General features: G+C 35.7%; 1 protein-coding gene and 1 pseudogene across 3 annotated transcripts; one reads left to right on the top strand and one right to left on the bottom strand.

Moving 5' to 3' along the window:
• Positions 1-221,397: 221,397 nt before the first annotated feature.
• On the top strand, positions 221,398-459,553 carry Lrfn5 (leucine rich repeat and fibronectin type III domain containing 5). 3 transcript variants are annotated; one of them, XM_075947732.1, is made up of 7 exons: positions 221,398-221,640; positions 222,227-223,122; positions 335,035-335,210; positions 439,823-441,227; positions 443,792-444,504; positions 452,077-452,120; positions 459,161-459,553. In XM_075947732.1, exons 4-7 carry the CDS (start codon positions 439,843-439,845, stop codon positions 459,176-459,178), a joined length of 2,160 nt encoding a protein of 719 aa, XP_075803847.1. In that variant the 5' UTR covers positions 221,398-221,640; positions 222,227-223,122; positions 335,035-335,210; positions 439,823-439,842; the 3' UTR covers positions 459,179-459,553. The 3 variants fall into 3 exon arrangements, with proteins under 3 accessions (XP_075803847.1, XP_075803846.1, XP_075803848.1); XM_075947731.1 differs by having other exon boundaries at positions 221,401-223,122; XM_075947733.1 differs by lacking the exon at positions 335,035-335,210 and having other exon boundaries at positions 221,407-223,122.
• A 113,424-nt stretch (positions 459,554-572,977) lies between these two features.
• On the bottom strand, positions 572,978-573,698 carry LOC142834851 (large ribosomal subunit protein eL15-like; annotated as a pseudogene).
• Positions 573,699-576,716: the final 3,018 nt, after the last annotated feature.

The raw sequence follows: 576,716 nt of genomic DNA, 5'->3' as shown, positions 1-576,716 counted from the left end.
TTGATCAGAGGTAAGAATAATATATAATGCAATGCTAAAATATATCCTAAATTTCTATCAAAAATACAAAATGTCCTAAACAGAGATAGAAACATGCATGTATACAATCTGACAGAATAATCTTGCATAAGTATAGAATATTGTAAGCAGAAATAACAAATATAGTTTGAACTTGTATCAATATACAAAACTTTACCAATGTAAATTGCCCATAAATAATAGCTCAAAGTTATTCACTCTATTTCCCACTTTTATGTTCCCCTTTTTATTTTAGAATCCACAGTTTCCACTCCAACCCTCTACCTGATACAAGTAATAATCAATAACCCCTAAATGGTGTTCCCATCCCTGAGGACAAACTTTATTGGGAATGCTGACATTGTCCTCTAGAATTGCTTCCCACTGTCATGGGGGCAATGTTTTTCAGTAGTTAGTTCGGGAAATAACCAGGCTAGCTAAAAGATAAACAATTATATTTTTATTTATTATAAGGAGAAAACTCACAAAACTGGAAAGAGAAGCCCAAGCTCAGCTGTGCAACAAGGGAACCACACACACACACACACACACACACACACAGAGAGAGAGAGAGAGAGAGAGAGAGAGAGAGAGAGAGAGAGAGAGAGAACCATGGCTGTGAACCCATCTTTTCTCCAGGTCCCAGAAAGTCACACCCTAACTTGGTCCCACCTCTTAAAAATAATTGGTTACAAAGGTTTCCCCATCACAGGCGTACAAAGATAATGTTTCAAATATGTTTCATATGTATGTATTGATAGATAGACATAGTGTGTGTGTATTTAGTGCACATATAAATCTACCACATTCCATAATAAAGCATTGAAATTCAGAACATAATTTGTAAATCACCTTTGAAATTCTTATAAGTATGTCACACAGATGATGAAACAAATGTGAAGAGTAAAATTCCATTAGAAAACACACTGAGCTCCAGACCAAGATCTTTAAAAAAAATTGATGAATTAAAAAGAAACAGTAAGAGAAAATTCTGATAGCATAGTCACAGGAATTATTAAAAAGGTGCTTACAAATTACCTGGCTACAATGAAAAAAGAGGAATTTGTGCATTAATTATGGATTCAGAAACATATGCCAAAGAGAATGAAATTCAACATGGAATAGAATAATTATTTCTGGTTAGAAATATCAAAAGATAGCAAAAATATTGTTTTATAATCTTTATCAAGAGAATTTTGAAAAACTGAGGGAATATTAAAACTGAAGTTTTGAAAATATGGTCTATGGTCAGTGATATTTTACTTTTTGTCTTATACAAGATAACCTCATATATAAGCTGATGTTACTATAAAGAAATTAGTGAAGGGAACATTATATCCTTGTTTCTTAGAAATTTCATCCTATTGAGAATGTGCTGTGGAAGGTTCCATGGCAGCCTCAGAGTTAAATATGATTTAGATCTCACAGTTTCTATAATCTTCCTTAGCCTCCTCTGTATGTTTTAAAGTTCCAGGAAAAATCCCTGAGATTTCTATTCTCTTTACAAGCTCTCTTATCACCAAAGTTCATTTGTTTGAATGTACTATTTTATTTCCTATAGATACCTTGGAATGATTTATTAAGTATCTATGTAATGTCTTTCAGAAATCTATGCAGACACTATAGAATATACTTCAAATATTTATACATTCTAAATAATTCAAGGAAATATTGTAAGGCGACTATATACTTAAGTGTGTTTGAAAAATTTCACATTTTAAATATATGGGCAGACAAGATCTGATTCAAGCCCCTTTTGATAGCTGGATAAGCCAGGGATATTTCCTTATGTGTTTTATTATTTTACTAAGCAACGTAGATTAGAATCTGTGTCTCACACAATTGGCTTCTTACAGAGCTTCCATGTAGCTTCAGTTTGTCCTTATAAGTATAGAAAAAAAGGAAGCCTCCTACTAGTTTCATTTCCCATTTATTTTTCTTTTGTTTTATAAGTCAAAAGCACATCTGGGGAATGATTGAGACAACAGTTGTGTTCAACACTGTGTGCACATTAGAATCACTAGGGGAGTTTTGGGGAAATACAGATGTCTCACCTGGGACTCTTAGATAATTGGTCTTGGGATGGAAAGACAGCTTGATTTTTGTTTTCCCTACATAATTCTCTTTATGAATCCAGGTTTTTGACCCACTTTGAAGGAGCACTTCAAATTTTATAATTAGATTACCTTTATTTATGTTTAATCTTTTTGTTTGCATTTCACTTTATTATTTGTGTTTGTAAGACATACATAATCAAAACCAAATGCTTGCCAATTCTTGCCTTAAAAACTTATTAAGTCCATATCTACTCAGTTTCCTTCAATTTAGCTCTATGTCCTTCACCAAATCTGATTTACATTACTGTATAGTTCTGCCAGCATGAACCAGAAAGCCAGATCCTAAAGAAGCTGTGCATTTTTTTGCTACTAACACTAAGTCAGGAAGACTTCTCTTAAAGAAGCCATGCCTCTACTCACAGCCAGAAAGAAGAATTTATCTGAAAATATGCAACTACCAAGAAGCTGCACTCTGTTCTTTTGTGTCTAGAATCCTTTCTAAGTCTCTCTCAGGTTTTATGTGGATGCAGTTGGCTCATGTGTGGCAACATTTTTTTTTTTGCAGAGACTACTCTTTCATATCCTGGCAAACCAGACTCAAATAATAACATAGAAACTATATTAATTACATCACTGTTTGGCTAATAAATTAGGCATATTTCTGGCTAACTCTTATATCTTAAATTAACCCATTTCTATTAATCTGTCTATCAGCACAAGGCTGTGGCTTACTGATAAGGGTCTGGTGGGTTTTTTTCTCCTTTATTAGCTACATGCCATCTCTCTGACTTCATCAACTTTCTCTTAATATCTCTGTTCAGATTTCCCTCCTGACTTTACTAAGCCATTGGCTGAAACAGTCTCTTTATTCATGGCATACAGAGAGGAAACCCACATCAGAATAAAGAAGCGCAAATTAAACAGATATTTAAAAATATTTCTATAACCAACTTTGGAAAAAAAACTAGTGCTGAGATTCTTTTTTAACATTATATATTTTATCATGGTCATTTTTTTCTGTGTGTGTTCATGTCTGTGCAAGTGTGTGTGTGTTCATGTCTGTGCAAGTGTGTGTGTGTGTGTGTATGTTGAGAATTCAATTGCCTACAGAGTTTGGAAGAAGGTATCAGATCACCTAGAGCTGGAATTATAGGTTCATGAAACCCCTAAGATGTGAGGAAGGAATCAAACTCATGTCCTTTGCAAATAAGCACTCTCAATCATTTTGTCTTCTCCTAGCCTTCTTACAATATAGCTGAGGTTAGCCTCATCCTCTGAAGTTGCAGAATTATAAATATGTGCTAGGTTTTCAATGGTAAGACAATTTTTCATGATGATTTCTACATATATAACAAATATAAAAATATGTTCTTTAATTTTATGAAAAGATTTTTAACTGTTCTCTATTAATTTCATTTATGACTTGTGGTTTTTGCATACAAGTAATATTATAAAGAAAGATGACCTATGATACATTCTATAATAACATAACTATGCTGTAATCATAGGTTAGAGATTGTTAAAAATTTTAATAATTAGAATCTGTCATGGTAATAGTTATATAAATATCATGATCAATAGTGAAATTTACTCCCATACATTCATTAGTTGCTTACATTCCTACAAATACAAAGACCAAGCACTAATTAAGTGTCATAGAGGATAGGGTTCAGATTGCCACCATTAAGCCTGACAAGGTAGATTCTTATATATACACCATGTTTTGCCATGATTGGATTATTGACAGCACAATCATACAAAACATTTGCATTATAGAAGTATGCTTAATATTGTCTCTAAATATTTAACATTTTATACATGTTTCATAGATTTGAAGTGGGGAATTTATCTTGATATCATAAATAGTGAGCTGTATTTCTTCTAATGTGCACAGGAAAGGTACAATAAATATAACCAGTTATTCATTTAGACAGCATTTTCAGCTTCCATGATGCAGGTTTGAACAGTCAGGCAAGATATGAATCTTTATCAGAGTGTGATAAAGGCTTCTTTTGGGGGAAAATACATAGCATTCTCTATTCTTAAATTCCCACAAAGAAACATGATTGGGAACAACACGTATTATTTTATACTTCATTTTTTCAAGAACACTGCACAATTTAAGAACCAGTTTTCTAGTTCGCAATTTTTTTTTCAATTTTCAAATTCAGTACATGTATGATATTCACTAGATTTTCAGTTAAAATGATTATTAAAAGTTAAACTACAAGTATAAGTATTTGAGACTAAAATATTAAGAAGCGATGTCACTATTTGAAGTCAATATCTTGTCCACTGCTTTATTCAAATAAATTAAATGTAACTGATTTGAATGACAATGATTTGATAACCCTCATCACATAATAGAAAAATAAATCTTGATGGTCCTATGAATAATGGACAAAAAAGTTAGGATGCATACTTAATTTTTTAAAAAACACTTTTATTAAAACATTAACTCTCAATTCTTTTTAGATATTGAAGGAACCATTAATTATTTTTACTTCATATGGGAAACATAAACCCATGATAGCTAAAATAATTCTCAACTAAAATAATTGCTGTTGGTAATAAAAACTGCATGATATTGGCAAAAAGCGAAAACCAAAACAAAACAAACAAGTTGTTCAATAGAATTGAAGAACCAGACATAAATTTCCACACCTATGGAAACAGTTTTGATAAAGAAGCTAAAAATACTCATTGAAAAAAGACAGAATCTTCACCAAATAGTGCTGGTCAAACTAAATATCCAAATGTAGAAGAATGAAGAGAGGCACATATTTATCATGCTGAACAAAACAAAAGTTCAAGTGGATCAAAGACATCATAAATCCAGGAACACTGAACCTGATAGAACAAAAAGTAGAAAATAGTCTTGAACCCACTGGTACAAAAAGCAACTTTCTGAAGAAAATGCTGATAGACATAGGAATTAAAATTAACAATTAGTAAATGGATCCTTTTGAAACTGAAAATCTTCTTTAAGGAAAAGTATACTGTTAATTGGACAAAGCACAGCCTACACATCCAGTGAAGATCTAATATCAAAAATATATAAAGAAACTACATATCAGAAAAACCAAATAGTCAAACTTAAATATGGGATACATATCTAAATAGAGAATTCTCAACCTAGGTATCTTTAAGGGTTGGAAAACATTTAAATGAATGTTCAATATCATTAGCCATAGAGAAATGAAAATTAAAATTACTTTGATATTTTAACTTATACCTATCAGAATGGCTAAGATCAGCCACCCAATCATTCTTGTGAGGATATGGAACAAGAGGAACGCTCCTCCATTGCAGATATATCTGTATTTTTGGACAGCCATTAAGGAACTCAATATGAGAATCCTCAGGACTGAGTTTTTGTTATGGGATAACCAATTAGTGTGCTTTTCCATCAGGACAACTATTTCTCCTACTCTGGGTGCAGCAGTGACAACAGGTCTCTAATTGATCTTAAGCTTCAGTTTCTCAGAGGAGAATCATTCCTGGTACTGGAAGTAACCAACTGCCCAAGGCTAGAGAAGTCATGGACCTTGAAGGAGAACCTAAACTCCCACTTTATTAAGCTATCATATTCTCTGAATGCATTCTAGAAATCTGTCTCTATACCCACAGATAAATACTAACCACTCGATTAAGAAAGCTTCTATTTAAAAAAGACTGATATCATTACAGAAAACCACAGAGAATCATATTGCAGAGTTCAGAGCTCAGTCCCAACAGATACAGCTACAAGATGTTTTTTTAACACTGACCTTTCAAACAGAGTTTTTATTGAAAACACCATCTTGGTGAGACTGGTAATCTTAAGTTATAAATAAAAAGTCCTTTTTCATCACAGTTGGTTCAGTTTAAATATTCAGCATTCTTTCCCACATGGTGAAATGCACTTCTTTATCTGCACATTACTAAATATTATTGTGGAGAGATAGTCTGTTTTTTTCACAACTGCCAAATATGCCTTACTACATATTGCTAAAATATGAGCTTCCTGGAACACAAATAAACACTGTTGCTTTTTAAAAATAACAATAGCTGTCTCTCTAACAAGTAAGTGGCCTGTAATTTACCAGGTTTTCAACAAAGAATGCAAGGACACAGTGCTAAACAAGCCAATACCAAAAGGTTTTTCCAGGTATTCTCCAAGAAATTCTCATAACTTAAATGATGCACAGTTTCAAGAAATATATTTTCATAAATGTGTATACTTTTCAAACTTGGCAGCACATATTTACTCTTTCATACACTGCAATTCCTCTCACATATTATGTACTACAAAAATTACAGACCCTGAGCCCTCCTATACAGTAATGCAAAGGAAGTCAATTTGGGAAGCAAACATATGGCCGCTGAACCCTGAATGACACGTGAACAGCATCAACCATGTGTGTATGTGTGTGTGTGTATGTGTGTGTTCACTGTGTTTATGTGCACTGTGTGTAATACATGTTTTAGGTGTGGGTATTTGTATATATATTTGCAAATATATATGCTTTGTTGGGTAATAAATGTATAGGGAAGCTAATGCTCAGAAGCAGCTAGACTACTTAAAATAAAAATTATTAGAGTACAGAAAAAATAAGGCTTTGTGCCAATAAAATAATATTGTTCTGTTGTTGATGGATAATGCTTGTAAAGAGTAGTTACTAACCTAGATACAGAATAAATGAACAACAAAAAACAAAACCCATGATAAAATACTGGTGGAATATGAACTACTATCTAGTAGAAAATTCAGAAAACAACCACAGTTTAGAAAATTACTCATTTGTAGAATAAGAAGAAAAAACCCAAATATAAGAAACAATTCTTATAATTATAATATTTAAAGAGATACTTTTTCAATCATATCAAAGAATTAGAGGTGAGAATAAGATAAAAGCAAAGATGAAAGATTAAAAAATAATAAAAATATAAAAGCTGTAATTTACTGGTAAAAAAATCAAAGATACAATTAAGTCAATACACAATTGAGCAATGAAATAACAACTTTGAAATGTCTTTATATAATTCCAGAAGATGAAATGAAATAAAGTGTGGTCATTATTTTGGTCAATGAAATTGGAGAATAAATGAAGATGAAAAGTTGAATTATCCATAGCAAGATTCTTCAAAAAGAAGTAAATTATCTTGTGTGTGGAATGGGGAAAATATTACAAGGGTGGAGGTTAATAGATCACAGGTGTTTAAACAAAATAATGGGGAAGGAAGGGTGGGGCAGAGAATAAAGACAGGTATATTTCAGCTCATCAGAAATCTTTGTAGTCAGAGATAGTACAGCAAAGTAGCATATTTGACCCAGCTTTATAGAAATGAAGAGAAATTGGAGGAAGAGAAATTATGCATGTCATGTGAAAGAGCACATGCACTAAAAGTTGTTTTAGTCGTCTATATACAAATTACAAGAGGTTTTATGAGCCTAAAGAGAATAACAGCAACATGGGCCAAGGTCTTCCAATAGATTTCAAAAAGATCTACTACACACTGATGTAACATTGCATTCATATATCTATAATGTAATACTAGACTAATATGGAAAGTTTCATAATAGTACATGCATTTTTATATGTGTTTATTTGCATAATATTAATGGATGGATGGTTAAAACTACTTATTCCTTGGAATAGAGTGATCAAATAGGTCATGTTCTGAGAGTAAAATATAATGATACTATTCTGCTAAAGTAATGTAGCAATATAATGATTCCTATTGACATTCTGCTGTGCCAATAGTTCATTGCGTTTCTGGATAAGAGAAGCTTCATGTAGTAGATGGGAGTTAACACTAAACTGTGAAATAGTTTGGAGCATTCAGACTTAAACATGGTATTTTCCTCAAACCCTTTCTCCAAGTTTAGTGATTTATGTGGAAGTGATCTATGTGAACTTCCAAATGAGTTTCACTGGATATATAAAGCACATTTTAGGTACTCTCCAAACCCAGTGGTAGTTGTGTAATATAAAATTAACCCAGTATTTTTGCAGATTTTTGTTTTATTTTCCTTATTTTAGCTATTGTTTAGCCTTTTAGCCATTTGCATGGTTTTGAATTTTGTGGTTTTTGTGTTTGCTTGCCTTTTTGAAAGAGGCAAGGATGATTTTGGGGAGTTGTAGGAGGGAAAAATCAAAATATCTGAACATATTTGAATTTTTGAATATATGGAAATATATTATTTTTTTCTAGAAATAGATGAACTTATCACAGATAATTAAGAGCTGAACATTACAAAACAAAAACCAGCATTGATATTTTTGTAGGCAGTATATTTAAAGTCTTGTGAATGTGCATTTCTTTCAATTTTTTTGTTTGTGTGAGGTTGTTGGATCCCGTGGAACTGGAGTTATAGACAGTCTTGAGCTGTCATGTGGGTGCTGGGAATTGAACATAAATTGTCCAGTCAAACAATTTTAAATTTGATAAATTTTTTTTAAATTTATTTATTTATTAAGGATTTCTGCCTCCTCGCCGCCACCGCCTCCCATTTCCCTCCCCCTCCCCCGATCAAGTCAAAGTTGATAAATTTAAACATATGAGAAACATATTTCAGCAGTAAATCTAACATTCTGAAATCTTCATTTAATTTTGGAAAACTTTACTTAGTTTGATAATGCAGCATTGAAGGTAATTTATCACATATAAAACTATAAACAAAGCAATAGTTTTCATTTTTATTCTCTGAGAAATGTCATGTACATATATAATGAAACAGGATGAAGTCCATGCTCCCTTCTCCTCTTCAAGTAACCCAAATATTCCCCTACACCTCGCCCTTTGAACTTCTTGTCTGCTTTCCTTTTTATTGATAAGTCTAAAAGTTCAATTGTGGGGCCCTTGACAGGAACATGAGAAATCTATCAGTGGCCACACCCTCAGAAATAATAATTCTTCCTCCTCTAGAGCTATCATCTGCTAATAACTACTCAGTGAGGAAAGCCTAGTGAGCACGTTCCTAAACTACACTGGGATTTGAGGTAGTCTGGCATTGTGTCAATCACCACATCTGTTGTGAATCGTGTGTGTCACAAGTCACATCATGTTCTAAAGACAGCAATTACGGTTCTCTATGGTTGCTCATTACCAAACATGCAACTCTTACCTATGGTGACTGTAGTCCAGCTATAGGTATAAATTTAAATATTTAGAATACAATTTAGGAATACGACAATATAAAAAAAAAAACAGTACATTCCATCAAAGGGCATCTAACTTCTGTAAACACGAACCTTTGACCAGGAAGAAAAGTTAGTAGTATAGACTGAATTAGCAATGCCTAGAGCTAAAGTCATCAGAATGAATCTGCAGTAGATTAGGATATCTCCAAGACAAATTCAATTAGCACATTCTTCTTTCTCCTCCCCAAATACTCCACATAAGCATGATTTTGCATTTTAGTTAAAAGACTGAATGGCAACTCCAATATCCTCTCCATGAGATGTCCATCTTGCCAATTCGAAAAATGAGATTCATTTTAAAGCCTAACCTGAAGTTTAACTCCTGGATCAAAAAGGGAGGGTACTTTGTACCTCTATCCCCAATTCTTGGGAATGCATTGCTGCATTGTGTTCTTTGGGGTACTCCCCAATGGCCCTGTGATATAATCCATGGAGAAATTGCAAGAATGTCATAACCAGGTTTCTTGTATTTCAGTCACTTTTCTATTTATACTCAAAAGTCAGTTTTAAAATCCTCTAGCTGACCAGAGCTCATGGACTCTGGATTCACAGCTGGGGAGCCTGCATGGGACCGAACCAGGCCTTCTGAATGTGACTCACAGTGGTGTGGCTTCGTCTGTGGAACCCATGGCAGTGGACCCAGGATTTAATCCTGGTGCATAAATTTTTTTTTCGTTTTTTTTTTTTTGTTGTTGTTAGTCCATGCCCCGTGGTAATACCTTACTCAATCCTGGTGCAGGGGGCAGGGATGTGGTCCTTTCTCAACTGGATATGACAGGCTTACTTGACTCCCATGGGAAACCCTACCCTCTATGAGGAAAGGAGAGTGGATGGGTAGGGATGTGGGTGGTGAAGCAGAATGAGGGGATGGGGGAATTGTGGATGGTACATAAAATAAATAAAACTTTAAAATTACAAAAGAACTTTTCTCATGCCACTGCTGTTTCTGCATCAAAGATTGTGTATCTAGAAAAGTAGATAAGGAAATCAACCTTTCAAACTTCAAAAATTTTATTTTTAATTTCAAAAAATGCAATTCTCTTAGTGAATGAAATTAGCCTCCCAAAGAAAAATGGATGAAATATTTGTTTCACTTTAAAAATAAATATTGCAGACTCAGAATAAGTGCTAAGTTTTCTGCTATTTGCATAATCTTGATTCTTAAAATAAGATGCAATAAGAAACAGAATATTAGGGAAAAAAGGAACACGGCTAGGGGATGGAGTACAAGACAGTGTGGCATCAGGTGTTTGTGATCTTAGCAACTGACACACATTGTGAAGATGTCATAATTAGTCAAGTTAGTTTATACACTTAGCTCGCCCTGTATTTCAGTCACTTTTCTATGAAAAAGTCTAACGTTTAGGCCTAGTTATTAATTCCATCTGTCATTTCTCTTTTCATTAACAACATATCACGCTTTTTAGGACAGTTAATTCCTAACATTTTGAAGGAAATTTACACTATTGAGGTTGTTAATAGTATGAATAGAACACAAATTATCAGCCATAAAAATGTTACAAAAGGTTTCTTAATCAGAATGGCAATATCCCAAGCTTATGAGTATTGGCCGTTCTAGTTGCTGCTTTCTCTAGAATCATAGTTACGGCTGCATGCTCAAATTTTTAAAAAAAGCAAATAAAAAATAAATAAAAAGCACTTGATATATATTTTTAACAATAACTTTATTCAATTTAAATTTGTTTTTACCTAATATTTATAAAAAACATTAAAATTCACAGAAAGAGTATTGAAGTCATCATTTGTTGCTGGATGTGATAGACCAGAAGAGGGCAGGAGAGATGTGATGTGTGAATTCTCAGGAGCAAAACTCACCAAGAGAATTCCATAAGTTCACAGTGCTGTTTCAGAGAGATAGGAGAAAACTGACTCCCCATGGAGCCTTTCTATTGCAAATTCTTTATATAATATACTCTTATATGAAAGGACATCTCATTTCTTCGCCCTCCCATACACACCTCACATCCATTCCAAGGCTTATCCACAGTTTTTCCTAAATAACTTTGTTATATAATCAAATTTACATATGTGATACTTAGTTGAGGAGAAATATACTACCTAAAAAGAAATAAAATTTCAAATATTCTACCTGCCAACATTGTTTATATTTAAAATAGATTATTATACAATCTATCCTTATTATAGTTTCTCCTCCATCCACTCTTTCTAAGTAACCCCCCCTCCACACACACCTTTTTTCAGATACATTCCCTTTCTGTCTCTCATTACAAAAGACCAGGCTTTAAAGAGATAAAAACCAAGCATGACGAAATAAAATACAACAAGATAAAGCATAACTTTCATATCAAAGTGGACCCAGCAACCCACAAGAAGGGAAAGAGTGCTAAGAGCAGGCAAAAGAGTCATAGACCCGCGTGTGCTCATAGTCAGGAGTTATCTAAAAGTGCTAAACCAATAGCTATAATATATACTCAGAGCACCTGGTGTAGGCTCATGTAGGCTCTGTGCTTGCTGCTTCAGTTTCTGTGAGTTCACTGTATCGTGCTTAGTTGAATGAGAGGGCCTTGATCTCTTGAAGTTTTCCTTCCTTTCTGACCTGTAAAATCTTTCGGTCTTCTCTTCTTAGACATTACCTAAGCACTGATTGGAGGGAGTTGATGGTTGCCTCCAATGTAGACACTTTCTCCACATTATGCCTAGCTGTGTTTCTCTGCATCTGTTCCCAGCTGCTGCTGGAGAAAAGCTCTCTGATGATGACTGGGTAATCCATTGATCGAGTAGTACAAGAAAATACCATTAGGAATAAGTTTATTGAATGTATTTAGACCAGCCATGCTTGATTTACCAGTTAACTATCTGCTGTCTGGTTTTTGGTTGCCCAAGCAGAGATGAATATGGGCTACTTCTTGTGAAGTAGGCCTTAAATATAATCAGATATTTTTGTCTATAGCTAATATCTGGATGTAGGGTCAAGACAAAGTTTCATATATCTGGATCTAAGTCTAAACTTTCATAGCTGGGTTGGTGTCTACATTTCTCTTTTCGTAACCTGCAAAGTACCTACCTAATTCAAAAATACTATAACCTAGATTGAAATTTCCATGTAGGCATCAGCTGGAATTCTTCACATTTAATGAGTTGTTTAGATGTTGTCCTCAGCTGTGTGGTTCACCTTTCAGTTTATAGAGAGCAATTCTTTATCTTAGAATCAATGACGGTTGTTTTGGTATTTCCATGGGACCCCCACACCTTGTCCAGCAACTCCAGTGAATGCAACCCAGACCCTGCCACTGGAGACCTTGCCAGATGAGAATGGCCAGATGAGAATCTGGATGCCGCATTGGCAGGAGTCCTCATTAGGGTCACCTTCGTAGATTCCAGAAAGTTTCCACTACACTTGGTTTCCAAAATTTTACCTGTCCTCCCCACAATCTCTCCATCCATCCATTTCCTCCCCTATCTTTTCTATCCCACTACTCCCTCCCCTATCCAAACACACCCTTGAAGTCTATTCAAGTTCCTTTTCAAGTGACATCCACGTGTCCCCTCTAGAAACCTACTCAACATCTCTGCGTCTATGGATTATAACTAGATTATCATTATAATGGCTAATAGTCACTCATAAGTTAATGCATACCATATTTGTCTTTCTCCATCTGGGTTTCCTGACTCAAGATAATTCTTTTCTAGTTACATACATTTGCCTGCAAATTTCATAATGTCATTTTTCAACAGCTGAGTACTAATCCATTGTACAAATATGCTGCATTTTCTGTACCAATTTTTGTATTGCAGGACATCTAGGTAGTTTCTACTTTCTGCTTATTATAAACACAATAAATATGACTGACCAAGTGTCCTTGTGGTAGGATGCAGCGCCTATTAAACATATGCCCAAGAGTGGTTGGTACAGATGGATGTTGAGATAGATTGATTTCTAATTTCCTGAGGAAACAGCATATTGATCTCCATAGTGCTTACAAGTTCTCATTCCCACAAGCAATGAAAGGGTTGTCCCCTTGCTTGGCATCCTTAACAGCATGAGTAGTCACGTCTGTCATTGATCTCAGCCATTCTGAGTGCTATAAGATGGAATCTCAAAGTAGTTTTGATTTGCTAAAACTCTTGATGGCCAAGGATGGTGAACACTTCTTTAAATGTTTTCCAGCCATTTGAGATTCCTATATTGAGAATTCTGTTTAGATTTGTACTCCACCTTTATTTTCAAGGTTCTTAATTTCACATACTAGTCCAATTTCCTGTCTAATCAAATTAGGAGAGATATGGAGTATTTTCTCTGAATTTGTCAAATGCAAATGGACCAGACATTTTTGATTTATTTATTAATTGTATATATATATATAGTATATATACTACTTATTGTATATAGTTTCTTATTTTAGTTGTAGCTTTCTTAAATTTTAGACAAAAAGGGTAAATGTAGTGATACTTCATTTGTATTTTAATAAATAAAACTTGTCTGAAGATTGGAACACAGAACAGCCACACTAGTCATCCAAACAAGTCAGGCAGTGAAGGCACATACCTTTAATCCTAGTAGAGCAAAATATAATGTGAAACGAGACAGGAACTTGCTCTTTCAGTCTGATGATTTCATAGGGGTAAGAGTTCTCTAGTGGCTTGGCTGATTAACTTTTCCGATCTTCAGACAGGTTTTATTCATTAAAATGCAAATGAAATATCACTACAGACAAGCAGAGGGCAGGAAAGTTAGGAAGGGACAGACTGGGATACAAAGGAGATGTGGGTAGTGGGTGGGGAGGCTGAAGCTGTTGTTTGAGACTGGGGGACTTGGTCTGGAGGAACAGACAGAAAATGACAGTGACATAGAGACAGAGAGAAGGAGAGAGAGAAGAAAAGGTTTGTGGGCAGTCTAACTAGTTTTCTGGCTTCATACTTTCATGATATCAAAGAGTTCATTGGATAATTCTCAACTTTTAAGTACTATTTAAGTAATAACATATTTAGTTTCATTAAGAAGTTATTCTCCAAAAAGCATACTATAGAAGAAATAAAACCACAGATAGAGATCAATATTAACATAAAGTTATGGGAAAAAATTCCAGCAGATCTATCCATAAAAATTCTATCCATAAAAGACAACATCTGGTAGAAAAATGACTGAGATGTATTTTAATGAAGAAAGTAAAATGTTAAAAATGACTAATACCTACAAATATATTCAACTTCACTCAGCTTAGGGTTCTAATATTCCCCCAAAGCCACATTAACACACACACATTTCATAAAATAGAGCTCTAATAATATGTAATGTGGAGGAAGGATTTTTAATGAAGCTCCTACTCTTTTTCGAGCAATAAAACTGAACTGGTATTTTGAAAACTGCATTCCATCATCATGCCCACCTGTATTCTACTTTATTATTTCTCAAGTTATCTACACTATAAAAATCTCCTCCACAGTGTGAATGGATATCCACTTAAAGATATGTATAAAAAACTCTTAGCTACTTAGTACTTGAATGAACAATCAATGTGTAGAGAATTTTAACATTCATGGATAGTTGGATTAATAACTGAATTATTAAAAATTACTATTTAGCAGAAGAAGCAATTGTATATGGTGGAGGTTAACCATTTTCATTGACATTTAATAAAGAACACAAATATGACCAATCATGAAAAAGAATGGTTCTCATACAAGTTATGCTGTGTTTCTTATCTGACATTTAATTTCTCTTCCACCACAACTGAGACACTGCATGAAGTTTTTATTTTTCTTGTTCAATGTAAATGTTTTTTCAATGTAAAAGTTATGATATTGAATGAGTCAATATAGACTACAATTAACTACAGTTCAGTTTTATGTTAAACTAATGTATTATCATATCTATATTGTCAAGTATGGTGATTATGTTGTGCTGATTAACAAAAACGAGCTATAAATGAAATAATGAAATAATAATAAAAATTATCTAGAAGCCTTGGTGTATGATTGTACTGTGTAATCATGAATGAGAGTAGTGTACTGGAGCTTAAAACTTACAGTGCTTAAAACTTTAGTTATTCATGAAATTCTTTGTTGTTCTGAAAATATAAACATAAACTTTCATAACTGTAACTTTTAACACTTTGCCTTCCATTTTAAAGTATCACCCATGAGTATTAACTTGGAAGTGACACATTATAGCATTTCAAATTTCCTACCTTCTATTCAATCTTTCCTGCTTGCTAACAATTCTGGTTAGGGCTAGATGCATGTCAAAAATCATTAGAAGATCTCACCTCTCTAGCAAAAGCATAAGCTATCGTAGTTTTGAGCTAATTGTGTCAGTGTAATTCACATAAGTATACTCTCCATATGCTTCCAAGTATCTGTCTTTATTCTTCTGCCAAAAGTGAACAGAAATAGAGGATGCATTGAAGCAGGGGGATGAATAAGGATGAATGAACTAGAATGATAGAGCTTACCTAGTACCAGCTACCAGTACAGACGAATCCTAAATGCCAAGAGTGAATGAAAGTCCTTTTGGACACTAAATACATATCAAATTTAGAAAAAAATCAATACAAAATTAAAATGTAAACTAATTTTCCAATAATAGAGATAAATGTCCCAATGTACACTAAAAACCATCACAAAAGATAAAACTAGGAAAGTTTGTGATTATGAACATTTAGTGTATAAAAATGATATGGGAATAATAAGAAGAAAAGCACACTTCTTAGGAATTTATGGTCTTAGGTGATGAACGAAAGGAAACCTACAGAAATGCACATGGTTTTTTGCTTCAGAACACTGTACTTACATCCTTGTGGATTGTGGCAAGGGACTTCACATCAGAAAGTCTTAAGTACCTACATTTTTATCTTTGAACTGTTTGTGAACCTGACTAAATCATAAGTAAATGCAGCAATCCACATATGTTTTTAAAGTTGTAGGGTTCAAGCAACACACTAGATATACTATATCTATTTGTAAAAATGTATGTATACATATGTATAAAAACATACCAAACATACATGCTTACACATATTAAATACATATACACATTTACCTATACACGTTGATATATATGTACATATCTTCAAACATGCACAGTATATATATATATGTATTATGCATGTGTAGATATAAATTATGAATATTACATATAACCACTAATTTTAAACAACATATGTACTTTGGGTTCTTAAAAGTAACTCATATTCATAACTTTAAAAGATATAAATAATGTACATCATAAGAAAATTATCATATTATCTGGAAATTTAATAAGGAACATGTTGATAGAAACACTACTTGTGAAACATAAGGAATTCCTTTCCAGAATCCATTGGCTGGGTAGGAGATTAATAGTTGTGGAAGAACTCGTGAGCCTAACTGTGATTCTCAACAGAACAGTTTAGTGACCTAGTCGCTTTCAGAGTCCTAACACCCACAGTGAACTGCAGGCCACCGAAGAATGATCTCTGAGAGAGGTGATTCAGGCATGCTACCAAGGCCTGAAAATTACCATACAGATGACGATCGTCTTCGTTTGGGTGGACTATCATAGCTGGTAATGCAGCACAGCCCACTAGAAATCTGCAGGCTTCCCATGAACAAGCAGGCTTTGGTGGAGAATGGGGTCCTGATCCCACTAAAATTATAGCTCTTTATGGGATGGATACTGCATTAATAATTGAGAAGTAATCCAGTGCATGGCTGTTCCTTCCAGATGTACTATAAATACTTGATGTGTTGATATTTTCTGTGTTTCCAGTCACCAATGCCACAGAGAAATTGAGCGCATTACACATCTCCATTAATGTAAACTGGAAACAACAGATTCTTTAAACCAAAAAGGGAGTAAATACAATTGGTGTGGACTATCCATGTGAGAAGACCTTTATTAAGAGACAGTACATAGATTAGCACAGAAATTTTTTTATTCATTAGTTTATAGCTAGCAGTAATTCTCTACACTATATCTTTATATTTTACATTTTAATATGGAGAAAATGTTTAAAAGGTTCTACTATATTATAATAATTTCTAAACCCTGTTTCCAATGCAAGTACATAAGAAAGTTTATATTTGTTTAATATGGGTGAGGGTACAAAGCAGGAATATTTATCTATGTAATATGTTATATGTGTCTAGAAATTTTTCAGGGACAGAAGCTTATTTTGTAGATTGTATTCAATAACATAAACCTAATTGTGGTGATAAATATTGTTTATACATTGGGATCAGCTGGTGAGCGTTTTAAAGAAGCACTAATAACTTTGACAAGATCCAGAAAATCTGACCTGATAATTTAGGTCCAAGATTTTTTTTAATGAACCAGTCAGTTGTAAAAAGTATCTTAAAATGGCATGTGCAGATGTTTGCTTACCAATAATTTCACTAAAACACACATTTGCCAACATAAAATTGTTCTACTAGTATATATTGGGTCTGATTTTGACCTTGGAAATACAGGTCAAGTATTTCCCTTCAAGTAGTTTGATATCTCTTTTTTTGTCATGATTCCAACCAAATGTTAGCTTGAGCCTTTACTGCAAGACTGACAAGATCAACCCAGCAATGTAGTTATAAGAAACAAGAACTTGAAGGAATTTATAAGAGAGAAAAGCTCTCTCCTATAAAAATTGACCTTGTTCTGAGAGTTATGTGCTGTTCAAATTAGGGGAAAGCCTGGAGAAATAAGTTTCAGTAATAATGAGAAGGAGAGAGAGGGCAAAGTGTGGAGTGTAATTTAGCAGCTTTGGGCTGGGCAGTTTGGGTTTAGCAAGAGTAATAACTAAAGTCCTTATGCCAACAACAAATATTTCATGCAGAACCCTTTTCCTGACATTCTCCTGAAATCCATAGGCTTTAAAATGCTAATACTTTATAATGTTACATCTCTGTCTGTAATAAATATCAACACACAAAAGCAATTGATACTTCATTTGTTTTAAAAGTGTCTTTTTTTGAACATTGTAGAGCATATACTTTTGTTGTATGATAAGGCCTCTCTTGGGTACATTCCCAAGAGTGGTATTGCTGGGTCCAGGGGTAAGTTGATCCCGAATTTCCTGAGAAACCGCCATACTGCCTTCCAAAGTGGTTGCACAAGTTTGCATTCCCACCAGCAATGGATGAGTGTACCCCTTTCTCCACAACCTCTCCAACAAAGGCTATCATTGGTATTTTTGATTTTTAGCCATTCTGACAGGTGTAAGATGGTATCTTAAAGTTGTCTTGATTTGCATTTCCCTGATCGCTAAGGAAGTTGAGCATGACCTTAAGTGTCTTTTGGCCATTTGAAGTTCTTCTGTTGAGAATTCTCTGTTCAGCTCAATGCCCCATTTTATAATTGGGTTGATTAGCCATTTACGGTCTAGTTTCTTGAGTTCTTTATATATTTTGGAGATCAGACCTTTGTCAGTTGCGGGGTTGGTGAAGATCTTCTCCCAGTTGGTGGGTTGCCTTTGTGTCTTAGTGACAGTGTCCTTTGCTTTACAGAAGCTTCTCAATCTCAGGAGGTCCCATTTATTCAATGAGGTCCTTAATGTCTCTGCTGCTGGGGTTATACGTAAGAAGTGGTCTCCTGTGCCCATGTGTTGTAGAGTGCTTCCCACTTTCTCTTCTATCAGGTTCACTGTGTTCAAACTGATATTGAGGTCTTTAATCCATTTGGACTTGAGTTTTGTACATGGTGATAGATATGGATCTATTTTCATTCGTCTACAAGTTGACATCCAGTTTTGCCAGCACAATTTGTTGAAGATGCTCTCTTTTTTCCATTGTATACTTCATAGCAGCATTCTTTGTGATAGCCAGAACCTGGAAACAACCTAGATGCCCTTCAATGGAAGAATGGATGAAGAAAGTATGGAATTTATACATATTAGAGTACTACTCAGCAATAAAAAACAAGGACTTCATGAATTTTGCATACAAATGGATGGAAATAGAAAACACTATCCTGAGTGAGGTAAGCCAGACCCAAAAAGAGGAACATGGGATGTACTCACTCATATTTGGTTTCTAGCCATAAACCAAGGACATTGAGCTTATAATTAGTGATCCTAGAGAAGCTAAATAAGGAGAACCCAAAGAAAAACATATAGGCATCCTCCTGAATATTAACCTTCAGCAAGCGATGAAAGGAGACAGAGACAGAGACCCAAATTGGAGCACAGGACTGAAATCTCAAGGTCCAAATCAGGAGCAGAAAGAGAGAGAGCACGAGCATGGAACTCAGGACCGCGAGGGGTACACCCACACATTGAGACAATGGGGATGTTCTATTGGGAACTCACCAAGGCCAGCTGGCCTGGGTCTGGAAAAGCCTGGGATAAAACCGGACTCTCTGAACATAGCGGACAATGAGGACTACTGACAACTCAAGAACAATGGCAATGGGTTTCTGATCCTACTGCACGCACTGGCTTTGTGGGAGCCTAGGCAGTTTGGATGCTCAACTTACTAGACCTGGATGGAGGTGGGGGTTCCTTGGACTTCCCACAGGCCAGGGAACCCTGATTGCTTTTCGGGCTGGGGGGAGACTTAATTGGGGGAGGGGGAGGGAAATGGGAGGCGGTGGCGGGGAAGAGACAGAAATCTTTAATAAATAAATAAATTAATTAATTAATTAAAAAAAAATAAAAAAAAAGTGTCTTTTTTTTCCTTCAACTAAGGAATTTTTAACATTTATATTATCTGTCTGTGCAGCTTCTTATCTTTCTTATAAAAAAGTTTTATTTTATAAAGAACCAGTGTTATATTCACCTGTCAATACGATTTTTCTACCTTTCTATTATTTCCACATAAGAAACATTTAAATTTTCATTTAGGGAAAAACAACTCATGTCTTGAGATGATGGAGGTGATTAAGATTCACAATTGTATACACACATATACATCAAAATGTGCTGCGGTGTTGGGGAATAGTCAATCGGTAACAATGAAACACTGATTTTTATCTGCTATATAAAGATGAAAAGCTTTCATTATATAAGGCTTTCCTTAAAGCAAAAATCTAATTCATGATACTGCAGCAAGAACCTGTCATATTGCAGCTAGGATATTTATTGGTGTTTCTCTATCATCAGCTCCATTATTCTTGGCATCTCCTTCTCCTTAGTTGGTGCAATCTTTTTATCTAATCATCTTTAAAGTAGTTATAATGGTTGAAGGAAATACAATACCTCATTGAACTAAAATATTAAGGGTTTTCTTTAGTAAGTTTTTTAACCATTTTCTCTTTCTATTACTGCCTCAAATTTCAGTAAAGTCAGTATCACTATTAAAAGAGCATCATTTATCCACCACGTGATACCTGGTGAAGCATTGCATTTAATCCCTTCATGTAGCAAATATTTCCACAGTGATTTTGATGTCTCAGGATAAAACAGAAAAGTTTTATGGTATTTTTTGTATTTGGGGATGCAGTCCACAAGGAGCTTAAAGTGTCTCTGTGTTACCCAATCACGAGTTTATTCTTTTTGAGTCTGAACAATTTCTGCAATTAACCACATAGCCTATTACCTTACAAGAATGTCAGAATATCCCTCCCAAGTGTGGGAAGGCTAAACTGATGATAGGTGTTTGCTACAGTTTCTGACTACTTCACACAGTACAGAGCTCCTAACCTGACCCTGGGAGCCTCCTTCATAAAGAATCCTATTGCATGTGCAGCTGAAATCTGTTCCCATATGTCACTGAAAGGGAATTAGAAGCCAGGGAGCAAATAAAAGCTTGCTGATTTAGGTTACTGCTCTTGTTGAGGATAACAGTGTCTTTTGTCTGGGTTTCAGGACTCGCTTGTCTTCTGTCATCATCTTGACACTGTGGCAGGCTAAACCGGAAGCTTACAAGTCAGCTAACATTTCATACAATTCTCAGTTGGGGATACTCACCAAAACTCTTCTCTTGTGGTATTCTTTTTTTCAAGCTACAAAGAAAAGCAAATCATTTATTTAAAAAACATTTGATACCTGCTGCAGTATATGAAGGAAATTAGTTCATCTTTAAGCAGATAAACAGTATTTCAATTAACGTATATAGCGTGCTACTACTGCCTAGGACTCATGCTATAGGGTTTAATGAAAAATTCTTCATGTTCATGTTACAGTGAGGAGAATAATAATCACGCATTTAAAAATTATATTGGTCTGAGTATAACATCAGTTAATGTGCCGTCTTTTCATTCCAATGGTTTCATTTCAACACCACCATTTACTTTAATTAAACATTTGGGTCAAATTATAATCAAAAGGGTTTGCACAAACCCAATTAAACGATTCAGTTCTTGAGTGTGTTTTCATTTGAGCATAGTATCTTGGTATGTGTGCATAAATTACTGCACAATGTCCTGAACAAAACTAAATGCATTCTATATTTTTCACACTGGCATTTGGCCCATCTGAGTTCTGCATCCAGGTGGCCAGATGTCTCAAGAAATACGCAGATAACTGGATGTTACTTAGGAAAATATTTGAGCCAAATGAAAAGTTGTTTCATCCAAAAGCTAAAGAGCAAAGTCATTGCATCAGGAAAATTCCAGAATTTTGGAATTTCTTTTAAGATCTGGTTTTATAACATTATTAAATAAACTTCAGTGTGTAAAATATGTGGCTTTTAGATTATATAAATAAATAATATTTGAAAAACTAGTTCTAATTTATTTTAAAATTAATTTAAATAAACTATAGAATAAGCAGTTACCTTTTATGTCTTAAATATACCACTACTATGTCATTGTTGATTTAAAGACATTCTTTATTGCATTATATTTTGCACATTGCATGATTCTCATGTTCTGGAGAAATAATTTGGGCATTTTAGAACTCAGCATTTATGTATGCAGTATGGAAGCAAAAATTATATCCATTCTTTTTATCATTTTCTTTTTGATCTTTATATATCAATATTTTATTCATAAATATGTCAAAAATAAATGCATGAACCTTACAAAAGGTTTCTCTAAATGTTCTTTTTAGTAAAAATTTATTGAATTTTATGTATCTCCATGTTCATGAATGTTGCATGGAGTCAAGAAGGGCAGGGGAATCAGATCATCTTTTACAGACGGTTAAAGATATTTGTTAACCAGTTGAAATGGATGCTTGAAAGCAAATTCAGTCCCCAAGAAAAGCTAGAAAAAATAGCTTATGGAAAGATTTTTTTTTAGGTAAAATTAAGGTATTATTATCACTAAAGTTAATCAGTGTTTCACATAATCTTATGTTACAGTGATCACAACTTATTTATGTAACTTACATAATTGCCTCTTCTAACACATAAAGTATCATCCATATAAGCACATTTTTTTACTCTGACAATCCAAGTTTGGTTTTACAGAATATGTACATGTATATGGACTGTTTACAATTCCAGGTAGATGAAAAGATTTTCAAATATGGTTGCTTACTATTTTCATCCAAACATACCAGTGACTGTGTTATTGTTTACTTTTAAATATTTTTATATAATCACAATTTTACTAAGACTTGGCAGTAAAAATAGATCATAATATATTTAATCAATTTTTTCAAAATCTAAGTCTAAGTACTTTCTGAGTCATATTTTTATTATTCAGTTTTTAGGTAAAATATAATAAATATATGAACAATAAATATATGGACAGAAACACTAAAGAGTTTGAAGCAACAAAAATACTTGTCTAAGAAGGTAGTTATCTGTGGCAAATACGGTTTTCTAGGTAAAGGATTAGAGATAACTCTCCTCAATAGAGCAAAGGGCTTGTGAGAAACTTTGACTCCTATTGTTTCCTGTTGTGTGTCAAAAAATCACTGAGAAGACACTGGAACGCATTTGTCAATCATAGTTGACCCCAACAAAAATCTCCATTCTGCTGCCACCATACCTTAAGATGCAACAAGATCCTAAACAACAGCAGATGCCCTCTCAGTACAGCAAGGATGGTATGAGTAAAGCGACAACACTAGGAATAAAACAGAATCAATGAGTTGGACCTGTTGCTGGGAGCATGTGTACTGTGTATAGATGTCAGTTAGGGAATGGTAGAGGAGAAACTTACATTCTATAAAATTAGTAGAAAATTTTAAAGTAATCACACTAATAATAATACTCATTATTGGCATGATTATGTCACAACATTTGAACCTTTAAAAATTATATCTTCTTTGTGTGTGTGTGTGTGTTGTGTGTGTGTGTGTGAGCGTGTTTGTGTGTGCGTTTGCATGCATGCATGATCAAGTGACCTGGATTTTTCAGTTTGTGGAAGAGTGTATGAGTTTATGCCTACTGTCTCAACATAAATTATTTCTCTCTTGCTTGTACCTTTATACTGCTTACATGTAATGCACTTGTATGGGTGATATATAATATGCATTATTATATATAATCTGTCCCAAGTGGCAGACTTTAGTATATCAAAAATATTTTCTATTTATTAACTGACCTTGAAGATGTGCCAACATAGTTGGTTACACTTTCTATTGTGAATTTTCCCAAAGTCACTACCTCTATTAGCTTTGAATTAAACCTATTATTAGACTCATTCACAGGAGGCTTCTAACATAATTACTACAAGGAATAAAGTCATCTCCTGAAGATTAAACAAAGAGTCTTAATCCATTACACACTGACCCACTTGTATTCCCATTGATTTAGTATCTCTCTTGCCTGCAGTATTTTCCTTAGCTGAAGAAGAAAAGAACAAGCTGTTTGCAGTAGATTATATTTTGGCAATGCTGAAACTACATGTGTCCACTCTTCTCCCATAAATCAAGCCCTCTTCCTGGCTATTTCCTGGTGCAGTGAATAGCAATAAACCTTTCCACTCTACAGAAACACTGTATTTCATGGCAATTAGAACAAAATTAATGATGTAATTTAATGTTCTTAAGGTTTTCTTGACACCAGCATTCAGTGTTGCTTCTCCAAATAATTTTTCTCGTTTAATATGAACATCCAAAATTGAAAGCACTACAGAGACAAGATAACTTTCCATATAGGCTGGCTTTTGTGGTCTTGTCATTTGCCAGGACTTTTGCAAGGAAATACAATGGACATTGCCCCATGATGGGACTAAACTGTGCAAATGCCAGTGTTCCCAGTAATTAAAATGATTGGCCACAGGTGAAAATTGGACTACACATGGAAAAATCTAAATCTCATTATTTTAATCATTCAGCAGTTGTGCATAGGCATCACAAGGAAAATCAAGCACACATCTTACTCAGGCTTTACCATGTATGTAATGCTCAAGAAATTGTAATTATAATTTAGGAAGGCAAGCTCAGGAAAGTGCTGTGGTACAATGGTCTTTAACCTGTCACTTATATTTTAAGTAAATGCTGATTGGCCAGTAGCTAGGCAGGTAGTATAGGTTGAGCAACCAGGCAGAAAGTAGAGGCATGGCAATGAGAATTCTGGGAAGAGGAAAGTTTCAGTCTGCAATCGTCATCCATACACAAAGGAAACCAGACGGAGAGCAAACAAGATGTGACTGACTCGCCGAAAAAGGTACCAAGCCATGTGGCTAATATAGACAAAAATGATGAACTAATATAAGGTGTAAGAAAGAGTTAATAAGGAGCCTGAGCTCATAGGCCAATCAGTTTAGAATTAATATAGACCTCTTTGTGATTTCTTTGTGACTTAACAACTTTAAGAACTGAGCAGGACAGAAACCTTAGTCAACAGGAAAGAATGTCTTAACTTTAGTTATCTTTCCAGGAGTTATTTCTATGTTTTGCATAGATATAAACAATCATACATAATAGCTTCTCTAGGATCATGAATTATAGGATCAATGTCATTTATTTATGGCTAGAATCCACTAATGAGTGAGTACATATCATATTCATCTTTTTGGGTCTGGGTTACCTCACTCAGGATAGTGTTTTCTATTTCCATCCATTTGCATGCAAAATTCAAGATGTCATTGTTTTTTACTGCTGAGTAGTACTCTAATGCGTATATATTCCACATTTTCTTTATTCATTCTTCCATTGAGGGGCATCTAGGTTGTTTCCAGTTTCTGGCTATTACAAATAATGATAGCAGCATTATTTGTAATAGCCAGAACCTGGAATCAATTCGAATTAATTAACCTAGGTGGTCTGTTTTTCTGCCAGTATTATGTGGTTTTTATTACTATAGCTCTGTAGAACAACTTGAAATTGGGAATGGTCTAACCTCCAACACTTCTTTTATTTTTCAGGATTGTTTTAGTTATCCTGGGATTTTTGTTTTTCCACATAAAATTGAAAATTGTCCTTCCAAATCTGCAAAGAATTGTATTAGAATTTCAATAGGGATTGCATTGAATCTTGAGAATGTGAGGGGTGCGCCACCCACTGTGACGATGGGGCTGATCTAATGGGAACTCACCAAGGCTAGCTGGACTGGGACTGATGAAGCAAGTGATCAAACCGGACTCTCTGAACATGGCTGACAAGGAGGGCTGACTGAGAAGCTAAGGACAATGGCACTGGGTTTTGATTCTACTGCAAGTATTGGCTGTGTGGGAACCTAGTCTGTTTGGATGCTCACCTTCCTAGACCTGGATGGAGTGGGGAGGACCTTGGACTTCCCACAGGGCAGGGAACCCTGACTGCTCTTTAGACTTGAGAGGGAGGGGGAGGGAGAATAGGAGAAGAGGGAGAGGAATTGGAGGAGGGGAGGAGGTGGAAATTTGTAATAATAATAATAATAATAATAATAATAATAATAATTTCCCTTAAAAATAAATAAGAGGGCTACTGTAGTTTCTCTCTCACTGAAGTCGATGTTGTATTCCAGGATTTTATATTTGGAGGCACAAACCTTCCTGAGGAGGAAAAAACAATAACCTATTGCTCCAGTTTATATTTTAGATCTTCACACAAGGATCCAAGAGAGTGTTTTAGATCATTTTTGTTTCAATGATATATTCAGTGCCTTAAATTCAGTTTTCCTGAAATACTTTTGGATTTGTCAAGATAATCGCGTAATTCAAATAGAGTTGAGTGTGCATGAATGTTATTAGAGTTTGATTTAAATGAGAGACTGAGGGAACATTGACAATTTTTATCAAACCTATGAGTAAATTACTTCTAAATATGAATGAATTATACACAACTTAAGTGTTCAGTCCAACAATTTAAAATTTTTAATTAATTTTATGAAAACATAATATTAAAGCAGAATTTTAATTGTTTTAATGGAATATAAATTGCTTAGTATGAGAACAAATTGAATTTAGGCTTATAATTCTCATAGTGATAATTAAACACCCCATCCCAAAATAGCCTCAAGACTTCTATATCTATATTATAGCTTTCTTTTCTAGATTTAAAATGTATACTTTATCCTTCTGTTTTCTTCCTTCCATGCAACTCAATCAATACAGAGAGAGTTAGTTAATCACTTTGGAATTAGACTTAAAGATTTATTGCTCAGTAACTGTTAGTAATATCAGCATGTAGTCCATTATAATAATAAAAATATATCATTAACAGTTTGTTAATAGTGAATGGATGTCAAGCATCACACATTGTGTGACCTTCTGCATAATTGTGATTCATTCTTACTGCAGACTATAGTGCTAACCCACATTAGTCAGGTAAGAGGTAAGGCAGAGAAGTCAAACAACTTCTTCCACATCATGAGGTTAATAGAGAACAGGCTTAATATCTAAAAGTATTTTCTGATTACTGTTTAATTGATACTATCTCAACGTGCTATTCAGGAATAAAAAGCTGTAAAGTTGAAGCCTATGGGAACTTGGGTATTGTGTGTCTATTTCACCATTTCATGCTTCACTCAGAAAATAGTGTGTGGTCCTTAACAAGGGTTTATAGTATAAAAGAATGTCCACTAAGATTAAAAAACCTCTTGTCACATGAAAGGCAGAGTACTTACCACCTGGGGATGCTAAATCAGACAATATATTTCTGGAGTCAATCTTTGTATTTCTCTCTTAACACTTTCCTCTGTCTCATCCATGTTAACAATAATACCCCAGTGCTCACATATTCCCCTAGAGTTCTGCCTTTGATCTTGGTATCATTTTAGGAAGACTTAGCTGCCTTTTTTTTTTCTACCTAACCACTCTGAGTTTATTCTCAATTTTTTTTTATTCATGGGCAGAAATTCATAATGTTTGCTAGTCAGCACTAAGCTGATACTTTTTAAAATAAAAAATATAAATGACCAGTAAACTCTTGAAAAAGATTCAATATCTTTAGTCATCATAGAAATGAAAATCAAAACCATACTGAGATTTCATTCACCCCAGTTGTTTTAGAAGCATCTCCTAATAAGGAGGAACAATAAAGCAAAGCCAGTGAAATAGAGTGCATAAGCTCTATAATAAAGGCTGGACATTTTATAAAGAAACAAAACTTCATATATGCACAGGTAGCAGATTTCAATTTAAAAATAAATAGAAGAAAATTTTAAAATAGCTTGTGCATATGCAAAGAAAAAGAAGGTTAGACAGATCGAGATCGAAGGAGCCAGATGACGAAAGCCTTGTGTATTTTGGCATTGCTGGCTGAGGGGCATTTTAAGGAGAATTACATTCCTGGGAACTGTTTTTACCATATTAAAAATTTAAATTGAATTACTTCTACAAAAGTTACTAAAGGAGAAGGATATAGAGAAATCAGAAGATTCTGTTACCTAAGAAACAAAACACTGCTTGTTTATATTAAAAGTATCAGAATTTAGAGGCCTTTCTGTGATTCTCCATGCCCCTGCGAGGCACAGAGCAGAAGGATGGTGAGTGTCTCAGTCACTTTCCTGTTGCTGGGAATGTAGTGCATCAAAGAGGGTAAGATGTGAATACAAGATAGATTTTTGGCTCAGGATTCTGTTTAAAGGCAGTTATGTCTGAGGAGAGCTCTATATGACTGCTGTAGTTCCAGAAAAGCATCATGCAGCAAATAGCAGGAGTCTTATGGTGTGTGCGTGTGTGTGTGTGTGTGTGTGTGTGTGTGTGTGTGCAGAATAGGTCTCCTCATCCCACCCATAATGCCACCAGGATTTAATCATAGAGACTTCATCATAATGACCTTATCTAGCCATCATCTCTCAAAGGCCTCACTTTGAAACAGGAAAGTTGAATTAAGGCTCATTCTACTCACTGCCTCACAACAGATACTAAATTTAAACACATGAAGTTTTGCAGAATGGACTCATAGTGTGTCCTAATCAAAACACCCAGTGTACAGAAACAGAAGACAATGCAGGCTGTATGGAGAGCCACTTTCCCTTAAAAAGACCCTGAATCCAACAGCCATCCCAATGGGCCCTAGTAGTTTATACTGTAAGTAAGGAGCATCCAAACATGGGAAACTCCTTTAAGCTCAAACAAATTCAGTTCTTTCAAAGGAAGGATAAATTGCATGAGAGGTCTAACCCTTTCTGAGGACTCATAGGGGTGGGATAGAAAGGAGGTGGGGCATGGGAATGGGAAGGGGGGGGGAGAAAAACAGTAGTTGGTATGGAAAGTAAATAAAAATTTTAAAAATGCAACTGTGACCAATTCCTTTCTTTAATTTTGTATTTTCTTGATTTTTTTCTCAAAATTCAGGATTAGAAATAACTTTTACTATATTCTCATGACTCATGGTATTCACTACTGTGCTTTTGAGATGTTACTCAATATTAGATACAATAAATAAATCTTTCCTTAAAGAAGGAAACACTTTCTCATAGCTGAATGTAAAATGAACATGCTTTAGTTTATTGAAAAGAGAAAATGCATGCTGGGCAGTGGTGGCGCACCCTTTAATCCCAGCACTTGGGAGGCAGAGGCAGGCGGATCTCTGTGAGTTTGAGGCCAGCCTGGTCTACAAGAGCTATTTTCTTGACAAGCTCCAAAGCTACAGAGAAACCCTGCCTTGAAAAACCAAAAAAAAAAAAAAAAAAAAAAAAAAAAGAAAAGAAAGAAGAGAAAAGAGCAAATACTAAAATATCTATCTCAATAAAGTACACTATTTCTCACTATAATGACAAATACTTAGGCAAAAAATTATATTTTTTACATAAAAACCATAAATTATGTATCTCCAAGTTAATGGGAAAGAGGAATTCTTTCTAACATTGAGATAAAAATGTCTTTGAAAGCTTTTGATCCCTCTTTTCCTTTTCATGTCCCCTTTCACATCTTAAGAGTCACTGTAAGTTGATAATACTTTACGTTCTGACCTTCACAGATCTATAATAATGGCTGTCTAGAAGAGATCACAGTGTTACAGACTGCCAATTAATAATGATCGGTTTTAATGAAAAGGGATGGGGAAGCTGAATTGACCCTGCCGTGTCCCGTGTCCTCCAGAGTCCCAGTAGCATCTCAGCACATTGGTTCTGCACAAATTGATGACTTCTGACATTAGCGTCTTTATATATGTGGGAGACCGCCGGGAAATTTTACTGTAGTTATTACAGTTAAGATAAATGGCAAGGCAAAGCAGTAAAAGTCACCCAAAATATGGGAACTGGTTTTACCTATAATTTCAACTACAGGTGAAACTCATTGCATGACAATGTGCTATTCTAACAAATGCAAATTGAAGTACTTCACCACCAATAATTAAATAGTACTATTTCTGTAGAAAATATTTTAGGATATAATTTATCATATAGAAGCTGAAATATCCTGACAAAATTTGTTATTTCTGAGAGAAATGTCTTTGTGTGCCTAAATAATCAATTAAGTTTCATTTAAATTATTAAATTATTAAAGCCTATTACTATAGTATGAGATGATGAGACCATAAGGACTTAATTAACGTCTAGTGTCTGGATGGACATTAAATTTGTAGTGATTTATAATTATACTGTCAAAATAATAATAAGACAATGACTATTTTATTATATTGATAAATCAACAAACTATATTTCTTTCTATATATGTGATATACCTGATTTAACATATGAGCATGGGAACTAGGGAGATCAACATGAATTTCATAATTTTGTTTTTCTTAACATCTTAATAATATTCTACTGTGTAAACGTACTATATTTTTATGTTTCACTTATCAGTTTCTGGACATCTAGGCTGTTTCCATTCCATGACTATTCTGAATAGAACATGAATGAACATAGAGGAATAGAAATACAGTAAGATATAGAATCTTTTGATTCTATACTCAAGACTAATGTATCTGGAACAAGTAGTAGATCTAGTAATTTTAGTTCTCTCAAATTTCTTGATTAGAGACTTGGTGTTATAAATGTTTCCATTAGGACTTTATAGTTTTCTATAGACTTTTTTTTTAGTGTGTTGAGATTTTACTTTAACTGAATTCTTTGATTTTTCAAACTTCCTTATCAATTTCTTCTTTGACCAAATTGTTTTTGAGCAATGCATTGCTTAGTTTCTATGAGCTTGCACATATTCTCTGGTTTTGATTGCTTTTGATACACTTTTTTTCATGTTGGTCATATAGCACATATGAGCAATTTCAGTTTTCTGTGTTTGTTGAGATTTGATTTTATCCTGATAAATGGCCAGTGGTGAGGACAATTATTTGGGTTATTAAGAAGAAAAATATTCTTTATTGTTTAGTTAGAATGTTCTGTAGATATGTTAGGCCGGTTTGATTTATATTACTATTTAACAGCAGAGTTTCTTTGTATAAGTTTTTCCATATGACCTGCCTAATTTTAAAGAGTGGGTATATTCCAGGAAGAGAAAGTATGACCAAGGAAAGTCATATAAAAATAATTTGATTGGGGTTTGCTTATAATTTTGTAGCGTTAGTCTATGTTCATCATGAAAAGTGGAATTTTGGCAAGAAAGCAAGTATGGAGCTAAGAGAACACTACTTGATCTCCAGCCCTGTGGGTAGAGAGTACAACAGTGGCCCTGGCATGTGCTTTTAAAGCCTCAAAGCCAAGGATACACTTCTCTAGAAAGGGCAAATGAAATTTCTTATTGAGAGACGGACATTCTGTAGAGTTAGGAGACTCTTAAATCAAAATGTGGAAGTCTGTGGGAGATGATCAAGACTTTACCTCAGACTTCCAGAAGTGCTAAAATTGATGACTGGAGTCTAGAATTTCTACCAAGAGAGAAGAGGCCATAGGGCAGACAGAACAAGTATATAGGTCTGAGTTGGCAGAACAAGTATATAGGTCTCTGACTAGAGAAGAGTGTCAGCGGGTATGTGGTATGAATTGGTGGAGTCGGCTGCATGAATCTGGGGATTCTACCTGAAGAGATGAAGGAACATCAAGCAGGTACCAGACATGCTTCAGTCAGGCAACTAACAGCGGTGGGTGGAGTTTGCTGTATGGATATAGGGTTTGTGACTAACGACTGTAGAGGCAGGAAATATGCAGAGATAAGGGTCTCAACCAAGACCTTATTCACTTACTCTGATAGTTCAGGCATAAAAGAAATGAAGAGAAAGGTAGAAAATTAAAACTGCTTCATTTTTGTTCACAGAATAGTAAATATTGCTCAGATGACAGATATACAAGGGTAGAAAATATTCCACTGCTGCAGAGCAATTATGACATAATCCTTTTTTTCTGGTTTATAGACCTTGTGAACTGACTGAGGAGATAAAGAGGGGAAGATTTATGCACTGGAATAAGGAAAAGTCTGTTGTAGAGGCCGCAGGAAGAAGGACAGACATAATGAGCTGAAAAGCACCTTTGATCTTACCTACTGATCAAAAGGGTTCTAATGTGAGTCATCTGTTGTAGAAATACATGTGTCTATATGAGCAAGTCCCTCACTGTAGTGGAGAGAGTGGCTGGTTGAGCCCCAGCTGAATGTCAAGAGGACAGTTTTTCTAATGCAGCTGGCAGGTGACGGCTTTGTAATTCCATGTCAGAAAGAAAAGGTCAAGTATGGGATTTTGACTTAGATCCAGAATTCTAAAAGTGAGGGCACCAAAAAGTATGTGATACTCTGGGAGTAAATATTTTCATCCAGGCCTGTAGCATAAAAATATTGAACTTAGATAATAAAACCATTCATACATTCTGGCAAAACAAAATCAGTGGCTCGAGTCAGCTATGAGCATAGTGTCTGTGAGATCATGACTCCTGGGAAGGAAACAAGGCGAAAAACTGTTGGAATAACCAATTATTGTAAAACACCCATGAACAGAAGTAGAAGCAAGTGAGTGAACATATTCAGCATATGTGTGAGTTTTGGAAACACTTTAAAACATCTCTAATGAAAATATCCTAAACCGTTGTAGTGATTCCAGATATGAGCAAAGAGGACCAGATAGCAATACAGAAAAGTATCTCTGTGTAGAACTCAAAAGAACTTTTCCCAACAATAATAGTACTTTATTCCAGATGGCAAGCCATTTTTTGTCATACATTAACCAACTAATAATTGGGAACAGGCAACAGGTGGAGCTAGGTCACTTTTCACTTAATGGAACAAGTGTGGAACAGGCCAATTACCTAATACGTTGCAACTGGTAGGTATGTAGCAACTGACTTCTTGTTATATCTTTGAATTAAAGCTTTGAGGTTTGGGGATAAAAACCATCAATCTTTATTTATTTATTTATTCTTTCTGTCTTTCACATCATGTATCCTGATCCCACTTATTTCCTAGGCTTTCGCATCTGCCCTCTGCCCAAGCAACCTACCCCACCAAAAATAAAATAAAATAAGCCGTCTTGTTATGGAAGCTGCATTGTGACACAGTGAGTCATGCAGTACCTTTATCCATACATTCTTACATGCAGACATTCACAGCAAAGAATAACTGGTGTGGTTTGAGGCCCCTAGTCTCTGCTATATCCTCTACACTGGGCCCTCACTAACACTCTTCATGGACATTCTGTTGCTCCCCTGTGTAGTAGGAGCTGCAGGCCTGCTTTTCGTCCTGCCCAGCTCCCGCATGGCTAGCTTTACACCAGAAACAACAACACACAAATTGTATTCACTTAAACACTGGTTGGCCCATTATATCTAGCCTCTTCTCAGCTAACTCTCGCACCTGGGCTAGCCCATTTCTAATAATGTGCGTAGCACCCCAATGTGCGCTTACCGGGAAGATTCTAGCCTACGTCCATCCTGGGTTGGAGCTTCAGTGATCGCCTCTGCCCCAGAGAGCAGAGCTATTGCGTCTGCCCCGGAGAGGGGAGCATGGCGTCTCTGAGCTCACTTCCTCTTCCTCCCAGCATTCCACCCTATCAAAATGGGCCAAGGCAGTTTGTTTATTACCAATGACCTTCCTCCATCACCCCTGTGTCTTGGACATCCTGCATCTCTGGGTCCACAGGAGTGACACCTCCACCCTGTTCCCCATGGTCCAGCAGATCACAAATGGGGTAGAGGTTGCGGTGAGCCAACACATAACCCTGCTTCTGGGCCTGGCTACTTGCAGGGCTGCTCAGCCCACCAGCCTTCATCACCAGAGTGAGCTCCCCAGCATAAGCTTCAGTATTTTCTAAACAGTAATCAGTCTTAGTTTTCTTACTCCACCTTGTTATGTACCCATTTTATTGACTGACTAAATGATTAGACATTACAGAAGAAGCAAAGTCTGTGCCTGACATCAGAGGTGTTAGGCAAACGCAGATCAAAAGAGTTGAATAAATTAAGAAACTCCTTAAATTTAATAGATAGAGAGGTAAAGTTCGAGCTTTTGTCCTCAAGAATACTCAATGAATGGAGAAAACTTTAAAAGATATTTAAGGATATAGACATGCTTGAAAGTCCCAGAGAAGTTTTGGAGTGCTTATTTGAGATGTGAGACCATTAACCATTTTGTAGGGATAAAATGATAGTTTTGTCAAGAGAGTGAGACATCTCCAAATCTAAAGAATTTAATACCAAAAAGGTGTATTTTTAGTTTGTGCAAATTGGTGGAGGGTGCTAAGCAACTCTCCAAGGAAAGACATCTGTTGGCAGCCATTCAGTGATACAGTATAAGGAATTTACTATCACTCAGTAGTTTTTCTCCCTGATTTTGTAACCTCTGCAGTTAAGGTGAGAGAGACAGTGCCAAGCTATCAATTACTTCCTTTCTGAAAGCCTTTGCCAATTTTTTTCTCATGACTTCTTTCATATGCAAGGAATAAAAGTCATGGGTGGGCTGTGAATTTGGGTAATGCTTAGCATTCAGCTGCTACTGAAAGTGTCATCTTGTAAGAGCTTGAAACGACTATCAAATATTTCCTCTAAGTGAAAATGACAGCAGGGTGGTAGAGCTGGCTGGAAGTTTAACAGAACCTTTGCCAATTTTAGAGGACCAGAGCTCAGTTCCCAGCACTAAACACAGGTGGCTCTTGGGATCTTGCAACTCCAGCACTGCAGGATCTGATACCCTGTTCCAGCCTATCTTGACATGCAGACAAGCACATGGTATATTTTGAAACAGACACATACAAATACATCAAAGCAAAATAAATGTTTAATTAATATAAAAAAGATTATTTCAAGGACTCTTTTGACTTTGAGCTCTTGCTACAAAAACTAGTTTGCTTCTCCTATTCACCTAGATAAATATTTATTGCAATGCAAAACTATGGAGGCGATAATTCCAATTTGATGTGCTCTCAGAATCATGGGAGAAGCACGTTTAAAATGCACATGTTTCTGCAGTTGACTACCTGTGGTGCATTCAGAAAAATCAGTGTTATTTCCTGGATGTTGCCTCTTCCTCCTAACAGCATAAACCTTCCCTCCCTCCTTCCTTTCCTCCTTACCTCCCTCTATCCCTTCTCTCTCCTTTAGGGGTTCTCTCTCTCTCTCTCTCTCTCTCTCTCTCTCTCTCTCTCTCTCTCTCTCTCTCTGTGTGTGTGTGTGTGTGTGTGTGTGTGTGTGTGTGTGTGTGTGTGTTGAGAATGGTTTCAATATAGAATCTACAAATCTAATGATCAGTGTGCATGACAAGATTCAACTGTTATCTGGTGTTTTATTTTCTCATCTTTTCATTGATAAGTAAAAATTGATGGGTCCTAAAAAAAAGTTCCAAAGAGAGTATAGTGTGCTTAAAATATCTGTGGCCAGGTCTTTTAAAGAAGGCATAATAAGTCACATAAATTGTTTCCGATATTTTCTATTCTTCTCTTCTTTGCAGGGGGGGGGGAGGGAGGAGGGAAGGTTCTGATGGAATTTGCTACTGCACAGCTGTTATTTCCTATCAGTAATAATTATCTCTTTGTAAAATTCAATCTGTTGTTACTGTAAGCCTCGCTATTTCACTAAAGCAGCTGCCAAAAGCACTGTGTAACACATTCATATTTATTTTTGAACTGGTGTGAAATAAATTCTTTCTGATATCAGCATAATTTATTTTTATCTCTCGTGATTTTTCACTCACCTGTATATTGCCTCTCTCCTACCCCTACTTTGATTTCATATCATATTTTAAATACATGTGACTTTTATTAGCTTTGCATTTATAAATATTAAATGTTTTGTTCATTGGTTTCAACCTTTACCAACATTGATTGTAGACAAGACTTTCCACAAGGAAGAGGAGGCTGGCCATGATATTGTGCAATGAATACTGTTACCTCAGGAAGAATAAAAACAGGGTTAGGAGGAGACTAGGCCTTAGGATAGACAAAACACTCTATTTCATCTGGAAAATGGAAGGAAAAAAAGAGAGGCAATCTTGTGGAAATCTGCCTGGAGGTTAGTCAGAAAACTAAAAGAAAACCACCATATGATCCAGATATACAACTTCTGAATATATTCCCAAAGGACTCATAGTCTACCACAGAAATATGTGTTTATCTGTGTTCTTGTTTGCTTCACTAGTCTCAGAGCAGAAAATGGAAATAGCACAGATGTCCATCAGATGATGAAAGTTGAATTAAAATATGTTACATCTAAACAATGCATTTTTATTCAGCTGTAAAGAAAATCAAAATTATGAAATATCCAGATAATTGTATAGAAAGTAAAAAACAGAAACAGTGCTAAGTGAAGTTATTCAGTCTCTAAACAACAAACACTGCCGATCCTCTCCCATATGGGAAACCTAGCTGCAAATTTTTATTTTTGTATTTTAACTTGAAGTATCTATAGAGGTCAGAAAGGAAGCTTAATGGTAAGGAAAGTAGAATATATGTCACATGAAATAAGGGGGGTTGGATTACTGGCAATACTGTGGAAATCTATGGGGAAAGCTTCAGTGTGTATTGGATTGGGTAATGATGAATGGTGATGAGTGGGAAATGTTTAAAATTCACAGGTTATAAAAAAACCTATATGGAAAACTATATTTTATAAGCAAATTAAGATACATAATTTAAAAGTAAGAGTTTGAAGGTACTTGCTCTGTGTGAGTGCACAATGCTGCTTATAGAAGCTATGCATCATTAAATAAAAATCCCAATATAGGTGACAGGATTTTCACTTATGATTTCTTGATCAGGAAGGCCTCGGAAGTCACCAAAACAATATAGAATATGGACACTTCAGGTAAATTCCATAAATTCATGTATTTAACAACACAATAGCGACAGAAAATACCTGAAACTGACCTGATTCTCTAGCCATCTCCCTCACCAAACATATAAGAGCAGTAAGGACTACCAAGAGACATTTGCAGACGTGCTGAGCTACCTGAAAGAGGCTCAGGCAAACTGAGTTATTGGGATAGGCACTCTCCAATCTCTTAAGCCCCTTGCAGGTTGTGCAATGTACTCCATGTTTCCTGTTTGGGGAGCTGTCACCCTTCCTGCAGTTAGCTACTAGTGACTGAGCTCTTTGCAAATTATTTCTGCTTCTGTAAGTAATACCTCACAGATATATCTGTAAAAAACACCAATAACTTGCCATTTAACAACTGGACTTTAATGTTGTCTCTACTTTGGACAGTTGTCAGTTCATTTTCTAAGATGAATAGATATTTGTTTTCATCTCACCAGGGATAGTATCAAACAACAAAATCTTATCCAGATGTGAGCACTAAAAATTACAATATCAACCCACCAGAAAAATTATGTGTAATAGACTAATAAATGATAGGAAAAAATTTCTGAATAGATTTTAGGATCAATCTACAGAAAGGATTCATTCGTGGCATTACAGGAGTACATGGATGGAGAGGCCAGAAGCCCTAAAAAGAACCGAAAACCATTGCTGAGGGAAACTGACATTTTAAACCTGTCTTCTAAATATTTGTTTATGTCCAAAGATGTGTTCTTTCTATATTTGATCAGAGATCCATTCTATAGCGGGTATAGTGCATAACTAGTCAATATGTTAAGAATAGTCTGTTGAGAGCTCAGCTAAATGTACCCTCTGCACAAGCCTCAGTGAAAATTATAAATAATGTGGTTGCAAATCATATAAAAGAGGCCTCACTGTTTGGACCTCTCAGAGCTAGCTAGGGCAGTGCTGGAGAGCTCACCCAAGTGACCATGAGAGAAAGTTGGTGAGCTGACCAACTCAGCCACCACCCAGAATGACGAACCACAATATCCACCTCATCTATGAACTGTTGGAGTGTGTGAAGTAGCCACACTGGCAGATATAATGCTATAGAATCTCCATGACACCGGACAATAGCATATCCAAGAAGTATCCCAGTGAGGGTCCAGTATCAATAGTGTAACAGAAGCCAGAGGCCTCAAACCAGACCAATGACTCATTGCAATGGACACTTACAAGTAAGTTATATGGACTAAAGCGATTACTGTGGTGACTAACTGGAATACACTACAAATTCCATGCTGAGATGTATTTATTTTTTTATTTTATTTTTGAATTTTGTTGGGAGTGAATGTAAGGGCACAGGAAAGAAGCGAGGGGATGAGGGGATAAGTGACATAAGAATTCATGATGTGAAATCCACAAAGAATCAATTAAAAAAAAGAATATAAAAGAGAAAGATGGACGAAGTTCTCCTTAGCACTGGGTATGGCATAGCTATTGCATTCATGAGCTCGTAGCACAGGGTCTACCTGCCCCTGGCCATAACATTGGCCCTATCAAGAGAGCTTATATTCACTCTTCACCAAGAGCTCTGGGCATTTAGTGGTTCAGGAAGATGGAGGGGAAGAACTCGTATTTCTCACCAGAGCAACCACTGGTACTTTGTCTTCTCTTAATTAAAATGTCCCCATTCGTGCTTATGCAGGCAACCCTAATTAAATGCATTACAATGCAAAAATGCCTCGAAAGCAGAAAGCAGGGTGGGTATTTGTGTTTGTTTGTGAAATATGTGTATTTCACATATACGAAGTATACACACATATGTATACATATATACTTGAGAAATAATAAAGTTTTAAGAAGAAGAGAGACACTGGTATGCTATTCTGTTCATTTAATCATCAGCTATAATTCAGTTATAGTATTCTATTTCCTTCTGATTGAAATTATTGTCTCTCCCTCCCTATCACAGTCATGAAAAAAAACAGAATAGAATTTTGTCATACACTAGTTATAAAAATTACAATCACCAAAGATATTATGAACATGTGTGTACAGATAACCTGTGTATACATTAATTTATTATACCCAGAAACTCATAATAAACATCATGGCATACACATACAGATGACTCCAACAGCATAAGGCATACACTCACGCTTATGCATACTATTGTTGGTCCATACATATTAGACTTGTACACAACACATAAACCCCTTCACAATTATATCACTCAACCCAACCCTATGCACACCACAGGCACTCAGTGATAGAGATCTGAAATTCTTAACCTTCACAATGCCTGGTATGAGCATGGCTAAGATTTCAGGGACTCTTACGGCTCCCTGTAGCATGTTTATTTAAAGGACAATTTTCTTGTTTTCTAGTAACATAAAATAATTTACATTTACATATTTAAATAATTATCCCTAATGTATATGACTTTTATACTTGTTTTATAATATCCCAAGTATTAAACATATTTAGATATAAAAAGAAAAGCAAAATATCTTCCAATATTTCTAAGAAAAACAACTAATTACTTCTAATGCAAAATTCTTAAAATAAAATTTAAATAAGTCTTTAAGATTATGAAGAACTTTTAACATAATACATAATATGATTAAGACCTTTTATAAAAAAGTCTTTTGAACAATAGAAGGGATTCAATAAAATATTAATTTCAATATTATATTAGTATTAGACTATTTTTTCACATTTTTTGATGGATCACTTTGTACAAATCATCAAAGGTTTTGCCTGTGTGTGTGTATGTGTGTGTGTGCAAATGGGTATGCCTATGTGTATATACAGGTGTCTTGCAAGGGTGTGTAATTGCACCTGAAGGGCAGAGTGTGCATCAAGTGTTTTCTAATTGCTTTTCTTACTCCATCTCTTTTTTTAATTGAAAATAGATTTTTTTTTCTCGTACAGTATATCCTTATAGGTTACCCTCCCTCTGCTTATAGGTTCCTCTCCAGTTCTACTTCAGCTCCCTCTCCCTTCAGATCTGCTCCCCTTCTGTCTCTCCTTTAAAAAGAATAGGCTTCTAAAAGATAACAACCGAACATGACAATATAAAATATAATAAAAGAAGCAAAAACTTTGTGTTGAGATTGGAAAATGCAAACCAACAGGAGGAATATTCAAGAGTAGGAAAAAGATCAGAGTCCAGCTTGTTTTTATAATCTGGAGTCCCATAAAAATGCTAATCTCATAACTATAATATATATGCAGAAGACGTGGCATAGAGCCATGTAGGCCCTGTGCTTATTGCTTAAGTCGCTCTGATCTCATATGTTTCTCTTTTGGTTGCCTTGTTGTTCTCCATTGCCTTGAACTCTTAAAATCTTTTTTATACATCTTCTGTGGGATTTCCTTAGTTCTGAGAGGGAGGATTTGATGGAAAAGTTCATTTTAAAAACTCTCTTGGCATAATGTCTGTCTGTGAGATGTGTTTCCATATTCTACCAGAGGAGGAGTAATTGATGATGATTGGATAGAGCATTGATTGATAAATCATAGGATTTTTTTTATATTTTATGCCAGCAATTCTTTCACTTGCTTAGTTAGAGTTACCCCCAAGATATTATATCATTTGAGGATATTATGAAAGATATTGTTCCCCTGATTTCTTTCATGGTCATTTTGTCATATGTCACAGATATTTGAATTAATTGTTTATCTAGTTACTTTGTTGCAAGTGTTTATCAGCTGTAGGAGTTCCCTGGTAGAATTTTTGGGTCACTTATATATATTATACTATCATATCATCTGCAAATACTTTGACATCTTTCTTTCAATTTGTACCAACTTGACCTTGTTCAATTGCCTTATTGATCTTCCTAAAACTTCAAGTACTATATTGAATAGATATGGATAGAATGAATAATCTTGTCCTATTCCTGGTTTTAGGGAAATTGCTTTGAGTTTCTCTCAATTAAATTTGATGTTAGTGATAGGCTTGTTGTACATCGCTGTTGTTATATTTAGGTATCTCCCTTGTATCCTTAATTCTCCAAGACGTTTATCATGAAGGAGTGTTAGATCTTTCCAAAGACTGTTTCTGCATCTAATGAAGTGATCGTGTATTTTTTTCTTTCAGTTTGTTTCTATGGTGGATTACATTTTGATTTTCATGTGTAAAATCATCCTTTCATTTCTAGGAGTAAGCCTACCTGATGATGGTGGATGATCACTTTGATGTGTTCTGGATTAAGTTTGCAAGAATATTTTAAAGTTTTTACTTTTCTCCTATTCTTCTTTCATGCAATTAGCCCAACCATTCTTTCTTCTTCCTCCTGTCTTTCCTGTCCTCCTTCACATCTCCACTCTTCCACAGATTTCTCCCTCTGTTTCCCTTCAAAAAAATAAAAAAGGATCAGGCTTCCCAGGGATACCAACAGAACATGTTATAATAAGTTTCACTAGCAGCAATAGGTCTTTTTAAATTGTTTATCTGGTCTTGATTTGAACTTTGGTAAATGATATCCAGCCAGAAAATTGTCCATTTCTTTTAGGTTTTAAAATTTTGTGGAGTATAAATTGTTAAATTATGACCTCACGATTCTCTGTGATTCTTAGGTGTCTATTGTTATGTCCCCTTATCATTTCTGATTCTGTTAATTTGGATATTCTCTCTCTGCCTTTTAGTTAGTTGGGATAAGGGTTTGTCTATTGTGCTGATTTTCTTGAAGAACCAACCCTTTGTTTTACTGATTCTTTGTATTGTTCTCTTTGTTTCTATGCTATTGATTTCAGTCCCCTGCTTATTTTTTGCCATCTGCTCTTCTTGTGTGTGTTTGATTCTTTCTGTTCTAGAGCTTTGAGGGGTGCTATTAAATTGCTAATATGAGATCACTTTAATTTTTTCCTCTTAGCACCCTTTACATAATTTTGATACACTGCATATTTATTTGATTAAATTCTAGAAAGTGTTTAATTTTTTATTATTTCTGTCTTGACCCATTTTTCATTCCATAGAGAGTTATTTCTTGCCATCAACTCCTCTTGTGTTTTATTGCTTTATTTTGGATTACAGCACTGCTTCTCAACCTTCCCAATACTGTGACCATTTAATAATAAAGTTCTTCATGTTGTGGTGACCCCAACCACAAAATTTATAATTATAAATCATAATGCAAATATCTTATATGCAGGAAATCTGATATCAGACCCTTGTGAAAGTGTTTTTGAATCCCCATAGTGTTTGCAACACATATGTTAACAAATGATGACATCGAGTTTTCAAGTGTGCTGCTAACGTACTTTTTGAAATCTTCTCTATTTTTTAATGTAGGCACTTATTGTTATAAACTTTCCACTTATCACCACCTTCATTATGTCCCATAATTTTTGATATGCTGTGTATTCACTTTCATGGAATGCTAGAAAGTCTTTAATTTCTTCTTTAGTACTCTCTTGAACCATTTCATTTCAGTAGAGAGTTGTTCAGTCCATGAGTTGATATACTTCTGTGTTTTTTCTTTTCTGTTTTTGTTGATATCCAGATTTAATCTTTGTTACTAGGAGAAGATATAGGGGATTTTTGCAATTTTCTTGTTTTTGGTGAAGCTTGCTTTATGACCAAGTATATGGTCAATTTTGGAGAAAGTTCTGTGAGTTGCTGAGGGGAAAAAAAGTATATTCTATTATGATTGGGAGAAATATTTTTGTAAAAATATGTTAGGTCCATTGGGTTTATGAGACTGTTAACTCTAGAATGTCTGTCTCTGTTTAGATTTTTGTCTGGATGACCTGTACATTGTTTAGAGTGTGGTATTAAAGTCTCCTGCTATCAGTGTGTGAGGGTCAATATGTGATTTAAGTTGCAGTAAGGTATCTTTTACAAACTTGGTTGTCCTTGTATTTGGGGCATGAGTGTTAAAAATTAAAGTGTTCTCTTAATGTATTGTTCCTTTGGTGAGTATGCAAAATGTCCTTCTCAATTTGTTTTGATTAATTTGGGCTTAAAGTCTATTTTTTTTAAAGGCAGGATCTCTCATTGAACCTAGAGCTCATTTTCAAATATTTTTCAACTATTTTCTCTGAATTTCTTAGATTATTGATATCTAAGATGCAGAGTATATTTTATTCTACACTGAGAAAAACTCTCCCTACTGTGTCTTTTTCTACATGCAGTATAAAACCTTATTTTTTTTTATTCTCAAAAATATAATAATTTCTCTGACCTCCTTAAAAAGGGTCTCTGAGAACAGTACAATTAATCTTGATGGGTGACCAATGAGGAGAGAATGTCAATAAAAAAAATAGTTCATTACCTGGAACACACAATTCAAGATACTCTGAATTAAATGACATAGAAAAACTATGTGTGTTGTATAGTCTTAAGCCATTTCTCTGAGAATGTTATGATAACACTGGTGGACCATGATTCTTCCATGTTTATTCTAAACATAACTTTTTTAAAAAGTGTACCTAAAGTGTTTGCTAATGTTATTTCCATTCCTTCTTCAGTCTTCATTTAATTTTCTGGTTCATATGTTATTTGCTTTCCTAAAAGTTGAAGTTTTCTAGTACAAAAATTTACAGATGTTTTTCTTATGAAAGGATTCACTGGTATTGAACAATTTTAATTATGTCTGTCAGAAACAGGAACGAATTTCTATATTCAGATGACAAAAAGCTATGAAAGACATAGGCATGCCATTCTCATAGATATAACCTTAGAATTTAAATCTCTTTAAAGTATGAAGGTAGACGTGTCAAGTAAAGGACAGAACACTGAGAAGAAACTGCTCTATGGGCACAGTTCTCAGCATCTTATTTGAGTACTGTTATCTGTGTCAGGATGGAAAAAACAGTAGACAAGGCAAATTCCATGCCCAGCATGTTTAAATAATTCCAGAAAAAAATCCCTTCATAAAATTCATTCATGTGTTCATAAGAAATATACAGGAATATAGAAACTGTGAAAACTATTACTTCTGTGTAAAACCAATCTCTTTATATTGTCAATCATTCTAATATAGAGGAGGCTTCTATCTCAAAGAACATTGATCTTACAGGACAATTTCTTGAACTTAAATGATTGGTGCATTAGAGAACATGATTTCACTGTTTCATGACTAGGATTTCTTGTTTATAACATTGAAAATATGGGTGGTACAAAAGCCCAACTATAATAAAATTATTTGGAATTTATTTTCATGAGACCAGAAAATAAAGGAAGATACCGAGGTAGATGTGCTTCAGAAATTGTAGGAATAGCAGCAATAACAATAATTACAAAATTACTTACTTTTCCTTGTTGCAATATGGCTTCTTTAAAGTCAAAATATTAAGGCAATCATTCTCCATGTATCACAGATGGAAGATAGTATTTATTTCTTATTCTCTGACAGGTAAGTCTCCACTAAATAGTGCAAGAAAATCTAATTGATATATAAGAAGATTGAAAAATTTTAAAGTTAGATGTGATAAGTGATGAACAAAAAGAATTTACAAATCAAAAATATGTTTGTGTGTCTTTGTTAGGGTTTAATTGCTGTGAAGAGACACCTCGACCTTAGTGACTCTTGTAAAGAAAAATATTTAACTGAGGTGGCTTTTTTACAGTTTCAGATGTCCAGTCCATTATCAACATGACAGGGAGCATGGTTGCATGCAGATGGGATACTGGAGCTGAGAGTGCTGCATCTTATAGATAACAGGAAGTTGTCTGATTAACTGGGCAGTACACTGAGCATAGGAATACTTAAAACCCTCCCCCATGGCCATTCCAATCCAGCAAAACCACATTTCCTAATCGTCCCACTTCCTATGTGATTCTAGGGAACAATTACATTCAAACTACTACAAAGTGTAAGAATCATTAGTAATAATCTAGGCTTTCATCAAGAATCTGGGATGAAGGCTAATATTTACTGTTTATAGGGACCAAAATGAAGGGCAGGTCACCAAAGAGTAATAAGTAATATCTATTTATCCAAAGGCATGATGCTCATTGAAATTCATCCCAAACACCAGGACTACTCTTATTTGCAATTATGTATGGACAAATGGAACTCTTTCAAATGAAATGTAAAAGGTAGTGTTGCAAGTCAATTTCCAGTTAATTAAAACAAAAATAGTTATTCTCATTTCATGGCTTCAACACATACTTATGTATGTCTTTATTAATCTCGTGAGTAAATAAAATGAGTTAATGCTTAGAAGGCAAATGATAAAACATGTACCAACACAAAAATTTAATCAAAATAGTAAGTTAATTAAAAATATTAGTGTACTGTATGTGAAAAAACTATAAAAGTAACTGAAATTTAGACAAAGATAAAAGTTGGAAATAAAAAGAAATGTTATTATAGATAAATCTGGAGATCTTGTATGGAAAAGTCATTCTGTATTCAGTAGGCAAGATAAGTGTGAAAGTCAAAATAAAAAATAAATCAAAAACGAAGAGCATGGCACATTGCAGAAACTGAGAGTAATTAAATAACTTTAGGAACTGTGTATAATAAGGTCACAGAGTGATCAATGGGGTTTACTATGAGAGTCAGGGATAACAACATCACTCAGAATATGGAGTATCTAGGCCGTGGGAGATATTGCTAAATCAACCACCAAAGAGTCAGAGTGTTATTGCTTGGGAAAGATCTCTCTGGTGACCATAAAGAAAATGAATTGAGGGAACAAGACCGATAAGGATGTTCTATTTAGGATGGTTGACAGTAATCCTGATAAGAAAAAATCAGGTTCGGCTGTGGCATGACAATGGAGATGGGAATGAAGCTATTTGGTTAGGTGAGAAGGTGTGTTCTAAAAAGAGACATCAATCAAATCCAAGGCCAGTAGTTTAAATTTATGTCTTAGACTCTATGTTATTTATTTAGCATCAAGTTGATCCTGAGCCATTACTTATGGAACACACTCTCCATCTCTCTCTCTCTCTCTCTCTCTCTCTCTCTCTCTCTCTCTCTCTCTCTCTCTCTCTCTCTCTTTCTGTCTGTCTCTGTGTGTGTATATGTATGTGAGAGAGAGAGTGTGAGTGTGTGTGCCAGTGTTTCAGCTAACTTTTACTCATTTAAATGTTAAATAAAAATAAATATTTTGGCTTGTCACTATTCTGTGTTCATGACCCAGAGAAAGCTGGTATTTAGGAGACACCAGATGCTACCTTCAAAAGCATAACAAATAAATGAAGTGAAGCTTTTATGATTGCACAGATAGTTAAAATATAGTAATATAAATATAAGACACTCACTTTTTAAAGACAAATCCCTCAATATCAGGAGGAATTTATGTTTTTCTCTTCTGGAGATCTGTGGTCAGAGCAGGTTTATGCTTCCATTTTTTTCTTTAATTGCTTAATACTTCTGAGTTCAAATCTACATCTAAACAGAAATTAATTTTATTTTTACAGTTTGAGTATTTTATTTATGGTTACACAAAAGCTTAATGGATAGAGAACTGGTTTTATTATGATCATTTTTCTTAACCATTGGAATTCTCTATTCTACCTTTCACCTAAGGCATAAAACTGCCCTAACTGTGCAAGACTCTGCTAAAGGGCAAACATCATAGACACTAACCACTCACTAGGAGCTTAGTTAGTCAGGTTATAATTTATAGGTACCTATATTGAGTTAGAAATGTTCATTAAATTCAATTAGAACAGCATCCATGAGAGTCTAGACACAAAAGTCACTGTGTCTTTGACTGGTGTGACCTTCTGGTATTGCTGTATTGTAGTTATTGTGATTTCCCCAGGTATTATTTTTTCTGCTTCATTATAAGCAAAGTACTAAGTTTATATTGTTCTTTTATCATATGGATGTCTAAATGGCCAAGGAAAGACTGCATGATACTGAAACACGCATGCACAGGGAGTAGTTTAGAATTTTGGAACTCAAATTGCCTTGGGATATACACTGTCCTGTTAACAATGCAATTGGCAATATGGGAGTTTCACCTGTACTGGGCACACATGCCTCTCTTCTAGCAATTAGAGAACTCTGATCTGTACTGAGCCACATAAAAACTCCTCTCCAAAGAATGGAGAAAATTTGTCTTCCCATTGACCACCATCAAAATTTTCTTGATGTGGTATAGTAGGGAGGACGCTTGTTCTTTTCTCGGCTGCCCAGACTCCCAAAATAACCGCACTGAAACTCTGTTAATTAAATCACTGCTTGGCCAATTACTTAAGGGTATTGCTAGTTAGCTCTTACATCTAGAATTAACCCATCTCCATTATTTTATATTTTACCATGAGGTTTTGGCCTACCAGCATGGTTTTAGCATGTCTTTCTCAGGCGCAGTTCCATGGCTTCTCCCCTGACTCTGCCTTCTTTCTCCCAGCATTTACTTTAGTTTTTCCCACCTAGCTCTGTTCGATCCTATCAGGCCAAGCCAGTTTCTTTATTAACCAATGATATTCACAGCATACAGAGGAGAATCCCACATCATTGTGGACACTTTCTATCCGTTATACTTAAGAACAGATGTGGATATGAAAGGTGGAGAACATATGTGACATAGACCAGTTTGGGGCATATAAAAAGTAAAGTGAACTATGTCCTCTAAGTGAACGTGAAGAGTAAAATAAAAAGAAAGGAGTTATAGGATTACCTAATTTGTTAGCTGAAACTCTTTGCAGGTGCCCAATAAAAAGTGACTAGATATAGCCACATTCCAGTATATTCTGCAAGACTAGAGCTTTTACACTATTGCTTTCAGATAGATGATTTATTTCAAAATGTATTATAAAGAAAATAGGCACAATCCCATAACTTTCACCCTAATTATTTACTATTTAGAACTTGTACAAGGTCATAGCCTTGTTAGTTTCCTAAATGAGGGATGCAGTGTGTTGAAAACTGAAGTTGAAAACCTCTAGGCCTGTCCCAGAAAATTAAATTTTTAATATGCATCCTTCTTAAAGTTTGTAAAAGAGATAAAAATTTTAATAACTTTATAGTTCTATTATTGCTTAGCAACCAAAGTGGCCTTCTTGTTTTTTCCAAACTTGAAATGTTAATTTGCTTAAAATGAAAGTTTATCAATTGATATTTTATTGCACATTAGATAAATTTGAAGCTATCCCAACTAGTTTTTGTTTTTAAAACATTTTTTGAAGATATATGTGTATCACAAATTCTAGTTGGTCAAAATAATAAAAACCTAGAGTCAGATAGATATAGGGTTATGCTGAAAGACAAGACGAGTAGAGCAGCCAGACATTAGCTCTTATCTCTACTGAATCCTCAGACCAAAAGTGTGATCCTATTCCTACAAATCCTCAGACGGAATGCTCTGAGTTCCTGTCTTCTTCCACCTTATATTCTTCTCTCCACCCAGCCATATTTCTTCCTGTCTCCACCTCTCTAGTGCTCGGATTAAAGGTGTGATCCTCCTCTGCCTGGGTGTCTCAAAGATAGGACAGGGCAGACCTGGGGGTACTGGGAAGTGAGTGTGATGGCGTTCAAAATGTAATGTTCCCAAATAATCAATAAAAATATTATGATGAAAGATAGGTTTCTAAGTGATAATAATATGGTATGATTTAATATTATATGAGGAAATATAATATGATAAAAATTAATACATCTGATTTGAATGAAACAATCAGAAGGAAAAGATCCCAAGAGAAGGTACAAATCAGAGGCCCACTCCTTCTCACATTCAGGAATCCCATAAAGAGACTAACCTGGAAATTATAATATATACATAGGCAGAGGACCTGGCGCACCACCATGAAGGTCATGTGCATATTGCCTCAGTGTCTTGAATTCATACAAAGATTGATGCTGTTGATTTAGAAGGTCTTGCTTTCTTGGTGTCTTCCTTGTGCTTTATCTCTTAACACTTTTTTCTGCAAGGTTCTGAGTGCTGAGTGGAAGGTTCTGATTGAAATATCCCTTTGAGAATTTCTTGCTCCAAGGTCTCTCACTCTCTACATAATATTTTGGTCTCTGTATTTGCTTCAATCAGCTACAGGAGGAAGATTCTCTGATGGTGCCCGAGAAAGACACTAATCTATTAATATAGTGGAATGTCATTAGAAAACATTTTATTACTACCTTTCATTAAAAAAAAAAAAAAACAGTAGTATTTGGTTTTACCCTAGCCGTCTGTGATATGTTGTCTCTGGTTCTTGCTCACCCAAGTCATGCGTGGCTCTTTCTCATGGAGTGAGCGTGAAATCAATTCATGTTGCTTAGTACTCCCACAAGCACTGAGCTACCACTGTTCTAGCATATCTTTCAGAACAATGGGTTTGTGACTGGTTTGTTGTTTATGTTTTCCTTTTAGTAATCTGTAGAATACCTTTCGTACCAAATGGCATTAGAATATGTGGGTGATGTTCTACCATTGTATGTCAAAGTATTTGTTCTAGACCAAGGGGAAGAAATAAAACCTGGAACTGAAATAAATTTCCCTTATAAACATAGATGAAAACTACTTAATAAAATATTTGCAAAGTAAATCCAAGAACAATTTAAAAAGGTATCCATTGTAATCAAGTAGGCTTCATTCCAGAGATGGAGGGGTGGTTAAATATATGTAAATCAATAAATTTAATGTATCATAAACAGAGGGAAATATTTTAATTGAAGAAAGGGAATATGAATTAATTACATTTTACTGAATGAACTAACTATAGTATTTATTTAATTTGAAATTTTATGAAGATATTTTACTATTTTATTTCCTAGATATTTTAAGAAAGTCCTGTTTCATTTTATGTTCCAATTCATAAAGTTTAAGTCATGTACTCTGTAATGGAATACTACACCTGCCAAAAAAAAAAAAAAGAACTTAAGACAATTTTTGGTTGTTGTTGTTGTTTTGAGACTAGGTTTTTCTGTGTAGCTCTGGATGTCCTGGTTCTCCATGTGTAAACAAGGTTGATCTTTATTTCACAGAGCTCTGTATGCCTCTACCTCCCAAATGCTGAGATAAAAGGCATGCACGGCGATGTCTGGAAAACTTATGCCTTTTTAATGTGTATATGCAGGTGCAATTACATGTGAGTTCACATTTATAAAGAGCAACGAAAACAACCTCCGATATCGATATCATCTTCAGGAATGATAGCTTTTGCAGACGTGACATCGCATTTTCCTGGAACACACAGCTTCTGCTAGTCTAATAAATGCAAGGAATCTCCTCTCAGTTTCCCAGCACTGGGATTACAAATCTATGCTACCACACCCAGTTTTATTACATCAGTTCTTGGACTCAGACTCAGGTCCTCATGTACAGCACAGTAATTTGTGTTGGGGGAATCTGTTGTTGGTTTTGTTTCTCATTATAATTAAACCACTTGAAGGACTTCACCTTCTTCAAGAACAGTCCTCCTATAGTAAAGTTCAATCAACTCTTTTCATGATTTTTTTTTTATTTTACTTTACATGTATGATATTTTCCCTGCATGTTTGTGCACGCATATGCACTCTGTGTATGTCTGGTGCCTGAGAAAGCTACAAGAGCACACTGGGTACCCTGGACATAGAAACAGATGAAAGCTGGCTTCTGTGCTGGAAACCAACCCTGCCAGGCTGCAGTAGCAGCCAGTGCTCCTAACTGCCGAGCCATCTGTTCTGGCCTGACTAACCAATTTTAAACTTATCTGGGTGATTTTCCTTAAAAATTCCAAAAGCGTCCAAATCCGGTAATGTAAAGGCAAGTGACATAAAATGGGGAACGTCAAGTTAGTTTCCTAGCTTCAGGATGTTAAATAATAGTCTTCCGCAGGCTATCTGGGGTGCTTTATGAAAAAGCTTCCAGACAGAACTCAAGATAGGATAATTAGTGAATCTCTAATATTGGAGAACTCTAGACTTTACAAAGCAAACTGCAGAGGTCTTAATGAAAACACAAATTTCTTGCTATACCAGATTCAACCCATCAAGCCAGATCTAATGGAATCCATCTTGTTCTTTTATGTAGAGTTCTGTTTCTTTAGATTATGATAGTCACAAGTTAAGGATGAAAGTTCGTGGCTGCTGGGGACATGCAAAATAAAGAGCAGTGGGTCTACAATTTTGTTAACTTTTATTATATTTGTGTCTCACTATCACAAACTTCAATAACTACACATTTTAGAAAACAGTTAATTTAATACAGTCTTGTATGAGGTATATGCTCTGGAGTGCAAATAATAATTGTCCCATGAATATCCTAAATCAATCAATTCATAATTTTATTTTCTTGTTCTTAGCATTTTTCTTTGGTTTATAACCTTTGGGATGCCTGTACAAAAAACATATAACCGCATTAAAATAAGTTAAATAAACTTTGACAAGTAAACTATAAATATATATTTCCTTATATTTATATAGTTATGTAATACTATATAATTATTGTTCTCATGTTTATAAGAACAATAATTATATTTCAAAGAAACAATTATTTTTAAGATAATAAATATTGTGTTAAACTAAAATAAAAATCAAAGTTATATTTAAAATATGAGTCCATGATGATTATTTGTTCTGCTGAAATTACACTTTGTTCAAGCTCATGGGAACCAACTCTTAAAAAATCAGATACATCAAATCTAACATATAATCAACAGTATGACAAAAGCAACCATGCTTACAATAGAGAACCACCATCTTTAAGATATGTTGGGAATGAATGTTGGATGATAAATCCCTTATTATCATAAGACTTCACTCTTAAACTATAAAAAATAAAATCTTGCCACTAATGCAAATATGTTGAGGAGAACCCAGATACTTTTTCTATTACTGTTTTTTTTTTTATGTATTTTTCCAGTTTCTACAACAAGAACCAGATCAGGGTAGAAAGTCTGAAAGGATAATCAGATCATTGCACTGACTACGAAGCAGGACTTTCCCCAGAATTGCTGCAAAGATCCTTAGAGCATTCCAGAGCTAATTAAAAATGCTAAGAAGCAAATTAACACTTTCTCTCTAATAAACTGCAAACAGATAGTTAAATCCCTTTAATAATTCTCCAAAGCCCACCAAACAGCTGGAGCAAGCCCAAACAGATTGAAGTCAACAAAGCAGTCAGTGGGAAATCAAGGCAAAATGCCCAGGGTATGTGCATGGCCAAAGAGTCAGTGAAGAAAAGTGAAAGCCCATTCTAAATAACATCGTGGAAGAGCTTTCTGGGAATACACAGGAGTCAATTGATATAATATACTTTTGCACTTTCTTTTCAGCAATTGCTCACTATTTTGTTTTGTGTTGATATGGTAATTTTTACTGTTAATGTAATGTTTGTCATTTCCCCCCATGTGAATCATATCTCTTGCTTTCTGTTAATCTTCTAGTAGCCAACAAAGTATAGCAGAATAGAGATTCAATCATTTTTGAAAATTGGGTAAATAAAAGAATAAATGATTTAATGACATCAAATATACTCCGTAAACTTAGAAGCATTCAGAAGATATTTATTCAAATAAAATATCTTTCATAGAATGCTTATAATCCATCAATGAAAATAATTTGCATGTTTTCTTTTTTGTCTTTTCACTTCCACCAAGGATCCACAGTTCCTATTGCGTTAAAGAATGCACAGAACACATTTTCCTGCATTTTCTAAAGTGGTGGGCAGATGCCCATGTTCGGTTTTACACAAAGATTACCAGCACTTTTCCTCTCCAGGCTCAACCCCACTCTCCTTCCTCTGCTTACCCCTCCAACATTGTAAAGCCTTCAAGGTGTTTTTGAGTCAGGACACAGGAGACTTTCTTGCCTGAACATTTTTGATTTAATGCCATTTTTACAGTTGGAATTACATGTCTTTCCAAATTCTAAGCAAATACCATCGTCCTGGAAAAATATTAATTGAGGACATTTACACTAAAAAGCTCATTTTCCTTATCGATTACTAGCCATTCACCTTGCTTTGAAATTTCTTCATAGCACCAATACAAATCTCAGTTTCTGTATTCATGTTTACTTGGTTACTGTCTGATTCTGGTAAAAGATAAGCTTTTCGTGTGTGTGTGTATGTGTGTGTGTGTGTGTGTGTGTGTGTGTGTGTGTGAGAGAGAGAGAGAGAGAGAGAGAGAGAGAGAGAGAGAGAGAGAGAGAGAGAGAGAGAGAACAGGAAATACAAACAGATAAGGCAATTTAAAAACAAACACCCTGTATGTGATCATCATAATTCTTGTCTTTGGTCATCTGATAGAGATGGCCTTGGTTTTGGCCAAAAAAGTTTCAAAGTGTTAAAAGGGTTGTCTTGTTCCTGCTATGGTTTCTCTTTAAATGAATATCCCTCCCTGGAAACTGTATGTGAAGATGAGAAGAAACCGAAGGTCCCTGGACACTTCATGGTCAGGTCAACTACACCAACTAGATTTGTATATCAACTCCCACTTTCTTATAGACCAACTCAGATTTTTTTGTCTTACGTCTTACAAAATAAATGGATGGATAGATAGATGATAGTTGATAGGAGGATAGGAGAGAGAGAGAGAGAGAGAGAGAGAGAGAGAGAGAGAGAGAGAGAGAGAACTTGTAGGCTCACAGGTTGTAGCTTCATTTCTGAGTTTTGTTCTGCCCTATACGGATTCTACCTTCTTTCCCTTAAGCAGTCATCTATACTCCTATAGTAAATTTCCTTTCCAAACTAATCTTTCATGATTTTTTTTCTTTGAGTTTATGGAGTAAAGGAACCAGAAAACTCAAATTGACTCTCGTTTAATTGTTTGAGAAGTAAGCTCTCTGAACCATGTATTCCAGAGCCAACCAAGGCTATGTTACTCTTTAAGGTACCTCACTTTTCCATATTATTTTGTTTACCCATGACTTCTGCATAGACTGTAATTAAAATGCATGATGCGTATTTTACATCTGTTGAAGTAATATTTATATATGCATGCAGAAGTAAATTTTGTGTTTGTCAGTTATCAAAATACCTGAGGCAAACAACTTAAGGAGGGAAGTACTTAAGCTCATAATTTTGGAGGTTTCAGTTCATTAAGTCAGGAAATCAGGGTGGGGCAACATAGTTCACATCGGGAGACACGAATAGAGAATGCCAATACTAAAGATTTCTTTGGATAAAAATGAGTCACACTCCTCTAAACTCTTTTATTGATTAGGTCCAACGGATGAGTTTGTTCTTGACCCAAATACCTTTAGCTTTAAAATTCTACAAATCAGCTTAAGTAAAACCCTTTATTGTTAATAACTGATCGAATTCTAACATAGGGCCTTGCTTATGTTAGAATGTAACATCTGTACTTGCTCTAATTTGTGATAAAACATATATTTGTATTGTGTGTGTGTGTGTGCTCGCGTGTGTATCAACTAGAATTCCTAATGCACACTGCACAAGTACTTTGCAACCAAATTACTTTTTCAGTCTGTAGCATCTTTTAAAGATTTGGTTTTCCTTAAACAATAAAAAATTGTTTCTATTTTTTAATGGCTGTATGTATTAGAAATGGGGTCTCTATTGATTCAAACACTTAATGAACAAAATGAAATACTGGAGTCACTATAAGAGAGAAAAAGTTTATGCTCTTGAGTCTGAAAAATTCTTCCTAATGAAGAGCAGGAACCGTCATGCCATAATAAAACCAATAGATGAATTCACCTATAACAAAATGTGAAACCTTTGTAAAGAGAAGACTATAAAAATAGTTAATAGACAACCAACAGTCTGGGAGAATATATTTGCAATTATACAAGATAGATCAATTTCTAGGAACCCTAAACATCATTTTTTTAAAAAAGCTAATATAGAAAGAACTACTTGTAAAGGACTTGCAGAGAAACTTAGAAGAGAAAATAAAATTGTAATCCAAAACATAACATTTTTAAATAAATATGTTAGTAGGAAGAATAATATTTATCAAGTATCCTTCAGCTTGGTTAACTGCGTGTTTATGAAACCAAAATTAGTAGATCCTACACCTACAACTAGCTAAAGGGCTGACTGTAACAGAAGCCTTTTTTGCCTTTCAGCCTATGTTCACTCCCTTCTTCTTGGGTCTAAGGCTCAGGCACATAAGCAATTAGTTGACAGCTGAAGTTCAATATTGTGAGTTAATTAGCAAGTAGTTGGAACTACTTTTACCTCAACTAAAATTATCACAGTTGTATGTATGTATGTATGTATGTATGTATGTGTGTATAAGCACTTATAGTATAAAGCAATGTCCTAAGAAAGATTTCAATGTAAGTAAAAAGACACCCATCATCCATTTCCTATTTTTAGAAGTGAATTTCTCAGTTTATTTTTTTCTTTTTTTTTTTTTGGTTTTTTCGAGACAGGGTTTCTCTGTGGCTTTGGAGCCTGTCCTGGAACTAGCTCTTGTAGACCAGGCTGGTCTCGAACTCACAGAGATCCGCCTGCCTCTGCCTCCCGAGTGCTGGGATTAAAGGCGTGCGCCACCATCGCCCGGCATGAATTTCTCAGTTTAATGACAATTTGTGCAAAAGTGTTAATCTCCTTCCCCCTAATTGTTCCACTGGGATCCCAGATGAAGATACAAACAGGAAAACATCTTCATCTGATTGAGAAAATAGAGATGGGTAGCAACGCTGCAGGTTGAGCCAAAACACTTAAGCTGTACATATTTTAAAAATGGCTTCTAATCATCGAAGGGGTTTAATCGTATTTTCAGCCCACAAAAGTTTATCTTGCTTTGCCTATGTGAAACAAACGAGGACCTAGTAGAATTTCAGGAATTCTTACTATCCTGAAAAAACAAGGCAGAATGTAGGAGAGTTAAGAGGCACTTAGAGTTAGAAGCAGTTTCAATGGGAAGTGGACAGCAGGTTAAAGTCACTACAGATTTTGCCCCTTTCATAATCCACTTCAGATGATGAGTAGGCAAAGGGCAAAACATTATTACTGATGACTTAGAATGAGGAATTCATCAGAGAAGGAGAGAGAAGCTTCCTACTCTGCCTCTGGCTGCTGGTTACACAAGCAGTCTCAAAGATTACTGGCCTGGTTGTCTCTGTTCTGTCTACACCTCTTCTAGGCTAGGGCTGTTATTAATACGTAACCAGGAAATTCAAAAAGCAGCAAATATATTTTCTTCTTCCCTGAAGCCTAAAACAACTTGCCAGCTTGTTCAGCTCGTGTTCCAGTGCTGCATAGAACAAACCTTCTCCTGTAAAGATGATCAACTTCCTGAAGCTTCTCAAGTGTAAAGTGCCCATATAAGTAGACAGAAAAATATTTCTTACTCAAAAAATTATTGTAAAGTCAGAGAAAACATGTTTAAATCATGCAGGCTTTTAAAAAATTATTTAAAAGCTTTTCTTTTACTTTACATACCTACCACAGTTCCCCCTCCCTCCCCTCTTTCAGCTTTTCCCCTACCTTCCTCCCCATCCAACCCCCCATTTACTCCTCAGAAACGTTAAGATCACATGTTGCTTTCTATCCACACAAGATAAGAAAACATGTCTCTACTTTCATGTAGACTGCAATAACGGATTCAGAGAGGAATCATTAAAGTAAGAAAATTATTTTCATATTAAATATAATCATTGGTGCACACACAGGAGCATAAAAGTGATTAATTGTTCAGTATACCATAATTTGAATTCTGAGGTCCAAATTTTAAAAAGAAAATGATACAAAGAGGCTAGAAAATAAAAAGCAACATGAAAGCGTTTTGTCCTTATTCTTCTCCACAATTACAAAGGTCAAATGTCAAACTAGAAGAATTTAATAATATAAGCAGGACTCGCAAAACCCTCCACATCTGCCATAGCCCATGAATGCCTGGGGCTTAAAAGTAGGAACTATCCCCAAAGCTGTACTTTTCAAATGGCTATGCAAACAGCATGTAATCTTCCTATCTTCACATTCTATACCACCATTGATTAGAACTGCTACAGAGATTTTCAAGGAAAAGGGCATAGAATAAAATTTTAGTCTTCAGTATACGATTTCTACCTGTAAAACCTAAATAAGTCTACTTATACATTGACATATCTCAAATATAAGTACAGATTTCTAAGTGGGAGAAGATATCCAAATAAGTTGAGGTGAGCAAAGAGTTAGCTTTAGGGAATCAGCATGTAAGAGGGTAGATTCCCAATCATGTCCCTTTTTCTTAAAGAAGCACAAATTCCAAGACAGGTCACTAACCTCAAAGCTTAAGAGAAAACCAGCAGTGCCAGCATATGGTTACCTATTTCTGCTTAGCTCATGTATACATCATGGCTCTTGGGCTACCTATGCCTCCACTGACCCATTTTGTGCAAATCGCCCCCTCTGACCTTCCACAGCCTAAGCCTGTAGACATACTGATGCATCTGTGTAAACCTGTTTTCTCCTTCCACACCCGACAGGCTTAGGACCACCCTCTTCAGATTCCCACAGCAGGAGAAATAAAACTGCAGAACTCCAAGCTCTTTCCAATGTGACTTCATTGAATAAATCTCCTTTTCTGCATTTTTTTATGTTTTAATTGCCTTCTTAAGGAAAAGTACATGAATTTTACCTTTTGGAATGTACACTGTGACCTCCAATTCAGCATAGGGAGTGTCATAACCTTGACTAACTCAGGCAAGGACTGTGTCTAGTTTTCCGGTAGCGAAGGTAAAGTGGTTTTCATAGAGCAGAGACAGAATTTATGGCAGCAGAGTGAGGCACCCAAAACACACCTTGACTGTAATACTTAGACCTGCACACATGTTTCCCTCACCTCCCCAGTTTCTCCTGCATTTAAATCTAAAGGGGATGTCAGTTCCATTGCACGAAGATGGTCCCTTCATCTGTTCATCTTCTCGTTGAGAAATAGTATGAGACATAAACCACAAACAAGTAGTTCTCAGAATTTCCTTGCAAGACACCAAGAACTCCAGGAGGAAACTTTGCTTCCTTTGTCCTTTTTGTCTCCTACATGGACATGTCTGTCTAATATCTCAATATAAGTCTATGGCTGAAACTAAGAGGCAACACATGGTACTCCATTGGATGTGTTGACTATTTGGACCTGCTCACTCTCTTCCTATATTTCACCCAATTTCTGCAACTGCACATTCACACTTTTGTGGTGCCCTATTTGTCCAAACCACCCCCCTGCTGGATAGGAGCTCTGCTGTCTCTTCTCTCCCTCAGTTCCCACCTACAAGCCTTTAATGAGTTTCCGTCTATAACTCATCCCCTATAGCCGGCGAGTTTATTCTTTGAATTCACAAGACAAGAACTGGAAAGATTACGACTTTTTTGGTTACTAACAAGTTTCCTGGAACCTAGGTTCCTGAGACTGTCACTTCAGAGACATGGCAATAGCTCACCACTGTGCACATTTGTTAACCTCTGATTTTAACCGTTCTCATTCATCATATTTATTGATCTGCATATTAGGGGCAAAGGTTGTATAGTCTAGACCCTTAGGACATTGGAGCCCAGTATTGTTCTAACTCTGTCTTTATAAGCTGCATAGTCTTATGATGACAAATCAGATAGAAACAAAATTTAAAGGCTTAATTCTGTGCTGAAAATAAGAGAAGAAAGCCTGTCTTCCTCCTTTTTAGAGCTTTTAAGTTAAAAAAGCCAGGGAGAACTTTCTACTTTCTGAAATGCATATAAATCCTTTTCAAAAGAAGATGGATCTTTTGTCGGCTTTCTGACCTAAGAATTCTATCTGAAAAAAAAAACACAGAAGCCATTTCTTTGAAATGTAAAAACCTGGACGCTAACAACTCCATCTTCAAGTTTGTGTGGGAGGCTGGAAACTTGAGGTCACTGATGCTTCCCAGAGCTTCACAGTGCTTCCTGTTAGGAAGACATAAGTAGTTTGGTGTTTTGTGGGAGAAAATGGATCCAATTAGCAAAATGAGTGGGCACCAGAGTTTCCAGGTAAAATGAGGATAAACTGTGGCCAAAGGCACGGTTCCATCCTGTAACTGATAAATGCTTATTGTTCATCTTGGAAAAATACAGCAGCAGGTCATGGAGATTGTAGCTGATGCCTTGACCTCCCTGTCCTCACAATCTTGTACCAGAATGCCTTCACTGAGCATTGCATTTTGATTTCCTTCAAAATGAAAGGACTTCCTTCTCACCTTCATCGGGTGGGATAAAATTAGATTCAGGTGTGCTAGCACCTAGATGTAAGTTCTTAGTATCTTTAGGAAGACAATTTCTGAGCAACAAAATTATTTTAATTTCAGTTTTATCCAGTATCCACCAGCAATAAATCTGGATCATGAATGACAAGATGCTATCCCCTCGTCCTTTCTTTTTTGTATAAACATAATTACTTCCTTGAATGTTATTCAATTACAAAGAAGGAATTAGGGCTTTTACAAGCTCAAAGCATCAAAGAGCTATCAAACCAGCATGTGTTACTAAGAGTCTACAAATGGTGCCTCAGAAAAACAAGATGATTGTTTCCCAAACGTCAGAAGGCAAACTTTAGCTATGCCAAAGTCCCTCAATCACAGACATTCCTAAGATGTTAATCAGGATTTGCTTGCAAATTAAATGAATAAACAATCAAATCAGGAATTTCAGAGGTTTATTTTCCATTTTCAGATTTTGGAGCACAACTTCCTGGCAGTTAAGGGAAATATCGCCAGAGTTCAATTTTTATTGACATCCCTTATCTCCTGAAACCTGCTCTTCTCCCCAGACAAGGATCATTTTCTTCTGATGCTGATGTAGAGACCCTGAAATGTTGATTTAGCTCTGATTTTCAGTACATTCTCTACTATAAAATGTATTTGTTTTCATTAGACATACACAGGGGCTCGCTTTCAAAAATTTAAAATTAAGTCCAGATTGGATATCTAAAACAGTTCTGGTCATTTCTTTGGAGCCAGCTTCAGTTACTGGTGATGAGATGTTGTCTTGGCCCTTACAGAGAAACGCATTTATTGAAAACACAAATTCCAAAGAAGAATGCTCAAAAATGGAATTGATGGCCTGATAAACCATTATTTTCATAAGCATAGGAAAAATTGAATTTGTATGCATTACTATGAGAAATGACAGGGTTCAGGGTATGCTGGCATGTGTGTGGGAGCTTATCATTGCTCAGGCAACATTGTTTGTCACCTTCAACAGACCAACTTTTCTCTAACCTTTTAAGGACCTCAACTTAAACCAAACTGAGGTTTAAAGTTTCAACATGAAAATGATTTCAGATTTAGCCAGTATGATGAAACATAGAACTTTTTTTTTGTTTTTTTGTTTTTTTGTTTTTTGAGACAGGGTTTCTCTGTGGTTTTGGAGCCTGTCCTGGAACTAGCTCTTGTAGACCAGGCTGGTCTCGAACTCACAGAGATCCGTCTGCCTCTAACATAGAACTTTTATTACAGATGTCTCAATACTATTGAAACAAGAGGGCTCAGAGAAAGTCAGTCATCATAAAGTAATGTTACTTTGGGATTCCGTTTTTAGCCACTACAAGAAAAATTAGTGTCCTCTACTATAGTTCTTAGTATCATTAATAAAATAATATTTTATCGATTTTTATTGAGCTCTACATTTTTCTCTGCTCCCCTCCCTGCCTCTCCCTTCCCACTTCAACCCTCCTCCAAAGTCCCCATGATCCCAATAGGAAATCTTGTCTTTTTCTACTTCTCATGTAGATTAGATCTATGTAAGTCTCTCTTACTGTCCCCATTGTTGTCTAAATTCTCTGAGATGGATGTTTGTAGGCTGATTTTCTTTGCTTTATGTAAAAAACCACCTATGAGTGAGCACATGTGATCATTGTCTTTCTGTGTCTGGGTTATAATTTAAGGATGGGTTCAAACGGAGCTTAGGGACAATTTTGTAGAAGGTTAAAAATATATCTATATACCAGGCTAACTACAAATCCCAGCAGTTCCCCAAGTGGGAGAATGGAAGACAAAGAAACAAACCATGCTGACTGAATTAAGCCAGCACAGAGATGTTAGTTACATTTGGGGCAAGCAGATGCAATGCAGAGCGGAGAGTTGAGAAAGGGAAAGGGTTTACTATGTACTGGCACAAGCATGATTAGGACAGATACAGAAAGAAAAAAAGAAAATTTTAGATTTTACTGAGTAATCCAGAAAAGCTGGCAGATGTAAGAGCTCATTCCACTCTCTGTGTTTGCTATGGCACTGGGAGCAAGAAGACTGGGAGGAAAAGCACACTGTCTGACCAAAGGATTAATTATTGTGCCTATGTCTTCCACATAGCTTATGGTGAGCCTGCCTTCTTAGGTAGGGTCCCTCCTTCCTGAGGAGTCATCCCTTGGTCAGATAATTGACACAGCCCAGTAGAATGTTGTCTGCATCTATGCAAGAGATTCTATGCATAATAGTAGAATTTTTCCTTAACTGGCTGGTTATTAGTGCAAAATCCCTAAGAATTCATAATGGGTTTCCAAGTGATAATAGGGGAATGTGAGCCTTATCTAGAATGATTATGGGCTTTTTCAAAGGAGAATTGTAATTAATTGTTTTAATATTAGTTTCTTATGCCATTTTGGTTCCTCCTAAGAAATCCTTCCTTCCTTCCTTCCTTCCTTCCTTCCTTCCTTCCTTCCTTCCTTCCTTCTTTCCCTCCTTTTTTCCTTCCTTCCTTCTTTTCTTTCTTTCTTTCTTTCTTTCTTTCTTTCTTTCTTTCTTTCTTTCTTTCTTTCTTTCTTTCTTTCTTTCTTTTTCCCCTCTCTTTTGATAAGTGAGGTGGATCTGGAATGTCTTGAATGTAATTATAATCTGCTAAATAAATCTAGGAACCACTGGAGGTAATGGGTTCTCAGACATGTCCTGTCCCTGGCTTTCCCATGAGACTACTAGAAAAGTGCAGATTTCTACCTGGAGAGGAGAAAAGGCCGTGAGTGGTTGCTAACTGTGCAGAACCTTGCATTTTTGCTGGTAAGAGGATGACAGCCTCATTTTTCTTCTGGTTTCCCTAAGATTTTCCCTACCAGTCTATCTAGCCTCAGACTCAGTTTTTTTTTGGGGGGTGGGGTGGGGCTAAATTGCTACCTTCACTTGAGTAGAAAGACACCACTATCTAAACTTATAGACTTAACTATTATTTACCAAAAATTCACTCTCCCCTTCTATGCTAAATTTTATGGAAGGAAGATATTTGTCAAATCTTTGGCATAGTCATGAGCTACAGTTTATTTTAGTCAGTAGTTGACAGCAAATGAGTAGAAATTTCAAATGTACTGTCTAGAGTTTTTTACTCATAAGAACACACATTAGAGGTATCTGTTTATTTTAAGGAAATAAAAGACACAGTGTTTTAGAAGAGATTTAGCTTTCAGCTTAAGGTAAAGCAAATGCAGTCAAGAGGACATAAGCTATCTTGAAGACAAGTACATGGAAAATTAACACTACAAGCTAGATTTCATTGAGTTCTGTGATGGTTTGTTTCATGGCACTGCTTTAATGAATGGCTAATGTAACGTCTTCGTGAAAGTTGTTCATATCATAAGATACAAGTATTATATTGTGTTTATCTTACACATACTTTCTTACATGTGAATAGGAGATAAATCAAATATAATTTATGTTGAAGAATTTGCCTTATTTGTGGCTTAATATTTTTATGTCCTATCTCTTTTTTACCTGGGTATGTGAACCAGTACTAGTTTAAAAGGATTTAAGATGCTATTAATGTGATCACAAGCTTCTTTGGCTTTGTGCCTCATAACATGGCTACCAACTCTATTTTTATCACTGATTATTTTCCCATGAATGCATACTTAGATTTCCAATTTTCCTATAATCTCATAACATACTAGATATTATTTAGCCATTTCAACAGTAAATTCCATACATAGTCCAAAGTTTTTCTTTTCTTTTTCTAGTTAGAGCATAGTTTTGATTCCTTAGTAATAAAATCCGTGACAACTTTATGCTGCTTTCCAGAGCCAAGCTTACCTAACAAAATATATTTCTCCATCAGAGTTACCATAGCCTCCATATTGTTAGAGATATCACATAATTCCTCTCATATTCTTTTCTTCCTTTCCACTTTTATGAGATAACCCTTCTTCTGTTTTCATGTCTGATCAATATTTTTAAATGCAGACTTTTGTATATGAGAGAAATTATGATAGATATCTTTCTGATTCTGGTTTTTCTGAGGAACTTTGTCAGCCTGGGAAAGTACTGACACAGAGGGACTGCAGGTATGCATGGCTGTTTTTGAAGGCTAGACTGTGAAATTTATACCATTAAATACTTACGTTGTGTGTTGTTTGTACCCTGGGAGGGGGAAATAGTTTTTATTAGTTGTTCTTTAACCAAACAACATTTACCTACAGTTGCAGATTCTTGTAGGAAACGATATAATGAGACAGTTTAACTCAATCTTTGATAAAGACACTGTTATTTTTATATCATATCTAATGTATTTTCATGTCTCCCAAGATGAATTGCTTTGGCATATTGTGACACAAGTCCTACCAAAAGTTTATTCCTGTTTATCTCGGAGATATAAAAAGGTAGACAAATGATAGAGTAGCACATAATTTTGAAAGATTAAATGTTCAATATTTGTGTCATTTGGAGGATTTAGAACTTGAACCCTTGATGAAGCATGTAGTGAATTTAATATTTTCTAAATTCTTAAAATAAGTCATTCAGCTGAGATAGAATACTAAAAAGACTACTGTTAGCAGAGAAGTCTATTCTATCTTCCTGCTTTCCATATAATTTTCTCTTCTTTTTTTTTTTTGATGTTTGAGATAGGTATTCTCTTTGTAACAGCCCTAGCTATCCTGGAACTAACTCTTGTAGGCCAGGAGGTCCTCAAACTAACAGAGATCTACCTGTGTCTGCCTCCTGAGTGCTGGAATTAAAGTAGTGTGCCACCACCGCATGGCTACATAATTTTCTTATTTTCTTCTTGTACTTATGTAGTCAGCAAGTCAAGAAAAGTGTTCTATTTTTTTTAAGCTGAAACAATGCTTCAAATACAAAGTCAATTGGGCTAAAATTGTTCAAAAATAAATAAAAACACTAGAAACAATCTAAGCTATGTTCAATTTTATGCTTATATAGTATTTTTAATTATGTATATTGTGTAGGGCTAGGGATATATACATTTGAGTGCAGTCACCCAAGGAGCCCAGAGGTAGTGGATGTCCTGGAGTCACAGGCAGTTGCAAGAAACCTCCTGGTACTGGAAACGGGACTCAGGTTCTCTGGAAGGACAGCAAGTATACTTTACCAGCCCTGATGTATAATTCTTTTATTTATTTATTTTTTTCTGATGTATAATTCTTATGTGTCAATTTAAAATTATGAATATTCTAAGAACAATAAACTTTCAAAGGTCCAAGATGTATAGCATCCAAATAACAGTTTTTCAGTAAAAGCAGTGTAAGGAGACAATGGCCATTTGATAAAATTTGAGAGCACAGAGAACTTGACTTTCAAGTTACCCCCAGGAATCTGGAGGTATTTCATTGTTATCAATTCTTTAAAAAGCACAAGAGAAAACAGGCAGCACTGCTTTTACATCTTTAGGCAGAATTATTCATAACCACAGAGGCACAAGAAAGAACAGCATCAGTGAAAGAGGTCAACAGCCTCTATACAATGTGGCAAAGGAGAAGAGAAGTTCATGGCTAAATTAAGTCGAGTATGTGTTGATTATCACATTGTGGGAATGTAATTGTCCAAGCTCTACCCTTTTACAGTCTAGCTTGCTACTTATAGCTCATGCAGAGATATAAAAAAAGAAAGAAAGAAATTTCTCCCTCTTCTTTCAGTCTAAACTATGCGCATCCTGTCCCAGGTGATTTCAACATGATTTAATAGCTTTGGATTGCTATAATGGTAACACACAAATATCAGATGTTTGAAAAGATTGTAATGTCATGTAACTATCAGGCTCTTGCTCACCTGGCTTTTGCCAAAAACTGCCTAAATTGAAATAATCTCCATTGGCTGGCACCACCTCATATGCCTTCTTCAAGCAGTCTCGCTTCACCAGTCGGCCTGAAACCCAGCTGGCTCGTGTTCATCTATATTACAGATCCTAAGTGTGGCTAATTCACTAGAGAGCAGGATGTGGAATTCTGGCAAGAAGCATTTCATCACCCATGGTAGAGGGAATCGGAGCACAGATGGCCAAAGCAACACACATTCTTGGGTTGTTCAGATTTATGTACTCAGGATTTGTACACGGAAAGTGTTTTAATTAAAAAATTACAGCGCATCTTTAATCTCTGGCTTAAAATGTCCAGTGTTAACTCTTGTCATTTAAGATTTTCACAGAGTCATTAACTATGTCTGTAGATTTAGATTACTAAATGTACTTTCTATTTTAGAACAAGTAGATGTTTCTGGGGCAATTATAAATTTTCCAGAGGACAAGAACATGGAGATAACAATACAATAAGATTTCTTGTACTGGATTGATATTGATCAAATTTCAGGGTTTTGCCTTTAGCCTTGAGGCATGTCTTGATAGAACTTAGCAATTTCAGAAATTTTATCATGCTCAACAACATACTACTTCAACAACTATTGCCAGCAAGCTATCCATAGTATTGATCCTAAAATTAAAATGGCCAATATGCTGCATTAGAATACTCATGAAAAAAAGCGATGAAATAGAAATTGTCCAAAGCTTTTATCAGCACATCAGAACATTTTTGAAGAAATTGACAAAATTTAGTATGTTTATTCTTGTAATTATTAACCAAAATATATTTTAGGCCACAGATTTACTCAGTTTTGGCTTCTTCAACAAACTAGTTCTAAGTTTTCTAAGACCTTTTTGTAAACTATTCAGCCTGAAAGTTCTATGTCTTTACCATCATGTGCTTGGGAAGATCCAAAACCATAAACCAGAAACACTTTATTTCTGGCTCACTCTTCTACCTTGATATGCATGTGTCTAAAAGTTATGACACATTAAAAATCACTGAAGAAGTATGGTAATTTCTAAAGAGACATTAGCTCTTCCTTTTATTCCCTTTCATACCCCTTTCTCTGTCTCCCTCACCATTCTTTCACTTCTTTCACAATTTAACAAGAGAAATGAGGCCTGTCACCATAGTCACCACTGGTATATATCTCTCAGTTAACCATAAATAAAAGAAGATTTTAATTAAGAAAAAAAAGGACATTAAATAGAAAGGCAGAAATAACTACAACAAGATGACTGGCCAAATTTCAGAATCATTGGTCTGTGGACAGTTATCTACTTTTGTTTGCTTTCTAACGAACTGGTCCCACCTCAAAGGGTGACTCTTAAATAATATCTTGAGAAATTACAAGAAAATTGTGCTGGTATAGTTCTGAGAAAGTTGAATTAGAACAGTCATTCAAATTTTGGAAATTTTTAAATATTGTCCATCTTCCCTAATTCCTTCATAATTGTTAAATTCATCCCTCCAGATCCATTGACTTTCTAATCATATTTGCCACCATCCCCCATCAACATTATGAGGAGATTCTTTATGCTGTTCTTTTTGTACACTTACAAATTTTATATTTATCCAAAGGTAACCTGTCCATTAGTCCATATATTTTACTCTTGCTTTCTGTAAAATAAGTTTTAAGTTTTGTTTTTCTTTGCAATTTTCTAACAATGTAGATGAACATAGAGTTATTGATTAGTGTCTCCAGATGTGTGCTTCTAGAATACTCATTCTATAATACATATTTGATAATTTCATTCTCTTAAAGTGTTGTAGGTAACAAATCTGTGTGGTTTTGACATTTTGCTTAATTCTATGCTGATTCTATTCATCTTCACTCACAGCTGATTATTTTGTTATTATTATAGTCATGCTCAAATGTTTGTCAAAAGATTGGTGAGCACTAAAATAGACAGAGGCTGATTGGCCAACAAGAGGCAATCAAAGATAAATACCACCTTCAGAGTATTTTTAGTCCAGTGCATACAGGACCTAGGAAAAGCACATTAACTGCTGTTGTTGGAGATGACTAAAGGAACCAGAATAGTCTGCAGGGACTATATAGGATTCTTCAACATAGAAAAATTAAGTGAACATTTTAAGACAAATTGAATGTTTAGTAAAAGAACTGGACACATATTACGCCTCTAGGGATATACAAGAAGCATTTGCCAGAAAGAACAGCAGATCAGGGAGTGATGTGATCCATAACTGAGGATCTTTAAAGCCAAAAGAGAGTAAGTGTATACAAGGAATGCCTAAAGTCCTGTAACTTTTGCTGAGCCTGAAGAAAACAGGCAAATGGCATATGATTTGATTTTCTTGGTTACTACTTGTTTAAAAATATTAAAAACTTGCTGGATGGTGAGGCACATGCCTTTAATCCCAGCACTCTGAAGACAAGTGGATCTCTGTGAGTTAGAGACTACTCTTGTCTAAATATTGAACTCCTGGATCACCAGAGAGTCACAGGGAAACTCCTGAAAGAAAAAAAATAAACTTGTCCTTTTTTGACACATACTCATAAGGAGAAGAATGTCCAAAGAAAATACATGGTTTAAAATAAAGACTGGATTTTCTAGCAGTATTTCCTAATTCTACTAAGAACAAACTTAAACTCTCAACTATGTAGACATATGTATTAGTATGTATGTATGTGCGACATATGAGTTTATGGGTTAATGAGTGAATCATTGTGTGTGTGAGTGTATGGTACATGAATATGTGGGTGCAGGTACCTGCTTGCATACATACACAGGCCAGAGAAGGATGTTAGGTGTTTAATAAAGTAAGCCTAAGCAATTGTCTTACTTTATTGTTGTCTATGGTGTTTTGTTTGTTTGTTTTGTGATGTGGGTGTCCCCTCTGTGTGCTGTGATTATCATTAATGAAGATACCGCCTTGGCCTGTTTATAGGGTAGAGCTTAGGTAGGTGGGAGGACTGGACTGAATGCTGGGAGAAAGAAAGGTGGAGTCAGGAGTCGCTATGGAGCAGCTGCCAGAGTCGAAAATGCCAGAACTTTGCTGGTAGGCCCCAACCTCATGGTGATATACAGATTAATAGAAATGGGTGGAATTAAGATCTAAGAAGCTAGAGCTAGTGGTCCAAGTGATTTAATTAATATAGTTTCTGTGTGGTTATTTCCGGGCTAAGCTAACTGGGTGGCCAGGATGAACAAGCAGGCCCTCCTCCTACAGTTTTGTTTAGTTTTTGTGATGGGAAGCAGTGTTTATTTTCATTCTTTTAAAGTAGTGTCTCATGGCATACCTCTGACTGTCCTGTAATTCACTATATAGACCAGGCTGGCCTCAAACTCACAGACATTAATATGCCTTTGCCTTCTAGGTAATGGAATTAAAGACTTGAACCTCCTCTCCTAGCAACTTAAGTTTCCAGTGTACACACAGTTCCATCACAAATTCTTGATGATCCAATTTTAGGAAAGCCTCACTTAAAATACTGTGTACTGATGCATATGTATATTTTCAAGTTGATTTTATGTCAATATAGATGACTACCTATCATTGGATACCTTTACAGACAAATATTACATCCCATAGCTAGTTTATAGTGCCATCTTCTCATGTGTCATACACTTCTAAATACTTATTTTTAGGAACACAAAAGTTATGTTCGTGTTTTCTTTCCATAGAGGAAAGATAGCACACTTTTATATGGACTGCAAGAAGAACCTTACCTTAGCACTAACCACAGTGAAATAAAAATCTTTGACTTTTCTCCATATCATCTGACCTAGGTTTTCTAGGAACTTTTAGATGATTATACATCTAACTTGAAAATTATACATCTAATCATATATGGTCCTCAACTGAAGAATGGATAAAGAAAATATGGCACATTTACATAACTCAGTGGTTAAAAACAATGATATCTTGAAATTTGCAGACAAATGTGGGGAACTAGAAAAATTACCTGAGTGAGATAACCCAGACCCAGAAAGACAAACATGGTATATAGAGACTGAAAAGTGGATATTAGACATAAAGCAAAGGATAACCATCCTACAGTCCACAACCCCAGTGAAACCAGGAAACAAGGAGGAACCTAAGAGGAACATGTATAGATCTGTCCAGAATGGGAAATAGACAATATCCTAGTAAATTGGGAGTATGGGGGGAAGGGGAGGGTATTAGGGGAAAAGGGAGGAGAATATGAGGGATCAGGCATATCGATTTGGGGGAAGAAGAGAGGGAGAACAAAGAGGGAGATGTCTTGGTGGAGTCATGGGGTTAGTGAGAAACCTGGCTGCTGTGGGATAATGATCCTGTACAGTATAAAGATTTGTCATTCATATTTTAATAAAACATTGTTTGGTCAGTAGTCAGGCAGGAAATATAGGCAGGACAATAAGACTAAGAGAATTCTGGGAAGAAAAAAAGGCAGAAAGTCAGTTCCCAGTCAGATACAGAGGAAGCAAGATGAGAAAGCCTTGCTGAGAAAAGGTACCAGTCATGTGGCTAAACTTAGACAAGAATTATGGTTAATTTAAGTCATAAGAGCAAGTTAGTAATAAGCCTGAGCTAATAGGCCAAAGAGTTGATGGTTAATATAAGCCTCTGTGTGTTTCTTTGGGATTAAATGCCTATGGAACTGGGTAGGACAGAAACTTCCATCTATACCTGGCACTGTGGAAATTCCCAGATTTCCACAAGAATGACCCCAGGTAAGAATCTAAGCAATGCTGAAGAGGGTGCCTAAATGGCCATTCACATGTAGGTAGGTTGATGACTACCTTAGTTGTCATCATAGAATCTTCATCCAGCAACTGATAGAAGCAGATGCAGAGATCCACAGCTAAGCATTGGTCTGAGTTTCTGGAGTCCATTTGAAAAGAGGGATGAACAATAATATGAGCAAAGGGATCAAGATCATGATGGGGAAACCCACAGAAACAGCTGACTTGAGATTGTGGGAACTCACTGACTCAAAACTGACATCTGGGGAACCTACACAGGACAGACAGAACTAGGACCTTTGAATGTGGGTGACAATTGTGTGGCTTGGGCAGTTTTGGGGGCCACTGGCTATGGAACCAATGTTTATTTCTAGTTCACGAACTGTCTTTTTGGAAATCATTCCCTATCAACCTAGATACAAGGAGGAAGGACTTGGTTCTGCCTCGAATAATGTGATAGACTTTGTTGACTTCCCATGGAAAGCCTACCCTCTCTGAGGAGTGGAGGGAGAAGTGGGGTGGGAGAAAGGTAAGGAGAGCAAAAGGAGGGGAGGAAACTGGGATTGGTATGTAAAATTTAAAAAATGTTTAAAAATTAAAATTAAAAATGTAAAAAAAGAATTCTTGAACTGGCAAATCATTTTATCTCGCGCTGTTGTTGGGACCAGGACACAGCTCATTGCTTACTATGTATGAGACCCTGAGTCAATAATATCCAGCACATATAAATAAAGCAAAAATTATATTGACACTAAATCAAAGCAACAAAAAAAATTGTCACTTTGAAATTTAAGGCTGAAATCATCAATAAAATTTTTAAAATATAGTTATGAAATATTCAAGAGAACAGTAAGGAACAATCAGAAAAGCTAGATTTAGTGTTCATTATATTAGAATAATTATATAACATAGACATATTTTCAAATATAACAAAATTTATATGGGCAACACAATGGCTTATACTGAAATAATCAAGTATTCTCAAGTTTTACCATCAATACACATGTATTTTAGAAGTGCACTTAAGGGTAATAATTTTAATATTTACATGTTTTTTCTTTTTATTACATTTTCCTCAACTTATAAAGGAAAGCTTCAACTAAATGTTTTGGATATTTATTTATTGATCTCTGCTAAAATTTGATTTTTATGATTTAGAGTCTTTTTAAAAAAATCATATACAACTGCATAAATGCTTCTAATTTCTAATCACTTCTCATTTCACTAAAAACCAATATGAAACTCTTCAGTGATTTACTTTGAAAGCTGATGAAATTACATTCTCAACATTATACAGAAAAGGTCTCCATGACCATGTCCTGTTCTGATGCATCCTATTTTAGGCCCGTTCAATATGCCATTCTTGATATCTTCAGGTTTGGTTTTCATGATTTATTCCATTAGATTATGGTGAAAATACCTGGAGCAAGTGAGAAGGAATCACTGATATGCAGCAAACAGGCTTAGGTTTTTATTAGAACGGTTGTTCAGGCTTGGTGAGGATGGTACGCAGAGATAGAAAAAGAGAGAGCTGAAGATGGCGTGGTCTAGCTTTTAAAGGCCGCCTAGCGCATGCGCACAGGGGAATGACATGGCTGCGTCATACACAGATGGCAGAGCTCACGCATGCTCGCAAGGGCTCACGCAGCTGTGTCATATATAGATGATGCAACCATGTTGCACATGGGTCATGTCTGAGGACTTGTCCGCACATACGTGGCCCTAGAACCCAGAAATGTAAGCCATATTGTGGCTGAAATCATAACATATGGGACTGCTAAAAATATCACTAACAAAATTAATAGGCAGTTTTGAAGATTAAATAGTAATGCTGATGTGTGTCAGGGACAAGTCATGACAAAAATACCTCTTGCCAGAGTAAAGACATGGGGATTTAGAAATATAGTAAAGAACATGAAAATGCAAATGAAAAAAAAATAAAACAGAGAAACATATAGGATCCTTAGACTCTTGTTTGAGGTAAGAACAATCTACTTCTCTATTCCTCAAGCACAAGGGCTGGCTATTAGGCACACCTGTTGACAATAGCCTTAATAGAGCAGAACTCACTAATCAAGGTCTAGGTGGGACTTTTGCTTGGGTAGAAGTACAGTAACCTTGAAGGAACCAGAGGAAAGTTTCAACTCTCTGATCTTTGGTCAATAAGGAAATAGGCTCACATTTTCGGGCATCCACAGATGTAGAGTCACTCACTAGAATTTATATTATGGGACTTGTTTGCTATCAATCTGGAAAAAAAAAACAATTCTGAACTTGTTAAAATCTTGCGCAGCAGTTTGAAAGGATTTTAAGATCAGTGTGTAAAAGAGCACTTGGACCATCACCGCTGATTTTTCTTCAGAAGTTTCACCACAAGTGTTCACTTCTCTGAAGGGAAAAAAAGGTTCAAATTTTTGTACTTTTCAAAGATAATTTGGAAACCATGTATTTCTCTATATTCCAAATATTGTGTTATTTAATATGTAATTAGACTACATTATCTCCTATATCTCTGAAGTTAGCGTTAGAATATCTAAAACGACAGACCTATCATGTTGTTCATAACGTTAAGTTTACTGTTATCACTTTAAAAGATAAACTTTTTCATCAGTTTGTGTACTTTCATTTAATAAATTATTTTATCCTCTATAATTAATCCTGAGATTAAAACCTCTTGCTAGTTTGCTTTGCTATAAAAAATTCTATTTGAACAAGTCACAGATTTTTTAAGCTAGTTTTATAAATGCAGTATTTTTTTTTTCTTAAGTGTCAACACTAGGGCACAGTGAAATATTTTGGCTACTTCCTATTTGTTGCAATGCATATACTGGTTTCAAATTTTTGGAGAAACTTTCCCCTGGTGACCATACATGAAGCTGAGGCTATGTTCAAAAGGAAAATAACATCTGTGAACAGGAATTTGTTTGCAAGAACAATGACAAACTGAGACCCAGCAACTCAACAGCAAGGAACAACTTTGAAAGTAGAGTGTATGAATGTAAAGGGCATCAGAGGCACAGTAGGGATTTAAAAAAAAAAAAAAAACTGTTAGCAAAGTACTTTCCCATGTCAATGTAGCCTTCGACTCAAAATAGATTTGGAGATGACCTTAACTGTGTTGGGGACATTAAGGAAATAGGTGTCCATTTATAAGTAGGACAATGTGACACTGAGTGGAGCAGCTTCACCCCAAGGGAAGCAGCCTCAGAGCTTGCCTTAAGTGTTTTCTTACTGGGAAGCAGCCAACCAAGAATGAACTGGATGCAGAATACAGCAGTCAGCTGACTGGTTAAGGTTGTGATCAAAATACTAAGTGTGTGATGACATTTCTAGGCAATCTTTAATGTCATTGTGTTTAAAATGCCCTGGAGAAGATCATCCGATTTAACTTGTAACACACACAAAAAAATGCCACTTTTGAAAATAACAGATTTAAAGAAATATTTTACATCACAGTAAAGTAGTGAATAAATGGTAATGAATTCATGTACTATCTAAAACTATAAAAATCAGTCAAAGATTTTGGATATCCATAGTGATGGATTTCGTCAAGAGTGGCAGACTTACATTACATTGGAGTATTTAGATTATAAACAAGTTGTCTTCGTAATTTGTGTGCAATTAATTTTATATTGTCGAGAACATTTAAAATGTCAAACTTTTTTAATTTTGGAAAGATTCTGCCATAACAACTTTATTATAGGACAAAGGATAAAAACTGATAAAAACAAAAACACACTGAATCCATTACAAAGGGTTGTCTTTGCAGTTTTTTAAAAGTCTTTTCTTTGTATGAGCTTTTAGCTGCATGTACGTATGTGCATCATATACATCACTGATACCCGTAGAGCTCAAAACTGGGCAATAGATATCCTTAAACTGAAGTTACAGGCAGTTAAGAGCTGCCATATGTGTTGGGAACTGAACCTGGAATCTCTTGTATAGCAATCAATGCTCTAACCACTGAGAAATCCCACTATCCTTGCTTTTCCACTTCCTAACAGCATTTACTATCTAGTAGATTTACTATGCCAATCTTTTCAAAACAGGAAAGATTCTATCTATACTTGAAACAGTATATGTTACCTCTCAAAGACAAATTTCAGGCACTGCACATTACACAGTAACAAATGTGATTTGAAGTATGATAACTTTGTAGTGCTGAGCACAATTCAACTGGTGGTTAAGGAAAGTAGCATATCAATATATCTAGAAATCAAAGGCAACTTGGATCTGCATACAAGGGTCTGAGCATCACTATTTATTCAAATTTAGGCAGAAAAAACCATCTACCATGGCATAAAGCCACATCAAATGGCTTCAGGTCTCAGCTGAGCATAAGAAAAGATGAGAATGAGCTCCACTGGACAGTTAGCCTGGGGAATGGGTTCACAGGTAGTCTGCTATGGACTAAAGGAAGAAACTAGATAGGGATGCTAACCTTACTGAGTTCGGCTGCTCTTTGAGAACATCACAAGTCAAACAGTAAAAGGCTTACAGACCTTTGCTGGTTCCCTGGTGGTCTGTGAGTATTGTATAATAAAAGCATACTGAGGGCCACTCTTCATGTCCTTGGCCTCATTATTCTCAGATCCCTTCTTGGATTTGTTTTCACACATTTCTTTGCTCTGTCAATAGATTTCTCTTTTACATTAGAAGCAATCTTGTCAGAAATTTCACAGAGCCTAGGTCCATATTTTTGTGCATAACCTTCACCTCTTTTTATTTGGGATTTGTAAAACATCTTCCCTAGATTATACATCATGCTTTTCCACCCATAACACTAGTAAAACCCTCACTGCACCTCTGTAATACATCCCTGTGATAGAACAAAAATCTCTTGCCTCTTCCATTATCTGGAATTTTATGTTTTCCTTCCATTCTTTTCATTTAAGCACCAAATTCAGAACCCGTATTTTTGCCAATACCAGAGTCAAAAATGATGAACTTGAAAAGATAGGCTGCCTGACAACCTGGACTCTTGGCACCAGGGCAAACAGCTCCTCCTTCTTTTTTCAGACACAAATTATGAAGCAAGATAGGAAGCTGCAGGCATACCTATCAGGCATGATAAGATTCAGTCATGTAAAACTACCTGTAAGTATTCCTCCTGGTTAAAAAGCCTTAACATGTGTTTTTGCAAGATCTAGATTGTCCTATTGAGACAAGAATTGGCTCCCCTTGGGTGTAAGGCTAAGAGTCCATGTCAAATCTCACACTAGTCATGTAGCCCAAAAATAAGAGAGGGAAGCAATCTTATCAATAGCCTATAAAACTAGTAAATATGTTGGACCACAGTGATAACAATTTATGATTGATCACTCCCTTGCTGGGAAAACAATTTAGTTGCTTTTCATCTTGGGTCACCGGAACACAGGAAATGTTTGTGACCCCTTCACTGTCATGACATGTGATGACATCAATATAAATTGCCACAGCATATTCCATTTTCACCATAACTTCCATAAAAGGTCACTAAATTTGGAAACATGGTACGATGGCAGCCCTTTCTTGCAACTGTTGGTTGTAGCGGGCTGCTTGTTCATTACCAGCCAACCAGACTCCTGAAATAACCACACAGACACTGTATTAGTTAAATCACTGTTTGGCCAATCACTATAGCATATTCTTAGCAAGTGCTTACATATTAAATTGACCCATTTCTATTATTTTATATTTCACCATGAGGCTCGTAGCCTACCAGCAAGGTTCCAGCTGGCAGCATTCTTCTTTCCCCTCTGGAAGATACATGATATCTCCCTAACTCCACCTTCTTTTCCCCAGCATTCAATTTAGTTTTCCCCACCTACCTCTATTCTGCTCTGTGCAGGCCCAAGAGAGTTTCTTTATTAACCAATGGTATTCATAGTATACAGAGGAGAATCCCACATCCTGTGACAAATCTTCAAACTTGAGATTTCCCCTACTTTTCCTTAATAAATTTATTCCTTGTCTGCCCTCCTTATTTTTCTTGATTATCCTACATGCTAACTCCTAAGAGAGACTGGATTTGACTTAAAGAAGCACCTTACTATTGTATATTTTGAGTAATAACTAAATTTAGAATTAAATGCCTAGCCAATGAGGAAAGCAGCAGACATTTTATAAAGAGATCTAAGTGTGGACAAAGAAAAAGAAAGTAGATGTGGGTATCTTATTCCACTGTTGCTGGAAACACAGTAAACAACTGAGTATCCTGGTTGTAAAATCAAGTGTATGGAGCTACAGTAGCTAAATATCAATCTTTGAAGTATTGGTAGTGTCAGATTATATCTACTTTTGTTTCAGCTGGCTCAAATTTCTCTGCTCTTTAGTTGGCTTCAGTTGTTTTAATATCTGACATGTTTCAACCTGCAGTTGGCAACATGAAGTCTCTTGGACTTTGCATTTTCATTTAGAGGTAAACTGTTTCTCTGAAGTGTCATTCCTTAATTTAGCTTTATTTTCTTTCTTGAAAATTTGTTCTCTTTTGAATTTATTGAGGACGGAAGATAAAGAATTTTTGTAGTATCTCCCATAAACAGAAATTTTTGCTCTTTTTCCAAACTTTCTGCTTTGGGCAATCTATCCCTTTCTGATTTCTCTTGAACACAAAGTTCAGGTTCCTTTTCCCCCAGTGTTTCTTCTCTGTCTTTGAAGATTTGCTTTCTGCCTACAACTCTAGTTCCTTAATTTTAAGCTCACTCAGGATAGGGCAAGAATTCTAGAACTTTGCAGACTCTTCTACTGTTGACTTTCTCTCTAGATCTAATTCCTGCTCTTCTACACCTAAGTATAATGTCAGAGGGTACTTAAGAATATTTTCCATTAAAATTAACACCTCTATAACAGCAACATTCAATTGATAAGAGTGGATATACATTTCTCTGGAATATTTCTTTTCTGATATTCCCCTTCTCTGATATTCTCTGGTATTATTTCAAATTGAAACTGATAAAGAAGGCATTAATGCACACAATCATATAGCAGTTAGGTATTTGAGTTATCAGAATAAAGTTTTGGTTCATGTTTTAAAAAAACATATAATAAGATGTTCCAGAATATGTTTTTCTATAAGACCTGTAATATAGCTTAATAGTCTATTAACAGTCTGGGCCCTCTACCTCCCTAGTGTCCTAATATATAGCCTTGATCCTATCTCAGGTCAACAGTATCAGGCTACCAAACCTCAGCTCTGATTCCTGCAACCATTTCATTTAAACACTTCCCTGCCTCAGTCAATCACTGCTGCTTCAACACTACAACCAAGCCTTTGGCTCCATCAGCTGTAACTTATCTCCAGCATTTGTCACATGGTAAACTGGTGCCCCCTTGATATCCTCACTCCCTTTGTGAACTTTTGTAGCCTGCAGGATAAGTTCTCAATATTTATAAGTTCCTCCCCTCAGTCTGTCAGTGGTGACAGTTCTAACACCTACCCTGCACATTCTCAAGGTCAATCTAGGAGCAAGTTCTCTATCCTGTCAAAGATAATGGGCTCTAGAAATAAAAACTTTCAAGTACCAACACAAACTTTCTATATTGAAAGTCTGAAGGAGGACTTCAGGTATTGGATAGGGCAAATGAAGCTAAATTATCAAAAGCATTGTCTAAGGAAGTCCAAAATCCTCCCCTCAATATTAATATGGAGAAAGACTGGGTGTTAGGGAAGTAAAAGATCAAGACATAGCTGAAGAAAAAAGACAGGAAAATCTTATTTTGAAGTACAGAACAGTAAGATTTCTGTAATTTAGTTATATGTACTAACTGTATTTCATTTAATTCTTCCTGATTAGTAATGGTAACGTTACTAATTTTAACCTTTAATGATAAAATTACTGAATTTTAACCTTAAGAAATTGTCTAAAATTAATCTTAAAATGCAAATATATAATCTGATATAAATCATGTTGAAAAAAATAATCGAACATAAATGAGTTTGAAAACAAAGACCCAACAGTCTAATTTTTAAACCCAACAGACTAATTTTACAATCTTACATACAAAATCAAATATCCTCAAATATTTTAGTTAAATAATCATTCAATAAAAATAAGTACCAAAAAATTAGAATAGCTTGGCCATTAACTACTATCCCACCCAATTCAACATCTGTTCAGTGCCAAGGTAATACTTCCAATAATTATGTTATTTTAGGCAGTCCTTCCAGTTAGGATCTCATCAGCATTCTTCCATTGTCGAGCCTCTCTTAAGAAGAGACATTAGAAATTAATTACATCAGTGAGAACCTCTTAAAATAATGTGTGCTCCCACATGGTTAGAATATGAAATCTGATGCTAATGCAACAAAAGTCAGTTACAAAATTTTATTGCATTTTCCACATTATCTGTACACATTTCATGATACAAAACCTCATTCAGATAAAATAGTGGTAACATTTTTCTGTATGTTAATCAAGAGATTACAGTTAGAAATGTGGGTTTCCTCCTCCTATTCCATTTTTGCTGAAATTTTGTTTAAGCAATAGATAAATAATAAAAAAGTCTTTCCTTTATTGCTGTCATATGGCATCTTTACAGAACATGGGCACTATACAATGTATTTTAGTCAATAAAACTAATATAAAATCTTTCTTTCAACTAAGTATTCCTATAGTTGAGTTTTCGGGTAATTTAGAGGAGAATACAATCTTTATGCAAGTATTAATATTTCAACAAAGATTTTGACTTTATAAAGGTCTCTTTAGTGAGATTAAATTATCTTTGATTCTATCTCCAATGCAACTTTAGATAAATCAACCAAATTTTATTTTTGGCTCAGATCTTTTATAGCAATCATACTTAATTTTCTATTATGGTCCCAAATCTTACAAGTGGTGTAGGAGGTCTTTCTTTCTATGTGTTGCTTGTAGTGGTTAATGAATAAAGGCAGAACTTAGGTAGGCAGAGAAGACAGAACTGAATTCTGCAAGGAAGAAAGCAGAGTGAGAGAAACACCATGGAGCAGCCAGAATCAGACATGACGAATCTTTCCTGGTAAGCCACTGCCACATGGAGATATAAAGATTAATAGAAATGGGTTAAATCAAGATGTGAGAGTTAAGCCAATATGAAGCCAGAGCAAGTGGGCCAAGCAGTGTTTTAATTAATACAATCTGTGTGGTTATTTGGAGGCTAAACTAGCTGGGTGGCCAGGACGAACAATCAGCCCCTCTCCTACAACATACAAGTATATTCTTGACATCATCAAAAAAAATCATTTAAAATTTAATACAATCAAGCATGAGAAAAACATACTTATCTGCATACATTTCTTTAATACCTTTGAATTTTATTTGTGGTATAATTTTAATTAGTCATGCAGTAATAGTTTACATTGTCATCAATACAGAAAGGAATATGAGAAAGAAAAACATGGCAGAGCAGTGGATTGTCTTAGATTTTCTTTTCATCAGATTTCATTATTCAATTTCAAAATGTATAAAGAACTTGTTTTGATGATATACTGGACAAGTGAGAATGAGAACAATCCATGACAGAAATGGTCGAAATTCAGAGAAAAGTGACTGTGAGACTACATGACAAAGTTTTTCAATTTGAAATGCAAACCGCTACTCACAAAAAGGAAGAAGAAAGGGGTAGAAAGATGGGAAGAGCCAATGGATCAGAATTGTGGTTTCAAGATAATGTCTTTTATATATGACAGAGAAGTTGTGCCGATGAAATCTCACCAATGTGGTTACATAAACATTATCTGCAAATTGACACCAACAATCGACATGTGATCATAAACAAGAGAAAATTTACAAGGTCTCATCCCTTGATAGGGATGGAGGGAGAAGGAGGTTTTTTTCGAGGAATATGTTCTTTAATAGGTTACCCAATCCCAAGTGGTCAACCCTAAGCACATGTACATATGAATATTGATAAATGGATATGTTGAAGTTTTATTTTCCATGAATGAGGGTGTGTGAATGGATATGGGGTGGATGGGTATGCTGATATTATTAAATAAGAGGTCATAATAAGAAAAATGTAATACACAGGATGAGTTGGAAGGGAAAGAGAGATGGGTAGAAATTATGTACATAAAATACCATATGTGAAACTCTCAAAACAAAATTATAAATTAAAAAATATATCAAAGATGGAACAGTGATACAAGGGACTCATGAAAATTAGTTTAGCAACACACCAGAAGTATCCCTAAGGACAAAGCAAGGGCAGGGCAGGAACCTCCTCAACCTTTTGAAACCCATTGCTCATTTGCAGGCTGGTAATTTTAGAAAAAGAGTTTGGAACATATCTTTAGTTTATCTGATATAAACCAAAGCAGAAAACATATTTTATAACTCTTCTTAAAGCAAGGTACCTGAGAGTACCTTCTATCATGTTCAGAATGCGTACCATCTATCATGTTCAGAATGCATATTGCCTGATGTGCACATATCAGACCATCTTGGGATATCTGATGTAGCTAAATAAGAAAACACCATTCAAAAATCACACACTGAAAAAGACTTTTCTCCATGGTGTCTAGAGCCTGACACAGGAGAGTTCTATTCAGTAAGCTTTTATTGTGTGTAAGAGATAGTAAACAATGTCCTGACTGTGGAATTTATATTATCATCCCACTGGGGAGCCATCAACCTCACAGATTAAATAAAAATAAATACGAGTAAGAATCTATGCCTTTAGTTGCCAAATTAAAATAAATTAAAATCTGCTTTCTCTTTTACTCTGTTCAATTGTCCTTGTCTACAGGGACCATGCTTTGGAAACTGCAAAGGGATATATTTAGTAACTGATGAAAGAATAATAATTTGGTAATTTCTCCTAGAAAATAAAAGGCTTTGTGATGAGCTGGCCTGGGTCTGAAAAAGCATGGGATAAAACCGGACTCGCTGAACATAGCAGACAATGAGGACTACTGAGAACTCAAGAACAATGGCAATGAGTTTTTGATCCTACAGCTGACGAGGGAGGAGGACTTGATTGGAGGAGGGGGAGGGAAATGGGAGGCAGTGGCGGGGAAGAGACAGAAATTTTAATAAATAAATAAATAAATAAATAAAAAGATTAAAAAAAAGGCTTAAAGCTGAGACTGTATAAAACCATTTTCCTGTCCATGAAATCTCCAGATTAAGGACTCTGAAATGCTTTGGGAAGCATTATATCAACGTGTCCATGGCATAATGTTTTAAATTCTTCATTTAGAAGAAGGAAGTAACTTAGAACACACATGCCAATTGTTTTTTTGTGATCTCTAAGAAGTCAACAGTGGAACAGAAGCAAAGAATTTGATACCCAGGCAATCTTTCCATCAGATGACTGTTTTCTCAAGCAGAAAAGTATAATAGACTCCAACAAAGAATTGAAATAAAGTTTGTGACTTCAGAATTAAGACAATGTTTCATAATTAAAATTTTGAAAATGAATAATTTTTGTTCATGTTAAAATGTTATGAACTGTTCTGGATTGTGATTATAATCACTATCATTATTACTATTATTTCCATTGTTGTCATTCATTGAATAATACTGTTATGGCAGTCATCATTTGTTTAAAAATCAATATGTACATGATTGAGTAATGATTTACCCAAAAAGAGCTCTGATAGTATTCTAATCTGCTTCTATTACTAGACAATCCTATGACCAAAAGCAACTTGGGCATAAAAAAAAATCAATATTATACTTGCATGTCATAGTTCATTCCTGAGAGAAGGCAGAGCAGAAACTCAAGCAGAATCCATGGAGGAAGGCTGCTTCCTGACTTGCTGTTTTGAGTCATGTTGAACTACTTTTCTTACACTTCCTTTTGTTTCTTGATGCCACACACTTAGAGGTTGCACCACCAAAATTAGGATGGGCATTCTCACATTAAAAATTATGGACACATTCCATAGACTTGCCTGTAGGCTGTTCTGAGGAAGGTATTTCCTCAGTTGAGTCTTCCTTTTCCTTGATGACATTAACTTTTGTCATGCTGACAGAAAGCTAGGCTGTACAGTGGAAAGAAAAAAAGAGTAGATGGAGTAATTTTTAAAGGAGCATTCTAGTAAATATCATTATATCTATATATAATCTATATGTTAGCTGTGAACATCAATATAATCATTCATAGAATTTTTTAAATAGCAGACTCATTACGAAGTACACTTATCAAAATGTTCTCTTTATCTAAGACTGAGTTCAACCACTGTATTCTTGAATGGTTTATGTGTCTTGAGTAGATAAAACTTTTTTTTTACAAATTTTAATTTAAAACTGTTTAAAGTTTGCCACTTAATTCAATGCTTATATATTTTCATATGCACTTATAATTCAGAGTATGTATGCATATAATTGTTATAGTACAAAGTTCATATTTTTATGGAATTTCTGTATGTTAAACACCAAAAGTGACTCAGAATGAATGGAACTTATGACTCTCTATTTCCAAGTATCATTACTGAATCCACTCTTGAAAATTCATGCCAAGGATTACCTCCCACCCCTTGCCAAGCAATGTGGAATATATCTATAAAATTCTATACTAAAAAGTTACCATTTTCTATTTCACTCCATGAAATTCTACAAGGTTTGTGTAAAGGGTGGTTCTGTTTCAGCACCTTTAACTAGAATGATCTTTATAACTGACAATGTTGACAAAGAAGCAGAACACTTGTGCCCTGTGGTGTGAATAACCTACTCTCAGCAGTTTCAAATTAGAAAAAAGAAAATAGTCTGATCTCGGAGTTAAACTAGGTCACACAGCCTCTACATGACAGTTTGTTAACCTAATACAATCTGAAAAATAATTGCTCATTATTGTGAACTGATACTCTGTGTTATGATTTGGATCTATTATCATCATTAGAGTCTCTTATATTTGAACTTTTCATCCCTAGCCAGTCCTGATTTGCGCAGTGCAGGAACCTTCTGATAATGATGTAGGCCAATAGTCAAAAGTCCAGAGAGGCCCGGCGGGTGGTGGCGCACGCCTTTAATCCCAGCACTTGGGTGGCAGAGGCAGGCGGATCTCTGTGAGTTCAAGGCCAGCCTGGTCTACAAGAGCTAGTTCCAGGACAGGCTCCAAAACCACAGAGAAACCCTGTCTCGGAAAACCAAAAAAAAAAAAAAAAAAAAGCCCAGAGAGTTAAAGGCTATACTTGTTTCTATTTCTAGTGGTCTGGTGTGGGAGGTGCTTCTTTCTGTCTATGGGTTACTTTTATTGGTTAATGAATAAAGAAACTATCTTGGCCTGTTGATAGGGCAGAACTTAGGTAGGTAGGGAAAACTGGGAAAAGGAAGGCAGAGGGAGAGAAGCCATGGAGCCACCAGAGACAGATGCTGGGAATTTTACCCAGTAAGTCACAGCCTCATGGTGATACATAGATTAATAGAAATGAATAAAATTAATGCATAAGAGTTAGCTAATAGGAAGCTAGAACTAATGGGTCAAGTAGAGATTTAATTAATACAGTTTCTGTGTGATTATTTTAGTTCTGGGCAGCCAGGACTAACAAGTGGACCTCCCTGCAACAGTGGTATACCTCTTTGCCTAATTGCCAACTAAAATTGGAAGAAGTATTGTCACATCATCCACCTTGTCCATGTTTTCTTTGGCCTATTCCATCAAACCTGTGAGCTGAAATTAAAAATCGTCTTCCATAAGTTCCTCCTCTCATATATTCTTGCCACCATGATAAACAGAAGCGCTGCAGAACCTGACTTTTCAAAAGCCAATTGTCTGTCATGCTGATAAACCATGACTTCTACTTTGTCTAAATTGCAGTCATCTCAGGATCACCAACAAATATGTGATTATCTTAGATTTGAGCATTTCCGACAAGAATATATAAAAGCTATTTGCTAAATAAAACTGTTTCATTGTTTTCCAGCACATATGACACTTTAAGGAAATGTTATCAACTTTAAGATTATTTCATTCAGAACTGTATTATGCTTCAGAAGTTATTTTCATAGCGAGTTACTAAATGTGTATGCATGTATTTCTACAAAAAGATTTGTGTAAGAACATTTTCATCAGCTTTCCTTGTAATACTCCAAAACTAAAACCAATCTATGTAAAGTATTCAAAATAAATAAAATATTTATTCTCCTATAATAGATTATCCCACAAAATAAAACTGCTGATTGAATATCAGTATAGATCAACCCAAACTACTGCGCTTTTTAAATACTTCTCCTATATTAAAAAAACATATTTTGAAGTTCAAATAACATGCATTTTTATTTTAATGATTTTTTACTGTTATTGTTATTATTTTTGACATCTAGAAAGAAGTTTCCCTCCCTCACCAAACCTCTCCTCTGTTCCTCTCCCATCCTCTCCTCCTATGTTTTTATTCAGAGAAGAGCAGACTTCCCATGGATATCAACCAAGTTGCAGTAAGACTATGGACCTCTCTGTGTATTAAGTTAGCTACACCCACAAAATCACAGGAAATAATATTCTCACACTAGAAAATCCCAAAGAAGAGAAACCCAAACATATTACCACCACCACAAACAAAACTAGAAAATAACAGGATTTAACAATTACTGTTAATTAATATCTCTTAATATCAAGATACTTAGCTCACATATAAAAAGACACAGGCTAACAATGGATATGAAAAGAGGACCTATCCTTCTCCTGCATGCAAGAAATATACCTCAACTTCAAAGGCAGACATTACCTCAGAATAAAGGGTTGGGAAAAGATTTTTGAATAAAATGGACCTAAGAAACAAGAAGATATTTCTATGCTAATATCTAACAAAAGAAACTTCAAACCAAAATTAATCAAAAGAGATAGAGAAGGATATTTCATATTCATTACAGAAAAGAATCCATCAAAAAGAAGTCTCAGTCCTAAACATTTATGCCTCCAAAACAAGGGCACCCACATTTTTAAAAGAAAAATTACTAAAGCTTAAAACATTCATAAAACCCCAAAGATTAATAGTGGGGTACTTCAACACACACTTTCACCAAAGAACAGGTCTGCCAGAAAGAAACTTAACAAAGCAATAAGGGAACAAACATGTTATAACTCAAATGGACTTAACAGGCATATAAAGAATATTTCACACAAACACAAAAGGATATACTTTCTTCTCAGCGATTTATGCATGGATGCCCCTTAGAATGGGAAATAGAAAAGTTTTCCTGAGTAAATTAGGAATGTGGGGGTAGGGAGTTGGGGGAGGTGGTGGTGCAGGGGAAAGGGGGAGAGAAAATAAGGAAAAGGGTGGTTGAGTAGGGGAAGGGAGAGAGGAAGATCAAGGAAAGAGATATCTTTATAGAGGGAGCAATTATGGGGTTAAGGAGAAACCTGGTGCTAGGAAAATTCCCAGAAATCCACAAGCATGACCTAGCTAAGACTCCAAGTAATAGTGGAGAGGGTGTGTGAATTGGCCTTCCCCAGCAATAAGATTGATGACCACTCTAGTTGTCATCATAGAACCTTATTCCAGTAACTGATGGAGTAAATGCAGAGATCTACAGCTAAGCACTGGGCCAAGCTCCTGGGATCCATTCGGAGAGAGAGAGAGGAGGGATCATATGAGTAAAGAGGTCAAGACCATGATGGGAAACCCACAGATGCAGCTGATCTAAGCTAGTGGGAGCTCCCTGGCTGTGAAGTAACAATCAAGGAACCTGAATAGGACAGACCTAGGCCATCTGAATGTGTATGACAATTGTGTGGCTTGGGCAGTCTGTTGGGCCACTGTTAATGGGACCAAGATTTTTTCCTAGTGCATGAACTGGCTTTTTGGAGACCATTCCTTATGGATGGATACCTTGCTCAGACTTGGTACAGCAGGGAGTGGTTTGGTTGTACCTCAATTTGATATGCCAGACTCTGTTGACTCCCCACGGGAAATCTTTTCCTTTCTGAGAAGTGGATATGAGTTTGGGTTAGGAGAATGTGGAGGGAAGAAGAAGAAGGGAAGGGAGGGAAACAGTGGTTAGTATGTAAAACAAACAAACAAAAAACCCATGTGAATCTTTATAGGTGTGTTGATTCTGTGAATATTTTCAAAATATTCATTATGAATGTATATGCACAGAGAGATTACACCTGTAGAAGTATTAAAAGCTCATGTTATATTTTAGTTTTCACAATAGGATGAAGAGACTCTCTAAGGATGTTACTTTCTGTTGAGTAGAGAAGATGGAATTTTATACACAGCTCACAAATGAATGAAAGAGTTTTTTAAATAAAAATCAATGCAAACTCTGAGTCTTGTTAAAACAATCTATAATCCTTATCTGTAATGCTTTCTCAGACACACTAAGCTATCCATCATAGAGGCCAAGGCTTCACATCAAAGGACTCTTAGTCCACAAATTGCCACATTGAAAAACAAAAGAAAACATATTACCAAAGTTGTCTGCCTACCATATAAAATGAAATCAAAATCTATTACTTTTAACTACTAACATCGCTATGTCAATTATTGTAATATATGCATTATCAAACAAAACAATATTGTATAAACTCAGGAGAATTTGAATTTTAATAAAGAAACTTGATAACTATGTTATTGTGGAAAACTGTATTTGATCACTGGATTAAAATATTTATTAAAGAAAATTGAATTTGTTTAATTAAGCTGTTAATAAATCCAACATTCTGTGATAATTAAAATAGAAATATTATGGGAAGATTTGCTGATACTTGTGGTTAAGAACATTTACCAATTATCTACTACACTAAAATTAAAAACATTATAATAGACCAATTGGTAAAATAAAACTTTCCAACAAGTAGCAAGGCCTCTTAAAATATTTCTATCATAAAATATGTCATATGCGTTTTACTTAATTTTAAGGTCTATAATTGTTTCTTTAAATTTTTGAGATGTTTTTAAAGTTTTGAAAAATACCAGTCAAATATACCTTTATACATATATTATTATATGTATATATATATGCATATATTACACACATATACATACATATATCCTATGCTCTATGTTATTTTAGTATTGTTTGTATATATGTTTGTGTTGTTTGTGTAATAACATTTTCTAACTATATATGTACATAATTATGTATGTATACAAATACATGCATATGACCTTGAACAAGATAGTCTATTTTCAGCTTAAAGGTGTTTGGATTTTGTTGTCTTTGAGACAGAAACCTAATAATTACATAATTTTTAATATATAGTGACATTAAGTTTTTTATTATTGACATTTGCTTTCTGTTGAGGCACTTTGGGGTCATGACAATTCTCTGACTAATAAGGTTTGAGTCTGTCCTGTAATGCTAGCTATCACACAAGGATGATGACGTATGGAGTTATTTTATGACAGGCAATAAGAAATATAGCATCTGTCCAGAAGACGGTAACAAGTTCGATTTTCACAAATATATGTAGCTTAACAACTGGCAGACTTCAGTATGGATGCCATTTCACATATTTCCTAAGAGGTGAAAATCCCCAGAGTAGTCTGTGTTGTATTTAGTTACCTATTCAATAATCCAGATATATGCCATAAAAATCTAAGATTAGCATCCAACATAAACGGTTCTCCAATAATTACTGGTTGTATGTAAGTTATTGAAAATTAAAGAAAACTGGGCCACCCCCTTTTATCTTTCTATGGGTTGGGATATAAGTATGGCATTAACCGAGCTCCAAACACTCAGTAACAGACAGCAATGGAAGAAAAGAGGTGTGGTTTGGAAGGGAAGGAATTCTCTGGTGAATGAAGAGGATCTGTCCTGTAATGAGAGATATCACACAATGACAATGAATCAGGAGTTGTTTTCCAGCAGACAGTGTAAACACAGTGTATGCCCAGAAGACAGTAACCAAAAGAGAACAAAACTTTAAAAATCTGCTAATAGATCAAAGAAAAGATTCTCAGAAGGATATCAAACAAATTTTAAGTATTTGGGGTGTACATTTGAAATATATTTTTATTTTGGATAATTACATATGTATGTGTTAATATTTAATTATTTGTGCCATTTAATATTTACATTGTATTCTAATATATATCTATATACATATGTGTGTGAGAAAGATTGTGTAATTGTATATGTGTGATATAGTTTAGTTATATATATTATATATGTAATATATAATATAAGCACTATAAGGCACATTCATTTCATGCTCAGGATTGATGACTTTAAATTTTTAAATACCAAACACTGAGAAAAATAACATAGAATATAACTATACATATTTAGAAATTAGTAAAGACAGAGATATTTCTGCAGTTACAACTAAAAAGAAAAGGTGACTCTGATATGGATGTTCAAAACTATCATGTGTGGCCACCAAGATGGTTCAGGGGTGCAGGCACCTGCTCTAGAGGGTAATGCCTTGATTTCCATCTCCAGAATCCACCTTGTACACGAAGGGGATCAGCTCCTACAAATTGTCTTCTTACTTCACCATAGTACACATATATTAGCCTGCAATTATTAATAACATTCAAACAGCAAATAATTAAATGTAAATTTTTAAGCTTTAATTATTATGTAATAACAACTATAGTAACATTTTCTATCGTAAATTTCTTACTTTTCCTCATCACCTTTCTGTAAATTCATGCTATTTTTTAACAGAATAATTAATTATTTGAGAATTAATAGTTAAGGCTTACAGGAGGTACATATTCACCCCCTTACCTAGCTCCTCCCAGACCCAAGCCACACCTCCTTACCCTTTCATACTTCTGGTACTCTTTTGGTTTTATATCTACAGATCACAAATTCTATTTGTGCTGCTTATATTCTCATGGATATAGGGGCCACTCACTGCATGTTAGACCCATTGGCTGCACCTTTTAAAAGACACTCTTTTTTCCCCCAGAAGCATTAACTGTCCAGGGCACCACAGTTAGGGAGGCTCCCTCTCTCCCAGCAGAATTGTTAACTGGATTGATTTTCTGAAAGTCTTGTGTATCCAGTCACATGTGCATGCATGCTGTGGTCCTCTCATATCCAGAAGACATAATTCCCCTTTGATTTTTCTCCCGAACTCTGACTTTTATTATATTACTTCCTATTCCTTTGTAACTGTCCCTGAACCTTTGGGGATGAGATGGGAATCATCCAACAAAGTACAGTCTCCTATAGGACCCATTCCATCAATTCCTTTTTGTCAGTAACCCTATTTTCTATGTCTAGAATGTATGCTTGGTTTCTTTTGTTTACGTCTGCCATATTACTTTTAATGAATTCCAGTTCTCTAATAAACGTTTCAGATTACTTTTCACCAAATTGAACTCAAGAAAGCGATTATTCTTTTTTATGTTAACTCTGGTATCTGGTAAGCTACTGGGTGTGTTTCTGTTGTCTACTATACCTTTTATGCTACTTTCTTTTGCATGTTGATTATTTAGCTGCTGTACTCTAGAATAAATGAACTAATTACCTTTCACACTCCAAAAAGCATACTCAGTCCCATTAACAAAATTACTTTGAGGGCTATGATAAAGTCCAAAGACAGTCTTTAAACTTATTTGTTATATAAAAGCACAAAGAAACTTGGGATATCAAAAATCTAACATGTCTTATGCTTCTGGATTATTAATATGTGTTACACCCTCTGTCTTTCTTGAATACATCCTATTGTGTTCCTCGTTTTTTTTTTTTTGTGTGTGTGTTAGCCTTTATGTCTATGTACAAATAGCATGACAAGGTATTATTCCTACTCATGAAAATATTGTCCACTCCTGTCCTCATAAGGTTACCAAAGCTGTAGTATGACCACAGGATACCAAAGTAATACAAACTCCAAATCACTTCCAATGCCATGTTCACAGTTCTAGAAATCCACTTCATTCTCAATAGAATAATGTTTTTTTTTTGTTTTTTAGCTGCTTAATATTTTTATCATTTTTTTCTTCCATGGTTTAATATTTTCTTTAGTAAAATATTGATTTCTTCACTACTATTAACTTGTAGAGATATTTATATATCTGATATTGTTAAGACATATGATCACAGATGGCAAGAATTATTATCTACTTTGTCAAGGTACTCTATCAGTATTAATCACCAAGAATAATAAAGGGGAAGGGATGTGTATTAAATACAAAGGAAGACACTGTAAATCTTCAAATTAAGCAATTTAAAAGTAAGTAAAGACTTCACTTCAACTTTCAATAAGTGGCTCTTTTTTCAACTCCTGTATTATTTATGAACCAAATAAAGGTGTTGAAAACTAAAATGGGCTTTCATTGGTACAAAGTAGATAACTAATATTTTGACAATGAATTGATCTAGAAAGTCCCTACATAAAGCATATGCTTTGGGGGGATTTTTTCAAATTGGAGATGGTAGCAGCTGAGATGCTTTCCTTCACCTTTCAAAGTTGTCCTCATCATATCCCTTTTAAGACTTTCATTAGCTGAGAAGACAAACTTAACAGCACAGCAAAGGAAACTAGATACTGATGCCATGTACCGCTAGATGCTTCTAAAAGCTTAAGGTTCTCAATGTTTCTAAAAACTTTTCTAAGTATAATCTATTCTTCTGAGGTCATACCCATCTTTCCTCAAATCATTTACTCCCGACTAAGATTCTAACACCATCTCCTTCTCTCTGAACATGAAGAGAATATATAAGCTTCTAGATTTTGAAGATTATTTGCACTTATAATTGTTTTCTGTTATTTCATTTACATAATTCATTTGAATAATTTCTCTCCTATTACTACGTCTGTGAGTTAACTGTACAGATTCAGCTTCAAGTCCTTGAAGAGTAAAATCATCCCTCTTCTGTAGTAATAATATTCTTAAAAGTCAAGGATCTGTTTAATAGTAATTTGAAAAATTACATTTGTTTCAATTTTGCACAAAGTATGAGGATTCTACCTTTCATATATAAATAAATATTCGTTTTTGCTCAAAAACTTAGCAAAGATTTCAGGGGGTTAGTGGATATAAAATCCGCTCCTTCTACTACAATAAAGCTTAAATATATGGAGGCAATCCATACACAAAGAGGAAAAGAGAAAATGTTCAGAAGGAGATTAAAAGTCAAATATTCATGCCAATATGAACATCATCATTGAGAAGGAAATAGGCAATTTTTCTTGTTTTTCAATGTATTTGTTTTGATTTTGTTAAGATATTGTTAAGATATTCGGCCAGAGAAGTAGAACAAAAAATAGAAATTCTTGTCCTAAGATTTATTTATTATGACTGTAGATGAGCTGGTCGTTGCTGAAGGCATAATCATTCCTGATCTTCCACCATAAATCTTTTGTACCCATAAGAGTTTAAGGAGAGATGTAATCTACTCCGTTAAAGCTCATTTTCATCTTATTTAATTCAATGAACCTGTCTCTGGTTTAAGCCTTGAAGATAAAGCAAAGAACATGGAAAAATCACTATTGCTCTCATGAGCAAGGATTTAAAACATACTGAGCAAATAAACAACACATACACTATGTTCCAACCAAAAAGTGTGAGGAAGGAAAAAGATCAGAAGGAAGTAAGCAATGGAAGAGGCAGGAAAGAGCTTTCTGTTTGGTAGTCTATACAACTACCTTTCTGGGAGAGGTTCTCTGAAAAGGGCCGAAGGGTGAGAGTGTAAGCTTTACAAAGAGGCTCTCAGGCAAAAGTGACATCAGACTCCAGAATAGAAACGGGTTCTGTTGGGGAAAGCATATGGGGTGGTAGGAAAGGATGATCTAAAGAAGATGAAATTTAAAAAAAAAAGCTTTTATATGGCATAAAATAGCCATACTTACGATATCAAATTTTATTTAAACTGGAGTGAGACGTAACTAGTAGATATGTGGAATTGTTATAATACAATTGAGCATTTTTTAAAAAGTATCTCTGGCTACTTTATAAAAAATAGTCTTTAGCAGAAGTTAGACTAAAGAAGAAAGTAGATTATTTTGAAGTTACCTAAACAATCATTATCAATTAAAACAATGACTACTAATATATATGTGTTCTTTGCTATATTAAAATATATTACATTTAAGTATTGTATTATTATGCTATCTATAGTTTCTTCCTATTTTTGTGAACTTCAGCATACCTCTAGCACAAAAATATTTATTATGGTAAACATAACATAAGTCTTTCCAATATTAGTTCAGCATCAATATATACAATATATTGCATGTATTATATAATATATATAATATTATGGTATATATGTACATGCTTATTCTTTAGAAGTACCTAATGTTCTATTGTGCTCTGTAGATCAACAACTAAGAGAACAGTGTTATCAGGACGTTTATGTAATTATAGATGCTTTCTTCAGTAAAAGTATACATTCATGTGGTTAAATAATGCTGCACAAATTGCCTAAAGCATGACGAATGTTCCACCAACTAAAAAGCTTGACTTCATTTGGACATTTCTCATTCTCTTCTCTTACATGCATCTCACTTCCATTAAAACGGTTAAGCAGCAGTTTGTAATATGAGATGATAAATATAATATATTAAGTACTTTTAAAATAGTCTGCTATAAAATTATATGATGCAAACAACAATTCTAAGGACAGTAGCCATAGTAGGGAATCAGGTGATTACCCAATAGACCATATATGTACCTACATATGATATATTTCAATAGAGTGACAAACTGAATTGGCAAAATGTATGAGTTTCAATTATAACACAAAACAATTTCTCTATTATTCAGAGCAGTGTTAGACTGGAAACTGAATTTTCAGTAGCCATATACTACTATAAAATGATTCTAAAGACATGATATAAAATGAGATTGAAGCACTTTCTGATATTAGTGACTCTAAAATTGAAATATGTGTATTAATAAACAGCTTTTAAGACAAGACCATATATATGAAGACCATGGATGAGAACCATCTATAATTTAATACATACCATATTTTTTGGTTTTGGTGAATATTTTATCATCAAGTTGAATTGCTTTGAGAGTTAAACCAGCAAAAAAGGAAGAGGATCCATTCAAGCATATTGGAATGTGTTTTTCTTTCATTTATAAGAGTGATCTATTAAGAATTCTCTTTTAAAATATACAAATGGATCATCTTACACCTATATTTATATCTGATAAATCCTAACCAAAAGTCTTCTTTTTTTTTTTTTTCATAGCAGTATTATTTGTAATAGCCAGAACCTGGAAACAACCTAGATGCCCTTCAATGGAAGAATGGATGAAGAAAGTATGGAATATATACACACTAGAGTACTATGCTGCGGTAAAAAACAATGACTTCTCGAATTTTGCATGCAAATGGATGGAAATAGAAAACACTATCCTGAGTGAGGTATCCCAGGCCCAAAAAGACGAACATGGGATGTACTCACTCATAATTGGTTTCTAGCCATAAATAGGGTTCACGGAGTCTACAATAGGCGAATCTAAAGAAGCTAAGTAAGAAGGTGAACCCAAGGAAAAACATATAGTTATCCTCTTGGATAAGGGAAGTAGACAAAATTGCCGGGGGGAAAAGTGGGATCTTGGGGGTGGGGTGGGATGGGGGTTAGGGGAGATGGGGAGAGAAAAGGTAGAAGGGAAGGAGGGTGGACTTGGGGAAACAGGAGGATCGGGATAAAGGAAGGTTGGATAGGGGAGCACGGAACCACAATTCTTAGTTAAGGGACCCACTTTAGGGTGGGCAGGAGACTTGACCCTAGAGGGGCTCCCAGGTGCCCAAGCTGAGGTCCCCAGTTAGTTCCCTGGGCAGCTGAGGATAGGGAACCTGAAATGACCCTACCCTAGAGCAATACTGACGAATATATTGCATACCATCCTAGAACTTGCATCTGGCGATGGATGGAGATAGAGACAGAGACCCACACTGGAGCACTGGACTGAGCTCCCAAGGTCCCAATGAGGAGCAGAAGGAGTGAGAACATGAGCAAAGATGTCGGGACCAAAAGTCTTCTTTTAAAAACAAAGATTAGATATCCTTGACCGAAGACACAGAAACAATTCGATTCAATACAAACCATTGATAAAACCTCTCTCAAAAGAATCTGATACTTTAAAGTGCATGAACCATAGTTACTGGGTGAACCTAGTAAGAGCCATTATTGAGCAAGATAGATGGTTTGAGTAATATTTCAAATATTGTAATTCAAAGTGAAAAACAGCTAGCCCTACTCATTCCCTTAGTATAAGATGAAAGAATAGTCTATTTTTCATTTACATATGGATTCCATCAAATATTATTAATTATGGGGATATCAAAATAAAGTGATATATTAAAGTGATTTGCAAATCTATGAAAGTATTAAAAAAACAGACCAAAAACACTTGGGTTTGTTTCGAATACACATTTTTAATAAAACTGTATAGATTGGATTAAAAAAAATCAAGCACATATTTTCAATCCATTATAGGAGAAAGCTTTTGTACAACAATATCACTCTGAAAACTAGTAGAAAATTAATGTCTTTTACAAGTAAATGTTTTGATCCCCTGACCCCACCCACCATTTACATTCCTTTTAAGTATAAGATAGTTTTAGAAAAGGAAAGCTATCAAGAACAATGATAGTGTTTTTAAGTAAATGCTTCTGTATATCCCTGCATAAAGAAGTTAGTTGTAAAGTTCTTATTCTAAAAATTAATTATACCTATTTTATTGAGAAATATAACCTGAAGGTACTCCAATATGAAGCTTTCTGAAAAGAAAACTTTACTTTCTCACTATGAAATTTAGGAAATTTCTGCTATATGTACTCCATTTTGACACACACACACACACACACACACACAAATGAGATGAATTCATTTTACAGAGGAAATTACTACCATGGAGTTCAAATACATGTATTTGATTTATAGATTGGCCCATTGCCTGTCTTTTGTTTGTTTTTATTTTTTTCTGATTCAATATCAAATGGTCATAATTATAGTACTTTATCTAATTACATTTAATTTCATACAATGCTATCAAAAACCTTAGAAAGTATTTTACTTGAGTCTGATATTTAAAAGATAATAGTCACATTTTTCCTGATGTAAGTCCTACGAATCAACTTAAATCATTAGACCTCTATGTACAGGTTAAGTCATGTTTTCAACATTGTAAGAAATTTTTAATATTATCTTTCATTCAATTAATATAGTTAATCTGTTTTTTTCATATTATTAAAATATTTTATGCTCATAGATTGCTGTCATATTCAGTCATCATCAGAGAGACTTCTTCTGGCAGCAGACGGAAGAAGGTACATAGAGCCACAGCCAGACAGAACGCAAGTAGAGATTCTAAATTGGAAGTCTTCATTGAGTCCCTCCTCTCTGAGCTTGGAGAACCCTGTGGAAGGAGGAAATATTGTAGGAATCAGAGGTGATGGAGGATACCGAAAGAACATGGGCCACTGAATAAACTATGCAGGGCTCAAGGCTCATATGGACTCATGGAGACTGAAATGGCAAGCATGGGGCCTGCATGTGTCTGCACAAGGTCCTCTGTGCTTGTGTTATGGCTACTAGTTTGGTGTTTTTCTGGGACTCTTAAGAGAGGGAGTGACTGTATTTCTAACTCTTTTGCCTGCTCTTGAGAATCCTTTCATCTTATTGGTTGCCTTGTTGAGCTTTAATATGAGGGCTTACACCTTATCTTATTGCATTTTGTTTTGTCCTATTTGTCTGTTGTGTCATGGAGACTTGTTCATTTCTGAAGAAGGAATGGAAAGGGAAAATATGAGGAAGAGGGGAGGTGGGGGTAAACTAGAAGAAGTAAAGGGAAGGGCAATTCTAATTAGGATGTACTAATAAGAGAGAAGCCTACTTTGAATTTAAACATAAAATAATAATAACCAATTTATAACATGGGTTTACTAACAATCCAAAAGTATATGATGAAGCAATAACTATTAAAATTCTTTGGATAGAAGAAAGTTTGTACAAAGTTGTTATATGATGAAGGTGTATAGAGGAGTTAGGACAGATGACAATGACACTTCAATATCGATCTCAAGAAACCAATACATGCATGGACCATTTTCTGAAGGTTTACAGTGGTCTTTCATTTGATTTCCCAAGATAATCCACAGCTTTCCTGTGTTCATGTTGGAACACATTTTTTTAGCTACAGCAGCATCTTGATATCTCTTACAGTTATGTATACCATAGATACAGACACTCTTACCTCATGATGTCTTGATGAAGTCTTACCTCATGATGTATTGTCAGTCACAAGACAAATGCCAAAAGGAAATCTTCACACAGCTTTCACTATGCTCTAGCAATGAATTGCCTCTTACTTATAACCCCCATTAATTAAACCAATTTTATAATCTCGAAGTGAAATCTTCTTCAGCCTACAATGGCCATATTCAGCAAGGGTTTTACCTTCACTGGTCCTTATCTGGAAAGTGACTCAAAGACAGATCCTTGAGTTTCCTTTAATTTGTTCCTTTTCTTTCAAACCCATCAGAATTTAACACTGCCTGTTATGTCTTCAAGTATGTGTTTTATATTATTGCCAGTTCTATAGCTTTAATAATACAAATACAATTATGATTCCAGTCCATGGTTAATAACAACAAATAAAAGTTACTACATCATGGCTAGAACTTAAAAATCATCTATAAATTGTTAGTTAACCATTAAATTAATATTACTACATTGGCAGACTTTCAACATTTTAACAAACAAACCATGACTTCCATGAATCTATCCTAACTAGTTGTCTAAATAGAAGAGTCAATGTGTAAGTTGGTGACTATATGCTGTTTGGAGGCAGTACAAATTGTAAAATGCTTTGGAAATATAAATACTTGATCTTACCATGGTCATCACTTGGTATGCCTAATAAAGAATTTTCAGGTATTCTGGTACTTCCTAAGGAAATAATTAGTGTATATCATGAAAGATATGCAGGGAAAACATTGTAATGATGTTAATGGAGATGGCCCGCATCAGAAAGATGGGCAGATAACTACTGCTAGCATCCTTTTCCCACTACATCTAGAAAGTCCAAAATGGGGGGTAATTTCAAAGAAGCTAAATGGGACAGCGATAGAGATTTAGATTGAAATCAATAGTTTTATGAAATGTCTGATTGCTAATTATATGGTGATACTCTCTGGTATTTCAGAATAACTGTTGAGTGACACTAGCAAGGCTCAAATTAAATCTAAACTTTTAAATAAACTTGTCTACAATGTAGGTACAAACCATGATAAAAAGTACAACTGAGGAAACTACAACCATTGCTAACTAGTTCTCTGGTTATAGTGGTTGGAAAGAGAAATGGTCCCCAGACATTTATGTACTTGAAAGTTTGGTGCCCAGTTAGTATCTTTGCTGGATGTGGAAGGAAATATCACGGTCAACATTTGGCTTGCTGCCTTGCTGTGTCTTTGCTCTCATGACAGATGCTCTCCTCTGGGACACTCAAATTGATTTTAGTCATTGTATCTTACCATATCAGTAGAGAAGTAACTAATAAAGAAACTGGTACCAGGAATATGGTGCTGTGTGCTGTAAAGAACCCTGCTGTATTTTTTTTTTTTCTGAGAAAAACCGAAGACTTTGGAACCTTGAATAGAAAAAGTGGGATGGGATATATAGCTCAGGGGACCATTCTGGTAGGAACCTGAAAAGACAGTAGTGCTAAGAGTAATGCAGACTGTGGAGACCCAGCCCATGAAGTTCCACAAGGGGGCAAGGACTACATGACCCATGGGGCTAGAGACCACTCATATTTTATTTTGGCATATTATTTGACTGTTATTATACCTGTGTCCTGTGAATTTATCTGAGGCTCAATTTTAGCGCGAGGAACTAATTTCTCAGTAGGGAAAGTATCAAGAACAAATAATGATTCTGATTGCTATTATGTTGGTCAATAGTCAAAAAGGGCAAAATGTGGGGCAGAAGTTTTGAAAGAAAATGTGTAGTGTGGCAAGGAAAAGAACGCTAGGAAGCTTAATATTGCAGCCAAGTCCTGTGCAGAAAAGAGACAGTAGCTGTTACCAAGATCGTTGCCATTAAATGCAAACTTGTTTATCTCAGCGAAGGATAACAAAAGTGCCAAAAAGGCAGACACTATCCAGCTAAATCTCCAATTTAAAGAGCATCAGGGGTTTCCTATTTCTAGAAGTAAGTGCATACAAAAGCTGATTCAGCTGTGGTTCAAGCAAGCAGGCATACTCTGTGTTGGCAGCAGAAATTGGCAAAGTAGAATGCATTGGATTTGAGCAGTACTTCTCCACCTTCCTAATGCTGAGACCCTTTAATACAGTTCCTCATGTTGTGGCCACCCAACCCCAAAACTATTTTTATTGCCCCTTCATAAATGGAATTTTGCTACTATTATGAACTGAAATGTGAATATTTTTGGAGGCAGAGGTTTGCCTAAGTGGTCCCTACCCCTAGGTTGTGGAACACTGGACAAGAGACTAGAGAGAGGTGAGATGAGGAGGTCATGGATGCTTAATGTTTCTGAAAGCCATTGAATCGAGGCAGCAGATTGTAGCTTGGAATCACTGCAAGAAGGCCATAAGAGAGCACTGTGTGAAACTGTGAAGGCAAAACTTTGGTTGTGGCAGAAACCTCAAGATCCGGTAGATGCCAGCCCTGTGGGACATCCGCAAACAGAGAGCAGAACTATCCTAAGATATATGAAGCAGGCAGCAAAGCTGGAGGAGTCAAGCTATCTAAACCTTTGACAGAAGCCCAAAACATTTCACATGGAGCTACAAGATTTGGTATCTGCCCTGTACTACTTCAGTCCTGTTTAGATCAATATTTCCTGACTGTGTGTCGATTTTTCGAGCAGGAATGTTTATTCTGTGCCATTATTTGTTGAACGTATGTAGTTTATTGGAAATTCACATCGGAGCTACATTTTAGAGAGTATTTTTAGTCTCAAAAGAGACTTTGGACTTTGCCCTTTTGAGAGTGTTAACAATTTTGGAGACTTTGGAAGTTAAATTAAATGCATTTGGCATCCTAAGATGCCCATGAGTCTATGGAGGCCAGGTGTGGAATGTGGTGGTTTAAATGAGAAATATCCCCCATAGGCTCATATATTTGAAAATGTGGTCCTCAGTTGGAGAGATAGTTTATGGATGATATGGAGCCTTGGGGGGGTACAATCAGCTGCAAGAAGCATACTACTGAACGGGGAGGGGCTTTGAGTGTTCATCACCTTGCTACAGCCTTGTTTCTGACTTTGTTTCCTGTATGTGAATGTAAATGTGATCGCTCAGCTCTTAGATCCCGTTATGATGCTGCCTTCATGGTTTCAGTCTCTAAAAGTGTATGGGGAAATAAATGTTTCTGCTTTTGGTAACCATGTTTTCTTAGAGCAATAGTAAAGTAACTAATACATTGGCATATTCCTCATCCGTAACTAGTACAACCTTAAAAATGATAATGGGAGTCTCACCATAAAGAACTCCAAGAATCAGCATCCTTCTGAGCATTCCAAAGCATTTCATTGAAGTTACCTTCAAATGACTTTGAATATGATCTATTCATTGATTTGAACTGTGAGAGCATGGCTCAAGAGATTTTAGGGGAGAAGAATATTAATATGTAGCCTAGAGATTATTCTTGTGATATTTTGGCAAAGGTGCGGTTCACTTTCTGCTCACATTGAAAAAAAAATCTGCCTGAGGTAAAATGGAAGAGTTCTGGATTAACACCTTTGGTTTGGCAGAGGACATTTCAAAACAACCTATCATTGACTGTGTTGCTTGGTTGTGAGTGGCTATTATTATGCAGATCTTTAAGTAAAAGGAGCAAGCTGAGAAAAAAAAAAGCCCAAAATACAAAATATACAGGTTGAGGGGAAAATGAGCACCCAGAAAAGAGTTTAAAGAAAAGCCTGATGCTTCCTGTGGTGGACTGAATGAGAATGTCCTATAGGTTTCATGTTTGAATGCTTCGTCCCTAGTTAATCAAACGATTTTGGATAGAAGGTTTGGCCTTGTTGGAGGAGGTGTGGCCTTGATGGAAGGGTATGCCACTGTGGGTGGGCTTTGAGGATTCACAAGTCACACTGTACTTAGTCTCTTTCCCTCTCCCTGTAACTTACTACTCAGACATGAATTCCCAGCTACTGTTCCGGGCTCTGCCTGCCGGCTTATGTCCATACTTCCAGCCATTATGGTCACGGACTAACCTCCTGAAGCTGTAAGTACCTCCCCAATTAAATATTTTATTTTATAAGGTCTGTCTTGATCATATCTTCTCTTCAAAGTAATATAACAGTAACTGAGACAGTACCTCAACATTCCTAATGCTGCAACACTTTAATATAGTTTCTCATCTTGTGGTGACCCCAACCATAGGATTATTTTGTTGCTTCTTCAAAACTGTAATGTTGCTACTGTTATAAATTGTAATGTAAACATGTAATATGCAGAAGTTCTGATATGCAACTCTTGGTGGGGGTGCAACCCACAGGTTGAGAATCACTGAACAACAATAGTTTCTAAATCTTAGATGTGGGGTTGCATCCATGAACACTTATTTCCTGCTTTGATGGGGGTGTGAGTTGCGCTTACCTGTAGTTATAAGCAGGATTTAGAAGAGTTGAGGGAGATGAAAATATGATCAAGATATAAATGTGTCTTATTTTTAAAGTAAATAAAATACTAAGATTTAGAATGCAATTAGAAAATTATTTTCATTTAGGGAAATAAAAGTTAGCAGTTTTCCTATAGGGTCTAATGATCCCTCCTGCCATGAGTAAATAGCTAAAATCTCCAAATGTTCAAAACAACATGTTATAGAGTACTCGGTATCCTGACCATAAATTTGCTTTAATTTTAAATACGATTATTTCCTTAAAAGATTCATTGTGTGTGCTAACACATACTTTTTTTCCAAAAATAATGCTATGTTCTGAAATAATTTCTGAAAAGGGAAGCAGTTCCCAACTTCATCTGGCTCACTGAATTGTATCAGCAGCTGCAGACCAAAGGGCTCTTGTTATCAGTCTGCTAGCATAGAAAACCCTGCCGCAAAAAGCCCCTGCTTTTCAGCTGCACCCAGTATGTGAAATGATACCAGGCACAATACTGCCTCCATAAATGAAAGAGACAATGCAGTTTGCTATTAATGTCTTTGTTACATCTTACTCTTAAAGGGACTCTGTGAATAGACTAAAACTTCCTGGCAAAGTAAACCCTAAACCAATTAGCTCTTACCCCTCTGATTCTGCATCCAGCAATAAAACGAAGGTGGAAAACAGCTGAATTGCATCAGAATGCTCATAAACCATCAGAGCTATTCATAGGAATTCCAGAGGGGAATAGGAAGAACCGTGTGGGAAGGAAAGGCAGTTGCTAGCAACGCATAGAAAAACTCCAGTTCTGTGAAACTGGCTGAGGAGGTTCTGCTAAAATTATCAATTTTTATCAATAACATGCTAGCAAATCGATGACTAGAAAGCTCAGGAAAGCTGGAGCAGCCCTCTAGCGCAGTTCTACCGCTGTCTCAGTCTGCAGCCGTCTCTCACTTCCTCTATGTACAATCATGACGAGACTGTGACCCAGAGCAGCTGACGCTGGATGAAGGCACAGGAATGCTTTAGAGCTAAGGTTTCACTTTGTGCTTTTTATCTATCTTCCCACAGCCTGATTTCTTTAACTCTGTCTGACTGTTTTCAGTCGCTGGGCCTCAGGGTGTGGGTTAATTTACATAAGGGTCTGGAAAAGAAACACTTCATAAAATTGCGATGCATAAATGGAAAGACTTCTATGAAATGCACTAGTTAAACTTGGTGATAAAGTCCTTTTTAGCAGCCATCTGCTTTAGTTCTGTGACATCCAGTGTGGTTCCATTACAAAAATGAAATGAAGTACCAGAGGGGATTTATTTTTTTTAATTGGAAAATATAAAAAGTTGACAGGTTTTTGCAAAGTTTCCTGTGAAAGACTTCTCAATATTTTACAGGAACTATTTTGCTTGCATGGAAATTCATGTTGGGTGAGTGCGTGAGTATATGGGCAAGTGTTTATCGATGCCATAGCTAATCTGACATTAATGAATACTTATTTCCATAATTAGAATTGGAAAGAATAATTTAGTTCTTATTATCTTCCCACTTGAAAGCAACTAGTGAATATCATGCTAAAGATGCTTTAGAACATTTGTAAAGCTTTAGGAAGCTTCACGAAGAAGCAAAACTTATTTCTTATATTCCCAGCATTTGACAATAGATTGTAAGATCTTTGCCTTTTTTTGAATATCACATAATATATACATGTATCAAATCATCACATAGTTACCTATGAAATGTATAATTTTACTTATAAATTTAAAAATAGTTAAAACGTATAATTATTCAGGTCTAACCAAGTTAGATCAATAACAACTACTACACTCCCTTACTTCTGGTAGAAGTCCTCTACCTACTCCAAGCAATAAGATATGCATAGGCAATCTGAAACTGTTTAGGCAGCTTACTTGCATATTCCATACCACCAAGCCATAGATTAGAATAAAAAACTTCCTAAGAGACCAGGAAAATCCATTTCAGTTGACTGGAGCCATACATTTATTTCTTTTGTGACTTACTTTGCTTATTTCTGTTTTATTGTTTATGAGAATAAACTACACATGAGCCCAAAGAACATTAAAGACTTTGACTGAATTTTTCCCTGAACAGCATCATGTATAAATGGTTTGTTTATATATCATGTGTATGAGGAAATCCTCCAATGAGGTCCAATGTAATTATTAATAATTTGTCATATATTTGAATTTAATCTTACAAATAACAAAAGCAAAAAGGATTCTATTATGGAACATTATATATTTTTGTGCTTTTTCTTTTCTCCTTTGGAATCATTAAGTCCTTCTGGAATGATGCCATAGGCTTTAATGCAGTCATCTGTTGGACAAGGCCACTTATTCGTCTTGACTGCCCAGCTAGCTAAGACCCAATATAATCACACGGAAAGTGCATTCATTACATCACTGGTTGCCCCATTAGCTCTAGATTCTTATTGGCCAACTCTTACATATGAATTTAACCCATTTCTATTAATCTGTGCATCACCACAACGTCATGACTTGCCAGCAAAGTTTCAGCACGTCTAGCTTCAGCACTTCCATGGTGTCTCTCTTAACTCCATCTTCCTCCTCACATGCTGTAGGCTAAATGAGTTTTTTATTTAAACAGCCACACACAGGCCGAAGGACATCCCACACCTTTCCTTATGATTAGTTAGCTGACTTTAATTAGTAAATATGCTTCTAAACAGATTAGTTTATTCCAGGCACCTTATCAACAAAGGCTTTTTCTTTGACCAAATTTAATTACGTTACTCTCAGCATTTTCCCTAACTAAGCCTTGAACTTGTCTTCGTAAAGTTCAACAAAGACTATTTTAAGCTGTTAAATATTAGACTAATATACAGAGCATATTTGTATAAATGTTAATAGACCATATCCATGTCATCAAACAAAATATTGGAGAGAATACAAATTAAGAACACAGAAAATATCCATTTACTTTGGATGGACTGGAGTTGAAAGCAGTCATCCGTTTCTTTCTTTCTTTTTTTTCTTTGAGTGTAAAGTTTTATTAAAGGGGGGTGTAGAGGAGAGGAAGGGTGAAAAAGAGGGGGGAAGAGAGAGAGGGAAGGAAGGAGGGAGAGAGAAGGAAATTGAGAGTGGCCACTTCAGAAGAGAAGAGGGAAGAGGGCCCCGTTTATTTCTTTGATGTCTTTCATGGCTTACTTCCATTTTACTATATATAATAGTAAAGAATACAAACCAAGGAAACAGCTTCTATTAACATTTGCCTACAGACATTTTCACCTTTCCTTCCTAAGGACCTCATGATGAATCCGTCAGAGTCAACAAACTGGCCAAGGTAGCAAAGCTCTCTTAACCACTCTGCTCTTGTGTATTTTGATAGTTGCAGTTCTATCGAGTTTACTCCCTTTGATTTTCATTACTCTCATTAAGATAAGGAAATACCCTGTAAAGAAATCTTGTTTTCCATGACAACTGCTGCCCCAAAGTTCAGCAAAATCCTGACATTATTTCTCTTTTCATGTTTGTGCAAATAGAATATTCTAGGGGGTCCCACTCTGAAACTGTGGGGGGAGTTAAGCAATTTAGTAGTAATCATTTCCAAAATCATAGTCTGACTATTCAGGTTCTTTTGACAGCATGGCTATAAATATCTACCATTTCATCTTCAGTAATTGTAAAGCTACAGATGATCTAGGGAGGACAAGGGCAAACACCCTTCAGAGACCCACCCACAGTGGCCTACTTTTTGTAGATATCCAACCTTCAAAATTTCTACTACTTCCCAGTAATGTCATCTGCTTACTAATCCATTACTAGATTTATTTGTTTATTATGTCAAAATCCTCACTGAATGTGGTTGTGAATGCCTTTAATCCCAACAGTTGGGAGTCAATGGCAATTGGATATCTGAGTTTTAGACAAGCCTTGGCCAAACAGTGAGTTCCAGGACTGTCAGTGTTACATAGAGTGATTGTGCCTCCCACACCACCAAAACTAAAATGAAACTAAACAATTCTCATGATCTCAGCAAAGACTCCAGCATGTTTGCATCTATCAAGTGGGAATTTAATCCTCCAACAAATAATCATTTTGTGGGTATTTTTCATGTGTAAAGTACAATATTGGCCTCTGTTTGATGCAATTTTTTAAATTACATATCTCTTTCACTGTATAATTCATATTTTCCAAAATATTTTCATGCCTTGCTCCATCTCTACTAAAATTAATTCTCTTTGACCTCGGGGAAGAAAATGAACATCAGATTCTGAAGAGGTCTGGGATCCTCTTGTGCAAAAAATATTGGGAAAGACTTTTTTCTATTAAGAAGGAAAGTGCACCCCACAATTCTCTACCACTGTGCTATGCACAATGGCTATTGACATCAGCAGTGTAAGAATTCTTGATATTCTGGCTCACTCCAAAGATGTTTGTAATTGTACATTTTTAATTTGTACCATTTTGGAGGATTTTAATTTATTTAGAAGAACCTAATGACCATATCATCTCCCCTAGGCTTGACTTTTTAAAAGAGCCTTCCCCTGGTCAGCATTGCCAAGCCAGGTACTAACCTTCTAGTAGACAGACTGTTAGGAGACACTCTACAATAGTATCCAATGCTCAGAAGTGTGAGAAGACAAGGACATGTTTTATGCCTTCAACATCCATTGTTTAAATTCTTCCTAAATCTTTGAAATTTCATTGAAAATTTTGTTTCATCTGCATTTTCATGTGTTATGTATAATATGGTGATAAAGCTTCTCAATATTTATATGTCTGTAATTAAATTTATTTCAATGAGTGCCTAAGCAAAATATCTTAGGAATATAGAATTACAAGTTAAGCATTTATTTTGAAGGTAATTTGATTTTTTTCTCCTTTTAGCTGTTTCTGTTTCTAATTGATATTTTTCCTCAAGTCTTTTACTTATTTATTGTTCACTGATTGATTCATTTTGGAGACTGGGAGATCCAATGTTGGCTCCAAGTGCCTGTGTAGCCAAGAATTACCTTGAACTTCCCATTGTCCTCCCTCTACTTTTTGAGATAACAAGCAAGCACTACCCCAGCTAGTTAGCCAATTGCTGTGGGACAATGGTCTGTACTGTGTCACTTATATTTTAAATAAATACTGATTGGCCAAGAACCAGGCAGGAAGTATTTGTGGGGCAACCAGGCAGGAAGTAGAGGCGGGGCAATGAGAATTCTGGGAAGAAGGAAATTTAAGTTTGTAGTCATCACCCGTAGGCAGAGGATGTAAGATGTGACTGCCTCATGAAAAAGGTCCCAAGCCACATGGCTAAACAGACAAGTATTATAGGCTGATACAAGTTATAAGAATTAGTTAATAAGAAGCCTGGACTAATGGGCCAATCAGTTTATAATTAATGTAGACCTCTGTGTGAATCTTTGGGACTTAATAGCTACAGGACTGAGCAGGTCAAAAACCTTGGTCAACAGCCCATGGCTTAATTAATACCGGACAAGCACTCTGTCAGTGATTTCTACCGCATTCATATACTATTTTTCAACATTCTCAAAAATATCTCAGAGAAGCATCTCAGAGAAGAGATATCAAAATATGCCATCCTTTTAATGTCATACATCTATACATTAATACATTTTATGAAATGAAACATTAAATAACTAAACCTCTTCTAGTCTACCACCCAATTTATAATCTAAACTGTTATCAATTTAGGGCAGCTTCAATGTTATTTTTCGTTGACTTCATATCAATTGCTGTCTTAGACACAATCATCCTCAGTTTTAAATTTATCCTTGTCTGGCTTTTTTATTGGTTTCTAAACTTCTATTTTAATAGCATATATTTGTTTTAAACTATGTTATTTCGATATTTGTAACACTCTAAATACATGTAGTGTCAACCTGCTAAGATTAGAATCTCTTAAAGTGTAAACTTCTGGGCATACATTTGAGGGATTATTCAAATTAGATTGTCCTAGAGCTGGAGAGATGCCTCAGAAGTTTAGAGCATGTATTTCCCTTGCAGAGAACCTGATTTTTCCCCCAGAAACCATGCCAAGCAGGTTGACTCACCTATAAATACAGATCCAGACATTCCAACATTTTTCAAGCTTCTGTAGGCATCAACACTTACCTATACAATGGAATACATGTATACCCATAATTAAATATACCAACATTGAAAATTTTAAATTATTTTGTTTTATGGTTATACCTGTAGTAGACTATATTGATGAGGTAGAGGTAAAAAAGCTTACCCGAAATAAATGTAGTTCTACTTCTTGTGCTGTATAAAAATATACAAACATATAAATAGTTTTAAAATATTTTTTATAACTGGGCAACATTGTCAGTTCCAGATGTTACAGGTTTTCAAAAAGAAAGCCAAGGTCCAGAAATAGGTCACTTCTTTTGGTGTTCATAGTCAGTGAAATTCTATAGACCTTCTTACTATCTATAAGCTTACATTCTGACCACAAATAGTAAAGAGAGGAGGGCTAACTGGAAATATTGAGGACTTAGAAACTTTAAAAGTTTAAAATTTTTAATGACACAGCTCCTCCAAGAAGGCCACACCCTCTAATCCTTCCCAAACTGTCACCGACTGGGGACTAAGTATTCAAATGCTTGAGCCTATGAGGGTCATCATAATTCATATTACCACCATGGGGATTATCACAGAAAAGAGGATGCAGAAAGATTTTTAAGAGACAGAGGCAAAATCCCCTTTTGTATGGCAATATACTGTTTTCTAAAGAAAATGGGTCTGTTGAAAATATAAACTCACAGCAGCTGTGACAAAATTCACAAAATCTGTGAAAGACAAAATTAAACAGACTCTCCAAATGGAGGGAGAAGACGATCAAGAAACCCCACCCATAGCAGAAGAGTCATTATTGGAAATCGATAACTCTTTGGAAAAGAGTAACAAGATTTGGGTTGTTTTCTCTGGAATGCCCACCCCATCCTGCCCCAGGGGTTATGTGCGCCAGTAGATGGCCCTGCAACCATTCCATTACTGGCAGCATTAAGTGTATGCTGTAGGTTTAAAGAGAGAGGAAGAACATATGAAATTGAATATAATGGTAGGGATGAGAATAGGAAAAAAAAGCACTGGAAAGAAAGGAATGGTGGGTTCACTTGGTCAACACGTCTTGTATACATGTGTGAATTCTCAATCAATAAAGAAAATAAAAATAAAAGAAAGCTAGCTAGATGTGAGCATGACTGTTGATATACTATGGCTGTTTCCCATTCCTGTGTCTGTCATGGAAGTTAACATGGTGTACCATCATGATGTACTGTAACCTCAAACTGCAAGTTAGAAGAAATTCTTCCTATTTAATTTGCTTTTTTCATGTTTTCATCATAGCAGTTGAGCAGTATCTAATACAATACACTTTCTTGAGAGTGACAGAGGAGTTTGCTTAGCCTCATCACATTTTCTGGTTTTGATATTATTAATATGGAGGCTACACCAACTTTCATACATATTTCTTAGGGTAGGATATTTAGAATACAGAACGTTTTCATGTTCAAATTTTTCTCTGGTTTATGTTAAACAGTGAAATTGCCTGATATTAGGTTGTATAAATATTATATTTTTTTTCAGTTTGTTTGAGATAACATTGATCAAATTTACATTGCCTTGGGACTTGAGTCAGCTGTCACTGATTTATATACAATTTATATGCAATTAAATAATTCAACATTGCATTGACTTCTACTTATATGAAATTAAATTAATGAAGTTAAGGATGTTATGAGTTCATTAATTGTCTTCTGTGAGATGTTTCTTCATGTCTTTTGATAACAGTTCTTCATTTTTCCTTATTACTTTATGAGCTTCTTATATCTTTGTATTTTTTAATTGGATTCATCATAGATACTTTTTCTGACCTAAGTTCATGGCTTAAGTTTTCAATCTCTATGAAGCCCTACAATGATTTAATTTCACTTTAAATCTCTTTGTTCTAGTTTGAATTCAGCTACTGTGAAAAAATGCTTTTACCAAAAGGAAGTTAGGGAAAGAAAATGTTTATTTCAGATGATGTCTATAGTCCATTAAGGAGAGAAGTCAGGAAATGAGCTGAAGTAGTAATTGGAAGCAAAAACGTCCATATACGTGAATGAATACTGGCTGCTCATTTGCTTGCCCAGGGTCAGTTAGTTTTCTTACATAACCCAGGGTTCCTACACCAGAAATGGTGTCATTCACAATGGGACTGGTCCTTCCACAACAGTTGATGTTCAGGCTAATGTTGAGGGAGGGCCGTTTGTTGGTTTCCAACTGCTCATCCCAAAATAATTACACAGAGACTATATTATTTAACTCACTTCTTGGCCCATTAGCTCTAACTTCTTATTAGCTAACTCTTACATCTTTATTTAACCCATCTCCATTAATCTGTGCATCACCACGAGGTCATGGCCTACCAGCAAAGTTTCAGCAATCTGTCTCCAGTGGCAGCTCCATGGCTTCTCTCCGATTCCACATACTTTCTCCCAGCATTCAGTTTAGTTTTCCCCACCTACTTAAGTCTGCCCTCTCAACAGGCCAAGGCAGTTTCTTTATTAACCAATGGTATTCACAGCATACAGAGGTGAATCCCACATCAGGCTAATCCTCCAAAGTCTTGCTCACAGATTATTTTGTTTTAGGCAATTCTAAATAGTGGCTTCTCTTCTCCCACATTACTAGGCTCAGTCAAATTGGAAGTGAAAGCAAATAATGCAGTATTCTACTTCCTCTCTCTCTCTCTCTCTCTCTCTCTCTCTCTCTCTCTCTCATTAATTAACATGTTTGTGGACATTACATTCTTATTTATTTTGAAGTCATATATTTATTCTTATTCTCTATATATATATATATGACTTGTGGCACACATTATTTTGCTTGAAGGCTAACTTGATCTATTTACTTTTATACCTTTACTTTTCTGTATCAGTATTTAAAAATTAGTCAATGAGCCGGGCGATGGTGGTGCACGCCTTTAATCCTAGCACTCGGGAGGCAGAGGCAGGCAGATCTCAGTAAGTTCAAGACCAGCCTGGTCTACAGAGCTAGTTCTAGAACAGGCTCCAAAGCCACAGAGAAGCCCTGTCTCGAAAAACAAAAAAAAACAAAAAACAAACAAAAAAAAATTAGTCAATGAGGTTTCCTGTAACTTTATGGTATATAGGCTGAAGATCTTATCAATACTTTGTGTTCATTCAGCAGTACAACTACGCACCATAGTGTTTGCTATCCAGAGTTCATAGACTAATTTCCCAGTCTAAAGAATTAGACTCACTACTTGGCCCATTAGCTCTAACTTCTTATTAGCTAACTCTTACATCTTTATTTAACCCATCTTCATTAATCTGTGCATCACCACGAGGTCGTGGCCTACCAGCAAAATTTAAGCAATCTGTTTGTAAGCTAAGGATACTTCTCCTGTAATGCAATCTACTGAGTAGAAGATAGCATCTGGTCCTATATAAATGATACAGTGGAAATCACAGCAATGGAACAAAGTAAATATTATTTGCATGGTGTCTGTTGACATGAGTAATAAAATCTATTATCTCTCAAATATGAAGAAATTTACATCTTGTAAATAGGGTGAAGTATCAGATATTTGGAAACTCTTGATACACTGAATCTAGTATTATATGATTGATAACTTACCTTTCCTAGTATTAAGCCACTTATTTTAAGTTCTTTTTTGTGTTATTTCTGAAAATTTGGTGAAAGCTTATATAGAGTAGCATTAAATACTGTTTGAGTCTGTATTTTGTAGAAGTTAATTTTTTGGTTTCTTGTAGGGGTTACAGTCTTCAGTGTAGTGTTAAAGAAGAATGGGATATTAGAAACATTCAGTTGTCATAATTCTAATGAAATGCGTCTAACACATTTCCATTATTAGCAATGTACACTTATATCTTGGCATATAGATATCAGTAAGCAAAATTATATTTTTTATTTTAATTAAGATATTTTTATGATGAAAAGGCATTGAAGTTTATTAAAATTTTTATAAATTGTCATTGAGAGAATTATTTATGTCTTTTCCTTTAATATGTTATATATATTCTAATATTAAATGACCCGTACTTCAGAGGACAAAACAAAATAGGTCATCTTGTGCTATCATTTTTGTACATCAAGGGATTTGTTTTGTTAATAATTTGTGTGTATTATTTCATAAATATTCATGAATATAATTTCCTTGCACATAATTGTTTATTTAGCTACCTCTTGCAGAATAATTATAGCTTCACAGACAAGAACCATATCTCGTTTATTTTTATATCTTTAATACCAAAAAAACACCTGACACATATATTGCACTAATTAATGTTTCTGAACAGATGTACAATTGGGTAATCATATTTTAACATATAAATGGGCCTATGGGTAGGTTTTATGTATTCTCAACTTTCAGGGAGATTTTTCGCACCATTCATTCTTAGTGTTGATGTGTCCTGTACTCTATGAAAAAGAATCATAAACAGGATTACAGCATCAGCATACACCTAAAGTTCTGCCTCCCATTGCCATTACTACACTATCAGCCCAAATCACTCACTATACCCTTATTCCTGGACTGAAATAAATTTCTTCTGATTGTCTTTCCTCTATCCATCAGATACCTCATTTATCTATCATACAGAAATCAGAATAATTTCTCCTTGCCTAAGTCCTTCTATTGTGTTCAACTAGATTTTGTAGAGGCATTTGTAATGCTCACCTTGATTTCTAGGTCCTTCTACATCTTGCCTACTTCTACCTCTTCTCACACCTGTCTTTCCTTTTCATTCTCCTAAGGCTCACTTACTTCCTTTCATTTTGAGCATGCTTAGGTAGTCTACTTGAGCATTCTACCCATCACTCTTCACTTTGTTGAAAGAATATTGTTCTAAATCTGTAATCTCTACGTTATCCTATGCAAATTAGAATTCCTTGCATTAATTATTATATTTGATATTTATATATCTAATTATTTAGGGATGTTTCTGTTTATATCACAGTATGAATGTGTAATTCTTATCTAATTTGTTTAACAAGCATAATAAGTTCATGTTTTAGTGCTTTGAATGTTTAGAATCTTGTCACATTTTTATAAGAATAGAAAAAATATTTATATAATGTATCACAGAATGCTGATAAGCTTTGTTCTAGTAATTCCATCTTTAGAACAACATACTAGATAAATAATGAGCATAGTCTTTAGAGGTTCATCTATTGTTACTGTTTTGTTAAGGTAGCATACTGTAAAAATGCATTATAATATTTTTGCATATATTTTTCTGGTCTTAAGCTTCACCAAAGAAGCTTCCTTTGGTAGTAGGTAGTCAGTAGTGGTTAATGCAGTGACTCAATTTTTAGAGACATGAGAAATACTGCAGGTTATAATGAGTTTTAAACAGGTCAACCTACCAGATGAGTAACTCTTGGATAGGGAGCCCTACATGGAAAGGCCATGGAGTTACTGGCTGAAGAAACCAATTGCTCATTTCTATAATTTTTCTCATGAGTCACTTCGTATCTTCCCTAAGAACTTTATTTCTTCCCTCAGAATAGCTTTTGGTTTTTCCTTTTCCCCACTACTTGTGTTTATCTCATGAAAATATTCCATCTACTGGTCATATATATCTATGATGGTTAGGAAGGTGACTTTTCCTTTGGAAATGTAGTTTTGTTATATAGAATATATTCTGAGACATGCTCCATGATTGGATCTGTTTGTTCAATGAAGACTGTGGATGCTTAGTAGCCTGCTTTGTTTCTTTTACTCTGGCTGATATCAAAAAATAACATTTTCTCATTGTTCTAACACAAACTACACACAATTATCTCCCTTTTTTCTCAGAACAACTTCAAACTAGACTAAAGACTTTTTGTAAATAGATCATAAGTTAAAAACCTTAGAGCTATGTTCCACGTCAGGGTAACAGATGTCCAATCAAGGTTACTAAGTAAAGAATGTCAATTTTTCACTTGTCAGTCTTCTAACAATGGATCTGTGTCTCAAAGTTGGCACTGGGCACTGGGCACTGCCCCTGTCTGGTTGTGGTCTTGCTCCTATGGCCTGGGGACCTTGTGTTGCCATGGTAAATGGCTCATCTTCTTATTGTTTGCTCTAGGAATGTGCTTTTGACTAATGAGAAGGTAGTTCTTGTAATTTCTTCATTTCTTCAAGGCTCCTGAAAGAGAAGAGTTTTTAGAATAGAAGACGCTAGAAGAAACTAGGAAAATTAGGATAAAAACAGAACAATAAAACTGGCATTAAAAAAGTACAGCTTGAGAGATTCATTCTCTGCCCTCAGATCCCAAGTCCTTCGCTTGTCATACTATTCTCTCTGAATGCTACGAGGTCGTTGAGGCGGATACTCCATAGCCCTTGATAATGCGTAACTGATCAATGCAGTTAGTATAAATTAAATAGCAGAGTATTTAGTTATAGATGGGTCCTTTATATCAACCTCCTACTACCACACAATTTTCTAGAAACTTCCATGAAGACACAAAATGAATGTAAGAGTAGATGGGTCATTTATATCAAATTTCTTCTACACAAGTTTCAAGAAACTTAAATGAAGAAGCAAAATGAATGTAAAACTGGTTGGTTGAGAGGAAAGTCATGAAATGCTGATTTTTAGAATTTATCTATTTATTGCATGCATTAACTCAGAGAGGCTGTAATTATGTGTATATGACCTAGCCAGTCAGAATTCATGGAAATGATGAAAGGGTAATGAGGCCCCTGAGACTTCATCTCTGTTGAGGGAGTTATTGTCATGGAGTACTGGTGATGGCTGCCACTGTGCTTTGACTAAGTGGCCACTGTTAGGTGGTTGATGATTTGATGGATAGCTACATACCCATGCACATGTAGGGAGAACAAATTGAATACAGGAGGTTATTAAAAACAATAATAGGGGACGTTAAGTTGAGAGAAGGGTGGGTTGGAGTGCTGCAAGGGTAGTGGTAAATGAATATGATCAATATACACTGTGTAAACCTATGAAATTTTCAAAAATAAAATAATCATTTACAAAATAACATTTTATAATATTAAAATTTTATAATAATTATTTGTAAGTAACATTCAAAGGAAGAAATGAGCAGGTGATAGCTCTAATAACAGACATATTAAATATTGTATCCACAGCACAGATGTTAATGAAGGAATGTGTTCACACAGTAGAATGTACCAGCTGCCTCTTCCATACAAGTCTTTATTGCCATACAGACATCCTTATTAATAACAGGCACAATAGAAACAGAGTTATGTGTGGAACAAATACTATGGATTTGGAGAGGAAATCTCGGTTTGAAAATGAATTCTCTGAGTTTAAGGAAAGCATAATTTTGTCATTCAATTTATTCCTTGTGTCGTAAAAGATAATGCTATATGGTTAAACTCAAAATTTATGCTCTTTTACTAACAATCTCAAGTTTCTTTTTCAGATTCTTATAGAAAACATTGAAAAGGGTTAGGAAACACAAGAGAGATAATGCTGCATGGCCATGGATGTGACATAGTTTTCTATGTCACAAAAGAAAGTGGAAGATCAGGTATCAACTTGGACAGAAAAATGCCTAAAGAAAAATCATTTTTTTTCACCTCCTGAGTTCTTGCTGATTAGGTTCTCAGATGTGGATGACTGTATGGGCAGTGCTTTACAGTTATTCTCGCTGTGTGAGTCAGCTTCCCATTATTGTAATAAAGTAGCTAATTTAATCAAGTTAATAAAAAAGGAAGTTTATTTTGGCTCATGGTCTTCACAGTTACCTAAAGGGATCTTGGATTTTCAGACCTTTAATATGTCATTGCAGAATGATGGAGGGATTTTTTTTAACTTACAACTAAGAGATAAGAAAAAGACAGGAAGTGGCCAGGATCTCCACAGACTCAAGGACCAGAAAAGTTTATAATTTTTTCCATTCTGCATGCATTCCCACACAGGGAAATAAGATGTCACTGCCCAATCTGGAGTACTGCCCAATCTAACTGAACACACACAGGCACTAACAAATGAAGAATCTCGCAATTTTTTGAGTACTTTACAGTTTGGTGTTGGGATGTTGTCATAGCAGTCCTGGGCCACATGCAGCCTGAAGTTGTACACACCTTTATATTTCTGCCAGCTTAAAAATAGTGCCATTATTGAGAGTCAAAACTTTAACACAAGAGCCTTTATAGTCATGCAAGTTAGAGTAAGCACAACAAGCTGCCTATTACCAAAAGGTTTTATAAAATACAGTTTAAAAATAATACATATTAGCCAGGAGATGGTGGCGCACACCTTTAATCCCAGCACTCGGGAGGCAGAGGCAGGCGGATCTCTGTGAGTTCGAGACCAGCTTGGTCTACAGAGCTAGTTCCAGGACAGGCTCCAAAGCCACAGAGAAATCCTGTCTCGAAAAACAAACAAACAAAAAATAATAATACATATCCATTTTCCTTGCCCAGACCACCAAAGCCTTCCTTTTGTGTTAAATATATTCATCTATATGGCCCCTTTTATTCCGGCCCCCAGGTGTCCACTTCATGAGCTTTATGTGATATGATATAAAATTTTACGTAATGAAATTCTCCTCTTCCTCTTCTTAATCTGAAGATACTGATGGCTGTTTATAGCTCCTGACCCAGAGCCCACTTTGTCTCTGCCAGCTTTAATGATTTGGCACAAAGACATGAGCTCAACAATGTTCATAGCAGTATTGTTTGTCATAGCCACAATATAGAAACAACCTAAATGCCCCTTGACCAAAGAATGGATAAGGAAAATGTGGTACATTTACACAATGGAGTACTACACAGCAGAAAAAAATAACGGCATTTTGAAATTTGGGGGCAAATGAATGGTTCTAGAAAACATCATGTTGAGTGAGGTAACCCAGACCCAGAAAGACAAATATCATATGTACTCACTCATAAGTGGCTTTTACACATAATGCACAGAAAATCTGCCAGCAATTCACAACCCCAGAGAACCTAGACAATAATGAGGACCCGAAGAGAGACATACATGGATATAATCTACATGGGAAGTAGAAAAAGACAAGATCTCCTGGGTAAATTGGATGCATGGGGACTGTGGGAGAGGATTGAATGGGTGGGGAGAGGAAGGGAAGGGAGCATAGAAAAATGTATAGCTCAATAATATCAATAAAAAGGAAATGATTTGTCTTATTATTTTCATTAGCAATTGAAAGAATTCATAGAAAATATGAGTAGAACGCTCAAGACCAATGAAAGTGCACTGGAAGCAAAAAACAAAAAAGAATATGAAATTAGTTTAAAAACAGCACTACAACTACAAGTAATGAAATACTTCCTATCCTTAATATAGTTTCCTCTTGATCTATTATTGCAATATTTCTCTTAATTGAAAACTCACAGTTCTTACACAGGAAATGACTATATTTACTTTCAGCAAGTAATATGGATCTATCAGAGACTCTCATGTTTTCTGAAAGCCATTATTTTCTTTTTTCTTGTATTTCAAGGTAGCCTAAGAGTCACAATGTGGCTCAGTGTGTCTTGATTTCCTGACCCTGTATCCTCCCTACTGCTGGGATGTTAGGAATGAGGTATTGGAGGTTTATCTGTTAGTTCATTTACACCAGAAAGCACTCCAGTATCTGGAATGCAGTTCTAGCCCCTGAAAACTAATCTTAGGCTTGAACAAATATATTTATTCTCTAAAAAGTCTAATGTAATGGCCATGTTTATATAATAAAAAAATTGAATGTGACTTTCTCTCATGATATACACATGTTTAAAATAGCAAAGTTTGAAATGATGTATGGTAAGGTTTCTCATAAATCAATCAAGGACCTGAAGCAACACTGTATAGTTCCAACTGTTTGAAGGAAGGTTGTATTTAGGAATTATTACAAATATAGATTTTATAATAACTTTACATTTATTTATATATATTATTTTGTTTGTGTCAAAAACTATGGTTTTTAGATCCAATTCTGAATAAAATTAATTATTTATATATAAATGAATTAGTAAAACCACTGACTGGGAAACAATTACTGTATCTGTCTGTCAATTCATGTTTTCCAAATACTGACAATACTTAAGATTTGAAATCAAATACATGGTTCCATGGTAGTGCAAAATAAGCTCTTAGATATTTATCATCCAACATACTATTTAAATAGCAACAAACTCCTTTCATATGTACATAAAGTATAAATAATAAATCAACTCATTAATAAATGATGCTATCCAATAGGAATTTTTTGTAGGCAAGTTCCATTCAAGAACATTTCATGAGGTCAAAAGGATACATGGTATCAGTAAAAGATAGACATTTCAATGAGAAAAATCCTATGCTTTCCTTTTAAGTCCCTTGTATCTACCATCTCATCACCTCAGAAAGTCATTCCTGAGGAAACAAGAGGCAATAAAACAAGCAGGGCATTTTAGCAAGTCCGTTGTTACAATCCCACTGTCAGCAGTTTGAGACAATCCTGAAATAAGATAAGAAGACATAAGGGAGTCAGAATTAATTTGAATGTAACCCAGTTTCAAAGCACTGCCTCCCCCACCACTACCACCAAAGGAGCCAAGGTGAGATTAAATGGCCTTCTTTTCTTTTCAATACCACAATGAACTTGGGGTACTTAATCTTCATTGTGCTTTTCTTTTGATCTTATTTCAAATATAAAAAATAAAAATGAAAATGAGCCCAGTATACAGCTTACTTCTGAGAAGATAGCTTCAATTATTCTTTCATCCTCAAATAGAATAAGTGCCTGAGAACAGTCAAGGGTGTTCGACTGATGGAGGAAGGTCATTGGTTAAATTAAAAGAAACTGCTTTGGCCCATCTCATTGGTTAGGAGATAGGTGGGAGGAGTAAACAGAGCAAAACGCTGGGAGGAAGAGGAAGTGAGGTCAGACTCCGCAGCTCTCCTCCCAGGCAGACACACGCGATGAAGCTCTGAACTAGAATCTTCCCGGTAAGACCGGTGCTCACAGATTATTAGAGATGGGTTGATTGGGATATCAGAATTAGCCAGTAAGGGCCAGAGCTAAGGGCCAAGCAGTGATGAAAAGAATACAGTGTCTGTGTAATTATTTCGGGGCATAAGCTAGCCGGAGCAGGCGGCTGGGGTGTTGGGGACTCAACCCGGCCGCTGCCCCATATTACAACAAATGGCGCCCACGTGATGGACTAAGCCCACTTAAAAAACCTGAGAAGGCTTAAAAATAAGGGAGAGAGCATTTAACACAGATTTTTGCTGTTTGTTGGTGGCGTGCTGTAGAGAGATTTCCTGATTCGGCAACAGCAGCAAAAAAAAAAAACGCTGTCTCATTTCAAAGAGTGGCTTCCTGGGGCTGTGCCGCCAGTGCAAACTCTGGCTTTATGTTGTGTTCCTGCTTGGGATCAGAAAGAGAGTGCTCTGACACCATGACGATGACTCAGAGCTCCCCGCCTGCTCCTGGGAAGAAGGCAGAATCAGGCTTAGGCAGGCGGAAGAGCATGGCGGATTCCTGCCGCCATACAGAGACGTGTTTTCAGACTGCACAGTGCTCTGCGTGTCAGATTTGGATGTAACTTGGATGAAAAGAATTTCTGTGCTGCGTGCTCAGTCTCAGAATTAAAGTGCTGAGTGCTGCTCCTACCTGGCAGCCCCAGAGCTAGCACAAAATGGTACGTCCTCCATTTTGAAATTTTCCTGACTCAGCTTCAGCTGCAAATCCCTGCAGCTCATTAAGAGGTCCTGCCATGAAACACTTAAACGGTGGTGACGAAAAGCTGAACGCATGCTTTTCGGTTTTCAGCCATAGCAGGAAAAAAGCTGCCCATTTAAAAATGCCGGCTTTCTGGGCCAGCCTGCCAGGGCAAACTCTGACTGTTTGAGGCAGGAGGGCCGGCTACTGAGAGAGGACTTGAGTGTTGTCTGTTGTAGCTCTCTGGCTGGCAGGTACCTTGAAATGCCAGTTGTGGCTATAAATATGGCTGCAGCCTGTATATCCGCCATGAGGCTGGAAAGCTAAGAAATGGACTGGATCTAGCTGGCAAAGCCACGCCTTTAGTCCTACTGATATTGCTTGGTAAATTAAAGGCTCTTGTGGTCAGAAAAAGAGATATACCGTAAAGAGAGATTCAAAGACAGAGAAAATTTCTGAATGGTTTAAAGTGTGTTAAAAATATATGCAACCTAAAAGTTAAAGTTCTTAAAGTAAAAAAGAAAAGGAAGAGAGTTGTTGTGTGTACACACCTTTAATCCCAACACTTGGGAGGCAGAGGGAGATAGACCTCTGTGACTTCAAGGTGTGGTAGCACACGCCTTTAATCCCAGTGCCTAAAAGGCAGAGACAAACAGATCTCTGTGAGTTCAAGGTGTAGTACCAAACACCTTTAATCCCAATGCCTGGGAGGCAGAGACAGGCGGATCTCTGAGAGTTCAAAGACAGCCTGGTCTACAGATATATGCTCAAAAAGCAAAAAGTTAACCTAGGAATGTCACAGCTTAGATTCTTAAGCGCCTAGTGATTTAAAGGCACAAATCAAAAGTGCTCCTGGATAGTAAAAAATTGCAGATTCACAATAGGACAGATTCAGACCACTAAATGAGTCACACTGTTGGATGAATGTACGGAGGCTTGAGAGAGAGAGAGAGAAGAAAAAGAATACAGAGAATAAAGTTGATGATTTAAAAAAAAGAGTAAAGTCTTTAAAGAGACAGAGTACAGATAGTTATAGATATAAAGAAACATAAGCCACGTAAAAAATGGAAAATTCACACAGAGTCTGGATTATGTACATTGTGTTTTCTTTAAAATTTTTGACTGTAAAGGAGCTAAGTACAGAGAGACATTTCATTATATGGGCTGCCAAGCTAAACCAGAATGGATATAAGGGTATTACAATTTCAGAATTTGGATCTAAGGATATGATACTTTGGAAAAGAGTTTCTTATTTTGTTTTCACAGAGGATGAGACCCTGTTCATTTCTTCTATTCCGATTTGGTATGATGGACCACGTCCTCCTGAAGGGTTGCTGTGAACATCTTCAGAAAATTGCTTTGCTCAACTGTCAACTGAGATGAAACTAGCACACAGGTTATACCATGAAAGACCTAATTAACGACGCCCCCATTCAGCAGGAAGCAGTTTGGAGAGAAAAAACTGCGCCCATGTTCCCAAATATGGTTTATAAACGTTCTTTTACATTTAAAGGGGGATATGATATAGGTATGAATAATTTGCATTAGTATAGATTTTGCTTTATTGATAGAGATTTACGGTCAATTTTGTTATATGTATAAATGTTTCTGATGTAACTTTTACTTGATAACTGTTTTGTTATATGTAATTTTGCTATGTTAAAGTTAAAGCCTTTTTTTGTTTAAACCGAAAAAGGGGAAATGATGGAGGAAGGTCATTGGTTAAATTAAAAGAAACTGCTTTGGCCCATCTCATTGGTTAGGAGATAGGTGGGAGGAGTAAACAGAGCAAAACGCTGGGAGGAAGAGGAAGTGAGGTCAGACTCCGCAGCTCTCCTCCCAGGCAGACACACGCGATGAAGCTCTGAACTAGAATCTTCCCGGTAAGACCGGTGCTCACAGATTATTAGAGATGGGTTGATTGGGATATCAGAATTAGCCAGTAAGGGCCAGAGCTAAGGGCCAAGCAGTGATGAAAAGAATACAGTGTCTGTGTAATTATTTCGGGGCATAAGCTAGCCGGAGCAGGCGGCTGGGGTGTTGGGGACTCAACCCGGCCGCTGCCCCATATTACAACATTCGACCACCTTCTCTCTCTACAGGAAGTGAAAATTACATTTGGAAAGCATCATCCCGAGAAACCCAAAAGAGGACAAATCAGAACTGGGGTGTGTGTTTTATAAACAGCCCAATTGTCTGGAGACATGAGATGTCACCATCATGTTTGATAACCGTTGGCCCCAATGAATGACACCAATAAAAGATCCTCTAGATCAAACTACTAGCATCCAAAACCTCCAAAGAGTCCCCAAAGAATCTATATTCAACCACAGGTCAGTTTATGTTGAAAATGAATTTCTGAGGAAGAACAGATACAAAAGTTGACAGAATCAGACTATAAAAACAGCAAAGGCCTTAGACATCTGGCAGTGTTCTGGTTCTCTGATTTAATTCTAGTGTCAGATTAATCCTCACTGCAAAGTTGAGTGCTTCAAAGCATAAACCTTAGACTCTTGTTCCATTCCTAGGTAAAAATCAACCCATGAAGCAGCAGTATACAGAGAATTATATGCAATTACATGGATCTCCAGCTAATAGCACCGTGAGTACCAGCCACTTGGAGTAAACATTGTGCCAGCGTCAGCCTTCAGAAGACAATACCAGTGACTGACATTATGCTTCATGCTCATAAAAGAACCTAAATCAAGCTCGCTTTAGTTGAATCACACACAAATTCCACAAGAATAGTAATATATCTTACTTAGGTATTCAATTCAAGTTACATTTTGTCTTCAGATATACATCCCCACTTAGTTATATGTAGATCAGATTTAATAACTTATTTATGAGGTTAAAAAAGATGGCTCAGTGGCTAAAAGCACTGGCTAGTCCTCCAGAGGACATGGATTCATCATTCAAAATCCACAGAACAGCTAACAACTGTCTTGAACTCTCCTTTCATGGGATTAAATGGCTTTGGCATCTGAGGGTAACACAAATAAATATGCAGGGAAAACATAGATACATATAAAATGTTTAAAAACCTCAATTGCACTATTTAGCAAAATAGAGCTATAAGTATAGATATAGTTATAAATATGGATTGAAAATTTGTATAAGCATCAATATATAACCTTTTACTCTATTAACTTCAGTTGTCAACTTGGCACACAGAGGAAGAGAACATCTCAGTGGGAAATTATTTTTTCCATCAGATTGCCTTTGGGCATATCTGTAGGACATTTTCTTGATTGCTACTTTGATGTAGGGAGGCTTGGTACACCATGGGTGATGCCGTTTCCGGGCAGGTGGTCCTAGGTTATTAAACAAAGGCAGCTGAGCAAGTCCGAGAAATAAGTCAGTAAGCAGTACTCATCGGTGGTTTCTGTTTCAGTTACTACTTCCAGGTTCCAGTCTTATTGTACCTAAACAATGGACTGTGATATAGACATCTAAGCCAAACAAGCCTTCCTTTAGAAGCTGATTTTGGTTATAATGCTGGTCACAGCAACAAAGAGCAAACAGACATTTATAACTACAGATTTTGTACTTTAGCAACATGTACATCATACTCAAGTGCATGCAAATTGTGATGTTCCAGGCCTGATGGAGGAAGGACAGGGTAGCGGTAGGTTGTGAAATATTCTTCTTTATACCAGAAGTGGAAAGTTGAGCGAAAGGCTCTGAAACATACAACACTTTCCTCATCACATCCTAATTAATGTTTTTGCTTTATGTAAGAGTTGCAAGCCGGGCGGTGGTGGCGCATGCCTTTAATCCCAGCACTCGGGAGGCAGAGGTAGGCGGATCTCTGTGAGTTCGAGGCCAGCCTGGTCTAGAAGAGCTAGTTCCAGGACAGGAACCAAAAAGCTACGGAGAAACCCTGTCTCGATAAATAAATAAATAAATAAATAAATAAATAAATAAATAAATAAATAAATAAAAGAGTTGCAGTGACATCACAACCCAATTGCTAACCTCACTTCGCTTGATCACAGGTAGGCTCACTCATGGAGCAGCTTTTTGATGTGCGTGACAAACCCTTTCAATTTTTTTTTTTTTTTTTTTTTGGTTTTTCGAGACAGGGTTTCTCTGTGGCTTTGGAGCCTGTCCTGGAACTAGGTCTGTAGACCAGGCTGGTCTCGAACTCACAGTGATCCGCCTGCCTCTGCCTCCCGAGTGCTGGGATTAAAGGCGTGCGCCACCACCGCCCGGCCCCCCTCTCAAGTTTTATATATTTTCATTCCCTTGAAAAATCCAGCGATGCCAGCTGGCCTGGGTCTGAAAAAGCATGGGATAAAACCGGAATTGCTGAACATAGTGGACAATGAGGACTACTGAGAACTCAAGAACAATGGCAATGGGTTTTTGATCCTACTGCACGTAGTGGCTTTGGGGGAGCCTAGGCAGTTTGGATGCTCACCTTACTAGACCTGGATGGAGGTGGGTGGTCCTTGGACTTCCCACAGGTCAGGGAACTCTGATTGCTCTTTGAGCTGATGAGGGAGGGGAACTTGATCGGGGGAGGGGGAGGGAAATGGGAGGCGGTGGCGGAAAGGAGGCAGAAATCTTTAATAAATAAATAAATTTAAAAAAAATAAAAAAAGAAAAATCCAGCGATGAAAACAGAGTGCCTTGATTTAGTTATTTGGCAAGGTTCTCAGACACAGTTGGCTATTTTGTCAAAAATAGAAGCTTTGTTAACCTCGTAAGTTGTTGAAATCTGTCCTGCTGACTGATTATCATTTTCTACATTTTTCTCTAGGGCTATGGGAAATATACAAATATAATCAGGGTCAACACTAGATATTTAAAAAGTGATTCTCTTTAAAATAGTTTTGAAATTTGTAAATATGCACGCACCTTCTCTGACAATGACTTGAAATTGAAAATCAGTCCACCTTTTCATGAGTTTGATGCATAAGAATAAATAGAAATATTTTAAAATATTTATTAATTCCATAAAAATATGTCCTTTGAGTAAGGTAATGGATTGCAAAATCTAAAAATGTAAAGTCCACATTTATCATCCACTAAATTAAACACCGTTATTTATGTCCACTCTGTCTGAGAAACATACCCAAGATTTTTAGTACCTATCATGAAATAGTTATACTTTCTCTCCTCGTTAGTATTTGGCTTGATCATATGAATTGAGCCACGCTGTGGAATGTGAACGAATACAATCATTTACTAAGTTTACATAGAAACTTCACAGTGCCATTATATTTCACAAGGCAACTAGATAAATAAAGATAGTACCTTCACAGTCTAAGATTTTTATCTTTCATATAAACAGTTATTTTATACTTGTGAGCATTTAATATGAAAGAAGTAGCATTTATGGTATGCATTGAGGTTTCAGATGTGAACACATACAACCTAAGAACTACACACCATTTACTTGATTTAAATTTAATTTTTTAAGTTAGCTTACACAGGAATAAGTTTCCATATGATTTTTTCATGCATATTTTGTTTGATTGATTCTTGCTCCTCTACCACTTTCCTCTCCGACCCTTTCTCACCACTGGACCCTTTGACGTCTGCTTTTCCCTCTTCCCACCCATCATCTCCAATCCCTGCTCCATGAAAGTCTTTACTTCCCCAGTTCCATGGGCCTCTTTGTTGTTTTCTGGCTATAATCACTATTACCCATATTTTCTCTCTCCCTAATATAAATATTTATCAGCAGATAGGATTCATGTACAGTTTTGTCTTTCTGAGCCTAGTATACCTTACTTAAAATAGTGCTTTCTTGTACCATTTGTTTTTCTTGCAAATTTCATTATTTCAATTTTCTTCACAGCTGAATCCAAACCCATACACATTTTCATTATCTATTAATGTGCTTATGGATTTCTCGCTTATTTTTTTCTTGCTATCATGAAAAGAACAATAATAAACAACTTATTCATTTATATATCAAAGATGAATAATAATCTTGGACTAATAGTGTCATCGTTAGTAACAAACACACCTTTAAGAAATCATAGATCATCTAAGGTATACAGCTCTACTTTTGGAAGAAATACAATAGGGAAGAGAATAGTTTCATTAAGCAAGAAATTTTTATGATTTTGAAAGATCTTTGGAGAAATAAACTTGAATTCTGAGCCCAGAAGAAACTTGTAATGGGCCCTTTTCAATACCAGGGACAACATTCTAGCTTTTCAAATACAGCATCTCAGGGCTAGAAGAATATACTTCACAAAATAGTTTATTATGGACACAGATACTAATCAAAATTTAGTGTGTGTTAGTTCCATGACAACTTACAAAAGATTATTCACCTTTAAATCGCTATTTGTAAGTACTCAACATATTCTTAATTTACTTCTGTCATGATTATGCTGGCTTTTCCTGTCAGTACCCTGTCGCTTAAAGAGACAAGCTCTGTCCAGTCCCAGTCTTTCTGCTTACTGAGGCAAGCTTACCTTGGTCTGTTGCCTCTTTCTCCCTACCATTCTTAGGAAGAAGCAGGTTTCTGTTTCTCTCTCCTTCTCTTCCCTCCTCCACCCTCTATATCTCTCCCTTTCCCTCTCTCTTGTCCCCTTTTATACCCTCTCAAGCTCTCTTTGCATAGCCTGTTCTGGTTCCTGCCCTGGGAACCCCACTCCCAGTGTGGCCTGCCAGGGTCACTCATGGTGTAATTTTACAACTTCACCATTTGGTTTCCTTAGATATTTTTAAATGATGCTTTGAACAAATTGGAAATATTTTTTTTTGTTAAATAATATTGGTTCTATGAACCAGAATATTGTATACATATTAACTCAATGAAATTCTGATAACATGGCCATTAGTAATACAGCACGTACTGGATTTCCCTAATTGATGGAAGCTGTGAAAATCTCTTGGCTTACATTTCACCCTGTTTTTGGAGTTAAAAACATCAACACAACACAACTAAATGTTTGCATACAGTGACATTTTTGACTACTTCCAATTAAAGCTGATGTCATAGTCAATGTGGTTTAAATTTAATTTTAACTACCTCTTTCTTTTTGTAATAAGAGAATTTGAGAGTAATGTCCTAGGTGAATTCTATGGTGGACAAAAGGAAATAAAAAAAATGAAAAATTTGTGGGGTTTTTTTGTACACTTATATTTGATTGAATAAAATAAAATATATCATTACTCCTCAAATATTATCCAGAAATTGATAAAAGACGTATGTTAAAACAGGAATGAAATTTTCTTTTTACATATGTGTTAAATAGGTATTTCCTCCAAACTGAAATTCTCTCCTTGAGAGAAGGCAGCTCTCGCAAATAAGAAGGCTTGGGAAACTTATAAGATTCACAACTTTTTCCCCCAAGTTTGTACAAACTGTAAAGAGCTACTGGGAAAAAACTCTTCTGTAGGCTCTTACTGCAGCTGGTGCATGGAGCTCAAGGAACTGCCTTTGTGAGAAGTCACCTGGGCTGGGAAGGGCTCTTCTGTGATGCAGCTGCCTCTAGGTTACTCGTAATCCTGCAAGTAACTTTTCACCCTTGTTGCTGTTAACAAAGGTTGGCAAACTCAGCGGTTATCTAAACTGCACTTGGATGGAGTTGTTTCCTTGGTTTGTTTTAAATGTTCTATCTGGGATGAATAGACATTTATTCACATCTTTCCAGGACAAGTCACGCAATACATTTTTCATGTTATTTGCTGAAATAAATTTGTGCCTATTAAGTAATTTAAGGTAATAGGCATACTACTTTTTCTAAGGGTAAGAATGATGGATTTAAATCAATTATTTTACACAACATAAGTTTCATTCCAACAAGAAGAATGTGAATGAGGAAATGAAGATCTTTCAAAGAGTGCATATCTTGATTCTTGTTTATAGAATTGAAATATCATTATATACTATATTAAAAACTGAAGACTGACTTGTATATTTACTCCATCCAGGTGAAATCTTCCTACTTTTAATAGAATTATGAGAAAAAGTGACAAATGTTTGTATTATTTCCTAGAAAATGATGATATAAAGTATCCACTACATTTTCATTTCTAAAATTAATTAAAAATTATTAATTGCATAAGTCTTGTGATCAAGATCATCTTTGCAAGTTGTTGACCTAATATCAACAGAGTGTCTTAAAAAATGAAAAGCAGAAAAAAAGTGAAAAGAAGTTGGCAATAAGTTTACATCTATTATAACTAACCACCAAGAACATTAAAATTGAATGAAATTTATGCCCTAGTAATGCTAAGGCATGGACAGCCCATATATGGAGGTTCTGTTGAACTTGTCCATACTGGGTTTCGTGGTTTAAGTTGATGATGATGACTGACCAGGTCTTTTTCTCAAGAGGGCACCAGATCTCATTACAGATGGTTGAAAGTCACCATGAGGTTACTGGGACATGAACTCAGGATTATTGGAAGAGGAGGCAGTGCTCTAAACCACTGATCCAGAGCTGAAGAGACTTGAAGAAAAAAAATAATAAGAATGTGAGATTGCCCATATGCCCAACTGAGGAATTTAATTAATTTGAAACTAGTACTTGCAATACCACATACAATGTTCAGGAATTTTTTTTTGATCTGTAATTTTCATCAAAAAAGCCATACATGTATTTGCCTATGTGAGAACATCATTGTACATTTGATCAGTATTTTGAGACATGTTGTCTTCATTCAACTATTTACATCTATACACCTGCATCAAATCTGGAAGTCAAACAAGATTCAAATGTTATGGCTTTTCATTGCATTTTCCTCCCTGCCTGATTATTTTCAAATTCTTGGTAAAGAATTGGGTAGGTTTTCAATTTATAATTATCTAAGTGCATTTTACAATGTTGGCCTGTATACATATTTACAATAACTAGTCATTAAATAAACATACAAGTAATCACAGGCTGTATTTATGCATAGAAAGTATTGAGAATAAGTCTTTTTTATTAAGTTGACTTATATCACTATTGCCATATTAGCACAAAATCACAGTCAGTAATGAGTTCAAGGGTATATAGATATGCATTTAAAATTGCAATGTTTTCTTTTAAATAGCCTTCACACACACCTGCACACATTATGCATAGAGCCATCCTAATCGACTTAAAATTTCATGGGTTATTTAAATGATAATCTTTGAGGAAAATGTATTTTAATTTTACCAAAGACATTGTGTTACTTTAGACTGTGTGTGTCTATAATTATATATCCTTAAACACCCTCTAGTCATCATATACTGTAGAAGAGAAACTAGATTGAGACTCAGATGCTTACTAGTATGGATGTGATATCTGCTTTTTATCCATTTTACAAAGTCTGTTTCCTTAGTGTGTTCACTGTGAGTTTCCTTGGCACAAAAAAAGAAGCACCTGGTGATTTACTTTTTTATCAGGAAGCACCTGCTGCTTTATCAAAAAGTGGGTAGAAAAAATGTCTACATACATATACTTGTGTTGTGACTAATGCATCCTTAGCAGATACTGAAGAAATTTTCTTTGCTTATTCATAAATCTGTTACTTCATTCTGTAAATAAATATTTTTGAACATCAAAGCCAAATGGTGTTGTTTACCAAGATGTTCAATGAAATCTATGTGGCAAAAGGAGTTTCACAAAAATCCTGTGACTTGCCGGGCGGTGGTGGCACACACCTTTAATCCCAGCAATCGGGAGGCAGAGGCAGGTGGATCTCTGTGAGTTCGAGACCAGCCTGGTCTACAAGAGCTAGTTCCAGGACAAGCACCAAAGCTACAGAGAAACCCTGTCTCGAAAAAAAACAAACAAAAAAAATCCTGTGACTTCAGTAAAGACTTTTAATCAATTTGAGCAAGTGCAAGTGATGATGGCATACTAGTTTCAACATAACTGTATCTAAGGAAAAATATGAAAAGGAGTACAAGTCAACATTCAGCCTAGTTGATGGAAGGGAAAATGCACTGTGGTTTAAAACTCACCACAGGAGCTAGAAATGCTGAAGTAATTTTTCCTTTTATTGGTTATCTTGGTGAAGTGTTTCTGAGGTATGTTTTCCTGTGTAGTCTTGCTTGACTTCAAACTCTTAATCCTTCTGTTCAGACTATCAAGTCACAGAATTAAAAATATATGACAGCCCAGAATGCTGATGGTCAGTATTTGACTTTGAAATTTCATGGAAGCATCCAAGTACAACTAAGTTAGACGCTGACAGAGAGAGAGAGAGAAAGAGAAAGAAAGAGAGAGAGAGAGAGAGAGAGAGAGAGAGAGAGAGAGAGAGAGAACAGTAAAGAAGAGAAATAGAAAGATGTATAACGTAAGGAACTGGGAATAGGAACGGTGGCATGCTGTTTACATGTGCAAGTTGTGGCCATGCTGTGCCATAGACAGATTTTGTTCTCCTCGGAAGCATGCACTTCAGAGGGATCTCCCGTTATCTAACCTGGGGTTACAATTTTAGCTCCTTCACTCTTGGCTGAATAGTCTCACTAAGTGGCTTGCCCCAGTTCTGACTTTAAATCCCAAACAGAAAGCATTAAAAGTAGAGCTTCAGTCCCACCTAGAACTCAGTATTCTGAAACTTGTTGAAACAACTTGTTTCAAAAGAAAATAAATCAGAAAAAAATTAGAATGCAAGTGGATGAATCTTGGTTTATATAACTCATGTGTATTTCTGTGTTGCTAGGTTTACTAAAAGAAGTAGGTAAGATTTTTATTCTTTATTACAAAATAAAGAGAATACTTTTTGTTATCGCTCCCTGTTTCCCTCCTCTACTGGAAAATACTAATAAGATGAGGTCTTTAAGGCATCTAATTGAATATAATATTTGTTTTTCTAAATATGAAAAATAAGACTAGGTAGCCTATCCATGTGTGAGTCAGATCTCCAGTGACAACCTAATGAACAAACCTCTGTCGTTAGTCATTCTGTTTACCACAGCTGGGTGTCTATATGCGCAATTACTATACTTCTCCTCAAAGCCCATCAATGTCTTATAAAAAATATTTTCTTTTATGTTTAAATTTGTGGGGTGGTGCAATATAAATACAGGTTCCTGTGGAAGCCAAAAAAGAGTTCTGGAGCACCAGAACTGGAGATATAAGCAGCTGTGAGCAGCTTGATGTAGGTGCTCGTACCTGAACTTGGGTCCTTTGCAGAAGAGACAGGTGCTGTTAACCTCAGAGCCAATTCAGCGGCTCCAAAAGAGATTTTCTTTAAAAAATAAAACTACATTTTAAAAGTAAGATATAATTATATCTTTTTCTCCTTTCTCTTTCTACCTTAAATCTCTTCCATGTACCACCCTTGTTTTTGAGGAGCTATGCTAACTGACCAACAGGCAGCATTTTGGAACACGTGAAATACAACTGGGCAAAGCCATGCCTGAGTGAGTCTTAGTGAAACAAAGTCCAGAGAATTTTGTGTCCTAAGGACCTCAGGCTGTTATTGTGAATAGCTCTGATTGTTTTCTTCATGGTCACCATATACCTCATAATTTACGGGTTGCATGAAAACTCTCAGTGGAGTTCAAACACCTCACCGGATAATATCTTGGTACTTAAAATAATAGTGACTGACATTTTTCAAGTATTACAGCTGGAACAGATTTATGATTCGACCACCACCCTTAGGAAAAAAAAGTTAGACCTGTAGAATTGTTAGTAAGGTTAGGTTGAGGTGGTTTTGTTAATGGCTTTTAGGTAGAAAAGCTTGGGCAGCAATTTAAAGTTTCTAAAGGCATATAGTTGAGTGAGGGACTTTTTGGAGTCATGAACAGTGAAGAATGACAGCCTCGCTTGCTAGCTGTTATGCCTTCTTTGCTAGGATGGGTTTTTGATCATCAAAAGTGATTAATTCCTCCTATACATTTCTGCCTTTAGCTTTCTGATATATATATAATTAGTTTGCCTACTCCATGGATTCCTTTCAATCCCTGAGCTGCTGAAGGCTGGTACTCATTGCTGTGATACCTGCTCCCTCTCAAAATCATATCCTCATTTTTTTAGATTGCCATTGTTACATATATATGCCTAAATATTTAAATATAGCCTACTCAGTTTCTGTTGCTTGTATGCATATGATTACATGGATTGGTATTGAGTATTGAATATTGGTATTGTGTAACCGATTATAGGCTCATCCCTGGGAAGGACTATTTTTCCATTTTGGGGGGATTCCTTAGTTGCCTTTAGATTTTTTTTTCCTGCAGGTGCCAAATTTCCCCATTCCTTGTTCTGATGTCTATTGGGGTTGTACTTCTTCAGCTATTCTCTAAGCAGCCATGTTGCTTAGGTAAAGCTTTCCTGTTACTTCTAAAAGATAAAATTTAATGCCGGATTTTCTTGTCCTCTGGTTCTTATAATCTTTCTACCATGTCTTTCATAATGTTCCTAGAATCTTCAATGCAGGAGTTGTATTGTATTGACTGGGGCTGGGCAGCCCATGATAAATTGTTTTCTGGGTTTTGACCGTTTGAATTTTTATTTTTGCAATGGTATCTGTCTATTACAAAGGGAAGATTATTTAATAGCTGCTGAGTGATAGATTTTTGGTAAGGCATTTGAAGACTAAGTGCCCTTACTTTATATATACAGACATATTAATATTAAAGCCTAAAAAGTTGTCTCTTAGTAAGTTAAATAGTATATATTTATGTGTACACAAGGATATTCCTTACTAGTTTATATAATCTTAGAATTAAGAGAATGAATTTCACAACTTATCTCCAATTCTTATTTTTTTCCTGGGTATTTGACTCATTTTTTTAGAAGTATAATTTTTTTCTTTACATCTCGACAGAAGTTTACTCTTCCCTTCAATCTTCCTAGTCTCTGCCTTCCAAGATCAACTTCTCTGCTGTTTCTCTTCAGTAAAGAGCAGGCCTCTCAGGTATATCCATTGAACTTGACATAACAAGATGTAAAATGAATAGGCACAAACCCTCATAGCAAAGCTGGATAAGGAAATTAAGTAGAAGGAAAATAGTCCCCCAAACAGATGAAAAAGTCAGAGATGTTTGGAGGGAGAGAATATTGGGAGAGATGATTGGAATTTGAGAGCCTTGGAAGGCACTGGGACAGGTTGGGTTGGGGGAAGGGCATAGAAACCTAGTGCAGCAGAAACTCCCAGGAACCCACTCTTAGAATCGAACTGTATGGAATTTAAACTTTAATAAAAAAGGAAGTACATATTTTTCTAAACGAAGATTTTATTTTGTTCATTTTTTTTTAAATTCTGTGTTTGTATGTTGTAGCGAAGTCAACGTACATAAATATGGCTGCCTGCAGTTTCAAGACGGCATCAGATCCCCCGGAGCTGGAATTACAGGGCAGCTGTATTTTACCTCATATGAAAACTGAGAAACAAAGTTATTCTGCAAGTGCAGTATGTGTGCCCTTAATCACTAAGCCATCTCTCCAAGTCCGAGGATTATGTTTTCATCATTTTTTTTCTTGTTTTCAGGACTAATAGTCAGGCAAGGCAATTAAATAACAAGCCACAGTATTGGTGGCAGTTGCAGCTCCAGATGTCACCTGACATCATTGTCTAAGGTCACTGTTGCAGCAGGATCTCCTCTTTACATGTAATTCCTTCCAGGACCACTTTTAAGCCATTTAAAATAGGCAGAAACTAGCTTTCTCAATTTATGGGAAAGAAATTAAGATTTTCACAGCACTAAAATTCAAAAATAGTATCACTGTACTCTGAATCTAAAAAAAAAAAAACATATTTGGGGGTTAATTCCTGCACAGTTGGCAGATGCTGATTTGATGAATCATGGTAGCATCCTGATGGGTTCAAACTATTTCTAGATTATTGCACCTTAGATAACTGAGCTAATACTTAGTTAACTAAGATGATACAGCACTTAGATGTGTTCAATTTTTCTATTATTGTTCTTGCCTTTCTAAGAAGTCTTGTCTTTTTAGGAAATTTTAGGAAATAAATTCAAGAGCCATCATTAATTGAAGTGATGGTGGTACACACCTATAATCTCAGCACTCAGGAGGCAGAGGGAGCTTGGTTTGAGGTCAACTTGGTCTACAATGAGAGGGATTAGACTGTCAAGGCTACATAGAGAAATCCTATCTTGAAACAAAACAGCAACAAAAACATCCTTGAATTTTGTATTTTAAATTATTCTGATAGCAGATATCACCTTCTACTTTATTGTCAGTGTTCTACCTCCTAACAAACGCATAGAAACTTACTACCTGAGCTGCACATTCGCTTTCAGCTAATGGTCCTTGTAAATAAAACATTTGCATAAGAGGAATATTTATAAAAGCCAATTACCTCTAATAACTCTAACCTTTTGCCATCGAATAAGCTAATAACCTTCGAAATATGGACTAGATTGCATAGTGCCTTAATGAAACAGAAATACAGTGGAAAGTCCTCTTACAGAGAGAAATGAAGAATATTTTCTGTTTTAGATGCCTCCCCCTTAGAGGTGTTAATTAGATATGCAATCAGAATAAAAATATTCTGTTCCATTTTCAAATAAATAAAATTAAAAATGAACCATGTGTAAATAATTAAAGCTTGATGCAAAAGAGCCTTGGGTTTACAAAATAATGTCTAATAAAGTAGAATTTAACATTAAAGACTAAGTTTCAGATATTTGAAAGTATTAATTTTTCAAGGTCACTCACATATAGTTCATATCTAGACAATGAAAGTATTTGGGGAGTTTGGTGATTTATAGATAATGAATATAAAAATACATGTAATATTAAATTAAATTTTGACTTGTCTTTTAAATAAGCATAGTGAGTTATCTCCATACATACAACTCACACTTTCTCATTACATTATAAAGCCAATCTATTTCATCCAATGCTGGAAGAACTAGAGTCCACTCTCTGAAGACATTTTTATTTACGTGTATTATTTTCCAGATTGTTTAGAGTCGCACATCATCTAGCATGGACGCCCAGTCATTATGAGATACTAATTTACAGCTACAGAACTGACTGTGTAGCCCAGCCAGATGCCAATGTGAAGTGGCCTGGAGTCTGGACTTCACTTTGCTGCTGTTCTCAATCAGACCTGAGTTACTGCAAATCAGAATTCAATTCTCCCAAATACAAATAGCATATAGAGCAATTTCTGCCCTGCTAACATTGTCCCCATTTTGGTCTTGTCTGTCAGGTCTAATCTTACCGCATATTGTCAGAGAAATAGTTGTGAGAAATCTACTCAGATTCTTTTTTATTTATTTATTTATTTTTTATTGGAAAGAACCAAATTTCCTCCTCCTCCCATCCTCCCATTTCCCTCCTCTTCCTCCCACTCCACTCCCCCTCCCCCACTCCTTTCCCCCTCCCTCTCCAGACCAAAGAGCAGTCAGGTGGAAAGTCCAAGGTCCCCCCTCCCATCTAGGTCTAGGAAGGTGAGCAGCCAAACTGGCTAGTCTCCCACAAAGCCAGAACATGAAGTAGGATCAAACCCCAGTGCCATTGTCTTTGGCTTCTCATCAGTCCTCATTGTTCAGAGAGTCCGGTTTTATCCCAGTTCCAGTCCAGCTGGCCTTGGTGAGCTTCCAATAGATCAGTCCCTCTGTCTCAGTGGGTGGGTGCACCCCTCACGGTCCTGACTTCCTTGCTCATGTTCTCCTTCCGTCTGCTCCTCATTGGGACCTTGGGAGCTTATTCCGGTGCTCCAATATGGGTCTCTGTCTCTATCTCCATCCATCGCCCGATGAAGGTTCTATGGTGATATGCAAGTATTCATCAGTGTGGTTATAGGATAGGGCCATTTCAGGTTCCTTATCCTCAGCTGCCCAAGGCTGGGGACATCCCCCTGGGCACCTGGGAGCCCCTATAGGTTCAGGTCTCTTGCCCACCCTAAGCTGGATCCCTTAATTAAGTTATATGCTTCAGCAGGTATATATGCAGGGAAGCATATATCTACTCAGATTCTTAAACTTGTCCCTAACGTCTGTTGGCCTTGATCTCATATGACCTAGACCTTCATAATTAATCACTCCAATCTGCCAGACTGCTGAATTTATCTCCACTCATAAATCTTCACTGAAGTTTTTTTTTATTTCATTTATTTAATACTACAGTCACATATATTAGATTTTTTTCAACACTTCCTTTAGTGAACCACCAACTAATGTGGCCAAAGGTTTTCAATAATTTTGCTTCTTAAGCCTGACAGTATGCACACCCCCTGGAAAGATGCCTGCCTGATTCATAGTTTTACCTCTCCTGATATATGTTTACTCATGATGTACATGTCTACAAGGTTGTGTACAGCTAACATGAAAGGACGATGTTAATGGCATTGACACTGAGGTTAGGCCTTATATGCTTATTCCTAAGTTCATGATAATTGATGCTTATATAATTTATGTGCACATGTGCATTTAAAGGCAATTTTTCCACCAAGGACTGTGATAAGTGTTGTAAACATATGAACATTTATTTTTTTCACTTAAAAAAGGCTTTGACTTCTTCAAAAAGAAAATAAATATAATAATTTTCAAGTGATCTTGGAATAAGTCACTAAGGCAGCTAAGTTCATAAAGCAGCGTTAAGCAACTGCCACTGTAAGTTAATGTTCATGGAGATTGTGGAAGCTGAACTAGTAAGTACAGTAACAGGACATACTCTCATCACAACAGGTAGAAACTCTGAGTAGATGTTCATAGAATGAGTTTAGGATAAGAATAATGCCACAGTCAGAAATATCCAGGTACAGGCTTTATGAAGAGCTTTTAAGTAGCCTCAAATGCTCATCTTCTGTGTAATTTGTATAGACTTTCTTTTGTCTTATGGTATCTATTGCTGTGAAGAGACATCATGACAACAGCAACTCTTTTAAGGGACAATTTTCGAATGGTTTACAGTTTCAGAGGTTTAGTCCATTATCATCATGGCGGAACATGGTGGCATGTAGGCAGACATGGTGCTGGAGAAGGAACTGAGAGTTCTACATTTGATCCACAAGCAAGAGTGAGTAAACTGAACCAGGCCTAGCTCGAGTATAGGATACCTCAAAGACCAACCCCAACACACTTCTTCCAACAAGGCCACACCTACTCCAATAAGACCTTACCCCTTATAGTGTGACTCCTTTAGGGTGGGGCATTTCCTCTCAAACCACTGCATCTCACATAACTAATTTTTTTAATCACTCCTCTGTTTCTACTGTCAAAAAGCACCAGAGAAAGTGCTAAAAATATAGACTATCTAAAATAAATAAGGAACATTGTTAGGGAGTAGACTTCTCCCCTAATCATTCCTTTTTGCTACTTTCTCAGTTTTGTAACTTTCTTGTATTCTTCCCCAACTGTTTAAGCTCTGGGTCAGTAGGTGAAATGGCTTCAGAAACAGTTAACACAAAGCCTGGAGACTGCATCATTCACTCTGAGTGAGCACAGACATCTTTAAAACACAGCTGAAGGGAACACATAGGTCAAAAAAGTTTTGGCTGTGCTATTTTCAGAGGAAACAGTCATGTTGCTGAAAAACACTAAACAGTTAGCAGTCATTTCTGAGGGTTACTCAGTGTCTAAGAGAAAATGAACTGGGTCCCTGTACTGCTGCTGGTGGTGGATCTTGGAGCCTTTGCAAGTCAGGCTCAGAAATCCACTCTTTGAAGTACAAGTCTCTGCTCTCCTGATGCTCTAGGCTCGTTCCTTAAAGTCTATGTCCCAAACACAACAATACACAAAGGCTTTTTATCTCATCTTTGGACTTTTTTAAAAAAAGATTTTTTTATTGAAATATAATATAGTAAACATCTAATGATACTTATAAGAACAACTTAGGTGTCCACTGTGGTCAGTTTTGTGAACATAGCCTTACAACAACTGGGGAAAAAAAGAATATCCCAATATTCCTGTGATGAAAATGCAGAAGTATATGTACATTTTTATAAAAGAAAAACATGCATTGCAGTGGAAGCAAAGTCATCTCTTCCTGGGAGAGTCATGCACATGCTGACTTCCTGTGAGAGTCATGCACATGCTGACTTCCTGGGAGAGTCATGCACATGCTGACTTCCTGGGAGAGTCATGCACATGCTGACTTCCTGTGAGAGTCATGCACATGCTGACTTCCTGGGAGAGTCATGCACATGCTGACTTCCTGGGAGAGTCATGCACATGCTGACTTCCTGTGAGAGTCATGCACATGCTGACTTCCTGGGAGAGTCATGCACATGCTGACTTCCTGTGAGAGTCATGCACATGCTGACTTCCTGGGAGAGTCATGCACATGCTGACTTCCTGGGAGAGTCATGCACATGCTGACTTCCTGTGAGAGTCATGCACATGCTGACTTCCTGGGAGAGTCATGCACATGCTGACTTCCTGGGAGAGTCATGCACATGCTGACTTCCTGTGAGAGTCATGCACATGCTGACTTCCTGGGAGAGTCATGCACATGCTGACTTCCTGTGAGAGTCATGCACATGCTGACTTCCTGGGAGAGTCATGCACATGCTGACTTCCTGGGAGAGTCATGCACATGCTGACTTCCTGGGAGAGTCATGCACATGCTGACTTCCTGTGAGAGTCATGCACATGCTGACTTCCTGGGAGAGTCATGCACATGCTGACTTCCTGTGAGAGTCATGCACATGCTGACTTCCTGTGAGAGTCATGCACATGCTGACTTCCTGGGAGAGTCAGCACATGCTGACTTCCTGTGAGAGTCATGCACATGCTGACTTCCTGTGAGAGTCATGCACATGCTGACTTCCTGGGAGAGTCATGCACATGCTGACTTCCTGGGAGAGTCATGCACATGCTGACTTCCTGTGAGAGTCATGCACATGCTGACTTCCTGGGAGAGTCATGCACATGCTGACTTCCTGTGAGAGTCATGCACATGCTGACTTCCTGTGAGAGTCATGCACATGCTGACTTCAGCATGCCATTTCCGAAATTCGGTTTGTGGAAGGTTTCCTAAGAAATATTTGAACAATTTTACTAAAATGGTGACAGTAATAGGAATTTTGGGTCTATGAGAAGCAGCTGGTCAAATACGTTGGTCACCTGGCCACAAGTGACTCTCAAGTCATGAGAAGAATGCAAGAACGCGTCCTGTGCTTTCTAGAATTATTACTTTCGTTAATCTGATGGTAACTCCAAATAAGTTGGAGTTACCTCCAACTCTCTGCTCCTCTGTCTTTGAATGCAGTGATTCGTTGGTTGATACCTTGGAGATCACCTTAATAGACTACATTTTGCTACTATTAACTCTGCCCTTATCTTGGGAGTAAGTTAATTAAGCAGCAAGCAGAGCTGGGCCCATGAGTATTTCACATATATAGTCACACTCAAGCTGTCAGAGAGAACAGCTTACTCCACTGCTGCCATTGTTTCCAACTATGCCTTCATTTTTTGTTAAGTTTTGTTATGAAAGCGAAATCAGACAAATTAGCACGCCATGCATATGAGTGGGGATTCCTATCAAAGTGTGCATGTCTGCTATATTGCTGCTGTCTGTGATCCCATGGGAACCCATAGTGTCCCATGAACACGCAGTTCCCTTGGACCTGCCATGTGTGGAGGTTCTATGCAATATAAGCAAGCTCAAGTAATTCCTGCTAACACCTCACATTGTAAAAGAAGAAGTGGAGACAACCTCCACAATTTACCCAGTTCAGCCAGATGTTGCTGTGAGTGCAGGAAGAACACAAAGAAAGAAAGCAAAAGAAACCCTTCATCTCTTGTATTCTGTAGAATTTCTGTGTTTGTCCGAGACTAGACTTACTCATCAACAATCCAAAGGCAAAGTACTGGTAGATGGTTTAGCTCTTGAGGCAAAGCAAAACATTCACTTAAACTTGTATATTGTCTGGATCACTGATTTATTTCAGTTTTTTTTTTTTTCAAAAGGGGCTACGTATTTGCTTGTTATGCTGCGGCTCATGTAGTATTGAGCTGAGCCTGAAGGCAAGGATGCCTCTCTGACCATCCAGAGGCTGAGTCTAACTCTACCACAGGCCTGTTATGATGATGAGTAATCTACAATTTACTGCAGTCAGCCTTGCTCCTAGTTCCATTTTCAAGCCCCTGGTCCTCACACAGAGACATGTCCTTCAGCCTTACTCCTGTTACTGTGAAAGAAAACCCCTGAGAAACATTTAGAAGGTTTTCCCGTTTTTTGCATGTGTTCAGAAGTTAAACTAGAAAGATCTATGCAAATTTTATGAGTAATCTCCTGAACAAAGACACATGCATGTAACTAAATTTCCATCGTCTTTTGGACTACAGTACATACACAGATGATCTGATAGAAAAAAAAACAACAGAGATTTCATGATGAGAAATAACATTTTAAAGCAACAAAATATATTTACCAATTCCCTTTAGATCCTTTCTCAACTAATTCCAAATTTGATAAATTTACACAAAACTACTCTATTTTTTCATTTTCCTAAATGATGATATTATTAATAATATTAAAAGGAGTAACTTAATATTTAATATGTTTTACAAGTGTTAAATGTTATATCAATTTTGAATGTATTGCAGATAATATTTAATCAAGGAATATTTAATAAATATTTGAACAGATATATGAATTACATTTAAGAAAACTGAACCATTACATACAAGCAAGCTAGGAAAGAAAATAGGGAACTAATATAATTTTATAGCAAGTGAAAGGAAGAAAAATACAAAGCAAATGCTGCTTTTAGTGGCTAGAGAAATTTACAAAGCAATTAAATTCAGAATGAGAGTTCAACTAATTTCAAAGTTGAAAGTACAATGTATTTCACCCAAAGTTTAAATTACCTTTGATTAAGTGGCCAACATATTTTAGAAGTATGAAATTGCAATTAGGAAGAGTGAGAATTTTCCTTGGGTTTATAGAGAAGATCATACTGACTCAAGAAATACAGTGTTAGAAAACTGTTTCTTTCTTAAAGTTAGATGACTAATCTCCATATTGATTACAGGCAGGTTCTATAGAATTGATTTTTAAAAAACTGATATCAAACTTAAGGACCTGGTAGTTGTATAAGAAGATTATTAAATGAAGTATGGTTAAATGTTAAATAATGTAAGTTGTGTTTGGGTGTATGTTTCTACATTTGGGGAAAATGAAACGCTTAAGAAAAGTCATTTTGCTGCAAATACTTAGAGAAAAACATTAATTAATAGGCAAAAGATTTTAGATTATGCAGTTATGTAATGTCCTTTAATCCCAATTAATACTAATTTTGCTGTGTTATTGCCAAACTGCAGTTTTTTCAAATTAAATTCCTTCTGATACAGTTGCAGTTTATTCATATGCTACCAAAAATGATGTTTTGAATCCTAGTAACAATTCATTTTTCATTTCTAAGTAAATTAAAGAGATCCAAGGATAGCAAACAAGTGTGGTAGTGACCTTTTTGTTAAAATCCTTAGGAGGTACAGAAAGTTACAAACCAAGAAAGAAAGAATGCCAAGTTGTGTGTGATGTGTGTGTGTGTGTGTGTGCGTATGTGTGTGTGTGTATTCCTCTATTTGGTTTTTCTACATCTTTCATTCCTTATATCTATGTCTACACATGAACCCTCCAGAATTCACATATGAGTCTCCATTCTGCTTAAAGTTCTATAATCCTAGTCACCTCCCCTATTCTCACTTCTGGTAAACTATAAAGCCACGTAAAAATTTCAAATCCTTTGCAGTTCATAGTGGCATTGGTATGTGGACACAAAAACCAGGTTGTCATGCTTAATGTCATTACCAGCTGAGCAATTTGCCATCCTCTAAATCATTATTTATGACAAGAATGACTAGTAGGTAAGAATATGGACTTGGAAATCAACCCAACTTGTGTTGGCAATACCATATCAATTTATTACTTAATGTATGTTTTTATGACTCTCATATATCTTGCAGGTAAGATAGCGTCACCAATAATAAAACCTATCATCCATTGTCTTAGGGTATCTATTGCTGCACTAAAACACTATGACTGAAAAGCAAGTTGGGGTTTATTTGGCTTACACTTCAGCATTGGACTGTGACGCTTACACTTCAGTTCATTGCTGAAGGAAGACAGGATAAAAACTCAAACAGGACAGGATCCCAGAAGTAAAATCGGATGTAGAGGTCATGGAAGGGAGCTGCATGCAGCTTATTTCCCATGTCTTGCCAACCACATCTTATAGTGCTAAAAACTACTTGCCCGAGGCTGGCATCACCCATCGTGGATGGGTTCCTCCCACATTGATCACTAAATGAGAAAATATCTAACAGCTGGATCTTTTCTAAGCGTTTCCTCAACTGAGGCTCCTTTCTTCCTCTCTAATGAAGCTTGTGTCAAGTTGACACACAAAACCACCCAGTACATCCATGTACTTAACACCTTGGTGAGCATTAGATATTAATCTACTTATTGACTGTAAACTAAATGAAGAGGGTAAATTAATGCATTGCTTTTCTTCGTAAAGAAACAGATAGCGAGTCCTCGGGGCGCCCGGGCGGGCTGCACTTCCTTTGTTTATGTGGCCTGCCTGCACCAAGGAGGGTAGGCGCTTTGTTTGCGAGCTGCCCAACCAGCACGGAGGCCTGATCTCTTGGTCCCAGGAGAACCAGCTTTGGGGTGAGTTTCTGGCCCACGGCGCCAGCCAGGGACGGGGATCTCGGGGGTCCCTTGGCCTCCTGTCTTTCTTGGGCTCTCCGCAGGACCTCTATTCCCTGGTTACTGCCTCTTTCTTCCTGGCCCACCCAGCTTCCGTCCAGAGCCCTCCCCACTTGCCCCCCCACCCCCCGCCAGCCCTCTTTTGGCGCGTGGCATTGGGAGCTGGGTCCCAGTCCTCGGGGCGCCCGGGCGGGCTGCACTTCCTTTGTCTCTGCGGCCTGCCTGCACCAAGGAGGGTAGGCGCTTTGTTTGCGAGCTGCCCAACCAGCACGGAGGCCTGATCTCTCGGCCCCAGGAGAACCAGCTTTGGGGTGAGTTTCTGGCCCGCGGCGCCAGCCAGGGACGGGGATCTCGGGGGTCCCTTGGCCTCCTGTCTTTCTTGGGCTCTCCGCAGGACCTCTATTCCCTGGTTACTGCCTCTTTCTTCCTGGCACACCCAGCTTCCGTCCAGAGCCCCCCCCCCCACTTCGCCCCCCCCTCTTTTGCGTCCAGGCGGGCTGCAGTTCCTTTGTCTCTGTGGCCTGCCTGCACCCAGCAGGGTAGGCGCTTTGTTTGCGAGCTACCCAACCAGCACGGAGGCCTGATCTCTCGGCCCCAGGAGAACCAGCATTGGGGAGAATCAGCATTGGGACGAGCCAGGGTTGGGCACGGAGACCTGATCCCTTGGTGCCAGGAGAGCGAACATTGGGGAGGCCGCGTTGGGTAGGCAAGGAGACCTGATCTGGTAAAGGAAGATCCATAAGGGAGTATTTGGAAGAAGAGATGGGCAGACGCCAAGGCAAGAATTCGCCCAACAAACTGAAAAGCAACATGAAGCCACCAGAAACCAGCGACCTCACAACGGAAGGACATGAACACCTTAATCAAGAAGGAGAAAAGATTGACTTCATGAAAGTGATTGACGCCCTTAAATAGCATGTAAAAAACGCCCTTATAGAAATGGATGAGAAATATAACAGAAAGTTTGAAGAATTGAATAAATCAGTGAATGATACCCTAGAAAACCAAGGAAAAACAATCAAACAGATAATGGAAACAGTTCAAGACTTGAAAATTGAAATAGAGGCAAAGAAGAAAACACAAACAGAGGGCCGGCTGGACATGGAAAATCTAGGTAAACGAATAGAGACTACAGAAACAAGCATAACCAGCAGAATACAAGAGATAGAAGAAAGACTCTCAGATTCTGAAGATACCATAGAGAAAATAAACACTATGATCAAAGAAAACAGCAAGTCCAACAAACTCTCATCACAAAACATTCAGGAAATATGGGACACAATAAAAAGACCAAACCTAAGAATAATAGGAGTAGAAGAAGGAGAAGAAGTGCAGCTCAATGGTCCAGAAAATATACTTAACAAAATTATAGAAGAAAACTTTCCCAAACTAAAGAAAGATATACCTATGAAGGTGCAAGAAGCATACAGAACACCGAATAGGCTGGATCAAAAAAAAACATCCCCTCGCCATATAATTATCAAAACACAAAGCATTCAGAATAAGGAAAAAATATTAAGAGCGGCAAAGGAAAAAGGCCAAATTACTCACAAAGGTAAACCTATCAGACTTACACCTGACTTTTCCATGGAAACCATGAAAGCCAGAAGGTCCTGGATAGATGTACTGCAGAAACTGAGAGACCATGGATGCAAGCCCAGATTACTATACCCAGCCAAGCTTTCGTTCACTATAAATGGAGAAAATAAAATTTTCCAGGATAAAAACAAATTCAAGCAATATTCAGCCACAAATCCAGCCTTACAGAAAGTAATAGAAGGAAAATCACTAACCAAGGAGTCCAATAATGACCACAATAACTCAGGCATCTAGAGACCCTTCATCAACACAAACCAAAGAAGGGATACACACAAACTCTACGACTAAAAAAAAAAAATGACCGGAGTTAACAACCACTGGTCATTAATATCACTTAATGTCAATGGTCTCAACTCACCTATAAAAAGGCACAGGCTAAGAGATTGGATAAGAAAACAGGATCCAACATTCTGCTGTTTACAAGAAACACACCTCAACCACAAAGACAGGCACCTACTCAGAGTAAAGGGTTGGGAAAAGGCCTATCAAGCAAATGGACCTAAGAAACAAGCAGGTGTGGCCATACTAATCTCTAACAAAGTTGACTTCAAACTTAAATCAATAAGAAGAGATGGAGAGGGGCATTTTATACTCATAACAGGAACAGTTCACCAGGATGAAGTCTCAATCCTGAACATCTATGCCCCTAATATAAAAGCACCCACGTACATAAAAGAAACATTGCTAAAATTCAAGGCAGCCATCAAACCGCACACACTAATAGTAGGAGACTTCAACACTCCTCTCTCACCAATGGACAGGTCAATCAGACAGAAACCTAGCAGAGAAATAAGACAATTAATGGAGGTAATGAAACAAATGGACTTAACAGACATCTATAGAACATTCCACCCAAATAGGAAAGAATACACCTTCTTCTCTGCAGCTCATGGAACCTTCTCGAAAATCGACCACATAGTCGGTAACAAAGCAAACATCCACAGTTACAAAAAAGTATTACTAACCACCTGTGTCTTATCAGATCACCATGGATTAAAGTTAGAATTCAACAACAAGGCTACCCCCGGAAAGCCCACAAAGTCATGGAAACTGAACAGCCAACTACTGAACCATACCTGGATTAAGGAAGAAATAAAGAAAGAAATTAAAGTCTTCCTGGAATTAAATGAAAATAAAGAAACAACATACTCAAACTTATGGGACACTATGAAAGCAGTCCTAAGAGGAAAGTTCATAGCACTAAGTGCCCACTTAAAGAAAACAGAGAAAGCTCACATTGGAGACTTAACAGCCCACCTGAAAGCTCTAGAAAAAAAAGAAGCAGACTCACCTAGGAGGAGTAGGAGACTGGAAATAATCAAACTGAGGGCTGAAATCAATAAAATAGAAACACAGAGAACAATCCAAAGAATCAATGAAACAAAAAGCTGGTTCCTGGAGAAAATCAACAAGATTGACAAACCCCTATCCAAACTAATCAAACGGCAGAGAGAGAATTTGCAAATTAATAAGATCAGAAATGAAAAGGGGGACATAACCACAAACACAGAGGAAATTCAGAGAGTCATTAGATCTTACTACAAAAGCTTGTATGCCACTAAACTGGAAAATGTAAAAGAAATGGACACTTTTTTAGATAAATACTAATTACCAAAATTAAATCAGGACCAGGTGAACAATCTAAACAGACCTGTCAGTCACGAAGAACTAGAAGCTGTTATCAAAAACCTCCCTACCAAAAAAAGCCCAGGGCCAGATGGTTTCAATGCGGAATTCTACCAGAACTTCCAAGAAGACCTAATACCTATACTCCTCAATGTATTCCACAATATAGAAACAGAAGGGTCATTACCAAATACCTTTTATGAAGCTACAGTTACTCTGATACCAAAACCACACAAAGACTCAACCAGGAAAGAGAATTACAGGCCGATCTCACTCATGAATATCGACGCAAAAATCCTCAACAAAATACTGGCAAACCGAATCCAAGAACACATCCGAAAAATTATCCATTATGATCAAGTAGGCTTCATTCCTGAGATGCAGGGCTGGTTCAACATACGAAAATCTATCAATGTAATCCATCATATAAATAAACTGAAAGAAAAAAACCATATGATCATTTCATTAGATGCTGAAAAAGCATTTGACAAAATTCAACATCCATTTATGTTAAAAGTCTTGGAGAGATTAGGGATACAAGGGTCATACCTAAATATAATAAAAGCTATATACAGCAAGCCGACAGCTAACATCAAATTAAACGGAGAGAAACTCAAAGCCATCCCGCTTAACTCAGGAACACGACAAGGCTGTCCACTTTCGCCATACCTCTTCAATATAGTGCTGGAAGTTCTAGCAATAGCAATAAGACAACATAAGGGGATCAAGGGGATTCGAATTGGAAAGGAAGAAGTTAAACTTTCGTTATTCGCAGATGATATGATAGTGTACATAAGCGACCCCCAAAACTCCACCAAAGAACTTTTACAGCTGATAAACAGCTTTAGTAATGTGGCAGGATACAAGATCAACTCCAAAAAATCAGTTGCCCTCTTATACACAAAGGATATGGAAGCAGAGAGGGAAATCAGAGAAGCTTCTCCATTCACGATAGCCACAAACAGCATAAAATATCTTGGGGTAAACCTAACCAAGGCAGTGAAAGATCTATTTGACAAGAACTTTAAGGCATTGAAGAAAGAAATTGAAGAGGATACCAAAAAATGGATGGACATCCCTTGCTCTTGGATTGGGAGGATCAACATAGTAAAAATGGCAATTCTACCAAAGGCAATTTATAGATTCAATGCAATCCCCATCAAGATCCCATCAAAATTCTTTACAGATCTGGAGAGGACAATAATCAACTTTATATGGAAAAACAAAAAACCCAGGATAGCCAAAACAATCCTATACAATAAAGGATCTTCTGGAGGCATTACCATCCCTGACTTCAAACTCTATTACAGAGCTACAGTAATGAAAACAGGGTGGTACTGGCATAAAAACAGAGAAGTCGACCAATGGAATCGTATAGAAGACCCGCATTTTACCCCACAAACCTATGAACACCTCATTTTCGATAAAGGAGCTAAAAGTATACAATGGAAGAAAGAAAGCATCTTCAACAAATGGTGCTGGCACAACTGGATGTCAACCTGTAGAAGAATGAAAATAGACCCATATCTATCACCGTGCACAAAACTCAAGTCCAAATGGATTAAAGACCTCATTATCAGCCCGAAAACACTGAACCTGATAGAAGAGAAAGTGGGAAATACCCTACAACAGATGGGCACATGTGATCGCTTCTTAGGTATAACCCCAGAAGCACAGGCATTAAGGGCAACATTGAATAAATGGGACCTACTAAAACTGAGAAGCTTCTGTAAAGCAAAGGACACTGTCACTAAGACACAAAGGGAACCTACTGACTGGGAGAAGATCTTCACCAACCCCGCAACAGACAAAGGTCTAATCTCCAAAATATATAGAGAACTCAAGAAACTAGACTTTAAAATGCTAATTAACCCAATTAAAAAATGGGGCACTGAACTGAACAGAGAATTCTCAACAGAAGAACTTCAAATGGCCAAAAGATACTTAAGGTCGTGCTCAATTTCCTTAGCAATCAGGGAAATGCAAATCAAGACAACTTTGAGATATCATCTTACACCTGTCAGAATGGCTAAAGTCAAAAACACCAAGGATAGCCTTTGCTGGAGAGGCTGTGGAGGAAGGGGTACCCTCATCCATTGCTGGTGGGAATGCAGTCTTGTGCAACCACTTTGGAAATCAGTGTTTTGGTTTCTCGGGAAATTCGGGATCAACCTACCCCTGGACCCAGCAATACCACTCTTGGGAATATACCCAAGAGATGCCCTATCATATGACAAAAGCATTTGTTCAACTATGTTCATAGCAGTATTATTTGTAATAGCCAGAACCTGGAAACAACCTAGATGCCCTTCAATGGAAGAATGGATGAAGAAAGTATGGAATATATACACACTAGAGTACTATGCTGCGGTAAAAAACAATGACTTCTCGAATTTTGCATGCAAATGGATGGAAATAGAAAACACTATCCTGAGTGAGGTATCCCAGACCCAAAAAGAAGAACATGGGATGTACTCACTCATAATTGGTTTCTAGCCATAAATAGGGGTCACAGAATCTACAATTGGCGAACCTAAAGAAGCTAAGTAAGAAGGTGAACACAAGGAAAAACATATCGTTATCCTCTTGGATAAGGGAAGTAGACAAAATTGCCGGGGAGAAAAGTGGGATCTTGGGGGTGGGGTGGGAAGGGGGTAAGGGGAGATGGGGAGAGAAAAGGTAGAAGGGAAGGAGGGGGGACTTGGGGAAATAGGAGGATCGGGATAAAGGAAGGTTGGATAGGGGAGCACGGAACCACAATCCTTAGTTAAGGGACCCACTTTAGGGTGGGCAGGAGAATTGACCCTAGAGGGGCTCCCAGGTGCCCAAGCTGAGGTCCCCAGTTAGTTCCTTGGGCAGCTGAGGATAGGGAACCTGAAATGACCCCATCCTAGCGCAATACTGACGAATATCTTGCATATCATCTTAGAACTTTCATCTGGCGAGGGATGGAGATAGAGACAGAGACCCACACTGGAGCACTGGACTGAGCTCCCAAGGTCCCAAGGAGGAGCAGAAGGAGGGAGAACATGAGCAAAGAAGTCGGGACCACGAGGGGTGCACCCACCCACTGAGACAGTGGAGCTGATCTACTGGGAGCTCACCAAGGCCAGCTGGACTATTACCAAAAAAAGCATGGGATAAAACTGAACTCTCTGAACATGACGAACAATGAGGGCTGATGAGACGCCAAGGAGAATGGCACGCAGTTTTGATCCTACGCAATCTGCTGGCTTGGTGGGAGCCTAGCCAGTTTGGATGTTCACCTTCCTAGATATGGACGGAGGGGGGAGGACCTAGGACTTACCACAGGGCAGGGAACCCTGACTGCTCTTTGGACTGGAGAGAGAGGGGGAGAGGAGTGGGGGGAAGGGGAGAGGGGTGGGAGGAGGGGGAGAAGAGTGGGAGGAGGGGGAGAAGAGTGGGAGTAGGGGGAGGGAAAGGGGAGGCTGGGAGGAGGTGGGAATTTGTTTTTTTTTCTTTATTCTTCTTTTATCAATAAAAAAAATGTTAAAAAAAAAAGAAACAGATAGCTTCTACTCCACCAGATGCCAGGCAAGTCTCCTGAACCACAGAGGAACCTTGGCCAAATCAGAGGTCATACACATAGCCAAACCTAAAGTCCCAAACTTGGGCAGCAATCTTCTATTGGAACAGAGGCCATTCAGGCCATCAAAATTCGAACCCCCAATTTAGGTAGAGAACCTTTCCTCAAAAACAGACCACGCAGTCAGATGAACAGAGAGGAAATGGAAACCAGGAAAGAAAATACCTATCCAACAAAGAGAAATCCAGAAATTGGCAGATAGACCTATCATTACTCCAAATGCCTAAATGTCAGTGTAAGAGCACAAACAACAGCAGCTGAGGCAGTATGTCACCACCAGAGCAGAGTCATCCCACTACAGCAAGACCTGATAGTCCAGCTAGCTGGGAGCTTAAAGCAACCACTCATGACACAGTGCAGTGAGGAGAGCTCCTGTTCCTTGGGGTTGACATATATAGTCAAAAAACGCAAGCCAGGTTTATTCAGGGTCAAGGGGGTTGGTTTTACTAGGTACAGGGTAAGAGCTGCTTCTGCATACCCTCTTCCTCCTCTAAGCAGCTAATTCTGATTCTATGCATGCCCCTGCCCTCCATTCAAGCAGTTATTTTTGCCCCTGTCTAGACCACAAAGCTAGGTGGCTGGCTGTCAGGAACAGTTGTTTTTTCAGCTAACTCTTGTGATGTTGTAGAGAGCTCAAAGCCAGTGTCCTAACCAGCTCCTGACCAAGCAAATCTTTTTAAAAATTTTTACGTCCTTACAATAAAATCTAGACAATCATAGGGTCATATTTCAAACATTAGTACTCCACAAATTTGGAAAATTTAAAAGAAATGAGGATATTTCTTGATAGATACCACTTTCCAAAGTTAAATGAAGATCAGAAAAACAATTTAAGTAGACCTATGACCCTTAAGGAAATAGAAACAGTCATTAAAAGTCTCCCAACCAATAAAAGCCCAGGACCAGATGGTTTCAGAATCCACATGTAGAAAAATGAAACTACATCCTTAACTCTCACCCTATATAAAAAGCAGCTTTAAATAAATCAAAGACTTTAATGTGGGATCTGAAACTTTGAGGCTACTAGAGAATATCACGGAAAATGCTTCCCCAAAAAAAGTATAGGAAATATCTTTCCGAATAAAACTCCAATAGTCTCAAAATAAAAAAAAATAAAATTAATTTGCAAATTAAAAAGACCCAGTTAAAAACATTCTGCATAGCAAAGGAAACAAATTACCAGAACAAAAAGGCAACCTGCAGAGTTCAAAAAATATCTTTTCCAACTGCTTATGTGACAGGGGACTGATACTCAGACAGCATAAAAGATTCAAAATTAAATACAAGGAATGCAAAGAACCTAATCCCTACACAGGATAAAATGAATTGAAAAGACCCTTTTTAAGAGAAAAAGTACCAAGGGGTAACAGACAAAATAAAAATGTAAAGATTATTGTCAAGTAGGGAAATGCAAGCCAAAACTACAGTAAGAGTGTTTCTAAACTTAATCAAAATTGCTATCATCAAGCCAAAACATTCTGGTAATAATGTTAGGAGGGTAACACTCATTCTCTACCCTGTCTTCTTTCTTCTCTTTAAGTCCAATACCTATGTCTAGGATTGCATGGCATTTCTTTTCATTTCCATGAATTTTCAATAGTGTTTATCAATTACATGAAGTAATAAGTTTCATTGAGGAATTTTTCATATTGTATATTAATATCAATCTAATTTCTCACCTTAATATCAACCTTGTCATTCCCATAGTCCCTTATTTTATTCCGCTTTATAGTTTCTCTTCTAACTTCTCACCATACACTGAACTAATAATGGATATTCTGAGAAATTATATTTGTTTTTTATTTAGTTAGCAATGTTTTCCTTTCTTGCTTATACAAAAATTACGATGCATCTTTTAAACTATCTTATGGCCCATAGATTCAATGAAATACGATAGCTTTGAAAGTTATTTGAAAACAGAAAAAAAGCTCATAAAATATTTGTATACTGACCTACTTCTGTGGAAACTTCTTAAAATATGTGCATATATGAAAGAAATCTAAATGGTGTCACCAAATAGTGGGAAGACAATATTCCAACTAAACATCTTTCACCACCAAGTAAAACTTACAGTGACAGTATAGGTTACAGCTAAAAAATCTGTTGTCCAAAGGATTGAATGGAAATTCCGGACATCTCAGGTGATTGTTTGCTCTCTGTGAACGGATTAAAGATAAGGCCCATTGTTAAAGATAACACATATCTCATAGACTATTGAGAGGCTGAGCTAGTGTCATGCCCTATCGCCTAGTGTTCGTGGTACTAAAAGGTATTTTGCAAGTAACCAGAAGATAAAGGGAACTGCCAATCCAACTATGAACTTTTTGATTGGCAGTAATGACCAGCCTGCATGATATGCTGGTACAATAGTGGCACAAACATTAGGGGAGAAATCAATCACTACCTGATTGGATGTAAGGCCCATTTAATTAGATGGAACCCACGTCTGAAGTAGCTCAGGTGGTGAAGAACCTAAGACTGGATAGACCGTGGCCCTAGGGGGAAACCAAATTTATTTTTTCTGCTAAAGGAACAAAGTAATAAAATGATTTCTAATAACACTCTTCTATACCCATAAGAAAGTGTCTCTGTCCTCCATTATCAGAGAAGCTTCCTCTTGCAGTAGATAGGAACTAATAAAGAGACCCAAAATTGGACAATTCGGAGAGAACGAGAGACATTGAAATAGACAATCTAAATAGATTGTCTTCATAAAACCCTCTCCCTCATGGCCCATGTGCTATACGGAAGAGGAGGCAGGAATACTGTAAGAGCCAGAAGGGACAGATGATATCAAGGGAACAGTAGTTTCCAGATACAACAGGACTGATATACATGTGAATTTGCAGAGACTGTGGAAACCATGCACAGGTCTTGCAGAAGTTCAGGCCAGAGCAGATGTAGCTGCTGAGAGCGGGACATGGATACACTCTCCTATCCCTGGTGAAAAAGCTACCTCCAATTAGCATCAGCTGGCAGTGACACACTTATTTTACAAACCAAACTTTGGGAAATGTCATCTGAGGGAGCGGCTCTCAAAATCCTGAAAAAGTTGTGCATGTTTTAAGTTGTGTGGTTAGCACTGGGAAGCTTGCTTTGCACATGGCCCATGACAGCTACGTTGCACAGTGCCTTTATGAACAGAAGTGGTTGGATTCCTCTTATGAAACAACAGTATGTGCATATTTTTGTTCTTCTGAAATTCAAAGCTTATGGTTTCGTGTTACAATACACTGTGCTAAAAAACAAAAAAAAAAACCTTCTCTCAGATGAAGAAAGATGCAGATGAGAGAGGAGAGGAGGAGAAGCTCAAATAAGAGGTACAGGCACTATCTACCCTGTTATCCAGACCTAGCCTTCCCAATAGATTTATGCCTGTGAGCCCTTCTTTAGGAAACCCTTCTGATAAAGCTTCAAATGCTATTTTTACTATATTTTAAATATATTTTTGCAATGTGTGTGTGTGTGTGTGTGTGTGTGTGTGTGTGTGTGTGTATGTGTGTGTGTTTGGAGCCTGATTCATTATCTACAGTGTCCAGTGTGGAGGTCAGAGGACATCTTGTCAGAATTACATCTCCCCTTACACTATGTGTCTTCAGGAAACAAACTCAGGTCTTCAGGCTTGGCAGAAATTGCCTCTATCTTCTGAGTCATCCCTCCAGCCCAAGAAGCTATTTTAGAGAGAATCTCATAAAATTTCTGGGTAGAAACAATGCTGGCCTAGACTCAGTTCCCCATGGAGAGCAGGTGGCAGAAGGCACTCCTCTCATCTACTCTGTAATGCAGAGAAGAAGGAAGGCAGCTATTGTACAAAATCTGGGAATGGAGCAGTCCAGGACTTGAGGTGAACAGCAGCTGTACTGGTGGAGCATTAGCAGCCAGTACAGAGGAGCAACAAAGATGTTAGGCACACTGACAAGGAAGCTCGAGCTTCCTGGGTGCCCCTGACCACTGAGTTACATGGAAACCTGTATTACACATAAGCAGAAGTTTCCTGACTGAGCTCCTGCACTCATGATGGGGAAAGCTAAAAGCACTGTAGAAATTAGGTGCAAAAGCTAAATTAGCCTGTGCTCTTGGTGTGTTGGCAGTTCTTGGTATTTCATCTCTTTGCTGGTTTTTACACTAGCTGTGTTAACAATACATAATACTGGATTCTGTATTTTTCCCTAAGAGTACTTTTATAATCCCAATAAGTAACGTAAACAGCATATTTGGTGTGTTTTCTTGGGAAACAATAAGTATAGTTTATTGATGCTGTGTTGGCAAGTGTTATTTCCCATATTGCTGCCTGAATCTCTAACATCTTTCTACCAGTGTCTAAGATTCGGTGTCATTGACTATGTGTCCTGGCTTCTCATTTGCTGGGCTAGATTAAGAGAGTCTTTATTGCCCTTAATTCTTTTGTTCATTTGTATTCATTGAGGCAATGTCCACAAGAAGGAAGATTTGTACAGAACAGAATATTTTATTTGGGAAAACTAATCAACGTATGCACAGCAAATGCAATTTCTATTGAAAAGCATGCCAAGCTAGTGGAAAAATAAAATAACTAAATAAGCTAAAATAAATTTTACTGTCATAGAACATATATATTTACATATAACAATAAAATTAAGCACTGTATAATTCCTCCAATGGTCTATATTTCTTACTAAAATATGCAAGTCCATTTATGAAATCTTCAAAATGTAAAAAAATATTATTATACTCTAAGGGAAATTTTGAAAGTAGTAATATTGAAAGCTATTTAAAACTAACTGAATAGAATTAAAAATTAAAATCTTATAAATAAATAATTTAAAAATAAGTTAGGAAATAACTTTATTCTATGTGGAATATAATCTTGATAAATATCTACTCATAGTCCACTGGATAGATTTTTCAGGCTGTAATGAAGATAAAGCCAGTTTACTACGCCTCATATGAATACAATGATCTGGATCCTTATTCTGGGTGAATCTGTAGGAAGGCAAAAGGGGATATTAAAAAATAGACCCTAAAAGAAAAGAACAAGACAGCTCCCTGATGCACAGACAGTGACTGTACCAAGAAGACCAAGAGGTGAGTGACTGACTCCCAAACTGGACTGCCAAGTCTCTGGACACTAGGCCCTGGGGCAAAACCCTGGGCCTGTCCACCACCTATTTCAGCCACACCAGCCAGTCAGTAGGCAAGGTTGCTCCACCCCACCTCCACTGAAACCTGTAAACTACAAATATCACCACATCCCCAAACCTACTGATGCCCCACAACCTCATGGGCATATGACAACACAGGCAACTGAACTCTTTGCTCAAGAGTGGTTCCCTGAGACACAAATACCGACTACAACAATCAGACCAAGAGGCACAGACACTGCCTGCACCAAATGGAGGAAGAGGTAGATGCCAGGGTAAGAATACATTCAACAACCTAATTAATAATATGGCACCACCAGAACCTAGTGGTTTTCCAACAGCAAGATGTGAACATCCCAATGCCGAAGAAGCAAAAGAAAATAACCTTAAATATAATTTTATGAAGATGATAGAGATTTTTAAAGAGGAGGAAATGAGGGTTGGGAGTATGAGGAAACAGGATGATCCAGTTGGGGAGAAATTGAATATAAGAAAAATGAAAGACATATCTTGATAGAGATAGAGAGAGACATTGTAGGGTTAGGGAGAAACTTGGTGCTCTTCCCAGGAATCCACAAGAATGACCCCAGCTAAGGTTCCTAGTAATAGTAGAGAGGCTGCCTGAATTGGCCTTCCCCTGTAATCAGTCAGATTGGTGAATACCCTAACAGTTTCACAGAGTCTTCTTGATGGAATAAGGTGCAGAAATCTGCAACCAAGCATCAGGCCAAGCTCCAAAATCACAGTTGAAAAACGAAAGGAGAGAATATATGAACAAGGAAAGTCATAATCGTAAAGGGTGTAATGGAGACTGTGTTTTCATTTCCAGGCCACCCAGACCTGAAAAATCACACAGAAATTATATTAATTACAACACTGTTTGGTCAACAACTTATACAACTTCCTACCTAGCTCTTAAATTAACCCATTTCTATTAATCTATGTATTAGCATGAAGCTGTGGCTTACTGGTAACGTTTTGGCATCTTTCTCCTGTGACGGATACATGATATCTGCCTGACTCTGCCTTCTGTCTCCCTGCATTCGGTTTAGTTTTGCACCAACTATATTCTGCCCTACCATAAGCCAAAGCTCCAGATCAAAAGCTGTGGAGCCTCCACAAGAATGAACTAGGCCCTCTGCATGTGGAAGATAGTTATGTCACTTGTTCTTATTGATGGGTCCCTGGTAGCGGGACTAGGATCTATCTCTGGTGCATGAACTCGCTTTTTGGAGCACTTTCCCCATGGTGGGATGTCATGTTCACTCTTAAAATATGGGGGAGGGGCTTTGTTCTGCCAAACTTAATGTGAAGGCTTTGTTGATTTCCCCTTTGGGAGAAGTAGATAGGGGGGTGGACTGGAGTGGGAGATTGAACAGCAGGAGGATAAGTGGGAGAGAGAGAAAATTATTTAGGGAATGCAAAATAAATTTTTTTAAAAAATGAAAATAAAATAAAAACTAAAAAAGAACAAAGATATGTTCTTGTGAGTGAGGATATGTTATCATATCACCAAAAACTTATTAGATTATATTAGTAATATTTTTTACTCTCTTACCAATTTTTGCAGAAACTTGAACCTGTAATCCTTAAAATAGTAAGAAAAACAAGTTCTACTAAAATTGACTTTAGTATTCCATGCTATGGAAATAACAAATCTAGGCTATTACCTCCTTTTTCAAAGAAAAAAAAGAGAGAGAGAAAGCAGCAATGAATGAAACTCAGCAGGGAAAATATGATTTCCTGGGAGAAAGAGCGTCTTTCAAACTCAAAGATACTCAAATTGGATGTGTTTCACTCATTCACTCAATTCTTCATGGGTACTCTTATAAATTTTAATGGCTTTAGTATTTACTACAGTTGAAGCAAGGCCCCCTCTTCTTCTGAGATATCTGAGTGTATTCCTAAAGAAAGGAAGAAATACATTCTACATTTTGTGCAATCATTTTATGCATATGTTGATTACCTTAAGAGAAAAGAAAATAAATACTTCTTTATTTTTTAAAGTTTGTATACTCAGTTTAAGTTTCACCAGAATATTCTATAATATATGCCAATTCAAATCACAAGTCTGGAGAGCAAAAGCACTTGGCCACTGCTTCAAATGTAAAGGAAACAAAAATTTAGAGAGCATGATGTTTTGTTCAGAAGTTCTAAAAAGAACTATTAGAGTTTCATGATAAATGAACTAGAATGAAGCTTTTTTCTTTTAAAAGGGTTGTCATGTTGGGTGCAGCATGTACGGTTCATTGTTATTGAATCCCGACATGAAGAAAACAGCAAGTGATTTCCTGATTTTTTTATAAAAATTCTATCTGAGAGGCAAGAGTGCTCCAGATGGTCAATTTCTGAATGGCCCTACCTCAGTACCACCACGAAGGGAAGAAAGTTTCCACATGAATTGTCCAGATTTACAGTAATCCATAGTAAGCTACTGTTAAAATTACCATAAAGCAGAAAATGTTTGGGATCAGGAGGTGAAAATAATGGAATTCTGTGACAGAATCAATTCTGATTATATAACCTCAAAACAAGGCTGTCCCTGAATTGTTTCCAACATCTAACTACTAGGGAAAAAAAAGTCTTCAGTAAATTCATACGATCACACAGACACAAATACAATTCAACAAATGGAGCTTGTAAAGTACTTTGAGTTGCAGTTAATCTAAAACATTAAGAGATAAAATAAATGACATTCACCCCTGCCTTGACTATTTTACTATTGCTCTGGTTTCAGTAAGAAATGTCACCCACAGGCTCATAAATTTGAACACTTGATCCACAGTTGGTGGTGATGCTCTGACAGGTGTAGAACCTGGGTGTCAGAAGATATGGCTAATGTGGCTATGGGGAGAGCTTAGTGACTGGGGCTAAGCCAATAAAAGTTGTCCTTCCTCTCTCATCCCTTCTTGGTCTTAGCTGATTGAAGAATGGTAACTGGAAGCTTCCAGAACTAAGGCCAAACCACCCCAGCCACCATGTCTTCCTCATCAGGAAAAATTGCTTCTCCTGAACTGTAAGCTGAAATTAATGTATAGCCCTTAAGTGGCTTCTACCAGATATTTTGTCACAGCAACAGGAAAGGTAGCATTCTTATTTTAATTAATATGAGCATTTTCAACAATAAGCAGACACATAGCTTCCTCTTAATTTAGGAAAGGTCAATATAATATCTGTGGAAATTCACACTAGATATCTGTCTATTCTACCCAACAAATGACAGGCCACTCTAATAGAAGGTGTGAGTTCAAGTCCAACTTGTCCACTTATCCTCTGTTCCCCAGGTGACAACTAATTTTCATTTACTACTGCAGAGAAGAAAGAAGGAGCAGTGTCTTGAATTAGAGTGTCCATAAGCATATTCTTTTCTTTTTTAAAAAAAATCAGCTGGTACTGAGTTTGTAATTTCTATCTCCCAAAACTGAGAAATATATTTCTATTACACAGAAATTACCCAGTCAGAGAGATCTTATGGGCAGTCTGAATAGACGGAGACCTGTCTATAGCTGCCTACACTGAAGGCTAAGGTTGTCATTAGTGTTCAAATTATAGGACAACTTTACGTAAAGCTGTTCTATAGTAAATCAAGGCAGTAACGTAGGGAAAGATATAAGCGGAGGAAGGGTGTGGGGTATGGGAGAGGTGGAAGTCATCATTACTTCCAAGCAAACTTAAGCCTTAGGATTGACAGGAGAGAATAAACCGATCACAACCTAGATGACTCTGATATGGGTACTAACTGAGAGCCAGCAGTCTTAGTCTGAGTGTACTATTGTAATAAAATATTACTGATGGGAATCTAAAGCAGATTCTTTTATCAGATCTCTGCCATCATGGAGTGCTACATCAAAATCTGTGATGCCCGGGAATGGGTAAGATAATTTATTCTCACGCAGTGAAATGATTAGCAAGTAAGAAAAAAAGCAAATGTTTCTCATAAACACATGTCATAACTCCATCTCCTTTCCAGCACCTTCACACCCGAAGTTACTGCTGCAGTAAGGATTAGTTTCAATATAAATTTATGAGTTGGACAAAATCATCCAAGTCATAGAGAACCTTTGTCTTCCAAACTAACTCTAGAATTCTTTGTCCATTACTGAAGTAAATAAATAGTCATCTATTGTGCATGACAATTATGCTTTAAGTGATAATTTACATGTGAAGGCAGGATCAATGTGTACTGCATTAGCAATCACAGCAGCAAGAAGCCAATGTAAAGTACACCTATTTATCTTGTATGCACACCTGTATTCTTCATTATAGAATTCCATATGCCTTATATCAAGCACTGAAATATTGAATAAATTACCCAGCCTAATCCAAAAAAAAAAAAAGAACAGAAGGGAAGGGTATCATGGGTGTTGTGAAAGAGGAATATACAACTGGACTTCCATAGCTGAGCGAACTGAATGACAGAAGGCTAAAATCCCAAAGTCATGAGAACAAATGCCAGTATACCCTGAGAAATAATAGTGTTGGAATGACACAGAAGGAGGGCAAATGTTCAACCTGAGAACTTTTTGAATGATAAAAGAAATATAAAGGAAGAGAAATAGCATTTTTTTTCTTAGGTATGGTAGAGTTTATAATAGATAAAAGGAAGAACATAGGTAGAGGCAGGGAAAACTGATAGAGTCCAGACTGGACATGACTAGATGGAGTTGGGCCATGTATAGGGGTGGGAGGGGAATGGAGAAGGGAAAGAAGAAATTGAGTAAGGCAGCCAGAAAGTGAACAGTCCAAAAAGGGCAGGTAACTGAAATGTCTGCTTGTATAGAGAACCTCTAGGGGAAGGGCAGCACAGTCCCTGGGCAGGAGAGTTCAGGGTAGAGGGCTGAGTATACCAACTATACCAACTATAAATAGGTAGGGACTGAGGGATGCTGGGAGAAACCTGAACCCAGGTCTGCCTTCATATGTTAAATAAGTATCTCAGTCATTAGTTCTGGATTTGACACTTAATGCTTTTCTTTTTTCAAAACTTAAAATGGAGTTTCTTCAAACTCACTAAATGAGTGCTTAGACTGTATCCAATGTCTATCAATATACACCTAAAACATAAAATGAAGGATTCAACATAGACAAGAGTGTTATTGTATATTTTACATGGAATATAGAATTTTTGTTTATCTCTCTAGGATTGGTTTAAAGGGAAAGATTCTTTTTAATCACCACATAATAAAAGACAGTTGTGTGAATTTATAAGTACTGAAGTATATAAGCAAAGAAAAAGCAGAGTCTAAATATATTTTAAAATATCTCTATTCTTTAAGAAAAGAAAGAAATCACATGATCTTATTCTCTGGTGGAATATTTGTACATTTTTTATTACTTCAACTTTGGTTGGAATACTGTGCCAAGTATGTAATGTAGAATTATCAATTTACTTGCTAATTGCCATTAAACAATACCAACTTTGTATCTTCAACTTCCGTCTCAATATTTTAGCTTCAACTACATGCAAGTCACAGACTCCTATACCTTGTAGCAGTCTACTATAATTCCATAGCAAATAATGTCCTTAAATCCTTTTGTTATGTCTGATAATCACACCCTTCCCTCCAATTCCTTGGCTCCTGTCTTTCAGGAACTCTTCCATGAGAATTTGATGTCAGCTTTCAGGCAGTGCCACTCATTGGGATTCGCCTTTTTTTTTTTCCTGAGCCTTTGCTACTAGCTAGCTACAAGTAGCTACAAAAGTCAAAAAGCTACTATGTACCAGAGGTAACTCCTTGAAAACTTCAGCTGACATCAATTAAAAAGAAATGTTAGTTTTGGCCATCTAGATGCCTTAAACACCCAACAGAAAAAAAATGGAGTTAAGTGATAGAGTAACTAATAATTTAAAAAAAACAGAATGGAAGAAAGACCTAGACTAGATTATAAAAGGGGACCTTTAAATCCAAATTTAAGAATTACCACCTCACCAAAAACCAGAAGAAAAAATTAAAATCTCACCTTCAGATCATTGTTACGCCTCTGTGACAGTGGCCCATTCTTCATCACAGAACATACCCATGCTTCATACTCAGCAATAAGTAGATACTGAAGAATGAGGAAACTTACCTCCCTTATAAGATTTTAAAAACTCTTATTTATTGAGATGGAGAAGGTAGGGAATGCTAAGCCAGGAAAGAAAGAATTAAAAGCTATTTGCAATCAACTGTTTCTCAATGCCATTCATGATATGATGCATATATATGTGAGATTCCTTTGATACCATTGGCATAATCCCCTTCTTACAAAAATCCTTTCAGATGCAGATGGTGATGCCCTCTCTTATTTGGATAGCCCCCTAAAAGGATATGAACAGCCACTGGTAATGGAATTTAACTCAATAAACATGATGAATGGTCAGTAACCATTTAAAGGTTTGGTGAGGGATAAATCTAATAAGAAGATGAGTAGAAAATGCCCTTAGGATGAGGTATGTCTTTGTTGCACCAGAAGCCTCTCCTGAAATCACCACTTAACAGACCTCACAAAACCTGAGCACTTCCTCAAGTCTAGCTCAGAACCTTTCCTCTCCAGTCTCTTTCATAAGGCATGATTGATGATTGTCTTGAATATTTTTATTGATAATACATATTTAATAAATCTACTAATGTAATTGTCATTGTCCCAGTTACTTCTAGCTGATATGTAAGTTACATTTTCAGCACCCACCTCTGATGGCTCTGGTATAAATTTGAACAGTATGATTTCATTCTTGATGTGGTACTTACAAAATGAACCAAATGTTTGCTATATTTAGACAAGGCTTCCAGAAACTCAGCACTTTTATATGGCTATTCTTCACAAAATTATACCAGAAATTACTTAAAGTAACATCCCTTTCTGCAAATGTTTTATTGCTTTACAACACATTATTTCTATTCTTGTTATAATGCACAATACATTTGAAGGTGTATGGTAATTATTACAAGTGCAATTGTTAGGAAGTAGTTTTTCTCAGGAAACACTCATGCCTTTGGTAACCTTTTGGAAACAGTATTCTCCTTTTATAGCAGGGATAGCCCAAGTTTAGTTTGTACAAATTTGCCTGATAATTATGAGAACATAGAAGTCCACAGAGCAGAAAAGAGTCAACAAAATAGTTGTACAAAAACATCTTGAGTATTTTATACAACCAAGCAGTGTTTTAATAACAAATGGGTCTTTTGTTTTTCTTGGTTATTAAAGCAATAGAAAATTAAAGTATACATAGATGAAATAAAGACTGAGGGACTGTCAGATGGCTAAGTGTTAAAATTTCCCTGTCAGTGTCTCTAAGCATGCTTGTCAGTTTTCCTCTGTTTTTGTTCTGATAGTGATGATTTTATACTCTGTTTACCACTTTGTTTTCAAACAATTGATCTAAAAGAGATATCAGTGCAGCAGCAGAGACTGTAAAGACTTCTTTCAGCTGTCTGGTGGATGGTTTTGGTGCTGGCTTGTTTTATGCCAACTTGATGTAAGCTTCAGAGCAGAGGGAGTCTGGACTGAGAGACTTCAGAGGATCCATAGGGTTGTAGGTAATCCTGTTGACATTTTCTTAAGTAGAGATTGATGGAGAAGGCCCAGTCCATTATGGGTGGGGCTACCAATGGGGTAGTAGTCCTGGGTTCTATAAAGAAAACAGGCAAAGCAAGTCATAGAAGGCAAGTCAGTAAGCAGCACCCCTCTATCATCTCTGCATCTGTTCCTGCTTTCAAGTTCCTGCTCTGTTCAAATTCCTTGCCTGACTCCCTTCAATAAGGGACTGTGATGTAGAAGTTGCTTTTTGTTGTGGTGTTTCATCATACCAATAGTAATCCTAATTAAGACAGTTTCTTCCTTGAGAAATCAGCACACATCGCTTTCCCTAAAAACCTCCCCCTCACTGTTTTATGAAAGAAGTTTCTTCTATGCACAAGGGGAGATTTGAAATGCACAGTTTTTTATACTTAATCATAATTCCTATCATGATAACACTGAATGATTGATGGACGTCAGCTAGGAATGTAGTAAATCTTAGAACCTATTTAGAAATTAGGAATAAAGAACACCTGTTAACAAAACATTGGTCTCATTTCAAACCGATCAGCTAAAGTACCTGATAAATTTTCACCTTGACATAAAATAGTACAAAGCTTACTGTTAAAATATTGCATAGAATTTTTTACCAAAATATGTTGCTTTTTGCAAACTTGGAGATAGCCTAAATCACATATTCATTTTATAAGCATAATTTCATTGCCAATTACTAATATAGAAAATGATATGGAGAAATATAGCATGTGTATTCCAACTAAATATAACATTGCAAAGCATGACTTGTTATACACGTTAAATGTAAAGCTGAACACTATGAGATGAAAAAGTGGTTAATTTATCATAATCAAATTTAATTGAGGAGAAAAATGTTCTTTATCAAAAGCATCTTTTATTCATGGGAAATGTGAATTAGGAATATAAGAATGATCTAAAATGATAGAAATGTAATTTCAGATAAACTAAATAAAGTCATCCTCACAACAAATTTTTACCCCATTTATTTCCATCATCTTTATTAATTCCTCATTTACACTGTACTGCAACACTAAACGATGAAATAGTATTTGCTTAAAAGTACTTTATAGACCATAATAATATCATATTACTAAAATATTGCCAAATTCCTAAGCTTTTGGCAAGGCAAACTAATTTTAGTAATGAAGGTTTTTGGCTCCTTTTTTGTGATTGCTTACAGAGCAGAAGGGGCCGAAGGTTGGGATGGTAATGAAAATTTCTTTAGCAAAGACAACAATAAAATTTGACATGCTGGTTGACTTAATTTTATTAATGATTTCTCAATAGCATTTGTTGCTATCTGGTCATAGGTCAGCCCTCATAGTACTTTTCTCGTGATTTGGAGTCAGATTTTATAAACTCTGCCAATGCTTAACCAGCTATGTTCATGGAAACTAAAGCTCGCTACAATAATTTGCTGACATTTCTGTTGTAGTCACAAACTCCTTCCTGGAGGATATCTGTTTCAAGAAACCATAGTCATCCATAAGAGTCCTTATGTGTTGTGTATTTGTTGTGAGATTGTAGCATCACAATCAGATTCAGACAATGACGCTTACAATTTTAGTTACTTTGCTATTGGGACAGTTATTTTCTGCTTCCTCCACTGAGGGATGAATTTGGAATTAGATGGTTTCCAAACTATTAATTCATGTATTTTTACATAGATTGACAAATGCAAAAAGTCACATGCATACCTCCCAACACCTGTTGATATCAGAGGATAATTTGTGGGAGTTGGTACTTTTTTCCATCATATGGGTTTTGAGGATTGATCTTAGCTAATCAGACTTTACATTAAATACCTTTAGTGAGTAAGCCATCTTGTACTCCCTCAGAACGTATTTATTGCTGCTTTTCTGTTGTTTACTTGTTGACTTCCTCCCCTAAATCACTGTTCTCAATTTCATCCTAAAAGACAAATTACTTCTGGGAAGTTGAGTTTATACAGATTCATCAGCAAAAAACTGTATATAGCTGTGGCTGCCTCGTGAAATATATTTCTAAAATAAAAGGATTTAAACTTCAGTTCTGTGAAATGACTTGGAAGTATCACACTCATAGCCACACTCTATAGCTTAGCTGCTGTGGTTCTTGAAATACAGGGGTACCTGTAAAGAAAATGAGATATATTTCCAAGGCTTATATCCTGCTTTATCTGTCTTTGCTGAAACATCATAAATCAAGATGCCTCTGCAGAAACTTGAAAAAGATTTATTGCTTGGCATCCTAACTCCAGAGTGTAAAGAAGGATAAAGCAACACATTTATGCTTCTGGACAAGATTTGGGCAGTTTGAATACCAGGATTCATCCACTAGAACTTTGTTTTCTGTGGCAGAAGACAGAAGAAAGCACAGCAGAGCTCATAGTGCTAGAGTAGTGTTCATTGAGCTGTTGGTATGGGTTCTAGACCATTATCTAAAGAAGGGCGAATAAACAAAAACAAGTCTACAAAAAAAATTGAATAGGATGACCCCCCTTGGGTGTACATTTTAGTGGAAATTCAAAGTGCTAGGAGATGATATCTTAAGAAATAGCTTGGGAATATCAAATATGAGATTAATGATGTGGGAACAACTCAGTTGGGTATCTTGGGAACTTGCTGAAGCATTCTGTTGATGCTTGGACTAAAAACAGAACACAAACACCAAAGCAGAAGATATCTCAGCAGCAGAATCTTATGAACCTCCATTACTCTTAACATAAGTATTTCTAAAAGTTTTTAAATATGTTAAAGAACACACACAGAGAGAGTAATTCTAACTTACTTTGGATTCTTTGATGAAGAGTAAGGGCTGAGCCATAAACATGTTAAGGTGAGAAACTCTTCACTGGAAATTCTGTCCTTGTGCAAAACCAGAAAATCCATAATGTAGAAAAGTTTTAGAAATATCCTGAATGCAGGAATGTATTTAACTGGAATTCTAGGCAAATCAATTATTATAGAATACTGAGGAAGTATTAGAGGTATGTTCAGTGCACAAAATCTTAAACACCAATCACAAATCATTCTTGACATCAGAAGATTTCAGGTAAAGTTAATAATAATACAAAAAATTTAAAAATGTATCAATGTTCTGAAAGGTCTAAGAAAATGAAAAACTATTTGCATTTAAGTTTTTAAATTTTCTTTAAAAAGAAAACACACACACACACACAAAATAAAAACATGAAGTGATACAAGAGTTTTTCCCTGTAGACTTTCTAAAAAATTCGCTGTTGCATGCGGAACACATACACATGCACAACCTCAACATTGTTGTTTTATCTTGAATTAAGTGATGCTATTTCTGACTAAAATATTCAATTGTAACCTTAGTTGAAGGTAGTGACTAAATCTTCCACATTGTTTGCTGTCTATTTTTTTTATAATTTTGTCTTTTTTTCAAATTTCTGTTTATGTACATTGGTATTTTGATGTGGGATTCCCCTTTTATGCTATGTTTACTCTTGGTTAAGATTTAAAAAATAAAAATTGGCGTGGCCTGATAGGGTAGAACAGAGCTAGATAGAGAAAACTAAACTGAATGCTGGGAGAAAGAAGAGTGAAGTCAGAGAGAAGCCATGTAGCCCTGCGGGAGCCAGACAAAACTTTAGCCGATAAGCCACAGCTACATGGTGATACACAGACTAATAGAAATGGGTTAAATTATTTTGTAAAAGTTAGCCAGTAAGAAGCTAGAGTTAATGGGCTAAGCAGTGATTTAAACAATACAGTTTCTGTGTGATTATTTCTGGGCTAAGCAGCTGGGAACCAACAAGTGGCACCCTCCTCCAACAGTGTGTTGCCTCTGAGTATATCTGTATGAGGGTGTTGGGTTCCCTGGAACTGGTATTACAGACAGTTGTGAACTGCCATATGGATGATGGGAATTGAACATGGGTCCTCCGGAAGAACAGCCAGTGTTTTTAACCACAGAGCCATCTCTCCAGCTCCATAATCTAGTTTTTAAAATAATGAACTACTTAATTACTCGTTATTCTCTTGAAAGTTTTCTTTTTTAAAGGAAATACTTCAGTTATGCACTGATCATTGAACTGTTGTATGTAGTATGCACTCCTATTTTAAAGATAATGATTTCAACCATTTAGAAACTATGATTTGAAATTTTACTTTTCTGCTTACTTCAATGTAGTTTGAATAGATATTTGAGAAAAACTGAAAATATTGGATGTCAATTTACATCCTGGTGACTACAAGATATAGCACTCTCAGCTCCACCACCACGACTGCCCGTGTATCACCAGGCTCCTGCCGTGATGATAATTTCAGAGGGTTGAACTTCTGAAATTGTAAGCGAGCCGATTCAATGTTATACATTATAAGAGTTGCCTTGGACATGGTTTCTTTTCACAGCAATAAAAATCCGAAGACAGATGTGTGCAGAGTCCCATCCAATACTATGAACACTATAAGTATAGGTGAAGGTTCTTGTTTGGCACCACCTCAACTTCTCCATGTTTAATGAGACATATGAACGTTGTCTTCATAAATGGGGCTTCACCATCAGTTTATGAAAAGTAACAAACAGCCTTAGTACAATTCTGAGATTTGGGGCATTTTCATGGGGTACTTTTGGCCACCACTCAGCTAGATATAACCCACTTCTGGCACCGGAGGTTTCACTTGGTAAAAGATGTCTAGTTAGGGATAAAAATTAATTCAAAGTAAGAAAAGAGTTCTTATGATACTGGTTCCAATTTGCTGTTCTTTTTCACCAGACTATAAAAAATTTTCCATAAATTTACATTAGGGTATCAATTTGTTGGCCTAAAAATTTCAGTAACTAAAATATTTCAGTAAGTAATAGAAATATTCAAAATGACTAAGATGACAAAAAACAGAGATAATATTGTGCTCTAAATTTTCTTACCACATAAATTATACTAACTATATATTAATATTATATATAAAAGTAGAATTAGAATTTAAGAGAGTGATAGTAACATTTTGGTAAATGTTTATGTTGGATTAAAATAAAAATAATTATATTTTAGAAACTGGCTTAACTGTATAAATATACTATATATTACTTCTCCCTAATAAAAGTTACTCACACATATGAAATCCAAAAATGGCTAATATTATTAAACAATTAATTTTAAAACATACTATAAAATGTACAAAGCTATCATTTCCTTACTATTATTAGAAAATAATATTGCTTCTACCTCACATAGTAGCATATTAGATATTAAAAATACTTTCAGGTGGGAAGGCACCTCTTATAATAAACACAATTCCTGCAACAGAGGATGCTTTTGTACCATCTTGCTAAATTAAAGCACTTAATTTTTGCACATTAACTATGTATTTGTCTAAAATTATACTAACTAATCAGACAAAAAACAATGAGGAAGGATATGTAACACTAGGTCCAAATAACAAAAACAAGGAAAATTCTACTTTGGAAGTTAGCTTGAGTTCTGACCAAGCTTATATTTAGCAGAGCTATTTGAATCTCTACTCTTTCCCCATTACAAAATAGGAGTCATTAAATGGTTACCTTACTATGTTATTGGAGGAGAGGGCAAAGGATCCGGGATACTGGTGATATTTTGGAAAAATAAATGTGATATACGTACATGTGATGTAATGTGATGTGTGTGTGTGTGTGTGTGTGTGTGTGAAAAACAATAAGCTATCCCCTTTTAGCTTCTGAAAATTGCATTTTTTTCAAGCAGAAAATTTTCTGAAAGTTTCATGTTTAAAAATGTCATGTCAACTCCTAGGTACCATGAAACAACCTAAAAATATGTAGAAAAACAGAAAACAAATAATATCTCAATCATAAACAGAGTTTTCCTCACACTTTTCTGCAAATACAGTTTCCTACATTAGTTCCTTTTAAAAGCATGCATTTATTTTTAATTTAGGTGTATGGGTGTTTTGCCTGCATGTGCACAATGCACAGCCATGTGCTCATACATACTGTGTGCAATACCAGCAAAGGCCAGAAGAGAGCATCAGATTCTCTGGTATTGGACTTTCAGATGATTGTTAGCTGCCATATAGGTGCAGGGAAAAGAATCCAGAGCCTCTGAAAGAATAATAAATGTGTTTATTTTTAACGACTAAGCTATCTCTTTGGCTTCTGTTTTCTTCTTTTTAATTTTTTAAGTTTATTTATTTTATATGAATGAGTGTTTTGTTTGCGTGCACTCATTTGCAGCATCTGTGTGTCTGGTGCCCACAGAGATCAGAAAAGAAAGCCTGATCCCCTGAAACTGGAATGACAAATGATTAGGTGCTATCATGTTGGTGCTGGGATCTGAATCCAGGTACTTTGCATATGATCCTAACCACTGAGGCATCTACACAGAACAGACAGAACAGACACACAGAAACAGACACACACACACACACATAACCAATACCCATAAAAATATAAAAGCAGAAACCATAACATATAAGCAAAAGACCAATAACATTAAAAAGTTCCCAATCAAATGAATTTGAGACAAAAACATCTATAAGAACATCCTTGAGTTCATTTTGTCTTGGCCATCTTCTGCTAAGCATGCAGTCTACCCCTAAGGGTGGTTTATAGTCTCAGTATAATTCTAGTGGAGAAAATTAAATGTCCCTTAGCAAAGAGTTGTTCACTATAGATTTTCTTAATTACTGTAATTTCTAAATAATAATAAAAATACTTTATATAGAAACTTATTTTTATTTTTAACCCTATATATTTTTTTAGTTCCAGGTAAGAATGTGTCTTTGGCTCTTACATTCTAAATATTTACATTCTTCATATGAGAAGATGTGTAACTGTTGATCGTGTGGAAAATCAGTTAAATAAGTAGCAGAAAAGCAAGGAGAAGGATCCTCTCTCTGCACTTGGGTTTATTAAGGAAGATTCTAGATCAATCTCACGGTCAAGTTCAAAGATTAACACAAATATTAATTAAAGATACTCAAGTGTCTCTCATTTAGTAGAAGTATTCGACTTGACATCAACTCGTGGCACACATGTTCCTTTGGTGTTTGCTGATTGTCACCTTAAGACTTCAGTTGGAAGCGTTGAAACTGTTCTCAATATTTCAGAAAATCCTGAGCAAGAGACCATAGTGACTAACTTGTAGTGGGAATTGAATATAAGTGTTTATGGCAATAACTGATTCTTGGCATATATAGTTTAAAGTAATTATACGGGTATATTTCAAATGAAACTTAAATAAAGGGGTGCTAAAGGGTAGGCTAAGTGGGAATCTCTTCTTCATTGTCAAATGACTTGCCATTATGCAGTGCCTGTTTCTTAAACCTAAAGCTGAGTCTTAACTCAGTTGATGACCTAGTATTCTTTTTTCTGGAACAAGAACTGCAGGCAAGTTTTTTCACTCTGAAGTAGAATCTGAATGTAGAGACAAATGTAATAATCCCAGCTTTCAAATTTAATAAAGTAACAAAAGTAGAGATCAAATAGTAACTAGGTTATAGAAAAAAAAATAAAGCAATTATCTTTAATTGCCTGTGAGAAAAAGGATTTAGGATGAAAGTGTAGGTTACAGGCCTAAGGCAAACTATTCACTATTTGAAAAAAATACATGTTCTTAAGTCTTTACTTTAGAGTGATATTAATGTTTTAAAATTAGATATTACACTGAGCTTCTGTGTAGTACACATCCATTTTCTTCCTTAGACATGACATATTAGTGTGGTAACTTACCATGCTTTTAATTGTTTATTAGAATTTCACTTTCAGACTTGCTTAGTTTTAACAAGGTCTTCTTTTCTCTGTTCCCAAGGTATCCAGGATGCTATTACATTGATTTATCACATCTCCTTTCCCCGACTTTCCTGTTCATGACTTTGACACTTTGAAGAGAACTAATCAGGAACCTTGTAGAATGCCCTTCGGCTAAGGTACGCTTCTGTTTTATCAGGATTAAACTGGAGCTATATATTTTGAAGAAGAAGACTACTGAGCTAAATGTCCTTCTCAGACATCATATCAAGGGCTATAAGAATTATATTGCTTGTCACTATGATGAAATGCCTAACAGAAGCAACAGAGAGGAAAGGTTTGCTTTGGAGCATATGTTCAAATACATTTATTCCATCACAGCAAGGCGGGGATGGTGGCAATAAGGACTATTCCCATGGTTTCAGGAGGGCAAGTCCATTGCTATCCACCCTTCACGAATAGGAAGCAGAGAGCAGAGTTAAAAAAAAACAAACATGTACCAGAATAAGTTTCAAAATCTCTACCCTAGTGGCCTACTTCCATAGGCCAGGTTCCTCCTCCTAGAAGCTCCAAGGAGTTCAGTGCCAAGTCACAATGACAAGGTGGAGCTCAAGAACCAGAAGAAATATTTAAGATTAATCACCACATTGTTAAGAAAGTCATACACCACACATGTAATGAATAAACTATGCTCAACCTGTCTGACGCAAGGTTGTTTACATAAATTATTTGGAATTATTCTATAATTGTTTCTTTCTCTTCTCAGTATCCTTATTTTATTTTTTCTCCTTTATAAGTATAATCCAACACTATTTTAAAAACTTTTATGTTTGCTCAAGTGTTAAAACCTTGGATGAACTGAGCACTTTATGATGGTTTTCTTGCCCTGTTGAGGGGTTCTCCATGTTTTGTCATTAACTTGAAGCACTTAGGAATATTCTAGGATCCAGCTCACCTTGAATATTTTCTGTGTCCGCTCCCAAATAAGTCATTTCTCTGAAGAACCCTAGTTCTCTTCATTAGAGCATAATATCAGAAACCAAAATCTAGAGGTGTGGTGTTTTTCCTGCAACTCTCCTGACCTAGTAAGGATTTGAACAAGGCATCATTACCCACAATTCACACATAGCTTCTATTATGTCCTTTTGAAACAACTCACTTCTATAGGCCGTAGGTTAAACATGAGGTTAGCTTGATGCCCCATCATTTTCCCATGGATCGTTTTTTTTTCCTCCCTTGCTTAAATGAAGCCTCACCCTCAACCAGAAAGAATTGTGGCTGCAAATATCCAGATCAATTCATTTACTATTTAACTATTTACTTCCTCTACACACGCATAGCAGTGTTGTGAGTTGAATTGTGTTTCCCCAAACTTCAAATGTTGAAGCCCAAACTTTCATACATCAGAAAAAGTGCTTATTTGGAAGTAAGGTCATTGTAGCTGCAAATGGCTAAGATGAGAATGCCTGGAGCTCTTATAAATGGGAAAATTTCACTACCACACAGGAGAACACTATGCTGAGTGACAAGTCTATGCAACCCAAGGACCTGCCAGAATCACGAAGTCAGGACTAATGCAAATCCATTCACGGTACTTTCAGCGTGAGCAAAAACCAACTCACACTTTGATCTTAGAATTTTAGGCTACATGGTCAGGAGATAATGTATTCTATAAGTTAAGCTACTAAATTTAGGTGCTTGTAATGGCATCCTCCTAAAAATTGATACCAGCTGGGTGCAGGAATGCAGGTTTTTCACTTCTCTGTTTCCTTTTTTTCTTTTGGATGTTTGTAATGTTAGTCTTCAGTCCTTTATCCATACAAGGACCACTCAACTTTTAAATAAATATGAAAAGTATAAATTTATAATTAACTCTTCATATAGTTAAATTCTTCATATTGTTAACTCTTCATATTGATAAATTCTAAGGGCTGTAAACAGTCCAGTTCCATTTACCAAGTGGATATCATTATGAAGAATCCATTCACTGTCAGAAAAACACACATTTCAAAAGTACTCTGGCTCACAAACCACCGAATAACTTGAAACCTGTTTGCTACCTCTGCACTTTCCTTATCCAAAATGTTGTAATTGGAAGCAATAAATTATTTCCTATTCCACTACATGATAGGTATTAACATTATTTCATGTCTTTTTGTAGAATGATTGCTTATTCATTAATTACTGAATAACATTTCATCTCATGAATCTCATCTCTTAACTGAGACACTTGCTTCGGGTTATTGACAATTTTAATGTAAATCTTTGTGTATTACTTTTCTCATTACTGTAACACATAGAGAGAGAAAGAGAGAGGGAAAGAAAGAGAGAGATTGTATGGAAGGAAGAACTGATTTGGAGTCATTTAGTTTTAATAGAGCCCATGATGGAAGGAAGGCCTGGGAGAATTTAAGGATAGAAACATCTTCGTGGACCAAAAAGCAGAAGGAAGGAAAAGTGGAAATTCATCTTGCTTTCTCTTCTTTCCCTCTTTTACTTAGTCTGAGCCCCAAATACAAAAGATAATAACCATATTTAGATCTGCCCACTCTTGTTCATCTTCTTTGGCAAGGGCCTATGGACAGTACCTGGCTCTTCTAAATTCAACACATTGAATGTGGGCATTAACCCTTAAGTTATGTGTGTGCAATTGTAAGTGGATATATGCTTCCAAGTATATATATAGTGGTTTTCAAACATTTTGGTTGGTTCCCTGGTTGGGGAGGTTGATTGTGAGTGTCTTGTAAAAACTTACCAAAGTCGTTTGTTTTTTTTCCTCTTAAATGCAGTAGCTTGAACTTCAAAGAATATTTGCTGTTACATTTTAGAACTCTTTTTAAATCACTTTTTGAAGACATTCATTGAAAGTACTTTATTCATATTCACCATGTTTGATGCTATGATACATTATGTTAAAATCAAATTAAACATTTTCTCTAATAAGTTAACTACTTCTATTTTTTATTCATTTTTTTAGTTTCTTTTATATACCAACTACAGTTTCCCCTCCTTCTTCTTCTTCCACTCCTTCCACTGCCTCCCCGATGTTCGAGTTTCCTCTGTATGGTGTAAATATGTTTTATTACCATTGGTTAATAAAGAATCTGCTTTAGGCCTCTTGCAGTACAGAATAGAGCAAGGTGGGATTTCCAATTAGAAATAGAAAAGAAAAGAAGGTGGAATCAGATAGATAACATGTAGCCACTGAAGGAGAAAAATGCCTGTCTGCCAGAACTTTACCAGTGAACCATGAGCCTTATGGTAAAATACAAAATAATAGGAATGGGTTAATTTGAGATATAAGATTTAGTTAATAAGAAGCCTGAGCTAATGGGCTGAACAATGTTTTAATTAATACAGTTTCTGCGCTTATTTTGCATCTGGGCAGCTGTGAAATAAACAAGCAGCCTTCTTCCACACCTTCCATCCACTACCCCATCTACTCCTCCTGTGTTTCCATTCAGATAGGGCAAGGCCTACCACGGGAGTCAACAAAGTATGATACATCAAGCTGAGGAAGGACCAAGCTCCTCCTCTCTACACCAGGCTGAACAAGGCATCCCACAATAGAGATTTAGACTCCAAATATCCTTCCCCATGCATCAGGGATAGATCCTGATCCCACTGCCAGGGGTCCCATAAAAGACCAAGATGAATAACTTCACCCAGATGCATGCAGAGGCCCAGCTTGGGTCGGTTCCATAGCTGTCCATCCAGAGTCCATGAATTAGCACTATCTCAGGTCAGCTGTCACTGAAGGATTCCCCATTATGATCTTGACCTCCCAACACTTTGCTCATGCCGTCACATTGCTTCCCTCTCAGGGTCCTCTTTGACACCTAACCTCTCTGGTACTGAAGATTGTAATCGTAGCCTGGTTCATTATTGTCTTCTATAAACTTAGACCTCAGTTTCACTTAGACATATAAGGCCCCAACTCTCCCGCTACATTTTCCAAACAGAAATTCACTTTCATAATGCTCAACACAGTATTTTTACATGGGAAATAAGAAGCCACAGAATCACATTCTTTTTGATGTACATGTTGAACCCTTGCAGTCCTCAAAGGCAAAGGTGACTGCCTGAGAATATCCCTGATGGCTTTTATTTCGGTGAGTATAAAGCCTGTAACACGTGCTAAGTGTGCCTTTCAGTATTAATGTATTCTTGCTGATTTCTTTTATCAAAAAGTAATTATTTAGGGAAGAATGTGATTATTTAGCCACTGAAAGAAAATACAGTCCCTTTTCACACAGAAGACACCAACAAGTAAACAGTCTCAATTCAGGCTGAGAGAATTCAGAGAGCTTCAATGGAGGTTAAAAAGCAAATACCTTAACCTCCTGTGGGAGACTGAACAACTAAGAAAAGCCTTTCAGAGGAAGAACATGGGTTCTACCTCAGAGACTATACAGGAATTAGTCCACTATACAAAGTAAAAAGTACATTTATCTAGGTAAACATAAAATGGCATTCATTAAGAAGAAACAATGAATCAAGGAAAGACAAAAACTGCACTCAGGAGACAACACAAAAGAGTTTTGGTGCTAGATAGATGGGCATGAGGGCAGGAGGTGACCAAAAGCAAAAAAGTGAGATAAAAAAATCACACACATCCCATCGGACTCTTTGGTCAGGTCAGGCATTTTTCCCATATTTTTCTCCTTCAGTCAGATTTTATGATTTTTTTTTCTTAGATAGTGTTACTGAGAACTTAATATTTTCATTTTGCAATGTTTCATATTGCATTAAGCTCTTAGAACCTGATGATCTTCTCCATCATCAGGGATGGGGTATGAAAGGAACAGGGTGGGATTGGCTCATCTCACATGTTGAGACAGGAGGCTAGACTACCATACAAAAGACTACCCCAAAACTATGTTCTTTAGTCAATAGATCAGTGCAATATATAAGTATATGATCTTTCTTTTCTTATTTTTAATTTGGTGAGTTGATGTGAGAATAAAGAGTAAGAAAAAAGCCTGATAACTTACACTTTTAATAGGACTTATGTAAAATAAAAATGCCAGCAACTATTAATATATGACAAAAAATCCTAAAAGGAATTTTGACATTATTGAAACAGTTCAGGTAATGGTTTTGTGTCCGCATATGATAAAGGTACTAGGCACATAAAGAGCAGGGCTTATTGAGTTCAGCACAGTTTACATTCCAGACCAAGCATTTTCCCCAACATTTGGCATCATTGAGTAAGCAGAATTATCTGCGGCATCTACACAATAAATGTCATTTTCACGCTTCTCTTCCAAGTTATAAGAACTACTAGGTCCAAGCATTGGCAGACATACCCTAGGTGAGAAAGCTTCCCACATGTGGCCTCTGTTAGACTATGGAAACACTGGGAAAAGAGATATAATATTAAATGAGGGAGAAGAACTTGAAAAGCCATATTTTATTCACAAAATTCAAGTAAATCTTTCATTAATATAAGGACAGGAACTTCAATATAAAATTTGTGAGATAGAAGAGTAGAATAACTCCCAGTAGGAAAAAGTAGAAAGCAAAAGTAGTTAATATTCTGTATATCAAATGAAGTTTGGTGATAGACTTGAAAAATCTCTAAACAAAAATGTGAATAATGAGAAAACTAAAGAAAAGTCTTGTAAACAAAGAAGTGTGTATGACACACTGAACTCCACACTAGTTAATCTGTTTGTTTCATATTTGATGATGGCTAGGGAGGTTGGTAAGACACAGAGACCAACTCGGAGTACTTTTTGCAGAAGCCCCAGTGTTAGTATTAGAATTAGACTATCTTGGCACCATTTCTGCGTTGTTAAATAAATAAATATTTATTTATTTATTAAAGATATATATTTGTTAAATATATATTCATTAAATATATATAAATGTTAAATATATATGTTTGGTAAATAATACATTTGTTAAATATGTATGATAACTGTATATTTGTTAAATATATACATTTGTTAAATATATATGTACATTTGTTAAATATTTATGCTAAATATACATTTGTTACATATATATTTGTTAAATATATATTGTTAAATACAAACACACACATATTTGTTTGTTTTCTTGTTTCACAACAGGGTTTCTCTGTATATCCCTTCCTGTCTTGGAACTTACTATGTGGACCAGAGTGTCCTAGAAGTCACAAAGATCCATCTGCCTCTCCCTACTGAGTTCTGGGATTAAAGGACTGTACAACCCTTCTCAGGCAAATATGCAAACTTTGTAAATACTTTGAAATAATATTGTGGTAAAGCCATATTCCAGCATCTGCTAAAGTAAAAACATCAGAGTCACATACCAATAATTGTTGACTTACAACGCATATGTCTAATGAGCATGGATATGGCAGCACTCATTCACAAACTGAATTGCTGTTTATCTACTTTTCTAATAAATAATTTCTTTTAAAATGAGGGTTGGAATTATGTGCACAGTGCTTCTGATGTGTAAAAAGTTAGCCAAAATGTAAATACAAATTGAAATGGAAGCTGATTGTATGAAGCTACATAGAAATACTTTGAGGGTGATAAATTCAGCCAGCAACTAAATTAGAGCTGGCTCTTGTCTGTGAGCAGAATAAAGAGTTACTTGAATTTTCCCAGTAAAGACAGCAGCTTTTAATTAGCATAGACACTGTTTTGGCTGTATGTATTATGAGTGAATTTAGATAATAGTTTGTTAATCGAGTAATCAGAATGATTTTATATAGCACTATTCTGCTACTGGTCTTTAAAGAGCCAATTAAATTATTTTTGTTGATGAGGAATTATTCTTCACAAGTGACCACAAATAAGTCAAACAATATTATATTGCCTAATGTTTTAACATATAACATATAAACAAAACAATGTCTCTACGAATAAAAAAATATAGCACACATTAAATTTTTATCTTTGGTCATGCATACCTCTACTTTTATAAGATAATATTTATCTTTTTTCCCTTTTCTATTATATTTTAGTGCAAAAATATGATGTATTCTGATGATTGTATATGGAGAATAACCAAATAAGAATTATCATGGAGTGAAAAGTAATAATAATAAAAAAAAAGACTTGTGAAGACTTTCTCCTACAGCATCAGGCTTAGGAAGGAATGTTTCTGTCTACATGAACATATGAGGTAGAGTTTGTTGAACAGAAATGACAAATGGACATATGTGCAGACCACATATGTGCTGTGCTTGAGAAAAAGCAAAAAGGGCACCAAAGGTTGCCTATTTATTACTTTGAGCATACTATCAGATAAGTGATAACCTCACAATAGGCTGTCAGAGGCTATTGACTCTATCCAGCATGAGATATGAACAGAAGAATGTGAGCGATGAAACAGAAAGTTTTCAGAAGGGGCTTTCATATACTTGAAAAAAAACCTATGCTTCAAAGAAAATGTTAAGCCTAAAAAAAAATCTGGCACAAAATATGGAATATTATGAAATGACCAAATCTAAGAATAATAAAAATAAGGAAGAAAAAGAAACCTATGTCAAATATAGAGAATATTTTTAACAAAGCTGTAGAAGAAAATTTCCATAAGGTAAAGAAGAAAAACATACCAAAGTACAGAAGCATACAGACACCAAATAAGAAAACAATCCTTTTGGGACATAATAAAACATTAAACATTCAGGGAAAAAAAGCATACTAAAAGCTGCTATGGAGAAAGACCAAGTGAAATATAAAGGCAGACCCATTGAAATCAATAAGGACTCTAAAAGTCAAAAAGGTCTTGACAGATTGCTACAAACTCTAAGGGTCTACAGATGACAGCCCAGACTACTATACCAACAAAAAATTAAATTAAATTGGGGGAAATAAAGGCATCCCTTTATAAAACCAAACTTAATATCTGCTTCCAAATTATGTTCTCCAAAAGGCGAAAGAAGAAAAACTTTCAAGCTAAAGATACTATATATCCATGAAAGGAAAAAATCTACCAAAAAGACATTTCAATTCTTAACATCTATGTCCCAAACACAAGAACACCCAAATTTGTCAAGGAAACAATACTACAGCTTAAGTTACAGGCTGATCCTCACATATTGATTCTAATAAACCACTATCACTAATATACAAGTCATTTAGATAAAACTAAACAGACAAATACTGGAGCTAACTGAAGTTATAAACCAAATGGATCTAACAGATATTTACAGAACATTTCATCCAATGACAAAAGAATATAACTTCTTCTCTGCACTTCATGAAATTTTCTCCAAAAACTGACCACATACCCAGACACAAAACATGTCTCGACAGGTACAAGAAAATTGAAATAACACCCTGCATGCAACCTGACCACCATGGATTAAAGTAGGATACCACCAAAAATAGAAACAATAGAAAGCTTACAAACTCATGGAACTGAAAAACTGCAGAAAGTATATGTGTGTGTGTGTGTGTGTGTGTGTGTGTGTGTGTGTGTGTGTGTGTGTGTGTATCAGGACAGAAATAAAAGATTTTCTAGAATTAGTGAAATCGAATACGTAACATATTCAAGCATATGGAGCACTATGAAGATGGTTCTATGCAGACAATTTAAAGAACTAATTTAAGGTGTCTACATTTAAAAAAAATGAGAGATCTGAAATCTCATACTAGTAAATTAACACAGCAGCTGAAAGTTCTATTACAAAAGCAAGAAATAAAACCCAAAGGAGTAGATAGCAATAAGTAATCAAACTTCAGGGCTGAAATCATTAAAATTGAAAGAAAAATAATATAAAAAATCAAAGAAACAAAAAGTTCATTCTTTGATAAAATAAAAAAGATTGAGAAACTCTTATCCAAATTAAAATGCAATTAGAAAATATCCATATACATAAAATTAAAAATAAAGAAGGGAAAAAACAACAAACACCAAGGAAATCTAGTGAATCAAAAGACATACTTTAAAAACCTGTACTGAACAAAATTGGAAAATCTAAAAATAATTGTCAATGATAACCAAGTTAAAGTATATAGAAACATAGAGGTTAGTTACAGAGTAAGGGACAAGAAGGAGCAAAGAGATCTCCTTGGAAAAAGGAAATAGAATAGATAGTTATAGATGGATGGGGAGGAGGAGTCTGGCATGGTAGGATCAAGTTGGGAGGCTGCAAGAGAAAATTAACTCAGTGAAATATTTGGAGGTTCCTTGTATTACAATATTAAATTGGAGTTTTTGAGCCATATCTATTGCCATGCACAAAAGTCAAGTACAAATGGGTCAAAGACCTCAACATAAAACCAACCACCCTTAACCACATAGAAGAGAATGTGGGAAATTCACTTAAATGCACTGGCATAGGAGACCACTTCCTAAATATCACCCTAGTAGCACATACACTGAGAGAAACAATAAGTGGGGCCTCCTGAAACTGAGAAGCTTCTGTAAAACAAAGGACACAGTCACCAAGACAAAATGGCAGTCTATAGAATGGGCAAATATTTTCACCAACTACACATCAGACAGAAGTTTGACCTTAAAATATACAAAGAACTCAAGAAATTGGTCATCAAATGAACAAATTAAAAAAAAAAGGAGGTTCAGACCTAAACAGAGACCTCTTAACAAATGAATCTGAAATGGTTGAAAGGCACTAAAGGAAATGTTCAACATCCTTAGCCATCAGAGAAATGCAAATCAAAATGACACCGAGATTTCATCTTATACCTGTAGGAAGGCCAAGATCAAAACAATAAACACATTGTTGATGACTCTGGGGCTTTTATTAATGTGTTCAAATTATCACACTTATGTGTTAAAACTCTTTTCCTTCTTTCTGTTTTTCCTATTGCATTATGTTGATTTTTATTTTATTTTAAGTTAATTTACTTTATTATTATCCATTTGAACCTTGTTTATTTTCTAAAGACAGATAGAAGGGTGTGTGGATCTTGTGGCAGGGGATGGGGAGTAACTTGGAGGAGTAGAGGGAGGGTGAAATTTTTGATTTGTGAAGGACAATTGGTATAATGTGGTTAATTTAATTGAAACCTCATGTTATACATAAAGTTATATGATGTTTTTAAGCAAGTTGAGGTCTTTGCTTGCTTGTTTTTTAAGAGTCAAGTATTCCAAGATTAATCTCTGTGTACCCGTTTAACAAACCACTTCTTCACTAACATGAAGAACACATAAGTGTGATAATTTGAACACATTAATAAAAGTCTCAGAGCCATCAAAAATGTGTTGGTGTCACATAAAAGATAGAAATCAATAGAAACACTCTCCAAGTGTCATTTGACCAAGAGTAAGCTCAACACTTCTCTCTTCCTGTGTATTTGTCCTTCCTTTTTTTTAAATCTGAGTCTGAATCTGTCTGCCTGAAGGTTGTTCTGTGACTCTATCCTTTTGTCTGTACCTGTGTCTTTGTGTGGATAAAAGTATCTCCCTGACAAATAACTTTATTTTCTTTTATTGGTCAGCACAGAAAGCATCACATAGGATAGAGAGGTACTGAACTTTAAACAGAAATTTATGTTATTCAGTCACTGAATCCAACTGACCCCAAGCTACCCAGATCACCAATGATATAACAAACTATTAATTATTAAGCAATATCTGTATGTTATATTTAATATGTGTTTGATTTTCATTTTCTTTATTTATTTATTAGCTATTTATCATCTTTCTACCTATATCTATTTATGTTTCTTTGAGACAGACTTTCTCTATGTACGAGCCTGACTGTCCTGAAACTTACTTTGTAGACAATTCTGGTCTTGAACTCACAGAAATTTGCCTCTCAAGTGCTGGAATAAAAGGTTAAGGACACCATGGTGGATGTTCACTTTTTTATTGAATTTTATTGAGCTCTACATTTTTCTCTGCTCCCCTTCCTGCCTCTCCTCTTCCTGCTTCAACCCTCTTCCAAGGTCCCCAAGCTCCCAATTTACTCAGGAGATCTTGTCTTTTTCTATGTCTCTCTTCGTTTCCTCATTGTTGTCTAAATTCTCTGGGATATTCACTTTTTAAGTTTTATTTCAACCTATAATTGTCATTTTCAGCAAATCAAATTATGCACATATATCCACATGCATGACCCTTTGATTAGGAGCATGGAAAAGTAAATAATTTAAGGTTAAAGCTATACATTAGGTTAGCTTGTAAAATTTGATTATATGTGAATTCTGAGGCACATATAAAAGTTGTTACATTGTTCTGATAAAGGCGTGTCAAAGAAATAAGGCGAGTATACAGCAGTATAGTAGTCTTAGAACTTAAATACTGTCAAGGTGTGTTATTGCTTTGGCTACAAGGGCCAGTCAAAGCACCAATCTCTTAGAATATAAGAATTATTTTCATTATAATGTATTGACATACTAATGAATAAGGAATATTTTCACTGAAGTGTGAAGAGTTAAGTTTGAAAAGGCTGGTAAAGAAAATAGATCATTTTCCTTTATAGACATAGATGAAAAACTCATTGAAATACTTGCAAATCAAAATGGAATCCATTAAAAAAGATCATATACCATAATCAAGCTGGTTTCCTCCCAAGGATAAAAGACTTTGTTGTTTAAACATGCAAATTGATAAATGCAATACAGCACATCACTAGACTTCAGGATAGAAGTCACATATTTCTCTGGATAGATTCGGAAAGGCAAACATTCTTTATATACAGAGAAATCATAATTCAATTTATTTTAAAGTTATTTGGTATGTGATATAGTGTAAATACTTTTAAGGGGGACACATAAAAATGAGCAAATTTGAATGATGATGCATTCTAAATAAATTTATATATATCAAACAGCTTGAGAAACTAACAGACCAGAATAGAACTTCATAAACATGAAGAAGTAAATCGATAATTTCAAGATAAGGAAAACTTTATGCTATCTTCTTCTGTAATGGGATTAAAAAAGAAACTTTTTCTCTGCTGTAGTTTCAGAAACTGTTCTTTTGGATTCAGAAGCTGCAAATAGCAATCAGAAAATACTGTTACTATTTTCAATTCAACCAAAGTAAGTGTACTAGAGAAACCAGATATTCTATCTGTGTAGTGACAGAAACAGGGGTCACTCTCTATGACTGGGATCAGACAGACTGCTGTTTGCCCTTAGCTAATGGCTGGGAACTCAGCTGCTCCATCCACACTTCCGTTTCTTCATAGGTCAAATGTGGGCTCATGGTAATGTCAGCAAGGCTTTCTTCAAAGCCATTTGTGGTTAGCATACACAAGCCTTTTAAAATAGTGTTTAGAACATGGTGGATGCTGTTTAAAAATAAGTTGTTTTCAATGCACAAAGAAATTTTGCTTAATAAACTCACAGTCCAGCATTTGTTAGAGAAAGTCTAGAAAGTACTGAGAAGAAAAATTATTGAAAGAATAAGCATTAAGATAATAATGGCAAGCCGGGCGGTGGTGGCATACGCCTTTAATCCCAGCACTCAGGAGGCAGAGGCAGGCGGATCTCTGTGAGTTCGAGACCAGCCTGGTCTACAGAGCTAGTTCCAGGACAGGCTCCAAAGCCACAGAGAAACCCTGTCTCGAAAAACCAAAAAAAAAAAAAAAAGATAATAATGGCAGCAATAAGCTTCTTTTTTATAGGTGTGGTGCTGGGCAAATAAATATTTAGAATATATTGTATTACTATTATCCCCACTAAATTATATACCTGAAAAATACACTTTTACGTTTTCAGTTTGCAATATTACTATGACATAATAAATTACTCAAAATTATTTTTCCTTAAGCAATTTCTTTGGCTTGAGTACAGATGTTTTTTTTGGGGGGGGTCATGATTTCTTCTACATAGGAAGTGTTTTTAAGATATACCAGCAACCTACTGGTATATAAGTAATTTAAAAGGTTAGGGTATCAAATATTGGCACATTCACTGTCACCAGACAATAAAAGCAGTATTTAATTATCACTGACATACATCTACAATAACTTTTTCCATTTGAAAACAATCAATGTTACTAATATTGAATATTGGAAATGATATGCTTGAAAACAAAGTAATATAAGTTTAAACACTTAAGACTCAGATATCACTGGGCATAGGTAAACTATCTCTAAGGCATGCTAGAACTTGATTTAACTTTATAAAGTTATTTAAAATTAGGCCTTGGATGCTCAGATAATTATCTTCATAATTATCATAAATTTCTTCACAAACCAAAGTAGTAATGAGGCAACTCTGGTGAGGGAAAAAGATAGGCTAACTTTAGATAGTTACTTCTCCCTCAACTCCTCCTAATATATATTATGGTTTCCCATTTGGTGTTTTTATGGGATTCCCGAGTGTGCAAATGTTTGGGAATATGACTCTTGTGCCTTCTCTTGGGCTCTTCTCCTTCTGTTGGTTTGCCTTGTTCAACATTGATATGATAGGTTTTGTTACTGTTTCTATGTTATTTTGTTATGCATTTTAAATGACAGAATTAATGAAAGAAGAGATGAAGATATAGCCACTAGAATAAAGGTTAACAATTAAAGTGTCTTTTATACCTGTTTGTAGATGGAAAGTCAGTTTTCTCTAATGATGTAACAAGGAATATCAACCACTCTAGGCAGGCCTCATGTTCAGAAGTAGTTGTTCAATATATAATGGACTCCACAGTTTGTTTGTTTGTTTTTAGTGCTTTTATTTAATTACAGGGTTTTTTTGGCTTTGTTTTGTTTTGGCAAGTGGTGTTTATTTTGTTTTCTTGCTTAGTAAGGATATTCTTTTTGTATTTTGTATTTTTTTGTTGAGAAAAAATTTAAAGTTGGATGGTTAGAAAAGGGGAAAGGATCTGGAAGAACTTTGGGAAGGGGAAGAAAATGATTAAAGCATACTTGAATCTAAAAATTGTTTTAAATAATTAAAAGGCAAAAATATATTATAATAAATTAAAGTATACACTTCAAAATGAATATTCCTACTTGAAACCATTATGAGTTCAGCTATGTTATATTTTAAAATTATCAGATTACAGGTATAAAATATAAGTATTACCATCAAATATGTTCTTTCAACCATTTGAAATCAAATACTTTACCTTTTGCTTTGAATGGTTTACCCATTCTAAACTACAGATTTTTTCACTGCTAATAGAATCTGTTCAGACTCTAGTCATTAGGAGTCTCAGTCATTAGGGATCATTTAAGGGGTCTCAATTTCTGGAGTACCTGTGTGAAATATAGCAAATACTTATGCATCACACAGTTGCTCTGATAGTCGGCATCAAGCCCTAGAGGTCTAACCTGCAAAAGCCCAAACCATGCATTTTGAAATATCAAAGAAGATTTTAAAAAGTGTTAAAGTATCATGATAGACAACCTAGGGGGCAACTGATGAAGCAGAAACTGTGGGACCCCACGTTGAAGAGGCCACAGAAGTTGAAGTCAGATAACAAAAATATTGACCCAGGCTGATGAATGAATTCTCTGAGATGCGTGGATCTGATCCTTATGGCCTATATAGGGAAGATGTGAACAGCAACACAGAGTAAATTCTGCAGAGGAAACTTACCATGCTTTCCTTGTTTGCTCTGAGTACGAACATCACTGAAGTGAAGGGTGTGCACACCAAATCTCAGAGGCACATACATTTCACAATAAATAACTTATAAACCTCTCAGTTTATTTGGAGACATCAGAAGGTAATCCATAAATGACATACTAAAAACTGAGGGATCTTTTTTCCTTTGTTGAAAATAACTTCACATAGTGTCAGAACTTAGTGGTGGAGCTGGCAGATTTGCCAGCACCATGACTTCCACAACAGCTGCGGAGAATTAGAGTATGTTCAGAAAAAAATTGAGAATAAATGTCAATTTTCTGCAGTAAGGTAGCATGGGGTAAATCCACATCCAAATAAATCTGAATTCAGTAGTTTATGTGCAAATGTGTATTCATGCATGTGTGTATATGTGTTGTGCAATTATGCAAATTAAAAGCATTTTAGAATGGTTACTATATTTATCCCAAACATATATATTACACTTCTAATATCCAGAAGTTGCATTGTCTTATAGTTAACTGAATGTTTCATTTTTAATCGATGGGAACAGAAAGGTTTTGAGTATACAGAGGCTCTCATCTTATGAAACCTTGAAATCCAAGGTGAAATATCAATGCCTGACTTACATATAACCCAATGATTCTTTAAAAAAAAACAATTACATTAGCTAGTTATCCTTTTCCTCTATGTTGTTTTAATAGATAGACTGTTGCTCAGAGAAGTAAGGGAACTAATTTTCTTAACAGAAAATGATGAGTTAACATCACAATGCTAGTATGAGCTGTTGATTCTGAAGCTTGTGTCCTTTAGAGTGGTTTGTACTTATATTTGATCCATAACTGATCCACCTGTATATTTACGGTATCATTGACTGCATTCTGGTAAAAAATGGATTGTGCCAAGGAAACAGTCAGAATTTCCTTCCTTATTTAGAATTGGAACTAGGGTACTAAGCCCGAGGTGTTTGTCTGTAAGTTCATTCCTGCTATAACCCATGGTCACTTAATCATATTTATAGTCACACTAGCCATCAGTATAAATTCCTTCTAACATTAAATTCATTCATCTTTGATGTTCGCTCTTCTTTGTATGCAGATGAATCTCAGACTCAAAAATAATCCAAAGCCAATTAATAGTACCCCTACATAACACGAGGAAAACATTTCTTTTGGAAATGGGTCTACATTATCTATAAATTTTAATTGAGTCAAGAATTCACCTCAGTTTCAATTATTGAGATAAATTACTTATTAAGTTTGTTATATGCTTTTTTCTTCTATCCTGGTTTCATTTAAGGAGTTCTTATGATGGTCTTTTTTTATCTGCTAATTTGTGGATTCTAAATTATATCTTCCTTTAAAATCAATAACGATAAAAGCCATTCTTGATTTAGCTTGGATTGCACATGGTACTAACGGCACACAGATGGCACTCTGAGCAGCATCTCTCCAGAAGGACTTATTTGCAAACTCTTGGAAAGGCGTGAGGTGGACGTGGTAGAAGCACAAGGGCTGGAGAGTAGCTCAGAAGTTATTTCCATCCTTAGCACTGAATCATGAGAGAAGCAAGAGGTGGCTGTAGTTGGAGGGAATCATAAACTGAGGAGATAGAGCCAAGTACCTACTTGTCTTCTGCTGCTGCGAGACATGCTAACTCAAGGAAATTTTAGGACATCGGAATGTAGAACTGTATCATCCTCTTTGGTCTTTGAGTTTTGTTTCAGTATCTCACATTGGTTGAATTCAATTAGAAGCCAGAGGGCCTGGGGAGATAATTTTCCCAAATAGACGACAGCAGCTGGAAGACAGAAAATCGATCTGGAGACCATATGAGACTATCATATTTATACACAAATGCATACGTCAATGCATAATATATGGTACATATGTCTGCATCTCCAGGTTTTCCTTTATAAAAATCTCTTCTGATGCCATGGTTTCCTCAGTTTCAGTGTAAGTCAGTGAGCTCACATTTTCAGTTAACAAGATTCTGCTCATTTATTTAATGTCATAATAGTCACCTAAAAATATTCACCCAGAAATTTGGATTCATCTAAATTACCGGATTCTATTTAATTCATTGCAAAATTTATCATTTTGTGCTCTTGCCTCCAGGACCTCACACTCCCTTCTCTCAAAGCTTGTCCTGGAGCGCTGCTCTGTTTTACATATGAACAACACTTAAAGGTAGCGCTTCCTCTCTAGGAAGTGTTCAGTGTTTCTTCAATCACCACTGCATATGGTAGTCTGTATGCACACACATCAGTCTACCAGGAGTAAGTGTCCAGACTTTCAAATGCATGCCGAGACATGTTTCTCCAGCAGAATAGAGCATTGACATTTTCATAATATTACCATAGCACTTGTGAATTTTATTAGTCTGTTTTGTCTTACTTGAACGTTAATCTATGTATCACCAGCAGTCTTGACTAGTGTCTTTTCAGCAGTAAAGATGAGGAAGGCCATATTAGTTGACAGTATTACTGGGAATAAAAGAATCTATAAAAAGGATTTTATAATTTTACAAGTTTTCTTCTACATCTATATATTAGTATTTATAGCAATAGTATTTGCATTGTAAGTGAGTTATTTAGAAGACATCAAACCAAAGAAATGAATAAATACCATAATTCTAACTTTATATTTTCTGGTTGAAAATAAACAGGGCATAATTTTCCCCAATTTTTATGTCAGATTAGATCAAGGATTTGTTCTTAATTTTTAATATGACCATCTCTTCATAGTGTGTAACAGGTTCCTAGACTGCAGTAACCACCCCCACCCCAGACCTTTGGACAACTGACTCCATGATGGAAGTACCATTCATGCTGTAAAACTCAGAATGTAGACAGCGCCACTTGCCAAAACTAAAACAAAGACCTAATCCATCAAATTCCAGATAGTTCTGGAAAAGTTTCAAAATGTAGTAATCTTGCTTTTTAGCTTCTGCAGTCCTGCTTCTGGCTAACTTTCTTGTTAACTGACCCATATCAACCCAAAACAAGGTTTTTGTGCTTAAAAGTTCATTCTGAAAAAGATTCTGTGTGACTCTGGGATCTAGAATACCCATACAGTCACTGGATGGCTCATAAGGACATTCTACTGACTTACACCATGTCCAAACAGTCTTCTCTGGTTAATAGGCCACAAAAAGGGAACAGTCTTGAAACAGAAGGCTTCTCCCTGGACTGTATTCTGAGTACTTCTTTTTCAAGGTTCTCCAGGGATTAAATACTCCCAAATATTCCTGTACTACTGGAATAGCCACATTTATCATGTATGATCAAACAGCTGCTTAACTCAAGTTTTTCTATGCTCTGACCTTCCCTAGATATGCTCACTTGCCTTCACTCGTTGGGTCTGGAAATAGTCCTGACTGACAATCTTGCTTGCTGACCACATTAAGCCACATATGAGCTCCATGTTTTTCACTTATATATTGATTAAAACTCTGAATGTTATTGTTGTGTAGATGAAAAACTGTGCACAGATTTCATTCCTGATAAACTAAACATGCTTTTGTTAACACGCAATATGCATAGCATTAGGTATGAGCCTTGATTTTGGATATCCTTTCCTCCCTGTATCCCACTTGACTCCCCCCCCCCCTTGTTTTGCTCAGTCCTGTATCATTGCCATGCTACATAATCCTGGAGGATCTTCCATTTCTCCTAATCTTTCATTTAGATAAATAGCTTAGTAATCTATTTTTATCTTTCTAAAAACAGTATACAATAGCAAATGAATATTAGTTTCTGCTATTATTCTACTGCTACTCTTCCAAATGCTGGGAAAACCAGAGTCTTGGATAGTCTCTGACAACATATTTAGGTGCTCTGTAATCTTAAGTCATTCAACCTGTCTTTTCATAATGTTTGCGTTGTCATTAGAGAAGAATTGATCAAAATCTGCCTTAGTGCTTCCTGAAGACTGCAGTGCAACACGCCCTGTCTGCGCTTAACGAGCCACCATACAGTTTGTGAACCGGGTAAGGAGCTGGAAATTGAAACACACAAAAATTCACAGACAGAGAGACAGGGAGAGACACGAGTCATCCTTGATGTCAGAACGCTCCAAGAATGCCCCCTTTATTGTGTTTAGGGGCAGTTTATATAAAGATAGCCACGCCCCTGCCAAACGCACCAGAAACCACTCTCCTGTCATCAGGAACTGCTTAGGGTCTCATGCTCAGGGCAGCTGTAGGCACTCAGATCAGGGGAAAATAAGTCGTTTAAGAGAAATTCAGGATCTGGGGGCTCACTTCTCCCAACAAAAGACATCCAATTATTTGAGACATATATGAACATAGAAGATGGAGATAATGAATAAGTTCATATCACAGCTTTTATGTCTCTTTTTATACTCAGATTTTCCTTTGTTTGATTTCTCAGTTAGTTTATTTACTTTGCATATTTATGAGATAGGTTTCAAAAATGTTGCTCTTAACTTTTACCAGAAGCTGAACCTGAACTCCCAATCCAGAGTTCCCTTCCTGTAGCCTCCAAATGCTGGGTTTGAAGGCATTATCACTGCATCTGACGGACTTTTCACTTATAGAGAGCTTACCTGTCTCAAAACTCTTCCCTCTTCACACCAACTTTAAGATTTGTTTCCTTTGATGACATTCCAAATGTTTCTACTCATTTAGTTAGTTGCAAGTATCATTGTCTCATTTGTCCAGATTTTGTTCAGGCTCTCTTGAGGACTCAGTCTGTCCTACCTGCTACAAAACCTTAGATGTACGGACTCACCTCCCCACATCAATACATCCATGAATGAATGCTTTTCTAGCATTCACAATAATTTATCAAAGTTTGATCTTACTGTGAATAAAATCAGAATAACTGAAGGCCAAACATCCAGTTGTACCCAAATGAAGCATTTCACATTCATAATAAACAAAACTCTGCCAACAAAAAGTTTAACTAGACTTTTTGATTGCAAGGTTTTTTTCTAAGTAAAATTTCCCCTGCACACTCTGCCTTCTCTTCATGAGATCTGGAGAGAACTATGCAGAACCTATACCTGTTGAGTCACACAGAAAACCTACAGGAAACAAGAATGCAAGCCCGTGCAAGGAAATACAAAAGATTAGAATAAAGCCTTAGGTGGCCATGATTACTGCTATTATTTCAACTCTTATACATCCCGTATCATTAGGGAACAAAAAAAAATACATAATGACAAATTACTGGCTTTATCTTTAAAGTTCTGAGACAATGTACATTATGAGATCATCAACAGCTATTCTGAGCATACAGAAGGATTAAATCAAACATAAAGGTTATCCCATTGCATTTGTGAATTCTGATAACTCTCGGCCTCGTGCTATACATGCCTATGACTTTGGAGAGCAGATTTAGGTTCAGCCTCGTGGCAGCTCCTGCAGAGGCTAATCAGAAGGGCTGCTGTGACCAAACCGAAGTGGAAGCTGCAGCTGCTTGGGAGATGTTTTTCATTAAAGCTGCCTGCCGGTGGCAATACAGAATCCAGACTAAATTTTAGTAACAAAATGTGACACATGCAAGGTACTTGGACACAGTATTCAGAATTTTCTCGTGGTGACATTGTGTGTTGGCTCCATGAAGGGGAATAAAATCTTTAAGCTATTATTGTCATTAGAATTCACCCTAGGACAATCTAGCTAAATGTGAACATTTCTACATTTCTTTCTAACTAATAATTATAAAACATAGCTTGCTTTTACAAATAAAATTGTAAATGTGTTTAGCATTTAAAAATAATTATAGCTATGGACAAAGGCTAGAGAACAATTTAAATTGTGTTAAAATAATAAAATTATGGATAACTTATTCTATTATTATTGTTATTTTATTATACTAAGTATATATGTATATATATATATATATAATATTGGTAATTAAAATTTAGTGTCCTTTAACAAGAGCAGAGTTTAAAGCCAAGTTAACATTATATATTTTATACTCTGAATTTTACCTTTATTTTGAAAATAAGCCATTTTCTAAAATTCTTCTTTGTAGGATGATGTATTTCTGACACCAAAAATTACACAGAGAGCTTCTAATAATCACCATCTTGAATGTTTATTTTCATTAGTACTTAACACTTTCTAAGTTTTTATATATTGCTGATTTTTATTGATTATTTGAGAATATTGAACAGTGTGTTTTGATCATAATTAACAATGATTCTTCTCTTTTGCCTTTCCCAGATTTATTTCCATCTCCTTGCCTCCCAGCTCCCTATCTTTTTATTCCCTTAGTTTGATAATCACCTTACTTTTATTTGTACTGTACCTATTTGGGTCCATCCACTACAACATGATCCATGTTACAGGAACCACATTCTTAAAGAAAATTAACTCCCCCATGGCAAGATGCTACCAACTGTTTATATAGGAATTAGGACTTACAAACCCATTACCCATGCTAGGATGTGGACCACCTTGGTTTTGTGTAAGTCTTATGTAGGTAACCACAGCTGTTAACAGGTTATAAGTATGGCAGTCAATAATGTCAAGAAGAACTAATTTTTCTCTGCTTTCCATCTTCCCTTACAAGGAGATCCATAGTCCTTGAGGTATAATGCGATATAGATATCTCATTTGTGTTGTGGACTCCATTGTCATTTATTATCTAGGTTTTTTTTTTATCAATTGTGTGTTTCTGAGTTACCTCTCAGATGAACACAAAGGAAGTACTTGAATGAGGTCTGAGAACTTCCCGATCTATGGGTAGAAACATACAAATATAGAGGGCAGTTTGACTCTATGTTAATTTATTAAAACAATAGTGAAAGGTTTATTCTTGAGGCCTAATAGCTTCCCAAACCCGGGCTTTAGGCCACACTGCAGTAATAGCCATTTGTTTCCTCCTTTTTCATAGGCTTTAAATTCAATCAAAAAGGGCTGGTTACCTCCTAATAGTCATGCCGTTATTACATGGATATAGCTTGTCAACTTGTTCACTGTAGTCCACAGGGGTCACAACTAAATAAGTCTAGTGATGACTTTTTTCCCAAGAATCACAATCACAATGAGAGACAGTCAACATAGAGGAAGATACTAACTTGGTTTCTCTACATTCTGTGCTCAATGTGCGCAATGTCCTCAGCCACTGATCCAACCATCAAGTTCTGGTGGACAAGAAAGAGCACTGGCAAAAGTCTGCACTTTTTGGGGAGTCCAGAACAGTTCTAGTCAGCATCTCTAAGGGGTGAGGTATCCCACACCTGATCCTGGGCTTTTTATTTGAATAATCTGTGGCCTCTGGGGTAAGCATAACTCCATGTATAAGGCAAATCAAATTAAACTGTTCTAGGTATGTGTTTAGAATGCACACAGAGAAAAATTGGTTTTCATATGACTTTTCAAATATACTTAGAGTTAATTATCCCTCTCACAGCTCCTTCTACCCTTCCTCTGACCACTCTCCCTACTTAAGCCTCCTTTCCCATCATCTCCCTTTTCTCTTATTACTCAAACCACCTTTAAGCCATGATATACATTACTGTGAAATTAGATGCCCAAAAGTAAGTAATTCATTTTTTAAAGATTTTTATTTCTAAAATCACATATACATGTTTGCTTCTCCATGTCTCTGCACAAGGGAATGCAGTGCTTGAGGAATCTAGAAGAGATGTCAAATGCCCTAGAGCTGAAGTTAGAGGTGTTGTGGATGGCCTGATATAGCTGCTGGCAACCCACCTCAGGTCCTCGGGGAGAGCAGTGAACCTTCTGAACTTCTGAGTCTTTTCTCCAGTCTAAACTGATTCTTTTTAAGTTACACTTACTGCTCAAAAACTGTGCTGTTATCGTGACCACATGTACTATTATATTCCAGAGGAAATAGGGTGCAGAAATGTGAGGTCGTAGAGTATTGCTATGCTGTTTGTAAATGGGATAAAATATAGATAACCTTTCTCTTGTCTGCCATGTACTGATGAGTTTATATTCAGTCACATTTAATATATTTATTTTTTAAAAAATATATGAGTAGAAATTTATTTCAGTGTGAGGAAATGTCTTTTTCACGTCCATTTGATGCTTCTCAATGTTTTGCTAGACGATGGGATATTATTACTACATCTGTAAAACTGGAAGTTTTTCAGAATTAAGTTACAGTTTTGAAATAGAAATTGGTTATATACATGCATATGTGTGTGTGCGTGTAAAATTTTTCTGAATGAGTCCCTTTTCTCCTGTTGCAACTGAAAGGAATTCAATTTTTGATTTTCTCAGGTTGAATACCTGACTCAAAACTCTCAGAAAAAATTCACAGCACTAGTATCTAACTAATAAATTTAAAAATTCATGACTTATGCACGGAAAAAAATCTTGTTCATAAAAATGTTTATGATGATTTGTTTCAAGACATATAATAAAATGCTTCTTGTTTTATTCATTAATGTCTACATTTATTTCTTTTACCAACCAAAGGAAAACCAGTATCAACTCAGAATTTATGAAATGAAAAGTCTTAAAAGGAAGATGTTTTAGAAATACCTCAGATTTCTACAAACTGGTGTCTGCTAAAGGCATTGGTGTTTTAAACCAGATGGGACTTTTACAAGGCTTTCAAACATGGGGTTGTACTGGCAGTAATCACACAAATCTCTCGAAGTAATATAATCCCTATGGGAGGCATAAATCTCCCAAAGAAGAGAAGACAGAAAATGACAATTCTTGGGAACACAAGGCATCCAGAGAGTTGTACAACCTGCCTCTCTCTATGCATGAGATCACTACCTCTGTTTTCAGGTGTCTAATGATGAATTCTTAACGTGTAGGCATCATCTGAATATGTGTGCATAACAAGCAAATACAAACACATGGCCCTTCAATTCAATTACTGCTCAAGTCCCCACAGAATATTAGTCATTAACAACTCTTCCACTTCAGGTGAAGAATAATTCATTTAGCTTTAAAATCGGGTGCATGGAAACTACCTTCGAATTATTAGTTTATTTCTGAATTCCAGGAACTCACTGTTGTCTCTCATGGCTTAGTTTCATAATGTCTTACTTCCAATTGCCTTTCTATACAATGCATTTTTTTCTTTGGATGTTAGACCTCTCATTGCCCTGTTCAATATGGCTTGACTGTAGGGGAGCAACTGTACAATCTTCAAAAATATACACTAGAGTTTTAAATTTTAAATCAATTCCTGGTAAGGTGAGACTAGGAAGATAAATGTTGTGAAATAGATAGCATAAGAGAATTAGTACATATGCTGTAGTAAGCAAGATGGGACTGATATGCAATCACCCCTTCATACATGCTGAAGACTGGCTCTTTATGAAAATGTGCATCTGCAAAGGATTTCTTATATAGCCCGAGTTTCAGTGGTGTGTGTGTGTGTGTGTGTGTGTGTACACATATGTATGTGTAACAAATGTACATTCTTATGCATAATAAAATTATTGTTGTTGTAATTATGTGGAAATAAATCACCATTTGATAGAGGCTGTATCTGAGTGGTAGGGTACTTTTCTAGCATGTGGAAGGCCAAGGTTAAATCTCTATTATAACAAAATTAAATAAATATATGTATATACATATATATATATACATATATATATATATATATACAAATATTCTTAGATATCTGAGTAAGTGACTATTATTTTGTGGATATTTTAACTAGAAAGCTTTGAAAACAATAGATGTAACAAGGAGTTTATAAAATTTATAAACCATAAGTTGCTAAAATTCTATCACTAAGAATTTTAACAATATTGAAAATTGTCAAATTTTATCTACCTTCAATGTATCACAAGTTAATTATGGAATCTCAAAATTATTAAATTTTAAAATAATGCTTTAAGTGAAATTGTCTCTACATACTTCCACATACCCTGATATTCTATATCTGTGACAGAATTCAAATATTCTGAGCATTTCTATGTTGAACTGCTTAATCAAAGCACTGTTTCCAATAGCTTCTAAAGACCGTTAGAGAAGTTTTGACAATCAGAGAATATATAAAACCTGAATACAAAGTGGACGTTCACACACACGGAATGAAGCTGAAGACTGATAAAAAATTTGCAGTTTCTTAGATTGGAAAGATCCCCCACAGCATAGATTTATTTATAGTGAGACTAGTGTATGTGTGTGTGTGTTCATGTGCATGTATGTATGCATGCATGTACTGTGTGTGCATTCTTTGTGTGTCATGTGTGTGTGCCTGTGTGTGCATTGCATGTGCGTGTGTCATGTGTGAGTGTGTGTGTCATGTGTATGTCCATCATCTGAAAGACTGCTGGAGTTATAGAACTCTAACTTGAAAGTTGTCTTTCTTATAAATCAGTTGGAAAGTAGTGCCTGTCAGTGTGTTTGAACTCTGCTAAGTGGACTGCCTCACGGGAACCACGCACAACACAGTGGTGAACTTTTAACTTTAATCATCAGTAAATGAATTTTTAAAATGTCTAATAATGGAATTATGCAATTATCAATATTCATACACACATTTAGCCATTACAATTGCATTATTACAAAACACTTTAATGAGTTTCTTTTTAACCTAAGTAAATATACTTTTTAGAAATAGGAAGATGGTAGTTTAAGCAAGTATCATTTTATTCACGATAAGGCTGCAGAGTTTGAAATAAAATTAAACAACCTTCTATATACTAAGTTACATGAATGTAGGAGACTGCCATTTTCTACTGTTTAACGCTGCAATATAATTATTTAGATGATAAAGCAAATATTTATTGGCAGAACATTGGAGGAATAATGTAGCAAAAGTGGAAATTTGTTAAATATATTAATCGAATAAATAAACATATATATATGTTTAATTATGTTGTTTCCAAATGAAAGTACTGTGTTAACAGGGAAAAAATACATTGCATTATTTTCTGGCTTGAAATATATATATATATATATATATATATATATATATATATATATATATAGAGAGAGAGAGAGAGAGAGAGAGAGAGAGAGAGAGAGTGAGAGAGAGAGAGAGTAACCCTAACCGTAATATATTATGGTTAGTGTCTCTACGGTATAAGAAAATAAAGGTGTTTCTTTAGCACCCACTCAAGAAATTTTGCTACAAGCAACTCATTTTCTATTGCTTCAATTGGGATGCTGATTTATTCATTCAAAACTGGCTTCCATGCTTTGATTTTCATTTCTGTGATTTTTGTGGAGTTGTATATGCTTGTTTTGGGTAGTGTTATGTTTTGTGAGGATTTTGTTTGTTTGTTTGTTTGGCTGGCTGGTTTTGCTGCTTTTTTTTGGAAAGGAGAGATGAACGTAAGTTGGGTGGTTACAGAGGAAGTGTCTGGGAGGAGCTGAAGGATAGAAAAACATAACCAAATGTATTGTATTAAAAGGCAATTAAAAATTGCTTGCTAGGGAGTCTGATTCCGGATTAGGCCTTCTGATGTATTCCTCTTAGATGTGCCACTAATATTAATTAATATAAACAAGAAACTTTTGAGGGTGAGTAAGTTCTATCTGTACTGTCTGTCTGTGTCCTTTTTTGTGTAGCATCATTTTGTCCTTTAGAGCAGTCTATAGTGATTCATCCTCACATTTTTTCTGTTGCATTAAAGTCCAAACCAGTTAATTCTCAAAAAAAAAAAAAAACCCACAGGGATGACAAACTTAATTAATTAATTACTTATTCCAACAGACCATTACACATGAATGAGGGTACTATCTGTATTTTAATTATGTTGTTTCCAAATGAAAGTACTGTGTTAACAGGGAAAAAATACATTGCATTATTTTCTGGCTTGAAGTATAGTACATAAATTGCTATGAGGTACCCCAACATGACCAGATGCTGTCAACTTCTACGGTAACAAGCCTTCAGATAGGCATACATACCAAGGCAATGGCTTCTGATTGATAGATCTCACAAAATCAGTGGGCTACCTTTGTGCATGCCAATTTGGTTTTGTTTTTATGATGCATTAACTTCCTATAACAAGCTTCACTTTGTAGTTTAGTATTACTTAAGATAGGAATTTCCCCAGAGGATAGTTCCAGCAGAACCATGATTGAAAGATAAACTAACTTAATTATATGTCTATTTACACATAGGAAACAAGATCAAACTCAAGAAAATGAGTCCAAAACTAATTTTTGGTCCAAAATCAAACTACCGCATGCAGTTTGCATTATAAACGTTCTTATTTGGCTTGCAGTACAAACTCTCTCAAGTATCTTGTAGTTTAGGTACCCAGAAATCATCCACCCCTTTCTAGCCCTCTGCATTGGTGTTTCTGAAGGACAGGAAGCTCACTTAAAGCAGGACCAGCATATCACATTTAGTGTTCTGTGACTAACTCTCCAGTAGTTCTCTCCTTTAGCAACATGTTGTAGGAAATTATAAAAAAGACCAAAAATAAGGGTCATGGAGTCTACAATTGGTAAACCTAAAGAAGCTAAGTAAGAAGGTGAACCCAAGGAAAAACATATAGTTATCCTCTTGGCTATGGGAAGTAGACAAAATTGCCGGGGAGAAAATTGGGATATTGGGGGTGGGGTGGGATGGGGGTAAGGGGATATGGGGAGAGAAAAGGGAGAAGGGGAGGATGGGAGGAACTTGGGGAAAAGGGATGATTGGGATAAAGGAAGGTTGGATAGGGGAACACGGAACCACAATTCTTAGTTAAGGGAGCCACCTTTGGGTTGGCAAGAGACTTGAACCTAGAGTGGCTCCCAGGAGCCCAAGGCAATGTCCCCAGTTAGTTCCTTGGGCAGCTGAGGATAGGGAACCTGAAATGACCCTATCCTATAGCAATACTGATAAATATCTTGCATATCACCATAGAATCTTCATCTGGTGATTGATGGAGATAGAGACAGAGACCCACACTGGAGCACTGGACTGAGCTCCCAAGGTCCCAATGAGAAACAGAAGGAGGGAGAACAAGAGCAAAGAAGTCAGGACCACGAGGGGTGCACCCACCCACTGAGACAGTGGAGCTGATCTACTGGGAGCTCACCGAGGCCAGCTGGACTGTGACTGAAAAAGCATGGGATAAAACCGGACTCTCTGAACATGGCAAACATTGAGGGCTGATGAGAAGCCAAGGACAATGGCACGGGGTTTTGATCCTACTTCATGTTCTGGCTTTGTGGGAGCCTAGCCAGTTTGGATGTTCACCTTCCTAGATATGGACCAAGGGGGGAGGACCTAGGACTTACCACAGGGCAGGGAACCCTGACTGCTCTTTGGACTGGAGAGGGAGGGGGAGAGGAGTGGGTGGAGGGGAGAAGGGTGGAAGGAGGGGGAGGGAAATGGGAGGCTGGGAGGAGGCGGAAACTTGTTTTTTTTCCTTTTCTCAATAAAAAAAAAAATATGTGACCTTAGTCAATTTCCGAATATGTTTTTAAAATCTTAACTAGCATTGCTGAATTACTATCTGCTATTCTACACTCAATGTAGAAACCAAGAAAAGGTGTCTTTTCAGAGAGAGCTTTAGACAAGTAAAAAGTCAGCTATGGTCACACTGAACATGAAAAGGTATCTAAACAGAAGACACCCACTCTGTGGAGTATATTGTGTGGATTGCATCTCTAGATCCCTGGGGCAATTCTAGAAAGAAAAGTCGTACTTCTGAAAGAAAATGAGAGAGAGAGAAACAAAGGAAGAGACAGAGAGCAAGGAAGACAGAGTGAGAGAGCAGGACAAAACACGCGTGTGCGCGCACACACACACACACAGAGACAGAGACAGAGAGAGCAAGAGAGCGAGAGAACAATTCATAAGCTGACAAATGACCATATTTTAGAAACATTATCTAAGATAATCTATATTAAAGACTTGCAATATCTATGTAATATAGTCAACAAAACAAACTGACTCTTTGGAAAAGATATTTTCCTTTGGTTTTATTTTTGTTGTTGTTGGAGTTTTTGTATTTATTTATTTTTGTTTGCTTTTATATCCCACTCTTCTCTCCTCCCAGTCTGCCTTCCTCCAACTTCCCAGCCAAAGTACTTCTCCTCTTGTGTTTCTCTTAAGAAAATGGCAGGCCTCACATGGATCTCATCCAGCTATGGTACATCAAACTGCAGTGAGACTAGGCACCTCCAGTTCCATTAAGGCTGGATGAGGCAACCTGATAGGAAGAAAGAGTCAGAGAAGCAGACAACAGAATTAGATATATTCCCTGCTCCTACTATTAGGAGTTTTACAAGAAGATCAAGCTACACAACTGTAACATATATGCAGAGGGACTAGGTCAGCCCATGTAGACTTCCTGGTTGTCAGTTCAGATTCTGCGAGCCCCTATGATAGTAGGTTAGTTAATTTTGTGGTTTATCTTGTTTCTCCTTTTGCTTTCCTCCCTCCACATCCATATATTCTTCTCAACTCTCCTTATCATCTATGCCCTCTTTCTCATTAATTGCTTTTGCATATATATATACATATATGTATGTATGTATATGTATTACTAAATATAATCTACTATATGACTGAATCTTTTTGAGAGTGTGGGCCTATAGATTAAGTGGAAATTTTAGACAAACTGCCATAGTTATTTCCATAACTGAAAAAGTAAACTTCACACCAAAACCACAATGAAGAGGCAAATCTGGCAACTATATTTTAATAAATGGGACAATTTACCAAGAAGATGAAGCAATTGTAAATACGAATGAAATCCTGAGGTTTTCCATTTCATAAAATAAATACTAATAGACGTGATAGGTCCAGTATATACTGGTATAACCAAAGGGTGACTTGAATTACTCTCCCCCACCTTTGCATTTCCATAAGAATAACAGTAGCAAAGTTTACCAACTAAATTATGCCATAGGTAACAACTGATTTCAGAGATGCCCAGAATGTCCCATCCATCAGGTAAAACGAGCAGGTTCTTATCAGCAGAGTGTGGAAATGTCTCTAACGTTGAGCACACTATAGGACAAATGCCATGGAAAAATGACGAAAGGGGAATAACCCATCCTTTCTTAACAGACCACGATGCAGCAAAACTAGAAATAAAAAGCAAGAGAAACCACTAACACCATACATTTACTTGTAGAGTGGATAATACTCTTGTGAAAGGGCAGTGGTATGGCTGAAGAAATCCTGGAGAAAATGAAAGCATTCTAAATGCAAGTATATTTATGCAAAATACAAGTTGCCCCAAATTCTATGGCAAATATACCTAAGGCATTTCTATGAGGAAAGTTTGTAGCTGTAAGTTCTCTCATTAGTGAAAGAGAAATATTAAATAAATCACCTAATGATATACTTCAACAAGAAGCTATTCACACTACCGGTCTAAACCGGTTTGAGCCTATCTGAACTGGTTTGAACTAGTTTGAACTGGTCTAAACCGGTTTGAACCAGTCTGAACCAGTCTAAAACATTCTGAGCTGGTTTGAACTGGCCTGAACTGGCTCAAACTGGTATGGACCGGTTCGAGACAGCTTAACAGGTCCAAACCAACTAGAACGGGTCTAAGTTGGTCTAAACCAGCCTAAACTGGGTTGAGCCAGTCCAAACCGGTCTGAACCTGGTTAGGCCAACTCAGACTGGTTCAGACCCACCCAGACCAGTTCCGACTGGTTCAAACCATTTTAGACAGGTTCAAACTTGTTCATACTGGCTCAAACCAGTTCAGACCTTAAAACTGCTTCAGACTGGATCAAACCAGTTCCTACTGGATCAAGCAGGTTTAGGTTCTGGCTGGTTTAAGCCAGTTTAATCCAGTTTAGACCGGTTCTAGCATGGAGCCACACAGAGACTGGGCCAGCCACTAACTTCTAATTCAGGGTTAACAGTGTCTGCAGTGAGCCCCATATGAAAACTCTGCTCTTAGTTATTTAAAAAGTCTACATTACTAAAAATGTCTTTCAGACTCAATAAAATTTCCACCAAAATTACAATAACATTCTTCACATAACTAGAAAAAACAGGTCTAAAATTCAGTGTAATCAGATTTCCAAAAGCCAGAGTAATCCTAAGCAGAAAGAGACCGTGATAAGTGATCTCCAATTATACTACAAGGCAGTAGTAATAACGACAACATGGTATAGATAAAAAAAAGAGAGATATAGGCCAGTGGAAGAGGACAAAGAGCAGACCCATACCATCGTATGGTCAGTTACAACAACAGGGTCAAAAGTATGCACTGACAGACAACAATCCATTGTAAATGGGCCAAGGTCCTTAATACAAAGCCTGAAAACTACTAAAAGAAAACAAGAAAACATTTTAAGTGGTTTAGGCAAAACATTTTGAAAAATCAATCTAATTGGACATAGAAACCAACCCCAAAAATTGAAAAATGAGATTATCTGACATTATAAATTTTCTGAACAATAAAGATTAGTAAGTTAAAAAGACAATCTTCAAACATTGAGAAAATCTTTCCTGTTATATTTCAGACAGAAGGTCAATATCTAGAATATATAAAGAACTGCAAACATTAACAGCAAAACCCATGAATCTGCAAATGGAAATGGAATAATTAACTGAGTAGACAATTCTCAAAAAAAAACATAGATGGTCAATATTTCAAAATTGTTCAGCATCAAGGAAATGCAAAAGCTACCTTAATTCTTTCTCACCCTAGTCTGATTGATTAATATTAAATAAACAATAAACAGAAATGGCAAGGAGTATGCTTTTACAAGACCACTATTTTCTGCTGTGGGGAGTATTACCTAATGCACTCACTAGCAACATCAATTTGGCAGCTTCTCAAAATATAAAAACAGAGAAGAAAGAATGAAACTGAAGAAAGACTGACTGATTGAGAGATTATAAAGTGCTACACACACAGCATATATGCAGAGAAAGCATAATTTAATATTTAAGGCCTGAAATTTCACAAATAGAATAAAACCATTCAATTGTACATCCAAGAATAATGAACACCACTTGAATGAGTTCAAATACATGCTCATGTAATACATCAAAACATTGAAAGCCAAGTACAGACAGAATCTTAAAAGCACCAAAAAAACAATGTGATTGATTACATACAATCTTCAATGATACTGACGTTAGGACTGAAGAACAGAGTATATAGGATAGTAAGTCCAAAGTTCTGAACCAAAAGGGGTTTCTAGTCCCAGAACCCTATATTCTGACAAAGCTACTCTTTAAAAAGTGAAGATAAATTGAAACATTCCAAGACTATGGTTAGCTCAGAATGTGTCACTAGCTGACATTCTTGAAAGGAATCCCTCAAGTCCAATAAAAAAGAAGCCATCACGTTTTCTATTTCCTTCAGAAAAATCATAACCACACAATCAAACAAACAAAATTTTAAACTGGCACTATTACATGTAACAATACAAGTTAAAACAAGAGACAGGATAAAGTTAGTTTCTGCAACGCTTGTCTTCCCTTTTATATCAACAGAATTACATAAAACAATATTTTAGAAAAACCATTATTGGTGATTGAACACAGTTCATAATGGAGCCACGTGAGAAGAATTCTGAGTGCTTGTGAAAGAACTCCAAGAAGACAAGTCTTATCATCTCAGTCTCTTCAAAAACACAGCATTGTTCTTGAAATGTGCTCCTGTGCCTCTCCCAGGTGTAGTAGATAGCAGTGAGCTCATGTGAGGTTATTCATTTCAGCTGGCTGTTGTTATTTGTCTGGGTGCCTCTATCAAAAAAAAACATGATTTTTGTCAGGTGTGGATTGTCCTCGTGACTGTACTTCACCCAGGTTACTTCTTAACTCTCGAAGTATCAATGGTCTGGTGATCTGAGTAAAGTGGGGGCTTGCATGAGACTTCAGTCTGGCTCATTTTTATTTTAGGTCCCCCTCTTTCCCTGGTTCATGTCACCAACTAGAGTGGTAAACAAATGACCATAGAGGTCATAAAAATTTAATCTCTGTGGAGGGGCGCAGCCATTTATCACCACTTTTTAAAAAAATATGCTAGCAATTTTAATCCATGAGCAATCTAATCTAGTATATTTTCATGAAAGATATAAATTGTGGTTATAAGAATAACCTTAAAGAAAGTAAATCAAAATCATATATTAAAATAAACATTAGAGCATTAAAACAACATCAGATACAAAATTGCGACAGTTGGAGGCTTGAGAGATGTATGTGCAGTCAAGAATTCTTAATGCTCTTGCAGAGGATCCAAGCTCAGTTTCCAATACCAACGACGGGAAGCTCAAAAATGCATCTAATTCCAATTCCATAGGACCCAATGCCCTCTTCTGGCTTTTTCAGGAAAGCATATTCAGTTGGCATACATCAAAACACACACACACATACACACACACACAATAAATTCCTTTTAAAACAACGTGACAATTTGATACCAATGTAAGGACATAAAATATTTTTAAAAGCTTTGCTTGGTCAGGAGCTGGTTAAGACACTGGCTTTGAGCTCTTTGCAGCATCAAGAATTAGCTGGAAAAGGAATCTTTGCAAAAGTGCAGACCAACTGTCCCTAGCAGCTAGCCCCTGTCAACACCCAGCTTTGTGGTCTAGACAAGAGCAAAAATAACTGCTTGGAGGGAAGGGCGGGGGCATACACAGAAGCAGAAGTAGTCCATACCCTGTACTGCAGAAGTAGTCCATACCTGTACGGTGCAAAACCAACCCCCTTGAACCTAAGTAAACCTGGCTTGCAGTTTTTGCTTATATATGTCAACCCCAAATGAGGAACGGGGAGCTCTCCTTACTGAACTGCTATGCATGTGGTTGAAAACTCCCAGCTAGCTGAAAAGAATTAAGCCTTGCTTTTGCATTCTAGACTTGACTGATTTCAGTGTTCTCTCTGGGGGTCTCTCAACTTGAGCACAACATCATTAGCATTTCAGCCCCAAAACAATGGCAAACACACTATATCCGGGTACAACATTTCTAATCACCCCAAACTTTACATATTCTTGTAAAAATGCATGTATTACAACTTAAGATGCTATTTTAAGCCTTTTTTTGTCTCATTTAGATTTGACATATAAAATGTAAAATTTATTTAAACATGTAAACTGTTTACATATCATACAGTGGAACAAACTCTTGGATTCATGACATGTGTTAAATTATGTTAAACTTATGGGACATGTTATTAAGAGAAATGTTACATTTATTCATAGTACATCTCTGTGTGTGTGTGTGTGAGAGAGAGAGAGAGAGAGAGAGACAGAGACAGAAACAGAGAGAGACAGAGAGAGCCCAAGAATATATATATGTGACTGTTTCATGTTACTTGGGTAGAAGCCAGAGGAAAACTTGTCTGAGATGATTCTCTTCTTCCACCCTGTGTGTCTGAGAATTTAACTAGCTTTATCAGGCATGGCAGCAAGCTCCCACACCGTCTGAGTCTTCTCATTGTCCCATTGGAACATTTAAAATAATTTCTTATTTTTTAGTCAAGGACTAAAAGTGAAAATTAAATATAGATATTTAGAGAACTGCCTGTAACTTATTCTGCTGCACGACTTCATTTAGTCACCTGGAAAGTAGTTAAAGAATTATTTAAGCAAATGCATTAATAAAATAAGATGATATAATTTCAAAGTCCCATTGAAACAATGTTGGCTTGCAGCTTATGAAAATTATTTGAACTCTTCCTCTTTTAGCATTGCCATCATGTGGGAATTTGTATGATGTTTGTTTTCATTAAAGGAAACAAAATGGAAGAGCCTTCTGAGACTCTGATATGATTACTATGAAAACAAATAAACAGAAAGGCATTTCTTAACATTTTCTGTGGCTTTGGGCTAATTGCAATCCTTTACTTTTCTCTTTTTACATATTTTCAAGGAAGATTCAATAGCTTTGGGGAAAAACTCTAATTTATATCTTCCTTTTGAAAGACATTTTATTCTCTGTATTTTGTTATCTTACTCTCTGAAGTCTCATTTCAGTCTCTTCATGTCGAGGAATTAATATTTTATGTGATGAATATTTCTCTGATATTTTCCTACTTTAAACAGGTTGTATCTAATAATCTGATCCCAGGAATGATATATCCTCATTGCAATTCCAGGTCTGAGGAAAAGTATACTGTCTGCAGAGAGCCATGATAACCTTAGTCAGGAATTATAAATTGCCTTAGCTATGCAATTGAGAGAAAGGAAAGACAAAAGTGATGAAAGCACTTTAAATAAAGTATTTTTGAAGAAAGTATTTTGAATAAAAGAATAAAAATGTAAAGGAATGACATAATTAAGTACAGTGTTTTAAAAATATGATATATATCTGTGCATTCAAAACTTCCTAATTTCAATATTTATAATTGAACTACCAGTATTCAAAGGATCTATCTTCATTTCTTGATGTGGGATTCCCCTCTGAATGCTGTGAATATCATTGGGTTAATAAAGGAACTGCTTTGGAACTATAGCAGAGCTGTAGGGGAACAGAGCTGGGTGGGGAAAACTAAATGGAATGTGGGGAGAAAAAAGGTGGAGTCAAAGAGATGCCAGAGTCAGACATGCCAAAATTTGCCTGGCAAGCCACTGCCATGTGGTGATATACAGATTAATAGAAATGGGTTAAATTAATATATAAGAATTAGCCGATTAGAAGCTAGAGCTAATGGGCCAAGCAGTGATTTAAATAATACAGTTTCTTTATGATTATTTTGGTTCTGGGTGGCAGGGACAAACAGGCAGCGCTTTCCCACTACAATTCTTACAGAAACATAATAATTGATATTAATTGAACGCTGACTGTGAATCAAGCACTATGCTGGGCATTTTAATGTCAGTTTATTTAATAGTGCTGTATTTTAATATAGAAGGTTCTGAGATGAACAGTTTAAGTAGCCATCTCCTGCGTTTGAAGCCAACTATTTTATGGTGTGACCTGACATTTAACTTCTATAACTAACATCAGTAGCAAAATATTTCAGACGAAATAATTTCAATTACTACTGATAATAATGAGTGATGTCCATGATATATAAATGTTAAAATGATAAAATATGTAACAAAGATGCAGACATTTTGCTGTAATTACTTACATGTGGGTTTCTTTCAATGATTAAAATTCTATTTATTATGGAATATGTTTAATTTGAGATGAGACTTAACAATAGACCTTGCAACAATATCCTTGAAAATATTTACCAAAACTAAATGCAAAGTACCTAAATCTATGTTTGTGATTCATCAAAATATCAAAATATTAATGTCAAAAAACTCAACGGAAAAGATTAATAATGCTGACTTTCACATTTCTTTGAAAAAATTAAATTATACTTCAATCAGATACATAATGTTGCTAGAAATTCAATCAGAGTCTTTTCTGGTTAAACAGCTTTTCTTTTCCCTAGAGGATTTTCCTACATTTCCTAGAGGTTGACTTTTAAAAAGCAAATCAATGATAGACCATAGGACTAGGGGAAACCAAATATTTTTGTTCTGATAACATAACATAGCAATAAAATGACTCCTAACAATATTCTGTTAGACCCATAGATCAGTGCCTAACAGCTATCAACAGAGAAGTTTCCTCTTGCAGCAGATGGAGACTAACACAGAAACCCACAAAGACCCACAACTGGACAATGTGTGGAAAGTGGGAGACTTTGGAGCAGTCAGTCCTAAATGGGATGTCTCACTGAAGCCCTTCTCCTCTGCGGAAGAGGAGGCAGGAAGATTTAAGAGCCAGATGGGATGAGCACACTAAAGAAGCAGTGTCTTCCAGACACACCAAGATTAATGCATATGTGACCACACAGAGACTGTGGCAGCCTGTACAGTTCAAGTCAGGCAGTCCCAGCACTAAGAGGGAAGTACACAAGATCTCTCATCCCTGACCAAGAAGCTATCTCCAATTGACAATTTCTTACAAAGGAAAAAACATTTTCTTCAAAGGAGTCTCACTGAGCATAATAACAACACATAAGGAGAGGTCATTGAGCAACAGTAAATGGTCAACACAAAACAAACTCAATTCTATTCTTGTGAATTTTTTGTCTCATTTTGCTTTGTATTTTTTTTGTCTTACTGGACAAATGCTTGCCTATATGGTTTCTGATTTTGTGTTTTTATGGGTTTTAGTTTTGTGTGTGTGTGTGAGAGAGGGGCTATTGTGATTTTTCTTTATTTCTTTCTACATCTGCTTTATATGTTGTTTGTTTTCTAAAGAGAAAGAAAGGCATGAAGTTGGGTGTGTGAGGGAGATCTAGGGGGACTTAGGGGTTTAAAAAAAGTAAGTCAGAGTTCTATTTATCCTGCTAAACATTGAAAAATCTTTCATGTACTTTAATATTATCCATTTTTTAATACCAAGATTTTGTGTGTTATAAAATATTACCTCAGTTATTTTTTTCCAATTCGAAATCCCCATTTAATTATACTTGCATAAAGGAAAAAAAACTGTCCTAAAATTTATATAACATGAAAAAGAACCAGGATAACCAAAAGGGAGAATAACATTTTTATTTCAAAAGGTATATTCCATAGCCATAGTGACAAAAACATTATGGAACTAATACAAAAACATATGTGTTGAGGAATGGAACAAAACTGAAGACCTAAACCTGAGTATATGTAACTTCAGCCATCCAATATTAACATATATGTCAATGTAGAACCTGGGAAAAGGAGAATATATTCAACAAATGATGCAGTATCTAGTGTTATCTTCCTGTTTTATATGAATAAATTTACAGAAATCAATAAACTTGGCTAAAACTATACTCTGATGTATAAAAGGCAAGTAACAAACTATGGTTATGGATCCAAAGCCTGTGACTGTAACCACTCTTTGTGAACTTAGGCTTTTAAATGGATAACCTTTGTATGCTCTCTCTCTCTCTCTCTCTCTCTCTCTCTCTCTCTCTCTCTCTCTCTCTCTCTCTCTTCCTTGGTATTTGTCTATCTCTCTTCCCCCTCTTTCTTTCTCTTACTTAATGCTAAATGGCTTACTGGCTATAACAATTGCTTATTGTGTGAGAGGTCCCGGCTGCCCTGCTAGCTTACACTCAAAATAATCACTCAGAAATTATATTCATTTAAATCACTGTCTGGCTCATTATGTCTAGCCTCTTATTGGCTAACTCTCACATATTAGTTTAATCAATCTCCATTAATGTGTATCGCCACTTGACTGCGGCTTACTGTCATGAGTCTAACTGACTGATGTCCATCTAGGGAAGGAGAACCATGGTGTCTGCCGCACTGCCCTTCTTCCTAGCATCCTGTTCTGTCTACTCCACCCACATAAGTGCTGCCCTATCAAAAGGCCAAGCAGTTTCTTTTTCAACCAATGAAAGCAACACATAGACAGAAGAACCTCCTACACCAATTGCTAAATTGAGTTACAAATTTTGTCCTCAGTTGTTATATAAACCATTGAAAACTAATGTAACATTACTGACAGCATTATCTATAATAAGTTTTATGTTTTGATTTGACTATAATACTAAATGCAAAAGAATATCTTATTGTGCTTTTGAGTTAAGTAACATACTTTGTACTTAACTCAAATTTGCTCATATTTTTAAGTCTTAATTTTTTTATTGAGTATAAAAGTTCTTATATATACATATATAAGACTATATATGTGTGTATGTTCATATATATATATATATATATATTTATATATATACTTTACTCCATAAAATATTTATAAATATTTTTACCAGATAATGCTTTACACTTTTATTTGAATATTAAAGATTTGCATAGAAAAGAAGACTTTAATATTTATGGCATTAAATTGAAAATTTAGGGATTGTTATTATTATGACTAAAACATTAAAAAAAATTTAACTTTTTGTTTGAGCTTTAAATTTACAAGGTCCACACTGCAGGTCTGTCTGCTTCTAAAGTTTGAAGTTATAAAATAAATATTTGCTCTATCATGCCTTACATTCAGCATGTAAAACATTACATTAGTCTATGGAATCATTTGTGAGAATTATCACACATCTGGGGTTAGGAGATAGTAATGGTACACTAAATATTATAAGCAGGTTTGAGTTGTCTGTTAAAATGTACTCATAAAGTCAGTCAGATATTATATTGTCTATGTTTCTGTGATTTAACCGCCAAAATATATCAGTGATATTCTTTGTACGACATTTTAAGGAAGTCAATGTTAATAATAGAAAAATAGTGCTTATTTGAAAATAGTAGGATTCATTTAATTTGAGGTAACTTGTAAAGTGATGGATATGTTGACCTTTCTGTTAAAATTTAACAATGTTTACAAATGCCATCCTATTTTGCTGTCTTCTACACTTTAAAAGAGTTTGAGGGAAGAGGCATAACATATGATTACATGCATTAAATTTTGATGTGTGGGAAGATACATGCCATTGTGTATAAATATTCTACATTTTAGATTTCTTGTAAACAGTGTCCAATCCAGTAGACATTACAGGCACACCAACGAAAGACATCAAGCCTGATTGAAAGCACAAATTACAAAATAACATTCCCAGCTATTAAGGGTTAGAATGGATCACTGACATATTAACAAAGAATGCTACACATAGGCAGAGTCAGCTAAAACTATGACTGGCCTAGCAATGCTACCGTATTTCAGGACAAGCAGTCATTTTCATGCTCATTAGCTAGAGTCTTGAGTTACATAGCTTTAAATTATTTCAAAACACTTTTAATACATATAAAAGGCCATTAATAGAGTAGTACAGTGGCTTAAGACTCATAACGTTTAAAGAATAATTCCCATATATGGGTTTCTCACATTGCAGAGAAGCAACATTGGTATCTACTTTACCTATTGCTATGGATTCTTCCTAACTTTGACATAAGGATGCAAAAACAATCACACACAGCAAAGAAGCTTTTCTCTTTGTCCATTTCCCCACATCCACAACTGACAGTAATTACTTAGGTTATTTACATAGCGGAGGAACTATTGTATAAATCAATGGCATATTTGCCTGCTTGTGACTAGCTTTTCAGTCTGGTTTAGAATAATTTTAGTTTATAATTTATGATATTAATCTTTTTGCCCCTTATAGCATTAATGTTTGTGGGATTAAAATTTAAAGGCTTTCTGGTTGTATTTTCCTGAGTTGGATTTATACAAGGTTAAGTTGGTGTTGCATTATTCTTACTTACCTTTTACAGGGATTAAGAGATTTGTCGGGTCTATAAGGGTTTAAGAGCCTAGTCAAATGCTAACAAGGCCTTTACTCTTAAATAAACATATTTTCATGCTGTTCGGATTTGCAGACCCTTTCAGATAAAGTTTGATAATTTTTAGCTCAAAAATAGAATATTAATCAATGTCCTTTGGTGTTGTAGAAATAATTGGTACCTATTCTAAATATAGTACTAGTAAAGCAAGATTTCACACTTGTGGTAAGAGGAGCACTTTTAAACACACATTTTCACTGGGTTATGCGTCCTCAGTCATGCCGTCGTGTATAAAGGCTTGGGTCATCATTTTCATGTCAAATGCTTTAATCAGAGCCAAGTCTTTAAAGGAATGGAACTGGCCTATTTTCTGTAGCACAACAGCTCCCCCATCTTACAGAATAAAGAATACAAACTCAAATTTTTCTTTTTCTTTTGATAAAAAAATATCAATAATGTCTATGTGATTTTTTTGGTTTATTTTCTCTTCGTAACAAACAGAAAAAGAAAGAGAGACTTTATCAGATGCCTGTGCTCTCGAAAGCCATTTCTTGTTTATGATCTCATGAGAATGTGGGAATTGCTGTATACCACTGAGACTGATCGCTGTGACTGGGAGGTTGAAATTCATTTGGAGTGATGGATAAATGTTGTAGATATGTGAAGACTGGAAGCATGTTCTGGGAATCTAGGGTTTACATTTACCAGTTAGTATCTGTTAAAGTGAGATCCTTCTGTTTGTATTCTTTTTTTAAAGGTTTCTTATATTTTGATCACATGAAATACTACCTGGTTTTCATTATACAATTAGTTCCACTAAATATTTAAGCAGACATCTGCTCTCTTTTCAGGTCTGCCCAGCAGCGTTAAGTGCAAAGCATCTTCATGGACTTCTCCCTTCTCTGGAGGCAGAAGAGACTCACTATCAGCCCTAAAGGCTGTTTACTTAGGACTGTTTACCCTCTTAATAGTCTGAAAATCAAACCTGAGGCTATAAAATATTGTTTACACTATCAGAACACAATTAACAAGTTGAAAATGTTTAGTCCTGAAAGTTCTATCACATGTTCTTTGATCCTGCTGCTTTTGAGAACCTTGTTTTCTTGGTGTGCTCCATCTGCTTTGGCACATGTATTCTTCCTGTCTCCTCTTCCACGGGTGCCCTGAGCCCTGAGGGGAGGGATGTGATGGAGACATCCCTTTTAGTATTGAGTGCTCCAAGGTCTCTCATTCTCTACACAATGTCTGCGTGTGGGTCTTTGTATATGTTCCCATATGCTGCAGGAGGCAGATTCTCTGATAATGGTTGAGCAAGACACTGACCAATGAGTATACCATAAAGTCACTAGAAGTCATTTTATTGTTACTTTATTTTAAAACAGTAGCATTTGGTTTTATCCTAGATCTTTAGCTATCTAGTCTCAAATTTTTGGTCACCCAACCAGTAGAACTTATGGGTTTCCTTCTCGTGGGGTGGGCTTTTTGTCAAATCAATATTGGTTGATTATTCCCACAAGCTTTGTGCTGAAATTTCACTAGCATATCTTTCAGGAAGACACCATTATAGAGCAAAGGGTTTGTGGTTGGGTTGGTATTTACATTTCTTTTTTGGTGGCATGCAGAATACTTTCCTATACCAAAGACAATAGTGTATAAAGTTGAAGGCTCCGTGTAGTCACCAACTTGACTTCTACACATTCACTGAGTTGTGTAGATTCTGTCTTCAGCAATGGGACCTGGTTATCAGTTTGTGGAGAGCAACCTATAGTCTTGGAAACAGCCTGTGCTTCTTGGGAGCTCCCATGAGACCCCTTTGTCCAATGACTTATTTAGATGCGGCCTAGTTTAGTACTGGAAGCTTCATTTGATGACAGACATGTCCAGTTGGGGCTCTGTCTTACCTATTTTTGATGATTTCATTATGATACCTTTCTCAGTGTATATATTATACAAAGCTTCTACTATATTTAAACTCCATTTTCTACCTCTCAAATGGCTCTTAAGTTAGCTTTCTTTCCCCATATTTTCTCACTCATCTACTCTTTCCCTCCCCCTACCCAGCTGATCCATCTATAACTATCCCATTTCCTATTTAATTCCATTACTTTATACATAATCTTTTTGGGTCTATTGGTTGTAACTTGGTTATCCTTGGCTTAACAGCTAATATCCACATATAAGCAAATACATAACCTATCTGGGTTTTTTTTCTGGATCTGAATTACTTCACTCAGGGTGTTTTTTTCTCTAGTTCTATACATTTGTCTGTGAATTTCATGCTTTTATTTTTAATGACTCAGTAATATTCCATTTTGTTTATAAATACCACATTTCTTTACCCATTAATCTGTTGGAGGAAATCTAGGTTGTTTCCATTTTCTGGCTATTATGAACAGAGCAGCAATGAACATTGTTGACAAAGTGTCTTTGTAGGAAGATGAAGTATCCTATGCACAAGAGTGGGACAGCTGGATCCTGAGGTAGATTGATTCTCATCTTCCTGAGGAGTAAGCTCACTGATTTTCATAGTGATTGTACAATTTTTCAGTCCCACAAGCAATGGATGAATAGTCCCCTTACTAGACATCCTTGCTAGTATTTACTATTATTTGTTTGTTTCTGTTTTTTAGTCTTAGCCATCCTGATGGGTGTAAGAAGAAATCTCAAAGCAGTTTTGATTTTTATTTCAATGATAACTAAAGATGTTAAACATTTCCTTAAGTGCTCTTCAGACATGTATACTATACTTCTGTAGCCTAGTAAAAGAGATTTTCAAGTCCCTTAAAATCATTTGTCTTATTTTTATTTACATATAATTAATTTTTATATAAATGCGACCTAGTGTGGTGCCTTGTTATACATAAGCAACATATTTTAATACAATAAGAACAATTACCATTTCCATTCTCCTTTGACCAACGGTTAAGAGCCATTACTGTTCCAGCAGAGCACCTGAGGCAGGATATCAGGGCTCTCGCAGCAGCCTTGAAATCTAGCGCCAGGACTATGGCCTCCAGAGTTACTGAACTCATGTGCATATACATGTATATGCACACACATACACGCACAGAGGGAGAGGGGAAAAAGGGATGGAGATAGAGGGGATTTAATCTGCACGAACTCAAGAAAACTGGAGAGTTTTAATTTTCAAGACTCTGATGATTGGACACTAACCTATGAGCTAATAGAAAAATGCAATTTACTCCCTTTTAAAGGACAAATATATTTTAGAGTTATTATGATTTTTACTGCATTTAAATTCATGTGTAGAACGGTAACCTGTCATTAGAAGGTGACTTATGATTTATTTTAAATTTGCAGTTAAAATAGTTTTCTGCAGATTGTTGTCAAAGTTTCTATTTCTATCTGTGTAAATTCAGACACTCCTAAATGTGAGTGAATAGTATAGTTGTGTGTGAGCAGTGTTCCAGCACGTGTATATGCATGCTTGTGTGTATAGTGCGTGCGTGCGTGCATGTGTGAATTTGAGAGCCAGGGAACAACTTTAGGTGCTGTTTCCTAATGAGCTGGGAATTCATCTTGTTTCATGAGTCAGGATTTATCACTAGAACCTGGAGTTTCTAAGTGGGCATTTGGGCATGATCTCAAGCAATGATCCCCGCCTGGAAAGCACTTCTGACTGAGCCATTATACTACTTCTCCCTAAACAGGATCGCATTAAAGCGGTTATTACAGACAGGCATATATATTTATAGTAATTTTTAAGTAAAAGATTATTTCTTATATAAACATACCTAAAATGTATTAATCATACACCTATCTGAAACATATGGAGTAAGTGTCATAACATAATGGTTACTCCTATACTCACTTCACATATAAGAAAAAATGTCCACAGGACTTCCTTCTAACCAGAGCAGTATGGATGGATGAGGTAATCTAAAGATTTCACAAACAATAGAGAGGGAAGATAATTTTCACAACTCTGAAATAACCTTCCAAACATCAAGATCCTGCTTTATTCTAAGTGGAATCTAAAACTTAATATATATGTTAATTTCTTCTTTCGTAGGTTGCAAATATCACAAAACATGCCAGGATAGGAATACGCACATGGAAAGCGCCGGTGCTACATATTGAATTAATGATAAATGTCAATTTTCTGATTGTAATTTTGGGTAAACAGTGATACAGTACAACCAAATGGCATATGTGATAGAGAAATTGCTAATTCAATTGGAGCTGAGCTTAACACACGGCGTTCCAAGGCTTGACTCATCATCACTTCACTCTGGTGATCCCCTCCCTGCCAGAAACAAGAGAGAGCACCAATTGTCAATGGATTTGAGTCGGGATTGCTGAGGACAAGAGGTATCTATATCATCAGCTTGCTTTGCAGTTCCTGGTACTCATTCTGCTTCACTTAAACACTTCTTAGTCTAAGAATAGAATAAAACATAGTTTGAAATATGACCTTCCTTACTGAGCAATCTGTTTCACCCGTGCTTTGTGTATCTAACATATGCTCGGTTCAATGTTAAAACAGCAGAGAAAAACTTGCGGTCTCTGAAAACAAACGGTTAAACCAAGGTTGCTTCCATTCCTTTACACATTTCAACACCAAAGGACCAAGTAGTGTTGGGAAAGACAGAACAAACTTAACAAACTTAAGAGAGGTCTCATGGTCGCACCTTGCTTAATGAAAGCTTATCACATATGTAAATGTGACCTAGAGTCTGAAGGGCAGCACCTGAGATGGAGTCCTAACTGACACTGAAGCATGTGTCATCGGCTTGGAGACAATATACACAAACGCTGTCCTTGCCAAAACTAAGTAGATTTTGTTCAGAACCCTGTCCACACTCTTGGGCTCCACTCAGTACTGTTGCCTTTCAATTTCAGCATTTACATTTAGGGCACACCAAAGCAAGGATATATTGCACTGAAACAAAATAAAAACAAAGAAAATGGAGTCCCACTGGGAGATCACTTTATCCCTGAAAGGCAAAGCATACACAATAAAGAAGTAATTATGAGTCTCTCTGTACAACAAAAAAATAGTAACAAAAATAAAACAGAAAACAATTGTTTCAAAAAAGAAATATTAGAATTGTAAAATTAAATAATGTTTTGTTTATTCTTTGTGAGTTCCAGGCTATGGGTTTTGATCATATTATCTCCCCTCCAAGTCTTCCCATATCCTCCCCATCTCATTACTTACCCAACATCTCTCTACCCCTGCAGACCCAGTATGACTGACTGTTCCTGGGTGCCACCCTTGTCCTAGAGTGTGGTTATTCTATTGCTTCTTCCAGAAGTAATCAAATGTCAATTGTTTCTCAACTGGGAATGGGACTTCATGCTCACCTACACTCTTCCATACTGGGATTTTTGTCTTGCTTGTGTTTGTGGTCTTGTACCCTTTTGTGTCTTGAAAATACTGCTTTCCTAGAAAGCAATCACCAACTACTCTGACTTTTACGATCTTTCCACATCCTCCTCTTCATAGACACTTTGGCCTTGCACAAGGGATGTGTTATAGACTCAGGGCTGAGCATTCTAAAGGTTCTTGTCCTTTGTATATCCGACCGTTGTAGATCCCTGTATTTTGCCATTTACTGTAAGAAGAAGCTTTTCTAATGAGGGTTAAGAGATGCTCTTACTGATTGATGGCTTTATCTATGAATTACCACATCAAAAAAGAAACCAATGTGTGAAGATTTCTGCATGTTGTATACCTTTCTACTTCTCTTTCTTACAAACCATCTATTTAGCCACATCTAACTCAAAAAGTAAAAATATCATTATCTTTGTGGAAGGTAAGATGACATTTTTGGAAACAAAGAATTAGCATTTGAAGTTAAAATGGAATTTCTAGATGATAAATATATGTAATTATTAATGTAGCTTTGAATAATTGTCAGCTTGTAATTGGCCTTTATTCATTGAGTCCTACATTCATTTTCTCCTTCTTAGATTTGTAGACCCTTTTACATAAATGAAAACTAGGGTGTCATAACAAGCCTCATTGAATGAAGACTTCTCTAGGACTTCATAATTATGAATCATGCTATTTGGGAAATCAGTAACTGGTGCAATTGAATATAAATGCATCTATAGTTCATTGATATAACAGAAAATCCAAAAATCTTTAATTTTCCCCCAGAAAATGTAGAATTACTGTAATTTTGAAACTATAGAATAAATGGTCATATATTTGCTTAAAAACAATACAGAAAGTTCACACTTACATATATTTTTACAATATGTCATGTTCCTTTTTGTTAGAGTCCAAACTCGACCAATTTTAACTTTCTAATTTCTAATACTTTCCCACAAAGAGGAAGTTATTGTAAGAAGTGTGAGATAATAGGCTTCTTACACTAGATAATAGATAATAAGAAGCCTGAGATAATAGGCAATCAGTTTATAATTAATGTAGACCTCGGTGTGTTTATGTGGGACTACACAGATGTGGGACCTGGTAGTACAGAACCTCAGTCAACATTATTTTTTAAGAATGTATTTTTTATTTGAAAATATTGCAAGTTTATAATAGCCATCATGTAACTCATGTGCTAAAACATGCCAAATTTTAAAAAAAGACAATATTTTGCTTATATTTTTGGCATATCTATGCAAAAACAAAAGATGCAATGGATGATAGTTTAAGTTAAGATTAGAGCTAAACACATTCACTTTAAAGACAGAAAAAATAGTAATGCATAGCAATAAAATACAGCTAAAATAAAAATATTTAACAATAGCCACATTTGCTGTAAAGTATAGATGTTAATAAGAATTACAATATATCGCTGAGAAAATATTTAAAACATTTTATAATGCTTCTATAGCCTTATTATACATTTTCCAACATATCTGTTAATTTAATGACAATATTGTCTAATATTAATTTTACATTCAAGCAGTTCTATCTTCCTCTAAAATAGCCAAGATTCAATAATCAGTTGACGACAGAAGAACACACTCAGCAATATTTATGGAATGATATTTAGTTATGATCTTTTCCTGAGAGATTGCACCAAGGGGACAGCTATGATACCCTAAGTTCTAATATCTTGAAGTAAAATGTATGTCAACAGAGCCACGTCTGTATTCAGAATTCTACTAATATTATCTCATCCAAATATAATACTAAGGCAAATAAAAGTATCAGTAGAATACCTTTAGCATATTTCTGAAGATGTTAGTATCATTTTGATGGGCACACTTACAAGATTTAAAGAGAAAAACTTTGTGAGACTGGTTCTTTTTAATATACTCTAGTGAAACTGAGTCATTTGTTACATGACGTGAGATTGCTTCTAATAACTAGCTTACAAGACAGTCATTCACGTTTCTTGGCAAATCCCAAATCAAAGTATTTTTAAAGATTTATTTATTTATTGTGTGGGGGGTGTATGGGGGGGGGTGCCTGAGGACACCTGATGAGACAGAAAAAAATTTCTGGACCTCTTCTAAAGTTGATTTTCAGACAGATGCAAGTTTCCTGACATGGCTTTTGGGGACCAAACCCTGGACTTGGGCAAATACTATTAGCTGCTAAGTCATCTCACTGGCTGGCTAAATATTTGAATTTAAGCCTGAACACAATACTCTAAGGCTCCAAGCAATATGGCTGAATGATTTCCTGTGCTATGCTTGGCATTACTTCTAGGGAAAACTGTTTACAAATTCCAAGGTTGCCTTCTAGGAGAGAACCTCAACAACCAAACATGAAGTTCGAGTTAGGGGTTGTTCATAACGTGTAGAAGCTTTACAAGAGATTAAGAAAGAGACACTTGTATTTCAGAAATTTTAGTAGTGAAATCAAATCAAGATCACAATGGAAAAAAACCTTGGATATTGGTTAATCACTAAGCAAGAAACAAAGACTGAAAACTATAGTCAACTCCGGTCTTCTGTGCAGAGTGTAGGACATGAGTTACAACAAAAATGATTCATGCATTTCTTTGGTATGTGCCAAGTTGTCGGCAGAGAATTTAACATCATTATATAAAGAAAGAAGTTTTGTGACCAACTTAAAAAAAAATCCCTTTTCATTCTTAAGCCACAGAGATCAGAGCATTGAATGATAACCAAACTAATTAAAAGAAGTCATGCTATGTCAAAAACTGTTTTGGCAGCTGGGGAGATGGCACAGTCCTTAAAATTGCTTGTTGAACAGGCATGGGGGAGGACCTGAGTTTGGGTCCCCATCTCCCAGCACTGGGGATAGGAGAACAGGGAAACAGGTAAATCCTGTCAAGCCTAATGTAAACAGTTGTTTCAAATTTCAGTGAGAGAACTTTTCTCAAAAATAAAATAAAATAAATAAAATGGAGAGAAATTTTGGAAGACACACACACACACACAGAGGGAGAGAGAGAGAGAGAGAGAGAGAGAGAGAGAGAGAGAGAGAGAACCAGAGACTATGTGACTTCTTCAACCCATTTCTGCCAAGGTATAATATATAGTTTTTCACATAATTCTGGTCACAACCCCAGGAGCCTATGTGCTACTTGCTCCTCATTCTTTCCTTATACAACTTATTGCTGGCTGCCTCTAGTTTCAGTTTCTTAGAGCTATGGGTAATGGCTTTTACAAGGGAAAACTTTCCCCTGATGATTCTCCTCTGAATGAGCCAGAACAGATGTTGGTAAAAATAGACAGTGGACCCGGACCTGATTCAGCCCCAAAATATTTAGATGTATCAGGTGTGACAATGAATTCAAGATTTTTTGGTTTGTTTGTTTGTTTTTTGTGTTTTCAAGACAGAGTTTTTCTGTAGCTATGGAGCCTGTTCTGGAACTAGCTCTTGTAGACCAAGCTGGCCTCCTAGAACTCAAAGAGATTCACCTGCCTCTGACTCCCAAGTGCTGGGATTAAGGGCATGCCACCACCTGGCTGAATTCAGGATTCTTAAGAACAGGATAGTGCCTTTACGGTGAGTGAGTAGTATGAAAGACTCACAATAGTTTAAGACATTATAAATCTGCGTAACTGTTTTGGAGAGGACAATTTTAACCACAAGAGTCTATCTAGGAGAAATGCTAATAGTAGTTTATATCAAAACTTAAAGGGAACAGTCTAGGAACAGGGAATGAAGTAGAATCATAGAAACCTATAATGTCCTTATTTCTAATGGTTATGCCAATATTGCAGGAAGCTGTGAGGAAGGGGGCATGAGAACAATGATAAGTAATTCCAACTATTAAGAGTAAGCTTTTTAGTTATGTGGTTTACAGAAAGAAAAAAAAAACTGGTATATCCCCTATAAGAGATTAGTACCGGACACAGAGTGAACTGATTCAGACATGGCTGATGAGTTGATTGTGAGAATGTAGATTTGCCCACAGGTGAACATTAGCCATTAAAGGGAAAAACTTTCTTTTACTTTGATGATGCTTTAACTGAAAAAGCTGCCAACTAGAAACACTGTTTTACCTGTGGTTGTTAGAAAACGTCCTTTGGTGCATGCAATACTGCTTGTGTTTGGGCCGGGCGATGGTGGCGCACGCCTTTAATCCCAGCACTCGGGAGGCAGAGGCAGGCGGATCTCTGTGAGTTCGAGACCAGCCTGGTCTACAGAGCTAGTTCCAGGACAGGCTCCAAAGCCACAGAGAAACCCTGTCTCGAAAAACCAAAAAAAAAAAAAAAAAATACTGCTTGTGTTTAGGTAAAGGTTATCAATGGGAAAGTTGGGGGACAGAAAAAGAATGAGGTAAGGAAACAAACTGGCAATTAATGTAACCATTATTAGAAGCTAAAGGAAACAAACTGGATTATAAAACTGTTAATGCAAGCTATTAAAACTGTATAAATAAAAACAAATCAGGCTTTCTGAGGCCACTTGCTTGAAAGACAGAGAGAGTGAATTATGGAAGACTGTGTGCTTTCATACTCATAAAAATTAACAGATATCATTTACCTTAATGTAAATGTGTTTTAACCAATTATATTGAAGTCAATTCTTAATCTCAGTCTCTGGGGACTGGTATTTCAGAACACTCAGCCCTATGGTCTCAACCAAGTGATGGTCATCTTACTGCTCACTTGTCATCAGTTGTCCGAAATTTGGGGCAGAATATTGTCATGAATTTATAGGAAAAAAAGAAAAGAAACTAAATTAGTAAAATAAAACTCGACTGCTATATGAACTATACAGTTCACCATCTATCTTTTAACAGAATAACATTAATGCCTTTCAAATGGCTTATTACTTTCTTCTAATAGAATTAATTTTGCCCAGAATAATGCATAAATCAGATCATAGTAATAATTCAGACTTTTGTTTTTAAAATAACTATTTAATAGCTAGTTTTATTTTAGCACAAAGCCTAGAAATGAAGTGGAAACTGTCTTGAGGTTATATGTATATGTGAACATATACGTAAGAACATGCATAATGAACTAAAACTTGGTTTTAGTAATCTTTCCAAAACATTACAAAAATATGAACAAGTCTAAAAAGCACTATACCGAATATTCAGTTTAGTTAGCAAAGAGTAGTCAAAGTAGCCTGATTCTTGTATACATTTTGCTAGAAGCTTTATTGTTTAGGAAACAGGTTGCCTTTATATTCCCAAGATTTATACAGTGGGAAGAATAACTCACACTTTAGTTTAGATTCACATAAAAATCATAATATATTTATCTAGTTTGACAAAGTAGCTTTGATGAAAAGAAAAAAAAAAAACAAAATTCTATCTTGTCTTTCTTTAGGATGGTTGATATTCTTCCATAGAATGATACATTCTATCTGTAGAACTACTATCCTGTCTTTCTTAGACAGGTTGATAGTTTTAATGGAGTGATACACTGTATCTCTAGTAACTAAAAATTCTATCACACAACATGGAGTTTGCTTGCCACAATATAAACAAATAAGCAAATAAGGAAAGAAATAAAAGGATGGTTAGTTTTAAAAATGCTTCAGGGTTGTCTTTTTGTTCAGTAACATTTAACTCTAAAATAATCTCCTGTTCTGTAAACACTCAAGAAATTCAATAAATTCCTGCCCTGCCAAGAGCAGTCTCATCGCCACACCCCCACTGGTGTCTCCGAATTTGAAATCCAACATTTACTTTTTCGAGAGTAGGGTGGGGAAAAGACATGGTGAGAGACAGAGAGAGAAAAGATAATTCCATGCAGGGATTAACTGGGCCAGTGTTAGTTCCTTTCCAACTAGGAAATGAGGGGACCTGGTACAGTCTTATCATGAGCGACAGGACTGAGGTTGTGGCCATAATAGCCAGGTTCCAGGAAGTAATGTGTTCATAAAGTAAAGGAAAAGCTCGAGAAATAACAAACTAAGGGAGGCATGTCTCAGGTATACTAAAATGAGTATAGTTGCCTATACTTTTAGTCCCAGTTACATATAAAAACCTATTGAGTGTGACAGAGATAAGGCAGGTGTTCAACTCTGTTAAGTAAATGGATGCTATAGGTAAGACCTAGTTACTAGAGTATCTCCAGTCATGGGCTTCATGATCAGAGATATCAGAAGTTCTGAAGCAACCCTTTCACATTGCAGAACTGAGGGGTTCACAACTGCATAAGCCCCTAAAAGTTGCAGAGGTCACAACCATGTTAACAATTCACGTAAACTTTAGGATAAGGAATTTTTTTGTTGGCTTAAATTGGGCTTTTCATGTTTAGTTCAAAGCTTTGTCTCTCCTTGTATCTCCATATCCTCTCCAAGTTTTAAGGTCACAGAGCCTTTTGCTGGTCAAAGGAACCAGAGGGTGATAACGCAGCTGGGACTCATCTGCACAAAACCTGGAGATGCTGCCAGTTGAAACGTGCTTCTTAGAAGGTACAAGGTACAAGAAATGAATGAACTAAAGTGCTGGCTTACTACATGTCTACAGTCACAGAAATAAGATTCGTGAACTCTGTAGTTAATACGCCTCCTTTTCTTTTGAAAGAGTGGGTTATATTTTCTTCCTACATTAGAGTAAATCTGTGCAGAGAAGTGCAGAAATTAGAGACATTTTTTGATACATAGTATTCTGACTATAAAATATTCACATTTTGTCTTACTGCCTGAAATTAGGAAAACATTCAGCCCTTAAAAAGCTTCTGGATTATTATGTAAAAAAATGAGAATTCCAACATTTATGGCCAGCAATTCTTAGGAAATCATCTGGAGGAGACAAGAAGTTGAGAATTATTCTTAAAATGATTTGACATAAGTTTAGTTTGGGACAAATTAAGGTAACCAAGATAAACAGTTTGCTGGGGAAAATAAGCCGAATTTAATTTAATTGTTTGTTGAAGATAGGATTTTCTTTTAAAATGATGGATAAATGAATCCCATTCTAAAGTGCGTGAATTCTTGAAAATGTAACCGCATTAGAGTTAGCTCTTCTCAACCATAGTTGGAAAGTAAATCAAAAAGTTCTCATAATAACCAGCTTCCAAAATTTGCTGGATGAGAATGTGTGTGTTAGGGAGAGATGAATATGTGTATGGGGCACCTTAAAATAATAAAATAAGCGGTATTTTTATTATTTTCTTTTATATTTCATTATTTATATAATAAAAAGTTTATGTTGTTACTTTATTTACTACTTTTCTGTTAGCTCTTAACATCCCTTATGACAATCCTCTCGTTGAGGTTTCCAAAACAGTCATGGAAAATAAATCTCTATTTCTTTTTTCTCCTTTCTGTTAGCAATTTCTAACTAGCTTCCAAAGGACACAAACAACACGGTACCTGCAGAGTGCAAGATTCCTGCTTTAGCAGACAGAGTTTCCTAGAGGGAGATAGAGCTGGGAGAGAAGAAGCAAACACCTTCAGCACTAAGCACTGCCCTGGAAGCTGAAGTTAAGAGACCATTTCTGCCTGGAAGGAGTTGAGCCTCGAAAGAACACTGAAGGGCTGTGCATCACTGCCCACTTCAACCAAACGCTGATGCCATGTTTTTCACAGCAAAACAACCCCTCAGGGGTTAATTGAAAGCCCCCCAAGGTGAAATTCGAATTTTGTCTTGTTCACAACTGCTAACATCTTCAACTGGCCCAATTGTCCTTGAGTCCTCCTCTCGCCTCTGTCCTGGCATTAAATGCAAATAAAAATAGTGCAAAAGAAAGTTAATCAATCCAGATAGACAAGGTCTTTGGAGTTCTGACTCAATATTTGGGTATGCACTTTGTCCTTTTCGGGGGAACTGCAAATCCTTCTCTTGGAGACTTCTAGTTCCGTTCAGCTGAACAGGACAAGTGGGACAGTCCTGGAGGAAAAGGAGTCACCCCCATATCCTAAAGTACTTGGAAGGGCTCATTTGCTTCTGCCTGGAGACTGAGCTAGGGCGACTCCACCGGTCGCCCTGGAGTCCTCAAAGCTGCAAACTTTAAAGCGAAACCAGAAAGCATCACCCTCTCTAGTGCCTCCAGAACTGACCTCCCTTCTGTGGAGGCTCTCGCCCGCGATTTCTTGGAACACTGGGTTATCCACTTCCTTGACTAGAAGCTCATCAGGAAAGCGCTCTAGATTTCAGTGGAGACTCTGCAGCACTCGGGGTGTTGACTGGAGTATTTGTCCTCCGGAGTCCCTTTGGAGATTTGTCTGGAATCCTACTGGTCAGTATCTAGCTGCTCGGAATGGATGCTTGGGTTCTCGAACTCACTTCCCGCACTGCAATCTACCGCTGGGGACTGCTCTGGATCCGGGAGCCTCAGCCAGTGTGGCCGAAGTGGATGGAGACTGCGCGGCGGGAACCAGAGTCCCAGACAAGCTCCTCTGAAACCAAGCAGCCAGAGGGTAGCCCGGATTGCTAAACACAGGAATGCACCACCCAGGGGTAAACCTGAAACCCGGGTCCGGCCGAAAAGAGGAGAGCCCAGGGAAGAGAGGAGGAAATAGAGCAGTTACCACTTAAAGTACTTCAGGCTGAGTTCACCTCTCAAAGAGGAAGCTGTGTGGGTCTTGATTACGCGTAGGTGCCTGTGCGCGCACTCGGAGCGAGCCCGTGGGTGTGCCTGAGTGTGCGCGCCCTTGTGCATTCACAAGGCAACGGTATAGCCTCTGGAGTTCTATTGGTAGCAAAATTCCAGAGCCCCCTATCGTGGAAGGAACTGTGCGGTTCAAGTCTTTACCCACCACGCGAAGAAGGGCTTCTTGTTAGCCAGCTTCCCAAAGCATCCCTAAATTCTTGCACTCAGGTTTGGTTAAGAATGGTGTCTGGACTGCGAGGGGGAGGTGCACGCACAGAAACCGAAGATCAAATGCTAGTAAACTCTTCCCAGAAAGGACTGGGTTCCGACCGCTCCAGTTACGGAAGGAAGACTTTTCTTTAATGACTGGCTTTAGGGGGTTTCTGGGAGCTTTGCTGGGGTCTGTGTCCGGGATTTAATCGGATATCTAGGCAGAATTAAGAAAGAAAAGACAGAGAGAATCCGGCCCCCTCCCCCTTCCCCCAGAGAGGAGGCTCTTCAGGTTTCCTCTGAACCACACCTCTCTTGCTTCACATCCTTTCCCCAGTTCAAGTGACTTAAGTGGCCAGCCCTGCTCTGCCTTCTACTGGGGTCGGGTTCAGCTCTGAACATTAAATGTGGTCTGTTGCATCACTTCTTTACTCCGAGTACAGTGCTGATTGCCAAATGTAAATGTTCTTTTCAGAATCAGCTTCCATCTGATTAGTAAGCAAATCACCCACCACCGACTAGGGGACTCTGGAAGCCAGCCCCGGGTGCCTCGGAGCATCAGCCGGTAGCTCTCAGGCGGGGATTTTCACCACGGGGTTGTAACTAATCACTTTTCACACTGCCATTAGCAGCCACAGCCAGACAGGGTGACACCTTTCTTTTAATCCCTGAGCATCCCGACTGTGCGGGATCAGATCAGCAGTTCACTTCCAACAGAGGCGAGGGATGCCCCTGAAGTTCGCTTTCTTCCTTCGGGTTTTCCGCCGATTCCCCTCCCCCAACCCCGCCCGCCTGCAACGCCCCCGCGCCTCCTCTGCTAGGGGATTTGTAGGCACAGCGCTGGCCCTCTCCTCCCGCCAGCGGTAAATCGGTTCTCCGAACACGTCTAGCCGGGAGTCACAGAGGCCGAGAGCCCGGCGGCGCCGGCTTGGGGTGTAGCCTGATTCTAGGGGTCTGGGAGGTGCGGCCGTTCTCGTCACTGCAGCTAGGGACGGGCTCACGGCCGCGCGCCCGCCGCCGCCGCCGCCACCGCGCCGCCGCCTCCATGCTGCAGCGCGGAGCGCAGCTCCTCCGGTCCAGGGCGGCCGGTGTTGTCCGCTCTCACAGCGCTGGGGATCGGCTCTTCCAAGCCTGCCAGGGCGGCGACTGAGATCTCCGACCGCAGCTTTCAGCCTCGCTCCTGAGCTGTGTACTCGCCCCAGCGCCTCCGCCAGCGGGAGGGGCGCCCACCGCGCTGTGTGCAGCGGCGCAGGGAGGCGGTGAGCGTGTGCAGGGCGGCCGGAACCGTGTGTGTGTGTGCGTGTGTGTGTGTGCGTGTGTGTGTGTGTGCACTCGTGTGTGTGCGTGCACGCATGTGTGCGTGTGTGCTTTTCTTCGTTCCTTGAAGATGTGAATGGCTTCTCAGCTAGCTGGTCCTTGGGATTCTTGACTTTGGGAGCTGTGAGCCCAATCCACCCATGTAATTCATGTTGCATGGTCGGTTATACCAGGAAAAAAGGCGCAACTGGACGGGGGTGGGGCAGATCCACGAAACATTCTAAAAACGAGAAATAGAAAGGGGGAAGATATAGAAATATGAATATTGAAAGATCTAAGAAGACTTTCGGGATCCCCCAGCTGGCCCTTCCTTTTTCCGGCACAAACCTGGACGTTTACCACCTTTTCAAGTCATCTTGGTGTTTCTCTGATGTTCTCTAAGCCGCTTTCCAGCTAGCTGCGTGTGTGTTTGTGTGTGTTTGTGCGCTTGTGTATGTGTGCGCTCCTATCGGATGCATTTGACAGTCTTTTTTTTCCCAACTGCCCAGAAGCAAATGTGTTAACTCAGAGATGCCCCTCCATGCCCAGGTTCTCGCAGAGCGCGGAGGACGTCCAGATCCGTTTTCCTGGCTGGATTCCGGGCGACTGCTGGGCTCTGGAGCCAGGTGTGTGGATTACTTAATCCAGAGGCTTGGAAAGTAGCTGTTTTAGCCAGCTTCCAGGTACATCGCAAGGTCAAGAGAGGGTCTTGCAGCTGTTTTATTTCCCTGCACCTTGGCTTTCCTGTATTGGTCAGAAGAATATGAACGTGCCTGTCCACAACATTTGAAGCCCAAACTTCAGCACTTCCACCTGGTTTACTGTATAAACAAGGTAATGAGGATTGCTTTTCAAACTGCGTAAGGAACCCCGATGCTTCCATTGCCCTTCCAGGATTCCCTTACTCCCCAGCGAAATGTCACCAGCGTCTGAATTCCAAGGATTTGGGCTGCAGGAGAACTTGAAGGAAACGCGATCAAGGGCTATGTGAGAAAGAGACTGCTCTCTTTGCTGGTGGGCTGGTGGGCTTCGCGAGCGGATCTTAAGAAGGACCGGTACTGTTTCTCCTTCCGGATGCGGTGCTGGGAGTGCTTGTGCAAGTGTGAGTGCGCGCGCGCCCGGCTGAGAATGTGTGAGTGTGTGTGAGCGTGTCTCTGTGTGTGCGCGGCCGCCCTGCTTCTGCCCGCTCCCCGGGCGCGGAGCCACCGGTTTCATGGGGCCATTTGCGCTGATTCCCCACCCAGTGCGACCTGCGGGCAGTGGCGGCAGTGGCAGAAGCCACCTCTCTGACTCCCTAGGATGCGGGTGCTGAACTATGGCAAAGGGCAGCGAAGTGATGAGCCAGACCCCAGTACGACCGTGAAAACCACCTGGAGCCACCTTGCCTGGATCTTACCTGCGGCAGAAAGTCCTCCTATGACCGTCTTTACCCCTAGAGGCACCAGGTAACAATGAAGGACTACTTGCCTCACCCACTTTCCTTAAGGGCTTGTTTCTAGCATCATATCTGCATTGCAGGCTACTTTACTTATTAATGTTTTGAAAATCATTAGCAAGGGTTGGGTACCCAAGGGCGCTTGCTCAGCGAGGGGGCATGCAGTTCCCGGTACATAGAATGTAAGCCTATACCTGAACACTTAATGTGGTAGTGAAACCTAGAGATATATGAATGCATCAAGCCTGAGGATAGTTTTTGAAAAGGGCCAGTCTTTTTGAACCTGTCTGAAGGTGCCAGAGATGAATGGTTCATGTTTCCTTTAGGCTATGGCTGCTGCGGACCATTTGGTATCCAACCTCCAGATACTGGAGTGAGATCCGGTGTTTGTTTCCCCGCCCCCTACATCTATCAAATATTTTATTATTATTATTATTATGTTTTTTCTCCCCCTGACCTTTCTACTTATTGTACCGGGTTGTTTTCCTTCCTCTGTTGTGTACAATCCTTTTAATAGTTGTGAATTATGCATCTGGAGACTTTGATGTGAAATGGAGTTTTCTTGGGACTTGCTTAGCATGGGAAAGAATTCGTTGTCAAGGGTGTGCATTGAGTGGAGGTGTTTAACTACCAGGGTTTGGTTTGATGTAGCAGAATAGATGCATGAAAGAAGTCGTTTTTATGTGTAGGAGAACGAGGCCAAAAACCAATAGCCACCACCCAGCCCCAGCCCCAGTGACAACATCAGTCCTGGCCCCTCCTGCTTTATCTCGGGGTGGGGGGTGTGGACAGAAGCTTGTGTTCCCGTGTTTGTTGTTTGTGTACAATAGGTGTTTTGAAAATTCCTTTCAGTGCTTTGATTTAAAACCAGGCTGGATCTGAGACTGTCTTATTAACATACTGGATCTGATGTGTGAAGATGGAGATTCCCTTCTTGCGAGGAGGCAGAACACGTTTAGTTAACTTCCAAAGCCCCTATCTTTGCGCCGTGTTCATTCCGTCTTCCGCGATCACCACAGTTGCCTGTTCCCTACAGAAAATTTCTCTTCTTTCTCCAGGGCATTTGAATTAACAACATAAAGCACTTCCAAAGTAGTCTCATCAATGTTTAATTCCATCGTGAAGATGGTCTGAAAAATTCAGCTGAGTGCTGGATTCTCTCCTCTTTGGGAAGCTGCCGGGTGGCAGCAGCACTCCACCGAGGTTTGGCCTGGTGGGTCCCCCGGTTCACCAATATATGAGGCAGAGACCGGCACCATCTGATGGAGGTGGAACAGAGTGCGGGATGCTGTCTTCTGTTTGCTAGAGCTGTTTAGGAAGTGTAGTGAGACTGCCTGGTTGTCTTCAATTCCCTTCGTTTCTATAGATATCCATATGATGGCATTTGCAGATTACAAGCTAATGGGTAGCTGCTCTAGTTGTCCCTGCGCGCCGATGTCCTCAAATCCTGCTCTAGTGTGGAGATTCGGCTGCTGCTGCAGCCCTTGCAGAGTGGTGGTGCTACAAGGCCGTGTTTGCAGCGGGCTTTGGGGGCTGGGCTCCACCACTGCAGCTGGCAGGTCTGCTTTGACACTACTTGGGGCGGGGCCCGAGAGCTCAGCAGGCACCCTGGCAGACAGTGGGGCGCTTTGTAGCTGTGGTGGCTGCACAGGTCTGAGTGAAGAGAAATGGGAGTTGAGTAGGGCGGTGGTGTTTGCCCACCTATTATGACTACAGCCCCCTACTACTCCCCTTCATATGAGTATTCAAGAACGTATTATGGGAGCTAGCTACAAAAAAAATGACATTCAAACATTGCATGATTTATCGGGATTGAAACTTTGATACCAATGTGTATTTCCTAGATCCCTGTTTCCTTTTTCTCTTCTCAAGCTCTCCTAGGTTCCATCAGGTCATTTGCAACCTGGTTTTGCCTTCAATTAAAGCAATAGCACATGATATCAACTAATCTTCACTTTATATTCAAATATGAGATCTAGGAGAGTCACCTTTTAGACAGGTTTAGTGTTTAACTTCAATGTAGACGAAAGACATAGATGCTCACTCAATTCTGTCAGTAAGAAAATCCTTACTGTCTGAGGACTGGCAAGAAAAAAATCCCATTGCCTACATTCAAAGAGATGTAGAGGAAAATACACCACCAAACAAACAACAGACAGAAACAAAATGAAACAAACAAACAAAAGCCACATCCATTAATTGAAGGTATTAAAGATGACTTCCCATCAATTCTCTTTTCTTATTTTTAGTGAATTTATTTGAAATCTATCACTAATGCAAAGCTACATACAAAGCTGATTTACGTGGTAGACATCTCATAACTTGTAAGCAAATAACTCATACATACCCAGAAGATGACTAAAAAAATTAAAATTCCGCTGAAGAATGTTGGTGCTGGAAAGATAAATATTTTCCCATCTCGGTTTAACTTCCCTTTGTCTTTTCTCACTGTGGACTTCCTCTTTTGTAGGTCACTTCTTATCTTTGTGAACCCATTTTCAGGAAAGACAGACAAAGCCATAAAACAGAGTTTGAATCCTCAGAAGCTTGAACATACATACATTGTGATGTGATTCAGGTTCAAAAGGTCCCTTTTGGGGATATAAGGAAGCAGATATTCTAGCAGTATAAAGGAAGGAGAGAGGGAGAGAAAAAAAGAGGGAGGAAGAGAGGGAGGGAGGGAGGGAGGGAGGGAGGGAGGGAGGGAGGGAGGGAGAAAGGGAAAGAGGAAGGGAAGGAGGCTAGCTAAAACTGAGTTGGAGATGGGGTTCCATTCCCCTGGTTAGACATTATCGCAAGGCAGAGGTATCCTGGCTTGCTGAGGGGTTAAGGTATTGATAGAAAACTTCCCAGCAGAAATCTCCTCTTTTACAAACCAGTTCTTAGTCATTCCTGTAAGGAAAAGAATGGGAAATAGAGGACTACAGAGAAGTACCTCAGCTTTAAAGGAGTTGTCACCAGATTTTCCTCCTCTAGAAGATGTCTTTTAGTTATTTCCCTCCCTTTTTTTTTTTTTGTTTGGTAAAGAATGACCTTGAACAAGACCTGTATTCTGTGTTCCACATACCTTTTTTTTCTTAATTAAAAATATAATGCATCCATGTATATGCTCACACATTTCAGTTCAGACATGTGATTCACATACTAATTTGTTTATCTGTGCATGTCTCTCTCTGAAAGTAGTCACAGGTAATGTCTTTCTTTTTCCTCCAGAGAATCAGAAGAGATGTAGTGATCTGATGAAAGAATTGCCCCGCCCCTACATTTTTCTGTTTTTTAACGTTATCTTTTCCTCTCCTGCCATTCAGTAGATTCTTGATGTGGAAGCAGTGTCCTCCTTTGATTTGAAATTTAAGCACAGTCCCATGTTTCACCCACCTGCATCTCCTGGAAGGAATATCATTTTCCTTTGTCCATTTAAGCCAGGGCACTGCTGCTTGAAGCACTTTTGGCTTGGTGGTTTTGCTGAGTTTTCTAGCTGGTGAAATTGGGAGCAAGCTTTCTGCTGACTGTCTTGCTGTGCTGGTACATAGTCAGGATGAGATACTTGCATTTCTCTAACCCTGTTTCTGTCTGACCCTGGAACAACCTCACAACAATTCCTCAGGACTTCATTCATACACAAAACATCGGAAGCATTGTAGCTAATATTGAAGGAAGAGAAGAAGAAATCACTTGAATTTTTTTTTTTATAGAATTAGCTTGCTAACCTGTTGCTTTATTCTAGTGATTTTTTTAGTAAAAAAAAATGGAACATACTGGCACTTTTTTCAGGGTTTCTTTACTTTTTTTTGGTACAATACAAATAGTTCTAAGCTTTATGTTTCATGGAAGAGTAAGGATTAAAATGTAGGTTTCCACCATATGTGTGTGACTCTAAGATAGACGACTAACAGATTTTGTTAAATCATTTCAGTGACACTTATACACAGTTAAGTCTCGATAATTTCTGTTCACATTCTCATTCCTGTGTCATCCTTAAATCTTAGAACCTAAGGAAATGTAAGCTACATGTTATGTGGTGTATGTATGGTGAAGTTAATAAGCTCTTCCGTTTTCAATATAGAGGTCAACCATTTTTTACTATACTCTATCACCCTAAATTGTACTGCACCCTGAAGCCCTTCATAAGTAAAGAGGAAACAAGAACTTTATTCAGAAAAAGTAGATACTATATTTAATATTTTTGGATCATTCTGGTAGATACTATTCTTACAGAAGGCTTTTTGCTAAGCTATATGACAATCTAATAGTAATTATGAATGATAAGATAACAAGTGATTGAAAATTACAACATAATTACATGGTTATATAAATGTACTATCAGGCTAGTGATGCCAAGTAAAGTTCATGAACAGACTTTGATATTTAAGCTGCAAAATTTATTGATAATATTTGTCTGAAGCTAATAGTTCATGTCTTAACTTACAAGGTTACATGGGAAAATTCTTTGCTACACAGTAATTCCCAAGATCATAGAGGAAAGGGCCACATGATCAATTCTTTTCATTCTATTTCATGTAAAAGAATATCTTATATTCTTTTTGAACCTCCTTGGTAGGTATACTATATATGATATATTACATATAATGATCATATAAAATTATCATATATGATTATGTTTATATTCACACACATATACATATACACATACGTGTATATATACATGCATATACACACACATACAGTGAATTTCAGAAAATATTATTAAGACTTTTAATAGAGTTTCTTAGAATTAATGTTACAGTCTCTGTGAAGCATGATGGCAGGAATTGGAAATAAAATTGAATCTATTTTTCAGATTTTACTACATAAAAGTCCCTAGAAAAAACATAATAAGACAAATGATTAAAGTTAAGAGTGCTTTTAGCAAATGTTGGGAAAAGTTTCTGGATTTTTATGAAATGTTTGAAAAAAGTAACACTATTTCAAGATATTCTTCATCACAATGTATATGTTTAATTTAAACAGGAACAGAAGCCATACTGTTTTGCTTATCTTCATCTAGTCTCCTTGATCTTTTCAGCTCTATTGATAAAGTGCTAACAGCCCAGGAAGGACCGTTTTATTAATTCCTTAGATACCCTTCACATTTGACTTCTTCACACCAAGAAGGGCTTTCATCATGCTAGGCACACACTCTGCTGTTGAGTTCACTCCAGTCTCATTTCCTGTCTTGGAATAGATTTTCCTGGACCTCAATGACTTCACCTCCAAAACTACAGAATAATCATATTAAAGTGATTTATTATTGGAACCATATTAACGCTATTAAAGCTAACTCTTAGTGGTATGAAATGAAGTATTTTTCTCACTTGATTTTTTTTCTATTAATTGAAAGGATATATTTATTAGAAACAGTTTTAACAATTTAACATATCTGTTATATTTGAAAAAATCAATAAATTTATGATTAAAAGAATATTAATAGAACTTGGAAGACTTTGACCATATCATGTAAAAGGGGGGATATTATAGTATATATGAACTTTTTAATAGAGTCAGCTTTCTACATATTTGAAAATACAAAATGAGTGATACATATTACTAATAAACATAAAAATAGCAACCAGTTTATAAAATATAAGTGAAAATATGTCTATATCATAAAAACTACACAGTCATGTAAATTTATTAACAAAATGATTTTGTTTAAAATATTGAATGTTTTAATTAAGTGTTCATGCACACAGTATAGCAACCTTCTTTATTTTTGTATTTGTTATTTTATAAATAAAATCGTTTGCATGTATGCATGTGCAACATTAGAAAGTCTATAATTTATACTGATGCTTTATTATGCATAGAGATATTTCCTCATAACACTTACAGTCACAGATTTTTTTTTAATTTTCTATGACCTATTCAATACAATTATATCTAATTTAAAACTGAAAATGTCATGTTATTTATGGGAATTATGGGAGATAATCAGGAAGCACATTGTACTATGACCATGTGAATAGAGTGTCTTAAATCAAGAAAGCTACACACATACGTTTGAGATACATTTTTTAACTAACTGATATTTGGTCCTCTTTGAAGTATATTTTGCAGATATGAGGGGGGCAGACTGGGAGATCATAGCTGTGTTCTGGAGCATTTGGTTTTATGCCATGGTTATCACAGTGAAATCTGAGTTTTTGATATTTGTGTTTAGCCCTGTACAACCTAAAATACAACCTGTTTAATGTATCTGAACTTCACTGTCCTCACAAAATGAGCTGATATGGCTGTAGGCTAGAACTATTTAACAGCTTTCGTGTTACCATACATCAGGCACTTCGGTGTCTTCATTATGATTGTGACTTTCTCATCCTTAGTTATCATCAGCCTAAGAAAGGAATAATAAAGGTAAGAGGAAGGCTTTAAATCCTATGATTGGAAGAATGAAACTATGCGGTCATGATGACCAGGGTTACCATGATCCATGTGTTCAGAAGCCAACCAGAAGGTGGAAAACAGAAGGTTTGCCCAGGTTTAGGAAATCTTAGGTTCTCCAAATTGATCACTGCTCAGTGCAAGATCTACCCAAATCCTTTACACCAGAATATGTTTTGACATATGAAAGACACAGAACTATGGATCTTCTAATTTCCTTGACATGTTCTTTGAAAGAGTTTGAAGCTTCCCTGCCAACTTTCTCTTGACTAACTTCCTGTATTTTTAATAACTTTAAAATCACTTCACTGAAAGTTATTATTCTATATTTCTGTTCACTTTGTCATAATGTCATGTTTAGATTGATGTAAAATTTTGGCAACCTTTAGCCTTTAATTAATTTTACCATAGTGAAAGGTATTATTATACATGGAATGCCTTATTGCTGATGATAGTACTTGAAATATTAGAGCTGAATTACTTCGGACCCTCAACCTATAATTTCCTTGCTTATAAACACACAAGTCAGGGATATTTTCATTTTATTGCTGTTAATATTTTTACATTTTGTGCTCAGCAATGTTAGTCTCATTGATTGAACAGACATTTGGGACAGATTCGGGTTTGTCTGTTCCACATTTCACTGAAATGCAGAATCAATTCCAACAAATAATTCAGATTTCAGTGTGGCCATAATTTTTACTTTTGACTTTGGCACAAAGAAGAGAGACACCAATCTTGTACTCATGTACCTTTCTTCTTTCTGAACTTGAATAAAACATTCGAGCCCGTTTATATATACTTCTAAGGTGGTCGTGAGATGAAATGTATTTCTTCTTCTGAATTTAGGCTCTGATAACCTGAGATTACTTCCTCAACATTCCAATTAATTGCTTTACTCATAATGGTCATGTTACTTAAATATTTCCTACCCTCCCCATCGACAGATTATGATGGTGTTCTTCACAAGCACCATATAAAACAATGAAGCAGAGAAAGACCGGAAAAATGGCTGGGTGGTGGTGGTGCATACTTTTAATTCCAGGACCCGGGAAGCAGAGGCATGAGGATCTCTTAGAGTTCAAGGTGAGGCAAAGCCATATAGAGAAACCCTGTCTTGAATATATATATATATATATATATATATATATATATATATATATATATAGAGAGAGAGAGAGAGAGAGAGAGAGAGAGAGAAATGGCTCAGCTCTGGTGCTTTTTGAAGTACCTAGATTCAAACCCAGCACCCACATGGCAGCTCACAACAGTCTGTAGCTCCGGTTTCAGAGGATCTGGCACCCCTACACAGACATGCAAGCAGGCAAAACATCACTGCACATAAAAATAAATATTTCTTAAGAGCAAAAACAACTCCTAAGTTGTTTAACTGGATGTATCAGGGCCTTTCTGAGAAAAAGAAGAATGGCTGCAAACATGTTCTTTCTAATCTTTAATGCTTATTTATTTGCTATTTAATACATGCATAAAAACTCACATCAGTCAGGTGGTGGTGGCCCATGCCTTTAATCCCAGCACCCGGGAGGCAAAGGCAAGCAGTTCTCTCTGAGTTTGGTGTCAACCTGGTCTACAGAAGAGATGGGGAGATCCTTAACAGGAACCACAGCTACAAAGAAACCCTGTCTTGAAAACCAAAAAATAAAGCAAAACATAATTACATCTCAACCATTGTCTCTCATAAGACATTTGTCACCATGGAGTAGATGCTACACTGGAGAAACTATAGTCTAGAGCAACAGGAAACTGTTTCATGGAGAAAAACCTAGTCCAAAAAGAATCATGTTGCTAATCTCATCTTTGCCTTTTAATCTACTGCCAGACCTAGGTGTCTTAATTTTAGAATATTAATTTGTTTGTTTGCATGTTCTTTTTAAAATAAAATCAACATCTAAGCTCCATGCAGTTTTCTCAGCTTCCTGATGAATCAACTGTTTTCTAACAAGGTGAGAGAAGTTGAATGCAGGAAAGTACAGTAAACCTCCCTTTTTCTGACATCCCTGAAGAACCAGTCTTTAAATAATGACTATTGACTCTAATCTTGCATACTATTCTTTGGGGGAATTATGCTTAAAATGATTTTTTTATTTAAAAAGTTTTAAATATAATGTGAATGTAAATAGTTATCAAAATTGACACCTCAAGCGTAAATATAGTTAATCTTTTCCTAATGACTCCCTGTCTCCATTGTGTATGCTAGTGATTGCAAAGGGTCCTCAGAGGCCAGTTCATTGCATACTTTTAGCAATTTACATTAATTCTTTCATTTCTGTTTCACTTTTTAACTTACAAGTAAGAATTTGTACAGCTGTTGAATATAAGAGCCTCAGACTAAGTCTTAAGGCTTCCTCTGACACAGCATGTGTTCTTTCCCGTCTTATGTCTTACAAAGATATCAGTGAAAGATACCAACGTATCTTTGGTTTGATGTAGCAGATGACTGCATCATCACAGAGTCTTATCATTCTGCTCACCTTCTTCTTAGAAGGCATCCTACATCAGTTGCTCTTGAGTTTTACTTCCACTTCCTACAGTAAACTTACAGCTTCATTGTGAGCAACTCCATTTTTTAGACATTCAAACTGAAACTCAGAGAATTTAATTTTAGATGGCCATAGTATGCATCTAATAGATGAGGTTAAAACTCAAAGCTAAGCACTTCTAATTCTAAAGAAGGGGGAAAGGCTTCTATGTCTGGGGGATTTCCCTTATATCCTATCTCTCATAATAGTTTGGTAACAGTTATTCATGTATGTGCTCCAACCTCCTTATTGGAAGAGGTCATATTTGAATATACCCCAAATTCTTTATTTCCTTTGCTTTTTCTATCAGTTCATAAACTGCCAAATTTGATATTTGTATGCTTATCAAAGACTCTATAGTTATATATTAGGGGATTTATAATTTTCTAGCATCAGCAATTTTGTACTGAGTCTAAGATATGAATATATGCTAAAACATACCTTTAAACCTTTATAATTCCAAATTCCCAACTCTAAAAGAGCTTTTCCAGCTATTGTAGACTAACTGCTTTGCCAAAGGTAATTAATAGATATTTTTCCCTATTAACTTTATTCCCAGGGACATAAAAAATCAGATAATTTTGCAATGTTAGAATGAGGTAAGATTTAGAAATGATAATCTGTCACTAAAATGTCCCCATGCCCCGCATTCCCCCTGTCTTCTTTTTTTTTTTCCTTTTCCCGAGATTAGTACAGGCATCGAGGCCATCTTTAATTAGTGTTTAAATAGGTTTTACTCCTATTACCTTCTCTTTGTGGCAAAGCCAGAGAACAGTCTAGTCTTAAATCTGCTTCCTTAACTTGAATCATTATGTCTGATATATTTGTCAAAGTCTGATTGTAAATTCTAGACATTTTCGGGGCATATCATCTCTGGAATCAATCCTCTGGTGTGTCCTCCTTTGGAATCCATGTCTTTTCCCTGGATGGAATGAAAACGTCCCCGAAGTCTTTGTAATCTTAGTGAGAAGACGCTCCATTCCCTCTTGAATTAGAACTGGCTTACTTTGGGCTGAGGTATAGCGGAGGTGGTAGAGAATAGTTTGCAACCTAGTCATCTCAACACCATGTGGTTCTCACTTTTTTAGTACCTCGGGGAACACGTTCCTAATATGCAAAGGAACCCTCTATTCAGGTTCCTCTATCGAGTTCAGTGGCCTATATGGTATCCAGTACCAGTAGCCAGGCACATTGATCAGCCCACCTGAGACTCCCGACACAAGTGAGCCATGATAATTATAGTTTTGTGAATAACCTCAACTGTGGGAAGCAGAAGAAGCAGCTAGCAAGCTGGGTCAAACCGAAATCATTTACTCACAAGTCATGAAAAAGAAAATGGTTTTTACTTTTAACCACTGCATTATGAGGTAGAAATTAGTTTTTGAGATATGTTCCCTGGGTAATAGAACTGCTTGTCAGATGCCATGGGTTGTTGGAAGAAAAAGAAATTCTCATTTTAAGACGTCTTTTCAATAAGTGTTTACTTAAAATTTGCCTCCTTTAGGCATACAGCCTGAAGTCTGTGGATTAGCGAATTTCTGAGGGAGAATGCATTCTTTTTCTCAACTTTTAGAAGAGTTTGTTGATGCACAACAGGTTCCTTGTCTAAGATGTTTCCTAGTGTTGCTGAATGTGCACAATATTAATTTCAATTTGCCAGACTCTGAAGCAGCCACTATGACTGCACTTGAGATATTTCCATGGAAAGGTCATCTACTTATATTTGGGCTTCCTGCCATTAATATAATACCTAGCAGCAAGTAAGCCTCATTTCTCCATATTGCATTTGGGCTTGATTTATTCCAGTGTGACATTTTGTCATTGTCAAAATTACATGATTTTGTTTATACTTTTAATTTTGCTTTATTGATTCATATTTAACATTTACTTCCTCAGTAAATTAAATTTAGATTGGGCAATTTATGCTGGGATTTTAAACTCTTCACTATTTAAAGTCATTTAATTATGTTGTCACTAACAAATCAAACTCTTCTACCCAGAATTATCATAATTTATAGATACATTAAGTTATTGAATCTAGGTCATAGAAAAGTCTCTTAAATTATTTTATAACAATTACTCGAAAATGTTTACAAAACATTATAATTAAAATAGATATTGTCATAGTCTATGTTTTTCCCCTTTCGGTAAAAGAGATATGTTTGCAAAGACGTGCACAAAATTATATTTTATATTCATGTTATTTCTTTTGATGATATATTTTAATTATAAATTTGAAATTTTCTTGATGATATCGAATGTGTCATATTCTATTACATTCTGAATTATTTCTTACTGTTATTTTAAAGTTTAATATTAGATAAAATTCTGTTATTTTAGTTATTTGTCATTTCTATTGCTAGTGAATTCTAAAATAGTAAAATATATGTTACATGTATTTTACACACACACACACACACACACACACACACACACACACACACACATATATATATATATATATATATATATATATATACAAGTTGATTTTGTAATATATTATGGATTAGTTTCTTCATCTGTAGAATGGGACTAGTACTGTTATGTACCCCAAATACTTGGAAAGAAAACAATGAATTCTGTATATCTTATACACTAACCACTCAATAACTGAATGGAACCACCAATTATTACTAATATAATTTTATAAGAAAATTATAATTTTATACACAGAATAAATGTAAACAACTGTATCTGGTATTGGTTTTCTAGTCTCTGAAGGCTAAACTTACTATAATTACAATAAACTGATCACTGCTATTTAAGATATTTTTAACCAAAGGCAAGTAAGATGGCACATGTCTGAAATCTCAGCAGTCAGGAGGCCGAGGCAAATGAATTATGAATATAAAGATAGTATAAAATCAAAATTATCAGTTTGAATTACATAGTAAATTTCTATCAAATATAAATAGGCTATTTAAGAAGGTATTATAAAAAAAACCAACCTGTTGTAGGTGGAGGAAAAGAAAAAAAACACCCATTTAATAATTACACTTCATATAATTCATTAAGTAGAGGATTAGTAAAATTACAAACCCTTCGTGTGAACTGTAAAATAAAATGACATAAAAGGTGAGAAGAGTCTCTCTTTTCTTCTTTGCTTTCTCTCTATGGCTTAAAAAGAAGCCTTCTTCAAGTTGTAGTTTACAACAGTGGTGCAGGATCATTGAGAATTCGATCACTACTGGACCGAGTACTGGTTATTCAGGCACCAGTTCAGAGTCACCTCAGTACAACTGCATCTCTGAGAAGACTTGCGGAGCCTGTGTAGTCACGCAGTGATTATTTCACCCAGACTGAAAAAGACAGGGAGGAGAAAGCTGTTTTTGTATTACTTGATGCATTCTATTTTTGATGATAACCTTCCAGCTCAACGTTTTTCTCTTCTGAAGAATCATCTAGAGTAGATTATAAATGATGATATCAATTACAGCATATCCTCCTTGTTCAAGGTTATGAACAGTGTGTTGTTGGTTTGAGTTAAAGAATAGCAGTGATAGTTCCTTATCAGAATTAACTCCAGAAAAACAAAAATTGATTTAAATTTCAATGCACATTAATTAAAAAGATAATGAATTCAATATATAAAACTACAATTAAAAGGAACATATTCTAAAGTATGCTTATCTAGTAAAGTATTATTTGTACACTAAAGTAGGAGACATTATTTCAAAATTTGTATGTCTGAATTTCAAGACATTGTACTTTAAAATATTTTATGTGAACAGGTCCAGTAATCACTTTCTTCTTGGTGACTTGGGCGATCACCCAAGATTTGTTATTAATATATAATTAATATATTACATTACACCAAATATTGGTAAACCACATTGTATCATTCTCTTCAAAGGCTGAAACCAACTGCCTTCCAATGCAGAATGAAGAGCTGGATTCTTTCCAAAATTAGTTAATCAGTATAGATTTTCACTATAAAATATTAACTATATTTTTATATATAAAATATTTCACTATAAGATATTTTCACTAAAAAAAATATTAACAAGAAGGAGCCTTCCATAAATCTACTTCCTTTCTATGGTTCTAAACCAAGATGAAGATAAATATTCAACTGCTAAATAATGTATGATCTCTTATGAATTGTTATTGCAATTAAAATGTAAAATTGGTATAAGCGATATTGCAGCAGAGATAAAGCAAGGCAATCAAGGCACTGTTTCTTTTTATTTCCTGAGGTAGTTTGTAGCAATTAAGGCATATATTTATTATTAAAGCCAATGTAAATCCTCTTAATATGAATTGTGTACCAGATCCTGCATTATGAGTAGTTCCATGTAATATGCTTAATTACTTTTTATATTTGCCACTTAACTACAAACTCAAATACAGATTTTTTTCACCAAAATTCCCAGTTGTATTAGTTTTAACTGTTACCTTGTTTATTAAATAAAATAGTTGTTTTCAATCACTATACCATACATAGGGAGATATGTTTTAATGAATATTTATGACAGGAAACAAACACTGAGAAAAGTAGACGATGCTCCTGTCTGTGATGGGAAGTTCAAGAAATAACTTTTTCTTTTATAATGTTGAAACTTTTTTCTTTGTATGTAACATGCTAAGTTGTTTATTTAATAATGCACAACAATAAAAGTTCAAATGTATTTTTATAGATAGGATTATATGTTAATTAAAATGTGTATTCCTCAGTAACAGTAAAATGTTAATATAAATTACTGCTTACATGCTGGCTACAGTGTCAAAGACATTTTACAAATGTGCTTTTTGTAAAAGTCTCTAATGCCTACCTAGGATGGCATTAGTTCTGCGGACACAAAGCCCATGCTTTGGTCCTCACAGGGAATAAGAAAGCTCTTGAAATAGCAACAGGTTTCATTCTTTGAAGCTTTTTTTTTCTACATAGAAACTTAATGTTGGTAGGAGCTGAAGGAGAATGGCCTGTAAAATATGAATACTGAATTTATTTAATTATGTTTTTGACTTCCATGATAAAATGTATTTCATTCTGGGCTTGAAATAAAGTTTCATGTTCCCGAGACAGAAGTCAGGGTGTTTGTATGTGCACACTTGTCTTCTCAGTGTTTACCATTTAGGTGGAAGAGATAATTTTCACACTGAAGTACAAACACTTAAATTTTATTGTAATTCATTAAATCAGCTATGTATTCAAATTAAATTTGATTTATAAACCAGCCATATAAAAAAAATAACAGAAGCTCTACAAGTGGCCAATCTTAAAAATTAATAAAAAGAACATAACACTAACAGATTTTTAAAAATACGTATGTAACTGAAAAAGGAAAGTATTCATACATGTATAATTGTAAATATGCATATGTATGGAAATTCGTATGTCCAATATATATGTATATTTGAGACAGGGTCTCACTATGTAGTCCTGGCTAGACTGAAATTCAGTTTTTAGACCAGGGTGGTTCAAACTCACAGATATCCTTCTGCCTCTGCATCTGCTTCTCTAGTACAGGGATAACAAATGTGCACCACCACACCCGGTACAGATGCAGCCAAAGATTTTTCTTATTAAACTATTTCCATAATTAATTAAGAATATCACCTGTATGCACTCCTACAATGAAAACATCTACGTTTTATCTTCTAAAATGTATTTCTAGATAAGAATTATCATTTTCAAAATATTTCACACCTAATATGTATTTTTTGTTGGTACACATGATTGAGCCCTGGTCTCCACACATGCGAGAAAAGCAGGTGCCACTGAGCAATTTCCTCAGTCCTTTCACAGTTAGCTTTTATAGAATAAATAGAAATATTATTTTATATTTATTTCATACTTCTTAACTGAGATATACTCCCCTTACTACATAATTCTCCCTGTTAAATGGACAATTTCCTGGTGTTCAAGATAACCACAGAGCAGTGAAACTATCACCCCCAAATCCAGAAAGTTCTGTTTTCTATTTTTTCTAAAAAAAAGTAAACTTGCATACCCATCTGATAATAGTCCCCATTTCCCTTCTTCATAAATTTAAGATTTGGAAAGTAAATAGCAATCAAAAGGAAGGCAAAAGCAACAAAGATCTAGAAAAGTGTTAAAATTTCTCAAGCTATTTGAATTTTTTATTAATTAAATGTGTTTGGGAGAGGGCCCAAAGAGATTGTTCAATGGTTAAGTGTACATCCTGATCTTGACCAGAATTTGGTTCCCAACACCCATGTAGGTAGCTCACAGTTACCTGTAACTGCAGCTATAGGGCATCCTATGCACAAACTCGTGTGCACACTTACACACACACACACACAAACAATTAAAAGATAATATCTTAAAATGTTAGAAAAACGTTCTATTTGGCATTTTCGCACCTATGAAATTCATACTGCCAATATCAGTATCTACTTTCTCCCATCTTTGTGTATCTCCATTCCAAATCTCACTCTTGCTTTGCTGTATTTTGTGAATCACTGAGTTTAACTTGGCCATATCTGTTGTTGGGCAGTGAGTTTGGAGTTACTCACTGGAACCTGGGTTCAGTGGTTAACAACCAAAGACAATGACTGGAGACTCTTTGATAATTTATTAGTACTCAATAGTGCAGTAGGGAGAAGTAAGGGTGTCATGAACTCCTACCACTCACAAAACTGATTGTGGACAGGATTAATCTTGTGCCGGTTCAGTGGAGGTAACAACAACTGTTATCAGTTAATGATGGCGTCTCTCTACGCCCTTTTTCCTCTCTTTAGTCACTTACTATTTCTAGCTCCCCCTTTTGCCATTTTTCATCAACCTTAAGGGTAGTGGTTTTTATAGATGTCTTGCTCAGTACTGTGTCCATAACTTGTTCTCAGCATCTTAGGCAACCATGAGTTTATGCATCACCCAGCGGTCTGGAAAAAGAGTAACTAAGAGTAGCTTTTGTGTAGTCTAGTCCCAGTGACTTAGTAGAGTGGCTGTTATGGCCTAAGAGCATTTCTCAATTTTTACATGATAACCTGTGTTTCTATGAGGTATTATCAGTTATTTTTTCATTTGTTGAACATTACTGTTTACCAGGTCCTCATTTATCAATATATGTGCATTTAATTCTAACAGTTATACAACATCATCCTCATTAAATCCTAATTTTAGAATTAAAATTTCAATTTTACTTTACTATAAATATTCATTGTATTTTCAGTGACAAATGGGTGGGAATGAAAGGATCTCTGCATCAATTTAAGTCCCATTACCTATACTGATATTTAAGTAGGTATATGTGAGTCAAGTTAACTTTAGAAGTGCTCAGTATTGAACTTGTTTTTAGTGACAGTTTTGCTACTTAGCTAATCTTCAAGTTTCAGAAACTTGACTAGAGACTGTACGGTTAAGAACCCTTTGGAAATTTTATATAATTATTTTATCTAGTGGGAAAACAATACAATGTACTTGGTTTCCATTTATACAACTGCTCTTCGGGCTGATGAGAAAGGGGAAGTTGATTGGGGAAGGGGGAGGGAAATGGGAGGCGGTAGCAGGGAGGAGACAGAAATCTTCAATAAATAAATAAATAATAAAAAATTAAAAAAACAACTGATCATCAAGAATATTATATATTAGAAATTAATTTTATTGCAAATAGAAACATCATTTTCTCAGTGTTCCCATCGAATGATTTTTACTGAAAGGTAATCTGTACATTGTTCAGTTTTCTCTCGTTTCCTTTTCCTTAGCTGCCTGTGTAATATTTGGCTCAAATTCTTGACAGAAACAATTCTGTAAGGGTTAGGGCTTTCTGCATTATCAGCTCTTAGTTCCTGTATTGACTGAAATGAAAAATTTCTTTTCTCCTTCTACAATACCATATGCTCTTCAGGAGATCATTTGTCAGAGAAGACAAGGGGGAAAATGTCATCTCTCCAGTCTAGACTTCTTCTTTGATCATCAGATTTTGTATCTTTAACACATCAATACATTCGTTTAACACACATTTCTCCACATCAACAAGAGTGTGAGGATCTGAAATAAGAGCAGCAAATGAGAGAGATATGTCTGTTGGATTTGTTGGGAGGACAGATTAGTAGAGGAAGATTCATAAAATTTTATGGAGTATTAATTACACATTTTTGTCTGACTCTGCACATGTTAAAACTATCAGGATATGATAGGAAAGACGATGTTCTTCCCAGTATGGGTTAGGATTCCACTTGAGGTTTCTTATGTGTGTTCATTGCCCTTTTTTCCCCATGGGTTAGAGATAGCACCTGTTGGATTAGAGCTTGTAGGAGGCAGCTGTTCTGACTTGTGATTTCTCATTAAATGTGTGAAATCATTTGTGAAGCTAGGCTCTTCATCTTGGTTTAACACACACACACACACACACACACACACACACACACACACACACTACACACCCATTAAGCGAAAGGGAGTTTGGGGAAGAGATGTTTAACGATGTTAAAGATGCTTTGTGTGTACTAATTTGAAGAAACAACTTTCTACAGTTATTCATTAGGTATGGGACTTTCCCTCTGTTTCCTTCTATTTAGATAATACAGACTGTAGAGGCTCAAGTGCTAAGAGGAAAATATATTTCAATGATACTCCCCATTAGTCAAAACATATTGCTTTATGGTTGTGTCTTATATTAGACAATCTATCCAAAACAGAGCCTGGGGTTTTACACAAGAATCAACTTCATGGTTACTTATTTGTGGCTATGCTTCCTTGCTGCTTTATGACCGTGGAAGAATTTCATATAGCTCATTTATAAAATAATTCCATTGTTTCACTTCTACTCACTCTCTGAAATATTCAAACGTCTTTACAGCTTATTTAGATTAGAAAAAAAACATGGTTTTGTTTTCTGAATAGGATTTACTAATTGAATAGTTAGTGTAGTAAACAACCATGTTGTTCAAGCATCACTGAATTATTTTAGGGTGTCTAAACATTCTGAGTTAGTACATTTTTCAATCTCTTAGCTTTAATCCTTTCCCCTTTTCCTAAAGTTCTATTTTTTGTTTCATATCATAAATTTTACTCAGCAGGAGTTCTGAGCACCTTTTTTTGAAGATGACTTCTCTGACATTCTTAGTTGAGGTAAATGCCATGTATTTTTGCTCTCACACTCAAAACATGTGCATGGGTAGACACTGGGGTGAAGAAGGCAAGGTTCTCAAGTTGCATATTTATTTCCAAGTCCTTTTGTTGAGCATTGTTTTGTTGGTGTGGAAAGCACTATTTATTGTGTCATGATCATTTGGTATCAGAGAATTCTACTATAAGTACCACATGAGTGATTATACAGACCTAGTGTGTATTTTTCTCCTTGCATTTGATACTGGCGCTGTCAAAAGCCTGATAGAAAAGCCTATCTTTTAAACTTCTTATATTGGCTCTAAAGTAGTTATAATTTTTTTAAAAAATAGATGAATCAATTACCATGCTTAGAATATTAATCCTAGGTATTGATGACATAAAATTAGCAGCATTTTTCATATTTCTCCCTAAATCCATTGAAATTAATTAAGTACAATATTTACTTGAAATTACTATCTGAAGAATTTTGTATGCAGAACTAGAAAGGGACTATATGTACATTAGGAAATAGTTAAGAAAAAAACCCTTCTGAATTGGATTCACTTAAAACAACACGCTCCACTGTCCTCCAGACAGGGCAGTTTTTCCAGTGCACAGTCGAGAACAATAACATTATATTTTCTTGTGGCCTCTTTATAATTTTTTTCAACTATATCTTCTTCTTTGGGCTTTTTCCTTCTTGAATCATAGCTTTTATATAACTTCTTGTTTAAATTTGGTTATTCCTTCTGAATCCATCAGAGAAGAATGTGTTTGTGAGAAACCTATCCTGATTTATTTGCTCAACAAATATTTTTCTGTCTGACATGATTTAAGGCTGCTGCTACTCTATTCTGTCATTCTTATTTTTATGAAAATGGGACAGATAACAAGCAGTAAGTAGTTGGTGATAAGACAATGAAGGAAACATGCAAAGTGACCTATAGTGTAGTGGAGAGGGAGGACTGATAATTTTGTGAGCTTGATCAGGAATACATCCATCATCTTACATGATAGGTCTTTTCTGAAGAGGTTGAAAGAGTGAGTCCTGAGGCGAAGCAGAGAGTAAACTAAGGGAAGAACCCCCAGGCACACTAGCTACTTGTCTACAAAATAGCCCAACAACATGCGGCTGCAGAAGGGGCATCAGCCATGGGTGCCTCTGTGGCCGCTGGCTTTCAGTGTGGGAAAGATCTAAAAGAACAGAGGTCTGAGCAGTCATAAGCTGAAATGGCATCCATTACAGAGACCTGCTCTGGAAACCAGTAGGAAGTAGAGTGTCCCATGGTAGAGACTGGCAGTGTGTGGGATCAAAATCTGCTGTGGAATATGACGAGAGTCAGGGCTGATCTTGTGAAATAGGGAAAGTTATTTTGTTTTCTAAAGGCAGACAAGAAGTCACTTTTAAAAAGTAGTGTTGTTAGATTACTTTCTTAAATGTAAAATTTCCATAACTTAAAAATATTTTATGTATTATTTGAGAATCTCATGCAATGAATTTTCCTATGTATTTGTATGCCTTCCCTAACTCATCCCAGATCTCTCCCAAGCTCCAGACCCAAGCAACTTCGTTTTTGTGTCCCCTCCCCTCCTTTCTCTCTGTGACTGTCTGTCTGTCTGTCTGGAATGTGGTGCCTTTCCTGGAGTGTTGTATATATACTACATGTCACTTCTCTGAAGAAGCTAGCTTTCCCTCTCCCATCAGAGTGGCAATCATATGCAATAGCTCCTCACTTAGGAAGTGTGGATTCATAGACACCTCCTTGCTTACATTCTGGGGTTTTTGTGTGGCTTGGATTTCTGTAGGTGCTATGAATGTTGTCACAGTCTCTGTGAGTTTCTAGCTGCTGTTTTGCATCTGGAAAGCACTATTTCCTTGAGGTCATCTACCACCTCCCCTGGTTCTTAGAATAATTCTTCCACCATCCCCGCTTCTGCATAGATACCTGAGTCTTTCTGAAAGGTGTAATGTATAAACATCCCATTTAGGGCTAAGCAGTCCAATCTGCTTCTCATGTTGACCTGTTGTATGTTTTTTTCTTAATTGCCTACTATTGCAAGAAATTGCTTTCTCTCAAACAGAATTACCATTCTATGGTGATTAGCTTCCCTAAACCTCATAACAACCGTTTGACAAGAAGCTGAATTATAAGAAAACATTTGTCTATACCTATACTTCAAACCAATGAAAAATAAGTGGCCAGAAATAAAAGCATTAGAAAGCTAGCAGTGACAGAATGATGAACAGTTTTAAATATGTTTATTTATCTTCTTCAAGAATATGTACTGGCTGGGCAGTGGTGGCACACACTTTTAATCTCAGCACTCGGGGGGCAGAGGCAGGCAGATCTCTATGAGTTTGATGCCAGCCTGGTCTACAAGAGCTAGTTCTAGGACAGTAAGAGCTGTTACACAGACAAACCCTGTCTTGGAAAAAAAAAACCCAAAACAAGAATACATACTGATTTTCTTTTACCATGTTAAAATTCTAATATATACAATAAAATGTATTATATTCAATGAACATTATTTGTAAAAGGAATGAGTTTTAAGTCTGCTTCCTTCTTTATACTATTTCATAGTTAGGAAGAATGGGATTTACAGACACACTTATTTTAAAATCATTTTATCCCAGGCAAGTAATTTAGTCTCCCTGAGTCTGTGTCTTCATCGGTAAACTAAGACTTCTAGAATTTGGGAAGCTATGGATACAAACAGATTCAAGAATGATAATTTTGAACATAAAGCCAGACCCAAAATAATCTACCATAAAATGATGCCTTTCTTATTTCCACACTGAGTTGTTATTCCTGTTAAATTACTTAAGGTAAGTCATATACTATTTTAACTCACACACACACACACACACATATATATATATATATATATATATATATATATATACACACACACATATATATAATATATATTATTACTAAAAATAAACTTTACAAAGTTTTATTAATGACATATTTTTTTATTATATAACACTGCCTTGTTTTCGGCTGCTTTGGGGAACTAGTTATTTTTCTGTATTAATTATTACATATTCATATCTTGTTACCCATTTTAAATGTCATATCTGGAAATTTTGAGTGGATTTGAATAAATATGAACATCAATTCGAGCCCACTTGTAAATACTGCTTTAACGTATATGATGGCTGCTTACTTTAAATGTTTTGATGATGTCAATTGCAAACAGATTTAACGATGATGCCTGTACTGTCCAAACACATGCTTAGGATTGGATTCAATCTATAAAAATCATTTAAAATATTACACTACGTGTTGAAATGTTTTGAATATTTCTTAAGGATTCCTAATTCAGTTAATATTTTGGAAGAAGGGGTGAAAAATTCTAATATTTGTAAATTGCTATCTTCTGTAGCTAAAAATTAAAAAAGAAAATCATTAAACTTCAGCATGATGTGATTCATCCAATAAATTTGACTGGTGGTCTGTGATCTAAACTTTGGCAAAATCTTGAAATTGCTTTCTTTAGTTACCTATAGATCTTCTCGTAGACCCGAGGCCTCATATGCTATGCTCCTTTCATTTTGATATATTTGTTGGTGTCATCCTTGCTCAGCTCACGTTTGGGCAGTCATGTTGGTGAGACTTTATGAGTGTGGCTTCTTATGCTAAAATGAGGGGGAGATCTGGTCTTCCCTAGGGAATAACACACTAACTGGTTTCCCAGTACCAAAAGGTCAGGCCTGAAATCAACATTATCTATCTATCTATATCTATCTATCTATCTATCTATCTATCTATCTATCTATCTATCTATCTATCTATCTATCTATCTAATCTGTATATAACATTATACAGATTGAGCAGGTTGTATTTAGAAATACAAATGTGTATGTGCATAGACATTATGTATTCAATAAAAATTAAGCAATGAATCCAGAAAGAGACCATGAATTTGAAGGAGAGATGGGAAGGGTGGGTGGAAGTTTGGAGGGGAGATAGTGAAGGGAGAAGTGTTGTAATTTTTCTGTAATATCAAACACTTCTGAAAAAAAAACAAGCATTTTATCCTGTGTCATACTCTTTTTAAGGAATACAAAAAATATCAGTAAGTTTTTAAAATTTCTGGTGTCAATACGATTTTTGACATTTTCTTCTATCTAATGCAGTTCTTCCCCATGTGGTGTTTTTATGTTCAAAAACTCATAAAGGCGCAGAGCTGGAGAGATGTCTCAGAGGTTAAGAGTACTGACTGCTCTTCCAGAGAACTCAGGGTTCAATTCCCAGCACCCACATGACAGCTCAGATTGGCCTATAACTCTAGTTCCAGGGCATCTGATACCCTCAAAAAGATATACATGCAGACAAAACATGAATATGCATGAAATAAACATATAAATTATAAAAAATACCTCAAAAAAGCAAATAATATAAGAAAAGGACATACAGTGCCAGACCCGATTTTTACAGAATATAATAGTAGAATCATTTAACTTTCAAGCCCCCAAAAATGTGAAATTCTCTATGAAGCACTAAATTGGCCATAATCCTGAATCTAAATGAGTTTATTCTAGGGTGTGGCTGCCTCTGTCATGCAAATTGACTCTCAGACTGCAAGTCTTGATAATATGTTTTAGAGGCAATGACATGATCCGATTCCTTTTGCACTATATAGGATTTGACTCTGATGTTATAAAGAATCAGTTTTAGTTCTGATTGTTTAATTTAAGCATTAGTTACGTTTTTTATTCCTGTGCCCAGCTATCTGACAAGGAGGGAACGTAAAGGTCTGTATTTTGACTCAGTTTAAGCAGGGGAACAGTCCATCATAGAGAAGACAAGGCAGCTGGCTCCTTAAGTGATCACAGTGTAACCATCTGCAGTCGGGATACAGACAGAAGGCAGGAAATGGGTCCAGGTGATTAAATTTCAAATCAACCACTAGATACCCAGTTTTCTCCAATGAAGCTCCACTTCCTAAAGGTCTCACAGCCTTTCCAAATGGCATCTCCACCAGGTGGGTCCAAGCGTTAAAACGCACAGGCTTAAAGGAGACCAAAGGATTCGAGTCAGAGCAACATGATAGGGAATACTGGCATTAGTTTTCTTCTCCGTGTTTTGCTGTATAATACTTTACATTTATATAGGCTACTTAGTGTATTAGCTCATGCAGACACTCCCTCTATAGATACAAGTTTATACCAAATGGCCACTGCAAAGGAAAATCTAATTAATATCTGTCTATTTTTAGAAATCAATTATTTTGGATTGAAATCATCCTATAATCTCTTGTATTCTATAAATTATTTAGAGTCAAGAAATATTAAAATTTGAATATTGATACAAATTTATCTTTCTTTTTTTAATTTTTCTTTTATTGAAAATAGATTTGTAGGACAGGAGGAGGTAGTGTACACTTTTAATCCCAGCATTCAAGAGGCAGAGGCAGGTGGATCTCTTGAGTTTGAGGCCAACCTGGTTTACGGAGTGACTTCCAGGACAGGATCTAAAGCTACACAGAGAAACCGTGTCATGAAAAACCAAAAGAAAAAAGAAAAAGGAAAGAAAATAGATTTTGTATATAATATATTCCAAGTAGAGTTTCCCCACTCCCAATTACTCCTAGATAATCCTCATTTACCCTCCCATCAAAATCTGCACACTTTCTGACTCTCCTTAGAAAACAAGCAGGCATTTAATAATAAAATAAAATAACAACACAAATTGAAACAAACTGGAACAGGATATAACAAACAGAAGAGAAAGAGGCAAAAGACAAGCGCAAGATGCACACTTAGACACAGAGACACACAAGTTCAAAGAAACAGGAATTGTGTATAACTACAGAACTAGAAGCCATTTTCTGTTGTCTATCTACTGCTGGGCATGGGGCATGGCCTGAAGTGTGGTTTGTAGCCCCAGGGAAACTTCTTTGGAGAGAATTAAATTTTTATTTGTTGTGGTTATTAGTTGGCTATAACTTCTGGATTAGGGATGGGATTTGTGTCGACTTCTCTCTGCTCTGGGGTCCCTTCTGGGGCAGACTCTTGCAGGCCTTGTGCAAGCTACCTCCATTTCTGTGAGTTCCTATGTCCATCAGTCCTACTGTGGTTATAGTCTTTTTTCCCTCAGTATTCTCCCTCCTTTCTGGCACTTACACTCCTTCTGCTTCCTCTTCCACAGAATTCCCTGACCCCTGAGGAGGGGGATTTGATGTTGATAATCCATTTAGGAGTGAGTGTTCCAAGGTCTCTTACTCACACTGCACACTGTCCAGTTGTGGGTCTCTGTATTTGTTCTTCTTCAGGAGGAAGCATCTCTGATGATGGTTGAGCAAGGCACTGCTCTGGGTATAGCAACATGTCATTAGGATTCATTTCATGGCTCTGTTTCTTTAACAAAGAAGGAGTATTTGGTTTTATCTTAGGTCCTTGGTCTATCTGGGCTCAGGCTCTTGGCCATCAGAGCAGTGATCTTTCAACGAAAAGTAATGGATGCTCAACTTACTAGACCTGGATGGAGGTGGGGGTTCCTTGGACTTCCCACAGGACAGGGAACCCTGATTGCTTTTCGGGCTGAGGGGGGAGAGACTTAATTGGGGGAGGGGGAGGGAAATGGGAGGCAGTGGCGGAGAAGAGACAGAAATCTTTAATAAATAAATAAATTAAAAAAAGAAATGTAATATTAGAATGTGCCATGAGACTTTCTTAAATTCTCTCAATTTTCATAAATTACAAAAGGTAAAGCCTGGAGCAATGCTACAGCAATTAAGAGCACTGTCTGCTCTTCCAGAGGTCCTTGGTCTGGTTATCGAGGACTCACATGGTGACACAAAATCACCTCTAACTCCAGTCTCAGGGAATCGTACAACTTCTTTTTGTATATTATTGGAGATAGATAGATAGATAGATAGATAGATAGATAGATAGATAGATAGAGAGGGTACACCAAACATGCATGCAAAATACTTGGATACATAAAATAAGAATGAAGAAATAATATATTTTCAAAATTAAAAAAATTAGAAGGTAACATTTCTACATCCCTGGAGCTCTGTCATGGCTAGTATGCATAATACATTTGAAACCCTCACAAACCAAAATGTTCAATAAATACTCAAGTGTCAATATTTTAACTCCAATTTTGATAGATAATATATGCAGACAAATGTTAAGTTGAGATGTCTAATCCTTTAAGTAAATTAAATGATCTAAGAGCAATTTACCCTTTTGCCAGAATGTACTATGTAGTAAAATGTGATTGACTAAAATAAGAAAATTATAATTGTTTCAAAGAAGGCTGTTAAATGCTTCAGAAACATGAAAACCCGATACATAGTTTTATTTAAAGCAGAATGTGAAGGGTGAATTCAGACCAAAAGGCCATAGGATTCAATGAGAAAAGGATAGATGCAGATACCTAACAAGCCCATGAACCCTGAAAGATCACAGATGGCAAAAATTAGATGACAAGTATTTTAGAATGGAGGAGAAGAGTGACCAGGACAGAAAGAATGAGTACAAATCACATTTGGACATAACAGGTGGATATATATATATATATATATATATATATATATATATATAGAGAGAGAGAGAGAGAGAGAGAGTGGTATAAATGGGTTAAAAATGTGAGGAAAAGCCCTAAGTAAACAAAACATTTTAAATGTTATATTCTACAAGCTTCTGAAGTGTTTGAAAATTATATGTCTAGAATATACCTATGTATCCTTGAAAACATACATGTCTCTACAAGTTTTCTTACTTATAGATTAATTAAAAACCTCATTTCTCATTTATACTTGCATTTTTAAAAAAAACTGCATAAGCGCAAGACCCCAAACAAGAGTAGAACCATCCATACAGTATAACAAAAATAATGTTAAATTTGTAGCAATGTACCAAAATCCATGAAAATGCAAACTATCTGAGATCAATTGTTATATTTTTATCCAATTTATTCCACTAAATTATAACAAATATTCATAAACCTCAAAATAACCAAAAGCCCCCCCACAACCCAACTCTTGGGAATGTGGATGTAGTATTCTCTAGACTGCTTCCTTCTGAATATGGGAGAAGGAATCTTTAGGGTTTCTGGGAAAATTTGAGATAACGACCAAGTCCTGGAAAGACCAGGTATAACTTTTGTAGATAGATATCACCTCTCAAGTTTCAGGAGGTCTCCCTTGTTCAAATCTGAAATGAGTCTACAACCTCTCCTGTGAAAGCAAAAGCAAAACCTCTTCTCCAAAGCATTTTAACTTCCATTTGACAAATACATTTTTTTCAACTTTTATTTTAAATCGAAGGCATTCTTAAAATATCTAAACTGATTTATTTCAACAGTTCTTTCAATCCCATGTCTCTTAATCTGCCCTTGGCAGTAGCAATTTATTTCAGAGAAAATAATGGGCATTGAAGAGACTCCACAGTAGTTTGCTTTCATTGTGAAACAATTAATCTTGAGCAAGAAACTGCTTTTGCCTTGACTGCTTCACAGTATTCTGTATAAACTGTATATTCAGGGCCTACAGGAAAGTGACTGCTGAACTTTACCAAAACAAGATGGGGCAGTACTTCAGAGTTCCTGCTTCACAGTAGAGTCTGACAAACATTCTGCAGGACACAGAGGAAAATAACTGATGAACTTTGACAATACAAGGCAGGAAAGTCCTTCAAGTTTTCTGATTCATGGAAAATTTGGCCAGATACTTTGGACCTATAGGCTGAAGATTGATGCCTCAACATTGGAGAGTAACTTTTGGTCATTGTCCAGGCAGATTGTCTGTTGTTAGGTAATTATAATTCCTTCTGGTGGTCTTTGATGGAGTTAAAGACTAAATAATTAGAGTTTTAGTATTCCTTGGTTATATTGAAAGTAAATTAGGTATAAAACTTTGGAATCACTAAGATATGATAGATAGTGGAGTGTTTTCTCTGAATTTGCTCAATACAAATAAAGTGAATATTGTAAATGTAATTCTAACTTAATAATTGTTTTTGTTGTATGTAATTTTACTATGTTAAGTACTTTCATTTCTGGACATAAGGAGATTGAAATGTTGCAGAATATTATTCTAAGGTGTGTTACATTTGTTTGTGTTGTAGAACATTTATTTTAATGATACAAAGATGTGTCACATTATTTTATATTGCATTTTTAACTTGGTGAAGCTGTGTTACTTTGCCTATTATCTAAAACACCTGGTTGATCTAATAAAGATCAATGGCCAAAATCAAAACAGGCAGAAAGGATATGTGGGGCTGGCCTAGAATAAATAGGAGAAAAATAAAGAAAGAAGAGCAAGAACAGGTGAAGGAGGACCCTAGGGTCCAGCCACACAGTCACACAGTCAATCATGGAGTGAGAGGAAAAGTAAGATATTCAGAAATAACAAAAGGAAAAACTTCAGAAGCAAAAGGTAGATGGAATAATTTAAGGTAAGGAAAGCTGCCTAGAAGTAAGCCAAGCTGACGCTGGACATGTAAAAGTAAGAAAAAGCCTCTGTGTGTGTGTGTTTTTTTTGGGGGGGGGGGCAGTTAAGGCCAGCCATTCACAAGAAAGGATAAGACTCCCTATGATTTCTTTGGGAGATGGGTTGAACTGCCTGAAAAACAAAAAGCCCAAAGTGTAAAACAACCAATAACAGCAGGCAGTAAGAGGGTCAGAGATATGGCAAAGGAGTATGGGAGAGACAATCTTCTACTTTGCATTCTGATTAAAAATAATAAACTAAAATTACAAACAATAATGGGAGGTAATACCTAAAAATATTATAGTAGTATGAATGGTTATTAACTTTCTGTGACATTTAGGAGTTTTTAAGTTGGGAACTTGTACTGCTGGAAATTATATTATGATCTAATCAGATATTGAATTTTCTAATGAGTAAGAGAAATATTTGAGCTAAAGGCTGGATGAGAGATGTTGTAAACTTCTAGGTGGGAGGCTGTTGAAACATGCACCATGGAGTTGGCATCACAATTAGAAATAAACAACAAATATATGAGTTTCCTCCAGAGCTAATTGATTAGGGTGTTTAATGCATTTAAAATTTGAAAATGGCAAGACTTCTCTCAATCCCTTGTGGTCTTCCTGACTATGGGATATTGCTATTGCTAGTGTACCTTCAGTACCATTTACAGTAGATAAGGCAGTTGAAGACAGGCACACATACCATGTGGATATATATCAAGTTCACTATATTATTGCTACCTATTCACATGAATCCAATGGGACAAGATGTTCTCATATACAATAAACAACACAAGGCATAGATATCACTGGTCAACAAAAAATAAGAGACAAGGTATGAGGGACAAAAAAAAAATCCCTGGTGAACCAGTCCTCCAAAGCTTATTAACATTAATCAATGTGTAGACAGTTGATTTCCTGTAACCAGTTGTACTATGTCTGTGGAAGCAAAAGACAGCATTCTGGGTTACAATCCTCAGGGTGAGCAACTCACTGCTCAATTATAAATTAACTAAAAGATTCGCTATTGTTGCTATTTAACATCATCATCATCATTTCATTATTACATTTAAAAAGAGTTACCCTACAAAAATGGATACTGATTTTTCCAGAATCATGAGTCTTTAAGCAAAAATTTCTGTGCCAAGTGTGGGATATATCTCTATGAATTGCTTCCCAGGAAGCTATCAGAAATTCCCAATGCAATAAAGGCTGTTGCCGTTACTTTCGGTTACTCACTAGAGAAGACAGCACACACTGCGGATACACCACACAAATGAGCGTAGCTGGAACTGCACTGGAAGCCTCCACAGTACTGGCTGGCATTCACAGCGATGGAAGGTGCTATGACAGCTGCTGGTGGAGAAATGGCTGCCACAGTTTGGTCCAATTGTGAATTGTGAGTGAGTGTTAAAATACTCACTGACAGTACAGCACTCACAGTGCCTATAAAGATGCTTCCAGAAAGATAGTGCAACAGTGAAACTATTGTTTTGGGAGTATCTAACTACTTTCTGATTGGATTTGAGTCTTCCTCTGCAGGAAGAAACATATACCAAGTACTGTGAGCCTAAAAAGACATTATGGCTAAAGATGTCATAGGACCTAGGGTTGAACTTATTACTGATACTGAATTAAAGAGATTTGTAACTAAACTGCCTTGTAAACGCTAACATTCAGACCCTTAGACTATTCCTCTAGCCTCCTTAGTCATAGAAAAGTCTTTATACTAGATTCTTTATACAGTGACTGACAGCTAATAGTCATACGTTGTTAAAGATTCAGAATTAGTGAGTATTGAGATCTCAGTACTAAAAAATCACCACATCCATGACAAAAAGAATTTCAGAGACAAATGGGTAAAGTGATTCAAGGAGCTTGAGTATGAGAAGGATTCCTATGACACACTCTTCTGGAAATGGCACAGCTGACAGAATCATGAGGCAAACACAATCTCCTGTTTCTTTCTTGTTGTTCCCAAGAGCAGACATGAATGTTCAAGGAATAAAATGTTCCTAGACAGGGAGTAATTTCCTGAAGCATCCAAGGTTTTGTGGGGGGACACGTTTATGGTATAGAATAGCTGACTGGGACAGACTAATTCTGTTCCTGTATTCCCTGGAAATAAGATATTCTTCATTTTTTTACTTTGTTTGTGTTAAATTCTTGATACTTCCATGAATATATGCACTGTATTATGGATACAGTCACAGTGCCTTTATATAATCTCTTATGTTCCTCCTATTCCTAGGGACTCACCTCCTTCTTAACCAATCTACCTCCTTTGTTCATGTGTGTGTGTGTGTGCCTGTATATGTGTGTAGCCATAAAGAGGTTTTGTGGAAGGGGTCTGTTGAGCTTCTTGTTAACAATTAAGGGCAGACTCTGTATGATGGGCCTCCACTGTCATTCAGTAAGAGTACGACTCTTTCACTGTAATTTATTCTGAAATGTTTTTGCTTTAGTTTAAGCATAATCACTACCAGAAGTGAGTTGGGGAACATAAGACTGTTCTGTTTTCTTAATCTGCTTTGCTCTGTTTTGGTTAATTCTTAAGTCGACATATAACAGTCTCTCTTCATTTGTAAAGAGATTCTTTCTAAAGTAGCAACTCCAGTGCTTATCTGGCTATCCTAGCACAATAAGAAACTACTCTGCTGAGCAGGTTTGGGTTCATCCTCAATCAAGACTACTGCTCCTGTGTGCTTCATACTTTTATAGGCATTGCGTATTTAATTTGAAGATTTTGTTATAATAGTTTACTTAGTGATAAATAAAATTTTGTAGCTCATGTATAACATGGCTCAAAATGTGGATGAGTTGATGATTTCTTTTGTCTTTTTTGCAAGGACCCGGAAATGTGCTTGTATTCTCTCAAAGGTGAAAAATAAAGTGATGTCACCGTAGTGTCAAATGTGAAAATACCTTTCACTGACACATTAAAAGACCTTAGCAAGCCAAATAAGCTTTGTCAAAACAGGATCATAGGCGAAGTTGATTGTAGTATTGTTCTATTTTACATTAGGCTGTCAATACAAGGCAAGTGCTTATTATACTTAAAGAAGAAGTAATAACTAAGAAAAACGTAAGTACAATAATTGGGAGACAGCAAAACATTATCTGTTAATGCATGTCTACACGGAAACCACACCTTTATTTTGAAATGATTACCGAGGCTTCCTTTCTATCTTACAGGTATTTTTCCATACTTATCTTAGTAGTGTACCACTGACCTTGTGTTATTACCTTTAAAAGAGCAATGCAAATAAAAAGATTAGAACATTGCAAATGTGACGAATTAAAATACGCTCGGGATTTGCAAAAGTAATCCATTTGAATCTTAATGAGCTGCCTATATCATAATCACTGATTAACTGTATTTTGATAGCACACAAAGCTGATGTTTCTTCATTACCAAAGATATTGTACAAAAACTTAACATTTACAAAAGACAGAATAGGAAATATCCACACAGTTAACTATTATCAAAAATGTTTGTTTCTCAAATTTCATTGTCTTTTATCTGGCATCTCATGATTTCCCATCTTTGTAAAAGTTTGTAGGATTTAGCAAGTGTTTTTTTGTTTTTTGTTTTTGTTTTTTTTTTTTTCGTTTTGGGTTGCCTATATCAGTCAGACATGAAACATCTGAAATCCGATCAGCATAAACAGATCATTGATTTAGAAACTATGTATGAATCTCTCAATTAGACTTCTAAGTATGACTAACTGAAGAAAGACCAGAAAATTTAAGATTTAGCATGGCAGGGTAGACTAAGACATTAAAAAAAAATCACAGTTCTTCTAGTTCAAATGACAGGATATCCCCCATCCTGATGTAGAAAGCCACAGCACAGGAACTTGAGATGTGTTTGGTCATTCTGGAGACAGGAAAGTCTCTTTGAAGAGCACTTGAAAACATTCTTCTGAAGGTCTAAGAAGGACACCCGGAAGGGCATATGAAATATTAACTATACACTCAGTCTTATTGGCACTCTGTAGAGAAATGAGAATTCATGTGATTATAGATTTCATAAAGTGAATGAAATAAATTCATATTTCTCTCTTACCATTTTAAAGAAAGTATTACCAATATCATGATAAGCTACTTACTCATCTGAAAGGCTAATATTTTGGACAATTTAAATTATAATTACACTTTTCAAAATTCCCAATCAATAAAGCATAATAAAAATGTTAGAACATTTTTTATTTACATACATGCTTAGATATTTTGTATCTAAAGTAACTTTTCTATAAATGGATAAACAGATACTTGCAGTTTATTGCAAATAATCAATATGAAATTCAACATCAAATTTTCCTTTAAGTTTAACAACTATACTGCCACTCTGACAGTTAATCAGATCAGTGGTGTACCAGACCTGATATTGACATAGTCCTTGTGGTTTGATAATGGTTCTGATTTAGATTTCAAAGATTTTTAAAGGTAATTATATTGCCCTGAAACATCAAATGCAAAGATTTGAAACATTACTAAGTCAAATAAATCTTTCAGGTTCTTTGTGCTTTCACATCTGTTCAGCATCTCTCATGGGTGCATCAGCATAGAATCCTCTTGGGAGAGAAAATGTACTTCGATCACCATGCATGTATTCCTGTAATACCTTAAAGCTATTGAAATTAACCTTAATCCATGTCATATTCCTGACAACAAATTCCTTTCATGTGACGTATTGATTTATAAATAAATAGAATTGAAAATAATTTTCATTGTGTAAAACACACGTATGACCCTGAGTTTCCATTTGAATGTTTCTTTAGTATTAGGAGAAATTTCATAAATATTAGTCACAGTTCAAGAAGCAACCCAGAACCTAACACAAATGTTATGATTTTCTATCAACAATGTGCTGATATAAATATGCACGCTGAATGTATGTGACTGCAAAGTACTCTCCTTGCTAGTGGAGAAGCTAGATTCTAGCTAGAAGGTTGCTTGCATTATAATCTGATTTCCAGGTTTTTGCGCTTACTTCGTCATGAACTATGCAGTTGATGAATTCCATTTCAAAATTGGTGATAACATGACTCTTCCTGCAGCTCAATGGATGTTGCACCAATACATGAGTAGCACTAAGAGAATTTCCCATCGAGTGTTCAAAGACAGAAGTTATGCATGATGAGAAAATACCCAGATCAATTCTCCTGGCCCAGAATAGAGCTGCCTCCTTGTTATTTAGATACTCTTTTTATAAGAGAGAGTGAAAACAAACAAACAAACAACGAAAAAGAAGTTAAGCATGGTATCTCCTAACAGACAAGAGAGCATGAAGAGCTGCCACAGATTCCAGGACTAGAGCCACTTCGCTTGTCCCACTGTTACATCCCTAATGACTGAATCGAATGGTGATGGCCAATATTGATTGCTGGAAAGATCCTTTGTCTCATAATTTATAGATATCCACTTGATACTTCTAAACTGTTGTCTGTTTTTAACACTTTGACCTCTAGAATAAAATGTTGGAGAAGATGCTTTATTGTTTTATGCAGCATTTTATGCAATCTGATACCTAATATGATTGTTAGGTAGAGTTTAGCTATACATATTTTGCTGTTTTGAAGCACATGCCACATAAATGCAAAATATCTTGCTATATTTGTGGATTATTTTGCATTTCTCTGTCAAAATTTATGTTATATATCCTAGAAAAAGTAACCAGAATGAATAAGAGTTTTATATGTTCACTGTACGAAAATCATAATGAATTCAGTAGTAAGTATCTTTTAATGAGCTTGTATTTCAGAAGCAAAGATTAGTGTTGGGTAAATACATTATTGGCAATTCTATTTAGGGTTACACGGGTATGCGTTATTGATTTCTTCATAAAGCAAGTAAAGAAACATATATTGAGATAAAATAAAACATTATTAATTTAATTATATTCTCTCAGAGCATATTGAATGAATAAAACTGATGTTCAGAAACAATAGAAATTAAAGACATGAAACTACTCCAAGTCAGTACATCCCCATTAAACTAGAAACACATTTAGAACAATAATATGTCCTGTGAGAATTGTGAGGGAGGAAATATTTTTGCAATACATTTCTTTTGAAGTGTATTTTTGAGCCACAAACACTTCCTTACACACCATACCTTTACAAAGGTAGATTATGTATGCTACTATGTTGATGCCTTTTAACATCATTTCTTTTCATATTACTAGATCACTGATGAATCTTTTTTTACCTTTGGAATCTTCCAGTTGTGATATCATTTCCCATTGCCTATGCTCTGTCTTTTCTGGATACAGTGTGTTCCTCTTCACTGGCACACAGGCATGCATATTCGTGCATCCATGCTCTGGGTAAGGCAGTCCAATTTTACATGTTTTTCAAAGCCCTCATATCTGTTCCTATATTTCATATTTATCAACATATATTTCCAGCTCCATGTTTATAATTTTGTTGTTCGCTGTTTTCAGTTTTGATTTTATCAGCTCAGTTCATGTACTCCCCTGATCTTCCTCACAGCATCAAAAAAGACCTTACTGGTGGTAGAGCTATTGAGAATGTTAGTAAGCTGCTCTATATAAAACTTGACAATTTAAAAAATTAAAATATAGACGTTGGAAAGAAAAGTAATTAGACTATTTGTCTTATTTGAAAGCATGATTGAAAGCAAATACTTCTCTAAAAAATGGTCTGTAGTTGCTTTGTTTTGTAATTATCTTAATATTTTAGGATTGATTGATCATGTGAGATCCTCAGACTTCTGTAAAATGACTGTGAACAGTTTTGATAATTTCAGCATTTCATGTATAAATTTCAGATTTCAGACAGAAATAGCATGAACACAGTTTATTGTATGTCTTAAGAATTGATCATTCCTTTTTTGTTTAATGACCTATGATTTGCTTGATTTCTGCATATCACACATTGTGTGACCATCTATCTGTGCCTAACCTCAGGTAGAACCAGCTGAGGAAAATATAATTGAAGAGATACATCCTTCCCCTTTACCTGTTTTAGCCTCTACTTGCACCCACAAAACTGAGATTCCATTGACTTGTTTCCCTTCCCCTATACACTGTCAAAAGGCATTGTTTTCTGAAATGTTTGTCTCCTCTCTTCTTTCTACATTCAACTAGTACCCAAAACCTAATGCCCATTATTCCTCTCTATGTCACTGCAATTGTTTTTAAAGCCATTTCCAACATTTCAGTTCAACTTTACCCACATTTTCACCTGAATGCTGTAGTCAAGATTTCTTGTAGAAATATTTATTGGAAATCTTGCATAAATTCTTTCACTTCAAAGTTGTTTTATTTTAGTTTTTGAAAAACAGGCAAAGCAGTTTTATTCAATGTCACAGTATTGGAAAGAGAAACAGACAAAAAGATCTAGTGGCTCCAAGTTCACTTTCTTTTTTGTTTTTTTTTATTGTTAAAAATAAATTACTTTTCATACAATATATCTTGATTATAGTTTCCCTTCCCTCTACTCCTCCCAATTCCTTCTCTTCTCTCCTTTACTCCTCTTTCCCAGATCCACTCCTTTTCTGTTTCTATTTAGAAAAAGATAGGCTTCTAAGAGATAGCAACAAAATATGGCAAAATAAAATGTGAGGTGAAACAAAACATTCATACCAAAGTTAGACAAGGTAACCGAACAGAAGGAAGGGTCCAAAGAGCACACAAAAGAGTCAGAGACCCATTAGTTCTCATAATCAGGAGTCCCATAAAAGTACTAAGCTGAAAGCTATAATTTATACAGAAGACCTAGTGTAGACCAATGTAGGCCCAATGCTTGCTTCTTCAGTCTCTGGGAGTTCATATGTGCTTTGTTTAGTTGGTTCAGAGGGCCGTATACTCATAGGGTCCTCCATCCCTCTCATTCTTTAAATCCTTCTGCCTCTTCTTCTGCAGTATTCTCTGAGTTCTGAGAGGAAGGATTCAATGGAAACCTCCAGTTTATTCATTCTACATATCTGGCTATGGGTCTCTGCATCTGTTTCCAACTGCTTTAAAATAGGCCTCTCTGCTCATGGCTGGATAAGGCACTCATATAACAGTATAACTGATATAACACTGAGTATAACAGAATATCATTAGGAATATTTTTATTTCTATTTCCACTGAACCAGAAAAAAGGAATAGTTTTATTAATTTTTTAATTGCAGTTGTTGTTGGTTTTACCTTATGTCTCTGGGCTAACTAGCCTCTGGTTCTTGTTTACCCAAGCAGTGCTATGAATGATATATGCTCCTTCATGTGGAGTGGGATTTGTTAAGTCATATCACCCTTGGTTGGCTATTCCCACAAGTTCAGTGATGTCGCTTCAGCATATTTTGCAGGAAAAAGAGATTTCATATGAAAGATTTTATGGGTTTTTTGATATTTCTCCTTTGGTAGCCTGCAGAGTACCTTCCCACTTCAGGAACACTAGAACATAGAGATGAAGGATCCATGCAGGCTCCATCCCAGTTTCTCCATGTTGAGTACATTGGGTGGTATTTGTGATAAGCAATGGGACCCTGATGTCAGAGCATCTTTTTGTCTTAGTGCCAACCTGGGTTGTTTGGGGGGATTTCCATGAGATTCAGTTGACCAACAATTCCACTGAATGTAACCCAGTTCTTCAACTGGGAGCCTCGCCTGGCTATATGTGATAACCAGTTGAGACTCTGTTTATCACACTATTAGGATTCCTCGTTAGCATCACCTTCAGAGGTTCCAGGAAGTTCCCATTGCACTATTTCCACAACACCCTCTAAATGTCTCCTAATTCCAGCCATCTCTCCTTACACTCTCTTCCTCCATCCCCTCTCCCCTGTACTCTATCCCTCTCAATCCAATCTCCTCCCACTCCCAGTCCTCCCATAAAATCTATTCTATTTCCCCTACCCAGGGAGATTCATGAATCCCCCTTAGATCGCCCTTCTTTACCCAACTTTTTTGAGTCTATAGATTGTAGCTTGGTTATCATTCACTTAATAATTAATATCCACTTATAAGTGAGCCATATTTGTCTTTCTGGGTCTGGATTGCCTTACTCAGTGTGATTTATTTATTTATTTTTTAAAGTTTTGTCCATTTGCTATAAGTTTCATGATGTCATTATTTTTAATAGCTGAATGATATCCCACTTATAAATTGACCCCATTGTGTTTTCCCATTTGTCTTATGATGGGCATTTATATTGTTTTCAGTTTCTGGCTATTATGAGTAAATGAAAAATAAACATGGTTGAGCAAGTACCTGGGTGTTAGAATGGCCCATCCTATGGGTATGTGGACGAGAGAGGTATAGCTGGATCTTTGGTTTGATTGATTCCCAATTTTCTGAGAAAATGCTATATTGATTTCTATCATCACAGTGCAAGTTGGCACTTCCACCAGCAATGGATGGGTCTTCCCTCAATCTTAGCCATTTTGAAAGGTTTAAGATACAATCTCAAAGTAGTTTTGATTTGCATTTTTCTGATGGATAAGGTTTTAGAACACATCTTTAAATGTATCTCAGCCATTTGAGATTTCTTTATTGAGAATTCCCTGTTTAGATCTGTGTCCTGTTTTAAAATGGGATTCTTTGATTTTTTTGTCTAGTTTCTTGAGTTCCCTGTATATTTCAGATATTAATCCTCTATCAGATGTAGAGCTGGTAAAAAATCTGTTCCCATTTGTAGCCTGATTCTTTGTACAAATAACAGTGCCCTTTACTTTACAGAAACTTTGCAGTTTCATGGGGTACCAGTTATGAATTATTGATCTTAGGACCTGGGCTATCAGTGTTCTGTTCAGAAAGTCATCTCTTGCTTTAAATTTTTTAAAGGCCATTCCCCACTTTCTTTTCCATCAGAGTCAATGTATCAAGCTTTATCTTGAGTATTTTAATTCACTTGCACTTGGGTTTTGTTTAGGATGACAAATATGGATCTATTTGCATTCTTTTATGTGCAGACATCCAGTTTGACCAGCACCATTTGTTGAAGATACTGGTTTTTTTTTTTCTGTTGCTGAATATTTGTCAATACTGTAAAGATGTGTATCTGCCTAAGGTACATTCTGATTGTTGCAATAAAAAACTGAACATTCAATGGCTAAGCATGAGGCATAGGCAAGACTTCCAGGCAGAAAGAGAGAATTTTGGGAAGACACAGAGAGTGTTGTTAATTAAATTAATCTCTGGCGTCCCCCCGCCCGACAGCAAATTCCAGCGGGTCCCAGCGGTGGCGGCGGTGGCGGTGGCGGCGGGTCAGACATATAAACACAGGAAATAGTTATATAAGAATTTATTAACAAGGAGAGAAATAAAGGGAAAGAGAGAGAAAGAGAGGGAGAGAGAGAGGGAGAGAGAGAGAGAGAGAGGGAGAGAGAGAGAGAGAGAGAGAGAGAGAAGGGGGGAGAGAGAGAGAGGAGAGAGAGAGGCAAAAGCCCCGTGTGAGAGGAAAAGCAGAAAGAGAGCGATGTCAGGGCGGGGTCAGAAGTTAAAAGGAGTGGGCGTGGCTAGGGCAGGGACCAAAGGAACAACATTCCCACATCTTGCTTTTAATAAAAAGCAAATTAGACACTCCAGTTTGAAGGAATTGGTGCGGCGAATTCTTAAGACTGCTTCCGGCTGATTGTGGGCGTCGTCTTTGGGGGGCGCGAGAGAAGGCTGGGTGCTGGGAACATCCTGGCATAGCTGGTCTCTTTGCTTTTGACCGATGTCTGTGGCATGGAACTGGTATCTCTTATCCTGTTTAAGATGGATTCTTTAATTCGGCTCCCTGGAACTCACGAGAACTCCTTGGATTTGTGAAAACAGAAGTTTTAGACACATAATGACTGTAGCATAAGAGATAAATTTGGTTTGAAATTTGTTTGGTGAGGTCACCTTGCAAAAACCTCTCAGCTGTCAAACTGTCAGAGATCTTTGAGAAGGATAAGATTTTACTTGAGTTACTGATTAGAAAATAACAGAGAACTTACTTGGTTGGCACCCAGAGCTACTCTTTTTGGGTCCTCCATGGTCCGTGTCACGGCACCAATTGTTGTTAATTAAATTAATCTCTGGCGTCCCCCCGCCCGACAGCAAATTCCGGCGGGTCCCGGCGGTGGCGGCGGTGGCAGTGGCGGTGGCGGCGGGTCAGACATATAAACACAGGAAATAGCTATATAAGAATTTATTAACAAGGAGAGAAAGAAATAAAGGGAAAGAGAGAGAAAGAGAGGGAGAGAGAGAGGGAGAGAGAGAGAGAGAGAGAGAGAGGGAGAGAGAGAGAGAGAGAGAAGGGGGGAGAGAGAGAGGAGAGAGAGAGGCAAAAGCACCGTGTGAGAGGAAAAGCAGAAAGAGAGCGATGTCAGGGCGGGGTCAGGAGTTAAAAGGAGTGGGCGTGGCTAGGGCAGGGACCAAATGAACAACAGAGAGGAAACAGGAGGTGCAAGATGGAAGATAGTTAACACTATGTGGCAGAATGTAGATTAATACAAATTGATAAATTTATATTAGAAGAGCTCTTTGAGAGAAGACTAAACTGAAGACCAAGCCTTCATAATTAATAATAAGTCTCCATGTCATTATTTATGAGCTGGGACCTAATGAGAAAGCTTGCTACATTTTCTAGTGTGTATTTCTGGCTTCCTTATAAAAAATAATAATCAAGTGTCCATATACATGTGTGTGGGTTGGGTTTCTGTCTGGGCGTTCAGTTCAATTTTATTGATTAATGTGTCTGTATTTATGAGTATTAGGCAGCTTTTATTACTACAGCTTTGTAGTACAACCTGAAATAGTGCTGATTCCAGTACTTCAGTAGTTCTTTATTGTTCAGGATTGTTTTAGCTATCCTGTTTTTTATCCAAATAAAGTTGAAAATTGTCCTATCAAGGTCTGTAAAGAACTGTGTTGGACGTTGTGGGGCTGGTGAGGATCTTCTCCCAGTCAGTAGGTTGCCTTTTTGTCTTAGTGACAGTGTCCTTTGCTTTACAGAAGCTTTTCAGTTTCAGTAGGTCCCATTTATTCAATGTTGCCCTTAATGTCTGTGCTGCTGGGGTTATACATAGGAAGCGATCTCCTGTGCCCATATGTTGTAGGGTACTTCCCACTTTCTCTTCTATCAGGTTCAGTGTGTTCAGATTGATATTGAGGTCTTTGATCCATTTTGACTTGAGTTTTGTGCATGGTGATAGATATGGGTCTATTTTCATTCTTCTACAGGTTGACGTCCAGTTGTGCTAGCACCATTTGTTGAAGATGCTCTCTTTCTTCCATTGTATTCTTTTAGCTCCTTTATCGAAAATGAGGTGTTCATAGGTTTGTGGGTTAAAATCCAGGTCTTCTTTACCATTCCATTGGTTGACTTCTCTGTTTTTATGCCAGTACCATGCTGTTTTCATTACTGTAGTTCTGTAATAGAGTTTGAAGTCAGGGATAGTAATGCCTGCAGAAGTTCCTTTATTTTATAAGATTGTTTTGGCTATCTTGGGTTTTTTGTTTTTCCATATAAAGTTGATTATTGTCCTCTCAAGATCTGTGAAGAATTTTGATGGGACCTTAATGGGGATTTCATTGAATCTATAAATTGCCTTTGGTAGAATTGCCATTTTTACTGTGTTGATCCTCCCAATCCAAGAGCAAGGGAGATCCTTCCATTTTCTGGTATCCTCTTCAATTTCTTTCTTCAATGCCTTAAAGTTCTTGTCAAATAGATCTTTCACTTCCTTGGTTAGAGTTACCCAAGAGATTTTATGCTGTTTGTGGCTATCGTGAAAGGTGATGCTTCTTTGATTTCCCTCTCTGCTTCCATATCCTTTGTGTATAAGAGGGCAACTGATTTTTTGGAGTTGATCTTGTATCCTGCCACATTACTAAAGCTGTTTATCAGCTGTAGGAGTTCTTTGATGGAGTTTTTGGGGTCGCTTATGGACACTATCATATCATCTGCAAATAATGAAAGTTTAACTTCTTCCTTTCCAATTCAGATCCCCTTGATCCCCTTATGTTGTCTTATTGCTATTGCTAAAACTTCAAGCACTATATTGAAGAGGTATGGAGAGAGTGGACAGCTTTGTCATGTTCCTGATTTTAGTGGGATGGCTTTGAGTTTCTCTCCGTTTAATTTAATGTTAGCTGTCGGCTTGCTGTAAATAGCTTTTATTATATTTAGGTATGACCCTTGTATCCCTAATCTCTCCAAGACTTTTATCATAAAGGGATGTTGAATTTTGTCAAAAGCTTTTTCAGCATCTAATGAAATGATCATATGGTTTTTTTCTTTCAGTTTATTTATATGCTGGATTACATTGATAGATTTTCGTATGGTGAAAAAAAAGAACTGTGTTGGAATTTTGATGGTGGTTTCATTGAATGTTAGATTGCTTTCAGTAGGATGAGCATGTTTATTATGCTTACTATGTTAATTATGCTGATTCATGAGCATGGGACTCTTCCATCTTCTAATATCTTCTTCAATTTCCTACTATACATACTACCATATATCCTACTATATCTAAGATGCCATGAGCTTCATTTCATATCATGGATCATATATTACAGTCTCTGGCATTGCAGGGCAAATATACTGTGTGGGTAAGTGTGTGCATGCCCAGGAAGAGACATAGCACACTGTGGTAGAAGTAGCAAGGGGTGTCCTATTAAAAGGAGCATAAATATTGCTTTATACTTTTTGACTTCCTTCCATAACTCTTTCCATTTTTATAAAGCATTCCATTATGTAATAGCTGAATTCCTAGATGTTGAATACCAGATCAGAGAGATGCTAGATTCCATGGAGACTCTTGGCTAAAGTCAGAGATTTATAATCCATAAATAACTTAAAGACAGTAAATCTTGCAAATGAGACGGGAAGAACTTCTTTCATCAACCGTGATGATCACAGTAAAAGAAAATTTCTGGTTTCTATTTATTTGTTTTGCTTTAAAATATTTTTACTTCCTTTACTACAACTGTGGTAAAGCTGTTTTTGATTAAGCTGGGGAACATACTTTGGTTCTTTCTATTTTACATGTGCAAAATGAGTAGGCTTGTCATTTTTATGATTCAGTTTCCTAAATTTTAAAATAAATTCAAGATAATATTTAACTTAGAGTGGTTTGGTGGGCACCTGTCTGTTCTAGGATGGAAGATGTGTTGACACCCAGAATTGGTAGAGGTTTCCCTGGAAGCTGAATGCAGTGGAACCAGTGGGCCAGAGAAAGATAAACATGCATGGAGATGCATCTCCTTTTCCTGTGCATTCTGTTTCTGGAAAACAAGATTTCTTGTTATATTTTGGAACAGACCATACAGTTTGTATTTTCTTCGTGTTGAGGCAATAAATTGCATTTTATCCACAAAATCCTTTGTCATCAGCTTAGAGTCTGAAAGGATTTTATACCTTCTCTCATGGCTGAATGTTTATAACTTATATTTCTTTCATCATGAATATTTGTCTTAGTTTTAGTTGATTTATTTAAGCTTAGTGAAGCACTGTTTTTTATTTCCTATAAAAAACCATCCTAGCCCTGAGATCATCCAAGTCCTACTCTAGAACTCTCAGTTCCCTAATGTGAAGATTTTTTTTAAAATAAAGGCAAGATGATATATTCCCAGCAGAAAAATAATACGCAAATCTCTTTTTATATTCTATTAAATAGTTCACTTTCTACTTAGTTACAACATCTCAAATTCCCTTTAGCCACAGAAAAAATACCATAAAAGGTCATTGTCTTATTTTGGATGTCTATTTCTGTGAAAAGACACCATGACAATGGAAACTCTTATAAAGAAAAATTTAATTGGGGTGGATCCTTTATAGTTTCAGAATTTCTGTCCCTTATCATCATAACAGGGAGTATGACAATATATAGGCAGATGTGGTGGAGGAGTAGGTGCGATTCCTATATCTTGAAGGCAACGGGCAGTCGACCGAGACACTGAGTGGTACATTGAACATAGAAAACCTCAAGGCCCACCTGCACATTGACAAACTGATTCTAACAATGTCATACCCACTCCCAAAGCCACACACCTCCAAATAGTATAACTCCCTAAGAGATTTTGAGAGCCAATTGTATTCAAGATTTTACAGTAATTTTGGTTACATTCTGATAGGTTTGAAGTATCAGTTTTTTGGGGTAAGTTGAACTTGATTTTATGCCAGTAAGTATTCTGCCAGTGTAACAATATATGCCAGTGTTAACAATTTAGTTCAATATAGTGAATAATGAGCACCTATTCTGTGCAAGATATTGCTCACTCAATCTAAACTTAGGGTATCTTTTCCTTCCTTCCTTCCTTCCTTCCTTCCTTCCTTCCTTCCTTCCTTCCTTCTTTCCTTCCTTCCTTTCTTCAGATCTTCCTTTTCTTAAAAAATGTTTCATAGCACACACATGCAGGTCATAAGAAAACTTTCTAGGAGTCATTTTTTTCTCCTGCTTCAGGTGGACTCTGGGATTCAAATCAAGTCATTAGCAGTACCTTTACTCAATGAACCATTTTGTTGGCCCATGAGGGTATCTTTTCACACAAAACCTCTTTGATACTGTTCATAGGCATGCTGCTCTTTCCAGGAGGTATCATTGCTTCTCTGAGCATCAGTTAAAGCATTGTTCTAACTAGCTTCAAGTCTAGACTAGATTATTATTGCACCAAGGAGAACCTACACTGTCCTTATCTACAGCAAATTGAAGCAAGGATGGAGCTTTTTTTTTTTTTAAAGGAAAGCCTTGTTTCCAATATATCTGTACCACAATGTAAGAAACAAGTGAAAAAGTCTCTAAGAGATTATAGAATAGCAAATTACAAACCACAGAGAGAGAGAGAGAGACACACACACACACACACACCTCTAAAAGTCAATTAAGGTTTAAGTTTCACCTGGTTCAGATATAGTTGTTTTATAGCAAATAGCTTCCCTCATAAAGTACACATTTTAAATAATTTGTAATTTGTGCGGGAGTCACAAGACAAAGTCCCTATAAGTAATGAGAGATGAATTCACTGGAAGCGATCTTATGGATTTACATTTGACCTTGACAATGAAAAAAGATTGGAAAAGGATTTGGTTTCTCAGGAAGGGAATGCGTTCAGGTTACATCATGCCAATTTTGAGTAGCAAGTAGGTTAAGAACAATGATTATAAATTCAATAATAGAAGTGAGACCATATTTGAACCGTAATATTTGGGAGTCATTCAGTTCTTGAAGGAATTGGTTAGATCAAACCTTCACAGTTAGGAAAACAATGGAAAGGTGTAGTCCATGTAGTAATGGCAAACATATTTGAAATAGCAAGAGGAGCAGTATATAAACAATGGTAATTTTCAGAAAAGTATAGGTAGCTGTTAGTAAAGATAAATTAATAAACAGTAGCTAGAAGATTAGTGGAAGGTGCTTATTAATGAGCTTCTTCACTGCATGAGAACCTATGTTAGAGCCCTAGCATAATATGGAAAACTCTGGTTATGGTGCCATAGGTCTGAATTTCCTGTCTAGTGAAGTAAAGACAGAAGTATCCCTAGAACTTGCTGGCTTGCTCGTCTAGCCAAACCTGTGAGCTGTCGATATCTAATAAGGGAGAACCACTGCTATTGACCTTTGCCTCCACATGAATATAATAAACACATTTATATGTGCATATGTACAACCACATAGATTCTTATATACACAGAATAATAATTACTAAGAAAACATTTAATACAGTGATTTGAGTCAGCATCTTTCTGTACAAATCTATATCTTTCTGTATTTTCAATAATAAAGTTTTGAAGGTCATGTAAAAGGTTAATTAGCACCGTAATGAATGAAGAGTCACAGAGAGCAATAAAAAAGTGTGTGTGATGGTTGTTGTTGGCAGTATAAACAAGATACTCCAGCAGACTCCTGGAGAGCATGCAAGAGTGTTTAGGTTCAATTTCTTGTGCCTCTACATACCCACCCCCCATTTATAGCAAACATTCATCACAAAGAGGAGGGGTCACAGTTTATATAACAATAGTACAAATAGAAATGAGCTTTAAAGGGCTCAGTAGTGAGGGTTAGGTGTTTCTTCAAAAAGTAGAACGGTCAAGGTCAGTAGCAGCGACGATCAAACCAAATTCATCAGCAGATGATATGTGACCCTGTAGGACTTAGTTTGAAAGGAATTTGCATTAAATCTTCTTGGGAAGAGAGTTTGAAAGAATGTCACTGCAAAGCAACCTGGAAATAAGTAATCCCAGAGAACCTAGACAACAATGAGGACCCTTCGAGAGAAATACATGGATCTAATCTACATGGGAAGTGGAAAAAGGCAAGATCTCCTGAGTATATTGGGAGCATTGGGAGCATGGGAAAGGGTTGAAGGGAAGAGGAGAGGAAGAGAGGGGAGCAAAGAAAAATGGATAGGTCAATAAAATCAATAAAAAATATAAAAAAAATAAATAAATAAAAAATGAATATTAGTAACTATCCTTTAGTTTATAAAATCATCTTTGGAAATAACTCATTAAATTTCATATTTATGTATATTTACATAGATATAAAATGAAGGGTAAATATTTCCTGTAGTTTGTTCATGATATAGTTAAAGCTCATTGCTATTCTCACACATTCAATGACATATTAGCATATGGCCATCAAATACGTAAATCAACAGATTAGCTTATGTCCTCATATATAAATGTAATATACCTGAAGTAAGAGAGAGGAGAGGAGAGGAATAGAGTGGAAAGACAAAATGACCACAATTTTATATGAAATGGCTAAAAATACATTACCAACTATATGAAAATATAATGGATTTACAAGTTACATTGATTTTTCTGTGGGTACATCTATATGTACATAGATATATACATAAAATATATTAATTTGAAGATGGAAGAAGATGAAGCTATATATAGTAGTCTCATTTTTTTCAGACTTAAAGACAATGAATATATTCTATGTTCTGCTTATGAGAAGAATCTAATTGTGCAAATTATTTGCAATCACAGCACTCTGCTAAATACTCAACAACCACAACAAATTCGAGTTTCCTAGTGGAAACTTTTAATGACTGTTGAAATTGTGCCACAATAACGCACTCATTTCACCGCCCTGAGATGGCTGCTTCTAATTCTGGAGTTGTCTGCGGCACATGCTGAAATTCATGAGCATAATTTCCTCAAGCTGCCCTTCTGAGTAGTTCTCTGAGAATCTTTGTCTTCTGGGCTCAGATAAGTGCTATAAATAATATCAGCTGTAATATGAAAGACAAACAGAACAAGATTAAAATTTGATGTATACACTTACACAAAGGACTTGAAAGGCTAGACCAAACCTTATGTGGAGTTGTACTATGACGAATTAATTTTATCCACACAGGGATATGTTTGAGAATCTATGGAAATATTACAACACTCTGTTCCAAATGTTGAAAAAGGATAGCTGAGTACCAGGGTATGACTCTTAGGATTTTTTTTTTTTCTGTAAGAGCACTTATTTCTCTCCCTCATCTTTTTTTTTCCTCTTCCGCTACCCTCCCTTTCTTTTTGTTTGTGTTTTTTCTGCATGCACATATGCAGGGCACACCAAGGGGCATGAGAGTAAACTTCCAGATCCCCTGAAGCTTGAGTTATAGGTATTTGTGAGCCATCCAATGTGGGCACTGGGAATTGATTTCAGTCCTCTTCAACACAAGGCCATCATTGCAGCTCAAATCGTTTATTGGAAACAGTGCAGTTTAGCCACAAATGAAATCAAGCAAAGCAGACTTCATTGGCTAACTGCTGTTCTTAGATGCACTCATTTACTACAGCTAGCACATTTAAATTCTGTGAAAATAGATGATTTGAAATGAATTTGAATAAAGACAATTTACACTACGAAGTGAGTCCATGGTTTCAACTTCCTTTAATTTAATTCCCTCTGTAACAATTTCTTTTCCATAATCATATTCTAGTTCCTAGACTATAACGTGAATTTTGAGGGACAAAAAACTATGACTTTCTGAACAAGTAAATTAATTAAAATTGTTTGGTTAATATATTCAATTAATACATGAAGTATTAAAGTAACAAATTAACATGTAATAGGTGATATGATCTAACCCACATTTCATCTTAAGGCAACACAATTTAAGTATTCTCTGACATTTCTAGCAGTACAAATGTAGAAGGTATAAACAAAGCTTCTAGAGCTACGTGATATAAATCTTGTTCTCAGGGAAGAGTTCCAAGTAAGAAATTCAAGCCTAAAATTAGTTGTATTTGAGTACTTAACAACTCCATCACATCATGTAAATACAACACATAACAAAAAAGATCCCACGACAAAGCTAAAGAATGAAAATTGTATTTTAAGAAAATAAACAAACAATGAGGACCCTAAGAGAGAGACATACATAGATCTAATCCACATGGGAAGTAGAAAATGACAAGATCTTCTGAGTAAATTGGGGAGCATGGGAACCTTGGGTGAGGAGAGAGGCAGGGAGGGGAGCAAAGAAAAATATGGAGCTCAATAAAAACCAATTAAAAATCAAAAAACAAAAAACATAGAAAAACAACAACAGCCACATAAAGCAAGCAGTAGAACATGAAATAAAGCACATGTCAAAGTGTAGAATCGGGTAAATAGATTAATTTTCAATACGAGGGTGTAATCAATTAGTCAACTGTATTGAGTAGTTAAATATGGTGAAAATAGATACAAATGGCTTCGTCAAAATGTTGGTGTTTGATGTTAAAACAATTAGGCTGAATCGTGGGTTGTTACAACATCACACTGTGGGGTATTGAAGAATCCAGGATAAGCACTAAGATACTGAGAACAGAAACGTACTTGAAATCTTTCCATAATAGGGACATTCACTATGCTTGGAGGCAAAAGTGAATTACAAAGAATTTATGGTCATGCGCTTAAGTCTGTCCATGATGATTATATTGGTTAATATTGGTCATTTGAAATGAGTTATGTAAATGATTAGGAAAAGAATTGAAAGCTTGTAATGAATGAGAAAGTGGGAGAGACTTAGGACAAATTCTTTGAGTAGGCCAGGGAGTTTGAGATGCAGTGTCCAGTGGAAGAGATTAACCCCTTAACTGGGTATATTTCTGCAGATGCCAGCTCCAACATGCAATCATCATCTGTATTGGCAGAATGGTGATGGTTTTTCTCACTGGGTCCTCCACTGACTAACGTGCAGTAGAGTAGGCTCTTTCTACCTAAGAGCACCTGCAATCATTGATTCTCTCTCTCTCTCTCTCTCTCTCTCTCTCTCTCTCTCTCTCTCTCTCTCTGTCTGTCTCTGAATGTGTCTGCCTCTGTGTGTGTGTGTGTGTGTGTGTGTGTGTGTGTGTGTGTGTGTATATAGTTAACTCCATCCATTTTCAAATATTTTCTTTTCAAATACTGTCTTATATTCTGGTACCATGAGGTCTGTTTTGCCATGCCATCTTACCAGCTCAGTCTTGTAATCAACCAGAACTCCAAGATTAACAGTTCTACTTAGTGAGGACCATAAGCAGAAAGCAAGTAGTAACAGGCAGAACAATATCTTTTAAACAGCATCATTGAAACAAATAGTATAAAGTCAGTGGGCATGGTCATTATTGTTGTCTTGTAGCTCAGGTCCTTTTAGAGTCTTCAGAGAAGACATCCATGTGTGGCAGCATCAATGGTTAGGTGACTGTACTCTGAAACCATGAGCTACAAGTTTCCTTTAAGTTCTGTCATTTTCTACATCTCTAATCCATAAGTTATTTTGTTTTTGAATGCTATTGATTATATATCTTCACAGATCAAAATCCTGTGGTACCTATCTATCTCTTGGGGTTAAGAAAATCTTTTATTTAAGATATTTCTGTTACTGGATGTTGGTGGCACAGGCCTTTAGTCCCAGCACTCAGGAGGCAGAGGCAGGTGCATCTCTGTGAGTTCAAGGCCAACCTGGTCTACAAGAACTAGTTCCAGAACAGTCTCCAAAGATACAGAGAAACCCTATCTCGAACAAAAAAAGGTATTTCTGTTAAGCATTGGTTTGGTATGGAACAAGTTCTTTTATAACTACAAATAATACAAAGTTTCTGTCTGTTCACTTGTACATGTCATAGGTAAGATACACTTAACTTATTCAAAATTTGCACATAATTTAAATATATATATATATATATATATATATATATATATATATATATATATATGTTCTAGGAAAATACCAGGTAGGTAGGGAGAAAAACAATAGGCAAGCAACTACTTCATATAGGTCAATGGGAGAAATATGCACTGGTGATATTTTAATAGCAACTTGAAACCCAATGGTGATTAAATCAAAATAAAGCTTAGAGCTGGGCGGTGGTGGCACACACCTTTAATCCCAGCACTTGGGAGGCAGAGGCGGGCGGATCTCTGGGAGTTCGAGTCCAGCCTGGTCTACAAGAGCTAGTTCCAGGATAGGCACCAAAGCTAGAGAGAAACCCTGTCTCAAAAAACCAAAAAATCAATCAATCAATCAATCAATCAATCAATCTTAGAAAGAGAGGCTTCTAGATGAAACAGTAAGAATATAAGCCTTAGGAAGAAAAGAATGCCTAGAGCCACCCTGGATGATCAGCCAGATTGTGGGTAATGAACAGGGATGGCTGAGCATTGGAGGCAAGGTCCAATCACTGAGGGAGATCAACTAGGATAAAGCTTAGACTCCACAGTCTGCTCTGTTAAATAAGACTTGCAGAACAAAGACAGTCAAGGTCAGATTCAGTGCTGTCCTGGAACCACATTTAATTCACATAAAACAGAAAAGTGCCTCTCATAACATTGAAAATTAATAAATACTTTCTTTATATTTTAAAAACCATCAGATGTTTTTTTTTTTTTTTTAGTGTGTCCTACGACTTTATATTTGTTTTGAGTTTCGAACTTCTAAGTTGCCTGTTACCTTAATGCTTTCCCCATTAATAGCACTCTTGCTATACCCATATTAGCAAGGGCATAATCTCTATGCCATTATCTTGAACTAGAATCATCTTCGAGTTCATTTACTGTGTAGTTGTGGGCAGTTCACTAATCTCTCAATTTTATCTCCTATGAAATGAGGATAATGATATTTACTTCCTAAGGCTATTATGAAAATTAAAAAAATATCCAGATTCAAAGATGAAAGTCACTACAGAGTATGAATTATTGCAGGGTTTGTTGTTGCCTATGCTCTGAGAAGGCTCTTTATGTTAATCCAAGCCACTTAAACCCATGGAAAAGATGAATTTGAGCACTTACTCATGCATACTGAGTTTTATTCTTGTTCAAGAATATTTGAATCCTTTATTCCAGAGATTTGTTTGTTACACATTTCACATTTAGAGATTTATTGAGGCCCAAGTAGTCTACTGAATTACTTTTAGAAGATTCATGTAGGTTTTGTAGCTTGATGAATACTGGATTCAGAAAGGGAGTGGGTTTGAACAATTCAGAGAAAATGTCTGAGACTGTAGCTGAGCAGTGTGGTAAACATTACTACATAAGTATGCCCAGAAGTCTAATTTGAAGCTGAAAAAATAAAGAGGAACAGTGAAAAAAGGTTCATTAAGGGGTACAAATGTATAGTTAGAAGAGAAGTAATTTCTTCTATTAGTAGTAGTGTGACTAAATAGATAATAATGAATAATAAATACATAAATAATATTTTTATTATTTTATTTATTACATTTCTAATTTTCAGAAAATCAGAAAGAAAGGATTTTGATTTTTCTGAATCAAAAAAACTAACTACATATAGATATTTCTAAACTGAATAGTATACAATGGATGCAGGTATTGAAATAGCTAATATCTATAAAATATTTAAATATACAGTTACACACTTAATACCTAATTAGTGTATCAAACAATGCATTATAAGCCAAAGTTAAAAATTATGTCATTCCTAAGGCGTGTATTTATTAGTTTGTGTCCTCTTCTCACACAAAATGTTCTGTGTAATGACTCTTATAAAGCTGAAAATATTTTCTTCCTCTATCAAATTTTGATCTATCAAGTAATGCTGATATTATCGTTCCTAATTTAGGAAAAAAGAGATTAAACTAGGTGTAACCAAATTACAGGGTCGTTTGTTTACCATTAAAAGGCAAGGAATAGACATTGATTTCCGTGTCTCTTCAATATTTCCTATTTATACTGTTTGCAGTATGAAACTATGGACACTTGAATGTAGTGGAATATTACTTATATTTTGATATATAAATCTTGACTAAAGACCAGAGGCAAAACTGAAGCCACTAGATGTCAGGCTATGGTGAAACACATCTTTAATTCCAGGATTTGGAAGACAGAGTCAGACTGATCTCTGTGAGTTCAAGGCCACCCTGGGCTACAAAGGAGAAATAAATCCAGGTGTTGGTGGCTCATAGATTTAATCCCAGTGTTTCGGAGTCAAACTCCTTTAATCCCAGCACTAGAAGAAATATAAAATGGGAGGAGAGAGAGGCTTAGTCTGATTTAGTTTTTGAACGACCCAGCCTTGGTAGAGCTAAGACTTCTCTAGTGGCTTGGTTGCTTTGCTTTTTTTTTTTTGGTTTTCGGATTGAACCCCAATTTCTGTCTCTGTGTTTTTATTATTCATGCTACACTTGGACATTAGAACTGTCTTTAATCTCAAAACATCTAAACCAAAGTAATGCAATGCAATATTCTAACATAGACGCTTTCTTTAAAATGTTTTGTGTGAAATAAATGAGGTGATTTAATTTCCTATGTGATGAATCTTAAATATATTTGACAACAGAAATACTTTTCTCTCACATGCAGATTAAAAAATAAATGGTTTGATAGTTTGAAATCAGTTTTGCATGAATTTACTCTGATCAGCATACACATTTTAAGATACTGTCATTGCATTCATGCATGTTAGTTATTTATGGTAAATTAAAAATTATTCCACTTTTATGATTAAGAGAAAGAACCAAACAAATTTTTCTTAAAACTTATAATGAAGACCTCATTTTTTAAATTTAATTTTGAGATTATAATATAATTAATGTTTGTCCCCCTTTTACTGTCTTCTAGTCCCCAATATTCATGGGGATGTCAATACATTTTGTACTGGTTTCTTTGAGATATGCAGCCTTTATCTCAAGGAGAGATGAGAAGTCACAGTACTCAGTTTCTCTCTGTCCACAGCATACAAATTGTTCTTGCATTGGTCCCCAGGTATACAGCCTCCAGCCAAGTTGGGAGAGGGACTTTCACTCCTTATATAAAAGTCCTTCTCAACATGAGCATTTCACAGGCAAATCTTTTTTTTTTTACTATCAAACTGCTCTGAATAGGGACATTATTAAATCTCCCAATGACATGCTGAAAAATGGATTTTTCCCCTCTCTACTAAAGTTTGAACTTGGAGTTCTACCTTGTGTGTGTGTGTGTGTGTGTGTGTGTGTGTGTGTGTGTGTAATTTCTATCTCATTGCACCTTTTAAAATTGTGCTTATTTATTTTTGGTCTTTTAAAATTGCTCTTTAAAATTTTCTTTATTTTTAGGTTTATCATTTTTATTATTGTTACCCATGTAGATACATATAAATACGACCTGCTTTGGATAAACAATTTGTTCTCTTACTTTTAACCAAGTGTAGCTTTCTTTAATGGTCTGTGTCCCCTGCCAAAGGGAGCTTCTTTGATAAAGGATTAGAGTTAAACTTCTCAATGGGTGTAGGATAACCACGGTGAATGCAGTTAGAAATCCTATGCAGTTCTCATTTCAGGAGTCGAGGAGAAATTCTTTTCTCTAATAATTAGGTTCTAATTTAGATAATTAGGTATCTAATTTATACACTCTTCCATTTCTGATGTACAGCCTTGAGAAATGCTCATATGATATCTCCGTATCATCTTCTCTTTTATCTAATTTACCCAGCTATGACCACTGGCTAACAAGAAAGATGCTAACCTCACGTCCCTTGTTGCAATTCTGCTTTTAGCTAAGTGAGTTACTTCTGAGCGACTCACTGCAAGTTTCATGATACATGGTAGTGACCGTGCAGCAGCTTCAACAGTTTGCTGACATTCTTCTCCCACCTGTGCTATTTGCAAGGTCTGCAATGAATTCCACAGTTTTTCAAGGATAAAATATTTGAAACTAATAATTCTGAAGTTTGACAACCTTATATATTTCTAAAACAAAACAAAATGGATAGATGGTCTTAGAATTCTCATCACATTTGCTTTCCACTAGTATTTTATTCAGACAGATATGTGTGGCCAGAAAGATCAATGACGTGTTTATTTCAGTCTTCTCTGTTGAAGAAGCTTTTGAATGTTAAGTTTATAGCAAATAAAAGAAAGGGTCAGGGAGTATAATTATCCCTCAGGGACTAACATAGGAGAGATAAGGAGCAGAATTTGGATTATTTATAGAACTATATAATAGGATTGAATTTAGAAATATCTAATCTTACTCCCATTCTGTGCTGAGAACCCACAGTGGATTTTCTTCTTGATCATTCTTCTAATTAACAATATTGTTTGGCAGTGAAAAACATTTTATATGAATAAGAAGTGATAAACATCATAATTAAAAGAAAAACATTCATAGCTAACACTTTTGGGCTTTGCATTTCAAGGGCAGCTATAAAATGAAAAGATTTTGGCAAAGTTCTTGCCACTTGCTCAAAAGGTTTTAATATAAACTTAATTTCCTTAATAAAAAACTAATAATAGGGAGATCTGTGAATATATGAAAGACCAGCATATTTTCTCAGTAGGCCACTTTTGGCTTATAGTCTAGACCCAATAGTTATTCTCTTATATTTTATAATGTAGTTCCTACTTTTATGATGCATTTTTCTGTTCATTAAAAATGTAAATTCAATTATGTTACCATGATAAGTTCATTTTTCACACCTGGTTTAAGTTAATAGAAAACTGAAGTTACCAATATTGTTAGCAAATTACTTCTGTCAAAATTTAAAAAAATGATCATATATGTATGTCTTGGATATTTCTCATTAAAATGTTTTTTTCAGAGATAGTTTATGCTTAAATTTTATTTGACCTTTTTTGTAATATCATTTCATTAAAAACTCCTATATTTATAACATTAATAGAGTATAAAAGTTAGAAAGCTAAAAAAATTCACAGAATATACTGGTTGTAAGTGGTTTGTGTGGACTTTTTAAATACTTCCGAAATGGTTAGTGTGCTAGTGTGTGCTTAATTTACAGTCTTAGTTTACCTCTAATGTCACAGCCCTAAATAGAGATTGGTGTTATAGGAAATCAAATACCATTTTGAAGAGTTATCGAGTCTCTGAGCTCTCACAGAATCTTATCCATGGCAGAAAGTCTTTATATGATCTCCATAATTAGTAGTGGAACTGATAAAGATTTTAGCCATCTGTGACATCCACAACACTTAGCAAAGCTCTCTATTTAACATTCTTAGCAAATATTCTAAAGCATTTTTGTTACTTTTGCTAAGTGGACAAATGAGTCATAGCTTATCTTCTGCATTTTCTTCTTATAATGATTTACAGACATTGTAAATTCAGGACATGCCTGCCTGTGATGAAAGAGGAAAATTTTCTGCCAGGAAAATTATTCTGGTTATATTATTTCAAAGGTTTATTGCTTAGAAATTATTCTGATGAGGGAAGCAAAGAGAGCAGAAAAAATATCTTTAAAATACAGATTTTTTTTACTTGTGGTGTGTGTGTGTGTCTATTTGTATGCATGTCACATGAATGAAGTACACATGGAATTCAGAAGATGGCTTCAATTTAGATCCTCTAGAGCTAGAGTTACAGGCAGTTGTGAGCCACGTTAGGTATGTACTTCCAACTGAACTCATGTTCTTCGGTAGATCACTAAAATTTGTAACTTCTGAACCATCTCTTCTGCCTCAGAAAGAGGGAAATATTTTATCTGTTGAAACTTTTCCATGAAATGATGGGTTCCATGACTACTCGCAGGCTAAATGTTAGAGAATTCAGGGAAGAGGTACTGCTTAGGGGCAAAGACATGAGAGGGCGAGAGGAATAGTCTAACTAATTCAGTATGAATAAATGAACTCTTCCTTCAGTTTGGCATAAATATCCACAGTCCATTTTCCTAGAAGACTATGACCATAGGATGGATCAATATTTTAATGAATGAATTAATTAATTTTTTCAATTAGTGAATTCCTATTATTATTTTACATTTAAACCACTTCTTTATGGTCTAATGAAAATTGTGTTAAAATTAAAGAGTTTCTAAAGCTCTGATAATTTTTATTATTTAGCAGTTTTGTAAAAAAAAGCAGGTCATAAGCTGTGTGGGTAGGGAAGATAAAGGCAAAACTATGTGATGGTTTAGTATAGAGAAATGTAATCTGACTTCTGCTTGAGGTATAGGCTACTATTCATTGTTTTTCTTTATGACTCTTTGTTCCTAAATTTCCAGTAAACACACATAAAGATTGTATCTGTGTCTTCTAATTCACCCTCCCTGTGACTTATTGGTGATCTGCTTTTTCTGACGTCTTTGAATTGGAACTAGACCTTGATATTTTTAATTCTGACTTATATTAGCAGCTCTTGCACATTCCTACAGATGGTTTCACCTATTTATTGTTATGATTTTTGATTCAGGAAATACATGTTCCTTTTAATAAGTTCACTGTGGACATCCTGGCTGTGCTCATTAGACATGCATAGTTACCATCTGCACATCAAACCTCATCTTGAAGCTACAACTTTGGGCTGCAGCAAGGCTGAGCATATAATGTAGGGCAGGTGATTTAATTTCCTATGTTTCACTTCTCACTTATAAACAACATCTGAGTGATGAGAATTTATGGCATATTTGATTGCCTGAAGAATTAATGAAGTCATGCTAGAAACTGTTTAGAGGCACAGTTAGCATGTAATACTGTTTAAATGTTGCAATTCTTATAGTATTCACTAGATGATCAGATTAAAACTATTTCATCATTTGCATTTATCTCTTCATTATATTACACATTATATACTACATACTACAACATACATCTCATTAATTTTCATTTCACTTTCATCCCATGTTCTCTACTATTTGACATCTGTCACTTAAATGTACATAGTTTCTTTTCATTGAGTATCACCTTTCTTATCTGATAGGACTATTCTTCATAAATAAAATGCATTGAATCAACAGGATTTTCTCTTGGGATAATTTTTAAAAATATCATCTTAATTACTCATTTCCTTAATTAGGGTTTCTATTGTGGATATAAAACACCATGGCCCAAAGCAGCTTGAGGAAGAAAGGGTTTACTTCATCTCAAAACTCTCATATCATGCTCCATCTCTGAGCAAGTCAGGGCAGGAACATGGAGGCAAGATCTGAAACAAAGGGAGTGGAGAGGTGTGGCTTATGAACTTACTCCTAATGGCTTGCTTAGCTTGCCTGCTTACAGCATCCAGGACTACCACACCGGGTACAGGATTACCCACAGTGAGCTAGGTTCTCTGACATCAATCATCACTCAGAAAATATCCACAGCTTGTCCATGGGCCAATCTAGTGGGAGCATTTTCCCAGATGTTTAACTCTACTGAGCATTTTCATCTTTTAGTTTTTATGTAAAAACTAAAAGCTTTAGATTTTTTCCATACTAAATTCTGACTTTAGACAACATTTTAAGATACTTTGTAAGAGAATACACTTTAATATATTCCTCTTAAATATTATATATGAAGTTATAAGTTTAGAATATGTCTAATATTCATATCCCTGTCCATACCAAACAGAGCTTATGAATTTGTGGATATTCTAACAAATACATGGGCCCAAGGACACCATGAATTTATGTTATTCAGCAACAGTATCTTTACTGTTGACATCCAAACTGGATTTTAATTTTCTAAACATTCTACTCATAAAAATGTAAATATGCAAATGTGTAAACCCAGATAGTGATATCTGAGTTTATTTTTCTCTTTAATGAATAGAATAAAAACTGGAAATGAAGACTGATAGTTTTAGGTAAATAGTAGATAAAAACTAAATGAAGCTGTTTGTGCTGGCTAAGTTTTACATTAACTTGACACAAACTAGAATCATTTTGGAAGAGGGAACATCAGTTGAGAAAATGTCCTTGTCTGAGGGTTTTCATTGCTTTAAACAGACACTATGACTATGTCAACTCTTATAAAGGAAGCATTTAATTGGGGTGGCTCACTTACAGTTTAGTGATTCAGTCCACTGTCATCATGATGGGGAGCATGGCAGCATGCAGGGAGACGTGGTGCTGAAGCTGAGAGTGCAGCATCTTGCAGGAAACAGGAAGCTGACTGACTGTTACATTGAGGGAAGGTTGGAGAAAAGAGACCTCAAAGCCCACCCCCACAGTGACACACTTGGTTTACCAAGGCCATGCGTTCTAAGAGTGCCACTCCCTTAGGGGGCTTTTTTCTTTTGATCCACCACAGCCACCACCATATAATAGAAATTTGAAGTTACTTTTTAGACTCAAATGAATTACTTGTAAATCATATTGGAAAAAATATGTAGCCACCTAGCAAAAAAGTAAATAACTTATTAATAAAAGTGAAAACATGAAAAAGTGTGTCTGAAATCATACAATAAAACCGAGAAGTACAGTATCTTTAAATAAAATATGAAAGCTCTTTAGGGAAAAAAGTCTAACAAAATCTCAATTCAGAAATATAATTTTTATATATAACCATAACTCCAAATAAAGTATCCAAACAGGAGTGAAGAGTCCATCATAAAATAAGCTAAAAAATATGCCTGAATCACATAGCATGAAGAAATCAAGCTGGTATTCACCTGCCACCTCCCTACTGGCTGTCTTTCATAGTGGGGGCAGGTCATATGCTTGTTTTTAGAGAAGAAAAATAATCATCAATTTGACACATGTGTTATCTCTGGTAGCTACAGTACAGGGTTATTGAAGCATTTTCTGTTTGGATTTATGGCCCAGTTCACTATATGGAACTCATACCTGGTGTTGTTTTTAGCGCAAACAATGCATGGGTAAAGGAATCATAGGACCCAGGGGAAACTTTACTGCTATTACTAAGCTAAATAAACATAGTATTAAACTGACTCCGAATGACTATCCCTATGACTAAAGATCAGTAAATCTTTTCTCCCTCATCAGAAGGCTTCTTTTGGCAGAAGATGCTGATTCACAGCACATCAAACGACAAGCATACATGATTGCATAGTGCTTAGCCTTAAATGGTTGTCTATGTCAGGATACCGTAGAGTAACAAAATTTATAGAATGAATCTCTCCCTATATATAGAAAGGGGATATATTATAATGGCAAACAGGCTGTAACCCAGCAAATACAAGGTGTGGCTGTGAATGGAAAGTCAAAGAAAACAGTAGATGCTCAGACCATGAAGCTGCATGTCTCATTAGTCTTCGGTATGTGCTGAAATCCTGAAGAAATAGGCTCTAATGCCAGGGAAGGAATGGGCTTGTTAGCAGAGAGAGGAAAAAACAAAGAGCAGAAGTTTCCTTTTTCCACGACCTTATGTAGGCTTCCACAGATGAAAGGAATCTCTCCCTGCCTTCAGATCAGGATGAAACGCACATGTCTTTTCACTTCAAAGATCGAGATTAGAAGTGAATCTATCTACTTCAAGTTAAGCAAAAATCCCTCACAGGTATGACTTCCACTTTTGGAGTTCAGTTAATTCCAGATGGACTCAAGTGGACCCAAGAATAGCCATCACTTATGCCCTCAGTAAAGGGCTCAGAGATCATAGTTGAAGAGGGGAAAGAATGATCATAAAAGCTAACTTTTGTTGGGAGACTTCAAGGAAAACAGTGTAATTGGGACACAATAAGGCATTTGTATGTAAGAAGAAACAACAGTAGGGAAAGCATGCAGAAGACCTATACAAGCTCAAATCTAGCACAATTTAGGGGTGGCAGTAGGCATGACCTATATCCCATTCCCAGCTGAGTAGCTATTATCAATTGACAACTGTCTGAGGAGGGACAGTGTGTTCTCTTTAAGGCTGTAGGAAGACCATAAATCAGTAGATGGCTTCATATTCAAGAGTAGCTCAGAAGCACCAATTGAATTCAACAGGTTTAAAAAATATGAACGAGGATGCAAAGTTGACTGTCTATGGAGAGCAGATGTTCATTTGGGTGGTGCTGAAGATGAGGGAATGAATATAATCAAAATACATTGTATGAAATTCTCAAAGAATCAATAATTAATAATCAATAAAAATAATTTTCCAATTAAGGTAAGGAGCAAGAAACAAAGGGATCCAAACTAAACCTCTTTCTTCCATATGCACATGTGCACTCACTCCATAAAATCACACACACACAACGCAATCCTCATATGTGTGTGTGTGTGTGTGTGTGTGTGTGTGTGTGTGGTTCAGGAGAGAGGTAATGTACAGAGTGTGGGACGGCACGGGCATCCCAGGCTTCCAGTTTAAGAGCCAGAGATAACTCAGTGTTTGTCATGATGTGGCGTTTCGAACCTTGGCTGCTGTCTATGTAGCTGGGTGTGAAGACTTGGACAAGAAAGGGCTGCTGGTAGAAAGACTTAACACTAAAAGTAACTGTTGCTTGGATGTAGATCCAGATGATACATGAGAGTGTAGTTCTGAGCTTCTCATTCAGGATTACATGGTCAACTGCAGCCACCTGGATCTGTTCTGTGATAATTTGATGAAAATATTTGAGGGGAAGATCTTTTTCCATTCTGTAGGTTGTTTTTCTTTACAGAAGCTTTTCAGTTTCAGGAGGTCCCATTTATTATTTGTTTTTCTCAGTGTCTGTGCTACTGGGGTTATATTGAAAAAGTGGTCTCCTATGCCAATGTGTTCAAGTATATTTCCCATTTTTTCTTCTATAAGGTTCAGTGTGGCTGGCTTTATGTTGAGGTCTTTGATCCATTTGGAATTGAGTATTGTGCATGGTGATAGATATGAATCTATTTTCATTCTTCTACATGTTGATATACAATTATGCCAGCACCATTTGTTAATTATACTTTCTCTTTTCCATTTGATATTTTTGCTTCTTTGTAAAAAATCAGATGTTTGAAGGTGTGTGTATTAATTTCCGGGTCTTACATTTGGTTCCATTGGTCCTCTTGTCTGTTTTAGTGCCAACACCAGGCTGTTTTAAGTACTGTAGCTCTATAGTAGAGTTTGAAGACAGGGATTGTGATACCTCCAGAAGTTTTTTTTTTTTTTTTTTTTTTTTTTTTTATGTACAGGAATGTTTTGAATAGCCTCGGTTTTTTGCTTTTCCATATGAAGTTGACTACCGTTTGTTCGAGGTTTGTGAAGGATTTTGCTGGGATTTTGATGGGCAATGGAACATGACATCCAACCTGAGTAACCAGCTGAAGAAGTTGTCACTCTCATGTCCTCAGTCTTATCACAGCAGTCAGGATAATGTTGTTGTAGAGATATTGGTTCAGATGAAATCTTTCTACTTCAAAGGCCCCTGAGAATTTTTCAATTCTTTAATGCCCAACTTGTCTGTGTGTCACTAACTTTTACATCATCATGCTGTGACATATGTCAGACCCCAAAATGTCTGTTTTCTGATCTGGGAATGAGTCATGATCTTGTTGAAGATGTTCATGAGTTCTGTGTTGCTGACCTCCATGCTGACTCCATGCAGCAAGGCAAGAAGTTTGCAGAACTGACTCTCTCTCACTGACCTCAGTGTTGGAGTGATGACTGCATGGGTGCAGGATCTCTTTGCTGTACTGTAGAATTGCCTACTTGATAGTGCTCATTACTTTACCCAACAGGCCATTCCACCAACGTCATATCTTCTTCCTATTCTCTTTCCCTTTGAGCCATTGAGCCATTACCAAAAGCTCTGCTGATCAGGTCTTCCAGCACATTGTCTAGTCCCCAGACTCTCACCCACTGACCACAATTGTCCTTCAAGAATTAATTAGCCAGGAGCATGATTAATACTCAGATTCTATAGAGCCAAAGGGACTCTATTTTCTTTGCTATCCATACACATTTGTTTTATAGTGATGCCTTCTTCTGCATTGCACTTCATTTCTTTTTATTTTATTTTATTTCTTAGTTGTTGCAAAAAATAATTCCCATTTTCCTCCCCCTCCTCGCACACATCGCCCCCTCCTCCCACTCCCCTCCCTCTCCCCCTCCCCCCACTCCATTCACCCTCCCTCTCGAGAATGAAGAGCAGTCCAGATTCCCTGCCCTGCTGGAAGTCCAAGGTCCTCCCACTTCTATCCAGGACCAGGAAGGTAAGCATCCAAATAGGCTAGGCTCCCACAAAGCCAGTTCATGTATTAGGATCGAAACCTAGTGCCATTGTCCTTGGCTTCTCATCAGCCTTCATTGTCTGCCACGTTCAGAAAGTCCGGTTTCATCCCATGCTTATTCAGTCCCAGTCCCGCTGGCCTTGGTGAGCTCCCAAAAGATCAGTAACACTGTCACAGTGGGTGGGTGCACCCCTCGTGGTCCTGACTTCCTTGCTCATGTTCTCCCTCCTTCCTTCTGCTCCTCATTTGGATCTTAACAGCTCAGTCCAAAAGGGGAGAATGGGGGGAGCTTGGGGGAATGGGATGGTTGTGATAAAGGAAGGGTGGAAACGGGAGCAGAGAAATATATAGCCTAATTAAGGGGGCCATCTTAGGGTTGGCAAGAGAGTGGACTCTAGAGGGGCTCGCAGGTGTCCAGGGAGATGTGCCCAGCTAGTACCTTGAGCAACTGAGGAGAGGGAACCTGAAATGACCCTATCCTATAGCCATACTGATGAATATCTTGCATATCACCTTAGAACCTTCATCTGGCGATGGATCGAGATAGAGACAGAGACCCAAATTGGTACACTTCATTTCTTAAACACTATATATTTTAAAGATTTTATTTTGTTATTTTGTGGAACCTTCAACTTTTTCTCCTTCATGAGCAAAATTTTATTTAATCAAATGGAGCATTTGATTACAATATCATATCAATACAATGTAATTTGGTACAATATTATAAAAGTATCATTTTGCAGTTTTGAATTAGTATTTGATTATAAAATTTTTCCTTACTACAAAGAGATTTAATTTCCTCATATGATAATTGTAGAGACTAGACTGTCTATAATATCTCAGTCACTAAAATAAGTTAATATTCTCACATAATTATATAATTTACAAATTAAATATATTCATCATAGCTATCTGACAAGAGATATATTTTTCTAAAGTCTCAAAATTATCTCAATAGGAAATTATTAATCATTTCATTCTAAAATTCATACACAATTAGCTATAACTTTTCAAATTCAAAGATTTTTCCAAATTTTAAGCAAAATCTTTCTTTGCTGTTATTATCCATTGAAGACTGACTACATTAACTTTTTGTCTCAATTTCTTCACTGCAGTCTCTTTTCAAGAAAATCGTATTACCTCTTCATCTTTAATTGTTGTTAAATAAATATAGCTAACATAGCACTTTCAGGTATTACTTCTAACTCAAGAACTTCAGCAGCATATAGAGACTTGTAGAAGAGATCAAATACTTCATCCCCAGCTTTTTATTCAGTACCTATTTGCCTACTATATGGACATATTCAAGGTCTCATATTGTGATTTCTTCTGAACTTAGTTTCTCTTCAAAATTTTGACACGTTTTAAATGCTTGTTTTCAAGATGTTTTAGCTTTTTTTCCCAGTAAATGCTGTACTAATAAACATTTTAATAGGTAGGCATTGTTGGAATTAAAAGAAGTCAGCACAGGTAAAATTCTTTTGGAATATATTTGACATTTAGTAAGCACCTTGAAAGTATTAGCTTCTTTTATTCATTCCTGTTATGTTCCTCTGTGTCTCATGAGTTTGATTATATATGTGTATCATATATGTACTGGGACCCAAGGAGGCCAGAAGAGGATGTTAGATTCCCTTAGAAATGGAATTACAGATGATTATGAACCACTATGTGGTTGCTGGAAATAGAACCTGGGTCCTCTGGAAGAGCAGTCAATGCTCTTAACCACTAAACCATCTCTCCAACACTTCCCTCCTCTTTTCCCTCGGTGAAGATTCTATCTCTGTTCAAGGCATACATGTACATTCTTTCTAACACACCTCTGCACTTCATTCTGATTGTATGCTAATTATTTCAGTCCATCTTTCATCTGGGTGCCCAGACTTAGCTCACAAGTGCAATAAAATAATAAATATCTTGTGTAATTATCACTTGAAAGAATTTCATTAAAGCTACCCAAATGTCTTTGTGTTTCCACATGGATCTCATTGGATTTTGTTTTGATATTGGAATATTTATCTTATCACTGAGCCTCTGGAAGTCTACAAAGCCCATACAATTTCCTATAGGATTCTCAGTATGTGAAGAGTTACATTTTTTTTTAGAACAAATCATGGATCACTGGATGTTCTAAGCATCTGAATGACATAATTTTCATCCATTTTTAGATGTATGGATCAAACTAAGAACATCTAATTCAGTCTACTGTGGATGTTCCCTCGTGTTATACAAAGATATCTTGTTATTTTTCATTTACGTCATGCTTTAAATGTAAAATCTATGACATCTTATGAGTTCAGTGTATGAAATTGTTAATATGCCATTAAACATGTTTTAATAGATTGAAAAATGTAGGAATATTACCTGACTCCTAAACTTTTGACCAAATAGAATTAGCATTTAAAGATAGGCTTTAAATATGTTGCTTGACTCAAAATGATGGGTTAAGGCTCTTAGCAGGATTCTTCTCAGAAAAATATCAATATAACAAATGATAGTTATACAGAGATGATCATTTGATTCTTATGGAAATTACCTTATGGACAAACAGCAAAGAGAGAAGCAGCCAATCAAGGGAGGTTCGTGTTCATCTTGGTGAATACAATGACAAACTACTCTGAGGAATAACATACTCTGTCACTTTTGCTGTCAGCCAGTTCACATTAGAGAAATTCTACCATTGGCACAAGAAACTGAAGCCTCCTTTCCACACCTAACTTTGTTCAGTTGTTCCACTGTGGAATGGGAGGTGTTTTTTTTTTTTTATTTTTACTTAAAAATTTCCACCTCCTCCCATTTCCTCCCCCTTTCCCCATCCCTCTTTCCTCCATCCCCTTCCCGCTCCTCTCTCTCCAGTCCTAAGAGCAGTCAGAGTTCCCTGCCCTGTGGGAAGTCCAAGGTCCTCCCTGCTCCATCCAGGTCTAGGAAGGTGAGCATCCAAACAGACTAGGCTCCCACAAAGCCAGTACATGCAGTAGGATCAAAACCCAGTGCCATTGTCCTTGGCTTCTCCGCCAGCCCTCCTTGTCCGACACGTTCAGAGAGTCCGTTTTGATCACATGTTCCATCAGTCCCAGTCCAGCTTGCTTTGGTGAGCTTCCATTAGATCAGCCCCACCGTCTCAGTGGGTGGGCGCACCCCTTGCGGTCCTGACTTTCTTGCTCATGTTCTCCCTCCATCTGCTCTTCAAGTGGACCTTGGGAGCTCAGTCCAGTGCTCCAGTGTGGGTCTCTGTCTCTAGCTTCATCTATCGCCCGATGAAGGTTCTATGGTGATATGCAAGATATTCATCAATATGGCTATAGGATAGGGTCATATCAGGCTCCCTCTCCTCAGCTGTCTAAGGAGCTAGCTCGGGACATCTCCATGGACACCTGGGGACACCTCTAGAGTCAAGTTTTTTGCCAACCCTAAAATGGCTCCCTTAATTATATATTTCCCTGCTCCCATATTCACCCTTCCTCCATCCCAACCATCCCATTCCCCCAAGCTCTCCCCATCCCCCCTTCTCACTTTTTTCTCCCCATATTGCCTTACCCTCCCACCCCCACCCCCAATGGGAGGGGTTTGTAATTGCCATTGTCCTGTACTATAAAAATTCTGAGACCCCACACAACTGAGCTTTGCTTCTATCTGTTCTCCCAAATGTCTGTTTGTTTCCCCAAACTCCCAGCATGGCAAAGCTATAATAAGGAAGCAATCCCAGAGCATAGGCCTCCATTCCTTTAAAGCCACTTTAAGCATCCATTTGTTAGATGTTGTCTTGAGATAAGTGCCAGTGGTCTTTAGGGTTCCATTAAGTGTGGAGCATGTGCCTTAACCTTAGTATCAGCATCTTTAATTGAAATAGTGGATAACTCTGTCTATGGTAGTGTCAAAAACAAGTACATCTTGGTTGAGAGAAATTACATAACCATTAAAGCTCTGACATACATAAAATTCCAGGGCAACCAAACTTTTAATTGAGAGAACCTGTGGATGAGGCAAAACATGTCTTCTTGGCTGTTTAGTCGTTTATAAGGCTGTGAAGGTTTTTGAACACATATACTAGATTCATCAGAAGTTTGAAATATTCAACAAATGTCACATAGATAATAAGTATAGGTCAAAAATCTTAACGGACTTTTAACAAAACCATAAGCAATACTACTGACTCACTCTCACTAATAAGAATACTAAAATCCCAGGCTTCAAAATATCATCAAAAACACCATGGCAATATAGAAGACTGTATCTGAGAAATAATTTTCTTGAAGATAAGGAAGAGAGATTGCTCATGACAGTAGCTTTTGACTGAATATAAGCAAAATGCAAACTCACAACATTATGGTAGCCAACAAAGTGCACATATGTCCAGTGACAAGTGGAGCAGGCATCCACTGTGATTAGTAGGTGGCCTATCCAGATCTGAGGACAAATCTTGAAGAATCAGCCAAAAACATAGCACTAACAGAAACAGAAAATGTGTATCGGTGTTAATAGCTGAGGCTATGCTGGCAAGTGTGCTGGCTAGTCTTAGGTCAACTTGACACCTAAGCTCTGAAAAAGGGGAAACCTCAATTGAGAAAATGCCTACATAAGATCCAGCCCTAAGACATTTTCTTAATTAGTGATTGATGGGGGAGGGCCCAGTCATTGTGGGTGGTGCCATCCCTGGACTGTTAGTCTTAAGAGTTATAGGAAAGAAGTATGGACACTCCAGTAATCAGAACCCTTCATGTCCTATGTATTAACTCCAGCTTCCAGGTTCTCCTGCTGCTTGAGTTTTTGTCCTGAATTCCTTTGATGATAAATATCAAAAGGAGAAAAAGAATGAGGGAATTTGAAGGACAGTTGGAGATGAATGGGAACAAATACTTACATATAAATAATGTACCTCCATACTGACACTATAATCTATAAGCATGCATGCTTACATTAGGTAAGAAAACCAAGAAGAAACAGCCTGCGGGTTCTCAAATCAACATCTTGAATTTTATTACACTTGTTACAATGTACTTTCAAAACAAATTTTTAATACTAAAATATGGAAACTATAACCAGCAACATCCAATAGGGAATTGTACAATTAAGTCTATTCATTATATGCAAAATACTTTTGCTTAAAATTAATATCTTTTTATGATAAACACATTCATCAAATGAGGAAAGAGAGGAAATTGTTCAGTCTTCCTAAGGCCTTTATGGAAATCCCACTTATTTGTTTTTTAAGTGGAAAATAAATAGTTCCACTAAATCAGCTAGCTAAAATATTTAGAAATTTGTTGTGGCTTTATCAGTTTGGGGTTCTAACTGGAGAAATTAGATGAGAAAACAAAATGCATCTGGATTGCTCATTGCCCTCAATCAGGTTTAATATGTTTAAGTCTTTGAGAGTCAATCTAGCATATGTGTTTATTTATTTTAATTTTGTCTGTGCAAACTTTTAAATCCATAAATCTTTGATATTTGAACATTTATGACCAATGGGTTAATTTTCTTTGCTGTTACCACTTGTTTCTGTCTGCCTTTTGTCTTAACGATTCTGATCTGCACTTAATTAACTTTATCTTTTCATATTTTCAGAGATTAGATTTGATGGACTCTTTGATGACTATTTCCAATTCCATTAAATTCTATCCATCATCCATATGTTTTCTTCTCCTCATTTTAGACTGAATGTACTCCATTTAAAAATATCTCTTTGGTATGAGCATAAACTCCTTATTTTACATAAACTCCTTATTTTGCCACTTCCTTCTCTCCAAATGTTTTTCCAACCTTTATTTCCTTTCATAACAAAATTATGTAGATCTGTATATCCAACTCCCAGCATTTGTTTCCAGTTTTTGAAGTCTATATCTTAGTTTGGTTTCTATTGCTGTCATTACAACTGTGACAAAAATAAACTTGGTTAGAAAAGTGTTCCTTTTGTAAATCTTAGGTCATATTCCATCATTGAGGGAAGTCAGGGCAAGAACCCAACAAAGAACTTAAGGGCAGGAATACTGATTTCATCCTCAAGGTCACATTTAATCTCTTTTCTTATACCTCCAAGGACCACCTGCTCAGGATTGGTACCACCTACAGGGACTGGCTCTTCTTATATCAGCAATTAATCAAGACAAACCATGCAGACATACTTACAGGCAATCTGATGTTGGTATCTTCTCAATTGTGGCTTTTCTTTGCAGAAGACTCTTGCTTGTGTCAAACTGATTAAAACAGAATTTTAAAAAAACCTAAAAAAATTGATATCTGTTTTTTTTAATCTTTTTTTTATTGAGAAAATGAGAAAAAAAACAAGTTTCCACCTCCTCCCAGCCTCCCATTTCCCTCCCCCTCCTCCCACCCTTCTCCCCCTCCTCCCACACTTCTCCCCCTCCCCCCACTCCTTTCCCCCTCCCTCTCCAGTCCAAAGAGCAGTCAGGGTTCCCTGCCCTGTGGTAAGTCCTAGGTCCTCCCCCCTTGGTCCATATCTAGGAAGGTGAACATCCAAACTGGCTAGGCTCCCACAAAGCCAGTACATGAAGTAGGATCAAAACCCCTTGCCATTGTCCTTGGCGACTCATCAGCTCTCATTGTTCGCCATGTTCAGAGAGTCCAGTTTTAACCCATGCTTTTTCAGTCACAGTCCAGCTGGCCTTGGTGAGCTCCCAATAGATCAGCTCCACTGTCTCAGTGGGTGGGTGCACCCCTCGTGGTCCCGACTTCTTTGCTCTTGTTCTCCCTCCTTCTGCTCCTCATTGGGACCTTGGGAGCTCAGTCCAGTGCTCCAGTGTGGGTCTCTGTCTCTATCTCCATCCATCACCAGATGAAGGTTCTATGATGATATGCAAGATATTTGTCAGTATTGCTATAGGATAGGGTTATTTCAGGTTCCCTATCCCCAGCTGCCCAAGGAATTAACTGGGGACCTCGGCTTGGGCACCTGGGAGCCACTCTAGGTTCAAGTCTCTTGCCAACCCTATGGTGGCTCCCTTAACTAAGAATTGTGCTTCCGTGCTCCCCTATCCAACCTTCCTTTATCCCAATCCTCCTTTTTCCCCAAGTTCCCCCCTTCCTCCCCTTCTCCCTTTTCTCTCCCCATCTCCCCTTACCCCCATCCCACCCCACCCCCAAGATCTCAATTTTCTCCCCGGCAATTTTGTCTACTTCCCATAGCCAAGAGGATAACTATATGTTTTTCCTTTGGTTCACCTTCTTACTTACCTTCTTTAGGATCACCAATTGTAGGCTCCGTGTCCCTTATTTATGGCTAGAAACCAATTATGAGTGAGTACATCCCATATTCATCTTTTTGGGTCTGGGTTACCTCACTCAAGATAGTGTTTTCTATTTCCATCCATTTGCATGCAAAATTCGAGAAGTCATTGTTTTTTACAGCAGCATAGTACTCTAATGTGTAGATATTCCACACTTTCTTCATCAATTCTTCCATTGAAGGGCATCTAGGTTGTTTCCAGGTTCTGGCTATTACAAATAATACTGCTATGAACATAGTTGAACAAATGCTCTTGTCATATGATAGGGCATCTCTTGGGTATATCTCAACCTCCTTAGCAATCAGGGAAATGCAAATCAAAACAACTTTGAGATATCATCTTACACCTGTCAGAATGGCTAAAATAAAAAAAAAACCTCCAATGATAGCCTTTGCTAGAGAGGCTGTGGAGGAAGGGGTACCCTCATCCATTGCTGGTAGGAATGCAATCTTGTGCAGCCACTTTGGAAATCAGTGTTTCGGTTTCTCAGGAAATTTGGGATCAACCTACCCCTGGACCCAGCAATACCACTCATGGGAATATACCCAAGAAATTGATATCTGTTTTTATATTCTACTTGTGCATTATAAAAATGCATGCTTAAGAGTTTTAGTCATCTGTTTTTACTTAAAGCTCAGTTCTCTGTCCAGAAAGAACTGAATTCACTGATCAGTACTTGAAAGCCAACTCTTTGTCAGAGCACGGGCAATTTGCACATTCTGAAATTTATTAGTTATACTATTCATACAATTGCATTTTATACATGAATCATCCATATCTCTGTGTATACATGAGTATTCTTAAGAATTATTAACTTTCAGTTTTTTTCCACACTCATTTGTTTTGCTGTTTGAAACAAGATGTCACTAAGTGACACAGGCTGTCTTTGAATCACAATTCTCCTACCTCTGCCTCTTAAGCACTGGAACAGCATTGTGCATCATCCACCATTCCTTGCTACACTCAGTCACAGTTCATACATATTAAAATTAACTGTATGTTAAATTTTCTGTTTGATGAAGTATCATCATTTCAGTTTCCAGATCATGTCCACTCCCAAAGATAAACACCTACTGATTTCCAACAGAAAATTGATGGATTTTGCTCTTGCTTTGCCTATTTCTGAAACCATGTGAATATCACCTTAGGTTGCTTTTCTCTTGCTATGACAAAATCCAATCCCTAAAACAACACAGAGGACGAAAGATTTATTGGACACATATGTAGGTGTTACCGTTCATCAGCCAGGAAAGTCATGTTTGGAACCCAAGTTCTAAAATTGAAGAAGAGAAACTGATGCAAAGAACAGGGAAGAATGCTGTCACTCACTTTCTCTCTGTGTCTTGTTAGCTTTCTTTCTTTTACAACACAGGATCATGATCACCTGCCCACAATGAGCTTGGAACTTTCACAGTGATCATCAGTTAAGAAAATGCACCAAAGAGCGCCCCTAGGCTACTGGTGAAGGCAATTCCTCAATTAAGGTTCACCCTTATCCATTTACTCCATCCATTTGTGTCAAAAACTTCCCAGGGCAAGCTTCAGTGTTAGGATTTGTTCCTGTGGTTTTGTTACTGCTCTTTACTGAGGAGTGTTCCTGTGTAATCGTATCAACAAGTATCTGTTCTTTGTCAAAAAGTGGATCTTTGTGTAATTTCCCACATAAAGCTCCTGATAAAAATGATGTGTACACATTTTCATAAGTCATTTTATGTGTATTCTTTACATTCTCTACACTAATTACCCCAAAATAGAAATGTTAACTGCACTATGTATTAAAACTTTTGGAAAACTGAGAAAATTGCTTTGCAAGTTATCTGTGCCATGAAACTGCCTTAAGACTAAAAATGCTCCATATTTCCTCCCACATTTATTATCTTTATTTTCCTTTACTTTTAGATCTTCTATCAAGAATGTTGTCTGCGTATGCTTTTCATGTGTTTTACTGTTGACCTGTAACAATTTTGTATGTCAGCCTAGACAAGTATTTTTCAGTAGACCTTTCTTTTGATCATTTTCCTCCAAACACTGACAAGGTTTGTAATTTCACTGCGTTCCCTTTCTAAATTCAGATAGTTTTACGCTTAAGAAGACAATATGTCAGATTTGTATAATGGGTATTGTATCTTTTGCATCCTTTTAAAGAAATATTTTGGCTATGAAAAGGGAAGGCTCTCCATTTTTTTTATCTTGTGATACTCACTATGATGGTAGGTTTGATTTTAATTCCTATGATCTAAGAAGACACTTTTTGGGTGCAGAGTCATTTATCATTTGAGGTGCATTTGCTCTTCTATATAACAAATATCCATTTGAATCAGCCATTTTATTCAATACAGATGTTTTCTGCCCAGTCAACTGATTTCTGTGCCTGTGTTGAATGCCAGCTCTTCCCTAATGCATGTATCCATTTCTAAACCATACATTTCATATTCCATATTATATTTATCTATTTCTAAGCAAAAATACATGATTGGGATGTCTCAACTTTTTAGTAGGCTTGAAATCAAGTAGTAAAATATTGCAAATGTTTGATACTTAAATGCTTTAAGAATTCTTCTGCTTTAGATGGGTTACTTTATCATGTGACTTATTTAAAAAATCAGTTTGACTGCATGTGCTCTTTGCTGATTTCGAAGGCTTTCTTGTATGCGGCCTCAGAAGCTTCCACCACGCTGTTTTTCTTCTCCCCAGAAGCCACCTCTGCCAAGTAGCGGTAGTAATCGCCCTTCATTTTCAGGTAGAACACTTTGCTCTCATACTGGAAATCATTGCAGTTCTCGTTTGACAACTTGTTGGCCTCTCCCTCCCCCCATCATGTGTACCCCCCTCAAATGGGCATGGATTGCATGAATTATAGAAATTAGAAATTATTATTGACAGAAACGGAATCTAAAGAGCAAAGTGGCAGTATTTAATTGAGGATGCAAATATCAATAACCTGTATATATACCAATAGTAAGCATACTAAGAAGTAGAAGAACTAGCCAATTCCATTTGCAATTGATTTATAAACCTTTGGACAAAACTTAACATGGAAGGGAACGATCTCCAGGGCAATTGTAAAATACCAGAGGAAGGGTTTAGAAAGTCACTAAAAGTATAATAGAATCCCATATTCATCAATTAGAAATCTATTTTGTGAAAATGGACAGCCTACGTATATAAACTGACAACATGACTGCTCCAAGGTTTGGATGAGAAGGTTTTTATTGTCAATATGAGGGAGAGTACAGCCAGAGGTATCTGGAAGAGTCCAGAGCAGACCAAGAAAGTAGGACACTGAAAATGGCTAACAAACTTGACTCGCCCATGAGAAAACAGAAAGGAGGAAATGAGAGTTGAAGACAAAGGAGTGAGAGAAAAGTAGACTGAGGGAGAGCGTAGCCTAAATTGCAAGGTTATAAGGGAATGAGAAGTGGTGTGGGATGTGGTTGGGATCCCAGGAGCTTGAGAAGTTGAGGGTAGCAATGAGGTGAGAAGCGCTCAAAAGACTCAGGATGCCTTCATGTACTCTGTAACAGGTACTTGTGATACTGAGGTAGCCTGAAGGCCAGCACTAACTTTGGTAACCTGAAAGGTACCACAGAGAAACATTTTTTCTGAGTTTTTTTTTTTTTTTTTTAAGATTTAACAGTGTGGAAAGCAATCTCCAAATCCGATGCAATCCCCCAAAAAGTTAAAGCAAAATTCATCACAGAAATAGAAGAAATTACAATTTATATGAAATCACTAAGGATGCCAGAAAAAACAAAGCAAACCTGACCAAAGAGAATTATACATAATGTACTAACATACCTAATCATAGAAAGGCTTTCTAGGAAAACACGTTAAACCATCATGGTAAAGGCACAAAAAAAGATACATACATAGTTAGACTAGAGCAGAGGATAATGACATAAAGTTATGTAGCTATAGCTCCCCGTTTTTAACAGAGATGCCCAAATACAAACTGTAGAAAATAAAACAACTTAAAAATGGTTACTAGAAAAACTGGACATATGTATGTAAATAAATAATGCTAGATCTCTAACTCTTACACTAAACAAACAAACAAATGTCAAAATGGATTAAAGACCTCCCAGGAAAATGTGAAGCTATTAGAAGAGCAGGTAAGGAATGTCTCAGACAAAGATAAAGAATGTAGAACAAGTATAGACTAATGTAAGGACTTTCTATATAAGAATTACATCACTCAGGAAATAGGTCCCCAAACTGGCAATTGGGACACAGTGAAATTATAGTAGAGCAAAAGAAATTATCCTCTGAGTGAATAGTAAGTCTATAGATCGAGGTAGATCTTTCTCAGTTATTTGTCTTACAAAGGATTTTTATTTAGAAATAACAAAGAACTTTTAAAATATAATAGATGGTATTGACATTCCTTATGGTGACCCACCATAATAAGGGACCCCCAGTTGAAAAGAGTAGGAACTTTGGATACAGGACACAAAAATCAAACTGGAACAAAGCTGGAAGCTTCTGTTTCCCAGCATTCATAGTGACAGAAGGTGCTATGTGGGCTGCTTGGGGGAGAAAAGCCATCAACTCTTTAACCCAGATGTGGGTACTTTGTGCTACAGATAATACTTATAGATGTATAGGTGTATAGAGATATACAGATGATACATATATGATATGACTGATCTGGGGACAAACAGCTGCATCCTGTTTCGATTCTGAGGCCTGCTCCATGAGAGGGAATTCATTCATGGTAGTGTATTCCACCAGTTAGGCAATGGGGGTTATTTATGACTATTGTTTGTTAGACTACTTCAATATCCAAAGACTAGTGCTGTTCTCAGTTTTGGCCAAATAAGCTTATGTTTACAGAAAATATTGATTAATGATGAGATTCATTACTTGTCAAAATGATAAAAATGAATGATAGTTAAAAGAACAACACAAAAAGAACATCTATAACACTCTTCTAAAAAACCCAAAGGGCATATTGGAAAGGGGAAACACCAAGACTGTATGACCCAGAATATGGGGAGAAGAGTTATGAACTGCTGTCTTGTGAATAAAACTGCCTGTTATAATAAAGAACACAATACAGTTTGCCTACTTGAAAAAAAATAAAAAAAAATCATGAAAATAAAAAGGCAAGGTCGTAAAAGAAGACACAGTAATCACTGAAACTTGAAATATTAAAAAATCAATTATCATCACTATATGCATATATAAAATACAAAATAATATAAATTATTATAGTGAAGCAAGACTGGGTCTTTGCATTACTTCTCATTATGGAGCATTTGATTATCATTTGTTTTATACTTCTACTAAGCAAATTTAAAATCATTGTGATTTAGATATATTTTTATTCTTTTGAACAATATTACTAACTTCGGAGTATAATTATTTTACACATTCGTTAATAGGTTTCTTCCCAGTAGTTTAATTTTTGTCTTTTATTGTGTCATTAAAATTATGAATTTACCCTTCACCTTGTCAATGTTGCAGGAAGGATGAAGAAACACGGTTGATTTGGGGTGTTATCCTTTTATTCTGTGACTATTCTTCTTCAGTAGACTCTATAATTTTCAGCTCATTATCTTGTCTTATGAGAATCGTAACTTTTGATTATTTTCTGATCTTTTGTAGCTATGTTTGTGTCTTGTCTTGTTGCTATTGTTCAGACACCCATTAGAGCTGTGATGACAAGCAGAAAGAAGAGAAACTTTTCTTTTGTTCCATGTCTTCCAGAGGACTTGTTTAGTGGTTATGTATAGCTTGAGGTTAGGTTCCAGTATATGCTGTATGATTTATCTGAGTTACTATTATATATGCATACATATGTTTATTACTTTCTGTGAGGTTATGCTATGTATGGGGAATGATTTTATGAAGTTTTATTGTGCAGCTGTTGAGACAAAAATGAATTCTCTTATTTCATTAATATTGCAAAACAAGTTTTAAAGTTTTCATTGTTTCACTGACATATCACAATTGTATCAGATTTACAGAGTAGCATGGAATTTTGAAATATTGACAAAATTCAAAGTGAATAAACCAAGTGATAGTTATCCATTCACCTCTTTGATATTTAAAACTCATTTGAACGGATTTGGTATTTTTTTCTTCATATCACATGTTTTTTTCTAGTTCTGATTAACATGTAGCACTGTAACACAAATTTGGTGAATTTCATGCCTTTTTCAACACGTTTATTAAATATTCATGGTAACATGCACAGGTCAAATTATACTAATATTTTCACCTCTTATTATTTCTTTGTTAGGTACCTTTATGTTCCTCTCCTAAAGCTGACTTTCTAGTTATATTATTATTATTATTATTATTATATCATGCAAATACCCAGTAAAACTCTCAGTCATAATTGAGGGAGAAAGAAAAGCATTTCATGATAAAACAAAATTATATTTTCTCCCATGTATCTCTACAGAAGGCATGAGGAGGAAAATTTCAATCTGAAGGAAAGGTTAACTATACCCAAAAGGGTACAAAGAGTAAATAACAGTTAAATAAAGCATTTAAACCAAAGAGGTCTAAGAAACAACCCTGCAATAACATCATAACAGGAATGAATAAACACTCTTCAGTAACAACTCCCAATTCTAGTGATCTTTTCCATTCCTACCCTAAAAAGACATAGATTAACAGATTAGATTACACTAAAACAAGACCTACCTATCTGCCTCACCACCAATAGCAGGTACCACCTTAGTGTAAAATTATGGTAATTGGTGTTCCAAGGAATGGAATCAAGAAACAAGCAGATATGGATATTTTTACTTCTGACAAAACTGACTTTAAACCAAAACTAATCAAAACAGAAAAGGACATATGTACAAATCAAAAGAAATAAACAATTAAAAGCATGTAACCATTCTAAACATTTATACTGCAAACAGAAGGGAATCTAATTTCATAAAAGAAATGCTATTACATTTAAAGCTATGTATCAACCCCAACACAGTGACAGTAGGTGACCTCACTATCGTACTCTCACCGATAGACAGGTCACTGGATAAAACAGTGGTATTACTGGGTCTTGAGTTGGACTGACCCGTAGTTTTCTGAGAAACAACCATACTGATTAGCAAAGTAGCAGTTCAAGTTTGTATTCTCACCAGCAGTGGAAGAGTGTTCCCCTTACTTCACATTCTTTCCAACATTTAGCATTTTTGAAATTGGCCATTCTGACAGGTGTAAGATGGTATCTCAGAGTTGTTTTAATTTGTATTTCCCTGGTAGCTAAGAATGTTGAGCAATTCCTTAATTGTGATTCATCTGGTGAGGATTCTCTGTTTAAATCTGTACCCCATTTCTAATTAGATTATTTGGTATTTTGATGTCTAGTTTCTTCTTTATATATTTTTGTTCAGTCCTCTGTCTGATGTGGGGGTGGTGAATATCTTTTCCCATTCTGTAGGCTGCCGTCCTTTCGTATTGACCGTGTCTTTTGCCTTACTGAACCTTTTCAGTTTCGGGAGGCCTCATATATTGTCAGTCTCAGCATATGTGCTGCTGGTGTTATATTCGGGAAGTAGTCTCCCTTGCCAATGCCTTCAGGGCTACTTCCACTTTCTGTTTTATCTGCCTCCTTGTAACTGGATTTATTTTGAAGTCTTTGGTCCCCTTGGACTTGAGTTTTATGCAGCATGATAGATATGAATTTACTTGCATTCTTTTACAGGCCGTCATTTAGTTAAACCAGTACCATTTGTAGAAGATGCTTTCTTTTTGGCTTTGTCAAAAATCAGGTGTTAATAGGTATGTGGGTTTATATCAGGGTCTTCAATTAGGTTCAATGGATCCATATGTCTCTTTTTATTCTAGTACCAAGCTGTTTTCATTACTATAGCTCTATAGTAAGACTTGAAGTCAGAAATGGTCATATCTTCAGAAGTTAATTTATTATACAAGATTATTTTAGTTATCCTAAGTTTTTATTTTTGTTTTCCTATATGAAGTTTAATATTGTTCTTTTGAGTGTAAGAGTTATTCACTTTCTGCGACTTTGTAGGCTTTTTGTAGTTTGTGTTGTTGTTGAACTCTATTTTTAACCTTTGTAAGGGATTATTGCAATTATTTTGTTTCTGTTCAGACTTGCTTTATGACCAAATATGTGGTCAATTTTAGAGAAGGTTCTATAAAACGCTGAGAAGAAGATATAAACTTTCTGTTTGAGTGAAATGTTCTGTAGATGTCTATTAAGTCCATTTGAGTCATAATATTTATTAGTTTCCTGCCCATTGTTGAGAGTCAGGTGTTGAAGTCTTTCACTATTAACGTGATCCATTCTGTTAGCCTGTGTCTTTTTATTGGTAAATTGAGTCGATTGATATTAAAATATGTTATTGACCAGTGATTGATAATTCCTGTTATTTTTGGTTTGGTGGTGCTGATTTCAGTGTGTGTGTTTCCTTACTTTAGATTTGCTGTTTTGAGATTACCTATTGCCTGTAATTTGTGGTTGTAACTAAATTCTTTTTGTAGGAGTTTTGCTCTAGTACTTTCTGTATTGCTGGTTTTGTGAATAGGTATTGTTTTAATCTGGTTTTGTCATGAAATACCTTGTTCTTTTTCTGTCTATGTTGATTGAAAGTTATGCTGGGTAGTCTGGGCTGGCATCAATGGTCCCTTAGTGTCTGTAAAACATCGGTCTGGGACCTTATAGGTCTGCCTTTATAAGTTACTTGGACTTTTGCCTTTGCAGCTCTTAAAATTCTTTATTCTGTATGTTCAGGGTTTTGATTATTTGCAAATTTAGAGTGTTCCTGATATACTACATTCAATTTCGTATTTAGGAAAACTGCTCTTCTTTCTGCACATTAAATCTGAGCATTGCACAGAGCAGTGGCTCTCAGCCTCACCACTGTCTTAGTGGCATCTGGGGGCCTTTAGAGTTTCTAATGCATGTGCCATATCCTACAGGGACTGGAGCCTGTAAGTTGGAGGCTCTGGCATCTGCATGTTTAAAGCTCCCCAGATGCTTCTTTTGTGCAGTGGATTGGTGAGATCCAGGACCAGAGGCATATGCTGGAGGCTGGGAGGGATGAGAACAATGCTGAATTAAAACAAGAGAATGTGTTGGTGTGGGCTTCACTTACTGGTTTTAAACTTTGTTCCGGCACTGAGGGGACATTTTTGATTCCTTGTGAAACTAATGATTATTTTTGTATCTTTAAAACATATATACAGAAAGCATGCATTAAAAGCATTCCATATGTAGGCACAATGAGAAGAGCTGAGTTTAATGGTGCCTCTCATTCTAGTTGTGAAATTCTCTCAGTTTGGTAGCTTCAATTTGTATAGTAGGAGACAATTAGCAACACACAGTAGATAGGTGGTAATCGTCTATGTGGGCTTAATGTGTGAATGAGTACTAGGAAATCTTGCTGACTCTAGCAGTTAAGAAACTGAAAACAGAGAGTGCATGCCTACAATCTGAAATAGGAAGGCTAGAAGTTTGAAGCCAGCATGAGCTCCATAATGAGAGATTCTTAATCAAGAACATAAAATAAAAGAAGAATGGAAAACAGGAAGAAGAAGAGAGATGATAAAAGGAATGACAAAACAGACCAAATGAAGGAAGTGAATGAGAAAAGAAAAATAAGTTAGGCAATATTAAGTAATTTTATCAGAAATGAAAAGCCCCTTCAGAGTTGATGAATAGAAATCCAATATTCAGTATATACTGAGTTGAATTTGAGAAAATGTAAGAAAAGGAAGAAAAAAATAGCTAACACAACCACAGAAAAATAGATCTACAGTTTTCATTTGTCCACAGAAATATAAGGATCTGACCACTGCTTTCTAAATCTTAATGCACCAAACCTGTGTAGGCTGTGCAATTTTCTTAAGGAGCCCCCATGATTCTGTGGTTCAGGTAGTGAATTTGGGATGACATGCTGTTGTGAGTGGGACCCATGCTTAGAGGAGGAAGTTCTATGACACAAGTGGTCCCAGCTTCTTGCTGTCTGTCACTAACCTCTTCAAGCAACTTTTGTAATTTCCATGCTAATGGTTCATCGTGAATTTAAGAAAACCATTGCACGTGATAAGCATGAAAGATGAAACACATGGAGAGATTATAAAGCAGAGAATACTTTGAACTCAGGAAGCTAAGGCTTACAATTGTAAGAAATTGTTTTCATTTGTTTGTTTGCTTTTCTTTTAAGGCCAATAGAATGTATGAACTTGGGAAGTGTGAAAGCCAGCAGTGCCTTTATTTTCAACTGATTTTAATTATAAGCATATACCTCCATGTTTCACAAGTGCACTTATTCGTCTAATTGTGTGAAACTAATACTTCATAGAAGAGTGTTAGGAGGGCCAAGGCCATGGCGGCAGCAGCAGATTCCATCTGGAAATGATATGAGATAGAATTGAATAAAAATGAATAGGAATTAGAGTGCTGAAAGAAAGGAGAAAAGAACTATCTTTTCCTCTCTCAAGGACTCTAGAAGACCGAGAGGAAATATAGTACAAATATTGCTCATCTTATGACAGTGAGAAGGAGATGTCTCAAGAATAAGAAGCATAGGAGATTTCTAGCTGAGTGGCAATGGAGGTAGTGAGAAGCATGGGTATTGCCTTGGCAAATACTTGCTTAGACAATAGATAAATATTGTGGGCCATCTCCCCATAGAAGGTTATGGAAATAAATGTGAGTCTATGTATAAAATGCGAGAGACTGCTGAATTTAAGGATGTCTGTTTTAAACTAGGGCTGTGTTTGCTACAAGCAGAATTTTACTGTGGGCTACTTATATGACATCGATGCACTCTTTATCTATGGACTCAAATCTGGTGGGAAAGCAGACGATAGTGGGGGTGTCACAAGTGGACTGGTGACTGCTGTCAGTACTTGTCAACAGCATCATTGTGAGAAAGCCGTAAGAAGTGCAGGCAAATTTTCATTCATGGACTGCCTCTGTTAGGCAAAAAACCTGTCGTCAGAGAGCAATGGGTTGACTGAATTAGAACGTAACTGTGAGTTTGGATGAACATAATGGGGAACATGAAATATTTTGTACATCTTTTAGGAGGCATAAAAATTTAAAATTTGTGAGCAGGACATGACATGGGATAGCTAGTGACAGATCACTGTTATATGAGCCGTGGGTGACTGGCATAGATCAGTACTGTTGTAAATAACTTGAAATAGAATCTGTTCCTTAAAAATAGGATCTCATGATAGTCCATCATGTGGCTATTAGAGGCACCATAGACGTCTCCAAGACAATGTGAAAAAAATCATGGGAACTAGTTTAAGTAATGTGAAAACGAATTCTTGTTTTGAGGGGAAGAAGAATTTAACGGAAATATCTCAGAATGCTAACAGCACAATGCTAACTGATTCAATAGAACACAATGTCCTAATTTGTAGATGAGTAACTGTTTGTCAAGACTTCATTATCTGTTAGATATTTGGGGCTAGAGGCTAAGAAGGGTGGTTTCTCTTTTGTTGCTAGTCATGCAGATGTCGACTATGGTGGTTGTGATTTAAATGTCAGGTATTGAGTTAGACATAGCAGGAGTCTAGACACCGGAAGTACGGTTCCTGTATGATGAACATTAGAAAACTAAATGAAAACTTGATTCCAAATCACCTATTAGTCATTTATCTAATTGTGACAAAATACCACAAAAATTTAAGGGAGGAAAAGCTTTATCATACTATTCTTTCCTGTTGTAACATGATGCATATGCAAACCCACTTAAGGGGGTAAAGGTTTATTTCAGTCCACAGTTTCAAGTTAATATCCATCATGGCATGGGGGTTATAGCAACAAGAGCTGAAAAGAACTGGTCACATGACATTCATAATTAGGGAAATAGAGCAATGAATGGTTGCATACTTGTGCTGAACTCAGTTTCTCCACTCTTTCCCGGAACCTGACCCAGGAAATGGTACCATTCACATTGGGTCAGCCTTCCCATCTTAACTAAAGTAACCAACGACATACCCACAAGTTAGCTTAATTAAGACAATACCTTATCGAGACTATTTTCCACAATGGCTCTAGATTGTGTTGAATTAACTATTTAGCGGTCCCTCACAGGTTTATTTTAGCTCACAGTTTGAGGGTATTGTCCATCATGGTGGGGAAGTCATGGCAATATGAGCTTAAGGTCATATATCATCTACAATGAAGACTCAGGCATAGATAAATGCTAATGTTCCCTTTGTTTTCTCCTACTCATATACTACTTCCAGGGTAGCTTTTCCCACCCCAATTTATCTAATTTTGATAATTCCTCCTAATTGGACTCTGATGATCATCTAGTTTAGATAATCCCTCACTGGCATGTCCAGAGATTTCTAGGTGGTCAAACATCCTGTCAAGTTAAACGTCACACCCCTCTCCACAAATGTCATGCCATTAAGAAAGCAAGTGATGGTCGTGAACTTATTAGGCAAACTTCACAAAATGAAAGTTCTATGGAAGTGTAATGGCTTTCATCAAAGAAAATGTCTCTTAAAATATAGAAGATGCCAGAAGTATTCACATACTACAAGGCTTTAATTATCAAATGTAAGTTTCTGATTTTGAAGTGGGCCTGGCAGGCTTCTGCAAGTTTTTTATGGCTATAAAGATAACCCATTGCAGTAATCACTGTAATAAATGGTGACATGAGTCATGTAAAATGGAGAGTGACCTTCCCATCTCCTTTAACACAACATCAGTAAGAAAGCTAATAGTGGCAGTGTCTCAGTCATAACAGGAAAACATTAAGACAAGTGGTTGTCAGGTTTAGAACATCAGAGTCAGAAGTACTGTAAGTCTTTTAGAAGAAGAGCCATCAAAAAATTTCTTGTGATGGCTAGTTTATGTCAGCTTGAGACAAGCTGTGGTCATCAGAGACAAGATCCTCAGGTGAGAAAAGGCCTCCATAAGATCTGTCTGTAGAAAGCCTGCAGGACATTTTATTAACTAGTGATTAGTGAGGGAGGGCCCAAATGATTGCGGGTGGAACTTTCCATATGCTGGTGGTTCTGGGTTCTATAAGAAAGTAGACTGAGTAAACCACGTGAATCAAGAAAGCCACTAAACACTACCCCTCCATGGGCTCTACATCAGCTCCTGCCTCCAGGTTTTGGTCCTATTTGAGTTTCTGTTCTGACTTCCTTCAGTGATGAACAGTCATGTGGGAGAGTAAATCCAATGAACCATTTCTGCACCAAATTGCTTTGCTCATGATGTTTCGTCACAGCAGTAGCAACTCAACTAAGACAATTACTTATTCAGAATAAACAATTGGATAGTCTCCTTACTTTAAAATAGGAGACTTTGTGGTAGATGGTCTGACCTAACTGTTAGATGAATTAGAAGCTAGGGCAGGGACCAGACTTTTATAGACCAGACTTGCCAAGGATAAATGTAAGATTTATCCTGATTATGTGGTATCAGATTCACAGATGGATGGGTAACCATGATGTTCAGTTATTGTCAGTTTGACACAAACTAGAACGGTTGGGAATAGGGAACTTCAAATGGAACAATCAAAATGGGTTATGGGCCTGACTGTTGTGCATTTTCATCATTGATGATTGATACATGCAGCAGATCTATGATAACTGTTGACAGTAGTAGCCTTGGGCAGGAGGTCTTGGGATTTATAAAAAAGCAAAGTGAGCAAGCCATGGAAAGTCAGCCAGTAAGCAACATTGCTCTTTGAGCTCTGCTTCCGTTTCTTCCTCCAAGTTCTTGATTTGAGTTTTGACCTTGGCTACCATTTGTGGTGGACTATAACTTGTAAGCTGAAGTTGCTCTTAATCATGGTATTTTATCACAGTAACAGAGAAAAGAAAGCAGAAAAAAACTAATGTATGCAAATGATGATAGCATATCATTTGTAACTATCCTTAATATAACTTAAGCTATTAGCAAATTCTGAAACTCAGGGACCTCAAGCTTTCTCTGTTTTACCAAGGAAAGCACGGTGGCTCCATTTAGTTAAAGACTTTTTCAAAAATTCTTTTAACTTTTTTAAAAAAATTATAATTACTCTTCTCTTTCATCCCTCCAAATTATCTCATATACACTTTCTCATTCTCTTTTAAATTAATTAAAAAGGAAGTTGCTAGCTAGGAAGAAGGAATAATCCTAGTCTCTGACAAAGTCAAAAGTCAGGAGTCAATGTTATTTCATCACATAAGCAGAACATAAGGAAAATCACTGGCTGCTTAGATAATGATGTTTCTTTTAAGACATCAAAATGGAGTCAGCTGGTGAGGAAAGCAGCATTAAAAATGAGTCATTTGGGTGAAAGGTGACCAAAAGAAACAGATGAAGGAAATAAAAGTTCTAGGTGTGGCCTTAGTTTTGGAAGTTACTTATAAATCTTCTGGTAACACTGAACGAGGAAACGCATGAAATTCTCATACATGGTATTCCAGGTAAAAAAACTGAGGGCCATTTCAAGATAGCATGTGTAGCCAGCTAAGCTTGCTAATCATGTTTATGCATGTCTCCATATTAAGCGCCATCACATACTCATCCACTAAATATTCTAATTATTCTGTTAGTTTCTTCTAGTAATCTAATAGAGTCATTTATGATGATGGATTCTGATTTGTATACCATGTGCTCTTAATGCCAAATTTCATATAACCATCTACTCAAAAATAGATTCTTATTAGATATCAAATATCAGCATTTGGTAGCCATCTTTTAATTCCCCCTAAACAGCTAGGACCTCTTCAGACCTACGGTATAGGAACATTAGTCTGTATTATGACTTCATGACACTTCAGTCTGGTTTGTCTGATTTATTCCTGAGTATTGTTATTCTGTGCTATAGACTGCCCATTCGGATCATGACAATAAGACTGTGGGTATTTGTTGTTGTTTTGCAGGCTTTTTATAGCTTCCCAGCTGCACCACTTTGTTCTTTAAAAATGCCACACTGCTATTTTTATCCCTTCATTTTTTTCCCCTGGGAGAATACCTATTTGTCAATACTTATCTAGAACACTGTGAACATTAGCCAGAGAAAATGGCATATTAGATGATCAATTAGTGTTAATAATCTTTGAAAGGAAACATACTTCTAAATATTTGATATTGCTAGGTTATATAATAGATAACAATTCTTTTATTAGATCTGCTACAAAAATTGTTTCCATCAATTACTGGATGAAGGCTCTCTGATGACAGCTGGGGTAGTCACCAATCTGATGACAGGAGATGGTCAGTACAGGCTACATATGAGTCTTAGCTGTTAAATGACTTTGTCAGAGATAGCATAACCACAAAAAAACTAACAAAATGATTAATTAATACGCTCATTGATAAAATTCATAGATATTAAAATCCAAATCCTTTCTAGTATTTAAATATATGCATGTCTACCTTTGTTAACTCTTTTGAAAAACATATGGTATAATGAAAGGGGAAACTATGAATATGTTTTATTACCATTGATCAATAAAGAAGTTTCTTTAGCATATTGCAGGGCAGAATTTAGCAAGATGTTGACAATACTAATGTCACTAAGCATTTCTGCCATTATTATCTAGATACAATAAAAACTAATATGTGATCAAATTTCTAAAGTTGCTTCATTAATATTCTATTCATGCCAGTCTTCTTTCTAATCAAGATCCAAGTGACCTGGCCTGGTAGTGAAGGCCTTTAATCCCAGCACTCATGGTTGAGGACAATCAATCTGAGTTTGAAGTCAGCCTGGACTTCAGAGAGAGTTCAAGGATACCTAGGATTATATAGACAGACCCTGTCTCAAGAACATTTAATATTTAATAAATAAGTATATTTATTAAAAAAATATTCAAATGATTTTTATAAATTGCCATAAGTTACTGTTACTTAAATGTATTTCAGCCTATGAACATTTATTATTATCTGTTTATGGCTTGCAAAAAAATCATGGGAAAGGGAGTCTTTTTTTGTCTTATATCAATCCATTCTTACACAGATTTTTATTCTTTTTATTTTGAAAGGTTGTTGACTTTGTTTCTTACAGACTTATGTAGATTTATCCACTAATTAGACTAGACTCAGATTTGGATCAGTGTTGTTCACTGGTGGTATGCCAAGACCTGAATATCAGTATGCTTAATGAAGGAAATACATAGGAAAAAAATGTTCCACGTAGAGGGAGAAATAAATTGTAATTCATATGGGGCCTACATATCCCTCGCTATTTATATGCCATCTTCTATATATCTATTAATGTATCATCAATCTCTTGGAAAATTGAAATAAAATCTCAAGCTGATTATCTTGTTGTGGTTTTGTGACCTGGATTGATCAGAGCGATGATTCCACACAGTCACAGGTTGTAAACCACATTTTTATTTAGCACCATGTTTATACTGCATACAGGTAACTGCCAGAAGCAATCGCACATTCATATTTTTCAAACTTCTTCAAATACTCAGATAATGCCTCCAAATGTAAAACTAAATGACTATATCTACATAAGCTTATTAGTGTATATTAGGAAACCGATTTAAAAGAGTGAGTATAAATGGACTCCATTCAACAATGATTGTTCACTCCCAGTCCAGTTGGAGTTGGTGAGCTACCATTAGCTCAAGCAAGCTGTCTCATGAGTGACCCCCTCATGGTCTTGAATTTCTTGCTCATACTCTCCCTCCTTCCACTCTTCAACTGGATCTTGGGATCTCAGTCCAGTGTTCCGATGTGGATCATTGCCTCTGTTCCCATCTATCACCATCCTTGTAGGATGAAGGTTCTATGGTGATATTTAATATAATCATCAGTCTGACTACAGGGTAGCATAAGATCAGACACCCTCTCCTCTATTGCTTAGGGTCTTAGCTGGGGTCATCCCTGTGGGTTCTTGGGCATTTTTTTTACAGCCAAGTTTCTTGTTAACTCCATAATGGCTCCCTCAATCAGGATATCTCTTTCCTTGCTCTCATATCTGTCCTTCCTCCATTTCAATTATCCCATTCCCACAAGTTCTCCTCAATCCCCCTTCTCCCCTTCCTTCTACCCCGCACCTCCTGGCTCCCAAATTTTTGTCTAATGCCATTGGGTCTATATATGTTTTTCTTTGGGTTCACCTTATTACTTAGTTTCTCTAGAACCATGATCTATAGGCTCATTGCCCTTGGTTTATGAATACTATCCACTTATGAGTGAGTACATACCATATTTATTTTTGGAGGTCTGGGTTACCTCACTCAGGATAATGTCTTCTAATTCTGTCCAGTTGCATTCAAAATTCAAGATGTCATTATTTTTTACTGCTGAGTAGCACTCTAATGTGTAGATGGGCCACACTTTCTTTATCCATTCTTCAGTTGAGAGGCATCTAGGTTGTTTCCAGGTTCGGGCTATTACAATTAATGCTGCTATGAACATAGTTGAACCAATTCTCTTGTAGTATGATGGAGCATCTTTTGGGTATATTCCCAAAGAGTGGAATTGCTGGATCCCGAGTTAGGTTGATTCCCAGTTTTCTGAGAAACTGCCACACTGCTTTCCAAAGTGGTTGCACAAGTTTGCATTCCCACCAGTAATGGATGAGTGTTTCCCTTTCTCTACAACCTCTCCAGCATAAGCTATCGTTAGTGTTCTTGATCTTAGCCATTCTGAGAAGTGTAAGATGGTATCCCAAAGTTGTTCTGATTTGCATTTCCCTGATAGCTAAGGAAGAAGAACATGTCCTTAAGAATCTTTTGGCTATTTGAAATTCTTCTGTTGAGAATTCTCTATTTAGTTTAGTACACCACTTTTTAATTGGGCTATTTAGAATTTTAATGATGAGAATGTTTTTAAATAAGCTAAACCAAAAGCATGAATGATATAAGATCAAAAGGAAGCCAAAGAGACCAGAAAAAGGCTCAACACACTCAGATGATGCTATAATGCTAGAGAATATGAAATCAGCACTTATTATACAAATGGAAACTGAATGACGATGAGGAGTAGGTGACTGAAAAGCATTCCTGTAGGTTAGGAAAGGAGTGGCCCTTAATGATGCAGTGCTGTGGGTGAGGAAAAGATGCCCTCCTACCTCTGCCCTTTGCTACCTGTGGCAGGCGAAAGAACTGACCCCAGGTTCACAAGATTTAGAGAACTAGTCATGCCCTCTACCAGCCACAGCACACTCTGCACCCCACCTGGGCAGCACACTAGAACTGACCCTGTTGTTGGGTTTCAGGTGAGCCAGCTCTGGATGTGTGAGAGGAGGAAATCTCTCCCTGGACCTCCTCCTACATACCCTACAGCTGTTAAGAGAGATGACCCTGCACTTTGGCTTAGCCAAACAGTACGACTGGTCCTGGTGATGAGGGGAATCCAGAACTGAAGGTCTGAGAGCAGGAGAGCTGTCTCTGCTCCTTGCTGTAGGCTGCATTGGATGAAGTCGCTTAGGCAGTGCTGGAGTAATCACCTGAGTAATGAAGATGAGGGAAAGCTAGCAAGCTGACCAGACCATGCCAACATTCACCTCATCTATGAACTGTTGGAGCATATGAAGAGAACAAAATTTTGGATCAAAAACAACAGATTCTCCATGACACAGTAAAACACCAGGATATTCAAGAGGCGCCCCAGAGAGGGATCATTACAGGTAGCAGAGCAGAAACCTGAGGCCTCACACCAGACCAACGATTCTAGGCAGTGAACATTTGCACGAAGATGAACAGAAAAAGGGTCCCAACAAGCCACAATGCAACTTCCATAACAAGATTACTTTTTTTACTTTTTAGTTTTGCTTTGTTTCTTCCTTTTCTGTTTTTTTTAATTTAGTTTTTTTATGGGGGGGGGTGAGTTGCAAGGGCAGAGGGTGAATGTGGAGGGACAGGGGATGGGGAGATAAGTGGGATGCTAATGTGAAATCCAAATTACTAATAAAAAAAGAACAAAAGAAAGAAAGAAAAGAAAAAAAGAAAGCTAAAAGAGCATGGACAGAGAGCACAATAACAAGTAGAAATCATCGATGTTTTATGCCTCTAATTCCTGCTTCAGTTCTTTCCTTGAAGGCCCTCAGGGAAGGACTGTAATCTGTAAGGTGAAATAAAACTTTTCCTGCAGTTAAAAAACATTAGATTTAACAATATGAAAGAAATAATTGATGAATTAAGGAAGCAGTGAAGAAATTTTGCAAAAAAAAAAACAGTGGAAATAAAAAGCGTACATGGCAGTTTGACAGACACAAAGGACTGTTTTACTCTAAAAAATGTAAACAATGCTATGTATACTCAAGACATATTTTTCACACATTGCCTAATGTCCTACAAGACACTTAAAACTCCTACAAAGAAGTATAAGTTTCTCCAAAAACAATGTTTTAAAATTTGTATTGGATTTGTTTCTAGGTAACTTCGAAAATAGATCTGTAAATTACATACTATTATGAACAAATGTAATAGATTCTGGTTATGAAATTTGACAGCTAAAAAACTGAAATAAAAAGATAAAAGATAATGAAATATCAATAAATATTTAAAACTTGAGCAAAGTTTCTAGTAATATGCTGTCAAATGACTCTTATCACATAGCGTTTGCAATGAAGAGGTTATGTTTGTCACAAAGCTTACATAACACATTTTATTAAAGGTTATTTGAGCTAGTATCAACTTATATTATCTCACATACATACCATTTTATCTGTGTCCTTATGTTTTAGGTTAAAATATTTGAATCTTTAAAAAGATAAATGAATAATAATCAGGGTATGAGGATAAATGAGTTGCAAAATATATTCACTATTATAGCTTGAATTAATAATTTCTTCATTTGCACAAATTTAGGACATCAAATTATAATATGTAAATAGAAGAGATGGCTCAGCCATTTATTGTATGTAGTGCTTTTAGAAAGAACTGGATTTTGTTCTTAGCACCAGTCTTGGATTCTGAATCATATGAGCGTAATTACAAATAAAAATGAAATGAGATCTTTATAAAGAGAAATGTACTGGGTAGATTTAACATCAACTCAATATAGGCCAAGGTCAGCTGAGATGGGGTGATGCTAAATTAAGGGATTGCCTCCATAAAATGGGGCTATAGGCAAGCATGTAAGGCATTTTCTTGATTATTGATTTTTGAAGGAGGGCCAAGTGTATGGCAGTTTTATCCCTGCGTTAACTGTCCTGGATTCTAAAAGAAAGCAGGATGAGCAAGCCAGGGTTAACAAGTCTGGCTTGGCTTGTTATATATATATATATATGATTGTCAAAAGATTAAATTAGTTAGTAGATATGTAAAACTTCACATAGAAATATCTGCATAATCATATCGCAAATGAGCAAAGGGGTATTTGGCAGAGTAAAATATAAAACTGATCGATAACATTTAAAGATATATTCAAAGGCATTGGTAATCATGTAAATTAGGAGGAAAATAAAGGGGCTAGACGTGACAGCTCAGCACTTGTTCCTCCAGATAATCCTGAAATGATAGACGGCACCCATAGCATTGCTTACAGTCATCCACATTTTCAGTGACAGGGACTGTTGCCCTCCTGTAACTTCTGTGATTACCAGACATTCATGCTCATACACATACATGCAGGTAAAACACTAATACACAGTAAAAATCCTAAATTAAGAAGCCAGATTTTAAAATTGAGATATCATCTCAAATCTACCCATATTTCACAACCAAAATATTTATGTATTAATCAAGTCATTGAAATAATAGATTAAGTGTTGAGAGCTAATTTGGTAGTGTATGTTTGTGAGGCAATTTGTGATTACACAGAAAATATTATTATGTACATGACTCAACAATGATTCTTGTTATCAGAATAAAATAATCACTTGGAAAATTCTTAATACGAATGGAGATATTTAGATTCTACCACTACATTTGTATGGCATAAAAGTTAGAAACTCAAATACCCATATGCAAATGAATAAACATGTAAGTTAAGCATAATTATATAGGAGACTAGAACAGCAAAAATTAGTTATAATCAAATGAGCCAATATATTTACCTATATTATTTAAAATAAATGGAATAAATTCTGTGAAGTTTGGTATAATAATTATTTCCCAGTAAAGCTGGAAAAAAATAGAGGACACGAAATTCTAGAACATAGTTATATTTTGTGATTGGAAGACACTGAAGTTGGAATGTCAAATTTCATCTTTTGCTGGAAGGTTGAGGTGCCCCTGCTGCTTTTCGTGATCCTTATAATTTTAGCTACCCTTTGCCTCGATGAATTTAGTTATGAGCTTTACCAGAGCAAGTCCAACGCCAAGGGATTTTGAAAGAATAAAAATAAAACCATATCCATAAAATATCCCTCTAGCATAAAAGCATGGCTGTACCACCTTTTTAGTTTCTCAAATACAACCTGTTCTCCGCAGTCTGTGTGTTACTCATTTATTTATCTCTAAAGCAGGGATCTTGTATTTTCATGTAGTGGTCATCCAAATATCATCACTTAATTGATATGAGTCATTTCTTACTTCTAAAGTCTCCATGGGTATTTACCTCATATTAGACTCATTGCTTTGCCTTAGTGAATTATCAGTATGTTACTAAAATTAGAATTTATTTTGAACATCACAGATCTATTATTTTCTAATTTACAGACTGTACTATTATTTTTCCATGCAACTGATAAAAATAGTGAAACTCAGTACATTTTGATCTACTACACACTCATAAATTCTTGGACTATTTTGTGTTATGTGAATTATGAGTAGAGAAAGGTCTGCAGAACCAGAAGTGTTTCCAGAATATTTTTTCCCCAATGGGTCACAAGCTTATTAAGAAAAAGAAATCCCATTTTAAACAATGTGATATAATAAAAATAAAATATATCCTTCAAGTCTAGTGATTCCTTTAAGCATGTAACTTAGTGTTTGTTATTCTATACTGGTTTCTGAAAAATCAGAGGGATGCTAAGATCATATTTGGTATAATTTTAATTTTTTTCTTTTTTTCCCTTCTTTGTATTGGTTCTTAAAATGTTCTTCCATTAATACATTTATCAGTAAGAAGATGGATAAGATGATGGAGGAATAAATATGATCAAAATAACTATATAGATATATAAACTGTAATGAAACTGATGATTCTATTAAAATATTACAAAATAGCATTTTAAAAGCTCAAAAATATTCACCTTAGTGCAATCATTTCCTTAAAATTACTTTTCTTTGTCTAACTTCTCTTCCATTCCTTTAATCTTTGCTTTATTGTCTCATCAAATCAATGTGTTTCCTAAATCCTATGTTTTGTTTTGCATTGAAAGCTCATGAAGGTATTTATTATTGTCTTGCACTTTTTCTTTGTCTTCTAAGACTCTAAGTTTAGTATCTGAAAGTGTCAATGCCTGTAAATTGTCAAGGATGAAACTTACGTCTACAAAACATATCAGTTCTTGACACTGTGATTGCATTTTTTTACTGTATGCTTATTTACTTTTATATTACATGTAACCATATCTGAGTCTTCTGGTGTCAAAAACACCTTTGCAGAAAGCTAAGACTTGGCTTCTGAGGAGCAATGCATCTTGAAAACAGTCTTTGAAGCTATTTAGGAAAGAAAAGGAAGTGTGAATGTTAAACTGGTATGTTTTTAGCACACTCTGAATACTAACTATTGTAGCACAGAAAGTATAGCTATCTACAAAGTGAGCGGAATAAAGTAATATAGTGAAATTAATACCAGTTTTATGAAGAGATCTGGAAATTTGAATCTGTGACAGCATTTCAGATACTTGGCCTTCTCCTCTGAGAAATCAATATTGAACATTTTTTCTTCTTATATAATCCAATGATTTTTCTTAGTACTTTATGCATGTTTCAAAAGGATTTCTTTTACAATTAAATCTGTCTTAACTGTCACACCAGTTTTCACCTAGTGTCTAGTATTTGACAATTCTTCAGGCTGATGTTTTCCACACATGAAATTCTCCTACGGACATTATCTTAAAACATATTCTTTAAACTTCTTTAGTTCTACAAATTGCTTCAAAGGTAAAAGCTTCTTTTGATTTCTTCTGCCACAAACTTAATAGGCTCTACATCACTATAGACATTTCCAACACTTTCTTCCAGAAATCTCGGTTCTATGATCTTGCTCTTTATTTCAAAATATAAAAGTATTGTTAAATCTCTTTGTCTTTCAGCTTATTGTTTGTATTCTAAATCAGAAGAACAAAATGTTACATTTAGCTCTTTTTATGTTAAATAAAATTTAGACAAGCTAGTATGCATATACGGGAAAGCAAACTAAATTAATGTTTACCACTATGAATAATTTAGATATAATTAAGTCAGTCACTTTGAAGGGGTAACCTCACATTAAAAATTATTATTGTTTTATGCATCAAGGGTTTTACCTGGATGTGTCATGTGTACCATATGCATGTGTGGTACCTGAGGCAGTCAGAAGAGTGTGTCTGATGCTCTGGAATTTGAGTTACAGATGGCTGTAAAGAGCAATATGGGTGCTGGAAATCTAACTCAAGTTTTCTAGAAAAGTAGGCAGTGACCTTAACCACCTAGATATCTCTCCATACTCAAATGACCTTTTTGATTTCCAGTAAAGAAAATATACTGTATGTGTTTCATTGAACTTGCATGAATGAAAAAGTATAGATTAACAATAAGATGGTTGATGGATATAATTCTAAAGTATGAAGTTCACTGTCCTACAATTCAAAATATCACTGATATAAGTAGCCATTAAACTTATTGAATTTAGCCAACCATATCATTAAATGTCAAGTTAAATGCCTGTCTTTTGATTTGTTTGACACAGATTACTAAGAACAGAGACAAGCGTCCTTTAGCTAGTAATGAGCCAAAGTGCTCATTATTGTAACCATTTAATCTATATATTACCCATGCTTGCACATATCCTATGTTTCATAGAATTATATAAAATATTTTCTCTTTAGAAGTTACATATTTAATCACTGATTATCAATTTAATTTAATGCAATATAGTCTCACAACATTTCACATACATAAATCAATAGGGAAGATTTTATCACCGAACTGTGTTTGCTTGATGTTTTACTAGATTTTAAAAGAGACCATCATTTTACAGAGAACATACATGAAAGAATCAAAAAAAATGCTATAGCCTGCCCTTTTCATAAGTTATTATTTTCTTGTATTAATTTGATGCATTTCTTTCAATGGATAAGTAAAAATGAAATAAGTTGTAGATGAAAGTTTCTGTCCTTTCTGGTCCTACAGATGTTCAGTCCCAAATAAACACATCGACGCTTATATTAATTCTAAACTGTATGGTCTATTACTCAGGCTTGTTGGTAACTAGTCAACCCATAATTGTTATCTATGTTTAGCCATGTGACTTGGTACCTTTTCTCAGTAAGGCATTCTCATCTTGCTTCCTCTGCATCTGGCTGATGCCTTTCCTCCAGAACTTTCCTAGTTTGACGGTCCTGCCTATACTTCCTGCCTGGCTACTAGCCAATCAGCATTTCATTAAAGCAATAAGAGAGACAAATATTTACAGTGTACAAAAGCATTATTCCACAACAATAAGTTTATTAATTAAAGTCCACTTGGGCTTTACTATGTTTTCTACAAATCTGTGTATATTGAGACATCTGACCATCCTTTTGGTATCATGCTAAATAGCTTCACTGACCTATCCACTGCCTGCACTCTGCATGACATTTCTTTTCTCATTAACCTTGAAACCATGGGTCCTGTTACTGTCTTCATAGTTTTACCTTATCTTGTTGGTAATAGAGTTGGAATGAACATTTTTTTAAACATACTGATAAATACCTTGATCTCCTCTAATTTGATGATTAAAAACAAGGCCAGTATAAACATTGCTGTATGAGCCTTTGTAAGTATGTGAATGTTCAACTTTTTTGGTAAAAGCTTGAGCCTGAAGGCACTCAATATTTCATTAAATCTTAGGTTAACTGGTTAAAGCACAGGCAATTTGTTTGCTAAAGGGCTGAACTGTTTTGCCTACCTCAGAGTGACACATGAGATTCTGAGTGTTTCCTATATTTATCAGCCCTCAGTGTGACATATTTTAACCATTCTAAAACTATAGGTTTGTGCCACATTATTATGTTGTTGTATTTTGTGATTAACATACACACATATTTGTATATACATATACACACATGTGTATATGGTATAGTATATATAATACTACTTAAGATTAAACATGTATATGGTACTATCTTTTTGTGTATTTTCCTTCCATATACATTTTCTGATGTCTATCCAGATCTTTTCTCTATTTCAAAATATAATTAGTATATACTTACATGTTTGATCAAACCACCCTATTACATTCTTTCTAATTTCTTCTCTCTATTCACTCACTACTTTCCCTCCCAATTTCATGTGCTTTCTCTTTATTAATACTCTTGCTCTTTCAATCTTTCCACCCTTATTCTGCAATGAGAGATTCCTGAGCCTTGAGAAGATGATATAGATATTCCATTTAAAACGGAACCTTACAATGTCTCTTGTTTTCTGTATATTGACTGGGTGTGGGTCTCTATAAGAATTCCATAGAAATTACTGTTATAAAAACATCAGAAAGAAGTTTTGTTTTCTGATGGTGTCTGAGAGATGTACTAATCTATGGCTATAAAGATAAGAACATAGGGGGAAATTTATTATTATGATGTCATTTTTGCAGTAATATAGCACTACATTGTCACCTAGCCAGTTATGGATTTTTACTCAAGTATAAGTTCCATTTTGTGGAGAAGGTTTTGATCCCAATCGGGAAATGGCTGGGTACTCACATAATATTCATGGCATTATTGCACCTGTGGGTATATCTTGCCAGGATAGTTATTATTGTAGCTTTCAGGGTACACAACTGGATAAAATTGTTGATGATTTTTTAACCAGGTAGTGTGCATAGAAATTTCTGGTATTATGAATGCCATCCCAGTAGATGTGAAGATTCCATATTGGTACCAGGTCAATTTATCCATGTACTATGAGTCTGATATTTGGTGCCTTCAGCAATATATTACTGTCAAATATTGTAGGCAAAGCAATGCCAATAGCTTATAGTGTTTTGGAAAGGTCTATAAAATTCTTTAGACAAATCACTTAAAAAGTGATAACCCATTTCCAGCAATGCTTTTTATTTTATAATTCATGATTTATTTAGAAGTATTATCTCCCATTATAAGTAACTTAATTTTAACCTGTTTTATGTATGTAAAGCTATATAATTTAGGCAGGTTCTATAGTAATAGGTTTCCTCATGATATTTAGGTGATGGAGGGTACCAGAAGAATAGGGCCACCTGAATCAAATAAACAAGGTGTATATGAACACAGAAAAGTGAAACAGTAAGCAGAGGGTCTACATGGGTCTTTACAGGGACCTCTGCTTACATATTAGAGATATTAGCTTAGTATTTTTTTGGGGGTGGGGTGTTTTGTTTTGTTTTGTTTTGAAACTGAGTTTCTCTGTAGGTTTGGTGCCAGTCCTGGAACTAGCTCTTGTAGACTCAAAGAGATCCATGTGCTTCTGTATTCTGACTGCTGGAATTAACAGCATGCACCACCACTCCCTTGAGTAGCTTAGTATATTTATGGTACTAACTGACCATGAAAATTCGTGTGTCTCTTTCTATTATGCATGTTCTAATGAGTCTTTTCCTTTTATTTGTTTGCCGTTTGATATTATAGTTTTTGCTTTATCTTATTATGTTTTGTTTTGTAATGTTTTGTTCTTATCTTTCCTCAGCTGGTTCTTTTATAATGAGAAACAGAAATGGAGTGAATCCAGAGGGGAGGAGAGGTGGGGGAAACTAAGAGGAAGAGAGGGAGGGGAAACTATACTCCATTCCCATACTACATGCCACTGCTAGCCTATTATTCCACTTTCCCCTTCCTATGGCCTGTGTTCTAGCTCCCTTTCCTTGAAATCCACCCATGGTCATTGGCTAGTATCCTGCCTTCTCTGGGTGCTTCAATTTAAGCACGTACATATCAAAAGATTCAAAGCTAGCATCCACACATGAGAATGAACATGTAATGATGGTCTTCCTCTGTCACCCTATCAAATGATTTTTCTATAACCATTTACATAATTTCATAATTTCTTTTTCTTTACAGATGAGTAATATTCCATTACTATGTATATCTTATTTCTATCATCATTATAAGTTGAAGAACATCTAGGTTGTCCTCTATCACCTGAAATGATGGATTATATCTCCTTAAACGATCACTCTAAATAACCCCATTCTCCCTTAAATTAGTTCTTGTCACGTATTAGGTCACAGGAACAAAAACAGTAACTGCAGTAACTTTCTTACTTTGATTTGAATCTTGAAATCTTATAAAAGAGGTGGATGTATTTATTTATGGAAATGTTTGATGTTTTCCTTTCCTTTAAGCCTTTCTATTTCAGTCCAAGTATATTTTTAGTGAGGCTTTATTATTTTTAAGTTCACAGTCTTTAACAACATTATTAATATACCCTCCTAAGTGCACAATATCCTTTTATAGTCACACTGTCTGGTAATTTTATATCTGACATTCATATGCATAGTTTGAAAATTGCTATGGAAATTATCCTATTATTGTAAGAGGTGTTATTCCATGTCACCCACATCAACCTTTGTTCTTTATGACTGTTTTTACCAAGCTACCACCAGCCTATTAGTAACCGTATAACCTCCAGTTAACCTCCCCTGAAATTCATTCTCTTTTGTCTTAACTCAGGTTTGTTTCTGATTTCTCTTTACCTGCCTGATTATTTTATTACTTATATCCTTTGAAAGAGAAAGGGGGGGGGGAATAAAATGAAAAGAAGAGAGAAAATATACAATGGAAAATTAAACTAACCAAAAACACTCTTACAGAACACAGACACATTTTGTCTAAGTGTTTTTAGAAAAATTCAGAATAAAAATGCCAGGTCCTATATCTTAGGAAAATGCAATGACCACTAGGCTAAAAGGAAATAATTTTTCTTTTTGAAGTTATTTTCAGATGATTGTCAAACATTGAAAGACATATCTAACTTGTCAGATTTAGCAAGATGAAAGGACTTGTTTTTGTTATTAGTATATATTTTCAAGGCTAACAAAATTTTAAATCAGAAAGTTTTTTAGAATTAAATCTTGCTTCATTTTAGAACATATTTAGGTCTAGTTAGTTGTAATTTTTTATTGATTTTTATTGAGCTCTACATTTTTCTCTGCTCCCCTCCCTGCCTACCCCTCCCCTTCAACCCTCCTCCAAGGTCCTCATGTGCTCATTATGTTCATAGCAGCAACGTTTGTCATAGCCAAAACCTGGAAACACCTAAATGCCCCTTGACCAAAGAATGGATAATGAAAATGTGCTGCATATAAACAATGGAGTAATACACAGCAGAAAAAAATAATGACATCTTGAATTTTGCAGGAAAATGGATGGAGCTAGAAAACATCATTTTGAATGAGGTAACCCAGACACAGAAAGACAAGTGTCACATGTACTTACTCTTAAGTGGTTTTTAAACATAAAGCAAAGAAAATCAGCCCACAAATTACAATCCCTGAGAATGCAGACAACAATGAGGACACTAAGAGAGACATACATAGATCAAATCTACATGGAAAATAGAAACTTTTGAAACATGTTAAGAATTCACAGTTTTATTACTTTCCTGATCTTTTTTTTTTTTTTTTTTTTTAGTTTTTCGAGGCAGGGTTTCTCTGTAGCTTTGGAGCCTGTCCTGGCACTAGCTCCTGTAGACCAGGCTGGCCTAGAACTCACAGAGATCCGCCTGTCTCTGCCTCCCGAGTGCTGGGATTAAAGGCTTGCGACACCACGGCCCTGTATTTTTCTGATATTCTTATCTTAATTATATTAATGTTCTACAAAAAATCTGAAATAATGTACACTTAAATTAGATAAATAAAAATAATGTTCATAAACTCAGATCAATGAGTTAATATTAATTAAAAGTATTAAGCCATATTGTTGGCACTTTAATTTGGAAATAGCTAGTACAAATTTGAAAATGTATAGTATAATGAATGTAAACACTCAATAAAAAATTAAGTTATTTTTTAATTGCTGAGAATACATATACTTCAAGTAAATGTTATAAAGGAATTGCAATCGTAAGCATATTTTCATGAACATGTACTCAAAATATATATAATATCTACACATTAAGCTAAACATAGAAAATTCTGTATGATTATTAATTTCACTTTCACATACAACCTTAGTACCATAGTATTATCATTTCAAGTCTCAAGTTATTTTTTCCTTGAAATCATAACTAAGTTTTTACTTATTTTTCTAGTATTTGAAAATTCCACAACACATTTTGATTCTTAGTAGAGCTCTTTGGAGCCTGCATTTGTGTGGGTTTCTGTTCTTGTGATAAAACATAATGGTCAAAAGCAATGTAGGGCAGAAAGGGTTTCTTTCAGCTTCTAGTTGCACACTACAGTCTATCATTGAGGGAAGTCAGGAAAGGAACATAAACAGGACAATGGCCCTGAGCCAAAAGCAATAGGATTACTGCTGCTTACAGACTTGCTCCTCATGGCTTGCTTAGCCTGCCCACAATAAGTTGGGCCCTCCCACATCAATCATCAATCAAGAAAAAAGCACCACATTCTGATTCACAACCCAGTCTGGAGAGGATATTTTTCTAGATTGAAGGTAACTCTTTCTAAATGATTCTAGCTTGTGTCAGGCTGACATAAAACTAGAAAAAAGCCCTTGAATCACCTTTATTTTTGTCAAGTTATTGCTTTTTTTAATAGTTCTAAATTGTTGCTTTGGTGACTGAAGTGTCTACTGTTGGCATAATTTGCTTTGTGGCTCTGCCTTGTCCTTATTTCTTAGCAAGAATGAGTCTAGCAGTAGTAATAGATTTATCGATCCAATCTCTGACATCTTTTCAGCATTCAAATTTTACAACCAATTTAACACACTTGCCAAAATTAACATTCGCAGTCTAGATATTAAAAGGGGGATTAAGAAAATTAATCTTTCCAGGTGAGATTATAATTAAGAGTTGGAATCAGAAAAGGAAGCTGGCTGTTTGCACTTCACACCTTAGCTATCATGCTTTCTCCTTATTCGCTTGCATGGCTTCATCTGCCGTTTGCAGACAGTTGACATTTTACTTCATTGTGATTCACAAGTTTCATTCTAGCATGTCGTATGGCAACTATGCAAGGCCCATAGAGATAGAATACTGTGTTTTCTACTCCTTATGAGTGTATTTTCATTGATTGAAGGGTGGGAACTAGTCCACTGTCTCAAAACGAAAACCTACAATCTGTCCTTAATGACAAGGTTCCTGTGCTGTGCTTCTGGAAATGATCGCTAAGTTTTACCTTTCTTAACCTCTACCCAATGTACTAGTTTGCTAAAGTATGCCAGGATTGATGTAAATGCTAACTTTAGAGTGACCCTGGTCAAATGCCATTTCTTGGTATCCACTGCACCACATTCCTGTGCAGGAACAATTTAGGATGTTCCAGGGAATGCATGTTTGCTCCATCCTCTATAAGCTTGACCAGAAACAGGCATTAAGAGTCGGCACTAAGGGCTAGGAATAGCATTCAAAAATCTGCCCCTAGTGATCTATTTTCACAAGCTAGACCCTAATTTCTAGTACTTCAACAGGAGCCATTGTAATGGAGAGAAACTCAAAGCGATCCCACTAATATAGGAACTAGACAAGGTTGTCCACTCTCTCTGTATCTATTTAATACAGTTTTGATGTTCTAGATTGAACAATAAAACAACAAATGGAGATCAAGAGGATACAAATTGGAAAAGAAGTCAGACTCTCATTATTTGCAGATGCTACGATAGTACACTGTAGAACACTGTAGATTTATATTGCAAGTCATTTTCCGTTTTATATTTAATGTGATTATTTTAGAATAAGGTCATTAGGATAAGGGCATTCCATCCTGGTTTTTAAAAACTTGCGTACTATGTTACTCTTCAGTGAAACACTCTGATACTTATGGAATCAGAAGGATACTTCTGATTTACTGTGGCCTATTAAGTAGCTTTTTTTTTTTTTTTTTTTTTTAATTTATTTATTTATTAAAGATTTCTGTCTCTTCCCCGCCACCGCCTCCCATTTCCCTCCCCCTCCCCCAATTAAGTCTCCCCCCCAGCCCGAAAAGCAATCAGGGTTCCCTGTCCTGTGGGAAGTCCAAGGAACCCCCACCTCCATCCAGGTCTAGTAGCTTTTACAGAAACAAAATTTATTGTTTTTTCTTTAATGTTAATGATTTTACAGAAGCATGGTTTGTGATATTATTCATGATAGTAGTTAAATTCATTTGTAAGATAAAAATTGTAATGTATTCTTAATATCTATTTATCTAAATAACTTTTGAAAACTAAAATCAGTATTGTTTATACATAAGAGATTGTGAAATGAGGCAAAGCAGTGCAAAGCATATATATTTGAAGTAACAGGGAACAAGCAAAACAACAAAAACACAAATAGACAGTTTTAGTATTCTGATTCAAAGTTAAAAGAAAATAAAGTGTACATGAATCAGGTCTCAAACATCTCTAGGTACAAGTTTGATTAAGATACAAAACACTTTCATTCTGTCCCACACTGTAGTAGAAATTCTTTACACAGCTCAGCTGGAGTAAATTTGAGCCTTCATTAAGTATGTAAATATCTGTTTCCTAGTGATAGAGCGAATGGTCACCCGAAAGTTAGATGTGGTCAGCGAGAGTCATGGCAAAACAGTTGGATTCTTGTTGCTATTGTACAATTGGCTGTTAACAGTTTGTTTGTAAGAGCCACACAAGCTACATCACTGATTTCTGTGATGAGAACGACTGGCCTTTCTGAGGACTTTTTTGGAGGATATTTCTTAAAACATTTAAGGTTTTTTTTTTTGTGGATCTAGAAAGTGTTTTGGTAAATAACTACTTGAATCCAATTCATATTTTCTTGGAGTTTAACCTGTGACCTTTTTTCTTAGAGAATCTTTTTTTAAACATATTTTACATCCCGACCACAGTTTCCTCTCTCTCCTCTCCTTCCAGTCCCTCACCAACACCTCCCCTGTGCCACACCTACCCTCAATATTTTCTGCCTCTATTTATATTCAGAAAAGGGCAGACCTTTCATGGATTTCAAGAAAACATGGCACATGAAGTTGCAGTAAGATTAAGCACTTTGCTTTTTTACTTAGGCTTGGCAAGGCAACCCAATATGAGGAATAGATATGGAAAAGGCAGGAAAGGAGTCAAAGACCGTTCTTCCTCCCAGTATTAGGTATCCCACAAAAAGACAAAACTATATAACTGTCACATACATGCACAGGCCCTAGATCAGTTTCATGCAGGCTCCCTGGTTGTCATTTCAGAATCTGTGAGCAGCTATATGCTTAGCTTGGTTGATTCTTGACTTTTCTTGTGGTGTCCTTGACCTTTCTGATTCCTACAATCCTTCCTCCCTGTCTTCCACAGAATTCCTCTAGTTCTGCCGAATGTTTTGCTGTGGGTCTCTGCGTCTGATTCCATAAGCTGTGGGATGAAGCCTCTCTGATGACACCAGGGCTAAGCACCAATCTAAGAGTATGGCAGAATACCATTAAGCATCTTTACATTTTCATTTTTATTTTGTCATTCCTGTAAGGTTCTATTCCATGTCTCTAGTTGACCCAGCCTCTCGCTTCTGGTGTTACAGGCAGTGCCAGCAATGGGCACATTCTTGTGGCATGGGTCTGTGGCTGAACTAGTGTATGGCCATTCTCTCCCACAATTTTGCACCAGCACAATCCATAGACAGGACAGATATAGGTTTGACAAAGGTTATCTGGCTGGTTTGTTATCCCAATTTCTCCCCTAGAAGGCTCCCTGGACAATGGAGACAGTCAGTTCAAGCTATGTATCCCCTTCTGCTTGGAGTCTTAGCTCAGCTCATCCTTGATGATTCTTGAGAGATTCCCTTGAAGGTCGACATCACCCCAGATGCACTCCCTTTCCAGTCATCTCTTTCAGTACTCTCCATCGGTGTTCTTCCACATCTGATCCCTCGTGCTCCCATTTTCTAGTGTATGTTGACACTTTCTTTGTGACCAAGTATGTGGTCCTTTTTGGAGAATGTTTTTGTGAAGTGCTTCAAAGAATGTGTGCTCTTTTTGTGTTTGAGAGACATTGTCTGTAAATATCTCTTAGGTCCATTTGGGTCACAACATCGATTAGCTCCAGTTTTTCTCTGTTTACTTTTTGTCTGGACGATCTGTCCATTGGTATGAGTGGGTTATTGATGTCTCCCACAATTAATGTGTGAGGTTTGATGTGTTGGTTAAGCTTTAGTAATAATTCCTTTGCATATCTAAGTTTGGGCTCAGAGGATGAGAATTGAGACATCACTCTGGTGGATATTTTTTCTTTGGTGAATATGAAGTGCCCTACTCCATCTCTTTTGATTAATTTTATTTGATGCCTATTTTGTTAGATATTAGAATAGCTTCACTGGCTTGTTACTTTGTGCTATTTGCACAAATCTTTGTTTAACCCCTTATCCTGAGGTCATATCTATCTCTGATGTTAAGGTGTGTTTCTTGTATGCAGTAGAATGATGGATCTTGTTTTCAAGTTCATTCTGTTAGTCTCTGTCTTTTTATTGGGGAATTGAGTTCATTGTTATTTCCAATGATTTTTAATTCCTGTTATTTTTTGTAATTGTTGATGGTGGTATTCTCTTTCTGTCTCTCTCTCTCTCTGTCTCTCTCTCTGTCTCTCTCTCTCTCTCTCTCTCACCCCCCCACATGTGTTCTTCTTTGTGTTATGTTGACGCAAGATTATTTATTGTAGGCATTGATTAATGAACAGGTATTGTTTATCTTTGGCTTTATCGTGGAATATCTTGTTTCTCTGTCTATAGTGATTGAAAGTTTTTCTGATTAGAGTAGTCCAGACTGGCACCTGTTGTCTCCTAGAGTCTGTAGCACAGCTGTCCAGGCCCCTTTCACATTTAAAATCTCCATTGAGAAGTTGGTAATTCTAAAAGATCTTCTTTTATATGTTATCTGGCCTTTTTCTTTTGCACTTTTAATATCTCTTATTTCTTCTGTGCTTTTAGTATTTCTTATTTGTTCTGTGCATCTAATGTTTTGATTATTATGTGACAAGGGTTTTTCTTTTCTGCTCCAATCTATTTGTTGTTTTGTAAGCATATTGCACCTTTATAGGCATGTCCTTCTTAGGTTAGGAACATTTTCTTCTAACATTTTGTTAATTTTTTTTTTCTGGGCCTTTAAATGGGACTTTTTCTCCTTCCTCTATTCTTACTATTCTTAGATTTGGTCTTTTTATAGTGTTCCAGAATTCCTGAATGTTTTGTGTCAGCAATTTTTTTAGATTTAACAATTTTTTTATCGATGAATCTATTTCTTCTATTGTAAAATCAATGTCTGGGATTCTGTCTTCCATCTCTCGTATTCTGTTGGCGACAATTGCGTCAGTAGCTTCTGTTAGCTTACCTAGATTTTTCATTTCCAGAATCTCACAGTTTATGGGTTTTTTTTTTTGTTGTTGTTGCTTCTGTTTCCGTTTTCATATACTGAACAGATTTATTCATTTCCTTCAATAGTTTGCAGTTTTTTTCCCCCTTTGGCTTTCTTGACGTTCTCTAAGAGTTATTAATTGCCTCCAATTTTTAAATTGTCCATTCCATGATTTTTCTAACAGATTCATTCATTTCCTCCATGGGACTTCTATAATCATCATTAAGTTGGTTTTAAGGTTGGTTTTTTTTTTGTTTTTGTTTTTTGTTTTTTGGTTTTTTTTTTTGCTTCAGCTGTGTTGGATTATTTATGGCTTACTGCAGTGGGATTGCTTGACTCTGGTGGTGTCATATCTACTGACTATTGTTCATTTTCTTACACTTACATTTAGACAGCTGAATTCGGAGTGAATATCATTATGCATGCCAATTTTTGGATTTGTCTTTGTTAGTTTGAGTTTTTCTTCCTTGGTTTCTGTTTCCTCTCTTGTCTTCTGGCTGCCATTGACTGTTATTGTGTAGAGTGACTGCTTACGTTTAGAGCTGAACAGCTAATTGCCTGAATAGCCTCTCATTCAGCAGAGGGTTGAAGCCCAATTTGGGGCTGCAATTCTCACTATATCTGCTCTGTCCAGGGGTACTCTTGTGTTTAGGATCCTGAAGGTTAAGCCTTACAGGCTTAGACAGGGCAGGAGATGGTGGAGGGGTAGCTTACCTGGTTTTAGAAGAGCTGGCCTGGTCTCTGATGGACTAGAAAGCTTCTGCCAGATGTGTGGGCTACAATATGGTGATGCGGTGAAGAGGAGCAGTTGGAGTTATGCTGGGAGAGCAAAGGCTGGTCAGGGGACAGTCGTACATGGGCTTCCTTATGCTGGCCTGGCCTCTGGTGGAAGAGGAGGTTTCTCCCAGGATATGGTTAGAGAATCATTTTTGTTCCTTTTTAGTTTCTTCATTAGAAATATTTAGCCATAAATATAAAAATAATAGGAATAAAATAAAAATAAAACAAAATAAATAAATAACTGATATCACCATGTACCAAAATGTCAGTTACTTAGAATCTCCCTAGGGCTGCTTTAATTTTACTAATTTATTTCTTGTTATTTCAGGTACACTACCTGCCCTGTTTTCATGGTCTGACAGTGACAGGGATATAGGTTAAGGCTTTCTTCCAGGATTCTGCTCAGTTAATGGAAAGATTCTGGTTGTGATGCTGGCAGCATCTTTCCTGTGTATGACTTTTAAACATCTAGAGGGCTGTACTTCACTGGGCAATCTACTATTAGTCAAACTTATTGAATAAATTTGCAGGATCAGCCATCACTAAATGCACACACAGACAAAATTAGTTGATGTTGCTGTTTTAAAAAAAGAATCACAAGCACAATTGTCTGTAACTACCTCCTAGAGAGTTCACATGAACAGCTCAAACAAATCTGTAATGCAAACATAAAGAACTGGGAAAAATATAATCACTAAGCAAAAGTTATAACTGTGACTCATGTAGACCGATCATCTTAATGAGTCCAAGATTCTAAAAAAAGAGAAACATGCATTTTATCACTTAAAATAATGATGAAAAATCACTATCAACTATGAAATGTAATTTAGAGAAGAAGAATTATATTAAATACATTTTATGATGCTTATAAATGTGGACATGTCTGTTCATTCTCAATTACCATATATAATCAAGCATTATCTTAATTCTTTATTTATAAATAGTATGCATTCATAAATACCATAAAGGCTATTCTTCATTATAGAAGAATCCATCCATCAAGCCTACTGGATGAGGTTTGGGAAGCATGCAGATTTTGCTGCTGACTTCTGTAATAATAATAATAATAATAATAATAATAATAATAATAATAATAATAATAATAATAAAATCTTGAGCTAGTTCCAGGATATAGGCTCCAAAGCTACAGAGAAATCCTGTTTCAAAACACAAAAACAAAACAAAAATCTCATGAGCTTTTGGATTTTAATGTTCTTAACTCAGTTGAGGGTCTGAGTATTTTAAATAAGAGACATTCTTATCACTGTGAAAAACTGGATCTTTAATTTTAATGGCTCTATCAAAAATTCATCAACTAAGTTGTTTTTTTGAGGTCTTTTAAACATTAATTTATTAACCAATGATTTTAAGAATCCATCTATTTGGGTTTTATAAAGAACCATTTAGTTCAATCCGTGGAACAGACATTAATTCACATATGGCATCAGCTGAAAAGAAATCTTAATTGTGTTTTCAAATCTAGAACTGGGATTAAACATTGAGATTGCTTTCATTAATTAATCAAACATTAAATTATATCATAATTCTATGTGTTACCTGTCATCAGTTATTAAAACAATTTCTTATGAAATAAAAAAGAATACCTGAGTGAGTATATTTGCAATTTCAGCATTTCTTACCTGTATTAATAGTTCTTCCACATACTCTGATTTACATAGGATATGGCATCTATTAAGCTGAAGATATTCTTTTCAGTTTATGCACCCTACTTTTAGTTCAGCTGAATAGAGAAAAATTAACAACTCCCATAAGTATAAAGGGCATTAAAAGACTTTGATCTAAATATAGCAATTACCTTAAAGTATTAAATATTGTAAGCATCACTATTTATCATGGAACAGTTAACAAAAACAGCTTTATGATCAATCATGTGAACAATGTCTCATTTAAATATATAATTTTCTGGGTCTGGAGAGTTAAGAGGACTGGTGTTTTTCCTATAGTCTTCCAGGGGGCCTGTGTTTTTTTCTCATACCCATGTGGAAACTCATAATTATATATAACTTCAGTTAGAGGATTATCACTCTTTTCTGGTTCCTGCAAGTACTGCATTAATGAGGTATACATCCATCCAGGCACTCATATATATGAAATATAAATAAATAAAATATCAGATAATTGAAAAGATAGAGTGTTCTGGAGGAATTAATGTCAAAATAATTACTGAGACCAAAATACATGAAATAATCGATTTTAAATATGGAAATAATATTCATAAAATCTATTATTCTTCTCATAAAATATTCTGTCATATTATAGCTAGTTGAACATTTAAGAAACAAAGGCTAATCTCTTTCTAACTTAAAAAAACAGTACTGGAGGGAACACACCGTAATTTGTCTTTATGATATCATAATAATCTTGATTTTACTACCAGACAAGTACATTAGTAGGATGGAGAAGTGGCTCAGTCAGTAAAGTGTTTATACATCAATGTAAACAAAAATGGAGCTCCCCGGTATTTACAAAAAGAGAAAAAAGGGTAATATTTGTATATCCAGGTCTAGGTAAGTAGAGACAGAAGGAACTCAGGAATTCAGTGGTCCATCAGGGTAGCCAGTCAGAGAGCTTCAGGTTCACTGAGAGCCCATGACTTGAAATAATTAAGTAAATGATTAAGGAAAGAAGAGAGAAGTTGAAGTCTCCACTCGTGAGTATGCAGCTGAATATACCTGTGCACATGCAACAACACATACGGGAGGGATTATGTGTTATGAACATTGATCATCATAGAAATAAAAATTCATCAAATATAATTTGGTGTCAAAATTATTACAGAAAATTATCGATTACTATTTATTTTTGGAACAAGAAAAAAGTTCATTATTGAAAAATCAATCAATGCAATATAGATCATAGACAAATATAGAAAATTCAAAACTGTATTATGAATATTCTCAATAACCTGAGAATCAAAGTAATTTACCTCAAAAGTATAAAATTGTGCTTGAAAAGAAACAAAGCAAAACAAAACATAGATACCATCATGCTCAATGGTCAATAACTGGACTAGTAGCCCAAACAATTAGGTAAGAAATGTTTATGGGAAAAAAAACAATTTTCCATAGCATGATCAGCGAGCATTCTTTGCCTTTGTTACCTTCAGAATCTCACAAGTATAGTTTGCTGAAGGAAAACTCTTGTGTACGAAGTTCCCTAGGTCAATGCTGCTATATATGAATATATGCTATATATGCTATAAAAAAAGAAATGCTTATGGCTAGCTTGCTTTCCTTGGGTGGGAATCTCCAGAAATCCTAATGGAGTTGAGAATGTTACCCTGTGTTCTAGATGTGGTTTGATGAGGACCAAACTGTTGAGTGCAAAGTTGAAGCCTACCATTATAAGTACGGTTCTCTGTTAGTGAACCTTTAATGGTTCATGGGATAATTAATTCCTTATTCCCATTTCGAATATAGAATTTAAAAAGCATCCCACACCTTAGGAGTTAAGGTTCTCAGTCAGTCTGAGTGGGTTTCCCCCCCCCTTTGGCTGCAAGATATTTTATTTCAACATTTTGTGCTCATCCATTAAATCTGTGAGGACATTTTCAACCTTAGGTTTGTGTCAGTCACAGATTCACAGACTAAACAAGCTGTGTTACTTATGTCCTCGTTCAAGTAAGGGCTAAAATGCTAAAGAAGAAAAGGTCCAAGGACTTCAGAATTAACATATAATGCAACAATGTAACTGAACGTGCCTTCAAATACTGCTTTGTATTCATCTGTAGCTCCGCATCCTTCCTTCTTTCATCATTTCAGGACTTTGGAATCTGACTTTTTGGAGAATTACTGTGATATGTCCCCCGTAGCTCCTTTAACTTTTCCTTTCAATGGCCTTTTTGCCATTATTTTCTAAATGAATCACAAGTTTTACTTTAGAACCTACTTTTTCTAATGAGCCACCCTTGCTTTTAAAAATATTTCCTCCAAGAATGTTTTAATATGCCTTTTTTCCTCTATTGGCGCCTATAGCCTTAAAATTTGCATTTCTCAAGTTTTTGTTGTTTGTAGTAAATCAATGTGTGGAATGGTGCAATGTGTATAGCTCTTCTCATGTGGACCCTGGCTCCCAGAATGCTTACATGTTCCAAAATGCTTACATGTCAATGAAATTTTACCCTTGTAATCTATTTAAAATATCAATTAAGACAATATTTTTATTACTTTCCTTTACCAAAGCTGTGTTGAATGAGTGTGTGGGGGGGGGTTGCCAATAAATATAGGGCAAAGCCTTTTATTAGAAACAGATGGAAGACACAAGTGGAGAAATAGGAATTTCAAATTTGGGCTGACACTTCCTTTGCACTAAGAGGCAAAAAATCTTTTCTTTCTTTCTTTCTCTCTCTCTCTCTCTCTCTCTCTCTCTCTCTCTCTCTCTCTCTCTCTCTCTCTCTCTTTGTTAATGTAGCATATGCAAATCCAGAGCATAGAGTTTTTCTAGTTAAAGTCCAATTTTGGCGACAGATTTTATTGCTTCGCTAAGCTAATGGTGAATTTAATGCCTTTTTGTGTCTAGCATTCATTATTTGAGGACTAGCATGAAATTTAGTGAATGATTTAACTGTGAAACCAGTGCAGATCTATCAATTCTTGCTGTTGTCTGATTGCAAAGTCCTTCACCTTGGCTAGTGGGTTACTAAGCAACAGCATCGCTATGTTACTACGAGACTTGTTCACAGGAAATTACAAGTACAGCAATACAATTTTTAGGTCATCAAGATTTATGTCTTATTGAACTGCTGAACTCTTGCTGATAGAGGGAGGGGATGATGAGTTGCGCTAATTTTCATGTGACATTTACATCAGTGAGTGCTCCAGCAGAGCACTAATTTATTTGTCATTGGATCTTGGATGTGGGCTATTATTTGTAAACATTTTCCTGCAGCAAATATTTTGTGCTGTTTTTATCCACTGACACAAGATTATTTCCATTTTTAATCAGTGTCTCTAATTTAATTTTAAAAGCACCTAGGTTTAGCAGTGTTCTTGCTGAGAACGTATGTTTTAATAATAGTGTTTATGAAAATCTTGATGATCATTTTTGGCTGGAAATACTAATTCACATAAAAGAATTTTCAAAGTAATTTTGTCTCTTGTTTGAATTATTTTAGATTATCTTCCTTTCTCTTTTCTGACACACAAATTTGCTGTCCTGATGGCTGACCTAAGGCTATTTAGTGAAGGCTGGTTATAAACACATATTTTATTTTATTTTACCTTCTCTTCAAGTTCTGGGATTATAAACATAGGGCATTATATCTGAATATACTTTTGGTACTACCAAGTCTTGAGTTTGAATAGTCCACCAAAGATAATGGCTATATGAAGATTGTACTTCCATAATATTTTAGGTAAGCAGTTGAAAGACAGTGAGAGGATGTGATTCCATTGCTCACAGGTTTACAAAAATGGCTTCTGTAGCCGGGCGATGGCGGCGCACCCCTTTAATCCCAGTACTCGGGAGGCAGAGGCAGGTGGATCTCTGTGAGTTTGAGACCAACCTGGTCTACAGAGCTAGTTCCAGGATAGGCTCCAAAGCCACAGAGAAACCCTGTCTTGAAAAGCCAAAAAAAAAAAATGGCTTTGTGCAGCATGAAGATTAAACATCCAGATAAGCAAAGGCTCACTTTTTAATTAACAGGAATAAGTTTACCATTGCTACTGGCATAGGTAAATCAGCTTCATGTCAATTATAATATAAATGTCCAGTGTGCTGAGCTCATGAATGTTCAGATTTGATGACATTAAAGGAAGTGTAAAGAGAATGTCATTGTTGTCCTTATAGATTCCAATGGGCTTCTTGTTTGCTAATGTGTTAAAGTTATATAGTCTTAAGAAAAAAATATTATAAGCTCTGAAAGGTACAGTTTCATTACCATAATACTTTGAAATAATAAATCATTTGTATGTATGTATAACAGCAATGATTAAAAGGAGACTGTGCATATGCAGAGGAAAGGGAGTGATGTAAATAAATTTTTATTAAATAAAAATTAAAAATAAGTATAAATGAACAGTGACTAATGTAGTTTTACCCATTATTTTAGGTTAAATCAGGATTTAGACCCCGCTGTCACTAATACTAGACTCAAGTCAGTCTGTAGTTTCGGGGATCTAATGATCATTTAGTGATGGTATTTTAGACTCATAATGTAATTAAGGATGCTCACTTTAGAAATATGTATCCTAATAACTTCTAACTCATTTCACAAGTTTTCTGAGTTCTTCCAGAGTTTATTGTTATTGAAAATGATTATTAGATGGGGAACCATGTTTCATGAGGACACATTAATATAATAGGTGTCAAATTTTGTAAGACTGTCAAATGATCACAGCTCCAGCAGAGTGGAATAGAAACTAAGTGATCAGAATTCATTACAAGATATTTAATTTCAATATACACTCAAAGAATAAAGGAAAATGTTACATGATAATATAGTAATGTGACAGTTTCATACTCACAAACTCAATTACTTCTTTTCACTACTGCGTTTATCTGTATATGTTAATGTTGCAGTAGAATCTATGTGAATTTTGTATTATGACAGAGAAATACTTTAGGTTACTAACAATACTAAAGATAATGTCCATAAAAATCACAATTTGGAGGTGAGAAGGTGACCCAACAGGGAAGAATACTTACTGCTCTTCTAGAGGACCTGGATTTACTTCTGGAATCCACATCATATGGTTAATAACGTCCCATAATTCTATGTCAAAGGGATCTGACACCTCCTTCCTGTATAGTCAAATGCACATACAGTGTGCACATAAAAATATGTAGTCACACACCCTTGCACATAAAGACAAAATAAACATAATAAATGATGTTCTTTAGGTTTAAGTATTAAATTGGGCAATAATAAATGATGTTCTTTATGTTTAAGTATTAAATTAGGTAATACCATTGTTTCAGACCAATGATGCCATTGGAAGATATATGTGAAAAATGTGTAAATTTCTAGGAGGTAAGGAAAGAAGGGAAGAGAGTTGCAGTGTAGATGTCATTGGTATATCCCAACAAATGTGTGAACTCATTCAAGTCCCATCTCCAGATGGTCCATGGCAGTTTCCAGGAGTACAAACCTGTTCACTGAAACTAAAATATGGAGCTCTGTAGAGTGTTCATCCAAACTAAACCACAGTCCTTTAACAGTTTAACAGAATCTTTCTTTACATCATGTTATATAAGGCATCTTGTGTGTAAGCAGAGACTGATCATTTCCCAGCCGCCCAGACCCAAATAATGACATAGAAACTATATTAATTATAACACTCTTTGACCAATAGCTTAGTCATATTTTTAGCTAACTCTTACATCTTAAACTAACCCATAATTATTATCTGTGTTAGCCACATGGCTTGGTACCTTATATCAGTGAGGCATTCTCATCTTGCTTCTGCAGTGTCTGGATGATGACTGCAGACTGAGGTTTTCCTTTCTAAGAATTCTCCTCTTTTGGTCACCCTGCCTATACTTCCTGCCTTGGTACTGACCAATCAGTGTTTTATTAAACCAATACAAGTGACAAATTTGTACAGGATAGAAGGCCATTGTCCCATAGTACTTGTGGAGGAAGTTGGTCCTAGGGCAAAGTCATGATTCATTAGTTACTTACCTGAGACCTCGACCAAGTAAATTCAGTATTTACTTTATAAAGCAGTCAAAGAAGAACAATGAAATCACTCTTTTAAGTTTATATTTGTACTTAGGCATGGTAAGACTTGTTTATAATTCTAATACCATGGGGGCTGAAGTGGGAGAATCAAGGTTTTTCAGTCAGCCAGGGTCCTGACTAAAACAAACTCAAAACAGAAAACTAAAAAATTGTTCCATTTATCAAAGCTTTAATATTGGTTTTATATAAATATCATATAAGTAATTTTAAATCATATTTTCATCTTATATTCATTCTTTATTATTATAGTTTGAAAATAATCTGCGTTTATACTTCTTTGATATTTATCAGAGTCTAAGTCAAATTAAAATTTTAAAGATATTTTAAAAATTAATTGGTCTACTTTAACAGTCTTAGGTTTAAATATTAGCTGAAACTTTATTTATTTTTATTTTGGTTTTGCAAGACAGGATTTATCTGTGTAGCTCTGACTGTCATGGAACTCTGTACACCAGGCTGGCCTCAAACTTACAGAGATCCTCCTGTCTATGCCTCTTGAGTGCTGGGATTAAAGGCATTCATTACTATACCAGGGCTAGCTGGAACTTTTATACAGCTCTTAGGCAAGAAAAATTTAAATGTTGCATCCCACACAGGGTGACAGTCAATCCTCTGAAAGGTTAAGACATCATCACACAAAAGACACTTAAAAATACAAATATGAACTTAAAAAATACAATGCATATAAGATGTTTATATGTAAGTTTTTTTCCAGATATGAATTTACTGCAATATACTGATTTTGGCCTGGAAAATAATGCAATAAACAATTAAGTCTGTTGTTCCCTATGACCAGACAGGGCTATGATAGATTTGTTCCTTGCTATATCTAATGTTATATGCATGTGTTTATGTGGTACATAGCAGGACATTATTAAAGATGTGTGAGTTATACAGCAAAATGAATTAATTCAAAATAAAGAATAGTGTGTGGGATATGATCATTTAAGCTACCTACAGTTTTGAGAGAATGACTCGCCTTCCAAAAATTAAAGGCAGAGCATTGACATATTTATTGGAATGAGAACATATTGCACATTTCCATTGGAAAGCATTTTTATGCAAGTATATTTGAGTTCTAATTAGTGAACGTCCTAATATGAGTCGTGACTGAAAACACAATTAACAGCAAACATTTCCAGGTACTCTAAAAGCTTTTTTGATGCCTTTTCTTTGTTCTGCTTGCCTCCTCTGAAGAGTCCCTGTATCCATTCAGCCAGTTGTTGAGGAGAGATGTAGCAGCTGACCACCCTTCCCCCTGACACCATTCTCAGCACCAGCTTTGGAGATGCGTTCACCCTGTTGGTCTTCTGCAGTAGCCAGGCCGAGTGCTGACTCCTTCATGGTAGTGAGGAACTCTTCAGGCTCCAGAAGTAAGTTGCACAATTCACTTTTATCATTATTAGTAAGTTTAAAAACACTTTTGGATGTTTAATTAGAAATTTTGACAGGCAAAATGAAGTCAGAATTATTCATTATCGATGGAAAATATTTTCTTTTCTTTGTTTAGAGTCCAATATTTCTGGTTTTGAAAAGTCTACTCCTTTTTTTTTTGTTGTTGTTGTTGTTGCTATCCAAATGCTTACGAGATTTTCTATTTTGTTTTCATATTTACGACTTGCAGGCATTGCAAGATACATTTTCCTCCTCATGTCTTAGACAGTGTAAAGGCTAAAATAATTTTGTGACTAAACAAATATATTCTCAATGGCCAGGTATTGCACCACACTTGCTTCAGTAAGTTACGAAGACAAGAGGCTATAGGTAGAGCAATGGGCTGGTACTGTCAATAATAATTTGCCTGATTGGCTGGATTATGGAATGCAAAGATCTCTGTCTCTTTCAGAGCTTATAAAAGCCTATGAAAATGCACATTAGAATTTTTAAAAATATGAAAATTACATATAGGAAAATGAATTGTGAATAAAATATTTTAACACTTGGCAAACTATAAAACTCAATATCTGCATATATCAACCAAATAAGTTTCCTACTCTAGATTTGCATATGATTTTTCTAAATTCTAAAAAAAAGTAAAGAAATTGTTTTATTATGTTTATATGATTTAGAATTTAAGAAATTTTTCCTGGAAAAATAAATCTTTTCTAAACCATTGATTTGTCATTGTTCAAATTTTATGGTTTCATTTGAGATAATTTTTTTTGTCTTTTAAATACTTTATATGTGTGTGTATGTGTGTGTGTGATGCATGACACATATGGTTTCAAATAATATATATGTCCTTGAAGTAATTTATAATAAAATACATATACACAACAAATAAATATCTATTATTTCTCTAGGAAAATGTATCTTTCCCAATGTCCAAACACAGAAAATATTTGTGAGTGTATTTTTTATAAAAAGCAAAGGTTTGGTAAAGCAATTACCTTTATTGTTATATTATTAAATACAATTCAGGAGTCAGATATTGAAGTATAAATCTAAAATATCCACAGAGTAACAGAAAAGGATCAGCTGAACCTACATTTCCCCCTTCCCAGATTTAAAGGACTGTGAATCTAAGTCCCTCCATATTCCTGCCTGTGTCTCTCTCTATCCTAATTTGGTTCTGCCCAAAACTCTAAAGCTAATTCTTGCTAGATATGAGTGTTTATTATGCCCTCTGATTCAAGGTTTAGCTCTATTGGTAGTCTCGGGAGTGTCCAAATGTGATCAAAATATCCCACAACAGTTTGACATATTTTCAGCTGTGACTAGCTATTGTGCGTTTACCAAGTAAAATTATCTTGAAGGAAGTGAGAATGAGACGTTTCATAAGCATAGGTTAACTTAGCAATGTATTGCAATGCCAGAGTGACTCCAATTCAAATATCTTTTTCATTAGTGGCAAATAAAGATTAGTGTTAATAATTTCTGTCTTTATTATGCTACTAATTATGCAAGATGAAAGCAGTTAGTAAGAAGTCTGTTATTGCTTTCATAACCAAAGTAGTTGGAGGACTACATTTAAGATCTAAAGAGGACATTTCTATATTGGAAAAAAATAAAAAGATTTGTTATAACTGTAGTTATAACACAGAATGTGCAGTTGATAAATTAAAAATAATTCTTGTAGCATTCCCCTTTGTATATTTTATTTATTCATTTACTAATAATGCATGCTTTATTTGTTTATTTTGTTTGTATTTGTTTTTTAATTGCTGACCCTTTTATTGAATAGACCATCTTGAGAAAGACATCCCCAATTTTCACCTTTTATAAATGCAAGATCATATCTATACCTGAGGTAATGTCACTGATTTAAGAAAAAAATAACAAAGTAGTTAATTATTTCATTTAAATTTTCTACTGATAAGTTGCTCTTGTTCTCCAGGAAAGCATTTAAGTTTAGAAAAATTGTTAGCTTAGGAAATATATTTATGAATGTGATCCCCTAGTATTAATCACAGAAGAATGTATTCAAACATATTTCCATATAGTAGCAGCTATGCAAGTCCAAAACATCTATTTAATTAATGGGGGTGGAATGCTACAGAGGAATGTTTTATATACTGAAAACAATTATTTTAAGTTAATGCTTTTTTAAAATTATAAACTGGTTGGCCTATTAGCTCAGGCTTTCTTATTAACCCATAATTCTTGTCTGTGTTAGCCACATGACTTGGTACCTTTTATCAGCTAGGCATTTTCATCTTGCTTCCTCTGTCTGTAGACTGAGCCTTTCTTCTTTCCAAAATTCTCCTGTGCTAGTCACTCTGCCTATTGATTTTTTCCTACTTCCATCCATTGCCTACAAATTTCATGATGTTATTTTTTTAACAGTTAAGTAATACTCCATATACATATGTTGTTATCCTTAAGTGTCTCTTAGGCTCAGGCTACAGGTTACACTTTGAAAATTTTAAATAGACTCTAAGTCTAGACACATAGGCAGATGGGAGACTTACAGAGTAAAGATATTACCAGAATTATTTCTTAAGTACACCAGTGACCTGAAATGGCAGGTCATTCTTCAGTGACAAGGTCCTAAAGGACAAGATCCAGGGAATGATAAAGACAGGAAAGTAGAAAGTATAAAAGCTAAAAGGTGGATTTGGGGGCTTTGCAGAAGCTATGTGTTATGCCAAGGAAGACATATGTTATTCTATATACATACATACATACAAAGAAAGAAATTTAAATTAATACTTAATACAGTTTTTTTTTTTTAATTTGAAGGCTGTTACTTTTAAGACTGGAACCTTTCTTTCTTTTTTCTTTCTTCTTTTCTTATCTCTTTTTTCCCTATTTTTCATGTTTCTTCTTTTTAAATAAGGAAAATGTTAGGCTGAAAGTCCTGCATTGAATTTATTATCTTGTAAAAAAATAAATGCATTCCTAGTTAAGAGCTAATATTAAATAGTTTTTTGAAAATTCATACATATTGCTAGTATTTCTCCTTAAAACAAGTAGAATTCTTTGAATAGAAGCTCAAAAATTATGTAGAAAATGAAGAAGTAGAAAGTAATAGTACTGGAATACTTTTGTAGTGTAATACAATGCAGCCCAGAGCAGCTGAGGTGACCACTGTTATTCTAGTGATATTTTTCTCTGTCATTTTAGGATTTTTTTCTGCCAGCAAAAGCACATTTTGTTCATTCCACCTCTTCCTAATTTATTTCTGAAATAAAAGAGACTTGATGAAACTCAAAGTTAAACATAATCATTTTTAATAGAAGGTATTCTTATGTAACCACATTTGTGTGGGTACATGTATATGTAACAGTGCCTGTGAAATTGTTTCATGAATGCATAATACCAATTATATCTCCATAAGCTATTATACCTTCTAAATATTAAGACTATTTTAATAATAATACTTTTCTGAACAAACTACACATTTAAATTTGTTGATTATACCCTACAATGATATTGATGCTTCTACTATGTGGTATACTGTGATGAGTATTTCTACTTAGTAGAGCTATTTAATGAACAGAATTATCACTCTGCAATTCATTTGTTTTGTTTTGTTTTGTTGTTTTTCGAGAGAGGGATTCTCTATAGTTTTGGAGCCTGTCCTGGAACTAGCTCTTGTAGACCATACTGGCCTCGAATTCACAGCTATCCACCTGTCTCTGCCTCCCAAGTGCTAGGATTAAAGGTGTGCGCCACTACCGCCCAGCTCATTTTATTCTTTTAATAATTTTTATGAGACTACAAAGAAGTAATATCTTCAACGAGATAGATGCTATTTTTGCATGTTATATGTTATATATTTATATACATAAACATAAAACATATGATCCACATAAACAAACAAAATTACGATCATAATAAGACAACTGTAATACTATAATTTGGGAAGCTTACCTGATTCTATGAAGTGACGATCAATTAGATTCAGTAATTCCCTAATTAAGAGCAGAATAAGAACAAGTTAAATCATGAATTTCTCAGTACAAAAGAAAAAAAAAAACAGACTCTCAAAGAAAGCCAACCTAAATCAGACTATATCAATGGTATACTATATATCTTCCCAGTTACTTTCAGTAAGATACAACTAATTACCCAAGTGCTTTGGACTAAAAGCTTTAGAGGAATCTTAGTTATTTTTGAAGTAAAGCTGTTTTAGATCTTGGCCTGTCTCTGAAAGGCAATCACAGAGCCCTGCTCTTATGAAGCAAGTCTGGGTACATGGTGCCAATCTCTGAAGGGAAGAAGGAAGCAGAGATGGACACTCACTAACCCAAGTGATCAACAATGAAGCAGGAGCAAACCTCAAAACAGAGAATTCCACTTGGCAAAACATGTCACTTCTTTGTATTTGACAAACGGCACCTCTCACCTACCCAATCTGGTCTGATTTTTCTACAAAAACAAGAGTCTGAAGCAGGTACAAAAGAATATAATTCAAAATTCTCATTATACCACAATTATACACTTGTAGGGGAATGAGGATAACACCACACAGAGGCAGCTACCATGGGGAAAATAGGAAGTGAAAAGTAGAAATTGTCATGTGCCTTCCATGTGGGAAATAACATCACCCAAGACAATAGAAATTGATCCATTGTCAATTGAATTTGTCTGGCTTGCAGAGATAGATTTCAACCCTAGACTGCTGTTAATGAGTTGATGTGTTGTCCTTTTGAGATAAAAAACCCAGAAGCTGGAATGACAATGCACTGTCTTCCAAAAGGCCGCAAGGGCTGAAAGCAGAATGGAATGTGTCTTGGCTAGCAGATCTTGATGCAGAGAGTCTCTTGTTTTCTGTGCCTTTGCTTTGTGTTGGCCCGCAGCACTGCTACTGCTGTATTTCCTACAAAGCGGTGCCCTGTGGAGAGGTCTGCACAGATGCTCTGCCTTTGCAGAGGACTTAACTTTTAGGGCCAGAAGAATTTAACACCCTAGAGGAGTATGTTCAACACTGAGTTTTCAGTGAGTGGAAGCAATCCTTATTGTCAGATATTGGCATTGAAATAAATGAGGAAAAGCCAATTTATACCAATTCAACCCAAGACTAGGTTTGTTACCCTGACAACCACCCTGTCCCTATAGTTAACTCCCATGTATCAGTGTGGGGGACTGCGGAGCATATGTCAGATTTAGAATATTCTGGGTAAATGGATGCATCTCTCATCACCATGAAACAGAGTGTGGGAAGCATTGCATCAAGAACACTGGCAGTCTAACCAAGGACTACTTTTAGTGAAAATTCATGCCTTACCATGGGGGAAAAATCAGAATAAAAGAATCTGAATGGTATATTGATTAAAACCTCCAACACTTCCAGTGATTTCTGCCATGAAGGGACTAAGTGATAGACAAAGAATCACCAGCTGAAAACATTAAGAATATTTTTTAAAAAAAATAGAAAACTTGATTTTGAAGTGTGAAGTTTTATGGCACTTCAACAGTAATAGAATTCTGAAGCAAACATCTTTCTAGAATTGTTAAAGAGACGGTAATGAAAGATGGCAATCCAGCATGCCGTTAGGCTTGCGGACATGTGGGTCCTGTTTGGGCTGTTGGCCAGTGATACTACCTCCGTCACTGCTGAACACCCACACATCCTGGATAGCTGTGACATTGTATGGTGGTAATCTGATTCCATGTCCAATTAACCTCACTTTTGGACTTGGTAATATACAAAAGTAATTGAATTGGCATAAGAATAAGTCTGCATGGTACATTTGACATCCCCAAGCCAGGAGCATTAGCTTTGGCTGTAGAGATGATGACTCAGAGTTATTTTCTACCTATCTTTCAGAAGCTTTTTGTTTTCTTGTTTTGTTTGTTTTTTGGGGGGGTTGTTTTGTTTTTGTTTTTGTTTTCTGACTCTTTTTTTTTGTCTTCCTCCTGATGCCAGATAAGCTTTAATATGTATTGAGATAAGCTTTCCTTTTAATAACTTGCATGCACATAGAGATTACTGTGGTAAATTTTGAATCTATAGCAAGTTGTTTAAATATCTGAAAACAAATAATATTTTAAAATCTACTTATTTATGACTTGAGGACAGAGCGCCCTTAAACAAATAAACATTATTTCAATGATATATATGGTAGTAATTCTAACACAGAAATAATCCACAATTTAAAAACCTGACTTCATTATTTATGAAGTAAAGTAAAGATAAATGCTAACATAGCAATAGCTTTCTCTGTCAAAAGAGAACTTGTATGTAGTACTCACTACATTATTTGAAATTATAAAATGAAGTTTCTGTTTTGTCTAGTTTACATGGTTAGAACTTTCCAGTGTGTCTTATATTCGTGTTTAAACAAAACAGTGGGTTTCACAAAGTTTGGATTGGGTTTATTAAAGAATGATTCTGTATGACATACACAGATATAATAAGAACACATCTCTGGCACGGATGAATGTTCTTTATGTAGTAAGATGGATATTCTTCCTTGGGAAAAATAGCATCAGAGAAAAGGTCATCAGATATAGTGATTCACTGTGAACCATGATAGATATCTGAATTGGCTGGTAGGTCTGTGGTTCTCTGTCTATCTTAACACAAGATATGATTTTATTCAAAACATAGAATGTTCAGAATGTTTAATATGTCTTAGGAATGCTTTTAGACTAGACATCTAGTTACTGGCTGTTTATAGACAATATTCAGAAATGTGGGCAGTTAAAGCTATTGCGCTCACAAATTTAATAAAACCTCAGTATGGAAAGTGAAGATTGGTGATGAAAACGTTGAAGAAAATGTCATGCAAGATTACCAATTATATCTTATTCACTTTTAATCTTTCTTTATAATATCATTATAATTTATTTTTTGAAGACAATGTCTATGAGAATTAAGTAGATTTTTCTGTTCTTGTATATTTTAATGCACAAATTGTTTCTTCTATATATTTAGATAGATGTTTTATGTGAATAAGAAAATATGGATTTTCACATCTTAGGGCAATGATATTTTCTGATTCACCTTCATTAATAAGTTTAAACATGAAAAAAGTCACCTTGATACATATGGTTCTTTGTATATGTATCTTTAAAATATCAACAAGGAAAAGAGCAAATAAATAACAGATTTATTAGAAAATTTTTGACATCCTTCAATAGATGGCTAGACAAAACAGTATGGTATGTATACAAAATGAAACAATATTAAGCTATACATAAAAATAATCAAAGCTGTTGCAAGAGATAATAAGATAGAAAAAAGAGGTCGTCCTGTTAAACGAAATAGGTTAGGCTAACCATGTGATCTCATTCATATGTAGAATTGCTGAATTGTAAATGTCAGAGAAGCAATAAGTAGGATGATGAAAATCTGGAGTCTGAGAGAAAATAAAACAACAGAAATACCAAATATTAATCATTATGTACTGGGATTTCATTGAATATAAGAAGAAAATTACAGTCCGTTACTACCGACCATGGTTACTGTGCACAGCAGGAGACTATTTTCATTTCAGATTCCAGATCTGAGTTACCAAAATTTGAAAGTTTTCATTATGGAGAAATGACAAAAGTTTATGGCCATAGATGCATAAATTAAATCAAACGTTATGCAACAACTTAGCAGAAACATCACAGGGAATCTGATATTTATGCAGTTTTATACTTTTATGCATTAGTAAAGCAAATTGGTAGTGCTTATAAGATCACTCTGCAGGTAAAGTGTTCAAACCTAGTGACACAAATTGGATCCCACATTGAAAGGAGATTGTGACCCAGTTATAGTGACACATGCCTTTAATCCCAGCACTTGTGAGGCAGAAGCAAGCAGATCTCTGAGTTTGAAGCTAACTTGGTTTACAGAGAGAGTTTCATGTTAAACTGGGCTGTACAAAGAAACCCTGTCTTGAAAAATCCATAAACAAACAAAGAGGCAAGCAATCAAGCAAACAAATAAATATTTTTTTTAAAGGGGACAGCCCTATTCTGAAAGCTGTCCTACTCAGAACCTTTAGGGTGCAGCGTCTGCACTCACATAAATACACATCATTTACACACATGCACAGTAAGACAGAGATAATAATAAATGAAATTATGTTGAAATGGTTTTATAAAGGAGAACAACTAAAATGACAGAAGATTAAAGTGTCAATAATACATAAATGTAGCACACTGTTTGAAAAGACATCACAGTAGCACTGGAATTTTTTTTTGAAGGATGAGAAAAGTCCGAGATTCTCATCTTCCGAATGTTAAATGTGTTGTTTTATGCTCCTGGCATACAAGTGTTTTCACCTGAGTGTTAATTATAAATGAAGCATTTCTGTAATTATAAATGAATAGATATTTACTGAAATTTTAAAACAAACAGGAATGTGGAAATAAGCCTCACTGGAATTATACACTTACCACACATACACAGACATCTAAATGACCACATTTTGTGATCTAAACATTGTAAATGTTCTGGTTTAAAGGATAGCTTCATTCGAATGCAAACTAAAGACATTATTCACTGCTTCCATTGTTCTATTATTGCACTTTATTTGTTTCATATTTTAAATAAATCTTTATTCTATTTGAAATACTACTAACTACATGCGTGTTTTTATTTCCTTTATTAGGTTGAAAACTGTTTGCCCTTCCCTTATTAATCAATTTACTAGACTCTTCCTAAGACTGAAATTTTTGTTACGACTGATTTATTTTTCTCTCAGATGTCATTTTTGGTGCAATCCTAAGCTAGTCCTAATTTTAGGTATCATTTTTCCTACAAAGTCATGGGAACTTGTTGAAAAGATACATAATTTTTTTCATCATAAACTCTTTGTGGATTGGTTTGGTCCCACATGTTCTTCTTAGTCAATAGTCATTGTTTTAATTTTAATAATGTACAGTATTATTAAGCACTAACATTTCGTATTTGAGGATGGTGATAAATTTCTCCACATCTAAATGACCCAGGCTGGTAAGATATAGGTAATAGATGAGTCAATTTCTGTGATAGCCACTGACATGAATCACGAAAGATGAGGTGAGAAAAGGAGGACTATATGCCAGAGCCTCTCCCCATCCCCCAGTGGTTCACACAGAGTATAGTTAGAGTGCAGTGGGCCTTGTGACATATTTCTCCTGAGTTTCAAATCTCCAGGAACCCTTCATTATCTGTTGAGGGATGACCATGCTCCTGTGAGAGACTCCAAGTGTTCTGTATGAGATAATGTCATCCTGTACTCTATCGCTGTGATGGCCATAGAGTGCTCTTTCCCTGGCATCATCTGCCAGTGTTCCTGAGACTTAGGTGTTGTGGCTCTGTGGGCCCTGGTCACCTGTAGCAGCTAGTGAGACTCTTTAAGACTCTGCACTGGCACGGTAATCATTTTGTAAACAGCATTGATGTAGTCATTAATTTTTCATTATTATGTCATGAAATGTTTTAAGAGACAATACAATGACAATGGCAGTCTTGGTAGTTGTAAAATATGACTTATTAATAAGAACCTGTGTGGCAAAAAAAACCAGTCAAGATATTAGGAAATGTCCATTTAAAGCAGAAAAGCTGTTAACTGCTTCCTTTTGTATTTTTAATATATGCATGTTTGTGTGAGTATGTGTGTATACATCTGATCACACTCTTGTTATTGTGAATTAGTTGAGCTGCCCTTCTTTAACACTGAAGAAATACATTTTGCAACACAGTGACTATTTTAAATTTTGTTTTCATTTATTGTGCAAAATAGAGTTTAAATTGGATTTAGTATAGTTCAGTTCTGTTTCACTGTTTCTATCCCAGTAACTGATAGTCTCAATATTGTTTATTGAAGAATCAATCCTTCTTTAATTAAGCTGAAATTTAAATTGTGACATGCACACTTTTCATATATGCATGAACATATCCTGGTCTGTTATTCTATTTCATTGCTCTGTTTATCACATCTACACAAATAGCATGTAGCAATGCAAGAATTCTATTAGTCATGTATGTATCCATTGATTATAAAATGAATAATCTGTACCTTTTATTTATTTTCAGCACTGATCAACTAGTACTGAGCAGTTAGTCTTTTTTTTTCTGTTTGCATACTAGACAAGAGTGTTTAAAATTGAATTTTAAATTTTACTGGAGTCATGTGTTTCTCTTACTTACATTCATTTGCGATGGGATATTTTATTATTTTCAAAGTAATAGTATCTCAATGATCTTCTTCATGTCCTATAAGGAGCCTTATCTCCTACTGTAGCTGGCATCCCATTGCATTTTGTCATATGTATAGCTAATTGATGTTTTATGACTGGGCTTTTAAAATGAGGCTATCTTCTGAGACTGTGTCTGACAAGCTATTCTAACTTTTGTCACTGTGTCTTCTAAAGAGCCCCACATGGCATTAATACTTCCAATAACTTCTAGTTTGCCCACTAAACAGTCAACAGTCACGTGCAATGAAACATCATGCCTCGCTTTCATGTGTATAGTCATATGCTTTATTTCCCAGTTAAGACACATTTAATTGAAATTCATTGCATGTGCATTTAGTTGTATGTGAAATAGCTATGATGACATTTTTCAGTGGAAATCATCACTCTCTGTTGAATAGGAGCTCTACAAAAATGGTAAACATATATAAGCCAAACAGTAACCAGAATGACTCAAGTTTTATATAACTTTTCTCCTTTTTTGATATTAATTAATTAATTAATTAATTAATTTGAGTCGAAGCTTTGTTAAATAGACCTACCTAACCAGGTATTCACTAAGAAGCCCAAACAAGTCCAAAATAAATCCTTATGTCATTATGTCAGGGTTAATTTTTTTTTTTGATTTTTTAAATACTAGGATTAAGCCTATTGCCTCACACATGTTAAATAAGAGTTCTAACTCTGAGCTTTATCTCCAATCATTCTGTGGCTTTAAATGAGCTAGTTTTGTGTTTTGACATCATTCATTGCTTGTGAAAGTAATCTGTTGCTAAGAACCAATATTATTGTTATGTAAACTACATTGTCCCACGAGTCATCTCTTACATAGTGAATGTTGTACCATAATGATTTCAGTGGCCAGCTTTCATTTTTATGGGATCTAATGTTGGAATTCTGCTACCAAACTGTTTTTCTATGTCACTAAAAGTTCCTCCCAACTCCACTGCAACCAACATTAAACCAGGATGATAGAAATTCACAGGCTCTACTCTTAGGAAGAGGTGTCATAGATAGTTTAGTGCCTCAGGACAGGATGGTATTTGTTTTAATACACTTTCCGCAAGTCATGACTCTACTCTGTTCTTTAGAAAAAAGTTTTCTTGATAATTAAATTGAAACTATAATAAATTAAAATAGCATGATCTGTTTCCTTTGTAGTTTAATTCTAGAAGGAAATAGGAAATATTTTAATGAGCAATTGCATGTATAAATATACTTCTTAATTAAATAAAATTTCAGAAAAGCATGCATTTTTCTTGTGATTAGAGGACTGGAGGCTAAGCAAAGGCTATTTCTATGACTTTTTCTAGCTCACTTTTCTCTTTATTGGAATTTATTTTTCTTCAAGGCTGCAACTTTCCAAACTTATTACTGTTTGGGACTGACTTTTTTATACTTGAAATGCCTTGCTTTTATTTATTTGGTTTTATTTCTCCCTATATAGCTGTCTATTTCTAACAGTGGGTTTTTATTTTTGTGGTTTCATGCATTAGACAAACTTTCAGTGTGCTTATTTTATTGCCACATATAATAAGAAAGATTTATGAAGCTCATGCACGTTAGAAGCTATAATGTGAACAGATATTCAGCCATCACTCAGTAGATGATTATCATGAGGACTTGCTCTTCAATCTTCATTATTCTTCTTCTCTAAAGCTAAATGTTTAATAATGGTTTCAGATAGAGAATATCTTGTTCCCTTTTAGAATTTTTTACAAGTCTTCTTTTAATATATATATATATATATATATATATATATATATATATATTGCATGCTGGTGTGATTAAATTATATTGTTTTTATTCAAAATTCATACTAGCTTTGTATGCATGGACATATTCTACTTGATAGGATAAATTTCTTAGTATGCATTCAGCTTTCAACTGATAAGTATCTTAATGAGAGTTTTGCATATATACTATGGAGATCTATTGCTCTATATTTTTGTTTGTACTTATGAACTTAGAGGATAAATATAGATTTCACTGCAACCTGGCCAAGTGTATGACAGATAACTATATCTTGAGATCCTAAGTGTGGATTTAGGAATATGGTAAGACTGCCATGTAGAATAAAATATGTAGAAATTTTCCTTAATTTAATTTTTCTCTCATTCCTGATGGAAGTCCTACTTTTGTTTTAAAATAAGATATGCTCCCATGGTCTGGATTCTTTCTACATTTTTGCTTTACCTTTGGTTCCCTATAGTGTGTGTATTGTATGTTATATAGGTAAAGTTTAATTTTCATTCTTATTTGACACTCTTGATTTGCAAAGATTGCTGAACTTAAAGCATCTGTCATTTGGTGATTATTTTAAAATAAAAAAACACTGCTACAATGTTTCTTATTCACTTTTATTTGATATAGTTCTATTTACAAAGTGTTTATTTGTGATACTATTTCTCAGTACTCATATAATCTTAATTTTATATTACATCATCTGAATAGTTTATCTTAATATAATGTTTTAGTGACCTATTTTATGTTTAATGATTGTGCCAGGTGCTATTTCCAGTTGATTCAATCAAATACATTCCTTTTCATTATCCCCTTATTTTGTAAATTCTCTTCTTCTTAGTTTCTTCTTGTTTTATCTTCTCCATGTTGCTGGGACCATAGCACATTAATCCTAGTTACATGGAATTTTTCCACTATAATGTCAAGAGCCTAAACTATCTTTTTCTCATTCTCACATTGTCTCTTAGATCCTTTCTCTTGCTTTTCTCATAAATATTGTTGTTTATTTTTAATATCAGATGTTTCGTCTGTAATAACCTTTAAGGTAATATATTTTGTTCAATTAGTTACATATCGGTTCTGTTTAAAATATTCTGTCATTTTACTAATGACTAATTAATCTGAGTTACTGCATGATTAGTGACATTTTGGGTTTTTTTTAATTGAATGTTTTTAAGGCATTTGCCAAATTTTTCAAATAATAACATTTTTACTGATGTATACAACTTTGAGTGTATTTTGATATAGGTGTTAAAAATGTCATGTCTTACTCAGAAGTGCTTTCAAATTAATCAGCAGAAGTCCCTATCCAGTTTCTGTTTATCTGTACGTGTGTGTGTGTGTGTGTGTGTGTGTGTGTGTATTGCAGAAGTATACAGTGCGTATGTTGACTAGATGACCACATAAGGGTCATTAAGAGTAACATTGCCCGTGTCTTTTGTTTTTGTTTTTGTGGTTTTTGCTTTGTTTTGTTTTGTTTTTGTTTTTTGAGACAGGGTTTTTCTACAGCTTTGGAGCCAGTCCTGGAACTAGCTCTTGTAGAATAAGTTGGTCTCAAACTCACAGAGATCCGCCTGCCTCTACCTCCCGAGTGCTGGGATTCAAGGTCTGTGCCACCATCGCCTGGCCTTGCCCATGACTTTTGGTGCAGGGTTTATCATTGGCCTGAAGTTCAGACAGCAGCCTAGACTGACTTCCAATCAAGCCTCAGGAATCCTCCTGTGCCAGCCTCCCTAAGAATTAAATTACTAGCCTACCACTGGCTGAGTTTTTTTACATGGGCATAAATCTATAGTGAAGCATTTCTCAGTCATTGCTTTTTAAAAATTCACATTCATTTAAACATTGTCTGTAGATATCCTTTGGGGCATGCCTTTTTAATGCGATCCTTCCTATGAGATGTCTGAGCCTGACATTCCTTCCTGTTATGATTATGCTGCACATGATGGTATGTATAGGTAGGCTATTTTTAAACCTTTGTTGATATTATTATTTTATAGTCATTGTGCAGAAGATAATGCTGTGTCTTGGCTAATTTTTCTAATTATTTAACTGAGAGTTTGTTAAATTTCAATCATGCATCTCTTGGTTTGTGACTGTTTAAATTGTTTTCACCCATTGAAGCCATCATCACTTCAATGCTATTCTTGCTCCTTTCTTCTGTAGGGCGCTAGTGACAAGTGAGGGTCTTTGACAGCTTCGCACACACTGACAAGCACAGCTTTGTGCATCTTTGTTTTTGTTCATTTAATCTCACTGTTTTTGTTTCTCTCATTTCATTTTGGATCACTTTCACTGCTATCTTGCTGTTGTCACAAAATATTTTTTATTCTGTCTAATCTGCATTAAATTTCATCATGTGTGCTATTCATTCTGTGAATGTACATTGTTCACATGTAGAGTTTCCTATGGTCAATTATCTCCATTTGGTAATCATTCTTCCTCCTACCATCACCTCATGTCTGCTTGCTAATGTGCCTCTCATATCTTCATCCTGGATTATTTGGAGTCCACATTTGCAGTAATAGTTTCTTACTTCTTGCATTCTTGGCCTTTTTTAGCAAGACACCATGCATAATGAATTAAATGAAGGGTAAATTCTGGGAGATTTTCCAGTGCATCTATCTTCATGCCTGCAAATATAATCTAGAACCCTGATCTTCCTATTTTCTATCTAGTGTGCAAAATTTTTGTGCTCTCTATCCTTCAAAATTACTGTGTCCTATTGTGTCACCCCTTCCTATGTTTGGAACAAATGCAAACTTCCTCTAAGCAGCCAATTGAGGCAGTTTCAAAGAGAACCTGTTGTTTATCTTTATCTTCCTCCATCAGTTGCAGTTCTGAACTCTATGCCATCAGTGTTATATCATATTGTGTACTTTTCCTAGATGTCTAAAAATCAAGAAAGGGATTATTGGTTCCTTTCACATCATCATAATGGAAAGCTAAAATCTCTATTTTTGCCTTAATGCTATCATAAATTTTAAGGTCATGAATATTTTATTGTTTGCTCATTTCAACTATTCTGTTCTTGCTTTGAATATTTAAAAATTATTTGCTGTTTTTATTGAGATTGTGACTACTCACCCCACCCCCTCTGTGTGTGACTTTACACAAGTTATATCTAAGTTGCCTAAACTTGTATTATATTGTGATATATATGCTTTAGTCTCCAATGTACTGATATTTCAAGTGTGTGCCATCATATCTGTATGTATCTTCCAAGATTATTTACTCCATCCCAACCCCAGGGTATAATAGTGTTTAGAGGCAAAATCTTTGGATAGATACAGTCATTATGATTGGGCTTTGAAAATCAGATTAGTGACATTATAGAAAAGAAATCAGAATTTCTTTCTGTGTTTTTTATCTGAGTGTCTCTCTGTGTCTGTGTCTTACTCTGTCTCTCTCTTTGGCTGCTTCCTCACCCAATAAACCTGCAAAGAACAGGCACTTAGCTCCTTGCAAGCCTGTTGAGAAGACAACCCCCCAACTCCATCAAACTGAATTGATTTGGAACTGTATCCTTTAGAGCAAGAGAAAAATACAGCTATTTCATTTAAGCTACATTGTCAATTGCATTTTATTATGGCATCCATAGAAAAACTGCTTGTTAAAAGTTTTAGTGTGTCAGCATTAAGAGGTATATTCCTGAATATTGCTTTTCCTGCATATAGAAGACAGTTCTGATAATTCTGTTCATTATCTCTCAGCCTCGCCTTAATTTCTGTGTAGTGTTTGGCAGAGACAGTATCTCACAGTTATAGGAGACCAGAACATGGTGCTCAAAATTGTCCTTTGTAAGAAAGTGATTACTTTGTGTTTTGGGTAATTGGGAAGACGTTAAGGTAAAATTCTCCTACCTTCCCTTTGTTTGTCTGACGGCAGGATGCAAGTTTCCAAAGAGAAAACATTTCTCAACTTTCTTGATTTCCAGGGAAAATGAAAAGTAACTCCTGAAGAGATCTCTAGGTCCCTTTTCTCTCTGGAGATACACAAGAATCTCTATCTTCATAATTCACCTTCGGCTTTCTGTAGCCTTGATAAGTCTCTAAATTTCAATCCATTGTTATATCTCTGAGAAGCATTTATTCCTTGTGAGCACACACACACACACACACACAAACACACACACACACACAAACACAGGGATTTGGAAAGAGGGAGAAGAAATAGAATTTTAAAAATTATAAATATTAAATGTTTATATTTTGTATGTCTTATTTAGATGTTTGTATTTGGTAGTGCAGGTTATAGAATTTAGAATATCTAGATGTTAGGAAAGTAGTGTACCGCTAAACAACCATCTTAGCCTTTGTTCTTTAAAATGCAACCAAGATCATGTGAAAGCTGTAGGAAAATATGACTTTTTTCATATTTGCAAATTCCTAACTTCTCTTTGAAAATCTAATCTATTAGAATCTAAATTTTAATTCACAGATTTCTATTTATTTGAAGTTTCTGAAAGCTATTTGAAAATTCTAAAACATGTCATTTAATTTGTAGGCTGATATTATTTATTCAATTTATTTATAATTATAAATAAATAATTTAATTTCTAAATTAATTTTGTTTTTCATGTGGATTTCTTAGATTTATATGTTAATACAATTGTAGTTGAAATAGCATTACATAACTTTCACCATATCTTATGTGATCTTGTCATTTTCTACTTTCCATGTAGATTAGATTCATGTATGTCTCGCTTAGGGTCCTCTTTGTTGTCTAGGTTCTCTGGGATTGTGATTTTTAGGCTGGTTTTCTTTGCTTTATATTTAAAAACCACATATGAGTAAGTGCATATGATAATTGTCTTTCTGGGTCTGTGTTATCTCACTCAATATGATATTTTCTAGCTCTATCCAATTGCCTGAAAATTGCAAGATGTCATTATATTTTCTGCTGTGCAGTACTCCATTGTGTAAATTACCATGTTTTCCTTATCCATTCTTCAGCTGAGGGGCATTTAGGTTGTTTCCAGGTTCTGACTATTACAAACAATGCTGTCATGAACATAGGTGAGCATATGTCCTTGTGGTACGATTGAGCATCCTTTCAATATATACCCAAAAGTAATATTTCTGGGCCTTGAGGAAGGTTGTTTTCTAGTTTTCTGAGAAATCACCATACTGATATCCAAAGGAGCTAAAACAGCTGCACTCCCATTAGCAATGCAGCAGTGTTCCCTTTACATCAAAACTTCTCCAGCACAACTTCTTTTCACATTCCAGAACTGTCTACAACTGAAATAAAATTGAAAACCTTGTCAGTAAAGACTTCTGAGCAAGCAGTTTTCATTGTGAATAATCTGGGTTTATTTAGGTATTTTAAAAGCTTTGAAATTTAGAGATCTAGGATTTTCCATTTGTGTTCCAAATGTTGTTAATGCCTTTTTCTATACGTTCTGATCTTAAAGAGAAATTTAATAGTTACTCTCAATTAATTGTGGGAGATAAACATTTGTTATTATGTTAATACTAATAATAGTGTTAGCTTTTTATTTAGCATCTTTGAAATCCTGTTTCTCTTTTTAATCACTATTCATCGGGATCTATGAACAACTTTGTCTCTTAGAGAGAAAACTTCTGAATGTGTTGACTTTTTACTTTGGTGTTTATTTTTTCTTTCACCCAATTTTAGGCCTAATCATTTTATTTCCTTCTTCAATCTTCCATGATTTATGTGGTATATTCCTTGTACTACTCTAGCTTGCCTTATTTTTGGCACAATGTAGCTTTCTTTATTAATATACACATATGGTGTCAGCTTTGTTTCATTTAAAGATTGCCTTAATTTCGATTTACATTAATAGTATGTAATATCGAATAAGCATTTATTTTAATTGTTTATAATACTAAATAAGATACCTTCCTATCAGTTGATTGTTTAGGATCATTTCTTGTTTTCCAATAGCTGATTGATTTAAAACTTAGTTGGTTTCAAAATCTTTAAGATCCCTTTGAGCAGCTTATTAAGATTACTTTATAGACTATCTTATAAATGTATAATGTATCTCATAAAAATGTGCTTACATGTCACATGAATTTATCCAATTCAGCTATAAATTATTTGATTAAAACATACATTTGCTCTTGTGCGCTTTTCCTTCAATTCTTTTAACAGCAGAGTAATATTCATTAAAGTCTCCATATAGCAATTTAGGGTTACCAATTACTCTGTATATAAACTAATTTATTTAAACATTTGCAGTCTATAAGATGCTTCATGTGCACTGACTTCCAAAGGAATTAACATCTGAGCTGGCATCTTATGTATAACGATTTGTACCTTGATTTGGTTATTTAATTATTTATTGTTTCAAAACATCATTTTAACTCTGCTGAAATTCTAGCTCAGATTGTCAATGATGCAGAAATTATGAAAAATGTGCTATCAAGCCTTTTGAAGAAAGGGGAGTGTGTGTCTCTCATGTATAATTCTCTGTGACTGTTGATGACAGTCAACAATAGCAAATTTAAGATAGAAGTACATATGTCATGTGTTAATGGATTTGCTTGCTTGCTTAGTCATATTCAATAATAAAATGAGATCAGCGGGTAATGGTTCCTAACAATCACAGCATTTTTCATATTGTATAATTTGTCAGAATGACATTATTGAACTTTTCCAAAATATTACTCTGTTCGAATATATTTAGTAAAACACTTCATGACCAAATATGAGACAATTGCTCCGTTTTGCTGCTATCTCACTTTTGAAATATTTCCTGTCAATATCACAAAATACCTTTCAGGTTTGTTGTTGATAAATATCTTTGGTCTATTCTGTTTCAATAAAGAAGTTTATTTTATTATATTTTCTAGGTCATATTTTTTAAAAAGATGTGTTTTTATCTGTGATCCTTCTTAATTCATCTGCGAGATCATCCTGAAAATGTTAGAAAACCTTTCTGATTGTCCTCCTATTTAAAGAACTACTACTGAGTCTCTAACTATGAGGTGCCATGAAGCAATGTGCTTCTTTGCCTTCAGATGTCTGTACTATAGGAAAATTCATATTCTTTAATAATAAATGATGAAATGTGTACATTGTTCCAAATCATGTCAAGTCCCTCAAGTGTTGGCTTCATGAGCTCATTACTCTCTTAAGCAATGACCATGAATTAAATCATTTAATAGATCAAAAAATCACATAATATTATAATTATTAAAATATAATTTACTAGAAAAATGTATTCACTTCACAAATGTCAAACATTTTATTATCTTTTAAAGCTGATTTGGTCACAGAAATAGATCCCAAAATCTCATTATAAATTTTAGAAGATAATTGTATTAGAAATTATATTTGCTTCATAACTATTGTACCTTTTATTGTCTATGATCACCAGTTCATTTGAGAGCCCTAGGTGTCCTGTTGGTATGAATGTGTCACTTTGGACCACTAGCTCTTGGCATGTTAGCAAATCTGACCAAGCCTGACCTCAGGCACTTCAGCTGTGGCAAGGCCATTCCACACTGTTGGAGAGTTAATTGGGGCTCAACCAGATACAACCAGAAAACACTCTATCCCTAAGGAAAAGTTTCAAGTTAAATGACAATCTGTTACATTGTTACTACAGATTTTTGATTTCTAATGTGAAAATTTATTTCAATGGAAGACCTTTCTAAACACAACTTAATAATTTCAAGGAACATTCAATGAATGTCATTCCCATTTAAGATCTAGTTATCTCGTCTCTCTTGTTCTCTGTTTGCATCCATTTCCTTCTGGTGTCTGCATTAAAACCCCACTCCCCAGTTTCCCCACGTCCCTCTGCATGTCACCTGTATCCTGCTATTTTCCAGTCTATACCACCACCATTGTTCCTTTTTACGATCCTGGTTTCTGTGGCAACTCTGGGTTAAATAGTCATGTTTGAATATTGGGATATAGAATCCACAAATGAGAGAGAATATACAATGTTTGTCTTTCTTGGTCTGGATTACTTTACTCAACACAATTTTATCCATTTACTAACAAAATTCATTTTCTTTGTTTTGCAACATAATTGCATTGCTTTGTTTATATGTACCAGATTTTCAGTATCTGCCAGTGGAAAGACTTGGAGGTAGGTTTAATTGCCTAGGCATTGTGAAAAACCTGGCAGTGAACATGGCTGATCAAGTATCTATGGAATAGTGTGTCGAGTTCTTTGGGCATATACCAAGGAGTGATATAACTGGATCATATGGTAGATTTATTTTTAGCTCTTTGAGTATTTTTCATACTGAATTTCAGAGTGGCTGAACCACTTTGCACTCTTATCATCAGTAAATGAGCATTCTTATTTTTCCCAATATCCTCCTCGTTTTTATTAGCAGATATAGTAAATCCCTTATACTAAAGCAAACAAACAATAAATGAAAAAAAAAAAAAAACCCTGGCCAGGATAGGTCCACAGCAGAATTCTACCAGACTTTCAAAAAAGACCTACAGGCAACTCTTTAAATTAATTTTTCTTAAAAATGAGAAAGAAGCAGAAGTACTACACCCAAATAAAAACTATAAACATCACATTAACCTAATATCAAAACCAGTAGACTCAAAATCAGCAGCAGCAACAACAACAAAATATGACAGATCATTATTCCTCATGAGCATAGTAGAAAAAAATCATCTATAATATAAAAAGCTGAATACAGGGAGATATCAAGGCCTGTCACCATAATCAAGTTGACATTACCATGGAGATACAGGAATAGCTCAACATATGTACATCAACAAGTGTAATAAAACATATAAATGGACATAAACATATGATCATGTCAATGATACAGCTAAAACACAACATGCTTTCATGGTAAAAGTTGTAGAGAGACTGAACGGAAGAGATGTGCCTCACAAGGGTTATATACTATCTCACAAAAACCCCACTACCAGGTATAAGGAACTCCCTTTTTAAGTTACTGGTCAGAGAGATTCAAATAATTCTCAAAACAAAACAGGCTATTGCTGTTCCCTTTGGGTGCCTCTCAGAAGTTGAAGGTAAGATCCTATTGCTGAAAATATACACTTTGGACATGGGACCTAGATGATTTCAGCAAGCTGTGTTTTGAAATTCTCCCTCCTAACTACCTACAGTCTTGATTTCACTAGACCAGTAGGTGCTATGCAAACTACCAAGGGTGGGAAATAATCAATGATCTGATCCATCTGTGCTGTCTATGAATCACAGAGACCAGCATGGCAAGATATTCCTAAAGGTGTGACAGTGGCATTCATGTGAATAATAGCCTGTAGAGTCTGAGGGATGGTCTATGGATCCCTTTTGGCCAATTACTCTAAAAGTTGTAATTGACTTCTGGTATTGTGGGTTATATTTATTAGCATATGATGTCTGTTTGGAATATTGTCTCCACCAGTATGTAGTAACTTCATTTAAAAGTATTTTCTATATGCATACACATCTTTATACATATACTTTGGGATACTACTAGAGTAGTAGTTTTTCATATGGAAATCCTTGTCTGCGCTTGGTGCGAAGTTCGCGAGCTTCGGGCAGGGGGCTGGAGGTTAAAATACACAGACACTCAGAGACAGAGAGACAGCGATAAGAGTCATCCTTGAATTCCCCAAGAATGCCCCCTTTATTGTGTTCAGGGGCAGATTATATAGAGATAGCGACGCTCCAGCCAAACCCACCAGAAACCACTCTCCTGCCATCAGGAACTCCTGAGGGTCTCGTGCTCAGAGCAGCTGTAGGCACTCAGATCAGGGGATTACAAGAAATTCAGGATCTGGGTCTCACTGCTCCCAACAAGTAACGACCTACATTTATCTGCATAGGAAATATGAATTACCATTCTTTCACTAAATTCATGAAGAGTAATAAATACAAACTTTTATAGCATGTAGAGTGAGTACACAATTAATAATTAAGATCCAGTCAATGATAACCAACATCATGCAACATCCTTTCTTTGTTCTCAGTTCCACAATCAACATTAATATTCCTTATATGTGGGACTTTCAGTTGTTGCACCCACATACAGGGGAACAAACTTAATTTATCTTAAAGCACAGGCGTCAGTGTTCTGGTCCTGTGAAACAAACAGGCACTTCAGAGTGAACTTCCATGTTCTATCCGGACTTTTCTAGTTTTGCTGGTTCACTTGGTTCACTTTGTTTTCTTCTCTATAAAAAGAGTCATTGTAGATCTCAAATCTTTTTATTTTTTATTTATTTTGTTTTTATTAAGAATTTTTAAAACAATCTTTTCTTATTTTACAAAGCTATTCCCATGCTTACGCTCTTCCCCTCCTCCCGCTTTACCCTTCTCTTGACCCTATATTCCATCCACTTCTCAGAAAGGGTAAGGCTTCCCATGGGGAGTCAACAAAGTCTGATACTTCACTTCCAGGCAAGACCAAGGCCCTCCCGGCTTTATCTAGCGTGAGAAAGGTATCCCTTCAAATAGAATGTGCTCCTAGGTGCCAGTTTAAGCACTGGGGATAAATCCTGATCCCACTGCCAGTGGCCCCACATACAGCCCCACAATTATCCCCACATTCAGTGGGCCTAGTTTGGTTCTGTGCCAGATTCCTGCTATCAGTCCAGGGTCAGTGAGCTCTGACTAGCTCATGTCAGGTCAGCTGTCTCTGTTGGTAACCATCACTGTCTTGTCGTCTTTGCTTATAATTTGCTCCTTCCTCTCTTGGGCTGGTTTCTAGTATCTCGGCACAGTGTTTTGCTGTAGATCTCTGTATCCGCTTCTATCAGTTGTTGGTTGAAGGTTCTATGATGATAATTATGGTAGTCACCAATCTGATTACAGTGGAATGCCAGTTATGCCAGTTTAGGCTTTCTCCACCATTGCTTAGAGTCTTAGCTGGGGTCATCCTTGTGAATTCCTGGGAATTGCCCTAGTGCCATGTTTCTCGCTAGCCTTTTCCTGGCTCCCTCAATCAAGATCTTTCCTTTCTCTCCCTCACTGTCCTTCTGCCTTCTTGAGACCCCCATTCCCTCACATTCTCCTCCTCTCTCTCCTCCTCTCCTAGCCTCCCCTCCCCTTCCTCCCTCCTCCTAATTTTTTCAGGAGGATCCATGTAGTGGATCCCAAATCTTGAGACACATGCTCATTATTGTTTATGTTGCATCCTATTTCAAGCATCATATAGTGGAAATTCATGATGGGCAACAGATTTCACCTGACCCTGCAGCTTTGAATGGTTGGTAGTGACTGAATAATCTTCTCTGGTGTAAATGAAGGCATTGTTTAAAGCCCACAGAAAGTAAACAGCCTTAGCCATTGAGTGGAAGGAAGAATTAAGATGGTAAAGTTCTTTACATTCTCAATCAATTTTTAGCTCTGAAGAGACTGGAAAATTGGATGTGTTAAACAGCATTACAGATTACCTCACTGAGATGTAGAAAAGGACAAGAGAATGGGTGTTCACAATGGGAGCACTATGTGGTAGAAGAAAAAGAACTCATATGAAGTTGTGATTAAGAGCTGGGGAAATGGCTCAATAGGTTAAGTTATTACTGTGTAACTATGAGGACTTGAGTTTGGATCCAATACACCATCATATAAACAGGACGCTGTAAGGCATGTCTATAATTCCCACCCTGTGGAAGCGTTCCTTGGATGTTCCTGTCCTGAGGTCGGTTGAGTATCCAGCCTACCTGGAATAGTAGATTATGGGGTGAGTGAGCAGCCTACCCCAGAATAAATAACATGGGGATGTGACTGTCACTCCACATCAACCTTTGTGGATGATTGCACCAGTACATGGGGAACACATGCATATATCACAAATACAAAAAGAATGCTGGGAAGAATTCGTATATTATTGATTTATTCATACACCTTTGCAAACCATGTAAATTCTCTCTCAACATTGTCAAGTGAAGGTAGCCACCTTAACAGGCACAAATAAAAAAAAAACAGTGCTGAATGAGAGTAGTATTAAAAGGAGAATATAAGCAAGGAGTGTTAGAAGAAAGGAAAAGACAACCATTTATGGGACTAAGCTTAAATCAGCACACAGGAAGCTAGTAGGGATTTTGTAGTCAAGCACCTTTCTGGAAGTGGTAGAGATTGGGCTAGAGATGCACCAGTGGATGGGGGATTTGAGCTAAACTGACTCCATTTATTCTTGTTGAAAAGACAAAGGGTAGTTAGTTGTCTGGTTAACTATAAGTAATGTAGAAATGTTGGTAGCATGTGTCTTAGTGTCGGTGTCAGGATAACCTCAAGCTTTACCCTTTTAGCTTCCTAATGAATAATAATCATAATTAAAAACATAATAATAGAATGAAAATATCTGTATTCAGTCTGCAATTCTTGGTTTTAATAATCAGTCACCTCAAGAAATTATTTTAAAACCAATGACTTATCAGCAGAACAAATCACTTATTTATGCATTCATTGATTGTTTTGGCAGCCAATAGGTTTGCATGTTTTATTTTATATATAAAGTTCTTCAAACCTATATGAAATAGCAATCAGATGAAAATATAATCAAACACAAACAACAGAGTAGATACATGAATTTCTTTTAATCATATTCTTGCCTTATGTGCTAATTCTGCCAATATATTTTTGAAGACTACTAAAACATGGAAATTTTCAAAATATTTTTGTTAAATAAATAAATGAAATACTGTTTTGTTTCTGCTTAATTTTTAATTATCTTACAATGTTTTGAAACAGAAAATGAAACTTGATATAACAGCAGCAACCTAGTACAGAGCTATGCATTTCCTTTTGGAAATGTCAAATCATTAATTCTAAAAATTATCATTCTCTTAGCTATTATAGTAAATATCTTTAGGCCATTAGTTCTGGCAATGGTTTCACTGCGGAACGTGGAAGGAAGAGAAATCAATGTGAACCATGAAGCAATTGAAAGATGGCATTTCTAAAATTAGCTCCGGAAAAAAATATGCAATAAATAGCCAATGTATTTTTAATTTAAATAAAAATTAGATTACAACATAGTGCTTTGCCTGCTTTGTTCCTACAGGAGGGTTTTGTTGTCAGTAAGTGTTTCATATATGTGTTTATATGTACAAACATATAAATATATATTTATATTTCTTAAGAGAAGAAAAGTTGGCCGGAGTTACCATTATGAATGAAAAGGGAGTATGAACAATACTAGATATTAACTTTTATATCAAAACACAGATTAAAAAGTAGTAAGGCAAGTATATTCGCTTTATGTATGTCAAGAAATTGAAAGCTCTTGTGGGGCTCCTTGGAGCAGTGTTCTCTGTGCTTTATTTAAATTTAGTGTGCACAGACTAGCATAAAGAAGGTGGAAGAAAACAGGACCTGGTATGAGTCACACCAAGGAATTCTTGGAAAATTTAGAAAATGGGGTGTGTGTATGTGTGTGCATGAATGTGCATGTCTGTATATGATCATAATGTATGTGTGTGCATCTGTGCATGTATGTCTGTGTGTGTGTGTCTACATATTTGTGTATTGCATGTGCATGAGTGTATGCATGAATGTGTGTATGTGCATGTGTGTATTGATGGTGTGCTGATGAATGTGTGTACATGTGTATATAAATGTGTGTTTACCTCTGTGTATGCACCTCTCTTTATACATGTGCTTGCATGCTGGTTTGAATGAGAATGGCTTCCATAGGCTTATGTAGTGTAAGCTTACTTACTTATATATTTTTTTAATTTATTAAGAATTTCTGCCTCCTCCCTGCCACCGCCTCCCATTTCCCTCCCCCTCCCCTGATCAAGTCCCCCTCCCTCATCAGCTTGAAGAGCAATCAGGGTTCCCTGACCTGTGGGAAGCCCAAGGACCGCCCACCTCCATCCAGGTCTAGTAAGGTGAGCATCCAAACTGCCTAGGCTCCCCCAAAGCCAGTACGTGCAGTAGGATCAAAAACCCACTGGACTACTGAGAACACAAGAATTAACTCTCTTTTTAAAATAAAAATAGTGTCCATTTTATTTTGGTAAACTTTATAGTACAAAAAGACAAGAGTTTTAAAGTACTCAGTCATTTAGCATACTCATAATGGAAAACCATCACTTCAATGTAGTTCCCAAATTGTTATTGTCACCCACCAAAGGCATTAAGATATACATTCCCTCCTAGGTGAGGGAGAGTCAGTTTTCTTTTTGAAATTATAATATAATTATATTTTTTTCTTTTCCTCTCCTCCCTACAAATCCTTTAAAACATGCCATATGTTTTTTTCACTAATCATCACACACATATCTATATATGGATATACACATGTGTTTCTAAATATAAATGTTCAATCTGAATAATGTTATTTTATATATGTTTTCAAGCTGACCATGACATTGGGCAATCTACTGGCATACCTGAATCATTTTTTCTACTTTCTCTTCCTTCCTCCAACCATACCCACAAAATCTATTATTTTTCAGATTCATGGTCTACGTTCTTTTAATCGCAAATATACAATCATATGTAAATGATTTCAGGGTTGGCTACCTGGTATTGAGATAACCAATTGGCATCCTCTGACCATGGGCAGATGTTTTTTTCCTGTTCTCAGCACTCCACAGTTTCCTGTATTTGATTTTCTAGGGATGAGACATCATGAATTTTCCCCCTTTCATGTTCACATGTCTATTGGTGTGGTCCTGGCAACATGGCTGCTGAATATGTTTGTTTTTGTTGATCTTCTTTCTGTTTCATCTCCACCATCCCTCTGTCCTTTGATCTTTACCACCCCATCAGTACCAACTCTGCAGTCATGCTGCACCTGATCAATCACTTCTGCTCTTCCTCCAATGTCCTCTCCAGCTGTCCCCTTTCTAGTTTATAGCTTTCACACTCACAGACCTCATAGTAAAAGTTAGTATCTGCATTTGACAGAGAACATGTGCTATTTATTTTTGTAAACTATTTTCTTAATATAACAATTTCTCCAACCATCTATTTTTCTTTATTTCTTGTTGAACATAATTTCATTTTGTATATGGACCGTGTTTAACCCATCCATTCTTATTTTGATTTACATCTAATTCTGTTTCCTTTCTATTGAGGATAAAGCAGCAGCAATCACAGGTTTGCAGATATCACTGTAGTTGCATAGGCACTCCTTTGGGTATATCTCAGGGGTTGCATAGCTTCTATGGATCATAGTTCTGCTCTACACTGATTTCTATGGGGCTACCTGTAGTAATTTATGCTCACGTCAGCAGTGAATAAAGATTCCTCTCCAAATACCAGTGCTTGTTGAGAAGACAAAAAGTGTAACCAGTATGGCTGTTGAGAAAATTTATGTTGTCAAAGAGGTCAAAAAGAGAATCAGCCATAGATATACATATACATATATATATGCATATATATATTCATATTTTCATATTCATGTAACATTCCACAGAAGGGAGACCAGAAAGGAAAACTAATAAGAGACAGGACTTTTTGCAAAATATTATCTTTATGAAACTCATAATAATATAAATTGTTTATTGAAAACTGAAGTACTAAATTAATCAATCATTAGAACTAGCACTATACTTTCGAACAGTTGTTCTCAAACTGAGGGTCATGACCATTTTGGGGTCAAACCACCTTTTCATCGAGTTGCCTAAGACCATCAAAAACATAACAGGAGCAAAATGACAGTTCTATAGTAGCAGTGAAATAATCTTATGGTTGGGGTCACGACAACATGAGAAACTATATTAAAGGGTCTCAGCATTAGGACGTTTGAGAACCACTGCCATAGCAGAAAAATAGGATATTAAATTGGATTTATGTAAAACAGGAACTAATTTTGTTTTCTGCTACCAACTCTCTCTGCTACCTTTGTAAATCAGAATCCAAACTCATAGCAGAGTCTTTTATTTTATTTCAGGTCTGTGGGTGTTTTGTCTACATGCAGTGCTGTATACAGAGGTTAGAAAAGGAGACTAGATTACCTGGAACTGGACTTGCAGATATTTGTAAGATATAGTGTGCGCAGGGACTCGAACCTGGGTCCATTGGAAAAGAAGCCAGTGCTATTCTCCAGCCCAGGTCCCAGGTCTCATTTTTAAATTTGTTGTCTTCATTCTTTCATGTTTGAAATGTTTTCTAAACTCTGGATATTTACTCTCCATGAGCTATGTTTATGAAAGATTGTCACTGTGTGAGCTCTGCTGTTTTTTATTTTAATTTATTTAACCTTCTTGTAAATAGTTTTTTAACTTTATGAGTTCTCACTTGATTATTAATTGTTGTCCTTAATTGTGGGTGATAGAGCCCTCGTCAGAAAATTCTTCCCTAAACTTGTATCTTGTAGGGTATTGCTTTATTCCCCTTAGAAGTTTCTGTGTTTCAGGTTTCCCATTGAGTTCTTTATTCAAGCTCAAATAAAAAAAAAAGACAGTTGATTTTTGTTCAGGGTGATAGAGTCATAGATATGTCTCTATGTTCATTATTGTACCCGTGTATGTATGGTTTTCTTTGTTGAATTTGTTATACTTTTCATAGTGGCTATTTTTGGTATCTGTCAAATATCGGATGGGTCTAATTAGATTCAGTCATATTTTGATCCTTGTATAATGATTTTTGGACTCAGAATTATTTTGGCTATCCAGGGTCTTCTAAGCTGTTATATAAATTTTTGGACCATTTTTTTTTCTTTCTGTGATGAATTAGATGAGGATTGTGTAGGAATTTCACTGAATCTGCAAATTGCTTTTAGTTATTATTGTTTTCACGATAGAAATACTACCAATGGAAATCTTTTCATTTCTAGTGGTTTCCTCCATCTCTTTCTTCATAGATTTCAGGTGTTCGTGATCACTTTCTGTGCCCTCCTTGGTTAGGTTTATTTACTGATGGCCTTTGAGGCTAATATATATTGGACTTCTTTTGTGATCTCATCTCAGCATCTGCCTTATGACTTTATAGAAAAGATACTGATATTGGTAAGTTGTTTTGTATCTTGACATTTTGTTATAAGAGGTGATCATTTTAAGACGTTACCTGATAAAATTTGAATTTTTGGAATGCATAAGGTTAACTCATCTATAAATATGGATTTTTGACATCTTTTCCTATTTGCATCTCTTTAATATCCTTCTTTTATCATGCTGTTCTAACTATGCTGCAAGGACTAACTATATCAAAAAAGAATCGGGAAAATGCACATTCTTATCCCTCATTTTCCTGGGACATATTTGAATTTTTCTTAATTTAGTATGATATTGGCTATGATTTTACCATACATATATCGTATTGTGGTGAAGTATATGTTACCTCTCTCTACTCCTATTATCCATAAAACTTTCATTATGTAGGATTTTGGAAAATCAGTTTTCTACATCTACTGGAGTAATTAAATGACTTTTGTCTTTAAGCTCATTTATATGAATCATTTAATGACTTAAGTGTGTTGAATAATTCCTGCATCTATGAGATATAGCTACCTTGATTGTGGAGGGTGATCTTTTCTATATAAACCTATATTAAATTGCATATATTTTATTGATGGCTTTTCTGACTATGTTCATTATGGTTGCTAGCCTGTAACTGCCTTTTTGCTTTTAGTGTATTTATTCCTGGTTTTTATATGAGACTAACACTGGATTCATAAAAGAAGTTTGGAGCTGTTTCTTTTTTTAAGAAAAATATTTTATATTGGTTGTAATTCCATCTGATTGTGGGCTTGGGTGTATTTATTCACTAAGCGTTATATTTCTCTTTTCATCCTTTGATGTTATGGGTATGTGTAAGTTGTTGCTATCTTTTTAGATTAACTTTGTGTTTCAGATGAATCTAGAAATCCATCCATTTTTATTTAGATATTCTATTTTAATGGAAGGTTTGCCTTTATGTAGTCCTTTAAAACGTTCTGAAGTTCATGTTGTTTTTTAAAGCTTCCCTTTTCAGGTCTTTCTCTGTTTTGTTAATTTGGATCTTCTTTTACTTACTTTTTTTTTCTTTTTCTTTCTAACTGAGCTAAAAGTTTGTGTTCTTTGTCTCTTCATAGAACTAGTCCACAGACTTGTTGATTCCTTGTGTTGTTTTATTTTTTATATTTCATTAGTTTCTGCCTTTGTTTTTATAATTATTACTATTTTTTCTGAATTTTGGCTTAATTTTTTCTTATTTTCCCATCCTTCAGTTGTTTCAAATCCTTTCTTTGTACCTTTTATGGTTATTTTTAAATATAGGCACTTAGAGCTATGTATTTGCCTCTTAGGATTGCATTTAATGCATCCCAGAGGTTTTATTATATTGTGTTTTCATTTTCATAATAATTCCAGCATGCTTTTTATATTTCTTTCTGGATGTCTTTGACTCATTCATCATTTACTAATGTATTGTTTACTCTCCATGAATAGAGTATGTGCAATTACAGGGGTTTGGTTACTATTGAATTTGAGCTTTATTGCCTTGTGGTCAGATAGGAAACAGAGAGATATTTCAATCAAGATTTGTTTTCTGTCCCAATATGTGTTCTATTTTAAAGACACTTCCACGGGTTATTGAGTAGAAAGTTAATTTGTGTGTGTGTGTGTGTGTGTGTGTGTGTGTGTGTGTATGGATGGAATAGTCATAGACATCTGTTAAGATCATTTAATGTAATCGTTAACTTTTCATGTTTCTCTGCTTATTTTTTTTTTGTTTTCAATTTATTTGACTATTGAAGAAACTGTGGAATTGGAAACCCCCATTGTTTTGAACTGGAGTTGATCTTTATCTTTAAATTCAGTCATGTGCTTTTTATGAAATTGTGTGCTCCAGGGTTTACTACATTGTTTAGTATTATTATGTATGGTCATATGTTCCCATGATTTGAGTGAAAGGGCCTCCTTTTTCTCTTCCGAATTGTTTTAGTGTCTCAGCTATTAGAATAGTGACAGCTGCTGGTCACTATTTGAATGAAATATTTTGTTTCTTCTTTTCACCTCAGGAAAATTACTGTTTCTATAAGGTAAGATAAACGCCTTGTGAATGAGACAGATAGATCATGTTTTCACTAGCACCTTCATTTTGATTGGCTAGTTGAAGCCAATAGATTTTAAAATTATCTTTTAAAGGTATATGTTGATTCATTTCATTTTGTTGTACTTTTGCTGTAGTTTGTGTTTTGCTCATTGTGTAGCTATTCAGTGCTTATATTTTCACTTTTTTTCTGTAGTTTCTGGGTCAAGCTTTGCTTCACCTCCCTTAAATGTGACATATCCATTCCAGAATTCTATGAACGGTGTGTTTGGTAGACGTGGATTACTTTAGCCTATGTAGACCACTGAATATTTTGCCTTCTCCTTCAGTTATGGCTGATAATTTTGATAGATACTATATTCTAAGGAGTCTTCACAGTGTTTTACGACTTGAAGTACATTTCTCCAGACTCTTTATACAGCTTTGAGAAACCAGATGTTATTCTCTTGGGTTTTCCTTGATGGTACCAGAAGTTTATAATATATGAAATGAATGGGGTATAAAGGCAGTCAAAAATTTGTTAAATAATATTAATGTAATGAAAATATTCTTTGATATTTATATTCAGAACATTTTCCTACTTAATACTGATCACCTAAACACTGGAAGAGTCAATGGAAATATTCATTAGGAGAATGGACCTAATCTAGGGAATGAAGGAAGTTGGAGAAAAGAACCACCTCTTACAGTATAAAGAAGCAGGTGTTCCGTACCTGTAAATTGTGAATGGAGAGAGAAAACGTAGTATCAAAGCAAGAGAACAGATAGGAAGTCAATTTGTAATTCCTAAGGTGGCTCTATTTCTTGTACTAATATAGAGATAATAATTGAAAGTGATTGGATAGGTAGAAGCTACAGTTATTTAATAGTCTACCTAAGTCTACAAATCACCTAGGAACCCCTCATGTTTACAATTTAGTTTCTCTGGTTTAAAATAGAGCTTACATAACAAATACTGCATAGCATATCTAAATATTTCTTGCTGTGATTTTCTTAGTCTGGTCCAAAAATAAAAAAAAGGCTATTTTTTTATGCTACCGTTTTTCTTCTGAAAATCAATAAGCATTAATTGGGTATTAGTTTCAAATTAAATAGTGGAAAGATCAACATATGCTTTTCTCTAAAGAAAAACGTTGATTGGCGAGACAAGCAGTGCACATAGGGAAGCCTATACAAAGGTATTTATAGAATCTACTTAACTGGAAAACTCAGGTCTGAAAACTACATGCACTTAAGGAGGTTGTCAGCAGGGAAAGAGATCAATGGATTCTCAAACCCATCAGGAAAGGCAGTCTTGCTATGAAGCAAGTGCTGTGCATCTTTCTTGACTGCTTCAGAAAGTAAAATGCCTCATTGGCCTAGAAGCCGAATTCCTCCTGTCTCCAGATGATGCCATTAGCACACAAGAATCAATACGGCTCAAGTAGTTCAAGGCAGAAAAGTCTGAGACGAGACTTTGTGACTCTACATTTCAAAGTGCTATGATTGACTGTTTATTCTCATAATTTAATGACTATGGGAAGGTTATTTTTCAATTGACATTTGGAATATAAATAAGATATTAAGAGAGAAGAAAAGGTATTGCTAGTGGGCAGTGTGCTAACCTAAAAGTCCTCTTTGTATTCGCTTTCATACAAGAGGTCATTGCTAGGATTATCTATGCTATGATGAATGCTTCCATATTATCCAGCAGGAAGGGTGCATTAGCTGTTTAGATTCTGACCCACCTTTCAGCCATAAACATTGCCACACATTAGATTCTGAAAATATGGAAAACAGTTTGCTTAATAAGAACATAATAAGACACACTAGAGACAAAGGGCCTGGGTTTATTTCCTGTCCCTCTGTACGTTGTTCAGAACTCCCACATCAGAGGCTTGCCTAATGGTTCCACTCCACTCCTGAATGGGAAGAACCATGGACAGTTAACATCTGGCCTCAAACTCTGGATGTCTGACCATTAACTTTTAACCCTAGGATCTTTAGTCTCCTGAGTGCTAGCATTTCAGGTGTGTGCTACCACACTCAGATTATATACAGTGTTAGGAGGAATCAAATCAAAGATTTCATGAATGCTAGACATATACCCTACCAAGAGATCTACACCCTAGCTCACCTTAAACAAACTTCAAAGGAGGTAAAGCTGTTTTTCAGGGCTCCAGACTCCCAGAACTAGATTGGTACTGTTGAGACCTATATAGCTCCTCAAGAACTGCACAGCTACTGAATTCTCATCTCTCCAGTGTGAGATAACATTGTTGGACAACGTGGATCACATTCTGTAAATCAGCCTAGTGTGTGTGTGTGTGTGTGTGTGTGTGTGTGTGTGTGTGTGTGTGTGTGAATATATAATCCCATTCTTTCGATTTAAAGATTTTTATGGGTGCCCCTGAAGAAAATCTTCTTTTCAGCATTCACAGAGTTAAAATTGTATAAAATCAAATCCAAGAAACAATGCTCTCATTATAAGATAGGCTGTTCTACAATGAAACTTCAACTCCCTGCTTGAAGAATATTTAAATAAAAGGAACTGAATGTAAAATCACGGGATCCTGAAACTTGTGATGGAGACATGTGAAGAACTGTAAGGAGCCTGGGGATTCTCACATTCTCAAGAGTTTATCTCACTCAAGGATACAGTCTTCCAACAATTTGAAGAAGAAGGATTTAATAATAAATTAAATAGGGTGATGTGTTCTGTGGATAGTTTGCATCTTTCTCCAGCCATCTGTCAACGCAAACTGTGCCTATGAACGAAGAGCCAGTGGTGGCAGAGAAAGAGGTTATTTATGATCTCGACAATGTGAACTTCCATTCACCAAGACTGACTTGGATATATCTCCTTCTTACTGAAAACTCTTCCAATAGTAGAGACCCCATTCTGAATTCTGAATATGACATCATTCCTCGAGGTAAACGACTTTGTGGCAAGTAAACTACCTTGAATTTCTTTCATGGAGAGAGTAACATTTTGTCCTTTCTAGAATAGATACTTACTCTGGTTCTGGAGTTGCCTTTCTTGCGGCATTGATTCTAACCAGGGAACTCAGTTCATACCCTGAGAAGTGCACCAGCCTACCCAAGCTTACGGAAAACACTAGTCTTCCCATGGTCCCCACAATCCTAAAGGAGCTGGCATGAGAAAATAGTGGATCAGTCTTCTTTTTTTTCTTTTTGTTAATCAATCCTTTTCATCTATTTTGTGCACTGACTTCAACTACATACCCCACCTCCTATTCCCTCCCCCCACATCCCTCTGCTTCCTACCTCTCCTTCACCACTGTTCAGAAAGGGGAGGCCTCCCATTGGTACCAACAAAGCATGGCATATCAAAGTGAGGTAGGACTAAGCACCTCTCAATGCAACCCAGAATTAGAAACAGGTTCCAAAAGCCAGCCAAGGCATTAGGGACAGGCCCTGCTAGAAGGACAGTCTGTAATTACATCATCAGTTAGGTGGCTTTAGCCTGTAGGACTAGAAAGACATTCTTCAGAGCTGGTACATGCTTTGATTCAGTATCCTATATAGTGATTTTCTTATTTCAAGATTCACGGATCTAAAAATCAAGGGTATAAAGTTGTAATGATTACCCTATAATTTTGAATGTACTACTAGCCAATTTTTTGCTTCCTGATTCCATGATCTTATGCTGTGTTGGCTGAGAAGCTTTTTTTCCAACAGGGTGGGATACTCCTGCCAAGATGTGGAACAAATATTCTATTGGGCTGGAAGTAAAGACTTCTCCTTGGCCACTTAGGGAGTCTCATGATCTAAGTCAATAAGCTTAGAAATGAATAACAGTGTTAGAAGGAGCAATTGATCCATACTACCTAGAGGAAATTAAGTTGTTTCTTCAAAACAGAGATAAGGAAGATTATCTTTGAAGTTCAGGAGATTCTTGAGGGTATCTCTTGCTATGATGTCTTGTGATTAAAATTAATACAAAACTGTAACAACACAATGTAGGCAGAATGACAAAGAGCAAAAACCCAATATACTTGGGTTTGAACATTTTGTTTTTATGTGTTGACTCTGTTGCTGCAGACTTGGAAGGTGCAACAGTACTGGGGAGAGGGCCAAGATTACATAGCCTTAGCCTACTTCCAGTATTTTTTCCTCTTATCTATGTTTGTGTGTAGGGATGTTCACTCTCAGATTACTGCTTCTTACATCATGCCTGTTGCTTGCTGCTTTGCCTCTCGCTAACTTGATGGACACTATCTCTTTGAAACAGTAAGCTCAAACCAACTTTTAATTCTGTAAGTTGCTTCTGCTCGTGGTGTTTTATGGAAACAGAACATCAGCTAATACAGGTAAAGAATTAAATAGGTGGACACTAATTGTGAAACCATGGTCATCATCATGGCATTTTTTGAAGATGATGAAAATTTTTAATAGGCCTGCATCCTTGGGGCTTTAGGTCATGGTGACATTGGCTCCAAGTAGAAATTTTGGGAAATGGGACTGTTGCTCTTTTTGCTTTTAACCTGGCCTTGTGTCACAAACTTCTAAGGTAATGCTTTGTGCTATTGTAAATGCCTACAGCAATGGAGTCAGAAGGTCATGGACCAAACTCCCCAAATTTGCAAGCCAAATAGTTTTGTTCTGCATACAAATATCACTTCAGGTTACCTTCAGTATAACAGAATATTAGCTGGCAACATGATCTTCTGTAGCACACCTAATAAAAACCCAGATAAATCTAATAAAATCCCACAGTTATTAGGATTCAACCTGAAGGTCAAAAAAAAAACAAAAAACAAAAAACAGTCAGCCACTGGCTCTTTCCTCTACCTCCGTCTGCAATGGCAATCCTGCCTCCAGGAATCCTCAGGGTAAGACAGTGCCTGAGAGCTGTCTCCTCCCATCTAATATTCCTCTCAAGTGCCAGGATTAAAGGCGTGCACCACTACTGCCCCTTTTCTATGGCTAGCTAGTGTGGCTACTGGGATTAATAGTGTGTGTCAACACCGCCTGGACTGTAAGGCTGACCAGGATGGCTGCTTCACTCTCTTATCTTCAGACAAGGTTTTTAATTAAAATACAAATGAAATATTACTACAACCTTCTTCCTATTTGTGATCTATTTTTTGTGTGCGCTATGGTTTTCAGTATTTTGTATGATTTTGCTTTTTTTTTACTTTATTGACAGTTATAACTTTTTTATTAGTACAGTCCAGTTTTAGATGCTTGTTTTAGTCTTGAATAGCACAGTAACAAATAATTCTCATTTCCCTGTCCTGTTGGTTGTGTTTTAATAGGTGGAATTTTTTTCTCTCATATTAACACATGCTACTGAGCATAGTTTTCTTTAGTAATTTTGGATAAAATTATATGTTAGAACAATTAAAAATGAGAATTCATAAGAGACCTGTCATTGCTTTCTGAGTTGTGCTCATTCCTTATAGTGACCCACGTTTCTGATTTTTCTCTTTTCTCTTTCCTATCAAATCTTCTGTTTGCCAGTGTTTCACGGCAGGTCTGCTGGCAACCAAATAACTCAATGTTTTAATCTGAATACCAAACCCAAAACTTTCATTCTTCTTCACGTTTAAAAGTTAATTTCCCACAGGGAGAGGTGAGTTTCACTTCCATGCGTGAGAACATATATTTCAATGTTGATGGCTTTCTTATTTCTCCTCAGACTTTTATATAACTCTCTCTACTAAATCAAATACAATTCTTTAATTTCCTCATCTAAAATTGTTGGTTTCTGTCATGCTTCCTTCAGGATGGTTTCTTTATCATTGGTTTTCTGCATATTTAAGTTTATAGGCCTAGGTACTTTCTGACCTTTTCTTTTTAGTGTTTTATGAGATTCCCAGGTCTGTGATTTTGTAGTTTATAGTAATTTAGGAAATAGTTCTTAAATATTGTGCCTAATCCTTTCTCCATTTACCCTTCCCTCACATTTATATTTTACATATATTCTAGGCTGTTTGTTCCACAGTTTTTGAATTTTTTCTTGTATTTTCCCGTGTTGTTGCTGTCAGTATTTATTTTGTTTGAGTTTCATTTGTGAAGACATTTTTTAGAATATCTTTAAATACAAAAAGTTTGTTTCAGACTGGGCCCAGTCTACTACTAAACCTATTACAGCCATTTTCATTTATGTAAAGGGACTCTAACCCCCTTTAAGGCCTTTAACTTTACTGGTGGTCTTTGATTTTTCATCTCTCTGATAATGTCCAGCTGTTCTCTCATGGTTTCTCTTTGTTTAGCAGAGATTTTATTAACGTCTTAGTTAGACTGTATTTTTTATTTTAATTTAAACTCAATCCTTGCTTTTATCCAACTTGTAATTTGTTGTTTTCTTCCTTTTCTGGATCTTTGTATTTCTGCTTGACAACTGGTCAAGAAGCACTTGGTGAATGAATATACTGTGAACATATCTGAGCAACATTCAACAACAAGGCATTACATCTTGGGAAGGATAAGCTCTCTCTAACCCTGTGGATAGTCATCAGTACATAGTAATTACAAAACTCTTCATTGTGAAGTCCAAATGTAATCCTTCATCTCTCCCAATCTTGCAGACAAGTGCCAAGAGTACTTCATAGCTGTGCCTTTTGCTTCCATCAGATCAATTTGACTGGAAAAAATTCAAGAATATAGGGATTGATTTAATTCTTGCAAGGAAGAATAGAGTGACCCTAATTAAATTAATTTTAATTAATTTTAAATTGATTATTTTTCTCTTGTCATTGCTGGCAGAATGAGGACGTATATATGTATGTATGTATGTATTATAAAATTAAATTTGAGTCAAAAATTATCTTATCTTTTTAGTCAATAGGTTATCTAAAGAGAACACTAGATAACAAATACCACTGTTGTTTCCATTACATTTTATCTTTCGTGTGTGTGTGTTTCTGGTTCTTTAGGGAGAAAGAAAGGTTAAAAACTTAGATTATAGAGATTCCAAATGAATAAGTCTCGTAGAAATTTAAAACTCTCTTAAGTTTATCCAAGCTAAGAATCCAACAGTGAACTAAGCAGCTACAGCTGACTTGCCTCTGGCTAGGTACACATTCACTTTGAGTTCTGTGCTCTATTAAACCAGGTTTCTCTGCATGAACCAGTTTTCTTGTTGCTACTTGACTCCACCTCTACATAACCAAAGAATTGGTATTGACTTTTGTGTTGTATGTTTTTACTTGTTCAGATGGAATGACAACTGACAAGCTTTTTTAAACTAGACTGGAATTCAAAGTTCAATATCATTTTGATTTTCAAATCAAATATCATGTTGTCACTAAATCATTTTCTGTACATTCATGCACTGTAACACAAAGTTTGTTCAATTTCTTCTTTCTGAAATTTATTTATTCTTATAATTTCTTCCTCTGTTTTTTATTTTTTTTTTTATTTTTGTAGTTTTTCGAGACAGGGTTTCTCTGTGTAGGTTTGGTGCCTATCCTGGAACCAGCTCTTGTAGACTAGGCCTACAGAGTTAGAGGCCTCTGCCTCTTGATGTTTCTTCTATTCTTTACATCATTATGCTATATTAGATGCTGAATAGTTCTTTGGCTATTTTATTCTCTTGTTGATAACTGTTTTATTACTGTTTTGTTTTATGTTTTTTTTGATGCCCATCTTTATTCTTTTTTTTTTATCTTTAGGCAAGCTTTATTTATTTGATCACAAGCAAAATAACAGCACAGGAGTTTTAACTATATTAATTTTCATTCCTGGTATTATTTTGTTTCCAATTTCTTTTGTATGTCAGCTTCAACTATGGGTAAGAAAGCTCCCAAGCCTTGAGTAATAAAGGAGGTGTTTCTCTACCCCTATGTTAGTTATGTCTGGGGAAAGACTTTGAATGGCTCCATTTTTGTTTAATAGACTAATGGTTGAAAGTTTTGCTTTATGATTCTTTGATCTTTCAATTGATATGTGCCAATGTATTTGAAATGTTCATTAATCTCTGGGTATTCCCATTAGTTATACTCTTACAACCTTTCCAATCAAATGTGATATCTTGTATTATTCAAGCAATAACTGATATGTTAAATGTTTGGATTCTATTGGTTTCCTTTAAATTAGGTTGTAGTTTTTGACTAATTCCTTTCTTCATCTGTTGATGTGAGAAAAAATATGAATTGAAGAAAATGTTTTAAAATTTAATCTTAACATAACATAGCTAATGTCAATTCTGATCTTTCTTACAGTAGTGATGATTATGCATTTATCTTAAAAATCACTGCTTCATGTCTAAACTATTGTGGTTCCATATTCTCAAGTGGATGTTGTTAGCATTCAAACTGACTTCATTAATTCTTAAAACTTGATTTCTGAATGTGTTTGTATCCAGTTATTGTAGTGTGAAATGTTCTTGTATTGTCTCTTAACAATGAATACCTTTTATTCCTCATATCAAATCTTAACTTTCACCCAATTAGAGAAGCCTGTCACAGTCAGCACCCTACCTGATACACCACCCACTAGTGAACATTAAGATGATGCTCAATTTGTTTCTCCAGAGCTTCATTGTATATTCATCAATAAAAGAGAATATTTGTTGTGGAACTCTCTAGATATATTATTTCAGTGTGTTTACTAGTGTTGTACAAGTCATAAAATCCTATGGAGTGATTATATTCATGAAATTGAGGGCCAGACTTTTTGTGTTTATATCTTGGTTTAACTAATACATAATCATATCTTACACATATCATATAACTAAGTGTGCAGGTGAGTGACCATAACTAGTCATTTTGATAGCAATTAAATTAGTAAATGTCCTTAAGACACCTATATATGACGTACTACCAGAGATGTGATAGTTAAAAAAAAAGAGTTTATACAGATGTAATCCAATGTTGAAGAGATGATTTTCTATCATCTTACAAATAGTTATGTAAACATCAATTAGCCTAACATAATTTGCAAATGTTAAAACCCAAATAATCAGAACATGATGATACCCTTGTATGACACGGGGATTAATTAACAGTAAAATAAAGCTTATTGATGTTGCCTAGGAGTTTGTTTCTTGCCTAGCTATGAGACTGGAGCTTATTTTGAAGCTTTCTTTTTTGGTTGTCAGGCCGGTATTTTCTGTAAGAGAACTGATATCACAAGGCATGAGCACATAAGAGCACTTTGATTTTTATGCCTCACGGAAGAATTTTCACATTTATTTCCATTTTAATAAGTAAATTATAGATAGTTCAAGAATATGAATTGAAATGCATTAGATATAAAATAGAACATATTTTTCAAAATTATTGCTTCTATGATTTCAAAGTACATATATCTAGCAAGTGTATGTTTACAGGATGCAGAAGATATCCAGCTAGATATCTTACAAAAAAAGGCAGTAGAAAATGTTTTACTAAATGTGTCTAAAGAAAATAAACAACAAAGGAAATATGACTGACACATTCATTGAATGTTCTCTGGTATCCCAGGCATAACCTGTTTCAACATTTTTCCTTCAGGTAAACTTCTAATACCGTGGTAGCAAAATAGTAGCCCTATGTCTGTGTTTGGCACAGTACAACTTCACTGATTATATTTTAGTGAGATCACATTATTCCCCCATCTCAAAATTTAGAAACTTTTGGAAGTATTTATTATTTTTTATATTATTAACAATTAATAAATATTAATCATTATTTTTGGAACACAAATATATTTTTATTATTTTTATGTTTCTAAGTTTAGGCCCTTGTTTCCCTTTTGGCTTTATTTTTATGCTTTAGTTTAACAGTAAAAGGAAACATAAGATCTGATCTTGTTTGCTAGGTGTATGTGCTTTCATCCGAAGTTTCAACTATTGCTCTTTAGACTTGCCCTGGCTTCAAGGTTGTGCTTCATGTTGAGAACTGGCTCATGCCACAAGGGGGACTATATCTGTTCACAGTAAAAAGAAATAAGTACCATTTTATCATGAAGCTAAAGTAAGTCAAAGGGAAATATGTAGGTCAACCTCTTCGGCCACAAACTTTTGCCAGATGACATGGCAGATTTTAGATATAGAAAATTAGTTCAGACTGAGAAATAAATTTTTCTGGATTACTTTTATTGACTTTCAACTTTTTGCTCTGCATTCTTCCGTTATTCTAGAATATTAATCAATACATTGAGCTGTGTTTCCTTAAATAAATTATTATCACAGTTCATGACTTGAATTTTCAATGAACTTGTTTTATTTTAGGTGTCAGATGTCGACTGAGGTTTATGTCCCACCAGGTCCCACATCCATTCAGTCCTGAAGAAATACGCAGAGGTCTACATTAATTATAAACCAGTTGGCCTAGTAGCGCCAGCTTCTTATTAGCTCTTCTAACTTATATTAGCCTGTAATTCTTGTCTGTGTTAGCCACAAACTTGTTACCTTTCAGCAGGGAGGCATTCTCATCTGTTTCTTCTATGTCTGGGTGACGACTGCAGACTGACTCTTTCTCTTCCCAGAATTCTCCTGTTCTCATTGCCCCACTTACACTTCCTGCCTGGCTACTGGCCAATCAGCATTTTATTAAACAAGTACAAGAAACAAATCTTTACAGGGTAAAAACCATTGTGCCACAGCAGCCAGATAGTGAGTTAATAATAAAGGAATCGAGATTATTTTCATTCTCCATAATTTCTGTCCGGAAGCAGTAGATCAGGTAGTGGTAAGGAATGTTACATTCTGAGTTCTGGATGCATATTCATATTGCAAAATGAAGTAGAAACAATGCTTACATTTCGACCTTCATATCATATATCCAACCTTTCTTCACTAGATACTGTAAGATATGGTAAGTCTGTGTCTTCATGATCACATTTCCTTTTTAGCCTGATAGCCTCCTTTGCCCCAAGTATCATCTGAGTGATCATCAAGTGAAAAGCACTCACGTGCACTCTCTCCCCTGGGTCTACTTTCTCACCCAGTGAGTTCAATGATTCCCTACCAAACACACACATGTACCCCCATAACTCATGGTATTTGTTTTGAAACCCCCTTCTTCTTTCTTCTTAGTGTTTCTCATGTCAGAAACTCAATTTAACCAATAACATCCTCCTGCGACTAAATGCATTTGAGTTTACACTCAGTTGGCTATATTGGTACTTTTTCATAATTCATCAGGCTTTATTCTCATTACCATAAACATTGACATCAGCATTTCTCACTGTGATAATTAATACCATACCTTTATGTGAAGTTAAATTAATGGCAAAATCCCTTTTCTTACAGTTCATTTTACTTGCTATCAATGTCATCTATGACTTGCCTAAAAGAAATTCATGGATTTTTTTTTTCACACACATAATTTCCTTATACCTTTTCAAGAAATTTCAACTTATTCTAAAATTGTTTCCTGAAACATAACTTCATAAGAAAGATTGTTCTCATATATTGTAAATTTTCTTTTCTCATCATCTACTCTTCTCACATATTTCATGAATGTTACAGATTCCCTTGCCCAGTTTCATTACATAAGTCTCTTCTTAGTTATCTAATTATAGAATCATTCCCTATTTACTCATCTTAAATCATTCTGCATTTTCTCTTATATTAATAATTCATATGATTAAATAGTAAAATTTACTGCTTTGTTTACTTGTATCTATTACTATTATATATTTATATGTAATATATAATATATCTATATAAAATATAGATTTATATTTGGCATTTGGTGCTTAGTGACTATGTTATATTCTATAAAAAATATTTAGATGACCAATAATTGTATGTTCATTCAAATTTTTAGAATTATAATGTGTGTACTTTTTTAAAATGCCCTTCCTTTTAAATAAAATTAATCATACAGGACATTTTAAATTGATACTAATTTTAGGTACTGCTTGGTTTTTTCTATCTATATATTTTACTTAATTGAGCAGTTACTATATTTAAGTAAGAATAAATTTTAGTCACAATTTGCAATATAGTACACATTTAACCTGAAAATCTACCTGAAGTGGTTATATTGCTTTATTTTGAACCATTTTCTGTGTGTTTTATTTCTATTCTTTTTCATAGAATTTGTTTTAAGTACTGTAAAGGTTTTATGTTTCTTGTTTGTTTGCATTCTTTTTATTTTTAAAACAATTTTATATTTTCATACCTATCCCAGTTCCCTCTTCTTCCTGTCCTGCTGCTCCCTTCTCCTTTCCTCCATCCCACCAGGACCCACTCTTCAGAAAGAAAAGACTTCCCATGGGGAGGCAACAAAGTCTGTCACAACATGTGAGGCAGGACCAAGGCCCCCCACCCTGTACCTAGACTGAACAAAGTATTCTTCCATAGGGAATGGGCTCCAAAAACGTGTTCTGGCACTAGGGATGAATACTGGTTTCACTGGTAGTGGGTCCACAAACTGTCCAAGTCACACAAATGTCACTCATATTCAGAGGACCTAGTTTGATCATATGCAGGTTTCCTAGGTGACAGTCCTGAGTCAGTAAGTTTCCACTTGCTCAGATCTGGTGTTTCTGTGGGTATCCCCAACCATGGTCTTGAATCCTTTGTTCATATTATTGCTGCTCCATCCCTATTTTTTTTTAAAAAACAGGTAGAGTGATCCTGTCTCCTTATTTAGCCCAAAATGGCCTGAATTCACTATGTATTCAGGGTACCTTCAACCTCTTTTTTTCTCCTACTGCCTGCCAAGTCCAGCCTTGTTCACAGAATATTTTCCCATTTCAAAAATAGTTATCTATGCATCTTTAACAGTGTATCTATTAGAATGATTAATTTATTATATTTTAACATTTACTATGCAACTCTTCCTAGCTCTAGATTGTCTCAAATTTCATCTATCACTAGATTAGTTTGTCTTTGTGTATGTATATGTATGTATCTTTATGTACTTGTGCATTCAGATTCATGAGAGACTAGGCATGCACTTGTGTGCACAAGTTTATCAATGTCAGAGTTCAGCTTCAGGTGTTGTTCCTCCTGTGCTCTTCATTTTAGTTTTGGAGACAGAATGTCTCAGTAATTTGGGATTTACCATTTAGCTGGCTGGTACATATGATGGATCTGTCTGTTTATCTCTTCAGTGCTGGGATTATAAGCACTTTTATTCAGGTTTTTTCTAACATCCTATTTCTCAACATTTTTTCCTCTTTTTACTTAAAATGTTGACTTATTTTCAAGACTTTTATTCAATATATAGATTCTTATAAAAGTTTATTTGTACTGATTTTTATTTTCAATAGGAAACACAACCTTTCTATGTCACTGAGTATTTGAGCAGGAAAGCAGGGTTGCTGTGCTCATTGAGAAATAAACGACATATCAGGGTAGTGAGATGCAGGCTGAGCAGTGGGAAGTCAAATACCATTTCCATCCATCAGTCTGCAGTTGCTGTATTGGTAAGTAAGCCTGAGTTTCAGAAAGGTCATGTAGAAGGTCTTCTTGGGGGCGCCAGAGATGTTAGTGGTCAGCAGTTGCCACACTCGTAAGTAAACCTGAGCTTCCGAAGGACCAGGGAGAAAGTCTCCCAGCAGCAGCCAGAGATGTTAGTCAACCCCTGGAAGAAGGCTGCTGCTGCTCTATTTGATGTTGGTGTATAGAAAAACAACATAAGTTGGAAAGAAGGAATGAACATAACCTAAAAGAAGTAAAGAAAAGGTGGTTCTTGCTAGCACCTCTGAGTTCTCTCTCCTGTACTATGAATTCTATTAGGTCTTAATCATAAAAACCTGGAGTCAAATATTATGGGGTGAAAGCTGAAAGATCAGAGAAGCAGAGCAGCCAAGCACTAGTTCTTATCTCTATGTAATCCTCAGAACCAAAGGGCACGATCCTGTCTCCTTGAACCCTCAGATTGAATAGCCTTGAGTCCCATCTCCTCCCACCTTAACATTCCTTTCCCCGCCTAGCTGTATCCCTTCCTGTTTCCATCTCTCTTGTGTTGGAATTAAAGACATGTGACTCCCACTTATTGGGATTAAAGGAGAGAGACACCACCACCTGCCTCTATTTCTCTTTCAAACTGGATCAATTAGAGTGTAGCCCAGAGTGGCCGTGAACTCACAGAGATCCACCTGCCTCTGCCTCTGCCTCCCAAGTGCTAAAATTAAAGATATGTGACATCATCGCCTGGCCTTTATGGCTAACAAGTGTGACTAGCTCCACGTTCTGATTGTCAAGCAAGCTTTATTTATTATAGCACAAACAAATTATCACCACACTCTCCCTTCATCCTTCCATGAGCACACTCTCCCTTATTTCCAAATGTAAGAATAATGACTTTCCCTGAACTCACTACTGAATATTATTGTTAGACATGAATATTTAACACAAGAATTTGGGTGGGGTGCAAAATGAAGACCATTTGAATGCTTAAGATACTGTTGGGCTCCTGCTTATTTAGTTACCCAGAATTTAATTTTCAGTCACATACAAATTGTCTTCCTGACTTTCTGTCACATGGCTACTTTTGTCTGTATTAGGTTGCAGCAGTTTCCATCAGCTCATCATAGAACTGAGAAGAGGGGATGCAGGAGTTAGGAGTTTGCCTCCATCCTAGAAATGAACCTTTTAAGTCCATGCTGCACTGCTAATTCACGTTGCCCTCATGATGAGGATAATAGGCCTTTTGTGGACACGCTGGCTCTCATGCATGAGGTGTTCAAAGTGACCAGGAGGCACTTTCATTTTCCAATTTAATGAAATCATTGCTGGGTCCCGAGGTAGAAATTGTCTTCCCTCTCAAGCCAAGATTCTTGGAATAGCAGAGTCAGAGCTTCAATAATGAGAAGCAAAGTTTCCACTGGAGGATCGTTAGATGCAGTAATGGAGGGAGCGCCTCACCTTTGCTCAAAATGGCTCCTGGATGTGTTGATGCTGTTTATGTGAGCAACAGCTCTGTGCCTTCTCCACTTTTCAGACCTTTCTCAATACTGTCCTCATCCGGAAGGCATTGCCCCAGACCCACAATGTATTACCAGTAATATGGTAATTAGGTCTTCAAAATGTCAGTTCATTTTCCTCTGTCTCCAGTGATTCAAAGGGCTGACAACCATGATAGTACAACCTAATTCCGAAGGGGAAAAGCTTTTTCATCAACTCTATGGTATTAATTTTTTGAAATTACTAATAATTTTAAACGAGCATTCATAATAAAAGGCTTTTCCGTGGCACTTTCACATATATTTTCTATTGATGAATTCCTCAATCCCCAACGCTCCACATACCTCCTGCCTCTACTCCATATTCCTCCTCGAAAGTCTCATTTTTGCATGTCAAGGGCCCCTTTCTAGTTTGCTGACCTCAAGTCAAATTTAGGTTTTGTTCTAAGTAAGCACCATGAACATGGATGTACGAATAATATCCAGAAGGAATTGCTACTCCTCTAATATCAATATGCTGCTGGTTCTGTATCAAAGGTAGGTTAATATGGTCAGCCCAGGAAATAAGCTTTTCACATTCTCATCACTAATACTGCATCAATGCTTCTGGGTTAAACTGTTCCTGCTGGCTTTTTATAGTTATTTTTAAGGCATTTTTTTTCACCAGGCATGTGAAAAGGACAGTGCTTTAGAATGATTAGTTATTATTTACATCCATATATTCTAATCCATGTATAATTTATATTGCATATTTCCCTTTTCATAGAATATTTAATTAAATGTAGACATTTTCACACAATATATTCTGATTATGGTTCCCCTCCCCCAACTCCTTCCATATCCTCCTTAATTTCTCATTTAACCAAATCCACACCTTTTCTTGCTCTCTCTCTCATGAGAAAATAATAATCAAAAATAAGAGAAAAAGGCTAGTTTCCTGAGTTCTCTATATATTTTGGAGATCAGACCTTTGTCTGTTATGGGGTAAAAAAAAAAAAAAAAAAAAAAAAAGAGAGAAAAAGGAAAAAGAGCTAAAGAAAAAAAGTCCACCAAAACCCACGTATAGACAAAAGGCACACATTCACATGCATAGTAATCCCATAAAGTCATAAATCAGAAACAATAATATATAAGCAAAGGAAAACCATGAAAAATATGCACTGACAAGGCATTTTGAGAGAGTAAAACCTTCCACACTATCAGTGAGTTTGCTTTGTATTGGGCATCTGCTGCTTGGCATGGGATCTGCCCTTAAGCATGGTTTGTATATCTAGTGAGACTCTGTTGCAGAAAGATCATTCTTCCTTTGAGAATGGTTGTCACTGGGGATAGCTTCCGACTTTAGGGAAAGGGGCTTGTGTCCACTTCTCATCTCAGCACTGGGACCCCATCTGGCTTAGACCTGTGCAGATCTTGAAAGCACTTTCAGTTTCTATCCGTTCACAAGCCATCAGTCCTGCTGTTTTTAGAAGGACTTCTTTCCTTCTTGTCCTTCATGCTCTCTGGCACTTACAATCTCTTGGTTTGCTCTTCTCCATGGTGTAGTCAGAGGCTTCTTGTTCATTCCTGGCTGCCCACATATGAATAACCTGGCATAAGCTCCCTCTGCTAGTTTTCTCAGTCCAAACCCCACCTTCAAAAAATCCCGCCAAACAGTGACCCAACCCCAGAGATGGTCAAGACCACTCCCATAGGCAATTAAAAAACCCTCTAGAGAATGAACACTTGGTCTCCCAGTTTCCCACGGTCTGTCTGTTCCCCTCTCTGCGTTTTCCCTGGGGCCACCAGGAAGTGCTGGCAGCCATTAAACATTGGTATCTTCTAATTTGATCTAGTTAGGTCTAATTGGAATCATCAGCCAAGAGGATGGTCGTTTAAGAAAATTTACTTAACACATAGTTAGATAATATTCTCTGTAGGATGATTATATATCACCCTGAAGTTACATTATTATTTTACCATAAAATTGATAGGCATATCCCTTGAATCTTCATCTAATTATTATTAATTGTTATCATTATCAGTAGAATAAAGTACTAGTATCTAAATGTTTGTCTTTGATATATTCTGAAAAAGATTATTTTTTTATTTAAAAGCTTTTTTACATACCAACCACAATTTCCCCCTGCTCTTCCACCTTCCTCAAACCCATCCACTTTTCAGAAAGGCTACGACTTCCCATGGGAAGTCAACAAAGTCTGGCATATCAAGTTGAGTCAGGATGAGGCTCCTCTCCTCTGTACAAGGCTATCACTCTATATCCCTCCATTGGAAATGGACTCCAAAATACTAGTTCATGAACTAGAGATAAATTCTGGCCCCATTGCCAAACAGACCAAGGCACAGAATGTCAGTCTTATTCAGAGAGCCTAGTTAGGTCCCAGGCAGGTTCTCCTGTAGGGGAAAAAAGCAAAATATAATTTAAATAAAAAGAAAGGAATCATTGAAACTCAACATTACATATACATGTGTACATACATATATACATATATACATGAATACTTATGTGTGTGGAGAGAGAATACATTTACATATATATTTAGTAAATAGTGTGTAGAAAACGGTCTCAGTTCTCAAATGTCCCAATGAGGAAGAACAGAAACTAGGGTGTAATTGTTAAATAAATTGGATGGATGGTGATAGCAAATTAATAATCATTGCTATATTTTACTATTTCTCCATGATTTAGTTATAGGTAATAATATAGAAAGTTCTCTATTTGACTTGAAGATACAAAACCAGGCAGTATATAAGGTTCAAATAATGCTCAGGTCTGTACATTTTAAGCAATTTCTTCCCTTGAAAATAGAACAGCTGTCAAGTGACTTAAAGTCAAGCAGTCCTCATGACCTTAAATAGGATTAAAAGTAGTCGAGGGAGCATTAAAGTCTAATAAATGAATAAAAGACATGAAGAGAAAAAGATCTGGGAAATGTAGATGAAACTCTTTGGAGCTCATATTTAAGTAATGATTCTCGATGAAAGTAATGATTCATACACAGAACATGCAGCACCAAAGTCATCTAATCCAGTAGAGAAGGATTTTTTTAAACCTGAAATGTGTCTTTTATTTGTCCTTATAATTCACTGTAATGAAAAAACAATTATATGTCTAACTTGTAAGGAGATTGATCTCAAGACAGATGAGCTAAAAATTAGATAACTTTCTTTAAGAAGTCATAAGATCTAGATAAGGTACCTTTGAATAAACTCTTGTCACTCACAGTAGGGGGAAAGGAGATTTGTGCACACTCTGACAAGCTATAATTTTGGTTCTTCATATTCATTTGCAGCAAATCATAAAACACTGTGCTCCATCATTCCAAAGAGCCAGATGTTTCTGGACAAATAGCAATATTATTTGGCATTGCTGTCTAATATATAACATTTGCTCGCAGAGGCTTTTCCTTTGGAATATCTGCTTATAAAGTTTACATAAACCTGGAAACAAGCAAACATACTTAGAAAAATTAGAAAAAATATTGATCCACATATTCATACATTCATATATATATTCAAGTATATTTAGTTCTTTGTATACAGTGCTTGAATTGTTGATAATCTACTGTATATACATATATTATATATAGAGAAATATAAGATATGCATGGGCATATTTGTTATAGCATATTAAAAATAAGCTTTTTTGAAAATAAATCATAAAGAAATTTATTTTAAAACAAAATTTTAGTATACCTATAGTTTTACCATTTATCAAGGACGCAAGCAAATCATGACTGATGAGGCCATGGACCCTAGAAAATAACCTGACATTGTCATTTTCCTAAACCAATATAATTTTATTTTACTGAAAATAGATTTTTTTCTCACCAAACATATCCTGATTAAGGGTCCCCCTCCCTCTACTCTTCTCAGTACTCATGCATCTCCCCTCCCTTCCTTTTCTCTCACTAGAACAATACAGGCATCTCAGGGCTAATAATAAAATAAAATATAATAATACAAAATAAAACTCACACATTATACTTGTACAAAAGAAGCAAAATGAAAAGAACAGAACCCAAAAGAATCAGAGATTCACTTGTTTGTACACACAGGAATCCCAAAAAACATGAAACTAGGAGGTACAATATTTGCAGAGAATCTGATTGGTGCAGATTCACGAAGCTGCTGTGTATGCTGTCTCAGTCTTTGTGAGTTTATAAGCTTTAATGGTATGGATTTACAGAATTCTCAGAGTCCTCCAATTTTTTAGGTTCTTATACTCTTTCTGCTGTCCTTCCCCCAGGATTCTGTAAGCCCTGAACTGAGGGATTTGATGAAACATCTCATCTAGGGCTCAGTGTCCCAAAGTTTTGCATCCTCTAAATATTGTCTGCCTATGTATCTCTGTATTTGCGCCACATCCTGTAGGAGGAAGTTTCGCTGATGATGGCAGAGCAAGGCCCTGATCTATGACTATAGCAGAATGTCATTAGGAGTCATGAAAAGTAATTTTTGATTTTTTTCACTTGAGAGCTAAGACTAAAGATGAGAAAAATGTTGAAACTATTTGTACTTGCATTGGGAAATAATCTGATAAGTAACTGTGATAAAATCTTTTCCAATCCTTGGTAATAGGATATTTGGCCATTTGCTTATTTTGCAGATATTTTCTTTTCCTTGAGTTGAATAAATTCTTGTACCAAGACATCTTTTTTTGTAGAGTAAGAAATTACTAAGAGATGGGTATTTTGTTCTCTCATTTTGATAGCCCTCTACCTTACGTTTAGATGGCTATATTGTCAATAACTTTTCTTTTTGACTAGTGTCTTCCTGAGGAGGACCACAGAAACATTAAGGGACAGAAATGAAATGGAAAACAAGCAGTGTGTTGCTCCCTGAGAAACAGAGCTAGAATGAGGGTGTATTCTTTCAGGCTCATCATCACTTGGGAAAGGAATTAGGCTTGAGTGATTTTATCAATTTCTCCATCCTTACCCAGAAACGCTGTTGTGGAAAAAAGAAATTCAAGCAAGAATCTCTGGAGAGTTGAGTGATGGAAGAGTAGAAAGCAATTGATTTCCCAAATTAGAGAATTGGGAAGTTGGACTTTCTAACAGGACTTTGAGGAATTGTCAGTCCCATTTTGCAAAATCCCTGAAGACTTGATAACAGACCTAGCTAGAACCTTGAGTACTAAACTGAAAAGATATGGAGAGAGTGGACACCCTTGACTTGTTCCTGATTTAGTAGAATCACATTGAGTTTCCCTCCCCATTGAGTTTAGTTTGATGTTGATTGTTTTGGCTTGCTGTTTTCGAGTTTAGGTATGTTCCTTGTATTCCTGGTCTCTCCAAGACCTTTTTTTTCTGAATGAGTGTTGGATTTTGTTGAAGGGGTTTTCAGCATCTAATAATATGATCATGTGAACTTTTCTTTCAATTTGTTAGGGTGAATTACATTGGCAGATTTTTATATGTTGAACCTTCCCTGCAACTCTAGGAAAAAGCCTACTTTGTCATGGTAGATGATTTTTCTGATGTGTTCTTGGATTTGGTTTAGGAGTATTTTGTTGAGTATTTTTGCATCAATGTTCATGAGCAAGATTCATCTGTAATTCTCTTTCTTATTTTTGTCTTTGTATGGTTTAGTTATTAGGATAACTGTAGCATCATAAAAGATGTTTATAACATCATTCTCTTTCAGCTGTGTGGAACAATTTGGGAAGTATTGGTATTAGCTCTTCTTTGAAATTCTGATAGAATTCTGTGCTGAACTAATCTAGCCCTGGGCTTTGTTTGGTTGGGAAACTTTTGATGCCTTCTTGTATTTCCTTAGGTGTTATAAGTCTATTTAAATTTTTTATCTAGTCTTGGTTTAATTTTGGTATGTGGTACGTATCTAGAAAATTGTCTATTTCTTTTAAATTTTCTAATTTTGTGGAGAACAGGATTTTGAAGTATGACCTGATGATGCATTTCTTCAGTGTCTGTTGTTATGTCCCCCCTTTTGTTTCTGATTTACTTAATTTGGATATTCTCTCTGTAGGCTTCTTGTCCTTTCATAGGCATGTCATTCTTTAGTTTGGGAAGATTTTCTTTTATGATTCTGTTAAATATATTTTTTTTATACCTTTGATCTGTAGTTCTCCTTCTTCAATCCCTATTATTCTTAGGTATGGTCTTTTCATGGTGTCCTAGATTTCCTGGATATTTTGTGTTAAGAATTTGTTGGATTTAACATTTTCTTTGTGTGATGAATCTATTTCTTCTATCATATTTTCAGTGCCTGATAGTCTCTCTTCTATCTCTTATATTCTGTTGGTTATGCTTGCATCTGTAGTTCCTGGTCATTTATCCAGATTTTCCATTTCCAGAATTCCCTCAGTTTATATTTTCTTTATTTCCTATATTTCAGTTTTCAAGTCTTGAACCAATTTCCTTCACCTGTTTGATTGTTTTTTCCCCTTGGTTTTCTTCCATAATTTGCTAATTTCTTCTATTTTTTTTGTTTTCCTCTTCCTCCACTTCTTTAAGAGAATTTTTCATTTTCTCTTTAAGGGTCTCTATTATCTTCATAACGTTATTTTTGACATCATTTTCTTCTGCTTCATCTGCATTAATATTTTCATGTCTTAATGATGTAGAACCACTAGTTTCTGGTTTTGCCATATTGATCTTTATGTTGTTTAATATACTCTTACACTGTTATCTACCAATCTTTAACTCCAATGGGTTCAGGTAGGGCCTGGGCTTCAGATGGACCCTATTCCTCTAATTGGTTCAGGTAGAGTCTGTTTCTTAGATGGTCACTATTCTTCCAAGTGCAGGTGGAGCTGTGCCTCTGGAGGTTGCTGATGTGGTTCTGGGGTTCCTCTAGATCCAGGAAGGGGCCTTGACTTTGTGTGTAGCTCCTCTAAATTTAGGCAGGCCCAAGGTTCAGTTGGTTGAAAATGTGCTGGTGGATGGTTGGGCATGTGAGAAGGCTGCTCCAAGATCTTTGAGGCCTCCAAGGGTGGAGGAGGGGTACAGGATGAGCCTCAGGGGGCTGGGTCCTAGAGAGCAGGGCCCTACAACCATGAACCCAGACACTTGCCTCTCCATGTTCAGCCAAGGAGTCACTGGTCACAGATGCATCAGATGCTGTATTTTTCACTTTTAACTTTTGCAGCACACAAATGTTCAAAATGGGAATTAGATGCAGGTGTATATTTATCATTATGAAAATACTAATGTAATAACATATTTTTGAAAATTATAAAATCTGCAAGGAAATCTTGTTTTTTAAACATTTCTCCCTTGGATGAGTCCTGGGACAATATATGTAACATTGTGAGATCCTGAAAGGATGGTATACATTTTGCTTTCACGTTGGGCATTATGTGATACTGAACATCATCCTTCTCAAAGAACTCAAAGAAGTTCTGCATAGAGGATTTCTGAGGTAAAATTGGGTAAGAGAGCTTTATGAAGTTGTTTTTAATGTTTGTATTAAAATTATAAATGAATAACCTTAAGTTGAAATATAAAAAGAAAGAGCTAATATACTTATGGTCTTTGTGCAGAATGTGTGTGTGTGTGTGTGTGTGTGTGTGTGTGTGTTTCTTTTCTTTGTGGATGTTGAAAGGAAACTTAATGGGAGCCTAGAGACTGAACAACTAAAGAGAACATATTAAATCAAATTAAATGATTTCTAGTGAAATGCAGCATTGCTTTGACAAATCTTTAAATAATGTGTGATTTATGTAAGTAAATGTGCAACATATTTGTGAAGAAAGTAAAAGGACCATGTCTTGGATCGACTCTGTAATGATAACTTCTCCAGATAATATTTGAAATAGTTTCTGCCATGAATGAGTTGGGCTAATTTTGACTTATTTATACTCCACATATGTCAGGTAGCCCTTGTAATTTGAAAGACAAAATGGAAATCAATCTTTCATTTTTTTTGAATCCTCTTACTTTTCTTCTGGGAGCCAGCTACCATTAAATACTGCTTTGTTGCTGTTCGTTTTAACATTTCTCTTTTGCCTCTGTATTTCTGTGAGCCAATGCTGAGTACCTTTTGTCTTTTCTGAATATCCTTGGAGGCCCCAGTGTGTTTTCTGAGCACTATTTAACAGAGTTCCAACTTTATAAATTAGTCACAGTGTCAATCACTTTCATAATTTTAATCATCTCAGTGAGTTGTTTTACCCAATACAACTTTCCTCCCTTAGTGTGTTAAACAAAACAACTTTTTTATGTGGAAACCCATGTGACTAAGTTTAGTATTTAACATATGTAATATGTAATACACCAGTTTGTGTCCTAAACACTCTTTTGATGTCAAGGATAGACATTTTGGAAGTAAGGGATTTGTTATGAAAATAAAGTTTTCAAATATAATTTTGGCAATACTGTATGTATATCTGACTCATAACTTTCAATATAACTTTGGTAACATCATTGCTCTGATCTCTATTTCTTTTTTATGTATATTACTCTGATTCCTTTTTCTTAGTCACCTGCTAACTTATCACCAGTCATCAAAATGAGTTACAGCCAGCTACCTATTATCTGGTAATTGTGAAGGACACTTTTACATTAAAGGAATTTTAAGTGTATCCCATAGAATACATGTTCTGAAAGGTAAGAATACATTTTTAGAAAAAAAAATAAAGTCATTATTTACCTTTATAAGGACAGCTGTACATTTTGCTGAGAGTGTTGAACACACTAACGCTACTTCTGCAAAGAGCCCTTGAAAATCTTCAGCTTTGTTCTTGTTGATCTAAAGGCCCTGTGAAAATACTGCTCTACCGCTGAAGAGGAAGCCTGTCTATTGAACTCCCCTGGCATCAGCTCTTTCGATTCCTAACCAGCAGGCATTGCTAAAGCATGCTGTGTGCTCATATTCCCAGCTTTGATAATGCAGAGGGGAAGAGGCAAAGAATCTCCAGGTCCAGACAGACATGCTGTTCTTGCCAGAAATAGTACTAATATCCTGGCTTGCTGGTTTATTCTTAACTCCATTTTTCTCTTATTCACCCATATAATCTCAATCTTTAATTCCATTTTATGATTAGCTAGGAGGGTAATGTGGACATATGGATTAAATAGGCATAGTAATTTGGAAAGTCATTTAATTATAAAACATCCGTTTTACCAAATAGAATTGTACAGTAGCTCATTAAATGATGTGCTGTTATCAGGAAAGCCATATTCTAAATTTGACCAATGTGACAGAAAGCAGTTATCAAATGTCTACATGATTTCTTTCCTATGTATTTAAAATAATTGTTGTTACTATGCAATTTATGTATCATATATGTAAATTATTGACTATCCTTATATATCATTCTTCTAAGATGTTAGTAAAATCACTGTTAATAGATTGTGATCAAGATGGTGGTGGGTAAGAATTCTGGGAATCAAACAACTCACCAAAGAAAGAAGAAAACAAAATGTTGTTTACACACTAAACTACTGTTGTAAGAGCTCAGATAATCAGAGAGGGACTATATCATCTGTCATTAGTATAAAAATATTAGAAGACACATTCATTATGACAGGAGGGGGTTATTTGCTTCCCTTTTCCTCCATAGCAACCAATACAGCATGGAGAATCAGGAGCGGGGTAAACATGGGATTTTGCAATAGGGCTCCTTTCTACAGAGAGACACCCATCAGAGAAATTTGAGCCTCTAGACCTCTGGACAATCAGACACCTCCTCTCATGTTTCAGACTGTAATACCCCAACTAAAACATGAGCAGTACCATCTTGAGACACTTCAAATCTTTATTCCTCAGAGACTGAGATATGCCAGCATAGCAGCTGCCTATATAATCAGATTAGTTTATTATCCTTCTCCCAGTAAAATAGCCACAATAAATAATAAAACTTCCCAACAGCCATGGAAGGGAAGGAAAGAAATACTATCCTGGTATACATTGAGGGCTAAGCATACCTAAAGCAGGGACGATCCTAATGGCCCAGTCTCTAGGTTGTGCCCATAAATTGATCTTCTAGATATGCACTGGAGCCAAGTGGAGGTCTGCTGTTTCAACCAGGTCAGCCAGAATAATGTGCGGCTGCTTGCAACAGTCTGGGCCACAGTTCCCACTCAACGCAAAGATACCCACAGAAGCATGGCCTTTTTTGTATTCCAGTGCTCTCTTGATTTAGGCATGAATCATTTTCACATTTTTACCCAGCCCATTCATTTCCATCCTAGCCAGCACAATAGTGAAAAGGTAAAGTAAGCTTGGAGCAGAGGACCAGGCCTTTCCTGGTTATGTGCTCATACCAGTGAAAGTTTATGGTGACCTAACCCAAAGTTTATGGTGACTCTTTCTTGATGTTCTTAATGTATTTTTTAGAAAATTTTAATAAGATTACATCATTTATCCCTTACCTTTCTTTGGTCCAAATGTTTCCATACTCCCTTTCTCATTCTCTTTCAAGTTTTAGTCTTTTTTCTTTAATTATTATTATATGTGATTTTTTTCTTGGTGTGTCCACAGATAGGGGCTTCTAGGGTTCAAGCTTGTTATGGTCCTTTTCCATCTTATTCTGAAGAACATATCAAGGTGGACCAGACATCAGCTTGATCTTAGTATATGCAGCAGCACTGAAAGAGTGAGAACACCAAACCTTAGGCTTCGCATAGATTTGGACTTGAAGATTATCTAATGCTAAAATAGTGAAAGTGTTCATAGTCTTAGATGGAATAAACATACAGTTTAGAAGTGTGGACTTGATCGGGGGAGGGGGAAGGAAATGGGAGGCGGATGAGGGGGGGAGGCAGAAATCCTGAATAAATAAATAAATAAATAAATAAATAAATAAATAAATAAATAAATAAATAAAAATACCCCCAAAAAAAGAAGTGTGGAAACAACAGTCTTAAAGTCTCATTTAAAAGACGTAATACATAATCAGTTCTTATTATAATACCCTAGGTAAAAAAGCATCATCTTTTGGGGAATCATGATCTTTCCTAATGGTTAAAAATAAAGCAATCAGAAAGCATCCATGTAGCATTCCACATCCTTAAGTGATCAGAGAACTCAAAATAGATGTTTTAAGGACATCTACTAAAATTTAAGAAAACAAAGAGAAATCAAAAAAGATTTTTAAAAAAATCCCCAAATCCTATTTACCATGGACTGATATGTTCCTGCTACTGTTGGGGGAGGCTGCTTGTTCATTTCCCAGCCACACAGACTCACAAAATAATTACACAAAAATCTGTATTAATTGCAATATTGTTTGGGCTATAGCTTTGGCATGTTTCTAGCTAACTCTTATATCCTAAATTAACCATTTTCTATTAATCTGTATATTGACATATGACTGTGAGTTACCGGCAAGGTTCTGGTGGGCTCCAGTGGAGGTGTCTGTCTCCTGCGGGTGGCTATAAAACTTCTCCTCTGCCTCTCCCTACTCTCTCTCTACATCTCTGTTTGGATTTCCCTCTGGCTGTACTCTGTTAAGCCATTGTCTAAAAACAGCTGTATTCATTAACCAATAAAAGCAACACATATACAGAAGGACTTCCCACACCATTTCTGCTTTTCTGTTTAAATAAAAAGGAAGGTTTTAACCTTAACATAGTAAAATTACATACAATAAATGTTAACAAGCAAGAATTACAGTTACAATATTTATATCTACTTTATTTTTATCATAACTAAGGAAACTATATTAATAACTATTCTTCAACTCCATCAAAAAAACTCCAGAAAGATAATATTACCTAAATAGTCAGGAAGTGCATTGTAAGCTACTTCCAAAACTAAAATTGACAGAGACATCTTGCTGCATAGACAGTCACCCAAAGTCCTTCAGTAATGTTACGGGCACCCACTTTCAGCTTACTGGCCCATAATATCCAGCAGACTTTTTCATGAAGTAGGAAGTTTCAAAGACAGTTTCACCTATATTGGCATTTTGTCAGTCAATTTTTTCTGTGTCCTGCAGAATGTCTGCCAGACTCTTTCATGAAGCAGAACCCCAAAAGATGGTCTCACCTTCGTTAGGCATCTTCAGCAATAATTTTTATATGGGTCCTGCAAATATAGTGAAGCAATTCAGGCAAGAGCAGTTTCTTGCCCAAATGTCTAATAAACTCCACGAGGAACTTCTCTGATACCCATTATCATCTTGAAGTAGATTGGTGCTGCCAGGAGCAGATGTGTTTCACTGACATGAAAAGTCTAAGTTCTTAAAACATTTTAAATGCCATATTATGAAGGTCTCTGAAAGATTGAGGAATATCTATCTAACTGAAATATATCTCTCTATATCTAGAAAACCTAACTAACATGACTAGAAACTTGACTATTATAGAAGAGTAGCAACCTATATTCTTAATTATACATTGCATTTTTAAATGAACTGCACAAAGACAATACCTTAATCAAGAGCAGAAATATACATATAACAAAATTGACCTTAAATTTGTATAAATTAACCAAGATCCATATCAATGCAAATCTCTATAACATATCTCCCTTTAAATGTAAACAAACATTTATGAATAATCATTTAGGGAATTTAGGCATAGTTCTCTCCAAACTGATTCCTGAATTCTGTTGGGAAAAGTAATATTTGGGGGTGTTTATGGAAACCTTTTTGGGGCCCTTGGTCCATCAAACCACATTATTCTAGGTTCTCATCCTCTGTGAAAACAAAAGAAGAACCTCTTTTCCAAAGCAACAAATACTTAGACTCAAATTTTGAATTCAAGGTAATGTGTGTGTGTGTGTGTGTGTGTGTGTGTGTGTGTGTGTGTGTGTGTTTAGCTCACCAGTCCATACAATGAAATGTCTCTCGGTACTCAGCTCTTTCATGGTCAAATATTTCAAAGAAAGCACAGTAATATACATAAGCCAGACACTTTGTATATATTCCATCTTTATGTGGCTTATTTTTTTTCTAACACTTTTTCTTCAAGTTATTCTGTCTCTTTAAAGACTTTGTTTTATTTTTTAAAAGCCATTTTCTTCTTTTGTAAGTCTCTATATTTTTCTTTCTCTCTCTCAATCCTACTTACAATTTTTAAACTGTTATCCATTTAGATGACTTTTTATCTGAACTTATTTTTATTGTGTATCTGTAATCATTTTCTGACTAGGAGAGCTTCTTGTATATATATATATTAACACATTTTCACAGGATATGAAGAAAATACATTGTTCCATGTTAGGGACCAGCCCTCCCCCTCCCCCCAACAAAACACTTCTCATTAGTGTAGAGGCATGGGAAGAACACAAATCACATGACAGTATTGGGAGGGAGTTTTAGGATCAGTCAAATCTGAAAATCACCCTCCCTTTCTGTTTGGACTGGCCCCCAACAGTTCCACATTGAAGAATTTTAGCTGTGGGTGATAATATGAATTATTATAACCATTTTGGGAATACAAGTGTTTCTCAAAAAAAGAAAGATATAAACACTAGATTATAAAATTATATATTAATCAATTACTTCACATACTTGTGTATATATTAATGATATATAATAATATAATATTTCTATAACATACATATTAAGTAATAAACATCTTAGTTAATGTATTTTATAATTACATATATGTACACACACACACACATATATATATTCTCACTGCTTAGTATGCTGTAGGACAATGTATTGAATGAACACTGCATTCCCAATTTTATTGTAGCTTTAGACTGCATAACACAAATGATGTATGTATCTTCAGCTCATGAATAAGTTGAGACAAAGTAGAACGAACCCACATTCAATATAATCTATTTACTTATCATAAAGGTATCAAAATTCTATTATTTGCAGTGAGGAACATGGAGTTTGATAGTATTTTATTAAGGAACTATGTTAGGCACAGAAAGACAAATGTTGCATGGTCTCAGTCATGTGGTTTCTAACAAAGTTGGTGTCATAAAGATTGACTGCAGAATGATAGATCAGAGACTAGGAAGGAAGCAATGGAGTGGGGTATCTGGCGAGTACGATTAACAGGTGCTAAATTATAGCTTCACGAGAGAAACATATTCTGGCATATGTTTTGCATATCAAAGAGTCTAAAGGTAATAAAATCACTTATAACATATGTCAATATAATTTATACATTATATAATCACTTTGAGGAAATTATATACAGAGAGATATTATAGAGATATAACGTATACATGTTATGTATTTACTAAATAAACTTTTATGGAGATAAATAAATTTATCCTGATGTGAATACAGCCAATGTTTATTTATATCAAAGCAAGGTAGTTTTTGTCATTACATTGTAAATTTTAATGTGTCAATTAAAAAATGTTAGGACAGAAATGTAAAAACTCCTAGTAGTTAAATTTATTTTTTTGATTATCCTCAGATATGCTATTCCTAAATGACATTTGACAAGGAGCCATGAAATGACTTCAGTTATTATTTAATCATATCTCTTAAATAATTTAGTATAGCATGCACAAAATATCAAAATTAAAGATGTAGAATGTAAAATCTTTTACTGGGGCTTAAGTGCAATTTAAAATAGCCCTTAACAATTATAAGGCCTCTGGTATAGCACTCCGCGCATAAATATTTTCTGTGCTCATCAATAATGAATACTGTTTTCCATCCCCATTCCCTAAGTGGCAAAAGTTGTAACCCTGCCATTGCATTATCGTGTACTCCAGCTGAGAGAGCCCAAAGTGCCATTTCTTTGACTGGAAGGCAAATAAAATATTTCTTAGTGAAAAACACTGTTCTTTTATTTTACCCAATTAGCTCTTATTGATATTAAATGTTGCAATACTGTGGAGCTTATTTGATAAACTAAGCCTGAGGTAGAATTATTTGGGATTCAATTAATAGATGAATCCACTCATTGATGAGAGGCATTTTGAATTGTAATACAAACAGGAAAAATGTTCAATTTACTTATTTAATAATAAGGTTTATATTTTATTTAACATTTTTGTTATTTTGGGATATTTTCAACAAGCTGCAGTGACAAAGCGGAAGAATAGGAGAATATAGCACCACAGTTTAATTTTAACAATGGGCTCATGTCTAAAATACAGAAAAAATACCAAGAATGCAATATAAACAATAAACAAATAAAAATGGTCTAATTTTATAATGGGCAAAAGAGAGTTTTCTAAATAAAAACAAGGTTTGGACTATCATTTCCAGCTACTGAACTGTAATATGCAAATCCAAAAAACACAGAAATAAGTGTTTTTTCTTTCACAATAACAAATATGTAAATGCTTCAATAATACATAATCACACAACGATGAATAAACAAAGGAACCAAAGTACATAAATTTATTCCTAAAATCATATAGTTTTATTAGATGCTAGAGAAAGCACACAATAATGCTTTATCATAGTGTCCTTATTGAAAACCTGACCTGAAAAATTTATTCCTAGAAAGATGATTACTAAACATTACATAAGTGCCGTGGTCACTGATGAAAACTGTTAGTCTACTTTTATAGCAAAAGCGAGTCATTTCATGTCTTCTTTCCAGACTCTTCTTCAAATCTTACTGCTTTAAATGTTTGTGTGTGTGTGTTTGTGTGTGATATGCACAAGTGTATACAGTGTTAAAGGGTTGAATATTTATGTCTGCTTTCTTCCAGCTATGAAATATTTTAAGAATTTATACATATATTCAATATGCCAATAATTTCTTTTGTATATTTGTCTTAGTAACCTAGTACTAATACATATTATTTAACCATATGAATACAGCACAATTCACCAACCATTCCTCTTAATGCTAGTGAATATTGTGGCCTTTAGGTAGTCTTATGCTTATCTTTTTAGAGACTCTGAAGTCTCTTCAGATAAATTTTGAAAGAGAAAACTGTCTAATTAAACTTTCTAATATTTCATATTAGTAGATATGTGAATTGGAGCTATCTTAAATAATCAACATACATTATTTCTATATTTTTGTGAGTCTATTACTTTGTAAACAGATATTTATAGCCAAATTGTATAGGTGGATGTACTCTAAATAATAATAATAATAATAATCCAACCTAAATAAGTCCAATCCTTTATTTTATTATATACACTGGTATAGTTACTTGTGTCATTTATATTGAAACAATAGAAATATCACATTAAAATGACTCAGAATTAAGGAATACCTGTTGATCCTAGTTCATCTCCTGGAAGCCACATCAGGCAGCCCATAGTCATCTCTCCCTTCAGCTGAAAGGGACTGGAAACCTTTGATCTCCAAGACACTTCTTCTCAAGTACATATACCCACTGCTAGTTGCATATATCTACACATAATTAGAACCATAATTTTAAAAGTGCTATTGGAATTTATTTCAAGTCTGTTTTCATTAATGCCACAATTAAGATGAAATCTCCAAGGTTATAGTTTTATCACCTATGTTGATAAATGTTGATAAACATAAATCCTATATTAATTGGTCTTTTCATTCATTCAGGCTTAAGTGGAAAGATACTACATTGCAGATTAATGTCAAATGTGTAGCATTGATGATGAGACAGAGAATATCACTAAAATCTTGTCAAATGTATTACAAATTGAAAGCCTGTTTTCTGTGTCAGTGCATACATTTTTCAGATCATTGCAAAGCGATGTACATTCTTACTTCATTTTTGTTTCAATGATTAATGATGGTGGAATTAGCAACCAATAATTACTTCAAAACTATTGTTCCTACTGATTAATTTCAACCAATGTTGGTCAAAGTATATTAGTTTTATATTTTTCATATTTAAAAAATATATATTTCCTTATTCTACAATCCAAATTCAGTTTCCCCTCCTCTCATCATCTTCTCCCTCACTTTCCTCTTGTCCTTTCCCCTCTATAATTCCACCGCTTTTGTCCAGAAAGTGAAGGCTTCCCAATGGGTATCACCAGAGCATGGCATATCAAAATTCAGTAAGATTAAGAACTTTCCATTATATTTTTATAATGAATTAGTTGGATACAGTCTATAATGAAGAGAATTATAGTTATTATGTTGACATTTGGGCATATATATTTATACAATAAGTTTATTTTTCAGAGATATTGTATAAAATATTTTTAAAAGTGTATACAACTTTGAGCAGTAGTACATTACTTACTTTTATGTCAAAATGGATAAGAACTCTTATTTACTTCTTGATATCTATAGTGACACATTTATCATTAAACAGCATGTTATTTAATCTCCATGGCTTTGTATGTTTTCTCTGTTTTCTATTGCTGTTGGTTTTCCCCATTGCTTTAAGATAAAATACAAGAAGTCATATCAATTTTCTTATATTTGTTGATAGTTACTTTGTATTCTAAGATGTGGTTAATTTTGGAGACTGTTCCATGGGGTACTGATTAGGATTTATACTTTGGGTTTGGGGTAGAATGTTCTGTAAATATTTATTGGATCTATTTGATGTCATTTAACTTCAGTGTTCTGCTTAGTTTTCATCTAGATAGCCTACTTGTTTGTTAACACAGAGTACTGAAGTGATGATCATCTATAACTATTTAGGGTTAATTGTAATTTTACATTAAATAATATTTGTTTTGTGGAATGTGCTACTCCTGTCCTTGATGAATGTGTTTTAGGACTGTAATATCCTCTTAGTGTACTATTTCCTTAATAAATATGCAGCAACCTTTATCTCCTTGTCTGACATTTCCTGACTTGTATTAAATTGAAGTCTATCTTTATATATTGAAATGTTTATAGCAGTTTATTTCTTAGTTTCTTTTGCTTAGAATCCCCTCTTTCAATTCATTTCCCTTAAGGTAGCTTCCATTATTGGTGGTGAGATGTGTTTCTTGAATGAAGCAAAAAGCTGAATTCTGTTTTCTAATCCAATCTTTTGATCTGTTTCTTTATTGAGTTATTGAGATTGTTGATCTTTGAAACTGTTATTGAAAGTTGTATCTCAATTTCTGTTATTTTGTTGATTCTGTGGTGTTTTCTTCAAACTGTTTCAATTAACTTTTAGAGTATTATTTCTTAGTTCCTTATGAATCTTATATTGTGTTTACCCTTCTTTTTAGTTAAAGGCATACCTTCCTCTATCCTCTATATAGCTCAGTTGCCACAAATTCCCTTAATCAGCTCTTATTGTAGAATTCTTTTCTTCTATTCTTTTAGTTTTAATGGATTGTTTTGATAGGTAAAATTTTTGTTGCTGAAAGATGTTGTCATTCACAACTTATACATTTTTAAAGACACTTCTACCTTTAAAATATTCCATTGAATAAAGTAGGAATTTTATGTATCTTTCTTTATATTTGACTGTTATGCTAAAAGCAGTTTCTTTTTTTTTTGTCCTATCCCTTTGTTGTTCTGTATAAATCTTGTACATGGGTCGGCATTTATTTCTCTTTATTTGGGAAATTTTCTATGTAATTTTTAAAAAAAGATTTATTTATTATGTATACAGTGTTCTGCCTGCGTCTATCTTACACATCAGAAGAGGCACCAGTTCTCACTACAGATGGTTGTGAACGACCATGTGCTTGCTCTATGTAATTTTATAGAGAATATCTCTGTGCCTATGATATTTTTCTATTTCTTCCATTCATATAATTCAAAGTTCAGATCATTTTTAATTCTCCCAAGTTGTAAGTGTAAGTTTCAAGGGTTTTGTTTTACATTGTGCTGGTGTTATTGGTAGTGTTTTGTTTTATTATTGTTTGTTTGCTGTTGTTTTAAATTTGTCATTAATACTTACGAGTGATCCAAAATTACACAGTTCACCAGATTCTACAATTTGTTTTCCACATGATACATCGGTGAAGCTCTTCTTGATGTTTTGATTTAGGTTTATTGGGTTTTCATTTATACCATTCCTCCCACACCCCCTTTTTTTCCAGTAGTCTCCTTGTTGAATTCTATTTTCATATGTTAGATTGACTTCCTCATGTCAGTCAACATTTTGTTTTTGTTCTATTGGTGTATATTACATATTTAGAGATTTTTGAACATAGTTATAATCATTGTTTTGAGATATTTGGAATTTCTTTTGGGTCATCACTAAAGATTCGTTTTATGAGATCAATAATTTGGGAGACCTGTTGTTGCAGTTTTCATATTACTATTGATTCTGCTATGAATTTACACATCTGGAGAAGTCCTGCTTCAGACTTCCTTTGTTCAAACCACTGTTCTTTCAGTTGAGATGTGTATAGTACAGGAGAGAGCTATTCTGGAAGACGGTTGAGATCTTGTTTTCCTCTGTGGAACTGGTTTTGAGGACTGAAGGCTGCATTCCTTCTCTTCTTTTGAAAGTCCACTATGCTTTGTGCTAACAGTTATTAGCTAAATATAAGCATACCTGTCTAGCTCCCCTACTATGCTTCAACTCTGGTATGACCTTTGTTTTCCCAATATCCTTTCCATGTTGCAGGAAGTTGTGAGCTTGGGAAGCTTAGAACATTCTTTCAGTTTTCAGTTTCTGCCAGGCTCCTTTAGATTTTTAAGAGCGGGAGATTCTATTAATCTCATGTACACTTTCAATGATAATCTCTTTTAAAGTCCATATTTTAATTCCATCTCCAATTTTCTTTTATCATGTAAAGTAATGGAGTTTATGAATTTCAACAACTATGCTATGCCATTTTTGGGAGTATCATTATTCTGTCTATTGTTACATTATACTTTACATTAAAATGTTTCTAGGAAATGTTTTAAAAGCAAATCCATCCAGAGTACTTCAAAAGAAGATACTTTTCCATAGAGCTTTTCCTAGAACCAGATGTTTTCCTTCTTACTCACCTAAAAAGATAAGCTACCAAACCCTGATCACAATTTCCACTAAAAGTATACTGGGAGCCAGCTGGTGGTAGTTCATGCCTTTATTCCTAGAACCTAGTGGAGGCAAAAGCAGGTGCATCTCAGTGAATTCAAGGTCAGTCTGGTCTACAGAATGAGTTCCAAGGCAGCTAGGACACCGAGTAACCATGTTCAAAAAAAATTAAAAAAAAAAGAAAAAAGTATCCCCAAGAAAATACTGAATGTAGTTTAACAAACCTGTTTCCTTTCAAAGGAAATAAAATTTCAAATTAACATTGAAAAAAATCTAAGACATCCTCCAATAATGAAATTTATATAATTTAATTTAATATCTTAAACTAGCCTAGTGTATACCTGAACAAGAAAGTTAAAGAAACTAGTGTCTTGTAAAACCTATTAACACCACTGATTAATGATTTTTCTTGGCATAGATATTAAATGTAGCATGTCTCACTTTGTTTCCTATCATATCCCTTTGTTACTGCCTTAATTTCTTCTGCTTTACTGAATAATATTTTTGGGGGTGAAAACTGTTAAACACAACTTAGGACTCAACAAATAAACATGATGAGTGTTTTGTATAAGATCCATGTTCAATTCTTAGCACACAAATGGTGGTTCTAACCATTTGTAATTCTGGTTCTAGGGATCTGATGCCCCTTTATGGCCTCCACAAACATCAAGCACACATGTGATTGTAGTCGGAATCTGCTCATTCGTTCCCCGGCTGCTCAGACCTGAAATGACCACACAGAAATTGTATTAATTGCAATACTGTTTGACCAATAGCTTAAGTGTATTTCTGGATAACTCTTATATCTTAAATTAATCCATTTTCATTATATAATATTTTACCATTAGGCTTGTGGTTTCCTGGCAAGATCCAGTGTGTCTATCTCCTTCTGCGGGTACATGGCATCACACTGACTCTGCCTTCTTTCTCCCAGCATTCAGTTTAGGTTTCCTACCTAGCTCCACTCTTTCCTATCAAAGGCAAAATAGCTTCTTTATTCATTCATTAACCAATAAAAGGAGCACATAAACAGAAGGACTTCTCACATCGTGTGATACATAGACATATATGTAGGCAAAACATCTAAGCACATAAAATATTTAAAAATCTAATAAAAATACCATTAGCACTTTCACTAGGGTTTTATAGACATAGAGAAGACATAAGAGTCAATCCACAAATATGTAATATATAATAGGCATACAAAATTTAAAATATATATTCAAGATTTATTGAGTCTTTTTTGTTGGCTGATATACCTGTCTGTCTGTCTTTCTGTCTGTCTGCTCCTATGTACATACAATTTTATGGAATGATACTTTAGATAACACCCACTAATGATGGGTAGCTAAGGTCTTTATGGTACCTGAGTAGCCATCAACAAACATTCAGTCCACTAAAGTGCAATAGTATGAGAGCTGTGTTGTGGGAAAAGTTTTTGTATACTCTAACAATGTGTCTCTGTCAAGGCACCTTCTGATGGGTTTAATAAAGAGCTGAATAGCCAATAGCTAGGCAGGGGAGGATACGGAGGGGCTTCCAGGAAGAGATAGAAACTCTGGGAAGAAGAAAGGCTAGATTCATCATCCAGACACAGAGGAAGTGGATCGGATGGTACTGAGCAGTGGTAAAGAGCTATGTGGCAGAATGTAAATTAATATTAATGAGTTAATTTAAGTTTTAAGAGAGAGTTGGGAACAAACCTCAGCTGAGACCAAACTTTCATACATAATAAGAAGTCTCCATGTCATTATTTGGGATCTAGTTGTAAGAAAGACTGACTGCAGACTCTCTATCAAAGGGAGACTAGTTATCTACAGAAGGTAGGGCCTAGCTCCCAAGGACCTATATTATGGTTAATATATGGAGGCCTGCTACAGATTCCAAGCAATGTCCCCAAATGCCACTGACATTTGGAATATTATGAGCTCTGCTGAATTATTTGTCTTGAATGGCAGTACAGACTGGATAGCAGCCTGAAATGATTAAAGAGACTTATTCTGTTCCAGGCCCCTCTGTTGGGGACCAGCCCCAACAAAAAAACATATCTTACCAGCATAAAGACATGAGGAAAATAAAAACACAATTCACACAACAATATCTGGTGGGGAGGGGTTTTCAAGGATTATTCAGATCCCCAAATCACCTGCGTTTATTTTTCCAACAGCTTTTATAGCAATGTAAACTGGGAAAGCGGGTAAAAAAAAGCTTCATCAACATTCTGTTGCCTAGGTAGCGGGAATGACTCAAGTCACATTTTATTTCCATCCACTTGGTCATGTAGGCAGAAAACACCTCTTTCCCAAGTGACCTCATAGTTACAATGGAAGAAGCAGAATTACATTAGCATGTCCTGGCACCTCAGGATGGCAAGGAGTTTGCTTTACTTCAAAAGAGCCAGTCAATCCCCTCCTGTGTGGAAGGTGCAAATTGTGCCTGTAAGTCATTCAGATTCTCTGACCCCCAACTATGTGGGATATGCGCCTCCATTTCTCTGCCCTACACCCCTCTTAAAACCATCACTATTTTGAATCACTTGGTGTATGGGCCAGATCCAAAGTGAGAAATATGCTGCCTCCAAAATTTAAGGAGGCTCAGTGTACAATGAGACTATTTCCTTGTGGTGGTATGGACCAAATACAGAACATTATTTCCACTTCCATGTAGAATCTTTCTACATGCCTTAGGTCTTTCTGAAAAAGGAGAAAAGACAGGTTAACAGTGGAATTATTGTAACATTGTGCTTCCTAACAGGGACTTGGCCTTTCCTTCATTCAAGGAGGTCTGAATCTGAAACCTGAATCAAGTCTCAAAATTGGTCGATGGGCCATGATTCCCTATTGTTCTGGTCAAATATAGCTTTCTTTCACTTATTGCATTCTTTTTTGCCTTATGAAGATCAAAGAGAAACTTAGTAGTCTTCTTATCTATTCTGTTTCATTCAGGAAATGCTGTGCTTAACTATCAGGTACCAGAAGCAGGCTATTACAGAAGTTACTTCCCGTACTTCACACTAGGATAACTGTATTCGTCTCACATTAAGTGATTCACTACTGTCTTTTGTCCCCCACTACTCAGAAATTTACTACAAACTAAATTCATTAGATTCAGTTTATACATTTCTGCAGTCAATGTCCCAAACTAGGTCTGGAACAAAACAAATGAAAGAAAAGGAAAAAAAAAAAGTAAGCTCTTTGGATGTTCTGGTGCTCTGTCCTCCATTTTTTCCCTCAGTAAAGAGCATTTCTTCTGCACCCTTACTTTGGGGATGGATAAGTTTTGAACAGAGTCCACTCCAGCATTTCAATCTCCATGAGCAATAAAATCTCTTCATCAAATCTAAGCCAAGGAGTAGCATTCTCTTCCTCTTCTTCTCAAAAGCCCTTCTTTTTACAAAGACTTCAGCTAACCAAATAAACTCTATGCATGCTTTTTATTTTAACTCTGTGAGCTTCAATATTAAAATTACAATCCTTGTTTAATATTCCTATACAAATATATACAGCCTGATCCATTTTTATGTTTCCTCAACATTATCCCATATCCTTAAAATAAATTTCTCACACCTTGTCCAGAATTCCACTTGAATTAGTTTGAAAAAAACTTAAATTCTTCAGGGGTATATCTTACCTCTCCTGATCCACATTTTATGCCTTATCTTTTGGAGCTTGCTTAGCATCGAGGCCAATTACAGGTCTAGAAACAAAGTGAGAACCCTGAGGGAAATCAACATTGTATTGCCTGATACCTTCTTCAGGCTGAAGAAGACAATACTGCAAGATATGAATAAGGGACTTCATCCTTTCTTAAGGGTGGGAACACTATGTTTTCATAGGTACTGCTCTAAGAATCTAAGTGCTCAATGCCCTGAACCTCGTTTGTATACCCCCACACATCTGCATCGTAAGTTATCAGATTCCACTGTTTTGCAATCAATGACTTAACTTTAACTGCTGATGCCCTTCAAGGTTGGGAATTAAACTTGCTTTGCAGGGCAGATAATCACTTAATGAAGGCTTATTTAGGTATTTTTTTCTTTCTACAACTTGAGCTCTGAGGCAGCTAGGCAAAAGATTCTCTTCAGGGCATATTTAGAAACCTTTAAATTATTTACATGCATCTGGAGCTACTCAGTTTTATCACTGAATTCATTCTCTCTTGCTGCACTGTCCAAAGATGCTAAAAGGAACTATCCAGCATTATTGTTTTCCTATACATGCTAAAAGTATTATATAGAGATTGTCTAAATTATGTTCTCACTAGAAGGGAATCAAGAGTATCAAATGCATTATCTTGATAAAATTTTTAATATTTTACTCTGTAGATTTTTCAGTGCTCTCCTACAACAGAAGATTCTTCATTAACCATATGCTTCATCATGGAGAGACCGAGCTGGCAATATCACCAAGCCCATCGTGTGTGTGTGTGTGTCTGTGTATGTGTGTGTGTGTGTTAGAAAAAAAGAACATATATTAGATGATGAGACCAGAAAATTTTATGCTATTAACTGAACCATAAACAGCATTAAGAAAGAGTATTGAAATGCCATACCCTGCATAGTTTATAGTGTAACATTTCTGAAATAAGACTCCACTCATGAGAAAGGCAGAATAATTGAAATAACTGGATAAAAATATTATCAAATGGACTGAGAGACATAAGAGGAGACCGAGCTAAATGAAGAGGCTGATGAATGGTAGGCATACAATAATTACACCCATATATAAGTAAGCAAACAACATAAAACACATAATAAAAAATAAGAAATGGAATTAAAAATGCAACAAATGTCATATATCATATATCAGTGGTAATAAAGAGTCTAATTTAGCAGTATTATTTTACCTGTCCAGTTGTCAGAGATTAAAAATACTGCTACTGTCAACAAGGAAGTAATGAAAACGAAATATAGTGGTGAGAAAAATGTTGTTTGCTGAACTAGCATTCCTGAGAAAAGATTAACACAATCTACAAATGTCAAGTCATCATTCCCCAAATCCTTCTGATAGTTTATCTGAAAACATCACTATGATGGACAGTAAGAATAGTCACTGAAGTTTTTGTTTTGTTTTGTTTTGTTTTTTATCAAGTCTGAGACATCAGTTCATTGAATAGCAATGAATATTTTCTGAATGAGTTTTTCTTTCTTAGCTAAACTTTTTTGGAAATTCCCTACAAACACACCTAAAGATGTGTCTCTTAGGTGAATCAGCATTCAGTCAAATTGACAACGGAAGTTAAAATTCAGAATTATTTAGTGATATAGCAGTCAATACGGTTCATGTATATATATCCCATGATATATGCATAATAAAAGTGTATTTTAAAGGTATTTATTGAATCACATATTACAGTGGACATGGTCCAACAGGAGGTTGTATCTGAGAAGCTAAGAACCAAGGACACATTAATTTCTCAGTCTATGAGGGTGGGAGTCTTAGGAGTCCTAGCCTAGTACAAAGGTCCAGAGGGTTCCTGAAGAGCCACTGGTCTTCAGTCTATGTTGGAAGCTCAGGAAGTCTGCTTCTAATAATAGGGAAGACAGCAGAAGCAACACAAAACAAGGTAAATTAAATTAACTCAGCAGCAAGAGTGGAGGCCAAGTTAGCAAAACGGCAAATAATTTTTATTCTTTGTTCCTTTTGTTAAACTCTGGACAGAGTTGTGTCTTCTAGTTTTGATTAAGGCATTCAATCTTATTTCCCACAGATTTGGCCACAAATCAAACTGTTATGTTTTTAAAATATCCAAAATTCAGGCTACCTGCTCAGATGACTATTATTTTTCCTTTTTTTATTTATGTATTTTATTGATTTTTATTGAGCTCTACATTTTTTCTCTGCTCCCCTCCCTGCCTCCTCTCCCCCTTCAACCCTCCCCCAAAGTCCCCATGCTCCCAGTTTACTCAGGAGATTTTGCCTTTTTCTACTTCCCATGTAGAGACACAAAGACAATTATCACATGTACTCACCCATAAAGTGGTTTTTAAACATAAAGAAAAAAATACCAGCCTACAAATCACAACCTCAAAAACTTAAACAACAATGAGGACACAAAGAAAGACTTACACAGATGACTTTGTTTTATGGTGAGTTGACATTTAAAAGCAACCATAAAAAAACTTTATCTCATTTTTGCTGTTATTTAATCAGATAGATTGACACTTTTCACAGATGAGAAAAGCAAGGTGAATGAAATTTCCCAAACTAGTAATTGGAAGAGAACCCTAAGTTTTTTTTTATAGATATTCTATCCTAAAACCAAATTTGGCTTTGTTACTTAAACTATTTCCTACAGTTTTTCTTGGCTGCTCAATGTCACGTCAGATACACTCAGTGTATTAAAGAGGAGCCAATCCCCAAACTCTATGGCTTCTAACTATCTACTAGGTTACTTTTTGTTTATCCTTAAACATATTGGATTGCTGACCAACTTCTGAAACTAGGGTTCTCTGTATACGTTCGTTTTCTTTTCTCTCTCATGAGAAAACTACTATTCATTTTAAAGAATTCCTTCTGATAAAACTACCCAATGGAATGTTTCTGGCTTTTTTTGAGACAATGGACTTCTTGCATCCAGAATTGTAATTGTAATGGTTGGTGTGGGGTGTGTGTGTGTGTGTGTGTGTGTGTGTGTCTGTGTGTCTGTGTGTGAATTTCAGTTGCTAATAGAGAATTAGTGTGTGGTTTTTAAAACTTAATCCATCCTATCAATCAACTCTTTATTGCATTACTTAGCATGCACAACTAAACTTGATGTTACTTTTAGTTAAAGTGATAAAGACTTCCACTCTTTTATATAGCATTCAGCCAATTTAACAATAGTTTATTGAGATGATCATAATTGTGTTCACTTTGCAGTTCTTTTTAGTAACTTCTTAGAGTTATGGAGCTTCCTGAGTATGAGCAGAGAAACATTTGGTAAACTGTGGCTTTATCTTCAGATCCCAGGAGTTGAGTGTCTAAATAAATTTGGTGACTAGAATGGACATAGGGTTTAGGTACTAAGTAAGTGAATCTGGCAAGAAAAATATGATCCTAAACTGAAGAGTTTTTCTTAATAAAAAACAAACAAATAAACAAGCCATAATAAAATAATTTAGTATTTAAGGTTCATCTTTTATTGTTTCTGTAAGGATGTTAGAGTGTTTATGACAGAGTGCTTTAGTACTGTTTACTATATAATATACCTATTCTTATTAAGAACAAAATGATAAAGTTGAACAACAAAACACTAAGAATATCATTAGACTAGTCTCTGATTCATAGTCACTTCTATTGCTAAGATGAAGGACCTAAGGTGTTTGGATATGGGGATTTGAGATGATCTCTTTAGGTAAAATAAATGCATTGTTTTGCAACACTAGTGAGGTGCCAGTCAGAGTGGGAAAGCAAAGTCAGACAATGAGCTAGGAATCAAAAAAAGCAAGAAACCCCATTCTCAAATTCTCCTTCACGGGTGTATATACAGCGACTCAAGGGATTCTCTGTCTCTACCTGCTAATGATCCTACTACATCCCAACACTTTGCCTTGGTTCATAAGCCTTTAATGAAGAGACCTTAGTGAGACAATTCTCGAATCAATAGCATTATTTTCCTTTTCCCCAAAGGTTTACCTCCATCTCAATATTTCATGATTCATTTGGTTCTTCCTCAAAAGTTTCCAAAATCTTATCTTTCTCAGCACAACTCAAAAGTTGAACCACAAAGTTTCCTTCAAGTATCAAAGCAAACTCATCTCTGAGCTGTTAGGACCATCAAATATTATGTATTTCTGAGGTGCAATGTGGAGAGAAGTGTAGCTTCCATGTTCCACTCTCAAAAGAAAAGGGAAATCAGAACCCAACCGTGCAATAGGAGGTAAAGCTAACTGTAACCAGAGGTGCACTATGGTAGAAAGTGGGCATCCAAATTATTTGACATACTGTCTTTATAACCTCTTAAATAAATTGACATGGTTCATCTCTTCAGCTGGATGTATTGTCTGGAGGTTTTCTGGATGAATATTGAATGTTCTTGGCATCCCTCCTTACCTTGGGTCTCCACTGGAGCTTTACTTGAATCTAATAATACTTGAACATAAAGTTGTTGGGAGCATCTATATGTATTACAATAATGTAACTGTTGGAGGAGGGCCGCTTGTTCGTTCCAGCTGTTTAGTCCTGAAATAATCTAACAGAAACTATATTAATTCAGTCATTGCTTGGTCCATTAGCTCTAGCTTCTTATTGGCTAACTCATACGTATTAATTTAACCCATTTCTATTAATCTGTGTACCACCAAGTGGCTGTGGCTTATCAGCTAAAGTTCTGGTCTCAGGTGGGGCTACCTGGCTTCTCTCTGACTCTACCTCCTTTCTCCCAGAATTCTGTTTTGTTTTTCCTACCTAACTCTATTGTACCCTCTCAGGCCACCCCAGTTTTTTTTTATTTATTAACCAATAAAAAGCAACACATAGACTGAAGGACTTCCCACATCATGTTACATATTAATTTGCCATCTTAGTTTTCCTAAATCCTAGGGAAAAGCACTGTGATCTCATAACTCATTCTTCATGCTTACAAAAGCAATACCATATCATTCATAATACATCCTACACCAATGTTAGGTATAGCCTAGCCATCTTTAACCATGGGTGCTAGTCTTTCATCACAATTACAAAATATATATTAAAAAACAAAGGACTTATTGTCGCTTGCACTTGTAGTTATTAGAGCCCAGCATAGCCTGCTTGTATCTCAGTTGTGTTTGTTGTTCACTAATTACTAACTAAGATGCTGCTTAGGTATTTGTGAACACGATACAACTTTTATCAGTTCAGAGGCCACCAAAGCTGCCCAGAGATAGTCGGTTTGAAATTTTGTTCCTCGAATTCAAAAAAAAAAAAATCACAAGCCAGGGAAGGCACATTTTAGGAAAGTGTTTACAGATTCATGGGTAGATGTTTAAGAGATAGATAGTTCATGTACACTAAAAGAGGTCTCTTGTGGGGGTGTAATAATCATTGAAGTTCTAATCTGAGACTTTTTGAAATACTGAATGGTCCCACAACTTGGCATAATTTTCTAGTTCTTGTGACTCTAATAAAATACTAAAAATACGTTGTCATGAATAAACACTTTGACTTCATTCGTTACATTTCCTTGTGACTATGCCTAATGAGAGCGGCAGAGACTGTATGGCAATGTAAATAACTAATATCACAAGCCAGGAAGCAAATCGGAAAAGATCAAGTCCTACAATCTCCATCAAAGTTAAAGATGTTTGAACCTAAGTCCACCTAAGTAGGCTGTACTTTCAAGTTTCCATCCTTATGGGCGACCGAATGCTGGAAAGTAGTCAATGGAAAGTGGACCTTTTCTATGGGACATATCATTACATGGCAGTTCATATTGCTCTTCTTGTCAGCTGGAATCATTCCAGTGAGTACTTTCAGTCTCAATATCTTCAGGCTCTTTCATTGTTATGATGTCAACCCTTAGCCTTTTTGTTTACAGTACAATGTTAAAAAAATGTTCGCTAACTTTTAGAATATGCTTTCTCCACACTAGAGACCATTTTCCAAATTATTGTTTCAATCTCTGAAAACAATTTATAACTCTGTTTCTCCTACCTTGCAATATTACCTCTTCAGAAGCAAATCCAACCAAGTATAAACCACTAAAATATTTTGAGATGACAACAGCTAACACTTCAATCTAGGAAAACTTGAATTGAAAAACTATCCATTTATTGGTATCACACTTAGCAATAATGAATGAGTTATTAAAATTTGTGTATAATGAGAACTTATTTTACTTATCCAAACCCAATTAGTATAATTCAAGAAACTGTGCAGCTTTGTAAATAACAATATTGTAATGCACCATGCTTACTACTCTAAGGAAACATTATCCTGATGCATAGTACTCTGGTGTACCTACTGTCTGTAATTAAACTGTGAAAATTGGCACCTGTGTACAGATGCTAGCATTCTGTATAAAACAATACAATTAGAGAACTGTTCTTGCCAGGGACTTTTCAGAGCAGGCTGGGGATATTAACATATGAATTGAATTATGTAAAGCTCACTATTTAGTTTATATGGAAAGTGTTTTAAATATGATTACTGTAAAAATGGCATATATAAACTGATCACAAAGCCAAAATTCACTTTATATATAGCAGTGCAAAGCTGGGCTTTGGATGACACTACATATGGTGTTTAGATCCATGCTTAAAATGCTCCTACAGTGTTCTCCAGTGAGAAAACACAATTTGTTAAAAAATAAAATATGGAAAGCATGTCGGAGGTACTTTTTTACATCAATAAATTTAAATCGAAGATCTAGGTACATCTGTTTCACATAGAAATTTATGGTGGTTCTTTCCTTTGCTGAAGCTGTTCAAAACAAGGATTGTTTAATAAAAACATTGTAATGGTAATTTTCAGTTGAATTTTTGCAAGCAGATCGGGTGTTGTAGTAAAACTGATTTTAAAAATCAAATCGCGTTACATGAGTAGCTTATTAGAATTTTATACTTTAGTCCAGGCATTTTAGTCTCAGAGCTTTCACAAGTACTAATAAACCCACCTTAACTAGTCTGTTGTACTTAAAAAGAAAGGCAAAAATTGGTTGCTTTATTAACTATTGGGTTTCAACATGCTAATAAATGCTTCGTTTGATGGTTGTTCTCTAACAATGTGAATCATGTTGGTTTTTCTGGAAGTGACTGCAGATAAAGAAAGCATGTCTTGTGAAAGTCATGTATCTTTTCTCTCCAGGCTAGTTGTACTGCATTTCTCTGCTAGTGAACTTAGTATCTGTGTATGTAATCTCTTTAACTGCCTCTTACTTTGGATGAAAATAATTGGTATGCCATTTTATCTATTTCTTTTTATATATCGTTGTCAGTGTAACCCTGCTTTAAATATACTCTGAGCCATAACAAGTTCAGTGTCTGAGTTATACAACTGATATCATGATCAAATGAATCTGTTCTTATTTTATATTCAAGCCATCAGTGCCATCAAAAGGAATGCAAACTGTTAATGATCAACCGGAAACAAAATTTCAGTCCATCATGGATGTATTCCTTACACATAATAGTTTCCATTTGTTTATGGGTTGAAAAACGAAATATATGTTGTATATATCCTAAATTAATGTAAAAATTTAAAATACCTGCAGTTAGTCTAAAATATTAATCATTTCAAATATTAAGACATAAATACTTTAATACATAAATAAATAAGACATATTTTGACATAAATACTTTCCTGTTTCTTAGAACTCTTTTTTGACACACATTTTTACCTTTTCATTGAAGTTATTTTATTTTTCTTGAAAATCAGTATTTAGGATTAACAAAAACTTTCAATATTTTGTTGTGAACTCCTTGTCTTCACTTTGTTTATTTTAATTCAATTTTTTTCAGACAGTTCAATATCACCTTTTTTCTTTTTTTTGGTTCTTACTGACTGTTTGGGCAGTACTGAGTGATCATTGCGTGGAACACTTTATGTTTTCGCTGTCCCTTGTGAGGGCTTACTGAGGAGATCTGCAAGCCTTATGTGCATCCTTATATTCTAGTCACCTTCTAGAAAGGTGACTTAGAAGGTAAAGTTTTGACATGTGATTTTAGACTTTTCTTACCACCGAAATAACTATTGCATTTACTTTTGCTAAGCTATCCCATTTTGGAATAATTATGTATGTTAATATTTCTCTTGCTTATTGGCAGTACCTGCAATGCATATATACAGTTAGCCTTAGAAAGAAACTTTGCCTTCATTGGAATAAAATGTCTGGATTACTTACTTATAAGACAGTATTATTGTATTCTTCCTTTGCTGTCTCCCAGAATAGAAATAGAAATAGTTTCAAGTGAACATTGTCTTGCTAGATTATGCTTAATTTTTTTAAAAAACAAATTGTTCACAGTATATGAGGAAATAAGAGTTTTGGAGTCATTAAAAAGAAGTGTTATGTTAGAGATAGTATCCTATATTATATTCTATATAAGGTAGACAGGCTGTTGATCTAGAAATTCTGTGAGATCAGTTCGTAGACAACCTTTTTAAGCCCAAAACACCCCTCTTAGTCTAAGAAAATGGTAAATAAAGATAAATATATTCAAGTGCCACCGGGACGTAGTTTGCTGTACAATGTTAGAAGTGGTGAGACATAAGAAAGGTGCATAGTAAAATCCTATCTTTTAAGTGAACACTTTAACGTCTGAGGAAGTAATAGAAGAGATGTGAATAACCTCTTTGTTGGGTTGAATGTGACTTTGATTTGAGTAAGTGATACTAAGAATCCTACTAACATACCGGTGCCAAGGAACCCTAGAAATGTCTCTGAGGCTGGAAAAGTGGATCAGTTGTTTAGAAGCACCAACAGTAGGAATGCTTTCAAAGCAGGTTCCATTCCTAGAATCCTAGAACTTATATAGGTAGCTGACAACTGCTCCAAATTCCAGTTGCTAGATATCTATCTGACTCCCTCTTTGGACCTCTGTGAGCACCTCTGTTAACGTAAAAACACACGTGCATAAACACACTCATAATTAAAAATAGATCACTTTTTAAAAAAAATCTAGAAGTCATTGTGGAAATGGGTGAAGGAAATAAATGTGGAGGGAATGTTTTTAAACTTGAAAGAATCATAAGATATTTATTTAAAACATAAATAACCAATAATACAAATCCAGAGTGGTATTAGAGGGCAATTAAGAACAGTTGGAGGGTAATTACAGGACTGTATGATTGGAGATCATGGTGTAACAGTAACTATGAGGACAAGAGAAAAATAATACCATTTTTTACTGTTATTATATACTTTCTTAAAATGTTCTTCACCTTTCATGGCAATCATACGGTATGGTCGGTAGCATCATCTTCATTTTACATTAGTAAAATTAAAGGAAAAAATGTACAAGTTGACTTGTCTAAGATATACATTTATGCTCTTCTTTTTACTCTTGTTTATTCACGCATAAGAGGATTGGTGTATGGTATAAGTGTGTCCAAATACAGTGTAGAAATCAGAACACAAATATGTATAGATTGGTTCTTTTCTTCTGCCACGAGGGTTCTGAAGTTCAACCTTAGCTTGTCAAGCTTGGTGGCAATTGCTCTTATCCTCCGAGCTGTCTTTGTGGATGAGTTTTGAGTTTATTTCACTTTTGCATTTAGCAAAGGGACACTAGCAAGATTTCATGTGCCATAGTAAATAACCTGTGAGGTAGAGATTGTTTTTTAAAGGACTGATTGTTAAAGCTCTAGATTTTGCCTAAGAGAACAGCTTTACATGCAAATACTCATTGCAGTGTGTTATTGGTCTGCTTCAAGGTTTCTGGTTTCTGAAGTATCATAAATACTGGACCATCATTGAGACTTGACTCGGCTATTCTGCCCAGATTCAGGATGATCTTGCAGCTAAGAAGGGTATCCTGGGACAGAGTCCTTATGAGCTCCAAGCTGTCACAGCCTTCCCTGCCATTGTGCTGGCTGACTGGAGGCTCACAGGGCATGGCCTTTGTGTTCATAGCCTGTGGGTAGTGCTTTGGGTTCCAGCATTAGTCTCCTCCCATCAGTGAAAGTATCCTGGGCTGCAGTCTTAGCCAATCAATGCTGTAAGCTGCTGACTGAAGTCAAGTTTGTGTTGCTGCCAAAGGCCATATTGATGTTCATAGCTTGTGCTGCCACTGAAAACCAGAATGGTTTCTGTGGTATTTATGCCACCAGAAACCATGTGGAAGTCCATGGTCTGTGTTGCTGCTGACTGTAAATGGAAAGGGACCCTCGTTTTTAGTAGTATTGATGACTGTAGATTCACATAGGGAATCAGAGACATAGAAGACTTCTGTGACAACATCTTTCTCCCAAACCTCTGAACCTCCTCACTCTAAAAAAGAAAGAGTTTAGACAGGAAGCCATTGAATAGAACTCTTCAAAATTGGGACAGGGTATGTCGGCCTGAGCAGAGGAGAGATGACACCCCTTCACCCACCCTTCAATACATGAAGCAGATGAAGAGCTGTCCCCATGGTCATAAGAACAGGAGAGCTGTCTCTGACCCCCACCACTAAAACATTTGGGAGAGCAGGTCCTGCACCTCACCTCAGTAACACGATAGAGGCAACCTTATTGGCAGAGGTGTATGTTTGCCACCCCTGAAGTTGTAGGAGTGGGTGAGCTGCCCTCACTACTTGTCGGTCATGTGACGGTGTGAGAGGATGCCCCCTCACCCCTCAAACATTATTAACTGTTACACAGGACTCAAAAAATAGTCCCTGCACCTCACTTAGGGAGCAAAACAGGGTTGCCTGGTGGTCAGAGGAGAGGATGACCTAGCCCCGATGTTATAAACAAAAGAAAGCTGCTCTTACTACTCAATAGACAATTGATAGCATGGGAAGAGGAGGTATGCCTGCCCCTATACTTCCTGCCCCTCAACTCCTGAGACAGGTGGAGGAGCTGGTCCTGGGGTTATAAGAGTGGGAGGGCTGACCCTACCCCTCACCAACTACAACACTCAGAAGAGTAGTCCCTGTACCTCATCCGGGCAACACAATAGAGCTAGCCCTAATCTCTAGTATAGATGTTGGAGAGCTGACCCCAAAGGTATAAAAGCAGGAGAACTTGCCCCACCTCTCTCTCATTGCTGCAAGAGGTACATTAGCCAGAGAAATGCTGGAGAACTCACCTTGATGATGAGGACAGGGGAGAACTGGCTGGCACATCAACTGCCCAGGCCTGAAAACAGGATTATGACTTGGAATACAACAACATCCACCCCATCTATGATCTTCTGGAGCATGTGACCCACATGATCTAAACTTGCAGGATTCCCACAACACAGAGCAACAAGTGGATATACAAGAGGAGTTCTAGTGAAATCCCAACATCAATAGTGCAGCAGAAACCAGAGGCCTCGAACCAGACCATTGGCTCTTTGCAATGAACACTTGCAAGTAAAGATACATGGATAAAGGGGGTTAATGCATGACTCACTGTGCCACACTACAGTCCCCATGTCATGGTTTTTAATTTTCCCCTTCCGTTTTTTTTTCTCTTAAAATTTATTTTATTTTGGGGGGCAGTACAGGGTTAGAGGGCAGATACAAAGGGAAAGGGAAGAGGAATTTAATGTGATCAATGTTTATACATGACATAAAAGGCACAAAATAAATAAAAATTTAAAGAAAGAAAAATGTGGCAGGGATACTGAAGTGTAGCCCTTCACAGTTGATGTCTTCTGGCAGGGTTGTGGGCAGGGAAGGACTCGGTTTTCTTGAAGGGACTAGTTACTGGGAGTTTGACCATGCTCTCATGAGTACATAGGCCACATAGTTTAACCTTGACTTTTTTCTTTGTATTTCTTTCCTTTTTGGGGGTGGTGGTTATGGGGTGGAGATAGGTGGTAGTGGATCTGGGAAGATATGGAGCTGAATGTGAGCAGGATGCAGTACCTGAAACTCCCAAATAATTAATAAAAAGAATACATTGGGGGGAAAGCTATATACCTGAGAATGCAGAATGAAAATCCAAATCCAGCTTTCAGTAGAGAGGTTTAGTCTTTGAGGATCTTAGTATTGTTGTGTGGAATAGATGAGGTTATGGGAGGTAGGATGAATACTTTCTTTATGCTTGCTTCCGTTTGCTGTTGTCATTTTCGTGAAGATAGTCAAAGAGGATCGATTTGCTGAAAGGAGTCTGCTTATCATATAATCTTTAGCAACTGCTTTCAGCAAGTCAACTTCGCAGTCAGTGAAGCAAAAGCTTTTAAGTAATGTACATTGATATCTATCTATAGTGGAATTGCCGGGGCTCTCCACACAACAAAATACAATAGCACATAACTTAGTTAAACTGGACAGATGAAAAATTGATACAATTCTATTAAGTCTCAAATATTCTGTGTTTAAACCCAATGATCATAAAAATGTTTCATGGAGAATACATTTCACCTGCACTCCTAGAGTAAATGGAATTTTGATGGATAAAATTTTACAAAAGGTATTCTAGATGGAGGTGGCAGTCTGAGGAAACACTTGATTGGAAATACTAACACTGATGTGTATTAAATTAAATGTATACAGTGTGATATGATTTATACAAAACCCCAGGGGCATGTTTCAAGAGTTTTGACTATCAAGTTATGTCTATATTTACTCTACAATAATCTGGGTGATGCTGAAGATTTCGAAGCAGTAGAATGACAAAATATATATTTGGAAACAGATAGTATGCCATACTTCACTATAGCAGAGAATATATCTTTTAATATCAATAATATATTGGAATAATATTCCATCCTCTTGCCTTTTTCACTGTAAGCTGTGGACAGCACATTAGGACAATGATTCTTTGTAGTTTTATAACTATGTATTAGATAATTTTTAAAAGGAGTACTTACTACATTCTAGCAAATTATTTTAACCACTTTAGCATTCTAAACAAATTTCCCTTTAAAAAATTGTTGCTCAAAAAATGATTCTTGCTTTCTGAGAAAACTCTTGTCTATTGCTGGCAACCTGAAAAGCATTCCTATAAACGTTAAAATAAAATTTATTTTTACCTGTATCAAACCAAACAAAGGTTAAATATAACAGATATTTGCAGTGTAAAGACATTCTACTTCTAAGGATATAATTAACAACCTTTTTTTAAAAAAAATTTGAATGTGTATGTCAGTATAGATGTCTTCATAGAATACAGTGACCTGGGAAATAAAAGTTAGAAACTGCTTTTGATTAGTAATAGCTCAGACATAAACCTTTCTCCTTTGTCCCATATTTTGCAGAATCTGTCTACATATGTCTAAATATTCCATTCTGTTCATAAGGGAATTTTTCTTCAGATTAAGTATCAAATGGAGATATTAAAATTTCACCTTCCTTTTAATATAAATGAAAGTCAAACATATGTGATATTTCAGAAGAGGAATGTGGTAAGTGGTCATGAAGGTACTATAAATCTCATATTTTTGTCATAAATTACTAAAAGTAATCTCCTATAAACATATTATCAAAATTTAGATACTGAATATGCAATTTAATTCTGTACATCAGACACACAATACTGGAACATGTTTACCATCACACATTGCAGCAGGTATGGAGATATAATTTTAATAAACATATTGTCCTTTACTTCAAAGAACTAAAGCTTTCACAGGGACATTACTAAAAGAAGGATTCCATAGGAAGTGTGTGACCCTTGAATACATTGTTTCTAACTCATTTTATGAAGAAAATTTGAATAACATGATGTGTCAGTAAACTTTTCTAGCTTTGCTAATGGATATTGTTAAATATTCTGAAAATCCTCCCAAATTTTTTAATGAACGTCTGGAGGTGACTAGAGATGGAGCCTGAACATTATGCATGCGGTGCATATACTCTACTACCAAGCTACACCTTTACACCCTTCCCCGTAACTGATAGGGATTAAGTGTAATGAGCTCTCGCTCACTGTGTTCAAAGTCCTATAGGAGGACTCCCTGTGAACTCTTTGCTTTCATAATTTATCAAGTGGATTTTCCTATTCTCGTTAAATTAATAAATCAAAGCAGAAAGATTTTAGAATATCAAGTGCCCCATAGCTTTGTGTAAATACAGCTCAATTAATGGGGCTTATAATTTACTGTATGAAATAATTTAATTATACTGGTTTTTTTTTGGAAACAGAATCATGACAAGTGACATTGATTTTATTTTCAAAGAGGTAAAAAAAATCCTGTAAAGTAGAAACAAAAATATGTAACTACTGTCTTTATTCGTCTGCTCTAGCAATATATGTAATAGTTATTTGATGCCCAACTTACCACTATTTGGTAGCATTATTCTTTTTATTTAAAATTCTTCTGCATGTATAGTGAAGTGATGTCATTTTTAATAATTTATTATTTATTTCCACTTCCTCCCCTCCTCCCATCTCATTCCAGCTCCCCCACTCACCCTTCTCCCTCCCTCTCCAGTCCTAAAAGAGGGCAGGGTACTCTGCCCTGTGGGAAGTCCAAGGTCCTCCCCATTCCATCCAGGCTTAGGAAGGTATGCATCCAAACAGACTAGGATCCCAAAAAGCCAATACATGCAATAGAGACAAATCTTAGTGCCATTATCATTGGCTTCTCAGTCTGTCTCAATTGTGAGCCACATTCAGAGGGTCCAGTTTGATCCCATACCTGTTCACTCCCAGTCCAGCTGGATTTAGTGAGCCCCCATTAGTTCAGGCACACTGTCTCAGTGGGTGGACCAACCCCTCATGGTCCTGACTTCCTTGGTCATATTCTACCTCCATTAATTAGCAGTATTTTCAAACACTGTATATTCTAACTCTTCTTTTCAATTTATTATACCATGTGCATGAGGATAGCATATTAAATTAAACTGATCATGGCTTTATGTTTTCCATACATTTAGAGCTATATGTAAAATTCATGTTTTAATATGAATATATTTTATTACTGAGCCCATTTTTCCATTTTTTATTCTAATAATGCTTTTTGATTTAATGTCTATTTTCACGTTTTTAAAATGGTTCTTTTCTTTTTGTTAACATTTGCTTGTAAAAGATTTTTTTCTCTCAGATTACATATTTTTGTATGTTACATATGTTCTCTATAAGCAAAATAATTTGGCATTTCAGTTTATTTTTTGCTTCTAGTTGAAACATGTTCCCTGGTCTGTGTTTCACTGAAAAGCTACCATACCTTGTGGTATAAGAAGGCCAGTTTTTCTTTTAGTTTTGTTTTTCGGTTGCAGAAGTGAAATTGACCTATCAGTAGTCAAGGTGTTAGAAAGGTTGTTTTTTTTCCTACATAAGAGAGAATATGTGTCCTGTGTTTTCTACCTGTACGTGGTTCTGGTGGTTAACTGGCAATCACTGACATTCCTTAGTTGGGAAAGTATCAATATGACTTCTGACTTCACCTTTAAATGTTTTTTTTCCTGCATGTTTATCTGAAAGTCTACTTTTTTTCAAATTTGTATAAAATATATTTTAAAATACTTCATTGTTTTATTATTTAATTAAATACAAAGCAAATGAAACAGAATACAAGTTGATAATTGTATTTTGCTTTGTACTTTCTTTACTATCGTGATGCAGGTCACATTAGATTAGTGGTCTATCACATTGTAGCGTAACCTCCCCCTATGTGATATTTCAGTAACTACCCTATGTATAAATAGGGACTCATTCTTATGTACTACGCTTGAAAAATGGTTGAAAGGCATCTCAAACAAAGTAGTTAATCTATTCAAACTTCATATAAATCTTGATAAACTTTTTTTCCATTTTCTCAGTAGTATCGTTTTGTGCACAGAGTTACTAATTTTAAAGCATCAAATTGCTGTCCTAAGTAACCATTTTCTTTTCCTTGATCGTGAATGTGCCTTCATTTTCATCAAAATTTTAATGTTTAAGTAGTCCTCACATTTCTTAATCTTTACATCACATTTTATTTATGATATAAGGAAGTAGATTCTCTTCTCATTAGTATTTGAAAATACTAATATTGTTGAAAATGTTGTTGTGCGTTGAGCCTACATGCTTTCTTGCCATAAAAATTATATCAGGTTCAAAAGAGCTCCTCATGTTTTGTATGCTTAGGAGAGCTTTCATGAGAAGTGGGATCTGGTAACCACTGTGCAAGAGAAGCTTTACTTCAACAAGAGTTATATTATACTATAACGTCCCTATGATTGGCATGATTTGAATTAATTAAGGGTTTGCAAGATAAGTAAGATTCACTCTGAGTCATCATTCAAGTGGACTTAGCCTGAATGGCTTCAAAACAAAAAAATCACAGGAAGGGGCAGGTTGGTCACAATTCCATGGTCCATGTTTCCATGTATGATCTGCTCCTGAAAATCTACCCCCGTATTCTCAGCAGTGTTTTAAAACATTATATAAGAAAACAACTTAACTGCTCTTCATTTGGTTTCCATCATCTCATAATTACTTGTGTGGAAAGAAAATCAGATGTGGGTTAAAGGATTTGGGGCTGTGTTGGTGTGCTACTCCCTAGGCTGGGACTTGACTGGTTGTAGAAGACACTGGTTCAGGCTCCATATCCTGTTCGAAATCTTCTCTGTGGTCACTCTTGTGGATTCCAGTGTGTTTCCACTGAAATAGGTTTTCACATATCCCCACAGAAGCCCCCTGATTCCAGTCATCTCTCCTATTACTCTCTCCCTCCACCCCACATTCCAACCCTGGACTAATCCTTCCTCTTTCCATCCCCATTCACCTCACTTTACTCAAAAAAAAAAAAAAATCTAAGTTTCTACTTCCAAGGAAAGTGAAGCCCTGCTTGTTACTTAGCCTCTTTGAGTCTGTGGACTGTAGCATGGTAATCCTTTATATAAGAGCTAATACCCATATTTTTCTCCAGGTCTGGGTTTTACCTAATTCAGATATTTTTTTATAGATCCATCCATTTGCCTGAAAACTTCATTGTGTCATTGTTTTTACTAGATGTATAACTTTCAATTGTATAAATATGCTTCAATTTTTATTCATTTTTCAATTGAGGGACATCTAGAATGTTTCCCATTTCTGACTGTTATAAATAAAGCCACTATGAACATAGTTGAGCAAGTGTCCTTGTGGTGTAATGGAACGTCCTTTGCCTATATGACCAATAGCTAGGCCTTTAGCTAGATCAATTTCCAATATCTCTCACATTGATTTCCTCAGTGGTTGTAGGAGTTTGCAATCCCACCAGTAATGAAGGAGTGTTTTATTTGCTCCACATTCTCTCTAGCGTGAACTGTCACTTGTATTTTACATCTTAGCCATTCTGATATGCATAAGATGGAATCTCAGAGTGATTTTGATTTGCATTTCCCTGAAGGCTAAGGATAGTGAACATTTTTTTAGTGTTTCTCAGCCACTTGAGATTCCTCTGTTGATAATTCTCTGCTGAGATCTGTGCTCCGTTATTATTTGGATTATTTAGTTTGTGGATATATAGTTTCTTGAGTTATTTCTATATTTTGGATATTAGCCTTCTGTTAGATGCAGAGTTGATGAAATTTATTTCCTATACTGTTTGCTACTGTTTTCCCTTTTGATGGTACCCTTTGCCTTACAGAAGCTTTTCAGTTTCCTGAGGTTCCATTTATTAATTGTCGCTCTTTGTGCCTGTGCTATCAGTGTTCTCATAAAGTTGTCTCCTGTACAATGTGTGCAGGTCCATTCCCCACTTTCTCATCTATCAGGGTCAGTGTATCTGGTGTGATGTTGAAGTCTTTGACTTCAGTTTTGCAAGAATGATAAATATATATATATGTGTGTGTGTGTGTGCATGTGTGTGTGTGTGTGTGTATTCTTCAAATTCAATTCTTCAAATATATATATATATATATGTATATTCTTCAAATTCAATTCTTCAATATATATATATATATATATATATATATATTGAAGAACTGAATAAATCAGAAGTATTTCGATAAAGAATACTATCAACCACAAGATAAAAAAGAATACTAAAGAGAAATCCCACACTAGCTCAGAATTGAATATAATAATATAAAAAGGTTATTTATTTAGGAGTAGACTCATAGACCAAAATCCTCTGCTAGAACAGGGAACAGCAACCAAATCTAGCAGCTGGAAAAGAGGCCGGACACACGCTTTACATCGCCATATATAGTATAGAAGTCCATGTCCAAATGGGCAGGTAACTTAAAGGCTACTGGCTATAGGAATTCCTACAGTACCTCCCTCTATTGTTTAAATAAGAAAGTTCTAAGCATAAAACAAAGTTATATACAATAAGAATAAATATCAGGTATAAAAATTATAATTACAACCAGCATAAATAATATCAAGCAAGAAACATGTAATAAATGTTTCAATAATTATCCTATCCTAATGAGTTTAAGTCTTGTATAATAAATAATTTGCCAAGTCATGAGAGAAAGTAACTATAACTATCTAGTCTTCAAACCCATTGAAGACCAAGAAGGGAAATAATATTGCTTGAGTACGCAGGAAGTGTAATCAAGCAACTTCCAACATGTGTAACAAATGACAAAGACTACTGGCTACCTGGGCATTCACCAGTCTCATTTGCAATGTTGGAGCAACCAGCTTTGGCTAAGGCCTAGAGTAACTAACAGATTATCTTCACAGGTAGGATATTTCTCAAAACCAATTTACCCTGTGTTGGCAAGATTTGACAGTCTTCTTTCTTGTGTCCTGCTTGTCCTACCCAGACATCATGCATTTGTCCGTGGTTGATGCATGGGCAGTTCCTTGCTCAAAGGCGAGTTTTGCCAAAAGAAAACAAACTCCAAGTGGAATGTCTTCAGTGCTAAACATTCTCTCGGGAATAGATCAGTGTTGCCAGGAGTAATCGTGTCTCACATCAGACAGAACCCTCAGTTATTTAAATGCCATAATCTACAGCTCTTTGAAATGATTGAAGACTACCTAGTTATACAGAATACAATTTCTATGTATCTAAAGAACCTGATTAGTCTAACTATAAGTATGACAAACATAGATGACTATTGATCTATAATTCTTAATACCTATATAACTTAAAGACAAAGACTTTAAATTAGAATATTACACAATAAACAACTTGCAACAAATGAGGACAATAACCTAGAAATGTAAACAATGTACAAGTATCTTGATCAGAGCTAGAAATGTATGTTACAATATGATCAAAATATCCTAAAAGTTTCAATGGTAATATTGTCTGCCATTACATAACTTTCAAGTTTATTGATTTATTAATTAATAAAATATCAACCTGATATGGGGTCTGGTAAATTGTTTTAGGTGTAATAACCTTTATTGTTAAGGAGGTGTTATGGTTGCACAGTCGAGTGTAGCTATGCAACCTCGTGCCAGGAAGAGTCCTGAGCAGCTTTGGCTTTCTCACCTTACTACAGGTTAAATATTGAGAAATATGCTTTGCTTGCCAAATTAAAAGCAATTAAATCAATTCCATACATGAAACAAAAAGCTCAGAACTCACAGGCAGGAAGCATAAACTAGAAGCTTTGCAAGTCACCATGTTTCAGGAAATGCGGCAGTGGGGGTGGGAGGCATCACACTTGGGAAATTTCCAAATCACTGCATGAAGTAAGCTTTGCTGTGGCAGTGGTTCTACAAAAAGAAAAAAAAAGAAGAAAAACAAAAACAAAACAAAACAAACTTAGGTAGAAGCAAGCCAATCGGGTGTGTGTGTGGGGGGGGACTTTCTGGGCTGTGGACCTAGGTCATTAAGCCAATCTACCCAGTAGGTGTGGAGTCTCAGCCTCCACATTGTGCCAGGTGAAGAGGGATGCTAAAATATAAATCCCACACTAGCTCAGAATTGAGTATAATGAAAGGTTATTTATTTAGGGGTGGATTCACAGATCACAATCCTCTGCTCGTACGGGGAACAGCAAATGAATCCCGCAGCCAAAAGAGAGGTTGGACTCATGCTTTACATTGGCATATATAGTATAAGAGGCCACACCCAAGCGGGTGAGTAACTTACAGACTACCGGTGGTATTAATTCCCATAGCAACAAGATACTTGAAAGTTTTGAAAATTTATAAATTAAAATATTTTACAGCATATGTCATTTATTGGAAAAAGTTTGTATTTACATATATAGTATATATATTTAAGTGCTACACTAAGTAATGATTTAGATACTGTCCTCATAAAGCATCTCACCAACTGAATACAACAATAACCCAATAAAAGACTATATGCAAGACTGATAACCTACCAAGTCCTTTGTAAATATATATCATTCAGAATTTACAATAATCATTTGAATTCTTTTTACTCAATGGTTGTGTATAAAATTTTTTCCATTATAATTTTGTACTCTTTAGATTTTTGTGTATAACATTAAAGATAAATATACCCAACACCATTTCCTTCTTCAATTTCTCCAATATCATCTCTAATACACCCCACTTTCCATTTTATTTCTTCTTTTTCTTTTTGTGATAACCCACTAAGTCCAGCCAGAGCTGCCGCTACAAGCCTGCACCGGGGCCATGCGTGAGAGTACAGTGATTGTATCAGGTTGCCCAGCTTCTAATGAATGGTTCCTCTTCTTCCCACAAATATCAGCTGCTAGTAACTTTTCATTAAGAAAAAGAGGCTGGTGATTTACTGTTATAGTATTTCCTTATAAAAATATTGTTCAATTTGCCGACTTATGCCTTCCTTCTATCTATTTTGAGTAGATTATCTGTCTGTTTCTAGCTTGAGGTCCTTACAAATAACACTACCGATAAAAATGTCTCATGTCTCCTGTGCATAATAACAAGCTTGTTTTAAATTCTCTAATTTCATCAACAGAAAAAGATATCCAATTAAAATTATCGTTGACAATTAAGTTCATAGTCATAATGGGGTCTTTTGCTTCTTAGAAATTAAGTAGATAGGCTTCATAATGCTAACTTCATGCAATATTTGAAAGTAGTCCCATTCCCATTTCATCAAATTAAAAGAAAATCTAAATATTCTTTAAAGAGTAAAACATCTATGAAGCAGCAACGTAATATTAACTTTTGTGTAGATGATACACACAAACAATCATGCTTGGGCACATATATGCATTTCTTACACTTATGATGATAGTAAAAAAGAATATGACAGATTTCTTTTTGTTTAAATACTTTACATAAGTTTTCTATCAATGTCAAATGAGCACAAATTTGGTAGCTTACCCTGTCTCTATATATTATCTGAAAGCTCTTGTAGATTGATACTCTAAGCACAAGCTAATTGGGTTTCTACGCTAAATTGCAAGAAGGGTGTTGGACTAGTTGAATTTTCAGAGCTCGTGAATTGGTGAAAACTGATTTCCAAGCCTCCTCTGATTATTGGAAAAATTATTTCCTCACATTAGTATATTGAAAATTAGCACTGGGAACAGAGAAACTCTGTTCTGTGCTGTCTAAGACCAGGGAAAGCTTGAGCCCTCTTTTAAAGGCCTTCACTGATATATAATACCCTCAGGGTAACTATATGCATATTCAAGGTCAAATTAATGGTTTCACTTGGCTCTGTAAAATTCTTCTATTTTTTATATATTTATCAATTAGAGCGGATGGCACCATGCAATCCAATAGGAGAAGATTAGACACTAGAGAGTGGAATGATAAAAACACATAATTACCTCTAACACACATTATATTTTCTTCAATTTTTTATTATAGTGACTTTTTTGCAAGATACATTCCAACATTAATTGGGCTGTCATTCACTTGAGTGCTAAATTTTAATAAACATCTAGGCTGTATATGTTGGGGTTTGAGACTGAAAAGCTGGGCTTTTGCTTTCTTATATAAGTCAATGATTTACAGAATTTGGAACAAGATGAAAATTGGGAACATGACTTATAAGGGATAAGGTGCCTGGCTCTGTCTTCTAATCCCTAGAGATAAATAATGGATATTAGATTTCTCTCATTTAAAAATCAAACTCTCAGGAGCCTTGGTACTTGACAACTGAAAAACAGTCATTTACTCAAAAGTGGCCATTATTTTATGCAATAACAAATAACTGTGAAGATGCTTCCAAGTTTAGATAACAGAGGCAGCCAAGAAATGGAAAGCAACCATTTTGTTGTCTGAAAACCACCCATGTCCTTCCTGTCCTTCAGAGTTTGCATTCCCAGTTACTTCATGTTCGTCAGTGACTAATTGTGTCTTTATCTATCACTTAAATGGTACCCATTCCTTGAAAATATTGCAGCCCAACCAAATTGAGCATCTTCTAAGAGGCTCAAGTCATTTGTATATATTAATTAATTCCATTCTATTGATTAATTGACCAAAGCCTAATTTAATTAAGCCAACCTGCTCTTTTGAGTATCCTGCATATTTTTGATGAAATCAGAAATCTTTCTCCTCTTTTTAACCCTACTTTCTCACAGTCAGAAAATATAGGTTCTTCAAGCAATGAGTAATTTTTTTATAAAACTTTCCTTCCTTAGCTAAAATAAAAAATGGATTTCCTAACTTACTATCAAAAAGTGCCTAAGGGTATATCCTTAGTATGCTTACTCATTTCAATATCATAAAACATTTGGTTTTTTTTTGTTTTTCAGTTGAATTGTAGCCCAGAGCAATAACTGTCAAAACACTGTCAATTAGTAGATAATTTTTACATTTGTTCCTTAAAGCTAACATCAAAAAATTAGTATGAGAGAAATTTACATTATTTTTAATTTTTGAACATTTTTTGAAAATATGCTCTTTCACACACATATTAGAGATTCTATACTGTATAGGCTTGTACATTATATATTCATTATCATCTATAATTACTTATATTTGGTGTTCTAATATTTTTGAAATCATTTTGTATTTTCAATTTGGACTAGCTTGTATGTGAGTTGGTGGTATTTTTCAAAATAATAATTTAAATAATTTTCAAGAAAATTCTGTATGCTAGAACAACCCCCCAACAAACTGCTTCTTTTTCTAGGCAGGTGAGTAATAATACATCTTCAACCTCTTTATTCAGGACATTAAGCCAAATAGATTGGGACTTTAAGGCCAGCCTGGACTATGTATAAAAACTCTGAAAGAACAAATCAAAGAAGAAACAAAGGAAAGAAGAAGAGAAGGAAGTAAATAGAAATAGCCTTCATCATTCCTTCACCTAACTTTGACCCTCAAGGTCACCTTTATGTCCAAGATGGCTGCTAAGGTTTCAGGTATCATATCTAACAGAGAAAGGATAGGCAGAGTGTCTCGTGTCTCTATTATTTTTCTTCAAGCCTTCTCTGAAGTTCTCAACATTTTTTTGAACATCGTTGGAGGTAATGGTTTGCATGGCTATATCTATCTCCCAAAGAAAGCAGAGAATAAACTATGCTGGAAACAGCAATCGATGCAGCTGGAGAAGTGGAGAATGGATTTAGGAATGGAAACCAGCACTTCACTGTGCTCACAGCTCTGTTTACATGCACAGACACAGATACACACTCACACATGCTCACAATAGGTGTATATGTAGACTTATATTTGTGAAAAGTTCATGGTTATCTGCTTTCTCGCTAAGTCCACGTCTGGTTTCAATTACTTCGTGATTCATAAGCAAATATGTCCCAGCTTCACTGAAATTGTACCAAGAGAAGCAGCAGCCTCCACCCTAACCTTGACAGTGAGGATGCCGCTGTGTCAGTTGCCACTGATAGAGTATCCATCCTTGGTAAACGGCTTAAGTAAGGGCTCAAGTGCATGCCGCGCAAATAAATCTCTTTTACTCTTAATTTCCATCCTTGGTTAGTGTACTGTTGAATTTCAAGGACACATAAGTTCGAGTTTCAGTCCCAGACATATACAAATCATGCATATTTTACTGAAAGCCTTTTTTCCCCCAGAAAGAAAAGTATATTACCCCAAATACAGCATTATCTTCTACATGCTCATATGTTCTTTATGTCCTTAATATTTAAGAGTTTGGAGAGAGAAAGGAAGATGGAAAGGGAGAGGAAGAGAGAGAGAGAGAGAGAGAGAGAGAGAGAGAGAGAGAGAGAGAGAGAGAGAGAGAGAAGTTAACACATTCCCATCAATGCTATGAGAGCTTCCATATGGTATTAGTTTGTCAAAAATATTTCTGTAGGCGTGCTGCAGGAATTTTCTGCCCACACACATATTTAGTAGTTAAACCATCAGTAATTCCACTGATTCCTTCAAGGAGTGAGCATCTTTCTTTTCTACTCCAACCCATTTTTTTTTAAAAAAAAATATCACCTTAGTGGGTCCATTTTAGTCAGCAAGTTTCACTTGGAAGTATCTAGGCTACTACAGCACCTACGATTTATCAAGCTACAGCTTTAGCTACATTTATTTTCCCACAGAATTTCTATATTTCTAATTATTATCTGAATTCTCTCATACAATGTCTTCAGGATTGACATCTTTCTGTTTTACTCTGAAACTGTACTTCTATAATTGATTTGGCAACAGCACAACAAAGTCAACATCACCCAGAGACCATAATTTGAAGAAATACTTACCAGCAGAGGGAAATTGGAGCTTGGTGTATAACAGGACATCAGAAATGCTCAGCCATTTCATTATTAGAATTTCAAAAACTTAGGTAAAGAACTAATTTGATGTGTTATTAATTGATTATTATATGCACATCACTCCTGTCTTCTAAACCATTATTTCTTTGAGTTGAAAACTTGGGATATGGAGAGATGATTCGAAGTCAGGATAATGTTGCAGTCTAGAGAGATGGCACAGTAGTTAAGAGCACTGGCTGCTATTTCCAGGGTTCTGAGTTCAATTCCTAGCAACCACATTGTGGCTCACAACCATCTATAATGAGATCTGATGCCCTTTTTGAGACTGTGAGCATATGTACAGGCTGAACACTGTATACATAATGAATAAGTAAATAAATCTTTTTAAAAAGAGAAATATGTTTAAAAAAGAATAATGTTCCTACAGAGAACCCAAGTTCATTTCTTAGGTCACCATCAGGTAGCTCACAATTGCACACACCATCTTATTTTCAGCTTCTAATTTCAATGCTTTTATCTGTTTGGAGGGGGGGCAGTTTTTATCTGCCCTTTGAGAATTTATTGCCATGTATTTTGGACATATTCATCCCTCAGCCTAACCTACTCACACTCCTTTGTGTCTTGTTCTTGGCTTTCAACTCCAATTTGTGCTGCCCATAGACACTTGGATGTGTAGCCTTGAATGGGAACTTATGTCGACCTAGTAGGGACCACACCCTTAAAGAAAAATAACTCCCCTCCCAGAAGCTACCAATTACCGATAGCTCCTAAGCTAGGGGTATACTCTGCACATCTTTCCTCTCCATGCGAGGATCTTGTTTTCCCTGAGCTGAGCTTGCTTTGGTCTTGTCAGACTCTCACAACCACTTTGAGTTCTTATGTGCAACTGCCCTGCTGTGTCTCATAAACCTTGATTCCTTGCAGTCATCCACAGCCTCTGGCCCTTAGAGTCTTTTTGCATCCTCTTTCTAACAGATCCCTGAGATTTCAAAGGAAGAGGAGTAATGTAAATGTCCTGTTTGGGACAGAGTAATCCACAGTTTCTTGTCTTCTGCACTTTTATCAGCCGTGAATCTCTTTGAAAATCATTATCTATTGAAGAGTCTCAGATAAGAAATAGGAGATGCAATAATCAGTAGGTGTAATGATAAGTCATTGGGAATCAATTTAGTACCATGTCCTTTTAGATTAATAATAGCAGGTTCTTTTCTACGGCATATTGACTTGTCTTAGGCTTTTGTCATAGGTTCTTGACATGGATAAAGGTGACAAGAAAAGCCATGAGGAGTTATCTTATATCAATCAGATCGGCTAAGATCAGAACAATAAATGATGATAAATGCTAGCAGAGATGCAGTGGGAAATTATTCAGTGCTGCTGAGTGTGCAAAATTAATTGTGCCCCTACTGAAACAGTATGGAGGCTTCCCATAAGACAGACATGGAACCCCCACAACTCTTGAAAACAAGCCGAAAGGACTCTATGTCTTTCTATAAATATGTATCCTCATCCATATTTATTGTGACTCCACTCATACTATGCAGAATATGTAAACAACACGCAGGTCCATCAGTTGATGAAGGGACAATCAAAATGTGATATATTTCCATGATGGAACATTCATTACATTGCTCTTAAAATTGAAAATATGACATTATTAAATAAATGGATATTGCTGGAAATAACCATTCTGCTATTGATATCTTCTATAATGTTTTAAACCTTATTTACTGTATTTTTGGTTCAAGGATTTGGCTTGATTCTTAAAACTACTTTCATCTTTCTGTTAACTTTCCTAGTTAAAATGCTGAATAATTCCTGATTTCTATAAGTTCACTGAGTTTCTTAAAAGAGTAAATTTATGTTTTCTAACCAAGATTTGTGAGTGCTGGCTGATTGTATCATTTTTCTGGTTTCTCTGTTTGACCGTTAGGTGAGACCGTGGTTCCCTCTACATTCTTGACAATTATGGGTATGCAGCATTATTTGGATATGAAAAGTTCAATATCTATTTAAATCTTAATCTTACTTTTGATCTACCCATCCTTCCAGAAATTCTTATTTGACTGCTAAGTCTATAGTCACATCACTTAATTTGGCACTAGAGGGCACCCTAAGTCCAAGTTTATAATGATTCTACAAGGTATGTTAACACCAGCCCAACACTAGAGGGTGATCCAAGGGCATGTGTGTTTAAAGTCTGCAGTGGAGGTGTTGTTTCACACGAAAAGAATGGATAACTAAAGAGGGCTGTTCATCCCTGCCAACCTCTACTGGCACTAGTGCATTCGCATGCTTGTCCACGTTCACCAGTATTACGGTCAGGCACATGGATTTCTAATGTTGGGCAGAAGAATTGCTGAAGTACCAGCTTCAGTTTCTTAGGTCTTTCCCATAGCTACCAGTGGGCACAAACATGCAATACTGCTTCATGCAATCAATTCATAGTTTGGCAAGACCAACAAAACTCTGAGCTAGGACAAAGACGCACAAGGCTATCAGTTGTTGTTGATTAGAGTCACATGGCCAATTTCATTGCAACCAGTATCAGGTGATTCTGGAAAGAAAAATCTAAGAACCACATCTCTTTGGCAATAAATGAGCTTTTTTGTTTTTTTGTTTTTGTTTTTGATGTTTTTTTCATGGGCCTGGACAGGGAGAATACAAGATTGTATTCAGTTTAAGATTTCAACAGCCTACCACAATGTCCTAAAGCAAAGGCGCCATGCCAAGTTCTACCCCAAGTAAGCAGATTCTCACACCATCCTTTGTTATCAAAATTGTGAGAGATATGAAGGGAAACAAAATATTAATTTCAGATTTGTGGACACAGTTTCCCATATAGTTTTTGGAAGGCTTAAGCTGTAGGTCCACTCCAAGACTGAAATTAGGCTGATGAAAAATGGACCTGCAAATGAAACACAATCCTCACTTGGTATGAGTGGACATTCAAAGGCTCTATTTCAATCCCTTGCCTGTGTACAATGTGGTCCCTTCTCTGGTATGACTGTCATCACATGACCTAGAATTGAACTTCAAAGTGTCACAGTGCTGTGCAATTCGTGTACTTATTGAGTTCCGTTCTCTCTGAGGTTGGAGAAGAGTTTGCAATTGCAATCCTGATGATACCTGGATAATGCTTCTCAAGCAACACAAACTGTGGCACTGGCCTGGGCTTCTGGTCATGAGACACTGTCACACATTAGGTTACACTATGTAAGACTTGCTACTAGGTTCAGCTCTGAGACAAATCCTCTCCTTTTGCCAAGCTGAAAGCATCTCTCTAGCTATTTAGAGTTTTATTCGGGGTTTAGGAAAACATCCATTTCTTATTTGCTCTTTAAATATGATTTATTATTTTACTAAAACCAGTTACTTTCTCAGTTCTCATTTAGCTTGATTTGATATCAGTAGAGTAATTTGGTGTGTTACTAGTTGCACAAATTTGTATACTGGTAAGGAGAAAACTGGTAGAGAATTATATCCAGATCACTTCTTATTGTAGCTTTACTTTGAAAAGTGTAAATTACAGACGCAATTGTGTTAATTATGTACAATATCATGTTTCACTTATATGCACATTAGGAAGTATGAATATGTATTAATTAATAATAAAATAAAACAATAAATATATTAACTAATAATAAAACTGACTATAGTTATATATAAAATTCATTACTCTAAGTAATTATCAATTATATGTGAATATTTAGGAATCAGTCTCTTCATTTTTTCAAAAATACAGTGTCACATAAATATTAGGGTCCCCATAATCTATACCTATTTATTCAAATGTTTTAACATTTTATACCCTCTCAAGTTGTCTTAATCAAGGTGACATCTATGAATTAAACTTCTACATTCTCAGAACTTTAAATGGTACAAATGCATTGCATGGTAATTTAATTGAAATATATTTTTTGCACACTGCTTTATGATGCATCTTCCAGCATCTTGTGTCCACTGGTAACTAATTTTCTTGTGTAGAAATGCAATAGAAAGGGAAACTCTTATTAAATATGAGTTGTAATCTTAGAAATCTAATAATGTTTAATTCTTCACACAGATTCAGAAAATGCATCATTATGTGAGAAAGAATCCAAGTTCTTTTGAATCTGTTGCTTCCTGACAGGCACTAGTTATTGAGAAAAATATGTTTCACAGGTGTGGGGAGAGAGTATCTGCTAATATCACAGAAAAATGTGTTCTCTTAAGATCCTACAGACCAACAGTTCTTCATCTGAAGACCACCCACCTGTGACCATTTTACAAAAAAGCTTTCTCTTCCTCCACCATCATCCACCATTCTCCCCACATGCTGTTTTTTATACAAGAAAAATAATATGATGTTCCCTTACCTCACTATAAAACTTCAAATCTATAAATTGGGAAATGCATTGTCATATATAAGGAACTATCAAATTATGTAACTATTTATTTTCTCCCCAGATTATTTATACTGAGACATTACTGGTTTAATTACTACAAATTTTAGGTATAATTTTTCTCTTTTTCTACACACATCAACTCCTTTAAAAAGCACTTCACTTAGTTCTGAAAAGCCATGTGCAGAACTTGCAGTTCACAGAAATTAAATTGAAGGAAACACTTGAAACCTGTTCCAACTGACTGCTGTTACTATTCTAAATTACTGATGTCACAGCACTGTTGGGAATCATAAATTCTTCTGTGCTAGGCTGCCCTTTCCACAGACAATTTTCTGTGAGGAAATGGGTTCATCTCAGTTACTGGTGGTTTTTCTCAAGAGTGATAGATTTCTGATGAAATTATAAATTCTCAGTGAGGGACAAAGTTCCAAGTGAAAAAAAGGGGACATCTGATCCCACCAGTAAGAGAGCAGTGCTGGGTGTTTGGGTACAGAAACCAGTATCGTTTTACTAGCAAATCAATGTATTCTTTAAGGAATACATAGGATTTAGGATAGAACCATTTGACGAGACACAGCCATATCTTGTAAAGGAAAATCATAGATGGTATTTAAGCATACAATTTGGGTTGCTATCCAGGTAGTTTTTAATTCCATCATAAATACAATATACATAGAGATCTGAAATTCTGTGAATCAATTATGTTAAAATTTTAAACCATAAAAGTCAGTATCCTCTTCCACGTTACAGATTATATTCATAACTTAACATTCTAGCTGTGTCCTTAATTTTTAAAATAACTTACAATTTGTTCGCCTCTTCTTTGTTTACTTATATTACTTGGAGTGAATTAATATATCTACATCTGACTTTATTTTTGAAATGAGAAAGTATATATTTTATGTGTCATCACATGATGATTAAAAACCATTTGAAGGAACTCTGCGAGTTACAGGAGGAGAAAAGTAATTAGCAATAACATCTAGCTACAAACTCTGGGACCTACAAGAGTGAACTGCCTGTAAGATATACTAGTAAAATAGCACAAACATAAAAGTAACAAATCCCTTTTTGAAATTCATTTGCAATCCATTCTATAAGATTGAAGCAATATCTGACACTGCTAAATAGGCAACGAACTTGAGATTAGGCAGTTCATGGGTCTACAGAAAAGCCTATTGTTGTGCTAAAGGAGTAATAATTATTCTTAATGTCATGGACAAGAGGATCACTCAATCCTTCTAAGTCAGGATTCTTCTTGCAATAGATGATAATCAACACAGAGACCCGTAACTGGACAATGCGTAGAGAGGGATTGATTTTGGACCACCCAGTCCTAAATGTCTTCATCACATTCAGGGGTCAATGCAGAAGAAGAGGCAGAAAGATTTTTAAGAACTGGAAGTGGCAGCTGATTCCAATGAAACAGTACCATCCAGATACCACAAGATCGGTGCATCCATGAACTCACAGAGACTGTGACAACATGCTCAGGATCTGGACAGGTTACAGCCAGACAAAACTGGGAAGGAGAGGAGGACACAAAGTTCCACTCCTAGCCAAGAAGTTCTTTGCAATTGACATCCTTTGGAGAAAGGGAAATTAATTTTCCTCAAAGGATGTTCAGTGGCTATATTAAACACACGGTTTGATAGGCCTAGTACTCGGAAATCATTGGCCAACACAAAGCAGATTCCACTTTATTTTTGTGTTCTATGTTTCATTTTGATAATTTTTGTCTTATTTGGGTTTTATCTGCTTGATTGTCTTGATTTTTTTGCTTTAGAGATGAGGGATGGAGAGAGAACATGAAATTGTATGATTAGGATGGTAAGGAAGATCTTGGAAGAGTTGGGGTGAGGATTGAATGTGATAAAAGTATGTTATGTGAAAAATGCTTTAGAAAGCAAATTCTCATTTATGTAAAGTCAGACAGAACATACGAACTCCTTTGAATAAATTTAAGTTTTTATACTATCCTCATCTCAACTTAAGATTCCTAATTTTCAAATAGATCACCTCTTCATGTTGTGTTCAATAAATGGTAACTATGGTTTTATTATTTTATTTTTATGTTTATCCAATTTTTCATACTGTACATCTGTAATAATTTGTTTATGTGGGTATGTTATGGTAAAATACATGTTAACATTGATCAGGCATGAAAATATTACATAATGGGGTACTGAAATTTAAGGACCCATTGAATGGTCTAAATTTAAGTATCAAAAGGAACATTAAGCTAGAATTTTTTTTCTTTTCCACCTTTTGTTTTAATTGTGTGTTTTTTTTTTCTATATAGATGTTACTTTTCTAAGGTTCAATTTGCTTACCTTTGCAGGAATCTTTTGATGGATTTTAACTAATATTTCCAGTATGATAATGAATTTCAAACTATTAAGCATCAGGAGATCATATATGTTATATTTTGACACCTAAGTATGATAGATATACTCATAACATCTTTGGTAAGCCTTTTATGGAAACAGTGGTTTTAATTATTTTCGTTTGATGGGGAAGAACTGTATCAGTTGTTATGGGCACTTTGTGCTACAAAGTACCTAAGTTTGGTTCTTAGCACCAGTGTAAGGAGGTTAAGCATAGCCTGTGAGTACAACATCCAGGAATCAATGCTCTTAATGCCATCCACAGGCACTCGCTCACACAGACACACAAAAATTAATATAAGTAAATAAATACATTGTAAGTTTTCTAGGGAAAATTAAGTAGGTAGAAAACCAAAAAAAAGTGTTTAAAGTTAAGCAGCTAATTCTGTATCACTGAATAAAATACTCTTGTCAGGATTTTAAACACTTCAATATCTCATTCTGTGAGTCATCAGCATCAATGGACATCATTGATGTTTTTTGCCTCTGGGTACCAACTTGAACAAATCTACACTAGCTGACATGTTAGAACTCTCCTGAAAGAAGTCAAGCAGCTGCATGGGAAAGCAGCAGCTTCACTTCTGGCAAAATGTTTTCTCCAGTAAATATATTATAATCTTTGTTGTTTATAAAATCTGAATTTGCTTTGAAATCCCACTAGTTGCCAAATAAACACTAGCTCTTCAGCATATGTTTTATAACAACCACAAGCAGAGAGTTGTATGAAAAAAATCATTTTGCAGTGTATGTGGCATTTTCTTCTTTGCTTATACATAAGTAACTTTGTGTCTGAGAAGAATTTTCTTGAAAGGACTTGTAATGCAGAGATGTGCAGAAAGTATCCAACGTGCTACAATGATGTCCCTGCTTGAAGTGCTGCTACATCTCTTCTAAAATTCTTAGCAAAACCTCTTTAGGCAATTTACATTCTGCTATTTCTAGAGAGCATGAGACAGATGTTTGTAAATTTTATTTGCCTAGATTAGACATCAGTGTGTTGCAATGTTTATAATTTTTTAAGATGATTATTACAGCAAAGCAGATGTACTGAGGTCCCCATTTCATTTATCCAAATGGTTATCTCTTGGTGTAATGATAAAATTCATCAATTATTAGCCATGGTGCTTGATAAGTAGATGAAAATGCTTCCTCATACAATTCCTTATCTGTTTTGAAAACTAAGTGTAGTGTTCACCGGGAGCTAATAATATTGGGATACTCATTATCACAATTCATTTTTATTGATACTTGGAAATGTTAGACAGAAATTAAAGACAATGGTTAGAGAGTTCTCATGTCTATTCTGAATTTATTCTGAGTTTTTAAACAATCAAAACTTCAGTGTCTTGTCTATATTGTTACTTGCCACAAAAAGAAGGCCATGCTATGAAATGGAAAGCCAAATTTAAGTTCGATATAGGAAGGGACTAAGGAACCAGTTCTTTAAAAAAAAATCATTCCTCATTTCTTTTTGTTTGTTTGTTTTTTCTAGACAGGGTTTCTCTGTAGCTTTGGTGCCTGTCCCGGAACTAGCTCTTGTAGACCAGGCTGGCCTCGAACTCCCAGATATCTGCCTGCCTCTGCCTCCCTCATTTCTTATTAAACTACTGTGTACCATTGTATAGACTTTTCATCAGTGTTCTAAAAAGTGGCAATAATTGCATGGACAGTTTCTGTACAACTTCTACAAATATTCATAGATCGCCCCATTAGTACAGCCCCCCACAAGACTATATCTCCCTATGTGATCATATATAACATGCTATATATTTAAATTATGATTCTTGACTGCACTGATTATCAGTTTGACCTAGAAGAATTTTGTGGTGTCTTGAATACAGCTTGTTTCTAGAATGTGATATTTTTCAGGGGCATTATCTCAGCATATTGTATTTTACTTTGAATTTGTCCTTTCTTTATGCTATCACAGTTACTGGCGTTATAGAACTCATTAAGTACCATTGTCTTTCAAAATCCTTGCAGTATGTCTTTATATTTCCTCTATTGTTCCCTTTATTCAAAATCCTGTTGTGTTACAGTTTTCAGTGGCAAGTTTGTATTAATTCTACAGTACTTTCTAAAAACTTACTTTGATCTCTTTTCTATTTTTCTAATTTGTAACATGCTGTGTGTGTCCTCACATGTGATCCCTTTACTTGTGGTCTTTTTCCTTTATCTAGATTTTTATAGTTCATATTAAATTGATAGGCTTTAATTGTGTTCTCACTCTGAGGTACGCAACCTACTTTACTATAGGAATCTAAATGGACTATTTCTTTAAATCACAAGAGTTAAATTACTTTGTTTTTCTATAATGGCTATATTATGATGCTATTATCTTAAAGTGAGCTTTCTACCTCTTGATAGTCAGAGAGGCAATGATGGTTTCTTTTCACTTTTTAAAAATACCTCCATTATTCATATATATCACAATGATGCTTTTATTCTTACCCAGAAATGCATATTTTCTGTTGTTCTCCACTCATTTTATAAGGATTTAAGTTTTCAAAGCTAGACACAGCTTTCCTCCATTCTGAAGAGAATATCCAGCTTATTTTCTCACAGCTAATTTTCTTGTTTGTTGGGGAGAAATCTATTTGCTTCTTTGATGATGATTTTCTTTATTTTCTTGTTTTACAAAGACATTGCTTTGCCCAATTTAAAATGTTTCCCTTTCTATTAGAGCCCCTTTGAGACATTCTCATTCTTCCTCATTCTTTATTTATGTTGATGGCTCACTGAATAAACGGTATTGTTATTTTGTTCACTTTACATTATGTAATATATTATTACATTTCTTCATTTCTAGGAAGGCTTTTAAGGTCCTCACAACTCAGATGATTTGCCACTAGATTATGTTTTCTCTTTGTATGGCTTCTTTATGTTATCTTCAAACTGAATGTTATTTTTTAAAGAAACCTTTAGAAAATGGCTTACCATTATTTCTCCTATGTATTGATGCCTTCCTTTCTTCTTCTGAACTCCAATTATGCTTGTCTTTGTGTTTTTTGTATTGTTCTGCCCATCACTTGATTTTTGTTTATTTCTCTAGCAACCTCTTTATGATGCACTTTGCAAGATCCTACATGTCTGCCCCTGAAACAGGCTGTATAACGATCAGAAGCTCTTTATTTGCCCCGTCCCTCTGCTAGGCTGTTCATGAGGCTCCTGTTTTATTTCCCCCATGCTGTGGTTTTCGATAATGTCTTCTAGAAAGATTGGACTCCACTTTTTAAGTCTCTACTTCACTTATCATAGCTGCATGTATCTTGACTGGGAGTCTGAAAATTGTGGGTTCTTTTTTTTCCTCTCTTTTTTTCTATTCTTGCACTTTTTTTGCCCTGTGGAAAGAATGATTTAGTATTAGTAATTATCAAGAAAGGAAGACTTTATCAGTTGAGAATAGTAATTGTTAGTAATTATATTCATATTGAATAGTACATATATTGAAAATATTATGAGATAATACTTTTTGGAAAAGAATATGTAATGCTTCTAGAAGAATCTGCATGTCTTATTTACACTACATTAAAATTTGAGTGATATCCTGAATTTTTCTTCTGTTGTGTAAAATTCAATATATGTTTATTTTCATATATATATGAGAAATTATAATCACAATTTTATTGCTATTTTTACTTTTTATGATTAATTTTATTCAAGGTACTAATGTGAAGGGAAAGATAATGCCATATTTCTTTGTATTCAGTGTTTGATATTTTAATAATTATTTTTTCAAATAGTGTTTAAAAATCTATATTCATAGCTCATCAAATATTTTTATAGTGTATGGAGTTGTAGAATGTGTGATTAATTTACAGCCTCCTTACTTTTGAGAAGAAGATCCTGTTTTGTGACCAGAATGTCAAGGTTCAACAGTGTAATGGAAGTTTCTAATAAAGAATATAATGTAACCAAAATCTCCTTCAAATGATTGCCACAGAAAAATTCAATAGCAACCATTACACTCCCCTTATGCATCAGCCAGGAAGTGAATATGCTCATATGTTTTGAACTCACTTGTGGAGAAAAGGGTTTTCAGAATTCAGATTTTTTTCTAAATGCCTATCTTTTCTGTCCCTTAGATCTATTACAGACACAAATTCCTAGGTTTGTTGTTGTCATTCTTTATTTGTTTGCTTTTTTGTTTTTTGTTTTGTTTGGTTGGTTGGGCTTTTCTTTGTATTTGTTTATAATTTTTTGAAGTACCTTGAACATATTTTAAAACGGCCCTTAGTTTGCAGAATGATAGCAATCTTTTGACACTTTCTCCCATTTATCCTTAAATCCTGTGAAGAGTTAAATTATTCGAAGTGCCTAGCACAGATTCTACTAGAGCAGGTATACTTAAAACTCGTTTGATATCTAAACCAATGATATTGTTCTTCCATTCCAATCAATATAAAATATCTTAGTGTGGGTATGAAATGTACAAAACAACTGGATTTTAAACCATCCTTTATATCTTTTTTTTTCTTTTCTGCAGGCTCTTAAACCTAATCTACAATGGAAAAATTCCTTTTTTACCTGTTTCTCATTGGCATAGCTGTCCGAGCTCAGATCTGTCCAAAGCGTTGTGTCTGTCAGATTTTGTCTCCTAATCTTGCAACCCTTTGTGCCAAGAAAGGGCTTCTATTTGTTCCTCCAAACATTGACAGAAGAACTGTGGAACTACGGCTGGCAGACAATTTTGTTACGAATATCAAAAGGAAAGATTTTGCCAATATGACCAGCTTGGTGGACCTGACTCTATCCAGGAATACAATAAGTTTTATTACACCCCATGCTTTTGCTGATCTACGAAATTTGAGAGCATTGCATTTGAATAGCAACAGATTGACTAAAATTACAAACGATATGTTCAGTGGGCTCTCCAATCTCCATCATTTGATCCTGAACAACAATCAGCTGACTTTAATTTCTTCCACAGCGTTTGATGATGTTTTTGCTCTCGAAGAGCTGGACCTGTCCTATAATAATCTAGAAACGATCCCCTGGGATGCTGTAGAGAAGATGGTGAGCTTGCATACTCTTAGTTTGGATCACAACATGATTGACAACATTCCTAAGGGAACTTTCTCCCACTTGCACAAGATGACTCGGCTAGATGTAACATCAAATAAATTGCAAAAGCTGCCCCCTGACCCTCTCTTTCAGCGAGCGCAGGTGCTGGCCACCTCAGGAATCATAAGCCCATCGACTTTTGCATTGAGTTTTGGTGGAAACCCCTTGCATTGCAATTGTGAATTGTTGTGGCTGAGGCGATTGTCCAGAGAAGATGACCTTGAGACCTGTGCTTCTCCTGCACTCTTAACTGGCCGCTATTTCTGGTCAATCCCCGAGGAAGAGTTTTTGTGTGAGCCTCCGCTCATAACTCGGCATACACATGAGATGAGAGTCTTGGAGGGTCAAAGGGCAACACTGAGGTGCAAAGCTCGAGGGGACCCTGAACCTGCAATTCACTGGATTTCTCCTGAAGGGAAGCTGATTTCAAACGCAACAAGATCTCTGGTGTATGATAACGGAACACTTGACATCCTTATAACAACTGTAAAAGATACAGGTGCTTTTACCTGTATTGCTTCCAATCCTGCTGGGGAAGCAACACAAACCGTGGATCTTCACATAATTAAACTCCCTCACCTACTGAACAGTACCAATCATATCCATGAACCTGATCCTGGCTCTTCAGATATCTCCACCTCAACTAAGTCAGGTTCAAATGCTAGCAGTAGCAACGGTGATACTAAAATGAGTCAAGACAAAATTGTGGTGGCAGAAGCAACTTCGTCAACAGCGCTACTTAAATTTAATTTTCAAAGAAATATTCCAGGAATCCGTATGTTTCAGATCCAATACAATGGTACTTATGATGACACCCTTGTTTACAGGTAAGAAAAATATAGACATGTTGGATTATTGCTGACCATGATAGCACAGGGTTTGGAAATCACTACTGCTTTGTTCTGTTTCTAAATTGACAGCACTATTCTGTGCTGTAATTGCAGCAATTTGACTTTATATTGAATAATGTAATATATGAAATGGTGAATACATATGGGGAATTATTGTGATTGACATTATTTTAAACAGTACACATCTAGATTTAATATTATGCTTCTTTTTTAACCTCACATAGGGGATGTGACTATCAGACAATAAGACAGATAATTTAACATTTCAAAAACATACCAGAATTTACACATCCACATGAGTATTCTTTCCTTCAAGGAAGTCACGGTGGGAGGCTACCCCATTACCCCAATGATGCTGCCACTGCTCAAAGCAGTTTTGGAATTATCTTTAGAACCTTCGGCATACTATTTTGAATATCCTCAGTGGTGGCAAATCTTCGTCTTTTGAGGGTGAGTTTCAATTTTGGAAACAAGCCTATGGAGTCAAGTCTTGTCAATAAGGTGGGTGATCAAGATGGTTACTGCCACTTTTGATCAAAAACAAACTGGACGTCACTATAAAGTAATGAGATTGATTCTTTGAGTGATTGAGCTATGTGTGTGTGTGTGTGTGTGTGTGTGTGTGTGCTGTCTCATGTGCTTGGGTTCTTCAGACACTTCCAAAGAGGACGTTCATTGTATTTTGAACAGTAAAAATGTCACTGGGCATTAGTATGAAAATACTCAGACAGAACCGGGATGGAGTACTTGTATCTGCTAATGGATTTCTGGTATGTTTTTCTAAAGTTCAGCCTCATTGATATATAGTTACATTTGGCCAATTTTCCATTTGGAAATTCACATTTTTTATTTCATAAAATTTTACTCTTGACAGATTATTATTACCGCTAGGAAACAATGTAAAGTCACAGTTTTGAAAAAAACAAATAACATTTTTAGATGAGTTTAGTTCCTGTATAGAGAACTTAAATTTTTGAAAATAAGTTGCTTTTCATTCGTGTCTGAAAATGAGATTAATTTCTTAAAATAAGTGTGAACTCATGGGAAAAAAATAAAACAAAAAGCATCCTAGCTAGCTATGTAATCAATCCTGGGCCAAGTTCTACCTGGTTGAGTTTTAATTTCCTATCTTTAAAAAAAAACGATTAGGCTAAGTGGATTCTAATATCCCTCTCATCAGTAAATGGATGGGGTGGCATACTATGACATATGAGCATTAGCGAAATGTAGTTTACTCCTGTCTCCCAGGCTCTCCACAGGCTCCACAGATGATAGTCAGTGGTCCATGGGCAGCACTGAATTCCCTACACTTCCTTGTACTGACTATACTTTCTAAGTATTATCTCTGTGATAAACTGCAGTTTGCTTTCAAAATCCCACAAATTGTAATCCTGTTGTGAGAAATAAATTATGATCCCAAGAACCTTGGTGAGTTCCTGAAATGAGTGGTTTTCTTCCCTAAAATGTTTATAACCGTTCTATTGAGTTTCATAGACAATCAACATTGATGTAATTAAGTGCTTAGTGAGAGCCCACAGTTAGAATACACCCACTGAATGGCAGTAGTGACTTCTGGTTATGAGTATAAGCTCTTACAAGTGTTCCGGTACACTCAGAACACACTGTCTAGCTTGTATCCTAGTTTCGTTCTTCCATAGTTTGAAATTTCTATAACTCATTTTCGGGAGAAATTATAGTTCCACCCTTTACTTCCAAATTAATTTTACTTTAAATTGTATTTGGTTGCACCTTAGGAAGAAAGCTATCAACAAACAGGAATGCAGAAAAGTAGAAGGAATCCCGAGAGATCTCTAAGCCTAAAAATTGTTTCTTGATGGAGATTCTCACCCGAATATGGTAGTTGGATGGATTCACACTCTTATCAACAGCTTTGTGTCATCCTGTGTCCAGGTTATCGCTCACACATGCCCACCACACTCATTAAAACGTATGGGGAGCTAAGGCATAAGAAATCATGATGTCTGTAAATAAAATCTGTTCATCCTTGTAACAGTAGAAGTTATTAAAGCCAGGCTTAGTAGGTACCATTCCATAGCTTGCTTATTACTGATTTGGAAAGCAAATGGTCAAAATTGCTGTTTCATTCTGGTCGCTAATGTGACTGTCAGTGTTTTCTCTTTCTTCAAATTGCCTTGCAGTCATAGAGGTGTTGTAAGTGCTAAATGGATTTGTTTAGTAGTCAGATAATGTCACAGTCACACCTTTCAAAAGCAATTTGTCATAAATGATTTTTTTAGCCATGGTTTTTATTAGGAGTTCTGCTTTGCCAAGCAGTGTAATTAGAAAGCTTGTCAAGGCATGGTGCAGGCACCATTAATATAATGCAGACTGTAACAATGAGCTTTCAACTATTCTAACTGGGTAAATATAACATCAGATCGTTTTTCCATATTTCATATCTGTTATAAATGTGCTTATCTTGATGAGTTCTGAAGGAGACAGAACTAAAGCCGTAATGACTTTTTGTATATGTGTCTTGCTCTGTTTTTAAAGTTAACATATATTCCATTGTCCCTCAGAATGATACCTCCTACAAGCAAAACGTTTCTGGTCAATAATCTGGCTTCTGGGACTATGTACGACTTGTGTGTGTTGGCCATATATGATGATGGCATCACCTCGCTCACTGCCACAAGAGTCGTGGGTTGCATCCAGTTTACTACAGAACAGGATTATGTCCGTTGCCACTTTATGCAGTCCCAGTTTTTGGGCGGCACCATGATTATTATCATTGGTGGAATCATTGTTGCATCTGTGTTGGTTTTCATCATCATACTAATGATCCGGTATAAGGTTTGTAACAATAACGGGCAACACAAAGTCACCAAGGTTAGCAACGTTTATTCTCAAACTAATGGGGCTCAGACGCAAGGCTGCACTGTCACGCTGCCCCAGTCCATGTCCAAACAAGCCATGGGCCATGAAGAGAATGCCCAGTGCTGTAAAGTCGCCAGTGACAATGTGATTCAGTCCTCAGAAACATGTTCGAGTCAGGACTCTTCCACCACTACCTCTGCTTTGCCTCCTACCTGGACTTCAAGTGCATCTGCGTCTCAAAAGCAGAAACGAAAGACTAGCACGAAGCCAAGTGCTGAGCCGCAGAGTGAAGCTGTCACAAATGTTGAGTCCCAAAACACTAACAGGAACAACTCAACTGCCTTGCAGTTAGCTAGCTGCCCTCCTGCTTCTGTCACAGAGGGGCCCACATCTCAAAGAGCACAAACCAAGCCAAGTAAGTTTCTCACCATGCCTGTTGAGAGAGCTAGAGCCAGGCATGGGTCCTCTCTCAGTGGAGGATTAAAGGAGTATTATCGCGATGGTAACTCACTGAAATTATACGAGCTGTCTCCTAAGAGAAACACGTCCATGAATGGGCTGTGGACTGAGCCCTGCATTTCTGATGTTTCCTATGGAAAAGTAACTATTTGAAATGTGGAGTACATATAAGAAAGCTTTATATAATCCGCTATTTCTCTATAAAAAGAATCACAGTGAAAATTCACAGAGGAAAATGAAATTCTTGTCTTGTCTCTGATACTTGGTCTTCAAGTTTCTTTAAAACCTTCTAAGGATGAAGCAGGGACTATAGTACCTCCCTTTACATGCATGAAGATCACATAAATAAATTGACAAGTGTGGTGGTAAGCAAGAGATAGGCACAGTGCCTTCCCCGACACCAAGGCTATTATCGAGACTCTCTGTCAGCAAATCATATTTGAAAAGTGATCACAGGGCCAAGAGATGTTTCAGTCTGTAAGGCACCAAGCCTGCTAGCCCTGACCACTTAGTGAATAGAAGCCAAAAGTGGAGATGACCAAGTTCTTCAAGTTGTCCTCTGACAGTGATGCCAGTGCCTTCACAGTCCACACAAAATAAACATTTGTTATGTTAAATGTTCTCACAGGAAATGTCTTACATAAAAATTAGATTTCTAGTAGTTTAAAGAGAGGACTGTACGTAAAGAATTGACATTTTAAAATGAAGGCACTGTATTACTTTCAGTGGTAATTTTATTGTAAAAAACAACTCAATGTTTAAATTTATTACTCCAAATGAGTGTTTCCAGAAATGCTAAAGAAAGTAACCTGGTAAGAACACTCTTGGTTTGGGGTTAAAATTGTTGTAAGCTACTTCTTATTTATAACCCAGATTTTTTTCAGTGCAAAAGTTATAAAATGAATTCATTTCGAATCCATCATATATACTAATCCATTGAAATATAAAGGCTATTGCATTTATCCCACACACATTTGTTGAATGAATGTTTTTTATATTTTCTTAACACAAGTTAGAGAATCAGAAAAAAAATGCAAGCCTGCTTTTACAAACAGGCGCTTGTCTTTGTCACCAATTGAAAACAAAACTCCTAAAGGAGGAATTATCACCTTAACAAATGGTAGAAAATACTCTTTTTCTCTTCTTTGCTAAAACTCTGTTTCTGAATGTTTGTCTCTTAAAGTAAATGCATTTTTTGGAGCAAAAGACTGTGGTAAATGTAATCATAACTCATTCAGCATAGGGGAAATGCAATATTTTAAAGAATATAAAATTGGTTCTATGTTTCCTTAAAAATACATTCGTGGAGATTCATTGAAGTCATGATGATTCACATATATTTAACTTTATGCTGCTGTTAAGAAATGATATGCATGATTTTATTTTGTTTTTTTTATTTTTCTTGAAACTATACATTTCTAAAAACTTAGACCCTTTACTTGGCATAGAACATCATTTTAGGCATATTATAAGTGGGTGCTTTATATATGATAATAAATCACAGGGAAGTGAGCTTAACAAAGTTTGATGCTATTTGTTTGGGGTTTGGTTTTCTCATTATTGCTTGTTTGTTTGTTTGTTTTCATATGACACAAGGTATCATGTATCCTAAGGTGACCCCAACCCACTGTGTAATTAAGAATACCTTGAAGGTTTTCCCATACTCTTGATTCCATGGCCTAGGTGGTATAGTTAGAGATTTGCCCATCACATCTGCCTCAAACATTCCTTACAGCTGAACTTCAGACTTTCAGATCATTAGCTTTATTTTTGCCTCTATGCATATGCAAAACATCCAACTAATTTTATTTTGTCAGAAGTATATCATATATTACTTTCCTTTGATGCTATTAAATGAGAGGTCAAAGAGAAGCAATTGGATATAACTATAGTGCCCCTTCTCAAGAATTTTTTTTAGAGCTTGCCCACTGGTCCTACTTTTTAAATCACATTTCTTCCTTGATTGCTTTTCACTAAGCAAAGCCTAATCCTGCTTCAGTATTTCTGTAGATAGCTCCTTGGGGGACATAGAAGGTCACCAATGTGGTCTTTGTTCATGAAAGCAAGGCACCTCTCAAGGTGGCTTGACTTTCAGCACCGCTGAAGTACTAGCATCTAACTCCAACTCTGCATTTTAATTCACACTGCTCACATTATTTCTAATGAGCTACTAATTGGCAACAGCATGTTAATAATCTCCCCATTCTGAGATTTGCCACTATCATACTAAACTTTTGAGTGGGCCAAAATTTTCTAGTCTTTACAAAGAAATGGTTTCTGGAGGACAAAAAGACCATGAAATTATATACTACAAAGTAGGCAAGCCTGCATGAATGCTCTAAATTGCTGGAAAACTTAGATTTTTACAATTTCTTTGGCTTTAGAAATGGTCATCTTGCTTATGCTTCTCATGGAAACATAACTAGGAATATTTCATTTCTCATCAACATTTAAAAATATCTAACAGAAGCATATGGATATTATTTTAACTAAAGTCAATAACTAATTAGTATTATAGTATTTTCATGAGACTAAGGGTATATTTCCAAATCCTTGAATGCTTGTCTCTTAAACATAAATATCTAAGCCTGTGTTCTAACCTTTGCAGAAGTTTTTATTTTGAGAAATCAACGAAGACTAGCCTATCAAGAAAGTCATCTGGTCTTCGTGTGCATTTACATGAGAGCAATTTTGCTTATGAAGATAATTAATGCTGCTTATTCCAATGACAGACTCAGAATAGACGCTTGCTTGATTGAATGAGTAAATGAATAAATACATGAGTAGCTCTAGAGATGGAGGTATTATTATTACCATAAACAACAGCTTTGACTAACTAATATTGTGATGATTGTGATCCAAAATTGTTACCACAGCAGAGATTCTGTATTCTCCTTGTTTTCATTTTGCCATGTAGTACCTAACCTATCATATATTGAACATGCTGTTTCCTTTTTATTCTTTCTGACTATAAGCAAAACCAATATATTTTTACTTCATTTTTCTGAAATATTTAAATTTAATTTTAGTCATATAACCTTATCAGCTTGTTATATGCAAAAACAAACATATGCTCTTTTACCTTTTACAACATATTTTAAAAAGTATATGCCCTGAATGTTTAGACAAAACATGATGTATTCATCTCTAAATGGTTTTGGTTTTTTGTGAATAGCTAAATTTGATTTAGATATACCAAAGCATAATTCAAATGGGATCATGGAGGGGGAATAGAAGCTTCAAAGTTTCCTCAGTGTTCTAGGAAATAACAGGTTTTTTCAATGACTGTTGTATTTTGAACCTTCAAATTGGTTAATATGTAAATCAGATGTATGAAAATGTTGAAATTAGATGCAGTGATGAGTAACCCTAAAATTGTTCAGTTTATTTTTTATTGACTTCTTAAAAGAGGTCTCACTAGCTAATACATTAAACCAATTGATTTTATGTACTTTTAAGATAGAGTTTGACAAATTTTAGAGCATAATTTTGAAGTATTCAGTGTTACCCATTAACACAGATATATATCCAATAAAATATTTGTATTGTTTCTGAAATAATTCACTTTCAAAACTTTAACATAGTTCATTTCCCCTTTCTATAAAATATTTTCACTTCAGTATTTAACTCTCATACAATGCTTGGTGTTAGTATAATTTCAGTCATTTTTATTTGCTTTCATTGCAGAAATGTAAATTTTACTTAGAAATTAAGACAAATAATCAGGAAATTCAATAATTGCCACTTGTTTCTTTAAATTTTAGTATTCCGTCTCTGCTTATGTTCAGGTATAAACTTACGAAAACTTCCTTTAGGATACAAACACTTAAAATTTCTGTGGAAATAAAAGATACCATAAGTATCTTGTAAATGTAATACATTGTCTTTTCAAAGAAGACAGCAACTAAGCATTTGTTGTTTTCTTGGCCTTAATGATTTACAACTGCAGTTACAAAGCATGGCCCTTCCTGCTAGACCGGGGAAGGATCATTTGTTCTCTTCCTCAGACTTTTGTCAGGAGAGATATTGCCCTTCTAACTACATGCTTTTATCTGTCTGGTGGATTACTGGGGCAAAGTCTTCAGTAGGATTGTGGGTTGGATAGAAAAGAATCATGCTTTTCTGTAATAGCATTTCATTTGTATTTCAATAAATAAAACTTGTCTGAGGATCATAAAAGTGAAACAGCCACACTGGACAACCTAACAAACATGGTAGCAATAACACACACCTTCAATCTCAGCATCCACACCAGGTTGTCATAGACACCAGGAGGTAATGGTACATGCTTTTAATCCCAGGTAAACAAGGAACTACAACGATCTAACCTTCAACTCTCTCAGAAACCCAAAAAAGAAAACTGTAACTATAAATACCTGGTCTTTTCCTCCCTCAGAGACCCAAGAAGAAAGTAATATTAACTGAGTAAGCAGGAAGTACAAGAAACTGACTTTCAAAAAAAATATGAGTAATGACAGAAACAGTTGGCTGCCTGGACAGTCACACAAAGTTCCTCTGCCATCCATCCTTGGCCTACAGGCCTAGCATATCCTGTAGACATTTCTGAGAAGCAGGGTATTTTGTGTCCTTCTTGTTTAATAAGGACCGTATAATGTTAACAGTTGAGGTAGGGATATTTTCTTGTTTCTTTTTGCCACAAAGAAAGTAAACCCCATGTGAGTTTCTTCAAAGGCCATTATGTTCTCTGAAGTAGATTGGTGTTGCCAGGGGCTGACATGTCTCATTGTCATTAGATAAAGGAACCTAGGTTATTATAACATCTTAAAAGCCATATTCTATAGATCTCCGAAGTGTTTGAAGATGACCTATCTAAAGTATATCGTTGTTTGACTTAGGAAGTATGACTAATGTAACTACAAGTTCAATTATACTAGATAATTAACTACTAACCTATATTTCTTTATTATCCTAAACAGTTAGCAATAATAACTTTCAAGGAAAACAAACTTGCATTACATTGTCAAGTGAGTTATATAGGTATAATACCTTGAGCAAGAGTAGGAATATATGTAAAATATGTTCTAACAAAATTAAACTCAAATTTGTATTATTATAAAATTTTGTGTAAAATATACAAGTGTCCAATCCAATGTAAAACATTTAAAACTAATAGTTGTTTCATAAAAGTAGATTCAATAATCCATCTTTTTATCTTATTATATCTATATCCTCTCCTTTTTCTTCTCAGAGTAGATTCAATAACCTATCTTTTTATCCTAACATATATATATATATATATCCCTCTTTTTTCTTTTGAAATCAAGATAATATCCATATCTCCCTTTTTTCTTTTTAGAGTCTATTCAATAATTCTACCCTTTTATCCTATTATTTTCCTTCTAAGATTGTTAATAGTAATATTGCGGTAATAATAATAATAATAATAATATAACCCATAACAATAATTATATCCTTAATAATAAAAGTAGCAAATGACATTGAATGTCTTTTATGGGTATGAAATAAGTCTTTAATGGCCTGGAGAGACAAGTCAGTGTCAATTACTCTTAATGTTCTCGCAGAGGAGCTGCATACAGTTCCTAGTACCCACATGGAGGCTTACAACCTTCTGAAAAGTAACATTGAAAAGACTGAATGTCTCTTCTAACTTCTTAAGGGTTCTACACTCATATGGTGCATATCCTTTCACTCATATGAACATAAATATACATAAAATAAACAAACAAATGTTTTAAAAAGAACAATCTCATAAAATGCATAGAGGAAAGAGGAAAGTAATCAAAGTCAACAAAACAACAAAATTTTAGATGACTTTTAAAGTCTGGTCTATAAAACTACTCAGTTCTAGACACAAAAACTAAGAATGAAAGCAAGAAAGGTTACTCAATATTGATACTATGAGCACCATGAGTTTTGTATTTATTTTCATTGTTTTCCAGAAGAAATGACTGCTTTCAAGTAGAACAAAAGTTTACACAAAATAAAAAGTAACATTAATATGCTCCTGGGTCTCAGCTGTCCTAGCAATATGCTGTTATCACAAGTTAGAAAGAAATTAAAGGTTTATAAATTAATAGGTATGAAAATATTAAATTATCCCATAGTAGGAATATAAATACAGTTGAAACTTCATTAAAATTTGTGACTTATAATTATAATAAAGGATATGGAGAGTAATTGTTCTTGCTATGTTCAGCTGTTTAATGTCAACATTTAAGAGCTAAAGTAAACACCAAATATATATTTACATTGAATATTTGAACAGATTATGGATGAATATAGTTCTCTACAAATACCTAATTCTAGAAGAAATTAACTAAAATATTTTTAATGTAATGCAAATTAATAACTTTGCAATTACTTAAATCAAATTTGATTTTAAAGGAATCTCAGAGAAATGTTCACAAATTATATCTAACCTTTTGAAGACAACAGCCAAATGCGCACTATCTAATACATATTTGCCACTTTAAACTTTCTAATTATGTCCAATTCAAATCCTGATTTTTTTTTCTTCTCAAAATGGTGGATGCTATGCTCATGAATGCCAAAAGAAAAAGAAAAAAACATTATTTCTAATATGTTCCAGAGCAAACCATGAGTCTGTTGTTCTTTTAAATGTACTTATTTTGGGGATGTGGTTATCCATCTTTTCTCATCTGACACATATGCAGTGCAGTTGATGTAATTATGATCTATATCATAACCAGTAAATTAATATTTGTATGCTTGAATAAATTGAAGGAATTATTAAATATATTTTGACTCTACCATAATCAAATTCTCTAAATATTTTTCTCTCTGTACCATTCATGGAAATCTTAATCTTTAGGGATTATTGTAAATTCAAATAAATATTTGTGCCCATTGTGTGTATATATAAAAGTTTATATATAAAAATAAATTAATATTTCATCTTTTCCAATATACTTTACATAATCTGATAGCTATCCTGGTAGACTGTTAACCCTTTCATTATCAAATAATTAATAGTTTTTTTATAATAACACATTATCAAAGAACCAACCAGGGTTGTGTTGAACATTTACAATCAAGTGGTATTTGTTCATAAATATTAATGTAGTATTTTATTTTTACTTTTACGTAGAAATCCATCACATAAGAGTAGTTGAAGACTAAATATTAACAAATGTTTAAGATCATTTTTTTAATCTTTATGTGCTAATTATAGATGAGTTCTGTTAGCAACTTTGAACTCTGTGGTTTCTGTGTGTTCATAGACAGTTCTGCAGCTGAAATGCTAATTCAGGGATAATTGGAAATAGAACCCCAACTGTCTAATTGAATTGCATTGATCCTATATCAGCAAACATTTTTATATGCTAGAAATAAATGCTGTGAAACTAATTGCTATATTATTAAATATATGATATCGCTATATAAAACTGTAAAAATAGGATATTAAATTGCTATCACGCAAGTGACTGTTCATCTCAGTAACCAAAGTGAGTAGAGTATTAGCGCTGGAACTTATGGAAGAAAACAAGTAACAAATTGCTCATAACATTGAAAATTTCATTCCCAGATGCTTCGCTGACTAATGTTGACCAGAATGTCCAGGAAACACAGGTGAGAATCTTATTAATTGCTATTCATTTCAAAAACCAGAGAGACATGCTATTGTATGCATGAAATTTTGAATTGCTTATGTATCAGTACCCTGTCTTGAGATTGTTCATTAAATGCAGTGCTTATCGGTACAAACATAAGTATGCCTGAATTCAGTGAATTTTCAAATCACATCTGGATCTGCTCCTGATGGACAGGAATGTTGTCGGGATGAGACATAGCTCTAATTATGCTGTTAGTGTGATCCTGCAGTGACTCTTACGGTCATTCCCGATTTAAATCACTTTAAGAACTATTTCTGTACACAGGGATATCTCTGTATGAATAGATGATCCATGCATCCATGTGTGACGCATGCCTGAAGTCATCTTTGAAAGGATTACCAAGCCATGTCTCTCATTTTTTTTTTAGTCTGGGTTGAGGTGACACGTTTTGCCCTGTTGAAAAAAAAGATGAAGGTTTTCACTGATTTGTAAAATGAATGAAACCGTTTGACAGGGAAGCCATTCGTTGCACAGGCCTTACTTGTGGCATTATTTTTTAATCAGCCACCAATTACTCTTCTTGAGAGTTTTTTTTTTGTTTTTGTTTTTCAAATGAGAATTTGATTTCTGCAATTTTAATTGGATCAGAACGTGTGTTTCCAGAAGGGAGGAGCACCAAAGCAATCTGTTCCAACAGCTGGAAGTGTCAGCCGTTTGCCGAGGTTTGGAACAGGGAGAAAATCTGCTTTAAAAAACTGAAAACAGCAACAACAAAAAACTACATGCTTTCATTGACGAAGGAATTTTTTTTTTGCCCCTTCCAACATCATATACATTAAAACAGTATTAATTTTCTCAGTGTGTCACAGTTTTCCCTAGTAAATACCAACGCTAAGCCAGAACAAACATTTTAAGTATATTTTCATCCCTTGCCCTTTATTGAGTGTCATAGAGAACAGATGTCTCAGGAGAAGCCAAGAGCAGCAAGTCTGAGTGCCACAGACGGCTCTGGCCTGCAGAGGGCGCCTTGCTTCTCCACATAGTTTCTCTGTTTCAGTTCAATTTCCCTAATCTGCACATTCCACCTTTCTCTTTCATTTCCGGGGTCCTCATCGAGCTTCCCCTCCCACTCCCCCAGCCTCCTCTTCTCTTTTTTTTCCCTCCCTGCTCTATTTATCTTCCTGTCTTTCTCTTACTTTTAAAAGTTCATTGTTGGAGTTTGGGTATCCAGTTTACCTAAACAATTAGGTAGCTCATATAAGGGTTTAGGTGCAGGTAATTACTGTATCAAAAACATTTCAAAGCGGTGCTCAGTGTGATACTACAGAGAGAAGCGTAAGAGCGAATACTCAAGACGCATTAAAATTACCAAATACAAGTTACAAACACATTAAAACGGCATTACACATCATCGTGACTATTTCGTATCATTTAGGAGTGGAATTTATACCTTAGGCTTTGTCCTCAATCTGGAAAATCTTTGCCCTGCTTCAGAAAATAAAACTTAGTCAATGCGATACATTCATAAGATTATTAACAATGCGTTTTCATCGCACAGAATTTAGTGTTCTTCATAGAAATGTTGAGCATGTAATTCAAATAAAATGTTAGCCACTGTCTACCGCCAACATACATATTATAACAATCCAGAACATCACGCAGTCATTTGTCTTTCGCTACGAAATTTCCATGTGGGGCTCTGTTTCTTATTTGAGTGAGGGGAACATAACGGAATATATCAGTCTTTAAAATGCTTTTTTTTTTTTCTGGTTCTTTTTTTTTAAAAAAAAAAATCTTCATGATAAACTTTTCTTTAGTATTTTTTAAAAAAATAAAACTAATACCTTAATGTCAAAGAAATATTTTATTTTTAATTTTTCTATGCTATCTTTACTATAATCATTACTAAGAAATTCCAAATTGGAAAAAAAAAGATGTTGATCAAATCCGTGTCAAAATCTCATTCATTCATTATCCAGTTCTCATTCAGTTTATATATGTGTGCATATATTTTTAAGTTTCTCTGTGACCTCACTATAGTATTATTGGAACATGTAAGTTATTTTGGCTATTGTAGGCCTTTGATTTCCACAGTGGTCAGCAAGATCAAGGCAATGCCTTTCTGAAAGGGCTGTGACCTTCACTCTCTCACAGGTGCCCTTACTAAGCCCTCCATTACAAGTGCATGAGGGGCCCAGACAGAACATAGCCTTTGAACACACATTCACAGCTAGGGGCCATCTCAGGTCTTCCACTTTCACGGTATGAGGTAAAAAGAATTTTTATCATACATGGAGTGTTTGAATTTTATTCTACAAAGTGCCCAGTTCTGTTTTTATTGTCCTTAAGAACCTTCTTTGACTTAATGTAAAAATACAAGAAGCCTAAAACAGTTCTATGAATTATATAAAATTAGTATGTAAGATTATAAAGATATAACTGCATGAAGCAGACTGAAGGACAAAGGGGAATGGAATCATCATGACTTTTGTGATGCTAAATACAACTGAGAGAATTAGCAAAGATTTGTTTTCTTAAAAGTCCCCCAGCGAAACAGAGGGCCCATGTTAACATGGCAGAAAGGAGCAGTGTATATTGAAGTGAGAAGACTGGTACTTACTGATGCTGTGTGAGTGACAGAAGTAGGACTTGTATGCATAAAAGAAAACAACAAAATTATGTAAGCTTTCTGTGTTTGTGTGTGCATACACTCACAGGAAGTGTGGCATAGCATTTACTAGATTAGATCAGCCTTAAAATATTTATTTTCTTTTTAATTAAATTTGGTCTACCTTATTATATTTTATTATTAAATAAGGTAATCTTAAAATTTAGATGTTTTCATTACTTCTCTACTAATGGATTTTAACTATGAAGTGACAACACCACTTATTTTCTCAGGTTTTCTATATGAAGGATCTGAAACATAAATAAGTTTCATTGGATGTACATCTACATCTTCGTTATAACCAAACTATGCCAAACTATGGGGAAAAAGTCCAGATTTTAACATATGAGTGTATGTCTCTATGCACTTCACATGAGGGATATTTTACCTACAGTCAGTTGTTTGTTCAAGTGAGAAGAATTAGTACAATTTTTGAACTCTGAATAGCTCTTATTTCCTAATGTAAGTTTGCTTGAAGTGTGTTTGTGTGTGTGTATGTGTGTGTGTACGTGTGTGTGATCTTGTATTTGCCTGTTTATATTTTGTAATGAATACAGTAGAATAATAACATACTACATTTGTAAACAATATGTAGCTTAATTTATCATGAGCTATCTTCATGCTATTTGGAAATATCTGCACAGAAGAAAATACAGAACTCAGGGTCTACAGACAACCTGTAAGAATCACCTCCTTTGCTTCGAGGGCATAGCGACTCTATAGAAATTCTCCCATTTCACTTAAAGAATCTCAGAATAAAAACAGTGATAGGAGTTTTTGAATAACCCATTCAAATCTCCTCTCTATTGGAATATATGGCACTTCCTCCTTATATTTTACATTGAAAGAGTGGCTGTCCATAATTGTTCTGCATTTCATCCTTTCTTTGTAAAATTTTGTCCATCACCTGATTATCTTGATGTCAGAATTTGAATATTTTAGTCAGCAGACAATCTATTTTTTCTTATTGCATCATGAGTTTTTGCTTTCATTAAATTTCTTTAACTTGAAATTTAGTATAATTCCATCTTATTTATTGTAAAATATTTACTTATAAAATATGAACAGAAACAATAATTTTGCTATTTAATTTTACTGGTATGAACTATACTATGAACCTGAGGTATTATAAGTAAAACATATAAAATATTTCAAAATACTTTTAGCATTGATTGGTTTACTTTTGGTAAAATGTATATGATAATAATATTTGAATTTAGTTAGATCCTCTGGTTCTTCAACTATCTTGAGTCATTGAATACATCACTTTAGACACATTTAAGCATTCATGGTACCAAATCAAGCTAAAGTATTTATACTTTAGTATAGGAATATCTCCAGTCCTAATAGATTTAAGAGATGTTCAAAAATTCTACAGTTGACAAATATTTGAGATATATATTCGTCAATAAGGGAACTCTAAAGGATTTTCTCTATTGCATAAAAGAACAACAAGCTTCCAATTGTCAATGCATAAACTTTTAATACAACATTGATAGGTACCATGAAATATAGATTAATATTTCTTACACAGTATGACAACCTAAAATTTGTGCCCCCAAATAATCCATATATGTAGGTAATTAAGTATTTTTGAAATATTTTATTTATGTTTATTTAAGTGTTTGGCAATTTCATGGATATACAAGATGTGTCATAATAATTTTCACCTACACTGTTCTCCCTTATCCACTCCCAATCCTGAGTACCTGAACACCTTTCTTTCCTCCCCTTCCCTTCTCTGTCCTTCATTTTTACACCCATTGATTTAGACTCAGCTTTCTATCATAAATATAAGAAAGAGTTTATTGACTGATATGGCCAACTTTTCAGTTGCTAAAATACCACAGAAAATGAAGAATGCCTTCCCACAGAAATATGTCAAGGGCCAATGGTGTGTCAGAAAATAGTGGGGCCTCATGAGCAACCCCACAGTCCATGGTATAATTATGATGGTCCCATTTCAGTCAGGCCTTGCACATCAAGCATATATAGTTGCTATGAGTTTAAACAGTGCGGCATGAAATACACACTTAAACAAGATAATATTATTTAATCTTTATTACAATCATAAAATTAAGTTTAATAACTTTAATACATAAAGTTATCTCAGTATGTTCTATTATCAGTTTGGTATAAGATATTCAGTAAATTGAAAGTTTTTGTTACAATTATGCTGTTCATTTTAAAATCCTTAAATTGAACCTTTTACAGAGTGAGGTAACGCAGACTCATAAAGACAAAAATGGTATGTATTTGCTCAAAAGTGGATATTAGATGTAAAGCTAAGGATAACCAAGCTACAAACAACAATCCCAGAGAAGGTAGGAAACATAGGAGACCCTGAGAGGGGCAGACATGGAGGGTCCTAGGAAGGAAAATAGTTAAGTTCTCCTGGTTAAACTGGATTTATGGATGTGGGATGGGAACATGAGGGATCAAGAAGACCTAGTTGGAGAAGGGACGGATGGGGAGAGCAATAAAAGAGGTGTCTTGATAGACAGAGCCATTATGGGTTTAAAGAGAAAGCTGGTGTTAGAGAATTTCTCAGGAATCCCCAAGAATGATGACCCCAGCCAGCTAAGACTCTTCTCAATAATAGAGAAGGTGTCTGTAATCCTTTCATTGATGATTGTCATCATTAAACCTGTATCCAGCAACTGATAGAACCAATGTAGTGACCCACAGCCAAGCGCTGGGCTGAGCTCCTGGAGTTCCCTTGAAGAGAGAGAGGAGAAATCATACGAACAAGGGGGTTGGTCAAGAGCATGATGGGAAAAAATTGCAGAGACAGTTGACCAGAGCTAATAAGCTTCCACTAGGGAATCTGCATGGGAATGAACTAGACCCTCAGAATGTAGGTGAGAGTTTTGTGGCTTGATTTGTTGGGGGACCCCGGGAAGTGGCACCAGAAACATCCTAGGTGCATGAACTGACTTTTTGGAGCCCATTTCTTATGTTGGGATAACATTCTCAGCCTTGATATGGGTGGGGGGTTAGAGGTGCTTGGTCCTGCTTCAAATTTGTTGACTCACCTAAGAAGGCCTTACCCACTATGAGGAGTACATGGGCTTGAGAAGGGAGGGAGGCGGCAAGAAGAAGAGAAGGAAGGGGGAACGGGATTAGTATGTAAAATGAGAAGCAATTTTTTTAATAAAAATATTTAAAATCATTTGTATTTTATGTACTTGGAAATGCATGCTTCTTTAACATTTCCCTTCTTTTCTTTAAAAAGAAATTTGCCAAATTTTGTATTTATTTGTGTGTTGGTGTGTGTGTGTGTGTGAGAGAGAGAGAGAGAGAGAGAGAGAGAGAGAGAGAGAGAGAGAGAGAGGAGAGAGAGAGAGAGAGAGAGAGAGAGAGAGAGAGAGAGAGAGAGAGAGAGGAGAGAGAGAGAGAGGAGAGAGAGAGAGAGAGAGAGAGAGAGAGAGAGAGAGAGAGAGAGAGAGAGAGAGAGAGAGAGAGAGAGAGCGCGCTATGAGCCAAAATTTTTCTATGGAAGTCAGAGGAAAACCTGCAGGAGTCAGTCAGGTCATTAGGCTGATTGTCTACCACCTTTTCCCGTGAGTTATATCCCTGATTATATCCCTGTTCCCTCTTTCTTTGTCAAGATTGGAACTTATAGATATATCCTAAGTCCATCTGATGTTTGAAGCCATACTGGATGAAATTAAATCATAGTTTGATTTTTAAGTATTTATAAAAATTATATATAAATATACATATATATGTATAAAATCAGTTAATAATCAGTTAATAATATATCTATAAAATCAGCTAATAAAATAAATTGGAACAACATATATATATATATATATATATATATATATATATATATATATATTCCAATTTATTTTTAAATTAACCATGCAGTGTTTTCCTTGCAAATATACTTATTCATACTTTATTTTCTTTGTGAATGAAGAACTAATTAGTAAAAGTGAACACTATTCTTAATTGTCATTAAGGTTACAACAAAATCTTACGACATCTTGATACAAAACTCTTTGCACAAGATAAAACATAGGGATCACTTAAATTTTAGAAATGTTGAACAAGTTTGGTCAAAAATGCCCATCATTTTTTAACAAAAAGCAGTAGAGGCATATGTTACAGCAAATGTCATAGATCAATTAATACAATCTTTTCATTTTACCTGGGAACTGTTGAGAAAATGAAGTAATAGAAATTCTAATCTACAATTTAGGTGGTTATTATTATAGATTTGCTAACTTTTACATGATAAGGTAGTATTTTCCATATTGATGTGGGTGTCTGTGTCTGTTCTGTACATTGTTTCTGGAGTCTTCTGCCTGGATTTCACAGCTCAGCAATTTTGGAGTTTCTTCACCATGATCTTACTTGTTTTGTGTTTTCTTTGGTTGCAGAGGCTGGAGTCAATATGAAGAGCACCACTTCTCTCTCCCTCGAAAACAGTTGCCCCTGATATTTTTACTGGATAAAATTTGAAAATGTTTCAGTTCACAACAGCAGATTAGTGAACTGCTATCCCCGGAAGATCTGCTCATGGGAGCCAAAGTGACGACATCTCTGGTGCGGTGGAACTGGCTCCCTCACACCATGATTCATCCCCTTTTCAAACCAAAATTTTTTTCTTCTGATCTACAAATATTTTTTTTAAGAAAGGAAAGAGAACAAAGCCTTCACTGGCATCAAGTTCTGTATCAATCCATCCTACATTGCCATCCATGATTTAACAGACTGTAGAATCTTGAATACTCTATATCACTTTAACAAATAAATGTTTTACTATGACACAATTTGCACATTGCCTTATTTTTGGAGATACCTTTTGCTTGAAGCTTGAATGATGGTGTGATTTTGTAATAAATAATATGTTTTAATAATAAATTTCTTTTATACCTAAGAGGTGAAAATATTAAGGAATTCCAAGTTGCTTAATAATAGTAGAACAAACTTTTTCTTTAGAGTGTACCCACGTCTAACAGGGGGCAACACAATTATTTGAGCTCATTTATAGAAACTGCAGATTTTGTTCAAGACACATGGAAATGAGGACTCTGTTCCTCTAATGGACATTCAGAAAATGAGCAGAATGGGGAAATTACTAATAGTGTAAAGGTTTGGCTTTGGCTTTCTTAGAAAACCAAGGAAGTAGGAAAGTTTAATAACTTTGTTAGATGTGTGTGCCATGCTCAGGGTCTTTTCATGGTACAGGTATTTTGTTCAATTTTTCAAAATTTCAGAGTAAATAAAAGAATACACTTACTTTAATACCAGAATATGTAGAAATGAAATATCTTTGATGGTTACAAATATGAAGGAAGCTATACTCAGATAGTGTCCAACCTTAGCCTACTAGAGTTTTCTTGGATTGAAGCATCAGGAGCAATTTCTCTACTTCATCTCTTAAACTGTCAAAAATACTTAAGTAAAATTTGAAATGACACATACACTGTCCTAGTTCATGGTATGAGATGTAGGCTTAATGAACCTTAAGTGGTATTTTTTTTTCTATTTGAAATTGGGGTTTTTCAAGACTGGCAAATTATATGTATATTCCTTGATCATCCTGATAGTTCATTGCAAACAGGAGCCCAATACACTAGGCAACAAGAACACTTGCATAAACGTAGCAGTCATGCCAAATATGTGATTGACGTGGCTTTGTTGAGCTTAGATTTTAGTGATGATTTCTGACATTAGCAATTGTCTTAATTCTCTTTCCCAAATTTAATAATTTGGGAAAATGTGGTGTGTGTGTGTGTGTGTGTGTGTGTGTGTGTGTGTGTGTGTGTGTATTGAAGAAACGGGTATACACTAAACAACTTGCACTGGTCCAGAAGATTTCATCTACAATTCTTCTTTTCCCATCCAATGTGCAAATGTTAGGGACAGTGGTGTTTCACAGCCCAGATCAATATTTGAAGGACTATTATGGAAATGGTATCATTCGCCTCCTTACACCTTGGACTCCGAATCTCGCTTTCCTTGGTAGTGATAATCAATTGGTGTTTTCAGCCTGGTTTGTCAATTACATTATTATTATTATGAAAAAAATCACAATTTTCTTTTCTACAGAGTATACTTTTAATGTGTTAGAATGGAAATTTAAATTTCTTAGTATGCATTTCCACTAATAAACAAAACGTTTTTTATATTTTTATTTAGTCAAGCATTAAGGAAGCAATCATAATATTTACATTTAAAATAGTAATTATTAGTAACAGTTTCATTATATGAATATCAAGGTATGCAATGATGAAAAACTTTATGCAAAAATATTCATGGATATATTTTGAAATTTAGTATTTTTACATATTTATTTTATTTACATATGTATGTACATGTATTGGTTTGTATATGCTATGTCATGCATGTGGAAATGAAGGGAAAATTTGTAGGTTCCCTCTTTTTATCATATATATTCTGGTGTTGGAACATAAATCATCAGTTGGTGGCAGGGACTTATACCGTATTAGCCATCTCAATGGACCCAAACTTCCATATATTAAGGATATGCAAGAGAAAATGAATGTATAACAAAGTGAGATCTATGATCATTCACAAAGTTCCCAATGAAGTTAAAAAGATAATTTGAAATAAGTGGACATAATAAATTCATTTCATTATTTAATGATGCAAATGAATAATCTAAGAAATTGTCAACCACAAAATTATTGACCGCATACAGAAGTCATCTCTATATTTTTTTTAATTTTTGAGTAATTTTGAATTTTTGTGTGTGTGTACTAAAGTGAATGTTATAGGTGTGGATGCCCACAGAAGCTACTAAGCAGCATCTTAGATACAGTATTTTATAAAACACTGTAAGCACGTGCATAGGGATTCAGATAAGAAATATTACACTTATTCCCCATGCAGTGCTTGTGAATTGTTTGGCAGCCTGGATGCGATAGTTTCAGTTATAAATCTATAATTTTTATAATCATAATCTGAAGAACTGAGAGTGACTAATAAAATATAATGTTGCTCAAAAATAATAGCATAAATAAGGTTCAATTGATTTTAATTACTTCTTTTAGTTTTTACAAATGATAAGTGGTATTTTATAGTAATTTTGATTTTTAGTTTACTAAGAAAATATTCAATATTTATGTAGAATGTTTTAGAATTTGGTTGCTTTTCAAAATATACTTATATACTCAGATTGTTTCATTTTGTGGTTTACTTACTTTCAGTTCATTTGGCAATACATTATCTTTAAACTTTATTTCAAAAATGTGTTTATATTAGCAATTTTTTGATTTGCTGATGAAATATATGTTCAAAATATGGGGAAATACTGATTATACTAATGATGCAAATTCTATTAAGTTCAGCCAGAGCCAAACTTCTCCAATGTTGGAAAGCTCTATTGCACGTGCAAATATGAACATTGGGAAGAGCTCTACTCTGCCTTTCAGAAAACGTTTTCATTGTGGAAAATATATTTAACACAATAGAGGGCACAATGACAAATTTCAGTATCTTTCACATTCACAGTATTCAGCAAGGCTTTTTGACTCTAAACGCTCATGCCATTTCTGTAGTAATGATACTCATTTCTTCCTCCCCTGTTCCTGATGGCCTCATCAACCTTTACACACTGTGAATCTGTCAAGTGTAGATATTTCATGTAAGCAAAGTCCTGTAATATTTGTCCTTTTGTGTTTGGTTTATTTTGATTACCAACATGTAAGGTTAATTCACATTGAAGCATAAAGAACATCTTGAGATATATATATATATATATATATATATATATATATATATATATATATATGTGTGTGTGTGTGTGTGTGTGTGTGTGTGTGCGTGTATACATATATTTATATGTTATATTGTTTTAATTATTCATTTTTATAGACTTCCATTCTTTGGAAATGTTAATTATGTCAAAATGTACATCATGTTCAAGTATCATTTGATTCTTAGTTTTAAATTCTTTTTTTTATTGAGAAAAAAAAATTTCCGCCTCCTCCCAGCCTCCCACTTCTCCCCCCCATCCTCTCCCTGTCCCCCCACTCCTCTCCCTCTCCCCCCACTCCTCTCCCCCTCCCTCTCCAGTCCAAAGAGCAGTCAGGGTTCCCTGCCCTGTGGAAAGTCCAAAGTCCTCCCCCCTCCATCCTGGTCTAGGAGGGTGAACATCCAAACTGGCTAGGCTCCCACGAAGCCAGAACATGAAGTAGGATCAAAACCCAGTGCCATTGTCCTTGGCTTCTCATCAGCCCTCATTGTCCGCCATATTCAGAGAGTCCGGTTTTATCCCCTGCTATTTCAGTCACAGTCCAGCTGGCCTTGGTGAGCTCCCAATAGATCCGCCCCACTGTCTCCGTGGGTGGGTGCACCCCTCTTCGTCCTGACTTCCTTGCTCATCTTCTCCCTCCTTCTGTTCCTCATTGGGACTTTGGGAGCTCAATCCAGTACTCCAGTGTGGGTCTCTGTCTCTATCTCCATCCATCGCCAGATGAAGGTCCTATGGTGATATGCAAGATATTCGTCAGTATTGCTATAGGATAGGATCATTTCAGGTTTCCTATCTTCCCCTGCCCCAGGAACTAACTGGGGACATCGCCTTGGGCACCTGGAAGCCCCTCTAGGTCCAAGTCTCTTCCCAACCCTAAGATGGCTCCCTTAATTAAGATATGTGCTTCCCTGCTCCCCTATCCAACCTTCCTTTATCCCAATCATCCCGTTGCCCCAAGTTCTCCCCATCCTACCCTTCTCACTTTTCTCTCCCCATCTCCCCTTACCCCCCTCCCACCCCACCCTTAAGATCCCGATTTTTTGCCTGGCAATCTTGTCTACTTCCCCTACCCAGGAGGATAGCTATATGTTTTTCTTTGGGTTCACCTTCTTATTTAGCTTCTTTAGGATATCCAATTATATACTCACTGACCTTTATTTAAGGCTAGAAACCAATTATGAGTGAGTACATCCCATGTTCATCTTTTTTTGGGGTCTGGGTTACCTCACTCAGGATAGTATTTTCTATTTCCATCCATTTGCATGCAAAATTTGAGAAGACATTGTTTTTTACTGCTGGGTAGTACTCTAATGTGTATATATTCCACACTTTCTTCATCCATTCTTCCATTGAAGGACATCTAGGTTGTTTCCAGGTTCGGGCTATTACAAATAATGCTGCTATGAACATAGTTGAACAAATGCCCTTGTCATATGATCGGGCATCTTCTGGGTATATTCCCAAGAGTGGTATTGCTGGGTCCAGGGGTAGGTTGATCCCGAATTTCCTGAGAAACCGAACCACTGCTTTCCAAAGTGGTTGCACAAGTTTGCATTCCCACCAGCAATGGATGAGGGAACCCCTTCCTCCACAACCTCTCCAACAAAGGCTATCATTGGTGTTTTTGATTTTAGCCAATCTGACAGGTGTAAGATGATATCTCAAAGTTGTTTTGATTTGCATTTTCCTGGTCACTAAGGAGGTTGAGCATGACCTTAAGTGTCTTTTGGCCATTTGAACTTGTTCTGTTGAGAATTCTCTGTTCAGATCAGTGCCCCATTTTTTAATTGGGTTAATTAGCATTTTAAAGTCTAATTTCTTGAGTTCTTTATATATTTTGGAGATCAGACCTTTGTCTGTTGCGGGGTTGGTGAAGATCTCCTCCCAGTCAGTGGGTTGCCTTTTTGTCTTAGTGACAGTGTCCTTTGCTTTACAGAAGCTTCTCAGTTTCAGTAGGTCCCATTTATTCAATGTTGCCCTTAATGTCTGTGCTGCTGGGGTTATACCTAGGAAGCGATCACCAGTGTTTAGTTGTTGAGTCCCTAGGTTTTGTGAAGATTTTTTATTCCTTCTTTTGTTTTTGAAAAAAATCATTTGTAATAAGCTGCTTTATTGATGTCCACTACACCTACATTGTTTTACTTTCTCTTAAGCATTGTATGTGACTTATGCTTTTACAGTTATAATATTGGAATGTCTTAATTATAGCCACAAGATGTTTAACCAAATAGGCACATTTGAAGAATTATTTCACTATGTGATTTTTCATTCTAATGAGTTCAAAATGTATATTTACCAAAATGAGATAGGTACAATGGCACTATATCATGTAAACATAGGGGCTCAACATCATACAAGGTATCATTAATTGAAATGTTATGTAATGATTGTTTTTTTTTCCAGTGAATTTGGCTTGCTTATTGGACCTTGGGCTTTTTAAAACTTCTCTGCTGAACTGTGCACTCAGTTTGTCTCTTAAAACATGATTCTCTCTCTCTCTCCTTTCTCTTCTCTCTTTCTCTTTTCCTCTCAGCTGTATTTGTATTTGAGATATTTAGATATCTGTTACTGGATTTACGATTTTTGAATTTTCTCACATATTATAAAGTATCTTCCCACAGTCTTTTCTCAAAAATTTTTATTACATCCATTTGTGTAGGGTGTGACTATGTATACAACAGGATGTGTGACAGGTCAAAGAAATTTTTTTGTAAAGTTTTTCCCTTTTGACTTATGGGTTATGGGGGTTGAAAATGGTTTGCCAGGTATGTCTTTTATTATAGCCCCACATTTTTTATATCCTTCTTTAAGTCAGAAAAAAAATCAATTATTATGAAGTCAGTATGTGTTTCCTTTCTATTATTGCTTATCAGTTTAGTGTTAAACAATTTTTCACAACCCAAGGAAATGGTGTTTTTTTTCTTTACAATTTTAATATTTGATCTAAAGTAAGTTTGTACAAAACATGAAGTGGAAAAGAAACCCATTATTATTATTTATTTATTTTGACTGAGAAATCCAGTCAGGGAAGGACCATCAGAATACAATGTTTATTTTTTTTCTTTTATGGGACTGTGTATCCTTGCAAAAGATCAATTGACCCTCATAATGGAATGTTTCTGGTATCTCTGCTACTTTCCACTAGACCTCATGTTTGTCTTATGAGAGTCCCACAGTACTGTAATTAATAGGGTTCAGTTAACTTGTGAAGGGATCCTGCAAGTACACAGTTTTCTCTTTTTTCTCCCTTTTTATCAATATTATTTTCAATATTTAGGAAATAATGAAATTCAACAGTCATTTGTTGTTCAGATTTCTCGTTTCTATAAAAAAATCATGTTGAAATTTTTAAGAGATTCTAAGAAACATGAGACTATGCTATATAATATAACAACAGTTACCAACATTAGGGCCTCCAATTCCTGAGCACGGAATGCTTTCACAGTTGCTCAGTCATCCTTAATTGCTTTCAACAGTTTTTATTGTTACTCTAAGTATTGATTATCTCATGACTACATTTGGGGTCTTTCATTAGATCTTGTAGCTTTGATTGATTTTCTGGAATATTCTACATATAAAACTTTGCTGTATGTGGAGAATTTTTCTAATTTTCTGTTAGGAGTACCTTTGATTTTCATTTTTTGCATAATTTTTCTGACTGAAAAAAGCAGAAATAAAAATGTACACCTCTGTCCTTTGGTCTCTGTTATTAGAGAAATGCTTCTAGACGTACATAGTATGTATTTGTAATTCCTGGGTTGTATTTGTATTTCATTATGTTAAGAAATGTCCATTTGTTACTATATGTCTGTCATTAACATGAAAATGTGTTAGATTTGCCAAATTACCTTTCTTGAGTCAAATAAGATGAATGTGCATAACTTATTTTTACAAATGCATTCATTTAGTACTTTTCATTGACATATTTTTCCTCTTCACTTACCATAGCATTCCTAACCTAAAATCTCTGTGTCCATTGTCTGTTATACTTTTAAAACTTTGCTACTTTTTATTTGCTACTATTTTCTTGAGGATTTAAATGTAAAATACACTGCTGTATAATTTTATGTCTTTCTAATATTTCTATATGTCTCTGTTCTTGGGTAATAGAATGAATGAAGACTAACTTATTCCCTTTATGTTAGAATTCATAAGCGGATCCATTTGGGTTTGTGTTTTCATTTTTTGGGGGAGGAGACTTTAGATTATAGGTTGGTTGACTCACTTGTAAGTCTCTAGAAATGTTATTTCTCTTTACTAAGAAAATCATGCAACTTATTTGCTAGTAGAAACATTTCAGGTTTTTTCTAGGCTGGTAAACATGCCAGTATATATTTATTCTTGATTATACCAGAATTATTATTGTTGCAGTATTATCACCTATTGTGAGTCTGCTATTGTGGTATATGCAAAAACCTCCAGTTTTTATTGTAGGCCTGCTTATTATTCTTTGTACTCTGCCAGTATTTGTTTCAGGTATGGTTGGACTTTATTTTTGTCCAGGTAAGTTATTAACCACTATGCCTTCTTAATTAAATATCCCTTTTATCAACTACAGTGTTTCTTTTCTATAGTCATCTTCAGTTATGTCTAGGTCCTCTAAGGTTACCTCACTAATCTCCTTTGTTCTTTGTTTGCAATGAAGTAATCTTTCAATCTCAGACCAATTGTTTTCTTAAACAATGGACCAGCATGAAGCCTTTGTTTATTTGTTTCTATAATTATCTGCTTTTTGATTGGAATGTTTAATCAATTTATATTTCAACTGATTGATGAGAACTTACATAAATGTTCATTTTATTCAATTTTGTCTGTCTTATGTCTTGTATAAAACAAGCCACGAATTGTTCTGAGTACCTAAGTGACTCTTTGTTGCAAATTGTGAAATATATCTTTCTAGGATTAAGACAGCTTGTTACATTATAATCTCACTTCAAACATTGAAAGGTTATTAGTTTCTCTTGCTGAACTTTAGAACAAGCAATGTCTGCAATATCTGTTCTCAGAGAACTAATTTAGGGAAAACACAGGTAATTATTTAACCACACTCCATCAGGTAGTTCTCAAACAGACTGGGACAGACAAGCATCATAATAGTTGTGTTAGGTCCACTGATCTCCAGGATAGGAAACAGTGTGTGGATAGATACGGAAGCCCATCCTCTGTCAGGATTTCTGTTGTTCTAGTAGGAGCTGGAAAACACACAATTGGAAATGCCATCCCAGTGTTCTGTCATCTTAGGTTTTTTTCCTTCAACCTCTCTGAGCTGCTGCATCCATTGCAGCTTTTTTAGAGATCTGGGTCCACTGGGTCTGACTTTATTTCCTTTAATATGTGTGGGACAGCTAAAGCTGAGTGCTCACCTAAACATTCTGCTAACATTCCTGCATATTGGATTCAATAGCATTTGTGTAAATGGCAAAAATAAAACCTGTGCGCCACAAGGTACCACATACGGTTAGACGCCTTTAGAATTGTAATTCTTGTTAATCTAATAAATTTGAGTTCGGGATCCTCGTTTTACGTAGATTTTTTGTTCCCAGGAAAGGAAAAATAAATTTTCTACAGATATACAAGGAAGTCAACCAACCAGTTATCTAAAATTTCTGAACAATGAAAAGCAAAACTAATATGATTCACTGGTAAATTCTAGCAAAGAGAAAAGAAATTATCAGAGTAAAATTGCCATATGGCTTTCATTTTGTCCAGTTTCCCACCCATAACTAGCTTGTCATGTTTTGTTTGTGGATTTCATTGCCTCATTTTTGTCCTACTTAGAATTTACTTCAAAGAATTAAAGTACAATATTCTTTGTAGTCTTTCTAAATATCAATCATTCTAAAATTAATGCATTACAAACTTTCAAACCTTCAATAGCAAGCAAACACCCATGTATTCAGACTCAAATAAAGAATTTTTCTTACTTGTATTGGTCAAACAGGTAGTAAACAACAATATTTAGTTATATATCATGCAAAAAATGATAAAAGTTTAAAATGTAATGTCTTCAAAAGCATACAAATGCAGATAAACTTGCACTAGTATGCCACTATTAATCATTAAAAATTCATACATGAAGGCATTTGTAAGTTAGTACTAATTTATGTATCATATTGTAACAAATATATTCATGCAGTTGCTTTGGAGATGGCTTCAGATTTATACTTGTTGCACTATATTTAAGAAAAGAGAACACTAGAGATGACAACAAAATTGTGTCTGACTTGGCATTTTATAACTCCAAGGAAAAAAATTAATAATGGATGGGTACATTTTTCCATGAAAGTTAAGAAACAATATTGATACATTAAGAATAATATTATTTTCTTTAAATTTGAGGTATGCATGAAATGTTCAGTTGGATATATTGGTGAATTGTTTCACTTGAATGAATTTCTGAAGGAAGAGACTTAGGAAATTGTTCACATAAATCTCCAAGCACTAGCAGAAACAGACCTCCTCTGTTGCATATAAAGGTAACATTTTAGCAAGTTAGATTCCTTAACACTTTTTACTTTTCCAACTGTTTGTTTAATATTTAATATCCTGGATTGTTATTTTCAAGGAAACAATTTAATCAAGGACAATCTGAACATTGTTGTTTAAATGGAAGTATGGAGACACATGTTTGTCTAAGCATAGATATTATTAGGTATAGAAGTCCCTAACTTTGAAAGTGGTATACAAACCAACCCAATGGCTTGCTGAACAAGAGACATAAAAGAGCTCACACAGTGGTACTTCTTAAGGTAAGTAAATTGTAATAACATAAAAATCCAATGACTACATTCACAGAGCCACAATATGGCATAATTTCAGTCTGAGCTAATTTAATATTTAAATATTTCAGTACATCCGCTCAAAGCCACATTACCAAGAATAAACCTCTTAAGCATTAGTGTTACTTACAGGAATGTATTTTTGCTTGGAATTCATTTTCCTATAGTTCAAGTACTATGTGTTATAGCACTCTTGGCTTTCTTCAATACTTATGTGTACATTGGTTATATGGGACAAATATGCATACATGCTGCATCAATATACTACAATAATAGCTGTATATAAAACAAATGAAGGATGATGTATATTGAGTCAGTTAAAGACACATAGAAGCTCTGATTTGTTTAGGATAACAGCTAAAAAATGGAAAGAAGATGTGATAAGACGTAAAGTGTATCATTAAGCCTAAATTTCCTTATTAAGTTATCCAGTTTGTACTTGTTGTATATCTAACGTTTACTTGTTAGAACGATCTGCATCATAGTTTTTCTTTTTATTTAATAAAGTATGTAATAAATGAGTTTCAAGTCTCTAAAACATGTTCGTATCAAGCCAGCGTACTGAGTATAATGCAGAAATGATAGAGCCTGGCATAAAAACATTGTTTGATAGGAAAAAGCAAATGCATATATACAAAATTTGAATATAAGCCATACTAAATGTTTGGCTGTAATTTATGGATGAGATGACAATGGAAGCCTCTGGTTTGGGGATTATTAAAATCTTAATTTAGTATCAAAAATATGATGATAGTTCTGAAAGTACCAATGTCTGGTATAAAATTGTTCCTACTTCATCCAGTGTAATTTGAAGTTTGATATTGATGACAGTAGACTTTTTGAGCTTTGAGAGATAGGCATGATGGGGAATTCCTGTAGTTATTGCAAGTGGCTCCATAGTATCCCTAGAATTAGAAGTTCAATGCAAGTCTTTGCTACAGAGTGTGCGTGATGGCAGTTTGGGGTATCCGAAACTCTAGCTGGAAGAAAGAAATAAAAGAAGAAAAGGAGAAAGAAGAAAGGAAGGAAGGAATCAAGGGAGGGGATGGAGAAGGGGGGATAGAGGTAAAGAAGGAAAAAGAATATGGTAGTTTTGAGATAAAGAAATATGAGTAAAATTTTATTTATTTATTTATTTATTAAAGATTTCTGTCTCTTCCCCGCCACCGCCTCCCATTTCCCTCCCCCTCCCCCAATTAAGTCCCCCCCCTCAGCCCGAAAAGCAATCAGGGTTCCCTGTCCTGTGGGAAGTCCAAGGAACCCCCACCTCCATCCAGATCTAGTAAGTTGAGCATCCAAACTGCCTAGGCTCCCACAAAGCCAGTGCGTGCAGTAGGATCAGAAACCCATTGCCATTGTTCTGGAGTTCTCAGTAGTCCTCATTGTCCACTATGTTCAGAGAGTCCGGTTTTATCCCAGGCTTTTCCAGACCCAGGCCAGCTGGTCTTGGTGAGTTCCCAGTAGAACATCCCCATTGTCTCAGTGTGGGGGTGCACCCCTTGCGGTCCTGAGTTCCTTGCTCGTGCTCTCTCTCCTTCTGCTCCTGATTTGGACCTTTGAGATTTTAGTCCTGTGCTCCAATGTGGGTCTCTGTCTTTGTCTCCTTTCATCGCTTGCTGAAGGTTAATATTCAGGAGGATGCCTATATGTTTTTCTTTGGGTTCTCCTTATTTAGCTTCTCTAGGATCACTAATTATAGGCTCAATGTCCTTGGTGTAGTTTACCTTCCTTGGTGCTCAATCCTCATTCTCTTGCTCATATCTAACATCAGGAACTTATTTCCTAACCTGAACTCAGGGAAAGAACTCCACACACAAGTCATTTCCAGATCCTGTTTAGGGTTGCTTTAATTTACTCAAAATACTTCCTAAACTCTCCATAAAATGTTTTACATTGCTATGTTTGCTTGTCGTCCTGACTGGGCTCTGGGAATTGAATCCAGTTGAAATATTTGACATAGGCTTAGCAATTGTGAAAAGATAAAGTTAGATTTCCACATTTCTATTTCTAATGTATGCCTTTAAGTTCCATAGTTTTTACTTGTTTAGTAGTAATAACTGACAGTGTTAGATCCTTTCAAAATTAAAAAAATTATGATAAATTGTCATCATAACATACAAATAAATCTGACATAACTTTTAAAAAGAAATTTAAGACGAGAATTTTCTCAAATCATTTCATATTAGCACCATCTGTTTTTCTCCTATGTCTTCCTTTTACTCACTGGCAAATAACTGGCACCCAAGAAACAGAAGGAGAATTTTTAGGACATAATTTACACACATAAAGCTGAACTTTGATGTTATTTAATATCCTGTAACTTGCTCTAAACATCAGCTTTTTCTTTCATAAGGTAAACATCAAAACAGCCAATGCTCTAATCATTTGTTGTATAGATTTGGTGAAAAGAAATAGAATTTGATCCCTATATAGCTTCAATCTGTTTTTAGTAATTCTATTACTTTCTCCTTTCTTCTCTTTTTTATTTTTAAGAAGGATTGATTTCCCTTTTAACTACACATGTGTATGTGTGTGCATAAATGACACCTAATGTGTTCTGGATGTCAACTGAGTCCACAAGATGCCATAAGATCCCTTCAAGCTTGAGTTTCAGGTATCTGACAAGCTTGCATGGGAACTGGGGTCTGAACTCAAGTCCTCTGTAAAAGCAGTTACCTTCTGCTCCTAAATACTAAGCCATTATCTACCTAGGCATCTGTAGTCTCCTTTTTATTAAAGGTATGGCACACATTAGCAAGTCCTTTCGTTAACTGAAAATTTCCTTACAAGTTTAGTAACAACAAACTTTCTCTACCATAGTTTTCAGTATCCTGGATTTTAGAAAATAAAAGTCCAATTTCAGGTTTTAATGTTTTTTTCTGTTTTCAAGAAATATTGTTGTGCTGTGCAAGTGCAGTGATGCCTTTTATCACATCCCATCAGCAGGTGCACACCATTATGTGTTCATGAAGGGTTTCAGTGTCTTTTGCTGGATGGACATGAGAACCATTGTGAACACCATGAGGAAGATTAGCCTCTGGCAAATTCAGATAATCATTTCTTCACTTTGTTCCTAGAAAATTAAACATCTCTTTAAGTTAATTAGTTTCCTTCAAATGTGTCCCACTGCTGTGCAATACGTTATGTTTTCCAAAATTCTGGAAACGATTTCTGCTAACACTGGGTCCTCTCTCTCATCCTGTTGTTTAACTCACAATTTGGAGAAATTTGGTAAACACTTTTCTCAAAGTACTGCCAAGATATTTTGGCACGAAGTGTTAACTTCTTGTGAAAAATATATTCGAACTTTCTTTTATTGTGTGTGTACATGTATGTGATGTATGAGTGTGTACACAAACGGGGGCAGGAACATGCCACAGAATGCATTGGGTTTCAGAGGACATTGTTTTTGAATCTTTGGTCTGCTTCGACTTTGAGATCTGGGGTCTAAACTCAAGTTGTCTGGTTTGTGCAGCAAAGGCTTTGAGAAAAATACTTTTAGAGGTTGTAAAGTTATCTGAGAATCATTTCTGTTTAATAATATCAATTCCAATATGTAACAAACTAAACAATCCCAATATATATGACCAACTTACTTTCTATGGGTATACTAATTGTAGTGACCTCCAACACTATTTGGAACCTCAATATCTTTTGAAGTAATTCATTAAAACCATCTTAATATAGTCTAGGGAAAAATATATTAAATTGCTTTTGTATTCCTTACAGTTTCAAATTTTCTTCTCTCTAAAGAGTATGGCATAAAATGTGACTATTATAAGACACTGATGAAAGGAAAGGAAAAATAAAAATTCCTAATTTCCAAAAAGTTTACAGAAATCACACCTTCAGTTTATTCAAATCACCTAATTATTCTGTATATTTGCTTTATAAATAGAGATAAATAATATTTCAATATCAATAATGGTTTCTAATATAGAACAATTGAATCCCTTGTATTATCAACAAGTACCTTCCAAACATTGCCATTGAAAGGCATGGATCTCATCCTCTCTCAATTTTTCCATACATCTGATACACAAATGAACTAGCCTTTACTAACAGCTGATGGCAGCTTCTGTGCAGGGGGAATGAAATTAGAGCAAGGGAATTCTAGGTAATTCATAAGCAATCAGCTATCAATGATAAGTAAAGAACATGGTAGTTATCTGAATTCTCAGGAATATCCATTTTGGCCAACAAGATGGCTCAGCAGGCCAGTGTGCTTGATCACATGCCTAGAGACCAAACTTCTATCCATCGAAATTTAAAGATAGAATGGACTCCAAAAAGTTGTCTTTTGAGCTTTACAAATAGGTCTATGTGCTTCCTTCCCACTGTCCATGAATTGTGCAAATATAAATTGTTTAAGGAGTAAATATAAAATTTTTGACATTCTTAATTATGTTCCCTTTCTTCTTTTGAATGGTGACATTCTCTTTATTCCAGGATATTCTTTTAAAATGCACCATTTAAGAGTCCTCTTATTGTTTAATTAAATTCAACTACAATTTCAGGTTATTCATTAAAATATTTAAATTAATGTAATACACATTCCTCAGTTGTGTTATGTCCAAATTAATGTAGTTTTTTTGATGAATACATTACAACACTTCTAATATTATGGTGCTCATAATTAAATAATTTTCAATTCTTTTCTGATGTAGTTGTTAAACTGATAAGCATAAGAGGGAAATTAAGTGTACAAAATATAGTGAATTTAACAACACATTTACAATCTCTCCAAGGTGGTCTGGAAATAATAAATGTCAAAAGGATTTGATGTTTAAAAATTACTTGTGAAGAATTTCTGCAGGCAGGAAGAGTTACTGAGAAATATACATCAGAGCTAGTTATGCAATAGAGAACACAAAACAGCAGGAATGTGTGAGAGCAGCCACTGTAGTAAGAAAATAGAAGATTTCTATATAGAATATATTCACTCAAGGTAAGCATGGGTGGTATAGAAATCTGATTAAATTCTTTAGTGGGTAAATTAAGAAAGGATCACCAAAAGGAAGTTATTAGTTAGACTGCCATGATCAAGATAATTTACATTAATGAAAAGATAAGAAATTAAATTTCTGATAAAAGAGTTGATTTAGTCAAAAACTCTAGGTGTGAATTGGCATTAACAAGGTAATGATATAGTGTCACGACACACCTTGAAAGGAACTTAAGATCGTCACTGTGGCTGATTGCACATGTCCCTATTGAGTCTCATACACCTGGGCTGCTTCATCAATTACAAAGTCACAGAGGCTTTCTGTTTGAAGAATTTTATTTACTCTTGAATACATTTCCTTTCCTGAACCTGTCACGGTACATGTTCTACAGAAAGAAGATAAAAACTAGGTCCAGGCAGATACTCAGATTTAAAAGCCTCAGCATAACATCACCAAGCTGTATTCAAAGGTAGTTCTCTTTGGCTGTTACTTATTTGATTGATTTTTCTCAATGTTAAAAACAAAATCATTACATGGGGAAGATGACTCAGAGTGTAACCACCATGTCATATTCTGATGACCTTTGTGTACTAACCCAGAAATAATTTATAAACTTAAAATATTATAGTCTAGGATTGGGAGTTTCAAGCCAGGACATAGCTTTATTAGAATGATAGCTACTTCATCAAACAAATATAAAGTGTTCCTCATTATAGTTTTTTTTTATTTCTTTGGCCTAAATTATTTAAGACTCACTTATAAGTACATTCAGTACTAAACTGCAGCTGTGACGTTTGTCTTCCAAATAGAGCAGATAATGTTATAAGATATAGACATCCCAGTTTTACTAATAAACAAAATGACTAAAAATATTCTTCCAAGTTTGGATTGAAAGTATATTTAATCTGAGATGAAAAATTGTTTTAGTTCCAAATTTTACATCTTTTAGAACATTTATCATTTTAATACTACATATTTTGTGTTTCATTTAGTAGTCAATATATAAATAACTAATGCATTTATATAGTCCTTAGCATGAGAGACTGAGCTTTCTTTTCACTGGTACTCATATATAGCCTTTCGTGGAAATAAAAAGAAAGCATGTCCATCTCTGAATCTGACTGATCAACCTTGGAAAATTTCTTTTCTTTTCTTTCTTTCTTTCTTTTTTTTTTTTTTTTTTTTGGTTTTTCGAGTCAGGGTTTTTCTGTGGTTTTGGGGCCTGTCCTGGAACTAGCTCTTGTAGACCAGGCTGGTCTCGAACTCACAGAGATCCCGCTGCCTCTGCCTCCCGAGTGCTGGGATTAAAGGCGTGTGCCACCACCGCCCGGCTTGGAAAATTTCTTATTCCAACTATGGCTTACTGTCTTAAATTTCTTTTTTAAAACTTTTAATACATATTAATTAAAATAGATCTGCCTCACTTTCCCTGACCCCTTTTCTCCTTTCACTCCTTCCAAGGCCATCAATTCATTCTCCACTCTCAAGTTGAGAGAGCTTCTTGTTCTTTAATGATTATTCTTTCCTCTCTCTCTCTTTCTCTCTCTCTCTCTCTCTCTCTCTCTCTCTCTCTCTCTCTCTCTCTCTCTCTCTCTCTCTCACACACACACACACACACACACGTGTGTAGGCACATAGAAGTCTTGTGTATGTGTCTATACTTTTAGGGCTTTTAATTTGGCTGTTCCGGCAATCATTAGTTTTCTGTAGGTTTTTTGTGATGTGGTAAAAAACCCTTGAACATTTCCTCTTTTACCTCAACATCTCCATTAACATTGCCATGTTTTGCTGCCAAGTGTGTACAGTTATTTGTAGGAAAGACTGCTTCACAAAAATTCCTGCTGTTGTTCCAGCTCTTGAAATTTTTTTTTAACTCCTCTTCCAAAAGCCATGAATGCAGAAAGTGTAATGTAGATGTGTCCACTGGGACTGTGATCCCCATGATCTGTTGATCTCTGCATTGTGTTCAGATTGTGGTTTTCTATAATAATCTCTATTTTCGGTAAACAGATTCTTTATTGATGAAAGGAGGTGACTACTCTTATCTGCAGATCAAGGAAAAGATTTAGTATATATTAAGATATGCTGGTCTAGCAAAATGGTAGTACTATATTCTTTCTAAGGTCTATGACCTCACCAGCCCTAAAAAGTTGACAAGATTTCTAGGCCAGGCTTGATTTCCTTCCTCTTGAGTGGCAGTTAATTCCAATTAGATAATTGTTTTTTCATAATAGTCTGACAGCTCAATCAATTTCTCTGAAGGAAGAAACACATGGACACAGTCTCTTCAATAAAATTCAGAAAGCTGTGTTTTTCCAGAGGACATTGTGGTAACACAGTTGAAAGTGATGAGTATCAAGCTATCTTTGGGTCTAATGCTAACTCTTCAAGGAGTGAAGCCCACTCCAGAGATGAATAGTGAAAAATATACACTTTGCTCGCACAAGCATAAGGAAGTTTGTCTTTAGAAAATTCAATAAAAGGCCTTGTCAAACTTCCACAGACTTAAAGAGCCTACTTTTAATTAGATCAAATACCACTTGTATATTGATTAGATCCCAGTGGTAGGCTGAATTGAACTTAACCCACTCATTAGTCACCAAATATTAAGCAAGTCATGCAGGCACACAGCTGCTATGTTAATTTAGAGGTATAAAACTGCTATAATTAGCTAAGGTCTGAATGGATGCTGAAGTAAACATCCATACACAGAATGCTTCAGAGACAGTATTAGGGAAGATTTTCCACACGGAATAAATCTCATGCCATATCAAAACCCAAATTAGCACCAACATAAGGATCCAAATATTTAACTTTAAGAGTTCAATGTTGTTTACTTAAAAGTAAAGAAGAAAAGGAAGTACCAATGCAATTTTTATCAATTTTTAAAAAATGAAACATTGATTTATCCCCATTTCGGGGATGTATGTATGTTTCATTTTAATTACGGATATAATTTATTAGTCATAGTAATTAGAAACTAATGTAAATGTGTACAAAGTCACAGAGTTGGGAATTAATATGTGCTGAATAAGGAGATTAAAATGACAGCAAAGGGATATATACCTTTTAAGATTCCACAGTCATTAAATCATACAGTCTCAAAATTATTTGTAGTTGCTTTCATTTTAATGCTTTGATTATCAAAATAAATTCTCTTTAAATAAATCATTTCATTCATGCAGAAAATACTATAGTTGTATAGTTAATTTTATGGTTTTTCTGTGTTTGTACTACATAAATGTGAATTACAGCAGTCGTTCATAGTACATTCATTCAAGACCAGTGCAATATGTGTATTCATAGATTTTATTTCATTGAAAGTTGAGCATTTTGAGTAATGTTACACACTTGTAAACTATTTAATAAATAATATAAAGCAATGATAAATTGATGTAATAATCATTATACTAATTATAGAATATTTTCATCACCAAAGTGTCAAAGTCTGATGCTAAAAATTGGTAGTTTAAGGAAATCTATGTATCCTCCAGCTTACAGGAATACACATATAGAATTCAATGTAAAGTTAAACTGATAAATTAATAGGATATCAAAAATGATTGGAAAATACAAAGTTTGAGTAAATGGGAAAAAATAAAGCCAACTTTAAACTATAGACTTCTTGAAACTGTCGTCTAAGTGTCCTGAGGAAATATGGAAAGATGATCATACTGTATTAAGAAAAACCTGTGGACGGAGTCACATGGAAATGTATTCAAAGACTGAGTCTGAATCAAACTGGAAAACGAAAAGAAATCTCCAAAGATTGCATTTATGAGAAGTTTAAACTCCATGAAAGAGAAGGCAAAAAAAATGCCTTCTTTTTATGAAAGGCAAAAGATGAAAAGAAAAATAACAATGTGGTTTCTTTGTGATTTGGAAAAAAATGGAGGGTAAGGGGACTAGGGAAACTTTTCCAGAAAAAAAAATAATTTCAAACAATGCCTAAAGAATTTTTAAGCTAAGAAAATAAGATAGAATGTGGCCAAGCAAGGCCTGATCAAGGCAGCTCCTGACTAAAGCCTAGCACAAAGACTTTGACGGGAAGATTGACAGTAATGAGTGACAGCTTAAAAGTCTGAGTAATAGCCTTACACATCTGATAAAAAAGTAGAATAATAATAACAATATCCATCGCAAAGGAAAACCATTCATCATCTTTGCAGCAAAGTAAAAATTACTGGGTGGTTTTATATATCTGAACATAGAAGAAAGGGTGGAAAAATAAAATTATAGACCCAAAGTACTCAGAAAAATGCCAGTCTAATTTCTACATCTGGTTACACATGTAGGAATAAAGGGAAATAGTTTTGGTAAAGTAGTTTTGTTATTATACATTAAAAAATTATATTGAGCCTCATGGAAGACTGGGATGCTGGAATTAGCATTGCACAATTTGAAAAAGTAAATATATGACTAAATCTGAGGACTCATACTGTGAAATGGAAACATTAAACTAAAATACTAAATATTATCACTACATGAATATATGCATTTATATGTGTGTGGTATATAATAGTTGACAATTAAAATGTGTATAATAGTTGCTACACATTACAATATTTACTTAGAACAACATATGGAACAGAATTAACATTGTGCATTTAAAATCATGTGAACCTATGTATGTACTTACAACCATATATGTGTACAGTTATGGTGTATGTATCTTTGAGTGTGTATGTTTAATTCAGTAACGAGGACATTATGTGAATAGTGGTCTTGCTTCCACACTAAGCTTAAACCATTCTGAATGTTCTTATACCTATACAAAAATTGCTATGATTTTTGATCATACTTTGTCAAGCCTTTAATAATTTCATGTAGAGCATTTTGAATATTTTTTAAGATTTATTTATTTATTATATATATAATGTTCTGCCAGAAAGTTTCCCTGAAAGCCTGAAGAGAATGTTAGATCTCATTATAGATGGCTGTGAGTCAACATGTTGAGGCTTTGAATTGAATTCAGGACCTCTGGAAGAAAAGTCAATGTCTTTACCTCTGAGCCATCTTTCCAACTCTATATTTTGAACATATTTATCTCCAAATCTTCACAAACCCACTCTCTCTGTTCTTATCACCCTCCATTTCCAATTATGAGCTTTATTCTTTATTTACTCCTTAGTAAGTCAAGTTTCTGTTGTAAAACTATACTTGGGAATAGAAACCTGTCTTTAAAAATGTTTATTAGCCATTTATGTTTCTTCTTTTGAGAATTGACTGGTCAGATCCATAGCCCATTTTTAACTGGGTTGTCTCTTTTCTTGGTGTTTTAATTTTTAGATAACACTCCTCAGTGGTATAGCTGTCAAAGATTTTTCCAATACTTAATGGAACTTTTTCACTTGATTGCTAGCTTCATTTGTACACAAATGTTTTCTTAGTTCCATGAGATAACATTTGTCAATAGTTGATCTTATTTCCTACACTACTGAAACTCTTCAGAAATTCATTTCTTATGTCCATATGTAAATGTATACTCCCCATTTTTCTCTAGTAGTTACAAACTGTGTGGTCTTATTTTGTGCACCTTAGTACATTTGAAGTTAAATATTCTAGGTGAGAGATAAGGACCTACACTTTTCTTTATGTGATATTCAGGGTCTTAATATAATGTGTGGAAAAGATTATTTCTTGAGTGTGTATTTTGACACCTCTATCAATAATTAGAAAGCTGTAATTTAATGGACTTTGATCTTAGCTCTCTGTTCTTTATCAAGCATCATTAAGTTTGATTTTGGCTCATTTTTTCCAAGCATTTTTAGATATTTAAATTTTCATTCCATAAGTATTTAAGAAAAACATATAGGTATCCTCCTGAATGTTAACCTTCAGCAAGCGATGAAAGGAGACAGAGACAGAGACCCACATTGGAGCACAGGACTGAAATCTCAAGGTCCAAATCAGGAGCAGAAGGAGAGAGAACACGAGCATGGAACTCAGGACCGCGAGGGGTGCACCCACACACTGAGACAATGGGGATGTTCTATTGGGAACTCACCAAGGCCAGCTGGCCTGGGTCTGGAAAAACCTGGGATAAAACCGGACTCTCTGAACATAGCGGACAATGAGGACTACTGAGAACTCCAGAACAATGGCAATGGGTTTCTGATCCTACTGCACGCACTGGCTTTGTGGGAGCCTAGGCAGTTTGGATGCTCAACTTACTAGACCTGGATGGAGGTGGGGGTTCCTTGGACTTCCCACAGGACAGGGAACCCTGATTGCTTTTCGGGCTGGGGGGAGACTTAATTGGGGGAGGGGGAGGGAAATGGGAGGCGGTGGCGGGGAAGAGACAGAAATCTTTAATAAATAAATAAATTAAAAAAAAAGTATTTTGTTACTTTGTTTATGTTTCTCTCTGTATGTATATATGTATATATACATATATATGTACTGTTATACGTATGTATGTAAGAAAGTGTTATAATGTGTCTCATGAATTGGTCTATTATGTGTGTGTCTGTTTTCAGTATGTTTGTCATTGGTGTCTAAAAATGAAACTAGATATTTTTGTCTGTTCATTTTAAATCCTGCCACTTTAATTAAGAGTGTTCTCAACTCTTGAAAAAAAATTAGGAAGTTTTTTAATTTTCTTTATAGAATAATATCATCTGATAACAGAATACTTTGTTCACCTCATTTATTATTTTTTTCGATTCATGTTATTCTCTGTCTTATGCCATGAAGTGATACTGGATATTTTTCAGTTCCCATGATTAGATGTACTAGGATTTCATTTGTTCTTAGTAACTATCTTTTTTACTTTGTGATTAGATAAAATTTATGCATGTCTTTTATGTTTTTTGTATTTGCTTAAACTGAAATATTATTACCAAATGGACTATTTGAGAGAAAATTTCATGGGTTGTTGAGTTGATTGTATTTTCTCTAATGTTTATGTGGTATATTCTGCAGAGACTCGATGAGCAGATTTGTTCTATGATTTTGCTTAACTTCTTTACTTATCTCTTCATTACTATTTGGAAATGCTATTCATAGCCTTGAGCTTTGGTCATGTCATGTTTCTAAATGTTCTTATTCGTAATAACTATGTTTGGTGAGTAAATCATGTTGTGTGGTTACTTTAATTCATAAATCAATAAAAATATGGATTGTTTAAAAGTTTTTAGTAGACACTACTAGAATACACATTAGTTGTATTAAATGTGTCAATGAATTACCTATTATGACCATTAACAATCAAAGAAATATGTTAACCATTCCTATAGTATCAACTGTAATATATTTATCACAATTTCTGTCAGTTTTAGGCAAAGTGGGGATCACAGAGAAATCACTTGACTACAATGGTATTTTCAGTATCAAGAAATATGGCTACTTTTGAATAATATCATACATCAACTGTATTAAGAACAGTTTCTTCAATTTGGACTCTTCCAAATGGATATCTTATTACATACTGTGATAAAATATTTTATTCTATGAAATGACAAATAAGTTTTAGTGGAAAATAAGAAACGGCTTGTGAAAAGCCAAATTCAGTGAAAATATTTGATGAATTCATCAGAAACAGTCTACAGTAGTTCAGGGTGCTCTCTTTTTGTGATGTTTACCATTTTAACTCTGTTCTTTGTGTTCATCATTATTATCCTTTCTCAGAAATTTCAATTCAATTTGATGCTTTTTTTTAAAATAAAATTGACCTATATTCCATATACTTAAAACAATGCTTACAATAAAAGGTCAAAGGAACGACAGTACCTACTTAAAATGGTCTTTAACTAGCTAAAGTAAAATGGTACAACAATCATAATCCATTTGGTTACTCCTGTTTAAAATAGTGGTCAGGAGTAAAGGTTTTAAGTAGGTGGAGACTGAACAGACAATGTCTGGTGGAGAGAAATCAAGCATGGTTTGTATAAGTTTGACGGCATTAATGATAATTTGGAGTCACCAATAATGTGTCAGAGTAGCATTAAGGATAAGCAATTAAAAGACCTAGGACTTACCACAGGGCAGGGAACCCTGACTGCTCTTTGGACTGGAGAGGGAGGGGGAGAGGAGTGGGGGGAAGGGGAGAGGGGTGGGAGGAGGGGGAGAAGAGTGGGAGGAGGGGGAGAAGAGTGGGAGGAGGGGGAGGGAAAGGGGAGGCTGGGAGGAGGTGGAAATTTGTTTTTTTTTTCTTTATTCTTCTTTTATCAATAAAAAAAACAGAAAAAAAAAACAAACAAACAAAAAAAAAAAAGGAAAAAAAAAAAAGACTTCCACTTAGAGTAATGTAGCCCAAAGTGAGCCCAGGTTATCTCCCTCTCTCTCTCCCTGTGCTCTGTGTTGTTCCCTGTCTGACTGTCAGAATCTGTGTCTGTCTGAAAGTTGCCTTTTGAAACCCTGTCTCTGCCCAGTCTCTAACTCCCAACTCCAGCCTCTCTTCCTGTTGTGTGTGTTCCTAACAAAGAGCTTTTCTCTGTATTTACTAACAACACAAAAAGCACCACATGGGGGAAGGGATGAAATTTTTGAAAGACTTTTACAAGCAATTAAGTTACCTGACCTCAATTGACCCCAACTGACTCAGATGAAACAAATGATATCAAGCAACGTCTGGATGCTGCTTTCAGAATCTAAGGTAGATATTCATTTCTGAAGGTTTCTTTCAACAAATTTACTATGTCCAGAATTTATTACAATAGCTTATATCCGCACATGCATTACTAGTGGGCCAAGGGCGTAAGAACACAAAACTTAAGACTCAATTTATATATTACCTTAGGTAGAAATCAAAGGTCAACAAAGTTGGTCATTACACATTCTCCTAAAGGCAGGTGAAATGCTGAGGCTGAGTAGCCAGCAGAACAGCAGTGTTTAATCATAAATGATATGAAAGTGTATTATTCACTTCAGCAGCTGTGATGTTCCCATCTCTTCCAAAGTAAGAGAAACTTTTGCAATGTAGTATCACCACAATATTCATGAGAGGAACTCTCCTACAGTGTGCCAGAATCATGTGAGTCTCTCCAGAAGAAAAACAAAAAAACAAAACAATTTCTGGAGCCATCAACGTATGCTTAACAGCTGCACCTGCCAAAATGTTGTTATCCCAGGATCAAAGCTTTAGGTTCTCCTCTCCTCTCCTCTCCTTTTACCACATCCAATAGCATGAATATACATACCTGTCCTCAATACTACTCTACCTATAAAGTTATGTGTATAACAAAGCATAATTAAGATTTTTATCAACTTCCTGAATATTATTTTATGAGTAAATAGTAAAACTATTATTTTATCAATTCAAATTAGAGTTTTGAAATGTTATACTTCTTTTTTTAAATATTATTTCAAAGCAAGATAATAAAAACTGTTGACTCTTACTGTTACTAAGCCCCATAATAATCAAAACAGTAATGAAAGACACAAAATGCACATTGATCGCATAAAAAGCCACATTATTATATTGTTTCTTCCACTAAGCATGAGGATAAAATTTAAAAAGAGCTATAAAACTTGATTACATACCTAAATTTAGTGAGGCCATTTATAACCACTAATGTTCTTCTGTGATAAATTGTTTTTACTGTTAGAGATAAGGGATGATAATGGGATAATATGGCAGAGCAAGTGCTCCATAAACTACGTAATGCGTATATAATAGAAAATGATGGCAAGTAGAGTAATATAGTTTAGAATAGTTTTAAGAAAATATTGCAAACTTTTACGTTAGAGGATAAAATATGGTGACTGGTAATTTTGTAATCTTTACCAAAATTTTACCTTTTTTATTCATTTTGAGCCTCTTTCACTGAAGTTTATTCTTGTTCTTACCTGGAGATGTCAAAGAAAATGTACCTTGAGAAATAACACATCTTACTGCAATCAAGTTTTAAATTTTCTTAAATATTTTGGGTCATGTATGTTCTTAGAAGACTGATGATTAATCTCTATTATTTTCCTCTTCAAAGATGAATACTTTGATTTATATTTGAGTCTTATGATGTGATGAATACTATATGTGATATTGAAATGGGAGCTGAAGCGATGAATCAGAAGGTGACACTTGTTACTGTTCCACAGAGCCTGAGCCTGCCCAGTACCTCGAACAGGCAGCTGTAACTAACTGCCTTAGCTCTATCTCCAGAGGGCCTGAAAACACTGGCTTCAGCAGGACAGTCACCTGCCATGACATGCATAAACTCACAGACAAACAGGATACATAATTAAATATAATACATTTAAAAATAAAAGAAATCCGTTTCTGCTTCTATCAGTTGCTGGATGAAGTTTCTATGATGACAATTAAGGTTGTCCCTCCAGTTACACATAGGACTCAAGCAAGAACACAAAAACTTTTTTTCATTTTGCCAAAATAATTTTTCACTCAGTAGAAGATCTTAAGTAGCTATTGGCTCCATTGAATTGATGGACTTTGGAAGCAAAAGGTAATTTTTTGAAGAGTTGGAGAGGTGATTCAGCATTTAAGAGCAGCTGATTGCTCTTGTAGAGGACCTTTGTCCCATTCCCAGCCTTCACATGATGACTAATGACTGTCTAAATCTAGCTCCAAGGAGATTTGATGACACTTTCTGGTCTCCATGAGCACCGTATAAACATGATGCAGAGACATACATGCAAGCAAAACAACCATACTAATAATATTTTTAAAAAACTTAAGAAAATAAGAATTAAGTCACTTTAGGAAGAAACCCATATATCTTTATAAACTCTCTTGGGTAGTGCTATTGAGTGTCTAAAGTCTAAGAGAAAAACAACTAAAGCATACTTTACATAAAATTTGTTTTCCTTTATTTCAAAATTATAGCTGATCTACTGATCTACTATATATGAGAATATGTCGATGAAGTTACCGTCCAACCAATGAGCATAAAGGCCTACAGCTATAGAAAAATATAAGACCGCTAGGAAAAAGAGGGGTCAGGAAATAGGTACCCTGACGAACAAATGAACAGTAAAATTGATCTCTGACACCGAGGTGTTATTCTGATTTATGACATTTTCATTCACACATACTCTGTCTTTATTCAAGAGAAAAACTTCTGTTATCTTTCTTAGAATTTCTGATAGCTCTGGAAACAAAGAAAGTAACTAATCATTTCAGCAAATATACATGACCCAAGATGCTTAGAAGAGAACATAAGAGCTATGTATTTAAAAACAGTTTTATAACAAAGTATTTACATAATTTTAGGATGCAGAATTTATATTCATAAATATCTGTAAAATTGCAGTTTGAAAATATAATCAATAGTATATAATATATGTAATTATAACCAGGTGGAAACAACAGGTGTGTTCAATTTTAGTTACTTGCAAATATCTTTCTATGGTAATATATTGTAAATATATTTTCCCTAGTGAGAGATAAAAATAGACAGTCTTTTGTCTCCTATATATTTTTATTAATTTTATAATATTATATTCATATTCAACACACTGGGATCCTACTCAACCTCTAATACCATCTCTCATTCCCTTCCTCTTCCCTTTGACCACCCCTTTTGTCCAGATGTCGTGTCCTTCCCACCCTCATGCCTCTATTTTCCCTCAAGTTTGTTTTAGTTTGTTTGTTTTGTTGATTGGCTGGTTTTAGTTTTTCATTTCTGTTCTTTTCTCTAGTCCTTTTATATTTTTCAGGTCCCATGAAGGTAGTCACAGCTACTGTGTGTTTATGGTGCCAATGACCCTTTAATATTCGTGATACTATAATCTGATGGAGGAAGGTCATTGGTTAATAAAGAAACTGCTTGGCCTGATAGGTTAGAACATAGGAGGGTGGAGTAAACAGACCAGAATGATGAGAGGAAGAGGAAGTGAGGCAGATGCCATGCAGCTCCTCTCAGAGGCAGATGCAATGCAGCCAGCCACCAGGTCAGACATGCTGAATCTATCACGGTAAGTGCACCTCGTGGTGCTACACAGATTTTTAGAAATGGGCTAAATTAATACGTGAGAATTAGCCAAGAAGAGGCTAGATATAATGGGCCAGGCAGTGTTTAAATGAATACAATTTGTGTGTGTTTATTTCGGGTATAAAGCTAGCCGGTGGCTAGGATCCGGGCAGTGGAACATAGCCCGCAGCTCATACAACAATAATCCACCACAGTTCTGTCTATCCTTTGATTCCCACAATACTTTCACCTTTGTGTCTTTCCCTGGGCCTTGAAGGAAGTGATATACAGGGCCTAGGCAGTTCTCTGCTCTCAAATGTTGACTCACTGCTAAATGATGATTCTCCGACTAAGGCAAAGACCTGTTATAGTCTAGAAATATAAATAAATATAAATATCCAGAAGGTAGTTTAATAGTAGATTCCTTCATAGCCCTGTGAACTCCGTAGCCACTAGGTTTTGGTCAGTTCTACAGTGACAAGTGTGTCTTTCTTCCCATGGAACAGAAAGCAATTTATTATGCCAGAATATTCATTCAACTGTTGTATTACTTGTCTTTCCAAGTGGTTGAGTACTAAAGGTTGCAAGGTCTACTACAGCTGGATGTGATTAATGATGACTTTTCTTCTGACCTTTGGTTTCTGTGAACAGTCACCTGTAGTGGGCAAAACATTAAACTCAATTCCAGCTTAGTTTATATACTTTATTCGGAATGCCTGGTGTCTTCATCTCAGGTTCATATTCTGGCGTTCTCATAGACACCTGTGGGGGTATTACACAGGTGCATGTATTTGAATACTTGGTTTTCTGTTGATGGTGGCTGTGGAAGTTATGATGTTTTCAGATTGAATATAGACATTGCTGGAAGAAGTCTGTCATCAGTGTCTGATTTTGAGAATTTATAGCCTCATTTCTCTTCTAGTACACCTTTTTTGTGTTATGATTTCATAAGTTTTTGCTCCATCCTAATAATCACATTCTTCCTCCACCATTATGGATTCCAGAACTCAGAGACAAAATAAAATATTTGTTATATTTTCCTTTTGGTCATGGTATTTCATCTTTCATAGCAACAAAAAATTAATAACTACAATATCCAAGAGCAATGGCAATAGTCACTGATATTGATACTAGATAGGTATTTCACACCTGGAGGTGGTATTTAGGTTTGAAAAACTGAGTCCTGAAAATAGCAGTAATCAACCGTGAAGAGTACATTTGTTCAAGCTTCTGTAAAATAAACAATCAAAATACAGTTTTCTGACTCCTAATGACATTCTGCTGTGTCATACTCTGCCACCGTCAGAGAGGCTTCCTCCTGCAGCAGCTGGGAACAATACAGAGACCAGCAGCCAGACAGTTTGCAGAGACAGAGAGACACTGAATACTGTGCTGTAAGTGGGATGTATTGATCAAACCCCTGCCTGAGGGCTTAGGGAACTGGGCAGAAGAGAAGTAAGAAATATTGTTATGAGTCAGAGGGAATGGAGGAAATCAAGAGAGCAAGGTTGAAATGAACATGATCAATGGGCATATGAATAAAAAGACTGAGGCAGCACAGGACGGGTATGTACATGTCTGCACCAAATGGGGGCGGGCCTTAGAGCTAAAAGGAGATGAGGACACAAAGCCCCATCACTAACCCAGCAGCAGTCTCCAGTTGATGGCCACTTGCAAATGAAAATTTTGCCTCCTCCAAGCAGTCTCACTGGGGAAACAAACTCTTAAGGCTAGGCTGCATGGCGAACAGTTGATGGCCAGCACAAGGCATTTTTAGAGGTTCCTGGTTATGTCAGGACTCCTTTTAATTTTTAGTTTACCTTATTATTGCTTACTTTAATTTGTTTTACCTATCTATATTTTTTTCTATCTTTTTACTCTTCAGCTCCTTGGCAAATGTTTTATGACTTCCAGTTTAGTGTTTTTATTGGATTCCTGAGTGCATAAGTGAGTGGGTATCTATTTCTTGTGCTGTTTCTCAGATGTTATTTCTTTCTTATGTCTGTTTTGGCTACTTTAATGTGTTTGTTTTTGTTTATATTATTTTATTGTATTTTATGTTATTATTATCTATTAGAAGGTTATATGTTTTCTAATGAGAGAAAATAGGGGGTGGATACATATAAGAGGGGAAATGGAGAGGAACAGGGAGGAGTCAAGAGAGGGGGAACAGTAATCAGAATGTACTAGAGAAAAAAAAAACAATTATCAATAAAAAGTCAACCAGTGCCTTTTTCATTACCTTTCTCTCTCTCAGCTACATCAACTTTATATTTTTCTCTCTTCCACTCTGACTCTATTTCTTCAATTATGTCAAGTTTCTGTTAGCTCACTACTCCAGGATTTAAGGACTGTTCTGCCATGTAGACAATATAACAGAGATCATAACATTAAAGAAAACTGACATCCCTTTTTCAGTAGCAATCGAATGCTAATAGTCCCATAGATTCCATTGTGATTTCTTGTTACCCACTGTGATTTTTGTCTGATTTGATCATGCTTCGTTATCTTGCATACTATCCCAATTGCTGTGAGTTTCTATGTGCATCCTTTCCTTTATGTCTGGGAAACCTTCTTTCCTTTAAGTCATTAAGTAACTCTGGCTCTCATAATCATTCTTTACCCCTTTCATATAGATTCCAGAAACTGAAGGGAGATGGGCACTGTAGACATCCCATTTGGGACTGAACACTGAAATTTCTTGTCATCTGTGTGTTGACCAGTTAGGGTCTCTGTTCATTACCATCTACTATAATGGTAAGCTTCTCTGGCAAGTGGTGAATGATGCACTAATTTATGGATACAGCAATAAGTAATTAAGGAGTCATTTTAATCCTATGTCCATTTAACAAAATAATGTAAGTTCTTCTTTGGGCCCATGACATACCTAGTCTCACGTTCTTGGCTTTATTGACACAGCTGTATTTCAATTCCCTCTTGAAGAACATTTCTTATATCTATCAAACAAGTGATCTACAGTTAACTTTTAGCCCAATACCTCTAGTGTTATAATTTTATATTATAACTTTTTAATAATGTTATGAAACATTTTGAGTTAACCTAAAACATTTTGACTTCACACGTTATATTCATCTATTCAAGTATGAGTCGGATTGTTTATCATATCTACAGTGAGATTAAAAAATATCCTGTGATCACATTGCAAGCATGACACTACAGAACTGCCTTTTTTCTTTATTTAATTTTACATACCAACCACAGTTTCCCATCCCTTCTCTCCTCCCATTTCTCCCCTAAATCCCTTCTACAACCCTATTCACTCCTCTGCCATCTCTACTCAAATGAGGTAGGGTCTCCACTAGGAGTCAACAAAGCATGGCATAGCAAGTTGACGCAAGATCAAGCTCCTCACTTCTGTATCATGGCTGAAGAAGGCATCAAACCATAGAGAATAGGTTCCAAAGAACCAGCTCATGCATCCTGGTCCCACTGGCAGGGGCCCCCCCACAAAAGACCAAGCTACACATCTGTCTTCCAGGTATACAGATCAGTCTCATGCCTGCTCCCTAGCTGTCCGTCCAGAGCCGCTGAGCTCCCCAAAACTCAGGTCAGCTGTCTCTGTGGGTTTTCGCATCATGAACCTGACCCTCCCTACTTGCTCACATAATGCCTCAAACTCGACTATCCTGATCCCTCATGATCCCATCCCCCTCCCATTCCCTCCTCGCTACTTGCCCCCATCTCCAGTTTATCCAGGGGATTTTATTTATTTCCTCTTTCCAGGGAAGTCCTTGCATCTAGGGTTCTCCTTGTTACCTAGATTCTCTGGGGCTGAGGACTGTAGCCTGGTTATCATATATATGTAATCTACTTATGAGTGACTACATACCATGTTTGTCTTTCTGCATCTGCGTTATCTCACTCAGGATCATTTTTTTTTGTTTCCATCCATATGGCCTAAAAATTTTGTGATACTTTTTCCTGTTGAGTAATTCTCCATTGTGTAGATATACCAAGTTTTCTTTATCCATTCTTCAGTTAAGGGCATGCAGGTTGTTTCCAGGTTCTGGTTAATACAAATAATGTTGCTGTGAATGTAGTTGAGCAAGTGTCCTTGTGATATGGTTGGGCATCCTTTAGGTATATGCCTTAGAGTGTTATTGCAGGGTCTTGAGGTAGATTGGTTGCCAGTTTTCTGACAAACCCCCATACTCTTTTCCAAAGTGTCTATACAAGTTTGTACTCTCACCAAAAGTGGAAGAGTGGGGAGAGATGGCTCAGTGGTTAAAAGCACTGATTACTTTTTAAGAGCACCCAGCTCTGAAATTCCCAGAACCTGCATAGGGCAGCTCACAACTGTGTGTAACTCAAGTTCCTTGGGATTGGACACCTTCACTCCAATGCCCAGAAGTGTCTTATATTGAGCTGTTTATTAACTGTCTTCAAGTTTTGTAACTAGGAAAATGAAAATAGTAGTAGTTGCAATTATTGTTATATGTAAGTTAGGGAATTAATAAGTTTCTGCATATGATACTGTTGAAAATAATTCCTATGTTTACATGTACTAAATAAATGCTAATTATTATCCTTGTCAATATGATAACACTTCCTACTTTAATGATTTCTTTCTTCTTATGTAGCTTCAAAATAAGTATTAATAAGTTTGAAATTCTCTAAGTCTCAAGAATGATCTCAAAAGTAATGTATTTGTCTATTGTTGCTGATATTTGCAACATTAATACTATCCATTTCAATATTCAAATGGAGTTATAAGGATGCATTTTTATCATTGTTTAAGCCTAGTTAAAGACAACTACCAGTAATTAGAAAGTTTTTTTGGCAAAAGTAGTCTCAAACTCTTAGAAACAATTCTCATTTACCTTTTATGTGTATATGTGTGATGTAAGTGACAATAATTAGATATAAATGTATACAAAATTTCATGTATATTTATGTACATGTATCGCTCTTGTCACCAAATGCATGTAAACTGCCTTAGTTTTGTTAACAATGAATTATATTTAGTTGAACTTTTGGGAAGTACAGGTATGCCTTTTTCTATTAATTATATTGGCATCATATCCACTATTATAATATGAAATATGAGTATATAGCGTGCATTGGCCACTTCACAAAAAGTACTGCTTATTTTTACAGTTACTACACTGGCTTACTGTGAAAGCCTCATTGTGAAGCCCCCAGAGAATAAGGAGCTCTTGTTCTTTTCTGAAATATCTTTACAAAACAGTAGATGAAGAGTCAGTTTAGTAGGTCAGCCTTTTTGCACTGAATATTCAATAATGAAAAATGTCCTGGTAATAATGTATTTTTAAAAGCCAGGATGCTCTAAGCTCTTGTAAAATAATAAAAGAGCATACATAATAAAAATCTTTTAGTGAAATGCTTTTCTTACCAAGGACAAGGAAATGTCGCATGCATAGATTGAAACTACATGACTTCCATGACTCATCTGCCTTGAAATTTCCACATTTTCTATGTGTTGGAGACTGTAAGTGTTATGAGCAAGATAATGGCAACACCAGTACTTGATATCCCTGATAATCAGAGATAATTGTTCAATAGACTTTTTAATGCTTTGGGAAATATTTCCACCCTCCATATTTACCATTCCCAAGTCTAGCCGGTGTGTAATTCTTTTCTATGTAAAAATTAAACTGTTTCATACAAATATAAAAGAAAACACATTTACGGGTGCCATGTGTTGTCAGAAACGTGTATGAGCGCTTTTCTTGGCTTTTGGGACCCTTGAGATTCCTTCCCTTTAGTTCAGGTGGCAATGCCCTTTGTCTCATCAACGCTGCCTGATGTTCACTAATGGTCTCGATGGAGCAGTCAGTTAACCTTTCACTTGGCCTCAATCATGCTTTTGAGTAGAGGAACGATAAGAAGGCATTTCTCTGTGATTCTCCAGGTCTTTCCACTTCCCTGTCATATTTCTTTCATTTGCAGTCATCACAGTGTAATTATATTCAAAGAGCCGAATCTTTCATAAAGTATATTACAAAATAGAAAAACGCAATCACTGGGACCAATTTAAGATTAAATCGCTTTTCCTCTTTTCTATATTTTACTCCTATGGTTTCTTGATTGGGTATCTTAGCACTTCATACTAAACACTTGCCTCACAGAAAATCTCTAAAAGAAGGTCAATTTTGAAAGCACAACTTTGGTTAAGCTTCACTAAAGGCTTATTACTGGATAAACTGAATTTCTTTAATAAAATGGAATTCCTTAAGAAGAGGATATCTTTTGTTTAAAAAAAAATACTGGCACTTTAAAAACAGTAACAAAAGAAGTGAAGCATTAGTAACTCAGTAACCATCCTTTAGAAATCTATCACAGGGAGAATAGAGTGAAATAGCCTGCTTACACAGCCCAATCTAGATGATAATGACAGAAAACAGTGCACTTTTAAAAGAGACACCTTGCTCCCAGTAGTCTCGTTACAAGTCTTGTATCACTCACATAAGGGCCCATTGAGCTGTTTACATGCTTCGGAGAATTGATGCACTTGCATTTCTCCTAAGGTAGGTCACTTAGTCTTGCACTGTTTGATGTTACTTTGGTTTTCCAATGGAGGCCATAAACGAGATTGATTCCTCACTTTGGTCATTTTTGCTTCCCTTGCTGTATGTAGGACTGTGGAACATGAGTTCTTTCATTGGTGGCTAGTCTGATCTATTGCTTGTTGCAGGACTCTAGAGAGAGGAAATTGAATTGCTCCCCAAGCAAGCACCCTGCAATTACTCAGGCTGTAACTACTACATAGACCTAACAAACTGCATTGCTCCCCAGGTGGCTTGTTTTTACCTCCTCCTTTCTACTCTTAGGCCTTCTGTGCTCCAGAAACGGAGAGAGAAAGCATAAACCTATCCAGAGTCATCTGGTTCTTGAAAGGCTTATTCAAACGATGTCTAGAGAAATGGTTATCCAGATTCCCGCTCTTCCATCAAGAAGCAAAGATAATATCATTGCCAATTAATGTGTGCTGAAAAGCTAAGGAAAGCAGCCAAGTTCTAGTCAAGCAGACACTTAGCAAAGCAATCTATTTTCAGGCTATGAACATTCTGAGATGAAGGAAAAACAAGTAAGTTTAAAATTTAAAACATTTTAAAATGATAGGATTTAGTGTATTTTAGTGTACTATATAAGTAAAATAAATCATATATTTCTTAATGAGATTTTTTTTTATTTCTAAAGATATCATACAATAGATTGTGCAGGCTGAAGTTAAGAATTTAAAGTTATTATAAATTTTAATTTGTGCCCATTGGTCAAACAAGCTGTAATATTACTGTGCCCATGAGATATATCATGTAAATAAAATCCATGTAAATGTGTCCACTTGGTAAAAAACAGTATTCAAGAAAATATGTCAATATTTACATTAGTTAACTGCCAAAAATTAAACATTTGTTCATTATATCCTATTGCCTTTTATTTAGAATTCTGTTTTTGCAACTTTTCCTTTTCAAAAATAATCTATCCAAATTTGTAATGTTTGTGGCAATTATAAGATTTCCAACAATATATACTTACTGAGATAATTAAGGACCATACAACATTGTGACATTTGAAACATATATAAAGGTATTATATCATTTTACTTAGCTTCTACAACTATTTTAGCTTGGTAAATTGCTTCATAAATGAGAGTTTCATTTAGTTTTTTATATAGTAAGATAAAAATTAGAAATTCAGTGCACTTAAAATTTTGTAAGGCGAAAATATAAGTCAGTCAGACTTTTTTTTTTCCTGTATGAAAACAAAAACAAAAAAAGAAAAAGAAAAAAGAAAAAAAAAACAGAAACTGTGGAAGGACCACATTAAGTGTTATCAATTGTACAATGGGATAGGTTAATAAGTATATCAGAAGGTAGTTCAGCAAGGCTCTTGAATAAACTCCCAACTAATGTGTCTGTCTCATAATAACTAACAGTGAAGGACATTTCTGTGAAGTCCTTCTTTGCTTTTGGACTTCCACTGAATGTTTCATGGAAATGGACACTTCCTTGGCTAATTATGTTCCCTGCAATTTCCTGGATGAGACACAGACTGATTCTGACTAAAAGTCAGAGCCATCTTATTTTAATTGGCACATTCTCCTTCAAATGTCTTAAATGATAGAAATTGTGATATTTTAGAGCCACTTGAAAATTTGTACTCATCTAAAACTGAGTCTTCATATTCTGTTAAAAAGCCATTGGGGGGGGGAACAAAATCTGAAACAAATAACAAATAATTTTTAGCTTACTAAGTGATATGCACCTTGCTGTATGGGAGATAAGATGTGCTGGCTTAGTTGTTTTCTCTCAAAAAATACTCTTTGTCATTCCTGTATATTAATTATAGCCCTCAATGCTAACTAATGATCAAATGGTTTCTATTATATATTATAAATATGACCATTCATCTATTATTTTTAAACTAATTTCTGCAAGCATGCTGTTTTATTTTTGAGGTGAAAAACAATATATAACAGACATTTGAAGTTTAGTTCTACATGTTAAAATTTGCTTTTATTGTGGTATTAAATCAAAATGACGTGCCAAAGTGCACATTACACAGAGAAAATTAACCTTCCAGCGAACTAATCTGTGTCAGTCTGAATTAGAATTGCTCCCATAGGCCCATATGTTTGAAAATGCGATCCACAGTTGTAAGAACAGTTTGTGAAGGATTACAAAAAATTGGATTGCTGGAGGAGGTGTCACTTAGGGTACACATTGATGTTTTAAAAGACACTTGCCATTAAAAATATGTTCTTTGCCTCCTGAATGAAATTTTGAAATGTGAGCTCTCAGTTATTTTCAATGTCATGCCTTCTCTCTACCATCATGGACTCTAACCCCGTGAAAATGTAAGCTTAATTAAATGTTTTTTTTTTTAAATATGTGTTCTTGGTCTTATGTGTCTTATTATACCTTTGTCATCTGGCTTATCACAGTGATAGAAAATCAACTAACACAGGATGTCATTGTTTTCTTCCCACATTTCTTACAAACTTAGGTCACTATCACTGAAAAAAAGAGTAGTTATGCCAGAGGGTTGCAAATTTGGTATATTGCACAGTGTCTGTGTCCCAATGTACAAGACTTGCATATGATTAGTCTAGCCATAATGGCATCATGGATGGCAAAGAGCTTTTGAAGTTGCTCTCCTAGCTGAGGGACTATTGGCAATTACTGGTTACTGGAGGAGAGATTTCTTCAGAGATGAAGCCCCTGAGAGGCTTAAAGTGCTCTTACAATGTTACATAGGCATTCATGCAGCACAAAGTGAACTTAGCAAACTTAGAGCAAAATTAAGAATGCATGAACTTGGAGAGAAAATGTTAGAGGGTGTTGCGAGAAAATGGAAAACACTGAACACACACCTGGAAGCCATTTACACAATAAAGTTTCTAGTGATTAATTTTTAGCCAGAGAGAAAACATCAGTGTGCGGCTTATCCATTAGGGAGGGCTGTGGCGACTCTGAGGAAAGACACTGCAAGAAGAGGAACAGACCTTTGTTCTTTTTTCTTCTTCTCTGAAGCAATGTCTTCTGCCAAGGACAATTGGTTTGAGAGTTGGTAAAACGACAGAAAAGTTCTAAGATGCAGCTACAAACCATTGTCCAAAAATGATTTAGGGATAAAGGTATAGCTCCATGATCTATTCTTTACCTTACTTTTACAGGTCTGGGGGTTCCATCACAACTTAGCTCAAAAAACCAGAAGAATAAATACATATTAAAGTCTGTTCTTTTCTTAATCTCTGTTTTAGTTGTTGGTTTTTTTTCCAGCCCTCGTTTACCCTGTAGATGTCTATATAACTTATAGTGTGGTAGAAACTTTACATGATGAGGAAGAAGGAGGATGACATCGTGGCAGAACACTGTCATCATGTCCACCCTAGCAATTCAAAGCACACAGCTTTATTGTTTGGTCATAGGGGGCAAAGAATAAATTCCTCATCAGGGATCCGGTGAAGTGAACTTCCAATGTAGATTAATAAACAGAAGACCCAGTTTGGGGTGCTCGTAAGATGACATGGGCAATGATGTTTCTATATATCGAATTTTTAAGTATCTTCATTATATAGAAGGGTTATATCTATTTGGAAATAGACCTTGATCTAGTTATTCATGAATGTCACTTCTACCAATATTTGAAAGTAATTTAAGGGGTGCATCTTCTCTTGTTGTATCTTCTATTCTTTTTAAAATCTTTATTCTTTAAGCTATTGTTATTCACACAAAATCCCTACATATATATTCATAGGATAATATAATGTTAATGGGGATTTAAAAGTTGACCATGGGATGAGTAAGGGGCACCGTTTTTGGAGGAAATAAAAATTTTATCATAAAATTGTCGCTTTAAATAATTATTGTTCTCTAGATGAAAATAGTATTGTCAGTGTTATTCTCAACGTTATATTTCAGTGTCATGTTTAAAGTATAAACTACAAAATATTTTGATTATTTTGAAAAAGCTGCCATGTTTGGCTACTTTTATATCAACTTGACAGAGACTATAGTCATTCGGAAAGCAGAACTCTCAGTTGAGAAAATACATCTATAAAATCAAACTATAGGCAAGCCTGTCAGACACTTTCTTGATTAATGATTGATGTAGGAGACCCAGCCCACCACAGTGGGTACAAACCCTGAACAGCTGTCCTCAATTGTATAAGAAAGCGGCTGAGCATGTCATGAGAGGATATCATCTACATATCAGGAAAAGAGAAAATACAGCAAACTTTACATGTTTAAAAAGTAGTCAAAATTTCCCAGACTTTGCCACTTATGTCATTGACACTGAAAAGTCTGAAGATGATTGTGAATCTTTCTCTTGTTTTCAATATTGGATATATAGCCTGAAATTTTTCGATCCTTATATATTTTCTCCCATCATAATGTTCATAAAATCTTCAAATTGACAGTTGGGAGAAGTGTTTCCTCAGCTAAAATATAGGGAACTACTTGAGATTCCTTCCCTTCATGTGTCTTCAAAGAGAAAAAACGATAATCCTCTACAGATGTGATCAACATGCAAATTTGGTCTATCCGCCGGTCATTCGCCTTATTTTCTTAGGGAACTTGTTTTTAATTTGTGACCTTTTTGAGTGTACTTCCTGATGAAAGTGGATTTGGTAAAAGAAATAAAAGAGATAAGACACTTCCAGAGGTCTTAGCTGGCCCTGTTTTCTCTGTGGTGCTCCTAACATTCCACTGGCAGATGAATCCTGAAATACAATTTGAGTGCTCCAGGATCTCCAGAGCACATTTAGCTGGAGAAGTCTCCTTTTTCAAGAGTCAAAGGCTTTTACATTAATAGCTACATTTAACTGATAGTCTAAAGATCAGAACTGAAATTCTACCTTATATGTGCATGTAAGAGATTTGTGGATAGTATTCAATGCTGTTGTGACAATGAAAATTTTTGATGTTATAGAAAAAGATTAAATCACTCATTACTACCTCTATGGGACATCTTTAAATGATATAAGTTTAATGAGCATGAAAATAAAACAATATAAAACAAAGCAATAACAAAAAATAAGTTCTAGTAAAATTATTAGAATTTATTTGTGTGAAATTTTTAATAAATACCAGTTACTCATGTTTGGTTATTCCTATCTTAATCATTGCAATATCAAATTAAATTAATGAACTAGAACCATACATTTGTTTTTGTACCAGTATTGCCTGATTGAATGTATCTATTTATTCTGTATGTGCATATGTGCTTGTGTAGACCTATAAATATTGTACAGGTATATTGTTGAGAGTTCATCAGTGTGTGTATCTATATACATCTATATAATACACATGTGTGTATATGTATGTGTACTTATAGGCACATAAACACACAAACCTATCTATATTATGAGAAGAGTGAAAGGAAGCACGAGTTGAAGTGATATAAATGGGGTGAAATTATAAATAAAATATCCTTAAAAGAAAAAATACTTTAGCTTTATGAGAGATCTAATTGAATTCAAGTTTACTATGATTTGTATTTGTGCTTGCCTTTATTCTGGAATTAATGAATATTATGAGATTAATGATGAGACAAAAGTTTGTTGTGATAAAACAAAAGTTTTCCGTAATTTAATAAAGTCAGAGATAATTTGTTCTCAGATCAATTTTTAAAAGATCTTTATGAAGACCCATGAAACAATTGCAGTTAAACCTCTCATACACGTCAGTGTCACAGAAAGTTGTATGTACTGTAGGATAGAAATAGTGTCACCAAAATCTTTAACAATAATGACTTTCAATAAAGTTGTATGATTGAAACAGCCTGTCAGTGAAGTGAACAATATTAGTTGCTAAAATAAGCAACTGAGCCAAATCAGTACTGAAAAAAAAATGAAATATGTACAGAGAAAATGGAATACCATATAAACAGAAACTAGCATATAAAATTTTTTCAATGCATTTGAAATATTGAATGTTTTATGAATGAAGCTGAAATTGAAAGCTGCATCAAGGCTACAAATATGTGTGATTCATGTTCACAATATTCACAGTACAGCATTAATGGATGCCTCTCCCAACAACAACAAACCATTGTTTGAGACTGATTCAGTCAAGTTCACTGCAGAGACAACTGGCCTAGTTGTTAAATTACGGGCCTTAGAGACAGTCACCAGGCTTCAAATCACAGTTTTTCTATTTATAAAATGTGGGATTTGACAGCATTTTGTTTAATTTCCGTGTTATTTAATTAACACATGATTATATCGATGGACCCTTCTTCTCTTCCCTTCCAACTTTCCTATGTCTATTCTCTTCCTTCTAAATTACAGACTCTTTTGCTTTAGTCAGTCTTATTGCAATTACATATATTTTGTGTAAATGCAAAAAATATATAAATTATGTGTCAGTTTATTCGTCTGTAAATGGAGTTTAAACTTTACTTAGTTATTGTTAGTTGCCCTAAAACACATACAAAAACTGTCTAATGCTCTCTAAGCACAAATAAAACTTTACCTTATGTTAATATAATGATTTATCCGGAAACTAGAAAATGTCTTACATTCTTTCTTTACTAACTGAATATTACCTCACATATGGTTTTCTCTCAGGTGTTTTAGAGGTCCGCACTGAAAAGATGGTAGGAAATTGGAGCATTTATATGTATTTTCAGACACCTCTAAGTTTGCTTTAGAATCCATTGAACAATTTTAGATCCAACTCTACCTCCTTTGGGCATTTATCCAAAGATACCCCATCCTATCATAGAGACATTTGCCCAGATATGTTCATTACAGATTTATTTATAACAATCAGAAATTAAAAACAACATACATGTCACTCAACCAAAGAATGGATCAGTAAAATGTGGTATGTTTCACGATGGAGTATTACTCAACTGTTCGAAAAAATATAATATCATGAAATTTGTAGGCAACTAAAAGAAACTAGGAAAAAATTATTCTGAGTGAGGCAACTCAGAACCAGAAAGACAAACATGATATGTACTTACATATAAGTTGATATTAGCTATTAAATAAAGGTTAATCACACTACAATACACAGATCCAATGAAGGTAAGAGCAGAGGTCTGGGTAGATGCCTGAATCTCCCTGGGAAATGAAAATATTATAAAATTTGTGGGTCAGCTTGGGGCAGTTGGGAGTGGGAATAGGAGATATCAGGTCAGGGAGGGAGGGGTCGCTAGAGTATAGGAAGAAACAGCTGAAATAGATAGGCATTTAGGGACAATATAGAAACTTAGAGCAGTAGAAACTTTCTTAAATATATGAGGCTGACCCTAGTGAGGACTCTTAGTAGTGCAGAATATACAGCTTGAACCAACCATCTTTTGTTACCAGGTTAGACTCTCAGCAGTAGGACTGGGACACAAACACAGCACCAAAAATCTGGACCAAATCTGCCCTTCTGCCAAGATGTACTGGGACAATGCTGACTCGGGGTTTGAGGGATTGCCCAAACAATGATTGCTCTAATCTGAGACCCATGCCACAAGGGGATCTCAGGCCTGACACTGTCCTGATGGCCTGGATCTAGAAGGTGGATGACTCAGAGACCTAGCGTAAAACAAAGCATGGCTAAAATAATTATATCAATGAAATGATTCAGATTGGTATTCTGCTATACTCTAAGATTGGTGCCTAGCCCAACACCATTAGAAAGACTTCTTCTAGCATCTAATGGGCCCAGATACAGAGGCCCACAGCCAGATATTAGGGGGCTCTTGGGGAACCCACAGAAAATGGAGAGAAAAGATTGTAGGAGTCAGAGGGGCCTAGGACAGCAGAAGAACAAGATTAACAAAATCAACTAAGCAGAGCCCATAAGGGCTCACAGGGCCTGAAGTAGCAACCAGAGAGCCTGCATGAGTCTGGACTAGGTCCTTTGCATACATGTTTAGTTATTCAGCTTGAGGTTTTTGTTGGACTTCTAACAATACGAGTTGGGGTGTCTCTGACTCTTTTCTCTGCTTGTGTGACCTATTTCCTCCTTCTGGGCTGCATTGTTCAGCTTTGATATGAGGGTATTTGCCTAGTATTTTGCATGTTGACATGCTGAATTAAGACTATCACTATGAGGCTTGCTCTTTTCTGAAGAGAAATGGATGAACACGACATTCGGAGGAGGCAGAGGTGTGAGGGATTAAAAGGAGGAAATAGGGGGAAGCTGCAGTTGGGATATATTGTATGAGAGAAGAATAAATAAAAAGATAGTTATGTAAAAAGAAGATTGAAAGAAATATTTAGTGAATATTAATTGAATTTTTCAAGAAAATTTGAAATTTTCTTACCATTCTTTCTTTGAAGCTGATCATCTTTTTAATCATTTTTGTCGAATTAGATTTTTTGGACAGAAGTTATCCCTTGAGTAACCTGATAATTATTTTGATTAAATCTGTCTTGTTAAATTTGGCCCATCATTGGATTCTGTCAAGATCTTGGAACATTATTCTGTCATATTTCCTTCCAAATCCATATAGTACATATTTTTGGATTTGCTTTGAATATTTTAGTCTAGTCAATAAAAGAACACAATAATTGTCTACAATTTTACCACCATCAAAATGGGAAGAACTTTTTTAAAAATCAGCATTTGATAATGGTCATTTCAGCAACCATCTACCTGACTGCACAAATATTTGTAGAAATTAAATATGTCAAAGCATGATAAAATTTCTTTGTGCTTATTTAAACTTAATATTGGAAAAATGTGAAATACTTACATTGAATATTGTATCAATCTATCAAAGTTAAAAAATAAAGTTATAACAATAATGAGCTTATTTACAGCAGGCTATGGATTTGACACACTGATATTTCATGCTGATCTGCTTCTTAAAAGCTGTTGAGAGAATTCAGTGTGTAAAAGGGGTTTCTGTGCAAACATGGAGACTTCATTTGATCACTGCATTCCACGTGGAGTCAAGAGTCAACTGACTCCTGATGATTATTTGTTAACCTCAATGTGTCCTCTGTGAGGAATTATTGTCAACCCCAAACACACAATAACAATATAAAATAGTTTTCAAAGCACTAAAAAGCGCTATATTTGCACAGAAAATGAGATTGCATTATTTTATATTGATGTTTCTATAATGTTAGGTTGTGGGTAGAAAAAAAGCTAAACTAAGGAAATAAGTGGTGTCCTAAGGCACCTCCACAATTCTAGTCTTCACTTGCCTATCTCTGTCTCTGTAAACAGGCATACACACAGACGTATTAATACACACAGACACACGCAGAAATTATTGCATTACGTTTACCGTGTTTTATACTGCAAGTGAGAAGAAAGTTTTACCACTATGGTCAGTATGCTATAAATTCCTTATTATTAAAATAATTCACATTATATAAGTCTACATATATTCACAATGCAATATATTTTATATATATATGTATATATACACATACAAACACAATTTAACATAGTATAATTTAATACCCATTTTTCTCACTATAGTGTTTGTCATTTCTTCTCACTCACTGAGCACTTCCTGTTTTTCATCTTACTATAAAAGCAGTGAATTTTCATTTCCCTTCTAGTACATTTTTGATATGTCAGAGTATGTCCTCATCCATTTTAGATTAAATAAAACTTCTTTTCTTAATTAGAAAACATAATCTAAGACTTCAGTGTATAACCAATTCTTTAAAGAAGTCTTTTATAACTAGTCTGAAAACATAATAGATGACTCTTACTCATATATTTATTTAATTTGCAATTTTAAAATTTTGAGTAATTAATATTTAAGTACTAGAGTTACAGCCTTTCTACTCTTTACATTTCTTCTCTTGTCTTCCCATCTCTCTGTCTCAAATTCATAACCTCTCCTAATGTAGAAGAAACCTTTTGTACATTGTGAAGATTTGTTGCTGGGATTGGTTTAATAAGGGAGATGATTAGCCAATAGTTGAACAGGATAAAGGTAGGTGGGAGAGTGAAACTGAGAATGATGGGAAGGAAAATAGTGGAGTCAGAGAGGTCACACACAGAAACAGAGAGAAGAACAATGGGCCTGCCATACTGAGAAAGATACCTAGTCATGGACAATGCATGGATAAGAAATATGAGTTAATTGAAAATCTAAGCATTAGCCTGTGATAAGTTTGAGCTATTGTCCAATCATTTATAATTAATATTAACACTCTATGTGATTATTCAATAGCCACTGCTAGCACATGAAAACTCCACCTATACTCTCCCATATTTACTGTTTGATACAAACACAAAAACATAGATACACACTTCTTAGTGAATGCATTTAATGTTGGTCATATATACATGTGTCTTTAGAGATGTCAACTTGGTATTATTGGAATTTGTACCTGGAGAACACTGATTCTTCCTCTCTCAGAAGGCACTTATTACCTGTATTTATTCATTGAAGGGCAGAATCTAAGGAAACTTTCCCCATCTCTGTTGACCTATTGATTGGTGTCATCATTATGTAGGTTTTATGTTTAGCCAATCACATTTTTGAGATTATATGTATGTGTTTTTCCATCTTCTCCAGAAGAAACTATCTTGCAGCTGGAGTCCTGGTCCTTTGACTTTGTCTCTTACAATATTTCTATCCCATGTTCCCTGATTTTCTCTGAGACCTAGGTGGAGGAGTAGCTTTGTAGATGTACTACCTGGGACTGGAATCACTATGGTCATTTAGTCTCTGTACTTTTCACACTTGTGAATCTCAATAGAAATTCCATCTGCTCAATAAATGAAGCTTATTTGGTGACGAATGACTGCTTCAGCTATCTGAGTATAAAAGAAAATATTGAGAATAGAGTTAGAAATGAGGTTGATATAGGTGGTACTATACTCTCCACCTGCGCTAGTAAGCTCTCCAACCATGGGTAGTTGACTAGATTTACAATACCAGGCATGAATTACCACCTGTTAAATGGGCCTTAAGACAAATTAAATAGCTGTTACTCTAACGATGTTCCTATGATATTGTTTGCAGAAAAAAAAAAAGAGTTTCCAAAGTTCAGATGACCCAAAATAACAAAACCAGTCCTGAGCACAATAAACAACAATGCTAGATGGATTACCTTATCAGAGTGCTCTATACCAGGCTTTTTCTGTTAGGCTACCCATCAGCTCCCAAATCATGACAGAGAGACTTAGTTTTAAATGCAAAGCCTAGTTTAGGCACATTTCTGGCTATCTCTTTTAACTTAAATTAACCTGTTTCTCTTTATCTACATTTTCCCTCAGGGGTTTTAACTTTTTCTTTCTTCTGTATATCTCACTTTCACTGCTTCTTGTGTCTACTGACTGCAGCTGACTGGCAGAAGGCCCGAGGCATTTCCTCTCTCTTCTTTTTCACTACTTTATCTTTTTTTTTTAAGCCCAGATTGCTCCTCCTCTTTATTCTCTCTGCCTATGAGACTGACCTATCCTTTTTCTGCTTAACTATTGACCATTCAGGTCTTCATTACACCAATCAGATCCCTTAGACAGACAAGGTGAAATAAATGCAACACATCGTTACATTATTAAAAACACACACTTTCATTATTGAACAAATGAAGAATAAACAAATTACTATACTTTTACACAGCTAAAGTAATATTCTGCAGCATAAACAAATATAACCAATTTAACCTAGTTAAAATAATAATATCACAACCGACTTCAAGCTATATTACAAAGATATAGAAATAAAAGTAGCAAGATTATGGAACATAAATTGATTTAGATCAATACACCACAAATTATTCAAATCTAAACAAAGATAGTTTATAATCACCTGATATTTGACAGAAATTGCAAAAGTACTAGATAGAGGAAAGATATCATCTTCAACATATGATGCGGGCATGTCCACATGCAGAAGAATAAAATTAGTCCCAAATTTATTGCCTTGTACCTTACTCAGTCAAAATAGATCAAAGACCTTTCACTTATATGTATGTATCCATTTATTGCTTTATTGTTTACATAGATAATGTATACCTACCTACTTACAGAGTAGAAAATATATAGCATTACTCACTATTAAGTTTAATGTCAGGCAAATCTGCTTTGTCCAGAAAAGCTTGTGCACTTCTAATAATGGGTCTGGGAGATACTCAATATTCATTAGCTAATTCTGTAATAAATAGACTAAGTGAACCAATAAGTACTCATGAGTATTTTAATACTGACTAATAATAAGAAAATAGCAATTTTGAGATAATTAGTGAGGACAGATGGACCTCTCCAGGAAAAGTAAATAAAATAGATTTTATTGATGGATTTGAGGCAGGTGTGTATGGGAACTGGATGAGTCAGGTGGGGAATGGAGGGGTGGAGGAAGATAATACAAGAGGGAAGTACTGGAATCGAGGACATTAAGAGTCAGTTCCTTGAAAACTTTCTGGAACTTATAATGATAAGCCTAGAAATGTCTCCTGGTAATGGAGAATAGGAAGCCTAAATCTTTTGTAACAAAGCTAAGCTTCCAGTGGTAGGATTGGTAAACCATCCCAGCCACAAAATCTAAGGCCCACAACCTTCCCTGCCAGCAATATGTACTGGGGCAATGGTACAGATCTTGTGGGACTGCCCAGCCCCACATCTAACCTGAGGCACACACCTCAAGAGGTAACCCGTGCCTGACACTGCAGTAATAGCCAGGATCCAGATGCTGCATGGATCAGATATTTACGGTAGAACCGAACATGTCGTCAAAAGGAAAATAAAATGGAAAAGAAGTCAATAAAATTATTCCAAGTCTTATTATGCTATACTCATAGTTTGCTGCCTAGACCAACCATCATCAGAGAAATTTCTTCCTGCATCTGATTTGAGTAGATGCAGAGATCCACAGTCACAATGATTAGGTGTAGTTTTGGTAAACCCCAGAAATTGGGCAGGAATGATTGTCGGAGCCAGAGTGGTTGAAGACTGGCCACCACACAAATACTTAATATATATGCTTCAATGCCTACTTGACAGTTAAAATATTGTAGGATGAACTTATTACAATAATCACATAAATTCTTAAGCCCACTAAAAGAAAGTTTTGATAAGTAAGCTAGCTTTTTCTTGGATTTTTGGAAAAGGGGTTTCTCTATGTAACAGTCCTAGCTGACTAGTTTTAAATTTTAATTTAAACTATAATGCATATGATATTTTCATATGGTAAATTTTATATTAATTCATTTTCTATTCTTATTAGTAACTTATAATATTGATCCTCTATTGAAACATAGTTTTCAGAGAAGGAAATATCAAAATTAATCTTAAGCACAATTCAAAATATAATCCAAATATCATCAGCTGGAATGGGGAAAATTCATGCAGAAGAAAAGAGATTAGATAATCAGTAATAATAATAACCAAATCTCCAAAATGCACTGAAGTACGGTGGCATTTTAAGAGATACCATGTAGTGCACAGTTAGTAAACAAATATGTCTCAGTATAACAAACCAGGATGTAAGTCTTCCTTTCCTGAGAATTGCTGGTTCCTCTCTCTGTGAACAGGATAAATCTGTCCCTTGTTTTGGATTCTGTGCTTGATTTCATCTTAACCTGTCAATCATTAAAGTAACATCCATCAAAAAATCAGACTTGGCCTGCTTTGCCTCATTGCTTTCCCAGGAACATTGCTTGTTCAGAAGTAACATTAGCACTTGAGTACAGGAACTTGAGTTCATAATAAACATGTAAATATCTATGTATTTGGAGCAGTGTGTTTTATTGAAATTCTACAGTTCTGAAGTTCCTCCCTCTCTCCCTCCTTCCCTTCTTTTCTTTCTTACTTTCTTTATTTCTTCCTTTCTCTTTCTTTAACTCTTCCTTTCTTCCCTTCCTACTTTCTTCCTTATCTCATTACTTTCCCTATCTTTGGTCTCCATATCATAAGTGCTACAGTGTTATGCACACTAGCCACATATAATGCCACTGATTTATATTCTTAAGAGCTTCTTCTTGTTTCAAAAAAATAATCAACTGGAACTTACCTATTTTCATTTCAAAAAATATTCTGTGATTTCCTTATGAGTAGCAGACGAACATCCCATTTCATGAGTGGATGATCATCTTTTTCCAACTCCGTGCCTTAAGAGTTGCTTCATTAACACAAAAATTAATGGAAGCATCAGTTTTATTTAAAAATAAACATTATTCATTTTAATGTAAACAAAATAATGTATGTGTGTCTTTTATCAGTCAAATGTTTAAATATATTTCTGCATCATAAGTTACTTATAGTATAAGATTTGCAACATCAATGGCAAAATCTTACCTGGCCAGTGTGTGTATATCAAACTTTCTATTGTTTATCCATATTTCTCTCAGTATCTGCTTGCTGTACTTCCTCCTTTTTCAGCTCAAGCACTTGCTATACTTTAGTCATAATGTGAATGCAAGTAAAAAAAAAAACTCTTTAAGCTGTGAGGACTGGTTTCTATAGTAATTTAAGTTTAAGATAATTCTAATGAAACTGAAGGTATTTTTGCTTAAATAAATCACACCTAATGTAGATTCATGGCTCCAGTTCTCACATCACGATATAATTGTAGTAGAAGAAACCATAGTGAAGGTTTTAAAAAAGCAAGATCAAGCAACTAGATCCTGAGATCTTCATTTAGCTTGCTTTCTCTTTACTTATGTTTAAGACCTTATATGTTTCTTTGATTTCAAAAGCCAAATAAGAACAATGTTTCATGTTACATAGAGAAAGATGTGCTCTCCAGTCTGCTCACAACCCTTACTTCCCTTCTACCCATTTCTCTGAAATTGTGTGAATTTGCTCCAAGTGCGTGTCTGTGTTCTCTTTCCCTTCTATCATTAACTCTTTAGTCATACAGGTTGAAAATTTATTTCCAATGCATCTTTTATCCCAGAATCCAATTTTAATTTTTAGATGGCCAAGAAAATTTGACCTGAGAAATCAGTATTCTCAAAGAATTAGGAACATATCACATCAACAAAGACACTGACTGAGGTAGGACCATGGATCCATACGTGGCCCTCACCTGTAGTCCAGGCCCGGATGCCACCATGTCACCTTGTGGTAGCACAGGCCACTCAGATCAGCATGGCTGCAATAGTATATATTTTCTCATCTTAATGACACAGCTTAGACTATAAAGAATGATTAAAACTTCTTAATGCCCACACATAGGCAAAATAATTGAGTTCACCAGTTAAAGGTTAGCCTAGACTTTATAGCATAAACCTTAGTGAAAAGTTATGTGTCTTGAATGTGAAATTTCAATTTTTTAAATCAGATTAGAAAAATACTCAACTATGTAGAAAATGAGATTTAATCAAATGATCTATTTGGAGTTGGAGCCAATTTTTGTGACTTAGCATGATCTATTCTATTCTGAATTATGTGAATGCATTCTACAGCTCCCTAATAATTCCCTGGACGATACTTTTTTCTGATGAATAAAACACTAAAGTAGAGCAATTAAATGACTGTGTAACCCATCAGAGAAAATCAAATGGTAACTCAAAGGTATCCAGTTTCCTACAAATAGGAAACAAGGGTTAGAGAAACTGTTTTGAACTGTTTAGTGATGCAGTGCACACACACACACACACACACACACACACACACACACACACACACAGAGGAGATATTTGAATCACACTTATACATCTATAATCAACTAGTATAATTTTGTAGTTTGCTACTATGAGTAGTGATGCAATAAAAATGGGGGTTCAAATATTTGTTGGACTTTTTTGTATATAGATTTTTATTGAGCTCTACATTTTTCTCTGCTTCCCTCCCTGCCTCTCCCCTCCAAGTTCATCCCTCCCCTCAAGATCCCCATGCTCCTAATTTATATTGACAGAGTTTTAAGAGTGCAAGGTCATAGTGATTCTATCTCAGCTTTTTGAGAACAGACTGTACTTTTCTCCACCATGGTTACACTATTTTGCATTTTTTTTCTCGGTGCACAACTATGTCAATATTAGTTACTGTTTGCATATTTGATAGTAATTCTTCCTACAGGAGTGTGAATGTTGTGCCCTTCCTTTATACATTTTTTTTCTGATGCACCAATAATGCAATAACCAGGGAAGCCTTGAAAGTGTCATTCTTTCATCCACACTAGAAAACATCAGAGGTAGCTTTTACACATCTGCTTTTCAGAAGGGAACAGTTGGGGGCTGTTAGATTTATTAGCCTTGTTGCCATCCACCTGCTGGGACTGAAATCTTATTACCATTAAAATTGACGGCTCTCCTATGGTGATTAAGAACAGGTTTTCCTGGATAGGACTATATCACATGACTTCGTGGTTTAATGGACTGTGTAGGCCACCCTTTCCCACTCTGGGACATGATTCAGGACAACCTTCTTCTCCAGTAGCAAGATGCTAAAGGGCACAAAAGCATGCCTGTGCTTGAAAGCGGGTGTCTTTGTGGAATTTGATTTCCCCCTCATCTCCATGAGAGAAATCTGCCATAGAGATGGAAACTGCAGAGGTTAGTAGGTATTGGGTCTCTTACTCCACAAGAAACACTTAATTAGAAGCCAGTGAACATTTTCAGATAACAAAGTGGTATCTCCACAGCCCCTGCCCAGGGCTGGATTTCTATGAATACAGTTTACTAATGTCTGGCTTTCTATGTGGATGCTGGAAGTTTGAGTTCATATCCTCATGCATGCAAAGCCAGGGATCTACCCTCTTAGTCTTTTTGCTAGCTTTCCCTTTGGATCCATTGTACCTACAGTTATCCACATCATTCTCTGACTAAGAAATTTCACTTATTTTCATGCATAATTGTTTTTCCATTTTTAATTATTAAAGAGAGTGAACACACCTATATGAATTTTAGCAAACGATTTATTCAGGATTTCCATGTGTTCATCACATTGCAATACTGGTTCATATGTTCTTCTCATTTTATATTTGTACAACACAATAAAATAAAAGTTTAAGCTTAATGACTTAAACTTTAAAAACATAATGATTTTACTCAAGGCATAATTCAAAGTAATTTAATCACTTCTGGTTAGTCCTGTCTTCCATGAGAATGTGTAGAACTTACACAATACATGCTTATCAATGATTAAGAATGGTTAAATGAATTGACAGAGATCTCATGATTAACATAGAAGAACTAATTTCCTTATTTGTGGAATTATATACTAGAATTAAGGTTTTTTTTTTTGTTGTTGTTGTTGTTTTTTGTTTTTTTGAGACAGGGTTTCTCTGTAGCTTTGGTGCCCGTCCCGGGCTGGCCTCGAACTCCCAGAGATCCGCCTGCCTCTGCCTCCCGAGTGCTGGGATTAAAGGCGTGTGCCACCACCACCCGGCTGAATTAAGATTATTTTATAAGTTTATAAAAATGGCAATAATAAAAACAAAACCAGGTCAGTGCGATGAAACTGAATCCCTAGAACCAAATGGTGAAGGAAAAGAACTGACTCTCAAAAATGTTGGCTGACATTCATACCAGTGCCACAGCACATATGAAAGCACGCACGCACATACACAGACACACACACACACATACACGCATACACCGCTTATGTAGCTCTTTGTATGTGTGTGATAGAGAAATTTTGGCATGCTGATGCTCGATGACCTGTATACATATACTTAAATTTAGAAATAGAACAATTATTTCACAGAAATTTGAGATCTTTAAAGCATGCATAGAAACATCAATTTTACATCCATTATTAACTTTGAGTACAAAAAAATTAAAAGCATATTTTAAAAATCACAGAAGTTTACTTTGACAGGTCTATTGTTGGTGTCCTTCATTGTTCTTTTGGTTATTATTGTTGTTTGAGTTTTTCTAGACAAGGTTTTATTTTGTAGCCTGGCTGTCCTAGAATGAGCTTTGTAGACTGAGCTGACCTCAACTTACAGAGATCCACCTGTGTTTTCCTCTGAGTGCCAGGATTAAAGGTATCTTGTCCTCATTACCTTGGTAAGACATTATGAATGTAGCTCCAACTTTCCAAAAGACACAGTTTTACTCAAGTCTACACAAAGAACTACAAAGTAACTAAGAAATCCTGAGAGGGGAAGAAATACCTTCTTCAGGGAAGGAATACCTCAACTGGTAATCAAAGATCAAATGCCAAACCTTGAAAACATATATACTGGTAACATCATACAGCCTGAGCTGGTTATATTTATTAATTTATAAGTGTATCAATACATGCATGTTATGAACATTGGTAAGAGGAGAGGGCATGAATTTGAAAGAGCAAAGAGAGGTACATGGGAGGGTTTGGAGGCAAGATGGAGAAGAGGAAATTATGTAATTATATTATAATCACAGAATAAAAGAAGACAGCTTACCCATAGAAATCTAAAGTGAATTCATCCTTTTCATTTCAAAATGAAGCTAAGTTTCTTACTTTGAACATTTTTATTAAAAATCCTCTCCACTTGTCCTCCACCACAGGAATGAACAGGAATTGGAGTTTAAAGTCTCACACGTAGAACTCACTTCCTATTTTTACAAGACCTAAATCCATTTTGTACTTGTGTTTTTTTTTTTTATTTCAAAATTCTTTCAAAGGAGCAAAACAGGAATATTTTACTAAACTAAACTTCTTCTACAACATTGTGCTATTCACTCTGATTCTGCCTAAATTTTTAAAAATGGGAAAGGCCAACCCATGCCCAAGGACACTTGAGGTCACATATTCCTGAAATAATGATATAAATAACAAAAAATGTGCATATATTATATTTTAATTTGTATATATAATTTATACCACCTATGTATCATGTCATATATGTCTATATATGTGTTTACATATATTACATATGTATATGTGTGTACATATCATAGATACAAACATATACTGTCTGCGTGCATATATACTCTAAATAAATATGCATATATAGTGTATATATGATATGTATTTTATATGTTATATATAACAATATATAATAGAATTCTATAGAATAGGATGAATGAATACTGGGGTAGTCATCTCAACTTGTACTAATATAATACTGCTGCAGGAGGTGAATGATATGCAACCATTGATTTCAACACACTGCATTGCTGATGCCTGTAGAGAGAGGATCTGTGTTACGGAGGGACTGAAGTTAGGACTCCTTGATAGGCAGACAGGTAAGAAGAGGGGCCATGACTGAGAAATAAAAATGGTTAGTTTCTAAGACAGCTACTTTCTTCTTCCTCAGTGGCTTAAAACAAAGGTCTCAAGTACTGGTTCTCCTTTGGGAGGTCCCCTGATAATGGATTTGATCAACAATTCCAAGGCCATATCAGGGCATGTTTACCCAACAACTGTGGGATAATCACCAATCTTGCCTATTCGAAATGACCAACCCTAAAATGGTGGACTAAGATACTTCAAAGAATTAAAAACAAACAACTCTTGGGAAGGTTTTTCTGAATCTCTGTTCTGTTTTGCTGAGTGTCATTCTGTCTGTGCACCTACTCTATGTAAGTTCTACTACCCTTAATAAAAATGTCATTCTTAAACTCTTGATTTAATGATTTGCTCTACTTCTGTTTGCTGTGTTCAACATTTCTCTGCTGATACCTAGCACACTCAGGAGATTTCCCTACATTTTAAATCTTTAACTGGCAGAGAAAATAAACACAATTAACATCCTCTAAGATGATATTACTTGATAGTTTACTTTGTTCAAATTAGATGCCTCTCCATGATCACGGTTTGTCTGTCTTGATGTTATCCTTCTTGTTTTCACTCTGAAAGCAGAAACGGGAATTTTAAAATCTATTTTAACTATTTTATCTACACCTTTGCCAAGGGGCTAGAAAATAGGCTATTTAATACAAGCATTCAGAATAAAGAAATTTATGTTCATTTTAGAACAAGCAGAGCTCATTTTGGACTTCTATGCAGTTTTTAATCACCATCCACAGTGTAGACAGAATTTTAATTATTTCTTTATTTTAATGAATGAAATGTATTTTTGTGGCAGAACGCATGCAGTATTTCCCAGGGGAAAAATATAAATTTTCCTAACATTGCATTAACAAGGCTTTGCATTAAATCTCATAGTCATCTTGCATGAACTGAGCATAGCATCACTCAGTCCTGAGGGGAATTTCATTTGCATGTCACTCACAGCTTGATGTCCTCAAATGAACACAGTCAAGTGCACAACAGGCCACCTGATATTTCCTGGCAGAATCAGAAATGTGAAGTTAAAAAAAAATAGGTTTATTCCACTCCAGCTATTTGGTTAAAGGTTACTTTGACAAATAGAAGACGCCTCTTTCAGTTTAATGTATGCAAATGAAGATAATGAAAACAGAGGCAATGGCTTCCCCAAATTCTGTACTGAGACTCAAATGTTGAGGGAAGAGGTTGGAGGGGAGGCCAGAAAACATCGCATATGAAGAAGAGTGTTCAAAAGACTGGGAAATAGAAAGGAGATTTGGGATTGAAATTCAAGGGGAAACAAGTAATTGAGATAAACATTAGAAAATTTTCATTTCTTTTACATTGATTTTGGTTAGGTTCAGGTTGGAAAAAGGCACTCACAACTGTGTTCCCTTGACAGACAATCACTCTTGAGCACATATCCAAGCAATACTCCATCTTACCACCAGATTCTTGCTCAACTATGTTTATAGAGGCTTTTAAAATAATAGCCAAAAACTGGAAATAACTTAGATGTCCATCAACTGAAGAATAGAAGAAGAAAATGTGGTACATTTACAGAATGAAATATTAATCATCTGTCAAGAACAACGGCATCATAAAATTTGCAGACAAATGGACAGAATTAGGAAAAACATATTAAATAACCTAGAACCAGAAAGACAAACATGTATTACTCACCTATAAATGGACATTAGTTGTTAAGTAAATGATAATCATGCGACAATCCACAGATCCAGTAAAGCTAGATAACAAGGAGGTGTCAAGGGTAGATGCATGGGTCTTCTTAGAAATGGGAAATAAAATAAATTTTGGAGATAGACTGGGGGTAGATGGGAATGAGAAGAGGAAGGTTAAGGTGTGGGAGGGATGGGTGCAGAGAAAGAATACAGGAAGACAATTAGAATTTTAGGGCCCTTGGGCGGCAATATGGAGACAGCGCATTGGAAATTTCCTGGAACATATAAGGGTGACCCTACACAGGACTCCTAGTAATGTAGAACATTGATCCTGAATCATACCCTCATCCTGGTTACAGGCTCATCTTCTATAACCAGACCAGGCTCCCAGTTGTAGAACTGGGACAGCAACACAGTCACAAAATCTGTGACCCATTACCTTCCATACTTGCAAAAATGTGCTGGTGCAATGGTGGCTCAGAGCTTATGAGAATGGTCAACCAATGACTGGTCTAACTTGTGGCCTGTGGCAAGAATTGAAGCCCATGCCTGGCTGTAAACAGAGACTGATAGCTCATTTTCAGGCTGCTCGTACCCAAATAATCACACAGAAACCATACTAACTGTAACACTGATTAGCCAATAGCTCAGGGGTATGACTACCTAGCTCTTATATCTTAAATTAACTCATTTCTATTAATCTGTGTATTGCCACAAGACTGTGGCTTACTGGTAAAGTTCTAGCCATCTCTCTCTTTTGGCAGCTACACAGTCTTTCCCTGACTCTGCTTTCTTTCTCCCTGCATTCAGTTTAGCTTTTCTGCCTAGTTCTATTTTCCCCTGCCATAGGCTGAAGCAGCTTCTTTATTAATCAATGGTAATAAAACATATTCACAACATACACAGGTGAATCCCACATCATCTCTCTTTTTCTGTCTAAATAAAAAAGGTTAGTTTTAACATAGTAATATTACATACAACAAAACATATATCAAGCAAGAATTACATTCACAATATTTCTCTGTGAGTCTAAAGTTTCATATCTAATTTATCTCTTATCATAACTAAGGAAAACTAAAACTGTAACTATATATCCTCAACTCCATCAAAGACCCCAGAAGGATATAATATTACCTAAGTAAACAGAAGAGCACTGTAAATAACTTCCAAACATTTAGAACTGACAGAAACATCTCGCTGCCTGGGCAGTCACCCAAAGTTTTTCTGTAACATTGGGGCATCCATATTTAGCCTACAGGTTCATAGTTTCTGGAAGAATTTTCAATGGAGCAGGAAATTTGAAAGACCATTTTGTCTATATTGACAGTTTGCCTGTCACTTTCTTCTGTGCCCTTCAGAATATCTGGCAGACTCTTTGATGAAGCAGGAACCTTCAAGGACTATCTCACCTTCTTTTAATAAGTTCAGCAATCATTTTTTCTGTGGGTCCTGCAAGTCCAGGCCTTACAGCATACCATAGAGCAGGTGAGAACAGTTTGTTGCCCAAATGGTTAGTCTTATCACATTGAAGACCAATTCCATAACAAGTTTCTTCAATACCCATCAACCTCACTGAAGTAATTGGTGCTGCCAGAAGCAGACATGTTTCGTTGTAAAGAAAAGTCTAAATTTTTTAAACATTTTAAATGCCATATTCCACAGGTCTTTGAAAGGTTTGAAGAATATTTATCTGAAATATATCTCTGTACATTTAGAAAACATATATAACATAAAAGTTTGATTAGTTCAGATGACTATCTATTAATCTGTATCTTGTAACTATACATTACATTTTTAAATGAGCTGTACAAACACAATACCTTAAACAAGAGCATTTTGTACATCGAACTTAAATATTTGAGGGTTTTGGCATCCAAGCGGGCTCTGGAAACCAACATTCATTGATGATAAGGAACAACTAAAATGTTAAGACTATTAAAAGAACGAAGTACTCTTGCTAAAATCCCTTTTCTGTGCTAATGGAAACAACATCTAACCATCCCCCTAAGGGTCCAACAACAAACTGAAGTATGATTCCACAAAAGTCCACCTAGGAGATCAGTGAGTTTAATTAAGCTTACATACTGAGCAGTGGGGTAGGAATTATGAGAAGGTCTGCATCCAGCAGGGATGACTGCAGTGTAGATGAAGCCCCCCTCCTCAGTCTTCCCCTATCTATACCAGCCCATTCTCTAAGGCCATAAGGCCATATGGAACTAAGGATAAATTTTATACAATTGGTAGGGATTACTGGCTGCATACTCAGGTGAGGGCCCTATGACTTACCACACCTGCTCCTTCTGAAAGGAAAGGAGAATAGTCCACCAGCCCAGATATGGTTATCTTTTGTAAGCAAGCCTAGCAGAGCTGTTGAAGATGACCACAGTTTACCTGCAGGAAAGTCCTGTGCTATAAGTACTTATACATGCTAGAAAATGAATAACCATTACTGTCAGTGAAATGAAGAAAAAAGAGGTCATGAATAGGGTGGATACTGCTGTTGATTCATGTCATTAAAGGCTCATGAAGACTTTCTTTAATTTTATTTTATGTAAATGATAGCATATAGACTGATATTTTAAGATGGATTTCTGGGATGAAGGAAAGTTGTTGTTGTTGTTTTTTTTAAAGAAACACCTCCTTTAGTTGTTCTCTGTGTTCTACAGGCTGGAGTAATGGCTCAGCAGTTCACAACACTGGCTGCTGTTTCCCTAGATGGCCCTTCTATTCTTAGCACTCACAAGGCAGCTATCAATCATTAGTAACTCCAATTTCAAGGAAATAGATACCTATTCTGACCTCTGTGGGCGCAAGGCCTGCACATATTACACAAACATACATGCAGGCCAAACACCTATACACATAAAAGAGAAAATAAATATATCTCATAAATTATTTTATTCTTGTTAGATTGTTATAACCAAACAATGTAGTGACAAATATTTGACTAATTATCCTCTTCAAGTTTTTATCTTAACTTCTAGGTGTGATACAGAGGCTGAAATGCAGGTAGCTATATTACCTGGTTTGGAGGAGAGGGGAGGGGAGACTAAATATCAAGTATAATATCATATGGGTATGCTTTGTGTCAGAAGTTTTTCTGTAGAGGAGGGAAGTTATTAGTGGGAATGAATATTTTGATTTATTTAAAATTTCTATTAGACACCATGAAAAATGCATCATCATTGTGAGTATCGTGCTTTTTTTTTAGTAATATTCCCTGAGTTAATTTTTAAAACAGGCACAGTACATCATCATGAAACATTAGTCCACCAATTAGTATATACCAAATGTACATCATACAGTTTACAGGGGTCTTTTCTTAATACCTTTGTTGCTGTCACAAGGCCATACTCTCTTTTTCATCTAAATGTTTGGGGTCTCATATCTGTGCTTGTAAATTAGCAAAGAAAATCTGGATCATTTATAAATTCAGTATTGCTAAATGTTTTAACAAATATTCACACATCAGAATTTCCTGTTTCAAAATATATTACACGCAGCTGTCTCAATATATCAAATAAATATGAGGCTCTATATTTGGGACTCTGACATCACAAGGCCCCCTTGGTGACTTTAACCTGCAGCCTGGGCCGAGAATTACTGCTTCCAAGCCTCATTTTTTTTTTTCATTTTTAAAATGGCATTGGTTTTAACTACTAAGACCATCGCTGTAGGGCTATTTTAAGAATCAAAAGTAAATGGATGTCAAAAACATAGCACAATGCCTGGAACATTATAAATAATTCATATCTCTCACTCTCTGGCTGCACTATAAATACTATTAAGTGGGATATTATATCCTTTTCACTGTTTCCTGTTTGGCACAGCGAAGGTACTTAAGAGTATCTGTTGGTCCAATGAATCACTTGTACTGTCCTTTAAAGAGGGAGATATGCTAGTGTCAAACTTTGCTCAAGTGCAAACTACCTTATTCAAAGAGTATTGATTTTGTTCTGTGACAGTACCATTTTCTCTGTAAATGGTTAGTCTTTTCTCCTTCCTCTTTCAGCTGACACAGTATCTTGTTCTCACGTTCTTCCTGATGCCAGCCACTGTACCTTCTCACAATTTCCCCCAAATGTATCTTCAACTCTTCCTCCTCTTTTTTCTCTTCTTTCTCCTCCTGCTCTTTTCCATTTTTATTTTTTTTCTTTTTCTTTTGTCCTCTTTTCATTTTCCAAGTTCATCTCCCCACCTTTTGGTTACTGCCTCTCTTGCTCAGGGGACTTATTTTTACAATAAAAACTGCAGTTGTCTTAAATTTGTCTCACAATGTCATACATATATTGTCCCACCTTACAGTAGGGCAGCATTATGTCTTCTGAAGCAACCAGCTTCTTTGTTGTATTTCTCATCAATAAATGGTTACTGATATTTGACAATAACAAAAAAGCACAGTCTCTCACTCAACATTGACATTGTTTCTTTCCACAGATCCCAGTGTTGTTGCCCAATAATTTCATGTTTTCTTTACATTAATATATTGGTGATCATAAGTATGTGTCAGGATAGATAAACATGCAGTAGGCCTTAGAGAATATTAAGTTTTTTTGAGTAAACAAACTTACGATAAAATCCTGAAGGCTTTTGGAATAAAGTGTAACTCATTCTACAGGGAGGGATGAAATCGCTTCCTCACCCACTGGGAAATACCCTTGCCAGTTTTAATTGTATTGGAGATCTATGTTCAGGTCAAGCAATTCACTCGGGACTGTAGGAGTTAACTTTATGCATATAAGAGAACAAGACGATGGAATTATCAAAGGGCAAGAGTTTACCTTGGTAGACTGCCAGAGGTCTGTTTAAAATCCACCTGGGAGAATTAAGGGGAAGATTTGCTTGAGATGCTTCAGCTTACTGCCTGTTATAGGGTAGCCTCCAGAGACCACAACGCCTCCAGCCTACTCAAGGACTACAAGGTACTGAAAAAGTGTTGGGAGAAATAGTCTTCCCCAGGGAAGAAGACATCAACTGGTTATCCAATAATAATGATCAGCCCTGGAAACACATACATTTAACATTATACAGACAGAGTAGGTTATATTTAGGAATACGTACATATATGTGTGTGTATGCTTATATACATGCGATAACAATTAATATAAATGAGATCATGGATGTGCATAGAGTAAGGAGTTTTATGGGAGGGATTCAAGGGAGAAGAGGGAAGGGAGAATTGATGTAATTATATTATAATCTTAAAAGACAACAAATAAAAGTTTAGTTCTTTGTGTATGGTTAAGACCTTGTCAGCATTCTCCTGTTCACTTTAGCAGGTCTGTTGTTAATGTTCTGGCACCCCTCCTGTTTGAGCAGACATGTTGATGAATCCTAGTGCATGTAGCTGCTGACATTACTAGGAAACACAACTTCACAGCAGACTCTCTGTTACTCTGACTTTTACAGACTTTCTACCCCTCTTCTACACTGGTTCCAAAGCCTTAGACTCAGAAGGTATTTTGTGTTTGTATCCATTGGGACTAAGCTTTAGCACTTGGCATTTGATTGGATGTGGTGTTCTATACCAGTCTTTGTAGCAAAAAGAGTTTCCTTGGTGGAGGAGGAAGTTTGTGCTTCTGTGGGTATAAGAACTAATATGAAAACATCCATATGAAAAACATTACGCAGTTCAAGAAAATTGTATTTACACATTTAGGTATTGATGTGTGTGTATATATATATATATATACATACATATATATATATATATATATATATATATACATACATACATACACATGTGTGCATGTAACAACAGTTACTGAAAAATAAGGCCATGAGTTCATTTTTGTTGTTGTTATTTAATGGGGTTGTTTGTTTTTAGAACCCATATTTTAGCTTGCTTTTGATGCTTATTTATTTATTTTTACTGAAAATATATTTTCTTAAAATATATTCTGATTATAGTTTCTCCTCCTCCAACTTCTCACAGATTCTCCCCACCTTTCTACCCACTCAAATCTTCACCCTTTCTTGCTAGATCTCATTAGAAAACAAACAGATATCTAGAAAAAAAAGTAATGATAAAATAAAAACAATCAAACAAGAATAGGACAAAATGAGAACTGAAAAAATAGAGCCAAATAAAAAGCCCTAGAACCATATATAGTGCAGAGATACACACATTTGTAAACACAGAAATTCATAAAAATCAAAACCAGAAAAACCAGAAACCATAATATACAAGCAAAAGATCTAAATAGAGAAAAACTACAACAACCCAAAAAAGCATTACTAGAAAAAGAATCTCCAAAAATACCATTGAAACCATTCGTGTTAGCCATCTACTTCTGGGCATGGAGCCTGTCATTAAGTAGTTTGTAAACCCATGGAGTCTCAGCTGCAAAGTTTTCTTTTTTCCTTTGAGAGAAATTATCAATCGGAGATAGCTTCTGGATTAGGAATGCCCTATTCCAATTCCCCACTTATTACTGAGACCCCATCTGACCAAGACCCTTGCAAGTACTGTGCAGGTATCATTGTCTCTGTGAGGTTCCTGTGTGTTTCATTCCTGCTTTCTTTCTCTCTCTCTCTCTCTCTCTCTCTCTCTCTCTCTCTCTCTCTCTCTCTCTCTCTCTGTGTGTGTGTGTGTGTGTGTGTGTGCGCGCGCGCGCGCGCATGTGTCTGTGCCTCTCTGTGCGTGTTTCTTTTTCTTTTTTAAAAAAAGAAGACAAACTACCTTTGTTTTCATTTTACATGCCAACCCCAGTTCCCACTCCCTCCCCTCCACTTCCCCATCTCACCCCCAATCCACTTCTTAGAGAGGGTAAGGTACATTGCTTTGGGGAAGTTCCAAGGCCCTCCCTACTATATCTAGGCTGAGCAAGGTATCCATAAAAAGAGAATGGGTGCCAAAAAGCCAGTATAAGCAGTAGGGATAAATCCTGGTGCCACTGCCAATAGCCAGGAAGTCTGCCCCAGACATACAAATGTCACCCACATTCAAAGGGTCTGGCTTGGTCCTATGCTGGTTTCTTCCCTGTCCGACCAGAGTAGGTGAGCTCTTTTTAGCTCAGGTAAGGCAAAGTCTCTCATTCTCTGCCTATTGTTAGGTTGTGGGTCTTCATATTTGTTACCATGTACTACTAGAGGAAGCATCTCTCATGATGGTTGAGTATATCAGAATGTCATTATGATTCATTTTATTGATGTGTTCTTTTAGCAGAATAGCAGTATTTGTTTGTTTGTTTGATTTTTTTTCATATGTCCTTGGTATTTCTAGTCTCAGATTCATGGCCACCCAAGCAGTGTTGGGAAGATTTTTCATCTTATGTTGTAGGATTTAAATCAAGACAGATATTGGTTGGTTACTCACACAACTTTTGTGTCACTATTAAACCAGCATATCATGCAGACAGATCACCATTGTTGATAGAGGTGTTTGTAGTTGAGTTGGTGCTTACCTTTCTTCTTTGGTAAGGTATGGAGTATGTTGCAGTGTCATGAATAATATTTGGTGGAGGGGTGAACTCTCTAGATAGGCCCCAGATCCTCTTTTCTGTGTTCAATGAGTTATATAGACATTGTCTTGTCTTCAGCAATAGGGAAACCATGAATTTGAAAGAGAGCAAAAAGAGATATATGGGATGGTTTGGAAGCTGGAAATTGAGAGAAAAATAATGTAACTGTATTATAATATCAGAAAATTAAAAAAACAATTAAAAAGTTATTTAAAGAACTTGCAGAATGCCATGATGAGGTTTCTTTTCAGGAGAGAACTTTTGATTGTCAAGGAGTAAGAAGGGCAGCTGAAAAAAAAAGTAAGACAACAGAGGAAATAGGAACTGGAATGACATGTTAAAATACAACCAAGAAATCTTACCTCCTATAATAAATTTAATAATTAATGTTTATTGATTACATATATACACAAGTCATTTTAATAAGACTTATGATCATGATCATTACCATGTAAAGTTATTTCTGCTATTCTGAAATTATTCTTATTGCCATTTAAGAGAAAGCAACCAGTGCTGTGTTATTTGAAAGCAGGGTTACTAGAGGTCAAAGTTTCATTTCTCCATTTGGTCAGGTGAAACTTTGGAGAAAACACATTTGTATGTATTTTGTATCAGAACAAGATTTCCCCACTCCACATTTACTTATCCATTCTTTTGATAAAAGAGTGAAGGCACATTACAAGTAAAAACAGGAGAAATGGATATCTAACTTAGGTGAACTGTAATATTATAGTTCCATTGAAGAAAAAAAAACCATGCAACACAAAACGAAAAGAAATGTAGACACTTTATACATTGGAACAAGTTAAGCAGCAAAAAAGAAGCAGATGGAAGGGCAAGAAGAAGCTGAACCTTTCATGTCGTTTCATAGGGTGGGTTTTTTTTTTTTGTATCATAAAGCAACACCATGAAAATAGTGCAAGTTTTAAAATTCTCTATTTATTGATTTGTGACTGTAAAATTAGACAACCTTAATCTTAAGATCTTTAAGCTTTGTGGCTGTGGCAAGAGCAGCCTATTTGCCTGCTGAATTGTTCATAAGGTCTGCACTGCCAAATTCAAATGATACATTCGATTCTAGTCCATAAATGAAGCTATACAGTGGTCAAGAGACAGTGTCAAAATAGGTGGGGACTGAGGTAAATCCCTCTTCTCCATGAAGAAGTATCAACTTTAACAGCTTTAATTGAGGAAAATCATGTCAAAATGCTTTTGGCTGATAAATGCCTGTAATTCTAACACTCAGAACATGAGGACAGGTGGATCACACGTTGGAGTTCAGCCTGGGGTATAAGATGAGAATTCTGTCTTCAAAAACTATGAGTAATAACCACAATAACAACAAAAGGTGCAATGCCAAACTTTTAATTTGATGTCGAAAAGAAATTCAAGCAAATAGGTCGAAGAGTCACTGCTCATGCAAAAATGAAATATGAAAATAAGTATTATCAATTTCATCTTAACAAAAAAGAAAGGGCTGTGAGTGATATGATTTAGGCATGGCAAGAAAAAAGTCAGACAAGTTTTCAAGTATTGAGAAATGCTCTTGGTAAGGAAAAATTTCAGTTGCACAGTAAGCATCCTCTGGGAAAGATGAAAGAATAAAATGCCTTCGAGATGGATGCACAGCTGGATAATGCAGAGAGATCATTTTAAGTCAGAACCTGGGGCGAGATCTGGGGAAGCTTCTGCACCTGCACTTGGCTGGCTGCTGAATTTAGAACACATTTTCTGCGGGGCAGAATTCCTCTGGAAGCACAAGCTTTTCACTACTCAACACAGACAGGATGAAAGAATGCTCTTCTTTATGAGATTAGGATTTATTTTCCAATATTGTGGTTGCAATGAAAATACGTGACACAGCTCACACATAGGTCAAACTCCTGGTTTCCTAGGGGAGCTAGAAGGTCATATGATGATAGCACGTTGGAAGAGTGTGAATGGATACATATTCTAGGAAATTATTTCTTTTCATGTTCCCTGAAATCGTCATCAAAGGATACGGATATTATCTTGCCAAACATACAAAACTTTATGAAAAAGAAACTAGTTACTATGGATGCCATATTCTGAGACACTTAGAACTTATTTAATTTTGAACAGTTCTAAAGCCTGCATTTAAATCTAGCTTGCAAAATTATATGAAGGGGCAAAAGAAGTATTTTGTGTGTACATATGAAATAATATGATTTTAGAAGTTAATAGTGATTGGTAGATTAAAAATATCCCAGAAAAATTTCCAAGTACTGTGGAAGGAGTGCTCTGATACTGAATTTTCTAAAGAAAGAATAATAAAACACTTGATGCCACTGTCTTTATTATATATTATACATCACAGAAATAGAAATGCATTCTGCTTCTTAAACACACACACACACACACACACACACACACAAATACAGGAAGAGAGAGGGAGAGATTACAGAGATCACCATAGCCTCACATTTCTTAAAAGTCTGTTGTATTTTGTGTAGCATGAGTGTTTTCAGTTCCTGATTTGAACGGTAGATGCGGCCAGACAGCACAAATGAAGTAGCTTGAAGAATTCATGCAGCTCTTTGCCTCAAATTAACATATACATAACTGAGTACTTGCTATTACCTCCTTAGTGGCTCCTCCACATCTCTTTGTGTATGGAATTGGCTGCCTTAGCTTATAGCTCAAGAAAATAACTTTAGAATTATTCTGGATGCTAGTTTTCTATCTTACATCCATTTAGCAAACTATACTAGATTGCTTTTCAAAATTTAACCCTACTTTTCTGACTTCCCCACCACAACCTCTTATTGTTCCGTTTCACAGTCATCTCACAATTCCTTTTGTCTATTACTTCCTGTATGGTGTCCTTTTTCTTTCCATCGTTTTCTACCATTTTGTTTTCTGGGACACTTTCAAATATCACTTCCCTTCCACCCTCTGCATAATGAGAATCTACTTCTCAACCTACTTAAAAGGGACATATTTGTATATTGGAATATACAAAACTTGAGGTGAGCACGTTTGAGGGAGTGGTCTGAAACAAATGAGTGTGATAGAGCTGTTGTGAAATGTTCGTTAAGGTTCCTGATAGTACTTAGAAATAATTAGAAAATAGCCGGCTACAATGGTGAGAGGATTACATGGTGAAAGAGACATTAACTTGAGAATCTATGACTATTAAGAGATTTAACACATTTCCTAGGTTCTAAAACTTCTGGAGGACATGACATTTCCTTTCTTATGTCATTTTCAGAAATAACCAATGAAGATAATTAAAAAATACATGTCTTTGCCAAGAACTCTTGAAATGTCTCCCTGAGTTTTCAGAGGAGACACACAGTATGTGATCCAGTAGCTTTGAGGTTTCCTTCACCATTTTTTTCAGCCTAATTAAAAATGCTTATTTCCGTTCTATTGTCTGTTTTCTTTGAATACAATGAGCTAGAGAAATAGAGATTGGGGAAGAGGATAACAAAAATTGCCTTTTTTTGGCTTTAGAAAATTAGCGAAGCAATATAAGTATGTATAATACTTAAATATTTATAATAATTAATTATTTTGAAGAATACTCTTAGACAGGATATTTTGGCTTTTCTTTAGAAATGAATTTTGTATTTGAACTTTCCAAAATCTGTCCAAAGTAGCTTGATTTCAACTCTTTAACTTTCTCCATGTCAGAACTATCTTATACTTGCTTTATGATTGCATTTCTTTCTGTGTGCTGTCTCTTTTTCTTTTCATCTTTGACCATTCTAGTATTGACTAGGGCCTTTTCTTATATCATTTCTTGTAAATTTTTTATAGTGGCCATGGATTTCAGCCACGTACAATAAAGACTGGTTTTCTGTGAAAAACTTTGGTAAATGGAATGCTTAAGGTCTATTCCCTTCATTTGAAAAACTCTACTTGGGCTTTTTAGTATTGAAATTATCTAAGAAGTGAAATTTGCCTGAAACCTGCTCTTTTATGGAAAAGTGAAGTGTGTAGAGGTAGCAGTGCCACTCAGTAGCTGGGATGGAGAGCAATGCGTCACTTTTCATGGTACAGACTATATTCTGGCCATGGATGGAAGCCCATTTGTGATGCCTTTGACTAATTGCAATGAACAGACTCTAATAATATACATGTAAACCAAATGAGAAATTATATTTACAAGCCACCAAACATTTTGGGTTTGTTAACCACTGCAAAGCAACATAAACTATGCTAATGTGATGAACTCAAACTCTAGCACCAAGGTAGAGTATAGAATTATCATTTTAAAATACATATATTTGCCCCTCTTCTTTATAAATCCCCCAGGGCTCAAAATAAAGGGCAACATAAAAATATAACCTTGCTTTCAGACATATTCTGACCTAGTTTCTATCTTCAGTTCCCACTTCTTTCTCTCACAGACAATAATACAATAAGAGTCGTCTTATTTTCCCATTCATGTTGCTTCTACATAGAAAACACACTCTCATTAGGACCAACGACTGCCCCTCCTGGGTTCTCAAATATCAGTTTTTCTTTAAAACTTCCATGAGCGATCTTATAAAGTGACAATGACTCCTGCTCTTCCCGTGTCCATATTAACTTGTTTCTCTTTGGTTCATCACTCTTACCCCCTACTGGCATATCATATGCTGATTGATTCACTACTCTTTGAGTTCTTCTTTTATTCTCACAACACACCAGAAGCTAAACTCAGTAAATAAAGAGACGTCAGTTTGAGGCTAGAGAAATGATCCAGTTGCAAGACTACTTTTTGCTCTTCCAGAGTACTTGGGTTCAGCTTCCAGAACTCAACATAATTTCAGACGATCAAATACCCTCCTTGGGCTCCATGGATACATACACACACGTGGGTATATACACAGATACACATCAACAAATTTTAAAACAAATCTTACAAAAGAAGAGGCAGCGGCATCAGTTATGTTTTGATTTATCCCCCATGAGCACAATGCTTACTGAAGTCACTCAAAGAATATTGAAAGGATTAAAATGAATTAATTGAAGGGGAAAAATAGGAGCTTTGTCATATTTGAAAGTGCAAGTGTATTTAAACATTATTATTTTATTTAATAGGAGCAGAGAACTTGGAGAGAGCATAAAAAGAAATAGGAATGATAAACACTTATTTTTATCCACTTAACTTCTTTAAAGCATACAAACATATTAATGTTCCAATTGAAAATAAACAAATTTTCTGTCTTTATCTATTTACATGAGAGTGTGACAAATAGTTCTTGAACATTTCTAGTGCTATCAAGTGATACACATTTTATGTATCTCTTTGTATATTTTTATTGTTCACAGGAAGAATTTTCTAACCAAGATATTAAACTGATGTTTTACCAACAGTGCTAAGACTGAGATATCTGTTAGTGGACATGAGATTTAGTATCTTATCTAGGAATCTGGTTTGTACTGAAGGATTTTTAATAAGATGCCTATGGATTGATGAAGGGACTCTTCAACACTTAATTTTCCATACTAGCTAGGATCCTAATGGACCACAGCTTGTTCACTTCTTAGTGAACAAACTTGACAACTATAATTTGTTAAATTATGGATATATGGATATTGATCCACTATGTCCCATCTTCTTCAGATGGATGGCCCTGTTTAGTGACTGCATATGATCCACAGTGAATGATAGAGTCAGGACACATTACCAATAAGAAATGGAGAAGTGTGAGAACCAACTCTATCCTCGTAACATTTTGGGTAAGGCTATTTCTAATTCTAAAATATATATATTCAGTGTGTGTGTGTGTGTGTGTGTGTGTGTGTGTGTGTGTGTATTCTTGGCCAGAAAAAGTTTGATTTAGACTATTCTGTAGCTCATGTTAAAGAGTTCTGTCCCACACTCTCCTTCTTTTGACCCCAGGCTTGTACATGGTCGGTCCCTGGTGTATTTATAACTATCCTATATCTTAATGCTCAGGCTTCCTGCAAAGGCTACATAATCCTCTGCTCCCTTGGGCATCCCTTGCACCAGGCCTACAACCATACCTTTGTGACAGGAGATTCAGATATAAGTTCAGAAGAGGTAAAACAAACAAGGAAACAATCTAAAATGCGGTGGACAGCTGTATTCTCTATTTCTAATTTGCTTTGCTTTCTTCCTCTTCCTTCACACCCCCAAACAGGTGTGGCACTTGCTTGTTTTCTTAATTCATTTAATTGCGTTTTACTTTTACATCAATCACACACACACCGCTGGGTAAAAGGAGCCTTTTTATTTTCAATTAGAGGAGTAATCACATTCATAATCATTTTTTTATGCTCGTAACCTGACAATTTCTTATAATCCCCTTACCCCACAAATGCTACCATAATATTAAGTTGTAATATATCCATGTAGGAGGAGTACAGTAACTGTTCTGTAACAATTATTATGTGAAACTAAACAGGTAGAGAGATATGGAGTCCATGTTGTGCATACCTTGGAGGGTTGCCTAGATGCAGTTCCTACAATGACAAAGCTACTGCAAGCAGAAAAAAAGTGCATGCCATGAAGCACAGTCCCGTATTGTATACTCACTGCACCTCACTAGGCTCCGGTGAGAGGTCCCAGTTCAATGGATGCTCAGGTGGCACTGTGTGTCCTAGATTGGCCTTGTAATAAAAACAAGTCATGAATCCAGGTAAGGGTTATATAGGGGCAGGCAGATATGATACTTGTGGGAGAAAACTGGGAGGGAAGAGAATAACCACCAACCTATCACATATATTTATTGAACTGTAAAATAACTAACAGAAAGAGAGAGGAGGAGGGAAGAAGAAATGATGAAAGAAAGGAAAGAATGGAAGAGAGAGAGAGAGACTCAAAATGGTGCTTAGCTACAAAACTTTGGTAGCTTGCCATACTCAGATCTAATTAGAGCATGCCCACTTTTAATGGTATGCAAATAAGATAGGTTTCTTACTAATTCTACAGAAAATATTTTATAAGTTTACATGGGTGAAATGTATAAGGATAATTCATAAAGAAATTGATCCTTTTCCTCTATTAAAAGAAATGTAGACTGCTTATTTTAGTTAGTAAGGCAAGAAACATGACAGAATTATTCTAGTATAGAGTACTGGACAGTTTCTCACTTCTGTAGGTATTTACACCAGGGTTTCTACATTTAGTTTGTATAAACATCAGTCACTGTACTTTGATAAAGCTTTTAAAATAACTTACATGATGAACTTCCTTTCATTCATTTTTTATAATTGTATCTATTTAATAATGATAGAATTAAAAGTGGTGTAGTTGTGGTTGTTAATGAGAGTTCTTTATTTCTATTGGATGATGTCATTTAAGACACGACTTTAGCATTGAGTTAAAAACCTTATAGTCCTTCACTCTTTTTCTTGCTTGGCTTACTTAGGCACATCATTTAGGGTCAAGATCAGTGTGTTTGTCTTTTGGTTTTACTTCCCTGGTCTTATTCTCTATGAGTGAAATATTCTCTCAAATGTATCTTGCTCATCTCTGTCAGCTTGCACACTTTTGTACTCTGGGTTAGTAGCAATTTGTCATGCTTGAACCCAATCTTACGATGAACCTTTGGACAAATGATAGCTGTAGTTTTCCACCCAATTAATTTCTAAGCAAGTCTGCCGTAGTCTATCATATTAAGAATATTGTGTGTAATGTTCTCTATATCACATATGATTCCTAATTTTATAGGACTTGCTCATTTTATTAGAAAAATGCAATCAGAATGTCTTAAGCAACTGTTTCTAATGGGCCAGTCAGCACAGCTTTTACAGCTTGTATATCTACTAAATTTTCATGTATTTGCTGGAACTATTGCATCTCTTAGCAAAGAAAGTATATCACACATTAATGTACATTTTGTTGTAGTGGAAAAATACTTTTGTACACTGTGAAAATGTGCTGCTCTCGTTGGTTTAATAAAGAACTAAATGGCTAATAGCTAGACAAGAAGAGGTTAGGTGGGACTTATAGAAAGGGAAGAGCTTACTGAGATTAAGGAAAAGCAGAGTCACCAGGAGAAGCAGGATGAACATGCTGTTCTGAAGAAAGTTACCACCATGTGGTAGAACATACAAAGAAATAGGCGTCAATTTAAGTTGTAAGAGCTAGTTGGTAACAAGCCTAAGGTAACGGCCAAGCATTTATAATTAATATTAAGTGTCTGTGTCATGATATGGGAGCTGGCAGGAGGGAAAGAAAAATCTGCCTACAATTCATTGTCAAATCATCATCATGAGAACTAGAAGTTATGAAGAAAGAAAGAAAATGTGTTAACAAATCAGACAAAAAGTAAAAGAATTAGGAGAATAATGATTTACAATATCACTAAAAATATCTTTGGCTAAAGAGATAAGGACAGATACATGATTGGACAAGCAAAATAGAAACAAGTATAAGTTCCTAGAGCATGTCCACAGAAGGAGAACATGGATCAAGGAGGTCTATAGGATCAAGAATTAAGAGTCTGAAACTCAGCTGCCTACCAAGATGGTCTCTGAAAGCCCAATTTTAGCTGGTTTCTCCTGTTTACCACCTTTTCTACTAGAATATATCCTGAAACAACCTCTTGGCAATACTTCCCCATAGCTGTCAGAAAGGCACAAAACTTATATTAGACTAACCCTCACAGATGAAACATTTAAAATTCACTTTCTTATTTAGATATTACATTAGCAGCTGCCATTTTATCACAAAAGGAAATGAATTAATTAATAAATGAACATGACAGATAAAGGGACAGTGTTTTGTCTTCTCTAAACATAAAGCTAAAAAACCAAAACAAAACAGCAACAAAAAACAAAACCGAAATCAGCATGGGCAATCTTAAGAAGAAAAATCACCCTGGAGAAGACAAGTGGTCCCTTGAGAATACAAAAGACACACTAAGTAGACCTGTCAGATTCTTTCTGACTTGAATAAAAGAGTGTTTGCTACTACAAAGACTCCAGTAGACAAAATCATCTTAGGTACATTTTAAACCTATCTATGGGGAGAAAATTGCATTGATGAAAAAAAAACAAGCAAGATTTGGAAATGGTGTCAGTGGGGAATAATTTTTCCTTACTGTGTATCAAATATGGATATGATTTATTTATATACAAATTAGAGTTTAGAAAACCAATTCAATCACTGAGAAGACTTACACTGTATGTGTAGATAGGCACAAAAGTGTGTCTCAATACATTGCAATTAACTAACACTAACATTAGTGTATTTGTTTTCAGAAAATTTGCTACAACATTTTAATATTTAGATGAATAAAGTGTTACTCTGCTTTCTCTCTAGAACTGCACGAAGGTATTACTGGCAATAATAGAGTGGTAAATCACAAAGAATTTGTCTTCATAAAAATTATAGTCAAGTAGTCAGGCATAATATAATGATAATGTGCTGCATTTAATGGACACCATTATTTTGCTTATGCCTATATATAGTGTTATAATTAGAAGACTTCTTATCCTGTGGTTTATTGAAGTAGGAAGATTGTAATTGATTTTATTATTTCAAAATTTAATGTTTCAGAAGATGTATTAAGTGTTTGGTTGATACTCATCTATTTTTAATTAAGACTGATAAAATAATGTTCTTTCATGTTTTTATATGAATAAAGGAAAAATTTTAAGATTCAAGAAGTTGCAGCATTCATATGGCCTACTCTAAAACACTTTCTAGAGACAGAAAACTCTGGTGGAACTGCATGCAAGTTTGCAGAAACAGACAGGAAGGTTGCTTTCTTACGGCAAGCCTCATGCAAAGATAGATTTTTCTTACTGATTCTGGCTTTGGGTAAACCATGCTCTCTCCTGTGAGTAACCCCAATAAGCTGATATTTGATTGAGGTAGTCTTACAAGGAATCATTTCTTTTGTCTGTCATTGATATCTTATCTAGGGTGAATAGATAAGATTCTATTATCTTTTATAATATCTATTATCTATTATTGTGTTTAACCCTAGGAAAAAATCACATAACATCTGAACCAAAAGAAATCTTGAAAACAACAAGATATTTGGAAACTTATAATACTCTACAAATATATTCATAAATCACCTTTAAGATATTCTGATTTTGAAAAATTTCAATGAACACCAATTTAATATAATTATGACACTAAAAATAATTCAAGAGTAAAAAGTAAACTGTATACAATAAAACATTATTAATATGGAAAGTACATTAATAAGAAGATTTATAGGTAGATATTCTTTTAATTCCTACATTAAAGTGATAAACTTAATAAATATTGGGTAGTTTCTTCTATATTTTTCTCAAGAATTTTTCTCACTTATTAAGACAGAATTCCATTTTTGATTGACTTTTCCAAACTTTTTGTTAATGCTTTAAATTTTGCATCTATAGGTATGTCATTAATTTCTAATGCCTGTTGGGAAAATCATGTGAGGTTGCAGTGAGGTAATGAAGTGAGCATGCCATGCTCTATTATCCTCCAAAAGGTCCATGTTGTGCTCTGTGCTCCAGGCCAAAAAGAAGTCTTGCACTTCAAATGCCTACATGGCCAGCATTTTAGCACAGGTGATCACAGTAAAACTGGCTGCTCCAACACTACATAATGATATCATGTAAATAAAAGAAAACCTCAACGGAAAATGAGCGCACAACATGAGCCCACATTAAAAACAGAAAATTCGTTAGAAAAACAATCATAGTGAAACAAATATTTTAAATAAACTACTATCATTTTCATTTGTATCTGCTAAGTTTAGAGAAATGTAATAATCAAATACCCAAAACATCTTTTTTTATAATCAAAAACGATGCTGTACTGAATAAGCATTTTTAGAAAGAGAATTATAAATCGTCAGTGCATATTCCAAAACATATTCACCATTCTTAGACATTAGAGGAGTAAAATAAAATTACTTTCAGATTTCATCTAAATCAGTCTGAGTATCTATCACCAAGAGAGTAAATAACGGCAAACGTTGGTGAGAACATGACACAGTGGAACCTTTATACATTGTTATTGGGACCATAAATTCAAGTAGCCTATATATAAAATAGTATGGACATCCCTCAGAAAATTAAAATTATACTAGAATATTATATGACCCATTTGTTCCAAAGGATTCTTAATAACACACCACTAAGCTGTGCACATTTATGCTTACTGGTATTCTATTCCTAATAGCAAAGACAGAATCAATTTAGATGTCCATCACCTGATGAGCATATAAAGAAATCTGCTATCATTGCACAATGGAAGTTTATTCAGCCGTATAGGCAAAAGAAATCATAGCATTTGCAGGGAAATGGATGAACTTAGAAAACATTACATAAATGAAACAAGCCAGACCCAGAAAGATGACTACTGTATGTGCTAAATCTTTCGAATATATAACATAGATTTACGTTTGTTTTTGACTCTCCATGCATGTGTGTGTGGTGGGTGTGCGGGAGTATGTGATATGAAGCTGGTGGGAGCTAGGGAAAGAGAAATATTTTCAGGGAAGTACAGGGGAAAGAGAGAGCAATGGAATATTTGATACATGAAAGCTGAGGTGAGCAACTGGTGTGGAAGGAATGGGACCAGCAAGAGGACGGGGAGACAGAAGAAAGTAGTCAAGAGAGTTGGATAAGGAGAGATGGACAGGCTTATAAGCTGTAGTATAACTGATTGCCTTACTATCTCTTGCATGAATTCATTCAATTACCATGGAATAGCATATGACATTATGTGTGGTAACTAGAAACACAACTCAAAGTGCTCTGAGAAAAACTGATAAATCTGGTAATATAATAGCCATTATGATTTATATTAGTAAGACTCTTTCCAAGGAGTTTTAATTTTAAAGAATATCAATGTCTTTCCACATATATCTAGTAGATAACAGATAACATATTATATTGGTTTTGGTAATACTCATAACAGGATATGTGAGTGCTATTTATTTGTGTGCTAAAGACAAAACATTGAACATGTTTTCCTTGTGGAACTTTGCAAGGCATATGTGTTCTAATTACTTAATCTTCACTGTGATGAACACTAAACCAAAAACTACTTGCTGGGAAAAATGTTAATTTCAGTTTGCAAGCTACAGTCCATCATTGCAGAAAGTTATGGCTGAAGCTCAAGGCAGACACCAGAGTAAGCATCTTATTGCCTTGCTCGTCACGTCTTGCTCCTCCTGCTTTATTACACAACACAGAAACACCTGCCAGAGGAAGGACCTTTCACTTTGGGCTTAGTCCTCTCACATCAACATTAATTTAAGAAAAAAATACCCAAGAAACAAGCCCTCAGGACAATCCTGTGGATGTAATTTCTTGATTGAGGTTCCTTCTTCCAAGACTATTCTAATCTGTGTCAGATTTATAAAATTTATGCAATACGTGTGAGTGGGTGTGTGCATAAGTTGATGACAGGTGTCCTTCTCTGTCATTATTTGTGTCACTCCTTTGGGATAGGATGTTTTACTGAACCTGAACACCATCTGGTGCACAACAAGCTTCGGCAATCTTAAATATTATACAGTGTATAGACCTGTTCGAAGAAAATATGATATTCTTTGGTTATAATAGTCTAAACTTTGAGTACACTATTTAAATTAAAAATGACTAATTATAATCTAATTTAGGTTAAATGGAAAAATCTATTAATAACTCAAACTTGTTCGTATATCAGAATTGATCATATATACAAAAATGGAGGCAGAATCTGATGCAGATACCATGGAGAGGTTCTTCTTACTGACCAGCTTCTCATACCTTGCTCAGTCTTCTTTCTTTTAGAACCCAAACCACCAGCCCCAGGCATGGCACCATCCACAATAGACTGAGGTCTCAACAATCAATTAGTAATTTAAAAAATGCCCTACAGTCCAATCTTATGGAGACACTTTCTTAATTGATGTTCTCTAAGATAACATGACATAAAGCTAGCCAATGCAAGGACAGAACAACTAAATACCAGGTCCTTATCCTTGGGCTTTCCACCAAACAACAGACATTGTTGGACTACTAATACCACAGCCTGTAAGCCACTTTAATAAATCCAGTGTGACTGTGTGCCTGTGTGTGTGTTCATCTATCAGTTCTACTCCTTTAGAGAACCCTGACTAATATACCAAGTTTTGCTTATCATTATTTTAAGGGGTCACAAACTTTGTGAAACTCAAACTTTCTCATATTCAACATAAGGTCTCTATTATTTAATAACAATAACCATGAGATATGATAATTTCATGTTAATAATGTATAGAATACATGGGGTTAGCCAGGCAATGGTGGTGCATGCCTTTAAAACCAGTACTGGAGAGGCAGAGTTAGGCGGATCTCTGTGAGTTTGAGCCCAGCCTGGTTTACAGAGCTAGTTCCAGGACAGGCTCCAAAGCCACAGAGAAACCCTGTCTCAAAAAATAAAAAAAAAATTGTTAAAAAACACTGTTATACTGTTATAAACATAGCAAGCATTGTGTGCTATAGATGATGACTCTAGGAATCAAGTTAGAGTGTGGAATCTTTAAATATCCATGAGGAGAGAGTATCAGAGTTGTGATGAAAATGGATGAGATCGCTTCACAATAATCAGAAATCATACTCATTTATTCATTATGTCAGATGGCTAGACATGACAAATAGATAAATGATAATATGATAATAGATAAATGATAACAGATAATAGATGATAATAAGAAAAATTGAGTGGACTGGCGAAATGACTCAATTGCCACTCAAGCATGAGGACCTGATTTTGAATTTCCAGAACCCATATGTTTTTTAAAAAAAATTAGCAATCAGTGACACCCATAATTCTAACATTAGGGAGGTCAGGGCATGAGATTCCCTAGGAACTGATGGCCAGATTGTGAGCTGGTCTGTTAAAAGAGGTGGAAAAGTATGAGGACATTAACCACTGACCTATTCATGGATGTACATACTGATGCACACATCAACAAAAATGTGCACGCACACACACACACCACAATTACACATATCATATTACCACCAATACAATACATACACAGCATATGTCTACACAAATGTACTCTATAAATTACACAAAGCACATACCACACACATTCATACAGCAAACACACACACAAAGAATACACATATCATACGTACCACCAATAAAACAACACACAGCATACACATGTACCACATAAGTTACACAAAGCACATACTACACACACATACATCATTCATACAACACACACACAATCAGATAGACGTCATACATGATATGAACACACATCACACAAACAACACACACCTTGAAAATGTAACACATATTCATAAATACCAAACACTACACACATACACATAAGAAATAGAAATTAGTTTCTTTATTTTGTAATTTTTACTTTTTTAATTAGTTTACAAAGTAACATTTTCCATGTGGAACCTTCATTTATAATCTGTTTTGTTTGGTTTTATACATTTTCCCCCCAGGAGTGTCAGAGTTCTTTTACAAGAAGGTTTATTTTTAGATATTTGAGAGAAGGCTTATCACTTTACATTTCTATGAACAGTAACAGTAAATACAAGTCTGCCTTTCCTCACATTCAGCTGGCATCTGTTATCTATTTTTCTATTTTTTTAACTTTTCCTTATTTTTTTTAATTTATTAGATTCTTTTTAAAAAACACCAATCCAAATTCCCACTCCCTCCCCTCCTTCATTTCCCTCTACACACCCTCCCACTCCACCTCCATCTAATTCTCAGAGTGGGTAAGGCACATTGCTTTGTGGAAGGTCCAAGGCACTCCCTACTATATCTAGGCTGAGCAAGGTATAGATCTAAAGAGATTAGGATCCCAATAAGCCTGTACATGCTGCAGGGATAAATCCTGGTGCCACAGCCAGTGGCCCCTAGTCTGCCCTAACCATGCAACTGTCAAGCACATTCAGAGGGAATAATGTGGTCCCATACTTGTTCTTTCCCAGTCCGGCTGGAGTTGGTGAGCTCCCATTAGCTCAGGTAAACTGTTTCAGTGGGTGAAACCATCATGGTCTTGTGATGTGGGAGTGTCATATATCAATCTGTTGATTTAATTGGTTAAGCAATAAAGAAACTGCTTGGCCCTCATAGGTTAAAACATAGGTGGGAGGAGTAAACAGAACAGAGGCTGGGAGAAAGAAGCTGAGTCGAGGAGTCGCCATGATTCTCCCACTCCAGGCAGACGCAGGTTAAGATCATTCCTGGTAAGCCAGCTCGTGGGCTGCAGCAGATTATTAGAAATGGGCTAGTCCAGGTGTGAGAGCTAGCCTAGAAGAGGCTAGATAGAAATGGGCCAAGCGGTGTTTAAAAGAATGCAGTTTCTGTGTAATTATTTCGGGTAAAGCTAGCTGTGCAGGCCTCCAGGTGCTTGGGACGCAGCCCCGCTGCCCTTATTACTACAGTCTTGACCTCTTTTCTCATATTCTCATTCATTTCACTCTTCAACTGGACTTTGGGAGCTCAGTTCTTTGCTCTGATATGGGTCTCTGCTTCTGTTTCCATCAGTTTCTGGATGAAGGTTCTATGGTGATATTTAAAAAAATTGTCTAATTACAGAGCAAGTCAAGATCGGACCCCCTCTTAGGGTCTTAGGTGGAGTCGTCTTTGTGGATTCCTTGGAATTTCTCTAGAGGCTGGTTTCTACTAACCCTATAATGGCTCCCTCAATCAAGATATCTCCATTATTGTGAACTACTGTAAAGTGGAACTGACATCAGGGAGAGAGCACATTTAATGGTTTGTGCTCCCCTGCTCTGCTCCACTAGATGCTGTGCGTCTGTAGGTACTGCAGAGGCAGTTTATGCTCTGCCAACCAGTTGGCTGGATTTCTAGGTTCATGCTAAATTATAATATGCCACAGTTTAGAGTCACGGTTTAGAGCAAGTCACAGTAAGCATCAGAAACCAAATGCTCTTCTTGAGGCAGACTATGCTTTGTGAGAATTATGCATTGTCAATCAGAAAGAACAGGGAGAAATAATTGAAAGTATTTTATATTTTAAGGGTAAAAATCAGGAATTTTCAACAAGAAATACATTTTCTCTACTGGACCCTCTCAGAACTCTATTTTTTCCCTTTAAAAGTCTAATCTATATATTCTTTGTTCATGGTGCTGTGCTACATGAGGAAAATTTTTTACTTGTATATGATGTATACTGAGCATATCCCCAATGCCCTCTCATCCTTTTATTCTCTTCTGTTTCTGCTTGTCTCTTGATCCGCTACGCAGATTTACTTATATCCACGTTATGTATATAACATTTGCCAATCTATGCAGATCTGTCTTTGAGACCTGGAATATGAGGACTCAGTAGAATGGGCAGACTACAGTCTAATGTAACGTAAAAAGCAATGATCCAAGGAAGGTTGAGTTCAAAAAAACATGAGCAGAAGAACATGATCAGAGACACATAAGTAAACTTCAATAAGACTTACTAAATATTAACAGAGAAGCCCTTTCCAAGAACTTTCTCAGGACAGACCATTTTAAACCCAATTGCTGTTCCATAGATTATATCTGGGAAAGCATGAAAGAAAGACAAAGGGCCATATCGAGATTCAGGGTACACTGACCAGATTGTTCTATATCTATGTGCTAACATTCAACAAGAATAAACATGTCTTAAAATTGAATGTCAATAGAAGTTTCACAAGGAAGGCACAAATCACATCCAAGAACAATTCAAGGAGCAAAATGAAATGAGGTAAAAAAAAAAAAAGCCCTCTGCCTTTTTTTCTGTATCCTCTCTCACAGTTCTCCAAGGCATTGTTCGCCATGCAACAATCCATGATCCAGTATGTGTTTACTGTTTGGAAACTTTTACCTGTGATGGAGAGATGGCACAGCACATAAAGATGTCTGCAGCTAAAACTGAAGACTTGAGTTTAAACACAGAAACTCATGTGCAGAAGGAGAGAACAGAATCCTAAGAACTGTCATCTTCCCTCCATACACATTGTTGTCGCACATACATGTACTCACATGAGAGAGAAGGAGAGAAAAAACATTAGTAATATGCCTTGACCAGAACACCAAGGACTTGAAAACTTGATTGGGCAGTGAGAAAAACAAAACAAAAGAATGGGCTGGCACACATACTCACAAATAGAAAAGGTGGCATAAGACCAGGTGGGCAAAGCTCTCCTGCTAGAAGAGTCCCAACAACACAACAACCTGGAAACTCAACTTACCACATTTACTCTTTTGTATTGCATACAACACTGGAGGAGAAGTTAGCTCGTCTCACTAGGAGGCCTCTGTAGGGTAGCTCTCTCAGGTTGCTTCATCCAGGAGGAAGCTGAAGTTAACTGTAGTTGCTGAAGGGTCCAAGGATAAGAATATAAAAATGTAGATTCCAAAAATAAGAATGTAAAAACAATGGAGATATTTTCCCCTGGATTCTGGTTACTGGAATAAAGTTTGCTTATGGTTTATTAGACTTTGGGGGGGTCTGTCCCCAACTTTGTGCGATAACACTGGAGCCAAATGTTGCTAGGTTTCTGTTTGGTTGGTTGGTTACTTGGTTGTTGTTTTGCTTTTTTCACAAACTGAACCATCATTCCTCGACACCTTTACTTGCACACACGGTTAATATTTACAAGATGAAGGTTTTGCCATCCCTCTGTGCATCAAGGGTGGGGGAAGGATTGGTCACTCCCATTGATTTCAGGCATTGGTGTCCTTGACATGACTTTGCCTATGTCAACGATGCATATTCAATCAAGACTGCAACTAATCTTTACAATTCACTGAAAGCTTCCTCCACCCCACAGTAATAAATAAATAAATAATAAGTGAATGTATTTAAAAAATATTGCCTAACTTGGTATGCTGTATTTTGTAGATATCCATGAAAGACCTGTTCTTTCCTGAACAGAAATGGAAGAGAAATGGTTTGGCGTGTGGGAACAGAGGGGGTGGAAGGGTAGGGACTGATAGCAGAAGAGGGAGGGGAAATTGTAGCCAGGATGTGAAATAAATGAATGAATAAATGACTAAATAAATAAATAACAAACCCTTTATCATAAATTCAACTGAATTCAACTTCTAGGTACTTTTAACCAATTTAATATTGCTGCTGTTTTAAGAGTGATAGCAATGCTGGTTTTCAAATTATTCTGCAAGAGCAATTTCTTTAAGTACCCCAAATACGTTCATTTTTATGTAGATATAGGAATATTTTTATGTACATTGAATCTATTTTATGTTCAAAATGCTGTATTTTTATGGATGCAGGCCAATTTTCATAGGCATTATGTTTATGTATGCATTGCTTTATAGGTTTATGATTCCAATATAGCAAAACTTCCTCTGTATTTCAGAGAAATCTATACAGAAACTGAGATATATGTACCCAACTGAGAAGAAAAGGCCAATGAATCAATGATATTTTTATGGTCATAAGCTTCCTTCTTCTGTCCATTTGAATAATTACATTAGAAGGTGGAGCACAAGGTATATTCTCTTCTAGTTGCAATATTTTTTTTATAAAGACATTTATGCAACATCGTATCGAATCAGCAATTTTAACAGCAAACTGTATGAATTATTTCCTTTCTTAAGAGCAAAGAAACAAGTAATTTCTAGAATCACTTTAACATTGATTTCCACAGGTTCATCCTCTCACTCCCCTTGGCACTGTGAGAGGAAATCATCATAATGAACACATACCATCACTCAGCCATCTCTCAGGGCACTGAGGATGGGCAACTCCCTCAGGGCCAAAAGGGTAAGGGAAGGGAAAAGGAATGTTTGGATTTCCTACTAAGGTCAAATATCAGTTCAATGGGATTGAAAACAATGGATATTTATTAATTCCAACCAGTGCTACTACTAAACAGACATTTTTTCTGTTAAATGTCCTGAGTCTTCTAACTTGAATTATCTTTTCATAAAGCTCTGGTCATTTACAGTTATTTTGTTATCTTACAGATGAGGCAAGAGGTAAGACATACACAATGCATTTTATTGGTGACTAACTTTTCTTCCAAACTCTTTACAGTGAACTTGAAAATTGATCTAGGGCTTCCCAGATTGCTTTTTGATTTTCTGTTCACTTTTCTTTATGCTAATATGCTGATATGTTTTACTGTCATTTCCATTATTCCCCTGAGAATATGCCAATGTTTTCAAGTTGTTTTTAAGTTTTTAATATTTCTGGATAAAAGAAAGCTTCCCACCTGTGAGATAGGAGAAATGATGTCCTCATTAATTTTAACTCTTCCCTGAAAACCAAAATAACTTAACTATTTTTTTCCAAAAAAACCAGGGTAATTTTTGGTTTATTCACTATCTCACATTTTAACAATTTTGATGTTATTATAAAGTGTTTTTCTTAATTAGACCAGAAAGGTTTTGGAAGATTATTATTTGTAATCTTTCCAGATATTCTTATTTTAATGATTATATTAATTTGTAAGGAGATTTTTATGCATAATAATTTTGCTCAAATCAATTTCTAAAAATTCAGTCAGATAGAGAGATAAATAAAATTTATGAGCTAGGTATAAAAATAACTATTTTAAACATGTTAATAAAATGTAGGTTTTTGTTGTTAAAAACAAACAAACAAAAACTATCTGCTTTCTTACCTCCAGCGTCTCTTTTCCCTACAGGGATGCTTAGAAACCTTTATGGAAAGATTTTTTTTTTCCTGTTAGAGAGGAAGAATAATGGGGATGGAAACCTGTGTACCTAGATTGCTAGAGTATTCCCCAAAAAGGTGAAGACGTAGCATAACTATTTATTAAAACATATACAAACATTGAGGTTTTCAACCTTTAATAATTAGAGTATCATTGTACACATATTTACCAATTCTCTTGCCACTTCTCTTTATTTATGCCTTTTTGGATTTGCTTTTATTTGCTCAAATTTATTTTTTATTGGGAGAGCTATATGTTCTTCTGTCCACAGGTAAAAGAGGACAATCTTTTCAGCAACACACTGTGTACAATGCAAAGACTGTTTCCCAGTAAAACACACTAAGCATATCTGACAGTTTTGTTTGTGTGTCTGAGAAGAAAGTTTTATTCATATTTTCACACATATTCCTTTTCACTACCTACTTTCTTAATCTCAGACTGGTAATGAAAAAACAATTTCATTCCTATTTATAAAATGACAAAATAATCTTGCCACTAATAAATCAGTTCAATGGATATTTAAATAAGTATGTAATTTTATAGAAAAAATAAATGTTTTACAAATTTTATATGATCATATATATCATATTTCATACATTAATATCTTTATATCATTTCCAAGTCAGGAAAACCTATTTTACACACTTAGTTTCAAACTATCATATAACATATGTATCAACATTTAAAAATTATGGTTTTTAAAATTTGTAATAAAGTTTGTAAATATTTGTTTGTATTACAACAAAATAAAGTACGTCGTTTAACATGTTTTATTAATTCACAATATAATGCTTTATTAATTCATGAGAATAAATACTCGTTCTGAAATTATTTAAACTATCTGTTTTAACATTCTACTTATCAACTGAAACCTCTTCATTTCCATATATTGGCAAATTATTATACATATATGATATACAGGCCCATCATACATGCCTGCATACGTCATAAATGTATAGATGCCTTGACATGGAATATATTATATTATGTTAATGATTTTCCAGTACTATTTAAATAGTCGTGTTTAGACTAAATCCAACTAGCACCTTACTCTGAAGTGGGAAGGTATTACTGACTTAAATGTTTACCTTTTGAAAGTTCCTTCAGTTAATTATTGATATCTGTAAACTTTTCACTTTGTTCTTATATCCAAAAGTACAGTGTTTCTTTCACAACACTTTAGACAATGGCTTTCTTTAGTTACTTAGCATTTTCTACCTAGAGTTGAAATATTTTGATGCACTCGAAACATAAAATATATTTTACTTGTAGAATGTGGTGGATGATAGCTATAATATTAAGTACTTATGACAAGCATTTTGAATTTAGCTTTTTTTGCTCATAGAATACTGTATGAAATAATCTAATATAGAAGTTAACAATAAATTCAAAGACTTTTATCTTAACACTACCAATAATAGAAATGTAGACTCACTCATGTTTAAATGGCAATTAGATTTTTCTCAGATAAATTTACTTACCTTATCGATTCTGCCATAAATTTGGACTTCCTTTTTTATGGGTACAAATGTGATAATGTTTATCGAATACGTTGTAGACTAAATATGTCTTTTAAATTATTCTTTCACTCCTAATCATTTAACATTATCATTAAAATTTCAATAGATAGGTATTCTTTGTAGGACTGAGTAGAATTTATAAAACTATGTGAAACTGATGAAATTTGAACTAAATATATTTGAAATAAGTGTATTGTTTATATCCCACAGTTTAATATGAGAGATTTTACATTTTTATCCAGAGTTTTTGAGTTATAATTGAGGAATTGAAATTGCATATAAATAGTTTAAATAACATGATATTTTGGTGTACATATACATTATAAAATATATAACACAAAGGTATATATTTTATATCTTTTCATAAAGTATATATTGTAGCATTAGGAAGGTAAAAAAAAAAAAAGGTGGACTCTGAGAATTCCTGGATATTTTGGAATACACAGAGAGTTCCAGGACAAAAGACAAGGTACATCACAAGGAGATTGCTTCCAGTTGAGATTGTGTCTACATTCTCGTTAGTTGAGTTTCAGATTTTCAAGCTGTTTGGGTTCAGGCATCACTCCAAACCCCTGGTATCCGTACATCCAACAAGTCTGGAATGTTTAGTGGAAAGTTCCATCCAAGTCCCTTACCTTGGGAGTTGCTGCTATCCAGACTCCACCTCTGAAAAAGCCCTCCAAGTGGTGACTCCAACCCAGAGAGTGTCAAGACCACTCCCACAGGCTATTTAAACTGCTCCCAGAGAAGGAATGTGTGGTATTTGATTCCCCTTCCCTGTCTCTGTGGTTTTCTGGTCTTCTTCCCCAGAGGGCCTGAAAGGTCTCCCAGGAGTGCTGGCATTCATTAAATCTGGGCTATTTCTAATTCAGTTTGATTTGGTCTGATTTGGATTATTGCGTTGGCGGAGAGGTTTGTTGGGCAACAAAAAAACTTTACATAGCGTACCAATAATTGCTGCATCGATGATAACAGTACTCATAATCATCATTCCCATTATTACTGATTTTATTCTGGTTTACTATGTGCCAGGTACTATTCTAACATTTTTAATAAAGTCATATGAAAAACTTGATGACTAGTCCTTACAATGTTCTCTCTTTATATTTGAGGGAAAAAATACATGTAACTTTTAAATTTTAGAGCCAAGAGCCTGGGATAAGAGATTGGTACCCAATCAGGCTGTCACTGGAGGAAAACCTCATTTTGCAGTGTGTGTTGCTATTTCCCAGTTCTATGCACATCACTGTGAAAGCAGAAATTCTGAATATATCTTATATAACTCTTTGCATTTAAATGTATACGGCTTAATTGTCCTTTAGGAATAGCCAGACTAGTTTAAATAATACCAGAGTGCTTCTTTTCAATTTATTTTAATTTTAAACTCTACTCCAAATTTAAATATAATGTCTTGTACCAAGTTTGTGTTATGTAGAGTTAGTGCTGGTATTGAACTAACAGAGCAGTAATTGCATGTCAGTGTATCATATGAGAGGCATCAGTTGGTAGGAGCAGAATATGCCACTGGTTCTGTGAGAGATGCATGATGATTCCTTCATTTCCCCCAGCAGTTTAAAATATAAATTCATTCTAGTTCATTTTCAAGGATGCAGCTGATCAGCTGATCTTCCATCCTGTAATTGACTTGCTTGATTAATTTGAAATTCAACTTATTTTATTTTAATGGGAAACTTCAGCTTCAGGCAACAGCTGTACCTATCAACTTGAATTTCTGTTGAACCTGGATATTCAATTAATTTTATTCTCTGTCAGAACTCAGGCTTTAAGAAAGCCCATGCACTTCTCTGTTTCCAAGTCCCCAACATTCTCACTGACAGTGCCCTTCACATTCCAGGTTGTGGAAAAGTTTATGCCAAGACTCGGACAATTCATTTGTAACATACCATCACTGTGTGTGTGTGTGTGTGTGTGTGTGTGTGTGTGTGTGTGTGTGTGTGTGTGTCTGCAGATGCACATGTATATGTGGGTGCATATGTATGTGGAACACAGAGACTGGCATTTGGTAAAGTGCACATTACCTGTTGGCAAACAAAAAAATTCCACAATAGCCTAGAATGGAGTATAACAAAGATTATTTATCTCAGGATGAACTCATAGAAAGAATAGGGATTCATAGTCATCTTTGTGAGCTGGGAACTAAAATCCAACAGCCAAGAGGCCAGGCATGCTTTTATATCTGTATATATAGTACATGTGACCACACCCATAGTGGATCAGTATCCTAAAGGCTATTGACTGAAGGAGTTACCACAGCACCTCCCCCTTTTGTCTAAATAAGAGAGCTCCAAACCCAATATAAAACTATATACAATAAGAGCAAATATGAAATATAAAATTAGATTTGCAACCAAGATAAACAATATAAAGCAAGACATATATGCTCAATGTTTTGCTAGTTATCCTATCCTAAGGAGTCTAAGTCTCATAGTAGAAATGGCTTGGCTAAGTTAGGAGAGGAAATTAACCACAACTATCTAGACTTTAACTCCAATGATGATCTGAGAAGGAAAATAATTTTACTTGAGTAAATTGGAAGCATAATCATGTTACTTCCAAAAGGTGCAATAAATGACAGAGACAACTAGCTTACCTGGGTAATCACCCAAAATCTCATTTGCAATGTTGGGGCAACCAACTTTGGCTAAGGCCCAGTGTAACTGACAGATCATTTTCAGAAGCAGGGAAAATTTTCAGAACTGTCAACCTAACATGGCAAGGTTTGACAGTCATTTTACTTATATCCTCCTTGTACAGTCTGGACACGGTGCATTTTGTCAGTGGCAGAGGCAGAGACAGTTCTTTACCAAAGGACAGTTTTGAAACTGGCATATCTTCAGTGCCCAACATCTCTTGGGAATAGAACGGTGCTGCCAGGAACAATCATTTCTCACATCAACAGAATCTAATTTATTTAAATGCCATTTTCTACAGTTCTTTGAAGTGGTTGGAGATTGCCTATGGATGCAGAATGGAATCTCTATGTATCTAAAAATCTGATTAGTCTAACTAAAAGTATGACAAACATGGACAACTATTGACCTATAATATTTAATACTCGTATAACTTAAATACTAAGACTTCATATTAAAATATCAATCTTTAAACAGCTGTGCAGCAAATGAGGACAATGATCTCAAAATGTAAACAAGGTATAAGTATCTTGATCAGAGATATAAATGTATAGTGCAATATGACAAATATATCCTAAAATTGCATCAATATACAAAATATCTTAAGCAGAGGTAGAAACAAGCATGCATACAATATGACAAAATAACTTTGCATAGGTGCACAAATATTGTAAACAAAAATAGGGGTATACTCAATATAACAAACATAATTTGAATATTATCGATATACAAGAAACTATACCAATGTAAATTGTTTATAAATAATAGCTCATAAATAATCTCACTGTTACTCACTATTATTATTCGTGTGAGTAAGCTCTACCAATTATCACATCTCATCCATTCTTCACCTTTTTTTTTTCAAGAGAGATCCCTAAGCATACCTCATGTCCACTCCCAATCCGTTATACCACTTCTAATCAACCCCTAATTGATGTCCCTAACCAAGAGGACAAACTTTGTTGGTAGAGGGGACATGGTAGTCTCGACTTACTTCCAGTTGTCTTGTAGGTGATGTAATTTCTATGGGATCCTGCAAAAACTAAAATGATGATTAAGTTTCAAGATTACTGTCTTGTATAATTGCAAATAGTCTCTGAGTAGTAAATAGGTTTTTCTGAAGTTCTTATTTGAAGATCTGACCAGAATGTTGTAAGAAGCTGCACCATCTCAGCTAGTCAAGTTGGAATCATCTGGGGCTCATTTAACTCAAAACTGATCTTAAAGTGGTGCTTTCAGCATAATGACATCATATCAACCAGGTGGAATTGCTGTTGTGGAGCCCCATCTTCAAGGATTACTGTGAAAAATTATTGTTCATTGTAGAAAATTAAAACAAATTACATAGACATATATTTAATGAAAGGTGCCATAGGTATGTGGAGAAATATTTTTTTCCTAAATTCTTTCTTCTTTCTGTCCCATACTAGATAGCTTCTAATATAAGAAAGAAACTCTAATTTTTTTTAATAACATGCTTGGATTTAGAGAAGGATAACCATGTCCAACTCCAAAGCCAGCTTTAGTTTTCAAGTGATTGACAATTTTTATTATACTGAGATATATGTGTGTATGTATATCCAGGTAATAAAATTTTATCTTGCAGAGTGTATACTACCATAAGTCTTTGCTTGGTGATTCTTTCTGGATAGCTATCTTTTCTTCTTCAGGCCTTTAGATGTCCAAGGTCTCTCGACTTTTTGAAGATGGGTGTTTTCCTGCAAAGACAAGACCAGAACCCTGCCCAAACCCTTAAGATGTTTCTTTATCACCTGTATTATTGTCACCTCTGTGAACAGCTGTCATTTCTCTTTTTCAAGATGTTTCTCTTTACAAAACCAAATTTTTATTAATTTTGATGGTAACCATAGCCTTCATTCTCCTATAGAAACAAGAGCAAAACCCTTTCCCCAATGTAGCATATCTCCTGTTCATGAAGGAAGAATCTTTCAATGAAGAGAGAACTCACCAATTCAGTCAGTGTAGCAAGACTAAGTACTTGAGAGAATCCTTGTATCCACCTCTCATGTACTGCATGAGAGGCAGGCTACCATACCTGTCAGGCATTTGCTTGGGTGCTAGTGATCTGAATTCTGATCTTTTCCTTTTGTGAAGCAAGTGTTTCCCTCACTAAGCAGTCTCCCAAGGCCTAGTTGTTGGTGTTACCCTGAAATTACCTGTGACTGTTATCCAGGTCACTCAAGAACAAATTGAATTGGGAGTCCTCTTTTCTGGCCTATATTGCCTTGTATAACACTTTTGACAAAATAATAACAACTTTAAGCTTGGTTGCATTTGTTGAGACAAATTCGCAGCAATTATCCATGAGGGAATTACACTTAACCTAAACCAACTAGCCATGTAATATACAATGTATAAATTATAAATGTCAAAATGTTTATTCAAGATATAATTCCAAATATAATGACATTGTTTTTAGCTAGGAAATTATGCTATTTAATGATGTATTTTCTTCACTAAGACTCTCAGAAGTCCTACCCAGTGATCCATTCACATGTACTTGTGGGGTCCCTAGAACACAAACTTCTGTCTTGCTAACTGTCTTTTGAGCAAAAGCAGAACACTGCTCTGGGTCTTCATATTGATACAGTCAAATGTGTGACAGGATGACTTTGTGAGATTTCAGTTAAGTGACCAAAGCAATTATACCAATAGCTGTAATTAAGAACATGAACAGCCTAGATACAGGGGGCAGGATCTAGGTCTTGCCTTGATGTGAAGTGTCAGACTACACGCGGAAAGCCTTACCCTTTCTGAGGAGTGGATGGGGAGGTGGTGGGAGCAAGGAGGTAGGGAGAGGGAACAGTATTGTTATGTAAAATAAGAAAAGATTATATTAAAAAATTCTTAACAAAAATTTTGAAAATGATATAAATATGCATTTCAGAATCACACAAAAGCAGAGAGAATCTGAAAAAAAACAAAAAAACAAAAACAGTGCTCCAGAAACAGGTAACAGCACTGAAAAAGGGCCAGCATCTAAGGGGAAATACCTGACATTCCAAAACATTATATGAAGTTATTAAACATCCCTGACCACTCCCAGACCTGTTTGTCTGGTAAGAACCCTGTCTTCCTATCTTCTTGAAATTCCAGAGTGGTCTGTTAGCAAGGTTGACAGTGCGGGATTGACTCTATGTAAATTTGACTGTTAGAACAAAGAGTGAATGTTATTGCTCTAAACCCTCATGGAAAGTCATTCGCAGGAAGAGGAAGTTACACTGCTGAGGTAGTTTGGAAATAGTTTTGAAGGGAAAAATGCCATGATTTCGCAAGATTTCTACAGAAAGTGACTTATCCAAAGACAAGTGTTTCTGTAGCTCTGATGAACGCGTTCTTCACCGGAGTGTCCACACTCCTGTGGATTAGTCTAATAGATCTGTCAGCTGCATATTTACTGTATAATGCTTGTGATCTCACCACATAAGGTAACATAGAAAAAAAGATGACCTTTCAATAACTGAATAATTTTAAGCACAAAGTTTAAAAAGCTGAAAGAAATGGGATGTATTTAATGAATATTAAATGCTCAAAATTTAAGAATACATAAAGTTGCAAAGGGGCATCAAAGCTGTACATGACAATGAACTTTTGGTTGTGGAATTCATTAAAAAGAAACGTGCCTTGAGGGTTGAAGGGGAAGGGAGAGGCAGGGAGGGAAACAGAAAAAAAAAATGTAGAGCTCAATAAAAATCAATTTAAAAAAAGAAAAGAAACAAGCCTTACATGGTAGATATTCTTTTATATTTTTACCAGCAAAGTATTATTTGGCAGTGTCAATAAATTTCTACAAAGCATATATTGTAGCATGAGTGTAATACAAGAAAACTGTTCTTGTTTAGATTATTAGATTATGAGAATTTCCATGAGACATTTAGACACTTAATTTTTTGTTTTTATTTACTTTATTATTATCACTTTTGGTTACATATTTTTTTTTATTTTCCTTCTGTTCCTTCACCTCCTCCCAGCTTTTTTCCCATTTTCCTTCTCCCCCAGATCCACTGCCCTTTCATTCCCCTTCAGAAAATAGCAGGCATCCCATAATTAACACACAATAACCTGCTTGTTTTATTGAGAAAGGGAGAAAGAAAGAATGTAAGTTTAGGTGGGTGAGAAGATACAGAAGATCTAGGAAGAATCATGATCCAAATATATTGTATAAAAATCTATTTAAATTAAAAGAAAAAGATACTGAATCTTTTTTAAGCTAATTAATCTTCAGCACAACAGGACAAGAAGAGTTAGCTCTGTGCTCTCTGGAGCATCACAGAAACTTTTCTTCCTGTGTGAAACGTTGTGTTTTAATGTATTTGTTTTCAAGTTAGTCAACTACCTAAACAAGACTTTGTAACATTGTATTTTGATGATTAAATGCTGCTTCTTCTGCAGTCTAATTATTTGAGAAACAGGTTCATTACACAATAAAATGTTGATCTGATGTCTCTAGATCATGCTTGCCTTATGTTTTCTCAGTTTCTAAAAATAAAGAGACTGTCATTTAATGATGTGTGGGCATTCAACGAATTGATGTTCATTAAAGCAATTATTCATCCAAAATAATAAATGGTTTTTAAAGCAAATATTGTCCAGCTTTATTTTGAAATCTCTCTAGGAGTATGACACAGATGAAGTAGGTATTTTAATTTTGAGACATACTTTGAGACTTGTGAAGGTTGAGGCTTATCATTTTAAAGATCAACATAATCATGACAAACTGGAATGACTGAAGGGTTTATTGATTACTTGGTGAGGTGATATTTTTAATTCTTGTACTTATCTTTTTTTTAATGCAGAAGTTTTAATTGCAAGATACAATCTTCCTAGTTAAAACTGAATACGTAAAAATGAAATGGTAAGATTATAGAAATGCACATAAAATGAAATTATATGTCATATACTTTCTTCCACACGCAGTGAAACAACATTTCAAAACAAAAATTGATTAAATATATGTATCTTTTTCCACATTGTAATGAATCCTCATGAAATTCTACGGTATCAACTCAGTATTTTTATCTCACTTTACAAAATGTCTGCAGATTCAGCAGTGTTCCATATCATTTCTTTTGGACTGATGATCTTTGGGATTCATCTTTCCCTTACTAGGAATGTTTGACAAGATAAAATGCACAAGAGCTGTATTGTGTCATGTAGCTGTACCCAGACATTGTAGGTGAATGAGGGAGCAAGATTAATCAGATGAAGGGGTTTAGGGATCAGAGTATACAACAGAGTAAGACCCCATTTTAAAAAGTGAATATTTCAGGGAATATTATATTTTAATTATTAATATTTGATATTATTTGTCATTTATTTGTAAACCATTTCCCTTCCATTATACAACTTGAAAGTTAATAAATCAATAACATAATTGATTTGTTAATTACCTGTTATGAAAAAGTTTACCTGTACTACTCAATTCCCTGTTGGTCTCAACACCATAGCCAAAATCATGTATCAAAATCACAGTTGACAAGTGTTGCTGAATTGAGGAGGATTAATTTACTAATTAAGTGATCACTGACATTTTATTAAGTGCTATACAAATCATTTGTCAATAGAATATTAAAATATCTCTGTTCCCCCCCGAAAAAACTCCAACAAATGAAAAAAATTACTATCAGTATCATTTGCAGGGATATAATTGTATTTTATCGGCTTATCTCAAGATCATTTGCTAATAACAAACTTTGAATAAAAAACTTTCAATTGAAATATTTTAGTCAGATATAAAACTTTGTATGATCATTTAAAAACAATATTAATTTTTATTATAATTCATCATAGGATAAAACAAATTTAAAATTTCAAAACTTATAAACAAAGATCTCAAAATGAGAGAGACACTTTAGGAGAAAATTCTCTTCAAAACTATCTGATATAATTAGACATAGTTACATGACTCAATTTACTTTAATTTTAGTTATTTTAATTAGAAAGTACTGATTATTTTACCTTTTGTTCCATTGACTTTGTCCTTCTTCATCATCTGATATAGGCTAGATTGTGTGTATTTGTCTGCTTTCCATTATTGAGGTATAATGAGTGAGAGTGGGCAGCTTTTAAGGATATAGTCTGTTTATGTTTTACTTTCCCAAGTGCAAAGCATGAGAAACTGTTCTCTAGTTGACTCACTTGTCAGAGAATGACATGATGTTGGCCACATATATGAGAGAAAAGATTAGATATTAAGCAAGGAAGCAGCAAATATTTTTTAAAGCTAAAATAAAGAAAAAAATGTGTTTTCAAGCCAATGTGTATTTTCATGTACTTAGAGATCTTTTATCTGAAAAAAAGCCAACCAATTAGAAAAGAAAAACTGTAAAGTTCTACACATGCTGTGGCACTTGCTTTATGTATGCTGTTAAGTGCTGTCTGTGTCTTATGAAAAGTCTAAGTGCACCTTTCACATTTTTCTCTTTCATAATATTCTGTCTGTATTCATACAGATTTGCTTCCGAACACATTGAAGAAGGGGATAGATATATGAGCACTTATCTTTTACTTTACTGAAAAAAATTGGTATCTTTTAGTGGATTCTTTGCTATATTAGTATTTCATCTGCAAATTGTATATATTCTTTATATAAAAACTCCTTTACTGGCTATATCCTAAAGTAACCAACCTCAATCATTTCCTCTTCTCCCCTTGAATGCATACAGGAATGAAAGCCTATCTGACTGTATCTGAAGGAAGCAGATCCTCATGCTTATGGCGTAGCAACCTAAAGGTTGAACAACTGCAAATGATGACACAAGGACTTTGACTTTGAACAGATTTTGATTAGTTTTTGTAATTAAGAGTCTTATTAAAATTTAATTACAATATTTCATCCCATCCCTTTCATCTCTCAAGTCCCTCTTATGTGCTCTCCGTTGGTATTTGATTCTTAACTCTTTTCTGCTATAGATGTATGGAATCCACCATATATCTCATTTAAAGTGGCAACTAAGAATTGAAGGTCCACAGTTATTTATTTTTATGACATTGAATGTCATATTTAATAAAGGTCTTCATTGTACAAAATAATTGCAGTAAGTATTATTAAATGTATCCTCTCATGTAAGTTATATATTGAGCTTGTTTACTATTAGTTTTTCATAGTAATGTCTAAGCAGAAAATTCTCAGAGAAAATTTATGACCTCCTTTGAGACTATAAAATAATTTCATCATTTCCTCTTCCCTTTCCTCCCCTCAAACCTTCCTAGGCAGCCCTTCTTTGCTTTGTAAGCCATGCTTTATTCAGATCCCTGTTGTGTAAATATTATTATGTCATATGCTTTTCTTTGTCAAACTAATAACTACATACTTTTATTTTTAATTGATTTTAAGCTGGAATATAGTCATTCATCATTTTTAAATTTTTCTCCTTTGAGTAGCAAAAAATATTTAAACTTGTGGGAGATTCCTTCTTTTCTGAGAAACTGCCATACTGATTTCCAAAGTGGCTATAAAAGTTGACACTCGCAGCATCAATCTGTCTCCAGAAACAGCAATAATACTCTTGGGCATATACCCAAAGAATGCTCAACCATACCATACTTGTTAAGTATGTTCATAGAAGAGATGTTTATAGTAGCCAGAACCTGGAAACAGCCTAGATTTTCCTCAACTGATGAAACGATACAGAAAATATGGTACATTTTTACAATGGAGTATTACTCAGTTGTAAAACAAATAAACAAACAAAAACAGTGACATCATGAAATACGCATGCAGAAACTAGGGAAAAATTATGCTGAGAGAGGCAACACAGACCCAGAAAGACAAACACAGCATGTACTCAAACATAAGTAGTTATTGGATGTAATACAGAAGATAACCAGGCCACAATCCTCAGCCCCAGAGAAGGTAGGTAATGACGACCCGACAAGCATGGATCAACCTAGGGTAGGAAAGTAGGAAAGATTTCATGGGTAAACTGGGATCGGGGAGAGATGGAACAGAGTGAAAAGGATCAAGATGAGAACATGAGGAAACAGGATGCTCCATTTGGGGGAGGGACCAGACAAAAGAACAATGAAAGAAACATCTTGATAGAGGAATTCATTATGGGGTTACAGAGAAACCTGGAGCTAGAGAAATTCCCAGGAATCCACAAGGATGACCCCAGATAAGATTTCTAGCTATAGGGGAGAGGTTGACTGAACTGACCTTCCCCTATAATCAGATTAGTGATTACCAAACTGTCATCACAGAACCTTCATCCAGTAACTGATGGAAGCAGTTGAAAAGATTAACAGCCAAACACTTGTCTGAATCTGGAGTCCAGTAGAAGAAGAAGAGTCCAGTAGAAGAGAAGGAGGCAGGGCAGTGAGGGCGGGGAGATCATGACGGGAGGGTGGAACCCACAAAGAAAGCTGACTAGAGCTGGTGAGAGCTCATGGACACTGGACTGACAGTTGGGGAACCTGCATGGGACTGACCTAAGTCCTCTGAATGTGGGTGAGAATTGTGTAGCTTTGTCTTTGTGAGACCCCTGGCAGTAGTGGGACCAGTATTTTCCCTTGGTATATGAACTGGCTTTTTAAAACCCTTTCCTTATTGTGTGATACCTTGCTCAGCCTTGATGAAGTGGGGAGGAACTTGGTCCTGCCTCAACTGGATATGCATGACTTAGTTGACTTCCAATGGGAGACCTTACCCTCTCTAAGGAGAGAATAAGGATGCAGAGAAGTGGGGGGAGGGAGAAGAAGGAGAAGAGGGAGGTGGAATTGTGGTTGGTATGTAAAACAAAAATAAAAAAATGTTTAATCTTAAAGTATCTATTTGAGACTAGTATACTTTATTATGTTAATAGTTTAAGATTTTCACATATAAGATATTTACTTTTTGAAGCGGAGTGAATATTATTTTAAAATTATATTTATCCAAATTTTTTATTTTATTGATATTGAGGATGAGGAAACCCCTTCTAAAATAAATTGAAACTATTATTTGGCAGCACTGTTTGGAGATTTGTAGATATCTCTGTCAGTATAATCTCTAAATAATGACAGAGAATTCCTGAGAAATAGGCTTAATAGAAATAAATATAGGTGCTTTAACAGCACATAGCTGTGCAATTAATATGGAATTTGGGCGGGGGGATCTACAAAAGTCTGTGCAGCTCAGTATTTCAGCTTTTATGGCAAAAATGACCAATATGAAAATAGATGGCATATCAGTTGTCACAATGGCAGATAAGTCAAAGTTCTTAATATTCTATGATTAATGTATATGAAAATCAAGAAAACGATAAGAGAAAGAATTTAAAACAGAAGTTCCCATTATCAAGACACAAGTAAAAATACAGGTGGTGTTTTACAGAATATTTGTATTTGAGCTTTGCATATATATGTTGCATTTTATGTGTGTGTGAAATAGAAAGACAGAGACATAGAGAATCGGAGAGTGACAGAGAGATCGGGTGCACTTTTCTGCCAGGAGCACATATTTCAGTGAAGCCAGAAGGCAAGGGAGATGCTCTGCCAGGTGCTGTGTGTGCAGTCCAGGTTGTTTTTCTCTCTCGGTAGACAGCATTTTCCCCCATGCTGTGCTTGAGAAGGCATCTCTTCAAATGCTCCATGATATCATCCAAAGCAGCAGCAGCAGGAGGTGGAATTGGTTTTCTAGCTTCAGTTCTGCAGTCACAGGTTCTGAAAGTACATTGGACTTTTGGGTCAAGGATCACAGGCCCCTTGGCCAATGTGGTGTCTTTTTGTTGTTGTGTCCAAGGAAGGTAGGCTATGAGTTTTTCATCATGCTACTAGATCCAAAGTTTATAAACATTTATAAAGTTTATTATTCCCCTCATCAACAAAAGAATAAATGAATAAATAAATGAAACAAATAAATAAGGCAACCCCCTTATCCTGCATAAAAACAACATAGAAATCAAATAATAGTAAAATCATATTTTAACTTAAAAGTAAGAAGAAATAGAAAAATACTACAAAATAATTAATATAATATATACAATCAAAAAACTTCTTAAAATGCCAGATTAGTAAGCACTAATGGGTTGTCTTTATTAAAACTATATTTTGTTTATTGATTGATATATTCAATTAGTTTGCTTTCCCGAATAAGGGTCTTTCTTTGCAGCTCAGGTTGACCTTTAAAACAGAGCATTCCTCCTGCTTCAGGCTCTTTAATGCCAGACTAACAGGAGTAAACCATTATGCAATGTTAAAAAGGAAGATTTTAAATTTTATTTATTTTAAATTAAAATTGTATCAGCCAGAAAATAGATTTTGAACAATTTTTGAAGATCTTTTGTACGAATATTCACTATTCATAAATTTCACTGTCATATTGCCATTTCCTACATTTTAGGACTAATTCATGTACCAAACACATTGAATGCCTTGAGTCTTACATTCTTACTTAGGTTGCATACAATAAAGATTGTAGATTAGTAAAAGGATACATTTAATAAAATGAAAAAGATACTGTTTTAAAGTTCAGATAGGTATTATAATTTACCAGGATATTTATATAAACACACACAAAAAGGTTTTATATATACATAATATTTTATGCTTATGTAGCATACATATATTTAAAAATAAATACTATGAATATAATTTTATATGAAAACAAATGCAAGGTGTTTACATATATGTAGATTGTAATTAATATGCTAACAAATAATGGATAACTATTATCAAGAATGATGGTAAAGAGATTCATGATAAATTCTCTAAGTTATATTAACATATTTATTGATTATATAGCCTTGATAAAATAGTGGGATCTCATCCTTCATTTCTCCACTACTAATTTCCTTGGCCCACAATTACCATTTACAAATTTGATGATTATTAATAATTTCAAGATTGGAACTGACAAGGCTGTAAGAGAGAAGTAAGTAGAATTAAATAAATTAAAAGCTGAATTCATTGACATTAAAAATGCTCAGTTATTTATGCATTTTTATTTATTTGGTTTTATTTAGTCATGTATCATAGTAATACTTTCCTGTTAATAAATAGCCCCACTGCTGTGGATGGAAGAGACATGCTTCATGCAATTATGAACAGGGACAATCCCAGAAGAAGTTTCTTGTGCTTTTCCTTTAGAAGATAAAAAGGTAGTTATTTTATTAAGGGATGTTCATGGAGACTCATTGAAGTATGACATTTATTCACTAAATGAAGCACAATTAATAAAAACTCAGAGTCAGAAATTGAGGTTCAACCTGAAGATTCAAAAAGCAAAACAGTCAGCTACTGGCTCTTACCTCGACCTCATTCTGAAATGGGGATCCTTCCTCCTGTAATCTTAGTATGAGACTATGTCTGAGAGATGTCTCTCCCCATCTTATATTTCTCTCTAAAGCTGGGATCAAAGGCATGTAGCACTGTCTTTAAAGGCATGCACCGTCCAGTCTCTATAGAAACTAGTGTGGTTACTAGGATTAAAAGTGTATGTTACCATAATATGGTCTGTAAAACAATCAGTGGGACTTTTTACTCTCAGAGTTTCAGGTAGGCTTTATTTATTAAAATAAATCTGAAATGCCACTACATATGTGCATAAAACAATATGCAGTACCAAGAAAAACATACTGTTTTTCTTTGTGGCTGGGGGAGGTTATAGGTTTAAAACAACTATAAAAAGTAAAAACGAAATACATTTAGAAAAGTTTCATCTAAATTAATGACAGATGAAACAATGTTATCAATATTCAAAATAAATAAATTATTAGGACAGATGAGATAGTTCAGTTGGCAAAGGCAAGTATGACTGAAGCATTGAACTTATTTTTCTGAAACCCACATATGAGAAGGAGAGAACTCATTCCTGCAGGTTGTCCTCTGTTCTACAATATATAACATAACATATATATCTCCATGTGCATATTCACATGACACAAATGAATCAATAAAGACTAACCCATCTCCGTTAATCTGTGTATTGCCACATGGCTGTGGCTTACTGTTAAAGTTCTATCTGACACCTGTCTCTGGTGGGGCTACATGACTTCTCACTGACTCCACCTACTTTCTCACAGCATTCAGTTTAGTTTTCCCACATAGCTCTATTCTGTCCTGTCACAGGACAAAAAAGCTACTTTAATAATTAACTAATAAAAGCAACACATATATAGAAGGATTTCCCACACCACATCTTTCTAAGCATGTCTGGGTGTTTTTTGTGAGAGGTCAGCAGTTATTCTGCTGGGCCTGTTTTAATGAGACTCAGTCCTTCTCTCTAACAACTTTCAATATGCTTCTTTTGTTCTTGTATGAATGTCCTGTGTAGGAGTGTGAAACCACTTTTTATGATTTGGAAATTTACTTCTATGGTTTCTATAAAAACAGTTACTATTGCTTTGGCAATTAATTCTTCTCTTGTTTAATTGTGCACAAATGTGCCTTTTCATGGTGTCCCAAATATTGTATATGTTATATTCACTTGTTTGAAAATATAACAGATCCTTGGACCTTATTAAATAATTTATTTTTATACAATCCTTGTAAGCCTTGAAATTCTGTCTTCCACATAGACTATTTTAATGATGAGGAATTCCATTGGACAACTATTTAGCTTACTGAGTTTTCCATTTCCGTCATCATTCACTTCTGCTTATCTTCAATGTTCTTATCTCCTTATTTACTTCTATTTTTGTTGTAGAATAATACTTTTAGAATATGAATATGTGAATATGTGTCACTCTGATCAGTTCAATAAAAACTGATTACTCAATAGCTACACAAGATTTTCAAGACACTGAGAAGGGCAGAGTTGCCAGACTGATGAAGAGGGAGTGAGACATGCCAGTGGACAAGTAAATGCCACAAGTCACATGGCAATATGTAGATGAATAAAATGGATTAATTTATCAGAGCTAGTTAGAAACAAGACTGAGCTATTGGCTAAACTTTCATAATTAGTAAGAATTCTCCATATGGGTACTTAGGAACTAACTGGCAGGGCACAAAAAGTCTGGCTACATATTTTCATATCTTGAAATGATTCCATATCTGACAATTGTTTTCTGAGAATACATAATTGTGTTCTTTGAATAAATTAATAATTATTTATTTGAATCATGTGTCTTGAATTTTCCTAGACAATTTTCACTGTTACTGGTAAAAATTGTGAAAAGAAGTTGCTTTTGTTGTTGTTGTTGTTTTATTTTTAGTAAGTTAGTTTGTTTTTAAAATGGGCCCTTCTATTATTATTTATAAACAGGTGGTGGGGGGCCAGTCCTACAAGGGGCAGCAGCTGCTCACCTGAAGTTTCAGTAGGTCACCAGAGACCTTGGCAGAGCAGTGGAGGGTGGGAGACCACAATGTGTAAGAGACAGACAGATATGCCATGTAGTGAAAATTTTGGCATAGAGTTTATTTAGTGAGTTATGGAGGGGAAAGGGGTAGGGAGGTAGGGAGGAAAGAGGGGAAGGGAGAATGTGAAGAAGGGTGGGAAGAAGTGAGAGGGGCAGGAGCTGCCTCTCCAAAAGAAGAGAGAGAGAGAGAAAGAGAGAGAGAGAGAGAAAGAGAGAGAGAGAGAGAGAGAGAGAGAGAGAGAGAGAGAGAGAGAGAGATATTCTGCTTGCCTCTGAGGAAGGGGGTTGTTGGGTAGGGCAGGGCTTATCTCTTAAAGGGAGAGGATGCCCAGGTGACAGGCCAGACCAGCAGTCTATAACACCTTTCTTTTTGGCATTACATAATTGCTTAAGATTGATTTTTTTAAGGTCAGATCACTTTTGCATTTTGAGTTGTGATATGTGCAGAGTTCAGAAGAGAATAAGTTTCAGTATGGTCAAGGAAACACTTTACTCTGTTCGTTAAAGTCATTGAGAAAGTTGTCCAAATGTCTCAAAGTACAGTTTCAGTTCTGTCCTCACTGACCATGAAAGTAGAGCAATAGTACAAAAAAGCAATACTAATTAATTTTTATAGTACAGGGACACCAAAATATTGTGTACTATTGAGTGGAGTGAATCAAAAAAAAAGAAAGAATAAATAAATCACACTAAAAATGATGATTAGTATTATGTTGCTAGATAAGAATAAAGGAGGGAAGAGATACAGAAAAGAAATGGTAGAAGTGAAAGAACAAGGAAGGAAAAAGCAACACGAGGGATTGATTATGCATAGCCTAAAGAGAAAGGGGTAACTATATGGACCCAAAAAATGTAGAACAGTTCCATCTTTCAGGAGGTTGAGTCACACAGACAGAAAACTATGGCAGTTTGTCATTTTTGGAAGATTTTATGGACTTGGAGGAATCAAGCGGTAACTGAACCATATTGTATCATAATCTTTTTGTACACTGTGAAGATGTGTATCTGTCAAGACTCTTTCTTATTGACTTAAAAAAGAGCTTAACATCCCATAGCTGGTCAGGAGGGGATAGGTAGGCTTTCCAGGAAGAGATGGTAACTCTGGGAAGAAGACAGGTAGAATTTGCCACACGGAGGAAGTGGGATGTACTGTACTGAGAAGAGGTAAGGAGTAATGTGGTGGAACACAGATAAATAGAATTTAAGACTTAGGAGCTAGTTGGGAACAGGCCTAAGCTAAGTCCATGATTTCATAATAATAAGTCCCTGTGTCATTATTTGGGAGTTGGTGGCCCAAAGAAAATGCAAATACAGTATTTGATGACTGTTCTTAAAGAATTACGTCTCAGGCTGTGTGAAAGTAGTAAGAGAGATGTCAGGGGGTGAAGCAATTATAATCCTATCACATATGATACCTGCAAATTTGAGAGGGAATAGAGAACACGTAAGAAAATTGGAGTGGGCAAAGGGAAGCAGTGGATGTGATATCAATACAGGATTCATATATAAAATTATCAAAGAGTTAAATTGAAAAACTATATTTTTTTTCATTTTTTCTGACTGAGCTTACATAAATTTTGTACTCCATAGTGTTATTTGTAAAGCAGAAGATAATTGATAAAATACATTGATAGGCAATGACATAGTTTGCTTTTAAAAACACATATTGTTAGTTAGGCTTTCTATTGCTGTGATAAAAACACCATGACCAAAAGCAATGTGTGAACAAAAGAGTTTATTTGGCTTACATGTGTAGTCCATCATGAAGGGAAGTTAGGGCAAAAATTCAAAGTGGGAACACTGACCCAGAAACTAAAGTAGAATCTTGGAGGGATGCTGCTTGCTAGTTTGTTCCTTATGACTTATTTGACCTGCTTTCAAATAAAACTAAGAACTACCTGCCCAGAGCACTGGCCTTTTTACACAAAGCATTAATCAAGAAAATTTCTTATAGGCATTCCCGCTGCCAATGTGTTTGAAACATTTTCTAAATTGAAGCTCTCTCTTTCTATATGACTCTAAATTGTGTAAACTAGGCCAAAAACATCAACCAGGACAACTGGCCATTTTGCCACATTGTACATAAGCACATCACTGTTAAACTATGGCTGTTCCGTTCTTGTTTATCCCCAAGATGTCCTATTAATATCAATGTTACAATATAAAATATTTCAGTATTTGAGAGTCTCGTGGTGTTTTAAGAGTCAGTTTGAAAGTTTAGATTCTGAAAATACCCAGAGTCTTCTCTAAAATTTCCAAAACTTTTTAAAGAGATTTTGTAAGAAATCATGCTTATAAATTGTAACTTACAATTCTGTACTTGTAAGTGTGAGTTACAACTTTCTCAAAGAGAAGAATATCCGAGCATATGCACTATCAAAGTAAAACAAAACAATGGCAAGTCTAATAGTGTGAGGCTCCCAGTCAGACATCTGAGCCTCCCAGATTTCTAGTGCCAAAGGCTTTGGGCAGAGCTTGAAAAAAAGATCTGCCACCCACAGCACACACAGTTTGTCTCCTAGGCTCAGGTTGGCTCCACTCCACAGCTGCTGATGTCTTTGGTGATTCTTCCATGGTACTGGCATCTCCAAAACGCTGGGGTCTCTGCTGAAATTTGGCAGCACTTTCACTGAAAAACTTTCTAAGGCTTTCTTCAGGGACCTTGCCCCATGATAGCAAGTCTCAGCTTCTCTCCATGATCCCTGCAATCCTGGATATACACCTTCTATTGCAGCTGAGAATAAATCTTCATCTAAGTCCTCTCCTGGTCTCTCTCCAGGACTCCTCCCCGCCTTCCAAACTAGTATCACCTGAGAGACATTAACACATTATCAAGTTTTGCTCCCAGCCCATTGTAACAGAGCTTCTAATTGCTGACCCAGAGGAAGTAACCATATATTTAAGAGCATCAGTGGGGCAAGTCTCTGCTTATTCCCTGCTAGTTTCTCAGGTCCATCTAACCAGCATTAGTTTTCCTAGTGAAGTTGCTTCACTTCAGGTTTGTGGGTGTCTTCTTAATCATGACTGCTTCTTTATCTTCCACCCCACTGACCAGAGCCATAAATACTATTCTTAAGTCAAAATATCAGTCATATGACCCCTGGAGAGTCTTTGCTTCCCTCTAAAACTTCTGCGTCTTAGTCATGTTGACAACAACTAACGAGCTCAAGGATAAATTGACATCATTTCATGTCTATCTTTAGTTCTTATGCAATTCTACTGCTTTACTTCTCCTAAAATAAAATTTAAAGATATCTTACTTTGCTTTAGAAATAGAAGGAAAAACAAAAACTGAACTGCCTAAATATTTGTGGACGGACATGTTTGGTACAACCATAGAAATATGAATCTGTTCCAGATTTTAAGAGAATTAGAATAAATCCTATTTTCACAATTTTCATGTAATTCAGCTTTCAAAAATAATCTAAATCTGTAAATAAAAGCTCTGTTTCAGACTCTTTAGCCTTTATCTGGTTTTGCCAGGTGTGATTACGTAGCATAGCTCAGGTTTGAATTTACACTCATCTAAAACCCATGTGATAAAATTCCCATCACACAGCCATTTTTATTACAGCATACAACTACTTTTAAGTCAGAATTTCACTTTTGTCACTGCCAAAAGCAGTTGAAGAAATTTTCAGTCTTTCTAATAACAGTGGGACCAATGTACCAGCGTTTACTGTGGCGGAGCTTAAACTTTTATACCTATTCTGGACATAAAGCAAAGTGCAGCTGACTCCGTCTATTCCACTGGATCACAGTGAGCTTTGATATTCTGAGACTGAGTCCAGACCACTAAAGCTTATTAATTTCCTCTGCCAAGGACCTAAGGCAGAGTGTCCTAGACATCCGATTTACAGTTCTGCTTTGTTTCTCCAAATGAACAAAAGTCAAAATAAAAACTGAAAGTGATACTGTGCAATTTATATTTTCTCTTTCTTTTGAATAACTCTAAAATTTGGAATGTAAACTCAAAAATATCTTATTTGGTTACTATTCATAATTTGATAAAATTGAAGCATCTATCTTTGAGGAGTTAAAAGCTCAGAATTATACGAGGACGATAAATAGAATGTTTAAGTCTTAAATCACAAACGGAAAGTGTTAATGTGTCATGGTCAACAGTGCTCATGTCCTGTAGGCATCTCTGGGCACCTTCACTTCTGAGCATTCAGTGTGGTTCCACATCTTCCTTACCTGTCCCCAAATCCTACAACTCCTAATTATTACTTCTTAAAAAATGTTGTAACTTTTGTTCTTATATTTGATTTTCATGTAATAAATGAATCAGCTGATTTCATATCTTTATTTTTCCACACTATTAACATTTCTCCTCTTTAACTATAATAACCACTTTAGGCCACCATTTTTCTCAAATCAAAAAAATTAATTAATTTTCCTTAAAAATTTCTTTTGCTGGAAGTTTTGAAAAGATCATGTGACTTTTTGCATTAAATTCATTATCTGATTTCTTATATGATTGTCTTATATCTTGAACCAGCCTGCTTTTCCCTATAAAGCCAACGTGATCATAGTTGGTGATACTCTTGGTATGTGTTTGTATTTGGCTTGCTAGTGTTTTATTTAGTACTTCTGCAGCTATGCTTATGAGGGATTTCAGTCTGCAGTGCTTGGGTTTGGTTCTTTTCTGATGTAAGCATTAGAGTAATATGGCTTCACAGAATGAATTTGGGAGTGATTTTTCTGTTTACTTTCTCAGAGGAGTTTAAGAGGTTTTGGCTGTTAGTTCCTGTTTGAAAGTCTGATAGAATTCTGTTGTGAATCTATATAGCTACTTTAGACCTGGCCTTCTTTTAATTAGAAGGCTTTTCATTGATGTTTTAATCTCCCCTTTCATTATGGTCTGATTAGGCTGTTGTTATCTTGGAGAGATACTATTGAAGGAGTTGGGAAGATAACGCTGTGCATACAATAAAGCAGCAAAGATTTACCTTCACGTTCTATTTCTAGAGCAAAACAGATATCACCAGTTGCTGTATTGTAAAGAGGTAAACAGATAAACGAAGCACACTGATTACAAGAAAAGTAATTATAGAGATAGTAAATGTAGAGATATTTATAATTATAAATAATAAATCCATTTGAATTATATGGGAATATGGTTTTGAATATAAGTAAATTCTATTTTAGGCATAAAATTACAGTAGATTGCATAAGAATCAAAACACAAATTCTATCACTTTGCAGGTTAAGTTTTACTACTTGACATACATCTATATAAACCTGGGGACAAGGAAGGACAAGGAATGGCGACTGAGAAATTACCTTTATAATTTGTCCTAGGAGCACGCCTGTCCTTAAGTGTTAAATGTTAACACTTAAAAAGTTAAAAGTTAAGTTAAAAAGTTAAAAGTAAAAAGTTAAAAAGTTAAAAGTTAAGCATGTCCTTAAGTGTTAAATGTTGTCGGAGGGCACAGAACACTGTGGGTGGTGTCTACCCTAGAGAGTTGGGCCTGACCTCTAAGAAAAAAGGACTCTGAGTAAGGCAGGGATAGTGTTTCTTCTTGATCTCTGCTTCACTTCCATTATCCAGCTCCCTGCCTTGACTTGCTATCCTTCAGTGATGCCAAAAGAAAGAAAGAAAAAAATCCCGTTTTTCAGCTGAGTAGCTTTTGGTGGGTGTTTTATTGTGACAACAAAAGCAAACTAAAACAAAAGCAATGGTACTGTACAAACTGGTGACATGACTGCTCTGTGGTGTGGTTAAGGGAAAGCTTTTTATGGTAGATATGGGGGAATGGCCAGAAGCATCTGGAAGAGTCTAGAGCAGAGAGAGAAAGCAGTAGACTGAACATGGCCAGTAGACTGGAGCTAGCCATGAGGTAAGCAGTAGCAGATTAGAGAGCAAGAGAAGTTTATAAAGAATAGCAAGGGAGGCATACATAGATCCTTCTGGGAAAGGAAAATAGACAAGAGCTCTTGAGAAAATTAGGAGTGTGGGGGGGGTGAGGTGGGGAGGGGGATGGTGAAAGAAGGGAAGGAGAATTTGAGAGAACAGGATGGCCGAGAAGGGAAAAGGAAAAGGATATTTTGATTAATGGAGCCATTATGGGGCTAGCAAGAAACCTGGCAGTAGGAAAATCATAAGGATGACCCCAGAAAAGACCCTAAGCAATAGTGGAGATGGCATCCTACCTGGCCTTCCCCTGTAGTCAGATTGATGACTACCCTAATTGTCCTCATAGAAACTTCATCCAGCAAATGATGGAAGCAGATGCAGAGATCCACAGCTAGCAGGGGCTGAGCTCCCAGAGTCAGGTGGAGGAGAGGAAGGAGCTATAATATGAGCAAAGAGGTCAAGATCATGATGGGGATACCCACAGAAACAGTTGACCTGAGCTAGTAGATCACTGACTCTGGACTCACAGAGGGGAAGGAATCTGCATATGTTCCAACTAGACCCTCTGCATGTGGGTGACAGTTGTTTGAACCATACTTTTCCCAATACAAGAAGATCAGTGCTCACACAGAAAGATACACAAATATACAAATAAATTATAAATAAAATAAATCACTTCAAGAAGGAAGATAAAAGGGATGTTTCTCTGAATATATTAATCATACTATCCTGGATGGGTGGAGAATTGCTAGCAAGGTTAAAAAACTAAGAGAAATTTAAAAGACTCTGAAAAGTCTTTTAAAACTTACAAGATTAGCAAGTTCTCTCTTCAAGTTAATGGAAGCAGTAACAGTTGCTGGAAAAAGAGAAACTCTTCAATGGGAATTTAAAATTGGATGGGGAGATCGTGGGTCTGAAAAAGCCTGGGATAAAACCGGACTCGCTGAACATAGCGGACAATGAGGACTACTGAGAACTCAAGAACCATGGCAATGGGTTTTTGATCCTACTGCACGTACTGGCTTTGTGGGAGCCTAGGCAGTTTGGATGCTCACCTTACTAGACCTGGATGGAGGTGGGTGGTTCTTGGACTTCCCACAGGGCAGGGAACCTGGATTGCTCTTTGGGCTGACAATGGAGAGGGAGTTGATGGGGGAGGGGGAGGGAAATGGGAGGCTGTGGCGGGGAAGAGACAGAAATCTTTAATAAATAAATAAATACGTGAAATTAAAAAAATAAAAATAAAATAAAATTGGATGGGGGAGTTTCACTAGATGTTGTCCATGAGGAGGAGACTTTCAGTAATGTAAAAATGGTTCAATCACCCATACTTCTGTTTGTAACCCATGTTTTAGTTATTTTACTATTATAGTGATAAAGGAACATGACCAAGGAAATTTTAAAAAGAAAGAGTTTGGTATTAAATTTCAGAAGGTTTTTGGAACAGCTAAGAGCTTATGTCTTGAGATACAACCACAAAGTAGAAAGAATAAGAAACTTGGAATAGTATAGCGTTTTTGAAAATGTAAAGCCTGTTCTCAGAAACACACCTCTGTCCTCAAGGCCGTACCTTTCAATCCATCCAAAAGAGTTCCACCAACAGGGCCCAAGTTCTCAACTTTATGAACCTACAAGGAACATTCTCATCCAAACCAATACAAGTAATCCTTCTGTAATATTAAGCAGCTGTAATTCTGACAAAGTCTTATGTATTCTATAACGCACAGAAAAAAATCTGCATTTTCTTACACACATGTAAGCACTAATGCTAATTGGTCCAAGCTGATTTATTCACACTCTTACGTGACATCATGTCTTAAAGTTGGCTTTCCTCATTTTCTCCATTATCACCAGTTTTGTAATTCAATTCTTAGGAAGCAGAGATTGAGGTTTTTTTTTTTTTTCTGTATTACCCTGAACTCTATACAACTTATTACAGATGCACTTTCACCAATTCATGAATTAAATATGAATATATAAGCATCATTAGGCAATAATTTATTAGTCTATGAATATTTTATAACATCTTTATTATGTATTCTGCTGAACTAAATGTGGTGTTTGCTAGTTAAGCAAATTATTATAATATGATATGTTATCTTCTTCTCATCGATTATTCAACAAGTTCAGAAGCCCAACTTGATTAAAGTGATCACTTTTCGGTTCTCCACTGATCAGAAAAAAAAAAAGCCAAGTTCAGTAATCCTCATCAGTTCTACTTTGAATGAATGCTATAACTTTTGTCATGTTTTTATGTGAGCCATACTTCAATGGTGTCCTAGTTACTAGGCTATTACTGTGAAGAGACACCATGTTCAAGGCCACACTTACAAAAGCATTTGATTAGAAGCTTGCTTGTAATTTCAGACTGTTAGTCCATTATAATCCTGGCAGGAACCAGACAGGCTTAGTTCAGAAGAAATAGCTGAGAGCTTTACATCATAATCCATAAGCAGCAGTCAAAGAGAGAATCACTGGGCCTGGTCTGGACTTTTGATAAACCTCAGGGCTCATACACAGCCACGGAGATACACCTCCTCCAACAGGGACCCTGTGGTGATATTTTGTTTGTTCTGTAACAAATAAAGCATGCTGAAGATCAGAGTATAGAGATCGCCACACTAGCTATCCGTGGAGACAGGCAGTGGTGACACACACTTTTAATCCCATCACTTTGGGAGACAGAGGCAGATGCATCTCTCTCTCTCTCTCTCTCTCTCTCTCTCTCTCTCTCTCTCTCTCTCTCTCTCTCTCTGAGTTCAAGGCCACCCTGGGCTACATTAGATTGATCCAGTGTAAAAGAGAAACAGAGCTCACACCATTGATCCCAGCACTTGGGTCACATCTCTTTAATACCATCATTAGGAAGGTGGAGACAAGATTTATATGGCTGGGCAGAAAGAAGAATTTAAGGCAGGAGGAGACAGGAGGAGATCATTCAGTGTGAGGATTTGTAGGGACAGGACCGTCCCTTTGGTTTGAGGATTTAGTAGAGGTAAGAACTAGTGACTGGCTGCTCTGCTTTTCTACTTCCAGCATTAACCCCTATACCTGACTCTGACTTATTATTATTAAGAACAATTAGAATTTGTGTAAGAGGCCACACCTATTGCAATAAAGCCACAATTTAGTTAATCAACTGGAGACTAATTTATGCAAATATATGAATCTATGGGTGATATTTTTATTCAAAACACCACGAGTAGCAAAAATTTTTTAAACATGCACTTAGTTTTAAATCTTGAACATTAGCAATACTCTATCTCACAGATACTGCCAGGTCCTACCACTCTGGCCCTTGAATCTCAGTCTGCTTTGAAGTTTACATTTTAATTACTCAAGGTATGGTATCCTTTACAGATGCAAATTTTTATTCTTGTTTTCAATATACACCCCACCCATTCCATAGCATTAAGGGTTTTATAATATTGAATGCAGATTACATCAGTTATCATTTTAGGTACAATAAAGTGTTAAATTTCAGGGATTATCAATTTACAGAGAGGAAGTGGAAGTGCACGCCTGTGGAAAAACACGGCATAGAAGTTTTGACAGTGTGAAATATAGAATATTTGCTGCTATTATTTCTTTTATGTCTTCCTATTTTAAGAATTCTGGTGATTTCCATAAACTGCATTGCATAAACCTTTGTATGATGCTGCAGCATAAGTAAGCTGTAGTTCAGATCTATGCAATCACCTTATATGTTAAGAAATTAAACTCAATGAATGCAGAATGTAACCCTCATCTATGAACATAAATATGACTATTTAGAAAACAATTTAACAACCTGGCAATCTATCACCAATAGTAGATATTTGTCCCTTAAGATGTCTTTCCTCTTAAGGCATGAGATATTAACCAGGGTTAGCAAACTTGTCGTTAGTTCCATTTGTAAAGCAGGCCTCAAGTATTATCCAAAATCATTGGTTACCACCTTTACCGCCTCCCCCTTGCTCACAGCTTACCCAGGAGATCTTATCTAATTCCCTTGCCCTGGGCAATCCATGTCTTCCTTTTAGGGTCTTTTTTATTTCCTAGCTTCGATGGAGTATATTGTAATCTCATTATCCTTTGTTTTACATCTAATATCTACTTATGAGTGAATACATACTGTGTTTGCCTTTCTGAGTCTGGGTTACTTCACTCAAAAAAATTTTTTTTGTTGTTGTTCCATCCATTTGCCTGCAAATTTCATGATGTCATTGTTTTTTATAGCTGAGTAATATTCAATTGTGTACATATACCATACCTTCTTTATCCATTCTTCAGTTGAGGGGCATCTAGGTTTTTTTCCGGGTTCTGGTTATTATAAATAATGCTGCTATGAACATTGTTGAGCAAGCGTCCTTGTGATATGATTATCTTTTGAGTATATGCCCAGGATTCGTATGGCTGGGTCTTGAGATAGATTGATTGTGAGTTTTCTGAGAAACTGCCATACTGATTTTCAGGTGGCTGCACAAGCTTGCCCTTCTACCAGCAGCAGAGGAGTGATCCCCTGACTCTTTTACTTTCAAGTACATTTCTCTAGCATCATCTGACTTTTAATTTTTTTTATTACATGACATCTATTATTCTTTATATATAGTGTGTGATTTTTCTCCTACAATTTTCAATAACTCTCCTTGTATTATATATTAAGCATTTTAACTATAATACTTCTATAGGCTATCTCGTTTCTAGTTCTGTTTGGTTCTCTTCATGATTTTTTTTTCATCTGTATGAGTTTGTTTTTATTTAATTTGGTTAACTTTTCTTCTATTATCCCATTGAAAACCTAGTCAAAGCCATTGGCATGGGATTCTCTTTCTTCCTTCTTCTATGCCTACTATTTGAAGGCTTGGGCTCTTTATGGAGCTCCAAATTCCCTAATATCTCCCCCTCATAATCTTTTATATTCTTTGATTGAATGGCACACTTCTACTGTATCTTCAAGTCCTGATAGTCAAACTTCCACTGCATCTTTTTTTATTTATAAGACTTTCCTTTTAGTTCCCTAATTGGATTATCGAGTATTCCGTTATCCTCCTCACGTCAGGTTTGGTTTTCTTCAATATTTCTATCTCTTTACTGAATTGACTTTTCTGATTTGAACTGATGTTGCCATTTTGTTCAGCAATATATTTGCATTTTCTTGGACTTAACTCTGTAGTTTGTTTCCATCCTCTTTAAGGTCACTAGTGTGTTCATTCCTTCTTCTATTTCAGTGAATCATTTTATCATAATCATTATCATATTAAGAGTCTGTGTAAGAAAACTGTGAACTTCTTATGAACTATGGATGCAACAGAGTCAGAATGTTCTTCTAAAAAGGTATTCTTCTAGAAATCCTTGCATAAACCATGATAAATCGATGCACTTGAGAAGTACATAATTGGTATGATCTGATATGTCTGTATTGTCTCTGGGAAAGGCGAAAGCCTGAGAGGAATATTCTTATCTGTTTTCCATGACTAAAATAATATTTATAAGACATTAAACCAGGTATAGTCCCTCACTGGAATTATATTTGTTTTAGGTTAACCCCATTCATCTATGTTTGCTTTGGTAATAATAGTAATAATGAGTGCTCAATTTCTACTCCAATTCTGTTCAAAAACCTTGATTCCCCCAAATCTCTCATCAGATCTTTGTTTTGTTTTGTTTTAATCTGCATAGACTTAACCATGTAGAGCAGGGAATGTCTACAGTTATTCAAAATTGTGCATTTTAGAATTTATCTATATAATTCTTACTATAGAAAACTTTTTGTAGGGAATTTCTCTTTCAACTCTCCAAACCTTCCTGTGCCTGCAATTCCCTCTCAAAGTCACAGTCCTTTTTCTATGATTATTAAGTTTATTTATGTAAATATACAATTTAAGTCTGCTTAGTTGTTTATCTAGGAGTGAAGCTAAGAGGGATTTCACCCTTGCAAGTCAACTGGTGCTGTAATGTTTCATGTTGTTTACGTAGCCACATGGGTGAAATTTCAAGGTATGGCTTCTTTATCATGTCTAGAAAACACAGTCTGGCAAGAGAATTAATTCCTCATGCACCTCTAAATCTTGTAATCATTTTGTTTTCTCTTCAGTGATGTTCCCTCAGTCCAAAATAATATTTGATGGTGATGGAGGGATTGCTCAGTGTTAAAAACACTTGGTATTCTTGAGAATACAGGAGTCTAGTTTCTACTACCTACCTACAGTGACTCATAACCAGGTCAAACTTAAGCACTGGTAGAAATAACACCTTATCATTTTCACAGTCATCATCATGTACACATAAGTATCCATGTATATAAAAACAAAGCAGTTTTTAAGCCTTTGCCTTGAGAGCCCCCTTTGTCCCCATCCAAAGATGATTGTTGTAATAAAATTTATTATTGCTATTTTTATTCAGTATTTATTTTAGTTTTAAACAAAAAATGTTGACACTTTTACAGAATTACTGTAGAGTGAATAATTTATATGTGCTCCCACCAGTTTTCGCTACTGTTAAAATCTCTCATAAGCAATTACTAGTCTAATTAGTCAAAATCTTCAGCTACTCAGATATATCTCAGTCTTAATTTTGTACCTTAAATGGTTCTATGTACAATCAAAAATCATGCTCAGCAGGCTTCTCTTTTTGAATCAGGTGCTCAGCTTTATAGACATTTGTTGATTTTAGGATTATGAAAATACACAGTTTTCATTAAAAGTACTCTGTAGTGTTCCTAGACTAAAATTTGCCTCATTCTTTTTCTCTTCACATTGGGATTTTAACAGAAATTCTCCCAGATGAAGATATGCTAGGGCAATAGTAGTGCCAAGCTTTTGGAGTAAGAAACCAATTTCTGATTTTACTCAAGACCTCATACCTAAAGCTGCTGAGGTGACCAAGACCAAGAGACTAGATAGTCCATGGATCTTGGGTAAAATGGGATACTACTGTTTTAGAATATAAAAGTAAAGAAAAATAAATAAAATGACTTCTAATGCAATTTGCTGTTCTCATAGATTGGACCTGTACCTTGTCCGTTATCCTTTATGTATATATTGTAGCTTTCAGTTTAGTATTGCTATGGAACTCCTGCATGTGTGAAAGAATGTGTCTCTGATTTTGATCCCTTCTCTTGGGGCTCTTTTCCCCTTGTTGGTTTTCCATATCCTACTTCAATGTGGTGGTTTTTGGTTTATCTTGTTTTATTTTGTTGTGTTTTGTTGTTAAAGAGAAGGTACAAATACATACAAAAGCATATAAAGTTTTTAAAAAAGAATTCCTTTGTTGTCATAATTTACACAGAGATAATTAGTAAGCAAGTGTTATTTCTCATTGGAATTTATTCTGAGAATATTCATTTTCCCTTGTAGAAAGAGAGAACTGGAATCTTATCAGTGACTTGAATCCCATTATCTGTCTTTCTAATGAGGTCTCTAACTTAATTTCTCACCTAAGTCCTTGTCCCATGACTAGGCTTTACCATAGGCATGAATCCCCCTTACATTTCTCAGGCAGGCTGGAATTATAACTTCAGGACATTTGCACTTGGTAAAAATTTTATCTGAACTATCCCTTTACCAAAGATGCATAAAACTTGGTCCCTCACCTCTTTGTTCTTTGGATGCCTTCTTTTCTTTTGCCTTCGGCTATCATTTATGTGCCTTCTGACCCTGATGACATTGCCACCTTGCAAGAAGTTCCCCTGGCCTCGGAGCAGTGCCTGTGTTCTATAGAAGCACATTTATAGATCTGTGTTCACTTTAAGGGCACAGGGCCTCTTTTCCTTCTGCTTGGACTTTGACTCCCACCACAGTACATCATTCTGTTTCTTTTTGTTTCTTAAAGATGGCATCTCAGTGTAAAGATTTATGATCCTCACATGGCATGTCACACTGGATTCCTTTCCATTGCTGCCGACGTTAGGTATATGGCCTTGCTGACCTAAATTGATGAGAGCAGGCACACTTAGCCATACAAGGAATGCAGATGTTTTATCTACTATTTTCGCTTATCTTTTATCCTCTGGATTTTTTTTTTCAAGGAGATCATTGTTCCTAAGTTAATTCTCTGTGGAGCTTTCTGGATGGGACAAATGACAAAACCTGACAATAGTTAGGGTGACATGCTAATAAATGAGTGACCAACCTATCACTTGAAGAGGCAATCCCGCATGGCATTCAGTTTATAAATAGATTTTGAACCTGAGCAACAAACACGCATTGAATTCTCTCTTGCCAGTAGCTCTTTGTGAATGATTTCACATGTCTGCAGAGTTTAGAAGATACAACAGAAACCTGATAGCCTGTAAACCTTAAGGTGTTTACTCTATATCCCTTTACCTAAAATAAAATGACACCTACCATTGTTGGTTGAGCTTCTGACAACAGTGAATGAAGTTATAAAGTATGTGTATGTGTGTGCAGGGGCATTCCTGTTTTCTTCAGGCCATCTCTGAGGTGATGCCAGCAGTGCTGGCTCCAGAGTCCCTGCCTGCAATTCGGTGATGGACCACACAGTACCAGTTTGCTCCTTTCCTGGTTTCCTGCCCTTTGCCCTTCACTTTTGTTTACTATTATTTCAACACTGTTTCCGAAAAGAAAAGAAAATGACCAGAGAAAGCTCTTTTTTGTAATTGCAGTCTAGGATAGGGCTTAATTACAGCATAGAAATTTAGTAACTTTTCTAACACTACAGATTTTCTTGCTTTTTTTTTGCTTTTACCTACTGAATTATTTTGATTTGAATATTAACCACTGTCCCGACAGAAGATCACTGTTTGAATCATGGATCTCTACACAGTAGCGCTGTTAAAGAAGGTTGTGGAGCACTTAAGCGTTTAAGAGGCAGAGTAAAACAGGAGAAAGTGGGTCACTGTGGGAAGACCTTGAGGTTTTAGAGCCCTAGATCCATGCCCTGCCCTCTCACTGCTTCCTATCCCTAGTCACAGAGTGGCCACATTCGTCAGGGTCCTGCTGCAAGGCATCTCTCAAAAATAAGGCCTTTGTTTTCAAAGAAACTGCATGCCATGTCAATTGCGTCATAGCAACAGTGAGTGAAACCATTGTTAGTAAGGTATGTTTGAGTTTAAATTTTTGTTGTCAGCTTTTTATTACTAGAGGCAAACCTCCATGGATACAGGAATCCCAGTCAGTTCCCAACTGTTTTACCAAATGCTGTATGTAGGATTCCAAAAGAGCTCAGTGACCTACACATAGTAGGATTTAACCTTTAACTTAGGTACCATAGAACTGTGGTTCCACCTAACTCACCTGTGTTCCGTTTTTTTTTTTTCCTCCTTTACTGTCACTCCTGTGCTTTCTTTCTTTCCTTTTTTTTTTTTTTTGACGGTCCTAAATTGTTTATTGGGTATGAATTGTACAAACATTACGTATATTAGCGGTAACAGTGGAGCTGCAGAGTGTTGCACCTTCTCCAGGCTGCAAGGCAAGAGCCACCAATACTGTGGTGGATCTTGTGGCCCTTTCCAAGGCCACGGCTCTTGCAGCCTGCAGATGTCAGCCCACGCATCTCTCTGTGCTTGTGGACCGGTTTGGTGATCCATTGGGTGTCAGGGTTTCCTCTGATAGCTTTATGGAATGGATCGATGAGGACAACCTCAAAAAATTTGTATGTGGAATCTTCGCCAACCCAGTAAGAATTCAGGACTCTCAGAGCCCCACAGTGGCGTCCAGCTCTTTCCTCAGCAACAGACTGAAGGCTTCGGGCAAACTTTAGCTGGTTCACACCGTGATGGACAGGCTTGCCGTAGGTCGCACCCTTGGGCACCAGGCGTTTTTCGGCCACCACGGTGGACACGAATCCTGTATATGACGTAACCTTGCTTGGCCTTGTAGCCCAGCCTCTGCCCTTTGTCGGGCTGGGTGGGGCGGGGAGCCCAGTGCAGCGCGGACAGCGGGCGGTACTGCCAGCAGTGGACCCTCAGCAGGAAGCGCATCACGTCCGACTGCTTCTTCCGCCACAGCTCCTGGATGTACTCGTACGCGCCCATCTTGGCTCACCTGATGGCCGCCGTCAGAGGAAAGTGCCTGTGCTTACTTTACTCTTGTCCCTGAATCTGAAAACTAGGACAGTACCTATCCTCACAGGGATGAACTCAGTGATATTATTATTATTATTTATTATTAATACTGGTCAGTTGTATTTGAATCTACACTTGGTCTCTAGAAGCCAGTTTTGGTTCCTGACCATTCATGCAGTGTAGCGCATGGGCTTCCTCTCATGGTATGGAACTCAAAATAAGCACATATTAGTTGGTACCCCCACAAGCTTTGTGCCACCATTCCCCTTGCAAGAAAGGTAGATGGTATGTGGAGGGTTTTGTGGCTGGGTTCATTGCCAGGTTTCTTTTTTAGTAGCTAGCAGAGGAACTACGCATACTAAAGGGCTAGATAATCCTGTGAAGGTCTTGACCTCTCTGCCTTCAATGCAATGTGTGAATGTTCTCAGCAATGGGGCCCTGCTGTCAGCTTTTTTAGAGAGAGACCTTCTCTCTTATCATCAGTGTTGTTCATTTAGGGATATCCAGCGTAATCTGTTGGCCAACAACTTAATCAATTGCAAGCCCATCCCACCACTAGAAACCTTGCCAGACTACAAAAGATAGTCAGTTCAGACTCTGCAACCTCCATTACTAGGAGCCCTTACTAGGATCGATCTCACTGATTCCAGAAAGTTTTCACTGTACTAGGTTTTCACACCGACCCCCACCCCCAGTGTCTTCCCCATTTCAGCCCTCTCCAAGGACATCTCATTGATATATATTTTAGGAATTCATGTCAAGAAATAAAAATGAATAAAAGGAACATTCAAACACATTATAAAAGATCATATTGTTTGACATAGCATTGATAAATGGATATAGCATTTAAAATATCCGGCTCATGTATGATGGCGAATGATACATTGTGCTTCAGCACTGTGAAAAATCTCCCTTCAACTCTCTCAATATCTCTTAGGAAGATGAGCACAAAACACTTGGATGAACAAAAAAAATTAATCATCAATAAAACCTGCAACTTTTGAAATTGGAGCGGAGATGGCAAAAAAGAATGCCCTCCTTTAAACAGCTTTAAGATGATTTATCCTATGTGCTTGATCATAATAGTAAAATTTCTTTATCAGCAGAGATACCATTTCTCTGAGTGTCAAAATTAAAATTATGTCATCTACAATTATATCTCATGCTTTGCAATTTGGAGAATTTGTAGTCATACTGGAGATAGAAATGGGCAAGATAGGGAAAGGTGGGAGGTTTCAAACCCATTGCTCATTCTCTATTTCTGCTTCTATAAAATCAGAACAAATGGCAGATCATCCTTTTGTAATAAACTGTGTGCATTCTTTCTCTGATGATTCCTGAAGAGATATGAAAATTTCTTTTTGAATATATCACCCATCCAAGGAAAGCATACGTGTGTATGTATTTATTATTTGTTCATTAATTGATAGACATCTTGGTTGATTGCATGCCCTAGCTATTGTGTTGAGGCCAAATGAGCACAGATTTTTCTCTGTAACAGGATATAAAGGCCTGCGGATCATACTGCTTGATGAGACAGCAGTTCAACGTGCAGCTGTTCAATTTTCAACCCCCAGGGTTAATTTCATAGAGGTGGCACTAGTTTACATTCTCAATAGCTCTGTGTAAGATTTCTCTTTCCCCACATTCAAACCAACATTTGTTGTCATGTGTATTCTTGGTCCTGGCCATTCTGATTGTGGTGAAAAGGAATCTAAAAGTAGTTTTAGTCTGTATTCCATTGGTTGCTAAGAATGCTGAGCACTTCTTGAAACTGTCTAGTAGCTTCTTGTTTTGTTAACATTGTTCAGTTTCATGGGCCATTTTTAACTCGTCATTTGTTTTCTTGGTGGTTAGTTGTTTACAGTAATTTTTCATATTCTAGACACATTTGTAAATGGCAAAGATTTTTCTTCTATTCTGTAGGCTGATTCATCACATGATTGACGGCTTCTTTAATGTATAGATACCCTCTTTAAACAGTGCAAAAACACCATGATAAACTCACTCAATTTCCAATTACAGCCTAGAACAGGGGTTTTCAACCTGTGGGTTGTGGCCCTTTGGAGTCAAATTACTGTTTCACAAGGGTTGCATGTCTGATATCCTGTGTATCAAATATTTAGATTACAATTTGTAAAAGTATCAAAATTGCAGTTATGAAATAGCAATGAGAATAATTTTATGGTTAGGGGAGCTATAACATAAGGAACTGTATTAAAGGGTCTCAGCATTAGGAAGGTTGAGAATCAGTTTTTAGATGCCATGAAAAAGCTTTCAATGGTAGTAACAAGTATATCCTTAATAATATATCATAAAATGAATGTGTATATTTTATAAAATCCTGGGTCCTTATTTATAATATTGATTGCTAATATATTATTTGGAATGCTAAGACTTAATTTATCTTTCAGGAAATACTAAAGGTCATGTAGGGGTTGTGGAAAAAGAAGTCTGAAAATTGTTACAGATGCACTCAAGAGTCAATACACAAGTCAAATGCTTTCATCAATGGATGGATTGATAATGAAAATATGTTTCTCTTACACAAAGGAAAATATTTCAGTTGTGGAGAAAAGTGAAATTATGAAATTCATGGGTTATTGGATAGAGCTGGAAATAACAAGTCAGAATGGAATAACTAAAACCCAGAAAGACAAAGGCTGTATGTTATCTCTCATATGAGGATGCTGGCTTTGATCTTTAGATATACATATATAAGTTGGAGTACACACAGAAGGCATTAGGGATAAAGGGAATTTTAATGGAAGAAGGATAGAATGAAGATGACATGAATTGGAGAACTGGAGTGATATCAGTTTGGCAGGGCAGAGGAGAGGAGTATGTGGAAGGATAACTAACACTGAAAATCTTAGAAAGCTTTGTTTGCAAACCTACTAATATAAGCTTCCTGAAATATTTATATGTACAAAGTGGCTTAAATTGATTTATTTTTCAGAGGAGAGACAATGCCTCGCACAGAGTTAATAAGATTTTTAAATAAAGAGACCATTG

The sequence above is a fragment of the Microtus pennsylvanicus genome, chromosome 14 (assembly GCF_037038515.1).
Source record: "Microtus pennsylvanicus isolate mMicPen1 chromosome 14, mMicPen1.hap1, whole genome shotgun sequence".
Classification (NCBI taxonomy): Eukaryota; Metazoa; Chordata; class Mammalia; order Rodentia; family Cricetidae; genus Microtus; species Microtus pennsylvanicus.
This window is presented reverse-complemented; position numbering and strand designations above follow the sequence as displayed.

Coding starts and splice junctions, on each gene's coding strand:
- Lrfn5 (XM_075947732.1), top strand. CDS start 439,843: ATGGAAAAATTCCTTTTTTACCTGTTTCTCATTGGCATAGCTGTCCGA. Junction 441,228..443,791: donor GATGACACCCTTGTTTACAG/GTAAGAAAAATA, acceptor ATTGTCCCTCAG/AATGATACCTCCTACAAGCA. Junction 444,505..452,076: donor AAGAGCACAAACCAAGCCAA/GTAAGTTTCTCA, acceptor TTTCATTCCCAG/ATGCTTCGCTGACTAATGTT.